The sequence below is a fragment of the Sebastes fasciatus genome, chromosome 11 (assembly GCF_043250625.1).
Source record: "Sebastes fasciatus isolate fSebFas1 chromosome 11, fSebFas1.pri, whole genome shotgun sequence".
NCBI classification, from domain to species: Eukaryota; Metazoa; Chordata; class Actinopteri; order Perciformes; family Sebastidae; genus Sebastes; species Sebastes fasciatus.
In genome coordinates this window covers 32,917,911-33,452,843 of record NC_133805.1, presented here as the reverse complement: position 1 = coordinate 33,452,843, position 534,933 = coordinate 32,917,911, and the positions used below count along the sequence as shown (strand labels likewise).

General features: G+C 41.1%; 5 protein-coding genes and 3 long non-coding RNA genes across 10 annotated transcripts; 6 read left to right on the top strand and 2 right to left on the bottom strand.

Moving 5' to 3' along the window:
* The first annotated feature begins 9,647 nt into the window (after positions 1 to 9,647).
* Positions 9,648 to 25,973, top strand: crema (cAMP responsive element modulator a). 2 transcript variants are annotated; one of them, XM_074652310.1, is made up of 8 exons: positions 9,648 to 9,891; positions 12,347 to 12,461; positions 12,661 to 12,786; positions 16,602 to 16,684; positions 16,799 to 16,947; positions 18,352 to 18,540; positions 24,971 to 25,130; positions 25,743 to 25,973. In XM_074652310.1, the coding sequence occupies exons 2-8, from the start codon at positions 12,357 to 12,359 to the stop codon at positions 25,885 to 25,887; spliced, it is 957 nt and encodes a 318-aa protein (XP_074508411.1). In that variant the 5' UTR covers positions 9,648 to 9,891; positions 12,347 to 12,356; the 3' UTR covers positions 25,888 to 25,973. The 2 variants fall into 2 exon arrangements, with proteins under 2 accessions (XP_074508411.1, XP_074508412.1); XM_074652311.1 differs by lacking the exons at positions 9,648 to 9,891; positions 12,347 to 12,461; positions 12,661 to 12,786; ... (1 more) ...; positions 16,799 to 16,947; positions 18,352 to 18,540 and adding an exon at positions 22,274 to 22,539.
* A 551-nt stretch (positions 25,974 to 26,524) lies between these two features.
* LOC141777765 (uncharacterized) lies at positions 26,525 to 26,849 on the top strand. The gene is made up of 2 exons (XR_012595965.1): positions 26,525 to 26,652; positions 26,686 to 26,849. It is a non-coding gene; the product is annotated as an uncharacterized LOC141777765 (long non-coding RNA).
* Positions 26,850 to 36,105: 9,256 nt separating this feature from the next.
* LOC141777763 (cyclin-Y-like) lies at positions 36,106 to 67,877 on the top strand. Of its 2 annotated transcripts, XM_074652308.1 has the most exons (11): positions 36,106 to 36,624; positions 57,095 to 57,169; positions 60,593 to 60,610; positions 60,904 to 60,938; positions 61,161 to 61,255; positions 61,361 to 61,396; positions 62,090 to 62,147; positions 62,355 to 62,474; positions 64,730 to 64,896; positions 65,478 to 65,640; positions 66,792 to 67,877. In XM_074652308.1, the coding sequence occupies exons 1-11, from the start codon at positions 36,471 to 36,473 to the stop codon at positions 66,906 to 66,908; spliced, it is 1,038 nt and encodes a 345-aa protein (XP_074508409.1). In that variant the 5' UTR covers positions 36,106 to 36,470; the 3' UTR covers positions 66,909 to 67,877. The 2 variants fall into 2 exon arrangements, with proteins under 2 accessions (XP_074508409.1, XP_074508410.1); XM_074652309.1 differs by lacking the exon at positions 60,593 to 60,610 and having other exon boundaries at positions 66,792 to 67,876.
* Positions 67,878 to 72,127: 4,250 nt separating this feature from the next.
* LOC141776302 (gap junction delta-4 protein-like) lies at positions 72,128 to 75,059 on the top strand. Its single transcript, XM_074649756.1, has 2 exons — positions 72,128 to 72,483; positions 73,169 to 75,059. Exons 1-2 carry the CDS (start codon positions 72,420 to 72,422, stop codon positions 74,278 to 74,280), a joined length of 1,176 nt encoding a protein of 391 aa, XP_074505857.1. The 5' UTR covers positions 72,128 to 72,419; the 3' UTR covers positions 74,281 to 75,059.
* An 8,933-nt stretch (positions 75,060 to 83,992) lies between these two features.
* Positions 83,993 to 488,611, bottom strand: LOC141777766 (uncharacterized). The gene is made up of 2 exons (XR_012595966.1): positions 488,399 to 488,611; positions 83,993 to 84,301 (listed from the first exon to the last, which is right to left on the bottom strand). It is a non-coding gene; the product is annotated as an uncharacterized LOC141777766 (long non-coding RNA).
* Positions 94,252 to 98,004, bottom strand: LOC141777762 (frizzled-8-like). The gene has a single exon (XM_074652307.1). It carries the CDS (start codon positions 97,567 to 97,569, stop codon positions 95,779 to 95,781), a length of 1,791 nt encoding a protein of 596 aa, XP_074508408.1. The 5' UTR covers positions 97,570 to 98,004; the 3' UTR covers positions 94,252 to 95,778.
* LOC141777761 (Krueppel-like factor 6) lies at positions 444,094 to 453,018 on the top strand. Its single transcript, XM_074652306.1, has 4 exons — positions 444,094 to 444,454; positions 447,134 to 447,698; positions 448,901 to 449,024; positions 450,517 to 453,018. The coding sequence occupies exons 1-4, from the start codon at positions 444,353 to 444,355 to the stop codon at positions 450,566 to 450,568; spliced, it is 843 nt and encodes a 280-aa protein (XP_074508407.1). The 5' UTR covers positions 444,094 to 444,352; the 3' UTR covers positions 450,569 to 453,018.
* A 31,612-nt stretch (positions 488,612 to 520,223) lies between the features above and the next one.
* On the top strand, positions 520,224 to 526,606 carry LOC141776301 (uncharacterized). The gene is made up of 3 exons (XR_012595738.1): positions 520,224 to 520,730; positions 524,786 to 524,873; positions 526,256 to 526,606. It is a non-coding gene; the product is annotated as an uncharacterized LOC141776301 (long non-coding RNA).
* The last annotated feature ends 8,327 nt before the right edge of the window (positions 526,607 to 534,933 follow it).

The following is a 534,933-nucleotide window of genomic DNA, read 5'->3' as shown; positions in this document are numbered from 1 at the left end:
TGATTCTGAAAAAATTTGAGGAGAGAAATAGGCATTACAGTAACAGAATATTGATTCATATTTGATCAGTGCTGCCTAGTTTGACCGTTTGGTCGAAGTTCACGAGTGATTGACAGCTGCTCAGAGACGGCAGACTCGAGATCAGCTCTGATTGGTTGATTTCCTCCAGTCTGTGAAATCTTGCAGATGCCATTAGGAGCACCGGAGGACACAGAGGCACATGATTTTTTCAGATTACCTGTCTCATGCACTATTGTCACTATATAGTGACAGCTCTAAGGAATATAAGATAACTTTAAAAAAAAAAAGTACAGTTGGCCTATCTCAGCATTTCATCCATTTCTGTGGAGGCACAGTGAAGACCTGAACACAGAGCCTTTCCTCTCTGCTAAACAGCCTCAACCTGCATTAGAAAAGGATTTGTCAAAACAGAAGCCTATTAAGTATGAATCATTGTTAATAAAACAAAAAAAAATATTAAAAGTCCCTAAAAATAACAGGAAAACTCATCTCTGAAGCAATATTCAAGAAATGATCTCAAAATTCATCTACTTTCAGTTCTCTACTATACCTGCTTTTCACATGAATGTCAGCAAGTTTCTATAAATACTAAGGAATTTTGAATCTGGCACTTCTAACATTTAATAGTGGAGTTTACGAGCGGTACATGAAAGCATCAGAGGAGCAGGGAAGGCTACAGTTGTAGTGTGGCGCCCCGCTGTGGTCGGTACGGGTACTGTTTGGCGCGCAGGGAAGGAACGAAGACAGCACTGGTTCAAATGATATTAAAATCTATACTTTGATTAAAAACAACGCAGACTACAGCTACTGCAACATTTAGATGTGTCCTCACAACAATATAAGGTTGAGTAAAATCCTCTAAAGTGAAGACATTTTTCCTGGTCTCACTTTGGACTGGTTTAATGTCAGTGTTTGAGTATAGAATTAGGATTAGACAGACATTAGGAATGCTAATGGGACTCATTTTATAAATTACTCAAGTCTTCACATGTCCAGTGAAATAGCTGTGATGAGCATGTTTCCTTCATATAGGTCAACATTTGTTTTTGCTAAGCAGTTATATAAATATATATATATATATATATATATATTTTTTTTTTTATTAGACCTACTGCACTTAATGATACATCATCACTTGTTAAAAGCCCCAGCTCTCCTTGTGCACCTGCTCCCTTTCCTATTTCAGTCCATCGGTCCACCCTGGTCTGAAACTGAACCAAAACCCTCCAAATGAAAAGCAGTCCAAATCCGTCTGGGGAGCTTTGAGGAACAGCTGCCCCGGCACATGGACCACATGGATAGGATGGACTTGTACCACTGAACACGTCTGCACCATAGGGTCTGGCCCATAGAAATATCCTCCTGAGCCAGAAGATCATATATTAGATTTGTTCCAGCTTTTCTAAAAATAAAAAAAGAAGTTCTATGTCAGTTTTCATATTTGATTCATTCAATCACAAACAAAAAGACAGAAGAAAGACTCTGCTTGAAGAGTGGGTTATAGCGCCAAAGAGGGGCGGCAACACAGGGTTTAATGAGAACATGAAAAGAGAGGACAGCCACTGAATTTCAAGTATGTGGAAAGTGTGTGTGTGGTTTACATGGGCACTGGTTAAATGGGGCTGCTCCAGCATTTAATGCCAGCATGCAGCTGTGTGAGACTATTTTAACTCTTAACACAGCTGGAGCGCTCGCAGGCCACCGACCACAGCCTCAGCAGCTGTCACAGGCGCATTAAACAGCCTCAACTTCTGAGAATATGAGCACTTGTTCAGAGTTGTTTTTACAATAGGTTACACAAAGGAAATGTGCAACCACACTGGTGGGATGGAAAATGATAGAATTGACTATTTTTAGTGAGGGGGACTATTGTTAGGTGTTCTAGCATTACAATAGATTTTACATTTCAGACATCTAGTGGATGTTCTGGCACAGAGCTACTTACAATCCACCGGTAAAATGTAATTTTTACATTATAAGCAACAGTAGTGAAGTAGCAAGGTCAAAGGTCAAAACCTTGGCCAGTGATTGTTTTACTAAAGTGGTGTCGGAGAAGAAACAAGTCACCAAATCAGCACAGGAGGTCCTTGGAGACACAATTTTACTCCACTTCACCAAATACAAAATTATTCATTTGTGCAAGCAAAAAAAAAACTCCAGTACATACTTGGTTGTCTATTTTATAGTTTTTATTGTAATATTTAATGATAATTAAAAAAACTAAATAATAATCTAAGAAATATTCTACGTACTGGCTTTTTCCAAATCGTTCAACTGCATCTCTACTGCACACTATATGATGCAAACTCCATCCGCTTTGGAGGAACCAAACGTTGCAGCTTCAGAAAAAGCTAGAAAGAGGAGTATTTCCTCTCTGTTATTCTCCGTCAAACTACAGTTTGTTTTATTTTTAGGTCAAGACTGAACTGAATTATTTGGAACAGAAGTCATCCTCAAGAGCAACCAAGTGTGCTATTTTGGCTCTTACTAATTAAAATTTGATAATACTTATCATCCATGAATGCATTTTACAAGTTGAAGGCAAGTGAAATGGATCATATGTTACCTATTTGGAACTATTTCATATGCTTATAAATATTATGACTCACGATAGAGTAAACGATGGAGTGTCTATTATACAGGGAGTGGTAGACTTTTGGCCGTGGAAAGACAAATTACGTTAATCCCCAGAATACTGTAGCTTCACCGCCTGACTAGATTCAGGTCCCCATACCTACCATATTTTTTCTTGTCAATATAAATATAAAATACAACAGTTACTATGAGAGCCACTAATAGGGACATACTGTATAAGAGCAGAGTTACTACAAAAAGGGACAAAGACATACTGTATTTGCATTTTAAAACTGTTACTGTTCCTTTAAAACCCTCATCACTAGGTGACAGGAGTAGCTCATACTGTAAATCCCATGTTTGCCAGCTGATTGCATCAGTAAAACGTAAAAACAACTGATATATTTCTACATATTCTATTGTAAATATTCTTATTTGTATTATTAAATATTATGCCCTTATACTTTTGCACTGTGTTTATTGTCATGCACCAATTCACCAAATCAAATTCTTTGTAAATGCAAACCTACTTTTCTGATTCTGAAATGAAACTAAACTGTGTTTCAATACAACTTAAAATAAAAAAAGCACATGCATACTCCCAGTACAATTCTTATAATCATCACAGAATGTGTATAGTCTTGAATAACCTCAGGAATAGTCCCTTACATCTCGTCCAAAGGGAGTTACAGACATCGAGGAGATGGAGAACAATCTGCTGAGCTCCCTGAAAACAAGTGGAGCCGTCTGTAAGTCTTGCAGCAATGGTTTCACAAGCTCTCAAACACTCACTCTGGATCAACTTAGGACACCAACTAAATAACGAACATGTAAATATAAATATCTCCCTGTCAGATATGACATTTGTGTCTGTCATATTTGAATCAGTAGTGACCTCTTGTGGTGCACAGTGGACAGCTACTCCTTTCACTAGGATTTGAACCGGGCAGTATATTCTTACCTCCTTTTACATAACCTTCTCTCTAAGAGTGAATATACTTTATCTAGAACTGCTTCTTGGTCAATTTATTCTGTTTGTATGTCATAATGTATATATTAGCTTTATTTATTCTCCCCAAATATGACTAGAAAACTAAAGAAAAAACACTGATATAGCAGCACTGTATCAGACAGCAACATGTTTGAGATGCCTTTTGGATGAGAATCCGTCATATAGACAATCTATATCTGCAATGATGAATCGATTAGTTGTCAACTATCAAATTAATCGCCAACTATTTTGATAATAATAATTAAAAAAAAGTCTAAATTCTCTGATTTCAGCTACTTAAATGTGAATATTTTCTGGTTTCTTTCCTCCTCTATGACAATAAACTGAATATCTTTGAGTTGTGGTCAAAACAAGACATTTGAGGACGTCGTCTTGGACTTTGGGAAACACTGATTGACATTTGTCACTATTTCTGGACATTTTATAAACCAAACAACTAATTGATTAATTGAGAAAATAATAGACAGATAAATCAACAATGAAAATAAAATAATGTTAGTTGCAGCTCTAAACAAATCAGATTACAAAACAGATCAGCAGGGACATTTAAAACAGCGGGTTGGTTGTGTGGATGGTTTTGGGGGACGAGGTCTTGGCTCCTCTGACACAACAAACACATGAACCCTGAGGGACACTGGCCTGTTATGTGCCTTATGTCCTGCAGCCTCCTACATGGTCTGAGACGCTCAAATGTCCTGCAGACATTTTGATGTTGATCTTTGAAGTCATACTGCAAGAAATACTGAAGTCATATCACGGTATCGCAGCTTGAAAGGACCGTGAAATTTGACAAATTAGTCCAGTTAATCTGCAAAGGGCACAACGGTCGCCCAAATACCTCTTTGATGGTATTAACAGCATGTAATTGTGTTACGCGTTCATCCCGGGCTAATTTTGTGCTAAAGAGCTGTCTGGCCCAGGTCATACGGCCCCCTGCTGTCAGGCCTTCGTTTCCCCCCCGAGGGTTCCCCTTCTGCTGCTGGTACGCCACCATCTGGAGCCTCTCCATCCTCTGACTGCAGGACAGGCCAAGGAGGTGAAGGAGGAGGAGGAGGAGGATGAGGAGGAGGAGGAAGGACCAGAGGGTAATCAGTGGGGCGAGGGGGACACAGGCCAGAATGATGCAATGTAGCTCCATCATTTAGACGAATGTGACACAGAGCTTTACAAAATGATGGATAGCAAAAATGTTCTGTGGGAAAATAGAAACATTGTAGCAAAATAATAAAATAGAAAAGACACTAGAAATACAACAAGAAAGGGTTATAATACATTACTTTTAATTACTTAGCTATAGTTTCTCCTCTGTTTTATTTATTAGTATGATTTTGTGTGCCCCCTTTGTAAAGTGTCCTTAGGTTCTGAAAGGCGCTATATAATTCCAATTTATTATTATTATTAATATTATGACAATATACAATAACAACATTGAGATGGTGACATCTTGCAAGTACCTTGGTGTTCACCTGAACAATGAACTGGACTGGACTGTCAACTCAACTGCACTCTACAGGAAAGGCCAGAGCAGACTCTACCTGCTCAGGAGACTGAGGTCTTTTGGAGTGCAGGGGGCTCTCCTGAAGACCTTCTATGACACGGTGGTGGCATCAGCCATTTTTTATGGAGTGGTCTGCTGGAGCAGCAGCATCTCGGCTGCAGACAGGAAGAGACTAGACAGAGTGATCAGGAAGGCCAGCTCTGTCCTGGGATGCCCCTTGGACCCAGTGGAGGTCGTGGGAGAGAGGAGGATGATGGCTAAGCTGATGGGGAACAACTCCCACCCCATGCAGGACACCATCTCAGCACTGGAGAGCTCCTTCAGCGACAGGCTGCTCCACCCAAAGAGTGTGATGGAGCACTATCGTAGGTCCTTCCTTCCTGCAGCTGTCAGACTCCACAACCAGCACTGCTCCCAGTAGACCACAACCAGCACTGCTCCCAGTAGACCACAACCAGCACTGCTCCAAGTAGACCACAACCAGCACTGCTCCCAGTAGACCACGACCAGCACTGCTCCCAGTAGACCACAACCAGCACTGCTCCCAGTAGACCACAACAAGCACTGCTCCCAGTAGACCACAACCAGCACTGCTCCAAGTAGACCTCAACCAGCACTGCTCCCAGTAGACCACAACCAGCACTGCTCCCAGTAGACCACTTACACTTACACACCAAATACTGACAATAACTGCACTCTACTGTATAATGACTGTGCAATATCATTATCATCATTACTACTCAGGTGTAATTCATACTGTGCAATATTTCAGGTGGAGTTTCATTTCATTCTCACTGTGCAATATTATTTTTCCACTTGTGCAATTGTGTTAATAGTCTGTTTATTGTCAATACTGTATATACTGCTGCTATTTTAATACTTCCTTCTATTTAAATGGTTCATATTTTGTTACACTTTGTTTAGCTCTTTTTTTTACTGTGTTAGCTGATGCTTCTTGTTTTTTGCACTATCCCCTTTGCTGCTGTACACTGCAAATGTCCCCACTGTGGGACTAATAAAGGAATATCTTATCTTATCTTATGAAATATGTACAGATGTTCAAAATTCCAATTGAAAATGATTTTTCAAAGAACAAATGATGCATAAGACACTGTAGGACAAATGAAAGGAAATGAGAACACGAGGGGACATGGGAAACAAATTGAAAGGTTACACATTATTAGGGTTTCTTCATTACGTTTTTGTCATTTACCTTTTTTAAAGGTAGAGAATGATAAACTTGAATGAACATTTTTGCCTTCAAAACTTTCTGTTTTATGCATTTACAAAATATGCAATGCAACCTATGAATATTATACTATTGCACTATACATAAACGCAGCCCTGGATAACACCCCATGCTGAATTTGGTGCTTTTTCCTCCCACTGGTAGAGATTAAAGGAGGGACTTGGCCATGCAGAGCAGTGCTCTCTGATAACAGCAGGGAGAGTGTTTGAACAGTACGACCTCTTCTGGCATGCAGGGGGACAGATGGTGGATCTGGGGTCAGCCAGAGTCAGATCTAAATAAAGGAATTCAGCGAGTACAGAACAGATTCCACAGTAGTCCTCCCACAGTGCTGTACACACCTTAATATGAGAAGGAAATGATACACGGAGCATGACATTAGAAAAAAACATTTGGAATATATAGAAGATTGTAATGCAGTTCTGTTGATTAAGGCTTTTTAAAGGAACAGTTTGTAGCTTTTAGGGGGATCTGCAGAAATAGAATATAATATTAATAAGTATGTTTTCGTTCCTGTATAATTACTTGAAACTAAGAATCATTGTGCTTCCGTTAGCTTAGAATTAGCGCTTCATATCTACATAGGGAGCAGGTCCTCTTGCCCAGAACAGACAAACCAAACACCGGCTCTAGAGAGAGACTTTCATGTTTTTACGTTACCTGAAGGCCACCGTAGTTCTCCAACACGCTTGTGAAACTGCGATAACGTGAGCCGCGGAGTGCAAAACTGTGGTACCATCAGCCTGCGTCTGACTTCCGTTGCTCCATACGTAGTCATTATGGTAAGGACGGCCTCTGAGCGAGGCGAATGGCGCACTCGGCAGCTCACGTTACCGTAGTCTTGGAAAGGGAGGAGTGAGCGGAAGGGTATCACTGTAAAGCTGAGACTCTTGCGGATCCAATGAGCCCAATTGTATTCATGTGTGATGATGTTAGTCCCCATAGGAGACATTTCATTGTAGTGAGACCATTTTTTTAAACTTTGCCTCTCTGTATAAAATGACCTGTGGTGACCTCTAGTACAGGGGTCTCCAACCTTTTTTCCTCTGAGAGCTACTTTGACAAAATGAAAGTGGCCCAGAGTTACTCATATTTTATAAATGTATTATTAGTAACATTTATTCACATTGCTCAGCTCCACCCAAACCAGCTGAATAAGCTTCTTTTGTGTGAACATTTAGAAAATGTTGATATCCAACACTTACATTTTGACATCATCAACATCTTAAATTCAGCAGCATGTGCATGTTTCTTTTATTCTGTATGCATTTCTTTACATTTTCAATGTGTCCAGCTCACACTATTAAATTTACATCAGATTAATGTCATAGAAAACAAAACAATGTTGTTACTTATTTTTTGCTTGTCCTTATTTGCTGTCTGTCCACATATCACTGTATCACATCACATTCCCTTCATCATCTGTAGTTCACATGTATGTATTACATTTAACAGTTACTGAGATGACTGGCACTGCATGGAGTCAACAAGAGAGATGTATGCTGGAGTGGATCCACTTAGGTTCACTCTTATGGACTCATTTAAATGTTCATCTGTCAGTCTTATTCTGAGTTTAGATTTCATGACATTCAAGACAGCCAACTGAGACTCATCAAACAGCTCTTCATTTTAACACTTCTGCCTTTTTTAATTCAGCCAAATTTCTCCTCTCTTTATAAAACAAATACAGACAAGGGGAAATAAGAGCATAAAGGTGAATAGATTAATAATCCATCTGTATGAAAATAATTTAAAGAAATTGATATTTACCTTTTATTTGAGAGGGTTCATTGCTTGCCCTCCACCTCCTCTCCTCTCCTCTCCTCTCCTCTCCTCTCCTCTCCTCTCCTCTCCTCTCGTCTGTGTGTGTGAGTCAGTGTACCTGCCAATCTAGCAGCTTTTATCACTCAATTTAAATCTTCCCCTTCTCTAGCCAGTGTGGAGCCCCGCACTGAGGTCCCTGTCCCTGCAGACTCTTATGGTCTCTAGGGTGGGCATCGTCGACAGACATGTGAACCCCCTTGACATGGTGTGGACATCCTTTTCTTTCTGCACAGAGGAGTTTCATTGGGAGGGCGAAATACGTTGGAGGTTCACGCTATCCCCCCCCAGATCACTGTGAGTCTGTGCAGACACCCTGACTGAGTCATGGTGCAGAGACAAGGACACGATTCTCACCAGCGCACGGCCCTTTAATCTAACTCAGTTCAATTCAATTATAATCAATTCAAATAGAAGTAAATCATTCAATTAAAATCAAGCAAATTAAAATACAAGCAAATTCAATTCAATTAATTCAAAGAAATCATAAATCACAAAGTAATTCAAATAAATTTGATTCAAATAAATTCAATTCGAAGAATTGCAATCAATTCAAATAAGTTCAGTTCAAATAATTCAAAGAAGTTATATACAGAGTAATTCAAGAGTGCCTCAGTCTTGGGACGGCTTGCAGGTCCATTGGGTGCCATTTTGCAACATTTTTGAAAAACGTTTTTCTCCCATAATCAGGACATTGTAATTATATATGAGTGCACTATACAAGAAGGCTGCCATCCTATGAAAATGAAAAAATTAAATCTGAGTTAAAATCATTAGCCCTACCAACCTTCCACCAATCTTGTCCATCAGCAATAAACTTAAAGGAACAGTGTGTAACATTTTGGGGGCGGGGGATCTATTTGCAGAAATATAATATAATATTCATAACTATGTTTTCATTAATATAAGCCTGGCCATTAGGATAAATTAATCCTCTTGCATGTCTGCTTTTTAAAGTGTTGCTGCTTTTTTTCCAGCCAGTAGATGGCAACATTACTCTGGTCTGTAAACATAATGTGACTCACCATAGTAAAACACTTCAAAATATCCAAAAATTGATATGAAAATTGATAGTTAAATGTTAAATGACATCTATCGTCTAATTTATATTATTGCAAACTTGAATCACGTTTTGTTGTTTAAATTGACATTAATATTTGTTCTTGTAATATCTATAAAATGTCCAATGACACATTTTAAGGCGTATTTAATGTAATGTCATTTAATATTCATAACTATATTTTCTGTTATTACAGTAAACTGAAATATATGTCCTTTTTTACTGATAAGCACACATTTTGCAGTTGAACTTTATGTAGGCCTACTCAATTATTAGCTATGTAAAAAATGTGGAAAACAGAGTAAACAGAAAAAGGTCTTTAAAACAATACTCTTCATTTCAATATACTGAAATCGTTTGTGCTATGCAGCTGTAAAAGTCTGACGTAAGTCTGACCCCATTTAAAATACTCAGAGAAAGAAGATATTGGCCACTGGTCGTTCACGCCGTGCTATAGCGAACGCGGAAGTAGGTGGAGGTGAATCATCTCGCTCCGCCTCGACACTCTTCGACGATAAAGTGACTCGTCGGTGGACATTTTCGGTCACAGCATCATCAGCGCTGACGTGAAACTACGTGAAACTACGTGAGCGAAGGCGCAGGCCGCCGTCCACCCAATGCTGTCATTAGTCACGAGTCAGACTACGTAAAGTTCGGTAAGTCGCTGCAAAGCCGTCACATTTATGCTCCGCGCCAGTCGGGCAGAGTCGAGGGACAATGTGCAAACACGTCTGCGGTGGCACACTTGTCATTAAAGCTTTGCTTTGAGAACAGGAGAACAGTATTAGCCGACCAACATGGAGTAAGAGCCGCTGTCGGTCAGCGGCTCCGCTCTGTTTAACTTTACACAGCTGCGTCAAGTGTGACGGAGTGAGATCAGGGACGGAAGTGTGAGCGAAACGTGTCTCCTTCAAAATAAAATATTCATATACGAAAAAATATCAGTGCTTCAATTTTTTGCTCCAAATTCCTCATAGGTGTATGCTTTCTTCATTTATGGATTGCGTTCTTAAAATGATATACCGTAAATAGAAGTGTTAAAACTAAACGTATTGGGGAAGTTATAGTACAGCTTCATTTTATTTGTATTAGGCAAAAAACAACCGGAAGTCTCATTTGCCTTCAAAAAAATCTTTGAATAATGAGTGTGTTCACCTTGATAATTCAAAGTGGACTTTATGTTACAGTACTTGAAAGACACCAATAAAAAAAGTGGAAATTGTGCAACAACTTGGGGCTTTCCAGAGAAATAAAAAAATGAGTGTATTGTCCTCTGCTTTGACACCGTAGTTAATATTTCTGTTAAAATTTGGGACATGGGGATTTCCAGTTCTTGAATTCTGCTTTAATTTCATTTTAATCTCTCAGATTTTATATTTGTTCTAAATTCTAAGCTCTTATCAGATGTTTCACTCTTTCAGTAGTGGACTGTAGACAACATTAACTGGAGATGTGAGTGCTTGGAACAGATCTTTATCAAACAGGGGCCCCGTGGTGAACATGATGATCCCCTCGTGTGAACTTTTTTGGAAATATTTGAACTATAATCTGCTGGTGACTGTGACGCAGGCTGTTGACGTCAGTTAGATCTTTGTGATCCTCAGTCTTCAAACTCAATGATATCTATTGTTTATCATCTCTGGTTCGAGCCAGTATCTGAAGACATGTATATTAAAATACATTTTAACCCATTTTTTTCCACTTTACTCTGTAGTCATTTTGCCTCTTTTCTTTGCTATAAAGAATCTAGAATCGAATTAAATGTTATTTGGGTTTGTGACGGTCTTTGTCCTGGAGTGTGAAAACATGCCTATATAGAGTTCAGTCTGCCAGCCCCACCGGGTGGCTGCTGCCACACACAATGAGCATGAGAAATAGATGCTATGTCATACAAAGTTATCACAAGCTGGATAAACAATCACTGCCAACAGAGATCTTCAGACAAATCATTTTGACTCACAAGCAAACCATGACAGTACAAATGAAAGGATACTGAATTCAAAGTGTGTTTATTGTGTTCAGCTGTTCTAAAAGCATATTTTCATGGAAAGATTTTCATGTACTTAGGCTACATTAGGTTTGTGTTTTTAAATGTTTCAGATTCAGACTTTAAAAAAGTGACAACTTTTCAGTTTATACAACAAGTGTGTGTGTTTCGTTCTTGGCATGTTGGAAACACCATTTAAACCTTCAATGTGACAATGAAACTCTCCATTAAAACAGACATCAGTAAATACTTTCAGGTGGTAAACAGCTCAGAAAACAAAGAAAATCCAAGTTTATTGCAGGTAATATATGCAGGTTTATCATGTAGCTACGGTCTGGAGGAACAACTTCCTTATGTGGTGGCGAGATCCTGTTGAACAAAGGGGAAATACTGCATAGAACTAGTCCTGGGAGAAGCAAGTTTGGTATCACATCGAAAATACATCAGTTGTTGGTGATCTCTGATAATGGTATTGAAGAAAATTATATAGAAGGCCTTTTGTCAGCTAACTGCCCAGTGGTGTAGTGGGGGGTATATGTAGGTATACGGAGTATATCCACCTCTTTTACTGTCAGTTTAGAGCATACCCACCTATCAAGAAGCCATTAGAATATATAGGAAAGTACCCACTTCCTCCCCGATAACCTACCTATGTCTACCTAGTAGTACACCCACCTCACCAATGACCACTACACCAATGGACCCACTAGACGGTTTGTTACACAGAACCATCTGAGAAGCCGTCATTGGAAACAAATACTGATTCTGATACTGGTGATTGGATGAACAATCTGTCAATCAAACTCTTGCCGAAGCCAGAGAAGAGCAAAAATATCTTTTCGATAGAGAAAAGCCTTCAGTGCCGTTCTTTGCTCTTCTTTCGTTGAAGAAATACTCTCCACGCCTGTAGCTGCCAGTAGCTTCTCACAGGACGCTGATCGGTTCGTGATCTGCTTGCCTGGACGCAAACCTATTACTTGAAGCCTGACAAGGTGGATTTTTATGTGATATGCGATCCTGCGTTTAACGTGTGATCTTGTGACATAGCGAGAATCCAGCTGCCGTGCAAGGTACTTTGCCAGCCTCAGCAGTAGTATTAATAATCTGCTTGTCTGTCTGTTTAGGTGACTGACTATGGAGACCTCCGTCTCGCCTCAGCTGGACAGCAGTTTAAACGACTCAATGACAGATGGAGAGGAGAACCACAGTGAAGACAGTCCTCTTGCAGCCTCTCCTCAGGTACACACACACACCTTGTTATAGGGCCTCAGTGTCACTTCAACACTTGAATGTTCACGGACTAGTGTTACAATTATTCAGCACATGATGTTTAGACATTCCAATCGATGAAGTTTGACTGAAGATGAACTTCTCTTCTTTGACACCACATTTTTAAATCTGTGGACTTTGCCGTGATTGTCTGTATTTGTGCCTGCAGGTGTCGGGAGAGTCTCCCGGTGTGACTGTAGTCCAGCTGTGTGACGGTCAAACGGTGCAGGTCCAAGGGGTCATCCAGGCCCCTCAGACCTCTGTCATACAGTCACCACATGTCCAGACTGGCCAGGTGAGAGCACGCTACGGCCTCTGCCATAATTTTTACTCGTATTAAGCTTCAGCTTCTTTTTCGAAAACTGATAACAGCTCCGTCTGTAAGATACTGAATATTTGCGCCACATTTCGACTACAAGCTGTATGAATAAAAGGAGGACATCAGGATCTGCTTTTAAGTCCCCTGGTGTCCAATCTGTCATTCAAGTCAAGTCCAAGTCAAGTCTCGCAACTATGTCAGAGCAAGTTTCAAGTCTTTCAAGACATGACCAAGTCAGACCTGTCAGAGCAAGCCTCAAGTCGAATCTCAAGTCACTGACGTCAAATCTAAGCCAAGTCTCTAGTCTGTCAGAGCAAGTCTCAAGACAACACCGAGTCAAATCTGTCAGAGTAAGTCTCCAGTCAAGTTTCAAGTAATTTAAATCAACTCCAAGTCCTCATTTTGGTGACTTAAATCAAATTAAAAAGAAATAAAACTGTTAAAAATAGTGAATAGGGACTCACTTACTTATTATTATTATTATTATTATTATTATTATTATTATTATTATTATTATTATTATTATTATTATTTTGTCTGTTTGTTTGGTTGCTTTTTCTTGCTTTTCTTTTCTTTTTATTTATATTTATTTTTATTTTTTCTTTATATGTATATATTTCTTTTCTTAAAAAAATATTGCTTTTGGATGTAATTGTGTTGTGGCATGCACGTTGTCCTGGTCATTGGTTATGTGTGATGGAGTTATTTTGCATTTTGGGAAAAAAAAGTAAAAGTAAAAAAAAAAAAAAAAAAGTAAACAAAAATAGAGTTGTGATGTCAGTGTGTTAGTGAATGGGGATTTAGGTGCCATGTGTAGGAGGTACTCTAGAGTGCTTGTGGTCTAATGCAGTGCATCTGTTAATAGGATTGAAGTGAGCAGTAGGAGCTGAGGGTTAAGCTCATCAGTCTAACCTTCACATTCAGGTGACGTCGTTGTTGCGTCTGGTCAGGAGGACAGCTCCGCCAACTGTAAACACATCAGACAGCACTGACCTGCAATGTGGAAGCTGTGTGACGCTAGCCAAAAGTCACGATGGCAGGATTGTTTCACTGAGTGATGCGGCGTAGACACATGTTTCAGTATTTTCAGCACTTGAACAAAAAACAGTTTGTAGAAATGAAACAATGCTCCCCTCAAATCTGATCAGATAAACATGTTGCAGCAGATGTTCTCACCTTTGCAAAGCCCAGGTTACTTTGTCACTTCATGAAAAATATCTTTGTGAGGAAATAGGTCAAGAAGGAGATCACACCTGTGAACTGCAGTGAAACAGCAGATGTCAGCCACAACGTGGTTTTGTTCACTGATTTCAAAGCACTCTGTACTTCATATCAGTGAGTTTCATCAATAACAAGTTCAACTTAAAGCTGCAGTAGGCAGAATGGTTTGGGCAGAATGGTTTGGGCATCATTGGGCAAAAATTCCATAATAACCTTTCAGCATATTGTTATTCAAGTGTTCTGAGAGAAAACTAGACTTTAAAAAATCTAGCTCGTGACGGAAGACTTTGGCCAATCACTGGTCATTTCAGAGAGAGAGCGTTCCTATTGGCTGTGCTCTGGCTGGTGGGCGGTACTTGGTACTTCCTCAACTGTTCTCAACATGTCTGCCGGGTCACAAACTTTCTCATTTTACAGCTAAACCGTGCACTACAAGATGTTTCTGAAAACATTTGAGGAGAGAAATAGACATTAACGTAACAGAATATTGATTCATATTTGATCAGCGCTGCCTAGTTGGACCGTTTGATCAGAGTTCACGAGTGATTGACAGCTGCTCAGAGACGGCAGCTGGACGGCAGACTCCTGAGGCCTGTACTACGAAGCAGGATTTGGCGTTAGCGAGGTAACTTCAGGGTTAACTCAGGGTTTTCAGTCCTACGATGGTGGTTCACCGGGGTAGATCACCATGGTAATTTATGCTGAACAGCTTACACGCTCCAGAGCAGGTTATGTTCAAGACAAGAGATCAACTCGTATGAAAGCGTCGCCTACTGACCAATCACAGCTCGGTGCGCAGATCGTATGATAATATTACACAATTACGAAGATGTTACAGTCATAATCCAGGCTAAAAACAACACAGTTTAAACTGACAGATGCAGGAAGGACAGCTGGATTTATGCTGTGGGTGTTTACCGCTTTGAATTATGGTTTTATATTTATTATTTGACTTGCTCTCAAGTCCGTTTCACATCGCCGGAGACGGGGACACAGCTGAAAGAAGGCTGAAATAGTCATGCATGCCGCGTTTTTGTTAATGGGCATATTGAGGTGTAATTCATCCATCCATTACACTTCTTAGAGCTATTTATATCTAGTTGACTATATCTGACTTTTGAGTATTCTGTTAAATTAATAAATCTGTTAATTTACGCATTCACACATTGGGAGTTTTTTATTTTGCCAGCTGTCCTTCCTGCATTTAGCAGCTTCAACTGTGTTACTATTAGTCTGGATTATGTATTTAACTTCTTCGTATTTGTCTAATATAGTTTACTCTTCATTTATAAAATGTTCCTCTCTGTCTGTCTGTCTCACTGCCTGCAAGTCTGTAGACTTGTCCATCATTATGATTGGTCATATGATGCAAACACCGCCCCGTTCATGTGCGCTCACAGCCAGATTGAGAAACCCTGGGTTGATTTACCGAGTTGATAACCAGCGTCGTAGGATCATTTAGCGGGATCTCGTTTGTTAGGGTTAGTTAAGCCAGATAACGAGAAGATACCCTGGGTATGTTGAACACGCTTTGTAGTACAGGCCTCAGATCAGCTCTGACTGGTTGTTTCCCTCCGGTCTGTGAAATCTTGCAGATGCCCTTAGGAGCACCGGAGGACACTGGAGGACACAGATGCACATGCTTTTTGATAGATTACCTGTCTCATGTACTACTGTCAGGATATAGTGAATGTTTTATAAATATAAATTTATAGTATATATTTTTAAAATCAAATTTGCTTCATTTCTACCAACTGCAGCTTTAATCGTGGTATTGGCTTTCACAGTAATAATTACAACGTCATAGAAATGAATACCCTGTGTCACTGATTGAGCCAGTTTATTAAAAGTTTCATATTTGCTTCTCTAAACATCTGGAGACAGATTCAAGACTAAAAAACAGCAGCAGAAATATGAAAAATGAGGTAATTTTGCTACTTTTAGAAACCTCTGTAAGTTTAAATGTAACAAGCATAAGCCTAACTTCCACTCCCATAATTATCATAAAATAGACATGGACATGCCCCCTGTTTAACCTGGCATAAATCAGACTTGTCCTTTGTCTGGCGTAGACATTGTCCTCTAACGGGGCCAAACCAGCCTTTGTGTTGATAACGCACAACCATTACGCACCAGAGTGAGTCATAAAAGGCTTACTGACTGATGACACATAACCAGGTCAAATTCATGTTTGTTATCATTCCAGCAATATCATTTGGTTGACAAAATGTAAACCTGTTTATTCATGCGGAGGAGGAGGAGGGCGTCAAGGCACATATTCACAAATAATTACACAGTATATGGAACTCCGTAGAGACTCTCTCTAGAGACGTGTGTTGGGTTGAAAGGGCTCAAAATAAAATGCTGCTCAAATGCCTTCTTTGACGTCATTCTTCTCTTTCACTATTTGTTGTGTCAACACATCCCAGTTCACTCACAAGAGTCTGAGTACGGAGAGCAACACTCACTCTGTAATAACATTTAACGCCAAAGATGTTGCCAAAATTAAAAAAAACAACAACTGTATTGTGGATTACTCACCACTTTTAAACGCTGGTTGTTTTCTACAGATTGCCACCGTAGCAGCGCTGGAGGATGACGAGTCAGACACCCAGAAGAGACGGGTGCTCCTCTCCAGGCGTCCGTCTTATCGGTGAGAAGAGGTCAACTTTAAACAAGAGCGTGATAAACAGCGTGAAGTGTGTAAAGTCTGATAATGTTGAACTGTCTGCGTGGAATCACTTTAAGGAACTCTCTTCTCCCGCAGAAAAATACTCAATGAGCTTTCATCGGATTCGCCGGCAGTCCCTAAAATTGATGAAGAGAAGACGGAGGAGGGGGAGGAGGTGGCGGACTCCGGTGATGCCTCAGCATCAGTGCCAGCCTCCATCTACCAGACCAGCTCAGGACAATACAGTCAGTACACACATGGACAGGGACATTAGCTGAACTTGAACTTGCCTTAAAGGGGCTGTTTGTAACTTCTTATACGTATAAATCATTGCGGGTCGGTGTCCCATGCGCGCTCGCGTGTGGCTACGCTGTTCAGACTCAGACTCCAACACAAACTACAGTGAAGCACCAAAACCTCTTGGTTGTATCTAGTGAAGCCCGTCTGTTAAACAGTGTTGGCCGCGGTCGGAGGACGCGGAGGAGACCGTAGCTTTGGTCTCCAGGGAGTCTCTGCTGTACTCTGTTCCTCTGCCTGCTTGCCTTCACTCACACACCGCACTCGTTCTTTCTCTTTCGCTCCACCTCTCACGTGCATGCGCACACACTCCACACTGCAGAAGAGTTAGTTTAGCTCTGAGAATATCTAGTGAATGTACAGTGGACGTTTGTGCAGAAATAACTGCTGCAGCTCCTCCAGACCAACAGAGGTTTCCCGTGTCTTGTGAAGTGACGGGGCTCCGCAGAGAGAAACGTTATTGTCTCCGACCAAAACTCCGTTGTCTCCCCTGTTCCCTCCGGCCACGGTCGGGAGACAGGAAAAGCCAACGCTAGGATCAGCATTGATTCATGGAGAGACCTTCGTCTGGTCAGCTAACATTACTGCCAAGCAGCTGAAATATAGAGTGATATTGTGCTTTTAGCTGACGTGTGTCGACTCACTGTGTTGACGGATGCTCGCTCACATTCAGGTAGCGCGTGCACACGGGCGAGAGCGAGCAACAGGACACTAACTTTCGTTGACTAAACGGCCTCAGGTGTAGCTGTTACAACCAATTTCTGATTCTTACAAACAGTCCTTTTAAGGACGTAACTTGCGTGGCAAATGAATCAACTTTGACTTGTGGTTTCACACGGGACACGAATGCCTGTCTCCTGGGCGAAAGTCCGGTATTTTTAGACTCGCCTGTCTACCCCAACCTCCTCCCTACGCGGCGTTCGCCGCTCTTTATATTTCCTGGTTGACAACTACGTGGATTACATATGAATTGATTTCGTGGGATATACACTAATTACATTGCATTACTTTTCGTAGGTATAGCTATGTACGGTGTATAAGACCAGCCTGGCCTCAGCGCTGTTGCCCTAAAGAACATGGAGAACAACCAGAGGCACACATCCAAGCTGTAGCATATTGTAAAAGCTGTCAATGAGAACAAAAATCAGCATCATAGTTGCTGCTTTTGCCCTAAATTATTTGTGAAATATGTTGCTCCATGGGAGTTGTGGTTATAGTTTAGTATAGTCTTATACTAAACCTTATAAATATGTAAACGCTAGATACCTAATATACATGACAAAACTCCCCCTTTGCTGCTTCATTTCATGTAGACTGCAGCCTAGTCATCACTGAACTTTGACCCCACACAGTTGCGATCACTCAGGGGAGAGCCATGCAGTTGAGCAGCCATGGAGCTGAAGCCTTTCAGGGGGCCCAGACCCTGACGGTGGCCAGCTCTCCCACTCCGCAGCCTGGAGCCACGATCCTGCAGTGTGCAGCTCAACCCGGAGACTCCCCACAGCAATTCTACATCCAGGGAGGACAGGTGCTCGTCCAAGGTAGGATTTTCAACCGATTTTGAAATTGTGTACATGTCTAGAATATTTGGAATCATAGTAGCTGTGTCGACAGGGGAATAGTCACTGGATCCTTCAGTAGATCCAGACGGATCGAACAGCAAATGAATTCCTTGCATTTGTTCATGAAAGTGAATGGCAGGATTGCTTCACTCAACAACAAAAAGAGCCCTCTGTTTCTTTACTCATATGTATTTGGTGATCGGCTGCCAATGAGCTTGTCTGCTCTTGCACTTGTTGTGTACAACCCTCCTTTTACCGACAGATAAACCTCAGAAATGGAGGACAAGTCTGAGCACAAAGGAAGTCGGTCTTCCTGAGAATCCAGGAAGACTATGTGGTAACGCTTTGTTACAGTAAGATGCAGTTTTAAAGGAGCAGTTATGTACTCTGCATTTGTTTTTGTCTTTCCAAGTTGGTTCAGGAGAAGCAGCCACATCCACCTCATATTTGATCTGTTTGCTTGTTTCTCTTACGGGTCTGAGTTTCAATCAAATCAGCTTATGAATGGAGGACCCAGATATTGGGGATTTCCAGTATAGCATATTAAAATGCCAGATAACAATCAGTACATTATTCAAACAAGTTTCAATACTATGCAAGTTTATTTTCTTTCTTTATTTTTGCATGGTGACAAAAAGAATGAGAACCACTGGCTTAAACCTAATAGTTTAAGTAATAATTCAAATGAAAAAGTATTTTTTTAATATACACCGATCAGCCATAACATTATGACAACAAACTGCTCCTCACTGTGTTCTGACACCTTTCTATCGGAACCAGCATTAACTTGTTCAGCAGTTTGAGCTCCAGTAGCTCTTCTATTGGATCAGACAACACGGGCCAGCCTTCACTCCCCACGTGCATCAACGAGCCTCGGGTCTGACCCCGTCGCCGGTTCTCCGGTTTTCCTCCCTCGGACCACTTTTGGTAGATCCTGACCACTGCAGACCGGGAACATCCCACAAGAGCTGCAGTTCTGGAGATGCTCTGACCCGGTCGTCTAGCCAGCTCTATCTGGCCCTCGTCAAAGTCGCTCACATCCTTACACTTGCCCATTTTTTCTGCTTCCAACACAAAGTTCAAAATGTTCACTTCCTGTCTAATATATCCCCCCCACTGCCAGGTGCCATGGTAACGAGATAGTCCATGTTATTCACTTCACCTGTCAGTGGTCTTCATGTTATGGCTGATCAGTGTAAGTCTTCATGTATAGTGGTTATTGTGGCATATAAGTTTTTTGGCAGCATCTTTTCAAGAGCTGTGGTGGTTTTGTGTTGTAATCAAAGGCACTAATAACTTTTACCACATTACCACACTCTTATGTTTGAGTGTTAGCGTTCCTCTTTTCAGCTGTGGCAGCTCACACCCACCCTGCTAGGCTTGGGCGATATGTTTAGGCCTGTCACAATAATTACGCTATCGACTTATCGTATGGTATATACGAGCATGACCTCGATCCTATTTGCTGACCTGGATGGAATCAGCAATCAGAATGTCACCAATATTTTAGCCGACATGATTTCCCTACCATTAGAAGGGCACAGCTCCGAGGCATTTTTTTCACAGCGCCTAAGCCGAATGAACAGAAAAAAAACCTATGTTGAGACACATTTGGCCGTCATTTGTGGTGGCACTGCTTCTGTCCCCTCATCTACTCTCTGTGTCGGAGTTTCACCGTGCTGGGCTGAGCTCAGGCATCTCCGTGTCCGGTATGTTGACTTTGTTAAAAAACATACAAGGAAAAGTGGCAATAAAAGTTTGCCAAATGTTTAATATTTATTTAAATGCAATGTTTGTTAACAGAGCCCGAGTGTCCATTTTATTTATTGTTTTGGTTGTGTGGTTTTATCTTATTTGTGTTTTATTTACTTTGGACATTTTAACATCTTTTTTCCACGGTCTGAATATTCTTAAGAATTAAAAGTTCCTTGCTCTTTTAAAGGGTGTACTTGCATCATTATGCTATTATATTATCATTATATCAGTGGCATAAAATGGACTTAAAATATTATTATTGTTTTTCGCAATTATTTCTGGGACAATATATATCGTCAAACAACAACAAAAGCAGTTATCGTGACAGGCCTAGATATGTTAAAACCTTCCAACTGGCCACTGTCAGCTTTACAACAGGCGATTGCAGATATATTCCCGTAGTTTCAGCCGAGTTTGCTTCGTTCCACAAGCTCTCGTAACTTTTTTTAGTCTAATAAGTAAACAAAATACACTATTTTCCTAAACAGAAAAAATACAGCCGTACACCTTCTGAACTCAGGTTTCTCTCTTTCACCGAACTAAGACTAGCTTAACTGCTTTGTTAACTCGTCTTAAAACGCACTTTATTCAGACTCAACAACAATAACACTCACGAAAATCGTCTTGGTTAGTCTTTCCACTGTTCCAACAATCACCAACTCTGGTTTGGTCAAAATAATTTTAATTCTGACTCTTAATTCACAGAGTGAAAGCCTTTAACACACCAGGGGTATTCTTTTTGTGTGATTCATTTGCATGTCAATATTTTGTATTTTTTTTTCCCGGAACAATTTTCCTGATCTCCCGCACCACAAATAAAGACAGGTTAAGTTGTGCCGACATTTATGAAACAACAACACGGAGGCTCTGTAGTCCGAACCAAGACAGCAAACTTTATTACTCCTTTCAACCTTAAAAAAGGCAGCACAGACCAGATCCACTCCATTCTTCCCTTTCACAATAAAAGCCCTAGACATATAATATTCGGGGGAGTATTTCGCATTTTCCTGACGTTTATTTGTCAAGCCCCGGTGTATAAAGGCCTTTAGATGTGAAAATATGCCGGCTCTTTGTGCTGTTTTTCCGCCCAGCTCTCACTCGCTCTTCCAAGGCATTAACTTAGCAACTAGAATGGCACACGGAGAGACCTCCGCCAAGCTGCCCGAGTATGATTACCCCCCCCCCCTCTCCGTTCAGCTTGCGTCATCATCCACTTGTATTTGTGTTTATGTTGAGATCAGCTGTACGTAGCAAAGCATCGTAAAACACTTCATTCAAATTGGACAGAAACAATGTAAAACTCACTTAAACCGTCGTCGTTACTCTTTCCAACGATCAGCAAGTGTGCTTTGGTCCAACTCAACTGGAATTGCACTGAGTTTAATGTGAAAAAATGCCAAATCTACAGTCGCCCCCCCCCCCCCCACCCCCCCTCCGCCCCGCTCTCCCTCTGTCTCTCTCTGTGAAGGAAAGAGGCGGGTTTATGCGTCATCAACGTGTCATCAACGCGTAATCAACGTGTCATCAACGCGTAATCAACGTGTCATCAACGAGTCATCAATGCATCAAACTTTGTTAAATACCTGTTATGCTGTAGAATTCAGCCATATGAGTTGTGGATATGTTGTGATTACTTTAAAGAAATAATGTAAAACCTCAATTCTCTTTATTCCCTCTCTGTCATGCCTCCTTAAGACACAAACACACGCAGAAGAACTCCAATCAGTTTGCACGGCAGCCACTTGGGACACAATATCCTCTTGTTTGTTGAGCGTCTCTCTAGTTGCGTCACTAGCGCTAAAAATACAACCCCTCCACTACCAGCTCCCCCCTCCTTCTCTCCTTCTCTCCCTCCCTCCCTCCCTCTCTGCCTGCCTGCCCGGCTCACATTGTGTTTCTCTACTTCACCGTCTGATCCGCAGGGGTGGGGGGGAGGGTGGGAGGAACTCTAATCCAGGGTGTTTTACTGACTTCAGCGGGCAGGAGTGATGTCATTGTGATGTCAATGCCTGTAGTTGTAATCGGGCTGCAAAGTTGTCGAGTGTCCACTCTGATGCAGAGAGAACTGAGAGGGAAAACTGAGAAGGAGAAGGAGAGAGGTTGTAGTGAAGCAGGAAGGAATAAGAGTTGAAGAGTGTTTCTTTCCGCTGAGGTGTTTGGCTGCCGTGGTGCTGGATTATTGGAAACAAGAGATGGCTGTAACTGGGGATGAGACTGAGTCAGGTAGAGTTTCTCTCACACATATTTTGTATATTACTCTTGAGATATTTCTGCATGTATCACATATGTTGTCAGCTACGTTTTCCCAATAAGGATTTAACTAAGGTTACACCTGTGTGAGTGAGCAGAGTGAAAAGAATCTGCTTTGGTGGTATTTGGAGATCATATTTTCCCAACTGTAAGAGCAAATCTTTTATTTATCCAACTGTAGGAAGAAGACTTTTTTTTAAATCACTTTTACGTCTCGTATTGTGAAACTATAGAGGACACATGCCACAGATTGGACAGCTGTCCTTCCTATTTCACCACAGGAAAAGCACTACGACAGTTCAGGGTTGTGTGGTAAAAAAAAAAAAATCCTAACAACAAGCGTTTGGTTAGTTTGCTCAACTATGTTCCTGTCAGTCTGTAACCCGCTTTACACACACACACACAAACAAACACTCACACACACACACACACACACACACACACACACACACACACACACACACACACACACACGCACACACACACTCACACTCACACGTACACGCAAAGTCTGTTCTCTGAACCACTTCCAGTGGCTGTCAGGCAGAAAGGCAGGCAGGCAGGGAGGGAGGGAGGGTGAGAAGTAAAGGGGCGGGTGACAGTGTGTGTGTGTGTGTGTGTGTGTGGGGGTGGTGGTGGGGGTGGTGGTGGTGAGGGGTAAGATAGTTGTCGGTTTGACGTCACTCCAGTTTCCTGGAACAGAGGCCAGGCAGGGAGGAGAGAATGCAAAACGAGCGAGTGAGACGCACACACTGACGTCAGCACAGCGCTAGTCACTCTGTTATCACAATGACAGAGAGACGCTGTGTGTGTATGTGTGTGTGTTTGTGTGTGTGTGTGTTTACACCTGCTGTGTCTCTTTTTGAATGAGTGTGTGTGTGGTGTGTGTGTGTGTGTGTGTGGACAGCAGAGAGGAAGGGGGGGAGGAGAAGATAGAAACTTCTCAGGAACAAAGTGAAGAAATGAAGCTGAAAAAGTGCGAGACAGCAGGTTCACGGTTGAGTCATGTCGTTGATGACTCAACTCAAACAGCACAGAAACCACATCCAGAAAGCTGCTTTTTATGAGAAACACAATGAAGTACTAGTTACACAGTATAGCACACAGTGGCTCACATTGTGGTAAACATGACATCAGTGAAATTAACTATTGAAAAAATAATGCCAAGTCTCGGGAGAAAAAATATAAGCACACAAAACATGAATTTGTTCTCTTGAATTAATAATAAACAGAGCATCACTTTGACTAATGTTTTTTAACATGTCACCTATATGTTTAAGGGATGTCAAAGACAGCATAATGCTGCTTAACAGGTTAAGTCTAGAGTATGTCCATGTATCAGTGCCCTAAATCTAAATAAATAGCATTAACCCCAAGCGGCTAACTAACTGTTTATTCTGCACTGTGTTAGGCTTAACTGATAGCAGCCAAAGCTGGACAGAATTACTGAAACAATACCAAAGGATGTGATAACCTCACAATATTAATACCATGGAAAGAATTCAGTATTTGGGAACACGTCAGTTCCGAAACACTAGCTGCTAACACTCTGACCAGAGTAGACACAAAAAGCAGTAATTTCTCCTGTTTCAGCCACTTGAGACTGATCCCAGATCATTAATTACTAATTTGTGTGCACAAATGAAGTCATTCAAGAGTAGAAATAATTAAGTAGTGCACACTAGGATTCCTGGCACCCACTGTGCTACGTAAAGATCTGAACATGTGGGACAAAAAATAGTGTTTTAAAAGAGAAGTTGAGGGTCTCTGCTTGGTTTTTTGTTTTATTTAGTTTTTGAGCCAGCGTCTAGTGACCATTAGAGGAACTGCAGTGTAAGTCATGTCCTAAAGGCTCTATGATTCTAACAAGGGTTTTGCTTCCTGTTTGAAGTAATAAGAAGAAATTCTAATAATTCACTTATGAGTGTGCATTTCACAGACTCTACCTTGTGCAGCTGGGCACTTTTGAAATACATTTTTCCAAAGCTCTTAAGTGCTGCGCCGTAACATGCCGTATAAGATACAAAACAATCAGCTGTTTTTGTCAGCTCACCCTGCGTCTTTGTGTTGTGCACCTGCATGATAATAACCACTGACAGAGACACAAATGGAACCATGTTTCCCCTCCAACAAGTCATTTAAGAACAAATACCTGTTCACAAGGACAGTCGCGGTGTCAGGAAATTCATCTTTTAAGGCAGGAAGGAGAGCGGATAAGCGCTCTTGGCTGAAGTTGCTGTCTAACATCCTCTGGCAAAATACATTCATGCTTACTTTAGGCTACTTTTTAAAGTGAAAATGTGGAGAAACACACTGTGATTGTCATTTTATGGATCACATTTTTATTATAAAAGAGAAATAAGGACATGGAGTCCTAATGCTTCTGTCCATCTCCCCCCTATAGCTGCCACAGGAGACATACCTGCCTACCAGCTGCGTTCGCCCAACTCGGGTCTGGCTCACAGCATCGTGATGGCTGCGTCCCCGGGCAGCATGCAGAACCCCCAACCACAACGCACTGAAGACATCACCCGCAAGAGGGAGGTCCGACTGATGAAAAACAGGTAGGAGCCGGTGCCAAGACATGGTAATGGAGAGAAGATAAGCTCATGTTCAATTGCACAATAATTCAAAAATGCCAATGGCCTTAAATGTTTGAGTCTTATTTCCTATCCTGCAGTCACTCTGTAAGAGCATATTTCTCCAAATGCTGCATGTCATTTTGGGGGGGAAATGGTTGTTCTACTGCTAAATATGGTTATAAAAAGATACACAAGTTACCTTTTACAACCATGCTTTAAATTATCTCCTAATTCATGCACTGAAATTAAAAGAGTCAACCAGGGCTCCGTGCAACAGAACAGTCTGGACAGGAGGAGGGTGGTGTTCACACTTTTTTGGGTTGCCAAAGCGACAAGTCACAAGTAGTGCAAAGGTCAAAGCTGCAGCATACTGCTTTCCTAGATGTGCAGATGTTTCCGTGCCCCCTTGATTAATCATGATTAATAGGGAAATGCTGCAGCAGGTAGATAACTGGTTGTCTGAGAAAATATGGATATAAAAGCTTAAAAACGTGCTCCCTTGGATTGTGCTTGGCTTGCATTTTGTCTGTAGCCTAAATTACATTTTCATCAAGTGACTCAAACACGTTCCCCCCCCCCCTCTCTCCTCTCCAGGGAGGCAGCTCGCGAGTGCCGCAGGAAAAAGAAAGAGTACGTCAAATGTCTGGAAAACCGCGTGGCTGTGTTGGAAAACCAAAACAAGACCCTGATTGAAGAGCTGAAAGCACTGAAGGACATTTACTGCCACAAAGCCGAGTAGCGGCGAACGTTTGTGGTTTTGGAGCTGAAGACAGTGCCCTTTTTACAAACAGCTACAGCAAAACGAAAAAAAAAAAGAAAAGAAAAGACACTGGAACAAAAACGTTGTGTCTCTGCTCACTCAGGCCTGGTTTACGCTGCATTCAGAAGTGTCCCTGAGAACTCAAACAGCTTGAGCTTGCCAGTTTCGCTCTTGTTCTTATCTTGTGCTCTTTGCATGTGAAGACTCATGGTGAAGTGTCGTACACACACTATGCTTGCTGACGCTTTTTGTGCACGCCAATGAGAGCCAGCTAAAGAAGAGGAACAGGAAGAGGAAATACAGGTGCTTCCTGAAAATGTACCGCTCGAGTACAGAGATTACGAAAAAAGCCCCGGGCGGGTCAGCCGGGTCTCGCTAACCGGCAAGTTTCTCCGAGGTCAGACGAGGGTGCACACACAAAACAGCTACGCAGATCCACCATCAGCTGCAACGAGGCAAACCGTGTTTACGTGATAATGTCATCTTCGTCATTTTACTGTTTTTGGCATGTTTCATGCATTCCTTCATGTGAAAACACAAGGAGAAATATCTTCAAGCTCTTGAGTAACTGAAGTGATTTCCATGAACTCATCGACTCGTTTTCAGTTTGTATAGAAGTTGTTGATTTGGTCAAAAAGGTTTTTTCAAGAAACACAAGAATGTTTCAAGATGAAAATCCCCTTTTATGTCGGGCAGTTTATGCACAGAACTGCAAAATATATATTTTAAGCAGGCCGGGGCATTGTCTGAACCAGAAGTTATTTTCCATCACTGAAGCGAGTTGATTGTAGTATTTGGAATGACAGAGCACAACTGCTCGTCAGTCAAAGCACAGAAAGTAACCAAAGTGTCCGTGTGGATATTATCAGAATTTATATTCTATTACATTTATTTGAAGAATTTCACTCCACAAGTTTATATATTCTACAAAGCAAATATAACGTATTAACTAGTTAACAATTGAATTGTCTATTCTATACGGGAAAAAACACACAAACTTTTGTAAAGCGACATCATAAGATGACTCATAACTCACTGCTTTGCTGTCATGCAGTCTTGTTTTTCAAATGATGGATATCCATTGTGGTATAAAACTGCATTTGATTATGGCTCGATATTAAAATGCTCTGTTTAAAGGGTGATGCCAATTTCTTTTCTCTTTTCTTTTTTTAATGTAAAGACATTTTATTTGAATGATAATATATCATGTTGTGTTCATGTTTCTGGTGATTCTGAAAACAGCTTGCTTTTTTCTGTCTCTGTAGTCGTTGAGTTTGTTCCTCTGAATATATTTTATTGAAAGGATAGAAAGAGCGCCTCTTGATGTAACAGACCATCTCTTTCGGCTGCCAAAGCTCTTTAGGTTTTTAACTACTGTTTAGATCAGTGACTACAGAATGATTCATCCTGTGGTAGTCACTGTTGTGTACCAACCAGATGACCCGTCGTGGTTAGTGTTCAGAGGAATGGTCCTTTTATGAAATTCTACGAAAAGGCAGGTGATAATAAAATTCAGGTTTTCTTTGATATCAACTGAGTTGAACTTCTCTGCATGTAGTTTTATTTTTTTTGCGGTATCAAATTGCTCTATCTTTTACCAGGTGTTCCCTTCTCAGTGTACTTCCTTGTTCGAATTGTAAAACCAAAACTATTTTTGTTTATCTAATAAAATATTAAAATGTGACATGTATTGTGACTCATTGCTCACCCCAATACTCAACTTCCTTTTCTTTAGGATTCAAGTTAAAGCTGCAGTAGGCAGAATATTGAGGAAATGTCAGTTGAGGAAATACCAAGCACCGCCCACCAGCCAGAGCACAGCCAATAGGAATGCTCTCTCTCTGAAATGACCTGTGATTGGCCAAAGTCTCCCATCATGTGCTAGACTTTTTTAAATCCTGAAAACAGAGCCATGAGGAGGTGCAGAAGTCTAGTTTTCTCTCAGAACACTTGAATTATAATATGCTGAAGGGTTATTATGGATTTTTTGGCCCAATAATGCCAAAAACATTCTGCCTTCTGCAGCTTTAATGCTCTGAATTCAAAATGTAGCACCTTTAAGTGCTACTTTATATTCAGTTTATTGGCAATGAAGAAGAGTGAGAGCTTCTATCTATTTTAGGAAGGCTACAGTCTAATTTTTTCCCCAAGACTTTGTTGTGATTTATGGAGTTACTGTGTCCTCTGTAGCTACATGAAGTTTCAATAGATCAGTGATGATTTTGTTGGTGTTCGTAGCCTATATATAAGCCGCTGTAGTTCAAGGTGATGAGAGGGGTTCCTCCTCCATGACTTGTTTACCAGGAGTGTTGGTTCCTCTCGTCCCTAAAGGTCACAGCTTATATAATGTTCCTGTAGAAAAGACACACAAACTTTGGCTTTTATTTTGGTACTCTGCCAACAAAGGTTAGCTCCCCTTCGCTAAATAACAAATGTCTTCATTTTCTTCACATCTCACTGAATGGGACAAAGAGCAAACTCAAATTTCCCATTTAAAAAGGGGCTGTGTATGAAAATGAGTAGTTTCCATAGCAACCCGCGGCGATATAGCATTGACCTCGAAGGGGCTGATGGTGATAAAAGCTCAAAAAACGGTTTCTTTATTAAAGTGGGATCGGGTTTTTTTTACCTCATGTTCCTGTGTTTCTGCCTCTCGTACGTGCACATACACTCAAATTGTGCTGTCTCACACACACATACACACACACACACTTGCACACACACACACACACACACACACACACACACACACACACACACACACACACACACACACACACACACACACACAAACACACACTGTTCACTGTGCATGCCAACTAGTTCACTCTCAAAATGATAACATGCCCGATAAACTTGGAAATTTGGCTTCTGTCTTCATCCCTTACAGACACAGACTGCATAAACACATAAAACTCTCTCTCTCCATTTTATATACACACACACACACACACATGCACGCATGCAGACAGGCACACACACACACAGTGGTGAACAGGTTGTTGAAAGGGAGAATGCCTTTGAGGGAAACCTTGAAACTGCCGTTCATGTAGAGAAAACCTCCCCAACACAGCATCATCGGTCTTATCTCTTCAGCATTCTGCTTCTTCTCTTGAAATGTTACATTAATTTCTAGTTTTCACTGACGTTCAGAATGGTTTACTACATATTCTGTGGACTGTTCGACTTGTATGAGTAAAGAATTTGTCAACTATCATTTCATTTTACTGGGATCATTGAACTTCACATTTATTACATTCAAGCAAATATGAAAATTACAATTGCATAATAAGGATTTTGCTTTATTTTATGTTTTAGTCAGTAGCAAGTCAGTTGCTGTTAAAAAAAGCCCAATTTCATTTTCGAAAGTGTTTACCTAACCTCTAAATCCACTGCATTCATTAACTTTCCCCTCCAGAGCTGAGAAGTTGCAGTGTGGGAGGCTCTTTAATATTTCATTTTGTTCCCTCTCAAACATCTTCATGGCCTTTGGTCCAGTGTGTCTGCAGTGGAAATTTCCACCTAGAGACTAACCGCCTACAAGCAGTGAGATGAAGACTACTACCTTGACAACATCAACAGCGTTTCACTGTGGCAGTCAAGGAGGACCTCTGCTGTTCAACACACACTACTGCAACACAAAGCTCAGATTCTTTCTTTTAAAAGAATGTTTTTATTGCAGATTATTGATGATGAATGCAGTCTACATTGGTACATAAAAGCAATATAATTTTTCCATTTTTCTTACAATAACACACACACACACATATTTATATATCTATATAGATATGTAGATATCTATATAGATATATTTATAATGGCGTAAAATAACGTAAAATGAAAATTATTTGGCGAATTGTATACACATCAATGGGCAAGTAATAATAATAATAATAATAATAATAATAATAAATTGGACTTATATAGTGCCTTTCAAGAAATCCAAGGACACTTTACAAAGAGGGCAAACAAAATCATACTGATAAATAAAACACAGGAAAAAACTGTAGCCAGGTAATTAAAACAAGTGATGTGTAGGAAGAGTTAGAGGTCAGAGGCCTTGATGAACAGGTGGTGCTTGAGCTGTTTTTTGAAAGTGTCCAGGGATGAAGTATTTCTGATCTCAAGAGGGAGAGAGTTCCAGAGGGCGGGGGCCGCGACGCTGAAGGCTCCGTCGCTGAATGTTCTCAGCCTGGTGTGGTGGGGGTGGAGAGCAGACCAGTGTGGAGGATCGTAGTTTCCGGGATGGAGTGTATGGGGGGAGAAGGTGGGTTAGGTACTGAGGGGCAAGGACATGGAGGGATTTGTATGTGAGAATGAGGAGTTTATAGTTAATGCGGGACTTGATTGGAAGCCAGTGAAGGTGGATGAGCATATGGGTGATGTGCTGCCAGGGCCTAGTGCAGGTGAGAACCCTGGCAGCTGAGTTCTGGACATATTGGAGCCTGTCCAGGGCTTTGCTGAGTACCCCGGACAGGACTCCATTACAGTAGTCCAGACGGGAGGTGATGAAGGCGTGAATGAGGGTCTTTGCCACGGAGTCGGAGAGTGATGGCCGGAGTCGGGAAATGTTTTTGAGGTGGTAGAAGGTGGATTTTCTGACGGATTTGATGTGTGACTGAAATGAGAGGGTGGAGTCCAGGATGACACCAAGGTTGTGGACCTCGGAGGATGGGCAGATGTAGCTGCCATCCACGTTCAGGAGGAGTAGTTAAAAAACAAGACTCATGTTAGGAAACAAGAGCACGAACAATGAGAGCAAGTATAAATCAGCTAAGTAGACATACAGCAACCGCTATTACAGGATTATTACTGTCGATCATTCATCCCACGCCTTCAACCTCCCTCAGACCTCTCATACTTTTCAACAGTGGTTCCCATGCCTTATCAAACTCTCTCCTCCTTCCTGCATTCTTGAATTTAAGCTTCTCCCAGTGGAGGATCTCAGCCAGCTCTCTCGGTCACATCTCAAATGAAGGCACAGCATCAAACTTCCATAATCGCAAAATCTGTTTTTTAGCCAGAACAGTACCCAGATACACCAGCCATTTCTCACTACCAGAGTTCAGAGCAGTGTCTCAGAAAGGAACTGTAAAAATAACTCTAAAATGTTTAGTTGTTTTAACTTAAGAAATAGAAGTTTCCTTTCTGCCTTAAAATTGCAAACTAACAGAACTTAAACTGGATGTTCAGTTTTCATTAAAAAAAAAATGGATTTACTTTCACTGACTCTATGAAAATATGGTAATCTTAAAGGTGCAGTGTGCAGGATTTGGTGGCATCTAGTGGTGAAGTTGCAGATTGTAACCAACTGAAACTTCCCCCGTGTGGTATGGCGTGTAGGAGAATATGGTGGGTGACGCAAAAAACGTGAAAATGCGAACGGCCCTCTCTAGAGCAGTGTTTGGTTTGTCCGTTCTGGGCTACTGCAGAAACATGGCGCCAGCTCCGGGTACCTCGGACAGGCTCCAGTATGTCCAAAACTCAGCTGCCAGGGTTCTCACCCGCACTAGGCCCTGACAGCATATCACCCCTACACTCATCCATCTTCACTGGCTTCCAGTCAATAGAAGCTTTAAAAACAGCTATAGACTGTTCCTTTAATGTTCAAGAAACTGTGGTTCACATTGACAAAAGCCCATCAGATTTACTTTACAGTTTCAATGGCAACAGTTTCCATTGTTCTTCATCCACAATATTAATAACACTACACCACTCCACCAGCACTTCAAGCAGACTTCTTGCTGAAAGATGTATTTACGTCTCATTTCACCCAGACCATGAATAACGCAGCTTTTTTCCCTCAAGCTCACTTCATTCCGTAAACAGCTGCGTATGTCACTTGGCTGTCCAAAAGTGTGTTGCCATGACATATTTGACCTAATTCATTGCGTCACGACTACACAGACATGCAAAAAAAAATCAGGAGGGCAGAGAGATGCAGCCACGAGGAAGCAAGGACAGCAGGCTTTTCACCTCACCTTCAAGTGTGGCCATTTGGAATAAGTAGGCATACACACTTTTACCACTTCGGAATGCCGATATACTGGCTCATAATTTGCACGTGCATGATGACTACCCCACATGTCCTGTGCTCCTTTGGAGTGTTGGTTATGTGCATCCTGTGAAATTAAAGTGGGGATAGGCAATATATTTTTGGATTCATTGGGCAAAAATTCCATAATAACCTTTCAGCATATTGTAATTCAAGTGTTCTGAGAGAAAACTAGACTCATGCACCTCCTCATGGCTCTGTTTTCAGGCATTAGACAATCTAGCCCATGACGGGAGAGAGAGCGTTCCTATTGGCTGTGCTCTGGTCATGTGACCGGTACTTGGCGTTCCTTCAAGACATCTCAACCTGATCTCAACATGGCTCAACATTTTTTTCAGGTTACCTGTTTCATGTACTACTGTCACGATATAGCGGCCGTTTTATAAAGATAACTTTTTTTAATCATATTTGCTCCAATCTTGCCCACTTATACACAAGGTGCAACATGAATGGTGGGGGCATTATTTCAGGATGAGAGGTCAGGTTAGCTGCAGATTGGCAACAACAATGGAGGCAACTTTTGAGGAAAGACAACAATAGAGTTTGCTGCAGCACCTGTTGCTATTTTTCTGCTGTGATCATAATGTTAACATTGTAGTTACATATTGTCACCATGATTGGTCACATTTATGTTTTGCAAAAGTGGAGGTTCTTCAACAAGATACTACGTTATTAGCCATGGAGGATTTGTCCCCTGGTGGATATGTTTTAATGCTCCAGGTGCACAAAATGTGTCGCAGATTCACGTCCATGTGTAGGTGAAAAGAAATGTTGTTATGAGACTTTCATCACACATGTGTTGGGGACACGTCACACTGGTTTTAATATAACCTTTACTGCACAAAATATCAAGAACGACAGGTCATTTATGCTGTATTTTAACTCTCTTCCATCACGTGGTCTTGCATTTAAAGGTCCAGTGTTTAGGATTTGGTGGCATCTAGCGGTGAGTTGCAGATTGCGACCAACTGAAAACCTCTCTTCTCACCGATCCCTTTCCAAGAGTGTCGGAGAGATACGGTGCCCTTCAGGTAGCATAAAAAAGTGAAAGGCTTTCTCTAGAGCCAGTGTTCGGTTTGTCCATTCTGGGCTACTCTAGAACATGGCGGAGCAACATGGAGGACTCCGTGAAGAATAGTGCCTTCAAATGGGGTCGTGTTTACGAGTTGGGCCCATATGAACGCCCCATCATGTCGTATTCACGACCTCGGCAGTGGGAAGTTTCTGAAATTTCCGAGTTCAAGACTTGGGACGTGTTTTTTCAGGTTGACAGAAATGGCAGAAGTTATGGAAGTTGTTTTTTCGGTGCATAATAAGTTAAAGATTCCATATCGTGCTGATTTTCAGGTTCATACTTGTATTTTGTGTTTTTACTAGAACATGTTTATATGCTGTAATGTTAAAAACGCGCAATTTCTGAATACGGGCTGTGTGTATTTCTCCGTTCATTGAGCGTTTTGATAGTTTAACAGTATTTATATAGCACTTAAACCTGTTTTATAATGTAAAAGACCTGAAAATCTCACTTTTTACAATATGGGACCTTTAATATATTGTCATTTTAGCCGTATATTGTTTTTTTTTGTAATTTTATAATATGTCGGAGGAAAATGATAATATTCCCAACGGCCTCATCTTTCTCCTCTGTCATTATACCTTTGCATTTACTACATTATGTTACCCACTTGCTAGCTTGCTAAATGGTTAACCTCTGTGGCTTCTAAACACCGACTGTTCCGTTAATATTGCTGTTGCTTAGCAGCGGTGTTCTCACGACTTAACCACTTGAACGCCAAGCATATCGTGCACACGACTTCTCATGTTGAAAACACGACTTCACGAGTTTCATTCGAAGGCACCAGAAGACCCGCTTCCTATGTTGATATGAAAGGCTCATTCTAAGCTAACGAAAACACAGTTTCAGGTGATTATACAGTTCAGAAAACATAGTTATGAATATTATATTCCATTTCTGCTAATAGATCCCCCTAAATCCTACATACTGGTCCTTAATAAATCCATAAAAATGCAATACCATGGCTTTACCAGCAGATGTCACTATTTTATCAAGTAGTATTTTATCACGTATCAAGCACTTTGAAACTGTTTCTCACAATGTTTTGTTTCCAGCACAGATGAGTCAGCTTTGTCCAGTTCTTCAGAAAGCAGAACACACTGAAGTATAAACCGTTTCAATGAATTGCATTGCAAGGCAACAGCTTGGGTCCATATTTACTTCCTGCCAGCTTTTGTCATTTTTTTTTTTCTTCGTCCGAAATTGCATTCTATGCACTATACATACCCAATATTTGTACTATCGTTCAACATACTTTAGTGTGAATAAACAGTAGTATGTATCTTTTCTGACACACTGAGCAGTAATTTACGTCGTCACTTCCTGACAGCCTCCTTGCCGGTTCGAGACTTGTAACCATGGTTACCCGCACCAACCTCATGTGACCAAAACGACGGTCTGTGAGAATCAGAGTGAAATCTTTTACCTACAGTTAAATTAAAGTGTTATTGATTTCACAGAGCCGTCTGTCAACGTCTGTTACATCACTACCACATTGCATTGTGGGATATTTATGCCGCCGTAGTGTCCAGCGTACAACTGGTTTCACACTAAGGTTACATAGGCTACTAAAAAAATTTCACATACTGTTTTAGCGTACTAAATAGCATGTTAGTGTGGAATTTCGAACACTAGCCTAAACTGCAACGGAAATGAAGTGGGACACATTTGGAATGTTTATGTTTACAACTGTGAAATGCTATATGAGCAAACAAGAAGAACAATATATGAGTTGGGCTTTAACTCATATTCAACTCATATTGGGATTATTTCTGTGGACTTCGTTCATATGTACATCTGACCCCAGAAGTTTGACCTTTTGCTATTTCCTAAAATGTATTTGCAGCTTTGGGTCGCCATAATACAACTGTCTGTGAGCTAGTTCGCAAGGAAAATAATCATGGAAATTACTGCCATTTATTCATTTTTTGGGTTTGCCAACTTGTTGTCTTCTTTGAACCCACCCACTGAAAGTTGACCAATGAGATTTATTTCACCACTACAGCATCTCTTGAGGCACTCAAATAGAACAATATATAGTTTTTTTCTTTTCTTTTCTTTTGCAAACCTTTTTGACAACCTCCCCCAATGCATTATTACAACTGATATATAATAATAGATAAATAAAACCCTGACCCTAATCATGCCCTAATCCTAAGGATGGAAATAGGCCTACCCTTGGGAACATTTATTATTTCTCTATCCCTGTGAGAGCATTTGATTCTCAAAATTAACATACACATGTACCTACACACCAATACTGACTTGGCAAAAAATGTATGTTGCCAAACATGAATCCATCTAATGGCAGAATAGATACAAATGGACAAAAAAGGTTAGGGTGAATTAGCCTAATGTGGGACATTTGTTTTGTATTTCAGATTTGTGGAATATATTGTGATATGAAGCCAGAACATTAAATCCAAACTCAGTACTACTCTGAAATCCCTAGGATATGTCTTAATCAAACCAAAAAATAAATAAAGAAAATGCAGATATCACACTCATAAAAGAAATGGTAGACATATCAGCACTCTAATGCCAAGTTTTCTCAGACAAATCTGGATTTTCTAATGTGGGACAGTCATGTCTGGAATGTGGGACACTGAAAAGTCTGTTAAAAGGCCTAAAAATCACCTTAATTAATGTAAGAAACACTCAAGACTAAATGTGCCATCCCATGTTCAGTCATTTTACAATGTTATTACAAAATCTATAAGCTGATGTGTGGATGTTACATGGAGAATCGAATATCAAACAAACAATAAGACTATAAATAATAATAAATAAATAAAGCATAATAATTGTTTTGAAGCATTTAGAAAGGCATTGAATAGCAATATTTGTATTGACTTGTATTAGTTTGAGGAAGACCTACACCCACTGGAGCTTAAGGTGTCCCACTTTACGCCAACTCCCCCTATAAATCTATTATCGGGATTAAAACAATAGATCAATATCTAATATCAGCCTTATCAGCAATAAATCATGCGATCGGCTCCGTCACCACCTCCTCTTATCTGCTCTGCTCTTTCATTTGTAACCACCCACTTGAACCGGAACCTTTTTCTCGTGGATTTGCAGCCCTCCCTTGTCGGTCTATCGCCCTGACAGCCAGCCACAAACGCACGCACACGCACACGCACACTGCCGTGCCTGGAGCAGGATGATGCCGGGGATAGCGCTGGCAGCTCAGCCCGTTACCGGCTGATACTACCGGTGGAACAAGTGACACAGATCTCTTCCATCCCCAGTGACAGCCTCTCTCCGTGGACACCGACAGACTGACAGGATCCAGCGCGCTGCTGGCTGGATGCGGATGCACCGTGCGCGCTCTCCTGGTCTCTGGTGACCGGACCGGCTCGGTGGAGTTGGACGTTTCCAGTCTCCTGTTTCAGCGGGAAGGATTGTTACTGTTAAAGGAGGGTAAAGATGGGCAGCACGACCTCCTGCTGCGTGTCTGCCAGCCCCAAGCTCCGCAGGAATGCTCACTCCAGGCTGGAGTCCTACCAGCAGGAGTCAGAGCTGAGCCGGGAGGAGACGGGATGCAACCTGCAGCACATCAGCGACCGGGAGCACGGCGACGGTAAAACACAGCAGCACGGTTTCTAAAGGATGTCACCAGGACATGGGATAATAATAAGAGAGCAAACACAGAGATAAAGTTACATGGTAGGGGTGTACAGTGCGTATAGAAGGAATACTACTGAAACATTATTGGGATTATTATACTTTAAACACCATATAATGTAACTAATAATAGAATGAAATACAATACAATTGTGGAAACTGTCTCTAACTCACCAAAACATGACGCACTGAAGCTGAAGGGGACAAATAACAGCAAAAAAAGTCAACTTAAAGTCAACATTGAATACCAGATAAGCCCCATGGGAATATTAAAAGAATATAATAAGGATATTATAGCCTGGTGACACTAGGTCAGAATGTATAATACCTAATATGGTCACTATAGCCTTCAAAGTCAGTCATTTTTTAATCTTGGATGATCACCTCTTGACCTCCTCTGTGATCTCTATTAAAACCTGCACCTCTCTCATATCCTGGAGAAACAGCTGCTGCCTCTGTTCACACTCATGTCTCCCTGTAATATTGAGTGACTTGTCAGAAGTATATATCAGTACATCAGTATACAGCCAGGCACATGGAGGAGTCATGTGTGCATGTTCACTCCCATGTGTCCTACAGCAGAGAGAGATATGGAGCCACAGACAACATCCTGCTCATGAGGGCAGACTCCTTTGTGCCGTTCTTTGTTTTCAGCCCTGTGCGTGAAAGAGACTGCAACCATGGAGCGCAGCCCCCCCCTCCATTCACACATGCTAATATGCATTACAATTGACCCATTCACACTGGAAAGTGTCTACTAAATGGGTTGCTTATTTTCAGCCAACGGCCAACCATTACATATAAATGGATTTTCTCAGAAACTGTATGCGACCCGTTGTTTTTTAGAAATTGTACAGATTCTTTAACAGGCCAGTGTGATTTGAAATTTAGTTTTGCATAATACACCATCAGAAAGTCAATAGTTATTGGACACATATTTTGTAACTGTATCAACATATCCACTCATTTAGTCTTAAATCTTAGGTATCAAAGGTGCAGGCTGATAACTAATAACACTAGGTGACGTCTATAGTAAATATATGGTTGTTCCTTGCTCTATAAGAAGTTGGATGTCATCAGACTACATTATCGAGCAATTAGCAAACTAAATGAAATATGAACTAATTTTATCACATTGGACAAGCTCTTACATTATCCAACAGTTGCCACATGCCCAGCTAAAAAAACTTTAATTGCTCTACTATATGAAGCAAATCTTTGATGGTGGAGTGAGTGAAATATATATTTCAGTCTTCAGAAGTTTCTAATCCTTTTGTAAATGTTGCTTATATTATCATATTAGATAGCACGATGTAGTCTAATATATGATAAATGAGTACTGTAGATAGACAGTTGAAAAAAGGTTCATGTTGATTGATAGATACTGTAACTCTGTGTGTTGTCTGTATGTTCTTGCATACATCACAGCTCCATACATAGATAAATATTTTATAAAGCTAAAAATACTGTGTGTGCTATATTTACACTGTATCCCAAAAGCATGCATCATTCTGTGACATTTTACATCTTTGCACACATTTAAGATGTCACTATCACTATAATCCTCCAGAGGTGTAATAATATAATGATGGTGATAAATTACAACAGAAATGGGGAGAAAAAAACTCAGAGAGCAGTCTTTTACATGAAAAATATGGGAAAGAGTTGGTTAAAAGTCAGTCTTCGCCAGATAAGATTTATAGGGGTTCCAGATCCTAGAGAAAATGAAAATGTTGGATTTAACCTCAAGTGAATATCTGATCTTCTCTAAATCCAAAGACATCAACAGATCTCTAACCCAGTGTCTGAATGAGTGTCAGGCGATTTGCAATTTAAAAGACCTTTCCTGCAAGAGCCGTAGCCAGGGCCACCGCCCCACGCTGTCCGGACAGGGGCGAGTTTAACTCAATAGCGCGACGGACAGAGAGGGTTGAATAATTGTGTGTATTTCGGAGAGACATTTAAATATTCTGTCCCAGAGTTTTGCAACTAAAGGGCAGGCCCAAAATTGGTGGAATAAAGTAGCTGGATCAATCTTACATCTAATACAGTCAGGTAGGATCAAAATTGGGTGCAATAGGACTTATCTTTTTTTTTTCCCCTTTCCTTTAGTGTGTTATAGTTTTTTGTGCATATTACAATAAGGTTATAAGGTTACAAAGCCTGGAGTCCACGCCAAAGGGAGTTACTCTCCCCCACAAAAAAAAACACTGCTCCTGAACTGCCTGAAACGCCTCGCTTGAAGTCCCGCCTTTTCTTCCGTAACGTGGTGATGTCACCAAGTAACACGTTTGCATAATACCTGCCTAGCGGCTAGTTTGGCACGCCCTCAAACAAAGCTAGTTAGAGCGGAGCTGGGGTGGAGTTTCGAAGAGTTTGGTTCGATTAACCAATCGCAAGAGTGAGTGTGCCAGCTGACCAATCAGAGCAGACTGGGCGTTTCTCGGGAATTGGGGTGGAGGGGGGTGGGCTGGGTGCAGGAGCTCAAATAGAGTGTTTCAGACAGAGAGTGAAAAGAGGCCGGTATGAGAAAAATTATGTTTTTTTTAACATTAAAGCATGTCAACATATTCTAGTAGGAGCCCAAAATACAAGTATGTGCTTGAAAATTAGCGAGGTATGATCCCTTTAAAGGGACTATTTGTAACTTTCAGAAATGCTTGTTAACAACGACACCTGTGGCCGTGAAATCAACGAAAGTCAGCGTCGGGCTCGCGCTTGCTCGCTCTAAATATACCTGAACGAGCATCGCTCAAAACAGTGAGGCGACACACGTCAGCTAAAAGCACAATATCACTCTATATTTCAGCTGCTTGGCAGTAATGTTAGCTGACCAGACGAAGGTCTCTCCATGAAAATGATTTAGATCTGATTGTAGTGTTGGCTTTTCCGCAGCCGGAGAGAGCAGGGAGACACTGGCACCCGGTCGGTAACGAGAAAATAACGTTTCTCTCTGCAGAGCTCCGTCACTTCACAAGACACGGGAAACCTCTGTTGGTCTGGAGGAGGTGCAGCATTTATTTCTGCACAAACGTCCACTGTACATTCACTAGATATTCTCAGAGCTAAACTAACTCTTCTGCAGTGTGGAGTGAGCGCGCGTTCACGTTTAGAGGTGGAGCGAGCTGAGCGAGAACACGCGCACTGTCTGAGTGAAGGCAAGCAGGCAGAGGAGGAGAGGCAGCGGCTACAGGCGAACGCGCATATGCGAGCGTGCATGTGTCCCGACCCGGTACATTTATACACTTAAAATGTTACAAACAGTCCCTTTAAGGGTTCAGTATGCTTGAAATGAACTACGTTGTACAACGTGTTGTCTGGCCACATCTAAAGGCCGCAGTGTTTCTACCTGTTCTGAATGTCCACCGTTGAAGGCTGTGTGATAAAAGCCTCCTCCTGGCTGCATCCCGCTGTCTCCCTGATCTCTTTTCAAGAACTTAGTACAAATGGGAATGATGGGGACACTTTGGTTCTCAGTCTATCCTTGAAGGCGTCCACTGTGTTGCTCTTGAGTGAAGCGACTGAAGTAGATGTTTCATAAACAGAAAACTTGAGAGAGAGAAGTTCAAACCTGCTTTGAAACCTCCAAACAGCTGTCGGATCGCTACATAAAGTGGGTGTGACTGTCGGACTTGTTTGTTTGGTGTTAAAACTAAATCTGGTCACTGGTCCGTCACAGGGAATTATCTCAAAACAGAAGGTTTCATGAATCTGGACGTACTAGTCTTTATTAGTAGAAAAGGAAGACACTGGACACTGTGTTGCTGTCCTTCAGTGCAGATTACATATGAATAAAGACCATTAGGGCTCATGGTGCACTTAGCTGTAGGAAGCCTTTGAGTATTGCCAAACAGACTGGTTCCCTTTAATTGCACCGTCAGCATGGTGGAAGACCTGCTTTTTATTGATCAGTGATGTCATTTCCTCTTGTAAACTTGAGGAGTGTATGCCACTTACATGCCGTATGCCATTTGTGATTGCTATTATCTGGAGTGCTTTGCATTATGGTGCGTGTTTATATCGTTATTATGGCTCCATGTATCCCTGCAGGGCTGGTGTCATAGCACTGGCAACGTAGCATAGCAAAGTGAAATTCTTTCGTCTTCTAATAAATGTTTTGGATCATTACTTTAATGGGTGCATATATTGCCTATGAATGTGCATATAAAGCCAGATGCTCTCCTACCAGAGCAGAAAAAAAGTGACGTGAAGAAGATTCAAAGACAGATGATTGGCAGTGGACCAACTCTTCTTCACGGGGATAAAGACGACTCGTGCTGAGAGGCCGTCTGTCTCGGTGGTGCGGTGATTGAAACCGAAGCGTGTCTAATGTGTTGGCTCTATTATGAGTTCACAGACAGAACGATGGAGATTAGTGGGCTTCATTGCGATCTGCACCATCAGAGAGTCTCCACCCCACCCCCCCGCCCCCCTCAAAGACAAGCCCAGAGAGGCAGCTGTGAGCCTGTGTCAGAGCAGATAGGAGAAGCCACCAGGGACACATGATTGCCAAGAATTAACGCCTCAATTTAGAGAGCGACGCGCTGCTGTCAAAGACATCATCTGCTCCTAATTGAATGGGCTGGCTTTAATGTAGGGCTGGGTATCTGTACTCCATACCTTGAAGGTATCGGACGAAATAACCAAGTAGCATTGAAACTTCTCCAGTCAATCGATCCTTTTTGTGCCCAGATCTAGAAAAAAAGGACTACTTGTATGGTTTTGCTCACAGCCAATCAGCCGTGAGCATTCTTCGAATTTAATGCAACGTGTGATTGGCCCACTACCACAGCAGCTACAACCGAACAGCATGGATAGACTGCACACGGCTCTGAAAAAAGGAGATGTCTGAGCCGGTGGCTAGCAGCTAATGGTGCTAATGGTGTGAACGCTAACAATGGCAACAGTGGTCCCGCTACTGTGTGTTTGGAGAGATGGCGTTGTCAGTGCTAACCGCTGTATGAGCGCTGTGCAGTGCGGAAGCGATTAGCTAGCCAGTGGAACAAACACACAGCTTCCATTCACACGATGGGTATCGAATGACGTATTGGTATCGGTATCACTTTAATGGTACTGGTATTGGTACTGGTATTGGTACTGGCATCGCCATTTTTTTAACCCAGCCCTACTTTTGTGCATTACAAAGTTAATAACACTTAAGCTATTGAAGTGCACTGTGATGCAGTGCAAGTTAGATTTTGAGGCCATTAGAATTTTGCACATACCTGGATTGGGGTCCTCTGCATTCAACCCATTTAGTGGCAACCAAATATTGTCAGCAGAGAGATCGACCAGTGGCATAGCCAACACATAGCAGGAGTAGGCGAGGTCCTGTGTGGACGCACAAGGGGTTATTTTTCAATTCATTTATTAAAGTTAGTGTTGGTAGTCTTCTTCAAAAGTGCAGGAAGTTGGTGTCCCTATTCTTAATAGCTCACTATTATACTTTAGAGCATAACAATTTGTTCAGTTTGTGTCATATTTTACTTTTAATAATAACTATCAGGCTCTCAAATTGCACCTATAATGAACAAAAACAAGTCACAGTTTGCCTGTAGGGATGTGAAAAACCAGGAGAACATTACAGGAATTTGAAAAATGGTATGCTGGTGCTGATGCAAAAAGGTTGCATGAGGATGTGAAGTATAAGTGCTGCCTCTGGTTCGATCAGAGTCTAACAAGCTTTGGCAATTGATATATTTACAGTAAGTAATTCATAATTACAACAGATATACTGTATATGAATAACTTTGAATGACCTTGGTAAGTGAATTGTGTGTTGTGTTGGCATAACACTTTTGAGTAAAACATCTCCGTACTGTAACCTGACAGATGTTTTTCCTGCCACACCTTCATAGCAGACAGTTGTGTCTCTCTCCGTGTGGACTATTATGTGACTATTGGAGTCCTAACATGACCTCCCAGCACCCTCTGTTTTTAAGAACAGATAATCACTTCGCTACATAACACCATCATTTCACTGGCCTGGGGGACTTGAAGCATATCCAGAGCTACTGTATGCCGCTGGCTAGAGTTTCAGAAAAGAGCTTAGTTTGGGAGAATTAAGGTCTTTGCTGTTTTGCAAGGCTCTTATATTTTCATTGAGAGGTGCAGTTTTTGTGCATGCGTAATCATTATTTGGGGCTATCTGGAGCTAAGTGCCTCGGCGAAGATCGCGAGAGATATGCATTCTGTTTTATATGCCCACATCTTCGTGCCCACACAGGCTCTTTTAAATATTAGATGATAGCCGTTGCAACAAATATTGGGGCAGTGAACAGTGGCCACTACTCACAGTTACAGAATAATGGTACATGCAAAAAGATTTAGTGTAAAGGCCTTTGCACATCAAGTCCGTATTTTTTTGTATGCACTTTTTTCATCTGATAAAAATCGTTACGCACAGAAACCTTGCACACTGAGTCTGATGCATTTTATTATTCTATTTGTTGCGAAAATTCGCAATACAAGAAAAAACTGAATTAATTACGAGGGTGCAATGGATAGCGCTAGTCCCAAACGGGGCTAATGACATTAGCAAGAAGCTATCATTTAGCTGCCTAGAGCACAATCACTACTGTCTAATCTATCTCACATCCTTTGTTTTGCAACCATCTCCGATTCCAAGCTGTTCTGCAATCCCCTGCCACAATCAAATTCCGTATCTTGGTATTCTTTACTTTGTTTGTCGTAAAGTGCTTTGTGCTGGGAGACGAATAAATGAAGTGAATCAGTTTATCATATGCCATGTTGGATGATGGCGTTTGCATGTATGGCGGCTCTGATCGGTCAAAGAACTCTGACGGATGCTCTGAAGTGTGGGTGAGTGAAAAGTGAGTGTGTAAAAGTGAGATTGACACAACGCGAGGTTGGATTTATTTTTTCAAACGTGCGAAAATTTCGGACGAAAAATACAGACTTTCTGTGCAAAGGCCTTTACAGTCGGAAAACTAGAAGAATCTTCAAGCCAAGGAACTGACCCCAGTAATGCAGTTACACAGTAATAGCTATCTAACGTTTGCTAATATTGAGTGTGGAAGTTCATTCACATTTGCTAACAGTAGCAAACTTTGGCTACTAGTCATATCAGAACTCCGGCTATAGCAGCAAAACCCTGGGATAGGGGGTGTCGGGGGTTATCGTGTGAATTTTATTTTATTATAAGATGAAGAATGTGTTATTTATTATTTCAAAAGTTGCATGTCTCTTAAAGAAAGAAAGGAACACAACAGTGTGTTCCTGTTGTATTTACTTACTTTTCCATTATATTTTCCTATGGGTGAACACGGAGGATAAAACTGGAAACTTTAAATATACATTTAAATGACAAGTTGACATATACAGTCTGCTGTGGTAGAGGAGAAATTCTGTATATGGAGAGACACCAACGCAACTGACTACCCACCCTGGAGATAGAGGATGGAGGGATGGGGAGAGAGAGGGGGGGGCAGAGCCGTCATATGATCTGCCTCTCTTTGACAAAGCCCACTGTGTTTCTCTCTTAAGATGACTCATGCATCAGCTGATGCTCTTATATTCAGGTGCAATGTTTTAGGGCAAAATTTGGTTGGTTGGTGAACCTTGTTTTGTGATATAGGGCTGGATTGAAAGTTAAACTTTTTGTTATTTTTGTTTGTTGTAACATTATTTTACAAATGTGTAGGTGATTGTACTGTAACTTCCAAATAAAGGATATATTATTTTTCAACTTGAAGGTCCAATATTGTAAAAAAGTGACATTTTCATGGCTTTTATATTATAAAGCAGGTTTAAGTTCTACAAAAATACTGTGAAAGTATTTAAACACTTAATCCACAGTGAAATACACACAGCCCGTATACAGAAACTGAGCTTTTGAAACAAGCCGTCAGGATTTCTGTCCATTTGTGATGTCACAAATATACAATATTTAGACCATTTCAAAGTTTTAAATGTAAACATTCTAAATATGTCCCAGTTTATTTCCTGTTGCAGTGCAAGGCCTATGGAAAGGAGGCTGGGTCACGGGCGGACATGGGTCTTGGGGTATGGGGTATAACACATGCGCAGTGTAACTGAAGCTGCGGTCGTGCGTTGCGATTGGCTCAATTTCGGCGAGTGCAGACAAGATTTTACTGCGCATGTGTTATACCCCGGGAGATATGACGCGTGACCCAGCCTCCTTTCTATAGGCCTTGTTGCAGTGTATGTGAATGACATCAGCTGACAGGAAGTAAACATGGACCCAAGCTGTTGCCTAGTAACGGAATTCTGTTGCAATTCCATTGAAATGTACTAAAACGGAGCGTTTCAGACAGAGGGTAAATACAGGTATATTCTAGCAGACAGCATGAGGAAAATAAAGGGTTTTTTAAACATTAAAGTATGCAAACATGTTCTAGTAGAAACACAAAATACAAACATGAACCTGAAAATGAACCTGATATGTCCCCTTTAAGCCTTAAGTCTTCATTGGGTTGAGTGCACTTGAATTACGTGAAGTAATAGTATGATCTACAATGCACAGAGCTTGGGCTGCGGTCGAAAAGTCCTTTTTGTTTAAGAAGGTTCCTAACGGAGTGAAATGACCCTGAAGTATCTGAGTAGCAGCCATGATAAGAGCTGTTCTCTAAATGCTGAGGAAAGGTGCTTCAATACTTCCTTTATTATCTCCTTAAGCAGAGGATACACTGGACTATCCTTTGCCAAAGGAAAGGAGATAATGCCGCCCCACAATTCCTTGCGGCCGCAACTTTTAAAGCCGACGCGCCATTCTGCCGTTCATGAAAACAAACGATATGCTTCTCTTGCATAATATTTTATACGGTCATATACTAATTGGGATTCATGTTGATAAATATGAGTGGACAGTGACAAAAGAAGAACAAATAAAATGAACAGTAAACAAATGCAAACAAATAATCAACATAAATAAATATTACGTCAGAAAAGGAGTAGGTTGGTATTTCACTTCCAACCTTGGTAATGAAGTAATATTTTTCACCAGTTGTCCACGTTAGACTTGTAAAGACTAAAACTTAGACTTTTTGACTGCAGCCCTCATCTGTGACCTTTGCAACCAGAGTGGTAGGGCTGTGCAGGAAACGATGGAAATGTTAAATTGGCTCGTAGTATTCCACCTCTGTGTTCTCCCTTTCTTGTTTTCTCAAACCTCTGTTGGTTGCGGATGCTCTAAAATGCAGCGGTTTTGAAGTTATACTAATCTAAAGATACTCTCTGTCCTCAATAGTCTGTCACTTGTGTAATTGAAATCTCATGTAATTGCACCTTTACCTTTCAACCCTTATTCCCCATATTATAAATCAATTCTCATAGGGGACCCACCATTGCCTCCATTTTTTTAAAATCAGCTGCTCCTCATCTGCTCGGAGCTGGCACAACAAACAACATGTTTGGTTCTGTGCGGTTATCCTTTTCATAAGTGAGAAATGTATTTTAACAAGCCATGTGTGCCATAAAGCTCTTTACAGAGCAACATAAAGAGATGAAAACAATTGAAAGATTGTTCCTAGTTTCTCCATCCGATAAACAAACATATTTTTTCCAGAAATAATTGGCCTTAAATTAACTAAAAAAAAACAGCTCACATTGCTGTTTCCAACAGTGTGGTTTCTTGACCTTGATAGCAATTTCAAAGTTTGGTCCAGGGGGTAATAAAGTAATATAACACAGTGTTGCTGAAGTAGCACAACACATTTAATTATTTCCACTGTAGAAGCCACATCAAGCCCCATTGCTGTTTTTACAGCAGCAGCAGCAGCAGCAGCCATGTGTTTCACCAGGGGCAGATGACTGGCTCCGCTCACCATGTTGGCAAAGAGGAAACAGCTCTATTAAAGGTTAGAGCTGGAAAAATAAAACACCCAAAATCAATGGATGGAAACCAGAAATTAGACTTTCTCCTTCTTCTTTCTTCTGCCTTTGTTGGTGATTATTCCTTTCAGGGTCAGGATATTCACAGGAGAGGGTCCTCGTTTGATTTATTGATTATTAATGAGAGTAATTTACTCCCCGATCCACACCAAGACCACCTCATCTCACTAATTACCACTTCAGAAAGGCATGTTGGCTTTGAGCTGTCGAGGCAGAAAACACTTAAAATGCAATCTGATTTACATGAATAAGGACTAGATCTTACGGGACGGCGTCAGTTCTGATTATAAAACTAATCAAAACCAAAACCACTTTCTGACTGACACAGCTGAGTATGAGTCATCTGACCTGCAGCCTTATGACCACTAGTTCTGTGCACCCACTCACATCTTCCTGGCTGATGGTTAATGTGTCTCTCTCCTATCTTTACTGTGACTCCCCTGCATATTATATGTGTATACTGTATATTATATTATGAGGTTCAAAAGAAACAGAACATTTGAGGTGTTTAAACAATTCATCAGCGATGTCACCTGTTTTTCAAAATGGAATGACAAACTGTGACCAATCAACAATCGTAATTTTTCGCTTTGGCATGAAAAAAAGCGTGTTTTCATCACTTAGAATGAGCCGTTTATATCTATATAGGGAGCGGGTCCTCTTCATGGAGTCCGCCATGTTGCACCGCCATGTTTCTACAGTAGCCCAGAACGGACAAACCAAACTCTGTTAACTTTTCCTGCTTGGGCCGGAGTCGATAACGTTACTTGCTCCCGTTGCCGCCGCCGCTTTCTCTCTCTCTTGCTTCACCACTAACTTCCCACCTCTGCTCCAAATGACCTATGCTACTCTTACAACAACTGGCTCTAGAGAGGGACATTGAAGTTTTCGCATTGTCAGACCCTACACATTGCAGCTTTAAATAAAATAAAAAATAAAGCAGTTTCTTTATAAGCAGATTGCGATGCATCTTTCAGCTCCACAATGCATATTGCAACTTTTTTGTATTGATATACGTATGTATATCCAGGCTGGTCTCATACACCGTTCGTAGCTACACCTACAAAAAGTCAATGCACTGTAATTCGTGTATATCCCAAGAAATTAATTTGTATCTAATCCACGTAATTGGCAACCAGGAAATATATAAAGCGGCGAATACCACGTCAAGGAAGGAGGTCAGGGTCGATGGGTGGGTCAAAAAACACCGGCCTTTCGCCCAGGAGACCGCCGTGTGAAAGCAGAAGTCAACATTGATTTATTTTTCATGTAACTGCCATACTTAGGTTACACCACTTCCGATGTTATTTTAACTCAAATCACAATCTTTTCCTTAAAGCTGAAGTAGGCGAGATTGGAGCAAATATGATTAAAAAAAGTTATTTTTATAAAACGGTCACTATATCCTGACAGTAGTAACCTGAAAAAAGTCATGTGCCTCTGTGTCCTCCGGTGCTCCTAATTGGCATCTGCAAGATTTCACAGACCAGAGGAAAACAAGCAGTCAGAGCTGATCTGAGGTCTATGAGAGCCGGCAGTCAATCACCCGAGAACTCCGACCAAACGGTCAAACTAGGCAGCGCTGATCAAATATGAATCAATATTCTGTTACTGTAATGACTATTTCTCTCCTCAGATGTTTCAGAATCATCTTGTAGTGCACGGTTTAACTGTAAAATTAGAAAGTTGTTGACGCGGCAGCCAATTTTTTGCCCAATGATGCCAAAAATATGCTGCCTACTGCCACTTTAACTTAACTAAGTAGTTTGTTATGGTCACTTAACTTCCGTTCTCAAGTTACGCCACTTCCAGTGTGGCGTAACTTAACCACAATCTCTCCTAAACCTAACTAAGTAGTTTTCTTGCCTAAACCTAACAAAGTTGATTCCTGTGAAGACGGAAGTTTATTTTGAAAAGACTGGAGCGGGAATTGACGTTGGACATTCGTAGGAAAATGCACGAAAAATGAGGAATAACTTTTTGTAACATATCATACAAACAGTTGTATGAGAAGACATTGGTGTATATATATATATATATATATATATATATATATGCTATATAACAACCCTATTGTACTGTACATTTCTGTCATTATTAGTAGAAGTTCTAGTACTGACAGAAATGCCCATGGTAGAAGAAGAAGTGTATGTGATCCGGGCTTTCCCAGGGAACTCTCCCTCTCTCTCCCAGGAAGCTGGGGCCATGTGCATGTGTGTGCAGGTCAGTTGTGTTTGCTTAAGCTGGGTCCGTTTCCACTCCAGGCCTGGGATCAGTGTGTGTGTTGAAACAGTATAAGGGGGGTTAGGATAACATCCTCCTGTTGTTTGACGGGTGACATGATAATGAAGATGGAGTGAATGTGCAACACTAACAGTAGGGCTTAACATTTTACCAGATTTTTGAGAACTGACGTTATTAATCTCTTACTGACCTAAATGTATTCATATCGCATTCTTGACTGGTCATTCTGTAATTAATCAGGATAACATATCAGAACTCAATCACTCAACATACATTTAGCATTAGACACATTCATGTGTAGCACCATGTAAAGCAAACGTCTCTGTAAGATGAAACCAGCAAAGATTAATAAGCATGACTGAACAGTGAACGTGTTCATTGACTGCATGGGAGCGAATCAGCGTTCATACTACCACAGACTCCAACAACAACACTGGGATCACGTTCATGTCGGAGCGCATTGTAGATTTAACTCAAACTGTTTTCAGAGGCAGAGCTGCTCCTAGGGCGGAAATAATCCCAGTAGGTGAAGTGTAATAATTACAATTGAAAAAAACTGAATTTTTAATTGAAAAATAAATTTCAGCAACACGTTTTTGAGTAATTTGTGACTATAATTGCAATCTTACACAGAAAGTTAGGCTAACTTGAAGACAACTAACATAGAGGTTCAACACAAGATAAAGTGGAGGGAACCGATAGGAAGAGTGGCAGAAACAGCTAGTATCAAGATGTTATTGCTAATATGTTAACTAACAGTTACCTATGGGGTTGTGTTTCAGTCCACCTAGTGGAAATAAGTCACTAGTCAACAGCACAAGTCAACATTCACTCTCCTTTTTAGAGAGTTTTGAGATTCACCATCTCTTTTTCAAGGGTGTCTTGGCGACGGCAGCATAAAACACATAAAAGAAGAGATTTAAAACAAAACAACAAGTTAAAACAAACAACATACATATTTTCGCATAAAAGAAACAAGCAACAGACACAATAACGAACAGCAAATTCAGTTACTTTCAACCAAACCAAAACAGCACACGTCAATCCGCTGTTCATATCCCTCCGCTGTTCATATCCCTCCGCTGTTCATATCCCTCCACTGTTCATATCCCTCCGCTGTTCATATCCCTCCACTGTTCATATCCCTCCGCTGTTCATATCCCTCCGCTGTTCATATCCCTCCACTGTTCATATCCCTCCGCTGTTCATATCCCTCCACTGTTCATATCCCTCCGCTGTTCATATCCCTCCACTGGCTCCCAGTTGCCGCCCGAATCAAATTCAAAACCCTGTTGCTTGCTTACAAAACAGCACCAAGAGGGTAAACGTTCCAGGGTTCGATTCAACCGTACTAAGCAAGGAAGGTGTGAATACGCCCTTATACAGACTGTATGTGTGCAATGCATTCTCATGCAACGGTTCGTATGATATCTTACTAAAAATGTTTCCTCCTTTTTTGTTCGTTTTCCTACGAAAGTCCCGCAACACGTGTCAATTTCCACTCGTTACATGCATACAGTCTTTTCAAAATAAACTTCTGTCTTTAAAGGAAACAACTTCCTTAGGTTTAGGCAACAACTTAGTTAGGTTTAAGAAAAGATCGTGGTTTGGCTTAAAATAACTCTGGAAGTGGCGTAACTTAAGTACGGAAGTTACATGACAAATAAGTCAACGTTGGCTTCTGGATTCACACGGGACACGAACACCAGGCTCCTCTGCGAAAGTCCAATATTTTCAGACCCACCCATCTGCCCCGGCCTCCTCCCTACGTGGCGTTTGCCGCTCTTTTTATTTCCTGGTTCACGATTCACGTGAATTACACATGAATTGATTTTGTGGGATATATACGAATTACAGTGCGTTACTTTTCGTATGGTATAGCTACGAACGGTGTATGAGACCAGCCTGATGTGTAACTGGGACAAAAACATGGCAGACATGACGGACATTTAGTCTTGTAGGGAGCTTGAGAAATTCCATTGCGCCTGGAGGCGTCTGCTCCACCTGGCCCTTTGAGCCATTGAAGAAAATATTGGACCCATCATAGTTCTGAACAGAGTAAATTTCAACTTCATAATCTGAAAATCTAACAAAACCCTGAAAAACGTTTTATGGTCAGACGTAAAGTAAAGAATTGGGGAAAATGGATCGGATTGATGTATCCTCAAAAACAAAACAGATTGTGGAATCTGATATTAGCAGCGTGATGCTGAGGCTGACACATTTAAGGATGGAGACCCTGACGCTGCAAGATGCCCGAAACAAGCAGACACACAATATAAACTGCGTACTGCAAACACTGCGTGCTGCCTAATTAAAAAGGTTTTCAAGGACATTCTAAAATAAATACAATATTAGAAACACTATAGAGCAATTATGGTGTGGGCTGTTAAGAGCAGGGTGCGCCTGTTGTTAATTCATTATGTAAGAGCAGCGAGGCAGACAGGTAGGCTCGCTAGCTGATAGGTTAGCCGAGCCTCTCCCGTTTCACTGTGCAGATGCCGACCGTGAGTCTTTGTTAAAGTTTACTTGAGGTGCTGAATATCACATATCAACACTCGACACCCGCTGCTGTGCACTCTGGGAATTCCACTAGGTAGGCCTAGATTTGCATATTGACACAATATTGACAAGTCTGTTGAGAGAATTCGGCATTATACTACATTTAATGGTTAAAACATTAGTTATTGTTGTGTTGTGGCTTAAAATGTTTGAAGTAACTGACCCTGGTTGCCAAAAAAAACTCAGTCTTCAGAGAGATTTTCTATTGTTGACTCAAGTGCAAAGCTAAGTCAGCTCTGTGTGACTGGCAGCCTTGACTCTTGTTTGACACATGCATCAGATATTTGACACATCAGTCACACCTGTCACAAATGATTCCACAGTGACGGGAAATAGTGTGTGTTCCTGTTTGTGCAGCCATTAGAGAGGAACCGTTTATCTGCACATACGAATTCCTAGTTAAATCTGAAATTTTAGACCAGAACTCTTTATTTATTTATTTGTACATATACACGTATTTAAATAGACGTAAGAATTAAAAGAAAAGTTTGAACACTGTGCATGAGAGCTATAAAAGCCAAAAATGGTTTTAGAGGTTAAATTCCCCTATTAGAGATCAGTAGTAGGGCTGTCAGTCGATTCAAATAGTTAATTGAGATTAATCGCAAATTAATCACATTTTTTATCTGTTCAAAATTTACCTTAAAGGGAGATTTATCAAGTATTTAATACTCTTATCAACATGGGAGTGGGAAAATATGCTGCTTTATGCAAATTTATGTAAATATTTATTATTGGAAATCAATTAACAACACAAATCAATGACAAATATTGTCCAGAAACCCTCACAGGTACTGCATTTAGCATAAAAAATATGCTCAAATCATAACATGGTAAACTGCAGCCCAACAGGCAACAACAGCTGTCAGTGTGTCAGTGTGCTGACTTGACTATGACTTGCCCCAAACTGCATGTGATTATCATAAAGTGGGCATGTCTGTAAAGGGGAGACTCGTGGGTACCCATATAACCCATTTACATTCACATATCTGGAGGTCAGAGGTCAAGGGACCCCTTTTGAAAATGGCCATGCCAGTTTTTCCTCGCCAAAATTTAGCGCAAGTTTAAAGCATTATTTAGCCTTCTTAGCGACAAACTAGTATGACATGGCTGGTACCATTGGATTCCTTAGGTTTCTCTAGTTCCGTATGATAGCTGTATCTTCAGTCTACCTTTAAAAGGCCCGCTACAACCTGAAACTGCAAGTTGTGTTAATGCGTTAAAGAAATTAGTGGTGTTAAAACAAATCTGCATTAACATGTTATTATCGCACTAACTTTCACAGCCCTAATCAATAGTCACACTTAAAAAAGAAAAAGATAATGAAATGATAAAAACAAATATTGTATATAATTCATCAAAGTTGCAAGAAACCGTAATAGAAAAAATCTTATAGAAATGTACAATTTACATAGAAGTTTGTTTTCAAGTTTACATGCGTTAGGCCTACTGAAAGCCATGAAGTGTTATAAATGTTTGCTAATTAAAATTAAAGTCCTTTTCAGATGTTTTTTGAATAATGATATGTAGATGTTGATTGTAGCTATGGAAGTAGGTTGTTCCAAAGAGATGTTCCTCCGTATTTCAATGAATATTGATTAAAGGAAGACCGACAATACTGGAGATAAAAGTCCTTAGAGTGTCTGAGGAAGACTAAAAAAGGTTCTGGAAAGTGCTAGGCAAGTAATAAGTTAGGTGTACATATTTATACATGAATACACATGAATACACAAGACTTATTGGTCAGTCAATTTGAAATCCTTTATGTCTATATTCTCAACCCCACTGGGTCAGTGATCCCACACGCACATGGAACACCAGCTCAGCTTCTGTTTAAGCTCTAATATGTGAATGTGATGAAATCGGCCGGACGCAGCGATACTCCTGAATACTGTTGCATAATGTGCTAAACTGTCACAAGTCTAATCCAAGCTGAGTCCATTCACCCTGCTGGCATTAACAGACCGTGTTTCAGGTCAGCCTGATGGGTTCTAAATAGCATTTAGGTTAAAATGAGTTTAACACACAAAGAGTTTGCACACCAAAATCTACCGGAATGCTCTTTTAATTCTATTTTTCAGTGGAGTGAAAAGCACTTACAGGTCCCATATTGTGCTCATTTTCAGGTTCAGTATTTTGTGTTTCTACTACAACATGCTTACATGCTGTAATGTTAAAAAAAGCACTTTATTTTTCTTATACTGTCAGTATTGAAGCACCTTTCGTCAGCATTTAGAGAACAGCTCTTATCATGGCTGCTACTCAGATACTTCAGGGTCATTTCACTCCGTTAGGAACCTTCTTAAACAAAAAGGACTTTTCGACCGCAGCCCAAGCTCTGTGCATTGTAGATCATACTATTACTTCACGTAATTCAAGTGCACTCAACCCAATGAAGACTTAAGGCTTAAAGGGGACATATCAGGTTCATTTTCAGGTTCATGTTTGTATTTTGTGTTTCTACTAGAACATGTTTGCATACTTTAATGTTTAAAAAACCCTTTATTTTCCTCATGCTGTCTGCTAGAATATACCTGTATTTACCCTCTGTCTGAAACGCTCCGTTTTAGTACATTTCAATGGAATTGCAACAGAATTCCGTTACTAGGCAACAGCTTGGGTCCATGTTTACTTCCTGTCAGCTGACGTCATTCACATCCACTGCAACAGGAAATAAACTGGGACACATTCAGAATGTTTATGTTTAAAACCGGGTAATGGTCTAAATATTGTAGATTTGTGACATCACAAATGGACAGAAATCCTGACAGCTTGTTTCAAACGCACAATTTCTGAATACGGGCTGTGTGTATTTCTCTGTATAGTGAGCGTTTTGATAGTTTCACAGTATTTATAAAGTACTTATACCTACTTTATAAAATAAAAGACCTGAAAACCTAACTTTTTACAATATGGGACTTTTAAGTTTCAGATAATCCTTCTGTAACACTCTGTGACAGCAGCAGGTTTGTGAAGTGGCTACAGGGGTCTTCAGAGTTGTCTTATAGGACCACATCCTAATATTGAACAAGAGTACACACATATTTACATTCTATGTATATATTTGTCTCTATACAGCTCCTATCCACATACAAGCACATTGACACATATTAAAGATACATTAATATGAGATATTATTCTAGTTATTCTTAACAAATCCTTTTTTTTAAAATTCAAATTATGTAAACACCTGTTACGTCCATCATTATTTATTTATCACTATACTGTGCCATGTACGCACAGTACTAGATTAAAGGAACAGTGTGAAGCATTTAGGGGGATCTATTGACAGAAATGGAATATAATAATAGAAATATGTTCTTTTTAGTGTATAATCACCTGATAATACAAACTGTTCTGTTTTCATTGAACAATAGGGAGCGTGTGTCTTCACAGAGTCGGTCGCCATGTTTCTACAGTAGCCCAGAACAGACAAACGCTGGCTCTAGATAGGGACATTCGCGTTTTTGCGTTGGACATCGTAGTTCTCCTACATGCTTGGTAGACGGGAGAAGTCTCAGTTGGTTGCAATCTGCAACCTCACCCCTAGATGTCGCCAGATCCTATGCAGTGCACCTTTAAAGCTAGGGTTGGTAATCTTGACAAACTAGCAAGAGGTACCCTAGATTTTAAAAATGATCCAAACGAAAAATGTTGCCAAGTGTTGACAACTCTTTTCCAAAGAAAGCAGCTAGCAGCACAAGCTCCAAAAGTCCTTAAATATAAAGAGAAAGTCGCCAAGTCAACAACGCTGACAGTCTGTCCCTTCAGGCCTCCCTCCAAAGCCACTCCCCCAAAATTATCATTATGAACGTAAAATACACAGCTATTGTTAGTACTCACAGCTGTCAAGCTAGCAGCTTGTGGAAGACACAGATACCAGATATTTTTTCTTTTTTTTTGTCAGAGCATTGGATTTAATGAGAATTACGGGGATGTAATGAGAATTTCAACAAATGTTTTTGACGAAGATTACCAACCCTAGCTTTAATATTTCCAGTTATAAAACATGTTTCTGCTGTCAGTCACAACTGTTTAATCTTTAAAAAACAAGACTACTCTGGAAGTTAAAAGACTTTTTTTGTTAATTAGATAGAAACCAAGCAGTTTTGGAAACATTATAATGACTAAATTGAGTGTTGTGAGCCCTAAAGGTCATGAATCATGTTTCTGCTATGCAGAGCCATGGCAAGACTGAGCTGAATACAGCCTGCAGGGTGGTCTGGTGGTTCAGAAAGAGAAGCCTGTTTGTTAGCACACTTCTGTTAGCTAACAGCAGTGGTATTATTTTAATTCCCCCGCAGCCAGTCGTCCCACAGCAGCTGCCGTCACCGAGACAGATGATCGGTCGCGCCGCTCTCCCAACGTCTGCATTGTGATCAAATAGCCTGGATCTTAATCTGGGTCTGTTACAGTCATATCAGTAGGAGTCGGAGCATTTGGCAGAGCAGCCTGCATGCCGGGCATTTTTTAATGATGATTTCACCAAAAGTAACCGCTTTGAAAGTATCTCACTTGATGGATATCACTGCTGAATTTCAATTTTTGAAATGCAAAGTTCAGGCTATGAGTACAAAATACTGAGGCTAGATTTCAGTGGAAAGATCAGAGCACATTGATTTCTGGAACACTGCAACATGTTGTGTTTTACAGGAGTGCTGGCCGTGAAAACGAGGAGAGAAAGTAGCCTCTTCAGTTCGTATCATGTCTGTCTTATCAAAGTAGCAACTGTTATCTACAAGGCAACAAAGCATTCTGGCATGCACGATGATGGCTCATATTGTGAGTGCTCCAGTCGTGCAGAAAGACGCGTCTGTGGCTCATGCCCTCAGGCCACGATGCAGCGCAGATTAGTTTAGGATGGGGACATGAATCATGCCTGGATGTGTTTGCGAACACAGCGGAACAGAAAATAAGGATGCAGCAAAACACATGGAACAATAGTCCTTACAGAGAAACCTCGTGATTGCAAAGACATTTTAAGAGCCTTTTTTTTAATTAGCTTTCTTAATTAGCATTCTTGTTTTATTTTATTTATTTTATTTGAAGATGAGTAGCAGCTCTGTGAGATTGACTGATTTTTAACAGGTATTTCACCATTTTAGTTTAGCATGTTAGCATGCTAACAGTTGCTAATTAGCACTAAACACAAAGCTGAGGCTGATGGGAATGTCATTAATTTTACAGGTATTTGGTAAAATTATAAATTAAATACATTTTTTATTTAATATTTAATATTGTATCCCTATATTTTAATTTCCACACTATTATATGTCTTAGACTCTCATTTTTACATCTTTAAAAAAAAAAAAAAAAAAAGTTTTATACATATTATTTGAGCATTGTTAGAGGGAGTCTGAGATCCAATAATTTAATCGCCAACGACTGCTTCTTGGTAATTGTTGTGCATATGGCAATGAATAACTTGAACTTGAAATCAAAGTAAGTTATTCGTGTTCTGGGGACATTGGTTATCTGTACCAAATGTTATGACGGAGTGTATGTTTCATGAAGATGAAATTGTTGAGTCAGTAGTATTGACCGAGAATCTTATCAACCCTCTCCAGACTTAGCATGGTCGTTTGTTATGATGATGAGGCAGTAAAACAATTTACAATAATACAGAAAACAACTTGTGTCTCTGTACTTGGATTGAAGGAACATGAAAGATGACTGCAGTAGAATGTCTCTGAACATTGTTTCCATCTCACAAAGTGACACATACTGTATGCCTTGTGTTTTGACAGAGTTGAATATGGAGTTCAATCCATCAGACCATCCGCGGGCCAGCACCATATTCCTCAGCAAATCCCAGAATGATGGTGAGTAGCTCCGTTTAATAGGATTTGACTGATTTATCCGTTTTCAAATTGTCCTTTTAACCCTCTGAGACCCACAATAGACAATTTTTAGGGGGGGCAGGGGGTCTTTAGGGGGAGATAGCAGGTTAACAGTAGATGTCACATAGAAGTGGTGTACATCATCTGAAAGCTGGGAACCTGAAGATTAATTTGAGATGCAGCTCAGCACTGTGTGTCAACATGAAATCATTCATTAATTAATTAAAATAAATTGTGAAAATGTATAAGGGCTTATAACATTATGATAGATGTCCGTCCCCATGCTCTCTTATGTCTCATAAGTTGCTGCAGCAGTTTTTTGAGGTTGATACCATTTGCTACACGGATTTGGTGCTAAATTTAACCATTTTTTATCATTTGAGAATTGATAAAAATGATCAATAATCCCTCCAAACTACCACATTAAGACACCAAGACCTTGAGGAACACCATAGAAAAAGCCATGCTGTGATTTGGGATAAAAAACTTTTGACATTTTGGAGATTTCTGAAAGAATTACATTTTTCGGCGATTGGATGGCGAGCACTTCTGTTGTGTAAACTGCTCAGAAACCCCCTTATTGTCAATCTAGCTAGGAAAGCCATCCATCCTCTGAATGCTCTAGGTCTATAGTCTGATCCATCCATCCTCTGAATGCTCTAGGTCTCTAGTTTGATCCATCCATCCTCTGAATGCTCTAGGTCTCTAGTCTGATCCATCCATCCTCTGAATGCTCTAGGTCTCTAGTTTGATCCATCCATCCTCTGAATGCTCTAGGTCTCTAGTCTGATCCATCCATCCTCTGAATGCTCTAGGTCTCTAGTTTGTGGCTAGTTCTAGGCTGTGATCATCCTAGAGGTCACCAAAGGTCATTTTATACAGTAAGGTCAAGAAAAAAAGTGGTCTCACTAAATTAAATGTCTCCTATGGGGACTAACATCATCACACATGAATACAGTTGGGCTCATTGGATCCACAAGAGTCTCAGCTTTACAGTGATACCCAATTTATGTAACTTAACACTGTTTAGGGACCCCAGTATGCAGAAATATTCAAATACACCATTTTTAGACTATAGGCGAAAATAACACATTTATACTGCATTCAAAAAAACACGTGATTATCATAAAGTGGGCATGTCTGTAAAGGGGAGACTCGTGGGTACCCATAGAACCCATTTTCAGTCACATGTCTTGAAGTCAGAGGTCAAGGGGACCCCTTTTGAAAATGGCCATGACAGTTTGGAGCGTTATTTAACCTCCTTCCCGACATGACATACATGTATCACCCTTAACATGATCGTGACATATAATCAAGATAATGAGGCTCTGGGAAAAAAAAAAAAAGATTTTCCATGGAGCAATACGGTACATATAGGAGCTCTGATCCCAGAGTAGTTTCTTTGTGGCTAGCCGATGTGTGCTAATTTATGCCGTTGCCCGGAGGCATCTGACTGAGAGCTTCAGCATCCTGCGGAGGGGGTTCGGTCACACCGGGACAGAGGAAATATTAACATGTTTTTTAGAGCCATAAACACCACAGCATGAGATCGTCGTTTTTCTTAGAGGCCTGGGGAACAAACAGCGACACAATAAAAGCTGTGTGATGTTGAAGGAGATGAAGACTGCATCTGATAAATGTTTTCTCCTGTTAAATTTAATCCTTAGTATCACACAGATATTGGATTCTGTATTGCATCATATTTGATGTTAAATCTTTCTTCATTCAGAGAATTGTGCCATGTGATGAATATTTGGACAAAGAAAAATAAAGAATAAATGATGTCTGACTTGTGAGGGATAAATGAATGAGCATTACATTTTCTATCAGATGAAAAGAAATGAATATTGTTTCTTATCATTTGCAATACTTAGTCTCGTCTTTGGGGAAAAAGAGTCACATGTTGGTGATCCACCCTCCCTCTTCCTCGTGGCTTTAAAGGATAAAGCTGACGTTACTCTAGCCTTTTTATTTTTATCATCAAATCCCCTGAAGAGACAAAACCAGCAGGAAATTAATCCTACTAGCAAATGTTGTCTGTGTAGTCACAGCCTGATGTGTCTTTGTGGCATTTTGGTTAAAAAAACACGTAAATATGAGTAAATAAAGATTTCATGTTTTTTTTTATTGATACAAATATGATATAACACCAGTCTTAACCTTCAGTTAACTGGGTTTTCATCCTTTATGGCTCGTGACCTTTTTTAGCCAAGCAACTTCTGTGAGCAGATCAACCAAAGACTGATGTTCCCTTCTCAGATTATTGAGTCCCAAAGAGGCAAAGCTCTCCAGTATTTTACAAGGGAGAAGCCAAAACGTGTGAGAAAAATCAGAAAAAATAAACCTAATTTTGTGTAGCGGAGATGTTTTTGTCTTCTTCTTTCCTCTCTCGACCCCTCGTATCGTGCACCCAGGCGGCAAATCCGGGTCTGAGAAGTGAAGCCAATGCTGAAGTGCCTTAAACTTGCATTCTTTCTAACAGCCAGCAGGGGGCGACTCCTCTGGTTGCTAAAAGAAGTCTGATTGTATAGAAGTCTATGAGAAAATGAGCCTACTTCTCACTTGATTTATTACCTCAGTAAACATTGTAAACATGAGTTTATGGTCTCAATCTCTAGTTTCAAGTATTCTTCAATACAGCATGATGTTCATTTAGTAAATGATGGTCCTATTTAGAGTCAGATAGACCATAAAGCAGGAGATGCTTTAGGGCGGGGCTACATTGTGATTGACAGGTTGCCATAGGGTGACCAGATCCCAACAAACCAAATGTGGGACACAGAGTATGTCTGTGTGGGACAATGTGGGACACGTTACCAAGGCTGAGAGGTCTACAATGTTGATATAATGTCTATCTAACTTAAATAATAAACATTTCTATTCTGCCCCTTACCTCGTAACATCTCTATGCTTTGTCCGGATGCATCCACAGATCGGTACATCTCTTTTTGAGCCGCATGCTTCTTGTGAGACTCATGCGTACTGTGTCGCTTGGCAAACTTCGCAAAAAACTGAGAATCGCCTTCCACCTTCACCCGTTCGGTTGTACTTAGCTCCACCCTCTCATGTCACTTCTGGTTGCAAAAAACCAAGATGCCGAACTCAAGGCCACTCTAGTCCACAAACCAATGGGTGACGTCACGGTGACTACGTCCACTTCAGTCTACAGTATACTTGTGACCCCTTGAGGGGCCCTGACCTCCACTATCAGAGTGGTGGTGACACTGCCAGTGCTTTCTGAATTGTGTACCTCTCCCTAAAATGTTAGTTTATAACATGTATGATATTAGCAGAGGTTGAGAACTGCTGCTGAAGCACAGCATATTTGAAAAGAATCCTGCTGTTGTCACAGAATCAGTGACTGTGCTGCAAACGGAATAAGGTTTTTGGTTCCTCTCTTTTCAGAGGTGCCCTGCAGGACTGGTGAGTATAGTCCTGAGTGTGACTCTGTCTCCCTCTAGTGGTGATAACAGCACTCTGTCTTTCTGCTTTCCAACTCATTCTCTAACTGTGACCTCTCAACACTTACAGCTTTAGTTCCGTGTTACAATTAACATAGTGCAATGTGCTAACTCCTTGCCGTGTTTTGCTTCTTGGGATAACAGTGTGTGTGTTACTGGTTGATAACTGCTGGGTTTTGTGATTGGGGTTTTTGCCGCTGTCGGTGCAGAAGAAATGGAATTTATTGATAAACTTGTCTGTCTTTCTGTCTTTAGTGCGAGATAAACGAAAAAGCCTCTTCATCAATAATGTAAGTGCACGACTGATTCTTTCAAACTCAGCTGGTCTTTGTGTTATTTTGAAAGGTCTAAATGCTGTATTAAGGGGAAGCTGAAAATACAAGCAGTCTGTTACATTCTTAGGTTGCATGTTGTTGATGCTCATCCCCCCCATGCACGACACACTGGCATACTTTATGTGGGTCAGAAGAAAACATGTACACTCTAATAACACTCACTGTGTTTGTTTGCAGCATGGGACGTCGAGGAGGAAATACAGCTCCTGCTCCACCATCTTCTTAGACGACAACACAGTCAGCCAGCCCAATCTCAAATACACCATCAAATGGTAATAAATATGTTAGAAACTGTCTATCTCATAGGAAGATATATTATTTGTTATCTACACATCTTTAAACATATTAACACATGTATTATTGTTTTCTCTTTACAGTGTATCACTGGCGATTTACTACCATATAAAAAACAGGTGGGGCTTCTCAGTCATTTTCAACAGTAGTCTCTGTAAATCCCAAAACATAAATGCAGAAGCAGATTGTGAGTAAACTTTATTAACTGTAAAATGATAGATGTGTCAAGTAAAGTAGCAGTACATGTCAGGAAAAAGAAAAATGAGTTCATTATGGCGTAGCATGTGATTATATAGTCTTGGTTACACTACCAAAAACCCAAACACAAGATTGGAACATGGTATCATACTCAAACAAATAAATATTGAAAAATCTAAATCTGTGTATATTTCATCATTTTAAAAGGTAAAATGTATTATCCTATAAGTAAGAATCTATAAAATCAGGTTACTATTGAATAAATATGAATTCATGTTGTTGATAAAAAAACAATAAAAAGCACTCGTTTAATCATCTATAGTAGAGGAACAATATATGTACCAAAAATTGTTATCTTATCAAAAAAGTAGGTTATTTGACGTCATTCATAAGAAAACGAACAGAAAAGGAGGAATACATTTTTCACAAGATATCTTATGAACCTCTGTATGAGAATACATTGAACCAACACATAAATTGGGGCCCTATTGGTGTACTAGTTCAACCTATAAAGAATATTTTCACATCCCATCTACAGTATCAATAACTTGTTGCTACAGTGACCCAAGTCTTATGGATGAAATCCACCATGTAACAGTTTGTTCTCATGCCAGGGACACAGAAGGAGCAATGCTGCTAGACATATTTGATGAGAAGCTTCATCCTCTTTCAGTAAGACACCATCAGTTATGATATAACACATTTTGCAAAAATGTCTGTATTATTTTGCACATCTTGTTAAATTTGCCTCCTTTTAACTTGTTAGTATTGGGTCATTGTTTTTTTTTAAATCTCCTCCTTTCCTGAACCCTTTCTTCCTCATTTACGCCTATATCTTCCCCTCCTCTCTTCACCTCTTTCTTCCATCTCTTCTTCCAGAAATCAGAGGTGCCGCTGGACTACGACAACCATGACCCAGAGCAGAAGCAGATCTACCGGTTTGTCAGGACGTTGTTCAGTGCTGCTCAGCTCACTGCTGAGTGTGCCATCGTCACACTGGTAACCTTCTTTTAACATCCTCCTCTAGTCATTTAATGGATCATACCATAAAACACCCATACCCAAATGTGCATCCTGGGTGGCTTGTCTCTTGGGGAAAAAAACAAACTAACAAACAAGAAAATGCATTGCTAAGTTTTTTCAGAAAGATGACGATCCCATGACAGTGAGGTGCGACCTGCCTTAAACTGTGCCCTCACGCTCGCATCATCACACACACTTTCTGTTTAGGCCCCAGGGGGAATATCAGCCTGATGTGTTGAGACAAGCCAAGGATGTGTGTAAATCGGTGAACCCAAAATATCATGTCGTCTGAGTGCGTCGTTGGGTCTCGGAGACCAGTGATAAATGCAGGATGTCATACAGGAGAGAGTGGGTGTGAACCTCCTGACACCATCGAGTGGAGTATGGACATAAATGAGTCCGACAGATCAGCTGATTAGACTGTTGTCAGGCTAATAATTAGGCGTAATCAGTCGCTATAAGACCCCTAGATGTGGGTCAATAGGGGCCTACTACACCCACTAGTAGGTTTTATCATCTATTCACATGGTAAGAAAGAAGGTATAAAAGAACACAACAACGACCTCTAGCGACCTTAGTAATTATGACAGGAGCAGAAGGGGAGGTCAGGCGCTGTAATAAAGACAGTGTGAAACTCCACAAGGGATGGAGGTTGGGGACGATAATGGGACACAATACACAGGATTTTCACCCAGCAGACTGTAGTTCACGTGCTGTGTGAAACCAACAATGTGTAGCTGTATTTGAGTTTGTAGTTATTTTAACCCAAAACTTAAGTTGTTTTTTTTTGCCTAAACCTAAAGAAGTTGTAGTTTTGTGGCCTAAACCTAAAGAAGTTGTAGTTTTTTGGCCTAAAACTAAAAAATTTGTAGTTTGTTGCCTAAACTTAAAGAAGTTGTAGTTTGTTGCCTAAACCTAAAGAAGTTGTAGTTTGTTCCCTAAACCTAAAGAAGTTGTAGTTTTGTGGCCTAAACCTAAAGAAGTTGTAGTTTTTTGGCCTAAAACTAAAAAATGTGTAGTTTGTTGCCTAAACCTAAAGAAGTTGTAGTTTTGTTGCCTAAACCTAAAGACGTTGTAGTTTTGTTGCCTAAACCTAAAGAAGTTGTAGTTTGTTGCCTTAACCTAAAGAAGTTGTAGTTTGTTCCCTAAACCTAAAGAAGTTGTAGTTTTGTTACCTAAACATAAAGAAGTTGTAGTTTTGTTGCCTAAACCTAAAGAAGTTGTAGTTTTTTGGCCTAAAACTAAAAAATGTGTAGTTTGTTGCCTAAACCTAAAGAAGTTGTAGTTTTGTGGCCTAAACCTAAAGAAGTTGTAGTTTTTTGGCCTAAAACTAAAAAATTTGTAGTTTGTTGCCTAAACCTAAAGACGTTGTAGTTTTGTTGCCTAAACCTAAAGACGTTGTAGTTTTGTTGCCTAAACCTAAAGAAGTTGTAGTTTGTTGCCTAAACCTAAAGAAGTTGTAGTTTGTTCCCTAAACCTAAAGAAGTTGTAGTTTTGTTACCTAAACATAAAGAAGTTGTAGTTTTGTTGCCTAAACCTAAAGAAGTTGTAGTTTTTTGGCCTAAAACTAAAAAATGTGTAGTTTGTTGCCTAAACCTAAAGAAGTTGTAGTTTTGTGGCCTAAACCTAAAGAAGTTGTAGTTTTTTGGCCTAAAACTAAAAAAATTGTAGTTTGTTGCCTAAACCTAAAGACGTTGTAGTTTTGTTGCCTAAACCTAAAGATGTTGTAGTTTTGTTGCCTAAACCTAAAGAAGTTGTAGTTTGTTGCCTAAACCTAAAGAAGTTGTAGTTTGTTCCCTAAACCTAAAGAAGTTGTAGTTTTGTTACCTAAACATAAAGAAGTTGTAGTTTTGTTGCCTAAACCTAAAGAAGCCTTTTTGTTTGTGTTCAAAATATGACATTTCATTCAGTTTTACAACATGCTAGAACATGTTGCTTTTAAGTTTCCCTTTCACTTTTACAATGTAGTAGACGTAGTAGGCCTCTACTGACCCATATCTATGGGGCTTGTAGCGACTGATAACGACTATTTAATGGCCTGATAACAGTCGAATCGGGTGGACAGATTGTATCATCCACCATTTTGAGAACTTGTTAGGTCATGATGTGGCAAATGTTCCAGACTTACTGGAACAATTGTGTTTTTCATAGCTTTTTTTAAATCACTGCCTACTGCCTCACTTTCATGCCCAGTTTACAGTGATGTCTCCTTTATCCGCTTCGTGGTGCAGGTCTACCTGGAGAGGCTCCTGACCTATGCAGAGATCGACATCTGCCCAGGTAACTGGAAGAGGATCGTTCTGGGTGCCATCCTGCTGGCCTCCAAAGTCTGGGACGACCAGGCTGTCTGGAACGTAGACTACTGCCAGATCCTCAAGGATATCACTGTGGAAGACATGTGAGTTTATTTTAAGAAATGGGGATTGGTTTTATGTTTAGGTGTCATTCATATTAGGATTAGGTTTGGGGTGAGCTCAGAAATGGAAGATGAATCCCTCAAAATGGTTATCTGGCAGATTTGTCCTTACATGTAAGATTTCATCATCGCAGGGACAGAAGACTAAAAACACTGGATTTTGACAAAGAAAGTCACTGGTATTAATCCATGGACATGTTAAAGCAATGTGTGAAGGAAATGAAAAACACTCAGTTATTGTTGACCCTCAACAGCAGCTCTTGCTCTGGTAAACTCCCAGACATGTGCTGCTGCATGAATGTGATTCAAGATGGGACTGAAAATAAAGAAGTTTAGTTTAGTTCTCTTAAAACTGACATGTGAGCACCGATAGTGTCGTTCGTCTCTTCGTTGTTCATTAGTTTTTGGAAGGTATAACTTAAAACCCTCATTAACACACATCATCAGGGGGAGAAAAAGAAGCTGGATAAAAGGCGTGGACTCGTCTTGATATTCTGTATATATTTGACATATTGTGCGTATGGATTTCATGAATGAACCTGGAACTTATTCGTCTCTAACAGGAATGAGTTGGAGCGGCAGTTCCTGGAGCTGCTGCAGTTCAACATCAACGTGCCGTCCAGCGTCTACGCCAAGTATTACTTTGACCTGCGATCGCTCTCAGAGTCCAACAACCTCAGCTTCCCCCTGGAGCCGCTCAGCAGAGACAAGGCCCTGAAACTAGAGGTGAGGCGCTCCTGTCCAGTCTTTTCTCTCTATATGTTTAGTTTCCTTTCCTTTCTTTTCTTCCCTCTTATTCAATCACATCCACAACAATTTAAAGCCGCTATGTTCTCATTCCCAGGGCGTCAAATACCGAGGCTTTGTCACGGCCATTGGCGTTAATACGGACGCATTGAGTTTTCCGTTATCTACAATGTAAACCCATCTGCGTCAATATTAAAGCTCAGGGAAAGTGTGCCGGGAGTGTGGTGACGTAGCTTTAAGAGTGAAAAGACACACTGGATGGGTGGAAGAGGAGGTGGATGGGTCCAACAAACACAAGACTTTCATCCCGGAGACCGCTGTTCGTGTCCCGTGCGTCACGTTACAATCAGCTGTTAGTTCATGTCCCCTGTTCACAACGTTCAGTGTCATTTTCACTGTACAAACAGCAGTTTCAAGCCCAACCATGTCGTTTTTTAGTGGTTTTATTGCCTGAACCTAAGCAAGTGTTTTTTTTTACTTCATAACATTAAGCACGTGTTTACTCCGACCGAAAAGAGTGACGCCGAGGGGTCTGACAAAGCGTCAGTATGTGACGAGTTGGGATGAGAACGCGTTGGCTGTGTGTAGAATTTGAAGATCTATTACTTCGGCACCCCTAGTGGTAGTACCAAGAAAGACAGTGTACAATCTAAAGCAGAAATAAATACATACAACATGGAGCAGGTCGGTGCTATTTTGGAGACTGGCATTCTGTGTTTGTAGTGTTTTCAGTCTCCGTTTGCAACGTCCATCACAACATCTCAGATATGCAACGTGATGACACATGATGACTCTGTGTTGCTGTTTTATTGTTAAAGTTTCATAAAAAAAACTGCATTTTTAATTGGTTTAGCAGACTAAATTGCCTAATCTTTATAGATTTTCAGATGTGGTGGAAATGCAAATAAAAAATTAATTCTTGAATTAACTTTCTGTGGTGCTTTAATTTTGTTTTACTAATCTAGAGATAATCACGATTCATCACAAGCATTTACACAAATAGGAAAAGGGAAAAAAACATTTCTTTAAAGAGTTCTTCTTATTATTGTGCATCACAGAAAAATACTGTGGATACTGAAAGTAGAATTTTGACTCCTTCATAAAAAAACGTGTCTGTGTCCTCCCTTCAGGCTATTTCCAGGCTATGTGATGACAGGTACAAGGACGTACGGAGAGCTGCGAGGAAGCGCTCAGCCAGCACGGACAATCTATGTGGGATTACATGGGTTCCTGCAATCCTCTCCTAACCACTATTCATCTGCCATATACCGAACACTGGCATCAGGCTACAGACACTGGCTGGATGAGAAAACTCTAAAAACACACCCAACATGGTTCTGTGCCGAGTTAAAACATACTTCCGTTTGGATACGCAGATGATACCAAGAAGTGGAACAGTGATTGAAACCTGAAATCAGCTTCTGGACGTCACACCTTCGAACTGGAGGAAGTGAAACACATCTGTAGTTTGGGGGAGGTGCCTTCACAGTGCCTCAACTCTTCTGATCATGCAAAGAGAGAACGGAGTTCATGGCTGTTATATCATCTGTGGGGGAAAAATATCTTTCTTTGGACCAACCAAGAAAGTCCAGGACAACCTATAGGACATGGCACTGTGAACCTGTCTTAAAGAATCGGTACTCTGTTCAGTCTTCTGCTTTTGTGTCTAATTTTGAAAGATTCGACATAACCTGCCTTTGAGATGGCCCTGCAACTTCACAATATTATTTATTTTACTTTGATTATGTGAACTTCAGTGAACAGTTGCAGCTGCCTGAGCCCATAGCACCTGCAGAATTTAATAAAACAGTAGTGTAGCACTGAAAGTTATTTATTTTCTTTGACAGGTCTTAGAATAATACAAGTGTTAGTTTTCTCCTTTGGGAATATTTATATTCAAGGTTTACAGTATTTCTATAGCGTACCTCTCGATACTCAGGTAGTCTGTTTAATCTTTTGATTTATTGTGATGCTCCTCTATATATACACTTAAAGTTGGAAATTATTAAGTAGCAAACAAATTGCAGATGGAAGGAGCCAGAATGAATAAAAAAATGTGACAACACATGCATTCCTATTTTGGGGACATGAATAATCAAACAATTAGAACCACATTCATCAGACTTTGGTTATATCTTAACATTGTGGCGGTATGGATTCCCCGGACTTGAGCCCAAGGTGAAAAGCCTGAGAGCCCTTCCCAGCCACATACAAATACAAAAATAAAAATATATTTGGAGGAGACGATGACGATGCCTCCTTATTTTTAATAAACAAATGCCTCTTCAATTTTAAGAAACAAACACCTCTTCAATTTTAATAAATTAACTTAAACCTTTCAGCATATTGTAATTCAAGTGTTCTGAGAGATAACTAGACTTCTGCTCCTCCTCATGGCTCTGTTTTCAGGCTTTAAAAAAAATCTAGCCAGTGACGAAAGACTTTGAACAATCACAGGTTATTTCAGAGAGAGATCGTTCCTATTGGCTGTGCTACGGCTGGTGGGCGGTGCTTGGTATTTCCTCAGCTGTTCTTAACATGGCTGCCAGGTCACAAACTTTCTCATTTTACAGCTAAACAGTGCACTACAAGATGATTCTGAAAACATTTGAGGAGAGAAATAGGCATTACAGTAACAGAATATTGATTCATATTTGATCAGCGCTGCCTAGTTTGACCGTTTGGTCAGAGTTTGCGAGTGATTGACAGCCGGCTCTCATAGACGGCAGCTGGACGGCAGACTCCAGATCAGCTCTGACTGCTTGTTTTCCTCCGGTCTATGAAGTCCTGCAGAGCACAGCCAAAAGGAACTCTCTCTCTCTGAAATGACCTGTGATTGGTCAAAGTCTCCCGTCAAAACAGAGCCATGAGGAGGAGCAGAAGTCTAGTTATCTCTCAGAACACTTGAGTACAATATGCTGAAAGGTTATTATGGAATTTTTGCCCTTTGATGCCAAACATATACTGACTACTGAAGCTTAAAACATGGTTTTTCCACATACAAATGTTAGAAGCTTTGAGTAGAGTAAGCACAACTCTCTGCTGACATCTAGTGGATGTTTGAACATGGGATCAAACCAGGTGTCGTTCCAGGTTGTGGGGATTTAAAGGGTCAATTCACCCACATTTGGAGTGGTGTCTATTGGAATTGGGATTTCTGCTAAAGCTGAATGATTTTGAAAAAAGAAAAATCTATTTCTGATTATTTTGACTGATATTGCAATTACTATATGATTGGAGGGAATGATTTTTACATCATTATTCTCATTGTCATTGAAAAACATTATAAAAAAGATAAAATGATTATGGTATGATTTTTGTGGGGATCTGTACCAAACAAAGATATTTTCTTAAGTCTGTAGAATATGATGTCTAGGCTGGGACATTGCTTCAGCCTATTTAATTTGAAACGGTATTTTGACACACATTTTGCATTTAAGAAATATTGTGGCTCCTGCGATTTGAAAATTGCACTCGGATATATTGCGAATTCGCCTCAAATTTTGATTAACTGTTTGGCCCTAATTTCTACTAATGGTAAAAGATGCAGGGTTATTTTGCACCTTACACATTTAATTAGCACCAAAATATACTGTTACTGTAAACCTCAAACATCGACATCAAACCAACAGAGTAATCACATCCAACAGCAGGGAACTCTGGTCTGACGAGCACACTCTGCAGTGGATGGTGGTCATTACAGGGTGGGAGGAGGCCACACAGCACCGCTTTGTTTTTATGTATTCAGTATTGTAGAGCTAGATAACAGTACATTACATCTACAGTGCATTTTGAAAATAAAAATATCCTGTCTCATATTAGGCTGCTATCCCAGTGTCTTTACTTCCTATAGCTGACCCCTTCACAGCCAATCAGGTTAATTGATGCTGATCATTAATCTTAGATTGAAGGACTACAGTACACCCATGCATGCAGTTCTCTATGGGTTATATTTACTGTAATAAATCATAGAATGACCATAATATGTTATCAGAGATTAAGGAAACATGCTAAATTGAAATACTGGCGAGGATTTGAGTGAAGTGATTCCGACTTCCCTTACAAAAAAGAAGTATACTTCAAGTTTATCTTATGAATTAAACTAGTTCAAGTATAATCAACCCAAGTATACTTTATGTAATAAGTACACTAATCTCAATGTACTAGTATACTTGTAAGTGTACTACTTGAATACTTATTGGGACTAAATTGGCCCACTTTTTAGTTTATAAAAGTATACTTTTAAGTATACTTTAAATGTAAGAGTAGTAAAGTTTGAGTACACAACTAGTTTACACCCAAGTTGTATTTTGTACTGCAACTATAATATGAGCTATACTCCAAGTGAACTTATAGGTATACTGTTAGTTTACTAGTTATATACTTGTAGCCCACTTTTTAGTTTGTGAAAGTACACTATACTCTCTGTAAACTACTAGTTCAATAGTTTTTAATGGAAGTGTACTTGTAAGTTTTTCTTTAAGTGAACTTAAAGTACTTAGCCAAATATACTTTTCCGTAAACTTTTCAGTATTAGCCAAGTATACTTAGACTTTTCTGTATACTTGCCAAGTACACTTACAAGTAGACTTTTCTGTATACTTGTCGGTATAAGCCAAGTATACTTAAGTATAATGTTGTTAAGTGTATCTCTGATAAGTACATCAAAAGTAAACTGAAAGCATACTCTCTTATTTTAAGTTTAAAGAAGTATACTAATAGCACACTTGAATAAACTTCTTTTTGTTTATTGTGTGTTTTGTTACTGAGGTACTATTACTGAGGTACTGTTACTGAGGTAACCCTCAAATTGCACAGTCCCACTGGAGGAGCGGACGGGCCACGGCTCCAATGTTTTGAATTGGACTGCTGTTCTAAATACTAGCTGTCAGTTCTACATATTGCTCCTTTATGGGCTTTCTGCAACTTTCCAAAGTTTTTAAAACCTAGTGACTAAAACTGCATTAGAGTGAACCCACGAACAGAGCTGCTTCCTTAGTTCCTGAGAAGTTCACAGTTTGGAGGTATCAGGTGTTTAGAGGACACTCATACCTAACTAAGGAAAAGGGAACAGAAAGTTAACTTTTCAGTAGACTGGACCAAACAAAATTATACTAATGTGGAAGTAATTGTAATACAAGACCTCATAACACCACAAATCCTACACAAGTCTTCTGTCTCGTTTCAAACAGGTGATTTATTGTTGGTCCTCTAATAACAGCATTTAGTTGTCACAAGTATGATCTTCGTGTGATCTTCTACATCTAGTGTGTGACACACAGATGATCTGTGGAGCCATGATGTATGCCCCAAAGTTCAGAATGATCCTATAAAAGAATAGAAATAACTACCACTAAGGGTGTGTTCAGTCATCACAAAGGCTGCCTGTAAAACCCAGACACACAAACATTAGAAATCATTTGTACACTTTTCAATATGATGGTGATTCTATCACATAAACCCCGACTGCTGCGCCTTTGTGCGTTTAAAGTGTTGAAACTGCTGACACAACTGATCATTTTGTATTTCCATTGTACATTTAATTTCCATCTTATTGCAAATAACAGATCAGGTTTTCATGTTTTCTTTCTCTCATTTGTCTGAAAACTAAATCACTGAAATATAATTATTCTGCAAATTAACTTTGTATAATGTATAAAGAGTAAACAAAACAAACTGAGACATAATTAATTGTGAATTATTTATGTGTTGATTTGTGTTTTTTGATAAAAGCAAATGCTCTTGTCTAATAGTTCTTTGTTTTGCAGATTGTATACATTTTGTTTCACAGCACTGGTATTACAATCTAGCATTGCCTTTAAAGGTCCCATATTGTAAAAAGTGAAATTTCCAAGTCTTTTACATTACAAAGCAGGTTTAAGTGCTATATAAATACTGGTAAACTATCAAAACACTCAATATACGGAAAAATACACACAGCCCGTATTCAGAAATTGTGCGTTTGAAACAAGCCGTTAGGATTTCTGTCCATTTGTGATGTCACAAATATACAATATATATAGACCGTTACACGGTTTTAAACATAAACATTATAAATGAGTCCCATTTTATTTCCTGTTGCAGTGTATGTGAATAACATCAGCTGACAGGAAGTAAACATGGACCCAAACTGTTGCCTAGCAATGCAATTCCGTTGGAATTCCATTGAAATGCACTAAAACGGAGCGTTTTAGACATAGGGTAAATACAGGTATATTCAGGCAGACAGTATGAGGAAAATAATGTGTTTTTTTAACATTACAGCATTTAAACATGTTCTAGTAGAAACCAAAAATACAAGTATGACCCTGAAAATGAGCACGATATGGGACCTTTAAATGTAATAATAATAATAATAATAATTGTCTTGTGGTGTGATGATTACCTAAATGTGAATTAGAGATCGACTCAACAGCATTTAGCTGTCTCACTTAAGTTTATGATTGTCTATTACAAGCTCGCCTACGTTATGATTGTCAGCTTCCGGTAAGGTTGACCTGTATCTCGACATCCCAACAATGCTTTGACGGCAGCCTGGTAAGAATAGCTCTCTCCACAGGTCCTGGCCTCCGCAGACAACAGAGTAGCAGTAAGGAGACGTTAGAGGTGAGACTGTATTTAGTGGCAAGCTGTAGTAGTTCTGGAGCAGAGTTGAAGGGGACAGCAGCTCGTCTGAACGTCTCCCTGATTCGTCTTCAAGGAGCTTTTCTTAAGAGTTTCGGCTTGTTTTCTTATGGGATCAGGGTTAGCACTGAACAATGAGGATGATGGGAGCCAGAGATCTACTCTTCATCACTATCAGTCACAATGTCTCCTTCATGGGTAAGTTTCTCTTTAGTAGTTCACAATATTAGAAATCAAGCAGTGATAGTATGTCAATGTCTATTTTCATAAACCAAATAAACAGTTAAGGTAAAGAGTCATCTTAAACATACTGTATATATATATATAAAAAACAATCAATACAAAATGTTCTTTTCTTAGTCTAAATTGTGATATTTACTAGTTATATTACTTTTCACAGTAAGTTACTGTATTGTTTTTACACTAAATGACTGTGAAATGACAGCTGTATACTGTATATCAGTATGTTACTGTGATCTAGCAGTACGCTGCTGTAGAATTACTGTATTTAAGCCTGTGAAGTGATAATACTGTAATTTAATGTGAAATAATTACAGTTAAATCTTGTGAAATCCTGGAAATTAAGAACAATGTATTTTGACTAAGTCCTGATAGGATTGTTTTTGCTTGGTCATAATTTTTCTAGTATAGAGAAATGTGTCCCTCTGTGTAATTTTGTCATGATGTTTAATATTTCAAATAGATTTTTATTTACATGTATTTGTAAATAATCTAAGTATTTCTTTATCATTGTGTCAAGTTTGATAAATTTGTTTGATTATTTTTTTTTCTTTGCTGTAACCTGTAATTGTCTGCTGCGACAACCCAAATCCATCTTCATGTAATCTAATACTCATTATTGATCATTTCTTTTCTATTAAAGGCAAAACATGGTGGATGCTGATGCTGGTTGTACGCATGCTGGTCCTCCTGTTGGCCGGCTTCACCCTCTTCGGTGACGAGCAGGAGAGATTCATCTGCAACACCATCCAGCCGGGCTGCTCTAACGTGTGTTTTGACGTATTTGCTCCCGTATCCGTCCTCCGTCTCTGGCTCTTCCACCTCATTCTTCTCTGTCTTCCCCACGTGCTGTTTGCAACCTACGTCATGCACAAAGTGTTGTCATATCCCTATTTCGGAGGTTTCTACTGCGACAGGAGTCGAGGAGGTTCACCTTTCACCCTTGAGAACTCGTTCTCGAGAGAACTGTCCTTGCATAAAGCTCCACTTCACGATGTCCATCGTGAACGGGGAGCGCCGCGCTTCTACTGCGCTTACTTCCTGGTTGTAATTCTGCGGATCCTTCTGGAGGTGGCTTTCGGTGCAGGTCAGTTTTTTCTCTTTGGTTTGTCCATGCCTAAGAGCTTCCTCTGCTACGAGGCTCCCTGCACATCTGGGGTCGAGTGCTACATCTCCAGACCGACTGAGAAGAGCTTAATGCTCAACTTCATGCTGGGCGTTGCCTCCTTGTCCGTTCTACTAAGTTTGCTCGACCTGGTGAGCTCCATGAAGGCGATGGTGAGATGGAGGAGGAAAAGGGAGATGTTGATGGAGGAGATGAGTAAAGGAGAGCAAAGCAGCATGCATACAACGACAACTATGACTGAAGACAGCGATGCTCTTTTGACCAGAAGAATCAGCCCGAGTGAAAGCTCAAAGAACAGTCTCAAGGATGAAAAGCACGCTGCAGTCGGGCAAGACGGTGAACCTCTTCATACAAGAGTGAATGATGGAACCAGTAATGACACCAGGCCAGAAAGCAAAGATGCTAAGGTGGAGATGTCTCGGTCGCCCACTCCCATCAGCGCTCCGGTGCCGACTCACTTTGTCCTCCACAGCCACCTGAGACCTCCACTGTCCCCTCGCCCTGACAGAGGACCACACCCCAGGATGCCAACACCTGTCAAAAAGCTGGACCAGTACACTCCAGTTGGGGCAAACTCAGGCCAACAGTCTGATAGCAGTGAATCTCCAGACAAGAGGGCTTGGGTGTAGTTGAATGGGTGGATATTCATCACTGTCATTAGACAAAGACTGCTGTATATCTCCCTTTAAAGGGCCCAGATATTTTGGATGTAACTATTATTTTAAGCATGAATTAATTCAGAGTTGTTGTAATATAACAGATGATCTATGTATGATGTGAAATGTGTCACTAATAGTGACACCACAGAAGAATTACCTTTTAGCTCATTGTTTTGGTTTTATTAAAACTCATCAACCCAGCTGTTTTCAGAAACATAAGCTCTCACAAACCCACTGTACGCTACCAGCCCGGCATCAAATGACAAAATAAGCTTCAACAAACAAACAAGATAACTAGGGCTGTCAATCAATTCAAATATTTAAAAGTGATTAAGCGCATGAATGTCCATGATAAATCATAAATTAATTGCATATTTTTTTATCTACTCAAAATGTACCTTAAAGGGAGATTTGTCAAGTGTTTAATACTCTTATCAACATGGGAGTGGGCAAATATGCTGCTTTATGGAAATATATATATATATATTTATTATTGAAAATCAATTAACAACACAAAACAATGACAAATATTGTCCAGAAACCCTCACAGGTACTGCATTTAGCATAAAAAATATGCTCAAATCATAACATGGTAAACTGCAGCCCAACAGGCAACAACAGCTGTCAGTGTGTCAGTGTGCTGACTTGACTATGACTTGCCCCAAACTGCATGTGATTATCATAAAGTGGGCATGTCTGTAAAGGGGAGACTCGTGGGTACCCATAGAACCCATTTACATTCACATATCTGGAGGTCAGAGGTCAAGAGACCCCTTTGAAAATGGCTATGACAGTTTTTCCTCGCCAAAATTTAGCGCAGGTTCGGAGCTAGCGAGCTGAAGCTAGTATGACATGGTTGGTATCAATGGATTCCTTAGGTTTTTTTTAGTTTCATATAATACCAGTATCCTCACTCTAGCTTTAAAACTTAGACAGAAATATCATTAATGCGTTGAAGAAATCAGTGGCGTTAAAATGAATTTGCATTAGCGCGTTATTATCGTGTTACCTTTAACAACCCTAAAAATAACATCTCGTAAGCTAGCATGCTAAATGGCTTCAGCAAGCTAAGCAACATGGTAAGCTAGCAAGCTAAATATCAGGGATTAGCAAGCTAAAGACACAGATATTTTTCTCAGGAGATGGTGGAGACCAAAACAGACCTAAAAGATGAGCGAATAATGGACTTACATTCATCTGGAAGCTAGAAAAACAACAAAATTAATGACAATTTTGCACCATGTCAGCCAGATAGGCAATAGTTTACTATTTGCCATAGCAACTAAAATGCTTATAAGTGAAAATATACATTTTCAGCTAGTTCCACTGCCCCCAAGTGGCCAAAAAGTCAATTAGTGCAGCTTTGAAGCAATTTATCTCAGTTTATTTATGGATTTATTTAATTCTATTTGCACACACATAAGACTGCATAAAATCCAGATAATTGAAAAAAAAGAAGAAATGTGTCAGGAAAGGTCAAGAATCCACAGACTTATAGATCACACCTCCCCTCAATTTAAGGGGAAAAACAGTTTGCAGTTTAGATTATCACAGAAACTCTTGAAAAGATGCAAACAGCTCAAGGGCTCAAAGGATATACAAGTAACACGACATACAAGTGACAATGTAAAACTTTTGTTCATAAAGGAAAAGAGTTTTTGGAGATGTTTGGAGTCATACTGTGGCCACATAATTAGCAACCACGAAGGGACACGTAACACAAAGCATAATATAGAGGCATTTGTTCATTATTATTATTAAGAAGGCATTCTATTTTATATTATTATGTGGATGGGAACTGTTTTTCAGTCTTCTGACTGACCAACTAAAGTCTGGGGAACTCAGTACCGCCACATAATTGGCAACCACGAAGGGACACGTAACACAAAGCATAATCTTTCAATAAAGAGATTTAGTTTTGTGTCCCATCTTCTGATATCTATTTAGCAAGTGTATTTGAGTGTATATTTCTGAAATGTGTATGTGGAGTGTAGCTTGACTATTAGTCCAAATAATTACTAGTGACTATCCATCATGTCTTGGGAAGATCCAGACATTACAATGACCGCATTTGAACCGTCGCTTGCGGAATTGGAATCCGAGCTTTCTCTAAATGTTAGCTTGGATATGCCTGTAGTTGGGCAGGAGGTGCACGTGCTGGATGATGATGATGATGAAAAGGGATGGGTAGATGCTCCAGTAGAACCACAATTGTCTGTGGACACTCATCCTCTTTTGGCTTTAGAGGGCTTATTACTTCCGCCTTCATCCCCAGTTCCTGAAGCTCCTCCCACCCAGGAACACTCAGATTTGGATTTAGTCATTTTTGCTAATGCTGTAGAGTCGATGAAACTTGTGTTTAAAAATACAGTGGATTGGCAGCGTGAGTGGCTGTCAAACATTTCAAAGGGCATACCCATCGATAAAGCTCTAAAAATGTGTACTACTCTCATAACAAATGTGGTGGAGAAAGCAAGTAACCATTTGCTCGCAGAAGTAAGGGATTTTGGTTCAAAGTGCATAAATGTCATTCAGTGGAATGCACAACAAACACAGTCTGAGTTCCAAGAGTCCCTGATTACTGACCGTCAAAACTTGATGACCTCCATTACATCCGCGGTCACTGAAAATAAGGATGTACAACTTCTGGTGACCGAGGTGCATACATTGCAACAGCAGATGGGTTCCGTGCAGGCTACCCTTGAGTCTCTTGTGCGTCAACAGTGTGCACTCCTTCAGGCCTCCCTTCTAAAATACTCCCCATAAATTATCATGACGGACCGAGTGCACTCAGATAGACGGACAGGTAGCCGTCCAATCTTTTCATTCAGTCCTGCAACAGCCACAGATACCCGATTCTTTTTTTTTTGGTCAGATCATTTGATTTATTGATTGCTGTCTGAATGTAATGACAATTTCAACTGACATAAAATAACAAATGTATTTGAAAAACATCACCCACCCTAAGTTTAAAGCTTCAGTAGGCAGAATATTTTTGGCATCATTGGGCAAAAATTCCATAATCTTTCATCATATTGTAATTCAAGTGTTCTTAGAGATAACTAGACTTCTGCACCTCCTCATGGCTCTGTTTTCAGGCTTTAGAAAATCTAGCCCATGATGGGAGACTTTGGCCAATCAGAGGTCATTTCAGAAAGAGAGAAAGCGTTCCTATTGGCTGTTCATTCACTCGCAAACTCCGATCAAATGGTCAAACTAGGCAGCACTGATCAAATATGAATCAATATTCTGTTACTGTAATGCCTATTTCTCTCCTCGAATGTTTTCAGAAACATCTTGTGTACTGTTTAGCTGTAAAATGAGAAAGTTTGCTACGGCTGGGGGGCAGTGCTTGGTATTTCCTAAGCAGATCTAAACATGGCTGCCGGGTCACAAACTTTCTTGAGGTTTAGTTTGATCAGAGTTTACGAGTGATTGACAGCTGCTCAGAGACGGCAGGCTCCAGCTCGACTTCTATTGGTTGTTTTCCGGTCTGTGAAATCTTGCAGATGCCGTTAGGAGCACCGGAGCAACATGATTTTTTTTTTTTTTCAGATTACCTGCCTCGTGCACTTTTGCCAGGACATAGTAACCGTTTTATAAAAATAACTTTTTTTTTTATCATATTTGCTCCAACTTGCCAACTTCAGCTTTAAGAGATACAATTAAACATATTTTCAGATATATTAACTTGATTGAGGCAACCCTAAAACCGCACAGCAGATTGGATGGAAAACATTGATTGCTAGAGTGTAAATGTAAGTAAAAAAAGTCCACATTTTTAATGTTGGAAAAAGGCTCCATAATGCTGTAGGACAGCAATGCTGTAAAATGATCAAAAGTTATGTTGAGCAGAGGCTGTAGAGCGTAGCTGGAAGTCATTGTCAGAAGCCTGTTTGACTGTGTACCCAGGCTGGATACAACATAGGCTAATAGAGTGCTACAGGAATGAGCGTAAAATACATCAATAAATACCCCACTCGTGAATTTTGAAGCTTTTACGTTAAACGGTGGCTAAATGAGACTACTAAACATCATCACGCCGACTTGTCCTCCGTTACAGCTTCGTTTTGTGTACTCGCGCTCATGTCGCCGTGGTGTAGTTCCTTTATAGCCTAACATTAGATTTTTACTTCTGGTGATTACATTCACACTTCAAAAATCATAAAAGTGGTGTTCATGATTAATTTCTCAGGTCAATTCAATACATAAGCGAGAGGAATTGGTCCTTAAAGAAGCAGTCACACCTGTTGCAGTTTCGTCTCAAGCACACACATATCCTGTTTCTCCAGTTGTTAAAAATGTGGTTTTGTTGCCTGTGGGAGTTCCTTCAGATTGCTCAGGAGCTGCTGCTCCTAAGGGGGAAATTTTCCAGGATGATGGTTGTAGAGTGACTGATGGCAAACTTCCAATTAAGATGTTTTTCCCTTGCTATGGCGGGCCTCAGGATGAGAAAGATCCTTTGGTGTATTTGCAAAGATGCAGTGACTTCCTGTCTCTGAAACCACTTACCCATGGTGAGATCCTAGCGACCATGAGAAGTGTATTGCATGGTTCTGCACGTGATTGGTGGGAGACTGTTAGGGAGAAAATCCATTCATGGGAGGAATTTCAGAGAGCTTTCCCATCATCTTTTCTTCCCGAGGACTATGTTGATGTTCTGGAAGAACAGATTCGAACCAGGGTGCAAGGAAGAAATGAGTCACTACGAGACTTTGTTTTCTCCTTTCAAGCACTTATCAAACGTTGGCACTCTTCGGCCACAGATGATGAGATTTTAAAAAGAATATTGAAGGCTATGAATCCCTTTCTGGCACGTCAGCTCTGTGGTCGGGTTACCTCCATAGATGAGATGATCCGTATTGGGAGTCAAAGAGAAGTAGATTATGAAAACCAGAAAAGGTACAGGAGAACTCTGAACGAATCTCACAAAGCTAATGGTACAACTGAAAAGAAGGTTATAAAGAGACCTGAAATGGTTTTGTGTTGGCGTTGCCATGGTGAGCATGCACCAGGGTTCTGCCCTCAGTTTCATGTCTTCCCAGGTAGCTTAAAATACAGTGGACAGCAAAAGTCAGAGTCAAAACAGACTTCAGAGTCCAGTAAAAAAGGTTCCATGGCTACTGTTGCTAGTCAGCCTGCAGCCAAGAACCGCCAGAAGCAAAAGTCTACTAGTGTGGTGGGATCTCCATCTCACCCGCCCACTAGTCTAAAACAGTTGGTTGTGCCCATCACGGTACGTCAGCGTCATGGGAAAGCGCTTGTGGACACAGGTGCTACTTACACTTTATTGCATGTGAGTCTGTGGAATAAGATCAAAGGCCCCAATGAGTCCCTTGTATCATGGCAGGGTGGACCAATGTATCTTGCGAATGGCCAGCAAGCAAATCCTATTGGATGTAAAGTGCTGGAGTTCAGCATGCATGGTAACAGTTGGTTCGTACCTACCGCAGTACTGGATGCAGATGTGTTGGTGTATCCATTAGTTCTTGGTTTAGATTTTATGAGCATGAGTGGGCTCCAGGTCAACGTCCGGGACAAGGTATACTCTTTTGCTGGTGATGACACCACCAGGGTTTTCCCTTTCCAGCCTGTCTTGTGCCCTAGTGATTGTTGGGGTGTTCTGAGTGTGAACAGTGTTGCTTTGTATACTACCTTACCACCTACATTACCGCTCTTGCCTGCCGTTAGTGATGACTGGTGTAACCTAGCTTGTATTCCTAAAGGTGATGACTTACCCAGTCTGCTCCATACTGCTGTTGCAGACAGTGGTTTAACAGGGAGGGAGGCTGAGAAATTGTACCAACTCTTGCTAAACAACCCGCGGGTCTGCACCACCACTTTAGGCCGTACCTCTGTGCTGAAACATAAAATCAAATTAAACAGTGATGTTGTGGTTACCCAGCGCCCCTATCGATTACCCCTACAAAAGCGGAAGATGGTTAAGGAGCAGATCGAAGAGATGCTTCAACAGGGTATCATTGTACCTTCCCATTCACCCTGGGCATCCCCGATTGTAGTGGTGCCTAGAAAAGATGGTGGAACACCCCGATTTTGTGTTGATCTCCGCCGTGTTAATGAACGTAGCGAGGGAGATGCCTATCCTCTACCAACGATTTCTGAGATACTTGAATCTCTGGCAGGTTCAGCTGTGTTCACCACCTTAGATCTCAACAGTGGTTATTGGCAGGTAGAAATGGACCCGGAAAGCCAGCACCTCACGGCATTCGTCACATGTTTTGGATTATTCCATTTTCGGGTTATGCCTTTCGGCTTGAAGGGAGCTCCAGCTACCTTCCAAAGGCTGATGACTCAAGTGCTGAGGAGCTGCCTAGGAGAGTGCTGTATGGTGTACTTGGATGACATCATAATCTATTCCAAAGACGTCCAGAATCACTTTCATGACGTCCAGCGAGTGTTTGATTGCCTCCAGCAGGCTGGCCTTACACTCAATATTAAGAAATGCCACTTCTGTTGTCCCGAGCTTAAATTCCTGGGTCATGTAGTGAGCAAGGAGGGAGTGCAGGCAGATCCAGCAAAAGACAGAAGCACTTTGTGACTACCCTGTGCCTAGAAACCTCAAGGAAGTTCAAAGGTTTTTGGGTCTGGCTGGATGGTACCACCGTTATGTCCCTAACTTTTCAATGATTGCGGAGCCCCTGAATGCGCTGAAAAAGAAAGGAGTCGTGTTTAAGTGGTCAGAGGAGTGTCAGAAGGCATTTCAATGTCTTAAAGACCATCTGACCTCTCCTCCTGTCCTTGGTCACCCTGATATGTGTAACACATTTGTCGTCTACACCGATGCAAGTTCTACGGGTCTAGGGGCAGTTTTGGCTCAGAGATCGAACACTTCCTCTAGAGAAGAGGTTATCGCTTATGGCAGCCGCTCTCTAACAAGGTCAGAGCAAAATTACTCCACGACAGAACGGGAATGTCTGGCTGTGGTGTGGAGTCTGGAGAAATGGAGACACTATCTGGAAGGGAAACCTTTCGTTGTTGTCACTGACCACTCTTCGTTGTTGTGGGTCTTTAACACCAATAAAGCTAGCTCCAGGCTTATACGCTGGGCACTGCGTCTGCAGGAATTTTCTTTTACGATTGAATATCGTAAGGGTAAGTTGAACAACGCACCGGATGCTCTGTCGCGGGCCACTGGTCCGGCCTCCCTTGCATTGTACACTCGTTCCCTGACACGGGATGAGAAGTTTGTACCTTTTCCTCTGACTGATGAGGATGTCTGGAAAGCCCAGAGGAGTGATCCAGACATCCAGAAAATATATCAGGCACTGCTCACTGATGACAAACCTGGCGGTGAAGCAGACTCCGGTTTTGTCATTTTGGAGGATACGGTTTACAGGAAAACCAAACATCTTGACCGTGGTGACCTATACCAGGTATATGTTCCACAGTCACTTCGTCCAGTCGTCTTGCATGCATACCACGATAATCCTTTGAGTGGTCATTTTGGACGATATAAGACCCAGCAAAGGATTCGTGAAGTTGCATACTGGCCGAAAATATGGACAGATGTCGCAGAATATGTAAGATCTTGTACTATTTGTCAGAAATATAAACCTGAGTCCAGGAAGCCTGCTGGCTTGCTCCAGCAGACAAAGGTAACGGAGCCATGGGAAATGCTTGGTTTGGACCTCATGGGCCCTCTGCCTCGTAGTTCCCTGGGAAACACCCAATTACTTGTTGTGGTAGATTATTATAGTCGTTGGGTTGAGTTGTTTCCTTTACGTAATGCTACTGCTTCCACAATCAGCAAATATCTGCGGAAGGACATCTTTACACGTTGGGGTGTCCCAAAACATGTCTTATCAGATCGGGGACCTCAGTTCACCTCAGAGGTTTTCAAAGAGTTGTGTGATAGCTGGGGGGTTGTGCATAAACTCACAACTGCCTATCATCCACAGACTAACATGACTGAGTGTATTAGCCGCTCACTAAAAAGCATGATAGCTTCGTATGTTGGAGAGAAGCATAAGAGTTGGGATCGTTTCATACCGGAGTTGCGTTTTGCCCTGAACTCCGCAGTCAATGAAGCCACCGGCTTTTCCCCAGCTGAGTTGCTGCTTAGAGGATCTTTGAAGGGACCTTTTGCCAGAGCTTTTGAGCCCTCTTCTCAGGTCCCACGTGCTCTGAAAAATGTCCAAGCTCTGGTAGAGTCCAATCTGGCACAGGCAAAAAGGAAACAGGCTCATACCTACAACAAAAACAGGCGACATGTCACATATGAAATGAAAGATAGGGTCTGGATGAAAGCCCATCCCGTCTCCAAGGCTTCCAAAAATTACACAGCTAAACTGGCCCCACGATGGATTGGTCCGTACCGCATTGTTGAGCAAGTCGGCCCTGTGAATTACAGGATTGTGCGTGAGGACACCGGAAAAGATCTAAGGGTGGTTAATGTGTGTGATTTGAAGGAGTGTCGCCCAACCTCTGTTGAAGTTGAGGCTCAGGAGAGAGAGGCGGTCATGCACATTTTTCTGGACAGTGACACTAGTGATGAGGATGAATTTATGGGTTTTTTGTGACATTGTATTAAAGGTAAATAACTGTCTAAAGGATGTGTGTAAAACACCTTGGAGGCGGTGTTTATTATATGGGGGAGGGAGTGTGGCAGCTGCCAATTCTCTGGTGCTTGCTGTTGTTTCCCTTTTCCCTGGTGTTTTTTTGGTTGAGTTGCTGAGTGATTAGAGGGTTATTCAGTTCACCTGTTGCGCAGGGTGTGGGAACTGGCTCTTAAATGATAGTTGAGAGCAGCTTGGTGCATTCCCCTCTTGGCCAATCAGGGTGTAACGACGACCTTTCTGTAGGGCTTAAAAGAGGAGGGAAACTGCACACCCAGGCTGCATCCCAAAGCTCTTAATTTTCGTTTCCTCGCTCCTCGATCCTCGCTTGAACCGGAAGTTGTTCTGGTGCGCCATTTTGAAGACCGTCCCAAAGCCCTTATTTGTGCATCGAGGAGCGAGGATCGAGGGTCGAGGAGGCTTGCCGGAGGAGCTATGAGCGAGGATACACCAGTGTATCCTGCACGGAAGTCTTTTGCCGACCGACACGCCCCCTTATTGGATATCAGTTACTGATTGGACGCTGCTGCCGATCAGACTGATCTGATAACTTTACCTCTCAGCATCACTGAGTTTTATACCGGAGTGAAGACAGATCATAGATTAAACGTTTTATATTTTAGTTGTCTTCTGATTCACCATCTAGTTATAATCTGTGTTAACTGTAGCTCTGAACAGCAGCAGAAGGACCTGCAGTAGCTCTCCTTCACACACCGTCAGTGAAGCAGCCTGACACTGAGAGGGGTTTATAATACCAGATAAACTGACTTAAAATAACTTTCTGCATTTCTTAGAATGATTTTTCTTTTCATGATCTGTTATTTCCCCCGTTAACTTTTATTAATGAAACTATTAAAGTCAGAGAGAGAAGGAGAGTCTGTCTGTCAGCAACAAACACCTTTTACATCATTTATCTTCATTTCCATTCAGTCACATGAGGCTGATGATTTCTGAACGTCTGGTTTGATATGAGTTACATCATTTACATTTTCCCTTTAGCCTAATAAATAATGTCCAGTGTTCAAAAAACACCATAGTCATATTCTGGGTTATTAAATAATTAACTCACAACCAGAATATGAATAACTACAGACGCTAATAATGAATAAATAGTATAAAGAGCACTTGTCTTTATTAGTATTAGTACAGTTCAGACATAAACGGCTGTTAAAGCTGACTGACAGCTGATCCAGTTGTGATCAGCTGCTGCTGTCATCAGAAATGGACGTCGCTTCACGTGACGCTTCAGAGGAAACGACCGTCCCATGTCGCTTAAATCGTATTTCCTCGTTTCCTCTCTCCTCGCATGGTTTCCTTGCGTCTCTCCATGCTTCCCTGGTGGGAGGGACTAAGACGCAAGGATGAGACGCAAGTGAGGGAAACAGGGATGCAATTAAGAGCTTTGGGATGCAGCCCTAGTGTCATTCTGATCTCTCCTTCACTCAATGCAACATGTATTATCAGCTTTACCAGAAACTCTGGTCTGTTTTGGGCCCTTTTGGGATTCTGTGATCTTTGTGTTTTGTTTGTTGAGAGTGTTGACTCCTAGTTGGGGAAACAAGTTAAGTGCCAACCAATTGGGTTACCTGCACTGGGACGTTTAGGTACTATTTGTGCAACGATCTGGCTTGCCTTACAATAGCCTAACGCCTGCAGGCTGTATTTTTGTATTCTATTCATTTGTTGATTTTCAATGAAACCCTTTATACCCATTTCTTTTAGTGTATTTTATTTGGGAAAACTTTAAAGGAGGGTAAAAGGAAAAACACAAACCAATATTTCAGTTTCCTTAATTGTTTGTTAATATAGAGGCATTTGTTCATTAGCGAAGAGGCATTTGTTCATTATTATTATTAAGAAGGCATTTTATTTTATATTATTATGTGGATGGGAACTGTTTTTCAGTCTTCTGACTGAACAACTAAAGTCTGGGGAACTCAGTACCGCCACAATACGACAAAACTGATGTGTACTTTTTCTTGATGCATGCTTACTGGATGTTATTTTGTTTAATTAGTAATAATAAAACTGGTCAGATATACATGATACATTGAGATGTTTCTTCGCGTTCACGTTTGTTCAACACCCTGAGCGGTCTCTGCGTGAGAAAATGGGTCACAAAAACACAGGCTGACCTTGAGGAAGCAGCAGTTACAGTGCTCAGCTGTTGTCTGGATGACGGAGTGCAGGGCAGCCACAACAGACACACTGACCTGACCTCTGACCTCTCACATGACCGCACCACGACCTGACTTAAGAACAACGCTGCTCGGATGACATAAGACCTTCAACCCTCTCGCCGTCATCATTCAACATTAGCTCAGCATGCTAGCAAAGTCCTGACCATACGTGACCGTACAACGCAGAAAGGATTTATGACCACAGTCACGTTTGACTTGATGGTTGATAAAATCCTATATTCAGGATATTTTCTTATGTCCAAACGTGTCACAGGTCCAAAAACTCAGAACAGCATGATGGCCTCATGATTGAGATGTTTTCTGTCTGCGTACTTTTCAGCATCCTTCAGTCATTTTCCCCGTGGAAGAAAACTGATTTATTAGTTGTTCTCTTTTGGGGGATCTTTGCAGCCACTGTGAGCGGTGTGCTTTTAGTGTTTTCTCTGTTTTCATCATCCTGGGACAAAAAAACCCTCGACTGAAATATTTTTTGTAATTACTGGAATCCAAATTGTAACTTCAGTTAGTGACTGACCTGTGTGATCAAAATGATGACACTGAATGCAACAACACAACCCCTGAGCCACATTCCCCCCCAGGGTAGCCATGACCCTAACACATGCCACATACCCTTCTCATTCTTCTTCTGCTGTGGTATTTGGGGCAGCTAAGACGTGCAGAAACATTAGCAGGGTGGCCGGCGGTTGGTCGTGTGCTCGGAGAAAGGACTCCACTGTCACTAGTGGAGGTCAAGAGGTCGGACAAGCAAACCTGGTAACCCCTCGCATCACGTCGACCCATATCCTCACAACACAGCGTCCCTAAAGTGACAGTACACACAGAAATAATGTTGTTAGCTATGTGTCCTTGGCAAAATCCCAGCTGCCATGTCTGTTTTAACACACGGTGTAGTCATGATATCCGCCATGTTAAAGGCACCGCTTTGTTGTGCAATCTATAATAAGATCACATGGAACATTTTGTTTGCACCAAGCAGGTTTATATACAGTATATAGGACTTTTTACTGGCATGTTTCACAAGTCTGAAAAAAAAGTGTTTAAAACTGAATGAAGAGACACTACATGGCCAAAAGTATATGGACACTGAGCATTACACCCATTTTCAATCAGGTTAAGTGCAGATTTTATTACATTTTCAGGAAATTATTATATTATTGGATTTAGGAATCCGGCTGCACTCATTTCCTCCCATTGAGCCCAATAGCATTAATGGCAATAAGGCCAGTTCCAGTTAGTCATGTCATGATGTCTAGATTATAATTTTATGCTGTAGCATTAAGATATTTTTTTTTAATGGCTCTGAATTGAAACCATGAAAACTTCCTAATGTATATATTTATTTTTAATTTTCAGCCATAGTATAAAATGAAAAAAAATTTAAGTAAAAAATTATATTTTAAAAATGATGGTTATTACTTATTGGTTTCATTAACCAGAGTTTTTGGTGGCTGAAACCAAGTTTTGCTAAAGAAATCTTTCAAATGTTGGCTCATGAAGGACCTCTTTGCCTGCATTTATCATATAATCAGAGGAAAGTGTTGTTTGTACTGCCATCTAGTGGTCGAAGGTAACTATTGCAGTGGACAAAGAACATATGGACAGAAAAGACTAACTAACATTGGCAGTGTGAGAATATCAACTATTTCCCCCCCGCATACCACACCAAATATTCTGTTGGAATGGGTTAATCATTTGATTAAATAAGTGAAAAAATAAGAATTGATTGACATTTTAAAAATGTACGTTTTATATTATGGCGAAAAGAAAAAAAGATAATATATATTTTTTGAAAGATGCTAAAACTTTTAGTGCCACTTTTTCCAACCTAAAAAAATATATATAATATTTCACTTTACATATGGAAAGAGCAATACCTAAAATCCATCATCCGTCATCAGTTCGTAAAAGAGTCGTCCAACTTTTTAATTAAAAGTTTTGTCAGTTTTCTTTAAAAAAAATGTCTTTAACTGGTAGACATTTAGACTTTATTGTCCCACAAGGAGAAATTATTTTCCACAGCACTGTACTTGACAGAAACCAATACATACAACAGCACACAGTAACACAATAACACAGTAACAGTAATAGTAATAGCAACAGTAACAGCAATACAACAGCGATAACAACAGAAAAAATGAGGGACAGCAGTCCACACTCAGGCCTATTCAGCGACGCCTGTTGTTTAAGGCGGCTATGACTGCAGGTATCAAGCTTTTCCCAAAGAGCCTTGTTGCACCTCAGTGTTCTGTACCGGTGCCCGGAGCGGGGCATTATGGTGAGGTGGTGATTGAGTGAGTGTGTGATGTCCTGTGCTATTGAGATTGCAATGCGTGCATTGGCTTTATTGTTTCGTTCTGTGAGGTTGGGTGTGGGGAGACCAATTATCCTGGCAGCAGTGTTGGTTATGTGTGTGAGTTTTGCCCGGTTAGTGACGGATAACATGTTAAAAAAGCAGGTGAAACAGTAGAGTAGGATTGGCTGGATAATGCTCTGGTAGGAGGAGATGGGGGTGACTGATAGATTTCCTTCCTAATGTATGCACTCGGTGTTGTACAGCTGTGTTCAGATATCAATACAGAGCAGAATATTAAGAGTTGGTGCCTCAGTTTGCTCCTCATCGATCTCTTCCTCAACTGAAGTTAAAGGCGTCGACCTGCGTCCGCCTCGGGTTCAATAACACACTCCGATCTCATGGGTGACAGACGGAGGAGATTGAGAAGTAGGAGGGGAAACTCAACATTGACCACAACAGCACATCAGAGAAGATGTCAGAGGCATCAAAAATATTGATTACCCAGCATCCTCTTCACCTCTGAGGTTGTAGTTTAGATGGATGGGGGGTGAGGGAGGGGGGGATGGGTGGATGAGGTTTGTCCCTGGTGGTATTCTGTCTTCCTTTGATGTTGATGATGAGGAGGATGTAGGGTAGAAAAAGAGAAAAGGTGATCCAAGACTGTAGGTTTTGTGTAAAGGAAGGCTGACTGATCTCGGCTTTGACTTCTTCTTATCTACAGATTAGTTCATTAAAGAAGCTGACAATGATATGCTGCTCTTGAGTGTACTTTCGCAAATACTAACCACCACGAAAATGACTGGAAACTGCTTGTGTTGAAATCTGCCTCGCCTGTACCTCGGAGAGAGCTAAAGGTCTTGTGTGTGCCATTTTTAAACACCGATTGAATTAATTTGACCACCTCTGTACAATTATCAACCCTCACAGAGCACATTCAAATTCATAAGCTCTGTTTCTGCTATTTGATCAAAAGGGCACTTCAGCGACTTATTATGGTATTTTCATAAAGATGGAGGATTTAGGTGAGACAGATTCAAATAAAATGGTGAAAACTGAACTGAGGTGGAGATATCCTCACTTTCTAGTCCCTCTTATAAGTAAAGCTCCAAAACACTGGACCCTATTTCCCATAATGCAACTCAATAGCTTTTGTTTTTCCACTACATAAGACATTATACAACTGTTTCACACCCTGAGTAGTACTACTTGTGACATAAAAAAAATGATTTTCATGTGTGAAAATAGCAGTGTGTCTCTAAGTGTGGAAATATTCACTAGAGAATCCAGATACAGTATGTTGTTGTTGTATGTTAATAATTCAACTAGAGCGAGATTTCTGTCATGTAACAAGATTTAATTTGGAGAAGATGTTTCTTGTGCTACTTTTTTTTTTTTGCCCCTGCTGTTGCAGAGAATGCCAGAAATGACAAACATGACCTTTGACCTCTAACCTCTACACCCATCACCCTGCATGCCTTCTCACACATCCATGTAAGATGAGTGTTTAAATTTTTTTTTTTTTTTAATGTATAGACCTCAGACATCTTAGACTTTTCATCTCGCGCCACCAGCAGGTCATAACTTCCACATGTCCAACACTGACAGTAAATTGCTAAGAATATAAACCATAAGTAGCCTAATAGCCTGCCCATCAGAATGCTAACTGTACGCATGGTAAGCTAACGTTCATCCTGTAACATTAAAGCTGCTATAATCAATATTTTTTATATTAACATGACTACTTGTATGTGAAAGGGTTTGCTCGTAGTGAAAGAATCATCACCTGACTCTGCAGTTCGTCTCAGCTCTCCGGAGCTTTAGCGTCTTTTGATGACAATGAATCTTTTAACTGTTTTATCACCCACAACTTTACTGTTTAGTTCACTCTCACAGCTCTCTTCTGTGTCGTTTTCAGCCACAGCGGGCAGCTGTTTTCAGCAAAAACATCTCTGATAAACCTACTGTACACTGGGCTACCTGCTCAGCACCAAAGACACGAGACTGTTAGTTGAGACCAAAGGCTGTCTATAAACATGGACGAAGCGTCTCCACTTCCTCCCACTGTACCATACTTGCCAACCATGAGACCTCAAAAATAGGGAGGATTTCAAACCAAAGCAGGGTTCTGGGGGTCCTCCCACAGAAATATTTGAGTTTCAGACTTGTTTCCAGCATTCTAGTGACTTTTAAATAATGAAAATAACAAAATAATAAGTACACTGCAACAGCATTTTTATGTTAAATAGGCCAAATTTTAATTTTACTTTTAATTCTCAGGAGAGAAAACTGAATAATTTGCATTTTTGGTATAAACTAGGCTAATATTCATCAGTTTTCATTCATATATTTGTCATTTTTTGCTCCTGCTTGAGTATTTCTTTCCCTTTCCTTCACTTGTTCACTGAAGGTCCTTTCAGACACAATGCAACAACGGCACTACTGAACCCCGGTATTTCCAATGGCTTGAGCCACGTCACGTGACTTTGCCGTGATGTGTGTCGAGCGCAGCTCAAACCCCGCCGCGGTGTCGCGAGCAGCTCTCCCTCCTCCGCCAGGAAACATTTTGTGTTGCTCTATTGCCGTCCGTGTGGAAACAGTAGGGCTTCTACGTGCTGTACAGTGCAGGAAACATGTTGCGATAACGAAAAGGAAAAAAACGTGTGAAGAATTTAGTTGGGAGAATTGTGACCCTGGGGGGAAAATCGGGAGGGTTGGCAAGTATGCACTGTACAGAAGTGAAGCCAAAATATCGTGGATACGGGAGCTGCCATCTTGACGTTATTTAGAGCCAGAGTCTGCGCAGTAGTGATCGGGCGGTGGAGCCGCGGTATCGAGGACCCGTCCGAACCAATCGCGAGCCGAGCACGGCTGCAGCTTGCAAGAGTGAAAGAATCACAGCTGTCAATCATGACGTCTCACCCCCTTTTTATAGCATCAAATAACTATTTTAAACCAAACTTATCAGAAAAATTAACATTTGAACATACATCAGCGTGATGAGAACTTCCTAATAATGTCAGAAACCATCTTTGGCAAAAATGTATTTGACGTGTGCTTTGACGTTTTAGTTTGGTCCATGTCCCATCCGCTAACATGGAAGAGGCGGGATTTATGAGCTATACTGCAGCCAGCCACCAGGGGGTGGTGGAGATGTTTTGGCTTCACTTTTGGGGAGCTGTCATGTCGTCCATCTTTATATTCAGTCTATGGTTGAGCGAAAAGAGAGTCAATATTGGACTTCCATTCGCCAGGTGTCAAATGAATGCTAACGTACTCTGTGTCTCCTGGATGTGTAAAAAGACGACTGTTTGCTAACATTTTATATCAACTGTGTGTGTATACAGCTTGTTTCCACTGGCCCCCAAATGGCCAAAAAAAGGTGACTTTTTGCACTGCCTTGAAGAAACCAGCACATCCCTAACTATATTATATTACTGTGATGATTTCATGTCATGTAGTGGTTGATCCCAGCATGTTTCAGGGCCAGAAAGCAGCGAGGCCATCTGTCCATCACGAGGCACGTCAGTTAAGCCTGGAAGAAATGTTTGTTTTAGACTGCGTTGTAAATCAGCCATGACATGACACAATAGCTGTTATTGAAAGCAAAATGCGTTATATACAGTCTGAAATGATTTCCCACTGCTACAGTATGTGACCTTTAACAGCCCATGTAAGCCACTAAGACATCTTAACATGATTTATTTCAAACTAATCACAGACAGACAGCTTATTAGATCATTAGACAAAGATGGCATTCATAAAACATACGAACCAATGAAGAAGAGCTGGGTTCTCTGAATCTCACCAATAGGATCTCTCCATGATGGGCTCTTCCTGAAGTTGGCGCCTTGTTTATGTTAGAAGGAGATGGATCAGGCCTGACCTCTCAACCCATTTCCTCTGTTGGTTTTTTGTTTTGCTTTTCAGGGCTTGAGGGAACATACCCGACACACACACACACACGCACACACCCCTGGAAGAGGAAGCTACATGGTTAACAAGCAGTGGCAGACAGAGCAATTTGTTCTCATTGGACAGACGGACAGGACCTGCTGTCTCTTAATTTGTGTAATGTAATTATTGGGGGAGACAAATTTAGACAATTAGACCTCTGCGGGAAGTAACTGATTGATTTACTTCAGTGTATTGTATTCCACTGCAGTTCATTGGGTATGCACAGCAAAAAATAAAGTCAATTTTAACAGGTCATTAGTGTCAAAGTCAGATTTCCACTTGTTTCACTATATGACTGCTGAAGCCAGGGAGATATAAAAGAAGATGACTTCACCGGCAACAAGTCTTTCCCTCACCAAAAATAAGTTTATTCAAGTGTGCTATTAGTATACTTCTTTTAAACTTAAAACAAGAAAGCATACTTTCAGTTTACTTTTTATGTACTTATCAGAGATATACTTCACAAAAGTATACTTGGCTCATACTGACAAGTATACAGGAAAGTCTAAGTATACTTAGCTTATACTGACAAAAATTCAAAGTATATTTGGCTTATAGGTCTACTTGTACTTAATCTTTTGATCGAGATGTACTTAAGAAAAGTATAATTAAGCATTCTTGCCTTATAGGCCTACAGAAAGGTATACTTGGCTTGTAGTTGTGGTTACTTTTTGATAGAGTAGCCTATTAAAGTGTGCGAGAATTTTCAAAATTTTTGGATAATCCGTTAACGATAGTAATATATTAGTAACAGCAATAATATAAAAATAAGACGAGTCTCAAGTCACTGTTTGTGTGACTTAAGTGCAACACGAGTCCCCATTTCTGCTAAAAGGTGGGCTACAAATATATACAGGTATACTTGCAGTATAAAAACTATTAAACTAGTGGTTTACTGAGAATATACTTTAAAGTGTACTTCCATAAACTAAAAAGTATAAAACTAGTAAACTATCAGTATTCTCATAGTATAGTTGCAGTACAAAATAAAACTTGTGTAAACCAGTTGTGGTCTCAAAATGTACTATTCTTATACTTAAAGTAAACTTAAAAGTATACTTTTATATACTGAAAAAGCGGGCCAATTTAGTCCCAAGAAGTATAAGTAGTACACTTACCAGTATACTACTAGTACATTGATATTAGTATGCTTACTACATAAAGTATACTTGGGAAAAATATACTTGAACTTTACTTAAGTATAATTCGATAAAATAATTAAATAAACTTGTAGTATACTACTTTTTGTAAGGGCTAACCTCTTAAACTCAGAATTACCCACCAGATAGCTCCATCTTTACAAATGCACGTTAAACAGATTTGTTCTTCTAACCCTCAGATAGATGATGATTATAGATGATCCTTTTTCCCCAAAACATCCCAAATATTTTTTGGATTAATTTAGGGAAACTTTTAATGAACAAGAAATCTAGAACATTCCAATAATTTGATGCATCAGTGCAGCCACGAAAACATGGAGTCCTGGATTTAAATATGTAATATGAAGCTCCAACTAAGAGTGTTGAAACGAGCAGAGAAATATTTTTTTTAAATACATTTAAATAAATTTAATCTATAAAATTAAGAATTGCAGAGGCTATGAACATCAACTTGTATTGGAGATAAGTGACACGTTCTCACTCTGGATGGATGAAACTGAATATTTTAGATTCAATGCTACTTTAAACAAACTTTGTAGATGTGTATTCAGTTTTTGGATTAATGTTTATGTGCCTTAGTGTCGGTTACCCTTTGACCACAAGGTGGCAGCATGATACAACTTAATCCACCCTATAGTGGAGTGCTCAGTCTTCACTCTGGAGCACATCGAGTTTTGTTATGTGCATAGATCATGTCACTTATGAAATACTATTCATTGTCTTCACACATTTATAGACATGCAGCATTTGCACGTTAGAAGCAAAAAAAATAGACCTCACTTGCGTGCCCTTAAAGTCATTACGTACACACTTTTAACATTTCCTGAACCATAATTTAGTGATCACACTGACAGTTAAAGAGTCTCACACTGCCACAAGACAAATGGACCACACACTGCACGGCACGCAATTACCTTTACGCACGACAGAGAGGGTGTCGGTCTGCAGTTACAATGTCTGTCCATCCTCACTGACGCCTTAATTAGAAACCCGAGGCATCGCTACATCTTAAAGAATCCACATTAGGAGGAACCTGAACGGTCCACTTCACACTAAGCAATTATTGCCACGTATGAAGCGTTATAATGATGAAATGTTGCCGCTTGTTTTGATTATTTTTTTGAACAAAATGTAGTTTTTTTCCCCTGCTTTGTTTCACTAACACAAGTCTCTTAAAAACCTCTTGTAACAAGCTGATTATTATCCTCCTCCACTAGCACTGATCCACCTGTTGGAAAAGAAGACTCAAAGAGTAGGTGATGTGAATTATCAACTTGTAAAATAGGATACGGTTATCCGTGACACATTTAGCCTGGATCAGGGGTTTAACAGAGGACAGAAGTCAAGCGTTAATAACAAGATTAAAACATGCACAGGGAGACATTAAAGTGAGAAGACCTCCTGTAGTGAGCCTACTGTCATGCCCATGTTGATCCCTGCGTCGTCACAGCACGTGGATCTGCAACACTGGGGAGGTTATAACATATCACATGAGGTTTAATAAAGCTAACATATCCCATGAGGTTTAATAAAGCTTACATATCCCATGTGGCAAGTAAGAACGTTTAGTTAAAAAAATAAATGAATCAATAAATGTCATAACTCAGCCATTACGCACAAAGATATTGAGATCGTACCTGCGAATTACACCAGTTCACACTTTTTAAAAGCATGCATAACAAAAAAGAAAAAAAAACTGACAGTGTCCAACCTCTTAAAAGTTTTCGCGAGAATGACCAAGACGCACGAGGGAAAAATTCAATAAAAGTTGTTTTATTCTCAAAATAAAATTTTCTATCAAAGTGGAAATTATACATATTTACAATCTCGTAAATTTTCATATACAAATGTACAATATATGTACACCAATAATTATATAAATACACTTTTACGCGCTAATGCAACCCGTATGAGACAGTATATTAAGGCATTGGTTCATGTGAATCCATCTTGCAAGACAAAAAAACAACAGCCAGCCCAGCGATGGCCTCGTTTACAAGCAGAGCAGTCTCATTGTGAATCTTATATGTTTAAGACACAGCGGTTGTTTTACAGTAAGACGAAGAAGAGCCTCAGCTATACCATACTATAACCTGTCGACCAGGGGGATCTTGTCAGCTGCGCGCATTTTCAATTAAGCCCAGATAAGACTCTGCATTCTTCGTGCCAGGTACATTGTTCTGCTGCTGACAGTCTCATTATTTAAAGAGAAGCCATTAGGCGCTCATTAATGTGCTAATTACAACACGCTGATGGACAATCCCAACACAATTAGTCAACCCCCCCCCCCACCAACACCCTCTATTCAAACCCATGGACTTCATTTGGATAAGGCAAGGAAGGAGCACTTTCCATAAGATCTTAAACTTTTAGAAGCACAATGGAGCATAAAATGACCACATTTTTTTTTTTTTAAGTTCACATTAGTGGAGTGCTCGTGACCAAAAGTTACATCTAAAACTGGCAGTTTGGTGACTCAGCTTTAAGTTCCTAGGCGTCCATATTTCTGACTCCCTCTCCTGGTCCCTGCACATCAGTTGTGTCACAAAAAGGCCACAACTGATGAGACTTTATTTTCTGAGGTGTTTAAAGAAACATGGCATGTCCACAAAAACCCTCATCAACTTTTACCGGTCCACAATAGAAAGCATCTTAACTGGATGCATTAACTGGTATGGTTTGGCAACATTACAACACATGACCACAAACTTCTGAGGACAGTGAAACCAGCATCTAAAATGATTGGATCACCGTTACCACAGTTACAGGACATTTACACCACTCGCTGCAGGAAGAAAGCACTTTGTATCATGCAGGACACAAGTCATCCAGCATATATACTCTTTTCTCTTATCTCCCTACAGAGCATTAGAGCTCGGACCTCTCGCCTTAGAGACAGTTTTTACCCTCAGACAGGCGATCAGACTGCTGAACAGAAGCACTGAATGATTGCAGAGCTGTGGATTGTTTTATAGATGTTTTAGGTTGTTTTATAATTTTATTCTCAGGTATTGTCTTATTTATTGTAGTATTTATCAACTCTACTATTTATAGATGTTAAGGGCTGAGAGAGAGAGCCAGGGTAAATGCATTTAATTGCATTTCTCTTTGCATTGTACTTTTAAATGCATACGACAAATAAACTTGAAACTTGAAACTCACTTTGAATATTTTACCCAAAGTCTTTACGCCACTTTGTCCCCCCAAAAAGAGCTGATCCGCGCTGGTTTTTAAGTCTTTAGTGTCAAATGACATAAGCTGCATTTGAGCCCCCCCCTTATTGTTCAAACCCGGGACAGTGGCATCTGTTTGGGGCACGAGACGGAGCTGGCGGTCCCGGACCTCCAGGTGAGTCCCGTGCTGACGTCACTGTACATGGATCCCGCGGACGCTTTACTCCCCCAGCAGCAGCGCGTGCAAAAAGTCCTCCAGGACTCCAAGGTTTTCCCGGACCAGATCCAGGCCCCCGAGGTGATGCCCACCAAGAGACACATAAAGTACTTCAACATGAACACGGCATAGTCCGGCCTCTGCCTGCTCGGGTCCGTCATACACGTGCAGTTGTGCGTAATCTCCCACGTCTGTCTGTTGTGCTGCTCGTAAAAGTAACACGCCACTATAACGGTGGCCGGTACCGTGTACAGAACCGTGAACACTCCGATCCGGATCATCAGCCGCTCCAGCTTGTCCGTCTTGGTGCCCCCTTGCTTGATTACACTCCTGATCCGAAACAGAGACACGAACCCGGCCAGCAGGAACATGGTGCCGATGAACAGGTAGATGACCAGCGGTGCCAACACGAAGCCTCGCAGGTTATCCAAGTTCTGGTTGCCCACGTAGCAGATGCCGGCCACGGAGTCTCCGTCCACGGAGCTCAGAGCCAGAACCGCAATGGACTTCATGCTGGGGATGAGCCAGGCGGCCAGATGGAAGTACTGTGCGTAACCGGCGATGGCCTCGTTGCCCCACTTCATACCAGCGGCTAGGAACCAGGTGAGCGACAGAATCACCCACCAGATGGAGCTGGCCATGCCGAAGAAGTAGACGAGGAGAAACACCACAGTGCAGAGCGCAGGACCGGTGGTCTCGTAGTGGATGTGCTCGGCTCCGTTCTCCCGGTTACACGCCACTTCTTCGTGTCCGGCGATCAGTCTGACGATGTACCCGACGGACACGAACATGTAGCAGGCTGACAGGAAGATGATGGGTCGCTCCGGGTACTTGAATCTCTCCATGTCGATGAGGAAAGTCGCCACGGTCGCGAAGGTGGAGATGAAGCACAGGACGGACCAGAGTCCGATCCAGAAGGCGGTGAAAGTCCTCTCCTCCTGGGTGAAGTACGGGTTGTGGCACGGCACGGCGCAGTTTAGGATCTGGCCCGTCTTGACGCGGTTGTGCAGCGGGTGTCCGTCGGTGGCCACCGGCACCATGGGCGCACGGCAGAAGCATCCCGGTTCACACGGAGAGGACGCGGCCGGTTTGTGCTGCTTCCCTCCGGCGGGGACCCCCCGGCCGTAGCCGCTCTTCTTCCTCGGGTTGTACGGCTTCAAGGGTCGGTTTGTCGGCTTCGCCACCACGGGAGACGCAGCGGTGGTGGTGGTGGTGGTCTGGCTCCGGTTGTAGTCCATGCACAGCGTGTCCTGGTTGCCCTGCTCCGGCAGCAGGTCGCACCTCATCCGGTCCGGCCACGGGAACCCGTACTGCCTCATGAGCGGAGCGCAGCCGGCTTTGGCTCGCTCGCACACGCTCCTGCACGGCGGTAAGGGTTTCTTGTAGTCCTCCAGGCAGATCGGAGTGTACATGCTGCAGAGGAAGAAGCGCAGGTCCGGGGAGCACTTTATCTCCACCAGGGGCCAGAACTGGTGCACCTCCAGGCCGGCTTCGTCCTGCGTGTCGTGGTTGAACTGGTTGGGCATGTAAGTGTAGTTGTAGCCGATGCCTTTGCACAGAGGCACGGAGATCTCCTGGCACTGGAGCTCCTTGGCCGCCATGCAGCGCGTCCCGTGCAGGACGAGGAGGGCGAGCAGCGCGCACCAGCCCGGGAGGATGAGGATGATGCCTCTCCTCCTCTCCATCGTTGTTGTTCTCCTCCGTGCGTCCTCGACAAAACAAAAAAAGTGCCAGCGAACTTGCGCTTTGCAAGTAGGCTGCTAAATGCGGATTAATCCAGGGATGCTGCAGAAGAAGTCATGCTGGAGCGCAGATAGAGTTTGTGATGCTCTGTGTGTGTGGTGTCTATAGTATCCACAACGAGCGCTTTACTTTCACACACAGTCTGGGATACACAGCCCAGTCTTCTCTCTCTCTCTCTCTCTCTCTCTCTCTCTCTTTCTGTCTCTCTTTGTGTCGGTGTTGCTGCACCGTGTCTCTCTGTGCATGCTCCAGCGCTGCTGGGTGCGTTGGGTTTTATACTGGAGGAGGAGAGGACACTCCTCCAGCATGGGCGGGGAGGGAGAAGAAGAAGTCAATCAAGGGTTCCTTCTATAGGTGTTTGTTTAAAATGTTCACCCTGGAGGAAGGGTTAGAATCACTTTGTCTCTGTTTACCCCCCATACACACACACACACACACACACACACACACACACACTGCCCTTTACAAACAAGGAGAGGGGCAGTTCTAATACAATAGAGACATTAGGAAGAAATGTAATTATTATGCAGACAGTGGGGAGTAAACTAACATAAAGTCAACCTATCCAACCTATTAGGCTAGTATAGGATACAGGATGCGCCTGAATGCATCACAGCATCATGATGCAAATTATATGATTTGGGGAAACAAATAAATGCACATTTTTTTAATCTTGGTGGTTGGCTAACAACTGGAGGTCACCCAACTATGCATTTACCACCACGTCATTTGTTATATTAACGATTTCTCTGTCCATATAGAATAGATATTGAGCCATTAATAATTCTCATTTGCTTAAAAATGCAACTTGACAGTGAGAGGAACATTTAAGAAAAGAAGAAAAAAAGATGTATAAAGTAACATTTGGGTATTTAGACATGAGTCAGCCGAATCTACTACAACTCATCTGTGTTTGAAAAAATTAAACATGTTCGTTTGCCAAGACACCATTCTTTATCGAGCCTGATAGACTTGTATTGCAAGTCACACCGGTCTGCTCCTCGCTGTGTTTTTGTGCTCTTACAATTTGAAATGATTAATTCAAGAATATGACAAGAACTGTCCACATGTTTAAATCATGCAAGCAATATGCAAAATCTCTGCATACCCACTGCAAGTCACAGTTACTGCTGTCTGGGTGCAGTCAGGATATAAGCATTGATTACATTTCTTAACTGTTAATGCAGAATACTGCAGCTTGTGTTTGTACTTGATATTAAAACCTTTACTGTGAAAAAAAGTACTTTATTCTGTTTGAAGTTCCCTGTGTCGTCTGTTTTATACTTCCAGTTGTTCTGATGGTTTCATTTATTAAAATGATATTTAAAGGGAATGTACATCCAAGTCAGAGAGTTCAAATGATTCAAAATTTCACCTCAAAGTAAGAAGCATACGTTCAATATTCACTGTTAGGGTGTAAAGTCCATATTCTTATTTGGTCATTTTATTTCATCATCTTCTCCAGAGCTAGTTCTATCTTAGTGAGGACAACATTTTGTTAGCCACAGAATCCTTTAATGGGGGAGACATTACAGGCAAAAACATCGTTTTTCATATACTGGTAAAATTGAGATTTTGGGTTCTTTCAGACTAGTGGAAAGAAAACATCCAAAATACACATTTAGGTGTTTATGTTTTGTCTATTTGTGTCTGTAGAGTTCTCTTAAATTCACCACAATCTAGCATTAGATATTGCCTCATGTGAATATTTAAAAATAACATTTCAGAAAACTTGTAATACAAAAAATAATTGTCTTAATTTAAGTAATCAACTAGGGAAGTTTCATGGTTAAACTTTTTTTCTACCCTATTCACCTGTAATGTCTAATGTAAAATGTATGGCATTTTACAATCCATATCTTTAAAGGCTGTTTTCTCAAAAAGAGATTTTTCTCACTCTGAGTCAGAAATCTCCACTTCACTTACATCCACCAAACTTTCCAGTGTCATTCCTATCTATATTCTGAAGGTTTTTTACAGAGGGGATATTTCATATATCATCCATAGCCTGATTTATAGAACACTTTATTCATAAAAACATGGCAAAAATAGATTTTTTAATGGCTGTTTAAAGTATTATCTGATTTATGGAGTGATAAAAAGAGAGATCCAAAATCCCCTCTGTAAAAACCCTTTGACTCTAATATGTGAACAAAATGATACAAGAATTTTGAACCTCCAATGTTCAGATTGCTGTTCTGGAAATGTATGCAAATTAGCACATATTTAATAAGCTAATGCCTCATTTGCATATTTAAACACATTTTCAGTAAACGTGATTCAAAAAATAATTGTTTTAATGTAAGTAATCAACTGGGGAAGTTTCATGGCAATGTCTATTAGTTATATATATATATTTTTTTAACCCTTGTCACCTGGGTATTTTGGCTGTAATCTTGATAGTTCAATTTGCTGCGACGTTTATGAAAAGCCAATGAATTAATTATTCATCGGCAAATGGTTCGGAAAAGCCACAAGGGAGCACTAGTCTGATACTATCCGTCATGTAGTGAATGACTTCCCGTTTCCTCTGAATCTGACAATGCCTGAACATGTGCGTGTGGCCTCACAGTTGGATGCATGTGTGAAAGAATGAGAGAAAAATTATGTGTGTTTATGAGTGACAGTATGAGAATATGTCTGCATGCAGGAGAAATAGAGGGTGGATGTGTGTGTGTGTGTGTGTGTGTATGTGTGTGGTAAGGGAGGTTAATGTGGTCTTGTTAGCCCACAGCGGGGGGTCGTCCTGGTCTAAAGGGAGGAGGGGCTGTTTGTCTTATTGCTGGTGCCAATGTTTCACTCGGAGCATGCTGTGCTGGCGATTACTGCAACGCACCACTGGGCCCCACAAACAGGACAGTGTGTGTGTGTGTGTGTGTGTGTGTGTGTGTAAACACTTTCAGAGCTCAGCCTAAAGGAAATAAGCTAACATGGGCAGATACAGCATTGTGATAGCACTAATTAAAGTCATTCACACTTCTTATTTGATTCATCGGCTTCAAATGGAGCTGAGACAGTTTGTCAGACAGGCAGCGTGTTTCCAATGCACAGGTTTTTATCAGAACTAATTAGCCCCCAAACTCCAATATTTGCTAAAGGATGCTTGTTTTAGCTCAGTTTGGGGTCTCAGGTGGGGTGGGGTGTATTGTGAAAAGATCATTTTGAGGGTGTTTGGTAAGCTGGTAATCACAAAAAAGTGTTTCTAAATTGAGTTTAAGATAACTTCTTAGCACTCATTGTCTTCTTCTATTTGACAAACAATACTCATCTGGCTGAAAAGTCAGACTTGTCACTTGTTAAGTCAGGTCATCTAAAGCCCCTTTCCCACTGGAGTGATAAACCACTAACATCTGGCTTTTGTCTTTAATGGGAAAGGTTACAATCAGCATACATTCCCAGGACAAATGACTCTGCAGTAGTCATGGGTCTTTATCGGCTCCAGCTCCGATCAGCAGTGATGGAAACATGACACCCGGGTGGACACGCTGATTTTCGTCCCTTTTCTGATACGATGCTTTGTGACGCGCATTGAATTTATATATAATAAATAAAATCAACAGGAATTTGGACAATTATTATAATTTATTAACATACAAAACATACAATTAATATGCTCTCCTCAAAGCCACCAGACTCCAATCAGACAACAGTAAATTTACCTCTCTGATCGTCGAAAAACACACAGTTCATTCAAACTCGACAGAAACAAAATAAAACTCATCAGAACCGTCTTTGTTAGTCTTTCCACTGTTCCAACATTCACCTTGTTGGAGAGTTTGATAGAGAGACTGAATAAGTAACGGATATAAAAAAGAAGTAACCACTGTAACATTTTCACTGTTTACTAACCCTGCTTCCAGTGCCGGCCGGCGCGTCTGTGATGTTGAATGTTACACAGTAGAAAAAAAGTAGAAAGGCCAATGCAACGGCACGGCGTACTCGCAATGGGAAAGGAGACTATCGCCTATTTTAACGCGTTTTCCCTTGTTTAAAAAAACCTGCATATACGTGCTAATTTTGGTGGAAAAAGGGTATATAACTCCCCATGCCACACATTTATCTATAAAACTTTAATGTACCACTCATTCCTCTACTCCTTTTAGTACACTTAAGCTTATTTTAGTGCTTACAGTTATCTCTTCTAAGTGCTCACGGGTGCTTTGAACCGACATCCTGTCATCTTCTGGGCAGCCCCTATTATCACCCTGCCAAACTTCTGTACAACTATCACACAGTAACCAACCCATCAAACCATCACCATCATGTTCACTGCTTAGTATATAATGAACACGTACACTTATACAATTTTGTACAATGACTGTATTTTTAAGATAAAGCTGCAGGCGACTTTGCATTCTGATGGTTCCAAATAGCATGGATGGAGGGATTATAAATTTTGAGTCATAACTTCTTGAGCACATGGGATCATTCACATATGTTAGCAGAATACAATTTGGGTAAAGAGTCTTTACAGCACTTATTAGCGTGGAGAGGAGGTTGTGTTGCTCTGGCTCTATCTATCTGGCGTAGAGAGAAGGTCGTGTTGCATTGGCTCTACCTGTTTGGTGTGGAGAGGAGGTTGTCTTGCTCTGGCTCTACCTGTTTGGCGTGGAGAGGAGGTTGTGTTGCACTGGCTCTACCTGTTTGGCGTGGAGAGGTGGTCGTGTTGCTCTGACTCTACCTGTTTGGCTTGGAGAGGAGGTCGTGATGCTCTGGCTCTACCTATCTGGCGTTGAGAGGAGGTCATGTTGCACTGGCTCTACTTATTTGGCATGGAGAGAGGACGTGTTGCTCTGGCTCTACCTGTTTGGCGTGGAGAGGAGGTCGTGTTGCTCTGGCTCTATCTGGTTGGCGTGGAGAGGAGGTTGTTTTGCTCTGGCTCTACCTATCTGATGTGGAGAGGAGGTCATGTTGCTCTGGTTCTATCTGGTTGGCGTGGAGAGGAGGTTGTGTTGCTCTGGCTCTACCTGTTTGGCGTGGAGAGGAAGTCGTGTTGCTCTGACTCTATCTGGTTAGCGTGGAGAGGAGGTTGTGTTGCTCTGGCTCTACCTGTTTGGCGTGGAGAGGAGGTCGTGTTGCTCTGGCTCTATCTGGTTGGCGTGGAGAGGAGGTTGTTTTGCTCTGGCTCTACCTATCTGGTGTGGAGAGGAGGTCATGTTGCTCTGGTTCTATCTGGTTGGCGGGGAGAGGAGGTTGTGTTGCTCTGGCTCTACCTGTTTGGCGTGGAGAGGAGGTCGTGTTGCTCTGACTCTATCTGGTTAGCGTGGAGAGGAGGTTGTGTTGCTCTGGCTCTACCTGTTTGGTGTGGAAAGGAGGTCGTGTTGCTCTGGCTCCATCTGGTTGGTGTGGAAAGGAGTTCGTGTTGCTCTGGCTCTATCTGGTTGGCGTGGAGAGGAGGTTGTGTTGCTCTGGCTCTATCTGGTTGGCGTGGAGAGGAGGTTATGTTGCTCTGGCTCTACCTGTTTGGCGTGGAGAGGAGGTCGTGTTGCTTGAAGAAGTAATCCCTTTTAACTATATAAAAATGTGATAAACAACGATAAAAGTATTAATCCTATAACTTTGTTTTTACTATTGAAACAGCATATATTCCTAGTGCAGCTGTATAGACCCCAGTGCTGTAATACTCACACTGGCCGCTGTAACTCACAGCTCTAATGACGTAACGCAAACGAACTTCAAGTCGCATCATAGCTGTGTAGAAAAAGATGCCACCCCAAAAGGCCCAAAAAAGGACATCTCTAACTTAACGGATGGCAGAAGAGGACGAGTTTATGCTGATTTGTAGGCTAGTTTGACGGCGACCAGTAGAAGTGGAGAACGTAAATTTCATGATGACAAGATAAGAAGGATGTGTCCTTTGGTTCAAGTATATACCCATATGATGTTAAGCTAGCGGTCAGTCGTGTTCCGGATCGGCTCGGGTTTGATTGTGTTTTGTCTTCTGATTTTTAAAACACAATAAAACTCTATTTTTCTTGCAACATACTTGTACAGCATCAAGTGATTCATTTGAGTAACCTGTGTTGACTTTCTGACACTATTAGGATTGAACATTGAATTACATTGAGCTGTGATCTCAGCCGTCTAGGCCCAAGGCCTGAGATTTCCAGATTCAACATGCTCTGGCTCTATCTGGTTGGCGTGGAGAGGAGGTCGTGTTGCTCTTGCTCTATCTGGTTGGCGTGGAGAGGAGGTTGTGTTGCTCTGGCTCTACCTGTTTGGCGTGGAGAGGAGGTCGTGTTGCTCTGGCTCTACCTGTTTGGCGTGGAGAGGAGGTCGTGTTGCTCTGGCTCTATCTGGTTGGCGTGGAGAGGAGGTCATGTTGCTCTTGCTCTATCTGGTTGGCGTGGAGAGGAGGTCGTGTTGCTCTGGCTCTACCTGTTTGGCGTGGAGAGGAGGTCGTGTTGCTCTGGCTCTATCTGTTTGGCAACGCCTGGAAGCTGCTTGACATCCTCCTGGATCCACATTCTCACATATGTTCACATTATATGTATTATTTTTTGTCATATGTATTGTCTATGTTGTCTTTTCATAATGCTTTTACTCTGTACACACGACATCTATTGCACGTCTGTCCGTCCTGGAAGGGGGATTCCTCCTCTGTTGCTCTTCCTGAGGTTTCTTCCAGTTTTTTCCCTGTTAAAAGGTTTTTTTTGGTTAAGTTTTTCCTTATCTGATGAGAGGGTCATACTGTAAAGGACAGAGGGAGTCGTATGTTGTACAGATTGTAAAGCCCTCTGAGGCAAATTTGTGGTTTTGGACTATACAAATAAAATTGACTATTACAACATGTTCTCAGTTACTCATTTGTCATTTTGTTTTTTTGTTTTTTGTCTTTTTACATAAAAATCTTGCATTGTACAGCTTTAAAGCTCACGTCGTCACCATCTTTCAGCATGTAGTTTTACTTTCATTACCAGTCGTCTTTTTGTCAGAACAGGTGGAACATTTTTCTCATGGTGGAACGAGACTCTCAGACATTCCCATGCTCATGCAGAGACTTTTTGGGTCTGATCCAGATGCCTCACGCTGGGCCAGCCATCTCCAGCCGAGCTGTGAACCGCAGGTGAAAGTCGAAGGAAACAGGTGCCTCCTCCTCCCACTGCGGCGAACTGAATAGCAGACTGAGCATCGGTTACACCAATCGCTGTCTGTCAGAGTGGAACCCGTATTGATTAACAAGGCTGATAGACTCGGCGGCCCCAGCCACCAACTGTCGACTACGCCTCCCGCCTTCTGTGTGCAACAGCGATAGTGGGTTTAGGGTTACGCGCTGGCCCCCTGCATACCAAATTTAAAGGGGGGGAAATGGAATTACTGCATCTGTTTAGAAGTCAATTTCTGCATTCTCCGGGCTGCCCACCCCATCACTCCTTTATCTAACCACCCTTCTTGCCTCTCGCTTTCCCCCCCGATTCTCCCAGGGCTCTCAAAGTTCACGACGGCAAAGGAAAAGGCGAGGGCGGAGGGGGGGTTTCTCACAGAGTTACTGAGGCGTGCTGTGAAACTCTGAAATGTTTGTCTTTGTAACCTCCTCATGGGAAGTTTGGCCTTGTGATACTCTCAAACCACCCGTCCTATAACATAACGTGCTACATTTGAGTGGATTAACTTGGTGTTGATTACCGTTGAGCTTGTGCCATGGTGGGGTACACACAACCCAAAATATATCCAGCCTCTAGAGCTGTAAAGTAAAAGTTTATTGGGAACACAGATTTTATTGCTGCACAGATTTGGTTGTTTCTTGATGTGTGTCATTGTGGTTGATTCATGTCAACTCATCAGGATATGATGTCTTATTTCCCACCCAAAAAGCAACAATTTTAATGACTTCCTCTTCCTCCGGTGTATGCATATGGCACTAAATGGTCTAATGCTGCAGGTGTGTGTTGCTGGCTGGTAGAAATGCCACCATTCTCTCATCTTTCTATAATGATAGTTCACCTGCTGGAAGTTAGTGGAAGGAAGTAGAGACTGTCGGAGAAAAAGGAGGAAGTGAGGTTACGTAGTAACTAGACTTTCACCTAGGAGACCAGTGTTCGTATCCTGTGTGAAACCAAAAATCACTGTTGACTTATTTATGTTCCGTAACATTACGTAACATAGCCTTATTTACTACGTATCAAATCTACTTATTTAACCAACCACGATCTTAACCAAGTTGTTTCCTGTGAATATGGAAGGGTATTTTGAAAAGGCCGTGTATGCATATAACAAGCAGAAATTGACACATGGAAAACTGACGCTAGAGGGGTACCTATAGAGCAGGGGTGCCCAATACGTCGATCGCGATCTACCGGTCGATCGCGATCTACCGGTCGATCGCGAAGGTAGTGTGGGTAGATCGCATGGCATTTATAAAAAAAAAAAAAAAAATTTTTAATTTTTTTTTAAAATAGACGTCAGCCAACAAATTGCAACACTGTTTCACCTGAACTCATCTGGAGTGGAGGATGAGATTTTGACACTACAAGCTGACATTCAGCTTAAGTCCAGGGCTCATGGACAGTTCTGGAACTTACTCACAGAGGAAAAGTACCTCAACATGAGAAAATGTGCTACCTGCATTATTCGGCTCCACTTATTTATGCGAGTCAGCCTTTTCCCACATGAAGATTATTAAATCCAAATACCATTCCACCTTGACTGATGATCATTTGGAAGTGTGCTTGAGGCTGGCTATCAGCAGCTACTGTCCGGACTATGCATCCCTGGCTGATTCCATTCAGTGCAAGTCATCAGAGTAAGGTAATGACAAAAAATTTACAGAGTTATATTGTACAATATGGGTTCATGCAGTTATGCAAGGTACACCAACATATATTGTACATATAAAGAATACTCAATATATTTATAAATAAATATATGTTTTGCATTTTTATAGTAGGTAGATCATTTTGACTTGGTCATTTTATAAGTAGCTCGCATGCTGAAAAAGTGTGGGCACCCCTGCTATAGAGCGTCATAGTTTGAAGCGTAGCGCTACTGACCAAGCTGCCGTATTTAACGAGCTGGGAGTGAGAACGTGCTGCAGCAGAACCGACCTGATCTCGTGTGTCATTTAACCCCATGTCATCACTGTGAACCGGTTATGTTTAGGCAACAAAGCTACGGTAACAGCCACAGTTAGGTTTAGGTAACAAAACCAATTAGTTAGGATTACGAAAAACATCATGGTTGGGTTTAAAGTACGTACGTAAACAACGTAACATAAGTACGGAAAACACGTCACAAACGTCTCCAACGTAACTTCAAAATAACTCAACAACACTTTGGGACACGAACACCGGTCTCCTGTGTTTGTTGGACCCATCCACCTCCCCTCTCACCCACTGTAAGCGGTCTTTTTCATGTTTTATTCTACATCACTAGCTCTGAGCGTATCATATTCATGCAGATGCATTTAGATTGCAGTCAGTACAGACTACATGGCGTGAAATGACACGCCCAAAGCTAGAACGGTGTTGTGATTGCACGCAAAATGACTTACTAATTGTCGTATCATTCTTACGCCATTTGGTGAGGCAGAACGTATGACCTTGCTTTAAGTACTATCACCTTCTCTTAACACAACAAAACAAGTCTTGATTCTCCCAGTGCCTCATTCTGCAGTTGCTAATAACCAACCTGACCCAGTTTCATTGAACCCCACAACTCCTCCTGAATATCTCTCTGAAGTTGGCAATTAAATACATATTTAAATAAAGTGTCGCCTCGCTCCCCAGGGTAATATACTTGATTTAAAACTTCATGTGTGTATCGGAGAAGAGGCCCGAGCGTAATTAGATCTGATGTATGACTCCAAGATAAGACGTGGAGGCCCCCCCTGACTTCTGAAGATGTTTACTTTCTTTAAGTTTGGACGCAGTCTTTCAGACGCCACCCTTGATCTCCGAGGGAACGTTGCTGTCACTGAGTTCTCACTGGCCGGATAAATAATCAGCGTATAAATAACTATACGGAGAGTTTCAGAAAATCTATGCATTCACTTTGGGAAAAATATGCAATGATTTCATAGCACAGACGATCCAGAATTTGAAAACGTCATTTTGGCTTCTAACTACAACACTGATTTATGAGTACTCAGCTTTTCCCGGCCAGAAATCTGACTGACATGTTTTTTAAACTGCTGATATTTCCATGAAATTATTTTTTTAAATATTTTTTCACGAGGAGACAATGAAGGAGAAACTTAGGTTAACTTTGTCAGCAGTTTGCTGAATGTGTTTTTTAACTTCTGAGTGTGTTATTATGGAGTGGAAGTCTTTAATTCTCTGGCCACAACCAGAGGAAATTTAACTTCCGGCTCATGTGTGTTCATTTGTCGCTCCTGGTCAGTGATGGATGAAGGATTCCTCCCTTCCTTCCTTCCACAGGTTAGATTCCTCCGCAGTTAGCCGTGTGTTTACTTAAAGACCGACTACTAATCAGCCTGAGGTGGGATGTGGGGCTTAAAGCAGTCACCCTTAACAGCATGCGCACGCTCACACACACACACACACACACACACACACACACACACACACACACACACACACACACACACACACACACACACACACACACAGACAGTGTCCCTCTGTTGACAGAGTGTGTGTATTGTATTGGCTCACCTTCCTTCCGCTCATTAACCAGTGCAAACAGTGACACAAAACCCTCCCATCCAATCAGTCTACTGCTGGGCAGGATCATGACAGCCAGGTCTGTTAACCAACCTCCTGAGACCAAACACACAGACACACACACGCACACACACACACACACACACACACACACACACACACACACACACACACACACACACACACACACACACACACACACACACACACACACACACACGAACACACACACACAGAGCTAAGAGGTCTAAATTATAAAATAGGCTTATACTGTATGTTGCGAAGATCCCCCAGAACTAACACTAACATCCAGTTGGACAAATATTTGTTGAAGGAAGAGCTAATCTCTCTGGTTCATTTTAACAAATGACCATAGTGTGTGTGTGTGTGTTGATAGTAATACAGACAATAGAAAGGTAATAATATCATGAAGCCTGCCACGTGGTCACTAAATAAAAAATTTAACTTGGGGGTCAAGGGGCCCCAAGATGCATTTTCAAGGGTACTACAAAAATATATTTCTATAATACAAAAGCATTTTTTTCTAAGGTGCACAGATGAAAGTATCAAAGATGTTTGATAACCATCCAGTGAGGTAAATTTCTGCCTACATCCCTTTATCGTAGATTACGGTATTCATCTGAAAATGTCGCTCCAGGAGAATACAACCTAGCTCCCCATTACCATTCCCCATAATCTCAATCTACAGGCCATGAAGATTTGAACTATTTTTTTCTTCATAATTACCAGAAAATCTCCACTCATATAAATCACATTTTCTTTTCATTTTTCTTCTCTTCAGAGAAATAAATGTACTTTGGTTACTAATTTCAAAAGAAAAAACAATGAGGGAGAAGAAAAATGCAATACAAATAATAATTGTAATCCTGGTCATGAGGATAACAATATTATTTAAAAAAAAATAACAATAATAAAAAAAGAGAAGAAAGAAGAGATGAATAAGCCGGCCACCTTGACGACAAACAGACACAACAGAATACTCAAGAGTAGAAAAGGACATGTACATATGTAGGCAGACAACCAACAACAACAACAACTAAAGAAAAGATAGAGAGAAAAGCCGAGCTGACAGACATAGAGCAGAGACAAAAATAAAGCTCTGTTTTTACCTACCCACCCTCCCACCATAAGTGGTCTTTCTCGCTTTCTATACTACGTCACTAACTCTTACCATAACATTTATACGCGGATGCGTTTATTTTGCAGCCAGTACAGGATACATGGCATAACAAATGACACGCAGAAATCAAGAAAGGCGTACTTATTGCACGCTAAAAGCCTTGTGCATTATCGTGGCATTTGTACGCCTTTTGCTAAATCTCATCGCGAAAAATGAAACTATTAATATATCATAATGATGTTTTGTTTTTTTAATGATTTGAGCACTGCAAAACAAATTCAAAAAACAAATAGTAGAATATCAGTTGTACAGATCTGATAAAAACTATCTGCATGGCTAGTTATCGCTGGGTGTTTAAAATTAAACAAAATGAATGAAGAGGTTGTTTGGCAGTGGGACACTTTCAAAGGGATGATGAGCAATGCTATAAGCAGGTGGAGTATTAATTATTAATTAAAAACCTCAAAACAAATCCTGCAAATTTCAAGAAAAATAACTTAAAGTGACCGAAGTGAAAAGCTTCACAGCAAACTGCCACCCACTCCGCTTCAGACCAGTAACTGACATTTGATTTTCTCAGCCTCACTTGAACTGGAACCTACCATCTGCTCAGGTGTGCATGGGGTGACTTATACGTACACGTGCAAGGGTTCAAAAAATATACAATAAGTAATAAAACAGTAACTCAACATACTTAGTTATTACTGACGCCTGAATTCAGCTATGGACATACACAAGCACACACAAGTGCATCGACTTTAACTGTAATTTGCTGCAGAACAGTTTCACCCATCCTTCCACTACTTCAGAGTGCCCAGTCACTCACTGCTTGGAGCTAATCACGCACATCTGATTTCAATATCAGTGAATGTGCAAATGGTTTGCATCCAAATCACGATCCTTTAACAGATCACAACCCTATGGTACACAAATAAAACTACTGAACATAAAGGGGAAATTCCAGTTTCATACAATTTGGGTCATACTGTTGTAGTTTAGACCATCATTTCTGTCTCTAAGACATTGTACTCATTGGGTTAATTGCTGAGATCGAGATACACAGACAATCAGACAAGTTTTAAACAAACACCTGGTTAGCCAAACACCTGGGAAACGCCTGATCAAAGAGCTGATTGGCTCTTAGTTTTGACAGCGAACACCACGTGTTGTAGAAAATCCTAACTTTCTGTGTGATTGTAATATTTAAAACTAAATTGTTGCTATTAGTCTCATGTTGGGCAATGCAGGTTGCATCTGTTAACAAACTCATCTTGTGTGGTTGATGATAATTATAATAATGAAGGTTATTTATATAGCACTTTTCAAAATGAGTGCTCATTACAAAGTGCTTTACAAGGTGGACATAAAAATAATAAAGGATAGAATCCAATGCCAGATACATGCGCATTTCCACATATATCTACAAATAAATGTAAATAAATCCCAATATGGCTGCACGGTGGTGCAGTTGTTAGCACTGATGGTTAGCAAGAGGGTCGCAGGTTCGAATCCGGCTTGGGGTCCTTCTGTGTGGAGTTTACATGCTCTGTTATCTTACAGATAATGGATGGATGGAAATCCCGACGTGCAAACTACAAGTAGTGCAAACTACAAGTAGCCTACAGATTAGATCTAACAGGATGTCACTTTTCCTGTGACTTCCTGTAAATTCGTTGAAGGCTGCTGGAAACGGCTGGAAACTGTCCGTTTTGACCACAGCTTTTTGTCTCCGCCCCCTGCTGCTGCCGCCTGATCTCGTCTACTTTCCAGGCGAGGCACAGTTCATCTCGAATCTTCATCATCTCGAGCCTATTGGCCCAATCCCAATGTCCCCCCCTAAGGCCTTAAGCCCTGAACCTTCAGGGACTTGACTGACATATCACGTTACCTTGACGATGCCAATTGTGGGTTTTTATTTAACGTTTTTTTACTGCCTATTTAAACGTCTTCCTGGCTCTTGCCTTACGAGACTAGAGGTTACTGTCAAATGATCAATTTACTTGTTTTTCTCAAACTTCATGAATACACCACGGGGCTTCCCCTGGTAACTGTGGTAACCATGTGTTTAACGTCACAACGCTATGAATTGTGGGTGATTCCCTCAGGCAAAGTCTGCAGAAAAGCGGACTTAAAGAAAGTGTTCATAAAGGGCTCAAAATGTCTGCGAGAGAGCTCCTCAAGGACTTGATGATTTGACAGTGGGACAGCCCTAAACCCTCACAGACTTTGCGGGAACGCGCTCCAAAGTCTGTGAGTCTGTGAGTGTGGAGATTGGGATTGGGCCAATGTTCTAATCATCCATCACAGAAGATTTAACTTTGACCTTTGGTGCTTGCCGTAGTTGTTCTCGCTCACCCGTGCTCTATTATTAACATTTCAACGTTTTCACTTTCGATTTTCCCTCAAACTGAAGTAGTTTAGGATCGTCGAACTACTGACTTTGAGCTGCAGAGGTGTCTCTGTGTTCCCACATCTTATGGAACAAAACTATGAAAACAAGTTTTCAGTAATTATTCTTAAAACAACCATTTGTTTAACTTGACTGACAAATTAAGTAATTAACTTGCGTAACCCAGGGAAAATTATTGATTTAACAGAAAAAAATGCTCTTAAAGTTTGGTAAACAGGGCCTCGTGAGAAAGGAAGGTAATGGCAAGTGATTAAGTTATGATATTCAAGTGTTTTCTTTTCTCAGGGGGTGAAACCAGCTGCCAAAGTCTGACCATTTGTCTGCGTTTGTCCCCCTCCATAATCCCTCCATACTGTAGTTTAAATTAGGAGGGTGCCAGCCCCGCACTGAGGGTGTTACTGCGATCCCTTCTAAATTGCCACTTGTTCTGCTGGCGTCATTAAGACCCTGGAGCGACAGGAGGCCTGTTCTTAAATCGCTGCCCCTGGAAACAGCAGTGGCATGTTTATAATTACGCTCTTTCTTCGGGGGCAATGACGTCTTCCTCGTGGTAAACACGCTCGCTCGGCCGGCTCTGTTCGCGCACAGACCTGAGGATTCATTAAGAGCTGTGACGACAGCCTCGGAGCTCGTTGGCTGTGTTTTATGAGCGGCTCTCACCTCAGAGGGAGCCTGTCGTCGAGGCTGCTCTGAGGGTATAAAACAGTGACGAGGTGGGAAATGTTAGCCATGTTGAAAGCCATTAGTGTTCCATTAGCGTTTGGCCTTCAGGAGTGAGCTGTGGCAAACAGAGGTGACACACTGCACCTTTCTACATCTGAGTGCGGTGCCATGTGTGTCGCAGGTCAGTTGAACACACTAACTCTGTTCTTGATTGAATAGCAAATCCTTAAACAAAGCACAAGTTGTTTTGGGATCATTTAAAAGTCTTTTTGAATTAACAACATGTTTCTTTTACCACATAGAAATCTATATCGTTACACGATCAGAAGTAGACCTCCATTGTCTATTTTTCAGGTGCGTGATTTAAATAAATGGAAGGTTTCTTAAATACCCAATCAACTCTACCATCTTGAAGTATTTTAAAAAGGTTTCTCCTGTCAGTGGAGAGCATTTGTTTTGGGGATAAAGGGCTGTCGGTCAAATCGGCTTTTGGTTGAATGGCACTTTTTTTTCGGACTATTGGGGTTTCAGAATAATGGGCTGTTGGAACAATGGCATGGTACCCTGGCAGGAGGTCGTAGTGGACGGTTGGGTCAAACATGATGCTTTCACCCAGGAGACCGGTGTTTGTGTCCCATGTGAAACCAAAAGCAACATATTTATTTGAACCCAAAACATGATCTTTTACTAAACCTAACCAAGTAGTTTTGTTGCCTAAACTTAAACGTGAGTGAGAATACAGTTTTGAAATGCCAAAAGTGCCACGAGTGGTTAAAACACACTCAAACATTGATATACACGCATGTAGAATTGTTGATATGAAACATATTTCTGGTTCAGAAATGCTGAGATTCATGGATGATGTATCCGTGGATCCGTGGTTTTGAAAAACGTACAATGCCAACATTTTATTCTGGAGACTGAGTTGCTACAAATGGTTTGGTTTCTAGCTAGAAACTTACTGAAAGTAATGCACTATTGCACTGTAATTTGTGTATATCCCATGAAATCCATTCGTATGTAATCCACGTAATGGGTGAGTCTAAAATACTGGACTTTTGCCCAGGAGACTGGTGTCCGTGTCCCGTGTGAAACCAGAAGTCAGCGTTGGTTTATCTGTCACGTAACTTCCGTACTGAAGTTATACCACTTGTGGTGTGGCGTAACTTAACCACGATCTTTTCCTAATCCTAACTAAGTGGTGTTGTTGCATGGACCTAAGGAAGTTGTTTCCTGTGAAGACGGATTTTGAAAAGACTATGCATGTAATGAGCTGAAATTGACACGTGTTGCTCGACATTCGTAGGAAAACGAACAAAATAGGAGGAATAACTTTTTCTTAAGATATCATACGAACAATCGTATGAGAATACGTTGATTGGTTGGGTTGGTTAGGTTTAGGCATGAGGAGTGAGATTGGTTAGGGTTCGGGTAAGAATATCAGGGTAAGCCAATCAGAGTTGGAGTAGGGCGGGTCATGGGGATACGGAACAATGGCATGACATCGACAGAGGTACTGATCTGAGGGAACATAGATACGCTCCTGTATAGCTGCATTCTCCACAGATGGTGTGAAGGCAGCTAATGAAATAATGAGCCAGAAGAGCTGAAAGCCCATGTAAGTGATAAATAACGTCACTGACACAGATGTTGCTGAGTGACTGAAAATAAAGGTAATTTTCATTTTACACAACTCTGAATTCGAACTGTTCCTGTGTGAAGGAACTTAACGTTTATCTGAACACCCTCTTTGTTAAATTTACACCGGATGCCTCCACCGTCCACCACTTCATCAAATGGAGCCTTGGACATTTGGGAAGATCAACTTCCCTGAAGTGCTGAAGCCGTCAGTGTAAATGTTTGAAAAAGAGATAAGTAGCCTAGCATCTCTGTAGTGCCTGGGCCTTGTCCTCTCCTTCTCAGGGAATTGGGGATTTGGCAGGTTTCCCTCATCTTAGTGGAGCTGGCCTTGTCTTTTTTTTCTTCTTTTCTTTATACCTCTGGTAAACCTGTTGGCCCCTTTTTACCGCTGTCCTTCTACCTCAGGATACTTGGAGCAGTGAAGCTGGAAAAGCCATTTAGGACGGATATCAGATGATGTGTAATTTGGGCTTAAAATAACATGTACGCAGCGTGTGAGTCTGAAGGCTCGACTTATTTCCTGGAGGGTTTAAGTGGCCTCGTTTTACTCATTTGGTAAAAATCCGACTAACATACACATTTATACAGACACACACACACACACTCAGGAAAACATCCCACACACAAATACACACATCTGCACAGAGGGTAAACAGCCATGCTCTCTCTCTCTCTCTCCCTGCTAATATTTACCCATGTTAGCCCCTTAAGTAACAGCTTTTCCCACATTTACTGTGTGTGTGTGTGTGTGTGTGTGTGTGTGTGCGCGCAGATATACCAGCGCATGCAAATGTATGATAAATGACAATTTAATATGCATGTGCATGAATGTTTGTATATAGTGTCATAGCGTCTCTGCAGGTGTTAGAGTGAAAACATGCACAGCATTAAGATATACAGGAGCTATAAGGTATATTCATTCATTTCATTTATTGGAAATGGAAACTCACAAAGTATTCAATCACATTTGCAACATATCCTCATACAGCGGTTCATATGATATCTTACGAAAAGTTATCCCTCATTTTCTGTGCGTTCTCCTTCGAATGTCCAGCAACACGTGTCAATTTCCACTTGCTACATGCATACATTCATTCATTATCTGTAACCGCTTATCCCATTCACGGTCGCTGGGGGGGCTGGAGCCGATTCCAGCTGACATTGGGTGAAGGCGGGGTAGACCCAGGGTCCCCAGACTATCACAGGGCTGACACATAGAGACAGACAACCATTCACGCTCACATTCACACCTACGGGACATTTAGTGTCAACAATGAACCTAACCTGCATGTCTTTGGACTGTGGGAGGAAACCTGAGAACCTGGAGAAAACCCACGCTAACACGGGGAGAACATGCACACTCCACGAAGAAGGACCCCAAGCCATGTTTGTACCTGCGACAGATAGGCAGCCCTACATGCATACAGTCTTTTCAAAATAAACATCCATGTTCACAGGAAATATCTTAGGTTAGGTTTAGGAAAAGATCGTGGTTTGCGTTAAAATAACTACGGTAAGTGCTGTAACTTATGCACAGAAGTTACGACACAAGTAAATCAACGTTGACTTCTGACTTCACACGAAGAGCGGTCTCCTGGGTGAAAGTCCGGTGTTTTTTTGACCCAACATCCACCCCGACCTCCTTGCTAGGTGTTTTTTGTTGCTCTTTATACTTCCTGCTTAGCGATTACATGGGATATATACAAATAACAGTGCATTACTTTTCATAGGTATAGCTATGAACGGTGTATGAGACCAGCCTGACCCTTGACAGCATTTCTTTGTGGATGTGTCTGTATCAGTGTAGCATATTAGATTAGATTTTACAAATTTCTCCCATTCCACCTTCAAAATATGGACCAAGCGAAGGGTGTTGGCTGCTTTCTGACAGCAGTGTACATACATGTATTTGTACCTGGAGCATAGACACATTCCACAGAAAGGTGATGAGTCAACCTTGACCCAGACGAAGCCTGGCAGCATTCTCCACCCACCCTGTCGACCCACCCACGCCTGTTGTCAACCCAAATCCTTCAGTACACACACACACACGCACGCACACACGCACGCACGCACGCACACACACACACACACACACACACACACACACACACACACACACACACACACACACACACACACACACACACACACACACACACACACACACACACACACACACACACACACACAGACACATCAACAGGCTCACGGTAAACTGAGAGCGCCCCGTCCTCCCCCAAACAGACAGGAGTGAATTATTGGGGTGAATGTGGGTCGATGTGGGAGTGAGGGAGGAGGAGGAGATCGGATGGTGTAAAGAGGAAAAGGCGGGTGTGAGGAGGGAGAAGACGGGAAACACAGAGGGAGAGGTTAAATGAGTGACAGGCAGGTTAGTCAGACATAACGAAGAACATTTCCAGTTTAATTTACCAACTTACCTTTGTGGAATTAAAATATAATGAGTTGTCATTAAAACCTGGAACAATAATGAATACACACATAACCTACAACTAACTCTTGATGGTGTTGTATGGATATTAAGTGTACTAAATTCATTGTCGATGACGATGATGATTTTGAAGTGTGTGTGCTTTTAGCTTTCACAAATGAAGTTGGAAAAATACAAATTCTTTGAGTTGAAAAAGTACTGAAAGAAGTCAGTAAAGTATGATACCACAACAACAACACGATATAAAAGTCCTGCGTTCAAGAGTTTACCAGTTTAATTCAACTAGTGCAGAGGCTGTTTTGGAGTGTGTGGCCGTTGCGAATTGAGCTGCAGTGAGACGCTGCGGATGACATGCTGGACTGTCTGCAGAGTCCGGAGACCCGCCTCCGCTGCTGCACAGAGCGCTCTTGGCTCGTTTATTAAAATCTTATTAATATTGAATGTGTCACTTGTCCAAATTGCACCAAATTTGACAAAGCACTCCGTGTGGTCCCCAGCAATATACCCACCAAGTGAAAAGTAGATCGGATGAGCGGTTGATTCTAGAACCTAGAATTGTTCTTCAGTTCATCGTTCACCAGGCGGATAGCAAATGAACAACACTCTGCACCGCTTGGTAGAGCACCTGGGGAGGCATAGGCGGCGCCCGAGAGGGAGCATCTGGAGCTGGGGGTGGAGGACATGGGTACTTTGTCTTGACCTGCAGCTCAGGATTACATGCTCCTTTACAACCAAACAAAATTCACTTTGCAGGACTAAAATGCATTGTGAGAGGAAAATCTTGCTCTGCAGAGGAAGAGAAAGAACATTTCCATCTAAAACGTAGAGGAGGAAAAGAAAAGTCTGGGAAAAAGGAAAAATATTCACTAAACTGTTCCTTTAGTATGCAGTTTATTAGAGGACTTTGCTGCTAATACAATTACTACTGCCATAACTATTGATACTTAGTATGCTAACACTGCTGCTACAAGCAGTAAGCTTATACTATTCTATATTTTCCTAACTTTTGTTGCATCAACTCAACATGCAACAGAATAACTACGTTCTTCTATACATTCATATGTAGCACTACAGTGACTATACTTCTTCTACATCTAATACAATCTGTATTTCAACTGATGCTACATGGCTAACAGTAAATGATTACATCACAAGTGAAGGCGAAGCATGTTTTTATGACAATTCAGTTATCTCTTAAAGAGCACTACATCTACTGAATGGCATTCCTGAAGCCCTGGAAGTGCAGCCCCTGTACAAACTCCAGGTATGTCACTCAGCGATGATAAAGCACGCACCAGAGCGTAATTGACCTTATCTCACCTCAAATAAGTCTGACAACAGGTGCGTTTAGTGCGGCAAGTCGACAAGGATTGCAGCTGCAAAGAGCCCTCATTTGCGAGATAGCGCTGTCAAAGGCTAACCAAACCGAGGAGAGATGGCTGCGAATGCTCAGACGCACATAAAAATGTCAATCTGTATGGCTCACTAATGGCATTTAGTCTGCCAATGAGGGCGGCAGTTTCACCTGATTGCAACTCTGCCAGTTTCAGGGCCTGTTTTTAACTACAAAACTCAAATTAAGAAGTTTGCCTTGATAAGATAGCATGAATTGATTGATTGAAATTCATTGAATGGTATGATTTGGACAGAAATGGTGCATTTTGCAAACTGTCTAATATGTTCGGTCAGTCTATCGGTTGTGGAGATTGAAAATTCTGCTCGTGGAGACATTATCAGGAGGGATTTAGCTGTCAATCACCTGTAGCACACTGCCAGTGGCTCTGTTCCAAGTAGATGGGAAAGCTTGATGTGTTGGTCTTTTTCTTCAAACTTTCTGCTGCTTTTTGGCGGACGTTTTCTTTCAGTGCGAACAACAAAGTTCGGCCCCCTGAACTCGACTCCAGAGGTCGCAGACGTTGACACAGCGAGACACTCCTTTCCTCTCTGTCAAAGAGCCTCGAGCGCTTATGGCGCAGACGCTCCAAATTTAGAGACACAACCCTAAATACATAAAGCTTTTTATACCATACGGCGCGCAAACATCTCCTCCTGCCCAGACAACAACCCACTAATCTCGGCAAAGCTGAAGGTAACTGTTTAGTTACCGTGGTAACGCTGTGTGTTGTGGCGCTCCACGGCTAAGACTATATAAAGACAAAAGGGATTTAAATCAGTGTTTACATTGCAGGAAATAGATAAATACTATTTGACATGGGCCGTTAAACTGATGTATGCTCGGAGCTTTCGCGGCCCTTCATGGATGACAGACACTGTAGAAGCCATCTGGAAGGTAAACTGACCATTGCACTGTATGTTCTTATGGTAAGCCATGTAGCATAGCCGTAAGAGAGGAATCTATTTTACTCACTGAGCGCCAGCTTTAGCCTCTGAAGGCACTACCATGTCTTTGAGCATCTGCAGCTTCTGTGCATTTGCCAGAAATGCTGTGGGCTTTTATTTTCAAATGTGTCTTACAAAATAAACATGTTGATTTGTCTCGGGGGATTTCACTTCTGCAGGCAAGCGTTTAAAATGTTTTTCCTACTTTTTGTCTCTGACTTTTATTTTTTTTTACCTTTCTTCACCTTGAAGCTCAACAAGCAATGTCTATTTTTATGATGCATTAAAATCAAGAGTAGTATTTCTAAACCCTGAGCCGTCCTGCTCCAAGAGTCTACAGGTGTTCAGTACAACTGACCAGACAAATGGGGACCCCTGAGTGAAGATGAGTGGGACTATAACTATGTATTTCATGAAAATGCCCACTTACGCTATATTGAATTGAAGCAGATTGTGAACACGTGCTTCAAATGAAAACTGTCTCCCATGTTCATCATTTCAAAATGTTAAACGTAACTGAGAATGCAGTTGAGTTGTACGGGAAAGTCATTTTGTAGGAGACAGGGTTTGACATTTAGGGAATAATGCTTATTTTCTTTATTGCTGAGAGTTAGAGGAGAATATCCTATTCTCACATCTGTACAATGAAGCGTCGGCACACAGCTGTTTAGCTTAGCGTAGCACAAAGACTGGAAACAGGCTCTGTCCAAATGTAACAAAACCCCCTAACCAGCATCTCCAAAGCTCTGTAATTACCACAATACATCTCATTTAGGGCTGTCAAAGTTAACGCCATAATAAGGCGTTAACACAAATTTGTTTAAACGCCACTAATTTCTGGCATCATCGAACTTGCGCTATATTTTGGCGAGGAAAAACTTTCACGGCCATTTTCAAAGGGGTCCCTTGACCTCTGACCTCCAGATATGTGAATGTAAATGAGTTCTATGGGTACCCACGAGTCTCCCCTTTACAGACATGCCCACTCTATGATAATCACATGCAGTTTGGGGCAAGTCATAGTCAAGTCAGCACACTGACACACTGACAGCTGTTGTTCCCTGTTGGGCTGCAGTTTGCCATGTTATGACTTGAGCATATTTTTTTATGCTAAATGCAGTACTTTTGAGGGTTTCTGGGCAATATTTGTCATTGTTTTGTGTTGTTAATTGATTTACAATAATGCATATATACATACATTTGCATGAAGCAGCATATTTGCCCACTCCCATGTTGGTAAGTGAATTAAATACTTGACAAATCTTCATTTAAGGTGCATTTTGAACAGATACAAAAATGGGTGATTTTAATTTAATCGTGATGAAATATTTGAATCGATTGACAGCCCTAATCTCATTTGTTTAATCCAAAACCGTAGTGTAAAAACAAGACTTTATATATTTTGACAGAGTGTTATGTGCTGGAGTATTTCTTGGCCAGATGCAGTGACTTCCTGAAGTCTTGTTGTTGTTGTGAGGTTGATAGGCAACCAGCAGAGACTTCAGGAAGTCTTCCTTTAAGTGAACATAATTAAAAGACAACTTTCAAGTTGTAAAAATACTTCATGGAGTACAATGAATGGCTGAGACACTTATGCTAATGGTCTCTCCACATTAGTGGGGGTCTTGTAAGTCAATGTAAGATAGTAGGGTGGACTTTTCAGTGGCTTTGTAGTAATCCCACTGGCTAGCTGCTGTGGCTCTGGCGTGGAGCTCGGAGCGCGGCGTTGGGTTTCGCCGGCGGGTCTTTTGACCGGGCTCACTGGGGATGAGTGGAGATCCTGAGCGCTGCAGAGGCACTTATGAAGGACGCACATTGTTGCCAGCCCTGGGGAGAAAACTGAGCAGTCTGGCAACACAGGCGGAATTTCCTACTGCGATGTTATCTCACACAAGACATTTAGCTTCAGCCAAATGAAGGAGGGGGGAGAGAGAGAGAGAGAGAGAGGGAGGAAGGAGTGTGGAGGGAGGAGGGGGAGAAACAGAGGGACAGGGAAAGATGGAGGAGAGAGACAGGTGAATGACGGAGGGGGTGGCAGAGATACAGAAGAGGGGATGAGGATGATAGAGAGAGGGAAAGTAGAGTGTAAGAGAGAGAAAGGAAATGAGTGTAAATGAAAGAAATTCTACAGAGCCAAGCAAGTTATTGGAGGTAAACTCTGTGCACACAAATGATTAATTCATACCCTTGAGTTATAATTTTTTTCCCTCATTAATTCAATGTTGTTATCCTGTACAATATTTAAAGGAATTGCAAAGATAACACTGTGCTGTGTTAAGGCACACCCCATCTCATGGCAAAGCGTGTAATAGACCCACCTGTCCACCAGAAGAAAGCATGTCAGTGTCACGTTGTGCCTAGCCAAGACGTGAATATTACACACCTGCATGAAGGTGCAGTGTCGGTTGTCATGTCTTTTCTTTATTCTGTACAATTCCCCAAGCTAGTGACGTAGTATATAAAGTGAGAAAGACAACTTATGGTGGGCAGGTGGAGAGGTGGATGGATCCAATAAACAGGACTTTTAGGCGGGAGGCCGGTGTTTTGTTTTGTAAGTTCAGTGACAACACGTGTTTTGTAGTGACGTAGTACATTTTCCGTACTGACGTACGTGTTTTACTTAGTTCACATACTTGTTTTAAGCGGTTTTCTTGCCTGACCCTAAGTCTGTGTCTTTGTTGCCCGCTGGTGGAACTGCGCGTTAAAACAGACATGTAATATTCATGTCTCTTGCAAGGCAAAACGTGACACTGACACGTTGTCCTCTGGTGGACGGGCGAGTCTATTACACACTTTGGTGTGATATCGGGTTGTGAGGCAACAAGTGCACATACCTAACTGAAATGTGACCGCTCCAAAAATGACTCATATGAGCGTTACCAACAAAACAAAACAAAGAACCCTTCACTATTTATCTTGCCTTACACAACAGCATGTGTGTAGCTAGCAGCCAAATCTGGCCAGCAAAAAGAATAACCAAGGAGTTGTGAAACAACGTCCACTGTAGCATCAGTAACACTATATGGCAAAGAGTGGGAGGACCTTTGAACCAGTATTAGAGGGTGAACAGTGCTATATTCTTAGGACCTTTGTACCGTAAGATTTCAAGTCTACTGGCTCAGTATGAATCTTGTGCACTGCACAAATCATTTCAGTAAACTGTTGAATGTGTATGTGTTTATATTATTTTTATTAAAATAAAATGGGTGAAAATCCAACATATGTACCACGTGGAACACCTTATCTTAGTAAATGACAGTAGGGAATTGCACCAGATCACAAGTTAAAACCTCTGCCACATTTTTCTTTTTTTGTCAGATCCAATTTTACCTGCTAAAACTAAAGCTGCAAATTTGAACGTTAGCAGCCAGAGGTGGTGTTCATATAACATTCACTAGCTTAAGATTAACATATCTTTGCAATGTGGTTTGAAATGCAAGCAACAGAGAGTTAAACATCTGACGGAACCTGCTCTGAGGCAATACCATGTGTCTGGAGGTGCAAACTATGACAAACCCACATTTATGACTTGTTTCCTATATACTTTGACAATCAATCATTGAAAGTGTGAATATGTCTTGTCTGCCAAGAACTCAGGTTTATTGTGAAATTTCTTTTTTCATTTTAAAATGAACTTCTTTCTAGACATTTGTGCAAAGTGGTCATGTTTATACTGACGGCTTATATGAGCTCATTGAGGATATAAAGATAATAAAAACAACACCTCATAAAAGAACTGGGAACACAGCTTAATAAAAATTCCACAGGATTCAAATGTCTTATCTCTCTGATTGAGCTGCGAGGCTACAGAAGGGACACAGTGTCATATAAATTGTCTGGATTGCAGTTAGCACAGGGCAGGCTGGTAAATGTTTTACTCTTGTTGTGTAGGCGACACTCTTAGCGAAGCGAAGCTAATGGCTGATCTGCACGCTGGGATTTAAAGATTTAAAATGCTGGATAATGATTACCAAAGGGCAATGTGTCCTGAACTATTTCACACCGTGACTGTGGCTTTAAATTAGGAGATTGTTTCTTGTGTTTTTCTAACACGGATCCAATCGGAAGTGTTGCAATTTGTGAGGAAAATACTTGACTGTCCTTTGAAAAGATTTGATTTGTTCGTGAATGTTTTGTTCTTTATAAGATCAAGTGTCAGTCACACTTTTCAGCGAGTGAACACTAAATTTTGGAAGTGTTTACTGTGCTGCTGTTGTGAGGAGACTGCTGGAGCCAAAGTGACAGTGAGTGACATGTGACAGTAACATTTTGTCACGTATAGGCCTACTGCATCTGTCTGTTTAAAGGACATCACTCTCAGTCAAAGTGAACATTGATCCTCAGACTTCTCCAGGCCCTTTTCGCTGCTGTCAGATCAAAACATTTGTATCCTCATGAAGCTGAACGAGGAGAAACCATGAAACACACTCTTATTTTTAAATTGATAATGTCTGATTTTTGTATCACAAATGTATCACAGGGTTTGCATGGGGTTTGTGGTTCACCTGCACATAATCAATCAGTTTTAACTAAGTAAAAACATAAGACATCATTGCAATTTAAAACTCAACACTAGAATAACATAACTAACAGCCTACACATGGATGGGTTACTGGCTGGATTACTGAGCGGGCCTATCGGACACAGGCCCAGGGTCCCAAAGTCTCAGGGCCCACCCCCGGCCTTCACCTACAAATGTCACTCAAAGAAACATAAAACAACTACAAAGAGACATAAAAAGACTACAGAGAGAACAAAAGAACAAAAAAAGAGACACAAAATGATCCCAAAAAGACTCCAAACAACTACAAAGAGACACAAAATGACCACAAAAAGATACAAAGCGACTACAAAGAGACACAAAACAACTACAAAGAGACACAAAATGACCACAAAGAGACACAAAGTGACTACAAAGAGACTCAAAACAACTACAAACAGACACAAAATGACCACAAAAAGATACAAAGCGACTACGAAGAGACTCAAAACAACTACAAAGAGACACAAAATGACCATCAAGAGACACAAAGTGACTACAAAGAGACACAAAACAACTGCAAAGAGACACCAAATAACTACAAAGAGACACAATATGTCCACAAAAAGATACAAAGCGACTACAAAGAGACTCAAAACAACTACAAAGAGACACAAAATTACCATAAAGAGACACAAAGTGACTACAAAGAGACACCAAACAACTACAAAGACACACAAAGCAACTACAGAGACACAAAAAATACAGAGACACAAAATGACCTCAAAGAGACTCAAAACAACTACAAAGAGACACCAAATAACTACAAAGAGACACAAAATGTCCACAAAAAGACACAAAATGATCACAAATAGACTCAAATCAACTACAATGGCACAAAAAATACAAAGAGACACAAAATTATCACAAAGAGATGCAAAACAACCACAAAGAGACACCAAACAACTACAAAGAGACACAAAATGATCACAAAGAGACACACAATGACCACAAATAGACACACAGAGAGATGGGTGACGACTCCAAAGAGACACAAAACAACAGGCTAAACTAACTACAGTCTGTGAGAGGTGATGGGGCCTTCTGCATTTCTGTGCCCAGGGGCCCATTGTCTCATCATCCGCCTACACCGTGTCCACCTGACAGCCTCGGGATCTCCTCTCCCGGATAATGATTACCTGCCTGTAATCTAGTATCATGCAGACTTGTTAATGTTTTCTTATGGTGTTTACTACACTGCACTGGACTAACTGTAGTAGGCAAGAAGGAGATAACAGCAGCATTCTGTGTTTTTCTGGCTCAATGGCATGACTTCCTTGGGACACTTGACTGGAAAAGAGCAATCCGTTATGTTAATTAGTTACACCTGTGCTGTTCATTATGAGAAAAGAGTGCTTAGAATGAGTACACAGAAAGTTCACAGAGAAAAGAACACCACCAAAAAGTCAAACCTCAGTGACAGAAAATCTGAAAAAAAAAGACACATTAGCGCCCACACTGTTTGACTGACAGGTAAGCTGCGGGGAGTGCAGAAATGAGTGCCCAGTAACAAAGCTGGAGATGTACTGTAAGTTATGGGAGTTTAAAAAAAATAAAATACACTTAAACATTATTAAAATCATCACATACATACAGGTACATACATTACATTTGACTTCTGCATTTAACCCATCCCATCGTTCTCATCCCAACTTGTCACATACTGACGCTTTGTCAGTCTCCTCGGCGTCACTTTTTCCGTTGCACTTAACACTTGCTTAACGAGCCCTCGGTGTAATTTTTTGGTTGCAGTAAACACGTGCTTAATGTTGTGAGTTAAACAAAAACACTTGCTCAGGTTTAGGCAACAAAACCATGACAGTTAGGTTTAGGAAAAAAACAACGTGGTTGGGTTTAACATTTTTACAGTGCAAATGTGATTTGATGTTATGAGGACACGAGCGATCAGCTGATTGTACAGTGAAAGTGAACCGTGACGCACGCGACACGAACAGCGGTCTCCTGGATGAAAGCCTTATGTTTGTTGAACCCATATAATACTTCACCACACACACTCAGTTATTGGAAAGCCCAGTGCATCTCCTACTGCCGCGAAAGGATGCCTTGAGTGGCAGTGTCAAATGAAGTATAAATGGGTTGATGATCAGCGTTAGAGGTGCAACTTCACTAATATAAAACTTTAACTGAACTTCTATTTTCAAACAATTTACTGTGTGGACAAAATACGAGGACTGTCTTTATTCCAGCTGCAGGTATGAACTGAACTGAAGCCTGAGGGTTGAACATGGAAGCTGGTGTTGGAAGCTCACTGGTTTGAATCAGAATATGTGAGTGGAGCAGCAGCAACCTCTCACTCTGCTCTAGGTTTACTATATTCACTCCACTTTGCACATATTCACTTGGTTGTCAGTTATCATCATTATCTTTCTGACAATATTTGGTAACACTTCATTTTACAGGTCCGCAAATTTCACAAAAGTAGATGATAATTAGCAAGTAACATGTTTGAAATTACCCCAACATTTACCAATAAAGTATCAAAAATGACCCCAAGATTATTTAATAATTATATTCTGCTATTTCCCAAAGCAGGTAATAAATAGCTAGTAATTTCTTTAATACATTTCCAGGAAAGTAATACGAAGTTAATTGATAGGCATGATTGCAAACGCTTTATTCCCAGGTCCGCTGTTTACTGGTAAATATGACCTCATTTATATCTAATATTCACATCACATCACCTTATATGTAACTTCTGCATAACAGGCGTGCAACTGGATTCCAACTAGTTTCTGCTTAACTTCTGCAGAGCTGGCCACTAAATTGAAGTTAGTTTATACATATTTGGGGTATTAATTAAGAAATTTCAAATAAGTTACTTTCTAATTAATATCTACTTACCAGCAGAAATAAAGTGTTTGTATAATCATGCCTATCAAATTAACTATGTATTTTTTTCCTGGAAATATATTAAATAAATGACCAGCTATTTATTATTGCTTGTTGGGAAATAGCAGAATAAAATAATTAAATAATGTTGTAGTAATTTTCGTTAAATTTTGAGGTAAATATTGGGTAATATGGCAGTAATTTCAAATACATTACTTGCTAAATATCACCTACTTACCATGAAATTTGTAAAATGAAGTGTTACCAAATATTTTTATGTTAAGTTGTTCACAATTTGGTGAAAGCTGCCTGATAACACTTCACCAGGATGCTGCAGTATGTTTGTGACTTGGAGCAAGAGGGAACATCAATGGTTGGAACTTGATATGTAAAATGAATGTGTGCCCCTTTAATATGCGAGATAAATCACACCAGCAAAAGTCAAGAAATAACGCTGGTTGTTTTAATGCCATGGTAATGTAGAGCTTACAACACATGTATGGATGCAATTAATCAGTGTAAAAACACACTCAAATCACACACTGAACTAAATGTAGGTACAATTATTACTTCCAGACTTGCTTTCGGCATGGTTGCAGTGACACTGAGCTGCTCTCAGATATGAATATGTGGAGCTGAATGAGTGAAATCAGGGCAAATGAAAAAAGCATGAGGGATTAGCAGAGTTTCCTGGATAAATAAGGGAAGGTTGAAAAGCAACTCCAGGAAATGTGTGCTTCTTTGTGAAACATCCACGTCTGACATATGACCTGTCAATCTAAGTCACAGTTGGACCTGATTAAGCTGATGAAACCAACAGAGAGCCACTTGAAACTGACAAAGACGCATTCCACTTTGTACGTGTCAGACGGTGTTGTTCCAGCAGCAACAGGCTGACAGTTATATGAAGGCAGATGTTAAAGGCAGCTCCAAAAATAAACTCTCTCAACAGGTCTTTGATACTCACTCTTTAAAAAATCTGCCAATGAGGTGAGATGAGTTCACTTGTTTCCAGTGCAAATGAACTTAAATCAAGAATGGTGTTGCATCAGGTGGCGTCATCTTGACACCTTAGCACCTGATCTGCATACTTCTGACAGGTTTGTAGTGGAGGAAAACTCTTTTTTTTTAACAATGATTTATTTGATTATTTTGAAAGTTCTGTGCTGATTTGGTTAAACTGATTAGATTCACCATGCACACCCCAATATTCTCCAGCCTGACTACTGTGCCTAAAAACAGCATTATTGGCATATATTACAAATAACTACAAAAAACAGGTCACACTTAATTTTACAGGTCCGCAAATTTCATGGTAATTAGGTGATAATTAGCGAGTAACCTACCTGAAATTCCTTTGGAATTACTGCCAAATTACCCCAATATTTACCTCACAATTAATCGAAAATTACTTTATTATAAACATTATTTAATAATTATATTCTGCCATTTCCCAATAGCTGGTAATTTATTTATTATATTTCCAGGAATTGAATACAAAGTTAATTGATATGCTTTATTTCCATGTCTGCTGGTAAGTAGATAATAATTACCAAATAATTTTTTTGAAATTTCTTTAAAAAACTCCCTGAATCATGACATTATCTACCAGGTTACATTTGTGTGGACATAATTCACAATGGTGAGATTTGTGCCTGATCAGAAGTGTCTTCTATTAGTTTTGGTTTTCGACCTCCGATGAAGAGCAGCCGCTTCTCAAGCCTAAGGGCCCTATCTTAACCATTATATGCCATTTTAGCATATCATTATCAAATAATGTTTATAATAAAGTAATTTTCTCTAAATTTTGAGGTAAATATTGGAGTATTGACAAATTTCAAATAGGTTACTTGCTAATTATCACCTAATTACCATGAAAATTGCGGACCTGTGAAATGATGTGTGACCCAAAAACACATACAGGACACAAAGCAGTTCAACTCCTTTTGTTTGACTTGGGTAAAACTGTAAAAATTGCAAACGTGTTGCAATGAGGTCCAACTCAACTTTATGAACACTCCCAGTAAAAGAAAAATAACCATCGCTTTACCTTTTCTTTTTCACCATACGTTCACTGCACTGAGAAACATCGCTACAGGCACGGCCGCTTCAAAAACGCCTTGGCAAAGTGCGTCAGGCAAACAGCCCAGTCTCATGGCAGAGCATGTAAGAGAACCGCTTGTCCACCAGAAGAAAGCGTGTCAGTGTCACGTTTCTGCCGAGACGTGAATATTACACGCCTTCGTAAGGGTGCAGTGTTTTGTAGTGATGGTTGTCTCGTGACGTTTGTCAAATGTTTTCCGTACCCAGTACAAAGCTCAGAGCTAGTGACATAGTATAAAAAGTGAGAAAGACCACTTATGGTGGGGTGTGGGGAGGTGAATGGGTCCAACAAACACAGGACTTTCAACTGGGAGACCGGTGTTTTGTTTTGTAAGTTACATTAATGACGTTTGTCACGTGTTTTGTAGTGACGGTAGTTCGGTGATCGTTTTCCACACTGACGTTATGTTTTTGTTTCACTTAGTTTACGTACTTACTTTAAGCCCAACCATGACGTTTTCCCTTAACCTAACTAAGTGGTTTTCTTTCCTGATCCTCAGTCCATGGCTTTATTGCCCCATGCTGGTACTGCACGTTAACACAAGTGTGTAATATCCACTTCTCTGCGAGGCAAAACGTGACACTGACACATGTCCTCTGGTGGACAGGCGGGTCTATAACACACCGTGGTGTGATATCAGGTGCAGACAAAACAGCGTAGTGCGCCTGTGAATCAGTGCTGCTTGCGTAACCGATCATGTGATTAACGGAAAAATGTGGTCTCTCTCTCTCTCTGAAAGCCTACATGAAACTATCACGACATGAGATATGAATTCCCCCTTCCCTCTCACAGTCCAACAGCTAACTAGCTAGCTAGTCAACCGGTGTTATGTAGAAGTCTGTTCCTCTATCGAATACTGTTTCCCTCATATTGAAATGATAACATCCCCCCTGGGTAGTTAGGGTTAGGGATAAGGGTTGGTTCAAGTTTAGGTAGGGGGAAACACATTTCGACGGGGAAACAACTTTTGACACAACACCGTCATCGGAAGTGGTAAAGTAGTAAAGCCTGCCTCTTGCTTGATTGTTTTTTTTCGTGTTTTAGCGTTGACACGTTTCTATCGATGCGCCTTGTGTGTGCCATTCATCACGTTCTGCCACTTCGTCACGAAAGTGGCAGTGTCATTTTAGGATTAGGCAACAAAACCACTGAGTTAGGTTTAGGAGAAAACTACATGTTTTGGTTTAAAACGACTACTTTGGTACAGTGAAATGACACTGAACGTTGGGAAAACGGAACACAAATGAACAGATTGTAACTTGAAAATGAAACTTAACACACAGGACACGAACGGCGGTCTCCTGGATGAAAGCCTTGTGTTTGTTTGAATACATTCATGAGTCAGACTTCACTATTATGAATTATTTGGGCATTATTAAAGATGACTCATTAGAACAAATTAAAACAACAAGCAACCCATCTTTTTATTCTTTTTTATCTTTGACTGAGGCGATGCAGCCTTCACCTCCGGACGCCTCTATGGTTGCTCATAATTTTTGGTGATCTAGTCATTTTAGCTTAAACCCTGCTGCAGCATTCATTGTAACTTGAATGGATACTTGTTGCCGTGTGTCTGAGTGAAGAGGCCCAGTCCTGGTCGACTTAGCCGTGTGACACGCGATAGGGTCCAAATCCAAAGTGGAATGGCTGCAGGCTTCAACCTGCGCTTAAGAGGGTCACTGCTGAACAAAGGGGGTTCAGTCAGTAGCTGAGAGGCTGCACACACTGAAAGGAACATGGGGCCAAGGCAGTGTGTGTGTGTGTGTGCGTGTGTGTGTGTGAGTGAGCATGTTGCAGGTTGAAGTTTTAACTCAACAAACGTTTCCAAGAGCGAAATGTGTGTTTGTCTTAAATGTCTTTATTTCTTCTCCTCACGTCTTAGAGTCTCCATCCTAAGACATTAGGAAGTGATGCGAGCACAGAGGAATACAGGAAATATGTATTTAGTGAAATGAGCTGTCCTTTCCTCTAAAGCGTCATCCGTGGCGACGGGAGTTCCTGATGATGGCTGCACTGCTGAGTTCAGCTGCCCAAATAATAAAAAGGGTGACTAGTTACGACTAAGGCTGATGTCTTTGCACATGACAACAATGCAAATCTAGAGGTTCCTTTTCCAGACCAATACTTACTGTAACATGCAGTCAGTAAATCTTTAACAGAAAAGAAATCGAATCTAAAAAGTTTGAAGAACAAGAATAATTGGTTCTGTGACGGGACATTCATTTAGGACTCTTGTTTAGTTCCTGTTTGCTCACATGCTGTATGTAAAGCATTTTGCTCCATTTATTCATCCGTGCAGTTGGACCGAATGAACACTGGAAATACATGGAGGGACTATTGATCAGATTGTTATTGTAATAGCATAAATCTTTTTTTTTTTAACATCTTTTGCCCGGTTGCACCGGGAGGGGAAAATCATTTTTTTTCTAAGGATTTTTTTTTCTTTATTTGATAGAAAGAACAGACAGGAAAGTCAAGGGAGAGAGAGGGGATGACATGCAGCAAACTCAGTCTTAATGGTATGCGTTCTCCTCAACAACTTTAAATTGTCTGTCTCACAGTGTTTCCCAATTTATTAAAATTATTTTGTGCATAAGAGACAGCCTTTATTTTAATCTGACTATTTGTGGCGTGTTGATAGGTATATGGGAATGTAACTAGTCCGACCTTGTCCGTTGTAACTTCTATCTAAAAGTGACCAGGGTGCTTATTACTTGAGGCCGACATGTTAAATTGGCATCAGATTAACGTACAGGGGGTCATATCTGAAAGGGGTAAGTATGATAGCCGGAATGTGCTGCTCGCTGCAGGGAGTCACAGTGTGTGGGCTTACATAGATAACAACTGGCGCAGGTGTTTTGAAGTACATCATACAAAATAAAATGAGATACATTCATTATCTCATTGGTCTCTTATATTTTCCTGTAATGTTGCATTTACTGTCAATCAGTTTTTTTCTCCTTTTTTTTTTAAACACAGAAATTCACTGGCTCTTTGGCTCCATCCACTAATGAACCAATGAAATAATTTATGCTCCTCACTAACTACAATTCTGGACCGTACTATGTGTGTTTATCTGTGTGTGTGTATGTGTGTGTGTGTGTGTGTGTGTGTGTGTGTGTGTGCAGGCCAAACATGCAAAGACATTGTTGTCTGGTTATTTAGCCAAGAGCAAGAAGTGTGACTGAGATTTTCATAGATTAAATTCTTGCTAAAAGACAAAGATCGTCCAGTTGGATTTGATAAAATGTTACGCAGCAGCGCTTTCTGTCCACGAATGCATCTTGAGAAAATCAATTCAGAAATCTTTGAAAGCCTTTTTATCTTTATTATTTATTCTTTTTGTGTTTTGTTGGGTCACACCTGCCGTCTCTCCTGCTGCCTGGTGAGCATTGTACCGCGCACTGAATTCCTCCAAGAATGCAGCATTTCTCAAGAGAACTGATTGACGTGTCGTCTTTTATTCGGTCAGTGATATCTGTTGTCTCAGATATTCCTTGAACATCACACAGAGGCTCAGCTTTCACAATAAACTCCCCTTTCCATGAGAACGCTCCAAAATCCCCAGACATGACTGCTCGAAACAATATCCGTATTATTCTAGAGGAATAATACAGTAAACGTTCCCATACAGTCAAGAGCTGTCTGCAGATCGTGCCTCTCTCGCCTTTTATTGCAGCTCTTTCCAAATCCAAACTCTTGTAGTGCCTGTTATATGGCTTCCCACACAGTTTTGGCAGAGAGGCTCCTCAAATCGAGGAATATTTCACCTCTTGAGCCAAACGTGAAGTGCCAAACCTGCGAAACACAGCGACTGCCTCGGCTTTTCACTCCGCCTGGCACACATCATTCAATGTCAGGCCATTTCCCACGCCAAATAGGCTTAGAAAGCTAAAAAAGAAGAGAAGAAAAGAAGAAAGTCCTGTCAAGTTTTTCCACTTGGTTTTGTTCTCTTTTTCTACTTCTGTGTTTTTTCACCTCAGTATCTATTTGTCCCCTCTTCTTTTCTCCTTTTCCCTCCCTCCTCCACCTCCTCCACCTCCTCCATCTCCTCCACCTCCTCCCCTCTCCTCCTTCTTTGCACGTCTAACATGTCATTCTTCGTCTTTTGTACCTACGGGCCTTTTTCCCTATTGAACTCCCCGCCCTCTCCACTCCTTTGGCTCTCCCTTTCCCTCTCAGGGGCCTAATTATGAGCCGGCATTAAATAAAAACATTTATATTTCTCCCAAAAAAAAAAAAAGGCTTCTCTCTGTGCTTTTTCTGGACAATGAGGGCTTGTGATTCTCCCCTCCCTCCTGCTCCCCTCTTTCTGTCTCTTTTTCCGCTGAGTGGCCATTCACTGGGGGTCTTTGTCTCTCTTTGTGATTGGCTCGCTGTAGGACTCCTAGGGGGCAGTAATTGTGTCTCATTAAGTCTTACAGTAGTCGTGAGGGGAGTGTAGCGGGGTGGGAAGTGAGGGGGAGTTCGCCGCGCAAGGCCCCGCAATTAGAAATCCCAGAGAGCTTGAATGGGAGCCCTAATCAGGCCACAATGGCTGGGGCTCCCTGCCTATTAGGCCAAAAAGGAAGTGTTGCCATTGTCCAAACACACACACACACACACACACACACACACACACACACACACACACACACACACACTAGGAATGCATGCAGCACAGCAGGGATGGATGTAGTTGTGTGGTGGCGTCATCCCAGAGGCCAATTTGGAAAGATTGGGGGACTTAAGAGAGCTTTTCACTGTCTCAGTCACGACACACACACATGCATGCACTCACAAAGTCATGCACACACACAGGTGCAGGCACACACACACACACTTTGCCTCCACATTGAAGCTAAAAAGGGATCTCATTAGCGATGTTCAGGACAAGCCGGGAGTTTGCTTTCGGTTTGCTCATTTGTCGCCCTGTGATTCCTCCCGCTGCACACCGGAGTTTTTAAATTTTTGCGTGAAAAAAACAACATTTTCTGCAAGAAACATATTTCCGTGTCTCAGTGAAGCAGCAGCAGGGTAATAAAATCAGCATGCTGCGTCTGTGGTGGATACATAAATAACCCATGCACCTCGTCTCTGCGGAAATTCAGTAAATTTCAGTGTCTGTGAAATAAAAAAAAAAACATACAAATAATGATATTCCACCGCCATCTGTCTCTAAAAGGGAAATGCATTGAAAAGTGAAAACTTTGCAAAGCCTTACTCTCTTTTTTTTTATCTCATAATAGGAGCAGAAAGTGGGTCTCTTTTTCTCCGTTTATCTGTGTAGCGTTCCCAGGAGAAACAGTGGCTACCCCTCCTTATCTTTGTTACCGCCGAGTGCTGCAGTGGATTATGAAGTGGATTATGCAAATGCTTCACAATATATTCATATTAACAAAGGTTGAGGTTCATGCGCCCGTGCCCGGAATTTATGAATACGCAAATAATAAAAAAAAAAAAAAAACTGAATTGGCTGGAATGTGTTATCATTTAATGAAAATTAACTCGGTTCACAGCTTTGTGCCGTGTTTTGGCTCATTTGTTAATTTGTTGAATTAGCTGCATCTGTAAAATAGAGTGATATCCAATTTAGCCCATTGTTTTAATTATTTTTGGGGTGTTTTAGTGTAGCTCAATAACTGATATGCCTGTCAGTATTATACATGTATAATTGTGTGTATTTCCCCCCCACCACCTTTTACTCTATTGTGACAGAAGAGTGAATTCTCTGTCGCATTGTTGGAGGTTGTTGGATATCGATCCAAATGTGGAATCATCTCCAGTTCATTGTTTTTAACGTTCAACCAACTGCTGGGATCAAAGTGTACGTGGTAAAAAAATCCCGCCTTACTTCCTTTCATTTTGTTGGTGCTTTGTTAGTGAAACATCTCATCTGTCATGCTGAAAAAAAAACTTAAAATATCCACATTTTGGCTGAGAGCTGCTCTGGATCCACTCAGCGCTAAGCAAGCTCGTACTGGGTGGTTCCTCGACTGCAGAAAAAAATGAAGGTCATACAACAAGTGATCTGTTTTACATTCAGCATATGCAAACTCAAATTTGCAGCTCATCTTCTAGATGGACTACCTGGAATTATCACCAGCACAGTAAACCTTGATTCAGTGAATTGCAGGTCAAAAAGATGTTGAGATGTCTATGTGTTAAAACTGCGGGCTAAATACGTTTGAAAAGTGAATGCTATTTAGATGTTTCAGTTACCAGTATGACTGTGTTTTCAACAACATTTAAATGACGCTATTTCATCATGTAGTAGGACCAGCTTCACATTGAGATAAACAGCAATTGTATGTAACTATAATATCTGGTCTTTTGACCTGAAAATGACTCAATTAATATTCAGTTAGTTCAGTTCAGTAAAACCCAAAGTTTCATCATAGAGGTGTTTCATTCAGAGACAATAAGAAAACTGACTCATACAATGATGCAATCAAGAAAATTACTGTTATCAAAGTCATGATTCATCTGAGGTCCTTTGCTTCAACCAGTGTGTTTAAGAATGCCAACAACAAGTTTCCCCAGAAGTATAGACCTTTATGAGATAAACATAGTGTGAACATACTGTATAAACTATTGAATTCTGAGATTACAAACATCAATTCATCTGTGCTTGCGGAACAAAGTAGTTAATAACACCTCTGACATCTATAAAGATAAAGGTTACAGGCTAAAGTCACAGGTTGAAACGTGCAGACTGGTCTGGGTGTGGAGAGCCGACAGGAAACGCTGCCTCCTCCGTCAGGAGTGACTGTTGCAGTGTCCTTCAGCAAAGCATTCCAAAGTCAGCCGAGCAAAACAGAAAGGGGCTAAAGCTGCATTACAATACATGATGACAGCAATAAGTGACTTTAAAGCTGCTCTAATCAATATTTTTATATTAACAATATATCAAATGACTATGTGTAATGTGAAAAGGGTTGCTAGTAGTGAGAAACTCAAAGAGAATTACCCCCTGACCCTGCAGCTTCGCAGCTTTTTTTGCTTTTACGACCTTCATCTTTACTGTTTTGTTTCACTCACAGCGATCTCGTCAACCCATTCTCATTCCAAACTCAACAAAATACCGACGCTTGGTTAGCGACCATCGACGTCTGATACTGACACACTAAAAATGCTTGCCGTAGCGAAGCCAGCACGAGGTGCGTGCGCCAGAAACTTACGGCATCACGGCTTTCGTGTGGTGCGCAAAGGCTCCGCAAGGTGTCGCGCCGCTTGGTCGTGCACCTCTGAAATTTGTGTGATATGCGCCCACTGCATCGTGCCTTTCATTTCAACATGGATGCTTTGAGGGAAGACTGGCTGAGTAGGTTGGCCTGTACAGACATCTCTACAACTGTTCATTGAGAGAGCACAGGGACAGTCACACATTACCTTCTTGGAAAGAAATAGGCAACACACTGGGGAAAGAAGAGGTTTTTTGTTGCAGGCTGTGAAAGAATATGAGAGATCGTTTTGTAAAAACTAAAAAAACAAAAGGTCTCATGGAAAGAGTGGCGACTCGAGGGGAAGCCACTCCAAGAGACGGAAAATAATTTGACTTGGAGGTAAGCAACAGTAATAATTACAGTACACAAATGCAATGTTTGGCGGTACGTTGGTGTTAACTGCTGGCCCTCTGGCGTTTCAGAGCATATTGCAACGAACAATGTGTTGAGGATAAACGCCTCTGTGCATGCTTGTAGCGCGCCGTCTATGGAGGCCCGCGCCACAGTGTCGCGCGCAAGTATAAACAAAGCTTGAGGCACACTTATTGTCTTAGCATCCATATAGGACTCACCAGGCTTTCAACTAACTCCAATGTACGGGTCAAACAAACACAGGACTTTCACTCAAGTGGCCGCAGTGCATGTCCCGTGTGAAACCAAGTCAACGTTGACTTGTTTTAACTTAGTTTTGTTACGTAACTGACGCAGGAACTAACACCAGTTACGTAACAATAATAGTAATTTCAACACATTCTAATCCCAACTCGTCACATACTGACACTTTGTCAGACCCCTCTGCGTCTCTTTTCCCATCACACTAAACACATGATTAACAACCCCTCGATGGCACTTTTCGGGCGCAGTAAACATGTGTTGTGAATTAAACAAAAACACTTGCTTAGGATTAGGCAACAAAACCACGCAGGTTAGGTTTAGGAAAAAACAACATCTTTGGGCTTAAAATTACTACGTTTTTACAGTGCAAATGTGACTTGATGTTGTGAGCATGGGACACGAAGGAACAGCTGATTGTAAAGTGAAAGTGAAACGTAACGCACGGGAAGCGAACAGCGGACTCCTGGATGAAAGGGAGCTTTGTGCGGTTGTATCGAACGCTGGCCTTGGCAAAGTGTCAGTATTTAACACCCCGGGAATGAAACATTACTTAAACGTTACTTTACATAAGAAACATTATTTTAACTCAAACCATGATCTTTTCCTAAACCTAACTAAGTAGTTTTGTTGCGTAAGTAAACCTAAAAAGTAAGTAAACCTAGGGTTGGAAGTTTATTTTGAAAATACACACATACTGAATGTAACGAGTGGAAACTGACAAGCCACACATTGTACATCTAATATGATAATATAGGCAACATTTACAAAAGGATTAGACACTTCTGAAGACTGAAATATATATTTCACTCACTCCACCATCCCAGCAAAGATTTGCTTCATGTAGTAGGGCTATTAAAGTTTTCCAGCTGGGCATGTGGCAACTGTTGGATAACGTAAGAGCTTGTCCAAACAGATACTGAGTTTATTATAACCCTGCAACAACGTAGTCAGGGGTAAATAGAGCTCCGTGTGTCCGTCCTTCCGTCTGTTTGCGTGTCACACTTTCGTTTCTGGAGTAGAACTCGGAAACTATTTAACTTAGGAACTTCAAATTTGGTATGCTGGTTGACAGTGTGGTCTAGTTGTGCCTTTTTTGGGGGTGAGAAGTCCAGGGTGCCCAACATTTTTGAAATTTTGCCCAAAAGAGCAAAACCGTTGGCCCTACTTTAGCAGGGGTCAAGCAGTGGGCGAGGTATGCGAGCCATGCTCACTTTAGCCTTGTATTTCATTTAGTTTGCTAATTGTTTGATGATGTAATGAACTGGGACTGGGTTTGCTACATTACAACAGATGGAACAGGCGACAGATGGATCTTTTTGCAGGTTTATTTTGGAAAGATAAAAAGTTAAAAAAGGTAACGTTACAAATAGAACTTGTGCAAACACGCTTTAACCCTCCTGTTGTCTTCGGGTCAAATTTGACACGTTTTCAAACTTCATTATATCATAAATATGGATGTCTTTCACCTAATTTCCCCCAAATTTTTACATTATAATATTTGTAATATTCTGACTAAACTTTGACATATACCGGTCTGTGATAATCCATCAACATTATTCCTCCAGTTTTGAGTATAGTCCAAATAATTCATAATTTCTGCATTTTTTCCTAAAAAATTAGGTTTAATTTCATATAAATTAGGTTTATTGATCATGAATTCCAAAAAAAAGTGTAAAACTTGTGGTAATGAGTTGGAATGAAGTTGGCCAAAAAGGTGTAATACATAATTGGGTGATAATTTATAATGTATGCTTTAAAAACAGTCAAACCAGACCGGGTCAATTTTGACCCAGGAAGACAAAAGTTGCATGGTCGACGGGAAGACAACAGGAGGGTTAAAAACAGATCACAGCTCACAGCTGGCGGTACCGTTAAGTGGTCGGCTTATTATTAACACAGTGTTTTTCCGTGTAACATAACGGCGGATGCCTCTCATTCAGCAGCCTTGTTATGTTCGTTTTTAAGTTACACAATGTTGTACCTCACCGTCCCGTCATCTACCGCTTTTTTCTTCCTCACCGCGGACGGCCAGCAGCTCTCGCACCACAAAATCTTGTCACACATTTGTTTTGTTCTCGTCCATTGTTCTCCTCCAGTGTGTCTGAAATCATTCCTGCTACCATCCCACCGTTTTTCTATGAGCCACAGCGACCTGTGACAGTTGCGTCACAGACTGTGTGCCCTCATTTGCAACCGAATAAGTTTGTCCCGCCCATTTTGTTAGCGACCCTGGTCCGTGCAATTCACATCGAAATCGACCCTGGTCTGACCCACCTCTCGACCTGGGTTGCAAGTCGATCAAACACACAATCAGCCCTGGTTGAGTCCTTGGTGTGAAAGGGGCATAAGCAGCTAAAAGTTTGCCGTCAAGGACACTTCAGCAGGACATTATTTGGCTACTTAAGAACGCACACACTGGCCTTCCAAATGCTACTTCATGAGCACTCTGCGTGGTCATCTGCATATTCTGTTTTCTCACAGGCTCACTATCAGCGCCAGTCTCTCTGTATCATTTTCCACACTGAGAACGATTCGCCCACAAATTTCATGACCTCATGCCAGATTACATTACAACTCTGTGTGTTTCTGTGTGCTGGAGCTGAATGGCTGACTAGCCCAACCAGTATGACTGGGCACTGTGTGTATTGGGGGGGGGGGGGGCTTGTGAGTTTCATCTCCACCACAGGGAGAGCAGGCTTTGGGTGGCAGCAGGGACGAATCTAGCAGCTAATTGGTGTTGTCAGCATTTTAAACACAATTAATGACAGTTCCTTCTCCTCTTCCCCCCCTGACCTAATTGTAGGTGATAATTATTGTTTGGGACCTAATTTACACAAATAATTAACAGATGTATGCTGACAAATAGGCCGACTTGATTCTCTGCAAATCCCTGCACCATTGTGTTGTTAATTGGGCCGAATGTAAGCAGATACCCTTAACGTGTTTTCCCCCTCCTCGCAGTTCCTCGCTGAATACAATCCTAATCTACTGAATAAACAGCCTCAACTTCAGGAGGTGTGTTCTTCCTAAAGCCCAGATTGAGTTTCACATTGTTAGTCCGGTTAGGTTAAGTTAACAAAAAAAAGTAGATGAACAAATTGTTTATTGGAGTCTTTAGGACAAAGCTAACGATCTTCCACTGATTTGAATAGAAACAGACTCAGTTTAGAAGTCAAAGGATGTTAACTAAATGAGAGTGAATTGTTAAACATATAAGGATATTGAACTGTTTGTCCATAAAACTTTAAATTTGTATGTAAAAAAATCCCCCATAAATTACATTTCTGTACTGTTTTCTCGTCTGTGCTCTTATGTAATTATGTCAACAGTTAGCATTGCGTGGTTGCATATTTCTTCATCTGTAAATCTGGCATAAACATGTTGTATCCTGCACAATACAGCTATAATTGTTATACTGAACAGTTGAATAGAATTGTAATAATTTGTAGAAAAAAAATGTTTACATTTTTACACTTTATCGTTAATAATATTTCTGTATTTTTGTATTCATCCACTTGTCTGTTCTCTGATGTGAACAGTTAGCAGGGCATGCATGCACATTTAATTATAACCTGTAAATCTGACAGAAATGTTCTAAACACACTTTTTGTTCTGCTTCCTATACCCCACCTATTTCCACTACTGCAAAAACGCTAAATGTAATCAAACTATATTTGTCTAATTATTAGTCAAAATATTTCATAACACTTAATATAAGATGCAATCACCCAACTAGTAACATTTCATCGAGATACATGTATAGGGATTTGTTTTTAGACAATGCATCTTGAATATCTTGTTAAGTGAAACAACACAAACTTTTGAGCATTACATGCTTATTTTGTCACACAGCACGTCCTAATACTTGTGAAATATAGCTCAAAATGAGTTTCCCCAGCTAATTTCATACTCTCTCTTTTTGTCTTGAAAGGCCTAAATATTATATCTTATTTCAAGAAATGTTACTGAGATAATTTTCATGTGTTCCATGGTCAGATATTTTTATGTGTTGAAAGCAAGAACACCTTGTATTTATTGTTTTTTTTTTATTATTATTTTTGAAGTGTCCTTTTTTTCCCCAGAAAAGTAATGAGTTATTGGTCTATATTAGAAACATACAAAAAAAACTCAAACACAATGAAATTAATAAAATTCATAAAATCTTGTTTTAGGATGACAAAATTTAAAATTGGAAACAAACGCACCACTGCAAATATATTTTTGAGTTTAAATAAAGAATAATAATCTCATGTGAAGCACTTAACTCTTGAATTTCTGAAGTCTCATCGCTTATATCAAGTTTTTTCTCATTAGAGTCGGTGGCAGCATGATCTTTATGCATGTTTTTAAAAAAAACGTACAAATACATTTTGCTGACCCGTGATACTTGCAAACAACTGTAGATTACAGACTGTTCATCTTGTTTTGTAGAAGGGTATTGTGTACTATTTTACATCTGCAGCACAAACCCCAGTTTGCTCTGCAACACCGCAGGACGCTTCAACATCCCCCAGAGATAATCACATAAACCGTCCTGTTAGTACGTCTGACAGTGCACGACAATATGACATCTCAGACCATGCCATGTTTCCAGCGAGCAGATTCCCAAGTCATGATAAAGGCATGAATCATGCTGGTGATGGCTATTTGTAAGGGGTTTCCCACCCTGCCACACAAAGGGAGCTTAGCGGAGAGGCAGCGTGTTCTCAGGCATTGTCTCCGGGTCGGGACCACCCGTCCCCCCTCGCCGTCCCACTGTCAGTCAAACAATACAATGCTACAACTCCTGCTTTGCCCCCAACCCCCATCCTATTTACTCAGACAGCCCCTCCCTGCTCCCACCACCCACACTTTGGACACAGGGAGTGGTGACATGGTGTTTTTTTAGTGGTGAATGTGGACTATTAGTCAACAGCTGGGCCGCGATTCATTCAGAGGGTAAGTCAAGTCAAGTCAAGACACGGTGGCTTTGCACGCTGCAGCAGAGGGCAAAGGACATGAATATAGAACAACAGAAGAAGCCAGCAGTTTTTCACTTTTAACAAATGTCTACATTTTAATGACACAAAAAGCAGAGAAAGCTCTATTATTCTCTCTCTCTGTCAGGGGAGACAAAGTTTTCAAAAAGATTTTATTTTCAAAATTTCAGTTTCACGTTTTCCCTTATATTTCCCCTTTATTTATTTAATGATATGATTATTCACAAAGTCTTCTTGAATCTTTCCTGCAAAGCTAGTTGACATTCCCTGGACATCTTCTCTTTTCTCAACTCATCCTCAAAAGGGGAAATCTTGAGATTAAACTGTCCCAGGGCTGCAGTAACAGCACTTTAACAGCTGCCTTAAGCCTCGGTTCTACTCCCAAACGGACATGTACACGGACAGCTGTGGACTGCACGGACGCGTAGCAATTCTGTTTACACTTGGAAGACGCGTTCCACACATGCACAGTAGATCGCTACCTTACCCCTTGTGGCGTAGTGTTCGTGTGGACTGGATACAGCGTTGTTGGCGGGGCCGCATTTATGAAAGTTGCTCAGTGGTGCACAAAGCCAAAATGGCTCGACTGCCGAGTATAAAATTACCTGGATCTTCCGTATCCATGGGCCCATGGAGCAAGCGCACAAGTGTTTTCTTTAACCCAGTTTCCCAGCCACTCGGCCTTGGATCACACGAACGGCAGTTCATTATGCCTATAGGGAAATAACTCTGGATTTGGCTATTGGTGCATTTTACAACTTTTAGGACCTAATGATTTAAATTAGTGCTATTTAAGTGTTCATATGGGAAGTTGATTTACCTAAAAAAAAATTCCACAGTTTGGCCACTACGAAAATTGTCTTCAAAGCTCGACGCTCTTCTTGGGGGCTTGAGACGTCTGCAGAAAGCCTACACGCACACCCTCTGATGATGAAATTTACATCACACGGACCCTAGCGGACCTTGACTCTGGCTCGAAGGAGGAGGCTTTTGTAGGTGAAGCTCTTTAGGGCCAGACACACCAAGTCGACATCAAAGAACTAGAGGCGATGAAGGCCGACTGTTGCGTCGCCTTTACCTTGGCCGACAATTTGCTTTTGAACACACCGCAAAGACTACAGCCGACGGCCAGTTAGCACGTACGTTCTTTACCTGCGTGAGAGGAAATAACTCTCCACACCAGCAGGTCGTGGTAGTCTGTATTTGTCATTCAAAAAGGGAAACAGGAAGACCGAGGACGGCAGATATACAAGCCGTTGTTCTGATACGTACGTGAAACGAAGCAGTTTTTACCGACCATTTTCACACCACTCTCACTCACCACCTAGCTTCATTCCAGATGGTCACTGTGAAAATATCCGTGTGTTAGAATGATCAGATGAGATGAAGATGAAAAATGAGAGGAGCCTTCTGTGTTTGCTCTCTTGACTTTTCTCGTTGGCTTGCTTTCCTCACTTCCGTTTCTCTTCGCTTTTAAGCTGAACAGCCAATCAGAGTGATTTCTCTCATTGACGGGCTCCGCTGCCAGTTCACCATGCTGAATCGGCCGAAAAACCTCCGACACGGGACGACTAGAGCCGACGGTGCGGGACACACCGCAAAAAACTAGGCCGACGGGCGCTTGGTGTGTCTGAGCCTTTACAGAGACTGTGCCAAAATATGCTGATGCACTTGTATTGGCATGCATCCACCTTACAGAGCATTTCCTGACTGTCAATGAGGCTTTGCATCATTACTACAACCAGGCATGCAAGTTAAGAGAATAATGTCCTGTCTGTAAATACACAATTGAAATCAGACCCTGGCCAATGTCAGGCTATCACAGATAATTTATATCGGCTGTATTTGACCAAATGAGCAAAGAGGATTTCGGAGCAGTAAACTGTTGCTGTAAACGTTTTATTGACAGCATTTTTAATGATTATATGAGTTTTGTTCTGTGTGTTTTTTTTAGGGCTGTCAAAGTTAACGCGATAACGCGTTAACGCACATTCGTTTTAATGGCACTAATTTCTTTAACGCATTGGCGCATTAGTGCAACTTGTGATTTTTAGGTTCTAACGGGCTCAGTTTTAAAGCTAGAGTGAAGATACTGGTACCATATGAAGCTAGATGTCACGCTAACTCAGGGAGGAGGTTAAATAATGCTCAAAACTTGCGCTAAATTTTGGCGAGGGGTCCCTTGACCTCTGACCTCCAGATATGTGAATGTAAATGGGTTCTATGGGTACCCACGAGTCTCCCCTTTACAGACATGCCCACTTTATGATAATCACATGCAGTTTGGGGCAAGTCATAGTCAAGTCAGCACACTGACACACTGACAGCTGTTGTTGCCTGTTGGGCTGCAGTTTGCCATGTTATGATTGGAGCATATGTTTTTATGCTAGATGCAGTACCTGTGAGGGTTTCTGGACAATATTTGTCATTGTTTTGTGTTGTTAATTGATTTCCAATAATAAATATATACATACATTTGCATAAAGCAGCATATTTGCCCACTTGCATGTCGATAAGAGTATTAAATACTTGACAAATCTCCCTTTAAGGTACATTTTGAACAGATAAAAAAATGTGTGATTAATCGCGATTAACTATAGACAATCATGCAATCATTTAATATTTCAATCGATTGACAGCCTTAGTTTTTTCAGATATGTTTAACTGTTATCTCATATTTACCATTACTAACTTCATCCAGTCACCATTAGGACAAGACAAATACATTTTCTATCAGCACAGGATTGTTACTCTTTTGTAATGTCCAAAATAAGCACTTGAAATCAGCCACTGTTCTGTCTCTAAGGAGGAGACTTCTGTGGTTGTATAGAGGTTATGCATCATGTGAAGAAATCAAGCTAAAATACTCCACATTGCACAGTATTTCACTCATCACTAATGTCACTCAAGCACCTCAACATCCTTACAACAATGCATTTGAAACAAGTAGGCAATTTACTGACAGGCCTAATTTGTTTATGAATGTGCAAAACTCTTCTCTATCAAATGTGAGTCCTAACGTATAACCTATGTAGTGTTTACACTGTTTTATAACATAATAAAACCCAAACTGTCACAGTCATCTAGGGCTGCAGCTGTGGATTTGAATCAATCAATATGAAATCAGTATTCAGAAGCAGCAGCCGATAGGGTTATTGAGAGCACTAGTGAGCTACACGGCCTTGTGGGTCCCCGGGGGTCTCGTCTGAGTTTTTGGCCCTGGTCTCGTCCAATCAGACGCATGTCTGACTTTGTTGACTGATGTCTCTGTGCAGGCTCAGGCATGAGCTGGCGTGAAGAGCGCCTGGGGCTATGTTGACCGGTAGTCAGGCAGGAGTCAATATGGCTCCAGGCTAAAGCATCTGGGCAGAAAGCTATAGCTAGGTAGCCAAGCCTGCATTACATGTGAGGAATTAAGCTGATGCTCTTTTCCAGAGCAACTTAATAATGAGTGACACAGAACTTAAATCCCCAGATCATTCAATGGACATGCAGCAAAAGAGTCCAAGTACTCAATCCAAGAATCAAGCCATAAATGATCATGGATGACAGATAAGTGCCACAACAGGAAACAGGAACTGAGGTAGAAACATTTGCATGAAGCTTGACATTAATTTTGTGTGACTGGACTTGGCCTCACTTACTTGACAAACTCAACAAGGGAATAATTGTCCTGACAGTGACCTGCTATGCAGAACTACCGTGCATAAGAGTATTTCTTTTGCATATATTCTGATTGACAAGGCTGAAAATGTTTTGTCATATTGTTATTTAACAGGGAGCACCTGTTGGCGAGCAGCGGGAGGAGGTCGTGAGGAGGATGTCTCTGCTGGGAGTTTGGGCTGCAGCCGCTTTCAAAACGCCAAAGCGCAGCAGGAAGAAGCAGACATTGTATTCTCATCACCTGAACAGCGACCCACCTTGGTCGGTGAACCAGTAGGGAATCTTTCACTTCTCAGTCCGTCACAAACACATCCCAAACCTGACAGGATGTGAGCTTGCAAAATAGCAAATTGATTGCATGTGTCTCCATCACAACTGAGCAACACATGTATTCAGCCTGTTCTCATTCCCAGGGCGTCAAATACCGAGGCTTGGTCGAGGCCGTCTGCGTTCGGTACTGGTGCACAAAGCATCCTTTATCGTTGTTATGAAACACATCGGGCGTTCAATTAACTACAATGTAAACCCATCCACGGCTCATCCAGGAAACACATCTAGGATGCCGCTGTTCGTGTCCCGTGTTCACAACGTTCATTGTCATTTTCACTTTACAAACATAGTAATTTTAAGCCCAACCGTGTTGTTTTTTCCTGAACCTAACTATACGTAACTATACTTGTTTTATTGTCTAATCCTAAAATGTCGCCAAGGGTAATTATTGTGGTTTTGATGCCATTAATAATGTGACGTCAAGGGGCGTGACAAAGCGGCGGTATGTGATGAGTTGGAATGAGAATGTGGTATGAATGACGCGGTAATTCCCAAGTCATTTCGCATGCAATATGACATGCCGTTCTTGTTTTTTGGCTTGTCATTTGGACGGCAGTCAGTATTGCAATCTAAACGCATCCGTGAAAATATGCTACGCTCAGAGCTATTGACTTAAAATAAAAAGTGAGAAAAGCTGCTTATGGTGGAACAGACCGTTCTCATTCCCAGGGCGCCAAATACGATGCTTTGTCACCAGTATGAGACGCGCTGGGTTTTCCATCACAGAGCGGGCTGGAGGAGAGGTGGATGGGTAAAAAAAACACACAAGGCTTTTATCCAGAGAACTCTGTTTGTGTTGTGTGAAAGTTTTACTTTCACATTACAATCAGTTCAGTTCAAAAAGTTCATGTCGCGAGTTCACAACGTTCAGTTTCCGTTTATTGTATATATGTAGTAGTTTCAACCATGTTGTATTTTCCTAAACCTAACTAAGTAGTTTTGTTGCATAAACCTAAGCAAGTGTTTTTGTTTTATTCACAACATTAAGCACGTGTTTACTGCACCCGAAGTTAACCGAGTAGTAACCGAGTAGTAACCGAGTTATTTCCAAGTTACATTACTGGCATTTGTGACGTGTTTTCTGTACTTCTGTACGTATTTTCCGTAGTTAACGTACTTATTTTAAGCCCAACCATGATGTTTGATTTGTTGCCAAAAACCCAACTGCGGCTGTTACTGTAGTTTTGTTGTATGCCGTAAAGATGACATGCGAGAAGAGGCGTACAAATGACATGTGAAAAGGCTAAAATTCATTCTTATGACATGCGTAAAGTCCTTGAAATGTCATGATATTTATGCGCCTTCCCATGAAATCGGGTTGAGCAGACAACAGGAGATTGTCCGTGTCAGACGCGTTCTCACCTACTGGAAATACTCTGTTTGGTTTAGGTAAGGGGATGGCGCCTGGTTAGAGCGTGCAGGAGGCATGGACATAATTTGGTCAGAAACAACCGAGCTGCTTGCCGTTCCTTGAATTTGTCTGACTATTTTGGCGTCGACCCTTACTGACAGAAGTTCCCGAATCTCGTCATCTGTCCAGTTTCTCACAATTTTCGTTGGCCTCTTCTTGTAAATGACCCCTCTTCTTCACCTGTGTATGTTTGTTTCCTTCTGGTTTTGTGCCAGCCGTATGATAGAAAGAGAACGCCCTCTCGCTCGCTGTGAATTCTCCATATAATGAGCAGCTCAATTCACACATGGGCTCAATCCGGCATTACACGGACTTTGTACTAGGGAGCTGGTCATTTGCCTTCTCACATACAGCTCCTTCGGGTAATACTAGATAAGTTCAGGGTTGCGTTCATGTGCATTGGGGCTCTAGGTGGGCTTAATTTGGTTTCAACAGCATTTTAATGGCTATGATTCAATGTGTAGTAAAGACCTGCAACACACCTGCAAGTCATTGAAGGAGGGGATATCTGTTTTTTTACTTTATACACCAGTATATATAAATATATTTCACTTTTCTGTTCAGTATTGTTGTTTTTGGGTTGTCTTACCCATGTGCCATTTGGGGTGGGGAAAGGGAAGAGGGGATATTTAAAAACGGGAGCGGCAGTTGATGAATGTCATAATATACGTGGATAAACAAGAATACCATGTTTGTATAGGCCTACTTATGTTAAAATGATACAGATGTATGTAGAGGCTGATGATTTGCTGTTATACTCAATCTAACCTCCAGTATTGAAAAATAATCATTTGATCACAAAAAAAGAAAGAGGGGTAATCTGTAACTTGGACATGACCTACAGGTGCATAGAAAAATCCTTTGCAACTTCAGTCACTAAACACCCAGGACACATAAGTAGTGATCTGAGATTTCTGCAATTGGATTATTATTGATTTTTTTGCTGAATTGCTGAACTGTGCAGGTGTGCATGCATTTCTAACACAAAACCTTTTGAGGAATAACTATCGTGGGTAAAAGGAGATGATTCTCAAAGATGTAGTAAAACGTAAACAATCCAATTTGCCCAAAGTTGAACTGTCAAAAATGAAACTGATGGTCTGGTTTTAAACTGACAGTGAATTTGGGGGTCAGACATGGAGACGTTGTGGCTGCTCCTCACTCCCATCATCCTGGTAGTTTGGTGTGGTGGAATGCTAATGACGGTGAATCACAGGTCTCCGGTCGATGTGCTGCAGGGAGTGAGGAAGTCAGGGGACCACCCAGATCTCCTCCCTGTCTCCCTCTTAAACACTTAGCGGTGTAATTATATGGGAGGGACATGTACAAAACACTCTCTGTGCAAATATGGATTAAGTCCCAGACAGACGCTTGTGTCGGCGTGCCACGCAGCATTGCGTCTCCAAAACACCACATCTTACTTTCCTTCAATCATCACCTGAAGTTACGTAAAAATACAGAGAGTAAAGTTTGTATGAGTGTTACAATTCTGTGTATTCCCTTCAGATAAATCCTGTCTAACTCTCAGGTTTTGTTCGTTTTCGCAGCATGTCTCTCTTTACTCTTGGGAATGATCCTGCAGATTCAGAGGAACGTTGTAAGGCCCTTTCCACTGACCTAATAAGGAGTCACCATGCTCCACCTTGTTTAATTAGGATGTCAAATAGCAGATAGCAGATGTAGTCATTTACAAATAGAAACAAGCCAGGTTGCACTCAGAAATAAATATAGTTTTTTTTTCCTTGAGTTAATATTTGCTTTGTATTTACTGATTCATAATGCAGAAGAGAAACATGCACATGTTTCTGATAATGCCTCCATAATGCACAAGTGCAATGATCATCACAGTTCAACCTCTTTTATCAGGTAGGTGGTGATCAGGTGTCAACAATTGGAACCAATCAAGGACTCTCATAGAGAGAGGTCAGATTGAGCAGATAAATAAAAAAACAAGGTATAGCAGTACAATGACCTGAACCAAAATTTAATTATGTGGTGTGGCGAAATAATACAAAAAAACTGTATGCAACTAACAACAGCAGGCCACATTATTTGTACATGATACAGCTTCTTATCAAACACTTCACTGTCGTCTCTGTGGTCAGATATTATTATCCAGATATTGTATCCGGGGGGGTAAAACGCGATCATGTGTAGAGGGCAATGCCAATGATGTGCCTTGTTGTTTAATTTGGAGGACTTGTCTAAATCTCAATCAATACTATCCATTACAGTGAGCTGCATGTGACAGATATGAGAGTTTTTCCAACCTGATCTCATGGGAAGGCGTATAAATAGCACGCCATCTTAAGGACATTCTGCCTGTCATGATAACACATTTTAAGCTTTTTGCATGTCATTTCACGCCACAGGGTTAACGTTGTGGAACAGCCCTGCGTGTCATTCAACGCCACGACATTACCATGAAACAGCCGCAATTAGGTTTAGGCAACAAAACCACTTTGACAGGTCTAGGAAAAACAGCATGGTGGAAAATAAAAAAATATTTGCATAAACGATGTAACAAAAGGTAACAAGTATGGAAAACACGTTACAAATGACACCAACATTACTAATGTAACTTCAAAATAACTCAACACAGACACAAACACTGTTCTCCTGGTTGAAAGTCCTGTGTTTGTTGGACCCATACACCCGCCATAAGCAGTCTTTCCAGCCCGTTCTCATTCCCAGGGCATCAGATACCAAGGCTTTGTCATGGCCATCAGCGTGTCATACCGCCGCACAGTGCACCCTTTTTTTGTATGAGATGCACCAGGCTTTCCATTAACTACAATGTAAAACCATCCTTGGCAACAGTAAACGCTCAGAGAAAGTTTGCCGGGAGTGACTATGACACTCTAAGGGTGGGCGGGAGGGGAGGTGGATGTGCTTAACAAACACAAGGCTTTCATCGAGGAGATCGCTAATTGCGTCCCGCGCGTTACGTTTCACTTTCAAGCTACAATCAGCTGTTCATTTGTGTCCAATGTTCACAACATCTTCCTGCTCTACCAGGACTGAACTTTCACCATCTCCTCTTCCAGTGTGGGGACTGATTACTTCGTACTAAATGGTGATTGAACTGGAGTTTCATTATTCTGGTCAGACGGCATGCCGGTGGCCTTTTGTCACCATGACAGAAGGTGCTCTGTGTGCTCACAGCCATCATCTAGAGTTGAGATGGGGATTGTGACTACTTGACATAAACCAAATGTATGTAGTTTTCAGTTTCATTCAGTTTCATTCAGTTTCATTTTCACTTTACAAACATAGTAGTTTTAAGCCCAACCGTGTAGTTTTTTCCTAAACCTAACTCAGTGCTTTTGTTGACTAAACCTAAAGTAACGCCAAGGGGCGTACAAAGCAGAAGTATGTACATCCCGTTCTCATTCATGGGGCGTCAAATACCGAGGCTTTGTCACAGCCATCGGCGTTCGGTACTGCCACCCAATGCACCCTTTAGGTCCAACAAACACAAGGCTTTCATCCAGGAGACTGCTGTTCTGTCCTAAACCTAACTTTTGTTGCCTAATCTTAAAGTGACGCCAAGGGTAATTATAATGGTTTTGATGCTGAAAATAGACGCCAAGGGGCGTGACTAAGTGGCCGTATGTGACGAATTGGGATGAGAACGTGCTTTCATCCCAACTTGTCACATACGGTCACAAGTTGGCCTCTACGTCACTAGCTCTGAGCGTAGCAACTACATTGCAGTCAGTACAGACTACATGGTGTGAGACGACATGCCAAAAGCAAGAACGGCGTTGTTATCACACGCAAAATTACTTACAAATTATTGTGTAATTCATATGCCATTTGGTGAGACCGGGTTGGTTTTTCAGGATAGTTTCTTGCAACTGAGGGTCTTTCACTTGATAAACGCTTCATTTCCTGAATTCAAAGTTTAGTTATTATTTTATTGACCACTAAATGAGTGCAGGTGCATACGGTTTCATTCCAGGATGTTATATAAATGAAATCCAGCTGTCAGTGTTTAAAGAAAACACCTGTTTTAAAAAAACATGATGAGTGCAAAGGTATTACGATGGCTCATAACTTCGATACTATCCTTTTGCATTTTTACGAAATCATTTTGTGTCGGGTGATATTGGATGTCTTATTTTAGAATGAAACAAAAAGCTTACAGCTCATGAACAACTCTGCTGTGCGGTTCACCTCACTGCTGGCGACGTGTCTTCCTCCCTCTCCTGTCCATGAAACCTTATATCTGTGTTTAGTTGATAGTATAAACATCTGTATGTGCAGCAGCAGAGATCCCACAGCCCGCTGTGAGAAGCTCCAGTGTTTTCGGTTTAGAGAAAATACAATCGAAAACAAACACAGCGTTCAGAAGTATAGACAATGCCGGGGTGGCCGGGCGAGAGCGCTGCACATTCCTCCCCATTTGAGCTAATATTCAGGGAGATTCTACGCTTAATGTAATTACTGGGGAAATGACGGTCTCCCATGCGCAGAGGGGAGTTGGTGACTGACTGCAGGGATGGACTCTAATACTCTGAAATTCACTCTGTTATTGAGGGAGTAGTGCTAAATGCATTTCCCAGAATTCCAAAGCTCAAGTTTGACATGGACCAAATTTCCAGAGACGGTTCACCTCCGAGGGATTCAGCTCACCAGCCGTACTGCTTTCTGCTAAACAGAACCAACTCCTGCAGAGATATTAATTTATGAATTTTCCGGTGACAAACTATTAAAGAGGGAGCTCAGTGGCTGCAGAGGGGCGAGCTCAGCTGTTAAACAGATTTGGGAAAGCCACTTTTGCAGTAATGAACAAGTTTCCAATCTGCAATCGGCTTCTGAGGGAGTTCAACAATGATACGCGATACGGATCAACGAAAACTACACAAGTTTGGAATGGAAGGATTTTGAGATTTAGGATCTGATCTGTTGACATAATGGGCTGCACTTTGCTGCATTGGATATCACAAAAAGCAATGCACATGTCACACTCAAACCACTCTGTGACCCTTCTCTCTATTCTACAAGTGTACCCAAATAATGCATCGGATAGGACACTAGGAAAGGCTACATGCGCTGTCCATCTGAACCCTCTCCAAAGTCTCTCCAAGGCCTCCTCAGCATTGTTAATGGGATGATGGGATGTTAGGCGCTTAATTTCGTCATGCAGTACACCAGCCCGTCAAATACCGAGGCCTTGTTACTGCCACTGCCGTTTGATACTTGCGCACAAGGCACCCTTTAGCGCTGGAATGCGATGCACCGGGCTTTCCATTAGCTAAGCCCATCCAGGCAACAGTGAACGCACAGGGAAAGTGCTGTAGCAACACATTCTCTCTCCCAACTCATCAAATACCCCTCGGCATCAGAGACCAGCGCATGAGGTACCCCTCTTGTGTTACTTTTAGACGAACCAGGGACGGCGTGTCAATATAAACTCGTTACATGCCTATTGTCCTTTCAAAATAAGCTTCCGTTTTCACAGGAAGTTCTCCTGGTTGAAAGTCTTGTGTTTGTTTGACCCATCCACCACGCCTCCCGCCCGCCCTTAGCTGACTGTCACGCTATTGATACTACGTCACTACCGGTTTGTCACATACTGTTGCTAAAGGTTGCCTTCGTGCGTTGGTTTCCAATGCCGAGGGGCACTGACCGAAAAGCGGTATTTGACAAGTCACTGCTGTTGGTGTCCAGTGTGTTACATTTCACTTTCACCTTACAATCAGCTGATCGTTTTGACATTAAGCATGTGTTTACTGTGACCGTAAAGTGGCGCCAAGGGGTCTGACAAAGCGTCAGTATGTAACGAGTTGGGATGAGAACGTTTTGAATACCTGTTATGGAAGCATTTGTTGTGTTTCTGCACTCATTTATTCAGGTTTGTCCTTTAATTTGTCAGCTGTAATCTGTTGCTCTGTGACATGTTTAGCCTCTAATAGCACAAACATTAAAAGCAGAGGGAAACTACTAGCCTCTGTCAAAAAACATAAAGTTAGCATCAAACAGCTCCAAAACTATGTTACGTGCACCTTGTATCTTGTTATCAAGCAACACAGTCGTCAGAACAGATACTAAATACGTTTCATAAAAACATTTCATATCAGCTTTGTAACACGCTTGCAGAAACGCACAATGCCATGGGGTTAATGTTGTGAAACGATTGGTTAGGTTGAGGCAACAAAACCTTTTGGTTAAGGTCAGAAAAAAGATCATGGTCTGTGTTCAAATAATAATGTAACAACATAACGTAACAATGTAACTAACATAAGGAAATAACAAAGGCCCATAGTGGGCTTTCTTGCTTGTTATACTCGTTATTATACCACGTAACATTCGATAACGGTTTCTCGATATACTACGTCACTTGCTCTGACCGAATGCAAAAACGTCCACATTCAACATATCTGTGGTTTGCAGAAACGTACAATGCCAAAAAAATTTTCTGGCGACTCAGCCTTATGAGGGAAGGCACCAGTACATTTAACAGTCACATTTGGGAGCGTGTCTATGTTCCCTCAGATCAGGACCTCCGTCAGCGCCATTGTTTCAACGGCCCCTTATTCCAGAACCCCATGACCCGCCCTACTCTGCCTCTGATTGGCTCACAACGATATTCTTACCCTAACCCTAACCAATCTCTCTCCTCATGTCTAAAGCTAACCAACCCAACATAGGGCTGACCCCTCACACCCTTTTCAAAACATTTCTTCTGAATTATTTACATTTCTGATACTTAAATTCTCAATTAAATCCTTGCACTGTTTCAATATTTTTTCTTTTATATTTCCTTAAAAATGTGTTCCACAGAAATTAGCTTACATTTACTGCACAAAGAACAGCTCTTTGTTACATTCATGGTATTTTGCAAAAGGCAACATTCGAGTCTGTTCTGGAACTGGAAGTTCTGAGATTCATTTTTATCAGCCATCTGTCTTGACAAAGTGTCCTTCACCAACACACACACACACACACACACACACACACACACACACACACACACACACACACACACACACACACACACACACACACACAAATCCTCGTCCCTGCTCAGCAGTTGTTCTGGATGAGGACATCAGATAAAAGTGTTGCCATTAACAGTCAAGTTGCTTTTTCACTGCCACAAATGCCACAAACTCTCTTAACAGGTGATGGAGGAAGTGAGCTAAAATATGAAGCTATGAAGGCTGAGTGGTTAAGGCGTTGGACTTGAAATTCAATGGGGAATACCCACGGCAGCTCAAATCATGCTCACAGCGACGATCTTTGCCTCTTTGCCATATGAGGCAAAGTGGCCAGGCCTAAAAGTTGATTACATTGAAACACGCCTTTAAAAAGTAAACTCTAAATAGCCTCTGTGTCTCCAAAATAAGTTAAAATGCAATATATTAATTTACACAATATATGGATTTCAGGTTTACACCTCGTCTCAGTAAACACCATATGTTCCTCCAACTGAAAGCTGAAATCTCTGACAGTGCAGTTTTTTTTTTGTTTAAATATATATTAGCCACACTAGCTTCATGGCTGTAGGGATGGTGTAGCAATTCATGACATAATAACCGCGCATAATTTAATAATTTAAATGTAATAAAAGCTCATAATGCAATAAAACCTTGAGCGCATAACGTAATAACAGTTTTGCTCATAACGTAATAAGTTATTACATTATGAGAACATCATTACATTATAAACTTAGCCAAAAAAGGTTGAATAATTTTAAAAAAGAGTTCCCTCCTTGTCTTCTTAAAGCATAGGAATGCTCTAGTTTTACATGACACAAGTGGCATGATATAATTTAAAGCAACTGGACTTTGATGAAATTGTCCTCTTGACAGTCACTGCACGCTGTAAACGAAACACTCAATGGAAGTGTGCTATTTTTTGGTTCTGGTTACCTTGACCTGTCAGGGGAGGAAGCCAAATGGAGTCTCCTCACACCGAGACCGGAGGAGGAAAGAAGAAAGGAAGGAAGGACGAGAAATTTGATCTGGAGTTTACACATGTGTCTTTTCTGATCATTCTGGGCACATTTGTGGACTAGATGACATACTGTCTTTATTGTGGGTGTACATGTGTTCTAGTTGGCTCCAGAGTTGCAGACTTCAGACTTGAACAAGTCAGGTTTAAGTTGCAGAAAATGAAAAAAATTAAAACTGCTCAAAAACCTCCAGTTTTTTGTTGATGTTGTACATTTTGTATGATACAGCCGTCCCCTATGACAGCTCAGTAGGGAGAGAACTGTAGGAGGAAAGTGCTGAAATCTTGAGGGTGCTGGTTTGACTCCGACTCAAAGGAGGAGCTTTTTGTGGTTTGTTCTTGAAATGAGGAAATGGTATGCTCAGCAGAGACATTGATAATGCTGCTAACAGAGGTGGACCCAAACAGGTATCTTCTCCCAGAGCATGGTGTACTGGCAGAGTAGCTTAAATGATAAAACCGATAAACAGATGGTTTACCGCTAATATTAGATACCACGCCTTCTTTAATCCAGCCAGCAGGAAGTAAGTATAACTTTTCATGTGCTTCACTTTGCTATTTTGTGTTGTTAGTATAGTACACGCAAGTATAAATGCAACTTCTTTCGAAAGTTGAAAAATGTCCAAATTCAGACTTTTTGTCCAATGGGGTGGCACACATCTGATGTTTGAACTGTAACATCTGCAAAGGGATGCTTTCTTTTTCAATTCTATCTGCATTTTCCACATTAATCTCATATCATTTTATGATCTTATGATGTTGTTTTTGCGTTGACAGGTAAAGTTTCAGCACTTGAAATGATTGCCACAATTTTGGCATCCAAGACAGCTGTGGGCTGAGCCAACTGTATGCAGGACAACAAGACACGGCAATGGAAGAAAGCCAACGGTTGACTGGATTCTTTGAGGAGATTCCTAAATCCAGTCAAAGCTTGAAGGAAGATTTTGTACCCAGAATGTGATTGAAACTGATATGGACGTGATGTTCTTTGGTATGGTTATTATGGTTGAGCACGAAAAACATCAGGTTCCAGGCAAAAGTTAAGGGTTACTGTGATTTTTGCCACAACACAACACATTATGATGTCATTGCACTGCATTGGACAACCAAATACATGTAAGCACATATTCCTGGTCAATTACTTACTCACTCAAACTGGCCTCTGACTGGTACCTTATACAACACACAAACACAGTTCTTTGCATTTTATTTTACATTTTTTAACACATAGCTGATATCCGTGTCAACGTGGTTAAGGTTAGGGAATGATCGTGGTAAGGCTTTAAGTAAAAACTAAGTTGACTGTCATTTGGAAGCAGGAAATGGACAGGATTAGGGAACTATAATCATAACTCTGAAAGAGATTAAGTTTTACTGGCACACGTCATATATAATAGTTGCTCTTTTTGTATGGAGAACAGTTCCCATATTTATTTCGGCCCAAATAAAAAGCAATCATAAGAATTAGGTTATTAGGTCTTAGGTTTTAAAATATTGGTTAAAGTCTGATATTTTCTCGCCCCATCCATCCAGCTGGATCTCCTCCTCCTGTCATAAGTACTGCGGCTGCTAGAGGGCTTTGTCACTTCCACGTCGACATGTTGTTTTGGGGCACCTCCTGAAACATCTGATAGTGGAGGACAGCCACTAATAATTATTTGTTACATAAAAGACAATGTGGCCAACGGGATTATGAAAAATGCTTAAAGATATTAAAATGTAATATCTACTAAAGCGTGGACTTTTTGTCTTTAGTGAAAATGTAAACAATAGAAAAAAAAGGATATTAAAATATAAAAATTTTGTTATACGAAAATGGACATAAAGAAAACGGAGAACTTGCTGTAACCATAGCCTGTATATGACAAGTGGTCGTAGTCACCGTGATATCATCCATTGGTTTATGGATTTTTGAAGCCTCGAGTTCATCATTTCGGCTGTCGCCATCTTGTTTTTTTGCAACCAGAAGTGACACGAGAGGGTGGAGCTAAGTACAACCAACCGCTGAATTAAACATTTTTAGGCGACCACAATGTTACAATTAACTTTCATGAACTGAAAACACACTGTGAAAGGGTTAAAGTTCTAAGACAAAAACGTGGACAACTTCCAACAACGCAGTGGTAGTGACCTGTCAATCACAAGGTAGCCCCGCCCTAAAGCATCCCCTGCTTTATGGTCTATCTGACACTAAATGGGACCATAATTTACTAAATGAACATCATGCTGTATTGAAGATTTGAAACTATAGATTGAGACCATAAACTAATGTTTACAATGTTTACTGAGGTAATAAATCAAGTGAGAAGTAGGCTCATTTTTCTCATAGACTTCTATACAATCAGACTTCTTTTTGCAACCAGAGGAGTCGCCCCCTGCTGGCTGTTAGAAATAATGCAGGTTTAAGGCACTTCAGCGTTGGCTTGACTTTTCTGAACCCGATGTTGCCCACTGGAACGGATGCAACACACACACACTCAGACACACACACACAACGCAGAGCTGCCAGGAGAGAACGTCTGTCTGTCTGTCTGTCTGTTTGTGTTCCTGCTTGTCTGTCTGGCTGCCTGCCTGCCTGACTGTATCTGTCTGTCTGTCTGTCTGTCTGTCTGTCTGTCTGTCACAGGTTGCTGTTAATTTGTGAGAGAAATTAATGTTTGCAAGTCTGGAGTTGAAGCGTTACAACAATCTGCCCAATAAAACTTCAGTGGTGGAAATGTTTTACATAACAGCCGAGGCAGTTAGCTGACACCTTTCCTGAGTGACGTTCAGTCAGTGAAAAGTCAGCTTCAATTTGTAGATCACCAAAAATAGATAAATGAATAACAATAAACAGGTAAAAACTAAGTACAGACTTAAGGCCTCGTGTGACCACAGAAAGAAATATAGCAAGAAATAACTAATAAGACTTAATGTGAGAGACGGCTAGGACTAAAGTACAGCACCATGTACAGTATATGCAAACTGGCATTGAGGTCAATACACAAGTGCCTTCCATCGCATTTTAATTCTAATCTAATTTTATTTACAGTTTGTTTTCAATATTCGTTCAAGGAAGTAAGTATGTGTGTATGAGTGTGTGTTTTACCCTGCGGTCGCGCTCCGTGGTGGTGGTGTGTTAAGCCCGAGGTGAAGGGAGGTGTCTGGGCAGGTTAGCATCGCAGAGTGCTACTGTCAGCCAGCTGTCTGCTGCTGTCCTGCAGCCAAAAATCTGACTCGCGAGCCCTGGCGTCTATACCTTGCTAGACAAACTGTGCCAAAGCGCTGCTGTCAGGGTGAAAACTGCATACCTGCAACATGGACGTCAGGATTTAGTGACTCATACCAACTGCCATTATCATTTCAATGTCATAATTCTCATGATGCATTTTGGAAGGTTACAGTAGCTCGTTGATTGACATTCGGATGCACGCACAAGGCACCAAAATCCATTTGCTCTCAGTTTTGAGAAATTTAGGCATAAAAATCACAGAACAAATCCTCAGGTAACACTAATCCGGTTTATGTTTGTGAAACTATTTTACGTGAGAATGCACATCATTTTACTGTGCAGTGGTTTGTTGTGGTACAGGAGTTTTACAGTTCAGTGTCTAAATGTATATCCAGACTATTAGATAATGGATGGGCTTTCATCTGAAAAATATTCAAATGAAATTCTTGTATGAATTGTCACATACATCCTGCTAGTTACAGAAATGTATTTGCTCCCAAACCAAACAGACAGGTGTGCTGAAAAAAAAAGTCTTAGGTCTGTTGGTAAATAATTAAGCTGTAAATTACCCCCGAAGCCTTTTAATCATATATTCACAGACATGATGAAAAGTCACTCTGCAGGACTGGAGACAGACAGCATGCAGGAACCAGAGATTTGAGGGCATATGGGTGAATATGATTTGTGATCATATGAAGGGGGTCTGAATAAACCAGACAGAGATACACAGACACACACCAAAGAAAGTGGTTTTGGTGTAATGGGAGCGGAGTGGCTTTGGGGGGAATTTGCTTTCATTTTAGTGCTCAGCACCCCCACTGAATATTCCTCTACAATATGACACCCATATTAAAAAAACAAGTTACCTGCACAACTTCTGTCTTTATCTTATTTAATTTTGTAATGCAACTACAACTGTATGAAATCAAGATTAAGATCAAACATAGCAGGCAGACAGCCGTAATGTGGGTACTGAACATAAATATGAACAAAATCTCCTGGAATGGAAGAAAAAGTTGACTGTTTTTCAATTCATGTTCCTCATTAACTAATTATTTGCAACATTGCAGAAACATTTGCTTATGACGTTGCCATTGTGACATGGGGAGGAATGTTTTGAACACTGCAATTTGTTTCTGTTTATAAATGTCTTGCGGCAACCCTCACCTTTCTTCAAGCCAAGTTTTTTTCAAATGAAAGAAATAAACCGCCCTTTGTTGTGTATGAAAAACAAACTACATTCAGTGAAAGGTCAATTTTAAAGGATTGCAAGCATTTTTGCTATCTTGTGTTGTGTTGTGTGTTTGAACTCAAACATGTTTGCCAAATTACCACAGACCAGGATGATAAATTCGATGTGTGCGGCTTGCCTGAATAATAACATGTCTTTTTGCCAACACTGTAAGGATAAACAGTGATGCAATCTCTCTACCTGAAGTCAGTCTTTGTGTAAATCATGGCTCAAAATGGGCTTTTGCTTGTAATCTGTGTTGCTTTCATGAAATGCATTTTAAAGCTGCAGTAGGTAGAAATGGAGCAAATATGATTAAAAAAAGTTATTTTTATAAAACGGTCACTATATCGTGACAGTAGTGAATGAGACAGGTAATCTGAAGAAACTAATGTGCCTCTGTGTCCTCAGGTGCCCCTAACGGCATCTGCAGGATTTCAGAGACCGGAGGAAAACAACCAATCAGAGCCGAGCTGGAGCCTGCCGTCCAGCTTCCATCTATGAGAGCCGGCTGTCACTTGCGAACTCCAGGCTGATCAAATATGAATCAATATTCTATTACTGTAATGCCTATTTCTCGCCCTCAAGTGTTTTCAGAATCATCTTGTAGTGTACTGTTTAGCTGTAAAATTAGAAAGTTTGTGACCCGGCAGCCATGTTGAGATCTGTTGAGGAAATACTAAGCACCGCCCACCAGCCAAATAGCATAGCTATATATATAACAGCCAATAGGAACACTCAATAGGAACGCTCTCGCTCTGAAATGACCTGTGATTGGTCGACGTCTCCCATCACGGGCTAGATTTTCTAAAGTCTGAAAACAGAGCCATGAAGAGGAGCAGAAGTCTAGTTAACTCTCAGAACACTTATATTACAATATGCTGAAAGATTATAATGGAATTTTTACCCAATCATGTCAAAAACTTGTTGCCTACTGAAGCTTTAATGCAAAACTTTTTTGTATCTCATTGTCTAATATTTATTAATATTTCAGCAAAACATTCAAGCTGAACTCCAATCTAGTACATGTTTTTTTTCTGTGTCACTCTGAAACTAAGTTGGACATTGCAAGAGTTCAATGTGTCTCGACAGCAGTGAAAGTTACAGAGAGGCGGTTTACTTTGGATATAGAGACAAACTTGTGTTTACACAGGAAAGGGGAAGCCAAAGGCCCACTGGCCACATTTCAGCTGTGATGCTGTGTGGTCTTCCAATGGGTCACTTGGTCAGTCAGCATCTGAGGCAGAACATGACTTGACTCGATGCAGTGTCAGATCTTTCAAATTACATTTCATGCATTTCTCCTGTATGTGCCCAGGGGCGTGTAGAAGAACTAAGGTGGCTGACACGAAAACGTGAAAACGTGAAAACATGAAAACGTGAAAACGTGAATGGCCCTTTATCTAGAGCCAGTTGTTGGAAGAGTAGTGTAGGTCATGTAGAGAACAGCAGAGTCAGTGTCTGTGTGTATGTGGGAAGTGAGTGGTGAAGCAAGAGAGAGCGGCGGCGGCGAATGTGTCTGAGCTAGTGGAACAGAAGACAGAGTTAGTTAAGCTTTGAGAATATCAATGTGAATGTTCAGTGGAAGTTGCAGTTTCTGCAGAAATAAATGCTGCAGCTCCTCAAGACCAACAGAGGTTTCCCTTGTTTCCTGGTGGCAGAGTGGAGTGACGGGGGTTAACTCCGCAGTGAATAACGTTATCGACCTAACAGGAAAAGTTGACACAGTATTCGGTTTGTCCGTTCTGGGCTACTGTAGAAACATGGTGGCTGGCGAAGAGGATCCGCTCCCTATGTAGATATACACGGCTCATTCTAAGGTAACAAATTCTTATTTTTAGGTGATTCTACACTAAAGAAAACATCCTTATTAATATTATATTCCATGCTACACACTTCCTTTAAGACAACAATTTCTCTCCCTAAAAAATTAGACCAATGCCCTGCTTTGTCTTGCTTTATCAGTGCAAAGTAATCACTACAAAACATGTATGCATGGATACATGACTTAGACACATGAGAAACATGAAGTTGAATATGATGTGCTGCTGTTTTAATGTTATCAAATGTTTAAAAATGACATAATTCACACAAAAACAAAGATTAACCACAGAAGGAATCTTTTAATTTCACGCAGACAAGACGGCCCATAAAGAGCAGTAGAAAAAGCATCATCTCAGGGTGTTGAGTCCTGAATATTTTCTCTTCCTCCTCTCTTCCTCCTCCTCCTCCTTAAATATCCCATCCCTTCCAGCCCACACACACTCACACCCACAAGGTGCTGCAGTAGTAACCATCATATGAAATGCACAGGACTAATAGTGTCCGTGTCTCATTTTAAAATCAAATTAATATACTACACTAAAAACAGACATTGCTGTCTGGGAAACCTTATTCATGCTTACAGCCAAAACTCACTTCACGACCACCCAGTTACGGAAATTTAATTCACCACATTGCAAAACCACGCCAGTCACAGACTGCAGTTTACATGTCAAGAATAACCCACATCTTCTCCTGTAACAGAATTAATAAATTAGCTGGTTTGGGTTCCAGTTCAATTACAATGCACTGTTCTGGCAGTGGAGAGGATGGAAAAGAAAGGGGGGGAAGGAAGAAGAAATGGAGACTAAAATAAGGAGAGAAAGTAGAGGGGATGAAATGAGAAGGCAAGCTGGGCTGCAGTGAGGTGAAGAGAGGAACATAAATGGAGAGATAAAGATGCAAGGGTAGAGAATATTAAAATATAAAAGAAGGAAGGAAGGAGGGAACGGCAAGTAGAAGGCAGGTATGGGTAATGGAAAAATGCAGCCAGGGTGAAAGGAAAGAAGAAGTGAATAGAGGCAGGTGGAAAAAAAGGAAGGAAAAAGAGAAAGGAGAGGAGAGACATTATGAAGTGTACGGAGAAAAGGAGAGGTGGAGAGACGAGAGTGGGGGAGAGGAGATTAAAGGGATGACACAAGGGAGTGAGGGCAACGCAGCGAAGAAGAGAGGAAGAGAAAAGAAAAAGAGATGCAAGACATGAGGCAAGGAAACAGGAGATGAGGAGGTTAATGTGTACAAGAAGTGGTGGAAGAGAAGGGTGCAGGAGGTGAGGCAGGGAAGAAGGAGAGTGAAGGAGAAGTGGGCCGCTGAGAGGGCAACACCAAAGGTCACGGAGAGCCAGGCAGGATTTCTAGCCTTCTGCTTCCAATCCCGCTCCATGTGTCTGATGGGAAATCCCACAGAGAAGCCGCTGACCTTGAACAAAGAGGAGAGATGGTGAGAAAGGAGGGAAAAAAGAATAGATGTAGAGGGAAGAAGGTGAGTGAAAAACACAGCAGTGAATGGACAGATAGGAAGGGATACAAGGAGTTCGAATTGGAAAAAGGGGAGATAGACAAACAGAGATGGGAAAGAAATGGTGATCTTTTTTCTACGATAAACTACAAATGTCTGTAAATAGATTGGACTTGGCAGGTGTAGCTAGGAAGAGCTCAAAAGTGGTACAGGGAACGCAGAAAAAAACCTGATTCAATCAAAAATATTTCTCAGCTGCAACAAAAAGACAAACTTGGCGAGAATTCTTATCTGGTATCCCGACTTATCTACCTCACTGCATGCTATTTTTAGTCAAATTACCTCACTGTTCTGGCAGATAGGCTTGATAATTCCAATAAATTGTATTTTGTTCAGGTGGCAAGTGTTGCTTTGTCCTTCAGTTGACTGCTTGGACAAATAAGAACAATACTCGTAGCGTATTGTAGCATTAAATACAGGTACCGAGTCTGTACCTGTGTTCCAAGTTAACCACATATGAAGTGAAAATATGATTGAAATCAACATGCTGTTCCTCATGTTTTGACCAAGCAGAGCAATGTTAGACTGAACAACAGACAAACAGAGAAGCAGAGAGACACAAAAGCAGTTTGTCACCTTATTCCTTTCTTTTTTCCCCCCAACCTTCCCCCCCAATACTGCACCAATAAAACCACCACAGAGGGAGAAAATGAACCCATAGGGTGTCACAGCTCAAAGAGTGTTGTTGATTCAGCAAACACACTTTTTTTTAAAGGCACACACAATTTACATTCACATACTGTAGTGTTCTCATACAACGTTCGTAGATATACCAATAAAAAGTAATGCAGTGTAATTTGTACATGTATCCCACAAAATAATTTCTATTTTAATCCAATTAATCGTGAACCGGTAAGTATAAAGAGCGACAAACGGCGCGTAGGGAGGAGGTCAAGGGTGGATGAGTGGCTCCAAAAATAGAGGACTTTTGTCCAGGAGTCCGGTGTTTGTGTCCCGTCTGAAACCAGAAGTCAATGTTGATTTATTTGTCGTGTAACTTCCTGACTTAAGTAACGTCACTTTAGTAGTTATCTTAACCCAAACTACGATCTTTTCCTAAACTTAACTAAGTAGTTTTGTTTCCAAAACCCAACCAAGTAGTTTCCTGTGAAGAAGGACGTTTATTTTGAAAAGACTGTATGCATGTAACGAGCGGGAATTGACACGTGTGAGGAATAACTTTTCATAAGATATCATACAAACGGTTTGAGGATACGTTGCACACTCTAATTCCATTTTAATTCCATAGAGAATGGCAGTGGGACACACATACAGTAAACCCTCTCTCTCCGGACACCATCCTCCTGACTGTACATCAATGGTTGTCTCATTTCTTGTTTTATATTTAGACATACAGTACATAGATAAACACAGAGACCCTTCCCTCATCATTAAGCATAAAGTTGCCCAAGAATGCAAGTTTAACACACGTCATCAAAACAGGTTTTTGTGCTTCTTTTGTAAACTGGTGATTTGTTTGGCTGAAGGCTGGGTGTCTTCTTTAAAGAGAAGGATGCTAAATTGAATTATGGAGTTTTGCCTCTTAAGGCTACTCTGGAGTGGAGTTATTTTAGTGTCTTTGTTTGAGTATGAATAAATCACAACGCCCTGTAAAAATGCAACGGTTCGTTGAGATTGAACAGGGCTGTTGTTACAGTTGTCATTACAAATTTCATTAAGTAATCAATTATCTAGCACACACACACAGACATACATCATCCAATCAATCTTGTAAACAACAGTATATATCTTTGTATTAACCGTGACCACACATACAGAAGCATCTTCTGTGTGTATTGTGCTGTCTGACTAATTCTCCTCTCTCTGTTTACGGCTCGTTAGCGTTGAAAAGGGCTGGACTAAAGCTGCTGGGGGGTGGATGGGGGGGTCAAATTGGGGATTATTAGTCCATTTGCTGATTAGGGAAGTTAGCTACAGTTTCACTAAAAGACTGAAGACAGACAAGGAGATTACGTGTTGGCCGACAACGAGCCAGCTGCAGTAAACTACACAATCAACTCTGTGACACGATGCACACTCGCATAGACCACAGCAGCAAACAGTGTCCCATTGGCCTGTTTAAAGTTAGTAGCTGCGGACAGCAACATATCAGAGGTGTGGATATGGATACAATCTGTTACAGTGAATTTATGCTGCAATAATGATATTGTAATATAAAAGATACTCTGGAAATTTATAGAGAAATCCATAAAAATAACCAAATGAGAATGTCTGCTTTTGGCTACTAAATAAATAGCCAACGCATTCTCACTCCCAAGTCGTCAAATACCATCGCTTGGTCAGTGGCCCTACGCTTTAAACTATGATGCTCTCGGTACCCCTTGAGTTTAAAAACAACCCGTGGGTGAACAAAATGCTTTACACAGTAAAAAGGAAAAGGTGCAGAAATTGACAAATGACACAATGACAAAAACACATAAAAGAAAGCCAGACAAAATAAGTGGGTTTCTAGCTTGGATTTGAAACATTCGATGGTGGGCCCCAGACATGGAAGAGGCATGGCCAATCTTTACGCCTCGAAGGACTACCTGGAATGGAAAGCAGCATCTTGTCTGATCCAGTCTACATGTGTTTTGTGGACTTGGAGAAGGCATATGACTGGGTCCCCCGGGAGATACTGTTGGGGGTGCTGCGGGAGTATGGGGTGATGGGGTCACTTCTCAGGGCCATCCAATCTCTGTACGCCTAAAGCGAGAGCTGTGTTCGGGTTCTCGGCAATAAGTCGGACTCGTTTCCGGTGGGGGTTGGCCTCCGCCAGGGCTGCGCTTTATCACCAATCCTGTTCGTGATATTCACGGACAGGATATTGAGACGTAGTCAAAGGGAGGAGGGTTTGCAGTTCGGTGTGCTGAGGATCTCATCGCTGCTTTTTGCAGATGATGTGGTCCTGTTGGCATCATCGGTCTGCGACCTCCAGCACTCACTGGATCGGTTCGCAGCCGAGTGTGAAGCGGTCGGGATGAGGATCAGCACCTCTTAATCTGAGGCCTCATGGTTCTCAGCAGGAAACCGATGGATTGCCTACTCCGGGTAGGGAATGAGTCCTTACCCCAAGGGAAGGAGTTCAAGTACCTCGGGGTCTTGTTCGCAAGTGAGGGGACAATGAAACATGAGATTGGCCAGAGAATCGGAGCAGCGGGGGCGGTATTGCATTCGCTTTACGTTGTGACGAAAAGAGAGCTGTGCCGGAAGTTTAACATGTGGACATAGAAACATGATTTTGTGATGATCACAACAACATTCGTGGTCCAATATGCAACTTACAGTGAAGTGTAAACCTCGGAACATCCGTGCACATAGACCGAGATTGGACTTTTCAAGTACAAAAGACATATTGTGTCCAGTATTGAAATAAAAAAATATTTGCATATTCCTAGATTCTGGAATTTCAAAATAAAAAGAATATGTAGATGTAATTTTAAGAAGTTTGAGGTTATTGAACTGGAAAAAAAATATATCGGTGTGTGTGTGTTTGTGTGCTCTATCCAGCCCCTTTCCTTTCCCCTGCTAATCATCCACATCTTCATTTCTCACTGTCTTCTTCAATGTCCCTCCTTTTGTGTCTCTCCATCTCTCTCTCTAACACACACACACACACACACGACACCACGTCAGAGACTCAGTCCACATGTGGTTAAGTGTCTTTCCTCCGTTTCCTCGTCTCGTCTGAGAGGTGGAGCTGAGCCCTCGGGCCACCGCTGTCTAATGAGCCGCTGGCTGCTCTGCGTTCGTCCTGTCAGAGCAGAGAAACGACCTCGCTGCTAACGCTGAATCCATGTTATCTCTGTGGGGAAGCTAGCCGGAGCTGCAGCATCTTTAAAAGGATTTAGTGCAGCTGAGCGTGAAATCCCAATCTCTCATGGTGGATATCCTTATTTAAACAGATGTTAAAACCGCAACCACCTGGCAGCAGGGGCGTACGATCACCTGATGGCTTCTCTGTGCGTCTGTGTATGGTTGTTTGTTATCGATTGTTGATTGAAGTCATACAATATACCTGCAGTACGAAGGCTACACGCAATTAGATGTGTTTCTATGTACTTTGCACTGAATCCTGGATCAGTGGTTGTCCTTATGCCATAAGTATCAGCTGGACAATTTGTTACACTTCATTTTTATATTTACACAAAAACATATTTACACCCAATAAAAAGGTTTGAGAAAATGTTCTGCATTGTTTCGTATCTGACAAAAGACTTTTGATACAAAAATATTATTATAATAATACCTTTGATACCCTGTACTTAAGCCTTTAAATTCCCTAAGCAACATAGGCCATCGATGAAACCCCTCCATCTTCTCCGGTCTTGTGCCCTCCGATCTAGTTGTTGCCATGACAGCCCTTCCCTCTTCATCTCCTGTTCTGTGGTTCTTCTGCAGGTGGTTCTGGGATGTCCTTTCTTCCTCTTTCCTTGTAGGTTCCATGTTAGAGCCTGCTTTGTGATCCATTTATTTTGTCTTCTGAGTGTGTGACCTATCCACTTCCATTTTCTACTCTTGATTTGAATTTCTATTGTTTCCTGCTTGGTGCGTTTCCATAGGTTGACGTTTGAGATGGTGTTGGGCCAGTAGATTCCCAGGAGGCGTCGGAGGCAGCGGTTAATGAATGTCTGTAATTTGTTCAGTATGTTGGTGGTTGTCTTCCATGTTTTGGATCCGTAAAGTAGAATGGATTTGACATTTGAATTAAAGATTTGTAGTTTGGTCTTGAGTGGTTTTTTGTTTTCCAGATTTTGTTTATGATGTTGAATGTTGTCCTTGCTTTTTCAATTCTGGCTTTGACATCCTCCTCTGTACCTCCGTCCACAGTAACTATGCTCCCAAGATATGTAAAGCTGGCTACTTCCTCTAGCTGGCTTTGATCCATGATTATTGGTGCGTTGTTCTTGTTGTTGATTCTCATTAACTTGGTTTTTGATGAGTTGATTTTGAGGCCAAGGGAGGCAGCAGTTATCTCTAGTTTGTGTGATTTTACTTGCATCTGTTCGTGGGTATGTGCTAGTAGAGCTAATAGTTCCACTGTATGCCGGTTTGGTTATTGCTGGTTACATGTTTCATAGTCCAATCTATGCAGAGGAGGAATATACCCTGTGCTGCTGCTGTATTTTAAACCGCAGTCAATAAATTGCATTAGACATGAGATGTATGTGGTTTGTGCATTGTTTGGTACTTCAATGTGAACTCATCCCTACTCATCATGTTTTGCTGCTTGGGCAGCATTTTGCGTAGTATCTTGACACAGAGGTTTTGCACATCATTAACGTTGTGAAGCGGTGGCGGTTTAGTAGTTTAAGTAGTTTTAGTCAACAAAACTACTTAGGGTTAAAAAAAACATCATGGTTTGGCTTGAAACAAGTACACTTAACTTACACTGTACACTAACACTTAAGTTATGGACGTAGCGTCACGTGACTTAACGTCAGTAGAAATAACTCAACACTGTAAGATGTTTACTGTCAAATTAACAGTAAATTACTGGCAACAATTATCCAGTTGTTGCTGTATTTCAAACAACAGTAACATCACCGCAAAACTAACTACAGTAGATTTTAGCATACTGTAAAATGAAGTACAGTATTATACCGTTATTTTTTGGCTTACTGTATAATGAAATGTTACTGTAATTGTTTTACAGTGCTACTGTATGACCTACAGTATATACAAATGTATTTACAATATTACAATAAAATACTGTGATCTAGTTGTTGATATAAAATAAGAAAAAGGACAATTGAAAACTTACCTCCAAAAAAGTAGAAAATATATTGTGCAATTTTAACAATACACTATACAACAAGGAATAATATAACAACACAATTTGGTATTTTGAAAGGCCTCAGAGTGATTCACCCTTGGCGTGCCTTGTGTGAGGAGGCTCTGGGTGACTGGAGGTTGAGATAAGATGGAGACCTTGTAGATATTTCCCGACTCCAACAGTCTGGACCAAGGGTTACACACACACAACACTGTTTTGCCTCCTCCAAGGTGGCGCGATTATACTTCATTCCGTATGACTCGGGATACATTGTATGAGGCTGGGTGAATCTTATGTTACTTTAAGTTCTTGGTATGACTGTGTCTATGCACAATGTACAAAGATCTTCTCTGTTATCAGATTTGTGTTGTAACAAACTTATATATTCAAGTAACCGGGGCTCATTGAGTTACTTTTGTATTCATCTAAGTGAAGATTAACCTGAAGTACACGTTTTCCACATCACGTGTTTGTGGATTCAGCAGCATTTTGCAGAATGCACAAGAAGAAAGAATCTCCAAAAGAGGCCAGTTGTTGCAGTTGCTGGGATGAAGTCATTGTTGTTTTCACTGGTTTCATCAAGTCAGAATGCAAATACTGTACATCCATCCATTATCCGTAACTAGTATCCCATTCGGGGTTTCGGGGGTGCTGGAGCCGATCCCAGGGGGTACACCCTGGAAAAGGTCTCCAGACTATCACAGGGCTGACATATAGAGACGGACCATTCACAACCATTCACGCTCACATTCACACCTACGGGACATTTAGAGTCAACAATGAATCTTTGGACTGTGGGAGGGAGCCGGAGAAAACCCACTCTAACACGGGGAGAACATGCAAACACCACCCAAGCCGGGTTCAAACCCTCTGGCTGTGAGGCGACAGTGCTAACCACTGCACCACCGTGCAGCCAAATACTGTACAGTATAAACAGTATCTTTTTTGAGTCAACATATAAAATGTTCCACTGGCTGCAACTGGTCACTACTTGACTCTGAATATATGATGTTCACATGCCAGCTAGTTTTCTCGATAACCACAGAATTGTTTCTCCTCCTTCCCATTGCACCACATGGAAGTGATCGGGCATCAGATACATTGCTGAAGAGACTAAAAAGCGATAAATCCCTAAAAAGATATTCTACTATCTACCTAAAGTTCAGGTAAATCCATCCATTGTAACTGTTTTGGCATCACGCATTAGAACATAAATTAAATTGCATAATTGAAACAAACACAAGCACAAGAGCACATACTGATAAAGACCCGGAGCATGTAGGAGGTCTGCTGCAGTCGGGATGAAACAGGAAGCAGAGGGAAGGAAGCCGTGACACAGACATCAGCGTGTTGCTGTCAGCGCTCTGCGGCGTGTGTCGGCTCAGTGCCGAGGGAGAGGGGAACCCCGCTGAGAGGAAAGTCCACTGAACAGCTCATCACACACCAGTGTGACTGTGTGTGTGTGTGTGTGTGTGTGTGTGTGTGTGAGGGAGAGAAAGACAGAGAGAGGGAATTACAGAAGTGCTGCTGCTATAATTCATCACAGCTCTTCATGATGTACTCCTACACACTGCTGCTCTCTGTGGGCATGACGTTTGTATGCATACTGCTGCCTTTGTTGCTGAGCGATTAGATCAAGGTATCAGTTATAATGTTAACATACATAAAAACTTATTCTGGGAGGGATACTGAAGTTCCACTTGTTTACAATGCAAATCAACCAGTTTAATGAACTACTGAAGTCAGGTAAGATACTGAAGGGGAGAATAATCCTGTATGAATGCCCCTTATTATGTGTCTTGAATCCAGAGTAATGATGGCAACAACTTTATTTTTTTGTTATTTTGTTTCACAGTGCAATAGTACAGAAGAGTAAAAGTCGAAATTCAATAGTTGTGTAGGGAACTGCATGGCTTTCTAACCCCCCTCCCCCCCCAAAAAAAACAAAACAAACAAAAACAAAACAACAACACACAAACAAACAAAACACCATCCTCCTCCTCACTCTTCCCTCCCTTTCAGTTTCCTCCTCCCCATCTCTTTCTCTTTCCTGGCTTCGCTGCTCTGCGCTCTGTTCAGGGTCAGTGGCTTCTCAGCAAGACTTCCCATCAGAGGGATGAACCGAGGCTGCACACAGGAGGTTTCTTGCACCTTGTGAGACGTCCCCTGCAGGCAGCAGTAGGCTATTTATTCTGTTAATCTGTAGTGTCTGAGCAAAAATGAGAACAATGATATTCAAACGTGGGTGGCACCACGACCCGATCCCGGATAAGCGGTTGAAGATGGATGGATGGGTGGCACCAAATAACCAAAATGCTTTGCAATTCATCGAGTGGGAACGTAATTCAGCCGGTATCTTAATAGTAAAATACTTTAGAAAATTCTCACCCAAATCCAATTACCCCTTTTTCTAGACAGGTGGAGGATGTATCATGGCGTCCCATATTATTTAATGCAACAACACCTGTTGCAAACAGGGGTGTAAAAAGCCGGCAGAGAGGAATTCAAATGCTGCCACCTCTGCACACCTGGCTGCGTAAAGTGAGTGTGATTGTCACATTGTTGGTTCCTGAAATTGTGAGATGCCGCCCCCCCCCAAAGGTGTGAGGAAACAGTTTGACCTTTTTGAAAAGAACTTCTTTTAGTTCTTTTTTTTTGTTTTGACAAAAAAAATTCTTAGCCCAGATTTGTTTTAACAGATTTTCACTCTTTGTTGAAAATTAGGTCCTCCTCTTTTGATGATGTCAGCTCAACTATGCCTCTGGTCATTGAAAATTAAGATAAATAAATTATGAGGAGGAATCCAAATGAGCTGCTAGCAACAGTCCCTTTTACATTTACAATCCAATTTTTGCTGTGGGCTCTGTGGTCAGCCAGTGATTGTCTTAAAGAGGACCTATTATGCTTTTGTGCTTTCCCCTTTCCTTTAGTGTGTTATATTGTTTTTTTTTGTGTTTAAAAAGGTCTGCAAAGTTACGAAGCCAAAAGTCCAGGCCAAAGGGAGTTACTCTCCCCCACAGCAGAAACGCTGCTCCTGAACTGCCTGAAACGTCTTGCTTAAAGTCCCGCCTTTTCTTCCGTATGGCAGTGATGTCACCAAGTAACACATTTTGCCTATAGCGGCTAGTTTGGCGGTCCCTCAAACAAAACTAGTTATAGTGGAGTTGGAGCGGAGTCTGAAGAGTCTGGTTCGGTTGACTAATCAGAGCAGACTGGGCTTTTCGGGAGGGCGGGGCCAGGAGCTCAGACAGAGCGTTTCAGACAGAGGGTCAAAAGAGGTGCTGCAGCACAGCCGATGTGAGAAAAGTAAAGCTTTTTTGAACATCAAATCATTGTAAACATGTTCTAGTAGAACCCCAAAATACAAGTATGAACCTGAAAATGAGCATGATAGGTCCTCTTTAACTGAAGCCTATTGCAACGTGATATCATCCCTACTCCTCATATTTTGTCACTGCAGAAGCAGTGACACCGGGGGCAGCCGTTTGCATAGTATCTTTATGCGGGAAGTTCGCGCATGCTTAACATTGTGAAAGGGCTACGTTTAACACTGTTAACACGTGGTTAATATTGTGAAACGGTGGCAACCATTACTTAGTTAGTGTTAGAAAAGACATCATGGTTTGGCTTGAAATAAGTACGCTTGCAACGTAATGTAAGATACGGCCATAGCGTCCTGTGACATCACATCGTCAGTAAAAATGACTAACGACATGTCCCGGGACACCGCTCCCCCGAGTCAAAGTCCTGTGTTTGTTTGACCCATCCACCACCCCATGCTCTTAGCATCTAATAATACCGTGGGTGGGTTTACATTGGTTCTCCTATAGATGCTAACGGATGCCTTGTGCATTGGTATCAAGGCGCTGAGGCTCGCTGCCCAAGTGTCGGTATTTGGTACCCTGAGAGTGAGACCAGGCTGGCTGGGTATTTACACCACCATACCTGTTTAGTCTCCTTGATGCCATTGCGGTTCAAGCCCTTCCTCCAGCATCTGTGTCCAGGCGCTGTCTCCCTAAAGGGGATCTCTGATTGGCTGCTATTTAAAAAAAGGGTTCTACCCCTATAAACTGATCCATGTGACAACACCATAGTCTCTTTATTAAATTCTTGTTCACTTTTGGCATCTTTCGTGGTTGAAATATTATGAAGTGTTTCTGTATGTTTGCACCAACATCTATTTGTGCTGCCAGAAGCTAAACTTCAGTATGCTGTTTTTTCTCCGTTCATCTCCTTCCTCTCTTCTCTCTTTGCAGTCTCCTCCCTGCCTTCCCATGTCTTCCACATACTTCCTCTCCTACCTGAATGAAGGTTAAATGCATGCACACTTATCTGAGTTGTACGCAGTGCCAGGACATTACATAATCTTCTCCACTTTATCAATCTTTCCCCATTTTTCTTATCTCGGCGGACGATCGGAATTTCAACTTCGATGGTTGCTACCGCTTCTCTGATGCAATTTAGATTGCTCCCCCCAGGTGGAGGAATGGTGTCTCAGCAGGTTAAGGCAAAAAACCCATACCTCACCGTACCTGCACTATCGTAGATTTGAATCATGTATTTCCTCATCTGCTCCTGTCTCCACACACCTATCTCCTCTTCCTCACAGTTGTCCTTCACCACTCCTCTTCCACTCTGCAGCTCATGACCTTCAATCTCTTTCTCCATCCCATCGTTCCTGTCGTTCCCCTATAGCATCAAATAATGCTGCTAAATACACACATTGATTCATTCACTAGATTCCCAAATCCTGCTTATATCTGATCAGCTTGTTTTGTTTCACTTGAAACTCTTAATGAGCAGTTTTTATCTCCACACCACCTAAACTCGTCACTATCTGTCACACATCAGTCATGAGAGGAGGAGGAAGAAGCAGAGGAGACTTAAGTCACTCATATTTATCTCTCTGTGTTGCAGCGCTGAATTCTTTGCCATAATCGAATGAGAAAATGACGAAGTCGTTTTGGGTTAATTAGGGACTTGACCCCGTTGAGAACAGGCTACCCGGTTTATCTCCCGCTCTAACAAGCGTGTGGCTAACAGCCGTTTAAAACACCACTTATTTACATTTAGAGTGAATCTTATGGCCCCAGCAACCCTGGACAGGAACTTTACGACTCGCAGTTAAAAAGAAACAAATGCGTTTAAGTGCCGGCTTTTTAAAAAGTAATTAACCCATTTGTTCAAATGTCACGGTTCGTGAGTTTTTTTTTTTTTTACACCGAGTGAAGGTTTGATTAGACATGGCGGTTGGTTTGTTATCCACTTAGGAATATCTGTCCATTTCATCTCGCCGCCGTGTCCTGAGGCAAATTCCCATTTCTGCTGTTAGATTGGTGGGTGTGAAATCAGAAAGTTAACGTCAAATTGCCGTGAGAGAGAGATGTGTTTAAATGGGCTGTTCCTATTTAGAAATTAGTTAAATCGGCGTCTGGTATCTCTCACTCGCTAATCAAATTGTCCCTGTGTGACACTCAATTTTGATGTCGACAGTTGTGGCCTGTCAGTCTTACGCCCAAATACTCACAATGACACACATGCACGCACTAAACTGCATCCTCTCATGCCTCCTTGTGTCCTGCACACGTGTCCATGCAGATGCATTCATGTTCTTGTATTCTCCTGAATGTATTAACTCAACAACTCACCATTCGCATGTTAAAAATCGTTGTATTTGCACAGAGTCGAAGGTTTATGATGCCATTGATGACGACCTCCTTGGTGCCCCTGTGTATATCATTTCAAAGGGCCCATGTATGTAACATGTAACAGTGCCCACTGTCCACCCCCACATTTAACAAAAGCTTTTTTCTTCTACACAACTTGTAAAATCCCCATGTGCAAGAATGATGCAAAGAGCCCCTGGGTGTGCACCCAAAACCCATTAAACTGGATATGTATGAAACCTTTCCATATTCACTGACAAGAATAAAAGAAAAGCAAAAAATAGTGTTGCTCTGGCTGTTGCCTGCTCTCTGAACCACTTTGCACAGAATCTTTAAAAATGATCGGTGGTTTGATCCCCACCTACTCCATATTTAAGTGTCCTTGATCATGGCAGTTAATCCCAAATTGTTTCTGGTGTGTACATGTGACGTAAAACTAAAAATAAAAAGTTATTTTGGGCAAAAGTGCTCACCAAATAGATGTCATGTAATTCTATTCAATCGAACCTAAACTCTACTTAGCTCTAAGACTTAAGTCAAAGAATCTGCATTTATGAAAAACAGAATACATGATTGTTACGTTGCAGCAAAACATCTCTCAGTTACTCCCTACACACACAGACAGAGGTGATGGGGAGAGAGGGATGTTTGCCACTTGCATTATTGATCCATTAGGCAGCTGACATTTTGCTCACCAGGTTGTTTGACTTTTCTTTGAAGTCAAAGTTTCCATGTGTAAAGCACAACCCTATCTCCTACAAAATGACATTCCCACACAACTAAACTGCATTCGCACTTACGTTTCTCCTTTACGGAGAAAACGGATTACGGTCACAGTTCTAAACACATGGTTAACGTTAACTTGATTAGGTTTAGTAAAAACATTATGGTTTGGCTTAGAATAAGTAAGTTTCAGACGTAAATTAATCCGTCAAGTCAATGTTGACTTCTGGTTCACACGAGACACAAACAGCGGTCTCCTGGGTGAAATTCCCGTGTTTGTTTGACCCACCCTGACCTCCTCTCTTCGTGGACTTCCACGGACTATAATTACAAACTGATTTGTAATATGTCAAAAACAAACGGAATCCAGGAGAAAATACATTTCTCTCAAATCGTAATTGACAATGCAGTTTCGTTGTATGGGAATGCAATTTTTAGAGGACCAGGCTGTTACAGCAATAACTGATGATGTTTGCTGCTGACATTTCATTGGCTAACATGACAAATTGCTTTGTTGCGCTGCCAATACTACGAGAGCAATGCTGAAAATACCATACAACATGTTTGAAAAATGATCTGGATGTCCCAGAATAAATGGACAGATATAATCAAGGGCAAAATGATGATCTCACACTACGTAAGCAGCAATGCTCTGAGCAACACTTAGAATGAGACTCTGCTGTGACATAAGTGCCACTGGTATAAGTCCTAACTCTACAACCCTCACTTTAGAAGCGTTCCCCCCATCTTCCCTATCTTCGTAAAGTATATTTTGTCCACATATGTACCATGTTTCCATTTTGAATAGTAAAGAAATACAAGAAAACATACACAATCATGAAAACACACGTCGAATCCCTACAACACACACAGTCCGTCAGCTCTCTCACAGCACAGCTGTGCACCACTGACGCAATCGCAGGTCTCGAGGAAGGGCTTAAACGTTGCAAGCGCAACTCTCCCACTCGACTCTGAGCACAAGCAGACCATTGTGGGTACGCTGAGCACTGGTAACAGCTGGACCACACGGCGGTTATCTTGGACCCCGACCCCGTGGCGATGACAGGATCAGCTTTGGCCAAATGCTGCCTTATCCACGGTCGGCACATGATAACATGATGGATGAATGTGCAGACGGGCCAGAGGAGCGAGCTGGCACACAGTGACCATTTCTATGCTTGTACTGGGTGGCGCTTTACAACGGCGTTGTCCTAGACTTTAAAGCATGTGTTGATTAACATGTAGTGTGTTGAAAGAACAGAGTAAGCTGTTTTATGCAGGATTTATGTGTGAAAATCGAAGAGGGTTTGCAGCAGTGTGTGCAGATGTATCATATTCACAAAACGGTGTCCAGTATGGAGACTCTTTTACTCAGAAATTGACTAATTAAAACTTTATTGTGAAAAACAAACAGCCCTCCTTTTAGGCAAAGCTCAGACTCAACATGACTCAAGTATTGTTTTGATTTACGGCGACTGACGATCACATGTTTTCACTGCTATCTGTATCCACGAACAGTAAGAAAGTCTAAGATTATGTTAAGTAATGCAGTTGTAAATAAAAACAAATGTTTTAACTATGACCCTCGGAAAACATCAAATCAAGCAGGAATCTTTCAGTCATTCTAAAAACACAGTGTACCAGATTTTTAGCAGGTTGATTCCTGCGTATGTTGTCATGCAAAGAATGGTCCAGCGTGTGGGGAAATGATATTGTTTCAAATATTTTTGGGTTTATTTTCAATACAGACTAGGGATGCACCGATACCGATACCAGTATTGGGTATCGGGTTCGATACTGTGCTCATGTACTTGTACTTGTACTCGCAGAATGGCTCCGATACAACGGCGCGATACTGCCCTGGGGGCACGACGCGGCTGGGGCGCCGGGAAGCACCTTCGCCCCAAGCCTTTCTAAGTCGAACTAGAGCCAGTCGCGGCGCACCGCCTCATATGCGGGATTCCCCAGCCTGCCATGTGTCGCTCACACCCTCCAGCTGGCTGTTAACGAGGGCACAGAGAAGTACTCGTATCTGTACTCGGTATCGGCGACTACCCAAATGTAAGTACTTGTACTCTGTCTGAAAAAAGTGGTATCGATGCATCCCTAACACAGACTTTAAATTAAAAGGTGAAAACCTCCAGAACTTACCAAAAACGACTCAAAATCATCTCCACATAGAGGCAGGAACAGGTGATATAAATGTATTGCACCCACAAGTGTATACACACATTAATATCCTCTTCTTTGATTACTTATCAACACACATTTTGAACAATACACCTCCACAGAAACAGCCCCCCCCCTCACAGTGACCCTACGCAGATGTCAGGATGCTGGTGAGGTATGTGTCCGTCATCGGGTGTGTATATTTATGAGAGGATTATGATTGGACCTCTGCTTCCTGCAACCTTTGACCCTAGCTTATCCCCATATGTTATTGGCTCATGAGTGATGTTCAGGCTCTCCTTTGATATTCTCAGTGCATGTGCATCATCATGCTTGGACAGAAGGTTGAGGACAGTTTGTTTTTAACTACAAGGATGTGGTTCCTTCATTGTCTTTGGAAACACACAACCTTGTAGTTATATCTCTGTGAGGACACTCATTGACATCATGCATTCCCTAGCCCCATACCCTAACCTGAGCTGTCACATCTAAATGCCTGACCACAACCCTTACCCTAAAGCTTTGTTTATGTGCGTGCACTACAAGCATGCACAGAGGCGTTTATGCTCAGCGCGTTGTTCGCCAGGAGGCGTACAAACAAAATATTCTGTGGATATGCAAGAAGTCAACGAGTGGCACCAGAAGTGAAAGTAGGTTGCCTGGCAACAGTAGTAAATACTAAACTCCTACATATCGCCAAACATTGCATTTGTGTACTGTAATTATTATTGTCGCTTACCTCCAAGTCTAGATGACTTTCTGTCTCTCGGTGCTTCCCCTCGGGTCGCCGCTCTTTCCGTGAGACCTTTTTAAGCTTTTATAAAACGATCTCTCATATTCTTTCACAGCCTGCAGCAAAAGGCCTCTTCTTTCTCCAGCGTGTTGCCTATTTCTTTCCAAGTATTTAATGTATTGTGACTGTCCCTGTGCTCTCTCAATGAACAGTCGTAGAGATGTCTATACAGGGGAACCTGCTCGGCCAGTCTTCCCTCGAAGGCATCATTTTGAAATGAAAGGCGCAGCGCGTGCAGTCAACGCGTAGTTACAAAACTCAGAGGTGCACGACAAACCACCGCGACAACTTGCGGAGCCTTCGCACACCATGCGAAAGCCATGATGACGTAATTTTCTGGTGCTAACACCTCACCTTCCTACGAGCTTAACCCTAACCTAAACCTAATTCTAACCTGAACCTTAAAACCAAGTCTGAACTCTTAAACAGGCCTTTGAAGGTTTTTCCAAAGTGAGGACCGGCCAAAATGTCCTCACTTTCCAAAAATGTCCTCACTCTGAAGGTCTAACACACAATTGGTCCTCACAAAGACAGCTGTACAGGAACACACACACACACACACACACACACACACACACAAACACAGACGGACGATGAAAGGTACAGACAAGTACGCAAAAGCTATCACATAAACCCAAAACTAATTTTCCAGGAGGTCCACGCTACATATCCGCCTTTGGATAGCAGAAAGGAAAAAATACGTCCCTGCTTCTGTCCCGCTTGTATTAATCATAACGTTCACAACATGATGCAACGCTTGCAGCTCCGAGATGCAAGTCAAATGTAACACCTGTCTGGGTTCGGCTGAAATATTTCTCAGTCTGAGATTTTTCTGTCAAAATATTTGACACAAAATGGTCATTTTCTCATTAGGCAATGAAGAAATATTAAAACCAAGATGTTAATACGTAACTAAGCAGCTTAAGGATGAACGTCTAGAATCGTGACAAACGTGTTACCTGTCTGACTTTGGGCTCACTTCATGTAAGCGAAGGGCTGACACATCTGAAAGAAGTGACATCCACTTTCAAAATTCAAATTATAAAAAAAAGGAGGGGAGGAAGGGATGTTTGTGTCTGAGAGAGCTGAACTGAGCGAGTCACCGAGGCTTTGGCTCTGAGTCAAATAATTCCCCGCACCAGCTGATGTTAACATGAGCAGCAAGCAAATGAGGCCTGGGAATAAATCCTGTCATATCCCATACTGTCTCCATACTGTTCTCTCAGTGCCTTGGTGAGGGAAGAAATGCTGGAGGGAGTCGACTTCCACTTTTGCCACGTCGGGCAAATCTGCCAGATCTGTGTGTGTGTGTTTATTTCTGTTGCTCTACACTAACAGCGGTGATGTTTCTGCACTGCACTTCCTGTCACTTCAGTGCAGTGGTCCTGTTATTCTCACTGTGGGTGTTATGATAATGACCCATGCTGTATGACTGTCTTATATGAGTGTGTTCTGATCTGCCACCTCTATGGTTGCCGTTTGAATAAAGGAGTAGTAGTTTTACATTTTGGCTTTTTCGCTCTCCCGTCGAGTGCTTGATGAGTGCTTCTAAAACACACTAACTTGTATGTCTTTGTTTAGTTCGCACAAAAAACTAAAAGTAAAAATGATAGTTTTGGGTTGTTGTTTTACAGGCGGTTACGTACTAGTACTACCTCTTGGCCTGACAACCTCAAGATGATCATGATTCCAGGAAATGGTCATGCTCAGCCAAGAAATAGTTCCACCCAACACGACCTCATACCTAAACGACAGAATAGTTTTTTCGCCAATGACTCCTAAAACGGCATATATGACCGTCGGAGAGTACCAGCGACAGACGCACATTGTTAAACGGTCGTTTTAAACATGTGGTTAACGTTGAGGATTTTAACTGAAACAAAAATACTTTGTTAGGTTTAGGAAAAGATCGTGGCTAGGGTTAAAGTTACGTGACGTAAGTTAATTACGTTATGTACGTGACCAGCCCCGTCTCCTACAAATTGCGTTCCCATACAACAAAACTACATCATGTTTGTTTTTGATGGAGCACAGACACGTTTCTAATGACAGTCTGCGGAAGTTCACGTATGGAGGAGGTCGGGATGGGTCAAACAAAACACATGACTTCCACCCAGGAGATCATTATTTGTGTCCTGTCAACGTTCACTTATTTTAATTTACATCCCTAGCTTAAATAAAGTAAGAAACCTAGTCATTTTAAGCCATTTAATGATATTTTTACTAAACCTAACCGAGCAGTTTTATTGAGTTTTTTGTTTTGTTTCGTTTTAATTTACAATGTTAATCATATGTTTAATGTTTAAAACTTTGGCTGTAATCTGGGAGGAAATACTTTTCCCTCGAAACATAATTGAGAATACAGTTTAGTTGTATGGTAAAGGATTTTGTAGGCGACAGGATTGACATGACGTAAGTCAAATACGTAAGTTAACTTAAAAAATAACTCTAGGTTGACCCAAACAGCGGTCTCCTGGGTGAATGTCTTTGTTGCACCCCGACCTCTTCCCTATACGTGGACTTTATACCACGTCACCTGACTTCATCCTTTGCTCCCGTCATAATTACTATGCCCACTAGAGGTCTAACAATAAACGCAAATTTGGGTCGTAATGAGCTGCTTGCACAGATGTTCTATACGGCCGTTTTTTGGGGGAGGACGGTCTGTTCCACCAGTCTCCACAATCAAATTTCAAAACATTGAACGTCTTTACTCTTTTTCATTTTGATAAGATCATTTTTCCTGGTGAATACAGTTTTTACTTGTACTGATGCCAATCTAAACAGCTTTCTCTGCCACTCTGGTGACTTCCTGTGTGCCAGACCTGACACTGGCTTCTACATCTACAATTCTAAATATAGAAGCTTTCATGAGCTGTCTATAGGTTGAAGTGTTATTTCAGTTATATACAGTATTGTGCATTTTTGAGGTAGAGGAGAGACAGCCCAGTGTTTATTTATATAACATGTCGGAGTATTACTGTATATGAAGCCTATTTTCTGGACAGCAGTGTGTGGTACATGCAGGGCAGGCGCAGTAGGTATGGGTAGAAACAGTAATATGCACAAAGTGGAGGTGCATGGAACAGCCATGTATAATGAATGAACAGCTGAGCCGCTGGAGGATGAGACGAAGTAGATGGTGTTTTATTTTTTTGACATATCACATGCTAGCGTGTCATGCATATTTCATTGGGCATGTCTGGTTGGGCTGCTGCTTGCCTAGGGAGCCAGGCAGATGTTGCATGTTCCTTCGTGTGTGTGTGTGTGTGTGTGTGTCTGAGGATACAAATAAACCATCAAAAATGTGTGTGTATGTGTGTGTGCACCTGAATGTGAGGTTCAGAATTGATCTAAAATCTGTCTGCACAGGTGGATGGAGTGCAACATGCTATACCAAGACAAGAAGATCTAATACTACACTGATATTTTACTTCAGTGCAGGTTGAGTCTAAAATGCAGTTAGATAAACACAAATATTACAAGTTATTCAAAACATATTTAAAAGTCACCAGTGCATGTGAAAAACAGACATTGCTCTACATATTTCACATATAAAGCAACGACAGGACTGAGCTCAACATGTGAGGATCTACATTTTACGGTGCAATAAGATTTTTGGTATTTATTCCAATATTAAATGTATGATATTTCCATTATTAAATGATGTTTCTTCATCAACATGCTATCAGGTAAAGTAAAGTAAAGGTAAATGGCTACATCACCAGAGTTACTATAACAGAGATATTTTATATTGTGATGTGATTTCAAAATGAAGTGAAGTAAAAAAGGAAATCTTCCACGGTATTATATTTCTCCTGTGAAAGCTGGCTGGGTTCAAACCTAGGTTTCAGAAAACGCTGCCACAGGGTTAAAAGAGGTTTTTCTGTAGAGCGATGGTGATGGTGTGATGATTCTGGCACATGAAGTCACTTTTGCATCAACTGATTGACACCCCTTTGGTTGGCTATCAGCCTACTTTTTTAACAGCCTGTCACAAGACAAGTTTTTTTTTTTTATTTCAATTTCTCCGAGACAGGATGTGCTAAGGTGACTTGGTTCATTTAGCTTTTTAGTATTAGAGATGCTTCAGCTTATTTACAATTTAGGCAAGAAAACTGAGGTAAATAATTTAGCTGCACAAGTTTAAAACTTGACTGTCAACACTTTAATTTACATTTTAAGCACATTACCGGTACTCAGGTATAAGTTGAAGGGGACATAACATGAAAAACTCACTTCTGCAATGCTTGTGCACAGACAAATATGGTATATATTCCTGTCAGTACAATATTTATTTATACAAATACTAACTCAAAGAATTTTGTCACAATTTAAAGCCTAAATAATCAATTTAATAATAATAACGTATTATACAACACAGTCTCACGGCAGTTGGTGAAATAGTCACAACATTTAATCTATTTGATTCGTGTACATACACGAATTTCCCTTTTTTTCAGGACGCTCAGCACGACTTTCAACAACAAGTATTTTTAGTGCGTTTTCCTACGAATGTCCAGCAACACGTGACAATTGCACGTGTCAATTTCCGCTCCAGTCTTTTCAAAATCCGTTTAGGAAAAGATCGCGGTTTGAATTTAAATAACTCCTGAAGTGGCTTAACTTAAGTACAGAAGTTACGTGACAAATAAATCAACTCTGACTTCTGGTTTCACGTGGGACACGAACACCGGTCTCCTGGGCGAATGTCCTGTGATATTTGACCCAGCCATCCTCCCCGACCTCCTTCCTACGCAACACGTTCGCCGCTCTTTATACTGCCTGGTTCACAATTATTTGGATTACATACAAATTAATTTCATGCTGACGATCACAATTGTTTTATAAAATTTGTGTCTATGTGCACAAATCAATACATTAAATTTCGTGACTATTTCCCGAACTGCTGTGCGACTGGGCTGTATTATTTATCATCAAAAACATGTTTCAAAGTGATTTACAGAGAGAACCACAGAAGCAATCATTTTAATGACAGCAGTCAACTCGAAATTAGCTACCGATGTACAGTAAGATAGGTTGCAAATGTTGCACCCTTAAACAGACACGACTCAGTCTTCCGTTTTGGAACTTTCATTCTTCCCAGTTCTGTTGAAGTTATCTTTACAATGTGGTGCAATCAGAACTGCTTGCACCACATCCATAAACAAGCACGTTCGCTGAACTCTACTGCGCTGACTAATGACATCATAACACTCTGAACTATGACCTTGCGATAATAACATTGCGCTGACTGATAACATCACAGCGCTCTGAACTATGCCTACTCGGTAATAACATAAATCAGATAATTTATATAACATTTGCAAAATTGAAATACAATTGGATTAGAATGTATTTCTCTTGGAGAATTTAAATCTATTCCAGGTCAATAAAATGTAAATTATAAAATATTTCTAGGTTGCAACTCAAAGGCTGGAAGTAAAAGTTTTAACTTCAGTCAAAAGACTACTGTGTCACTTGAAAATCCTTCTGAAGCTTAGCTTTGTTTCCATTCCTCTTAGAAATAACTCAGAACTGCTGACTTGACGGTATTTGTCACTATTATTTCCAGTGATATTGTTTGATATCAACAATAAGAAATGCATTGAGGTTTTATGTTTCCTAAAATAATCATTGCATTTCATCCACAACCACCTACAGCTTGTTTTCTTTGATTTGAGCTGTGATTTGGACAGAACCATGCTGAGGTTATGTAAATAATCCCAGGAGATGATTTTATTTTGATGTAGACCTCCCTACCTTATTCTTCAAACACTCATCCTCATCCTGTTACTCCTCATGCATCATGCATGGACATTGTTTGATGCTATTTGTCCATTTGTTAGGCAGTACTGTTCATCAAAACCCTTCAGCACAATCAATATTATTCAACTCCTTCTGAGACTCTCAAGACGTGCTGGAGTGTCACAGTTGACGATGTGTTGCTTTGATAACCTCATTCTTCCTGTGGAAAATAAAGTTTCATAAGAAAGACGAGAGGTTTAAATCATACGACACAAAGGCAATCAAACAAAGATGTTTTCCGTGAGTTTAACTGCTGAGTTGGGATATTTGCAGGGTTCTCTGTACCTCCTGTTACCTATTCATGGACCACATTGTGTTTCATAACTTGTCATATATTGTGCGTGTTTAAAGATATATCACTCACTCCCCCTTGAAAGCCGAGCACCTTGTCATAAATTAATGGGTCTTTGCCACCTCTTGTATGGTTTTTAACACATTGCTCATTTTAATTGTTAGCATTGGAGAGAGGCCAAGGTTTCCTTGTGGCCGTATTGCTTTTGGCTGTTTGCAGGTCTCTGGGAATTGTTTTTCCAGACTTGGAGAGTTCCCCCCCCACCACCCCTCCTGAAGTCTGAGCCAGGCCGAGAACGGAGCCCTGGGGTACTCCTCGTTTCCTGTGAACACACACAGCCAACACTGGGACACGCCATACACACCAGTCACGCAGGCATGAAGAACTGTGCCCGCGAACTAGCCCCCCGCTCCAACCTTGTCTCATAAGAATTACGCTCATGTGCAACTATTCTGCATTAGCGGGTTACAGTACTTTTAGTGTCAAAGCAGGAAATGGTGTGTAAGGATGTGGAGGTCATGGTGCTGAATGGATCTATAGGTTGGCTGTAACTCTGGTGTCCAAGGTTCACATCCTGTCTCAAACTAGACAGTGTTTCATTATATAACCACAAATGTGATCTTTCTTGAACCTCGACCAAGAGGATTTGCTCCTTGACCTATGTTTTAGTTGCAATGACCACAATGTTTCCCTAACCTTAACCAACCCTAACAGCCTTAGCCTGACTGTACCTTAACCGTGCATCAACTGCATAGTCGGCTAACCAGCCACAGTCTACAGAGGCCATGGGCCACACAGTGAAAAGAAAGAAAGTCTAGCCATGGTTACTGATAGCCACGGCTGTTTTATGAGAAGTGGAAACCACGTTCCAACATGGCACCCAGTTAATTCGAGTGAATGTTGCTCACTGGCAGCATAATATGCCAAACAAACATTTTGTGGCATTTTGTAAGGGCGCCTTCACAAACCAACATTTAGTCAGTTTTAATCCAACACTGGTGCGGATCGTTTTGCAGTAATAGGGCCAAAAAACACCAGTCGAGGCCACTTGCGAGAGGTGGTCTTGAACCGTTTGACCAAGTGAACCCTGGAGTGGTTCGATTCCAGTGAAAGCATAATCTGACCCGATTGCATGAAGTGAACCAAATCGCAGGCTGCATGTCTGGGCATTTCTTAAGATGGACACAGGTGAAACAACAGGTTAACATGAGTGGGAGAGGACTGACCTGGACTCCTGCAGAAATCCGATGTTTGCTTGACATCCGGGCCGAAGAGAACATACAGAATGTGATAAATAAAGTCCACAAAAATAGTGATGTTTCTAAAGTCATTGGAGACAAACTGGAGGAGAAGGGATTGGAAACAGTAAGTCAGTGCCGAGTCAAAGTGAAAAAACTTCGACAGCAATATTTCTAAGTCCGCAATTCCCTGCATAGAAGTGGCAGCTCTCTAGACGAAAAAGATCAATTCGCTCCTTCGTACACGACCCGCAGAAAATCATTTTTTAAAATTTGTTCCACTTTAATTTGTTGACTGTGAAACCAAACCAGACTAAATAGAAAACAAACCAAATCAATTTATTTTGTGAAAGTGGCCGAAGAGTCATGAATAGCACAAAAAAATTATAGAAATGATAATTTCTCTTTGAAACATTTTACTGGGCCAGGGAGTGATTTACGTTTCTGACACTCAAAAAAAAAATCAAAAAAATCATTGTCTTTCATTCTTTTCCTTCATTTCATATGACCTACGATTCTGACTGGAGCCCTGCACTGTCTTTGAGGTCATGCTTTGGACAAGAGAGATAACTTTGGACAACTTCAGTTTGGGGACCAACAGATCCAACCAAGCCAACCAGATGATGCCAAATTATCATAAATGTAACTTGGGCAGCAACTTTTATGGCAAAAGCTCCATATGAACGTCCTTCCTAAAACATGCTGTGTGGTTGCTCGCTCACATTCAGCACGTCCACATGCACTAACTCAAAGCAGTCACTCACCATGTTTATACTTTTGCTTGGACGCACCATCGAATTACCATGTTTAAACAAAGTCATCGGGGCTGACTGGAATCTGGAACCAAAGCAAACAAATATTTAGAAGTCATTATACAATCACTGTAAAAAAAGATGTTGGTTTTCATAGTGGCCATTCCAGCTCAATGAAAATATTTCACTATTACAGCATTGCACTTGGCTACTGACATAATCTGGCTCACATCAATGATACATTTATCATAATGGTTATACAGTATATGTCTGTCTGCAGTCAACCTTTAACAAATGGGGGATTACTTTTTTTTTTTTTTAATTACTATAGAGTCAACTGAAGTCATGTAAATACCATTTTTGTCTATTTTAACCTTTTTTTAATTTGGTGAATATGGAACTCATACTATCCATTACAATGATATCAGTGTCCGTTTCTTTATCGCCATTCCTCAGCCTGTCTGTTCTGGTAAAAACTGAGCTGTCCTGTTGCGGTTCCTCTTTGACCTCCTGTGTGTGACTGATGCTTTTATTGGTGTCCTACTGACTCTGGAGTGATGCGCCTATTATAGAGGTCATATAGGTCCATTATGTTACTCCCCCTCCTCCGCCACAGCCTGACAGCACAGCTCAGGCTGCTTTTCCCAAAGCATCTCGACTGCATCCTTGTTCCATTACTCCGCACTGGAACAAAGATCAACTTCCTTTAAAAAAAGAAGAAGAAATAAGTCATCTCCACCCGTCACCCCACCTTCCTCTTCTCCCCCCTTTGCCACAATTTAAATTAGTTCCACCTCATATTCAAACACTCACATGATCCCTTTGCACAAGTTCCAGATTACATGCATGTCAGTAAATGTCCAGCCCTGGATGATCCAGGAGTGGATGGGGTGGGGGGGTATTGCAGAAATATGTTGCAGTAATTGAGTTAAGCAGCTCAGACAGCAGTGTAGCTGTTAGATGGAACTTAGAGTTTACTATCTGTGGTTCAGAGTTATTTACTCTCTAAGCATTTTTGACATGGTTGCAACTCACAAATTAGCTGCGGTCAATATCTCAATAATCTGCTTTCTCTAATAGCACACACGTATTTCCGTGAGATAAAAATGAGAGTGCATTTTTCTGACAGGACCGTGAAGGCAAAACTTCAGTGAAGAAGAATAAGTTGCGATTCGGGAGCAATTACAAAAAAAGGTTCGGATCAAAACACGAGACGCGTCCGGATGATAGCTCGAAGCTAAAGCTCTTAGCGAGGGGTCTACTAAATTATTGACATCCTGCATACTTACCATATTTTCACTCTTGCCAAAGATGCCAAATGATGAGGGGGGAAAAACATATTCATCTTATTCCCTAAGTGCTTCAAAGCACCCAAAGTGTAACCTAGACAAACTGAGCCAAATACAAACACTTGAAAAGAATATGATGATGCGGAAGCCAAATGGTGCCGAGCGGCGGCTGTAACAGGAGGCAGCGAGGGGAGTTTTGAAGAGCCATGCTGGGTTGTTGGCGGTGATGACACTCGAGCCACGACACAGCTCACCGGGATGCGATTTAGAGCGTGTACTTCCACCTTCCAAATGATGGCACTTCTAAGAGGTGAAAATAGATCCTTCTGCCTTCTCGCAGAGTTCACAGACACTTTATTTCGGCTACTGAATCATGAAAAAGGTCTTTTGTGGCTTTTGGAGCTATGAGGCACATTAAGCTTAGTTTCGGCTCGGTAACAAACCTCTCTCAGCTCATTAAAACTAAGCTAAAAGTTATAATAATGTCTGTTCTATAAAAAACTGTTTACTGAGTTTTTTGTGTATATTTACTTGACCTAAGAGGTGATATTTCACGGTCAAAGCAACAGCTAAACAATTTGTTCACGATATGTTATGATATGAACTCATTCTGACCTAGTTGAGGCAAAGAGGGAATAAATTACTTAAATCAGTCATGTCGCCCATCAGAGATCCAATCTCTTTCATAAACTGAAGTCACTTTTAACATCCCGTCACGTCCGATCTTTCAGACAGCAGAGAAGCTGGGCCGGTTTCTAATGTTCAGGGTGAACTCGCAGAGCAGCTGACGTGGTTGTGTCGGCTGAATCCTGATCCACTCCTGACCCCTTCTGCTGAAACGTACACACACTCGTCTCAGAGGAATACGCCAATAAGCAAATTCCTGATTACGCTGTGAGCACGAAGGCCCAGTGACTGCTCTAGAAATCTTGTTTTTCATTGATTATGTAGCACGTTGACCTCATCCTGGGGGGGCTCAGCGAGGAATTCATCCAAACTCTGAAAGGAAAACAAACTGGGCTGCGGCCATGCACTGTAATGGATCCTTGGGAAAACTCTGGTTTCCAGGGCTAACTGGAACACTCAAATTAAAACTACTCTGGAGAAACAATGACAGAAAATGTTGACATAGACCATAAAATAATTAAGCAAAGAAATCTTTTTTTTTTAGTTTAGGTCCAATTAACAGTTCAGCCATTACAAAGTACAAAGAATTAGTACACGTGGACCCCACAGTGGTGGTAGGTTGCTACTTCATTGCTACTTTTTCTGCTTATGTCTGCATGCACATAGTGAATATGTTCCCATTATTCTGGCAACACTGGGCCTTGTGAGAAGACACAGCAGCATGCATCACTCATACCCTCTTTCCACCAAAATTACTGCATATATGGAGTTTTTTTAAACATGGGAAAACCCGCTTAAGACAACAGACTCTTTGCCGTTGCGAGTATGCTGTGTCGTTGCATTGACTTTTTCTGGTGTGTTACATTCAACGTCATTTACGTGCCCACTAGCACAGGAAGCAGGGTTAGCAACAGTGGAAATGTTACAGTGGTTGCTTCTTTTCTTTTTTTATTATCTGTTACTTTTTCAGTCTCTCTTTCAAACTCTCCAACCAGAGTTGGTGATTGTTGGAACAGTGGAAAGACTAACAAAGACGGTTCTGATGAGTTTTATTTTGTTTGAATGAAGTGTGTGTTTTGATGATCAGAGCGGTAAAATTACTGGACTGGAGTCTGGTGGCTTTGAGGAGAGCATATCAATTGTATGTTTTGCATGTTAATAAATTATAATGAATTGTCCAAATCCCTGTTGATTTTATTTATTATATATTCACTTCAATGTGTGTCACAAGCATCGCACTGGAAAAGGGGCAAAACTTAGCGTGTCCACCCGGGTGTCATGTTTCCATCACTGCCGATCAGAGCCGATAAATACCTGTGACTACTGCTGAGTCATTTGTCCCAGGAATAAATGTCCATTGTAACCTTTCCGACTGAAGACAAAAGCCAGATGTTAGTGGGTGTTAGTGTTTTTTTTGTCCAGTGGGAAAGGGGCTTAAGAAACAAGACTTCACACTATGTGGTGTCCCAGATTTTGCTCCCTCTGCAGTCAAAACAGGCATCGTGACACACTGCATCAGTCTCCGACCAAAACTAAGTAAGAGTTGACTGTAGCGATCAACCGTTTTGTATAAATGGCTGCACTATACTCGCATGTTATCTTGAGGATTCAAGTAAGCCTTCAGTAAAAAGTTTAAATGGGAGAACTTGGACCCAAAATGGCAAAGATACTATTATTACTTTGGATGATATTCGTTAATCAAGTTAAAGTGTCATTTGTGTAATTGTATGGATTTACAATTAGCAGAACTTTTTCAAAGCTTATTTCCACCTCTTTTTGTTTCGGCTCTCCTGACTAAATTTTGACAAAATACACACATTTCATTTCCTTTCGACTTGATTTGAACGTATGAAGATACACCTCAGCATCAACGATGACGAGTCTGATTTCTTTGCTATAGCCTGCAACTTCAGGAAGTGCTTCTCACATTTTACTGACAACATTTCTGTAGATTTGAAGCCAGACTTTGCATGAAATAAAAAAAAGACGTTCAGATACTGGAAACCATAGTTGTTAAAAAAAATGTCTAAATGGCACCATGTGGTCAATTGTGAATGTCTTGAAATTAGTCTTTTTCCTTCTGGCTTGATTTAACCTGCAGCACCTTTTTTTTCTGGAGGTGCAAGCTGGCCGACACTAAACTTAACAATTTATTCATCTGTATGTGCGACCATTTCTTTGTGTCTCTGAGAACCTGAAAGGATTTAGAATTCCATGGAGGAGGAACTTTTAAGCTTTCACTCATTCCCAGTTTGTCCTTATTTGCGTTTCAGTGGACACGTTATGTGAAAGGCCTTTTCTTTCCCCTCCTCAGTGCCACGGCCACCAGTTACAGCAGTGCCAGCCCTGGCTTTGTTATTTATCTATTTATTTAGCTGCCCGGAGTTAAATGGCTTAGTGACAAATTAGAGTGTAACGATAATGACCGCGATAGTTAACAACGCTCGCTTCTCATCGAACAGAGGGGGGGGGGGGGATTCCCAATGCTCCTTTCTCTCATTCTTATCCTGACGTATTTCACACCACCTCAATGTGAATGACAATTACTGCCCCCGATGTGAATGGGAGCTCTGAACTTTGTTTTATTTTTTTCTCCTTGGAATCTAATGTGGCAATCCAGAAAGAGAGCGCGGGTTGAAACACACAATAAGGGGGGAGGGTATTTTTTTTTTTTTGGGAGGAGGAGCAGGCCTAGTTTGGGAAAAAAAGGGGGTCAAGAATCAAAATGAGAATGACATTTGCCATCAGCGGAGGCCTGCTTTATGCCAGCCATTGATGCGCCTTTTCCCAAAGTGAGCCTGCAAGGGGAGATCTGCATTGCAAATTGGCAGCGCACTGGCCCTTTTCACAAGTGGACAGGCGGGCCAGGGCACGGTTCCCACACACACCCATCCGTCATTCCGCCCAACCCCCCCCACCCTCCCTCAGCTTGCCCAAATGGCCTCAATCGTAGCCGCGGTGGAGGCGGCCCAGCGTTCTCCCAGGCTGACTCCCCAGAGCAGGCACACACAGTGGGGGCTTTGTTCCAGCGGCAAGGCCTGGGGAGGGTCCGGGTCAAGGGGAGGAGACCGACAGCTTTGACAGGCTGCAAGTAAAGGTGTAGTCTGCGCGGTGCGAGTCCCCCCCACACACACTGAACTGCATGTTTGTTTGTTTGTTTTCCCTCAGCTTTGCCATATGAAGCACTTTTGTGCACAGGGTGTATACAGAGTTTCCATTAGGTGAATGAATGTGGCTTGTTTAAGCTGTCAGACCTTTGAGGTGGTCGCACCAACTGGAGCAATCCTTGAATAAAAAGGCACAAACTGGATTTCTTTTTTTGTTGCATTCTAATCATTCCCCAAATTGACGCAGCCGTGATGTCACTCACACAGGTGTTCTCACTTACGCTGCCCGATTAGACCTTTCCTCCAGACAGTGTAGAGACTTTTCTTTATTATTTGATTTCAGATCTTTTAAAATTAGAACTAGTAAGTAAATACTGATGCCATTCAAGTCTGTACACCCACACGGTCCTGAGGAAGGTCTGATCAGGCCCCGTTAACGGAAACACCTGTGTGGGAGGATCACGGCTGTGCGTGCTATAGACCTTTAGATCACTTCAAAAACTGCCATTTATTTATTGGTTTCGCAAAAAATAAGAAAATTATATGAATAATGTATATAAAATGAATGACTGGTAGTCAGTTTAATGAGGCTAAACATGGAGTAATGTTGTTAGTATTTGAGTTCTGAACACGCTGGAGGCAATTCTATTGAAACTGTTACAGTATATGTAAGTGCATCACAATAAAGGAAGCCCTCAAAGCTTGGATGACTTTCATAGGGTCTAATGTTAATGCCTTTTCTGAGCATGGGAACATGACAGGACCACTTTTGTGATTTTTTTCCCCTGTATTGTTTATATTTTAAACTTTTTATTTATTAGACTAATCACATAGTAAACTGCAGTTCTTGAAAACTAAACAAAAATGTTTATCATTAGATTATTATTTTCTTCTGCCTTTCTTCCGTCTTTAATGACCTCAAGTAACTTCAACCTGAGCAGAGGTCTAATCAGCCAGGATAACTGAAAACACCTGTATGGTGTTGCTCTGTTAGTTCTCTATTTGTTTCAAAGAAACAAAAGAGAACTAACAGAGGAAATACTCCAACAATTATTGAATAATTTCTTTCCAACCTGATGGTGCTGACGTAGAGCAACCGTAGTCACACAAGTCCTACTGTTTGACTGGAAACCTTGTGCACAATTTGACATTGCATGTTACCTCACATGTAAAGTCCTTTAGGTTGATGGGTTTAAGCCATATTATCAAAAGCATGTGCTTTTTGCATTATAGACACAATCTAGGATAAAATGCAACAAATGGAAGCTTCATAATTGCCAAGCATTCAATCTTTTCCTCTTGTCCTAAGCGAGTGTGCAGTTTACATAACGCAGGTTACATAACCTTTTAGAATTGAGACAAAATGTGTCTCCAAAAATTGCAAATAAATTACACACAATATTTTTTTTTTCTTTATGTATACTTGAATCCCATTTGTGCACAAAACTGAAATAATTCATTTGAGTCACCTTCACCGTTCCTTGTTAGCCCCTGCTCAAAATAAGAGTAAACTCGAGAAGAAAAAAGAAAAATGTAAATTGTTAAAACACTTGCTCATGTTCCACGGAGGAAAAGTGCAGCATTAGCACAGTAGGAGGCATGAAATATGAAGCAGGACCTCTACGCTGGCTGCAGTATTCTCACCTCCTGTTTCACAGTTATGACAGAACAGTATTTCTCTCACATTTCCTCCTCTACGTAGATGAAATTTAACATCTGTTGGTGAAATTAGCGCAGAGAAGCATGGCCAAAAACAGCGAGTCAGTTGACACTGGAAAAATATGGTAAAATAGCTGTTAAATGTATTTTGAAGACAGAGGAGACGAGAGCGGATGCCACACTTTAAACCTCATATTTCTGCATTACACTTAATTTTCTGCAGTCTACATGCCTGCAGATGTCTGCCTTTCACTTCTCCAAACCAGTAACTACTCAGCAAACTGTCGATGTGAGACTACAGTGTGTTGGTTAGGAACGCTTACTGGCAATGAATCTAATTTCATTAGTGATCAAGAATTTCACTTTTATTTAATGCACTTTAACAGCACCAACAAAATGCCCCAAAAATGTATTTTATATTCAAATTTATATTTATGAATTTATGCCAAACATTGTTTCTAAATCCAAATATTTTATCACTGTCTCCCAGCTACATGCGTTTTCCCATTGAAATGACAAATGTTTTGTTTTTTTCGCTTCAAGTGATGAAAGCTCCCGCTCTTCACGAGCAAACAACAGTGTCTGGGCGCTCACTTTAAAAACAACCATAAATTGTAACCCCATAAAGTCCCCTTTGTCCAAGCTTTTAATATCAAGAGTTTTATTGCCGGCCTTGACATTGTGAACGAGGTTGGTGGAGTGTTATTGAGAGTGAATGGGCTCTGGGTGTTGTGGTAGTAGAGTTCTAAAGGTCGCCTTAAAGCATCACCCTCCCCATCCCCCCATCCCCAACACACTGTGCTATCCTGCAAATATTTAAAGGACACATAACCAGAGTAGTTTAGAATGAGTTTAACAGAAGGATAAGAGTGAATCATCAAGCAGAGATGGAGACATTCATGTTAATCACATTAAGTAATGTTTTCTCTCCCTGTGGAGGAAGAGTTAACTTGTCATTTTGACAGGTTACATGTGAAAAGGACCAGTATGGAGTAGCACTTTGTGACAGTTTGTACATAGGTTTGAACATTTATCATTTATATGGCTGGAGTTTATCCAAAAATAAAAATGACACTAGTAGTTAAGAAGAAAAATGTGCTCTTTTTACATTGCACCTTGTTCATATTTGCTTTATCAAATATGTACATGCAGCTGCTGTTCCTCATGGACATTTGATCAGCGGCAGCCATAGACTGTATAACATATGGACGTAGCGTCTGTGATGTCGTCGCCCGTAGGTTTCTGAAGAGCCGTTGTGAAGCTCAAAGTGGGCGACTCCAGCCGTCGCCATCTTGTTAGTGACGACACAGTCTGATGGGGCTTTTGCACAGAACTCGCTTTGCGCTGCGCACGCCACTGGGTTCAGCGTAGGGGTGTCGCGGTATACCGGTTTTGCGGTGATTACACTGGCACTGCCCGGCTTCAACCTGCTGGCCAGCTGACGTAGTCACCCAGAGCCATTCTGAATGACTCGGAGTGACCATGTTGGCCAGTCAGCTGGAGCTGGGCGGTGTTGGCTAGCTGGGACCCGCCGGTCATAGTGAATGACTATGTTAACTAACTAGCTAATTTATGTGCTAAGTAAAGTTGGCTCACTTAATTGAGGTCTGTTCAACCAGACAGTGACAGCTGGTACTTTTCTTGTGGTAAGGCAGCAGCATCCAAGAAATGTGAGAAATCATCAGGGAAAGAAAAAGGAGCAGGTCAGCTCAGCCTGTTTATTATATTCTATTTGTTTATTCAGTTAAGACACACTCACTGCCATGTGAAATACACTGGTATCCGATGTTTTGTTAAGAAAACAAAAAGTTAAAGATGTATTTTAAGTGATTACGTTATTTTTTTTAATGATATCATGATAATATCGTTATCGTGATATTTTTTGCCATGAAAATCGTATTGAGAAAAATTGTTATTGTGACAGCCCTAGTTCAGCGCACATCGCAGTGCGCTCGCACTTTGCTCGGCGCAGCGAAAAGCCACTGTAACGCCGCGCAAGTCATTTGAAATAATGGGTTTCAGAGCGCAGTGGTGGCGTTGCCGCGTTCTGTGTGAAAGGCCCATAACTCCCGGCTAAACCAAAAATGGGCAAAGAGGTGGATTGTCGGTGGAGCTGAGGCGGGCCTGGGTGACGCAGCAGAGCAGGCAGCTAGCGACCTAATGTCACGCCCTTAATTATAACATAATATAAGTTAAACAGGTGAGTTATATAAAATTTCACCCCACTGTACAGTTGTCATGAACAGGGAAATTAGCTATAGAGACCAAAACCTTTAAAAGTTTGTACTCTCAAGGCTAGTACACCAACAAGCCGTGCGAGTAGTCACTACGTCTTAAAGCCTCTAACACAGCCAATTTCATGACTGCACCTTAAAGCAGCAGAAAACATAGCATGCAGCAGTGGAAGACCAATGTAGTGAGAACAATATATGTAATGTATATTTGCATATATGCCCCTAAAAGGCCTAAAATAAAGCTGGTAAACTTATTCACACAGAGCCTTTGTTTGTGAGTTTTAAATCGCAAGGTTCACAGATCAAACAAAATAATGCCGCCACCCTGGGATGATTGTGTAGATAATGAGCAATAGGAACACAATCAGGGCTGAGGTGAGGAGGTGGAGAGGGTATTTATTTATCTTTTCCCCTTAGACCGGGAACCTGGTGGTTTTATATTGGCCTGTGTGAAAGGGGAGGCTGCTTAGGGGCCCTTCTTTTAGTGCTGCCCCGTCTCTCTGTCTCCGCCTTTATGTTTGGATGCCTTTGAGACGGGACGTGAAGGTATGCGGCTGGGAGAGGGCAAGCTCAGGGATGAATGGCTTCACGTTCTGAGTTGTTTTTAAAGTACAGGGGTTGTTTTCACCCCAGTGTGTCCTGTCCTCCAGGACGCCCCAGAGCAGAGCAGAGCAGCACTGGCTGAGGGGATTCATTATAAAGGCCTACCTGCTGGTCTGTGCATGGGGAGTTAGGACTGAGACACATGAAGGACTAAAGATATGTTATCAGGTAGATGAAAATGATTATGAATGGGCAACAGTTTTGATAAAGAATTGTTTAAGTCATGCAGCATGACAAACATTTCCTGGTTCCACCTTAACAAATGCAACCATTTTCTGCGTCTTAAATTGAATCTTTGGGTTTGTACTGTTAGTCGGACAAAATGAGAACTTTAAAGATGTTACCTTGGGCTTACGGGAGACTGTGATGGGCATCTTTCACTATTATTTCAGACAAACGATGAATTAATTGAAATGTAATTCAGTGGATTGACCGAAAGGAACACAATAAAAGATCTTCTGTATCGTGAGCAAAGGCACATCATGAACAAATTCTTACTTATGTATCTTATCTCGAACACAACGTTATTATAAACAAATGTACCACCAGTTATTCCATCGGGAAATTCAGTTTACAATAACCGAATGAAATCCAAGACACAATACACATTAACATACTTGGAACAGAAAAATAATAAGCCTTCTAAACACTGCACTATAAGTCAAACACAGGACATTTAATTTGCAGTGCACCAGACTGTGTTTCTCATAAGCGGCTGAAGATACGCTCAGTAACTCGCTCATGACTTGACTTGAATTTGCAACAAAAAAAAAGGGGAAGATTGTGGGGGGGGTGGGCATTGGCAAAGAAATGCAGCAGGAAACGGTTTCTTTATGCTACAGTAAGAAGGTGAAAATGAGAATTTCAGTGCTTGACAAAACTGAGCTTTGGTGTCTCCATTCAGACTCTGTCAAGCGTTCCTCTCTCCGAGCCTCCATGAGACAACTATTAACGAGCGAGCTGATTTCAAAGGCCCTCTGGGTTGGAGAGACTGCATGTCCGGGCATCTGTGGAAGAAAAAAAAAAAAAAGTCCCATATTGCTCTCTCGCTCTCTTTCTCTGTCTCCTCTCTCTCCCTTTGAGAACTGACAGAAGTTTCAACAGTGGCAGTAAATTCACTTCGCAGACCTGCTGGGAGGCAGGGGAGCGCAGCGATGGGAAGGCCTTTCTGCACTTCAAGGACCCCGAGCGTCTGCCGGATAGCCTGTCAGAAATACTAAGGCTGATAATAAATTCGCTTTTGCACAGCTGTGGCTGTGAAACGAGCGCCGAGGCACCGGGGTGGAGGCGAGAGCTAGAGGAGACAAATCTATGTGAGGCAATTGGCTGGCCTAACTTTTATAGAGGGAGCAATTGTTCAAACAGTGAAGGAAAGGCGAAGAGTGAAATTTATCACCACTGCGTGGTTCCTCACAAATATAGAGTGTCTTTTTCTGTGTCATATGGGGTTACATTCATGCTGAAAGACACGGCGGGAATTTATCATGTAATATTTCTCAAACACAGATGAGTCTATTCTGCAGAAAACTTAACACTTACCCATAACCTGTGATGTGTGATACAACGCAGACATGACAGTGTTCCACAAACAATAGGACTGAGACAGTGTTGACTCTCAAAAGTTAGACTTTGGTTGCATTACCTGGAAAAGTTTTCAAAACAGTTGCTGCATACAACAGCATTACCAAGTGACAATAGGCTTTGCAGGCTGGTCTCATACACTGTTCGTAGCTACACCTAGGAAAAGTATTGCACTATAATTCGTACGTAACCCACGCAATCAATTCTTAGGTAATCCACGTAATCGTGAGCCAGGGCATGTGATGTAGTATAAAGAGTGGACTTTCAACCAGGAGGAAGTGTTTGTGTCCCGTCAGTGTTGCCAAATGGGAAAGGTTAAACTATCATACCAGAGGCTTAAAATGATCGTATCTTGAGTTGAATTATCGTAGGTGAGTCGTAACAATGAATTGTATGTAATTTTACAAAAACACGTATTTAAACATTTTTTGCACACGCCTACAAATCTACTCATTTTTTTTGTTTTTGTTTTAAACAAGCTGACGTAGCTGTGATGCGTGGAAGGGGGTATATGCCCACAAGTGCCATCAATCTGACAATTTTTTTAATAGCCTACTATCAAAATTAAATTACACAATAGCATGACTGGAAGCCTGTTCTGTCGTGTGTTGAGTTTACAAAGTTGACCCAATCGCAGAGTAACAGGCAGGACAGGTAGTTAGAAATAAAAGCGAGCTTTAATAGAGCTGAAAAATCCAAAACAACAAAAGGCAGGGAGGGGAACCAAGTACCAAAAGAACAAATAGAAACAAACAACAAAAACCAAACAGAGGACCAAAACCAAAAATCACAAACCAGGGAAACACGAGGAACACCAGGATCAGAGCAGGAGGAAACAAGGAACACGGAGGACAAGGTAGACGGGGCTGGAGAGACAAACGAACCGACAAGGGCAGAGGGGAACACACAGGCTTAAATACAAGACATGATTACACACAGGTGAAACAAATCAGGGCGGGGCAGACAATCAACAAAAGGCGGGAAAACAAACAAAGGAGGGAAGTAAAACCAGACAAGACACAGGAGGAATGAATTACCAAAATAAAACAGGAAACACCAGAATAATATAGAAGACACCAAATCCAAAATCACAAAAGTAAATAACCAGAGGCTGGCACAGCCAGAACATGACAGAGCCTCCCCCTCAAGGGACGGATCCCAGACGTTCCACAAACAGAACCGGGTGGGCGGAGGGGGGTCCGGAGGAGGGACTCCAGGAACAGTGGGCACCGATTATCTCAGGCGGACGGCCCGAGGGCAAAACCGGGACAGAGTCGGGGAACTCGGGCGGACGGCCCGGGGGCAGGGCAGAGACAGAGCCGGGAAACTCCGGTGGATGACCCGGGGGCAGAACCAGGACAGAGTCTGGGAACTCGGGCGGACGGCCCTTGGCAGGGCAGAGTCCGAGCCGAGAAACTCCGGCGGATGACCCGGGGGCAAGGCAGAGTCAGAGCCGGGAAACTCCGGTGGATGACCCGGGGGCAGAACCGGGACAGAGTCTGGGAACTCGGGCGGACGGCCCTTGGCAGGGCAGAGTCCGAGCCGAGAAACTCCGGCGGATGACCCGGGGGCAAGGCAGAGTCAGAGCCGGGAAACTCCGGTGGATGACCCGGGGGCAGAATCGGGACAGAGTCTGGGAACTCGGGCGGACGGCCCGGGGGCAGGGCAGAGTCAGAGCCGGGAAACTCGGGGTCTTGGAACTGTGGCCCAGCAGTCACAGGAACAAGGTTTTTGGGCTGAAACCCAGGCGAAACAGGAGGTGACGGTTGCGGCCCAACCGGCGAACCAGACGGAACAGGAGGTGACGGTTGCGGCCCAACCGGAACAGGAGGTGACGGTTGCGGCCCAACCGGCGAACCAGACGGAGCAGTAGGTGGCGGTTGCGGCCCAACCGGAACAGCAGGTGACGGTTGCGACCCAACCGGAACAGCAGGTGATGGTTGCGGCCCAACCGGAACAGCAGGTGGCGGTTGCGGCCCAACCGGAAAAACAGGTGACGGTTGCGGCCCAACCGGAACAGCAGGTGGCGGTTGCGGCCCAACCGGTAAAGCAGGTGGCGGTTGCGACCCAACCGGAACAGCAGGTGGCGGTTGCGGCCCAACCGGAACAGCAGGTGGAGGTTGCGGCCCAACCGGAAAAACAGGTGACGGTTACGGCCCAACCGGAACAGCAGGTGACGGCTGCGGCCCAACCGGAACAGCAGGTGACGGTTGCGGCCCAACCGGAACAGCAGGTGGCGGTTGCGGCCCAACCGGAAAAACAGGTGACGGTTGCGGCCCAACCGGAACAGCAGGTGGCGGTTGCGGCCCAACCGGTAAAGCAGGTGGCGGTTGCGGCCCAACCGGAACAGCAGGTGGAGGTTGCGGCCCAACCGGAAAAGCAGGTGGAGGTTGCGGCCCAACCGGAACAGCAGGTGGCGGTTGCGGCCCAACCAGAACAGCAGGTGGCGGTTGCGGCCCAACCGGAAAAACAGGTGACGGTTGCGGCCCAACCGGAACAGCAGGTGGCGGTTGCGGCCCAACCGGTAAAGCAGGTGGCGGTTGCGACCCAACCGGAACAGCAGGTGGCGGTTGCGGCCCAACCGGAACAGCAGGTGGAGGTTGCGGCCCAACCGGAAAAACAGGTGACGGTTACGGCCCAACCGGAACAGCAGGTGACGGCTGCGGCCCAACCGGAACAGCAGGTGACGGTTGCGGCCCAACCGGAACAGCAGGTGGCGGTTGCGGCCCAACCGGAAAAACAGGTGACGGTTGCGGCCCAACCGGAACAGCAGGTGGCGGTTGCGGCCCAACCGGTAAAGCAGGTGGCGGTTGCGGCCCAACTGGAACAGCAGGTGGAGGTTGCGGCCCAACCGGAAAAGCAGGTGGAGGTTGCGGCCCAACCGGAACAGCAGGTGGCGGTTGCGGCCCAACCAGAACAGCAGGTGGCGGTTGCGGCCCAACCGGAAAAACAGGTGACGGTTGCGGCCCAACCGGAACAGCAGGTGGCGGTTGCGGCCCAACCGGTAAAGCAGGTGGCGGTTGCGGCCCAACCGGAACAGCAGGTGGAGGTTGCGGCCCAACCGGAAAAGCAGGTGGAGGTTGCGGCCCAACCGGAACAGCAGGTGGCGGTTGCGGCCCAACCGAAATGGAGGTCGGCCAGACCCCCGACAGGAGACGTGGAACGGAGGTCGGCCAGACCCCCGACAGGAGACGTGGAACGGAGGTCGGCCAGACCCCCGACAGGAGACGTGGAACGGAGGTCGGCCAGACCCCCGACAGGACACTTGGAACCGGAGTCGGCCTGACCGCCGACAGGACACTTGGAACAGGAGTCGGCCTGACCGCCGACAGGACACTTGGAACAGGAGTCGGCCGGACCGCCGACAGGACACTTGGAACAGGAGTCGGCCGAACCGCCGACAGGACACTTGGAACAGGAGTCGGCCGGACCGCCGACAGGACACCTGGAGCAGGAGTCGGCCGGACCGCCGGCAGGACACTTGGAACAGGAGTCGGCCGGACCGCCGACAGGACACGTGGAGCAGGAGTCGGCCGGACCGCCGACAGGACACGTGGAACAGGAGTCGGCCGGACCGCCGACAGGACACGTGGAGCAGGAGTCGGCCGGACCGCCGACAGGACACGTGGAGCAGGAGTCGGCCGGGCCGCCGACAGGACACGTGGAACAGGAGTCGGCCGGGCCACCGACAGGACACGTGGAACAGGAGTCGGCCGGGCCGCCGACAGGACACGTGGAACAGGAGTCGGCCGAACCGCTGGCAGGACACGTGGAACAGGAGTCGACCGGACCGCCGACAGGACACTTGGAACAGGAGTCGACCGAACTTGATTTGTGAAACAAATCAGGGCGGGGCAGACAATCAACAAAAGGCGGGAAAACAAACAAAGGAGGGAAGTAAAACCAGACAAGACACAGGAGGAATGAATTACCAAAATAAAACAGGAAACACCGGAATAATATAGAAGACACCAAATCCAAAATCACAAAAGTAAATAACCAGAGGCTGGCACAGCCAGAACATGACATGTTCATATTCTGCATGAAAACAGTTAAGGCCATAAACTATTTATAAGCTATTTAAATGGAATTACTGGTGCATTCAAAGGCTGGAAGGAGTTCATATACAAAGAGATGCTTAAACGCAGACGTAGGATTCATCCGGAAATTAATTAAGATGAGACGGCACAGACTAAAACCGAGGACTAATTGTAAATGGTCTAATTATGTTAAGTATGGCACTTTTGATATCATCAATCGTACATAGTACAGAGGGCAAAATTAGCTTACAAATACGATAATTATCATACATCTGGAGACGCAGTGTCCCGTCTGAAACAAGAAGTCAACACTGACTTATTTGTCATGTAACTGTCACGGTGCAGGGAGCAGCACATGCAGGGAGGACCCAAATGCACAGTCAGAGACTGGCAGATTCAATGGAGATACTTCTAATCAAACGGCAGATCACAAGCAATCAAAAAATGTTCAACAAAGATGAACTGACAAGACAAGGGACAGCACAGAGGCAATACATATGGAAAGGAGGGAGATATCGAGGGACAGGTGAAAGCAGGACTGATGAGAGACAGGACAAACTCATGAGAGCAGGACAGACAATCACACAGCCGGGACACAAACAAAGGCAGAAAACCCTCGGACCGTGACCTTCCGTACTTAACTATGGCGTAGTTATTTGAACCTAAACCACGATCTTTTCCTAAACCTAAGCAAGTAGTCTTGTTGCCTAAACACCATAGGGACACTGCAGGCCTGCGCACTGATTGCTGTGTTGCCAGACATTCATAGGAAATTTTATGAAAAATAAAATAACTTTTCATATGTGGATACGTTGAACATTGACAAAAAATACAGTCGACTGAATGCTCTGAATCTAACTGGAACACGTTATGCTGATTTTAATATGCGTATTTACTGATTCCAAAACATTTTCTACATGGAAGAAAAACAAATCTGAAAAGCACAAGGCAACAGGCTAAAAATATGCAAACCCTCTGATATGGTCCTGATGATGAGCACACATGATGATTGGAGGGATCGAGCCTGTGACTGTGAACTTGCAGTCGCGGGGCGGACTTTCTCCACACTTCTTCTGCCTCGGGGCCTGTTTGCTCTGCAGCATGTATGTCAGAATTCACTTTGAAACTCTATGAACTCTCAGTTTGTGTCACCACGAAATATTCCTGCACCCGGTAAATAAAATTGATTCAGAATGAGGAAACAAGTGTTGATGTGAACTTTAATTTTTTTCCTCTTCAAGTGCGAGCGTGTTCATGTTCAATAGAATTTTATACAAATACACTTCTGAGGCAGGTTATGCCGAGTACATTTCGAGACGTCTCCTCACATCCTCGCAAGAGCTGCCTCTCGTTCCTTTTGCTCTGCGCTTCCTGTGATCCGCCTCTCACAATGTAAAGGAAGGTGATACGTGTCCCTTTGCAATTTCCCTCATCTGAAGCCGTTATTTCCTTTCTTATCACACAAATGGAATGAGATCTTTGAGAAATCTGTTCTCCTGGTATCTGCCCCTCTCCCTTTTCCCTTCTTTCCTTCGCCCACTCGCTGTCCCTCGCTCCCCCAAGCACTCCCCCTCGCGCTGCGTTCCGTTTGCTTTGAGCCACCAAGTGCATTAAGGCTGGAATTTGAGTAATGTATAAATCTATTTGGTCCCTTCTTTTGCACACGCCCCACCCTGCAGTTCAGGCAGGCCTGGAGTGTCCAGGACCTCCTCGTGAGGCTCCCATGGGGGATACCTGGTGTTTGAAGCCATCTGCCTGGGTACAAAAAAACCTCCAGTCTGGGGGGTAGAGAGGCTGGGATGGTGATACAAAGTCAAAAAGGGAAAGTGTGAGGTAGAGAAGCAGAGGAATCATTTTTACCATTTTACATTCTTTTATTTGATCATTTTTAGTATTGGGTTTAAACTTTTGTGACATTTTTATTCATAATTTATTTTTATCACAGATTGTAGACAATATGTTTGTGATCCAGAACATGTCAATATAAAATTGGAGACACTATTTACACCTAGTCACTTTATGTGGATTGGACAGCCATCTAATGCCACGTGTAAACAAAACAAATTTAAAAACAGGACTGAAAGCTGATTGAGATGCATTCTAGGACATGAAAGTGTAAACCCATCCGTCTCTCCAAGACACATTCATAATCTTTATTCCTCCAAGATCTATCTGTTAGTCAGCCGTCGTGGAAATTGTCAGTCAAAAGGTCTGGTCCTTGTAATGATGGCAGCTCAGGTACTCTGAAATTGAACTGAAATCAGCGGTCTGCAATTTCAATACATGTGGTAATGCAAAGGGCACGATGAGCGGTTGTAGCATTTGCCTGATCCCTGATCAGCCGTCACCTGAATAATCTGCATGGGAGACAAAGTGGTGTGAGTCAGTGCCGCTGAAGACGAACAAAACGTGTCTCGCTCATAGCCAGCCCATCGTCCCTGTGTTTGTCTTTATGGATTAGCTAGTAAAGTGTTATTGTTGTAATCAAACTGCTAAAGTGCAGAAGTTATTCTTCTTACACTGTTTTTGGCAGTTGCTAAAATGCATCAGGTGCATAACCACCCCCCTCTGGACAGGAGTAGGAACTGGCTAACTGAGACGCATATTTGGGATGAATGAAGATGTGTGAGACACTTAAAGGCACTCTATGTAAGAATCAGAAATTGCTTGTTAACAGCGACATCTGTGTCCGTTCAGTCAACGAAAGTCAGCGTCCTGTTCCTCGCGCTTGTGCTCGCTCTAAATAGACCTGAACGAGCATCGGTCAAAACAGTGAGGCGACGCACGTCAGCTAACACCACAATATCACTCTATATTTCACCTGCTTGGCAGTAATGTTAGCTGACCAGACGAAGGTCTCTCCATGAATCAATGCTGATACTGTGTTTTCATGCTTCAGACTCCCGTCCTCTGCAGTGTGTAGTGTGCGCGTATGCACGTGAGAGGTGGAGTGAATGAGAACGAGCGCGGTGTGTGAGTGAAGGCAAGCAGGCAGAGGAGCAAAGCAGCATCGACTCCGGTGTGCACAACTACAATTTTCTAAACTTGCATGCAAATTTCTAATCCTAACTAGCAGCTGGATAAATGTGTCTGCAACAACAGTTGTTGTACTGTCAAGCTCTGTTCACACTACAAGCAACAAAGCAGCCTACAAGTCACTTTCAATGGACATGAAGCGATAAAACTGATACCCGACACTTGTCACTGCATGACAAGCGTGACGTGCTACAAATCAAAGTATTTTCAGAGCTCCAATGACGCAGAGAAGCGTCAACCAATCGTTTTAGTTTCGCCATTTCATATCCCCTTCTATCGCCCCACAATACCTGTTCTGTTCCGTCAAAAACAATGAAAGAAAAACATATTCTTGCGGTTAGCCAGTTCCCGGTGCTATTTAACGGCATGACGTTAACAAGGGTTATTGTTGTTAATGTAGCTGGCCACACTTGGCCATTTTGTAGCTTTGTTGCTTGTAGTGTGAACATTAGAATGAGCACAAGTTACAGTGAACACAACGATATTCAGCAGACCTGCTAATAAGTCTCAGGTTTTGTGCCACAGTAGCTTTCAGTAGCAGACAGACTTGTAAAGATGTCTCTCGATGTAAAATTAAAAAAAAGGCTAAATTCCTGTACATAATTTTGGCGTGGATTAGATATCACAGTCTGACTGAAACATCAATAAAGCGATTTCCGTTCAGAATGGGTACATGTACTAACATCGCTTTAATGTAATCTGAAATGTCTTTATTTGAAGTGATTTGGGAGCTTTGAGGTAAGATCAAATGGCTTTACATATCAAGATAAGAAACCACCTATCCGTGTTCAACCAACAGCCTCACGCTGTCGTTCTGGCATTTTCCTGATCATTCTGTGGTCTCACTATCTGTGTACATACATTATACTCTCTCACTGCTTTTCAACTCTCTGATGCCTGTCGAATTCAAAGAGGAGAGCATGTTTGAATTAAGCTCGTCATTTCAAGTGGTTGCAGCATGGCCAGAGTGTTTCAGTTTCAACATCACCTGGTTTTGTGAGGACTGAGGATTTTTTTATTTAACTCCCAGAGGATCATGTAATCCAACTGTGGTGAAAACAACAGTTTTTGAGTTGGGTACCACTGTGCATTCCCATTTTCCCATTTTTTTTCAATAATAATACTCTATAATCTCCTGGATAATCTAACAACTATAATGGTGTTTATGGTCATTTAATTAATTCAACTTTTACAAAGACTCTCAAACACTCTGATGCTGGTTGCACAAAATGTAGCCATCGGATCTGCCGTGCCTAATAGCAACCCGGTCTCACTTCCAACTTGTCCAATACCACCGATTGGGCGCCCAGGCATTGGAAATTGACGCACGGAGGCACCCTTTAGCGCCAGCATGTGACTAACCGGTCTTTCAACTAACTCCACTGTAAACCCACCCATGGCGTTATTCAACGGTCGGTACAAATGATGTAGTATTGATAGCATGAGAGTCAGCTCAGGGTGGTAGGGGTGGTGGATGGGTCAAACAAACACAAGAGACCGGTGTTTGTGTCCCGTGTATAACTAAAAGTAACGCTGACTTATTTTGTCATGTCAGTCTTTAGTCACGTGACTCGTCTGTATCATCAGTCCTGTGAGTCACGAGTCATTAGTCAGTGAAGTTAACGTCAACCATGACCGTTTTCTAACCCTAACTAAGGGGATTGTGTTGCCTAAATCTAACTTCCTGTGAAAACGGAAGTTTATTTTGAAAGGACACTGCATGTCACAAGCGTATATTGACACGCCGTCCCTGCTCCGTCCAAAAGTAAAGCAAGAGGTGCGTGGTCTCCGATGCTGAGGGACACTGACAAGGGGGCGGTATTTGACGAGTTGGGAGTGTGAATGTGTTGGCAAATGTGGCTTGGCCGGTGCACAACATCACTCCAGTTAGAGAATGCAGATGGAACAGATACCTGCTGCCTTCAGATGGCTGTAAAGAGAGTCACCAGTGTAAAGGAAAGACCTTCAGTAGGGTACTACGGTGCACCAGAAAACACGGGTGTTGATATTGAAAAGAACCCTTTTCCATTGCCTGCAAGCTGTTATAAAACAGCCCAAACTCGGTTGGAGCATGACATCATCAGACTTTACCTACCTTATTTGCCCCCTCTATGTTGAATCCAAGTCAGCCCCTATGTGACTGTGTATAGGAATCACATAATTTTCATTCATTCAAACCATCTACATTATGTTTCTCCAATGAATCTTTACATGTATTTTCTGATGCAGCATCATGATTCTACATGCAAGCCTTGGAAATGCTCCAACTGTCAGTAATGTTTTTATGCAGGAAATGAACGGGACGTTTACTTCCCTGGACACCCAGTTCTTCTGCTACGCTATGAAAATAATCCCAGATTGAAATTATAAGAGATTTCAGACAAAGAAGCAGCATGTTTACTGTTAAAATATGCTGTGTTCAGCACTAAACAGAACAATTATAACATGTAGTACCCCAGAATGAGTCACACAGATGTGTTCAAACTTTTTTTTTTTTTTTTTTAAATGTGGATTCATACTTTGTTCTGTTTGCTGAATAATAGGGTTAGGACAAATGGGATATTATTTTTTTGAGTCATTTCATACTTAAACTCACCCATATGCTGCACCATCTGTGCTCCACATAGCTGTTCTGTTTTCTATTGGATCAGCACACAACCTGGCAACCTTACAGCTTGAAACCCAAATAATGGACTGTGTGTTTGCACGGGAAATCAACCAATTTCAAGTTCACATATGTCTTTTTCCACGCCACCCTTAGACCTAAATGGCGACAGTTTCTCTTGGCTGCACATGCTAAAGCTAAGCATGCTAGCAGGAGGGCAGCATGCAGCCAGAGCAGAACCGCCTTCTACCGAGGGCCAATTTGCAAAAGAAGGGTCCTGGAGGAAATTGTCTGTGCTTATGTTGGCTCAGACCGCCACTCTAGTTCAACAGACTTGACCTTTTCCAGACCAGTCGACCAACAAACTGTGTGGACACCCAGGTAGAAGGCACATGAAGGGATGATGGAATGATTAGAGAGGAACTAGTGATAGTCCGTCTGCTGTTTGAAGGAATGGCTCATCGGTTTATACACTTTGGATTGAAGGTGAATTTTTGACACAAGGCAACAAAGTAGAGAAAAAAGCAAGCGAATGGTGTTGACACTTGTCACAGGTACACAGCAAAATCGACAGTGTTAATCCAACACTTAAAGAGTCAATTTTAACACTAAGTCAGTGAACATATGGTCCCTATCTACAGAGTGTTAAAATAACACTGGACATAGTGTTGAATTTTCAGAGTCAATTCAACTCTAGAAAGAGTTAATATTTTACACTACACTACACTGAGAAGTGTTACTCAAGTTTTACACTATGACGAAAATAACACTCATAGTGTTATTTATAGTTGACACTGAATTTTTAAGTGTTAATCAGAATTAACTCTTATTAATTTACTCTTCATGAGTGTTAAACCAACTTAACACTAAGTGTTGATTAAGAAATTACTCCAAACAGTGTTGATTTTTGAATGACTCCTGCCAGTGTTAAAACATATTTACTCGTGTACTTATTAAAAATAAAGACATTAATCCTCAGATCAAATGTAGTTTGAGACATGCTCACACCAACACGAGCTACATAACAATAAAACTTCACTTTCAGTTTAAGAGATGAAAAGAAAAACAGTGTTCTTAGAAGATATTTCAAATTGTAAAATCTTAACTATTTTCTCTTAACAATGAAAAATATTGTTTAGAGTGCATTTCAGAGGATACACACAGAGGATAATTCCAGCTATTTTCAACCCAGAACAAACTTCACTATCATCTGGAATCTACCAACCGATTCATACCAAAATATTATCGAATTGGCTACTTAATGAGTTGTGATGTGAGAATGCACCTGCCTTCATGTGTGTTTGTGTTGACTTTAGTAATTGGCCAAATTCAGAATTTTTTTTCCAGTGGTGAGACATATTTGGCTTTAGAATATTTGACTATATGTTCATACATTATACTGCTGCTGCCAACTCAAGTGCCGAAAAATAAATACATTTTTCATTTGAAACACTGTTCAGACATGCTAAAATGGCTTTAAAATATTCCATCTAAAACACTATGTGGAGTGCAGTTAGATTTACTATTGGACTTTCAACTTCCCAGAGATTAGTGGGTTTTCTATTTCAGCAGGTGTTCAAATTAAATTTTTAAAAGGAGAGATTTGCCGATTTACAACCTTATCTCAATTTATCCGCATGTAGTGTGAAAAACGCCAAACGATGTTGCTGTGCCCCAGAGAATGTCTACAACAAATGCGGGCATTTTTCATACTATATGCAGATAGACTGAGATAGGTTAAAAATTATCAAATCTCTTTTAAGAAAAGTGACAGCCCTAGCTGAATTGTAAAGATCTTGGTTGGAATCTATCAGTATGGTGGCAGATGATAGAAAGTTGTCTGTAGGTTGAATAACAATAACTCCCTTTTCAACCATCACTAAAATACAACAAACCACCCTTAGGGAAATACAAATGACGACAGAAAATTCCATTAGGAGGATATATATGGAGGCAGGATTACCTCAGCCAGACAACCAACAACTTTTGATCTTGCTAAATGGTAATGATCAATAAATTACTTTACTCTGTTATCAAATATTCAAGTTGGGTTTCAGAAATTAAATTTCATACAAACAGCCAAATTCCTTAAGGCCATCGCATCCTGCTACCTAGATTACCCCCTAGAGGACACATTGCAAACATCAACATCTTAAATTTTGCCTAAAACGCCACTTAAATGAGCCAAAATGATTCAAAGGAAGCTATCACAACATACATTTTACACATCAACTTACACGTTTGGCATCTTGATATTCCTTCTGCCGTTTTCTGGAAGGGCTGTAATCATCATCTAGAATGACATCATCAGAGTCGCAGGATACAAATTTCAGGATGACCGTATCATCAGGGCGGCAGCCTGAAAGATCCAGCACTGAATTGGTTACGACATCAAGCAGTGGACTGGCGGACGAAGTTGTCCCCTCGGAAGAGCCGGACGAACTTGTTCCCTGGGAATCTACGTGTAGTTCAGGAAAGAGAGGGAAGAGAGAAAAATAAACACCTACCATTTGTCAGTTTATCACAACCTTAACGTGTAACTGAGTCTTATTCAATATTCATTGGACTATGCTGAAAGAAATGGGAATTAAGATAGAAGTTTACCGTTGTCAAATGTGATAGTAAATACACCAGCGTTGGGCTGCTGTGCTACTTCTTCAAAGACGTCTGTATCCACCTCAGTTCCCGTCTCATCATATACTCTGATGCCTTCGGTGACGGGTGGGATGACAAACACAAACAGGGAGTCATACCATATGATACCATGCCATCAATCTGATCATGCTGCCTGGCAACTTTCATTAATCATCTAAAAAAGTTGTCCCTAGATACCAGTTAGGTGAGAAACAAACTCAACTAAGCCGACCAATACAAGTCAGCCCTTGATTGCTGTGACCTCTGGAAATGCCCAAAAGGTAGCTTGCCAGAAAGTGAGATATGGAAATTATTTTCAACCAACGTGCATCATCAAGGGTGTGACTGATGGCTTACCAGCATTCAAGAATTCCTCCAAGCTCGGTTCACTGATCTTGACATATTTCTGTTCGTTATTGATTTTGGTTTTAATCAACATGATGGTATCTGTAAAAGCAAAACTGATTTTGTGTTATGATCTACAACACAAAGTTACTCTGACAGTAGCATCAGCTCCTGTTGGCATAATCGTATTGGTCGATTTGGGCTTTAAAAATCACAATCAGAATTTGTCTAATTTCAAATTCAAAGTAACTGTCTGGACTGAGTGGAGTCTCTGAGACGTGCAAGCAGAACCATTTTGACATGTGTGTAAACATAGACTAATGTTAATATTAACTTATCTAAAATGATACTTACCATCGCTGGACCACAGCTCATAACAGGGACATCTAAAAAAACAAGTAGAAAAATAACATGTAACTTTAAAAGGAATACAGGGGAAATAAAGTCAGTTAGCTTATATCAGGGAATTACAGAAGACTTATTGACAATTAAGAACTACCACAATGCGTTGCCATCAGCCTCACAGCAATTTGCCATTCTACCTCTTCTACAGTTCTGCTGTGAGACATGATGATATAGCAGGGTTTTACAGCATGGAAGATGTTTTAGTGGTGATCAAAGACAAATCAGGAACACCAAAATGTGTAAAAACAGCCATTTCAATTCTTGATAAACAGTCTCTCAATTCTGATCACAACATATTGCATTAATATTAATATCATGCTCCTAAGTAGCAATACGTAAAGTTCTTTTTAAATGACATTCTTTGCTTGTTTTCTCTTATATTATGATGAAATCAATCAGCAATGCAGAACTTTGTGTTTACCCGCCACGTGTTAGCTGTTAGCCCCGGATAGCTTGTTAGCTAGTTAGCTAGTTCAGCTAACTCCCTACACATGCAGTCTTTGTGTTTTACTGTAATCTATGGACATTAATAAGAACACAACTGTCACTGCTCCACATTGACAACTCTTACCAACATGACAAGTATAGTTTGACATTAGCTAGTTAGCATTAATTGGCTTAATGTTGCTGACACATTTTAGCTAGCCTTCCACATGGTCACGTTAGCTCGGTGTAATTCAGTATTTTAAGACACAAAACCAGCTGGAGTGTTGAACAACAATATAAAGTTATCCTTAAATGCTGCTTCTGCTGAAATGCTCAAATTTGGTTTAATAAGTGATGAAGAGAAACTTACCTCAGTCTTTCAACCAGTGCAAAATGGCGCTGAGAAGATCTTGGTCCGTTTTGAAATGAGCAGGAGGAGAGGAGCTCTCCAGAGTACACCAGTCTGGTAACTCTGAACACTTTCACCAACACTGGGGTGTATCTTACTCTAGCTGTTGTTGTAATAACTCTGAAAGAGTCCATGTACTTTGACAATGTATATTTTACACCGAACATTTTTAACTCTGAATATTTTCACCTACACTGGAGGGTATGTTACTCCGGCTGTTGTTGTAATAACTCTGAAGGAGTTAATATACTTTGACAAGGCATATTTAACTCTGGAGAATTTGCAGTGTAATTACTTAACTTTAAGGTAGTGTATATGTCCCTGTAATATGGTTTAATATGCATTTTGGGTCCATGATCTAATATGAAAATGAAACCGGTATTTGTAATGATACAATACAATTCAAGTTTGCAAGTGATTGACAGCCGGTTCTCATATACAGCAGCTGGACAGCAGACCTCAGATCAGCTCTTACTGCTTTATTTCCTCCAGTCTGTGAAATCTTGCAGATGCCGTTAGGAGCACCGGAGGACACAGAGGCACATGATTTTTTCAGGTTATACTGTCATGATATAGCGACCGTTTTATAAAAATAACTTTTTTTAATCAAATTTGCTCCAATCTTGCCTACTTCAGATTTAAGAATGAATATCTATGCTCTATGCATCAGTTTGTCTTTACATCCCCACTAAACACTGATATTTTCCTCATCACTGCAGAGGTTCCTCACTCAGTGGCCAAAAGAATTACTGAAGATATTTTTTTTTGAAAATGTAAAGTGTTATTGCAAATGAGCATTTCTAGACAAACCTTTCAAAGGTTAAATGGATGTGTATGGACAAAACCACTGCATACTCATTATGTTGAACATTAATGATGGCTGTATCATCTCAAATACAAAATACAAAAGCTTGGATTATTTGAACTATACTTTAGACAAAGAGCCAGAAGATTATTTTAAATAAATGCGGTAAAAGTAAAGACTATAAAAAGAACATTTCCTATTTGTCATGGCTTAAGTGGTCCGAGCTATTTTTACTCATGCAAACATACACAGTGCTGTACATTCCCCAGAGTCATACCATATGTGAATGTGGTGTGAAATGGAGAGCTGTGTGACTGCAATCTGAATGTCAAACCCATGACAACCTTTACAATCTCAGGGACACCACTGTTAATAATTAGTTTATTATTAACCTTTTATTTATCCAGGTTTTTTCAGCATGGGATGTCTGCTTAATTTCAGCAACACTTTGCGTCAGCTCAGAACATTTACATACTTTTCACACCTGAGCTGCCCGAACAAACTACACAGAAAGTTTCAACAGCGATGTGTCCTGTTCATGGGCAGCATGAACTATTTATTCAGTTACTTAAAGGGGAACTGACAAATTTTACGGATTGAAGTCAGTTTACTGGTGGTGGATAGTACTAGACAGCCCATGAAAACAGTATGATGGCTTCCTTGGTTCTGGAAGAGGTCTGTCAAGCCTGTGAAAATAACTCCCGTGATGTCAGAGTTGTCTCTGGATGGGTTTGGAGACTGTCTCAAACAGCCCGCTACACCTCCTCCATACCCATTTCCAAACCCAAACCAATTAGCGGGGAGTGGAAGTGGGTTATATAACCCTCCAACAGCGAGCCTGCATGGATGGTGAGTTACTGGCCACGTGCAACGGCGTTTTGTGTTCGTCATGGAGCACGGTCCGTACAAATGTAAACTGCTCAAACAAAGAAATGTAATATTGTCATATGGACGTTAACAACTTCAAGGTTACATTGTATTTAGGATCAAATGTCTAGTCTATAAATCGGTAGATGTGTTCATTTGATTGTAAAGTGTATAAATATTTATAAGGACTGTAAAAAAAAAAAACAAGCAGCTCATAAACATCAGAGTTAAGAAAAAACGAGATGTTTGCAAAAAAATAGAAATGCCACCAAAGAAGCAAGGGAGTACGTTTTTAAATTTAGTTACTCTGTGTATTGCATATTGTTTTTATTCTTAATACCGGGAACCTTTGCACATCCCCTGAAATATATCTTTACACATTCCTGCCAAGCTCTTTTATTTTAAATAGATACATTGTACATATTTTTTTAAATAGTAGGACTATTTTTTTAAGATTGTATTTTTTTTCTTTTTTATATTTATGTTTATTTTTTATGCACCAAAACACCAAAGGATATTCCTTTTATGTGAAAACCCACTTGGCAATAAACCGGTTTATGATTCAGATTGTTCTCCATAGGCTTAAGGCCTATTTTATGTGGAGTGCATGTAATGAGTCTGCCACACTGTTACTTAAAGTTGCCGCTTGATACGAAACCTAAGTTACGTAACAAACATAATTATTTTAACCCAAATGTTGATCTTTTCCTAAACCTAACAAAGTACTTTTGTTGCTTAAACCTAACCACATAGTTTTGTTTCTGTTTCATTTCACAATGTTAAACCATGTATTTAAACCTACGACCGTTAGTTATGAGGACGTGTTGGAAATGTCGTATCCAACGTTTTTTTTGGAGCTTGACCTGTACTAGACACTTTGCTGCAACATCCAATTTCTTTGAATTCATAACAATTAATTTCTGGATTACTCTTTTTGTGTATGTGTGTTTTAATCTGACTGAAGCAATGTTCAAATGATCCTCATGGCTTAAGTTTTGTTTGCTTCACCAAAAACAAATCAGTTGTTCCTTGGCTGATGGCCAAACTTTACATCAAATCTCTTTAAATCTTTTCTTGGTCACATTTTATTTTTCAAGTTGTTAATTTCACAAGTTCCCTGAAAGACCTATGCACATACAGTATTTCTGATGCAGTTACTTCAGTTTTTGTACAACTGCTTATAAACTCAACACAACAAAGTTCTACTCCGTTTGAAAGTAAATATTCATTCGGTATTAGTTTCTAAATGTTGAATTAGACAGATTTTACTTTTTTTGCACGTTTTGTTGAGCTGCTACAGTATGCATAGCCTGGGAAACAAGTCTAAGTAATTGCAAGTACAATAAACTGAATACTGCCTGTATTCCCTACAATTGGTACAAAATTGTATGTATTTTTCAGGAACCTCCCCGTGAATTTACAGTTGCAATTTAAGTTAATTTTAGGAAATTGTAGGAAACATGGAACCTGTAAAATACTGCATTACCAGGACATCCCCATGGGGGTTAAGACAGAGACCATGAACCATAAGGTCCCCGGTTCAGGTCTGGCCAGTTAAAATCTTGCTTGTTTCCCTTTCATCTCTTTACTATAACTATTTTGAGAGTTTGAGAGATACCCTGCTTACAGAAATACAAACTTTCAAATGATGAAGTCCTACTGTTTATTTCTTTATATATATATATATATATTTTTTTTTTTACCCAGCTTGTGTTGCAATAAAATGTGCTTGAAAGTGTGACCAAAGCAAAAATCTGGGGAAAAGTAGCTTCATCTATGGTGGTCCAAGCCTGTGAAACCTCAGATGATGATGATGATATCTTAAGCATAGAGCAGCACAATCAAAACTTCCTGCATATACCCACGGTGCATTCATACACAAACAAGGTCCAACCTGGCAGCTTCAGCCCCTCTCTTTGTCTTGGCGGAGGTCCTACCTGACAGTGACTCACGCTCCTGTTATAGAAACTCAAGTGTGTTTGTGATGGTACAAACATCTACTGCTGCGTTGCTGTGGGCTGCACCCTGCGGAGTGGATGTGGATGAGTGAATGATAGCTGTCACAGTTCAGGTGACACCCAAGGTGCTCAATTGTTTTTTCTTTAATCTCTTTTTTTATTTCTCCACACTAATTTATTCATCTGCAAGATTTAGTGCAGCATAATCAGATGTGCTCAAAATAGGCATAACGCCTCATCCACAATGCGGCGGCTGCGTCGGCCTGCGTCGCGTGGCGGCTGTGTGATTCACGCGTCGGGTGTTCACACCAGCTGGATTTCAGCTGCGTTTCTGCTGCTGAAGCTGATGCTGTCAGCCCTTTCTTTCTACATTGAGTTTGCCTTTCATAATGACCATTTCATTATAAATGTCATTTATATTTATTTTAGACAGAGAAAGGTTAAGAAACGTGTGGTAATTTGTAAATAATAGTAATAATCCACAATTAAAACCGGGTATTATATTCATTCATGGAGCTCTCCAAGTCACTGCATGTCCCACATCACTGTCCTGCACATATTTCAGAATAAAAGCCTTGTGTTCACAAATGAAAGAATTCTGTCCACAGAAAAAAAATGCTTGAGGGCTTTTATTTTGAAATGAAAGCAGGAAGTGTTGATTTAAACCCTGTACTTTATTAATTCATGGAGCTCTCCAAGTCACTGCATGTTCTAGAATACTGTCATGCACATATTTTAGAATAAAAGCCTTGTGTTAACAAATGAAGGAATTCTGTCGATAGAAAAAAATGCTTGAGGGCTTTTATTTTGAAATGAAAGCAGGAAGTGTTAATTTAAAAATAATTCGTTACTTTTGTTTCATGTCCGTAACATATTCTACAGATAGACATCGGAACTGTAATAATGTTGCTGGTATGATGTTAATATGAAGTCAATAGATCACCTTCACTGTCTGTTGTTGCTGTGAAAGGTGCGCGTAACGCGTCACAAATACTGTAGGCGAGACCCCTATTCTTGCGCGTATCATGTGGGCACTGTGGCTGCTTAACACGGACGCCAAATAAAAAAACAACAGGTAACGCAGCCGCCACGCGCTGCTGACGTTCCTGGTGTGGATGAGGCTTTAAGACCAGATATGTCACTCACACAGTAACCAGCACTCAAATAGCCTCAGTCAAAAGTCCTGTAGAAAACCAGTCCTATGACACTGCATGAACTATAAGCACCAGCAGTCAAATATGTACATGAAATTGAGCCTGCATTTTATTTTAACCATAGATACATGAAGTATGCTGTAATGTAATGTAACTGCACAGTTAGTACAGTTACATGGTACGGGTCCTGAACCAGCCTCGTTCATCATCGCTGGAACAAATAGATTCCCCGGAGTTATTTACAGTGTCTGTTTGATGACATCTTTATGTGCTGCAGAGAATCTGTTCGGAGGCACAGCCGTGTTCACTGTCCTTATGGAGATGTCAGAGGGAAAACACACACATGTACTGCACACACAGGGGTTTCACTGTATTGCTGACAGCTGCCTTGTGTGTGTGCGTGTCTACCACCCATGTCATGTTTTTAAGCATAATTTGTCATACATACTGTACAGTTATTGTGCTGCTGTCTGCATTCATTCCTCCAGGCATATTTATTTCTGACAACATGACATACAATGTGTGCAATTGTGTGCTGGAAGGGAGTCAACTGTGTCAGTGAGTGAATCAGTTACAATCTGTCTGTCCAAGTTGTGGTCACTAAAAACAGCTGTTTTGAGTTTCAGAAGTGCATTGTCGTGATTTTCTTACGCCCATTTTGTGTAGAAACCATTGTTATAAATGTTATATTGGCACAAGGAAATAACATAATAGTTTCTAATGTCTTGAACTGTGGTTACTTAGAGTTCAACAGGGAAGGGTTTTCCCAGAAACCACAGCTCGACAGTATTTTTGTTATTGTATTAATTCACAGCATACATTTCTTGTTAATATGTCCATTACAATTATTTTAACTGCTGATTCATATCATACAGTACATCTATATAAATTAACAGTTTACTAGAAAGTCTTTTACTGAAGGATTAAAAATCTCTTTGCCACTATAAAGTGATGTGTTGTATATTTCCAATATTTTAGTAAGAATCAACAGCGTGAGTTGATAAGGTGGGGGGACATGTTGGAAACCGTTTCCTATTCTCCTATCTCTCCATCGAATGTAGGCCACTATTCACTCTCCTTTTAGGTCTGTTTTGGCCTCCACCAGCTCCTGAGGGAGATATCTTGCTCTTTATCTGCTAAGTGCTTCACTATATTCAACCAGATAGTTGTTAACTTTGTCCGTCTGTCATTTGGTGCTGAGCAAATAGCGTACAAGGGGGTTTATTGGGAATTTTTCATTGAAAACAGCTTCTAGTTGCTACTAAAATGGATATGAGTGATGAGTTAACAATACATTTAAGTTGCAGGCCATAACACCAAAACAATGAGCTGAAGGAGGCTACAATGTGCCGTAGAGCTGAGCAGGTTGGTCTCATACACCATTCGTTGCTATACCTATAAAAGAAATTCACTGTAATTTGTGTATATCCCACAAAATCAGTGTGTGTGTAATTCACATAATTGTGAATAAGTGGATATAAAGAGCGGCGAACGGCGCGTAGGGAGGAGGTCGGGGTGGATCGGTGGGTCAAAAAATACCGGACTTTTGCCCAGGAGACCGGCGTTCATGTACCGTGTGAAACCAGAAGTCAATGTTGATTGATTTGTCACATAAGTTACATACTTAAGTAACGTCGCTTTGGATTGGTAGCTTTCATTACCACTCTTAGTGCATCCAGAGTAAAGTTTGGTCTTGACCACCCTGACACTGTAACTCAACAGAGGAACTGAAAATATGTAAACTCAAGTAAGTTGTGTTTGTGTAGAGTACCTAGGTATTTATGTAGACAATGCATGGCGTGTTGAGAGCGTGCTTTCATTCATAGAGTGTATTCATGAGAGAGTCTCATCTGCCAAATCTATGTGTGAGCACCGTGACCTTAAGGGGGTCTGGAGTGTTTTCTAATGGTGGTGTTGAGGGGGGTCCAGGGCCACAGGAGAGGAGGAGAAGGGTGAGGGGGGGTGGGGGGTGAGGGGTGAGAGTGGAGTTAGGCGGGACGTGGAGGATAGAGAGAGGGGGGGGGCAGGATGTCAGGGAGGTCCACTTGGCCATGAAATTAAAAAGAAAATGCAATGCGATACAGGGAAAATAAACAGAGGAGGGCCTCCCTGGTTTGGTTTAAACAGCCAGGGTGATTATTGAATTGTGTTGATTGTTTCCTGGCTCCCCATCTTAAACCAGAAGACTAACAGAAAACTCAGCCGCTCACAACATTGAATGAACGATCAAAATTCACTTTCACATTCATATCCATAAATGTGATGTTTACAAATGGTAGTGGTCAACTTTTGTTTTCAAATTAAATATGACTCTAATGTTGAGTATATATCTTAACATTCGGTAAAGTAAGATAAACAGGGTTTGTTTTAATTCCCAAAATACATACATACAATTTATACTCCTTTAGCCTTGTTTAAATACATTCACAGTTGTACATGTGCTATATGTAGACAACTTGGTTTTATTTTTTTTTTATGTGTAACTTCAACTTAATAGCTCGTCTTCCTGAATCTACAGTGACAGCTTTCATCCATCAAGTTGGAGGAAACATGATTTAAAACTACAAGTAGCGATGATAAACAATTTTGTAATTGACCAGAACAGGGTAATGATGTTCACCATATTGGGTATTTCCTGTTCAACTCATTCGCTGACCTCTGACCCCCCCGCAGTCATTCCCATGCTCCCTGTGTGGCGCTGAGCACCCGCTGTTCCAAGGTGCCTCAGTGTAGTTATTTGTATCATCCAGACATGCAGTGGGTAGAAATGGAGCAAATATGAGTAAAAAAAGTTATTTTTATAAAACGGTCACTATATCCTGACAGTAGTGCATGAGACAGGTAATCTGGAAAAAAATCATGTGCCTCTCTGTCCTCAGGTGATCCTAATGGCATCTGCAAGATTTCACAGACCGGAGGAAAACAAGCAGTAAGAGCCGAGCTGGAGTCTGCCGTCCAGCTGCCGTCTCTGAGCAGCTGTCAGTCAATGGCGAACTCCGACCAAACGGTCAAACTAGGCAGCGCTGATCAAATATGAATCAATATTCTGTTACGTCAATGCCTATTTCTCTCCTCAAGTGTTTTCAGTAACATCTTGTAGTGTACTGTTTAGCTATAAAATGAGAAAGTTGGTGACCCGGCAGCCATGTTGAGATCAGTTGAGGAAATACCTAAGCACCACCCACCAGTTAGAGCACAGCCAATAGGAATGCTCTCTCTCTGAAATGACCTGTGATTGGTCAAAGATTTTTTAAAGCCTGAAAACAGAGCCATGAGGAGGTGCAGAAGTCTAGTTTTCTCTCAGAACACTTGAATTATTATGCTGAAAGGTTATTATGGATTTTTTGCCTAAAGATGCCAAATACCTTCTGCCTAATGGAGCTTTAAGTTACTTTTGGAATAAAAAAAATCAAGTTATACTTGATGTCAATTGTACATGGCATTTTAGAAAAGCCATTCTTCATCTGTACTTGTTTTTAATGGAAGCAATGTACTACAATGGGTTGTTTCCCAAAAGACTTTAGTCCTAAAACTGTGTCTTAGTCAGATATTTACGATCATGTGTAGGCAGTTTCAGGTTCAGGCTGTTCTCATATCAAATTAAGTTAGTAGTTCCAAACACAAATCATTTTGTTTGACACTGTGCGAGTTGAACAAAACATGAGATGGCTCTCATGTAACTGAAACAGCATTGTTTGACACTGAAACAATGCAGAGGGAGGTTGACTCATGCACAGAACTGTAAGAAAAGCTCAGTTGTGGGGATGTCTTAGTCCTAGAAATAATTGCCTGGGTGGCTTTGACAAAAAACTTGTTGGGGGTTCTTTTCAAAAACGGATGTGTAAAATTACCAGTACGTTTACAGACTGAAGTGCATGTTAAGAACAATGAGGAGCCCAAACAGCACAGTGCATGTTGGGGCTGCCCTGAACTGGAGCAGGATATTCTCCCACCATGCATATCAGCCCCTCCCCCCCATGGTTAAACTGTATTTATCCAGCACTTATACAGTTACAAGCCTGTTACATTTCTGGGCCAGCAGAACTGTAGGTAAAGAACAGGTGGTTGTTGTTAAATTACGGCCATCCATTATGAAAGCACTTCCAATATTAGGCAGTGCAGTCTGAGGAGTTGTGATGGAAAGGTTTCTAATTCAAATTCAGTTGAGAAAATACATTAAGAAAAATGAACATGGCTCTGTTAGCTGTGTGAAGGAGCTGGTTTGACCGGTAAACCTTCTATTGGAAAAATAAGCTGAAATGTAAACATATCCAGGAACGTTCTGGCAACGTCAATATGAATTTATTTGTAGCTGGCAAATATGAAGCAGTTGAGTTCTGCAGTAATAAACTCCCCGCCCTCAACATGCTCTCATGGCTCTACTGTGCACGTCTCACTTGTCTGCAGCTCCTCTTTTTTTTCTCCTTTTTGGACATTTCCAACTCTTAGGGGGTGTAATTTATGTGCTGACCTGCACATGCGCCTCTACACAGCACCTTGAGAGTTGGAGATTTGACAGCTCTTTACTGTACCGGGGGCTGTGATTGACTGATGTCATGTTTCACAGTCTGGCCCTTTTGGGTTTTGTAGCTCAACTGTGAACCAGGGATTAGAAGAATCCAACTCAGCATCCTGGCAGAGTCAGCAGCTACAGTACAGCATGAACGTCTGGAAGCTGTAAAGTCACAATGAGGAGACATTTTGAGAGTTTCTATTTTACATGTATCTCGGGGTACAACAGGATCTCGGGGGCGGAAACATAATGTAGGAAAAGAGAGATTCAAAGCAATTTAAAAGTAGTTTCAATTCAAAGAGGGAGAAACAAGACTGGCAACCTACACAGGGTGGACCCCACCTCCTGCCCACTGTCAGTTGGGATACAAATTTTGTACAGATATTCAATTTTTGTGATCTCCTTAATTTCTTTGCCACCATGACGTTGACATTAGCGGTTTTGAGTAAATGTCTCAAATAAATATAGTCAACATACCTGAAACCTTAACTTGTTACTTTGATTCATGACCAAATACCTACAAAACTAAACATGTTTCAGCCTCAGATGTACTTTGTGTTTAGTCTTAATTCGCAAATATTACGCATTCTAACATTAAGATTCCAAGTCATGCATTCATATTTGTACTTCAAAATAGGATTATTACTGATGCGAAAATGTGTAATTTTAAAGGGGACATCATGATAAACTGGTGCCTAGTAGTGCCTGCCAACCCTCAAACTGTGAAATAAGACAACCCACACAGTGTTTTGTGGGCTGCCTGGATCAGAAAACATGTGATTCAACAAGCCATTCAGATCTGGCTCCCCTTCCTATCTCACATGCAGGCTCATTAGAATATATCACCCACAGCTTGAGAACTACCTTTGCAAAGGTGCACTGTATTTTTCTGACTAACCAATCAGAGCAGACTGGGCTTTTTCAGGAGGGGGTCTTAAAGAGACAGGCGCTAAAATGGAGCATGTCAGACGGAGGGTGAATACAGGTATGTTCAGACAGACAGGATGAGGAAAATAATGTGTTTTTGGAGCATTAAAGCATGTAAACATGTTGAGTAGAAACCCCAAATACTAGTATGTATATTTCATAAACATGTGTTTTACAGTGTGTAGGATTTGGTGGTATCTAGTGGCGTGGTTGCTGATTGCAACCAACTGATAACCCCTCTGCTCACTCCTCCCTTTCCAAGCGGTAACATGAGCTGCCGTGTGCAAAAAAACGTGTTACGCCGTTCGCCTCACTCAGAGGCCGTCCTCACTGTAAGAACTCTTACTTCAGGAGCAACAGAAGTCAGACAGCGGCTGGCGGTACCACGGTTTTGCACTATGCGGCTCACATTACTGCAGTTTCACAAGAGTGTCGGGGAACTGCGGTGGCCTTCAGGTAACGTAAAAACGCAAAAGGTTCTCTCCAGAGCCAGAGTTTGGTTTGTCTGTTCTGGGCTACTGTAAAAACACGGCAGACTCAGTGAAGAGGACCCGCTCCCTATGTAGATATAAAGGACTCATTCTAACAAAAATAAAGTTTCAGGTGATTATAAACTAATGAAAACATAGCTATATAGATCCCCCGAAATGTTACACACTGTAACTTTAATCTGTAACATAGCACCATGCATCAGCTGGCAAATGAATATGCTTCTATGTTGTTACATTTCAGAGGAAAATATTGTACTTTTTACTCAAAGTAAAGGAGTAAATGTACATAGTTGCTTTCCACCAGTGGTACACAGACCAATGCGTACATATAATGGCTGAAACTCTGCACACAGTGCATTTTATGTCGTGGCATGCTCACATTTGTTCACACATGTGCGTGAGAAGGCTCCACGGGGCTTTCTCCGCAGACTCTTAACTAAAACACACTGTACAGTCCGGTGCTGATGGCTGGCATATGTGGCCATGAGTTCCCCGCTTGCACCATGACACAAGAATTCACACTCCGCTTCCACCGAGCTTTGCCATCGACAGCTGCACTTTTAACAAGAGCACAGAGATTCAATTACTGGCCCGTTTCTGCTCTGAAACCTCATCAGCTGAGCCGCACAGGAAATTGCCTCTCGCCGTGTAAAGGTGGTAACTGGATTGCTGGACTCTTGAGGGAAAATGTACACACATTGTTCCTGTGTGCATTTGATTATGTTGTGAATTGTTGGCAGATTGCATAATGGCGAGTTGGAAGCGTATCCGATTCCGCTGGGTACAGTTTCTACGAGGAGAAGTTTCTGATGGAGGTGGTGTGTTTTTTAGTTTTTCATCAGGCAGTTGAAGGAAGATCTGTAGTCACCGGGGCAATGAGCAAGACATTTTGGGCAGTTTTCACTGTAAAGAAGTGAACACAGGAGAGTTTAAATCCGATTCTTTCAGTTTCTGGCCCATCATTCTCTTTTTTTTTCTCTTTCCTCCTCCTTCCCCTCTCTCCCTGCCTGGTTGTAAGTCAGGATAAAGTGGTCCAGCTCCCGCTCCTGTCACTCCTTCACCCCTAACATAATAATTGTCTGACAGCTTAAATATTTTTTACCACCGCAGCTTTGGCAACCGACTGGGACGCTGAATCACAGTGAAAATCCTGCAATAACATTTTCATGGAAATTAAGTTGTTAGGCTCTCTCTTTATCCAGAGGAGATGGCTGTAAAAATATTTTCTTCAGCTGGCATTTCACTGTTATAACCGACATGATTATTCCAATGACATGGGGATATTTCCTGCTTTGGCCTTATTTTTTATTTTCTTAGTAGAATAGAATAAAGTCGAATATTTAATTTAATTTCAGTGAACTTGTAACCATTTCACAACCCCTCATGTGTCAGGAGAATCATTTATTGCAATATTATGAAATTAATCACACCTCTATTGTGTGTCACCCTCTGCACATATACGTACATGTGCTTTCTACTGACGGTGAGGGGAAATGACTGAGTCCTCCCTCACCACCTATTGACCATGAATGGTTCCAGTTTCACTTTCATTCATAAAACAAAGATTATTACATGTGCAAACATGTGTTGTCGTCAGGTGGAACAGTGAAGTTGGGTTAGGGTTAGGCAAACACTGTTAGCTCTGTCAGCAGTGATGCTGTTGTTTGCACTGTTCGTGGTATTACCGTTTGGTGTGAGTCGCCGGCTCAGCTGTCGCCATGTTGAGAGCCATGTGGAAACAATCCCTCAAATCAGATATGCTCTGAATTTTGGAATTCAGCGACTTTAAAGGTTTGGTTTGGATTTCATAGCAACATTAATCATACCAACAATCAGAATCACCTTCATTGGCCAAGTCTGTGTGCACATACGAGGAATTTGACTCAGTTTTTGTGCATCTCTCTTGATGTAACAGCTAGGAACAAGGACAACAAAGCTGAACAAGGACTCTTATGTACACAAGTAGTGAAAAAAATTGGTGTATATATAAATATTATATACAAAGCACATGCTAAAACAAATGGTACTGAAGACCAGACACAATCTTGTGATGGGATCACGCCAGCCACGATGCCAAATTGGGCCAGGGACGTAAAGTGGGGGGCTATGGCCCCTTCCCCACTACTACTACTACTACCCTTCTTCCGGCGCCCTCGCTTGGACCACACTCATCTTCAAACCCAGCCTTCATCTTCATCTCAAATACACACCTGTAAAGTTTCGTGACTGCATCTTTAACCTGTGCGTATCACGGTTACAAAACACCTGGCAAAGTACTCAAAACCACCTCTGGTAGTTCCCGCTACAGTAGGTGTTTCCTGGACCACATTTTGTCATGATGACACACACACAGACTCACAAGGTGGAAAAAAACAGCATTGCTGTCCATCCATCCATCCATCCATCTTCAACCGCTTATCCGGGATCGGGTCGCGGGGGCAACAGCTCCAGCAGGGGACCCCAAACTTCCCTTTCCCGGGCCACATTAACCAGCTCTGACTGGGGGATCCCGAGGCGTTCCCAGGCCAGAGTAGAGATATAATCTCTCCATCTAGTCCTGGGTCTTCCCCGTGGTCTCCTCCCAGCTGGTCGTGCCTGGAACACCTCCCAAGGGAGGCGCCCAGGAGGCATCCGTGCTAGATGCCCGAACCACCTCAACTGGCTCCTTTCGACGCAAAGGAACAAGGACTCTACTCCGAGTCCCTCACGGATGACTGAGCTTCTTACCCTATCTCTAAGGGAGACGCCAGCCACCCTCCTGAGGAAACCCATTTCGGCCGCTTGCACCCGCGACCTCGTTCTTTCGGTCATGACCCAACCCTCATGACCATAGGTGAGAGTAGGAACGAAGATTGAACGGTAGATCGAGAGCTTTGCCTTCCGGCTCAGCTCTCTTTTCGTCACAACGGTGCGGTAAAGCGAATGCAATACCGCCCCTGCTGCTCCGATTCTCCGACCAATCTCACGTTCCATCGTCCCCTCACTCGCGAACAAGACCCCGAGATACTTAAACTCCTTCACTTGGGGTAAGGACTCATTCCCTACCCGGAGTAGGCAAACCACCGGTTTCCTGCTGAGAACCATGGCCTCAGATTTAGAGGTGCTGATTCTCATCCCGACTGCGTCACACTCGGCTGCGAACCGATCCAGTGAGTGCTGGAGGTCGCAGACCGATGATGCCAACAGGACCACATCATCTGCAAAAAGCAGCGATGAGATCCTCAGCACACCGATCTGCAAACCCTCCTCCACCCGACTACGCCTCGATATCCTGTCCATGAATATCACGAACAGGATTGGTGACAAAGCGCAGCCCTGGCGGAGGCCAACCCCCACCGGAAACGAGTCCGACTTATTGCCGAGGATCCGAACACAGCTCTCGCTTTGGGCGTACAGGGATTGGATGGCCCTGAGAAGGGACCCCCTCACCCCATACTCCCGCAGCACCCCCCACAGTATCTCCCGGGGGACCCGGTCATATGCCTTCTCCAAGTCCACAAAACACATGTAGACTGGATGGGCATACTCCCAGGCCCCCTCCAGGATCCTTGCGAGAGTGAAAAGCTGGTCCGTTGTTCCACGGCCAGGACGGAATCCGCATTGTTCCTCTTCGATCTGAGGTTCGACTATCGGCCGAACCCTCCTTTCCAGCACCTTGGAGTAGACTTTACCAGGGAGGCTGAGCAGTGTGATACCCCTGTAATTGGCACACACTCTCTGGTCCCCCAGCATTGCTGTCACGGCTGGTAAATAAACTGACCATCCTGTACAACCAGTAATGTTGTTGGGAATGGAGAGAAACTGTAAAGTCATGTTTCTCTGCTCAGGTTTCATTTATTGTGCTCTTATTGCCTTTTGGCTTTGTGACAGCACTCATTGTAAATAACTCCGGATGAAGTTGTCATCTATAGTGCCTAAAGTGTAAATATCAAAATGTGCTGGTAATTCATAGGTATAACATTTTGCCTGGGAAAGTGGAACAAGTTGGGAGTTCCTTATGCAAGCGTCTGCATTTTAGCTACTTCTGACATTTTGTTGGCAATCAGCAGCTCCGTGAGTGAATGAAACTCTTTGAACACATGCTTCAGTTTTCCGTGAGAGGGAAGTGCATCAAGTTATTGGTTTCCTTTTCCAATTTCACCTCACACACAGTTTGGCTGTGTCGCTCCAAGGATAAGTGAAGAAGTTTATTTGTTCTTAATAGCTTCTACAATATACATTTTGTTCGGTCAGTTAAGGAGGTAGACTTAAAGTTTTAAGAAGAAAGTTGGTAACTGTGCAGATGTTCTTTCAAGCCACAGAACATGGAAGAATAAATGGTTATGAACCGATAATGACTAGTTTCAAAACCTTTAAGGGCCGAACCACAAGTGACTCTCAGACTTTAGAGGTTTGAACCGCTTCAGCACTCAAAAAGAGCTATTTCAAAATGTGTCACTACTATTTTCAAATCATAAAAATCAGACACAGAACATGGACTTTCTCTGCAGACGCGTCTGTAATAATCATCAGTGACCGCTGCCGGGAAGACACGAGCGCAGTGCTGACAGTGGCTCCGAAGGTTTCGTTTCCAGCGCACATATCATGGTGTCAACACACAAAGTCAGAAGAAAAAGCCTTCCCGGAACCATCCAGAAAAACAGAAGTGCCTTCACTCTCTCTCCAGACCAAAATAAATAACCAAAGAACCCAGGCGAAGCACATTCCTTTCCCTGAAAGCGGCCTTAATTTTTCCCCTGAATGCAGGACGGCTGCAGAGCATTTTCTGCCATTTGGGAGCCATTGAGTGGTGTGATTGAGTGTTGGATAGGCTAATCGTGATGACTGAGATTGGATCTTCCTCTGGGATCAGGACGCGTCCCAGCCATCGGTCTTCGTCCATCATCGCCCTCTCATCAGCCCGGCTGCTTCCACTTCCTGATTTCTTTCTTGTTTGGTAGTGCTGCAACATGAAGACGCCACCGTGATCCAGAAGGTTTTCTTTTTTATTGTTTTGGCTAGAAATTGTCAAGTGGTTTTCATGTTTTAACTTAAACTGAACCACTACTTGATATTATAGAGAAAATAACACAATCCCTAGGGATTGCAAAAATCTTCAATCCTGCTGGATGAACCCAAAGATATAATGACTACTTTTAAATCTAAGCTGAAATAGTTTGTTTTTACCAATATAAGGTAACCAGACATCCCAGTTTTCAGGCACTCTTTGCACCAAACATTACACTGAGAGTATTTTTTTCTAAAAATAAATGATTGGAATGAGTCACCAGGGCTATATTAATCTATATTAGACTGAGAATATAATGGCTATAGGATCAGGGACAAATTAGATAACCGTTAGACAAGTGTGTATATATGTAACTTGTATGTATACCTATATGTACAGTATACAGTCTCAATGGGCAGGGGTATAGTTGGACAGCTTACCCTCCCTGGGTTTATGGCAGGTAAGGATGTTTCTGCATGTATTTTCACCCAACAAGATAAAGATGGATTTTCGCCACTTGATTTTAAATGTTAGTGTTTTGTCCCTCTTTACCTCTTTGTCTCTCCTCCTTTCTTCCACACATTTAAACTGAACAAGGCAACTTTCCACGTTAACAGCTCACAATGTGTAATAAATTGCAGGGTGGGCTGGAGGAACCGGTGTTATTGTTAAAGGGGCTGGTCTGTGCATGCCTCAGGGCCGAGTGTGAATACTGTGTTTTAGTGAATGACCTTGGTGTACTTCAGAGGGTCGGCAGGACGGGGAACACTATGAGAATTGTTTTGCAGATGTGCTGAATGTAATGGATACCAAAAAAAGTGTTGTTTCTATGTATGTGTTGGTAGGTGATTACTTTAAGGAGTGTTTTTTTTTTCCTTCTTCTTTATTCAGTCGTGTTAAATATAGTTTTATATACATTTTTCTGGGAAAAAAAACCCTCAAACTCTTACATAGACCATAGACTTTATTTCTTCCTTTTTCTATTTATACTGAATGTTTATTGCAGATGGGTTAACTTAAAACATCATGAAATATCTTAAATTACTGCCTGCATATCCTTTTGAAATTTACATTTCATTTGTTTTGAGTTCATGGGCCTGGAGAGGGTCCAAGATGAACCCTTTCTCCGATAAAAAACATTACTGTTGTGCTGAATAATGCTCATCATAATTTAACGCTCAATAGGAGACTGGTGGGTGTACAATGCCCTTCATGTAACTGACCTAAGGCAACGATTACAGGCTCTGGATCACTGGACCTCCCAATGTTTGAGAAACCATAAACTCATCGCTTACAAGTTTCATTCCAAAATTTTGCAGGATAAAAAAAAAAAAAAAGACCTTTTCAAAGTCTGATTTGTCATGGAAAATGTGGAATATACTGACTACTTTCAGCTTGTTTGCATTTAACTCAGTTTCCATGTTGCTTCATATTGATTACATGTGTCCATGAAAGCCTTCAGTGAGTGGTGGTCTCGTTTCAGATCAATTGCGTCGAAGAGTCAAGGTTAGCGTGTCTTCAGGGTCTTTTTGGTGTCTGTCTCTATGCATTTGTGCCAGTGAGAGAATTGATCACACATCGTCAGCTAGCATTAGCTTCAGTCCCAGAGAGGGAAAAACCCAAATCCCGCAGAGGGATGGACTGATGCCACAAACGGAGTGAAGACAGAGCTCATATTTCCACTCCTCTCTATTCTAAAGTACAGTAAATTAATTCTCTGAATGCAGTTATAGTGAATGAATGGCCATTGTATGAATAGCACATAGCGTGTGTAGCCTTCTGTGTGTGTGAGGTCCAGTAACCATGTATTATGGGGCTGCTATAATATCTGTCCATCTGTGACTCAGCCAACAGCACCATATAGACATATTCCTGTACATTTATCATACTTGTCTGTTGATTGCAGCGTTTATATAAAAAATGTAGACCTTCTTTAACATTGTAGACCTTGGCGTCATACCAAGTCTCCATCTCCGAGCTTTGACCCATAAACCTGTCTCTTCTTCCCCTCGGGCTCTCTGTGGAAAGTGATATTTTTTACTCAACTTGCAGCAGGTTATAGACCTTAAATTAGCTGAGTGGCGTGTAGTAAATATCTGTCCACGGTGCAGACAGAGTCCAAATAAAAACTAAGGATTGATCCTTAACTAGGTTATTAAACCTGAGCTGAATCAAAGAATCAAGCCAGAGGTATAGCTTACATTACATTTATACGTTTACATTGATATACACATTGTGAAAGAAAGAGAGAGAGAGAGAGAGAAATGTACTTGGATTGATAAAGACTACTACTTGAGTGTCAAAATTCATTCTTGACCCCGGGAATAGTAATTTGACAATAATCTAAACTTAAAGCCAATTAACTTTTTCTGGAGATTTCAGCCACATCTCATGGTTTGTTCAGTTGAGCTGAGAAAACTTTGAATGTGATTTGAGCTGAACTCAACTGACCAAACTTCATCCAGTGTTTTAGAGTATTTTGTCAAACAATTATTATTATGCTTACAATCATTAAGCCAAGCACAGACTAGTAATGTGTTACCTAAAAATGTTTGGCTTATTATTAATTCATGGAATGTTGCCTCCCGTCCAATTAAAGGAATGGTTAGACATTTTTGGAAAATACCACTCATGGTGACGACAGGAACCAGCTGGCCAAGAAATCTACACTTGGTATGGATTAAACAAACTAAATGTAATGTATTAGTGAACATTAGAGGTAGAGCTGGTAGATGGATTTTTTTTTTCACCTTGGAGAGCGGTATTGATCTTCTCATCTAACTCTCGGCAAGAAAGCAAGTAAGCGTATTTCCCAACTATCGTCGAAATATTCCCTGAAGGGCTTTGTCCATTGGAAGGCAAACAGCCATATAATGGGCATAACAAGTAAATCTCTTTGTTTCTTCTAACCTGTCACTTCATGTTCTAAACAGGAGTCACCGAAGATAGGTGTATTTGTTACATCTGTTACCATCTGGTGTTTATATTTGGTGTGGTAGTACTCACCCAAAACCTTTCCAGTAAGTTTCTTTGAAACTGTGCAACAAGCCTTCATGAACGTTAAAGGGGCTCTATGTAACAATCAGAAATTGCTTGTTAACAGTGACACCTGTGGCCGTTAAGGTAAACGACAGTCAGTGTCCTGTTGCTCACGCTTGTGCTCGCAGTAGACGTGAGCGAGCATCGGTGAAAACAACGAGGCGACACACACAAGCTTGAATGTGATTGACAGCTAAAACAAAAATATCACTCTATATTTCACATGCTTGGCAGTAATGTTAGCTTACCTGTCCAATTGGAATTTTGCCAGCACGGGGTCCGTTTTGATTCCCAAAACCAAACAAAAGTCCCTCCATAAAATCGAAGGCCCGGCCGATGTTGATCCTAATTTCCCCCCGACGTCGGTCACATTCCTGCTTCACTAGATATAACTTTGTTTTCATTGTGCTTCCGTGGAGTTTGTGTTGGAGTCTGAGTTGTGTTGGATGCTCGTCATTTCTAGCCATTATTGCACACTGTTAGCACTGTGTAGCTAAGCCCTGAAGAGAATAAAGGCACTCGCAAGTGTGCATGACGTCACATCCGATGGATATTACTGGAAAAAAATGTCCTGCATTCTTCACATTAAAAGCAGTTAGATAGAGGATAGAGGAATAGAGGAAACCCAGAAAGTCACGGAAGGTCTCACTTTTTAGGTTAGGTTACAAACTGTTCACACATTGGCAATAAATGATTAAAACAAGTTTATATGTGTTTAAACTTACATAAAGTCCCTGTCTGATATTTAATGTAATGAATCTTAAGTAAATCAAGCCTTATAAACTCAAACATTGACACATTCACACTCTTTACCTATCAAAGCATCATGGGGCATTTATACACATATTGGCACTGAATGTACAGATTATCTGGTGAGTTTGAGACAAGTAGGCACTTGTACAACACCACATTTGCAATTAGCTGGACCTAGACTGCATGCAGAGGTTGTTCCAAGGTTGAAAAAAGAAGAAAATTCAATATATCGGCTCCTTCCTCTCTCTCCCAATAAATGTCAGAGCGGCGATGGGAGCCATGAGACGGACGGAGGGGAGAACAGTCGCACCCTGTTAATTTAAATGCAGCATGGTTAATTTACAGAGTGCAATATCTGTGTTCTTTACACATCCAAAGTAAACAGGCTGTGGATTTTTTATTGGAGCATTACCTCAGGTTCTTTCGCACTGCAAGCTTTTTTAGCACGGCTGCTGTGGCTTAGGGGGTAGAGGAAAAAAAGCAGTCTTTTCCATTAAAACTACAACAGATTCCCTATTATCGGCTGGAAATGAATTGGGCACTATGAGCTGGTGGAATGAATGGTGCTTTGATTGGTTTAACTGAATACATGAGGTCCCGGTCAAGCCAACGATGAGTCCCTTGGAGCGCGACCAAGAATGAAGTTATGGGCTCCCAGTGTGAGAATGAGAAGTATGTGTGAGAGAGGGAGTGAGAGTGAGAGAGAGAGAGAGACCAATAAAGCACACATGTGCTTCAAGAGAATTACTGTATAGCAACAGAGAATCTTTAATCCTGATTACACAGAGTGGCAAATTCACAAAGAACGGATTGTGGCCGCTGATATCACCATGAATTGCGCACTATTTGCAACCACCCCTTCTGAAGGTCTGATTCATAAAAATATATTGTGCTAATTATATTACAGCACAAACACAGCCATAAAGTTTTGCATCTAAATGCAATTTGCCCTAATGATTGCAATTATCCATGTGTAAAAGTATAAATGCGCTTGAGGTCAATGTTTCAGTTGTGAGCGGTGACAGTCAGCCTGAGTCAGAAGCCCGTTGGGACCCGACACGCTGAGACGATTCGGGGCCATATGGAACGGGCTTGAACCGGACTCGGGCTCATTTAACTTCTCTCCTTTCATTGTGCCCATATACGTCTCTGCACTGCAGAGGACATATATGCGGGTGGGTGAAATAATACATAATTAATGAAGAAAATATGAATTACATCCTCTTATTTTTTTGAGTTTATAAAATATCTGCAGCAATCCCACGTCAGCAAAAACTTGTTTTTTTTAATGTATTTTCAAAAATGACATGTAGGGGAGCTTCATTCATTAATTTTTCATTACATAACTGTCATTGCATCCTGTCACTGCATCCCAAAATAAATGAGCTTGAGCGGACACCCCTTATGCACTCCAGTTAAACCACCAACTGTCTGAAGACGCTAACCATTTCACCGTAACTATAGTGTGGCTATTAGCGCTGATCTTTGTGTATTGGACTGATTTGCAATGAGGCTTATTGGCATAGAAAGGGGCTGATTTTGCACCGAGATGCTATTTGCTTGGCAGCGCAGTTAGGAGTGCATTTCACCTTGTGCGGCTGCTTTGAGAATTACACGGTTTCTTTTTGTCTTATTTGTAGAAGTTTAGCGGCTGCAAAAGCCGGTCAATCCTTTCGTGAATTCGCCCCTGAGCGTACATTATTTTCAGATAACAGCATAACTCAGATGTATTGTACCAGCCTCATCATTGTTGTAAAATAAGGCCACCGTTTGTAGCTGTTAAATGGCCGATCTTCTTCTCATTTGCTTACGTAGGTCATACAGAGGCATCAGTATTACTTTGAGACTTTGTTTCATAACCAGTTAAAAGTTCCTTTTAGTAACTTTAAACAGTCTCAACAGTAAAATATAGGCTACTAATGTGGTAACCAAGATCTGAATTTTAATCTGGTATAATCGAGGCTATTTTGGGAGTAGAAATTGCATGTGTATTTACAACTTGCTTTAAATCCAGTCATTTTAAATATGTTGAAACAACGTAGATGTCTAAAATATTTTTTTCACTTTTCAACCAAATTCATCCCATTTTAAACCTAGATTTATTTTGTCCTGCAAATCACAACATCGGTGCTTACTGGGTTCGGTGTGAGGCCAGAGTTTTGTTGAGTTATGTGATTACAGATACAGTAGTTCAATTTAGACTTGGGATTGCTGTGGTTAAGGTCAGAGGAAAGACGTAGGAGAGACACAGTCTGTAACCTTTCCCCTACAGCTACATATTTTTTCATCCCCAACCGTTTCAAAACATAAACAGGGCTGAAAACCTGGCGACGTAACGGTGTATAATGCAGTCGTATCTCGTAAGTATTCAACATGTTTACCACAGGAATGGAAAGTGGTTTTCAGCGGTGTTGTTACACTGATTTGTGATGATAAAACAAAGCCTCTGTGGGTGCATTGACAGGAAAATCTCAAACGGCTCCATTTCTTAGGTTGTAGTGTTTTGTGTAGTAAGATGCCAGACTTTTAAGTTAGACGGATAAGTCTTGCCACAGGCTATGAGCAATGGCAGGCCTAACCACAGTGTCCATTGCAGGTCCACCCAGGATAAAGACATGTAATTAGCGGATGCTCCTGACAGCACAAGGTCAATTTAAGGGCCACCTGGGATCTCTTACAGGCTGGGAACAGCAGCGATTGTGGCTCATCTTAATTTAGCCTTAGAGAACAGAGGAGAGCAGGGGTAACTTTTACTGCAGTCACCAAATTGCTGTATTTTTCTGTTCAGACAATTTCATCCATGACCACAGAACTAACTTGTTGATGAGATAACCATCAGTTCAACGGGAGGATCTGCCATTGCTCTGGCTGTCTCAGCTTCTGACAAATGCAGGTCAGGGCTGGGTGACTCAGACAACCACCCACACTCGACGGCAATTGCACAAATGCGCACACACGTGCATTGGAATGTAACATATTTTTGTACAAAAGTATGAATATGTATATGCACACATACAGTACATGTTTCTTTTTTTTTTTTTTTTTTTCATGAAACAGGACTGTGCATGCATTCTACCAGGAGCTAATGTCATTGATGGAGTGGAGATCACTGCTCCCTCTTCCCCTGGGCCAGATGGCGTATGACCTGATAAATAGGGGTCACCGAAAGTCAGAAGGGCGGCGGCAGGGTAGCTGGTCAGTGTGGGTGGTATAAGTATCCACTGCAGGACAATATTACAAGGAGATGTTGCTCTTTTAGGTGTCTTGCACAGCAACATTTCAGGCTACATCCACACAGATACGTTTTCGTTTTAAAATGAATACTTTTTACTACGTTAATGCCGAGCATCCGCACTACTCTGACTTTTTTGAATCCCTGACACAGACACCCACGATTGCTTCTTGATTGGGTCTTATCAATCACGCCCCTATCACATGAACCTTTTCTAGAAGAAAACAGACAACATCCGCCTCGACTACCGATGGTTATTTCGACAGACTGACTCGGCCTCTGTTACTCGTAATAAAAGTGTTGTTAAACTCTCGCTCTCTGGATGGTTGATTTCTACCTCAATGGATAACAAGTTATAAGCGTTGATGAGCTTGTTGTTGTTCTACTACTGCCTATATGCGCGGGAGGCAAGTTATTATTTGAGTGCTTTGTGACATTTCCAGCAGCGTTATCAGTCCTACATGGAGCGCCAGTTTTGGGTGAGGCCGGGAAGAACGAGCGCCTGGTGGGATAATTCTATCAACGAAGTTGTGGTTCCTGAGGAATGGCGAGGAAACTTTTGACTGTCCAGATTGGCCATGATCACCCTTAGCCAAAGATTACGTCCGCATGTGGAGGGAGCAACAACAAAAATGAGGGCGCCCATCACACTATTAAATAGGTGTTATCAGTCGCTATAAGCCCCATAGATGTGGGTTAATAGGGGCCTACTACACCCACTAGTAGGGTGTATCATCTATTCACATGGTAGATCACCAATAGAAGGTATAAAATGAATGCCACGTCTAGCGACCGTAATAATAATAACAGGGGCAGAAGTGGAAGTCAGTGGAAGTTTTTTTTGCCTAAACCTAAAGAAGTTGTAGTTTTTTGCCTAAACCTAAAGAAGTTCTAGTTTTGTTGCCTAAACCTAACTTTTTGGTTTTCTAAACCTAAATAAGTTGTAGTTTTGTTGCCTAAACCTATACTGGATAGTGCATTAATCATTATATCACCAGACCTCCTGTTTTAAAGAATGTATTCGGGACAAGCCTGTGGAGGAAAACAACGGGAGAGAATGAATAATATTGGCTTTAGTAATACACACAAAACTAAAACCATCGATTTCACAACCTAAACTGGTAAAGAAACATGTTGGTCACGTGCTGAATATTAGTGTCTACACTTTCCAAACGTATCCAGATGAACAACCCCGGTGGTTCCCCTCACTGACGCTGTTCTCCTCGTTGACCTTTCACCATTTCTCACACGTAATCCAAATAATCCGTGTTGTATTATCTGGCGGCCACTGTGCATTAGCTTAAGCTAAACGTTTTTAGGTATGAATACAGCCTTTAATCATCCTCTTCATATGGTTTGCATTAGATGCTTTTAGAGACGTCTTTCAGCTTCAGACACCGGCACTTCTTTTCCATTTACACTCTCAGTCTCAAGCATGTCCTGTTCTCCTCTGGTCTCTTGACACCCATTTAGGTAGGCTTGTGCAAACAGACGCTATCAGCCGTATGAATTGTTTTGTCTTGGTTCCATTAGCTGGCGCACATGGCTGCTCCTGAGATGTGGCACGTCACAGGCTAAAGAGCGATGCAGCATGCTCAAGGAGTCAACTTGGACATGCAGTCGTTTTGATCTTCCGTAGACGTGCCAGCCAAACGATAACAGTTGAGACTGAACACATACTGTGGGTCCACTGACCTCTGTGAAGGCTGCAGGAGTAGTTTACCAAACCAAACACATTTTCAACACACTTGCAGGTAATGCCACTCATGGACCATCCAAAGCTGCAAGTGTCCACATACAGTATAGTTCATCATGATGGGCTGCAGCTGTTACTACACTGTCAGTACCATGCTACAACTCAGAGAGCCACAACATAACACTATTCACCACAGCATTTGTGTTGAGCTGATAATATTTGTATTAATCTTTTGTAAATAATTACTTACACTCCGCAGGCAATTTGTTAATTTCTAACATGGAGATGGACCTGGATCATGCCCATCTGGCTCATAATCTGATTCTGATTATCGGATAATAATGTTGATTGCCAGAAGAATTTTCTGAGCTGTAAACCTTTCAAGATCATCAGTGTGCCTGTACAGCAGGACACATTTTGGACACCTAAGGGCATCCAGACTAAAACAATCAGCTGTATTTAAACAGCCGGTGTATTTTTCAGCCCATTCTGATTCCCAGGGCGTCAATTACCAACGCTTTGTCACCCTTTAACGTCCGCATGAGTCGCACCAGGCTTTCAAGTCACTACAATGAAACCCCGTTCGCATCAATATTAAATGATCAGAGCAAGTGCTCTGGGAGTTTTTAAAGTTAGTAGTTTAAAGAGCAAAAAAAAACAGACAAAGGGTCCAACAAACACAGGACTTTCATCCAGGAGACCGCTGTCTGTGTATCGTGCGTTAAATTTCACTTTCACTTTACAAACGTGGTCCTTTTAAGCCGAACCATGTTGTTTTTTTCCTAAACCTAACTAAGTGGTTTTGTTGCCTAAACTTAAGCAAGTGTTTTTGTTTCAATTCACAATGTTAAGCACGTGTTTACTGCCACCATAAAGGGATGCCAAGGGGTCTGACAAAGCATCAGTATGTGATGAGTTGGGATAAGAACAAGTTATATTCTTTGGTTGAAACTGAAAACGTTGAGCCTTGGGACTCTCTAGTGGCTTCAAAGGTTAAGGCGCTGACCAACACAACATTCCAGAGTCAAGTCCAAGCGGCAACTTCCTGGTCTGAAAAGAGACAAGACAATGCAGAAGTGCCTTAAATGATCTAACTCTTTCTAACAGCCAGCAGGGGGCGACTCCTCTGGTTGCTAAAAGAAGTCTGGTTGTATAGAAGTCTGAGAAAATGAGCCTACTTCTCACTTGATTTATTACCTCAGTAAACATTGTAAACATGAGTTTATGGTCTCAATCGCTAGTTTCAAGTCTTCGTCAATACAGCATGATGTTCATTTAGTAAATTATGGTCCCATTTAGAGTCAAATAGACCATAAAGCAGGGGATGCTTTAGGGCGGGGCTACCTTGTTGATTGCTACCATGGGAGTTGTCTGTGTTTTTGTCTTACAACTTTAACCCTTTCATAGTGTGTTTTCAGTTCATGAAAGTTAATTGCAACATTTTGGTCACCTAAAAATGTTTTATTCAGCGTTCAGTTGAACTTAGCTCCACCCTCTCATGTCGCTTCTGGTTCCAAAGCGCCAAGATGGGGACGTCCACAAACCAAGATGGCGACGGCCAAAATGCTGAACTCGAGGCTTCAGAACTGTTGACAAACCGATCTGTGACGTCACGGTGACTATATCCACTTCTTATATAGAGTCTATGGTCAAGTCCTGCCAAGGACCTGTTGTTGCAGGCTCCCCATCTCTCTCTCTCCCCTCATTTCCTGTCACTCAAAAAAAGTTAAAAATACTGTACTTAAAAAATAAAAATGACAAGCCTTAATTATTTTGTATGTTTTTAACTTGCAAAAAATACAGTGGAATTGAAAACTTCAGTGTGCGTCAAGAATCTCTACACAAAATTGTATATCTGTGGACTCTTAAACTGCAACTCTTTCATCACCCCGACGACGAAGGAATGATGGAAGGTCAACAGAAGTTTAATGCTGTTCTTTTCATTACTTTTTCCCTTTTTTAATATCTTAACCAATTAACTCAGACTAATTTCTGCTACGTTTTTAAAAACACCTGCCATGATGAAAAAGCCCTGGATTTCTGCTGTCGACGTTATAAATAAATGCATAATTAAATGCATTAGTGTCATAGTAAGCTCCATATGCCCACAAGACAGGAGTTCAATCTCAGTGAGTGTAGTTTTGTAAACTTTGGGCACAAATGTGCATTCAGCTCCATCCATCTTCATGGAATGGTTTGTTAATCTAAACCCCTCTGGCCAACAGGAGTGTTGGGCGGAGTGTTTTCCCAGCTGTCTATGCTTTCCCTCATTTTTTTTTTTCATAACCGCACAAGTAGGGGATTAATCTCACAAAGAAACAATTAACAATCTTCTCTTTGTCCTCAGTAAAACAGCTGGGACGACCCGGGCCGGGCGGCCAGTGGCCTCTGCGGCGGTATTTGTTAGTCATTTGTTGAGGATGGATTAACTTGGAAACGCCATTTGACTGTTACTGTAAGCGACGGACGATGAGTTTGCAGTAGAAGGGTCAAGTGGGCCAATAGCCAGCTTTAATGGACTGCATCTGTTCCGCTGACAGCCTATTGTTTAAGTGTTTACGCTGTAAAAGCTGTTAATGTGAAACTGGTTAAAATGGGAGACCCTGTTGATTTCTGTCGCAGTGAGGATGCTGGTACTTGTTGCACTGATTCACGAAAAACAGCTTTCTTCTTAAATGGTAAGTTTTGTAACTAGGGATGCACTCGTTTGTTTACAGATGTTATACAAACATCTCCATGTTTCCCAACAAACCCAACCTATTGTTGTTGGCGTGTTTCTTTTAATATATGATCCAAAAATCTCATCATGCACCTTGCACATTAAAGATAGGGTCGACGATGTTGGAAAGCTAGCATCATTTGAAAGTAGCATCGCCTCAGGAGCCTTTAAATCTGGTGATTTTATTGTTCGAAAAAATCCTAGCAAAAAAAAATGCATGATACAATTAAACACACCTCAATGTGAGGTGATGATTCTGTCATTCCTGAAATAAGTGTGAAGAATATGGAGAATTTCACAAGCTGATACCGGAGCTGCAGAATCGTTTAAATATCTATTTTGTGATGGAAGTAATAATTAATGAAATTGCCAGAAGCTCAAAAAGAACACACATATACATATATATTTATTTCAAGCTCATTTCAAATGCTTATATTTCATGCCAAAAAGTCTTTAATTCATAAGTATAGAGTTTGTTTGATTGGAGCATTCTGTCAGAAAAACTGGGACTATTCTAAAACCACTGACGGACAACCGTTTTGAGCTAGTGTGTAAGTTTTAACATCCAAAAAAGGATACATTTCTGTGTGTGTTTAGATTTATTTTATTTCCAGTTAGCTACCAGACATAATATTATTCTAGCCAGTAAATTATCAGAAACCTTTCCATGACCTTTCTCCTCTGGTTCCTTGCTCAATTATTATTATTCTGTCTAGATGTTTGCTGGTGTTCGTGCGTAGATGACAGCAGCTTCTGATAATGTGTTGCTTATGCTAATATCAGGGAACTGAAACTGAAGACAACTGCAAGTTTGAACTCTCTCACAACTGCTTCCTCTCGCTCTTTCCAAGTTCAAATGATACTGTGGTAAATCTCTCCGGTAAATCCCATAATAGCTACTCAGAACTCCCTGCAGCATTCAATAGCAGCAGTTAGCGTCTGAGTGTTTTCAGTTGGCCAGTTTAGATAACTGTCATGTGATGGATCAGCACTTTTGGAACGTTAACCACTAACTGGGCTGCATTGGTTGGCCGGATCCCTTATACCCAGCTGTCCACTGGGGATCAGAGGATAATTCACCCGTTCAACACATGGCCGACACTTTGATGTGCACACCACCATGGTAAAAATCCTCAGCTAGCTTACCCATGTAGAAAAAACACCCTTGGACACACTGTGAGCAGAACCAGCTAACACTTTAAACATTGAAATTATATTGATATGCCTGGAGTGATGAACCAAAATAAATGTGGACATGTCTGCAGTTGTTCATGCTGATAGATTATGCCAGAATATCGTACTGGAGCAAATGTGATGGTTTATGTTTACATTAAACCTGTCCACCAGTTTATTTGTGTTGCATTTGGCTGTCAGCATTAGATTAATCAGAATGAGACAATTTTACTTTCTCTTGTACCTTCAAAGTTCCATCTCTCTGTGAATTTCCATTTTGTTTTTGTGCTTCCCTTACGAGGCATTGTGTTTTTGGGTTGTAATTCCACACGTCATTCTTGTGAACGTGATATCTCGTTAAATGAAATTGGGCACAAACGACCACTTGGAATCAAGGAAGAACTGATTAGAATTTGGTGGTCAAAGGTCAAAGTCACTGTGACCTCACGTACATACCCATTCTTGTGAATGTGATATCTCAGGAACGCCTGGAGGGAATTTCTTCAAATTTGGCACAAACATCAACGTGGACTCAAGGACGAACTGATTAGAATTTGGTGGTCAAAGGTCACAGATCACATTTTTTGCCATGACTCAAGTATGCGTATGCTGGTTATGACTTTTCATAGAAATGTATAAAATATATAAAGGATAAAATGAAGTGATGACATTTTGGACAGACATGGATGTAAACTGCAACTGGACTGGTTGGCGGAGGCATACAAACGCAAGGTGGTAATTCAGCCCATTTTCATTCCCAAGGCATCAAATACCAACACTTTGTCACGGCCGCACAAGGCACCCTTTAGCACCAGTATGAGGCGCACCGGGCATTCCATTAACTACAATGTAAACCCATCCGTGGCAACAGTAAATGCCAGAGAAAGTGCACCGAGAGTGTGGTGATGTAGTTTTAAAGAGCGAAAAGACACACAGGGTGGACGGGAGTGGAGGTGGATAGGTCCAACAAACACAAGGAGACCGTTGTTCAAGTCCCGTACGTTAAGTTCACTTTCACGTTACAATCAGCTGTTCGTTCGTGTGCCGTGTTCACAACGTTCAGTTCATTTTCACTTTACAAACGTAGTAGTTTCAAACCCAATTTCCTAAACCTAACTAAGTGGTTTGTTGCCCTTACCTAAAGTGACACCAAGTTGTGACAAGTTGGGATGAGAATGTGTTGGTTAATTCTATGTAATGTACTCAGGGTGTTTAGGAGTTATTCTGTTTAGGCTGGATGAGGAACTGTTGTAAACTTGTAAAGCCCAAATTAAACATTATTTTTGAGCCATACAAATACACTTGACTTAAATAAAACTAGACCCTTGCTCAAAAGCTGTTGAAAAAGTTGTGCATTGTGGGATGGAAATGCATTGTACCACATGATCCAAGCAGCTGTTTGCAATGGGCTCCTCTGGTAGGCTAGGAAAGTTTAGGTGTCTGGTCACTTCCTGTACATTTCCTCTGATTGGCTGACAGCCATAACCTGCGGTCAGCGGTGTCCATGTCGTTCAGTTACAACACTATTAGAATTCTATGAACTGTTAGACTATATTCTCTCGGTATTTTCGCTGCACATACATCATCTGGTCTCCGCTGTGAAGGTTATCAGGTTTGTGAGCCAGACAAACATTTGGCTCACAGTAAGCTGTTGAGACAAAGTCATTACGAGCAGCTTGCGGTTCACAGTCAAGTGTTCCCAGGTGTAACTGGAGTAAATCTGTCTCTGTTTTTGTTGGACGCCACACTGGAACCCTACCTGAACCTCAGCTACAGTCTGTGTTTACTTGAGACTTTTTTTTTCTGCTGTGGATCCTCAGGAGATGCAACACAACGAGAGAAGAGCAGACACTGTACCAGACACCCACAAACTGAATATGTACCTACACACAAACTCACAGTCGACAGGCCAAACATGTCTTGATTTACGTCTCTCACACTGGCCATAATCTCGATGTTTTTGTCCAACAGTAAAAGCAATTAGTGCTGACATTTGTTTTTGCATCAACATTCCAAAGTTGACAAGTTGCTTCCCTCAGACTGAAAATGCAGTGACCATGTGTGTTGGCACTGCTGTTTCCCACGCTACTTTTGCTTTTCGCGGTAGCCTGCGACGTTTAAAATCTATCGATGCGTGCACCTTTCGCACATATGTTCGACAGTTTGTGTCATCTCCAGTAGGATGCAAACTGAAAAACACATGGTTGCTATGCGCCGGGCTGTAGCGTGGTGAGGAAAGCAGCTTCACGCTCACTTTCTGACTCTGCAACATGCACTGAAATGTGACACACAACTGCAAACTGTCTGCACCCACCAGGCCCTCATACATCAGCTGTTAGTCTGAATCTAACATTAGCTTTCCCCACACACAAATAGGCTACTGGAAAAAACAAACAACAAAAACCATCTATGACATTTCAAAACTTACAACGCTTTATCCCATTTCTCTTGTCACATTGGAAAACTGAGTACTGTGTTTGCTAAACCTGCAGTTCCTGAATGAATAGAACAAAAGCTTCACTGATTTGTGCCTTATTTCTTGGTGACTGATTTAATCAGACTTGATGTCTAAATCTTTTCACATTTACTGACCCAGATTTGTAAGAATAGAGCGAGATACAAGCTACAAGTCGACTCGGCTGGACTCGACTCAGTTTTGTTACCAGGTCTTTTTCTCTATTTCGTTTTCCACTGCAGATAGTAGCCCCTCAGTGTAGGGCCAATTCTCAGCTGATCGCCATAGCAGCACCGTATGGAACTGCATCTTCAATGTGACACTCGTTGAATCTTTTCATCAGCAACCAAACAGAGGAACGTTTGCACTTCATCATTTGTACAACATAATGTACAGCATAGTTTTGCGGGCTGACATTTTTTTAAATGTGGGTCCAGTTAAAGGGGCTGTTTATAACTTCTTACACGTATAAATCATTGCGGGTCGGTGTCCAATGCGCGCTCACGTGTGGCTATGCTGTTCAGACTCAGACTCCAACACAAACTACACGGAAGCACCAAAACCGCAAAGTTCTATCTAGTGAAGCCCGTCTGTTAAACAGTGTTGGCCGCGGTTGGAGGACGCGGGGGAGACCGTAGCTTTGGTCTCCAGGACCGGAGTCTCTGCTGTACTCTGCTCCTCTGCCTGCTTGCCTTCACTCACACCGCGCTCGTTCTTGCTCTTTAGCTCCACTCTCACGTGCATGCACGCACACTCCACACTGCAGAAGAGTTAGTTTAGCTCTGAGAATATCTAGTGAATGTACAGTGGACGTTTGTGCAGAAATAACTGCTGCAGCTCCTCCAGACCAACAGAGATTTCTCGTGTCTTGTGAAGTGACGGGGCTCCGCAGAGAGAAACGTTATCGTCTCCGACCAAAACCCCTGTTCCCTCCAACCACGGTCGGGAGGCTGAGGCAGGAAAAGCCAACACTAGGATCAGCATTGATTCATAGAGAGACCTTCGTCTGGTCAGCTAACATTACTGCCAAGCAGCTGAAATATAGAGTGATATTGTGCTTTTAGCTGACATGTGTCGCTTCACTGTTTTGAGCAATGCTTCTTCATGTCTATGTAGAGCGAGCACAAGCGCGAACCCGACGCTGACTTTCGTTGACTTAACGGCCACAGGTGTCGCTGTTAACAAGTTTTTCTGATTCTTACAAACAGTCCCTTTAATTAAAAAAAATGTAGGTTACTGTTGATGATTGCTCGGCTATTTAAGAACAGCTGATTTGTGCAGGATGTCTAGTCGTGCTAGTGATGATTCACCAATCAGTGGTCTGCAGCGTTTTAACTTCACTTTCTAGTATCGGCTCAGCTCTCTTGGAGCCTCAACCGAGGTGGTATGAAAAGAAAGTACCGGGTAGCCTACTGTCCACAAGTTTTGCTAATGGAAAACCGAAAAAAGAGCAAATTGAGTATAGAGCCGTGCTGTACCATGCAGTGGAAATGTTGTTCTTACCCTGCTGTTCTAGGCTAAATTATAATAAGCAGACAAGAATATTTAGTTTTGCCTTTATTTGATAGACAGAGTAGAGGAAGAGAACTGACAGTCTGCAAAGGTCCCAGGCCAAATTCAAACCCAGGATGTCACAAATACAAATGATTTTCCAGCTGATCTGGTAGAAACTCGCAGAATAAATTCAGCTAACACAATCCAGGCCATGTTGATAACGAGGGATTTTGTCTGATTTATCATTCCTGTAGTTTACTGTAACTGGTGTTTCTGTACGCCCACGTGGGACACCAGCAACCATTGGCTGACATGCAATGATCAGCTCGTCGTGGGGGTGAACTGGAGCTGATCATCATCATTGTCGTCGTCTCCGCAGCACATGAAGAAGTTGATGATCCCCTGTGAAACATCCTTTGAGTCAAACTTCTTCCCAAGACAGTGTAGGTGTCTGTACAGTGCACACTTCTGCCACATGCATGCGGTTCACAGAGGCAACCAGGCAAAAGCGTCAATCACACAGGTGCGTGTTGTGTTTACCCAAGTCCCACAGCGAGAAGTGTCAGTCTCCATATACAAGCTGTATCTATGGCGGCTTTGTCTGCTGACAGGAGGAACAGCGTGACAAAACAGCAGGGAGATTGGCATCCATCTCGCCCCCCCAGGCGCTCCGCTTGACGCTGTACACATCGCTGGATGCTTTAAATTCCTCGCCCTAGAAGAACTGTCTTGCGTGATCTTCCTCCAAAGCTTGTTCTGTCTTCTGACTGGAATATTGTCGGAGTGCTGAGTTTTTTTGTCATCTGGGGGATGTTTTTAAGTAGGTGAAAGGAAGGGTGTGCAAGGATACCGTTCAGAGAAATGTACATCTGAAATAGTTTGTCTGTGACTTCAACAGACCATTTTTGGGTCAAAGTAGTTGAACAAAACGATGCGACCATAAGAACTGTTTACACAGGAATGAAGGTCTCTTTTTCTCCTGCACTGAAACTCACAATTTCCTGATTTCTCCCTACTGTTTTCCCTTTTTATCTCTCTCCTTGCTGTCAAATAATACACAAATCTGAAAGTTGAGCAGAAGATTTCTTTCACAACCATCAGACCTGCCTACAAAGTCAGATCAAGCAGATGGCAAATGCTTCGCATAAAGGGCATGAAACTAAATATGTGGGGCACCTGCACCGCAGAGGCCAGGCTTCCAGTGAAAACCAATACCGTCTCTTCAAATGTGACCAGGAAACCAGAGCACTAATAGCTCCCTGACAATGGACAAACTGGGAGAGATCGGCCTGGCTTCTCCCTCTTTTGGAATCGGCATGAATGAGGTCATTATGGATTTTGGTGTGTAGCTGGTAGGATAACATCTGTTTGGACACGGCTGAAGGAGCTGTATGAATATTTAAAGGTGCTATGTCCTGCATTTTAACTTTCTTCTACACACACTTTACACTTTTCACAGGTACAGTTTGATTGATTTGTGGAATACAGACTGAGAGGCACTCTTGACCTCTGTATTGGCATTTCACAGTGTAAGCCAACAGATTTAGCTCAGAGAGAAAAGTGCTAGACAGCACGATGGCACAAAACAGAGTAAGGTTGCTGCTCTGCCAGAGTAAATAAAGAGTTGACTAAGGGGTTAAAGGGTTTCTGGCAATGGCAGATAGTGGAAGATCAGGCCTTGTTTAGACCGACAGTAGCACTGCATCAAAAAAGCAGCCGCTTTTAAATGATGTCATTACAATTCCTCCCAAGGGGGCGTGAATTGGAGTACCAAATTTCATGGACATCTATGCAATAGTTGTTGAGACATTTCACTCAAAAGCACAAATGTGAACCTCATGATGGTGCTAGAGGAAATGTTAGTGTTCATCCTCTGGGGACCATGAATGTCTGGTCTAGACTGAAATATCTCTACAACTACTGGACAGATTAAGATGACATTTTGTTCAAAGTGGTGGACCAACATTGCCATCCCTAGAGCCATGACGATATAGCTAAAAGCAACCCCATGCACCATGTCATGTGTAGCATTGTGCTAATTTGTCCGTTTACCTTGAAAGCATTATATATTATTTTATTATTTTATAGAATAACTAGCCTTCCAGCTAGGAGCGACGGGCAAGGTTTAGCCTGCTTCCTATCCCCCCCCCATTGTAGCAATTCAGACGGAAAGGAAACAGGGCCAGTCACCAAGAAAGAGTGTTTCTACGTGCCTCCCTCTGCTGATTTTAGAGAATTGTTCATGAAGTCAAAATTTATTGAGTGCTCTGATAGTGCTATGTTCTTATGCTAGTCTTTGATTAAATTCTTTGATTTTGAAACATCAAACAGTCTTATGTGGTTGTTATTTAGCCTTTCTGAGGCTATCACCAAGATGTTGCTCCAATGGTCCCACAAATTTGGATAGTCCTTGGTCTACATGGTGATTTATTCATGCACACTAAAGAAATGTATTGAAAAATTTAGTTATTTTCAAATTAAGTATAATTTATAGGCTGATATTTATACCAACATAGGCTATATATCATGATTTATTGGGAAAAACCAATCAATTCTATGTAAAATCAGACATTCAGCCCCCCCCCCCCATAGCCCAAATAGAATGATCCTTTGTTGTGAGATTGGTAGTCGAATCAGGCTCTTTAGACCGAATCGGCAAATAGTCGACTAATTCGGGGTCACCCCTAGCAACTGTAACTGCATTCAAACCTGAAGCTATTTTTTAACCTTAACATCTATCTCTCTCTCTATCTATGCACCCATCCATCTATGCACATCTGTCTGATACTCTACTCTCTTTTTTTACCATCCTATAATTAATTAATTCATGTTTTACACACCGGCAGGAAGGCAGCACATCAATTATGCTCCTAGGCCACTCCCAGCCATTCAGCGTAAGCCCCTTTAGAGAAGAGAACCTCAGGCTTTAGTCCTTATTCTGTCCACAGATTTGCAAAAGACACAGTCCCATATGCCTCATTGTGTGCCGGATTAGACCTGCCTCCATTCAGCCAAACCTTGAGAGTAACCCCTTGGCCGCCTCTCCGCCATTGGAAGCAAACCAATTAGAATCAATTGGCTGTATTCTCTGGGGTGATTAGCATACATGCTCCGCTCGTGGAGCTTTGACAGTTATTGAAGCTGTCCGGTTTGAGTGCCGTCTGTATGGCTGCTTCGTCACCTCGCTAACCACGGGTGATAATAATGAGAACTAATGAGCTGGTTTGAAATGGGAAAGAAGAAAAAAAAAAAAGGCCATGAATCTATGTGTCATACATGTGTGTTTTAGTAAGATTTTCTCTGAGTGAGGTGATTATGAATGCCTGAGATAGAGTATGTTTCAGAAGAAGACTGGATATTTTGTTTAATTTCTAAAAGTCTTGAGAGAGTCTAGATTTGATAAGCTTCATTCTAAAATAATATTAAATGTCCTCCACCCGAAAGGTGTCAAATACTGAAGAAGTAAAGCACATTATGGTTTACACCTAAAGTTACCTTGTAAAATCACAAAAGAAAATAGAGAAGTATCCAAGTGATGATATATATACCATATGATTTGTTCAGTTATATTAGTTTTCTAAAATTAATTTCACTCTCACGCTGCGTTCTGCAGTTTTTATCATTGTGAGATTGTAACATAAATAAAAGAAAATGCTCCACAAATCAATATTGTTAAAAAAAAGATTAATAACATCTAAGATAAAGAATAATAAATTGGGTTAATTTTACATAAGTTTCACTTTCATGGTAGACAAATATTGTATTTTTAAGCATTTCCACCAATAGAAAACAACAGTGTTTGCAGATGTCCGCCTGAAACTAGTCACTTAAAATTACATATCTTACATTTCACAGCCTCATGTTCAATCTACAGCAAGCATGACGTGTTTAATGTTTGCCAACTATGCAATGTGAATACAATCATTTTAGATTAAGTTAAGCTTTGGCATTTAAAGAGCTGGTCAACATTTTGTCAACAGCAGATTATGAGAGTTCCCCCAGTAAATACTCAAATTGAAGTGTAAATAATTCACAATATAGATGAGCACAATATTGGTATATTAATTAAAAAAAACATCATGGATTACAACTTTTAGTAACGCTTTCCTGTTAGCCATTGTTTTTCTAAAACAGTTTGGAGATGAAACCACTTTTATTACCTCCAGCAATGGATGGATGTCATTAAATGCTAAACTGCCAAAGGGTATTAACTGGAAAACCAACAGCGACAATGACCGGCTAATTAAAAGACAATATTACTTCCACTGAATACAAAATGTGTCAATAACACACTAATCATCTAAATAAGGAGCCTTCAGCTCATTGCATGGCTAAGCCTTCACATTTACTGGGATCTGTGCTGGCTGATAATGTGGATCCAGTGGCCTCTGGCATAAATGGCAGGCATAATGAATCATGGGAGCCCTCCAGAGGATAGTCCAATGGATGTTTTCCAGCTGATCTTCATTAGCCACCATCCAGCTGAAACATCTGTCACTGGAGTGCCTGGCACTGTCCCATGGCAATTAGTGAGCCGCTCGCAACAGGTTCTGCTGGAAGATAAACAGGATGCGAGCAGAGCCGAAGGCATGCACACAGCAGCTCCGCATGGGCACGGTGCAGCAGATACAAGCTTCAACTGACAGTATGAGTGTGTGTGTGTGCACATGGTAACACTCGCACAGGCTCATAAATGTAAGACTTTACTCACAGTGTGCATTATGACATCTTGAAACATACAAAACTGAGCTGGCTACATAGCGCATCTGTTTACAGACACACAAATAGGTAAGCCCATACTGTAAATATGACTTCACATTCAATTTGTGCTCCTATTTGTTGCTCATACACACATGACAGGAAGAAGAAATATAGCTGTTCATTGCATCCCTGTGTGCACACATGTAAAAATACAATATCTTACTGCGTATACAGAGCCACGTGTGTGCATACAGCTGGTTTAAACCATCACTTGATTTTATGATCCCTACATTTAGGCTGATCTCTGTTCACTCGGTTTCCATCTGTAGGTTTGCGAATAATATAATAATACATTATCATTTGTACACTGATAAAATTTGATATAGCACGATGAAGGAGTGTTCTAAAATTTCTCCCCTCGCTCTGTGTGCAGCTGCACAACTACTGCAGCAAGCTAAACACACTTCCAACAGAGGTTGAATTCAGGAGTTGGCCTTTGAATTTGTTGTTGGTAATCCAATAATGTTTTCACAGTTTCATAATTGCTTCCAGTAAACATTTTAATAATAAGAAAAAGATGAGATGCCATAAACAAGTTAAACCGAGGGTATTGTGAAAATTATAAGAACAAGAAAACTCCAGAATGGACATATTTAGGAATTTATTTAAAGGTCCCCTATTATAAAAAGTGAGATTTTAATTTTTTTTTATTATAAAGCAGGGTTAAGTCATATATAAATACTGTCAAAGTATCAAAACGCTCAATCCACAGGGAAATACACACAGCCCGTATTCAGAAACTCTGTATTTGAAACAAGCTGTCATGATTTCTGTCCATTTGTGATGTCACAAATATACAATATTTAGACCCTTTACACAGATTTAAACGTAAACATTCTAAATGTGTCCCAGTTTATTCCTGGTTGCAGTGGATGTGAATGTCATCAGCTGACAGGAAGTACACATGGACCCAAGCTGTTGCCCAGCAACGCAATTCTCATGCAATTCCGTCGCAATTCCGTCAAAATGCGCTGAAACGGAACGTTTCAGACAGAGGGTAAATACAGGCACATTCAGGCCGACAGTATGACGAAAATAAAGTTTTTTTTTAACATTACAGCATGTAAACATGTTCTAGTAGAAACACAAAATACAAGTATTATCCTGAAAATGAGCATGATATGGGACCTTTAAGAAGCATGATTGTATGCTCAGTATGTTTTCAGAACCACCTTTCAAGTTTGCAAGGAGATTGCAAGGAGAGTATTCAATATTCAAGAATTAACTCATGTTTTTCGGGGCATTCTGTTGAAAGCAAAATGTTTTTTGCCAGATTAATGTACATATGCACCAATAACCACATGTACATAATAACTACAGTATACTGTTCACACCGTTAGAAGACGGTTCACATGAAGGATTTTATTTTTAAAGTTAAAAACTCATATCATATACACACATATTTAGAAAAGGACACAACAGCTCTCTTCTACAACACTTAAACAGGAATCAAATTTAGCTACAGATTCATTTCTCCTTTTTTTCGGGTTAGTTGTGTAGAGGGATCTTTGTTTGAGAGCAGCAGCAGTGAGAGCTTTCTGTTGATTGTGTTGAAGTGGTTGAGAGCTGACCCCCTCACCACCACCACCACCTCTCTGTCAGGTTCCCCTCCATCGCTGACACAAAGAAGCAGCAGAGCGCAAAGAGAGGGTATAGCTAAAAACCAGAAATCCCTATCAAACAACACCATACACACACACACACACACACACACACACACACACACACACACACACACACACTTAAATACCTCTTTAACAACCCAATGTGGAGTGCCACATACCTGAGCTGAAAGTAAAATGGATGTCGGGATCAACCAGGGAGGCTTTCACTCTGAGAGTTCCTCTAATGGATGTCATCGTCAGGTCAAAAACATGTTGGTTTAGAGAATTTGGAGTGTGTGCCTGTGTGTGTATGAGTTAGTGAGAGTGCCAGTGAGTGAGTGAAAAATGGACTCTCATTATTCGCAATACGAGTATATTATCTTTTTTTAAATGTAAAATTCACCAAAATGCTTTTAGCTCATGTAGATATCTATCAACTGTGCAGAGCCAACGAACCCGTTGTTTATCCGTCACCAGTCGGTCTCCTCAAATTTAATGACAAAATGTTGCATTTAGTCCATCCATCCATTATTTGTAACCGCTTATCCTATTCAGGGTTGCAGGGGGGATGGAGCTGATCCCAGCTGGCGGGGTAAACCCCGGACAGGTCTCCAGACTATCACAGGGCTGACATATAGAGACAGACAACCATTCAGGCTCACATTCACACCTTTGGAGTCAACAATGAACCTAACCTGCATGTCTTTGGACTGTGGGGGGAAACTGAAGAACCTGGAGAAAACCCACGCTAACACGGGGAGAACATGCAAATTCCACACAGAAATGCCCCAAGCTGTGTTTAAACCTGCGACACTCTTGCCTCCGCCAAGGCTGAAGGCCTCTAGGAGGTTATGTTTTCACCGACGTTGGTTTGTTAGTTTGTTTGTCTGTTTTCAGGATAACTCCAAAAGTCTATGTTGGATTTGAATGAAATTGTTTGGAGGGGTGGGGTGTGGCACAATGAACAATCCATTAGTTTTTGGTGGCAATCCGGATCATGATCCAGATTCAGGAATTTTTTTAAGAATTCCGATCATTCTGAGCATTAACACCTCAGGGTATAACACATGCACAGTGTAACTGATGACGCATTGATGACGCATGACCCCGCCTCTTTCCTTCAGAGAGAGAGCGGGGTGGGGGTGGGGAACTGTAGATTCTGCATTTGTTCATAAGAAACTCTGTGAAATTACAGTTGATGGAGGTTCCGGTGTTTTTTGACCCGACCACCCCCCCCGACCTCCTGCCTACGTGGCGTTTGTCACTCTTTATACTTCCAGGTTCATGATTACGTGGATTACATACAAATTGATTTCGTAGGATAGCCTATATACGAATTAAAGTGGATTTACTTTTCGTAGGTATAACTCTGAACGGTGTATGAGAACAGGAAACATGAACTACCAATAACCACCCTTGAACTCTGATTGTGTCATTAGTTCGACTAATAATAAATAGCTTGCAGATCTGCCCTGGAAGGTACCACATCTCTATATAGAAAAGAACCCAATGCCCCCACAAGCACAGGAAGCCTTCATCTCAAATAAACAAAGCGTGGAATGATGGGAGATCCCTATCGAGATACGCACAGACGTACACAAGGAAGAGACAAAAAGCAAACAAAAAATGCCACACAGTTTAGCGAAGGCAGACAAGCAGACACACGCCCTGACCTCCTCCTCGCTAAACAATCAGCCGTGGAATCTGCAAGACAAATCGCAGCACAAAGCCGAGATCAGTGGGAGCCATTATTTTTTTCAATCTGCTTGATAAATCAGCGAGGGAGGAAACAACTGGACACTGGTGAAAACTAAATTAAGATAGGCAGCTGTCACTGAGATTCAGGAGATTATCTTGAAATATTTGGCATTCGGAGGTGCTGGCGTGAGAAGACAGCCAGGAGATTACTGGTGGAGCATGTGACCTGTGTAAAAGCTGTAAAAGTAAGAATAAATGTGCAAGGAACTTTATTCAAACGTCACTGTTTGTTCTGGAGAAATGTGAATGAAGGGTTCGAGACATTTTTCCTGCATGCAGTAATGTCGCCTCTCACTACATGCCGGATAATGAGCAGCTAGTCTGGCCCTTTGTATAATTTTGGATGGTAGATTGTTATTGCACGACTGTGATTATGAATAACACAGAGGCTCACTCCTCCAGGAGTTTAGTCTATTCCTTCTATCCAGCGTTGAGCCAGGCAGACACCCAGATCCCACTGATTAACTGGGACACAGGAAGCCGGCATGTAAACACAGAGGAAGACAAGCAGGCTACTGTTGGGGCACTATATCTGTTTTTACGCGGCGTATTGTGCTTTGTGAGCTATTGTTCGGCTTGAAACCTTTATCAGATGGTGCTTTGAGAAAGGAGACGAGTTGACAGTGGTGGAAAAAAAAAAAAAAAAGCTTTGTTATGTCATACTGATGTTTTGTTTGATACACTACCACTGTAAATGATGGCTGCATGTATAAACATGTGTTGTCAGTTTTAGCAGGTCACTTCATATTCCAATTTTTTCAATAATGTAGGTTTAAGACAGTGGTGAAGGAAGTACTCAGATCCTTTACTTAAAGGTCCATATTGTAAAAAGTGAGATTTGCATGGCTTTTATATTATAAAGCAGGTTTAAGTGCTTTATAAATACTGTCAAACTATCAAAACGCTCAATTTACGGAGAAATACACACAGCCCGTAATAGAAATTGTGCGTTTGAAACAAGCCGTTAGGATTTCTGTCCATTTGTGATGTCACAAATATACAATATTTAGACCATTACGTGGTTTTAAATGTAAACTTTCTAAATGTGTCCCAGTTTATTTCCTGTTGCAGTGTATGTAAATAACATCAGCTGACAGGAAGTAAACATGGACCCAAGCTGTTGCCTAACAACGTAATTCCGTTGCAATTCCATTGAAATGCACTAAAACGAAGCGTTATATTCAGGCAAAAAAAAAACTTTATTTTCCTCGTACAGTCTGTACGAGGAAAATAAAGTTTTTTTTTTTTTATATTACAGCATGTAAACATGTTCTATTAGAAACACAAAATACAGGTATGAACATGAAAATGAGCACGATATGGGACCTTTAAGTATAAGTAGAAATGCTAGGGTCTTAAATACTCCATTACAAGTAAAAATCTTAAATTCATAATGTTACTTAAGTAAACGTACAGAAGTATTATCAGCAAAATGTACTTGATGTATCAAAGATAAAAGTACTCATTATGCAGAATGGCTCTTTTCACAGTATTATATTATATAGAATATTATAATATTCTGTTTTTATCACTGACAAATACATGAAAGAGGATTTTAGTGTTGTAGTTTGTCAATGTGCACCTAATTGTAGATACTTTTATAAAATACTGGGTAGATAATACAGTAGTGCATCATATCATATAAGCATATCATGTGTTTTCATATTTAAAAAGTAACTAGTATCTATGAGTGTTAAATAAAATGTAGTGGAGTGAAAAGTGCAATGTTTCCCTCTGAGATGTACTAGAGTAGAAGTATAAAGTAGCATAAAATGGAAATACTCAAGTAAAGTACAAGTATGTCCAAATAGTAATTAAGTGTGGTTCTTGAGTAAATGTACTTTGTTACATTCCACCACTGGTTTAAGAAGGCTACTTGTATATGCTTTTGTCTGTCAATATAGATTAATAAATTAATCTGGTTTCAATCCGTGAAAACACTCAAAAGTTTCATGTTTAATGTAGGAAATTTCATTACAATTTGTATTATTACAAAATGTAACGACACAAGGGGACTATTCTGTGGAATTGGTACTATAATTTTTAATGTTTAATTACATCTTACTTATAATATTTGTTCACTTTTACTTCAGTTAAACTTTAGATGCAGATCATTTTCATGTAATGGAGTATTTTCTCCATGTTTGTGTTACTACTTTGACCTAAGTAATCCGTCAGAATCAATTCATCTTTTAGCAGAGCAAACTTAAGCTTCACAACATCACTTTCAGCAAGCTACAATAATAAATGATGAAGGTATTTGTCTTGGTGCAGACCTATATTGATTACTGACGCACACACACACTAGGAGACGTACACTCCCTCTAAATCTCCATTTTGCTAAATTTCCCAGCGCTGATAAATTCCACAAGTCAGGGAGTGAATGAATGCGTCCCTATATGTCACCCCCTCCCTTTCCTGCCTGTGGTCTTCTTCCTGTGTGCGACTTCTGCATCTCTTAACGCCAACGGATCCCCTCTTGCACCCGAGAAGCTAACTATTTTTATTTAGGTTCATTTTAACGTAGCCGGCAGATTTATGTGAGGAATCCAGTGGGCTGTTTGAATCAGGAAGCTGAGGGGATCAGCGGGGGAACTAGAGGCTAACGTACACACACGTGCAGAGAGAGCTGTGTATACACGTGGATGAAACACTTAACACATAACACGCACATTCACACGTACAGGAAACGCTAAACTGCAAATACCGACACAACGACAGATATATATTTACACACACACACACACACACACACACACACACACACACACACACACACACACACACACACACACACATGTGGAGGAAAGCCATTTACACAAGACGAGCATTCACGCATACAGGAAACACTCCACCACAAATAACTGGACACACACACACACAGCTTATGAGCCCTGATGAAGACAAGTGTTCTATCAACAAGTCCAACTCCAGTATCATTTCCTTCCTGAGGTTCACCGCAAACATTACAGGCCGGCTGGCTCATTCGCTGCATGGCAGGGTTGCTAACTGGGTTGCCAGGTTGGTGGGAGGTAATGTGCTGGATACCCATGTGGCGTGGGATGGCTGGGAAAGACACACACACATCCTCAGACACACACATAAAGATTAAGGTATCTCCGACACATGCAGAGAAACATGCTCGCAGAAACATACAAAGACCCCAACATGCTGCCACAGGACACTGAAACATGCACATGCACATGTACGCACATACACACACAGGCTAGGAGGGAAAGCCCAGAGAGGAGGCTGAAGAGATTAGTTTATCATCCCCGGTGCTGACAGATCCCGCTGATGTGTGACCACAAACCAAACAACCATCAATCTCTTCGCTGCAGGAGAAGCAGGACGGAGGAGAGGACGGTGAAGAGTTTTGCATGTGAAGGTCTAAACACTCAGGAGTATTTAGTTTGAGTTAGAGTGAGTACACACACACTACTCTGGAAAGGCCTGAGTGGGGTTATTCATCAGAAAAAGGGCAGCTGTGGATTTTACTGTGAGTTGACGGTGAGAGAGGAAATTCTGTTGTACGTCCACTTTAACTGTGGAATGTGTGTGTGTGCGTGTGTGTGTGTGTGTGTGTCTGTGTGTGTTGGAGGATATGAGATCAGATGTAGAATTGATGCTGCCCTGTCACTTTGGCAAAGGCGTGTGTTTGTATGTGTGTAAGGAGGTTTGGGAAATCCTGACAGTCAGTAAACTGCACACAGCCCAGCAGTGTTTACCAACCTGGGCGCCCTTGTGATGCTTAAATACCAAAGCACACTAAATGCAGGAGAGAAGAAGAAAAAAAAAGTAATGTTGATCAGTCCAGCTGTCTCTGGACGGAGCAGCTGTTTAGGAAACTTTGTATTCACTTTACCACCTGAAGGAAATGATGACAAAACAGAGAGTTTGGAAAATACAAATGGTTCAATCTAACTATAAAGCAAGAAATCTGTCAGTCTGTGTGTCTGTGTGTCCTTCTCATATATCCAGAACTGTTCATCTGATCTACTTTACACTTGACGGGTGTATTGCACGCCACACGTTCAGTGTTAATAAACTTTGAATAAACAAGCGATAGTGCTCTGTGCAGCGGGGCTTCAGGGCTCTGTGGACTGAGTCAAGCGTGTCGTCCGCAGCGGGCGTTTACAGGCTGCGGCTCATTGAATGTAGTTCACTTTTGCTGCTAGATGCTCAATATACTAACGTTACAACCAAACTCTTCTTCACTTCCCTGTAGTCAACGAGCGATGAGCGGTTCTCAACAATGTTGTAAGCAGCACTTCCTGGGGCAAAACAAAAAACGTTCACATGCTCCAAATGGCCACATGATACGCCCCCAACAACACTGAAAGCACTAATACCGAGGGGGGCCAAGCAATCAACGTGTTCGGAATCGGCACATGCTCTGCACAGCCACGCCACAAATGGGCACTGCACTAGTGGTTTAAAAGCAGAAAGAGGGTCCATTCTGGGTGGATCATGGATGGGCCGCAAATGACTATCAGATGTCCTCTAGTAGCAAAAACTGAGAAGGAGCAAGCCACCTCCAGGGCTGGGCCAAATATCAATACTATCGAAACTAAGTCTTGATCTGAGTACCAATATTAGCATCACACAACACAAAAGGATCCATGTCTTTCCTCTACATTAAATCATTTTTTATTTCATCAAAGACTCAAGAAACTGTCTCTGCAAACACCCCTCTGTTGGTATCTTATGACAAGACGTTAACAGCAAGGGTGTCCCTGACACGTTTGGCATACTCATGGGCCGGATATCAACACATACCCAGGGTCTTTCAGAGTGTGTTGGCATCTCTGATAGTTACAACGATGATGATATCCTTTTTGACGTCTTTGGACGATGTGTACTGGAGCAGTTTGCAGCTAAGTATGATGCGGTCAGATTGAGGATCAAAACCTCCAGGTTTTGGATGAGAAAATAGGTTGATTTCTTAATGCAGGTGAGGTGGGATCAGCTTCATGCATCTAAGGATTTATTCAGTGGTAAAAAACGGATGGCACTGACCACATGGTTTGGAGTATTAGCTGCAGTGGAACTTTGTCTGAGTTGACGATATGGACAGAATTTGATCTTTTAATCTATACATGCCCATTTTTACGTGTTCCATATGTCAGCATGCGCCTGGATTCCTGCATGTGTTCCTCAGTGTGTGTCCAGCCACAGCAACAGACGGCCTAATAATACGAGAACAGGCCGAGAGGAAGGAGTAACCCCCCAACACGTCTGCGTGGTGAAAGCACCTCTTCAGCACACGGCAGCTGTTCACATTTCCTGCGTATTGGATGTCGAGCGGTGGCTATCTCTCATTTGCTGAGTGCATTATTAACAGATGGACTTCCCGCTCTGCGCTAATATTGGGAAATGGGAGAAATGTGGAGAGCGCTGTGGACACACACATGCACACACCGCCACATCCCTTGAGCAGCTGCTGGTGCTGCTCAAGAAATGCGTTTGTGTGTGTGCGTGTGTGTGTGTGTGTGTGTGTGTGTGTGTGTGTGTGTGTAGATATTTATTGCTCAGTCAGTGTACCCTCTGTTTGTGTGTTTCTGTGTGTGTGCATGTACATGTCTGTGTCGGCCTGTGTGGGCCAGCTATGTGGCAGAAGAATTCCCCTTTGACCTTATCCCCGCTTCATTGATTCACATGGAGTGATTCGATTAGCAGTAAATGCATGACTGTCAGCACTGTACGTTCAGCTGCAAGGAAGCAGTTGGATGACACCGTTTGTGCTGTCATATTGAATTTCACCACGATAAAGGGCTGTTTCACCAGTTTAAATCAAATGACTAATACGCCACAATAGTGACTGGAAATTAGCAGTGGTCTCGCACAGGAAGTGGTGAGTTTCCAGCAGCAGTCAGGAGTAGCCTGTTTGGGATTAAGAGTGAGCAGCAGTTGTTTTTGATGGATCTTGATGGACACATCATTGTATTTTAACTCCTTTAGGACTTTTTGGGCTTGAATTTGGGTCGGATTATTAGTTTCAGCCCAACTTCCCTTTTCTCTGCTGCTTAGATTCTTTGAGAGTTCCCCTCAAACAGCACAGATTTCCCCCACAATCTAACTGTCTATACAGCCCGTTCTCATTCCCAGGGCGTCAAATACAGATGCTTTGTCATGGCCATCGGCATTTGATACTGCCGCACAAGGCATCCTTTCACGGTGGTAACTACAATGTAAACCCATCCGCAGCAACAGTAAACACACAGTGAAAGTGCTGTGGTGACGTATTATAAAGAGTGAAACGTGAAACACTGGGCTGGCGGGAGGGGAGGTTGATGAGTCCAACAAACATCCAGGAGACCGCTGTTCATGTCCCGTGCCTTACTTTTCACTTTCACTTTAAAATCAGCCGTTTTTTTTTTTGTCCCGTGTTCACATTTTCACAGTAAAAATGTAGTAATTTTAAGCCCAACCATGTTGTTTTTTCCTAAACCTAACTATAGTGGTTTTGTTGCCTAAACCTAAACAAGTGGTTTTGTTTAATTCACAACATTTTGACAGAGTGTCAGTATATGACGAGTTGAGATGAAAACGTGTTGATCTCTATGTACTATAAATGGCCATTTCTTTGGTGTAAGTGACTCTGATTGCACTTTCTTTTTTTCCTTTTTGATTTTGGTAGCTTTTGTTCATTTTCTCCTTTTACTACTGTGGCTTGGATTGTTCCTCATTTGTACGCTGGTTTGGACAAAGGCATCTGCCAAATGACAAAATGTAATGCAAATCATTATAATTATGCAACAATATAGTTAGGGTTAGGGTCAGGACCAACAACACGGATTGACAGGTGAGCTGTACCAAGTACAGCAGTGAACACTTTGCAACAAATATTAGAGACAAAGATTTTGAAGATTCCCCATTTTAAACCAATTTCATGAAAAAACAGACACAACAACAATGAAATCTACTTCTTGACTACTAACGGAGAATCAACTTTCAGTGTTTCTGCTTTATGCCTGATCACCAGCATCAGGGTCATTTATTGAAATCATGATGATTAGGCATTTGGGTTTTTTAATGGAAAACAGTTGCTACTGACATTACCTACAGGTTGACTTGATTTTCAACCTCTGATAGATTACATAACTCAAGAAAGATTCAAGAGTCTGCCAGTTGACACTATGGATTTTAATGGGAAACCAATTGCTGCCACAACGTGTTTAAAGCTAAACCAAATGCTTAGCTATGAAGACAAGTATGCTTTTTGTAGTAAATTGGTTAAAACCATAGACTGTATATAAGAAGTGGATGCAATCACCGTGATGTCACCCATTTGTGGACTACGGTTTTGAAGCCTTGAGTTTGGCATTTTGGCCGTCGCCATCTTGCTTTTTTGCAACAAGAAGTGACACGAGAGGGTGGAGCTAAGTACAACCGAACGCTGATTAAGACATTTTTAGATGACCAAATTGTTACAATTAACTTTAATGAACTGAAAACACACTGTGAAAGGGTTAAAGTTGTAAGACAAAAACAGGAACAACACCCAGACCGGACAACGCCGTGGTAGCGACCTATAGCCGCGTCCTAAAGCATCCCCTGCTTTATGGTCTATTTGACTCTAAATGGGACCATAATTTACTAAATGAACATCATGATGTATTGAAGAAGACTTGAAACTACTGATTACAAACTACTGTTTACTGAGGTAATAAATCAAGTGAGAAGTAGGCTCATTTTCTTGGAATTATATACCTCTTATTGTGACCATAGGAGTTGTCCCCTGCTGGCTATTAGAAAGAATGCAAGTTTAAGGCACTTCAATTTTCAGACCCATAAGCTGCTGCCTGGTGAAAACCAGCAAAACCACTATCAATGCTCACGAATGATGTGAATTTAATACTGTTTGTCTCAGTTCTGAAGGAAATAAAGACATTTCCGAAGAGTCCGCGTCAGTCTCCTTCTGTGGTTGTGGCAGTCCATTATTGAAATTATCCATGTACCCAAGTCTCATTATCTCCTGCATCCTTCCTTTGGCTTCCTGAACTTAAACTGGCATACAGTCACTGGCAAAGGATGACTCATGACACTCTCTTCGTTCCTATGAACCTTCTCTAACCCATTTGTCACCTGGGTATATGTAAACACAACCAAGCACTTCCTCCGCGTTGCCATTCCTAAATGAACTGCTCATTGAGGAGGACATAAACCAGGCTACTTCCTGTGTACCTCAAGCAACCTATGATGGCACAGGAACAACACCGAGTCCAGGTTTATCTGAAGTGTCTCCTGCCATCCATAGACGCATTTGTTAACTCAGCCAACCATCAAGAGTCCCGGACAGTGGAACGGCACACTAAGAGCAACGCTTTCCGCTTCCTCCTTTAAAACAAACAGCTGCGGTAGAAACAGAGGAGAGTTATGGGAGTGAGTGTTTGATAAAAGCTGTCTCTTGCTGCAAACTTGTACGGTTTGTTTGGATTGAACTTTCAATCACAGAAAACTAACTTCTGCCCACCTGGTGGCACTGATGACAAGCATTAAGAATAACTAAATGTTCTCACTGATGGTCTTGTTCACTGTTACGGCTGTATGTGTTCCCTGTGCCGTTGTCCCTTTTCCCTCTCCAGTAGCTCTGCCCAGGTGTGCTGCGTTGCTCAACAAGGTACCCAGGTGTGCTGCGTTGCTCAACGTGGTGTCCAGGTGTGCGTCGTTGCTCAAAGAGTGCTGTGTTGTTAAAAGAGATGCCCAGGTGTGCTGCGTTGCTCAAAGAGGTGCCCACGTTTGCTGCGTTGCTCAACGAGGCCTGGGAAGGAAGTGCTTAAAAGCTCCTGTGCCAGTAGCAGAAGGGAGAGGTCTCTGGTGTGGGCACTGCTGGTCTTGCTGCGTCTCAGCCTATGATTTTGTATTGTCTTGTTTGTATGTCTTTGTTAATAAGTCCTATGGATTTGAGTGTTTTAAAGGTGTCTTCTGCGGTTGATTTGGGTCAATGGTGGAGTGTTGTTTGCCCATTAGGCTGCCCGATGATGTGGGCATAACATACTTATGAAGGTCATATAGAAGCATCAGTATTAAATTGAGTTCCTCACAAAAACGTAAAGCAAATTCTGACTGAATGTGATTTGTCTAATTTCTGGCTCAGTGACAACATTACTGTAATTGGTTGTACCTAGCTAATGAGCAGGGGTAGAATGAAGAGAATGATATCATATTTATGTTAAACAGGAGTAAGATTAATTTAGGCAACATAAATTATATACAGGCTATTTCTACTTTAGGGCCATCAACACCGGAATCCCAAACTTTCCAGTTCAGCAGGACGCTTCATTAACTTCTCAGACCAAAGACTCAGCACAGCAACACACCATCTCTGCATTCACATCCAAAGGCACTCACAGTGTAACCATATTTGCTCCTAGTAGTGACTGAACTAAACACACATGCAGTGTATAAAACTGTATAAAACAAAATGTCTCGCACAACAATACCAGTGATAGAAACATGCATAGCCAGAGACTGGTGTCCATAAACCTTCTGCTTTTGGACCCTGACTTGTGAAATGTATAAAGAGTTTTGTGTGCTGCATTTTAAAAGGTCCAAAGATTCACACGGAGCAGAAAAGCAGCTGATGTTGTTGGTGCTCTCTACCATCCAATCACGTCAGCAGAGTTAAGGAGGGACTGCTGCAATGTTTCTTGCAAACATAGATGCTCACCTTAAAGTTTATAACTCACTAAATCTACTCAGTAGTGGATTGTGCTGTGCAGACTTTGAAATGCTTCTTGTATACTCGGCTCTGACTGCCAAACTCTCTTTGCTATATATTGTGGATCATTTGGGAGCTTTGATTGTCATACCTCCTCTAGATGCCAAAACAGTTATATAACCAGATGAGTGCAGTGTTTTATCGCTCCCTGCCATCTACATAAACAGCCTTTTCAGGAGACCTAATATGTCCCATGGCCTGTTGGCAAGGCGACAGCGGTGCCAGGGTAATAACTAACTGAATGAAGGCCTGGGCCCGGCGCTGGCAGCGTTGTGGTTAGCGAGCCTGGAGTCTAGTGCCAGCGGCCCTCTTGCTGTCCCGAGAGGCTGCCAAATCATAACCCTCCTTCAACAAATGCAGCGTGACGCGGGGATCCATCTTTGTGAGCGCGGTGGCGCCGGGGACCGACTCCGCGGGGCCTGGCCTGTCTCTGTCCCCGCTTTGCGTCTACGGTTCATACAGGACTGTCAGCTGCACCCTTAACACGCAGCATGTCAGGGCCAAAAACCGCAACACATGTCAGGATGAGGAATGTATTGTGTCTGTATTTGTTATGTGTGTGGATTCCTGCACATACACATTGGCTGGCTAAACACATCTTAGTCATTTTTCTTCCTACAATTAATGTTAATTTTTCATTTAATTCATTTTTTAAGAGCCTTCAAAAGATTTGTAACATACAGTGATGCTGCATTACTAAGTAGTACTTCTACTACCAGTATACCCTTAGTAACTTCATGTATGTGCATACTAAAAAGAGGATAGACAAAAAGAAAAGATATTTTAAATAAAATCCAAAATGAAAGAGTGTTAAATAACAAGTCCAAGGACAAATCAGGGATGAAGCAAAAAACAACAACAAATCAGTCCTGAATCAGGCTGCCAGTGTAGTGAAGGCAGCAGTGGGGCAGTATGGTGTTGCTGAAGAGTTAACACTCATACTGCATAATGTTTAAAGGGGACATATCATGCTCATTTTCAGGTTCATAGTTTTATTTGGGGTTTCTACTAGAACATGTTTACATGCTTTAATGTTCAAAAGACATATTATTTTTCTCATACTGTCTATCTGGATATACCTGTATTCACCTTCTGTCTGAAACGCTCCATTTTAGTGCCTGTCTCTTTAAGTCCCCCTCCTGAAAAAGTCCAGTCTGCTCTGATTGGTTAGCATATTCCGGTCTTTCGTGTCTGCGCTGTTGCTGGCTTTACAGCGCCGTGTGTGTGTGTGTGTGTGTGTGTGTGTGTGTGTCAACCAAGCCCCTAGGAAGTGCGCCGGTCGTCAATCCCGACTTTCGTAGTGGCCAAACGGCGGTACTGCAACTTTCGTGTCAGTCAAGTGATGCATTGGGCCCAGAAATACTTTTTCCCATAGACTATCATTGGGAAAGAGACGTCTGTAACTCAGCGGATAATTTTTTTTGAGGTGAATCAACTCCCCAGTACGAACACTCTACTAAAAATTAAGTTTTTAAAGTTGTAACGCGCACTAATAGCTGAATCCAGAGTTATTTCTCTTCCTCATGTGAGTGAGACTGGAGCGCAAGCCGTAACGACGGCGTGACGTTAGGACCCCGTGACCTAGTCATGTGACCGAGCGGACGCTACTCCACCAATCATCTCGGACGCTGCTCCGCTGAGATCCGGGTACTTTTCCAGACGGAAGTCGAGCCATTTAGGCTTCATGCGCCAATGAGCAACTCTCATAGGGATGAACAAGGCCCCGCTGGATCCAGTTCTTTTAATACATCCATGGTGTCAACTACACAAACTTTTTTTTTTTTTTTAAGTTATTTTTTGGGGTGATTTTTAAGTATTTTATTGATAGGACAGTGGATAGAGTGTTGGAAAGGGGGAGAGAGAGAAATGACATGCGGAAAGGACCACAGGCCGGATTCGAATCCTGGTCCACCGCTGCTAGGACTGAGCCTTGGCCATACATGGGCGCTCGCTCTACCGACTGAGCTAACCAGCCGCCCCCAACTACACAAACTTTAGCATCACTTCCACCGGTGACTGTATAGTTGTGACATCACAACCTTACGGAAGTCCTGACGGCTCGTTCAAAGGCACCATTTCTGAATACGGGCTGAGTGCATTTCTCCATGGATTGAGCATTTTGATACTTTAACATACCACCTAGACCTGCTTTATAATAAAAAGCAAACATGTAAATCTCACTTTCTACAATATGGGACCTTTAACTAAAGGTAATTGTGCTTCAACGTTTAATGCAGTGGTTCCCAACCTGGGGTTCGGGACCCCTTAGGGGGGCATCAAAGACTTGTCCGCTCTGAGGTTTGCACATGTATAATTAAAATCATAATAATACACATAATGATAATTTACACAAACATCTGTACATAGAATTATTAAAAAATATGTATCGTTTTGCTACTTAGTAGCAAAATCTAATGAAAGATTTTGCTACAGTCCATATTTGTTGGCGTTTAGCTTTTCAAAAACAACATTTTCACTGCAGTCAAAAACCTTTTGCCCTCCCACGTGATGCACACAAAGGGAGGCCTGCACCTGTATTAACCGGGCGGTCAGCTTTTCTGAGATACAAAATAGGTCGGGAACCACTGGCTTAAAGGATATGTTTCCTCTGTGAGGAAGAGAGCTCCCTTCTTGTCCATAAACTTTTAAAACGCACAAATGAGCCACACAGCTGCACAAGGTGACATGTTCCTTCACAGAAAGCGTTATTCCACAGCTTAAAAGGTAAAAGCAGATAAAAGAATGGATTATTTGGTCTACTGTCACGGGGATAGGAAGAGGCATAATTTAGCAATATTTCATAAATGAAAATAATTGGACTGGCTTGACTTGTTTACAGTATCAAGGTGCAACTGGGTCTAAAGTCACATCTAGGGAGAACTTTAAGAGGTCTGATTGAACTGTATATAGAAAATATAGAAATAAATACGGAAAAAAAGTTATTCAGGCCCTGATTTCATTATGTTGGTTTAACAAATACAGTGGAAACCTCTTATAGTGATCACGTCCGTCCGGGCCAAATTAGTCACATAAGCGGATGATTATTATAATCGCATTCTTTTCTTTTTCTTTATTTTTCATGCAGATTACCATTTGTACATTTATTACATGAATATGAGTCATGAAACGGACAGCTTCACCATTTATTGAATTTTATTGAAAATACAGTGCAGCTGTTTCAAACGCTGTTCAAATTACTGCAGAAATTAAATATTTTTTACGGTGTATAATGCATATACACTATAATACAGTACACTACCTACTGTATATAAAATATACTTTACTGTAGTTCAAATTATAATTAGGCTATATACCCTAAAACAGTATTGTAATGTTTACAAAGTATTTGCAGATAAATACGCAAAAGATACATAAAAATGGGACAGTAGCACCATTGTGACAATGTCTCACTAAACAAGGCACGGATAGCAGTGGTTTAATAATTCCAGCTCCGACTGTACACAGCAGATTAAATCCCTGCACATTAAAACCCGTCTTGTAGAGGACAGGTGAGTCGACTGTAATTACAGGTTTTAGCGACACTAAGGGGCGTAAACTTGCACAGAGCTAAATGGACAATTGATCAACCTGAATCAAGGTGATTAATGAACAATTGGGTGTTTCACAGTTCACCTGATCTCCAGCTGCCACTGAAGGAGGACCTGCCATGATGGAGAGGACTTTCCAGAGCAAGCAGACAGGTGTTTGTTCCTCTGCACCTGTCGTCGGTTTTCTTAATGTGCCGTTTATGTACAGTACGCCTCTTCTGGTTCAACTGTAAGCAAGAGCTAAATTTAGATCAACAATAAGGGGAGTTGGGTCGCTCTGAAATGAAGTGTTCAGAATGTAATGTGGGTCTCCTGTAGCGTTGCTCTGTGAGGATTAAAGGCATGCTCTTATTTTCTTTTAATTTTCCAGTCACCAAATGTATAGCTTTATTTTCTTTAACTGTTACTTTAATTCCTTAGAAAATAACAAGATTTAGTCTTTTGACATGGCAGGTAAATAAAAAATGAGCTGTCATTTTACAAAGGGTAACTGCATTGTATCCCATCTGTGACACCGTACGCGATACCAATTTTAGATCCGTCTATAATTTGATTCGATGTAATTACCCCGAACCATTTTGAAGGCGTATCATTCTGAGCTCTCATTTCTTCAAACCAGTTTGTCATGCTACCGAGCTTCACACTGATACTCGTAGCATTTATGGCTAAATTTAAATTAAGCCGTATTGCCCTGGGATATAGCAAGATTCAAGATACTGAAAAACCTCCTTTTGGTGCTTTCTTCCAAAACCACATTTAACATTTTTCATTTCGACATTGAAGACTTACCCTGTAGCCCTCCATCCCACCTTAAAGCACCCCATATTCCCAGCAAGCATATACTCCCAGAGTTCCTTGCTGATCTGGTGGGGTTTCATACCAGGTCCTGCGGCTCCAGGTGATTGGTTTGTCCCTCCTGGGCAGCTCTAGAGGCATGTGACTGTGGCAAATCCTGCCGTGTGCTCACCTACCTCATATGGAACCACATAATAGAGGGATATCTCTTCTGAACATTATGGAGGCTTCGATGAGCTAATTTGGCTCCCTTGCAGACAGATTAGGAGGGAGGAGAGGAGCAGTTATAAAAGGGAGGAACAGTGAGAGAAAGATGGGTTTAGAATTCTATAGGCGATTTGATAGTTTCCATGTCCACATAGGCACGTGGGTCTGTGTTAGCTACATTATCTTCTCTATTTTGATTTCTAGTGCACATGTGTGTAACGCGTCTGCGTAGGCAGATATCAGATAACAGAGTACCAGACAGTGGAGGATGCTGTCATGTTAGCTGTGTCACACATTAAGAGAACTGGATACAGCGTTGGAGGCGGAGCCCCGTTCATTCCTGTGAAAGTTTGCTCAGTGGCGCATGATGCCAAAATGGCTCGACTTCCGAATGGAAAAGTGCCCGGATATTCCAGCGATCTTCAGCATCCATTGGGTCAACGGAGCAGGTATAGTAGCGTCCTCTTGGTCACATGGCTCGGTCACTGGGGTCACAGCCGTCACGCTGTCGTCACGGCTTGCTAACTCCGCCTCCCATCCCTCGCTCCAGCCTCGGTCTGGGTCTCATTCACATGAACGGAGGAAGGAAAATAACTCGGCTACTCAAGTGTTCGTACTGGGAAGTTGATTCCCCTCAGTTACAGACGTCTCTTTCCCAATGTTAGTCTATGAAAAAAAGTATTTTTGGGCCCAATGACATCACGTGACGGACACAGAAGTTGTAGTACCACCGTTCAGCCACTACGAAAATTAGCATCAACGACCCGCGCTCTTCCTGGAAATTATGTACCAAGCATGCAGCCTGAGCTGGTTCACGAGGATGCAATGATCATTTTGCTCTGTCACTTCGTGGTCTGATCTATCTTAGTCTCAACCTCAAATGGTTGTTTACTCTGAAACAACTTTATGACTGGATTTTCTAATTTAGGAGACTCAGTAGAGGATACACTGATTACTTTGGGTCTTTTTTTTCCAGATTTGTTGATTGCATAACATTAAATCAGTAGTTCAGGCTTGTTTTGTCAACTCAGGAACATTTCTCAGATCAAACCACTTGGAAAAACTTGGAAACTGTCATTAATCACATTGAATATTGTAATGCCCTGTTTACTGGCATAAGCAACACATCTCTATCATGTCTGCAGCTTGTTCAAAGCTGTGTTCAACTTAAAATCCTAGCAGCAAAGAAAGACCAACTCATTTCACCCACCCTCGGGTTCCTCTTTCAATTACTATTATGTTCTCAAATTGTACTGATCATTTTTTTGGATCTAATGGGCCACGCCCCTGATTTTATTGTTGAGCTGTCAACAGTTTTGTCATTTAAATCTCATTTAAAAGCTCCCTAATGCTTTTAAATGAGTCTGTTTTACTAACATAAGTTACGTTACTTAACTTATGTTACTTTACCTGATGATGCTCTCATGTTTAACTCTTTTAATCCTTAATGTTGTATTTTCTTCGTATTTTTGGCAAGCTGTTAAGTTGTTCTATTCCCTAATTATTTTACTTTATTTTTTGTAAAAAACTTTGTATCCTTGTTTTGGAAAGTGTACCAGGTATATACATACAACTGTTCCATTATTATTATGATGATGATATTGATGAGATAAAATAATGCTGCCTTTAAAAATATAATTTATACCCCCCCACCCCCATATTAAATGTGGGTGGGAAAAGAGAGCAGCACTTGTCCCTCCATCATTACCACCACTGAGGGAGTTGACCCTTAATCTCCAACTCCAGCTGCTCAGTGGCCAACACATCTGACACTATGAGAGTTAAATAAAGGTTTAAATAATAAGTTCATACACAATAAACTATAATGTGGTACGGTCTCTTCTTCTGCAAAGGCTTTTTTTTTTGAAGCACACACACACACCGATACTCAAACTAAGGGAGCCCCAACACTTCCCTCAGCTTCGGCTGTACTGACTCACTCTTTCCCTCGGCCCAGTGAAGATACACAGTGGGACAAAACAATCCTAGACTGTGCAGACTGTGACCCTCAGCGTGGAGAGAGAAAACAGATGCTGCTGCTGCTACGGGACAGGGACGCATCAACACTGAGGACAGCGATGTTAGAAGACTATTATCCAGTGTGATTAGTCCCTGAGGGAGATGGGTCAGGTCGGTCAACCGCAAGTGGGACATCTGCATCAACCACAAATCAATATCATGCCAGGGGTGACATCTAAAAGAAGGACATGACTGTCTTCTCAGTGAGGAGGCAGGATAGGAAAGACCAACAGCATGCGCTTAGTCACCATTGTATTGTCATACAGCCCCCTCTAGTGGGTAGATTCCAATATTTAAAAAAAGTTCTGTGTAAAAGATTTTGCAGAATTTACAAACACGTCATTATCCATAATTGAAATCAGAAAATGAAATTTACACCATGAATGCTGCATCATGAAAGTTTATAGCCCAGTGAAATTAAGTCTGCCCGTCACCTACTCTGCAAGGGAGCCCCGTTTTTTGGGGAAATCCTATATCCTGCCTGATGTCTAAACTCCAGATTTGTTCCATAATAAACAAGTGTGCGTGAGTTAATGAAAGACAGATTGCTCTGCTGAAGGCATTAAACAGGATGGGAAATGATAGGATCCGTACCCATGAATTTTCTCGGCCCCAGAGGGAACCACTTTATGGTGATTCCTTTCACAGGCCGAGAGCTGGAGGCTCCATTATCACCTTCCTGGATTAAGCTGTGACTGCTGACAGGCACACGGGGTGCATAAATGTCAGAGCATCGGGCTGCTGCTCCGTGGGTCAGATTGAGGCTTCGCAAAATGCTGACTGAAAAGTGACAGGTTTATGAGCGAGGGGCCCAAAAGAAAAGCAGAACATGGGTTGGTTATCAAGTTGCCGTGTTGCAATTTGCGACAGTGATCAGCAGGGATGATTGTGTGTCTTTCTTGGGCATTTTTAACGTTTTAACCACATTTTTCAGTCTGACAGAACCTCTATCTTAATCAATACACCGAATCAGACAGGTTTACGCCCCTAACCACGACCTGGAGCACCTTTTTAGGCTTCAAAACTGTTTTCTTCCAATTACACGGATAACCACAGTGATTGGGCTGTGAGCGTGGCCAAAATGTCTGAGAGCATTATAGCCTACTTTGGCTGAACATACTGCTTTCACTGTGTAGAAAAAGTGTGATGTTGTGCAATTGGTACATTTGGTTTGCCGTGAAGACAACTGACAACCGACATCTGTTGTTTAATCCAGATTGGGCACCTGGATAAACTTCTAATCTTAACCCCCAGTTATATCCCTAACCTTTATGCAATGGAGGGCAAAACCCACCAATATTGATGCATCATGTCATGTGACCCTTGTTATTTGACATCTCCAAAATGTGAACTTTTCAGGATCTAATAATCAGATTTTTTTTTAGCTTAGTGAGTGATATTGTGTTTCTACTGAGATAATGCAATAGGTTCTCAGGCAGAGTTGTTTAGGGGATTTTTTTAACCCAAAACCGGACATTGAGTACTTCAATTAAGACAAATACCACACAAAAAAATTTCACCTGGTACACTGATATGATAGTCTACATAATCTTTAAAACACGACAATTAAAACTTTTTTGAAAAACTATTTAATTATTCAGCCTTATATTAAAGCTAGGGTTGGTAATGTATTTTAGAGACATTTTTTGTTATATTTGTGGAAATTGACATTACATCCCGACAGCAATCAATAAATCAAATGCTCTGACAAAAAAGAAAAAAGGTATCTGTGGCTGTTGCAGGACTGTAATAATCCCCTCCAATCATTTGTCTACCTGCCTGTCTACCTGCCTGTATTCCTGCATGTCTACCTGCGTGCATTCTGCCTGTTCACTCATTGTGCGTCACCGTGGAGTCTTCCACAAGCTGCTAGCTGGACATCTGTGAGTACTAACAATAGCCGTGTTTCGGCGCTTACGTTCATAATGATAATGATTTTGGGAGAGTGGCTTTGGAGGGAAAGTAGAATTATGGTAGAATGATGGAACACATTTCTCCAATGTGTCCCTGTTGAAAGGTGCAATATGTCAAAGAAAAAGCTTCACCATCTTTAACATAAACTCTTGACCGCGGTCCAGACAGAAAGACGACATTCTTCCTTTTCCTGGATGGCCACCGACTAGACAGGCCTCCTTCCTCAGGACAAGGACAAGGTCAGTCCTAACCTCAGTAATCATTCTGGCATAATTACTGAACATGGATTATTTTTGCATGGCCTATGGGACAAAGGTCTGGGAAACAAAAAAAAAAACAGAAATATGATATAATTTTTAACTCATCTGATAACAAAAGTTTGATTTGTTTCAGGAAAACCTTTGGTGGATAAGAAGGGGAAAAAAAGCTATTAATAAAGTTGTGTTTCTGTGTCTAGAAAGAGACGGGACAGACAGACAGTATTTTTGCTTAAGTGTTGAAAGAGAAGAATTGTCTTGAGGTTGTGTACACACAATGTAAGTGTGCTTAATTTTCTGTGACAGCCTCTGTACTCGTGGTGACCCCTTTCCCTCCGTGCTAAAGAAAGCTAATCCTCAGGTTAACATTTTGGACGAGAGCCTTTTCTCGCTGGCAGTAGCAAACTGTGCTGTCCACACCAGCCATGTAGCAAAGGCAAACAAACACCACATGGGAGCCATTTCAGGGGCACAACCAGGCGAAATGAGTCTTTAATAACACTCTGCGGAGGGCCTTGTAATTGCAAGCGAGTGGAACATTTTCTAATTATAAGCGCTCGCAGGCACACACTCATTTCTTGCGCCTTCTGTAGCCTAGCATGCCCCGTTAGCCCGCAGCTAGCTGTGCGGCTGAAACCACATGAGATGTTGAAGATTGCAGGTTGGCAGAAGTTGTTTTGCTCGGGTTGGGTTTTTAAGTCAAGGTTGGTTAGCTGAGTAAACACTATGTGAAGTGGGCAGGGCGTATGTGCAGCGAGATTCTAAACAAAATCAAGGAAAGTACAAATTTCCCTTGTGTTTGGCATGAGTTTGAAGTTGTGTTGTTTCTGGTTAGCAATTAGAGGATGTGACTGTCAACGTAATTATAACTTCCTAATTGCGGCCATTCTGTTCCAAGTTGGATCTCAGTTTGGAAAACAGATTTTTTCTTTCTTTCTTTCTTTCTTTCTTGCCGTATTTCCTACCAGAAATTCCAGGAATATGTTTGTTTTTAGGCAATTCCACCACAAGCACTTATTTGAATTAAACCTGTTGAACTTACAAAGCATGTTGAATAATGCTTTTTTTGGGGGATTCCGTGACTTGCTCAAAGAGTTCAGCAGGGCAGATATTTGCAGAGGTTAAATGTGGGTCATCTGGTTGTCTCTCAAAGTATGAGGATGAAAATAATCTGAACAACGAATTTCACGTGAGATGTTCAAATTTGATAAAAATGTGCCATGATACAGATGTATCTCACCCAATGTCCTCAGTTGCCTTCATCTGATGCACACAATTATGTAAAGAAGCATTTTCTTGAGTCGGGTTTATGCTTGCTGTAGTGTCCCCGGGGCGAGGGTGCGTGAGCCAGAAATTATATCATCATGTATTGTGCGTAAGTACCTCTGGATTTTGTAACTAGGCGCCCACTGGGTGTGTAGGGGCTTTTCAGACATGACATTCAAGCAAATAACTTAAATAAAGAAGTAAAGTACTGAATTAGAAAGACGGACAATTTGTTTTTAAATGCTTTAAAAGCAGGAGATCTCTGTTTTGCCGAATTAAATTGTTTACAGGATATCAAATCTTTCAACCCTTGTTTCATTATAAAACGTTTAATACTTGACTACTTTCTTTACAGGGATTGCATAAAGGTGATAAAGTATGTCCATGAGATACAAGTTTACAATTAATAACAATTTCTCCTTGGCATTGAGGAGTTTGGTTTATGGCGTTTTGCCGGTCACACTCGTTGATTTCTTGCTTCTACACATAATATTTTGTTTGTACGCCCTCTGACGTTTCGGAGAATACTGCAACGAAAAACGCGTTGAGCTTAAACGCCTTTGTGCATGCTTGTGTGCACGCCATCTGGGCGAGGTTCGTGCCACGGTGCATCGCATGAGCATAAACAAAGCTTTTCACGTCAATAGCTTTTTCAACCCAAGGAAAGGTATGCCAAAGCAAGCCTCATATTTTGGCTTCTTTACATCCCTGTTGAGTATCATTATACCTTAAATGTAAAAATCATTTGGATTTCTTTAGTTAAAAATATTTTGTCTTATTTACCTTTTCTCATACTAAGCTTTTAATGTCCCAGATAAGGATATTTTCAGCAGCTCTGACCCCTGGGCTCGGCAGATATGGGTGAGAGCTGCGCCTCCTCGGGCATTACTGACCAGTCTACCCATACACAGATATTTAATATTAATATCTGCCTAAATCTGTCTCTAAAGGAACCTTTATGAGCACAGAAGAGTCCTCAACAGTTTTATTTATTTTTTTCCCACTGACCATTGAGCTCCGACCCTGTTTTTCTTTTTGCTGATGGCTGCTCCAGCTGTAACCTATCTTTGTGAACTCAGAGAGCATCCAATGACCTTGAACCCGTAGATCAACTGGTGTTTTATCAGTGGCAGCTCTATTGACTTGGTGACTGAAAGTAGCAGCCTTCTTGTCTCAACCAGAGCTCCAGTGGCTGATCTGCTGTGACCTTTTGCCATCACAGCAATGCTGTAATTAACAACCAGACCTTAGGAGTGAATAGATGTAGGCCAAAATGCTAAGCAACCGGGGGAAACTTACCAGTTCAACGCCAACCACTCAAAAGCACCTCTGGGCTTCTTTCTGTTTGCCTCCGTTTTGGACAGCCTCCAGTGCTAGCTTTTAATCTGGCAACAGATCTTTGGTGCTTAGAAAAAAACATCAACTGCAGTTTCTACAGCCAGCTCTAGCTCTATCCTCAGTGGACTTGAAGTTCCTGAGGGAGAGATCACCGGGGTCAAAAGAAGAGCTATAGTGGTTCTTGTTGGGAAGATACCATTTCTTTTGTCAGCTTCTGTTTTCAGGGCTTCTTCAGGTGCTGTATTGTTTGGAAAGCAAACCTGTGAGTGGCTGATGGAACTGTGATCACCACAAAGGAATTAAGTATGACTTAATTTAAGAATATCCAGTCCTTTATCTTTTTGGAGTCATGAAAGTATGAAAAAAATGAGATCTTAAGGCCTGCATTTCATTCCACAGAAAGCAAGCCAGAGGCTGTAGAGTTCTGATCCACGTTACAGTTTCAGACCGACCTCTCACTGCTGTGTCAACAGTTCTCCTCATCTGCAGCGATCAGGGTTGGAGCCTTGAGATTTACACACATACACCTGCAAAAATCTAAATCTGTTTTTCAGAAACTATAGATGAACTGTTTAAGACCTGACTGTCCATGTTTTTACAGTATTTGACTGTTTTTCATCATTGTAAAGCTTACAGGAATCCCACAATCTCAGCAATAGAGTTGGTAAATAATATGTAATTATAACAATTGGGCAATGATGGAAAACAACTCTAAACATAAAAAAACAAGTTTTATGACATCCCAAACACAAAATTTCCACATGGTGATATCTGTAGGCCCCCATCTGCTTGTTCCAAGGATTCCTGGATGCAATAACAAGCTTACATCGAGTTTAATATTAAAACCTACAATGCCATTTTATGACTGTTCCATTACCTCAAATGGAAAAGTTTAGATGTCTTGCATAATGTCAAAGAGTCTAGTCCTTTTTTATTTTTGAACTATAGATGGGAAATAAAAAAGAATAACATAGCTAGTCTGAGCAATAATTCTCCTTTGTAGGTAAGAATGAACAGTATTATACAGTATAGGGGGCAAGCATGTTTCTACAAAAAAGAAAAAAATGGTCAAGGTAGACGGCCGCCCAGCCAGAGCTAGGTTCTGCCAGAGGTTTCTACCCGCTAAAGGGGAGTTTTTCCTTGCCATTGTTGCATAACAATGCAATGCTGATGGGGGATCTCTTGTTGGGTCTCTAAATTATACAGTATGGCCTAGACCTGCTCTATATAAAAAGCATCTTGAGGTAACTTCTGTTATGATTTGACACTATATAAAAATAAATCTAAATATATTTAATTGAAAAAAAATAACTTAAATTGTAAAATTGTATTGTTTTTTAAGGTGAGTAAGAAATCCAAGAAAGTCAAGCCAATGCTGGATATCATACTGAGAACATCAGGAGCCTGTACTTCGGAGCGAGTTCAACATACCCAGGGTATCTTCTCGTTATCTGGCTTCACTATCCCGAACAACCGAGATCCCGCTAAACGGTCCTACGACTCTGGTTATCAACTCGGTAAATCAACCCAGGGTTTCTCAATCTGGCTATGGCCGCGTTCACAGCATCTGACCAATCACAGACATGGACAAGTCTACAGACAGACAAGCAAAGTGGCACATTTTACAAATGAAGAGCAAACTATAATATTAGACAAATACGAAGAAGTTAAACATATAATCCAGAATAAAATTAGCACATCTGAAGCTGCCAAATGCAGGAAGGACGGCTGGCAAAAGAAAAAGCTCTAACTTGAGAGCAAGTAAAAATATAAATATAAAAACATAATTAAAAGCGGTAAACACCCACAGCATAAATCCAGCTTTCCCTCCTGCATTTGTCAGTTTAAACTGTGTTGTTTTTAGCCTGGATTAGGACTGTAACATCTTTGTTTTATTGTAATATTATCATACGATCCGCGCACCGGGCTCCGATTGGTCAGTAGGCGGTGCTTTTATACAAGTTGATCATGAGCAGGTTAGGTGTTCAGCATCAGTTACCATGGGGATCTACCCCGGTAAGAAGTGAACCACCTTTGTAGGATGGAAAACCCTGAAGGGTTAACCCTGAAGTTACCTAGCTAACCGCAAATCCTGCTTCCTAGTACTGGCCTCAGGTTGTCTTGGAGACAACAAACTTCTCGACAACACAAACAATGAATGTTTACGATTTGAGATTAAGTGTTCAATTTCCCCAACTGGTAAAATACGGCAGCTTGGTCAGTGGCCCTAAGCTTCAAACTATGGCTTCAGTTGCTCTGAACACCTAATAACAACGTGCATGGGTTTACATTGGAGTTGCAGGGTGCCTCCATGTGTCGGTATCAGACGCCAAGGGGCACTTGAGGTATTTGACGAGTTTGGAGTGAGTACCGGTTGTATACGGACAATTAATAAAGACGCAAACTTGTTACTGTGTCTCTGAATCTTCTTACCGGCTCTCATCAGCCAAGTCAAGTCATGTGAATCATGTAATGTATGCATCAAACGCATCAGGGTAAAAGAATATAAATAGAGACAGAGCTGAATTGAGACATACAGTCTACTCACACACACAGAGAGAGAGAGAGGCTGCTTCTGGATGTCTTTAGCGTCTGCTAGATTTACAGTGAGGAGGTCGGCTGGAGGAGAATGTGTGTTTCTCTATGGGGGTGTGTGATGAATAGCATTTGGCTGGCACCCAGGCCAGACAGCCAGTGTGTTCTCCACAGCCAGCCAGACAATTGTTAACATACAGCCCACCTGAGACCCCGAGCTCGTAAATTAGAGCCATTTAGCTGAGCTGAGCCACCTTTCAAACAGAAGCTGACAGACACAGCACGAGGCCTCCAGGCTTCCCCCTTCTTTGTGGTCTCTCTCTCTCTCTCTCTCTCTCTCTCTCTCTCTCTCTCTCCTTACACGTATAAATCATTGTGGGTCGGTGTCTCATGCGCGCTCGCGTGTGGCTACTCACACACCGCACTCGTTCTCACTCTTTCGCTCCACCTCTCACGTGCATGCGCGCACACTCCACACTGCAGAAGAGTTAGTTTAGCTCTGAGAATATCTAGTGAATAGAGTGGACGTTTGTGCAGAAATAACTGCTGCAGCTCCTCCAGACCAACAGAGGTTCCCCGTGTCTTGTGAAGTGACGGGGCTCCGCAGAGAGAAACGTTATCGTCTCCGACCAAAACTCCGGTGTCTCCCCTGTTCCCTCCGGCCGCGGTCGGGAGGATGAAGCAGGAAAAGCCAACACTAGGATCAGCATTGATTCATGGAGAGCCCTTCGTCTGGTCAGCTAACATTACTACCAAGCAGCTGAAATATAGAGTGATATTGTGGTTTTAGCTGACGTGTGTCACCTCACTGTTTTGACCGATGCTCGTTCATGTCTATGTAGAGCGAGCACAAGCGCAAGCAACAGGACGCTGACTTTCGTTGACTTAACGGCCACAGGTGTCGCTGTTAACAAGACATTCCCAATAAATTCCGAATAAAGTCCCTTTAAGGTTAGGAAAAGGGGCTCGGGAATGCATTATGTCAGTGAGTGTCATCACAAAGATAGGAGTACACGGCTGTGTGTGTGTGTGTGTGTGTGTGTGTTTGTGTTTTCTATTCCTCATTTCATCCAAGCTACTGCAAATTGCTTCTGGTAAATTTTTTTTTTTCAGATACTTTAAAGAAACACGTTCTGGTCTTGTTGTGTGTGACGCCCCGTCTGCTCGGTGGCGCTGCTGTTGCTGTGTGTTTTCTCTCTCCAGGGCTGCAGACCTGATTGGAGAGTAATCTACGGCAAGGGACACACCTGGGCCCCGTGTGCACCATGCATTAAAGCCTGAGCAGCAGCAGTCCTCTGTTGGCAGATCTCCTTGCCTTGTTTTGCTTATTTATTGGGAAATAAATCACTTCATTTGTGAAAGGGGACATATATATGTGCACATATATTTGGGTATCTGGAGTGCCTACCAATTCACAAACTGTGAAATAAGATGACCCAGTCCATTATTTGTGGGCTGCCTAGATCAGAAAACATGTGATTCAACAAGCCATTCAGATTTGGCTCCCCTTGCTATATGTCACATGCAGTATCATTAGAATAGGCTCATTCGTGATGAGCCAGGCCTGCGCAGAATCGATCACCGCCGATCGCTGCGCAATGCATGCTGGTTAGATTTGTGTCTGACTTGTCCTGCAACTCGCAGTTGCTCTCCACCGACATCAAGACCCAGAGCATGATGGGAAATGCCTGGCTCTCGCCTGATCAAAGAGCTGATTGGCTCTTAGTTTTGACAGCAAACACCACGTGTTGTAGGAAGTCCCAACTTTCTGTGTAATTGTAATATTTAACGCTAGATTGTAGATATTAGTCTCATGTTGTGCCATGAAGGTTTCATCTGTTATCTTATCTTGTGTGGTTGATAATGATAATAATTATAATGATAATAATGGATGTTATTCATATAGCACTTACAAAGTGCTTTACAAGGCGGACATAAAAATAATAAAGGATAAAATCCAATGCCAGATACACACACATTTCCAATTTCTTTTTCTAACAAAAATAAATAAATCCCAACGTGTTCTGCAAAGTAGCCTACATATCGGGTCTAACAAGATGTCATTTTTTTTCTCCGACTTCCTGTAACTTCGTTGAAAGCGGCTGTAAACTGTCCGACTTGACCACAGCTTTTTGTCACCGCTCCCTGCTGCTGCCGCCTGATCTCGTCTACTTTCCAGGCGAGGGGCAGTTCTTCTCAAACAAGCCTATTATATCGGTCACCACTTGAGAACTACCTTTGTAAAGGTGCACCATATTTTTTCTCACAAGCCAATCAGAGCTGGGCTTTTTGGGAGGGGCGTCTTAAAAAGACAGGTGCTAAAACGGAGCGTTTCAGACGGAGGGTGAATACAGGTATATTCAGTCAGACAATGAGAAAGAAAATGTGTTTTTTGAACATTAAAGCACGTAAACATGTTGTGGTAGAATCAGAGACATAGATCCATGGATGAATTAGAGCTAAAAGATACAGGTGTACTGACAGAATATTCTGTTATTGGTTGAGTGTACAAATGTACAGGAATGCCATTTTTATTGTGTGAGGGAAAACCATTTAAGCAGATGCAGTTACAAACGGTACCAAATTACACTTAAATATCTGAACCCTGAGTCAGTAAATTAAATTGCTTTATTGTACTTTAGTCCGATGTCTTTGTAGTTTATTAGTTAAAGATTTTATATGTCTGTGAGTGATTTAACGGTTTGACCTGACAGATGGAAAATGCTGACAGGGAGAGCTGCAGCGCTGCCAGCAGTGCACCCAGCACCACACAGCGTCTCCTGATGAACAACACAGAGAATATCTGTCCCAACAAGTGATTCATTCCTGCGCTCAATCCGAAACTCTCTTTCTTTATGACGAAGGGTTGAGATGACCTGTCTCACTTCCAAAGCAATGTCACGTCGGCTCTTCCAGGAAGCAATATCTTGATGTCAGGCTTGTGAGTCACTTGATGGGTTTCCATTTATGTGATTCAACATTCTTAAAATAATATATGAACCTGAAAACAGCTATGCAGCAACACTATGGAGTGGCTGTAGGTCAGGTCAGATGTTGTGACAGTAAAAGTGAATCATTTGTAAATAACTATACGTTTAGTTCAGAATCATGTCAGAGTTATTGTTTGCAAAAAGATGGATATCATTAGGACAGGAGCAAAAATGTTCTCAGCATACTTTATTGTGTTGTGAGTGGTAAAGAATATACAATTACCTTAATGAATTTTAATTTGTTTTAAATGTATTTATTGAACTTTTATTTCTCCAGGATAGATATTATGGTTTGGTGCTGCCCTCTCATGGACACCGGGTGGTAATGTGATTACAGCCATAAACCCTACAATATTGTTACCCTTTAACATTACTTTAAGTGACAACAAGGTGCTTATAGTATATATTTTAACTGCATTTCAAGTCTATTGTGAAAATATATCAAATTAAGTTGTTTTTGGCAGAAGGGGCTTGATTTGATTAGTCAAGTTATTGTTAAAAAAGGTTCCCCTTGAACCCTTAACCCCAACTATGCCCTCTGAATGGTTAACCTGAGAACTTAAAGTGGAGGTAGGCAGTATGTTTTTGGCATCATTGGGCAAAAATTCCATAATAACCTTTCAGCATATTGTTATTCAGGATTTGTCTAGACTTCTGCTCCTCCTCATGGCTCTGTTTTCAGGCTTTAAAAAATCTAGCCCGTGACGGAAGACTTTGTTCAATCACAGGTCATTTCAAAGAGAGAGCGTTCCTATTGGCTGTGCTCCGGCCATGTGAGCGGTGCTTGGTATTTCCTCAACTGTTCTCAACATGGGTCACAAACTTTCTCATTTTACAGCTAAACAGTACACTACAAGATGTTTCTGAAAACATTTGAGGAGAGAAATAGGCATTACAGTAACAGAATATTGATTAATATTTGATCAGCGCTGCCTAGTTTGACCGTTTGTTCAGAGTTCGCGAGTGATTGACAGCCGGCTCTCATAGATGGCAGACTCCAGCTTGGCTGTGATTGGTTGTTTTCCTCCGGTCTGAGAAATCTTGCAGATGCCGTTAGGAGCACCGGAGGACACTGGAGGACACAGAGGAACATGTTTTTTTTTCAGATTACCTGTTTCATGTACTACTGTCAGGATATAGTGACCCTTTTATGAAAATAACTTTTTTTTAATTATATTTGCTCCATTTCTACCCACTGCAGCTTTAATGATGTCGGGAAGTGAAAAATCTTGGACTAACGTTTGGTTGTTTGAAGCAAAACAATGTATAGCCTGTTCATGGAAAAAAACAGCATGCTTTGGATTCTCCCCAGTCACTGAAAGGGGACGACTTCTTGGCCCATTTTCTACAATTACAATGATGTACTTAACTCATACCTAGTAAAGGGAACCTGGTGATGCTTGGTTTATACTGTATTAATTATGGAATTAGGCCTGCACCGCTTTCTGCTTGTGAATTACATTATAATTTTACTTCTTCGAGACTTGAAAAAATAATGCAAAGGGTAGAAAAAAACAGTTGAACTGGCAACAGGGTGACAACCTTCCAGAGGAACTGAGAGGAGCTGAAAATACTGATATTTTTAAACGTAAACTAAAAACCCATCTGTTTAGTCTGGCTTTTATGTAGTGTTTTATAATTTTATAATTTTATGGTTTTATTGTTTATACTCATTACATTTATCATCATCATCATCATTATAGTGTTTATTTTAATATATTTTGTTTAATCAATATTTTATTGCTGATCATTATCTCTTTTATTCTATTTTATTAAAATGTCATTATTTTAAATCAATCTGCTTATTCTGTGTAGTTTCATAATATTGTATTTATTTTATTGTTCTTTTTTTCCCCTTGTATTTTATTTATCTTTTATTATCTTAAATACCCATCTTTTTATGCTTTCTTATTCAATGAACTTTTATATTGGTTGTTTTGGTGTGCATTAGTCTCCAAATCCATTTTTAACATTCTACATTTTTGTCAATCGTCTGTACAGCACTTTGAATTGCATTTGACTTGTTTGAAAGGTGCTATTTAAATAAAGATTGATTGATTGATTGATAGATAACTCATCATCAGTCAGTAACAAGGGTTTGTAATGAGTCATAACTCTATTTTTAGGGCTGGTATGTGACTACAGCTGTATTCCACAATAATATAAGCATCCAGCAGGGGGAGCCACAGCACAGGAAAAGGATTACTTCAGGCTGTATAAATGTGCAGTAATGACTTAAACATATCCACACTCCCTACTGTGTGGACACCACGTCTGAGGCTTTTCTCAAATGTGCTTCCAACCCCAAATTACAAAGTGAATGTTCCAGGGGAAACTGTCTGTCACATACATTTCATTTAAAGTGCATATTAACATTCTCATTGCATAACTTCATGGCACTGCTAGACCACATTCATACCTTTACAGCTGAAATGAAATTGTAGCTATGCTGCCTGAATACGCAACGCGTTTTCATTTCAACTCATCATATACTGACACTTTGTCAGACCCCCCTTGGCGTCACTCTTTTCGGTCGCAGTAAACACGTGCTTAAAACAAAAACACTAGCTTAGGTTCAGGCAATAAAACCACTATAGTTAGGTTTAGGGAAAAAACGCATGGTTGGGCTGAAATCGACTATGTTTGTGCAGTGATAATGACAATGAATGTTGTGAACACGGGACACGAACAAACAGCTGATTGTAACGTGGCGCACGAGACACGAACAGCGGTCTCCTCCTGGATGAAAGCCTTGTGTTTGTTGAACCCATTCACCTCACATACCGCCTGCCCGGTGTGTGTCGTTTCGCTCTTAAAGCTACATCACCACACTCCCGGTGCACTTTCCCTGAGCGTTTAAGATTGACACGGATGGGTTTACATTGTAGTTGTCGGAAAGTCTGGTGTTTATCATACCGACGCTTAAAGGTTGCCTCGTGCGTCGGTATCTAACGCTGACCGCCGTGACAAAGCGTCGGTATTTGACGCCCTGGGAATGAGAAGAGGCTGGAATACACACAGGATACGCACAGGAGGCTGAGTGCTTGTATTGCATGTTCAGTGAGGGGATTTGAATAGTCTGCTTTTATGTCGCATGTCCTTCACTGTGTATCAGCAGTCGACGTGTCTCTGCACCATGTGGCTGTTTTCTCTTTATTCATTCCTGTGAAATCACTGAATAAACTCACTCTACTAAAGATACATCTTCATTTGAGCCCATCTCACCTCGACAGGTGACAAATAATCAATGTTACCAAGTTCAATGCAGCCATTCAAACACCTTTTAGTATGAAAACATGAGTCCTTCCTTCCTCGCTGCTGTTTTATTACTTCATAAAGGCGATGGGAAATATGCAGATAGCAGTTTCCATAACGAACACCACCGTTTCCACTGCCTCGCTCCAATATAATTTAATAGCCGTTGTGGTAATTGAGCCAGTCTGTTAGGTGTTATGTGTTAATGTGTCTTAATTACAGAGTTGACTCTTAGGGCCTATGGCAAGAGGGGGTGGGGGGGATGTAGGCTGATTATAAAAAGAAAAAACCCTGAAACATTCAACATTTTATTAAAATTATATTAACGATTTCATTATTCAGAGCAGATTGAATTTGTATTCTGCTCCGGACCCCTTTTAGCGTGGAAAACAAATGGATTTGGAGTTAATGTTGTCATAATGAACTGACCCCCCCCAACCCCACATTTTCTCATACAAGCTCAAACCAGTCGGTTATATCTTCCAGACAGGCTAAAGTGTGGAAGAGATTTATGCCCACAAAAGGCTGATAAAATCCTTATCTGTGATTAAAATTCACTCTTCTCTCATCGTTAATATGCTTATTAGATTTTTTTTCCCTCCCTTTTATTTGATGGAGCGATTATTACAGTTTGCGTAATGGTGAAATTGTGGCTCGTTCCACTGAAGCACCGCACGTATCTCCGCGCCGTCGGCTCCCAAAAGGCTGTAGGCCGGCATGAAGTTTAAACTCGGCCGGCGGTTTATGATGCTGAAACTTTTATCGCTGCTTCATGTGTCACAGAGATCAGAAAAGGGAGTTGGGGCTTTTGAAGGAAAGAGGGGAGAAAAGACATACATTTCTGACCTTTAAAAGAAACACTTCATTGACCTATAAAGAAGTGAAAGATTTCTCCCCGCAAACCTATGACAATCATTTTGACCGGGGCCTTTCAGCTCTGACCTTTTTCAACCTTTCTCACTGAAGTTTTTGAATGTTAGTTGGGGACCAGTTGGCCTTGTGGTTATGGGGAGAGACTACAGTGTAGCCTAAAGGTTACAGATTCAATCCCTGCAAACAGCCGCGCAAACTGAATCCTATGGATTTTAGAAATAATATAGACGTAGCATTTGACGTTGCCGACAAGTTTTCTGAAGGGACATCATGAAGCATGATGGTTTGGATTGTTAACACTACAACATCCAAGTGTTTGTGTTTTGCCAGAGTAGAAGGAGCTGTGAAGCAGCAGCCACTGTGGCTGAGTGTGATAGGCAGAGAAACCTGTCAATAAAGCAAAGTAGCCCCAGAACACAATTGTATTTAGGCCTTGAAGCCCCAACATGTCCACTTTCCACCCCAATAGGTCTTCTTATTTTGCCTGATTGGACTTGTTCTCAGGACTGTGTTGCTTGATTGACACCTCTCTCCCTCTTCAGTTATTTCTGGTGCACCTGGGGCAGGACAACCATCACCTTTATCCTTAAGCCGAGGTCTAATCAACCAGGATCATTGGGAACACCTGTGTGGGTGTGCAGAGCCTTGAATATCCTCTCAATAGAGGTGGAAAAATACCTCTTAAATTCACCTCCAAGACAGAAGACGTAGAAAATACTGACTTTGAAAATATTAACTTTGAAAGGAACTTCAATAGTAGTAGGTAACTCCTACGAAACGCAGCGTTGCTGTGAAGACAACTAAGACAGTCAGTCAAACAGCGAGGGTCCAGGTGCTCTTTTCTTTTCCTTTTTCTGTTGATGAAGTCTGAGTTTCTGTCTCTTTCTGTGTGTTCAGCTCAGTGTGGTATACAGCACACTTCCAATAAAGGTTGAAGACAAGTTTATTTTTACTGGAAGCAGTTGTGAAACTGAGAAAAAAAGTATTGGATTAAATGCCACAAATTTGGTGATAGTGAATAAGACAAAGTTTAGATACTTTAAATAACAGTAACAAGCCAAGTGGATTCGAGAACATACAACACGTCAATTAGTCATATACAAAATCATACTAGACTTGCACATTGCGTTCAGATCAAATGTGTGGCAGATTTTCGCCTTGTGTTTGTTGTGCGAATATGACCGATAGCCGAAAACAAGACACAACAAATACATATACAACAAACAAATACATATTTTCTAAACTTACCATGTAGTCCTTTTTTGTTCTGTCTCTATACCTTACTGACGTTGAGTCATAGAGCCCTGGGGGCCCACAGTCAGCGACAATACGTTTTTCCTTCATTTCTGATTCTCAGTGACGTCGCTGATAGGCCTTCGCACACAGCTTCACGCAAATTTTGTGTATTTGCATCACCCGGCGCAAATTTGTGTCTATTCGCGTCTTTGCATTGACTTTTTATGAAATGAAAAATCTGCTTCACGTTCGGTCTGAACCATAGACTGCATATAAAGATGGACGACGCATCTCCACTTCCTCCCACTGTGCAAAAGTGAAGCCAAAATATCGTGGATACAGGAGCTGCCATCTTGAGATTTTGATGTCATTTGGAGCCAGAGTCTGAGTAATAGAGATCGGGCGGTATCGAGGTCACCCACCCGAACCAATCGCGATCTGAGCACGGCTGCAGCTTGTGAGCGAGAGAGACTCACAGCTGTCAATCATGACGTCTCACCCCCTTTTTATAGCATCAAATAACTAATTAAATGTGAACATACATCAGCGTGATAAGAACTACCTAAAATGATAGAAATTATCTTTCGTAAAAATATATTTGATGTCTACTTTGACTTTTTAGTTTGGCCCATGTCTCATCCTCTAACATGTAGGGGGTAGGACTTATGACCAATACTGCAGCTAGCCACCAGGAGGCCATCGAGATGTTTTGCTCCACTTTTGGGGAGCGGCCATGTCATCAATCTTTAAATACAGTTTATGGTCTGAACAGACCTTAAAGGCCTTCATAATGGGGGCGTTATGTTCGTGCGATTAATTCACACATCAATATAATGATATTTGAGTACTATCACACAGAACGCAAATATTACGCGGCGTAAAAAGCAACGTAGAAAGCAATGTGTACAAAACTTACACTATAGTATCCGAAGTCTGAAGTCAGAAGTCTGTAGTCCAAACCAAGACGGCAAACTTTATTAGTCCTTTCAATCTTGACAAAGGCAACGCATACCAGAGCCACTCCTTCCATTCTACTTTTCACAATAAAAGCCTTAGACATATAGTATAGCCTACACTGCGTAACTGTTCACCAGAGACAAATTCACTCATAGCATTTCGCTAAAATGAAACTAGAACAGCTTACAGTAGTAGAGGCTATACAACAGTTTATCACAGACAGACTGCCAGACGCTACTTCTGGTCAATAGAATCCCGGTAGTTGCCTGCGCGATTCTGTTCAAACCTTTTATAGAAAAATGTTGCAACTGTTGCAAATTTGCATCGCTGCACGTATGAATATGTTTGATGCAAAATATTCGCAGGTGAGTATTTCACGTTCCCGTGTTGTTTATTCGTCACGCCCCACGACGTGTAAAAGCCTTAACGACGCCAGTTAAACTGCAACTGCTATAGAAATGTGACAGCAGGGATGCTACTAGCAACAGAATGTTGAAAGCAAAACGTTGGTGGCAGAAAAGCAGCTATCATTATAGTGATAACTACCCCGTTCTTCTTCTGCTTAGTGCGTGCCAAACAATCCATAAACATAAAAGCATCACTTTCTGTGAGGCAGAGCGTTTTTACAGGGACAGAGCTACTAAATCAGTTAGTTCAGCACAAAAGTGCTTTACAGGTGACTGACAAGCTAATAATACGAGTGGAGGAATATAAGCAGTGAAACAATGGGAGGCTAATGAACACTAAAGAGAAAGAAATATGTAGGGGGAGAACAATGAAATAAAAACAATAAAATAGATAGAGGACAATAAAAACATGAAAACATTTTCAAAGAGAAACAATAAATGTAAAAAGCTCCATGAAGTGGAGACAGAAGCTAAACAGACATTTAGTGGTGTGAAAATGCTGCAGTTACTTTATTTTACTGCTGCTAAGTATCCGACTGATGTCGTTCCATTTTTAGTTCTGCTACCTTGTGGGAGTTTTCACATGCTACAGAAAGATTAATGGTATATGAAATGAAACATGTCTGTACTCGATGTACTAACTACATCTAATTACAGTACATGTAGTGACTTTGAACTGGATTAAAAAAAAAAAAAAAAACTTTTCTTGGATTCTTATGCTGCCGACAAGCAGCTCAAATCGAACATCAAAAACACAAGTGTTATCTGAAGCTTCTATCTTCATTTGACATGTTTATGTTCAGTGTTTTCCACCTCTGGAGTGCTTTACTGATTTGCTGACGTTCCACTTAGCAACTCGACTAGACATCCTCTGGTGTATTATGTTCCTAAAGGGGCGAGTACAATTCAGTATACTAATTAAGTATCCAGCTGCTAATGTGTAGTATAATAAGCTTGTTGTCACTGGGGGCTGTGGGATCTGTATAATGAAATTATGTGCACATATGAGTTGCTATATCTCTGGTAATAGAACTGGTGCTTTTATTGTGCGTTATTTAGTGCAGGTTCTATTTTGACAGCCTGTGGTGAGCAACACATTTTGGAGAAATACAACAATCTATTATGACTGCCCCCTCCCCAACATGCATTGCACACACTGCAGTCCTGTCAGTCAGTATATTAAACATACACAGACCCTCTGCACTGCTGCCATTCCCCCCCGCACCCTCCGTCACTGCATGCTGGTTTTCATTTCAGCGCTCACAGCAGGTGCCAAGGAACCGACTCCCAGACTTAATGCTGGGCTCATTTCCCAGGTCAAGACTTTATTGATTGATATAGAGTACAATTACATAACCTGCAATGCATATCCCCCCACCAGTTATTAGTATAATTTCCTTTATTACGCCCTCTGTGAACTCTGAGGGAGCGCCGCGGGCCACGAGCTGGGACTGTCTCTTCCTTCGGACTGCCGAGTATTAAAGTCCTGACCCGTGATTTCAAAGTGTCACAGCTGCCAGAGTCGTTTAACTGTGACAATTACATGACTGGAAATGACAGCAGGATTCTGTCTTTTCTATTTCTTCTGCCTTGCTACTGGTCTTGAGGTAAAATAAGCTCTATAATGAGATGTAATAATATCAGATCAATATGTTCTGTACCTAATGTTCTCGCACAGTGAAGGAAAAAAAAGATCCAAGTGTCTTTTTTTTTTTTGTACAAACAAGAGAAACTATCTGCCGGCGGAGTGAGATAATTATAGTTTTTTCATTATGATTTATTTCAAAAATGTTCTTTCAGTGAGTCACCAGATCTTGGCTCAAATCTAAACCACACAAGAGGTTAATGGAAAAGTCTTCTCGTCTATCATCATGCTCCCCAGTTTTTGCAATGAATTGAAGGTGACACTTTTTGGAAAATGCTTAGCAATTCATCGCCTTGAATCTAGATACTGTGTTTGGATACGTTTTGTCAAAACAAAAGTATTACTGTCAGGGCTGTCAAAGTTAATGCTATAATAACGCGTTAAAGCAAATTAGTTTTAACGGTAACAAATTTTGTTAACGCATTAACGCAACTTGCGGTTTTTAGGTTGTAGCGGGCTCAGTTTTTTTTTTTTTTTTTTTTTTAAGCTATTTTTTTGGGGGCATTTTCCATTTTTATGACAGGACAGTGGATAGTCTTGAAAGGGGGGAGAGAGAGAGTGGATGCGGAAAGGGCCACAGGCCGGATTCGAACCCGGGCCGCCGCGGTCAGGACCAAGCCTTAATACATGGACGCCCGCTCTACCAACTGAGCTAACCCAGGCGCCCGCGGGCTCAGTTTTAAAGGTAGAGTGACGTGTCATTATAGCTCATCGCGAAGGAGGCTAAATAACACTCCAAATTTATGTTACATTTTGGAGAGAAAAAAAATGAAATGGCCATTTTCAAACGGGTCCCTTGACCTGAAAATGGGTTCTATGGGTACCTACGAGTCTCCCATTTACAGACATGCCCGCTTTATGATAATCAGTCATACTCAAGTCACTACACTGACACGCTGACAGCTGTTGTTGCCTGTTGGGCTGCAGTTTGCCATGTTATGATTTGAGCATATTTTTATATGCTAAATGCAGTACCTGTGAGGGTTTCTGGACAATATCTGTCATTGTTTTGTGTTGTTAATTGATTTCTAATAATGAATATATACATACATTTGCATAAACCTAGCATATTTGCCCACTCCCATGTTGATAAGTGTATTAAATCTCACTTTAAGGTACATTTTGAAAAAATAAAAAAAGTGTGTGAATAATTTGAGATTAATCTTGGTTAAATATTTTAATCGATTGAGATGACGAGACAGAAGTAGCAGTTGTGTAATAAAGCCTAATATCTGATATGACAGTGAATAACTTGGTCATTGTGTGAGAGAATAAAAGTTGTTAGCATGTTAGCTGATCATCAGGATTACATTCAGGAATCTATAAATGGACATTTAAAAGCAGTAACCTCACGGGTGCAACTGTGCAAACTTTCATCTGTCCTTAATGTGGTTCAAACTTTACTTCGGTCACCTCTGTCAGACGTAGAGAGGGCATTGTGTAGAAAGTTATAGCTTTAATTGACAGGAATTATGGGATGTGAAGTTTTTTAAAAAGTGACTTCCAGCTGCCATCATTCTTTCTCCTGTAGCTCAAAAGCAAATGGTCTCACTTATTTCAACGCACCGCAATTTTATCCATGACAACTCTTGAAACTGTTTCAGTGACAAATTTTCTCATTCCGCGGGCAGATATCTTTTTTTTTCCACTTGCAGTAAGAGTGATGAGAGAAATAAGACTCAATAGTAGATCAAAAGATTAACTGGGGCTGCCGGGTCGGCTGCTGCTCCACTGTGGATCGCAGCTTTACTGCTACTAAGTATAAAACATAGATCAAACTTCACTGCGAGCTTGTCTGACTGTAAGTAACCATCACTATGTAAACACTACTTGTCATCAGGATGGATGGGTTTGGGCACGGAGCCGCTGGCCTGTGAGGTCTGTGTTATTGTGGTGAATGGATGGGAACACTCACACACTCAAACACGCACACACACACACACACACACCCTTATGACTCATCCAGTGTCTCTGTTTAGTTACTCGGCTTTCAGTCGTACAGGGCGTGTTCTCGTCAGACAGGCCTGCCCAAACGCACATGGTGAAACACGTGGACGTGCGGACGGGTTCATCCCAGGATTCACCCAGTTGCAACAGGAGGCATAATTTTAGATATGAAGTGTCAGCATGGCAAGTATGAACACATGCAACATTACTGTTGGCAGAAACGTTTTGAAGGTTTTTTAAGGTCAGAGCTTAGAATGTTATCTTAAGGCTGGCCAACGCTAAAATATTTTTCAAATCTTAACAGAAAATGTGAGAGACCCCACACATGTTATGTTAAATTCAACAGTTTAGTCCTCTAGTGTGTGGTCGGTAACCGAGTCCCGACTAAAGAAAAGAAAAACGGAAATCATGCAAAATCTCTCACGATCAAACGTGACTTTAGTGAAAAGCATGGTAGATGACGGGCAGGGAGAATTAGCGATGTTTGTATTTGCACTACTTTGTACTGAAAATTCACGAAGGATGGATGGATGTAGTCATGGAGACACGTTAAATAAAAATGTGTGTTGTTGCCACAAATCAACAAGTTGGTCCTCCATTTCTGAGGTCCATCTTACTACTACTTTATGCTTTGCATTTTGGATTAACTCATGCATTAGCCGCGGCCGCCATGACGGCGGTTGTTGAGTATTCTTCTTGAGGGTAGAAAAGGTCCTAAATCTGCATTTAGACGATGACAGGAATGAAACACAGACTAATGAAATGACTAATGTGAAACACAGATTTGTTTTAATAAACGTTCATACCTTGTCGATACAATGTGTTGTCACTAGTTCACCACTGGAGTCACCAAAAGATACGTGTGAAAAAATAGCTCGGCAACACTAACGGACTTACTGGAAGAGTCTGCTCTTTATAGTATTTAACCAATACGTTTCTGCACAGGGCCTTCATTAAAGTGTTTTACAGAACAGATGAGAAAAGAAAAGCCTATAAAGAGATAGCTGAATCTTTGTAAATTATCCATTGAAATCCCCACACATACTACATGGTCAGTCTCTGAAGGCTGCTGCATGTTTTGTTTCAGAACACAGAAACCACACATTAGTACAACCACAACCACAGAAAAAATTAAAACTAAATTACTTCCTAAATGAGTGGAAAAACTACACAACTCTCAAGTCAGTAATGCTAAAATCTTCCATTCATCTCAGATACAATACAAGTTTATGAGATTATTAATCCAAATATCTTTCTTACATGTTTTTAAGGAAGTTAATGTCCACCTGATTTCCCCTTAAAACCTTGCAACAAAATATGTTTTGGGTGATCGGATTGCAATGGGATCGTTCTTGACCACATGAAAGTACAGCGGGTGTACAGCAGGAGGACTGCTTTGAAATCTGATCAGCCAAACCACCTCTAGAGGTGGTCGGGGACACATTGTGACCTACACAAGTGTAGATGCAATTGCATTTTCAGTCCACATACAGCAATTATGTGGGCGTAAATACGTAATGACGCAGGACTTTTCCAAACCAGCGAGGGAGCAGCCGTTAGCCGGTTAGTGAGCTAAGCTATGTGCAAGACAGCAGCAAGAAAGCTTACCAAAATGGATATTCAAGACACTCGTGGATGGAGTCAACACAAGACCAGGTATCTGCTTTCAATATGGTCCAACCAAAGTTGTGAAACAGACCCACACAAACAATGTGAGTGATCAGATCTCAATCGGATCTCAATGTGGACACCGGAGACACATATTAATACCAGGTGTCAATGTGATCACTTTAAAGCACAATCTAGTTACGAGACACATTTTAATGCAAGGTGTAGAGGGGGGTCTCTCTTTAGTCCCAGATTAACTGTGTGCTACGGTCCTATTTTATAGTGAGCGATTGGTTTCACTTTTGTATGGACAACTAATTGTATATTCAAGTTGCATAATGGTAAATGTGGGATCCAGTGTTTTTGGAGCTTGACTTACAGTATAGCCTACTAATGAACAAACTAATTAAACTTAAAGTCTCTCACAAATCCTCAAACTTAAAGGAAGTTCAATACTCTGTTGCTGGACCCCTTTGAGCTTTGTGGATTTTCTCAAGCCACAGATAAGCACTTGATCCTTAAGTTTACCTAAAAATGAACAATTTGATAAATCAAGGTTTTCTCTTGACAACCAGTCCATAAAAAAATAAAGCGTGATTGTTCTTTTTTGACATCAGAAGTGGTTGGTATTGATCCAATATCTTGATTGATCCGAATATTGGCCTTATATATCCATCAACCCCATAAACACACGCACACACACACACACACGCACACACAGCTTTCGCTTCCTGTCTTCTGTGCTCATTCTCTCTCACCATCCCCAACACACACACACACACACATTCATGCATGTACTTTTGGATAAGACATACAGAGAAACACAAAATCTATCTCGCTCATACAGACATGCTCTTTCTCCGTCGCACACAGAAGCCCTCTTGCAGACATGCCTATCCATGTAGGGGGCGTCGTTATTAACAGAGCACATTAATAACAATACCGCAGGGCTCCCATTGTCTCCCAAACATAATTATATTATCCATCATGCTTCTCCGCCGCGCCGACACATCGACACGCGGTTGGGGAGTCTCGCCGGGGCTGCTTGTCCACCAGCATTACCATAGATAATGTTTAATTATGCTAATTCGATTGCAATCATTTTGAACAAAATGACAACATGCTTGAGCTAATGAATATTTATAAGATGGAGCTAAAGAAGTTAATTGTGCTTTATGAGTGTGCCGGGGAAGTTATGTTTGGGACCTGGATGTGGAAGGGATGACTGGACTGTGGTTCGGGAGGAAGGGAGGGAAGGAGTGAGAGAAGGGGGAATGGAAAACAGTTGCAACTGATGATCTGTCACTGACTCATCTGATGGTGTTCACAGACTGGAGGTGCGCTTGATTTTAACTCCACCAATGTACCGAATACACCGATAAGAAGGGAATCCATTTAAACATTTTGCAGTTTTTCCTTTCTTTTCCCTTTGAAAGACAAATTTTCCAAAAGTCATCACTTTCAGTCCGTGCGTATGAAACCAGGAGCCAAGTATGATAATAAAGTTACATTTGGTACCATGAATCATTTAGAGTAGATCATCAAGAGCAGATGTTCTTTCATCAGTACCTCTTGATGACAAACGCTAATTAATATTGAACTGCTCATTTATTTTTCAGCCATCATTCCCTAAATTTAGTCATGGATGCATTTGTTTCCTCATTAAACATTGCCAGGAAAAGCAGTAATTAATTAGTTGTAAATAAAAGTGTCAGCTCACCCAAATTACAAAAAGAAAAAAAAAAACATATTCTCTCACTTAACTCTAGCAGCCATGCAGATACTTTGGGTTTATTTTTCCAAGTTATAAGATATCTTACTCTACCCCTATAAGATGGGGGTGAATGGAATTTAGTTTGTAGAGCTCGCAGCAGTGACAATTTACATTGGAATTAATTCAATGGCAACCTATTCCCTAACCCTTCCAGAAACTGTGAGTTCTGTTGAGTATCAAGAACTGTAATACTGCCATCGTTTTTTATAACTTAACTAGAATGGCACTCAGAGAGCGCAGACCTCCGCCAAGGTGCGTGACCTTAAAAACAGATCCCAGCTCACAGCTGGCGGTACCGTAAGGTGGTCGGCTTATTATTAACGCGGTGTGTTTCCGTGTGACGTATCGGCGGATGCCTCTCTCATTCAGCAGCCTTGTTATGTCTGTATAACGTTACACTATGTCGTCTCTCATCCAGTCATCCAGCGATTTTTTTCTCTCTCACCGCGGACGGCCGGCAGCTCCCGCACACACATCCACACACGTATCTCTCTGCCCGAAGAAGGAAGGAGGCTGGGACACACGTCATCAATGCGTCATCAGTTACACTGCGCATGTGTTATACCCTGTGTTCTTAATTAATTGGAATCCATAAAAAAATTCCTGAATCCTGATCATGATCCGAATCGCCACCAAAATCCAATGGACTGTTCATTGTCCTACTCCCCAACCCTTCAAACAATTTCATTCAAATCCATCGCAAACTTTTGGAATAATCCTGCTAACGGACAAACAAACAAACCAACACCGGAGGTAAAAAACAAAACTGGAAAACGTTCTGTATGGCTATACCACTAAAGGTAAGCAAGACAGTATGTTTTGTTTCTTTGTAATTTGGATGAACCACCCCTAATTATTGTTGATTGCATAAGTTCAAAATATTATACGTTGTACATCAATGATGAAAAATGTACACATGTAGAGTTCATGAGTTAATTAAAATTTAATAAGATTCAACATTAAGTTGACTTATAAGAAATCAGAATATTTATAGCATTTTTCAAAAAAGTGTCATAACAGTAGTTACAAAGATTGTTGTTGTTAACATTGTAACACGTGGTTAACGTTGTGAAACGGTTGCGGTTGGGTTTAACCAACTTTTGGTTCCAAATGGGACACGAACGCCGGTCCCTTGAGTAAAAGTCCTGTGTTTGTTTGACCCATCCTTCACCGCTTCCCACCCGCCATTAGCAGACTTCTTGCTCTAAATACTACATCCATTGCTTTGGGCGTCTACATGTAATAATGATACGGATGGGTTTACATCGGAGTTACTTGAAAGCCTGGCGTGTGTCATACAGACGCTAAAGGATGCCATTTGTGTTGGGATCAAGACGACAAGGGCCACTGCCCCAAGCGTCGATATTTGAGGCCCTGGGAGTGAGACCACGATGTGCAAGCCTCCCAAACGTTGTGGAATTCTAGCCACAGTAGGCTACGCTTGAATCCAATCTAATTTATTCAACGCAATCTGGGCTCTCACTGTGATTTCCAGAGGATAAAGGTAACAGTTTGCAGAAACAAGCTTGTGAATCAGAGTTTAAAATACTCATGAAACTGTATCTTTTTTTTTAAACCCAGTAAAGCTGCACTGTTGGACAAATCAAACATGCTGGAAAGCTTCAGAAGCAACCTGACAGTATAAATAGATCCGATCTGAATGGTTTCCTCGTGTGTAGGTTTAGATTTTCTCCTTTGAGTCGGTGTGTGTAGATGAACTGGAAATGCTGTTCTACTCTGCAGACTTTAGGAGATTTGTCTTGAAATTGCAGACGGATGCCCTTTGACTTCCCTTTTTCTGTCTCACTGGAATATCCTCCCTCTTTCTTCTCTTCCTCACATACATATAGGAACACCCACACATACACAAACACACATACACACACTGGCATATATCTCTTTAGAGGTAAGTGCTGGGTTAAATTTCAGAGAGATCATTTCTCACTGTCAGTAATGCACATAACCCGAGCACAGAGTCGGGGCTGATGGGTAACACGATTACTTATTATGCCTTTCCACGAGGGGAGAAATGAGATTAAAAGTTGCCCTTTTACATCTTAGGGAACAGCAGCCCGGCACACGGCGAGCCGTGTCAGGCGCTGGCAGCTCACTGCAGAGTGCAGCTCATAATCCATCTTGATCTCATTAGGACGGCACGGCTGATTTTTTACTGAAATGTTCCTTTAGATGCTGCCACAGGAATGCAGAGAGGCTTTTTTGGTTCAGACGACGCATCCATACTTTCAGCTGACTAAGCACAAAAGGGTTGAGCGCTGCACACGCCAGCTTCGGCTGGTGTTGGCAAGAAAGGGAGAGAGAGACAGAAAAAGTGTGTGTGTGTGTGTGTGTTCTTGTATTCCTATACTTAAGAGGACCAATGTTCCCAATAGTTTAGGAAAAATGAGGACAGATTCAAAATATGGATATTCTGGATAACCTCAATGTATTGAAGGGGTTGTGATTTAAGTTTAGGCAAGAGTTATGGTAAGTTTCAGTTTAAGGTCAGGGTTTGGATTGAAAGTACATTGAAGTATAGTAATGAATGAGCGGAATCATACAGAGAAGAGAGTGTAGAACAAGATAAAGAGAAGCATTCACTAAAAAAGGAGTGAGATTGAAAAATCTGAGGGAGATTGAGGCCATTACAGAGGGGGACAGTGCAGAGATAGTGAGGCAGAGAGAAAGATGGTTAGACAGAGATAAAGACAGACAGACTCTTGGATTTAGCTTGTAGCGACCTGTTAGGATCTATCATGATTACATGCAACTCACCATGTTGTTTTTCATTCACTCAGTCGAGAGTTTCACTTCGCCATTCTGAGTTCCAATTCAAATGTCATGTCGTCTGTGGTTGTTGCATAATATCTGGCTGCACTACATGGCCGTGTGTGTGTGTGTGTATGTTTGCACACTGGGGGGCACCAGTACTACAGTCCCGAAGAGGCTCACAGTTAAGATTGTTTAGATTTCTGAAACTACCTATCCATAAAAACTTTGACATTAGTTTTGTCAGGTTCGACCTTGCAATAGCGCACTTGGCAAGTAGCACATTGCATCCAGACACACTGAGGATATGTCAGGTTAACTTTTTGAAAAATATCTAAATGCTCAAGAATATAATTTTTCTTTGGATTCATTGGCTTTTTTAAGCAGTAATGCAATTTGATTTAAATAGATTGCTTTGCCAAACATTTTTTTTTTTTCATAATTTTTGAATTACTTTAAGTAATTCACATTGACATAAAGTGAGATTTTATTAAAATTATGAAAATGGTTTGACAACAGAGCAAAAACAACAAGTAAATATGTCCCAAAAACTACAATGACTTACAATGTGTATATAATGTGTAATATTTTGGAATGCACAATAGCAGAACAATTTATTGCACTTTCACATTTTTTCCTTAAGTTTCTGCATAGAAACAAATTATCCATTTTCTAAGTCTGATTTGTGTGAGTCTGTTTATGTCTTAGGAAAAGTTGGAAAAAAAGTTTTGCCAGGACAGTTTTCATGATTTTCATCTTTGAAAACGGGTAAATAAAAATGTGAGTTTTAATGTCACTCTAAACACAAGGTTCATATATTGTGTTAGCAAGTTATGTAAATCAAAACTCACCTGGAAGAACACATGAATGCTTTTTAGAACAAGGGGTAGCGGTACATTTGTGGCCAACTTGTGGCCGAAATGAGTATTACAACAACAAACATAGCAACAAATGCAAACATTTTCATTAACCTGTTTTCACAGATAAAAAAAAAAGTAATTTAGAAAGATTATCTTGTCAAAACCTATTTTTCAACTCGTAAGTCTCTCAACTCGTAAGTCATAAACACAAGAGTGAAGTGATGTTGCTGTAGTGGCCACAGTTGGTATTGTAGGATCACATGATACCCACTGCCCCAAAAACAGTTTTTACATACACAATCTCTTTGTGAGGAATTCATTTCTTACAGCCAATAATATTTGAAAGGTCTAGAGGAGCACTATAAGTAAATATCTGCACTTGTCTGTATTTTATGTTTTTTTGTTGTTTTTTTCAATCCTTTTTTTGAAGCACTTTGTGATGTCTGTAAACCCAGTCGCAAGAAAAAATGTTGGCATTGTATGTTTCTGCAAATCACGGATATGTTGAATGGCGATGTTTCTGAACCAAAAATAAGTTTCATAATATGTTTCATATCAGCCTCATATCACGCTTGCAGAAACACACAATACCACGTAGTTAACGTTGCAAAACATTGCGGTTAGGTTTATGCAACACAACTACTCGCTTAAGGTTAGAAAAAAGACCATGGTTTGTGTTCAAATAATAACGTAACAACATACCAACCTAACATAACAACCGCAACAAAACCACTATAGTTAGGTTTAGGAAATAACTACATGGTTGGGCTTAAAACTACTACATTTGTACAGTGAAAATAAAATTGAAAGTTGTGAACACGGGACACAAACAAACAGCTGATTGTAACGTGATGCACGGGACACAAACAGCAGCCTCCTGGATGAGAGCCTTGTGTTTGTTATATATATTAAATATGCATTCATACCTTTGCCACTTCAACTAACACCAAGAGGTGATGTGTTGTCACCCATAATGTTCATGGGTGTTGTGTAGACGTTGAAATGTGTCAGAGTTTTATGTATTTATTCATCAGCTGCCGCCATTGATTTTTTGTGTAATTTTAAGGTATTTTGTAATTACCGTCGATCAGCACCAAGACAAGTTTTCTCACGGGGGGACGGTTAAAGATCACACATCACACTGTATCTTGTCACAAGCACTCGACATCGGTCCAGAACGCTGAGCTAATTTCCTTGATATTACTTACATCTCTTCAGAAGTCGATGTCAATGTTTAACAATGGGGAGACCTCCCCGCCTCCTCAGGTTCATTAACTACAATACTGTGAGTGCAGGGCGGAAACATTTATTGGTTTCTATAGCAACATCATCTCACCTCGGTATTTTACTGCAGGGTATCTCTATTCATCTTGTTCAAGGACTGACAGTTGTCGATATTGCCTTGCTGTGACACACATACAGCAGAGCCATACTCTGTTTTACATTTTTTTTTAAATTCCTTTTTTTTTTTTACCAACATGTTTTACTTCTCACTTTATTGTAAATACCTTTGGGATTGCTGTGGCTATACAGCACTTCAAACAGCAGTACAGATTGTTTGAGTGATTGCTTGATTGATGACTGAGCGTTTGGCTGACTCATTGATGGACAGCATGTAAATCACTTTTTTGTCACTCGCTGACAGATATTTTACATTTTAAGATAATTTATCAACAACCACGGAGCTTCCCGGAGTGACTCGACATGAATAAGCTTCAATCCCCGCCAATCACAAAATCACCAATGCCAAGCAGAGGTCGCTGAGTTGTTGTCTAGCACCTTTTATACAATGAATGTACCTTAAAGTTATGGTTATGCTTTATGATTCTGACACTTTGAGTAACAAAAAAAGGTGATAATTTATAAAAACACTGATTATAGCATCTTTAAATCGTACAACCTCAAAATCAGACACACAGCAGCTTTAAGAAAGTAGAAATAGAAACTGTCACTGCAACACTCATTGCTAGCAGGAGGTGCAAGTGTTGTAATTGCAGAGGCTATTACTGTCTTTGCCTGTTGATGGCGACTTCTGCATAAGTCATCCAGATGGCAACGCCTGGGTCAAATAAGTGAAGCCAATATGGAAGTGCCTTAAACTTGCATTCTTTCTACCAGCCAGCAGGGGGCGACTCTTCTGGTTGCAAAAAGAAGTCTGATTGTATAGAAGTCTATGATAAATTGACCATACTTCACACTTGATTTATTACCTCAGTAAACATTGTAAACATGAGTTTATGGTCTCAATCGCTAGTTTCAAGTCTTCTTAAATACAGCATGATGTTCATTTAGTAAATTATGGTCCCATTTAGAGTCAGATAGACCATAAAACAGGGGATGCTTTAGGGCGTGGCTACCTACCGTCGCTATCACGGCGTTGTCCGGCTTGACCACAGAGTGGCCCGTGTTTTCGTCGTACAACTCTGTTTTCAGCTAATGGAAGTTAATTGTAACCTTTTTGGTCACCTAAAGATGTCTTGTTCAGCGTTCGGTTCTACTTAGCTCCACCAACTCGTGTCACTTCTGGTTGCAAAAAAAAAAAAAAGATGGCAAACAGCCAAAATGCCGAACTCAAGGCTTCAAAACGGTAGTCCACAAACCAATGGGTGACGTCAAGGTGACTTCGTCCACTTCTTAGATACAGTCTATAGACTCATCTGCAGTTATAAACTGCTGCTGCTCTTACTTTCGCTGCCTGTAGGTGGCACGGGTTGTCCTGAAACTGCTGGTACATGCAGTTCTGCAGATGGATGATACTGTCTGGTTTTCAGGTGCTTCACATTTAGCTCAAAACTAAAGCAAAAGATATGATGTGTTTGTGTGTAACAGCAACTTATATTTATCAGTTTTGGTGGAGGTTTGCACAAACTGTTACGAGAAGTGTACGTGTACTGACATAAATTCTACCAATCTGTCATCTGCACCCCAGTTGTATTTTCTCTAATGTGCGCTGGTGTTTGAGAGCATCTCCGGGTTTGAACTTTCTTCCTTAATACAGGGAAAATGGGGAACTAGAAGTGCTAGCTCAGCATACCAGGCCTCTGTGCTCTTTATTGTTGGCAGGAGTAACATTATGGAACACACCATGCAGCAGGGAGACACTTAAACTGCGTGTAACTCAACTCCTCTCCGCTCCCCGAGGACATCATACTGCCTCCTGTTTCATATGAGCTCAAATTTGAAAAAACTCACTAACCTTGCCTACATGAAGACAGTGTGTATCTGTGAGTGTGCGTGCACATGTGCAGTCAAACAATGTGTGTGTAGTTGTGCTTGCATACTTTGAAGGTCAAGATTGTTAAGTAACCATTTCATAAAAGTAGAAATCTGAAACATGAAATATCTGGATTAATTCTGTGTGTGGATATAATAAGAAAACAAACTTTGTTATATATAGGATTATCAAGTATAGATTCACAAAGATCTGTACAAAGAAAGGCAGTGGTGCTAAAATAATAATCAAGAACACTTTAAGGAAAACAAAATATGTGTATGATCATCTCTTTTTTGTGTGTATGTAGCTTCAAATCACTGTACAGTACAATATTTAATTGATTAATTTAATTCCAAAACCTAAGAGGTCCTTTCATCTTGGCAAAAAATATTTAAAAGAATAACCCATAAAGGTGAGTCCTCCAGGTCCTGAAGGATTAGATAAACCTCCTACCCAGATGAGATGGTCTAGCCTCACAGACACCAAAACTAATGATGCATCCAGTCACTCCTCATTAACTCTTAGAGTCAAACATTTCTAAATGTATTCCCTGGAAGTTGCACTCAAATGGACAACAAAACCAACAATTACCAGTGATAAACACATGATGGTCAACTGGCAAATTTCCAGGCTACGAACTAGGACAAAGAGTAGACTTTATTCCTAGCATTGTTGACATCCTGTGGAGGCTTTTTGATTTGTTCAAGTGTGTCAGTAATCAACAGCCACTTGAATGCAAATACTTGATAGTACATTATGGTCTATAAGAGTTCAGAGTCGAGGGTCACCTGAAAGCTGCATTAACCCTCGAGATCTGCGATCCCGGGCAACTGTACTGTCTTTCAGAGGCTGTAGCAGGTTCAGTTTTAGAGCTAGAGTGAAGGTACAGATATCATATGAAACTAGAAAATCCTAAAGAATGAATTGGTATCCATGGCATGTTAGCATGTCTGGAAGGAGGCAAAATAACGCTCCAAAGTTAGGGTTAGATTTTGGCAAGGAAAAACAGGCATGGCCATTTTCAAAGGGGTCCCTTGACCTCTGACCTCAAGATATGTGAATGAATCTATGGGTTCTATGGGTACCCACGAGTCTCTCCTTTACAGACATGCCCACTTTATGATAATCACATGCAGTTTGGGGCAAAAAACAGGCAGTTTTTTTAATGCAGCATAAATGTGTTATTTCTGCCTATTCTAAAATTATGTATTTGAATATTTCTGCATACTGGGGTCCCTAAACAGTGTTGGAATTACATAAATTGTGTATCACTGTGAAGCTGAGTCTCTTGTGGATCCAATGAGCCCAACTGTATTCATGTGTGATGATGTTAGTCCCCATAGGAGACATTTCATATAGTGAGACCATTTTTTGTAATTTGACCTCACTGTATAAAATGATCTGTGGTGACCTCTGGGATAATCACAGCCTCATGAAACTTCACAAATGTCAAAAGTTTTTGATACCAAATCTCAGCATGGCTTTTTCTATGGTGTTCCTCAAGGTCTTGGTGTCTTAATGTGATATTTTGGAGGGATTATTGATTTGATATTTATCAATTCTCAATTAGTAAAAAAAATGGTTAAATTTAGAACCAAATCTGTGTAACAAATGATATCAACACCAAAATTGCTGCAACAACTTATGAGACATAATAGAGCATGGGGATGGCCATCTTATACTTTGATCATAATGTTCTAGGCCCTTATACACATTTACATTGAATTAATTAATTAATTACTAGCACAACTTGACACACAGTGCTGAGCTGCATCTCAAATTAATGTTCATGTTCCCAGCTTTCAGATGATGTACATCACTTCTATGTGGCATCTACTGTTGACCTGCTATCTCCCCCTAAAGACCCCCTGTACACCCCCAAAAAGACAAAAACAGGTCTACTGTGGGTCTCAGAGGGTTAAACAACTGACTCCATGATGCACAATGGATAATGTAATATTGAGGGCTTCAAAATCTTGGACACAGGTTGTGTCCTGCACTTGGATTTAGAAAAGCCTTTTGTAAAAGGTGTTAGGACAAAGTTGGTCAATCATGTGGGCTTCCGAGGAGGAGCAGCCTGAATGGCACACAACTACTGTATCGTGATAGACAATAACAGTATATATAAAACAGGTGCTTTTTTTATTAAACAACCCAGTCGTCAGAAAAAATGTTGGCATTGTATGTTTCTGCAGACCACGGGATACAATGAATGTCAGCGTTTCTGAAACACGATTAACGTTAATGTTGTGAAACGATTGGTTAGGTTTAGGCAAAAAAACTACATAGTTAAGGTTAGAAAAAAGATCATGGTTTGTGTTAAAATAATAATGTAAAAACGTAATGTAACAGCGTAACAATGCAACAAGCGTGAATAAATAACCGCCCTTAGCGGACTTTCTTATGTAACGTTAGTCAATTTTTACTTTTGGTTTCACACGGGACACAAACAGTGGTCTCATAGGTGTAAGTCCTGAGTTTGTTTGACCCATCCACCACACCTACCACCCACCATTTGTGGACTTTCTCGCTCTTTCTACCCGTTATTATACCACGTAATCAATAACGGCTGCTCCATATACTACGCCACTTGCTCTGCCCGAATGCAAAAAAAAAATAATAATAATTACAATGCTAACATTTTTTTCCTTTTTCCTGCAACTGAGCAGTTGTTCATGAAACAAATTGTAAAAATGCCCTATTTATTGATTTCCACCAAAAGAAAATTACTAGCATCTTTCTGACTTGAGGTTATAGCACACAAGAAAAATGACAATATTGTCTTTAGACGTGGGACAGAGAAGGCAAATAGAGGCGATTCTCTATCGACTCCAAATCACACAAAAGACTCCAGCTGTTTCAGGATGATGTCACTCCGCTCAACAACGTACTTGTATTGGATTTGCATTGCTGATTTACATCAGAAAAAGCAAATTTATCTCAACCCCACTGGCAGATTTCTTTCTTTTTTTTTTTTTTCACAAAGATAAGACTTTGAGATTCATCACTAGATGAAATCAGTAATTAAGATTTATAAGTTTTGCTGCGACAGAAGTCCAGCCGCTCCACGGAGACAAACGGATGTCTTCACTTAAATGAGTCCCTTGTGGTTGGAATGAGATTAGATTATTCATACTATCTTAATGTTCATAGACGAGACCTGGCATCTTAATCCTCTATGTAAGATGAAAATCTATGTGTGTGTGTCTGCATATGACTGGTTATGTCTGTGCTATTTGGTGTGTATTTTGCATGTGTGCGTGCAGGCGATTTTTAGATTGATATTGTCTTTTTGAAGGCAGATAATGATTTCTTTCATATTAAAGCTATCAACATTTTGATGGTGCCTTTTCATTTTAAAAAAGATATGCTCAGTATTCAGTGTTTACCCTAGATTCTGAAGGGAAGACATGCCTGTCAAACCACATCTAAAACATCATAGGACACCATAACTGTCTGACCAGCATTATGTCTTTAAATTAAAAACATTTAAGAAATGGTTGACCACTTGAGTATGTAATTACTGCAATTTTTAAAGACTGCTTTTATCTTTAACCTTTATCATATCAGCAGTGAACTGCACTGACTGGTTGATATACAATACTTGATATTTGATGAAACAGAATCCAGTAGCCCACGTGCATGCTCTTTAAAAGCTTCCCATCTCCTCCATCGGTTTTTAAGAACTCATTGGAATTCACCCTTTTTCCCACAGTCACTGGGTTCAAACCTAAAACAACACACAGCCACTGAACAGAAACATCACTGCTGTTCCTTGGAGACAAATAAAAAAAAAAAGGCATTAAACAAATGCCAACAGCAGAAAAAAAAAAGGAAAGAAATCAGAGTATTCTCCGGAGCCGAAGCAGCTCGCAGACACTGATAAATGTTTTGTACACTGCTGGCTTCTAAATATAGTTTCAGATCAATGCAATCAGGAACAATCTCCCCATTACAACGAGCAGGTCGGCTACTGAAGGCAGATATCTGAGGCTGTCAGATATTTCTGTGGTGCAGGCAGGTAAATATAGTCTGTAACAGGAACCCAACACTGTGTGGCTGGGGACACATAGCCAGACAGTTTGGCAGTATTGCTTATATAATAACGCTCATGCCAATAAAATATATTGAATTGGGTAAAAGACAGAGAGCGAGAGATTGAGTGGAACATGTATAGAAGATGAAAGATGGAGAGAGAAGGAAGAAAACAACACTGGCAAAAAAAAAATAGACTATAAATACAGTTTTAATTTAGCACTCATTTAAAAGCAGAGTTTACTGAGTGCATGCATGTAAATTATGTGTGGATATATGTGCATACTTACACCAATTGCATATTATTGATTAGCTAAATAACAGATGTTGATTACGTGACATTTCCAAACTGTTGGAATGTGTACTTTTCTTATAACTGTAGATAAATAGAGCAACATCATTGGTGGCAATTCATAATCTATTCTGGGAAACCGGGAATCACTACCTGAAGTATAAACTATATGCTACTGTAAGTACATCAAAAAATAAAGTGGGTACACACCAAAGACGTAAATTACAAAACTTTATCCAAATATCCTCTTCATGCAAATACACTATCAAACCCATTATAGATTAAAGTCAATTTTGAAGCACTTATTTTTGGAAAGACTTTTTGAAGGTACAACAATAGATTAGGGGATTAGCATCAACCAATCATCACTTCAAACATTCTTGGAAGCATCTATCTAGTATTTTCCTTCGAGTATCGCCAATATAATCTCTAATACAAGAAAGGGAGCAGTGGACTCAGAAGGGGAATGATTTGTTTAGTCCTTCAAATTCAAGACAACCACACTTTTTTGATAACTTCTCATACAAGAAAATGTAGTTTTACATTAATCAGAACCAGATTTATTGCCAAGTAGGTTTTCACATACAAGGAATTTGCGTTGATATATTGGTGCATAACATAAAACATATGACAAATTCAAATAAAAGCATGCACATGAGCTCATTTTGTGCTCCAGGTGACCTTCTCTTTACAGTCGGATGATCGGATGATCAGATGATCACATCCTCCAGTTCCCGGCGTTATTGTTTCACAGTGATGCCGGGCTCGAGCTGCCTCGCCTAATGGACAAAAGGAGAGGAGAAAATAGAGGAAAAGGAGGAGAGGGACTGTAGGATAATGAAAACATCATTGTATGGGAGGAGATCCTGATCTAATCACTGAGGAAATGAGGCCTGTGAATGCCCAGTCGTTTGGACTCATTTACACATCTCCTTTAATGCTGCTCACCCATCGATTAGCCACCGAGGAGTCCAGGGGAAGAAGAGGGAGATGAGTAAATGCTTCACCAGTTTAGACTCTTAAGTTGTGCTCTGAGTTCAGGAAACAATACAACATGTTAGTGTCCAAATTACTTCACAAAAAGGGTCATGATGATATTTGATTGTCTAGGGAGTCAGAAAGGAAGATACTTGCAGGTGAAATTAGGAACGGTTGGTTGAATGTATTGTTTGTGTCAGCACAGTGTGGTTAAAGATTTAATTGCTGTGACCAACAAGTATTTACAATTAAGTGACAAAATAGGTTATTTTTCAGTTCTAAATAGTTGATCTACCATGTATATAATCTGGTTACATTCAGGCAACTAAAACTACTTGGTTAAGATCGGAACAGATCGCCTTAAAATTGAGAAGCATTAGCTTTTTTGTAGTATAACACACAATGTGAACTAGTCTCCGATGTGAAATCACTCATTTAATATGCTCAGTCATCCACCTTGACTTCCTCGCTGAAATTGCGCTGCCAAAACCAGCCTAGTCGGCAGGACACAATGTTGTCATTCTGCGTTTCTGCAAACCGCAAATAAGATGAATGTCAACGTTTTTGCATTCGGTCAGACAACAGTACTGTCACCCAGGAGACAGATGTGACCCGTGTGAAACCAAAAGTAAACGTTGACTTTACGCTTGTTATGTAACGTTATGTAAGAAAGTCCACTAAGGGCGCTTGTTATTTATGTACACTAATTAAGTTTGTTACGTCACATTGTTACATTATTATTTAAACACAAACCATGATCTTTTTTCTGACCTTAACAAAGTAAGTTTTGTTGCCTAAAGCTAAGCAATTGTTTCACAACGTTAACCACGTGGCATTGTATGTTTCTGAAAGTGTGATACGCTTATGAAACATGTATTTGGTTCAGAAATATCGACGTTCAGTGTATCCCGTGGTTTGCAGAAATGTACAATGCCAAAAAAAATTCTGACAACAACTGTGCAACCTAACAAGGCATTTTATGATGGTACAACATCTCGCCGCTTGTGCTATGTATTTTCAATACGTCCCTTTGCAAACAGTCATTTGAATAAACAACAAATGCTGCCAGAGTGGGACAGTCAAAGAAATATAAATATGAGTCACTGTGTGACTTCAACAAATTACCAATTATGTTGTTTTTCCAACCCAATCTTGACATTTTGACATTTCTGCTTAAAGTGGCAGTAGGCAGTATACTTTTGGCATCATTCAGCAAAAATTCCATAATAACCTTTCAGCATATTGTAATTTAAGTGTTCTGAGAGATAACTAGACTTCTGCACCTCCTCATGGCTCTGTTTTCAGGCTTTAAAAAAATCTTGCACGTGACGGGAGACTTTGACCAATCACAGGTCATTTCAGAGGGAGAGCGTTCCTATTGGCTGTGCTCCGGTCATGTGACCGGAACTTGGCGTTCCTTCACCAGATTTCACAATGGCTCACAAACTTTCTCATTTTACAGCTAAACCGTGCACTACAAGATGATTCTGAAAACATCTGAGGGAAGAAATAGGCATTAACGTAACAGAGTTTGACTGTTTGTCAGCCGGCTCTCATATACGGCAGCTGGACAGCAGACCTCAGATCAGCTCTTACTGCTTGTTTTCCTCCGGTAAGTGAAATCAGAGGAACATGATTTTTTTCAGGTTACCTGTTTCATGTACTACTGTCACGATATAGCGATCGTTTTATAAAAATAACTTTTTTTAATCTTATTTGCTCCAATCTCGCCTACTTCAGCTTTAATGTTGTGAAACAGCTTTTTGCGTTTCATTTAACGTTACGTCGTTACTGTGCAATGGTTGCGGTTATGTTTAGCCAATAAAACCACTTAGTTAGGTTAAGGAAAAACATCATGGTTGAGCTTCAAATAACTACGTAAACTAAATAAAATACTTATGTACACAGCGTAACATTAGTTACAGTTATGGACTTAATACAAACAATCGTCAGAATCAAGCAAGCAATCTTCCCAGTTCCCAGTGCATAACTGGGAACAGTGCTGAACAAACAGCAGATCAGTGATCTCCGCCGGGAAGAAACAGTCTCTCAGTTTGTGATCCAGCATAGTTCTTAACGGCTTCCTCTCCAACTTTGTAGATGTTCTTCTATTTATATTATTTTCTTAATTTCTATTTATAAAGCTTAATTTCCTGGAACCTTCAGTTTGACTTTACAGTCTTTTTCACTTTTTACTCTGCGTCACTAGCTCTGAGTACTGTATAGCATATTCACATGGATGCGTTAGCATTGCAGTCAGTACAGACTACATGGCGTACACATGACACACCTAAAGCAACAAAGCCATTGTTATTGCACGTGAAATGACTTACAAATGACCGTGTCATTCATACGCCATTTGGAGAGCACGGGCTGTGTTTTCCAGGTTACGACAGGTCTCCTGTGACAGATAATATTTCCTCCCTTTTGAAATGGTCTTTAAAAAAAAATCTACCTGCTGGAGTGCTTCACTGGCTGCCCTTTGACCTCTGACCCTCAGGTGAAGTGTGTGTGTGTGTTACAGAGGGACACATTCCTACTTAAACCATCATCTTACTGATCAAATGGTAGGTAAAAAATATATCACCAAGTAAAGTATCAGGGTGAATGATATAGATCTTGTGTCAGAGACATTGACGTTTCAATAAAACATTCATGTGTTTTCTGGTTATTGTAAATCATTCTGTGTAAGAGCTCCAATATTTAAATGCAAAAACAGTGCAAGACTCACTCAATGAAGGAATAAATGAAAGTTCAATTTGAATGCTTAGTCTAATTTCCTGATATGTCGCCATTTAACTTCAGTCAGTGACTATTTTCAAAGAGTAATGATGGAGTAAATAAAAAACGTTGAAACGATAAACCATATTTAATAGTAAGGCTTATTCAGGAAAGGCTTCTCTTTGGAGCAAGCGTGCATTCGGTATGAAGAAGCATTCATTTATTCAAAACTGTCTCATTTTGGAGTGAATAAATTCATATCTAGCTTGCTGCAATAATTAATCTGTGATTAAAATATGTGCACCAATTACCTCCAGCGAGTCTTTTTTAAATAAATTGATATGTTGATTCTCTGTAGCACCTCTGCAGACTTCAGGAGCATGAACAACAGGAAAAGAGAGGATATACAACTTTATTCATATATATATATATATATATTCTGCGGATAAAGAGTTTACTGTCCTGCTCCAAGGCTGCTTACCTTCAACAAGACTATTTATTCATATTTGCCGGAAAATATTCTGAATTTATATGATCTGACCTACTGTCTGGTTCCTCTGGAAATCAGTCTGTATGTTTGCATTTGGTTGTTAAGGTTCATATGACCCAATCAGGGCTCATAACCAAAAGATATGGAAACACAATTATTGGTTGGAAGTAGGAGTGACATATTTGTAATGTAGAGGAAGGAAAACAAATGTGATTCAGATCCCTGGAACATGTACACTTTTTTTTGAAACGGGACATATCATACACATTTTCAGATTCATACTTGCAGTTCGGATTTCTACTAGAACATGTTTATATGCTTTAATGTTCCAAAAATACATAATTTTTTCCATACTGTCTGTCTGGATATACCTGTATTCACCCTCTGTCTGAGACGCTCCGTTTTAGCGCCTGTCTCTTTAAGACCCCGTCCCGAAAAAGTCGAGTCTGCTCTGATTGGTTAGTGAGAAAAATGTAGTGCACCTTTGCAGAGGTAGTTCTCAAGCTGTGGGCGGTATATTCAAATGAGCCTGCATGTGACATAGGAAGGGGAGCCAAATCTGAATGACTTCTTCTGATCTAGACAGCGCTCAAAACACTGACTGGTTGTCTTATTTCACAGTTTGTGGGTTGGTAGACACTCCAGATACCCAAATGTATCTATGAAAAAGTGAGTTTTTCATTATATATCCCCTTTATATTCTTCAAAGTTAAAGTCCAGTAAGCTTGTATGGCTATTTACAAATGATAAGATGCATTGGTGTCTATAAAAATGGAGCCTAATTAGCTTAGAAGATGTTTTTTAGACATCGTATAACCTTTTTGACAGTATTTCAAGGCCTAAAGGGTCTCCTGGACATATGTTTCAGCAAAATCTGTACAAAACAACTTAAAAAAGTAATTTACATATACACATCATTGTTGAGATCACTTACACATGAGATGCTAATGGCGGCTTGTTTACGTCCAGCCACAATCTTCAAGTTTACACTTGAACTGTTCAAGATGGACTGCCCTCTGACATAGTTGCCTTCTCTGGTGCAGGTATCAGGTGAAGAAACGACTGCAGTTTACTCTCACTTCATTTTGGCTCTCCGGGAACCTGCAGGCTAACGGATGTCAAACATCTGTCATCTAATACCCCTAAATATTTCAATTTAGGGTCATCTCCTGCAGCTGGATAGCATTACATTCTCACCTTTAATGAACCACACCTTTGTGTGAGTCTCCTCTGCCAGACTTACATATTCAGGTGTCAGTCTGACATTAATTGGTGAGCTGAGCTTTAGGAGGGAAATGCTTCAGGTTATAACAACTGACTACAAGGCTCAGGTTCCGCTGTTCCCACCTACAAGCCGATGCTCAGCCACACCCCTGCTTATCACACACACACTCTTAAACGTAAGATCCCAACCTTTTTCTGTCGAGGCGAAATCTTGCACGACACAGCAAGAATTATCTCTGAGCGGAGTCTCAGCTCCCACATGTGAGACCTTTGAGATAGCTCTATCCTCTTATACTTATCCTTTACATGCACACACACACACACACACACACACACACACACACACACACACACACACACACACACACACACACACACACACACACACACACACACACACGCACACACACACACACACACACACACACACATCCACTTTTACACAACGCGGACTCACAAGGAGGAGAATTCTGATTAGGCTGCATCCAAAGCTGCCACCCACGGGACCCAAGGGAGATATGAATTTGAAAAGACAGTGTAGTGCCGATATGAAGCGCCTGCATCGCTGGGCAACAGGGACCCCTGTTAAGACCTGCTACCCAGAAACCTGTCAGGGGAGAGAGACAGAGAGAAAGAGGGGGGGGAGGTCTGCATATGGAAGCTGAGCGTGCAGCAACCCAGATCTCTCATTAAAGAGGTACCGCAGTTTGCACACACACACTCCTGGCCCAGATAATACTCACACGTACAGAGTACATATTCACCTTTATCTACAACTAAATACATTTCGATTCAAGTCAGAAAACTATTACAGGATAAATATAATTAATCTGTATGAATCTGTTCAATCTGCTCACATTTTCTTAAATATGAACTGCTCTTTGACTAAATCTGATTGACTAATGAAAAGCTGCTAATTGTTCAGGTAAAATACATGATGTGGAAAACAGTCACGTCTTATTAACACTGCCCAGTCACTATTCAAAAATAGAATGAATATTACGTTTTCTGCAAACCACGTATATGTTGAATGTCTACACTTTTGCATTCAGTCAGAGCAAGTGACGTAGTACAATGAACGACTATTATTGAAAGTTACGTGGTATAATAACGAGTGTAACAAACGAGAAAGTCCAGTAAACCAGGCCGGTCTCACCAAACGGCGGATAAATGACGCAGTATTTCACACGCAATAACGACGCCATTGTTGCTTTTGGCAGTTCATGTGTACGGCATGTAGTCTGTACTGACCAATGCAAATGCATCCATGTGAATATGTTACGCTCAGACCTAGTCACGTAGCATAAAGAGTGAGAGAGACTGCTTACGGTGGGTGGGAGGGGAGGTCGAAGGGTCAAACAAACACAGGACGTTCAACCAGGAGACCGGTGTTCGTGTCCCAGTGTTGTTGAGTTATTTTGAAGTTACGTTAGTGACACATGTTACACGTTTTGTTACATTGTTTATGTACGTATTTTACTTAGATTATATAGCTATTTTTAAGCTCAACCATAATGTTTTTCCTAAACCTGATAATTGTTACCTAAACATAACCGTAACGATTTCACTGTAACGACGTGGCGTTGACACACTAAAAGCCGTCTCACAACGTTAAGCCTGTGGTGTATAAATGACACGCGAAAAGCCTAAAATGGGTTATCATGATATGCGGAATACCCTTAAAATGTTGTGCTATTTATACGCCTTCCCATGAAATTGGGTTGACGAAACACAGGACTTTCAGCCAGGAGGACGCTATTTGTGTCCCGTGTGAAATCAAAAGTAAACGTTGAGTTTACGCTTGTTATGTAACGTTGTTAGGCTTGTTACATTACGTTACGTAAGAATGTCGGCTAAGGGCGGTTACGTTGTTATGTTACATTGTTACATTATTAGTAGTGTTGTTGCCTAAACCTAACCAATCGTTTCGCGACATTAACTAAGGGGCATTGTGCATTTCTGCCATTGTGCGTTTCTGACATATCCCGTGGTTCGCAGACACGTACAATTTGGTGACTGCACTGCTTAACTTGTGATTTAGGATTTGTACGATAGTGTGAGAGCTCTGAAAGTTTGTTTAGATGCTGGTGAATTTAGATGAAAAGACAAAAACAATGAATTTGCTTCTGGCTGTTTTTGAAAACACAATTGCCCCTGGGATTTGGGCTGTGCTCTTTATATATTCTATGAAAACAGTAGCCAAAAGGAATCTGTGTGCATGTAACAGCACATTTGCATACACATTTTGTTCTAGACTTTATCACCAATAGGACTAAAACTTTCCACAAATAAACAACAGCAGTAGCCCATCTTTGTTGTCAGTAGAACCAAAGTACAATAGAGTACAATTGGCTGTTTGATTATTAATGTTACAATTAATGTGACTGATAAATATTCAAGTGATTGAGAGCGCATTCTTAAACATTGGTCTCTGTAAGAGGAAGGGAAGGATAAATTGGCATTGTTTTTAAATGAGATCATTTTTATTGAATGTAATTATCATTCATTGGAGTTCATGGCTGTCTTTTCTACCCCTACATCACTGCTTTTGGTATCTTTGACAGTGATGCACATTGAGATATTCAAGCATCGAATGCTCATAATGAAAAGAATTGAGAAACACGCTGTTCAGAAAACAGAGCAGCAGTTGGAGACACCGAAAGAGAATCCTGGTGGGGCCAGAAAAATAGAAAAATATTTCAGAGCCGCTCCCAGGGATGATTGGCTTCATATGTTATCCTGTCATTCCATGAGCTGTTATGAGAGGATGGAGTGGGTGAGGAAGGGAGGAGAGAGGATGAGGATAGAGGGAGGGAGGAACTAAGGGGAGGGGTGAGAGGGAAAAGTAAGAAATGGGGAAGGTAGTTGAGGAGAGATGATTAGAAAAAGGAGGAATGGGAAGAAGAGGCATGAAAAAAGAGGAGGAGGGAACAAGTGAAAAAGGGAGGAGAGATGAGTACAAATTGGGGAGAAAAGGAAAGGAGAGAAATCTGGAAAGAGGAGGGAGGTGAAAGGAGGATGGAAGAGGAGATGAAAGGTAAGGTGAGAAGGTGAGACAAGAGGAAGGGAAAGATGAGTTGTTAAAAGGAAAAGTAAAAAAAGAAGATTTGAAGTGGAAAAGAGGGAAATAGAGAAGAGGCGTGGAGAGCAAAAGAGAAGACAGGAGTCAAATCAAATCAAGTCTTACTGAGAAAACAACCAGAGCAGGAAAGCACAGTCAATTTGAGATGTGAAAAGTAAAATAAAATAAAATAAAGTGGATCCCTGCAGACTGAATCCTGGCTCTTCGGCCCATCTGGTTTCAGTCTCCGGCTGCTGGTCGGAGAGCTCCAGGCCCGGCCCGGCCCGGCCCGGCCCATCACCCTGACTCGGTCATACAAGACGTACACCCACGTACGCAATCCTGGGAGAGTATAGGCCTGACGCCAGAACACAACGTGAACCAGCTGTTCTCCTGTTCTCACATATTCAACCAATCAATATCTACAACCATGAGAGATGGAGAGAGAGAAAAAAATGTGGTGTAACTGTATTCTTGATCTTGCATAACAGACTGAAGCAGATTCAGAAGATAAGGTCATGATTTTCTTGCCTCCAGATGTGACAGAAGTTGACCTAGTGGCCCAGCTGTTCCTCATATAATATGATAACCTTCCATTTTCGACATTAAATCATACAAGCAGACGATCACCAAAATGCCTAGCAGTCTTTACTTTGCGTTTTACACTAAACAAAAAAGAGGCCACTGGTCCTGCAAAGCAAAGTGTTCTCAAGTTTTCATACTTTCTGGTAATGAAGAGATGGGACATGAGATGTCTATACTCTTCAATAAAGCCATGGGAACAAGATGAGGGATAAGAGAATATTTATTGATTTTTGGCAGGAAGCAGCAGGTTTATAGAAAAAACCTGGTCTTCATTCTGAGAAACAGCAGTGCTCAGTGGTGGAAGAACTACCTGGACCCTTTACTTAAAGGTCCCATATTGTAAAAAGTGAGATTTTCATGTCTTTTATATCATAAAGCAGGTTTAAGGGATATATAAATACTTTGAAAGTATCAAAACACTCAATCCATGGAGAAATACACACAGCCTGTATTCAGAAACTGTGTGTTTGAAACAAGCCTTTAGGATTTCTGTCCATTTGTGATGTCACAAATCTACAATATTTAGACAGTTTCACAGTTTTAAACATAAACATACTAAATGTGTCCCAGTTTATTTCCTGTTGCAGTGTATGTGAATGACATCAGCTGACAGGATGTAAACATGGACCCAAGCTGTTTCCTAGCAACGCACTTCCTTTGAAATGCACTAAAATGGAGCGTTTCAGACAGATCATGAATACAGGTATAATCAGACAGACTATATGAGAAAAATAATGTTTTTTTTTAACATTAAAGCATGTAAACATGTTCTAGTAGAAACCCAAAATACAAACATGAACCTGAAAATGAGCATGATATGTCCCCTTTAAGTAAAGTAATACTATAATATAACAACATAACTGTTATACATTAGTTACAAGGATTATCAGCAAAATAAGGTTGAAGTATCAAAGTAAAAATGCTCACAATGCACAGTATATTATTATTCGTATCATATTTCATACATCATCTGGTTGAGGTGAGGCTAATTTTAAGTACTTTATATACTGTTGGGTAGTTCAACTTAATTTTGTTGATAAGTTTTGTAAGTAAAATCTGATCCTGCAAAGTAACTAGTTGCTAAAGCTCAAGATAAACATGACCTCATCCCTAATTGTCATATTTTACCACTTGAGCAGAAGCCAGTATCTTGACACAGAAGGTTTGCGCGTGGTTAACATTGTGAAACAACAAAACCACCTGAGGTGGCTGACCTAAACAAATACGAAGAAGTTAAACGCATCATCCAGGTTAAAATTAGCACAGCTGAAGCTGCCAAATGCAGGAAGGACAGCTGGTAAAAGAAAAAACTCCCGATGTGTGAATGCATAAATTAACAGACTTATTAATTTAACGGAACACTCAAAAGTCAGATATAGTTGTCTAGATATAAATAGCTCTAGATACAAGTGTAATGGACGAATGGATTACACTTCATTATGCCCTTTAAAATGGATGTGGCGTGTATGAGTATTTCAACCTTCTTTCAGCTGCGTCCCCGTCTCCGGCGGTGTGAAACGGACTTGAGAGCAAGTAAAAATATAAATATAAAAATATAATTCAAAGCGGTAAATACCTACAGCATAAATCCAGCTGTCCTTCCTGCAATTGTCAGTTTAAACTGTGTTGCTTTTATCCTGGACTATGACTGTAACTTCTTCGTATTTGTGTAATATTATCATACAATAATGCAAAAGAAATTGCATTGCAATGCGTGGACTCATGGTCCAAAAATGACAAACTGATTACAGAAAATTACATCAAAAAAAAAAAAAAAAAAATGTGCTTTGATTGGTCGGTAGTGCTTTTATACGAGTTGATCTCTTATTGACTCCGGAGCAGGTTAGATGTTCAGCATCAGTTACTATGGCGATCTAACCTGGAAAGAAGTGAACCACCTTCGTAGGATGGAAAACCCCAAAAGGTTAACCCTGAAGTTACCTCGCTAACGCCAAATCCTGCTTCGTAGTGGTTTAAAATAAGTTTGCTTGTAACGTAACTTAAGCTATTGATTTAACGTCATGTGACGTAGCATAATGTTGTCAGTAAAAATCACTTGCAACTTTTTATTTCACATGGGACACGACCGCCAGTCCCTTGAGTAAAATCCATGTATTTGTTTGAGCCAGCCACTGCCACATTTGTTTTTGGTGATTATTCCAATCAATCAATTTGGAAAAAAAAAAAAAAAATCTTGTTTTTTATGGTATGTTCAGCACCCTCAGCTTGTTTATCTCTAAGCTATAAGGAGCAGCTACCTCTATTTTTTTTGTACTGTGAAATACAAGAGCATCTTGAAAAGACACGCTTACAGATTATGGTCTTTGCCTCAGAATTTATATGAATGTGCTGGTGTTTTATTGATTTTTATAGCTGCATTTCCTCAAGTTTGGACAGGCTTAAAACAGATATATTTATGAAAACCTACAGTTATATTGTACAGATGTCCATATAAACTAAGTGTTTTAGAGATAATGGTAATATATTATGCTATACATTTCCAAACCAAGTCATTATTCAACTTATACGGAGATTCAGGCAAGTAATGTCAATGCAGTCATATGGATAATACAGCACATTTCTCTTGTTAACAAACAGCCACATCTTTGACAGATAAATCACAGTGGTGAGCCCAAAATGTGTCTTCTGTAGTAAAACACAAGACAGTGGTATGAAGAGGAAAGGGCAGCCTTGAATAAAACTACTAAATATCTCCATAATCAAACACAGACATTGTAACTGATAATGTTTGTTTTTTTGTTACCAAAGCAAGATGATCCTTTGGTTTTGTCTCCATTATTTAGTAAAGTATCTCACAGCTGAATAATCTCCAAGGTTATTTATTGTAATCGATCAAAATAAATAAGTTTTAAACAACAAGTTTGGGGGTGGTTTGTGGCTTTGACACTTGTTGTTTTTCTGTCTGAGATTTTAAGAAGATCACAGCTGTGCCGGGAAGATTCAGACGCAGGTTTTTATCTGATGGGGTCAACAATTCACAGGCAGCTGGACAAGCTGTCAGACACGGTCAAAGGTCACATCCAGCATCTCAATAGTTTAGACTGTTGTCGATTCAAAGTCCTCAGGCATGTGTGTGTATCAGTACACACACACACACACACACACACACACACACACACACACACACACACGTACAAGCACATAGATTATGTGCATAAATGTATAGCCTACAGTACTGTGCAGCATATGTAGCTACTACAGTATACTGTATCTATACACACTATTACATGCACTCATACACACAGTCATACAGATATGAACACACCGGCACAAAGTTCAAAAAGACAAACATACTCTCTCCTAAGCTTTGTTTAATTATTAATTTGCACATATAAAATGATAAAATATCTTATAAAATATTTACAGTTTCTGCAAATGAGAAAAAGATACCCCAAGGGATTTATAAAATCATGTCATCCCAAAAGAAACAAAGAAGAAAAAAAACAACTTTCAAGGGCATAAGTGAAGATTCTTCACTTCTCTCGGGTGCCTTTTCCATTTTCCACACACTTCTGGTATTGCAACAAGTCACCACGTCCACATCATTCCTCAATTATCATAAATATGTGACATGACCACTAACTCTTGGCAGCATATTACGTGGTGGTGTCACGGAATGTTTTAAAATTACATGCTGCCACCATAGCAACTATTTAACGTTAGGTTTAACTACTTAACGTTAGGTGTAGGCAAAAAAACGTATGTTATTATGTTAAACAATTTAACGTTAGGCAACAAAACTACATCTTTAGGTTAAACAATTTAACGTTAAGTTTAACAATTTAATATTAGTTGTAGGCAATAAAACTACGTTATTAGGTTAAACAATTTAACGTTAGGTAACAAAACTACATTATTAGGTTAAACAATGTAACCTTAGGATAAGGCAACAAAACTATATATTTAGGTTAAACAATTTAACGTTAAGTTTAACAATTTAAGATTAGTTGTAGGCAACTAATTGATCTGACTCCAACAGGAGCAGCCACAGTTGTATGTTTCTTTGTGTCAGATAAAAAACTGAAAATGTGAATGATTAACAAATCTGACATTCTTCAGTATGAGTTTATGGGAAAGCCTGCTTAAAATGATTTTCAGCGTAGGGGACTTAACTTATGTCCATGCACTGCCCATAGAAAAAAACAAACTGGTTAAAGCCACAACATCCAAATACTGACCAATGTAGAGTAAAGGTTAAGGCGGTCCATGTCAAAGAGGTGACTGCAACACTTTCAGTTTACAACAGAAATATGTAGGGAAAGATGGTCAATTTTATTTTCCAATTTATTTCTGGTGTCCTTCAAGATATATATATATATATATATATATTGTGTTATGAGTTGAGGTCATATTTTGTTTTCTTTTTTTATTCAGATTTTTTAGTGTCATGATGGACTGCAAATGTAAATGTCTCACAAAGAATCAACTCATAATATATTTTGGTAAGCCTCAAGGTGCCTGAGCTAACGGTGAAATTACACACACCTGCCCCCAAAAAGGCAGCAAGTCATGAATGAGCAGCCAATCAAGCTGCATCAGTTTAAATGGGGGGACTGGACAAGGCCATATTGTCAGTGTTTTTCTGATGTTGATGTGAACAACCTCAAATTTTAGCTGAAAGTCAGCTCTTATAATCTCAGTCATTGTTTCACTTCATATCCAATGTCCAGTGAATTGGAATACAGGACTAACACAAATACATGAAAACTGAAGAGTCCTCTAATTTAAAAAGAAAGAAATGTGTGTTCTGGCCAGCAACAATTGGTTGGTGATTCCTTATAAAGAATATAGCTTTTGATTTTTACTAGGAATACATTATGGTTGACAAATCAGATTTGATATCAGTAATGTTTTACTTTTCTTATTTGTGTGTTCAAGAGACAAAAAAATGTAACCTGCTTAAAACATTGAACACAAGCCAAAAAGTTGTAAAGGTAAATCCTCTTCATACTAAAGGATGGACAAATACCTCTTCAGTTTTTTTATTAGCAGATAAAAAACAAATTTTAACATCGAGTCATGAAGCTGCTACTAATTCCCCAGGTGGTGCATTTTCAATATCACTAAAACAGGTGTCTCCAATCTGGGCAATCAGTGGCCTCACAGCTGCAGTCTCAGTGTCTCATGACAATGAACAAGCTGAAGGATTTGTCTTTGCAGTTAAGAGTTTTTGTTGAACATATATTTAACAATTACAAAGATTTATTTAAAGTATGCTTCAGTAAATATCTGTAAATCTGTATTGATGAATATTATAGATATTAACATTGAGTACAATGAATTTGTAATATTTAAGTGGTTGCTTGTTTGCCTAAAATGAGACATTTACCACCAACTCTGCAGCTGTACAGAGCTTTTTAGCTTCTTTTAGCCCTTTTGCAGGACATTTACTGTGTGGTTCAGTCTCAGCACTCTTATTGACCCGTTTTCCAGCAGCTGCAGGCAGAAATGTCAGAAAAAAACACTGTAAGCTACCTGCCTTACATGAAACCGACAATGTTAGTTGTTAGTTACTCGCTGTTGAAGAAAGTGGAACATCTAGCAGCTAAAGAGCCAAATACCGTGGTGGCTGTTGGCTTATTTTGAAGCTGCTCAACAAAGTTACACAATTTAAAAAAAACATGTTCACAGCTTTTTAAAACTTTACAAGTAAATGTAATTTACTCCCTCCACCAAAACAACCACCCCCTCCACAACACATGAACACACACACACATTGTTTAACACTCTCAGAAATGCTAACAATGACCTCTTCACACACCTGAAAACACATAAATCTCAACCACACTCTCTGCTGCTCTTATCAATGACTTCAAAGATGTGTAATTTGAGAAAGGCTTTGCTGACAGCTGCTTTTACAAGCCAAACGCTGTAGAATTAGACAAACAGACAGGCTATTCAGCAGCACAAAGTGCCTGTCAGAGACAGTTATGACAGGGCGGACGCAGAGACGAGGCCTCGGACGCTCTGTCACTGATCCTCCGGGGGAAACTCTCCTTTCGTGGCGGTGTTGCAAAATCAAGGTTTGGAATTTGCAGGAGGATGATAGACGTGCGAGGCACAGGAAGGTAAACTGCTGTCAATCCGGCTTTGAAAGCTGCTGGAGGTGACTGCAACAAAGGAGAGACTGAATCACCTTGTCATATTTTTTATGTTTCTCTTTTTTTTCTCCTCTCACCTGGTTAGCTTCGCCTGCGGGGTCACCTCATCCACAGGCCCGCGAGCCAGTGACAACCTCTGCTTTTTTTATGACCCTGACTGCAGGTTGACCCTGAGCTGCCTGAGGCAGGGTCATGACAGACAGGAGAACACCCTTAAATTAAAGAGCCAAGACAGCATTTATTTTCAGGGTGTTTTTCTTTCTTTCTCTATTACCAACTGCCCCACCCCCATTTTCACATTATTCACATTGTCTTGTCACCTCTTGGTATGAACGACCAACATTTACAGTTTACATCTTAAGCGGCATTCACAAAGGACTGAGATGATCTGAGGCCAGTCAGAGAAAATGTAATAAGTGCCTCAATAGACAAGTGTCATTTTAATAAAATCTGCAATGTGATTAGGAAAAGAATTTCCAGCCCAGATTGCCTACTGCATTATGATAAAGACAGACTGCTGCTGATAATACTGACAATAATCACTTGTGTGAATAAAAACTAATTTCAGATGTGATTTGTTTTTGGCTCCTTATCCTCCTGCTCTATGGAGGAATCCCTCCATGGGCTGAAACATCTTTTTTGGTCCAAAGTTCATCCTTTGTTTTGCTTAATTGGAAAGTAATTTTGTATTAATCATAACATTTCCACATTATTAGTGTGTGCAAATGTAGATGGATCCCCCTAACAGGAATCATGCACTGTTTCATGCATTGGACGTGTTCTCCTCATTGCAGAGATACCATGACTTTAAATAATAAATTTGATGACTCATAGCGGCCCATTTATTCCATTTAGAGCTGCTCAGCCCAGCACTCATGCCAAAAAGAGTTTCTCCCACCTCCACATGCTCTTAGCATGGGTGCCCAGAGACACACAGGAGGTTGGTGTGTTTCTATTTCTTTACCATGCCTTGCTCCAACACATTCTCACTTTGGACACGTCAAATACTGACCCCTTGAACAGTGGCCCTACGCTTCAAACTATGACGCTCTAGGTACCCCTCTAGCAACAGCTTTGGACGTGTCATGGGCGGCGTGTCAGTTTCTGCTCGTAACGTGCTGTGTCTTTTAAAATTAATTTCCATGTTCACAGGAAACATCCAGTTTCCGCTCGTTACATGCATACAAATTATCTTCCAATGTAGGTTTACTTAGTTTTTCTAGGTTTACTTACACAACAGAAGTACTTGGTTAGGTTTAGGAAAAGATTGTGGTTTGGGTTTGTTATGTAAAATTAGTCAGTTTGTTACGTAACTGGCATTAGTGGAGGACGGAAGTTATGTAACAAAACTAAGTGTAACGCCAACGTTGACTTGGTTTCACACGGAACACGAACAGCAGCCTCCTGGGTGAAAGTCCTGTGCTTGTTTGATCCGTACATCCTCCCACCCACCCTACGTGGACTTTCTCACTCTTTATACCACATCAGTTGCTTTGACCATCTAATATTGACGCAGATGGGTTTACATTGGAACATTTGAGTTAGTTGAAAGCCCGGTGCGTCGGTGCGTTGGTATCAGACGCCGAGGGCCACTGACCAAGCATCAGTATTTGACGTGTTGGGAGTGAGAACAGGTTGATTGCGCAGATGTTCATTCACAGAAATACTGTCTTTATATGTATTTTTTTATAATTTAAAGAGACACACATGATTCTTTCTTCATAGTTTTACAGCTGATGATTCAAGGATTCTCCCAGAGAGGTGAAATGTCTTCAAGAATCTAAAGTTGAGTTGCCATTGACTCAGCACTTGTAGATGTAAAATAAACTGGATAACTAAGAATCTTTCCAGGCTTTCTGGGTCCAGTGGTATTACGTGACCGTCTTTGGCCACGATGCCAAAATGCTGCATAGCTCAGTACTTCTCCTGGGAGTTTACAGGATGCGACCAAGATGCCTGGTTGAATCATGGCAACAACATTGTGGTTGGTTTGATTTCTGTGTTGCTGTGTCTGGATCAACACTGACCAATCCGTTGGGGCAGGCAACAGCTTTGAAGTCAGTGAAAAGGCGCCAGAAACCATGAATTAGGAAACTGAAATTCCTGCCAGCGATTCATAAGATCTGGAAACCAGACTGGTGCAAATGTGTTTTATGACACACAACAGCTGTGGGGTAATTAGCACAGGACCCATTAGTCTCCTGCATTTACAGATGTGAGCACTGTATAACCATCTTTTTTTTTTGGTGTGCTCGCTGTGCTACTGTTGCTCCAGCCCAGAGAAATCATTCAACACATTTTCCAACAAAATGTCCGCCCACAATAATAATGACTTTGCATTTTTACTACTAAGAAAATCTTTAATAACTTTGGATAACTGGTGGTTCTCCAGATAACTGAACAATATAAGCAGAACTACTTCCTCTGAATGTTCTTGTCTGTTTTCTTTTTCACTCTTTATCTGTGATTCTTATACAATTATTGTGGTTTAACAGGAAACACACTCAGGACATGTCCGACAGTAAACATTGGTTGCTTGTCATTTTTGAGATAAAGGATAATGAAGGTCATGGTATTGTTTTGAGGGCAAAATCATACATGACTTATGTTCTAGTTGTGCCTACATGCCTGGAAAGTCAATGCAATAAATCTAGTATTTACCAATGCTAAATGTGGAGTTGTCCTTCATTTGTAAGCAAATTCTTTCTAGTAGGGACATGATTTGAACAGACAGGGACAGACAGTATTCAAAACAGACCAGAAAGTAGAGCAGAATTGCATTTGTGCTTTTCCTAGTAATCAAATCTGGTCCAGGATTTATGTGCATCTCTTCAATGTCCAGCCTCGTATCTTGATGTCTGTTTCCCCTTTGGTTTTATTGCTATTTATGTCCTTGGTTGCCCTGTGATGAACTTGATGGTTAAAACCCTCTTTACAAATGCATGTGACTTTTAGTTGAAATGCCAAAATGATGAGTACGATAGTCTACTTCAATGTTCTTGAAGAAAACCCTTGAGAATTTCTATGAATCAGCCTATCATAATAACATATTAAGGCTGGCTAACACCATTGTCTCTGACCCCAACCATGTTTTGAACAGTGAATATGAATTGTTACCATCAAATCAGAGATACAGGGTTCCAAGATTTAATAAGGTTAGGCTGAAGCACTCTTTTGTACACCAGTCAATCCTAAAACTAAATATGGAGCCTAATCCCAGATCAAATGTATGTTGAAGGGCCCTGAATATCGTCTTCCGTGATTGTAATGTTTAAATGTACGTATCCTTGTTTCTTTTCTTTGTCCTTTTTGTGATGTTGCAAATAGAGCTGCTGTGATGAAAAACAAATTTAAGACCTGTCTGACAATAAAGTAATATCGTTTTATCGTATTGTATCTTATGGTCACAAGTATAGATTCACAGCAGGGTATCATATATCTCAGAGATAAAACATACAACCTCTTTCTTTGTGATCTAGTTTGACCTTATAATTTAAACACATCTCTGCTGTTATGCTCATGTAAAATGTTGTGTAAAAATGTAAATAAAATGATGTAAATTATCATAATATGGTAATCTGTCAAGACATGACAACTGTGACAGCGGTCTCCTGGGGGGAAAGCCCTGTGTTCTCACTCTTTATACTACGTCAGTTGCCCTGAGAGTCAAATAATGATGCGGATGGGTTTACATTAGAGTTAGTTGAAAGCCTGATGCGTCTCATACAGACGCTAAAGTGTGCCTCTGACCACTGACCAAACATATTTGTATTTGACGAGTTGGAGTGTGAACGGTTTGTTATTCAATCATTCATTCATTATCCGTAACCGCGTATCCTATTCAGGGTCGTGGGCGGTTGCTGGAGCCGATCCCAGCTGGGCGAAGGCGGGGTACACCCTGGACAGGTCCCCAGACTATCACAGGGCTGACACATAGAGACAGACAACCATTCATGCTCACATATTGTCTTATTTATTGTAGTATTCATCTAGTGTACTATTTATAGATTTTAAGGGCTGAGAGAGAGCCAGGGTAAAATACATTTCACTGTAATTTTAAATGCATATGAGAAATAAACTTGAAACATTCACACCTATGGGCAATTTAGAGTCAACAATTAACCTAACTTGCATGTCTTTGGACTTATATTGCTAAAGTGTCAAATATGGTTATTGGATTACATGACAAAGTCTACACAACAGAGGGTATATAAAACAAATAAGTAAATTTAATTTATATAGCCAAATGTAATAAAACCTCAAATTACGAATTATCCTCAAAGGGCTTACTTTAGTCTGTACAGCATACAACACCTTCTATAGCTTAGGCCATAGACTGTATATGAACCTGGATGACATGACAGCTCCCCAAAAGTGAAGCCAAAACATCTGTATCGTCCCCTGGTGGCTGGCTGCAGTATAGGTCATAAATCCCACCTCCTCCATGGTAGTGGATGGGACATGGGCCAAACTAAAAAAGTCAAAGTAAATGTCAACAACATTTTTCCCAAAGATGGTTTCTGTTATTTTAAGTAGTTATTATCACGCTGATGTATGTTCAAGTGTTCATTTTTTCTGATAAGTTTGGTTGTAGTTAGTTTTTTGATAAAAAAAGGGGGAGAGACGTTGTGATTGACAGCTGTGATTGACAGCTGCTCTGAGTGAAGTAGTTGTGCAGCTGGAGGCTCAGGAATTGTACGGTGGGGAGAGAGGGCGCAGCGAGCCCTTTGTCCACGGTGCGGCGAGGTCCGGGTGTGGAGCGCTGTAAAGCTGCAGCCGCGAGCCACCTTCGCCCCGAGCCTTTCCAAGCCGACCTAGAGCCGGTCGCGGCGCACCGCCTCGTATGTGGGACTCCCCAGCCTGCCGTGTGTCGCTCACACTCTCCAGCTGGCTGTTAACGAGTTTTTTTTTTGGCACAGACAAGTACTCGTATCGGTACTCAGTATCGGCGAGTACCCAAATGTAAGTACTTGTACTTGTACTTGTGTTCTGTCTGAAAAAAAGTGGTATCGGTGCATCTCTAGTGCACACTCTGGCTCCAAATGACGTCAAAATCTTAAACTGGCAACTCCCGTATCCGGGATATTTTGGCTTCACTTTTTTACAGTGAGAGGAAGTGGAGACGCGTCGTCCATCTACGTATATATACAGTCTGTGGCTTAGACCCACAATTCAGCAGAAAAACGGAATAACAAAAGAGGTATCCATCTCCAGGATGGAAGGACATCCAATAAATGTCATAGTAATAATACTAAAGAGAGGAACATTTGAATTCCCATAATAGCCTTCCATAAATTACAGGCCCAGCCTTACATCTCTAACATGTTGTTCTGTTTAACACTTTACAATGACTTTAGCCTTCTGTTGTATAACCTTGTAAACCTGTGGGAAAGTTTTCTCGTGCACATCATGGTGAGTATTAAATGAAATGTGTGAAAATGGATACAACTGTGAGCAGTTCTCAGCTGGTTAAACTAACTGAGCATTAACAGAGAATATTGTAAATGGGTTCCCAGTGATTAGGGTTAGCATGCTACGATGAGGGTGCCATAAAATACATCATTAGCCTCTCCTGTGTTAACTGTGGAAATAATAAACTCGCCAATTAAGAGAAATAAATACTGCCATTTCAACACTCGACAAAACACTTCATATGACGCACTGATGCTTTTCCACGCTGGATAGTTTCAGTGTGCTGGGTCGGCCAAGAGACGTTTTAGCTCAAATCTTAGAATCAAACAAACTACCCACTCAAGTATAATATGCACCACAGGAGCCGAGTAAGGCCTGTAAAACGATACACAACCACAATGCAGTGCTTGTGCCTGCTGCAAACTTCAAAGAGTCTCTGATTGCATATACAGTAGTAATGTTGCTCGATTCATGTTGGTTGCCTCAAACATTGTATGAGAAAGACATCTTTTGTTTTTTGTTTTTGTCTATTATTCCAGGACATTCGCCTTTGCTGTTTTTAATGAGCACATTTAATACCTAATTGGGAGATTAGCCTCCTTGCCTGCAGGCTGGAAATTGTGTCCCCCGCTGTGCTGTTTGCTGTTCAAACACAAAGCTCAGACAGTCATGCCTCTCAGCTTTGGTCTGAACTCATTCTTCACTCTATCAGTCTGCAGGGAAATGAATCTTGATCCAGCGCTACAGGAATTAACTGCATAATGCAGCATTTGTACACAGAGAGGCTGCCTTTTGTCAGGAGCGTTTGTTGGAGGAAAGGTTTGCCTCTGCTATCTGGTCAGTGGTATCTCTGAATGCCACTGAGTGTCAGGCTGTTCAGCTTTCAAAGGGATCAGCTGATGGGTCCACAGCATCGACAGATAATGACAGATTAGATTCCTCTGAACATACACTGAGACAAATGTCATTGTGAGGATAGTGGCTGTAACAAACTAAAGCACGTGGTAGAACTTTGAATCATGGACATATAATGAAGAGGTGACTCAGCCAGAAAAACAAAGCTGGTAAAACAAAGAAAACGGAATCAGAACACATTGTTTGAAATTAATTCATTATATGGTAAGTTGCAATGCACCACTTGCCCATATGACTGTGCACCACTCTATTATTTTTGTGTGATTGAGATGCATATACTGTATGCCTTCACTGTGTTTTCACAAGAACATAACTGAGTTCTATCCTTTGCTGGCATAAGGTATATGATTTCTAGGGTTTCTCATGGTTTGGCTACACGTTATCACTCCAAACTCGTCAAATGCAGCAGCTGTACGCTGATGCTGTACCTGCCCCTCTAGCGTCAGTTTTGCCCTCGTTACATGCATAAACTGTGTTTTTAAAATAAACATCCGTCTTCACAGGAAACAACTTGAAAAGGTTGTGGTTGGTTACAATAAGTACGTTTGTTACATAGTTAAGTAGGCTATGTTACGTATGCGAAGTAAGTTATGTAACGCTACGTTACTTAACTTGAGTATGTAACTTAAAATAACTCAACATTGACTATTGGTTTCACACAGGACACAAACATCCGTCCCTGGGTGAAAGTCCTGTATTCTTTCCACCTCAGCCTAGTCAGACTTTGTCGCTCTTTATACTACGCCACGTGACTTCCTCCTTTACTCCCGCTTCATAGTTTGACCAAGCTGCCGTATTTGGGAGGATTTCAAAACCAAAGCGACGGGTCTGGGGTCCTCCCTGAGAAAAATTTGAGTTTCCTGCATTCTGGAGACTTTTAAAGACTGAAAATAACAAAATATTAACTACACTGCAACAGCATTTTTATGTTAAATAGGCTTAAGAAAACTGAATAATTCGCCCCTCTGGTGTGAACTTTTGTGAATCTCTGGTATAAACTAATATTCATCAGTTTTTATTAATTTTTTGCCCCTGCTTGAGTATCTCTTTCTCTTAGTATTCTTCATTTCTCTCTCCGTCTCTCACTCACTGAAGGCCCTTTCAGACCGCGTTGTGTAGCGAGCATCTTCTCTGCCGGGAAACAGCATAGGTGTAGCTGTATTGTCGTCCGGTTGGAAAAAGTAGGGCTTATACACGCTGTACAGTGCCAGAAATGGGTTGAGATAACGAAAAGGAAAAAAAGGTTTAGTCATAAATCGGGAGAAATGCGGGAGAAGTGTGACCCTGGGAGGAAAGCGGGAGAGGGCAATGAAAAACGGGAGTCTCGCGGGAAAATCAGGAGGGTTGGCAAGTACAATGATTTGGGCAAGGGCCCATATTTCCAATAAAGGGAAATCAGTTTATGAGATATTTCAGACAGTCGTGTGTTTCCAACTTCGGACACCGTTGGAATGAATTGGAATACCGACTGTGAGCCAAGCTGTATAGGTAAACATCAGTGTCCGACCTCACTAATGCTCTGTGGCTGGGCGGCAGCAGCCATATTCCATATATTAACCATATGTGGGTGTAATGTGCAGGTGTCCACATCATTTGGCCATGGAGTGTAACTATATTTACAAGATTAGATTCAGAACTGGTTGAATTAATTCAACCCTATTGCCAGACAAGAATGGCATTATTGGATGATTCTGCAAAACCCCAGATTATGTTCAAAGCCTTGTAAAATTCTTGCTTTCCAAACTTTTTGGGCATGGCAACTACGATTGTGGTTATGGCAAATAAATTATGGTTAGGCAACTAAAACACTTGGTTAAGGTTAGGGAAAGACTGTGGTTACGGTTAATAAAAAGACAAATTTGCATGTTTACGATGGGACACAAACTTTGGTCCTCTGCATAGAAGTCCGATGTGCTGTACATATATCAACCACACATTGACCTGCACTCTCTTACTTGTCCATCTTGCTACAGAAAGGACTGCTTCCTGCATTGGCATTGGATGGTGTTCATAAGGTGAAGAATCAGCCAATATGAATGTAATTCCCGGGATAATGGCTGATTTAGATTCCCCATGGGTAAAGTCTGGAAAGACTGCCTTCTAGCATATTTTCACAAAGTAAATGGAGCCAAGTACAAATGATTCTAAACCTCGAACGTCTCATCCCATTGGATGATTTGAACTTTTATCTTTGTATAATTTATGTAGAGAGGTTTGTGATTATTTATGCTATCCCTTCTGTACTTCAGTCTCTCTTACAAAAGAGATCTCAATCTCGGTGGTATTACCTGATTAAATAAAGGTTATTGTAATCAATAAGGACTTTGCTGAGGCAGCATTTCTCTTGATTTAATCACTGAGGAGCAAACAAACAAGCAGCCAGCTCTAAGACTAGGAAGACTTGCTCTACTCTGTTACTACTCACTGTATGTCCTGATTCTAGGGATGGAAAAAAAAATGGGATGCTGTCCAATAAATTACATGAGGTGGGGTACATTGCTCAGAATTAGCTCAGCACTGTAAAATTTGAGACATTTTAATATTTCAGAGTGAAATGTCACCGCGTGCACTCTCGCGGCTGTGCACAGTGCTCAGCTTGTTCAAAACAAGACAATACGGTATTCTTCTCACGTCAGCGAGGCCGGCCAAGACATTCCTCTCTCTCCTCACATCCAATATTCCCCCGCGCTCTACACACACACACACCGCTCTCGCCACATCTCCTATGAAAGCTTCCTGTGGTGCCAACCTGCCCTGAGACTGGTGGCTTATGGGATTCGCGGTCCCTCATCACAGCTGGGCTCTCCCTCTGAGCTTCACTTAACCTCCATGGTCTGCACGTCTGGGAGTCTCATTGAGGCACCACTGACACTGGGGAGACTGGAGGAGGTGTGTGTGTGTGTGTGTGTGTGTGTGTGTGTGTGTGTGTGTGTGTGTGTGTGTGTGTGTGCTACTGAGACCGTGTGTGAGGCTGTTGCTATGTACCTTTTTATCTATTGTTCTTGGAGATACACAATGGAGCTGTTGGCTGATTTCAAGGTTCCAAGAGATACAGTATGAACCCATTCAATAAATCTAGGCGGTGTGCAGCACAGTGGGTAGAATATATGTAACAGATGCTGCCAAGGTTTCCAGCGATCATTTTGATGTTGAAAAGATATTGACAAAAAAGGCTTGCACTAATGTTGAAAAGTTTCTTCAACAGAGTGTAAAAAAAAGGACGTGTAATTAGGAAAGCAGAAGTTTGAAGCATACAGATCTACAGCAGAAAGGAGGAATATGCTGAGAAGTTTTTTTATTATCATTTGAGTGTTTTGACCCTCTTTTTTGATGTAACTGTGTTGAAAATGTAATCCATTGTACCTGCTGTGAATCCAAGCTAATTGCGTCTGCCGCTCTCCACGAAACGGCGAGCTCCGAACCTTTCAAGCTCCACAGACTGCATTTGATGCATCAAAGATTTTGTGGTGAAGTATTCCTTTAAGGTTTATGTTTAAGGCATCAGTATGCTTAAAATGAAGTTGAGGTCAACAACGTTCAGCCTTTCGGGGGGGCTGTGTGTGGCAATTTGCCACCCACACACCCAGTACACGCAGGCCTGGTGTGAGGAGGTGAGAAAGTTAGCAGGATTTTATCTTAATGTCAGGCTCTCTTTTTACAATCTTTACACAACTACTTCTTTTAACACCTTGATTGTCTTGGACGAGAGAGTGTTTGAAAGCGTGTTTCATCCCCATGCAACCCTGTCTCCTACAAAATTACACTCCCATAAAACTAAACTGCATTCTCAATTACATTTCGAGGGAAACATATTTCCCCCAGGATTACGGTCACAGTTTTAAAAAATGTGGTTAACGTTGTAAATTGAAATAAAACAAAACTAGTTGGTTAGGTTTAGTAAAAAACATCATGGTTTGGCTTAAATTGACTGTTTCTTATATTATCAAGCTACGGATGTAAATTAAAACAAGTGAAGGTTGACTTTTGGTTTCACACGGGACACAAACAGCGGTCTACTGGGTAAAAGCCCTTTTGACCCATCCATCCACAGACCTCCCTACGTGCACTTTCGTGTACTTCTACTAGATTTGTTTTATGAAAACGTAATTTTTAGTAGACAAGGCTGCCCCATGTGTACAATCGATGGTGTTTTGCCCCTCTTTATAATGGCAGGCTTTATACCCCATCTTCAAGTGTGGCCATTCTGAACAGGTTGAAACACTATACAGTAAATACACATACAAACTAATTTGTGTCAAACATGCCCTGGGCTTTAGATGACTCAATGCAATTGGATTAGAGAAAGGTCTCGGTTGAATATTGAAAAAAGTAATTTGTACAGTGATTTGAAGTAGGGACCCCCAGACAGTCCAAACTGTGTTTTGCACATGCTTATGACTTTCCACTGCTGCTTAAGAAGACCACATTACTTTCTTCATTGCCAGTAATCTTGGTATAGTTATGTTATGTGTAAAACATAACACAAACTGGTACCAAAACAAACAGAAAGTAGGTATGAATTTAAGATCTTTTGTTATAAATAATATTATATTTGGCTGAGAGTGAATTTGGATGCTTCCTGTACTATATTCACTGTCTGTAAAATGCTTGCTGGGTTTGACTCCCTCTGGAGACCACAACATGGTCGACGTCAGCCCTTGAGGTAATCCTTGTAAGCCACTTTGGAATAAAAAAGTGCCAGCTGAATTTCTAAAATGGGCAGAAAAAGGAAGGGGAAAAAAAAAATCCACTAAATTTGCAGTTACATGTCTTTTCCACAACAGCAGCATTAAGCGGCAGACGGCTATCTTTGGAGAGACATGCCAGTCTTATGGTCGTACAGTACAGGGACTTGTATTTAAGCTACCACAGACCTCAGTTGCTTCCACAAATGAGGCAGCTCGGTGGGCCAGGGAGGCGCACGGGGAGCACAATGCCAGCTGATTGGTTGTACTTACTGACTCAGTACTTTGGACCGAATATGGAGAGCCTGTGCAAAGTGGCTCTGAAGATAAAATGAAAATTAGTTGCCCACTTAGCCAGCTGTACAATTTGACTAAATCACAAATCAAGTGCAGGTATTGTGGTTTTGACAGTTATTGTGAGATCTCCACACGCAGGACTGGGACATCTGTTCCACCTGACTCTGGTTTCTAAACCTGGAGCTTCCTTGTCATCCATCAAAGTGATGGAGTGACGGGGGTGATTTTGACATTAGTTGTCGGGGAGCTTCAGCTTTAACCTTTCAGTATTCATACAGTAATGCTGGTTTTACATCAGGTTGTGCCTGTGCCATTGTGGGAAGAACATGTTTTTCTAAAGAGCTCTTTCTACCTGGAATATTCTAGCCACCAACATTAAAAACTTCAAACTCAAGTCAATTAATTTCATATACAGTATAGCCTGTTACTGACTTTTCCTCTGGCCTTTTGTTGGAAGAGAGATGTCTCTCTCTGTGTGTGTTTAAGATCTGCCAAACCCTCTCTCAGTGTCTGGATCACCCAAACCTCAATCTAATTCAACAATCAGTGGAGCTGTTTAAATGGACTGTTTGTAACTTCTTACACGTATAAATCATTGTGGGTCAGTGTCCCATGCGCGCTCGCGTGTGGCTACGCTGTTCAGACTCAGACTCCAACACAAACTACATGGAAGCACCAAAACCACAAAGTCCTATCTAGTGAAGCCCGTCTGTTAAACAGTGTTGGCTGCGGTCGGAGGACGCGGGGGAGACCGTAGCTTTGGTCACCAGGGCCGGAGTCTCTGCTCCTCTGCTCCTCTGCCTGCCTTCACTCACACACCGCGCTCGTTTTCGCACTGTCGCTCCACTCTCACCTTCATGCGCGCACACTCCACACTGCAGAAGAGTTAGTTTAGCTCTGAGAATATCTAGTGAATGTACAGTGGACGTTTGTGCAGAAATAACTGCTGCAGCTCCTCCAGACCAACAGAGGTTTCCCGTGTCTTGTGAAGTGACGGGGCTCCGCAGAGAGAAATGTTATCGTCTCTGACCAAAACTCCGGTGTCTCCCCAGGATCAGCATTGATTCATGGAGAGACCTTCGTCTGGTCAGCTAACATTACTGCCAAGCAGCTGAAATATAGAGTGATATTGTGGTTTTAGCTGAAGTGTGACGCCTCACTGTTTTGAGCGATTGCTCGTTCATGTCGATGTAGAGCGAGCACAAGCACGAGCGCGAGCAACAGGACGCTGACTTTCGTTGAATTAATGGCCACAGGTGTCGCTGTTAACAAGCAATTTCGGATTCTTACAAATAGTCCCTTTAACTACTCCCAGAACCATTGACTATATTTACATGTACACTAATATTCCACTATTATTACGAATATAACAGTATTTCTGCATACAAACAGCATATTCCGTTTGGATACACTGCATTAGGCCTTATGCCAAATGAAGCAGTTTCAAATTAAGACATGTGGGATATGGTGATATTATTCAGGTTTTAGGAGAATTCTTTGGACACCTATACAGCACATTCAGAATATGCATGTCAATTGGGGTTTTTGCGGCAGTTTTCGGCCTCTTGCCTGTTTACGTCCAGCTCTGTGCGTTGTACACAAACCACATTTAAGGTCTGAAGGAGAAACACACCTACTTTTAAACATTATGAAAGACATGGATATCAACAAGTTTTTGGTGTGCAAATATCTAACGCTGTTACATAACGGCGATCTTTTCAAGAATGTGGTTGAAGGAATGAAAGAGGGAGGCTGTTTTCACACGGTCCAACAAGTCCACCACCGGTTACGGTAATAATAATAATAATGATAATAATAATAATAATAAGGGCAAAAAACTGAATGTGTTGTGCATGTAAACGTAGTCAGTGATCCTTCCCTCTCTGCCCCTGAGCTGCCTGTTACTTGTACTGCTGTTGTTGTTGTTGTTGTTGAATTTAACTGGTGAATTGTGTTTTTAATATCACAAATGACAAATTTGCCTCAAGGGGCTTTACAACCTGTTTAACATATGGCACTCTCAGTCCTTTGACCCTCGAATCCAGATAAGGAAAAACTCGCCAAAAAAAGACTTTAATGGGGAAAAAAGATGGAAGAAGGGATTCCCTCTTCCAGGATGGACAGACGTTCAACAGATGTCGTGTGTACAGAATAGACTAAAATCTGCTTCTCCCTCACAAAATGTGATTATATTTTTTTTTTAGTTATCTTTGTTTGGGACTTTTTTCAACTTTTTTTAAAATACTGGACATTTTTTAAAATAATTTTGGAATGGTTTCATATAAATAGTATTACATTATCACTTTAACTAACCTGAACAAACTTTAAAGGCACGGTCACATGTTTACTTCCATTCTGTTTGAGCAAAGGGGCGAAAAAAACATGAACTTTCAGTTGCAAAGAAGATTTGCATCTTCACATGCCGTGGAGTTCTGGAGAACTTTGGTGAACTTTCAGGCGAATATCACCTGATTGTCACACGCCTGCATTCGCGCATGTGTGACCATGCTGTAACTATGCTGTGACCATGCCTTTAACTCTTTGCTTTTTGTATTCAGCTTACGTAGCTTAGCATTATTTTGTGCTGCTGTAATTCAAAATTTTCACTAAGGAACAATACAGAGTTATATGTTCATTGTTTGTTTTAATTTGTGAAATCTGTCCTCTTATTGTACTGCTCATATTTGGTGCCTTTTCTTGTTCCATTTACACGTTGCATTTTTTTTAAAGTTATGTTTATTTTTTTAATATGGAACCAAAGAAGACAAGCAAAAATACATTTGTGGATCAAAAAACAGAATAAAGAATACAATATGAAGCTCATTCCACAGTTGCAATCGTTGGAAACATTGTCAAATACCTCACAGCATGTTTTTAGTGTCAAACAGACTCCATCCATCCATCATCCAGTATTTCTACCGAACACAAACCTTGAGAGTAAAATCATGAAACAGACGCAGATGCTCATCCCCGTCGCAGCAACACATGGCTGAGAAGTTTGCCAAAGTTTGCTCGTACTGTAGCTGGCTTGAATACTTTATATTCCTTTGCTCCGTGTCTGTATGTGGGCGTGGAACAGCTGTGATGAGACGGCCCGGGCCCCAAGTGACAGAGCCTGCAGAATGTGTGCACAGTTTTCACCCACGCCCCCTCATGGCTTTCATTCCCTGCACAAACTGGGAGAAAAAAAAAGGTCCATCAGAACAAGTCACTTAGTTGCCACTGAGCTTTCAAATCTTTTTTTTTTCTTAAACATGCACTTTGCAAGGTTTTCATGCAGCAGTATGCCAACCTTTGGTAAAGTTGAGCTCCGACTCCTCCCATCCTGAATAAGTGGGATGATCTTCCTCATGGGCCCAAATCAAATTCTGGCATTCAATATGGACAAGGGCAGGAAATCTTCGCCATCTGCAGGAAGTGATAGATCAAAGCTAAAGCGTGAGATACCAACAGTTTCCTCAACAGATGTGAGCTCTCTCATCCCTTTTGGTATCCTTTGGTGTAAATAATACTTCTCGGTTTACCAGGATCGGTTTAAAAGGATCAGATTAGTTTAATCTTTTCACCAAAATGTTACATCTCAAAGGTTTTGAGACTGAAAATTCTATTTTTTTATATTTTTTTTAAAGATCTATAACATCTATAACAAATGATCAGAATATTTGTATGCATTCCATTTGTCTCAGAACAGTTTGTCCCACTATGTACAATAGTAATTTCTTAATGTGCACTTTGGAAGATGAATACCACATTTACACTATCTTTGTTGTCAGTTGGTATAATGATTTTATGCAGTATATAATTTTTGTCGATGTATTCTCGTTCCCCATGGCTCTTTTTGTAAGCACTGCCACAATTGACTCGACGCGTCCCCCCAACCCCCCTCTCCACTGGGGAGGAAATAGGACATTCCTTCTGCTGGCTCGCCACAGAGGAAATGGAACAATATACTTGAGAAATAACAAGAGGAGGTCATCACAGCGATGGCTTTTATTGGTCCTGGCGAAGGTGAAGTAGTGAGGATGGAAGATGGAACACCAGAAATACCTTTTTGTCTCCGTGCAATCACAGCTGCTTGGCTTCGTCCCATTTCTTCTACCTGAAATCCCATTTATTTATCAGTTCACAATGACAGAAATAATTTAACTCTTTACATGCTCTCCCAGTACACTAACACATTCAGGCCCTCTTCATAGCAAAGAGAGCGACTTTAGCTTACCATATCTGATGAAGTGAACTATCTTGATTTGAAGATATCTCTTGTACAAAACTAAAGATCTGATTAGTTTCATCTTATCAGCAAAGCAGCCTGATGTAATGAACTTATTCAAGCTACAAACCATAAAGGGAACATAATCATAATCAGATCAGAGCGACTTCAAAGTCAAAAAAATAATTGAATATTATTTTTTAAATACTGTGGAGGAAATTATGTAGCTTTGTGCTATAGTGCTAAAACGGCTATCTGCATAACCAAAAGCATCCATTTCATCTGATTAGCAATGCAAACTGGTGTTATGAACTTCCACTAATATGCTCCCATAAAACTAATATGCTCATAATTTTAAACTGGCTTTATACTGTATGGCGGATATATGGCACCGTGTTCTTATATGCTCTGCATTAAAGGTTAATCTGTTTTGATCGAGGCACTGCTGAACTCCAACTGTGGGAATTTGGCATTGAGCCTGTTGACTGCAGAAAACCACAAGTGTGAAGTACTGGTACAGGCCGACCTGGAATTAAATTTTACAGCCCATAAACAAGGTGTTTAACTGTCTTGAGGTACAATCTCACATTCCTTTTGCTGTTTAACTGCTGGATTTTAATGACAGACAGAAACAGTATAGTGTTAGCATAGTATGCCTCTGTGTTTAATTCCTCTGGAATTTGCTGCCTTGCGTCAAAGTGAGGCCGTTCGGCATGTTGTTCCTGAAGTGAGTCCTTATATGAACCAACACCTTTGGAATGATTTGCCTGAACGGGATCAGACTACTATATCTTACTCTGTATCAACACTCATATCTCTTTTTGTAGATTTTCATGATTTAAATGGCTACGATTGTCCATTATTTATAGCACTGTCATAGCCAATCCACTAGAGAAAAATGTCAGTAGTGGTAGTTTGTTCCAATGCTGAAATGATCTGTTGGTGACTTCAAATGGGGTCGTGTTTACCGTGTCCACCGTGTTTACCGTGTTTACCGTGTCCACCGTGTTTACGAGTTGGGCCCATATGAACGCCCCCTTCTTGTGGTATTCACGACCTTGTAAGTGGAAACTCCGAGTTCCGGAGTTGTGATGTGTTTGTTGACGTTGTGAGAAATGGCAAAGCCCAGAGAAGTTAATTTTTCGGTGCATAATAAGTTAATAAATTATATTGTTATTTGAGTTGTATATTGTTTTTCTTCGTAATTTTATAATATGTCTGAGGAAACGGCCTAATCTTTTTCCTCTGTCTTCTTACTGCATTATGTTACCCGCTTGTTGGCTTGCTAAATTGTTAGCCTCTCTGGCTTCTAGATGCCGACAGTAACGTTAATATTGCCGTTGCTTAGCAGCGGTGTTCTCACCTCTTAACCACTTGAACGCCAAGCATATCGTGTACACGACTTCCCACGTTGTAAACACAAGTTCACAAGTTTCATTTGAAGGCACCATATGTTTGTCTTCTGGACTTCTTTCACCATGTGAATCATTTGTTTTTCAGAAGCAATACTGGAAGTAGTGAGACGTTTATAAGGTGACTCATCATGTTCTGCTCATCTAAAAGTAGTCAAGTTTAATGGGCTTCATTCACTAACTGTGAAAACTGCGTAAGAATGCGTTTCTTCTTAGGAACAAAGATTCTGACATTCACCAAAGTTTTCTTATTTGGGATTTGTTCTCAGGTAAGAACAGAATCTACACACATCCAAGAGCACACATATGCACAGTTTGTGCAAAATAATTATTTATTGTGTTTTATTCAATTCTACAGTTGTATAGGATTTAAATTACAATACAAAAAAAACACTACACTCTAACTTTATTTGTTATTTTATATCCACTACTGACTCCACTAAATATGGCAGCTCATTTGGCGTATTTGCACTTCAGAACTATTGCAGTTTTTTGTTTGTTTTTACGTTTGGAGTCGAGTGCTCCACCCTCCTTTGGACTTTCGTTTGTCCATTCTTGACTTAATTCTCTCAAATGTTCTTTTCAGTTTGTGTGTGTGCACACCGCCCTGCAGTTTCATGCCCTTTTATGAGGATTGGCGGGGCGTTTACCTGCTAATTAGGATCAACTGGCACACGCCTTCAATTTACGATGACAACAATGGGATTCATCGTTATGAGAACACATGGTACGAACAATTCTGCGGTTTAAGAACACTTTTGTGAATCTGACTCAGGCATTTCTTGGGACCTTTCTCAAGAACAAATTTCAGAACAAACTTAGGAAGTTATTTGTTAATTTGGTGTAAAAATGCTGTAAAGGGTTCAGTACTTTCCCACCAGTATTGTGTTGAGGGCAGCATTATATCCTAGGTCAAAGCAGGGCAGACCTTCATGTGAAATTAATAATAAAAATCCAAATATTTTATTGATTCTAAGGACTTTGATTTAATTTAATTGTATTTATTTGGTTGGTTGTGTTGGGGAACTTTAACTCATGAGCTCAGTATTTTTAAAATCCTTGCTACAGCAAAGCTGCAAAGCCTAGCCATCAGGAACAACTGTTAGGTGTCTTGCTCAAGGACACTTCAACAAGTGGACAGAAAGAGCCGCAGACTTATCCACCAACCCTGACGATAATAGACAACCAGCTCTACCTCATGAGCCAATGCTGCCCCAGGGCTGCCCTTTGATTGAGCAGAGAGACTGGGCTGGTCAAAAGTCAAAAGTGTAGGAAGCTATCATATTAGCTTTTATATATCTCCGCTCAGCCAGAGTACACACTGCTCTATAAAAGACTATTTGCCATGTTTTGCAGTCAGTTGTGACAGGAGTGAAATATACTGAATAAATTGTGAACAGTTTAGTGACCAAGACAAGTCGTCATTATGTCACCAAGGTTCGAGCAGCAACTATATTTCACAATGAAATAGTAAATGAATTGAGGTGGTAAATCAGAAAATGTTAACCTTGATGATGATAAAAGCATAGAAGCCTGTGCATTTTTCACCACATTAATGTATCATCCTCTCCTGATTTCCTCTCTTTTCACTACGTGCTATCTAATAAAGCAGAAATGATCTATCAAAGGGTATAGGTATACTGTAGCACGTCCTGCGTCATAATAATTTCCTGGACGATATAAAGCTGCCGTTCATGCAGGCTACATGCTGAACTAAAGTGCTGGATAAACCACTGGCTCCACATCAATATTCTCAGTGGGTGCCCTCCTTCAAAACGCCATATTCTTGCAAATTACATAAACAAATTGTGATTGACCACGGCGGGGGCGTCAGTTTAGACAGCCAATCAAAACAACTCTACATTAAGTCAAAACCGCTGGGCTGAATTCTCTCACACGCACGGTCGCAACGCTTGAACAGACATGTAAACAGCATGTCTGCCACTGTGTCACCTCTCCGCTGTACTGGTATCGTAAAAGGACCTTGTAATATATTTTTTCCCGAGGTTGAACGCTGAGCTCGCCGGTGCACTTCGGCTGGGTGCCTTCCATCCCAGCCCAAGCTCAGGAGCTTGCAGTCTTTTTTAATATCAATATTGCTGCAAAGCCACAGAAATTTGCTGAAAATGAAAAATGAAATAGGTGGGTTTTGTATGTGTGTGGGGAGCGTTTAAAGAGTGGGTGAGCGGTCTCATGGGAACAGAGTAGGTGAGGAGAGTCGAGCCTTCGGGAAGCAGCGGGCCGTGCGACTTCCTCCCTCTGTCTGCTCCACGGCAAATTCTCTTTTTGGACGCTTCAATGCTTCTGAATGAAGAGATGACGGTTTGGAAGAAGAAAAAACAGCCCCTTGGTCTTAGACATAATTATTCAATAGAAAAAGAATATTAGTTACAGAGAATATGTTGATGAAAAAAAGGCTTCCATGGGTCCACTCGGTTCCAAGTAACAAAAATCTGATTTAGAAGGTGAGTCAGGCTGAGTCCATATTCTTTTAGTCTAGATAGGTTCGGGTAGGGTCCTCATCTATTGCTGTGGGTTGGTGGTTTATCACGTCAGTGTTGTTGTCTCACCGAAAAGTTAAGTCTATTCAGTTAGGTCAAGTTAGGTCTGTTCAGGTGGACAGCATTTAGGTGTAATCATCCTCGGGTCTACTTTGAACCGTGTGTTCGGTTGTCTTTCAGATTGGGTCTCTTTCTTGAGGAATAAGTCATTTATTTATGTCAGTTTCCATGTGTTAGTTTTAGGTCAGGTCCAAAATGTTGTAAAACTTAGACTTCTAGTCAATGCTGAATTAAATCTGAATTTAATTAAATTGATGAGTCTTCAAATTCTGAAAAAAATATACATTTTCCCAATGTTAGTGTCCTATTCATGTGGTGAACTCTGTGTCTGAAAAGTGAAGCCAGAAGTGGCGGAAGTCCTTTCAACCTGCATTATTCCTAACAGCCAGCAGGGGGCGACTCCTCTGGTTGCAAAAAGAAGTCTGATTGTATAGAAGTCTATGAGAAAATGAGCCTACTTCTCACTTGATTTATTACCTCAGTAAACATTGTAAACATGAGTTTATGGTCTCAATCACTAGTTTCAAGTCTTCTTCAATAAATCATGATGTTCATTCAGTAAATTATGGTCCCATTTAGAGTCAGATAGAGTGTTTGGTTGTACTTAGCTCCACCCTCTCGCGTCACTTCTGGTTCCAAAAAACCAAGATGGTGACCGCCAAAATCAAAGATGGTGGTGGCCAAAATCAAAGATGGCGTGGGCCAAGAACCAAGATGGTGACGGTCAAAATGACAAACTCAAAGCTTTACAACGGCAGTCCACAACCCTGTGGGTGACGTCACGGAGACTACATCCACTTCTTTTATACAGTCTATGGTTCCGTTATTCCTGGGGGTCGATCAGGCTGAGGTGTGTTCTCTTGGCAGTTGATGACCAGATTCGGTCTGAAGACGAATGTCTCGGCTCTGCGACACCCCTGACAATCATTCAGGACTCATAACCGCCCGCTGACATACTGCCCAATTACTCAGTAATATACACGATACCCGTGTGTCTGAAAGTAACTAAGTAGAGGCGTGAGTGATGGATAAAGCTGCTGGAATGACATACATGTAGGCAAGTGTGTGTAGACAAATGTGTATTATGTGCACAGTGTGTGCACCATGTGTGAGCATGTCTGTCTGTATGTGTAGGCACATCTGTGATGGATCAAGCTATGCCTGGAATGACATTCTTGTGGGCGAGTCTGCCTGTGTGTGAGTGTGTGTGTATATATGTGTGAATGTATTGTATGTGTGAGTGTGTGTGTGTGAGAGAGAGTGTGTGTGTGTGTGTGTGTGTGTGCATGATGGATCAACCTATCTCCACTGAGGCAGGATGACAGAGAGGAGCTGAAGACGGTGAAAATGGGAGAATGTTTTGGTGCTGTGACCAGAGTTCAGATGTGTTTTGGCTCCTGAAAAAGGAGAGCTGCAAAAAAAAAAACCCACAGAGGACTGTTTCTACTCATGGATGGGTACCAGAGATTATGCATTTGTATTCTTTTAGAATCTGCAGCCTTAATGATTGTCACAATCCAACTTCCTACAGACAGGTAGGTTTGGTCAGGATAATTAAAACAGTTAAAGCAAATCACAATCCCAGAAATAGGGCACATGTAGTAAATTTCAAGGAAAATGTGTGGCAGAAATATATATTCAGCGTTACATGTAAAAAAAATAAAATTAAATAAAAATAAAAGATATACTGCAGATCAAAAGGAACCAACAAATGTGATAATATATAAAAATGCAACCATCTCAGCATCCTAAATCACCAAGAGGGTCTGCAGCAGAGGAAAGTATCCCATCCTCTGAGAGCCTGTAGGTTCATCTAATTTGCCAAAATCAAATTCAGGTTCATCAAGGGTCACTGGCTGCTATGGGGGATTTTTTTTTTCCAATGCACAAGAGGAGACAAATGACCAAAGAGCAAATCAGAAAATGTCACCTCAACATCAGCCAGCAGCTCCTTTGTCCAGAAAACCCAAACTCACCAATCTATTATCGGACCACTTCATCATCTCCATCGACTCAGACATTAAACATTAACACTCCTCAGAGAACTTAGTGAAGAACTTTAACTTGTGTTTTTTTAATTTTTGGTTTATTTAGGTTGACACTGCTGTAGTGAATTCACAAGCAATATTGGACAGAGTTCTGGAAACCTGTCATCCTACCAGGTCGGAGATTCTGGCAGTGATGGGAGTAAAATGGATCTGATTCTTGCTCCTGGTCCTCCTGTACAACTGACTATAATGTCACCAAATGTCTCTTTTTTTTACCCATAAGACCTTGCATATCAGAGATTTTTGCTGCAGCATTCTCGGATAAAGTTCTCAGTCCCAATGAGCTGCACTGCAGAAAGCCTAGTAATAACAGATTTTTGTTTGAGTGGGTATTTTGTGCCACTTTAGTCAAATTGTCCTCACCTGCTCGAATGAATCACGATACAAGTACTTATTGATTTTTGATTCCTCAAAAAAGGAATGAGTTGTTTCTGAAACTTTTCAAGGTAAAATAAAATCTCAAATAGTTTTATTTATGCTGCTCCCTCTCAAACAGATCTGGCTTGTGTGGCCAGTCGGCTCTGACACAGACCAGATGCTGTAAAAATAAAAGCACAGAGACGGATGAACATATGCAGGCTTCCATCTATCTCCTCCCCAGGGCGAATAAACGGGAGGCATCCCATCCGGAGATTTTTCGCGGGCAGTAAAACACTCTTAACGCGAAGGAGCCCCACCAGGCCACAGCTGCTGTCATTACAGAACATGAACTAATTGATTGGGAGGGCGCACCCGCTGGTTGGAGATGATGGGGGTCGGGGTGGGAAGGGAAGGGGTTGTTGAGAGATTAGGAATAAGTGAGGGATGGAGGGGGGAGACGCGGGCGGGACGGAGGGGTTGGGGTAATTTAGAGGACAAGGGAGGTGAAGTAGAGGAGCGGACGTGAAAACAGCAGAAGAGGGATGATGTGGGTTGTGTGTGCGTGTCGTGCGTGGGAGTAACAAGTGACGACGTTACTCATCAGCCATAACTCAAGTCATGGAGCGATCACGCACATTAGTCCTTACAATGTGACTGGGCGTAGGTGTGCGAACGAGGAATTCGTCATGCGTCGAGGATGGATGTACGTTGTGAACGATGCACGTCATTATTTGTTGCCGAAAGTCAATGGCAGACCCCAAGTACTTAAAATAACTGATAATTGATGTTGGGTGTGTGAGTGGGGGTCGGGGCCCAATAAATCAAGGCCCAACAAACATTGGACAGAGCACTAAAGAGCCATTGTACAGAAAGAATATAAATGATGGTTATTTATGTTGATCTGGAATGTGTGAATTAAAGTGTTGATCTGCTCGGTCCTCGTTTCTTATTTGCTTTGTCTCAATCTTTGGTGACTATTCACTAAACTGTTTTTAAATAATGTGTCCGTATCACAGATTTATGAAAACTGTCCAGTACTGAAAGTTAGCATTAGTGAAGTATAAACAGAATTGCATGTATGTCTGCTGTCTGCCCCGCTGTTGTATCCATATCCAGCCCAAAATTACATTCCCATGCAACGGAACTGCATTGTGAATTACGTTTCAAGGGAAACGTGTTTTGTCGCGGGTTACATTTGTTTTTGACGTATCACAATATGTTTGTAATGATAGTCCGCGGAAGTCTGCGTAGCAAAGAGGTCAGGGTGGACGGGTCAAACAAACAGGACTTTCACCCAGCTGTGCGTGTCCCGTGTAAAACAAGTCAACCCTTTGTTTTTAATTAACGGCCGTATAATAACATGACAAACGTAGTCATTTTGTTCCACTGTTCGACTCTGGAACAGTCTTCCAATTGGCATTAAATTAGCAGACTCGGTCACAACTTTTAAATCCCGTCTTAAAACCCACTTTTATAGAATGGCTTTTCAATCAGATGAACTTTAGTCTTTTGTATGGTTGTGTGCTGATGTGTATATATGTGGATATGTAACTGTATGAATATGTATATGCTTGTTTCTTTATTTTTCCATTCTATTGTTTTTATTTAATTATTTATGTTTCAGTGTATTCTGTTGTACATTATGTGAATTTCCTTGGAAAGCACTTTGTGCTTGAAAAGTGCTCTACAAATAAAATTATTATTATTATTATTATTATTATTATTTTAAGCCAAGCCATTGTTTTATTTTTACTAAACCTAACCAAGTGGTTTTGTTGCGTTTTTTTGGTTCAATTTAGTTTAAAACTGACCGTGATCTGGGAGAAAATACGTTTCCCTCAAAAAGTAATTGAGAATGCAGTTTAGTTGTATAGGAAGATCATTTTGTAGGGGGCAGGGTTGCCAAATCTAGCCCTTTAGGTGGGATGACAATAGGGAGACAAATGTACCCAATAACATTCACTGGACTTCTGCATTGTAGTTTGTGTTATTGGAGTTTAGGCGGGGATCTTTTCTTTGATTGTTCAGCCATGGTGGTTACCAATGCTCAGTTCCTTTTTATTCACAAGAATATGAAAATGCTAAACTTACTTGCACCTTTAACCTCCTTTTTTTCTTACGGTGCAGCATAAAGTGTAGGAGCAATCCTCGGCTGAACATTTGGCTTTTGGCTCGCTGATTTACTTTTCTTTAAGGGTCAGTACTGAAATAATTCAGTATAACTCCTCATATGCTACAATATGTCTGTAATTTTAGATGAGCATGCACCATCTTTCTAACAAGTTGGCTCACCAGGAGTAGCATATGCAATCAGCCAATCAGCCATGACTGCCAGGAGACCAGTTGATGAATGCAGGTATGATATGGGCAGCCTCACCGGCCAATCAGATGCTAGTCGAGCCAGAGTTTAGCTCCTTCCTAGTCAGCCTATGGCATGTCTACAAATGGAAAATAACTGATTTTCAATTTTTCAATCCAGCAGTAAAAAAACAAAAGCAAGTCCAAAATCTTAATTATACACAGTAACGTAATGCTTGATTGTTGGTTTTTGTACGTGGCAAATTAAACCGATGAGCATTAAACAGGCCAAGGAAGGAGAACAAAACAAACCCTAACCCTAGACATGTCAGCATTCACATTTGCTTTTCATAACGCCCAGTGTCTGACAGGCGTCAATAAACAGTTGTTTAAATTGAAAAGATTATTACTTTTATGTATGGGCTGGCTTTTGACACTGACAAATAGATTAATTGATGGATAAATGACAGAACAGACGTACATTATAATAACCCCCGTTGTTATGAAAGTCACTGAGGTTCCTTTTCATTCCATAGTTTGTTTTTGTCTTACTCAGATACCTGCTGGCATTCTTTAAAATAAAGATGACAGCTTCGCATCTTCAGCCAGCTGTGTAATTATGTAGGAGTAAATGACAGCCGTGCTGCTGGTATGCACAAGACAATGTCAGCAATGCAGATGTCAAGACAGCCAGCACTTTGTGTATCAAGGATGCTGTGTGTGTGTAAGAGCATGTGCTTTTGTGCAGCGGGGTGAGCTGTGTGTATGCATGAAGCCAAACCATTTTGTGAAAATATGTGTGCAAGTTTTCATTATTTTTGTGCGTATGCAGTGGCGTACATGCATGCCCATTTGTGTGTGCACTCGTGTGTATAAACATGTCCTTACAGGTGAACATCTCTCCTAAAAATGCAGCTTACTACAGTGCATACCTCTGCCTGCAGGGCCCTCCCCTTCTGCAAGTATCTGCCCGTTTTGTTTTTCCAGTTTCTCAATGGGGCCGGCCACAGACTCAATGCAGCCTTTATACCTCACTGTGCACGCTGCTGCAGCGCAGTTTTGAAACAAAACACACACCTGCAACGCAAACTAACCGCCCACAGTCGCCTTTGCACTTGTTAAGCAATTGAATGTTGCAGCAATGTGTGGGTGGTACGGTAGCAAACTGAGCTATTCACCAAGACAAAAACATGTCTGGGTTTTAAGCCCACGGTGGAACTTGAGCAGCCCTATGAAAAATCTAGTTGGAGTGTAGCTGGTTAATGGTTAACACTCAGCATACAGTGAGGTATTGTGCTCTCAGCTTTGATCTACAGATAGCACGTTTTAATAGAGTAGTCAAAGGTGGAGGCCACTGGATGTTGAGTTTTGAAAAACGAAATGATTCATTCTTCTATAGTGGTTTTACATGTTTGTAAAAAGGCACAGCTTTACAAAAGATTTAAGGGCACTTGGTAGTCGTACATGTTAATCTTGAGGAAATAATGAATGCTTTAGTGTGGAATAGCTGAACGATAAGTACTGGGTCAGTGCAGCAGGCGTGCGGTGGAAACTTGGCCTTGTAAATAAAAATGTACCCTCTCTGCCTCCTGGCCTTACAAAACAGGGCTTTATGGTGATTATTTTAGCAACCTTCTATCCACAGATGGATTATTGAGTTGATTCTGTAATATTTGTTATCAGAGGGTAGAAGGGCACAGTCACAAATTCTTTTGATAAGTAGCTTGAGAGTAAAAATCTTGCATTCAAAATGTTCTTCTTTATTATTAGATATATGTATTATAAGACGTGTAAGATGATAAATATCAAAAGTTAAACTATTTACTATGCAGAATCCATCCATCCATCTATTATCTGTAACCACATATCCTGTTTCACTTCTTCTTCTACAATGCAGAATGGCCCCTAATAACATATGTTCTATGAACTGTTCTGTGGAACGTTTAGTTTCAGTGCTCCTTATAGCTAGTTCACACTACACGACTTTAGCCCTGATTTTCTGTTCCCCAACAGTTTTTGGAGCTCCCCGACAAAAGCCCCAGAACAGAGGCAAATCGGCGTTCGAGTGTCATCTGTGAACTGTTCAAAGACGCGAGCAAAGAGGCTCACTGGTGTATCGCAGGCACTCTACAGATATCTAGCATGCAAAATATCCGGATTTGTCGGAGACTCCACAGCCAATGAGAGAGCGAGACTCGCGTTGAGAGGAAACCTGGGGGGAGGAGGGGTCTCCTGTAACAATAGGAACTTAATGTATGTAAGCATTTGCAACACGGAGCAAAGTTGTTGTTGCACCTAGAGGAATAAATAGTAAAAAAAGAGAAATGTGGAAACAGGCTTTTTTGTGAATGCGTGCGCCAACATCAGTAATGTGTCTTGCGCATGGTATCACGTCATTTACCGTTTATATCCCGCATGTGTTTTCATGACAAAACGTTGTTTGGAGACCTCATCGGGATTCCTCCTCCCTTTGAAAGATCTTGTGTGAATCCCCGTCACTGGTCAATCAAGTAGTGTGAAAACCACAACGACTTAAAGACTCCTGATTACAAGACAAGTTGTGTAGTGTGAACAGAACTGCGATCTGACGACTTTGAAAGTCGTGTAGTGTGAACTTAGCTTTAGCGACATCATGCAACATGGACCCTCTGACACTGGGAGGGCGGGAGTTGCAGAAGGGGGGGGGGGTTTAGGCATCTGCCCAGGGGCCCATCATCCTCATCCCATCACACCTCCTCAAGCTCCTTCCAGGTCCTTGACAAGCTCTTGACAGCTGTTTCTTATTAGTATAAGGTTTTGATCATTATCCCATCATAAAATCATACATGTGTTGTCACCAGTGATATGAATTATTGTTTAAACATGTGCAAAACACATTTGAAAATACTCCAAAAGAAAATACAGTATGTATTTAATACATATCTCATCTGTTGCAATATCAAAGAAAGAAAGCAAGCAACTGAATATAGATAGTAAATAAATTTTGAATCTGTGTCCACACTATCAGATGATCCATCTCGCAGCTCTTTCTAACCTCCCGTTTCTCCACCTCGTGCTCTGCTCCAACCCTTAAGTGGTTAACAGCCATCTAGCTGACTCTTAAATGGCCCAGATTGCCATTACTAAGGTTTTCTGGAGCCATCCCTTACCCTTTTAATGACAGCTGCTTCCGCCATTAATTCTCAATCAATAATGCAAAAACACTCAGAGCGGAGTCCATCCTGCCACAGCTTTATTTTCTAATGCTCTCCGAAAGCTAATGAGTCAGGCTAATTGGTCCGTCATCGTCGCCACTCAGAAGTTTACCAGAGGAAGTGTCTCTTTCCTTTTTAGCTTTAAAGAACATTAGATGAACAACTGGTTTCCAGTGAATGACCAGCACAACCTGTGGTGCCGTCGTGAAAGCAAACTCTTGAATGTTTTCTTTTACATGTTTCTGTGCATTCCCTGGCTTCCAAACACACACACACACACACACACACACACACACACACACACACACACAGCAACACTATGAGTATGTTTTGAAAGACCTCAGACAAACTGCTATGTTCATATAGTTGGGAATGCTTTTAGCAAGTGTTTTAGTCTCAGGGTCATCTGATAATGGGAAGAAAAACCACGTAGAAAGCTTTGTTTCCGTGAAAAACCACAAGCGAGATGGCAGGGACATACATTATGATCACTGGGCCGATTATAGTTGAGATTTGAGTGTTACAAAAGAAAGAGTTGGACTGAGTTGTGTTAATAGTTAGGAAATAAATCATACAGAAGTTTTCAATTTTGGGAAATTTATTTTTGTTTAATTTGCACAAAAACAGAGTGATAAAACTTACCATCAGCTATATACTTTTTCCTCAGTTTCATTGCCTTTCGGCACAAAATGCAGTATGAATCAGTAAAACAAAATGGATATCCATGTCAGATTGTGTGCAGGATAATGCAAGAAACCTTGTGTTCTTGCAGGATTTTGGGGGTTGCCTATAGTGACCCAACAGTAATCATAGTCTTGTTGTCCAGTTTGTCTGAGTGTATATTAGTTACTTGGTGTGGAGTGTCTAGTTTATGTAGGTTTCACAGCTTAAGTCAATGTTTTAGTCTAAGGATAATTAGTTTGTGTGGAAGAGGAACCTTTCAGGGAAGACAAAACAGAAGCTAGATGCTTCACAAGATGCCTCAGCAAGAGAAAGAATCAGTGAGCACTGTGGCTAAAGCACACGCAGCTCTTCAGCTTGTATGATCCATTGTCACATTAACTCCATAATACCACTCAATAGTGTCTTAGAGGCTATTTCCTAATGGCAATTCACCTCATTTAGCAAAGCACACTATGGGGCATTTTATTTGTTTATGCTCAAAATAATGCATTTGGGAGTCCAGCAGTTATGAGAAATGAACCGGGATAGTTTTTGCCATCAAAGGCCACATGAAACTGCTGTTTGAAAATGCAATTATTGTACCATATATAATTTTTCACTCTGAACTCATCCCCCCCTGTCTCGTCTTTCCAATACGAGGGGGCTTCCCACATCCAATATTATCTTGTAAAAACATGTAGGCTGATGGATTATCCATAAATCACACTCTATGCAATACTGCAGCAAGATCGGGGTCATGTAATCATCTTGATCATTTCAAACAAATAGTCCCTTGTTCGATCAATACAGGTTCAGACGCAGGCGAGAGAAATGCTTTTCTCCATAGATTTTGTAATCAGCAACAGCCTGCCGGTTAGACGGCGACTGCTATGTATTTTTTTCAGTAAAGACTAAGTGCAGGAGGTGGCTAACTGGCTGCAGTATTGAATGTGTGTTTAAATAACGGGCCAGATGACCCGGTTTGATGGAAGGACAGTCGGCAGGACTTGCGTGGCAGGTGATTTATGGACAGCTGTGACCTAAAGGTTAGAGCGACCTGACGTATGACTCCAAGTCAGTGGTTTGGATTCAGCATGACATTTTGTTAAAAAGCCTCTCAATGTGAAGTATGGATAGCCTGTTGTGGATTTGATTAATATGCAGAACACATTCCTCCGTTGCTAAAGAATTGCATGATTGATATTTACATGAGGAAAATCAATATCAACATCTTTCATTTGATGTTTATTTAAAGACGTTGGTCTCTTAAAGGCGCTCTATATGAGAGCATTAATATAGCAGCAAACAACTATTTGCTATGAAAAGATATAGAGGAGTAATGTCTATCTGAGCAGAGAATGAAGTCTCTCTCTCTCTCTCTCTGTGTGTGTTGTAATCAGAACTTCTCTGTTCTTTGTTGACATTTCCGGGCCGACGGCACATGCCTTTTAGTGCATGTGAGTGTGCCCCACTGGCTAGCTCACGGCTGCTGTTCTGCATGGCTCTCATACAGTGGTTACAGCTGACAACCTACGGCATCATTGCAGAAGCGTAGGGCCCACCCTCCGGTACCCCCCCCACCCCCAGGCTAACACTGTTAGCTCAGTCAGCACTGTTGCCAATGTTTTCTTGTTTGGTTTCTCTCTTCCTTGCTTGTGTTGAACGAACGCTCAAATGTACGTCGCTTTGGACAAAAGCGTCCGCTAAATGAATTTGTAGAATAGTAGAATTGTTTTTCACTGTTAACGCTGTTCGCACCGCTGCTAACCACCGGCTCGGCCGTCGCCATGTTGAAAGCCATTGAGAGGCAATACATTTGCTAAAAATTTTGCATTTAGCACCTTTAAGATCTAAATCTCTTTTTTGAAGGAGCCTTGGCTCGCAGCACAGGTAAACCAGCACAGACACTATAAGGAAGTGAGTAAGAGGAAGGATACGAGGAAGAATTAAATAAGGAAAAGGCAGATAAAAAGACCTACAAGGAATTGAAATATATAAAGCAGAAAATGTGGGGGAAACAAACTAAATCATAACATTTCACAAAAGCAAAATACTATGAATGGCCCCTTCCCCACTTCTTACCCCCCTACTTCCGTCCCCCTTGCTCGGACCATGCCCATCTTCGACCTCAACCTTCATTTTGATCTCAACTACACACCTGTCAAGTTTCACAACTACATCTTGCATGGTCGTGACACTATCACGTTGACAAAATCTGTCCACAGACAGACATAAATAACACCTGGCAAAGAAAAATGCCTCTGTGGTAGTTCCTGCTAGTCTCCAGGACCACATTTTGCCATGATGACACACATACAGACTCGGAAGGTGAAAACAATACCAGCTGTTGCTGTTGTGGCTGGTAATAATTTATTTTGTTGAGGCTATTGATCAATTCTCTGACTTAATCTTCAAGTACAAGCCAGTTGTGCTCACTGAAAGGTGTCCAGGATACCCGCCAGATAAATATCTCAAGAGATGAAGGTGAAAAATAACTTTCAGTTGAGGGTGACATTACAAGTCTGCTAAAATGGCAACAAAATAATGCAAAGGTTGATCTAAGATGAAGTGCCACTGTTGAGTGTTCTTTCAGCCAGATTGCATGCAACTTGTGTTGCTGAGTAGAGTATGTAGAAATGTACAGAGTTGATGACTTTGTCCTGGTTTCTCTTGCAGTCGTTGGACAGGCAGGTAACCATAGTTTAGAGACCTCCATTAGATAAATATCCATGTCAGACACAGACTCTGTTTTGATAGGAGTCTAATGAATGACACATAATGGAGGCATCCATCAGACAAGGGTAGAGACTGTTTGCTCTTCCAGCTTATTCTTTGACCCTTCAGTACATATTTCTTCTGGTTATTGGTAAGTCTTTTACGACTATGTTCCGTAAGACCTTCTGTTTTGTTCAGCCTGCCTCGTTGACTTGTTAGTTTCCCAACATACTATGTGACAACCTACAGAAATAATTAAATGTAAATTAAAACTTGTCATATTTAGCAACAAAAACTATCAAAACAATTAGTTTTTTTTTTTTCCTTTAAGCAAAAGTTAGAAATGGATTATGTCTTGTGGCCAAACTGCATTTTTGTTCTTTTCTCAACTGTCATGTTTTCAGGTCTCTACTTCTTCTCCAGTGGATTTCTCAGTGTATGACTTTTGAACATCACTGCAAAATTGCCGCTCTCGAAGGAAGCACTTGGATTCTAAGAGACTGAAACCAAAATCTCATCTGCCATTATTCTGCTATCACACCCAGGAACAGCAGATGACACTAAAAATAGAAGACAGTTGATATCAGTGTGTTGGACTCAATGATGGAAATATATATACAGTATATATATATATATACATATATATATATATAAGCCAGAAAGAGTTGTTTGACATAGTACATGACAGTATTTCCAGTGAGTAGTCCCAAACACACAAAAAGGTTGTCCAAACAGCTTGTTTTGACATGTAAAAGCCAAATACATTGTGGCATTCATATTTCTCTGCTCCACAATTTGCTGACAGAGTGAAATAGAAGTTATATTCTACTGTGTTTTAGGATGACATTTTAAAATTGAGCAGCCTGTCAATCAGAGAGCAGAAGCTCTACCATATAAATGACCTTCATACAGCACAGCAGTCATACACAGTAGCTTCTGTTTCCCACAAGCAAGCTGGGGAATGTATCATAAGATCAAGTTGTTTGGTATGATAACATCATGTGATTGTGGATGCAGCATATTGCCTAATTATATCATGCAAGCTCTGTATCTGGAAGCATCGCGTCATAGTGTTTTTTTTAAGCTCCCTGCTGTGTGTTAGACAAATGACCGACACACATTTCTGTGTATTTGCTGTGCTTAGTCTGATGTAACAAGTTATTTTAAACGCCCGTGTGTGTCTGCAGGCCCCGTTTCTACTTCTTCAAGAAAATTATAGAAAAATATGTCACAAGATTAATTGGTAAAATAAAATAACCCCATATGATATGGGTTAATACATCTAACTATAAAGCAAGGAATTTCTGTCTGTCTGTGTGTCCTTTGCATATCTCAAGAACCGTTCATTTGATCTACTTCACTCTTGGTGGATATATTGCTGGGGACGGAAGTGAGTGCCATGTTGAATTTGGTGCAATTTGGACATGCGACATGTTAAATTTTAATAAAATTTGAATAAACACGCAAAGAGCGCTCTGTGCAGTTGCAGGGGCGGGGCTTCAGGGCTCAACGGACTGAGTTGAGCATGTTGTCTGCAGCTTTCCAGTCACTTTTGCTGCTGGATGCTGGATACCAACTAATGTTACAACTAAACTCGTCTTCACTTCCCTGGAGTCAACGAGCGATGAATGGTTCTTGACAATGCTGCAATGTAGCAACCCTGTCTCCCACAAAATTACGCTCCCATACAACTAAACTGCATTCTCAATTACGTTTCAAGGGAAACCTATTTCCTCCCGGATTACAGTCACAATTTTAAACATGTGGTTAACGTTGTAAATTTAAACAAAACAAAAAAAACGCAACAAAACTACTTAGTTAGGTTTAGGAAAAATGACTAAGACATTGAATGAAAACAAAACAAAAGTGCAACAAAACTACTTTGTTAGCAAAATAAATAAGTGAACATTGACTTTTAGTTTCACACGGGACACAAACAACACACAACAACCGGAAAGTCCTGTGTTTGTTGGACCCACCTGCCTGCTGTTTTACTCGTTATTATACAACTTAACTTTGAATAGCGGTTGCTCAGACTTCTACGTCACCTGCTCTGCGCATTGCTAGTTGTACAATGTCACATGCTTCGGCAATCGTTTTGACAAAACGTTGCGACAAAACATGTTTTGTAAGCAGTACTCCCATGGGCCAAGCAATTGGACCAATCGGAACGGGCACACACCCTGGCAAGCAGCAATACCAGAATTCCGAACAGCCACACCCTGAATGGGCACTGGGCTAGAGGCGACAATTCAAGTTGGTATTTCAAAGATTTTTGCCTGTCTTAGTTTTCTCTGCAGAGTTGATGCTATGTGCTCTCCCAGCCTGTTCTCATTTCCAGCTCATCAAATACAGAAGCTTTATCACGACGTTCAGTACCGCCGCACAAGGCACCCTTTAGCGCCAGTATGAAACGCACTGGACGTTCCATTAGCTATAATGTAAACCCATCCGCGGCAACAGTAAACGCTCAGAAAAAGTGGGCCGAGAGTGACTGGGTGACGTACTTTAAAGAGTGAAAGAGACACACTGGATGGGCAGGAGGGGAGGTGGATGGGTCCGACAAACACAAGGCTTTCATCCAGTAGACCGCTGTTCGTGGCCCGTACTTTTATATTACAATGAGCTGTTTGTTTGTGTCCTGTGTTCACAACGTTCATTGTCATTTTCACTGTACAAACGTAGTAGGTTTAAGCCCAACCATGTAGGTTTTTGCCAAACCTAACTATAGTGTTTTTGTTGCCTATTCCTAAAGTGACACTAAAAGTAACTATAGTGGTTTTGTTGCCTATTCCTAAAGTGACACTAAGAGTAACTATAGTGGTTTTGATGCCGACAATAAAGTGTAAAAGTATGTGACGAGTTGGGATCCTGTTGGCTCTCCGCTGTGGTGTCTCTTGCTTGTCAGCTAGAAATAAACTTAATAAATTAACAATAAATCAGGGTTGTGTTTCAGTCAGTTTGTTTTTCCTGTCCTTCTTACCCCCCTTGGTCAAAAATGCCGTAACACATCTTAAGTAATACTGTGTTAAAACATAGGGGAGATTTCTGCCTATTTGTCCCATTATTTTCAAATAAAGCTTCAGCACAAACTGTTCTTCTCCTGCAGTATAATCTTCTGTTCCATTTAAGGCCACTGTTAAGTGTAACCTGTAACTTGAACTCACTGACCAAAGGTTAAAGAAAATGGGTCAATTTCTCATGTTATGCTGCTAATGTAAAAACCCCTCACCCTCGACAGATGTGCTTCATTTCTATCTAATTGAACTCTGCCTCGCTGTGATTGGTCCCCCGCTGTTTGTGAATGGGAACACTGACTGGTAAATGTCATTCATGTGTTTGGCTCTGGCTCAGATTAAAGGTCCCATTATTGTCAAATGGCCCGCTGTTAATATCCCCAGGCACATTGCTCTGTGGAGGTCACCATGTTAATAGATACAAAACTAGCCCATTACCATCTTCATGCATGCTGTGCGAGTTAAGAGCTTTAAAACACAGTCAAAGAGAGTGAAAGATATTTCTTCATTATTATAATATGTTATGTTTGATTGTGAATAGTTGTAGAAATAATTAATTTTAATGCAACTCATCATGCTCACCATTGCTACAAGGACATTAAATGGTATTTTAACCATCTCATGCAACATAATGCGATTACGTCACTGGACTAGATTCCTTCCAGGTACTCAACATAAAAACATCTTAAAATATTGGCTTTAATTGAATATCAAGCTAAAACTTGGTGAATTTGCCATTGATGCATTAGGTTTTGCATTGAATCTGCAGGTCACTCTTAACTTTAAGTAAAACATAATGAAAAATAGATTGTGGCATCAATAAACAACAAATGGACATATTGGCCTCAGTTTGGACATATTTGACTGAAACCAGAGCTGAACACAGAAGGGTAAACATTGAAATTGATGGTATTGATTGAATTACTGGAAACTGCCTCAGGTGATGAAGAAAAAAACAGTCAGGATGAATTTCATGGGGAGGCTGAAGCCGAACTAGAGAAGGACAGAAGTCGATCACTGGCAAAATGATGGGGAAATTATACGATTTACTTAAACTTTCATGTGTTGAGGGTATTTTATTAATTCTTGGCCTTCAAAAACTTTGAAAATATCATTGTACGTTTTCTTTTTCCGTTATAAACCAGAAACTTCCACGACATACTTCATCACTATTGACGTACAGATGACTAACATTCTCTATCATGCATGTATATAGTGGCTGCTGTTACAACAGTCAGTCAAGCACACTCCATTACTGGGAACAATGATCATCCATTACTGGGGTGGATGCCCTTTGGCAGAAATGGTAGATGGCGGAAAAAGAAAAAAAAAATCTGTTTTCCATTGAACAGTTTACCAGCCCATTACGAAAGATATGTGTTGATGTCGTACCATTGATCCTGCATTTAGATAAAAGGCAGGGCAGGAATCTTGCACAACACAGTTCATGCCTGAGGCCTCAACAGCTCTCTGTGTTGCATACTGGAGGGACAATTGAATGAGGGTTGATGACAATTCTCAACCAACCTCACATTTTTTATGCTGCACTATTTTAAAATCAGATCTTTAGATTTTTTTCAACTATGTTGTGTCATTTATTAAGAAAAATCTGTGATGATCTAACTGCAGCAGAGATGATATTTAACAATTATTCCTGGTTAAACAGAAAATCCAAATATCAGAGAGAGGCTTGTGTTGAAATCATGGGAATATGACATTTGCCCTTTGGCTGTGTTTGTGAAACAAAATGATTTGATGCACACAGGATGGACTTCCTGTCTTAGTTACCCTGTTACATTTTCTAAAAATATGTGTTTAAAATACTGGACCAACACTGAACATTGGACTTTCAATTGCACAGCTGTTTTTTTATGATCTGTGTGTCAGTATTTGGTAAGAATTTCCCAAAGACAAATTTCTGTCCTCTTTTGCAATGTTGATTACCTCATTTTGAATTAAGATTTAGCAGTGTCCTCCCATCTTTTTTAATTCCCTTTCCACCCATGTCAGCGCAACACATTCTTACTCACAATTTGTCAAATACAGATTGGTCAGTGGCCCCTAAGCTTCAAAATATGACTCTCTAGGTACCCCTCTAGTGTCAGTTTTGGACGTGTCAGGGACAGCGTGTCAGTCTCATTTCATAATAAACTTCCACAGTAGGTTTCCATAGTTTTTAGTTTTACTTATCCAACAAAACTACGTAAAATAAGTCTGTTTGTTAGTAAGCAAGTAAGCAAGTTATGTAACAAAATTAAGGTAACATAAGTCAACATTGACTTGGTTTTTCACACAGGACACCAACAGCAGTCTCCTAGGTGAAAGTCCTGTGTTTGTTTCACCCATCCAACCATCCTCCCCTCCCATTTCAATCAGGAGAGACACCGTATCGATTGAACAATAATTTATTACATGGTACATGATAGAAGAATAGTGCAAAGTCTTTGGCGATTAGACTCCATCGTGACGTAGTATATCAAAGGGGGTAGTGATGCCGTGATGAGATTAGGTATATTCCCCCCCTGGAGTCTAGACACTGGTGGTGGTGGTGAAGGGAGTAGCTGATGATCCAATGAAGGGATGTGAAGCAGGACTGGGCACTGAACATGATGAAGACTGGAGGTGATGGGGTGGAGGCGGGTTGCATCAAGCCGCACTGAATTGACAACTGACAGCAGCAGAGAGAAGAACAGTTTTAAAATCTGATTGCAACAATATGATTGCCTCAGATCTATCTAAGAATGAACCACCCACAGTCAGCTGATAGAGTAGGAGCCAGTGAGAAAAGAGACATAAAGGTTGTGAATGAAAGAGTGTAAAGAGGGTCTTCCTGTCTGAACTTTCGCTTTAAGCTTCATTTGCCTTACGTAGACTTTCTCACTCTGTATACTACACCAGTTTACATTGGATAACGCATACAGGCGCTAAACGATATGTCAGACGCCTCAGACACATCAGAAACCAAGGGGCACGACCAAGGGTCGGCATTCGGCGAGTTGGGAATGAGAACTGGTTGGTCAGCCATGTCTATTAGCCAGTACTGATGATTTTTCAAATAATTAATTGATCATTTTGTCTATAAAGATTCTACAGTCTAAAACCCAAAGATGTACAATTAATGATGAAAATCACAGAAAAGCTGAAAAACCTCACATTTGACAAATTCCTCCTTTTCATATGAGAGCTTTGCTTTTACTGTACCAATGACCAAATATTTTATTTCAGTAATTATGTTTTAGTTCATTAAATTCCATAATGGCATTTCAGTTCAACTTTCTGGAAATGACCTCATTAATTTTGGCCATTGCATGACTTTTTCTCTGGATGAATGTTTCAGCATGTTCTGATTATTACAACCACACGGTGAGCTTGTCAACCACTTACTCTGTGTTCTCTTTCATTCCGGTAGTTTCCGTGTCCTAGCGTGGACGATGACGGCAATAAGCTGTAAGCCTGTAGCCACAGGATGGGAGTGAATGAGTCTTCATTCATTCATGGGACGTATCCCACGGGGTCAACATGACGTGGTTACCGTTTTCTAAGGAACAACAAAGTAGGTTTTTGACCAGATGACTGTCTACTCAATTTCCTAGAAAGTCTGTGAAAATAAATGTTCCCTTTGGTTCACTGTGGATGTTTCCTTGAACAAGTCACTGAACCCCAAACCACTCCTATTTTGCCAATTAATGGACAGCAGTGGGAGACTGTGGTTTTCTGTAACTGTGAATAAAGATTAATAAAAATTACAATGACAAAAAAACTACATTTCCTGTGTAGTGTTTCCATGTTGCCTATATTAACTGTTGATTAACAAATGATTCGGGCCTTAGTAAATATGTATTATTATTAATATTTCCTTCTTTTGTTTTGGCATGCGTCTCAGATAAAGTACACACATTTTATTAGCAACATTGACAACCGTCCTCTGCTGCATTTGGATGGAAACCTTTTAAAAGTCTTTCAACTTTTCAGAAAATCCAAGAAGAACAGGCTTAAATTTAGATTGAGGGTTATTCAGTGTCTCAAATGTCATTCTGTATTTTGAATGGAACCATAATTGACTAGGCCTATAAATATCCATTTCAAGTTAACATAAAAATCACCAAATTTGGGAGTTATGTGTAAGGTATTTCCACTGCTACGATAAATAACATTCCTCTAGACTATTCTGTGGTTTGTTGCCTCAACTCAAACCTCATTAAATGAGCACAACAAATGTATCACTTACATGGTATGGCATGTGAGCCTCACTGCCAAGCACTAGTTGAATCATCATATAAAAAAGAAAATAACCCCGATCCTCTCTGCTCGCTGGGTGCCCAGACAATGATAAAGCTCTATTAATCACCCCCACAACCTTCCCCAATGTGGTTTATTCCGATTTTTTGCAGGCGAGCATTTTTCCCCTCCTGCTAATCTCTTCAAACATTTTCAGGCGAGCCGAATGCAGACTGGTTTGAGTGATCAAGCTAAATTGCTTAAGAGGCCATTAATAGTTTATAGGGCCGAGGCTGATGAAAGACAGGCAGGAGGAGAAGGAGAAGAAAGCTAATTAAATCAGTGTCGGGGGGTCGCTGGTGTCTTGGGCTGGCATGGTGGGCCGTAAAGATTACCATTATCACTTTCATTACCCCGGCTGATTGTTTAGAGGTGGGGAGGGTTTGGGATGGAGGGACACGTGGCACCAAATTGCTTCGCCATCCCCATTTACAAACCTCTGACAATTTCCATTATCGTAAAGTTATGGCGCAGGGGGTGAGAGATTTGATTTCACAAACAATACTCGCCCACCCTCTGTTATATAATTTTCACGGGGTGCTTGATTTCTAGATTTCTAGGTGCATTATAGAAACAGCTCAGTTAAGACAACATTTCATTGTTGTTGTTTTTTTGTAAGTTTAGAACCTTGCTGCACTGATGTCAATTTTTTACGTACATGGCTTTTTGCACATCGGCGTTGTCATGTTAAACCAGTAAAAGAGTAAGAGTAACAGTAAAAGAGCCAGCTTACCCAAACTCCAGTCACAAAGTAAGACAGACACTACTTTCTAAAATATTGTATACTGTAGCATTACGATTCTTCTTAATTAGAAGTAGGAGGCCTAGCCCAACATCCAGGTTTCACCAAATGGCCTATGAATGACAGTAATTTTAATTCAAACACAGTCATTTTGTGTGAAATAACAACGCCTTTGTTGCTTTTGCAGTGTCATGTGTATGCCTTGTAGTCTGTACTGACTGCAATGCAAACGCATTCGTGTGAATATGCCACGCTCAGAGCTAGCGACATAGAAGAAAAAGTGAGAGACTGCTTATGATGGAAGGGTCCAATAAACACAGGACTTTCAACCAGGCGACCCAACAAGTGTTATGTTGAAGTTACGTTTGTTATGTGTTTTCTGTACATATGTTACATTGTTTACGTACGTATTTTACTTCGTTTAAGTACTTATTTTAAGTCCAACAATGATGTTTTTCCTAAATCTAAAGTGGTTTTGTTGCCTAAACCTAACCGTTTCATGTAAGCGACGTGGTGTTAAATTACACGCAAAAAAAACAAAAAAAGTTGTGTTATTCCCATGAGATCGGGTTGAGCCCAAAACCCTAACCATAACCAGCCCGAGACCAAAAATATGTGGAAAGTGTGTCCACATACCACTTAGTGTAATATTTCCTTTTGCAATAGAGTGGATTACAATTTAAGAAAATTGAAATAAAGAGTAACGTATCAGTACTTAAATGTACTTAGTTACTCTCCACCAGTACCCAATTTTTTTTAATTTTGCTGTCCTCCGTATAGCTCAGCATGGACTGATCCACATGTTCCACATATATCATATTTAGTGGAGAAGAAAAGTCTCTGGTGACTCAAGCACAGATATAGAGTAAATCACTTCTTTCTATGTTACATAAACTTATAATAACAATGCCATATGTATAATTAAAAAAAACAACTGTTATTAAAGTTTGAAGTGTGAAGCTTGGCCAATGCAAAATCACATATGTTCTGCCATGCTTTTGAATCCCGCTGCTCTCTCGCTGTTTGTCCAGCAAGGTAATAACAGGAATGACATTGTTCCCATAGCAATCTGCTGTTCATTATTGGATGCCGGTCTGGACTGGGCCTGTAACTCTTTCATACGTCTCTCCTCGTCCACGCTTTCTTTCAGCTCCTGCCATGGACGTGGTTCTGCCAGCCTGGGCGGTTTAACACAGTGTGCTGCCACTGGGTCGGGTTTATAAATATGCGCTAATGAGCAAGTGGCTGATTGTGCCGTGGCACGCTTACTCATTACCTGCGATCACCATAGAGACGCTTTCTGTGGAGGCAGCGCTGGATGCCATGGTGCTCGCATATAGAGCAGCATATATTCAGGGGAAAGATGCAGAGACAGTATATTCAAAATAAATACATGCTAATGAGTCGAAACAATCTGAGGCACGAGTGGACAGATGATGATGATGATGATGATGATGATGATGATGATGATGATGATTGTGGATGAGCAGCTGATGTTTCTGCTTATATTCATATTCTATAAATTGGCCATTTAATTGCTAAATGGTATCTAATATTTTCTCAATAATATATATTTTTCTGAAACAGACACATGGGACACTAAATGTGTCCACTGAAACCCTGGATAACTATATGTATATAGGTATACGTATAATATGATATAATATAATATAATATAATGCTGATTCAACGAGAGAATGTATATACAGATGTACAAATATGTGGAAGGAAATATAGCATTAAAGTTATTCAGATTAATGGCTTCCACACCAACGATGAAAGATTAAATTATACTTGTTGTGTCTGTATAGCTGTGAGGGTTCATGTTCAACATATTATAGCAGTTCATATAATATCTTATAAAAAGTTTTGTTCATTTTTGGTGCGTTTTCCTACGAATGCCCAGCAACACAAGTGATTGGTGCGCCTGCACAAGCCCCATGCAGTGTTTAGGCAACAATAACTACTTGGTTAGGTTTAGGAAAAGATTGTAGTTTGGGTTAAAATAACTATGGAAGTGGCGTTACTCAAGTAAGGACGTTACGTGACAAATAAGTCAACGTTTGGGTGGAAATAACTACAGAAGTGGCGTTGATTAAATACGGAAGTTCCGTAACAAATAAGTCAACGTTGACTTCTGGTTTCACACAGGGCACGAACAGCAGTCTCCTGGGTGAAAGTCTGGTGATTTTAGACCCACCCATCCACCCCGTCCACCTCTCTACGCGGACTTTATCACTTTATACTATATCACCCTTCCAGCTCACGATTACGTGGATTAGATAAGAAATGATTTTTGTGGGATACACATTACTCATTACTTTTCGGTGGTATAGCTACGGACAGTGTATGAAAATAGCCTGTCATGTTACATTAATGTTGTTATCCGCCCATGTCCCCAACGGTTCCCACGGACCTCTGCGCACATGTCCCAATGCTGCCCAAACCACATCGACTGTATCTGCCAACTTCATGCGGACTCAATGTCTAAAGAGCTCATGGGATACCCAAAGTTATTACAATTTATCCTATGGGGACCATGAATATCTGTTCCAACTTTCAATCCATCCAATAGTTGTTGAGACACTTCACTCAAAACCAAAAACAAGTACACCTGATGGTGGCCTAAGAGGAAAAGTCAGAGGATCACCAAAATCATTAGAATAAATCCTCTGGGGACCATGACTGTTTGTACCAAATGTCATGTCAATCCATCAAGTTATTGTAGTTTGGGCCAAAAAAAAAACCTGATCCATATATGGGTGTAACAGGAAACTCGGAAGAGAGGAAAAATAGGTAACAAAGATTCGGAGTCCTATTTCATGTAATTGGTTAATGCCCAACCCCCATAGGAGTGTTTATCTCTCACTCTCTTTCCTTTATGCAATAAGCAACAACATATGAAAATATTATATTTAATGATTGATCAGTTAGTGTAACCGAGTCCACATCTACAGCTAATGACTGTCTCTAAAATGTGTGTAGAAATAGGCTTATGGACTTGTTGTTCTGTCCTTTACTCTCTGCAGTGGTACTCTCTGTTTCTGGCCTGGTCCAGCACCAAACTGGGAGAGGGGATTAAAGAGACAGCCGGCCTGCTGGATCCCAGCCCTGCTTCTATAAATCATGCTTTTAGGGAGGCTTAAGAAATGGCCAATCAGAAGTGTCAGAACAGGTTATGTAATAAGACTCAAATCACTTCTGAGATTGTCTTTGTTATGTTGCTTTGTCTCGAAAGGCATGCACTGCTGTGTACTGGGTTAGAAGTGACTGGTTAACAGATGCAGATAGTCTTGAAATCCACATTGGCTAAACGAATGCTGAACATAAGAATTGATCAGGAAATTGGGAATTGGTTTCTTTTTCTGCAATAAAGACACGTAACAACCTGGCAGTTGGCTGTGAGCTAATTTCTACATTATACTTTATGAATGCTTTCAAGGAAGAATTGATTTGGTGTCAGTGGAGGGTTATAAGGTGACAAATAAATCCTAATTCAAACTTTACAGTGGACATACACATTAACCTCTCACGTTCTTATGCATGTAAAACTGAGTTAACAGAAACACACTAACCTCATTAAGTATGGACACATAGCAAACAATTAAAATATCTACACAATTGAAACTTGAAATAACTGCACTAAAAATGCCATCTAAAGAAACTATCTTCATGAAACCCATCCTCACTCTTGCATGTGCCACAGAAATTTTACCATTAAAAATGATCAAAATCATTGCATGTTCACTGACATGCATCATATGCTATTTCAGTTTCTAATAAATTGAATAATGAAATATCTTCGCATGCTGTGCAATACTGAAAACCTCCCAAATACAACAACCAGGCCCTCTGAAACACAGCTGAGACTCTCCTTTAAAAATCCTTTCATAAAATAGTGATCTTACATCCATGACTCAAATGCTTTCATGAAGTTTAAATCAAAAACCGCATTAAATTCTATTTAAGTCCTAAACTATGAAAAATCATTTGATATAGCAACTGAGAAGCCATCTATAGATTATTGAGGAATGTTTTGCACAAGCTCGTGGAATTTACAGGATCACGCGTGAGTACTGAAACCTCTTTGATGATTGGAATATTTTGAGAATACGGATGGACATCAAACTAAGCAGTGAATTATGCTCAGTTTTTTTTTTTCTGCCATGAAAACGTATTACTTGCAATCCATTGCAACTGCCATAAAAAGCCACTTTTCTACTATCCTAAGAGTGGAGAGTGTTTAGGGCTCAGATCCACTATTCAAAAGTGATACCCAAGGGGAGCATCGTTTGTAGGCCCTCAGCATTGGCTTCGACATTCAGCTGTGGGTTCATTGAAACACTCTTTAAAATGTATCACGTTGGGCCCGCGACAGTAGATTCAATTTGAATAAGAAACCTTGAGTGGAAACAAGGTGTTACGCTTGACTGAGGTGGAAAAGTTGTCAAAAAAGAAAACAAAAATGCAATAAATACTGATAGAAATACATTCTTGGTGTTGGGTAACTTCTGCATTTTCTACTCCACCAGAATCCCCCTAAAGAATAAAAGAAACATATGGAGGTGTTGGGCATGTACAATACGTAACAACAAGGGCCCACAGGGTACAAAGCAGTGTTGTTATACTCAAGATCGGTCTTGGTCTCGAGACCGGTGCCGAGACCAATTTTTGGAAGTCTCGTCTCAGAATCAACTATATTTTTACTCGGTCTTGTCTCTGTCTCAAACAAAGAGGACTCTGGATTTCATTTCAAGACAGGTCAAGACCATAACTGTGAGGATATCACTAAATCGCCTGTACATTGCTTGATTTATTCGTTAACATCATTACTGTTTGCTGGAAGAAAATAAAGGAAACTTCCCACATTCACCTCTGCAATGATTCAAGACATCTCTCATGCTACACTTCTACATACACATACATACAGTATATAAAAGAGGTGAATCTTCAGTTGGGTCCTTTATGGGAATGTGGATCTTTCAGATCAATTTGAGCAGTGCCTATGGTTTGCATGTTCCACATTTTATCATTGGTGTGTCATGCAGTCTGGGACACGCACTGGTCTAGTCTTGGTCTCGACTTGGTCTTAACCCCTCAAAGTCTTGGTCTTGTCTCAGTCACAATATATTCTGGTTTTGGTCTTGACTTGGTCTCAACCCCTCAAAGCCTTGATCTTGTCTCGGTCACGATACAATCTGGTCTTGGTCATGACTCAATCTCGCCTTGCCTTGGTCTTGATTTTGGTCATGACTTGCTCTCAACCCCTCAAAGCCTTGGTCTTGTCTCGGTCACGATACAGTCTGGTCTTGGTCATGACTTGGTCTTGGTTTAGGTGGTCTTGACTGCAAAACTGGTACACAGGGATCAGAATAGACACATTTGTGGAAGGCTTTAAGTGAAAGCAACAATGAAATGCCATCATGTAATGTATAAATGATGTGCTCTGGACACTTCTTGAATATATTTGCAAAACGTTATTGAAACTGTCTCTTATTTCATTTAGCAGAATTTTCAGCAGAATATTAATGGCTGGCTTGCTTTGTGTGACCGCCCAGTGTTTTGGTGAGTTTGTGGATCAGGTTTTTTTATGAGCTCGGCCATCAGCTCCATCTCCCACTGCTGCAATGTTTCTGGTAGTGCTGAACTGTTCTGCTGCCAGGCTCCGTAATGGAAAAACAGAGGGTCCAGGCCCTGGGATGTCCAAGTATCGTGTGTGTGTGTGCGTGTGCGTGTGTGTGTGTGTGTGTGTTTGCACACGTAGGTTAGCAAGTGCAAGGAGGGAAGGAGTTTATTTTTGTGTGTGCATGTGTCAGCATGCGTGGGTGTGTGTATGCACATACTGTAGAGGTTTGCAACAGTGGTCTATGTGTGTTTGTGGGAGCAGGGGGGTAGTTTGTGTGTGAGCATTTGTGGGTTGCACACGTGTATATGGGTTTATGTCTGTATGTTTTTGCGTGTATATGTGACAGTTAGACAACACAAAGGAAATGGATTTAAATGAGTGTGTGTGTGTGTGTGTCAGACACACACACACACACACAAAGGGAGAGAGAAAATATCCATGACCAGTGACCATGTTTGTAATGGTGTTTTGTATGTGTGTGTGTGTACTCAAACAAGCGTACATGCCCGGCTGTTCGAGTGCCTTCCTTCATCTGTTTGTGCATTCACAACACAAAGGCAAATGGGAAACATGGGATGGGTGGAGGGAGCATTTGGGAGTGGGCTGGAGGATTTTGAGGGGTGACAGCTTTCTAACATCTGCAGGTCCACTCCCACATTCAGGGAATTCCTTGAGAAATGCACACTATTTGTCTGAGCCGATCGGAGAGGAGGGGGGGCGGGCAGGCCTTCCAGACTTTGACTTCGATATTGTGTGTATTTTTTTTCCCACTGATACATCGTGCAGAGGAAATGAGTTTCGGTTGCAGAGAGACAAGAGCGACAGAGAGCGGAGGGGTGGGGGTGGGGATGGGATGGTTTTCATTTAGCTCTCTTTATGAGTCAGGACAAAGCTGGCCGGGTCAGAGAGGAGCTGCGTGCGAGGAGAGGAGGGAGTTGACTTGTCTGGTTGATGTATGACAAATGCATATAGGAAACGCAGGCAGAGGGGAATTGGATTCTTCCCTTCTCTGCGAGATGGCAATGACTTCTTTTTCTTTTCTTTTTTTTTTTTCTTCCTTTCTCTCCTCCCTCCAGGCAATGAGGTTATGGATTTGGACAGGTGTGAATACTGATGATGAAGAGTAATGTTGTTAGCGTGAATGGAGTGCTGAGATGGATGGAGCGAGCGCTGCCTTTTGATTATGACGACTGCAGATGGATCGGCCGCCCCCGCGAGAGTTTATGGGGCGATATCTGGTGTAAATGGCAAAATAAATGGCTAATAAATTCTGCGTCTTGTAGTTCTGATCCGCTTGATTTTTACACGTGTCACTCGCAATCTGGGAAACTGTAGACACGCATACATACAGTACATGCGTCATCTGGTAACATGGGTGAAAGCACACAGACACAGAAACACGCGCTGGCATGAACAAACACACATCAATCGATACATACACACACGTGCGGATGTGCATGCACTTGTGTACACACAATATTTACTGTATATAAACACACAAATACAAGTATGAACAAAGATGTACACACACGCCATCCAGTAACATCCGCAGGCTCTGAGCAATGAGAGAGTCAGAGAAAAGCTCTCAGAGTCGTACAAGAAGGAAATTAGATCAAAAAGATTTCCTGGGGAGTGAAAACCATCCCGATTCTTATTTGGCCCAAAGTGTCCCAGCGCCCCTCCTCTAACAACACCAACAACAAAACACTACAGTAACTTTCCACTACCTCTGTTTCTGCTCCTGCACCTCTCAGTGAGAATGGCAACCAGGACGATCTTTCATTTGGTCACTGTCATCAAAAAGCACAATAAATGTACAGGAATATGTCTCCACGTCGGTTTGGCTTCTTTACAGAAGGACATTGTTTGGGACGGCATATCAATTTAAAGGATGAGGTTGGAAATGTGTTAATTTTTTTGTTTTTTGTCAACAAACCCCATGACAAGTAAAACTAACAATAAATGTTCATTTATTACCATGAACACACACACACACACACACACACACTGTTGAGTCCTACATGCACTATCCTGCTGCCATAAATACTTGCTAGAGCACCAAATGTGTATTAATCCTCCACTGGAAAAAAACGCATACTGAGAATTTTTTGTAAACAACTTTTTATTAGCTCATGCTGACGGAAAAGAACATGCATACATATACAGATATAGTTTTATAATAAAAATTGGCATGTATGCACAGGCAGATACAGACGTACACCTGCACATATACGACCTAAATCCATATACTTATATACATGCCTGCAGACATACGCACACGCGTATGCATGCACACATGCACGCACACACGCATGCACATATAGACACACACATCTGAATGTCAACAATTAGTAGTTTTATATCTATATTCAACCCCTCCATTTCCCTACCTGCTGAGCCTAGTTGCTGTTCTTTTTTAAAAATTAAACTATTTTTGACCTGTTTACAAAAGCCTGATATACTGGATACAGTGCGTCTTCTGTGGAGGCCAATTGGCTTGCAGCTGTGAGGCGTGGATTTGGTTTAACAACCAACGGACATTTGAGACAATAACAGTTTAATACCTCAGTATTAAACTGTCTGCTTCTTTTCTTCTGTCAGCTTTTGCCCCTTCTTACCACCGCAGTATCTCTTTCTGACCATGAGCCAGTCAAAACAACGACGTCCAGCAGCTTATTGTTATCCAACAAGCTGCTGATTGGCTCTGTGCCATAATGAGCCAATCAGCAGCTGCCTGAGTCACAATGTGATGCAATAAAGTAGTATTGTCAAAGTAATGGTTCTAGATAACTGTGTTGCTCTTGTCCCTTTGTTTCACTGATTTTATTCAAGTATCTGATTCCAAAAAACAATTCCAGAGTGAAAATATTTATGATATATATTTGATTTTTCATTTTTTTGAATCTCTGGTGAGTTAAATTAGGCCAATAAGCCAGTTTATTTCACAAATGTTTACTCAATTATGACATACTTCTGAACTTTTTCTGAGTAGTGCACCATAAACATTTCAGTCTGGATTAATCAACACCCCAATTATTGTGAAGTGATTTGAAGTTAATCAACTGTTAGTTCATGGATTCATGATTTTAAGTGATAATCCGTGATGTAATATGATCTTAACCAGGTTATGAGCTAATATCTGGAAAGATATTAAAGATAATGCCATGAAAATAAAGAACCAGATAGGATAAACACAATCAATGGAATGTTACCCGTGAACAAATCACCTCCTAAAAATATCGATCACCTGTTATTTATTAGTGGTGGCAGAATTCAATTAGCGGACCTCCATCACGGCGGCCCTAATTCAAACCACACAAGGTCGAAGGAGGGCGCGGTCTGTTTATCTCCAGCTGATGAAGTGCTACATGGTCTGGTTCAACGGCCGCTACATTCCTCCCAAACAAAAACCCTCCTCGACCCCAACTATCAGCCCATGACCTTTGACCTCCAGCGTTAGGGCTGGCCAACATCTGGTCGGAGGCACCCCGGCGTCACCGCTGCTTTGGAGAAGGGAGGGAGGAAGGGTGGTGGGTGGTGCTGTTCCACATAATTCACACCTCGGCAGACAAGTATCGGCTTTGAAGCTGGCATTTCAAAGAGCCGGCGCTGTTTGTCCGTGTCGGGGGTCAGAAGGTCGGTCAGAAATCATCCAAATATTATACCTGCGTTTTGAGTTTTAATGCACCGTGAGAAACAGTTTAAATGGCATTTTACGTTACACTTGGTCTTAAAATGTTGACAAATTCTTCTGCAAACAAAGAGTTGATTTCACTTGTTTTTAATTGAAACACCAGCAAGTGAATAAAGTTGGAATTGAATGGAAGTCTGGTTTTGGAAAAAAAGTTTCTATATGTACAAGGTCTAACTTGACGTGTGCAGACAGCGCTGTCCACATGTTTTCAGATAATAAATAATTAAGGAATTCATTAATTAAGAATCTGAATTACAGAAAGAATGAAACCAAATTCAAAGACTTTTCAATGAACAGTCTTTTGTCTCCATTCATTGTCTCCAAATTGACATGACTTTGTGTGGGACAAAACATAGACTGATGACAGAGTTGACAGAAAACCTTTAATACATTTAGGGTTGTTTGTTTCAGTCCAATATAAAACCACACCTTTTTTGACGGAAACCAATGAAATATATTTTTGTTCTTTTTATTTGTTTTACAAAAGTTCTCAAATCTTAAATGCTGTTGAAACACAACTCATCGTAACATAACTTTTCTTCCATAACATAGTCTAAAAATGTAAAAATGTATATTTTAAACCAGGTACTGTCTGATCAAAGATTAATCAAACAAGATAAAAATTTGACATTTGATTCCAGCTTTTGTTACTCAACGGTTTTCAATATTAGGTGTTACGGACACATTTCATTCAGCACCACAAATGTGTTGGGTACCCAGCCTGAATTGCTCTACGGGTCATGGACTTCTTTTCAAAACCATTCAAGACCTTGTTTTACCTCTCTCAAACTGGCAAACATTCAAAAATGTTCAAGGCTTGTGGACGCCCTGGTATAAACTCAGGAGGCAGGAAGATTTAGAGGTTAAGAGGGGCTTTCACTGCATGTGTGAGGTCACAAGTTCAAAGTCTTACAACAGCCAATCTGTCCATTAACAGCCATGAAGTGTCTTCGAGCGAGACACAGAGCTCCTCCCTGAGAGTCTCTTTGGATAAGACTGTCAGCTAAATGTAAATGTGTCTTGTTAGCAGACAGCTTGACGTTGGCATTCGTCTCTACCAGCTCCTCAGCTGGGGCACATTTCTGACGATGCCCTTTTCCATTTTTTGCGCTCCTGCATGTAAATTCCTGCACCGGCAGCTGCAGAAGCCAGTTACTCCGTACGACAAGTCCCATCTGTGCATCCCTCACTGAGGATGTGACCAAACAAACAAGAGCAACCGTACAGTGGCTTTCGACGGCGCCATATGTTTTCCGTATTCGCTTCTGCGAGGCAAATTGTGTTTTCGTTTGAGATATTATGCAACACAAGCACATGCCGGGGATAGAAAGAGTGTGCTACCACCGATGAAAAATGGGCTATGAAGCAACCCCTCGCCTCCACTCACATCTTAGAAAAATACAACTGGCTTTTGCATGGTTCACATTCCACATGAGAACACTTAGCGGCAGTTGTACAATGACTGAGGGTTTATTGAATCCAGAAATCCTGCTGTTTTTACCAAGCTTTCACCCAAATGTAACTCTTAGCATGGGAAAGTTACAACATTAGATTAATTTATTGTCAGCAGTTGACAACCAAACCAACATTTCAGCCATTGACGTTGAGCAGGAAAGACTGTAAGCACTTACACGACTGATGATAGAGGGTTTTGTATGTTGTTGGACCCCCTAACATTAAACCATATGTGATTGTGAAACCTCTCATTGGGATTTAATCTGCTGCTATAGCATCTTCCACTCTTGTGGGAAAGCTTTCCATGAGATTTTGGAACGTGGCTGCAGGGATTTGCTCCCATTCAGCCACAAAGCAACCCCATCGCCAGACAAAATGTTGATATTGGATGATCCCTGATTTTATTTAATGACAAAGTTTTGGAATGTTCAATGCCTGTGTTTTCTATCGCCCAATGTGAACGTGTAGCCCAGTCCCCAGGAATTTTTTTTTGGCATTGTTCATTTCTACAACCCAAGGATACGTGTGGACGTTTTTGCTTTCGGTCAGAGCAAGCGACGTAGCACATCGTGCGACCGTTATTGAAAGTTACGTTGTGTAATAATGAGTATGACAGGCGAGAAAGTCCTCTGAGGGTATGTGGGAGTGGTTGTGGTCAAACAAAGACAGGACTTTCACCCAGGAGACCGCTTTTCATGTCCCGTGTGAAACCAAAAGTAAACGTTGACTTTACGGTTGTTACGCTAGTTACGTAATGTTACGTAATGTTACGTAAGAAAGTCTGCTAAGTGCGGTTGTTGCTTATTTACGGTAGTTACGTTGTTATGAAGTAGCGTTACGTTATGTTATTATTTGAACACAAACCATGATTTTTTTTAACCTTAACCAAGTTGGTTGCCTAAACCTAACCAATCGTTTCACAATGTTAACCACGTGGCATTGTGCGTTTCTGCCAGCGTGATACGAAGCTGATATGAGACGTATTTATGTAACATGTTTTTGGTTCCAGAAACATTCAACGTATCCCGTGGTTTGCAGAAACGTACAATGCCAACAATTTTGCGCGACTGGGTTGGAACGTCATCCCCAGGACACTGTGATGCAGAAGAGAATTATTGAGGTCTGACACTGATAGTGGCTGATAAGGCCTGGATCACTGTCAGTGTTTAATTTCATCCCAAAGGTGCTGGACGGGGTTGAGGTCAGTAGGTAGCAGTCAAGTCCTTCGACACCAAACTGGGAATTCCATTTCTCTATGAAGATGTAGGCTTGTTGTTGAAATAGAAGTGGGCCCCAAACTGATGCCGCAACGTTGGCACATTAATGTATAAAATATGATTATATGCTGTAGATTTCCCCTAACTGGTAGACTAAAGACTAAAGACGCCTGGCCCAAACCATGAAAAACAGCCTCAGACTAACAGTACACAACATATAATGAAGTTTTGGCCACCTTGTTTAGCTTTTATCTGGGGCAAATCACAGTAATGAATAAATAATAGCGATAAAAAAGTGGCAAGCTGAAACTTTTGAGAGTAATGATGGAAAAGAGTTTAAAGAACCAGACCTTGGCCCTCATCCTGGGCTCTAGTGATTGTGAAATTATTTGAAAGTTTAGTTTATATGTTTTCTGTCAATACTTTTTATACTTGTCTCGGATCTTTCGTCGTTAAAACTTAAGCGTCTTGCTGAATATCTATACAGGCTAATATTAGCTACAGCACATATCATACATGTGATTGTGCATACGGTATAAGTATGAGATGCCCCTGAACTGTTTAAGTCAACAGTTGGCAATGGAACAAATAATTTGCAAATTCTGCAAAAATAAAAATGGAAGTTGAGATTCCTGCCAAATGTTTTTTTCTTTCCCAAGATGAGTTGGTGGACGGATGGAGCGTAGTATGTGCCAAAACGCAGGCATGATGGCGGTGGTGTTTGTGGTTCTGGGCCAAAGAGGGAGGCGCAAAGGTGTGTCTGTGAGTGTGTGTGTGAGATTGGGGCTCAGCCAAAGGTGTCATATTAGACAGGAGTTCTTCTCTGCACTGTTCTAACCTGCCGGAGGAGTATTATGTAACAGGGCATTTACACACAGAGACACACACACATACACGCTCACCTGATCCACATAACCCTGCTCTATGAAAGAAAATTTCCACTCAATTTATGTCTTGGGTCTTTGGGGAAGAGCTTAGAGAACAGGGCAATCTGCCTGTGCAATTGGGCAGAGGGAAAAAACAGAGAAGGAGAAACCTATGGGAGGGGGAAATAGACATGAGAGCCCTGTAATTGTCTGGTTGTGGCTTCTCAAAGCAGATCACATTATGGAATCTGCTGTTATGTTGAAATAACTTTGCTGGTGAACAATGCATGGCAAACACTACACCCTGACGCAATGCTTTACATACGTGAATCACTTAATACATGTCTGGACACTATAGATCTCTTTACTATCCTTAGACTTTTTCTAAATGTTTTGTTTTGCTTCTCCCTGTGGCTATTAATGGGTTATAAGCAAGGATTGGATTTCCAAATCTGAATCCAGTATCAGATTTGCTTACTCAATTTTAATCCTTTTAAATCCCTCATCAAATCTCTTGTAGTTAGGCTTAGCCTTGTAAGAAATAACCTTAATATAATATAAGAACCACAATATAAGAACTCAGAAGGCTGAGATTCAAAAAACTGAAACTCAGATTTTATCAAATAGATCATGCATTTGCTTTTAATCTATTAATCTGGTTATTTTATAATAAAATGAAGCATCTACAGCCAGACCAGTGGCTCTATGAGGCTGTAATGATGAATGAAGGTTAGAAGAAATAAATGTGAGCTTCAAAGTTTGTTTTGGATGGCAATAACAGCGTGAACTTGTTTTCCACATCCACTATATTTAATTTAGCATGTTAGCATGCTAATATTTGTTTATTAGCACTAAACACAAAATGCATTTGACCTGATGATGGCTCTAGATGAAAAGTCCGGGGATCACCAAAATATTGACAATTCATCCTGAGGTTAGCATGAATGTCTGCCCCAAATTTCATGGCAATCCATCCGATTGTTGATTGTTATCGGTGTTTAAATTTTAACCAAAAATGTCAACCTACTGTCGGTGCTAGTAAAAAGGTCAGGAAGTCACCAATTATGATTAATCATGAAATCTTTGCTCCATGAAAAGATTGTTAGGAATCATCCTTGGGGACCTTGAATATCTTTACCCAATTTCTTGGCAATCCATCCAATAGCTGACAATATTTCACTCTGGACAACTAGGTGAAAATATCTGGCTGACAGGCAGTGATGTGCTTTGTTTGTGGTTTGTTTGGGATAAAATAAGAACTCTTTCCAAAAAAAGACACGCAGTTCCGTTCACAAGTGCTATTGATATTAATAGTATACTGTATAGCACTCTGACTTCCCAGCACTTCCATACACATTCTCACTCCCAACTCACCAAATACCGTTTGTTTCTGTTTGTTACATGCATAGTGTCTTTTCAAAATAAACTTTTGTATTCTCAAGAAACGTACAGTTTCGGCTCGTTACATGCATACAGTCTCTTTTCAAACTAAACTTCCAACGTAGGTTTACTTAGTTTTTAACTTTACTTACGCAACAAAACTACGTGGTTAGATTCAGGAAAAGATTGTGGTTTGGGTAAAAAATATGTATGTTTTTTGCGTTAAATGCTTGTTACGCAACTGGTCATAGTAAAGTCCGGAAGTTATGTAACAAAACTATGGTAAAACAACTAAGCATTGACTTGGTTTCACACAGGATGTTTGTTTGACCCGTCCAGCCTCCTACTCCGACCCGCCCTACTTGGACTTTCTCGCTATCTAAATTACTTCAGTTGCTCTGACCATCTAGTAATGATGGCGTTGGGTTTTTATTGGAGTTAATTGAAAGCCTGGTGCGTCCAGGTTGCCCTTGCACTCTTGCTCAGGTGTACTTGTTATGAATTTTTACCATCCTCTAGCTCTGTGATTTATTTTGTCGATGTGTTGTTGATGTTGTGTTTTTGTATTCTGCTCTTTATGTGAATCCTGGCTGCTAAATAAATTTCCCCTGGTGGGACAACAAAGATAACCTTGAACCTTGTTCGACAGGGAGTAATATCAAAGATGGAAACATTTTGAAAACAACAATTTAAAACGTGAGGTGATCAATTTTTTTTAACCATAAATGTTAACTCGACAGTGAATCACAAATTGTACAAAATCTGTTTTCTATTGTTTGAAACTCTCAATCATGTTGCAAGTCTACCAACACGCTGGTCAGTGATGTCACTGCAGATGTTTTGCTTTGACAGCTAATGGAAAACACCTGTTGTGACATCACTGATGGGCTTGCGAAGATAGAAATAAACAAAGAAGTAGTCCAAGCACTCTTCAAAATAACTTCCTACCCTCCTGTAGGGTTTATGAGTTTGATTTAAAGGTTTATGGGACTTGAGAGGTAATGACTTGAAACAGCCGCAATGACTATTGAATAAACCAAAAGATAGAGGAGAAGAGAGGGATGTCTGGCAAAAAGTTACATAACATTTTCAGGCTTGCAGCGGCCCTGGTAATAAACACGCTCCATATCCATCACATAGTCAAATTACAGGACTAATGACCCAGACCAACGCAGTAATAATCCTTCATGCTTTGCTGCTGGATATTCCTTTTGAAGATCAGTTACCAGTCAGCTACAGGTCGTTACAGATCTGTAGTATCGTTTGTGTCTTTGACTTTTATCAGAACTGACCTCCTATTATAGTTAACCTCATTCCCTTGAGTACACCGTTGAACTCTCTCCTCCTGACCTTTACGTTCTGCTTTGTGCAACTGAGACTGAAACAAATTTAAAGTGGTGAACTGCAGTGTCCTCATTTTTCATGTACATTTTTTTTCATATATTCCACAACGTAAATGCCCGAAATCCAAGGTTGATCCATGTTACATCAGAGCTTAAAAACATACATTTTACAACACACATTTCAACCATTTGTGGATGCAGTCTTCAATAGCCCCCCATAATATAGGTGATCATGGGTCATATTTATTTTTGAATACTCTACTAACACCATGTTAGGGTATTAAGGGCTGAAACAATTAGTGGATCAATAGATTGGTTGATGACACATTTGCTGGTTCTAACATCACAAATGTAAGTATTTGCTGATTTTCTCTCAGTTTTATATCATGGCAAATTTAATATCTTTGGGATTTGGATTGTTGCCATTTCAAAATTTCATCTGGGATCTTGGGAAGCTCCGAGGGGTATTTTTCACTATTTTATGACTTTTTATAGACTAAACTAGATTATTTTAAAACTACACATTCATTGATAGCGAAGATAACCCTCACAGGATCTGTCATTTCCACGCTTCCCCTATGAAAGCAGCGACACAATGCAATTCTGGTAGTGCCGTGGCACATTTCGAAAGACGAGTCACGTTGGCCGCTCCTCATTTGCGTAAAGTTGAGTTCTAGGCTACTTCATGCAAATCAGGGGAATCCAGCAGCGCAACTTGCCGCCTCTGGAAACTCCCGAAAATGTTTTAAATTAACTGTTGTCAATCTAAAATTAAGACAGATTCAGCAACTGCGTGGCTTATTTCTGTTTTCAGAAACATATTTTGGTGAACAATTTTTGTAATATAAGAGAAAGTTTCCAAACGGGCCGCCCTGTTGGTCTGGTTTGAAATGAAAGTGTTCCTCCAATAGAGTGTAGCCTGTATGTTGTTGTATAATTTGTTGGTCAGTAGCCATGTATTTATGCACTACTATCCCTCCAATGCATGAAATAAATATGGGAACATGTTCCATTGTGTATTGGTTTCCTGTTTCAGCAAAGGACAGCACCTGTCAATCATCCAATGCTGGGAAGCAGCGCAACTCATCGCGTCCAAAAACGCCCCTGTGGACTTGTACCATTCAGGTACATAACATTAAATTGCCCATTATTTCCCATGTACACATTTACATCATGGTATCAGATAAAGCAAAGTTAAAAGCAAGATTTCCAGAAGGAAAGCATCCATCCACACAATAATAACCCAAAAAATAAATAAAAAATAGACAGCAAGAAAAAACAAAAACTAAAATATAAAAAAAGAAACTGAAAATGAAAAAAAAAAAAAATGTGAGCGCATTTTTTTTTTTACTATAATTTTCTTCCCAGAGACCACCTGTCAATAAAAACATAATTGGTGGTGAAGTGGTTCTGTTGCAATTATGCAAAAATGCATTATGTTCTATGCCCCAGGGATTACTCATGAAGATAATAATGCCCAGGGACAGCTCATGAAGATAATAAAGGAATGTTGTGTGTTGGGTCATGTCAATGTTCAAAATACTTTAGATGGGAAAACAAATATTTAGCAGTTTGTCATTCGTTAATCACTGTATTTATCAAGTCAGAAGTACAGGAACCTGTCTTGTGGCATTGGTCCTGAGACAGTCTGACAGTTTACGCAGAGAGAGTGAAATGGAACTGAGCTGCAGACGGGGAAATAGATCACAAAGTGAGTGACACCTGAGCCGGTGCACATCTGGTTTCAGGAGTGAACCTTCTCCCCAGGCCACACATGGTTTTCATTGGGGTTACAAGCTGCAGGGTCGACTCTTGCCTGTAAGGAGAAATCCCGAGGCAACAACTGCCTCCCTTGCATCTGGAAACCTGTTGGACGCCCCCCCTGCAGGCTCAACTTGACCCACTTTCAGCCCCGATAGTTTTTTTTTTTTTTTTTCTTTCCTTTTTTTCTTTTCGGTTCAGTGGCTGCCTTGGCTCAACCCAAGTTGCTGTGATGTCAGGCAAAAGTAACACGCTGTAATGCTTGTGATTCTGAGCTAAGTATGCAACTGCAGAACTACATGAGGAGCCATGTGTTTCTCAGCAAAACATGTTTAACATTCTGCATCAGCGTACAACCGATTTATACATTAGGCAAAAAAAGCTATGAAATAATAACGTACAACTTTGAAAAGCAGACCGTGACATAATAGTGTTGCCATATGAAAAAAGAAAAATGGATAAGTTCAGGCAAGTAAAGCCAGTTAGTTATGTTAAGACTAAAAGATTTGGTTATGTTACATAACAAAGGACAAAGATGGAAATGACAGGTTATCCACCATGCTATTTCAGTGTCAAACTATCTCTCCATTCTATTTATGTCTCCCCGACCTAAAGTTTAGATTTTGAGGAAATCTCAGGCTATATTGAATCTAAAGGCATTATACTCATCTCCCAACATTTCATTGTAACCCATCCACCTTTTCAAGAAGCCAAATGACATGAAATACACTTCACAGATACACAATCAGAATGTGAAATTCCAAGCAATAATGTGTCACTGATATAGGCCTACCGAAATTGAAGTCTTCTTCTAGTTTCACATCGTGACCTTTAACCATAGACTGTACAAAAAACTTGGGAAAAAAAGTTCGGAAACTTGTGTTTGGTGGATTATTTCTCTGTTGTTACAATGCTAATTAGCATTGTATTTTACATCATTGGAAAGTCTGTTTACTCGCTTCATAGTACAGAGGCCTGTACTACAAAGCGAGTTCAACATACCCAGGGTATCTTCTCGTTATCTGGCTTCACTAACCCTAACAAACGAGATCTTGCTAAACTGTACTACGAAGCTGTTTATAAACTCGGTAAGTCAACCCAGGGTTTCTCCGTGTGGTTATGAGCGCGTTCACATGAACGGGGAGGTGTTTGCAGCATCTGACCAATCACAGACATTGACAAGTCTACTGACGGACAGTCAGAGCGGCACATTTAACAAAGAGTAAACTATATTAGACAAATACGAAGAAGTTAAACACTTAATGCAGGCTAAAAGTAACACAGTTGAAGCTGCCAAATGCAGGAAGGACATCTGGTAAAAGAAAAAACTCTGGATGTATGAATGCGTAAATTAACAGATTTATTAATTTAATGGAATACTCAAAAGTAAAGCGTACTTGTCTAAATATAAATAGCGTTTACGAGAATAATAGATAAATAGAATACCCTTCTTTTGACCCTACAAGTATTTCCTGACATCTATAAGTATTTAAACATCCTTTCAGCTGCTTCCCCCTCTCTGACGGTGTGAAACGGACTCAAGAGGAAGTCAAAAAATAAATAAATATAAAAATATAATTCAAAGCTGTAAACACCCTCAGCATAAAGTCAGCTGTCCTTCCAGTATTTGTCAGTTTAAACTGTGTTGTTTTTAGCCTGGATTATGACTTAAACTTCTTCGTATGTGTGTAATATTATCATACAATCACCGCACTGAGCTCTGATTGGTCAGTAGGAGGTGCTTTTATACGAGTTGATCTCTTATCTGGAACATTACCTGCTCCGGAGCAGGTTAGCCGTTCAGCATCAGTTACCATGGAGATCTACCTCGATAAGAAGTAAACCAGCTTCGTAGTACGGAAAACCCAGAGTTTACCCTGAAGTTACCTCGATAACCGCAAATCCTGCTTCGTAGTACAGGCCTCAGGCCTCAGGAGTCTTGTCATCGTAACAAGGTTTCTAGATTTGGTATCACCATTCCTGTACAGAGAAAAAAACCAACACCTGTGCTCACCAAAGCATTGGGTAGATGGATAGATTGTTCTTCGTCAAGAAATCCTAAAAACCACACATTGTTCTTCTGTTCATGTGCAGATTAAACTAATGAGACACATCCTGCATTGTGTTTAATTAGAGAGCTGTAGGTGTTGGTAGTTTTCTTTTTTTCTTCACTAAGGATGAAGCCAAGCTAGCTAACAACATCCTGACTCAACACACAGACATAAGATTGATGTCGATCTTCTTATCTCACTCATGAGAAAGCAAATAAGCGTATTTCCCAAAATGTTGAACTAGTCCTTTAAGAGAGACACAGATACTGTATCAGCTAAATTATAAAGACACCAGCAACTGAGCCATAAACAGCTAAATGCACTTTACTGAACAGATTACTGTATTTATCCCAGCTTTGTAAATATTAGTTTGGACAAGGATAGTTTGACTTGATAACGATCCAACATTGTTTGAAATGTTTTGCACTGACAAAAATAAAATATAAAAACTGATTTTCAGGTGTTCAGGTTTCTGCTTGCTTTCACAGTATAAACCCAAATCATTCCTTTAAACTCTCATGTTGACTGTTTTCCGCTAGCATTGTGCTGACGGATAAACAAACAATTATTAAGTCTGAGAAATGTGTGAGGGCTGAAAACATTTCATTCCTTGGAAAGAAAAAAAAAAAAAGACACAAAATTGTGCTGAGCTGCAAGAAAATCAGCCTCTCTCTTTAACTGCTCCAAAGATCTATGAGCAATTTGCCCCCTCCTGCCGAGCTTCAAAAAAAAAAGCGTGGCTGTTTCTATTAACTTTGCACTGCATAAAATTACAGTTAATGTATGAGTCCTATTTGTCATAAGTTTGGTTTGTGTGGTCCTTCCAAGCTGCTCTAACAAGAAGATCTATGGCTGAGGACTGTACTTAGCATCCAAATCGCAGCACCGCCAAGGTGACAGTGATTAATCCACTTACTGTTTTACTTTTGACCTCAATAACACACACACACACACACACACACACACACACACACACACACACACACACACACACACACACACACACACACACACACACACACACACACACACACACACACACACACACACACACAATTCCACTCAGATGTTTTTTCCCAGCTTGACTGTTCAATCGCATTAATAGGTCGGCCATGCCAGTGGCGAGTCGTGGCATTATGCACTGAGATAATTCATCAAATGAATATTTTTCTTATCGCCAGTGCAACTGCTGCTTGCAGGGTTTTAACCGTTTCCAGAACATCACATGAGTTTTGTGGCACATTGGAACTTTTGTGGCAGTGCAGACATTCCCCTTAAGAATAAAGGAATCAATGGGTGGTTTATTACAGCGTGTTTATTGGATTCTCAAAGCAGTTGTATCTCATTTCAGGCACACTGGGGTTCATTTTAGCTGGATGCCTTAAGGAAGGAGACCATTCAAAACAACAAAAATGTTCGGAATTAAATCATATTCACTGAAATAAGACAAGCAAACAGAACTAAACTCTTGCACACGTTTATTCAAGTAAAAACCCACGATTGTGTTATATTCTAAAAGGGACTACGAGGTATGAATGAAGTTTAAAAAAGCTTTTTGTTGAGTCTGTCATCAAGCATAATTCCAAAGAACACAACCTTGACATGTGTTTTTATAGTATAAGTTTTTCTATTTGAAATAATCAAGGTCCATGTGTATTCAGACTGCTTCAATTTGTTTTTAGTTCAGTTTAATTCAATTCAACTCAGCCTGATGACTAATAACCCAGAAAACATTTTGACATTGACAGATGTTGGTACTTGCACCAACATAACTGCTACTGGCAGCATTTTATGAAAGTAAAACCTAGATTTAATGTCCCATACAGTTCCCAAAAGCAGTTTTAATGTGTCGTTTTTAACCATGGCGCACTACCATGTTGTTTTTGACACTGAACTCGACATCCTACATTACATACCTGCAACGAATGGCAACTAACAGTTCTTCTTCTTATTAAATAATCTGGAAATTGCCTTTTCTCAATTAGTTGATTGTTTGGTCAATAAACTATCATAATACGGAGAAATAATTCCATCTTAATTTCTGAAAAAACCCAAGATGACATCTTGAAATTGCTGATTTTGTCCAATCGACAGTGCTAAAAAAAACAAATTTCTTCACTTCACAATAATATAAAAAAAAGACAAAAGCAGTAAAATAATCAACTTTAACAAGCTGGGACCAAAACATGTTGGCATTTCTGATTGATAAATGACTTGATTGAAAATGACTGGTCAATCCTTGTTGATAGATTTTATGTGAATCGATGGATCAAGGTTAGGTCCCGCTTTATATAATCCTGTTACCTTTCCCCATCTGTGTCCGGTAACTGTCTCTAATATCACTGCAAGCTGCACTCATGTTCACACTCTGACAGCTCCAGCTGCCAGACAGAGAGGTCACTGAAATCCTGTCGCATTACATCAGTAAAGTGCACACAGCACGCTCTTGTTTACCAGCTTTCTCACACCCAACTCATCAAATACCTGCGCTTGGTCAGGGGCCCTGTGCTTCAAACTATGACGCTCTAGCTACCTCTCTATAGCGCCAGTTTTGGACGCATCAGAGACGATGTGTCAGTTTCCGCTCGTTACATGCATAGTTAATTTTAAAACTAACCTTCCGTGTTTATAGGGAACGTGCAGTTTCCGCTTTGGTTCATGCATACAGTGTATTTTCAAAATAAACTTCCAGCGTAGATTTACTTAGTTGCGCAACAAAACTACATGGTGAGGCTTAGGAAAAGATTGTGGTCTGGGATAAAATAAGTGTATTTGTTACTTAAAATATGTACCATTGTCGTGTAAGTTATGTAACAAAACAACGTAAAAATTGGTCAATGTTGACTTTGTTTCACACAGGACACAAACTGCAGTCTCCTGGGGGAAAGTCCTGTGTTTGTGAAACAACTAAAATATATACATATTTGAAAAAAAACATAATAAACATAAAACCATATTTGAAAATGATCTGGATATTCTAGAAAAGGTGGAAACTGCAAGCAAACTGGTCATGCACCTCAGACCCTACAAATGATGTTAATGCTGCATTGTTGACGTACTCGGGCTAGCCGGGCTAGCCGGGCGTGCCTTTTAGTGCATGTTCGTGCATGCGAGCGTGCCCCACTGGCTAGCTCACGGTCGCCGCTTGGCACTGTTCTCAAACTGCGGTTACAGCTGATAACGCCATGCCCACTGCGGAAGTATAGCACCCACCCTTCGCCCCCAGGTTAACACTGTTAGCTTTGTCAGCACTGTTGCCGTATAGTTTTCACTGTTAGCCCTACTAGCACCGTTAGCTGCGAGCCGCCGGCTCAACCGTCGCCATGTTGAGAGCTGTGCGAAGGCAATAGAAATGCTCCCAATCTCGCAGTTAGCACCTTTAAGTGCAGGATTTGACATCCCGTTCACAATCCCAACTCAATGCCATCAACATATCAAATACCGCCGCTTGGTCAGTGCCCTTTAGCGTCTGATACCCACGAACTTAGGCACACTTTAGCGTCATTATGGGATGCATTGGGCTTTCGACTAACTCCAACGTAAACCCATTTGTGTCATTATTAGATGGTCAGAGCAGGTGACGTAGTATAAAGAGCGAGAAATTCCATGTACGGCGGTAGCAGGTGAGGTTTGATGGGTCAAACAAACACAGGACTTTCACACAGGAGATCACTGTCTTTATCCCGTGTGAAACCAAGTCAGCGTTGACTTATTTTACCTTAGTAAAGTACGGAAGTTATGGTAAACTAACACAAGTTGCGTATCAAGCGCACTTCCATCCATCCATCCATCCATCCATTTTCTTCCGCTTATCCGTCGACCCGCGACAAGCGCACTTACGACGATCTTTTCCTAATCCTAACCAATTATTTTTTTTGTTGACTAAACCTAACCAAGTAGTTTTGCTACCTAAGTAAACCTACGTTAGAAGTTTATTTTGAAAAGACACTGCATGCAACAAGCGGTAAACATCCCTGACACGTCCAAAACTGACGCTAGAGGGGTATCTAGAGCGTCATAGTTCGAAGTGTAAGGCCACGGACCAAGCGTCTGTATTTGACGAGTTGGGAGTGAGAATGTGTTGCCATTTTATATCCACAGTTCTCCTTTGGATCTAGTTCTTTAGCTCTGTAAGTGGCCACTCATATAATATATGGAGCCACATATGACCAAGTTCCAAGGGTAATTGAAGGAGGGCATGTGAAATAGCTGTTGGACCATAGCACACATTTCATTTCAGGCTGAATCGACAGGATTGCAGATGAGTTGAATGTCTTCTTCACTGAACTACCCGATTAAGGCTAATGACAGGAGTGTAATTTAACATGGACAACTCCAACAAATCTTTTGGTTCATTTTAAGGTGTCTGTCTTCCCATCCTAACTCTCCATGTTGTCCTCCACATTATCTCCTTCCTTTCCCTGCTCTCCGTGGGAGCGAGCCCCTCTCGAGCCCTTCACCCCGGCTCTGTGCCAACTGCTATTTGGCTGTGGAACATTATTTGGAATTCACACGCATTTGAAGGGGACACGGCAGGGGCAATTTCTCAGCACTCCGGGGGTGTTCTCAGAGCTCGGGGAGGAGGTGGCGGGGGGGATTTTTGGCTCGTCTACCGGTAGCTCTCAGAAGGGAGCGTTTGGCAAATCATAGATCTTTAGTGGGAAGAAATGACAGCACAGCCACGTTTGTGAATGTTCTGATTGTTACTGACTCACAACATGGCTCGGAGAGCTTCAGAGGGGGGTCTTTGGCAGTCTGGAGGGGCAAAGGGCATCTCAGGCTTTTATTCCTCTCTCTTCCTCTCTATCTTTCTTATCTCTTTCTGTCTTTTCCTGGCAGAGCTGAGTTGTTAACTGGATCACAGAGTGAAGGAGAAAGAATGATTTCATTTAGGACGGTGGGGGCATTTTTCTGCAAGCACTGCCTGAAATTGTACAGGCCCTTGTGGGGGGAAAAGAGAGGGAGGGAGGTGGGTTTACAATAGCTGCACAGTCTGACTGCTTCTCTGACAAAAGGATGTAATGTGGATGGGAGCTTTGAGGCGTGAATGAAATGCTTGTGTCATGTGTCAGATATGTTCCAAGATAGAAAATGGAAGTCATTTAAATTTCGGTGCTGGTTTATTTCAGAGTATGACAGGCTGTTTGGCTAAATTAGATATAAAAATCATCACTTGTAGCACCCCGCAAATAAACTCCCAACTGCTGTAACTGACATAGTGATTGCTATTGCTCTGCAACGCATGAGCAAATCACAGGTTATGGTTTGTACGTGCTTTTGTTTTTGTCATGTTTCCATTGAAATTACGTTTTATACATTTTTTTTGTTTGCAATATTTTCTCTCTTTTTGCAAATATCAGCATGGGGTTTACACTTTTTATATTTGCAAATCAAAAATGTGCATGAAAAGAGATAAACAGACTGTCGGATAGAGTGTGATAACTACTCTAATAGACTTTCCTCTGGAATTAATCAGGGCTACCGCCTGCTGCAGAGCACTGCTGCACAAATTATTACTGAGATCAAGACACATGAACATAAACCCTCCTGCTATAGCCACCTTGCCCTGGCTCCTTGTTAGGTTTTAGTATTGATTTTAAATGTGTAGTACTGACTTTTAAAGCTTTAAATAGCCTTGTGCCAAAATTCATTACTGACCTCTTAACCCCTTGTGTGCCTGCACGGCCAGAGGCAGAAGTGAACTGAATGACGGCACACAAAATCAAAATGTTTCACTTTAGGTTCCATTGGTCAGTTTTTTTGTCACAGAATTTAAGTATTCAAAGATCACTACCTGAGTTTGTACAATTACACAACAACATTTTGGTGGTGGCGTTATAAAGAACGTTATAACAAACAGTTAAGTTTAAATGAAGCTGTCTAGCTCCAGGGGTCGGGATGATGAAAGGAGGAGAGGAACAGAAGGAGGAGGGATGAAGGGACGAGGAGTGAAGGAGGACGTGTGAAGGGAAAAGGAGGAGGGCTGCTGTGTGAAGCCTCGCTGTGTCTTCCTGTAAGAATGCGCCCTCTGAACTGGATGACACGTACAGACAAAACAATCTGTGTGTGAGACACAAGACGGTTAAATGGATTCTTTCTAGTGTGAGCATTGTGTAGCTGCGTGTGTGTGTGTGTGTGTGTGTGTGTGTGTGTGTGTGTGTGTGTGTGTGTGTGTGTGTGTGTGTGTGTGTGTGTGTGTGTGTGTGTGTGTGTGTGTGTGTGTGTGTGTGAGTGAGAGAAACAGAGGGATAGCAAGAGACAAAACTGGCATTGGATGGACTTGGTTTTTTTTTTTTTATTTTAAAGGGTCTTTTCACATCTAACACGTTTGGTGCAGTTCAAACAATCTTGGTGTGTGTTTGTCGTCTTTAAATCTTGTGCGGACCGAACACAGGACTAACTAAGCGATAGTTGATCACGAGGATTCAGTCCATCTTATGATCATAAAAAATGTCAAGTAGCAGGTCACAATTGTGCAAAATAATTTGGTAACCATGGTAACGTGTATGTCTATTAGTATGTGAGTGCGGGGATTTCACCTGAAACGTCAATGAGCCATGCCCTGTGAGGCTATACTTAGGCACAGCGGTGCTTTCAACTAACACATCTTAGTTTAGCACGCTAACATCTGCTAATTAACACCAAGTACAGCTGAGGCTCATGGGAATGTCATTAGTTTTGCAGGTTTTTGATCGTAAAGTATTGGAGAATGTCAACGTTGACCTGATGATGGCTCTAGCTATCATGTATAAAATATGAATCATAGGTTATATGAATCATAGTTAAGAATGATATTACAGTACAAGAGACATTATTTTGTTCTGCTTAGAGCTGCCCATCTTGACAGATGAGTTCAGTTGCAGGCTTGAGTAGTTATGCTACTCCAACGCGTTCACCACACTCGCAGCACACTATCTCGCAGCATTTATTGTTGCCGCGGATGGGTTTACGTTATAGTTAATGGAACGTCCGGTGTGTTTCATACAAGCGCTAAATGGTGTTTACGGCGATACCGAACACTGACGGCCGTGAAGAAGCCTCGGTATATAACGCCCTGGGATGAGAAAGGGCTGACAACAACTACGAACACATTCTCATTCCAACTCATCACATACTGACGCTTTGTCAGACCCCTCAGCGTCACTTTTCGATCACAGCAAACACGTGCTTAAAGCTGCATAGAAATGGGGTAGAAATGGAGCAAATATGATTAAACATTTTTTTATTTTTTTAAAACTGTCACCATATCCTGACAGTAGTGCATGAGACAGGTAATCTGAAAAAAAATCATGTGCCTTTGTGTTCTCCGGGGCTCCCAACCGCATCTGCGAGATTTCACAGACCGGAGGAAAACAACCAGTCAGAGCTGATCTGAGGTCTGCCGTCCAGCTGCTGTCTAAGAGAGCCGGCTGTCAATCACTCGTGAACTCCGGTCAAACGGTCAAACTAGGCAGAGATGATCAAATATGAAACAATATTCTGTTACGTTAATGCCTATTTCTCTCCTCAAATATTTTCAGAAACATCTTGTAGTGTACTGTTTAGCTGTAAAACGAGAAAGTTTGTGACCCGGCAGGCATGTTGAGATCTGTTGAGGAAATACCAAGCACCGCCCACCAGCCTGAGCACAGCAAATAGGAACACTGAATAGGAACGAATAAATTTTTTTAAAGCCTGAAAACAGAGCCATGAGGAGGAGCAGAAGTCTAGTTTTCTCTCAGAACACTTGAATTACAATATGCTGAAAGGTTATTATGGAATTTGCCCAATGCTGCTCTGCCCAATGATGTCAAAAACATTCTGCCTACTGCAGTTTAATGCTGTGAATTAAACAAAAACTCTTGTTTAGGATTAGGCAACAAAACTACTTAGTTAGGTTTAGGAAAAAACAACATGGTTGGTCTTAAAATTATAGCGTTTTTACAGTGAAAATGCTCAGGACATGATCGATCAGCTGATTGTAAAGTGAAAGTGAAGCGTATTGAACGGGACTTGAACAGCGGTCTCCTGGATGAAAGCCTTGTGTTTGTTGGACCACCCCTCCCCCCCACTCTGTGTCTTTTGCTCTTTAAACTCCCGGCGTACTTTCCCTGTGCATTCACTGTTGCCGTGGATGGATTTACACTGTAGCTAATGGAAAGCTTGGTGTGTCTCATACGCCGTTAAACGGTGCCTTTTGCAACGGTATTGAAAGCCAACGGCGTCTGTATTTGACGCCCTGCGAATGAGAATGAGATGGCTCCTCACCACCCTGTTTCTTTATGAGCTCTTTGACTGCAGATTTATCCCCTCCGCTGGTCACAGTGTCAATATGAAATGGACCAGAACTAAATGGCAACAATGTATCACTCTTTTAATTTAGTCTGAGCCAAATGAACCGAGCTACAGGTGAACAACCTAAAACCAATACCAGTGTAATTGGACTGCTGATTTTTTGTTATCGTAATATTTCTTCATCATCATGCCAAAACCAGGTTTCAGTGTTTTCCCCAGACATTTATTAGAAATCCTGTTTTCGATCTAACCTTGGTGCATATCCTCCCTGACACACACAAACACACACACACACACACACACACACACTGAGATGTTAGTGTGGCTATACATGTTCTCTCATCTGTGCAAGACTGAGCGGGTTATACTCAGCGTGTCCTCCAAACACCAAACAAAAGTGTCTAAAGTGGCAAAACGGGGGCTGAAACCATGCAATTTTGATGAAATACATCTTCACGACCCAACGCTTTCTTTTAGTAGCACTCGGGGTGATTTTGTAGACGGACGATACACACTCAGCGAGAATGGGGCAGTGAGTCCATGTCGCCCTGTATCGTGGTGCTAAGTCATTCTTTGGCTTGTTTTCCCCCCTCCCTTCTGCTCCTTTTGAATGGTTCCACTGAAGCAATGGATGCATTGTGTCAAAAAGCAGACCGGATATGGGCCTCTTGTGTCAGCCGATGCACCAGCCACAGGCTTGTTTGAGCGCGCGCGTGTGTATGTGTGTGTGTGTGCGTGGGTGTGTGTCTGTGTGTGGTTGAGTTTGTTTGTGACACAGCCACGAGGAGAGGAGCCTTAAGATGTTTTTGTGTGCTTTTGTTAATAAAGCACATGGGAACAGCAGGATGGTGTTGTTTCCAGATAGCTCTACACATGACAAGCATCAGTTAGTTTTAATTCAGCATTGATCAGTAATGGAAAGCAATAATATGGGTCTGGATAAATGTTGGTATCATACAGACCAATTATAGCCCACTGCCTTCTTCTTGGTTTCCTTTTGTTTTGCAGATTAAATGTGCTGCAAAGAATCCACTTAATAGTGAAGCATTTTTTTCAGCTTCCTCATAATCATATAATTGAGAATAAATGAAAGTCAATTTACTGTGAAGAGTATTTGTCAGCTCATCATAAAAAAGCACAATGAAACAAAAACGTCATTTTCCATTTCTCCCAAACTACACAGCAGATTCTGTTCCTCTTTGCTGTATCACTCGTGCTATTTCTATTGCTATTCCTTTTTTCTTGCACAGGACAACATGCATATTAAAGAAGAAACTGTATTTTCAATAACACTAGCATAAAAGTGGTAGTATTAGTAGTGGTTGCCAGGTGAAGAGGAGGAATACAACTAAAAGAGTAAATATTAACCAGTATTTGGCAGAAAAAAAACAAAAAAAGAAACTGTTTGGCTTCATCAATTCACAACCACAGACCCAAACCAAATTATTATGAAATAAGACAAAAACTGACACAGCTGTCAAAAACCGGTCTGGCCTCTTGATCGTGTCTCTACACTGCCTGTCAGTGTGTGCGATCCACTCTTCCCACTTGCAGGCTACGTTCCCCAGTCACGCTGCTTTGAGCCATTTGCTCTCTGCCAGATTGCAAAACATATACAATTGTACTGTATCATAAAATATGATGGTGTCACAAAACATCTCTATTTAGTAGTGGCTACCTGTTCTCATACACTGTTTGTAGCTATACCTATGAAAAGTAATGCACTGCAATTTGACTATAACCCACATAATCAATTTGTATGTGATTCACGTAATTGTGAACCAGGAAGTATAAAAAGCGACAAATTCCGCGTAGGGAGGAGGTCAGATGGATTGGTGGGTCAAAAAAAAGGAAACAGACTTTCACCCAGGAGACTGCTGTTCGTGTCCGGGGTGAAGCCACAAGTCAACATTGATTTATTTGTCACAAAACTTCCGTACTTAATTAACGCCACTTCCAAAGTAATTTTAAACCAAACCACGATCTATTCCTCAACCTAACTAAGTTGTTTCCTGTGAAGACGGAAGTTAATTTTGAAAAAACTGTACGCATGTAACGAGCGGTATTTGACACGTTGCTGGACGTTCGTAGGAAAACGCACGAAAAATGAGAAATACATTTTCGTAAGATCATCATGCTAACGCTGCTTTAGAAGTACCCTTTCTCAAACTCCTCCAGTTTGAAGGCAATATTTCAAGCCATAAGCTGTTTCATTTACAAAGACATGCATGCATAGAGCATTGATAATAACTAGTTTTGTATCAGTGATACGGACCATGAAATCATGGTAAACAGATGGTAGACTTTTAGAGAACATTCTATCCTTCTTGGGGACTACCTGCCCAAAGAAGATATCCAGTGCACCACTGCCTATGTTTACTATTGTTGCTGTACAAATAGACCCATAATGCAACTCGAACACCCAAAAGTACGCTCAGAGATTCGGGTGTGTTATTCTAGTGCCTGCAAATAGAGCCTCGAGCTGCTGGTCAGTAGTATTATTGTAGTACTAGGTACTAATACTACCAGTAGTTAAAGATGCATCTGCATTAACTATGATATTTCCTTTGGGGTTTTATCGAAGTATCACAATAAAGACAGAAATGGTGGTTTTGATTCCCGTTGGAAGTCCAGGCCACTGCTGCAGCTAGACTGCAGACAAACACTGCTAGTCTGGACAAACACAAACAGAGCCCTTTAATAAGATCTCCAAATAAAGCACAGCACCATTTAGGAGCCCTGTCCACACCTCAATATTGCAGCTATGCTATGGAAACACTGGCGTATTAACCTCAGCCTTATTGAGCCCTCCTGCTCCTCCGAGCCAGTCCACATGCTCAATCAATGTTGAACACATCCCGACCAGCGCGCCATTCATTACCAGGCATTATAAGTAACGTTATACCTCGGCTTTAAACATGGACATCGACCTGGGGGCCAGTTAATGATAGAAAAATGATATCATTTGCTGCATCGCTCCTTTGTAAGCTGACCCCAAAAACCAGACGGGGGTCTCTTCATCTTGACCACGTCGGCTATCGATTTCCACTGAGGATAATGACTTTTTATGTCTGTAATATATGAGGGGATGTTTGATGTAGGCTGATCTGTTTGCTCACTGTGGCCCACTTTCATTGCCATTGTCAGGGGAGTCATATCGTGGAAAGGTAGAGGCAAGAGTCTCTATGGACATTGCTTTGCAGGCTTTCACCTCTCATTTTAGTGAGCAGCTTACATATCAGAGGCCCGGCTCTGTTTCCAGCCACATTCACTGCTGAGTATTAGTGCTGCTTGAGGCATAATGTAAAGTTAATCTTTGCCTTATGTGTATTTTTGTTAATCACATCAGTCATCTGTTGTCAACCACAACAGTTATTAAATAAAGGTGTGTGGTTTCTCCATCCTGCATCATAATTAAAGCTACTGGGTTTGTGATGCTGAAAAACTGTAATAAGAAGACTATGTTTAATTACATTCCTGTGCAGCTGAATTTTGCTATACCAGGTAACCGTGAAAGAAAAATTACTGAAATAGCAACCCCATAAAAAAACAGAAATAATTCCTTTTTCAATGGAGCATATTTTCTCATTGTATGTTTCAACGTTTCACTTCAAATGCTTTTCAATAGGCGTGTTTACCTTTAGAAGTGATGGATTTTTAATTTTGTCAAATGTTTGTTTATTTCAAGGTTCTGTGCTTTGATTACTACTTTTTTAAATGTGCAAATAAAATGCAGCTGAAAGAAAATAGACGTCGAAACAGATGAAAGTCTAACTCTAGTGCTTTAGAAGATGTGTTACTGTATTTACACAGAAACAACTAAATTATTTCCAATTATAGAATTGGATCTGACGGGAAAACCGACTGAGTCGTTTCTACCTACAATATGTGCAATATTGTACATCAATAACGAAAGTAATCATTCCAGGGACAGAGGATTTGTTCCATCTATTGTCTGGGTGCTGTGGCTCCCGACCTTTGACCCCCAGGCTATTGGGTGTTTGTAATGTTGGTTATCCAGGAAATTAATCTTATTTTACTTTTCACGCTCATTTTGAGCAGCTCTGGATAAGAGCTTATACTAAATAATTAGGCCGATATGTGAAGAAAAAGGCAATATTTGTTTTATTAGAATCAATGTCCATATCATTTATTCAATTAAAGAAATATTAAACATCAATTATTCTTTGCACATTTAATTTGGTCTATCTATCTATCTGTCTATCTATCTATCTATATCTATCTACAGTATTGATCTGCCCTGAGTAGTGTCTGAATATCTTCCTATCACAATGCTTATAGCAGTAACAGGCTCAACAAATCACATGATTAGGACAAAACCAGTGATAGCTAAAGGCGACCTCAATTGTTGGACAACCATAATAGAGGAAATGAGGAAAAGCTATAGCATGTTAAGGAAGTAATGGTGAAAATACAGGTTAAAGTACAAAACAAGTTAAACAGCCAGTGAAAGCCATTTTTGACATTGACCAATCACACACGGTTCGGAGGCAGTGGGCCGCCAGCATCTCGTCTGGCCGAGTTTAGAGAAATTAGCTTGGGCAGCATATGGATAATGACCCTGCAGTCTGGCTCAGCACCCACACTTGACCACGAAAAAAAATAATGTACCCACCCACCCCTCCCTCGCAGGGTTAATGGACGCATAGATTTTTTTTTTTCTACTTTTTTACCGTCCAATTTATCTCATTCTTATTGGCATTAGCCTTTTGCCTTGGTGCTCCAGCGGGGAGGAGGGGAGGCCGGGCGAAACACGAGACAGTAATGAGATTTCGCAGACGTTGCACCATGTAGAATTTCTGATGATCATATTACATTTTGTCGATAACCAACAGAACGTATTAAATCAGGCCTTCTCGGCGTAGCGCTAGATGGAGTGGCGTGATTACATGACCCACTTTTTTATGTGCTTTGTTAAAGTGGAGATATACACATTTGGCCAGTTTCTTCTCCAATCAACCCATGTGATTAGATTGTCAGTAAAGCATCACTCAATAATATCATCTCATCTATGAAGATAATATGGTGAAGACAGGGAGAAATATGACAGAAATATCTGAATCACTGGGACTTTTAAAGGTGCCTTTTATCATTTTCTTCTTGTGTTTTTTATTTTCAAATTCCCTATGGCACATGATGAGAGCAATGGTCCTAATGATGTTTCTAAAAGAATGTTATTTAGGGAAACGCAGGGCTGGCATGAACACCATTACTGGCATGACATATTTGCCAATGTTTCTGAACAAATATTCAAAAATAAGGCTTTTTATATAACCTAATAATGCAAGACATGTTCGTCATATTTTACCATTTGTCTTCTCCATGAATAGCAATAAAAACAGCTTTAGCTCATTGGAGAGTCGCGACTTATTGGATGTCTTCATTTGAGTTAAGGAGTTAATCTACCTGAAGATATTATATACTATTTACTTTTGTCTCTGTATATGTTCATTCAATTTAGCCATACACCTTCAGGGTAAACGTCAGTTAATCAAAGTGTACCCCCAACTTTACAATGGCTAAAGATGATTTACAGATACAATTTTAAAGTACAAATGCTTTAAACACAATCACATGGACCAATTCACATTTTGAGAATGTCTTTATTAAACATCCTTGATCATGGTTAAGGGATTTGAATTCCCTCCATATGGCGCCTTCAACCTCTGGTTCTTTATTTAGTTCAACAGCCATCCTATAATGCTTGCTATCTGTCACCTACCAGACACATTGAAATAAGCAGGTAATATCTAGTGGCTTTTTACAGGCACATTACTGTAATAATTCTGGAGTGTCATGTATTGTTGAGTGGAGTGTTGTTCTGCTCATATTGCTCCCTGCTCCAATTTGACAGAGCCACTTAGACTCCTCCACATTCGCAGTCATTTCCACTTGGCTTGGAGTGGATTTAAAGCCACTGGAAATTAAGTGTGTAGGATGACATCATCATGCTGCTTCTGTGTGTGTGTGTGTGACCTCTTTGTTCCTAAAGTGTGATTTTTTGTGCCAGTTTGCGTGTGAATCATGTGGTGCCTCCATTTGTGTGTGTTCCTGGTCCGTCCATGTGTGTAACATGGCGAGGCCTGTGGATTTTTATAGAGCCCAGGCTCTTAAGGTGTGTAAATTCAGTGGCCGACTCCATGACATCATGACGGATGAGTTAATCATATCAAAGTTTCATTGGATGAGTCACATGGGCGCTAAAACCTGCTGGAATTCTGAAGGTGGTACAGTGTGTTACATTTATTCTAGATGAAAAGAAAATCACCCAGCTCAATTAGAAGCAGGCGCAAAGCAAAGGAGAGCCATTAAAGAACAAAATAAAGTTGGGAGGGCTCAGCTACTGTGAGACTATATTAAATATTTTTTAAAACTCAGTGGTCACTTTATTATGTACAATACAATCAATACTACAGCTCTTCTATAAATTTAACCTTTTACAAACCAGTCACTAGAAAAAAATGTTGGCATTCTTGTTTCTGCAAACCACAGATATGTTGAATGTCGATGTTTCTGAACCAAAAATAAGTTATGTAAATAGGTTTCATATCAGCCTTGTATCACGCTTGCAGAAATGCACAATGCTGTAAAGTGATTGGTTAGGTTTAGGCAACAAAACTATTTGGTAAAGGATAGAAAAAATCTCATGGTTTGTGTTAAAATAATAAACGAATCAATGTAACGTAACAACTAATGTGAATAAATAACATCCGCCCTTAACGGACTTTCTTACGTACCATTCATACGGGACACGAACAACGGTCTCTTGGGTGAAAGTTTGTTTGAACCATCCACCACCGTTAATGGACTTTCTCACTTGTTATACACGTCATTATATCACGTAACTTTCATAACTTTCAATAACAGTCGCTCATTGTATTATGTCACTTGCTCTGACCAAATGCTAAAAATGGCCACATTCAATATCCATTTTTTGCAGAAACGTACGATGCCAAAAATTTTTCAGTGGTGACTGTGCTGCCTTTTATGAAGTTTATAATGTTTAGTTTTCGTTGACATTGTCAGAAATGGTTAAAATTCAATTCTATGTCTGTTATTGATGTCATGTTTAAAATTGAAGTGTACCCAATAAAGTTGCCACTTAGTGTATTTGCCTCTCGTGACTTCATTATGTGACATTTGTGACTCCATTCTACTTTATTTGACAAGATGTCACATAATTGAACCTGTATTAGACACAAACGGAACTCTCATCCCACTGGCAGTTTAATTTCTTCACTTACAATAACAAAAAAAGGGGGAAAAAAAGACAGTTTTTACGAGTTATTGCACTAAATGACTTGTTGGAAAAGTTTGCTTCAATATGGTAATTTTAAAATTCTTATACGACTCTTAGAGACTCGTATTTAATTTTATTATTAATTAAATATGATTTAATTTGTCATTTATATTCCAGAATGAATAAGTGTTTAATTAATAAATCTAAGTGCAAAAGTGACATATTTGTACCACATTAATTATCCGTGCAATAGTAAAGTATGCAGACTACCTTGATGCAGGCTGCAGGAACACCAACACAAAGGACTGTGAGATGTCAAGTGACTTCTCCTTGGTTGCTGCTGTCAGACTGCCGTTGGTCTCCAAACACATTAGTTTATGTAGCCGCCATGAGACCAATTCACTCTTAATTGGAAAGTGAATGTATTGCACTGCATTACATCATATAACAATGGTGGGGTTATTGCTGGGCTGCGTTAACATAATTGAACACAGGACTCTTTTATATCTAGCCGACAAGACTTGGTTATAGGGTAAAGATAAGGAAGAGGATTAGGTTCGATTTAGGGTAAAGGTTGGAGTTAGGCACTCTGATGGTTAGGGTTATGTCAATGCATTATGCGAATCAAGGTCCTCACAAGTATAGAAATGTACGTATTACTTTTATTTACCTCTACCACAGAGACAGCCAGGCAATTATATTGGACAAATTATGTGGTATCAAAATGAAATGATTACAAAGGGAGTCCGAGACTTGTGATAAAAACAGCTAGAGTTTATGATTATAAAGTGATAGAAGAATCCTTATTGGTCACAGCAGTAGTACAATGTTCTGCGTTAGCAATGTTTGGGTTATGACAGCATCCATCTTCATACACAGACTGTGTCTGCACGATTATTGCAATCTAGATACCAACCCAAATCTCGGACCGACTCTTGGGCCTGTGGAGATGGAGGAATCCAGCGTCCGTCTCATATGTCCAACACAATTCACATTTCCACCTGGCATGAAATCCGCCTCTGTAAACATGGAACATATTTACTGTATTCACGTCCACGGAGATTTGATTTATTTACCTTATAGATTGTCACAAAGTCAGAGATAGAACAAGACAATCTTACTCGTTTCCTCCTGACAATTCAATTTTACACAAAGGCATTTATTCTTTCATTCATTGTCTGTCAGCAGGATATCTCAAACACATTTGAATGTATTTCCATGAACTTTTGTGGTGAAATATACACTTTATGAAGAAAAAAAAAAAGATTAGATTTTGGGAAAGAGCTTGATCTGGGATTTCTGAATCTTAAAGTAACAGTGTGTAACATTTTGGGGGATCTATTAGTGTAACGGGGGTCTCTTCTTCTGTTTACTTCCTCTATAAACAGTTCATGACGTTATATCGTTAACTTAGTATTTTACCGCTGATAGCGGTGGCAGCCAACAGTCTCTGCGTTGTGTTTGATTGTAGACCAACGACTGACGGTTAACGTTTCACTCCAACGAACCACAGACAGCTCCAATGTCGATTCAACATATATGTATTTTGCTTACAAGCACTTCGGGACACACGTTCACCTAGGAGATACACCCCGATCTCTTACATTATACATTATACATAGACTATACATTAATATTTACAGATTAAAGTTTACACACACACACTCACCTTGGAGATACAAGCCAGGTCTGACTTGTTCCCTCAGTGATGAGCTTTTATAGCTCCATCGTTACCATGGTTACATGGATACCATAGTATTAAATTCTAAATATAAAATAACTGCATAAATATATGTAACACAAATATGTACACCTAACGATTATCAAATAAAGGTAAAATTACTAGAAAAATTAATAGTAACAATAGTAACAATTTATTAAAACTGAAATTGTGTATCTAATCTAACATGCAAGAGGCATATGTTACATTAGCAGAAATGGAATATAATATTAATAACTATGTTTTCATTAGTGTATAATCACCTGAAACTAAGAATCGTTGTGTTTATAGCTTAGAATAAGTCCTTCATATCTACACCGGGAGCGGGTCCTCTTCACTGAGTCCACCATGTTTTTACAGTAGCCCAGAACAGACAAACCAAACACGTTCAGACCATTCACACTTTTATGTTACCTGAAGGCCACCATAGTTCTCCGACACACTTGTGAAACTGCAGTAACGTGAGCTGCAGAGTGCAAAACTGTGATACCACCAGCCGGCGTCTGACTTCCGTTGCTCCTAAAGTAGTGTTATTATGGTAAGAATGGCCTCTGAGTGAGGCAAACGGCGTTACCACAGTTTTGCGGCTCACGTTACCGCAGTCTTGGAAAGGGAGTGGTGAGCGGAGAGGTATCCAGTTGATTACACCACCAGAGGCCACCAAATCCAAATCCTTTAAAAGGGATATTTTCAGGGAAATCTAATTAAGTTAAAAGTGAAGTGATACGAATGGTGCAACAACAAAACGGGCGGCTTTGGCTCAGGTAGAGTGGGTCGTCCACCAATCGGAAGATCGGTGGTTCGATCCCCGGCTTCTCCAGCTGGCATGTCGAAGTGTCCTTGCGATACTTGGTATATCGGTGTGTGAATGAGTATTTACTGTAGATAAGATCCTGATGGGCAGGTTGGCATCTTGCATGGCAGCCTCTGCCATCAGTGAATGTGTGTGTGAATGGGTGAATGCTGACATAGGCTAGTGTAAAGCGCTTTGAGTGGTCAGAAAAGCACTATACTGTATAAGTGCAAGTCCATTTACCGTTTGCTCAGTGCCAGTAGAAATTTGCCCTGAGAGTCTTCTAATTGATGTGTGTTACTATCAAATCTACCATTTGTTTGGTTTGAAATAATCTCTGTTCATAGCTCTTGTGTCAAAAGTCAAAATTTGATAATTGCTGTAAGATCACTTTTTATGATTTCTAAGATTGTCCTCAAAGAAGGGCTGCGATTTTGACGAAAATGGATCAATCCTCTACGTTTTTGAGGAACTGAATGAAAAGCTTTTTTTTTTCTTATTTTCAGGGCCTTTTTTTTTAATCGGATATATGCTGTACAGCAGCTTGGAGTTCAATTCTTCAAACACTAAACAAGTCAACTGGATGTATCTGATGGATCTGGCCTACCACAGCACATCTCAACTCCCAGGTCTGAGCCTCCCGGGCACATAAACAAACCCTTCACAATTTACACTCAGCAATGCCCTGACCCTGCAATACTTACTCTATCCAGCCAACATCTGCCGCTCAGTGAGTCAGCTTCCTATCAGCCGCCGCGGCCCGAGTCACTCTGGCATCCAGGAAAGAGTGTTAGGCAGAGATCCCCCCCGTAAGCTTAGCAAGAACTGCTGATCTCATCCAGCTACGCTTTTGTTTCCAGTAACAGTCGAGATAGTGTGTTTCAGTTTCTCTGGCTGACTGTGGGAGCTGTGTGTGTGTGTGTGTGTGTGTGTGCGCGCGTGTGTGTGTGTGTGTGTGTGTGTGTATGTGTGTTCATTTTCCCTGTGAATTTCATCCAAAGTTAGCTGTGAGGGTGGTAGTGAAAGCAAGATAAGGCTCCACACAAGTTTGACTAAAAGTAATATTGTTTGCGTCATAACTCACATTACAGATTGGCTATTGTTTTGAAGTATTTGTGCTTTAAAAAAGAAGCCTGAGTCTGCTTTATTTCCTTTTATCTTATAATATTTATGTGCTTAAACGGCTGAATGGAGCAAAGCTGACTAAAAAGGTACATGCTTTGTAAAAGGCTGAAAAGCTCAACAAGGAATTCAAGGGATTCAAATGCCACAAGACCTTTATTAGCAATGTGCGAGGCTGAAGAACCATTCCAACAGAAGCTTTCATAAAGCGTGCTGTATGGAATCGAGATACAAAAAAAGAAAACTAATCAAAACGGAGAAGAGACAGATAATCAGCCTCGCAGGAGCTGGACAGGTACTCCGAGCTCACATGGAGGATTTAGTTCCATATATGAAGCCAGCATACAGATGTAGACGTTGCACAAGTCCATTTTTAGACACAGTACTGTATGTGCTGAAGGAGCTGTGCTTGGCTACGACGACCCAAATAGGAATTGTTTACAGAAGCTCTGCAGTACTGATTCAACGCAGATGTACATCTATCACTCCTGGCCACTGTATTTGCAAGAAAAAACCCAAACAGCAAAAAAAGATTTGTAAAGCATCAAATAGATGGAAAGCCCTGCCAAGCTTACAAAAACCTATTTGGTCTCTGGCGGATGTGTTTGACTCAAATGTCACTACAGCAAACTTTCGCCCCGGTTGAATTTATGTTATGTCAGATTACAAAGTCTCCTCTTATTATGTAGAGACTTGTTTGACAGTGAAGTTGTTATTTCATTGAACCATGGAGACTTGAGGTGCATCTTGGCCAAAGAGACCTCTAACCACAACACACATTTTCTCCCTCAGTGGCCAATAACCATGCCCCGATAAACACTGACTGAACTGAGTATCAGATACATGACAGAAAAGAGAAACCAGGCAAGGTTAAAGGCATCAAATAGTATTAGGACTGATCGAGTTGTGAAGTGGGAAAACAGGGTAACTTTGGTGCTTTTCAACCTGGACCCTATTTCCCCATGTTTTTGTTTCTCAATGACTAATGGGGACAACGGTTTCTGAAATTAGTCCAGTATTGAGGGACAACGCTGTAACCGTCTGCCGCTAAACAAGCTGCAAGGGCCAGTGAGCAACATCGATGTAACGTTACGTTTCACAAAAAGTGCTTGTTTTTGCCACTGACAGGCTCAGATTGTTATCGGACAACATTATGGAAAGGACTATACAGAGAAATAAAATTGCTTGATCTGGTCTGTTTGTTATTGTGTCCAAGTCCCACTCAAGGAGATGTCTCCTTGTGAAATCTGAATATCCGTATTCTCCGGCTCAAATAAATACAGGCGGCCATTGAATTCAAAGACCTCATCTACATTGTGGAAATCATCTAAATATTCAGCCGTGACATTGGACATTTTTCAGATAACACTAAGCTATGCTTTCAGTACTCCAACACAACAAACTCTGCCCGGCTACCACTCACGTTTTCCGGCAACAAGTCACCTCGCCAGATTTCACAAGGAGACTTGTTCTTGAGCGAGACTCTTTCCATAATGTCAGACACTGATAATAACACTCGGAGCCTTTAAAAAACAAGCACTTTTAGTGGATGTAAATGACGGCACCAGCTTGCCCCAATTACATCACAGCCTGTGAGCGGCTGTCGTCTACAGCGCTCTCCTTCAATACTGGACCAATTTCAGAAATTGTTGTCCCTATTAGTCAGTTAGACACAAAAACATAAGAAAATGTCCAGGTTGAAAAATACCAACATTACCCTTTAAGTATTTCTCCCCACAGTAAGTTCCCATTTGAATTAGCTTCAGGGTTTGTTGAATTATTCGGTAGACAGAGTTTCCTGGGTAAATTAACAACACAGGTTCAACATTGTTGACATTGCAAGTGGGCTTTGGAGCATCATAGAGCTTTTTGTGGAACGATCTGATGTGGCACAGAGGAAAGCTTGGAGCAGGGGTTTTATACCAAACCCTCTAACAGAAGAAATATTTTGGATCCGCACGTTGAGTAAGGGATAATGTACAGCGAGTCGGTCATTGTTGTGAAAGAATCCCCAATCCCCGAGTCCTTTTTCTTTCACACCAATGATCAGCTAGCTGTACATTATCCCGCTTACTACATGGCTCCATTACTTAAGAAATCAATATTATGACACAAAAATGGTCCGCTAGAGTCCGACATCAGAGATACGCCCATAGCAACGGTCTGTTATAGAGAAATTTACAGTCTGCAGAACGCTGTGATTGAGCAATCAGAATCAAGTATTCGACACAGCCGTGTTATAAAGTGTTATAATTAGGAATGGAATGGTCTTAGTCTGAATGTGTTTTAACAGACTTTCTACATGTTCATAAAAGGGAGAGAGAATAGCGATAAGAAACTACAAAAGAGGTTGCAAACAATGTAAAATAATTGCTAACTAATCAATGTGTGTATTCTTAAATTGAATTGAAAAGAAAGATGTTGAGGAATGTTTTCTCAGTAACAGTCATGCCATATGATTAACACTTTCAATTAACTCTCTAGATAGTGAGAGTTTTTAAGGTTTGAGGTTTTAAACTTTTGTGACATTTCAGCTGAGAGTTGAACGGTAAGGCTGGCGATTTTCTATACTTATCTTAGTGGACTTATGCCATGAAAAGACCAAAAGAAACAATGAATATAACGTATTAACAAGTATTGCCTGTGTCTCCAAAGCCTGATATGTCTTATTCCTTTGTGCCATAGAGCCCCATTGTTGTTGGTTTGGTCTTGATTTGTTGACAATGTGAAGAATATAGAAAAAATCACCAGCCATACCCTAGGTCAGAGGAAGCTAACTGAGGCTTACTGTGTAGAGTGAGTTGGGCCCCATTTTTCTTACTCTTTTGTGAACATTGTAAAACTTAAGGAATGAACAATGTAAGAAGATGGAACATGTTGATTGATGAGGTGATACAAATCAGTCTTTATAGGTCTCCATGATTTTAAACTCAGCTGACCTGTTTAGTTATTTAGGTGTTATAATGTGTTTTATTGGTAATAAATTAACTTGTTCATAGAACTCAAGTTGTGTGATTTGAATTTATTTAACTACACTGTGTGGAAATTGTTGACATAATCAGGTTTAGTAAGTCCACTTAAAATCAGTTAAGTGAAATAAAGCAAAGGCAAATTGGAACTATGAAGTATAGTTTAGTTGATCTTACTAAATATAGTTGAGTAATGGAGGTCCACCTGTTTTAAGTTACATTTACTTAGGTGAGTTAAGTCAGTATAATGAAATAGCTTTATGTTGGCATTAATCAACACAGTTAAGTAGGGCCAAAGGAACTGCATTTTGTTGAATTTATGTTGGTCAGTTGAATTTGCTGAACACTGACCTATTAATTAAATCTAACCCAATTCAGTTTGGTGGAAATTGTTGACATAACTGGATTAAGTAAATCCAAGAAATTATTTTTTTGAATGTACTTGACATGAATCACAGCTGTAGCGAACTCTGAATGCTTTGTTGCTGCAACTGAGAACAAACTACTGTGCCAAATTCGTCAAAAACTTTACCCAGAATTAGAAATGATTTATACCATTGGATGTTTTAACCGGCAACTAATTTTAAGCTTGTTGATTGGTTATTATTACCAAAGTACTTGATGTCGCAGTTGTTTTTATAAATTTGTATGTACTGCCAACAAAACAGATATTTCTAACACATGTTGCTCCTCTTTTGTAGTGATGATTCAACCGTTCCGGTTTCACGTCCGTCCAAGCCTTGGAACTGATCCAACTGTCAGCTACTTGACATTGTCTGTGCAGAAAATGAGCAGGACTTTGACCTCCCGAACCCTGGATGCCCAAAATAACTCTCCCACTTTGCCACCATTGTCTCCAATACCCATCACAACCACAAATACAGACAATTAGATGAAGTGGATAAAGACAAGAGCCGTAACAGTTCAAGGCAATGATATATGTATATAAGTGGAAAACATGATATATTCTATCGTTTGCTATCCAAAACCTAATTTTGCCTCTTTCTTCCGTTTTCCAACATTTTGCACTGTAACTGAAATTCCATATGTCAGACACTTTTGGTCACAACAGATATTAATGAGATGAAACAACAATTGTTCACCATATAAGTATATAGATGAGTGTATTTAAGAGGTTAAGAGTGGAAAACAGAGAGATAGAAGAAGAAAAGTGCATGAACAAAAAGATAACCAGAGCAAAGACGTGCAGTATAACAAAACTTTAAAACGGAGACTAAATTAAATGGAAACAATCAACAAAACAGCAACATCTGAAGGAGTTCCATTGTGTGATTGAATGGTTCAAAGCAGGGATGCAACATATCAGCAAGGTTTCACTGGGTCCTGTTACCGATTCTAGGTTACTAGTGGAATGAAATCCTCAGTGCTGTGTCCTTACTCTAACTCAGGTACACAGGAAGATTCATTATATAGCCATTAAGCGCTGCAGCTCCTCTCGATCTCCCAGCATTCAACAGCGATGTAAAGCACCAGAGGCAGAGTGAGTCTGGGTCACTGAGTCTCTTTCCAAGTACCGCACAGTTACTGTAAGCATGACTAAATCCCTACCACAGAGATACCAACACTGAGTCCCCTCGGCCCGTCTTCGGAGGAGCAATTCCCCAAAGCCTCGTACTCCTCGCTGGGCCTCAGACATGTGTAATTAGGTATAAAATACAGCTGTGTGGAGGGTGGGGTAGGACCGGGCCAATGTAACACCGAGGGGAGCCGGGGCTCAGGGCCGTAGAGCCTTGAGCTGCCACTGCACAGAGACAATTAGGTCCAAATGAAAAATTGATTTCCACTCATACTGAATGGATGTTAAAACAAAGCACGTAATAAATACCATCTGGTGACAGGCGGGAGTGCTGGCCACAGCAGACGAAGCTCCTTGTTAGCCTCGGCAGCGCCATCGTATCGATCGCTCGCGGTGACAAAGGCGACTCTAAACGGGGCCTGGAAGATATATAATTCAATAAACATATCAGAAGGCCTTAGATTGTACGTGGCAACATGGGCATACGGGTGCCACCTTTAATATGTTCCTGCTGGTTGGTCTGTTGGTCGCCCGCCAACAATTGATGGAGTGAACATGAAGCTTGTATGGATCAAAATATTGAGTTACGCACCAAGGTTGCGCTGTGTTGTTCGAGGCAGGATCACATGTATGAAGTTATGTTGTGACTTGCTGAGATGCAGCAGCAATTTAAAAGCGCTTACTCTTTAGTGAAAAATGGGTTCACAAAATCCACTTCACAAAGGATTTAACCCCTTAAAACCAAGTTTGCCTCTTATATTTCCCTTTAGGTAGCTTTGAGGGTGTAAATCATTTCATTTTCCCTGTCTTACAGTATCACAAATACATAGTGTATCAACTTTATCCATCCAGCTCCTCATTGACGCTGTATGATATTGACTTTTAGTGAATCACTCACTTCAACTCAACAACCTCGATCAAAAGGAAATATTCTAAATGTCTTGTGCTTCATTTTATACACATTTGTAACTTTGGACAATTTGCACTATAATTCAAATTTAAGTTCTGTGGTTTGTAGTGGCTGACCCACTGGTCAATGTCAATGGGTTTGAAGAGGTTGAAGGAATGGGAACTGGCTCGCCTAAATGGAGTGCAGCCATGATTAATGTTGTTAATTCCACCAATGCCTTTTCCTGCTTTGACAAGTCAAAATATCTGAGGTCTTTTTACTACAGTATAACATTAACAACTTGTTATATTTAAGTGTCCCAGTAAGCCATGACATGATAAAACTGAAACTTATGCCCTGTTCAGACCTGGTATTAACATTTGTCCTCACTGATCGGAACACAAGTGGACAGCTTTAAGTCTGTTCACACCTGGCATTAATGATTGTGATCCGATCTCACTTCCCCGCTTTATATGCAAATAAACACGTAGTAAACACACGGCTACTACAGCAGCCATTGTGATGTAATATTACATGAATGTCAGTAGTAATATAATACATATTCGTGAATTCTGGTACATTATATTAACATCAAAATAAAAGGTTATTGTACCGGCGGTTCCCGGGGACCTCCGCGCCGCCGGCACCGCTGCTTTTGCAGACAACAGCAGGGTACAGCGCTCCAGAGAGCCGGGGAGGACAGAGAACAGACGGACGGACGGTCTGGTCAGTGCAAAGCAGCGGAACAAAAACACCGACACATCTCCGACAGTATGATAATAATGCACTTCCCGCGCCTAGTCTGATAGTCTGTAGATATGTAGCCTATAAACAAGATATATTTTTTTAAAAATACAGTCGTACCGACAGAATACATTAGAGCACAGGAGCCGTTTCCGTGCTGACAAGCGCCCGTGTCTACCTTTTTACTCAACTGAGGATCACGGTGATCTCGCGGAACCCAGCGGGACATCAGTTGAGTAAGAGTCTTAATGTGGCCCAGGACACATTCGCGAACACACTGCTAAAAGAATGTGGTCATATGTGGCCCAGACCACCTCTGACTGTGGTCTGAAAGATTCGTTCTCAATGCGTCCTCAATGCGTCTTGAGTGCATTCACACCTGTACTTAAAGCTGTCCACATGGGATCCGATCACTGAGGACGCATGTTAATACCAGGTCTGAACAGGGCCTTAGGCAGGTACATGGTATTTTACACTTTTTCATTGTATTATTTACACTTTTCCTGCAGCGACATGTCAGAATGTCTTCCCTGAAAAGGGCCCATACATTAAGTAAGTTGACCTTTATTATGTAGCGAGGGAAGCACAGCACAACCTCTCAGGTGTTGTCAATGATCCTGGTAGATTAGACCTCTGCTAAAGGTGGGTGGAGCTATATATGCTGGGAGCTCACCAGGTACTAAAAAGATGAGTAAAGCCCAATCAGCAAGTAAAAACCACCTGTGTAGGTGGACCATGGCTTTGTTTAACCTTAACTACACTTAAGTTCCCATGTGAATTTTGCAGGAATAAATCATTCTGAAAAATAGAGATATGTATAGGGTTTCCCAATGAAAGTGCTTGTCTCTTCATTTTTTTAAATAAAGTAAATAAATAAAATACTTTCTCCAAAAAGAATATAGACCAGCCACATTCACAAAGTTGCTTTTTTAAATACGCACAGCAGTGTCTGATGTAGACTGAATGTCTGTGTGATAGCAGGTTAATAAAGGTTAAAGCAATGATTCACCATCTTCAGGTTTTCTGTTGGTGACGACTAGTGCGTCATAACATTTCTAAACAGAAAAATTGAATCATACAGAACCGTATTTTCTTTTAAATTGCTCCAGTGAAGCTACATGGATGATACCGGACAAACTTCAGGCATCAATGTGTGAAAAATAAATGAAAAGTAAAGAGATGCTGGTAAAAAAATCTGTGCCAATAGGTACATTTTCAGTCCCTTAGTAATATTGGATAAAAAAAAAAAGAAAAGTAAAAAGGGGTCAATATGAGGTAAAAGCCCTTTAACTGAAGCTGTTTATCAGCCGACATTTCTCTGTGTCTAATTTTTCACATCAAAAAGCCCTCGTCTTTGTGGCAACGTCTGTGTTGTCGCACTGTAAATTGAAGAGGGTCTTCTTTTAAGAATCCATCCTCCACTGAGTCTGAGGAGGGATTTCTCCCTTGAAGCGATGCAGAAGAGTGTGATAGCATCACTAATCTTCGAGGGCTTTGTGTGCACTTAGTACACCTCAGTAAATCAAGAGTGAGCATAGATCTTCAAAAGAGAGAGAAATAGACTGGGGAAAGAGAAAAGAAACAGCATAGACAGACACGGTAAGTAAGGGACTGACAAAAACGGACATGGTACAGATATAAGGGAGAGACAATGACAGGGAAAATTACAGAGAGAGTGAGAGACGTTGACACACAAATTACAAAATGGGTGAATGTTTATTTCAAGGAGCCTTTGAAAAATATTGGTACAATTGAATTTGTTGAAGTTTGAGGCAAAGCATCTAAAAAGCCTTCGTGACGACCAATGAGAGAGATTCAGTGACAAGCAAACAGCAGCAACAAATCTGCTTGAGGATAATTGTGACAAACTATTTTAGGAATTTAATATAATTTCTATGCAAATTGGCTGAAATCATGGAGACATTTGTCTCAAGTCGAGTGCATTTACTGGCGCAACAATAAGTGAGGCAGATAAACAAAATAGTAAGACAACAAAACAATCAAGAGAGGAAAAAAAGATGAGATAAAAAATCCCCAAAGTCTCACCTCGTAACAAACAGAGAACACAAAGCCCTATATCTGCAGCACATCCGTGCATCTAATTAAATGCTTTGTTTCTTTACTTTAATCTGCATCACGGAGCAACCACAGACTTAATCAAGTTTGCCTTTTTAGGGGAGACCCTTTCATCAAAAACCTTTGAAGCTCTCTCCATTTTTGTTTGTTGGATTTGTTGTTCTGTTCTCATGTATTAATATTTGGAAAGCAAACAGCCCCTACACCAACTATTTAATATGTACTTGAGACAGGAAATAATGCAAAATGTTCTTTTTGTTTACTGACATGCCGAATTAAGAAGAAATCTCAATGGCCTGAGCCAAAGAACCAAGTGGTTTCTCTGGCTACTGTTTAACTGAAGCCAAGTGAGAGCAGCAGGAGCAGAAAGAAACAGGAAGAGAGCAATAGCCAGGCGCTGTTGCAACCAAGTTTAAAAGGCAGTCAAGATGTACTCCTAACTCCCTGGAACCGGGTGTAAACGCAAGCACAAACTGAGATTACCAGCACACACACGGGAGAGACTCCAATCTCAATGGTAATACAGTTTGGTTTTCTCACAATTTACTCATATTCCTTAGCTTCTTACCATGCAAATGAGACCACATACATACTGTACATATAAGCCTTATGGTTGAGGAGCTAGTCCTGATTCATTTTGGGTAGTTATTTTAGACTTTTTTGTTTTTAGGGATAGGCCGAGGGCTTAACGGGTTAAGTCAATTTGTCACAAAAAAATTTCAAACTGGGAGAATGTTTGGCAATTCTTGCAATATCGCAGGTATCCAATTCAGAGCCAATTTGAGAATCCGGTAAGTTCAAAATCAAGCTTCGATCTCCACAAAATGTACTTCCTCTGAGGTACAATGAAGAGGATTTTCTTTTCCGAGAACTGCTTTGCTCAGTTATTGAGCCCAACAACTCTCCAATTGACCATCTGTAAAGTTAACATAACTGAATCACATCTAATCCATTTGGTTTGTAGACATGTGGCAACACTACGCAGCATTGTTGGAAGCATATGGTTAACTTTTATTCAGGGAAAAAAATTGGAAAATAAGCAAATAAGAAAAGCCTGTGAAAATCCTGAGATCCTCAAAGACTCCTAACTAATTTATGTTTTTACTCTAACTGGAACTTCACATATCAGACACCTTCTTTACCATATAGCAATTTCTTACAACTTGCAAGCTTGTTGTTATCTTTTTTAAACAGCATCTTAATGATTGTATATTTCAATTGCACTGTTTTTGAAAAGCCACTGCAAAATCATAGAGGGATGGATTATTAAGTCAATACCAACAGTTGGATTCGATAGTGGCCAATTCTGTTAACTCATTTCATGTCTTTTACAAGCAGCAGACAGCTAAATTGGTCCATTTGTGACTGCGTCATCCAGTGGAACTGGAGATACTCATGGTTCCAGGAAAAGGAGACAACATGAACAACACACTGATATAATTCAATGATGTTCCACATTTTGAGGATATTTGTGTTGTCACTGTCAGTGCATTATGTTGCAGTGAGACCGTCAACAGTGCAGATTCCACTGATTGTCTACACTAAAGAGACACCTGACTTGATGCTCACATTGGATGTTTAAGGTGTGTTTATAACGCAATATATCTCAGCTATCTGCCAAATATATTTGTTCATGGGTATTTAATAAAATACACATTTTATTAATCCATCCAGGAGGAATGTGGGTGTAGTCGGTTTGAGGATGACATCAATTTAACCTGCCTGCCATGATTCTGGCTTCATGTGGCAAACATAACTCTTCCAGCATGTACAGACCCAGTATTCTCACTCAATAGGCACTTGTTTCTTTTATTTATTTATTCATTTTTTCAAATTTTGCAGCTTAAGTGAAATCTGCTGGAGCGTGTATGGCATAATTTTGTGTGAATTGAGTGTGAGTAGAAAAAGCTGTCACTCACAAAAGCTGCAGATGATTTGGATCAGCTAATGATTAAGGGCCTGCAGCTGTGAGTTGGTGGGTGGAGTTAAACACATCATGCATAAAGGCTCCTGGAGTGGAGACATCGGAGCACAGTGAAGAAGGCTGAAATGTTTGAGCAGTTTTCAGTTCCCTTTGCAACAATTATCTCAAAAGCACTTGGGTGTGGGGAAGCAGTATGCATGAAATAATATACTGTTTTCTAGAGGAAAGTACCTCTACTTACTCAAAGCTGGCAGAGCTTCATGATGTGCAAAACAAACACTCCAAAAGTGCTCAAAAATGATATATCCTGCAGTGCAATTCACTAACTCTTGAAACTGAAGACACTGCAGATACTAGTTTTTTTTAAGGACTTTTTGTGTATAGTAATAAAACTAAAAGATGTTACTGGCAGAAATGGTGAACATATTAAAAAGATTTCTACAAAATGGTTATATAAGCATGCCTGTTTTACGTATGATTATGTATGACTTTTCCAATGTGTGTATGTGTAATTTTCTAAATGATGCATCATTATTAAGAAGATGTTATGGCTTAAAGTTAGGTATGTTTTTGCCAAATTGTGGCTTTTCCAGTTGCAGCAGCTTAAAAAACCTCCCTTCAGAAATTTATGAGGGTGGTGACACCTGTTTTTTTTTTTTTTCCCACGCTCGGCTGTAAAACTGGTTCTTCTGTGTTACCAACTTTGAGGCTTACTATACCAACTTTTAAGCCCAGTGCTGATAGATGTTTGTCTAAAAAGAACTGCGATCTGCATACAAATACCACACTTGCATTAGTTCTTCCTCTTTCTACACATGCACACAGGTATGCGTCACTTCATACCTCACTTAAGCGGACCATAGCTGACTGCTTGCACCTTATACAACATAAATATCTTCAGGGACTCAAAAACTGCTTTTAAGGCCTTTACACACTGGGGGCGTTTTTTTTTTTCCTAATGTCAATATATTTTTTTTTAACTGTTTTTGTCATCAATACTTTCACACAAAATGCAAATATTACTCGGTGTCATAATAAAGGCGTCAACCAATCACGTTGGGAACAGGTTGAGTTGCTCCTATATTTATGAAATAACAACACGGAGGCGCCGTAATCCAAACCAAGACGGCAAACTTTATTATTCCTTTCGAACTTGACAAAGGCAGCGCAGACCAGATCCAATCCTTCCGTTCTTACCTTTCACAATAAAAGCCCTAGACATAAAATATTCGCTAATCAGTCATGTCCCTGGTGTGCAAAGGCCTTTACTGTTGTTTATCACACAACTTCATTTTACATTTATTTACACTACTTCTATTTTTCTATTATTGCATTACATGTTTGTACCTCTTCTCGTATCTTCTGTACCTGTTTTTTTGTTGCTTGCACCTTCTGTTTCATTCCTTTTTGTTTTGCACCTGGGACCAGGAAAACACCGTGTCGTTCCTCTATGTACTGCACTGTATAAATTTAGAAGGACGGCAATAAAGTCTCATCTTATCTTATATGTCATCTCGTGGGAAGATGAGTTCTGCGATGAACCTGCATGACGGCTCAGTCATTAATGAGCTGGTGACGGGGGCGGGAGCAGAGTTCCCAGCATCGGCGTAAGAAGCCAGAAATGCCCTCGGGACTAAATGACAGTGATACTGAGTATAGGATAACATGTTTGCGACAGAGACTAACAGACAGAACCGTGGGGCATGATGGGAGAAATGTTTACACACGCGTACAGGAGGGGAAACCCAACAACTCTTGGTGTGAAGCCTTTCATTAGCCTGTTGTATCAGTATAGGAAAAAGATATAATTTTTTTTACTAAATTAAGTGCAACTGTAAAATAACTGATTCATTAATTTAAAGCAAACCTTCACCTGCTCAGTGTGCATTTTTAGTTCCACTTTGCTATGTTTTAGTGCTTTTTGAATGTCACTTTTGGTCCTGGCATCTAAACCAATAAATCTAATGACAGTAATTTGAACCAAGATGTTATAGCATGCTGAATCATCCTGCTCTTGTCAAGAGGAAACTCCTGCATGTGGCAATTTGTGTGAAATCCCATCCAGGTTGCATTTTGCCCTCCTGTGAAGTGCCAGGAAATTATCAAATATGAGGGTGCTCTTACCGCATGTGAACGCTGCTCTCTCAGAAGTTAATTACAGTAGGTTGCTGTGGCATCATGGGAAAACAACACGGGACAATTGTGTGGCTGCAGTGAGATGTGTTTGAACTTGTTCCTTCGGCACCCGCAGGGATTCTTGCTAATTTCTGACTTGGATCATGTGAGGCAAAACACAAAGGACTTCTCAAGAATTATGTTGTTTACTTAAAGGTTAGCGGGGTTTTTTTTTCTGTCGGTTCCAAAGATTGCCTAACGGAAAACTGATCACCAGAGGTGATGTTTTTGTGGGAGGCTGTCACAAGCACCGACAATGTCACTGCCGTGATGTATCTATTCTTTGGCAGTTAGCTCTGTGTCATTAAAGTCAGTCTAAGTAATTGCAGATATTGGATGTGACCAAAGGAGGAGTGATACTCCCGGGGCGATATTTGTACATCGTTCAATCCTGAGCCAGAAATCAATTGAAAACAGTTCTGCTGTGCATCCTTACAGAACACCCGTAAACAGCTTGTTCCCACATTGCACTGTTAGGGGGAGCTGACAATGTGTGGATGCTAGTTCTCATAAGAGGTGGTCATAAATACAGAAAAAACACTGCACTGATCGAGGTGGATGATTAGGGACAACAGCTCTGGAGGCAGAATTAATCTCAGGCTGAATATCAAGTACCTGGATAAGGAGCATGATCGCCCTATTTGCTTTCAGATCTTTAATGCATCCTTTAATTTAAAACCTATATGTCAAGACTTGTTTTATGTGTATCTATCAAAGTCTAAAATCTATCCAAGTATGTTTTTGTACAAAAATGAGAACATTTTGGTGAAATGTGTCTTTTTTTATGCTCCCCATCGAGGTTAGTCTGGTTCCAGATCTCTGAATCCCTGTCCACATCTCTGAGAACATTTTTGCAATGATTCAAATATGTCTGGTGATTTGCTCACTGATGGCTATTTTGCCAGATGGAAAAATAACCAGAGCCGGAGCTTTGTTGGCAAGATTGAGAATGGCATTATCATCCAGGACTAGACCATAGACGATATAAAAAGTGGACGTAGTCACCGTGACGTCACCCATTGGTTTGTAGACTACGGTTTTTAAGCCTCGAGTTCGGCATTTTGGCCTTCACCATCTTGTTTTTTTAACTTTTAACTTTCATGAACTGAAAACACACTGTGAAAGGGTTAAAGTTGTAAGACAAAAACACGGACAACTCCCAGACCGGACAACGCCGTGGTAGCGACCTGTCAATCACAAGGTAGCCATGCCCTAAAGCATCCCCTGCTTTATGGTCTATTTGACTCTAAATGGGACCATAATTTACTAAATGAACATCATGCTGTATTGAAGAAGACTTGAAACTAGAGATTGAGACCATAAACTCATGTTTACAATGTTTACTGAGGTAATAAATCAAGAGAGAAGTAGGCTCATTTTCTCATAGACATTCAGACTTCTTTTAGCAACCAGAGGAATTGCCCCCTGCTGGCTGTTAGAAAGAATGCAAGTTTAAGGTACTTCAGCATTGACTTCACTTTTCAGAACTGTAGGTTGCTGCCTGGGCTGGACCCAGAATCCGTTTCAAACTAAATTGATGATAAGCGTTGATGGAATTGATGCAGCTAGCCTATACAAGTTCTTAAAGGGGACATATCGTGCTCATCCTCAAATTCAAACTTGTATTTTGGGTTTTTACTAGAACATTATTACATGCTTTAATGTACAAACAACACATTATTTTCCCCATACTGTCTCACTGAATATACCTGTATTCACCCTCTATCAGAAACGCTCCAATTTAGCGCATTTCAACGGAATTGCGTTGCTAGGAAACAGCTTGGGTCCATGTTTACTTCCTGTCAGCTGATGTCATTCACATACACTGCAATAGGAAATAAACTGGGACACATTTAGAATGTTTACATTTAAAACTGTTAAATTGTCTAAATATTGTAGATTTGTGACATCACAAATGGACAGAAATCCTGACGGCTTGTTTCAAACGCACAGTTTCTGAATACGGACTGTGTGTATTTATCTGTGGATTGAGCGTTTCGATACTTTCACAGTATTTATATATCACTTAAACCTGCTTTATAATATAAAAGACATGAAAATCTCACTTTTTACAGTATGGGACCTTTAAGTCCACAAACATAATATTGTGGGCTCCTAGCAACTACTAATGAAGTGAAATGAAATGCAAATTCAGTCTGAATCAGGTGACAGGGTGGCAATGAATCTATTTTGATCTCACTGGATAAACTTCCACAGGTGTACTTTGATCGTGGAGTTGAGAAAGTTCCAGAAGGTTTTGGCATCCACCTTTCTTCAGGTTTTTCCTCAGGGCAGATAAGCTATATGATAAAAAAAAAAATCATAAACATGGTTCTCGGTATGACATTGCAAAATAATAAAAAAAAATGAAAAGAGAACAAAGGGAAGACTTTGGGCTTTGTCCGCTTTAATAAGAAAAATCGCAGCGTAGACTGTGGCGATGCAATGACACTTGGTGATGTTGCACTCCATGAATGACTGAAATGATCTACAAAGACATTGAGGTTTACCTCAACAAATGTGATTATTTCTGTTTTTAGATCAGCCATCTGCTTCTGAGAAAGTTTATGTCCCTGCACATTCCAGTAGGAATACACCAGTCTTTGAGGACAAACAGATATTTTAGTAATCCCATCTGCGAGACATAGGGTGTAGTCTGTTTAGGGATGACATCAGGGGCACTTCCCTGCATGATTCTGACTTCATGTGACAGATAATATAAGTCCATTCCAGTCTGTATGGACTCAGTATTCACTATCCATTCACTGCCGGCTACTTCCTGAGCCACAGCCAAACATGACTATCAGCTGACGCTTTTGGGGTTCATGGCATTATCACAGGTTCAGTCAGTAGTGTGGCTCAGTCTCTTCAACAGCATGTACTGTTCGCTCTTATTTTAAATGTGCATGTCCAACAGTGTTTACAGAGCATTAAATATAAAAGGTTGTTTCATTCCAGAAAACTGGGCAATTCAAAGATGGTGTTGAAAATTCTCATAATGCACTGCTAGGAGTAACCAAGTTGCAATAAGGCGTTTTCCGACAGGAGGAACTTGTTTAGTTCTAAGAACCCCCATTTTTATTTTGTCCGTAGGAACGATTGCAGTTGGTAGAACACCGATTTAAGGGACTTTTATAGCTCCTGTTTCAGAGTAGGTACTTTTATTAGCACAAGAGGAACTGAGAGTGAAGCAATTATGGTTCAGTCAGACAACTCACATTTGAAATGTTTATTACAACAGCAGAACACTGTTAGAGTTCGGGGTCTTGACTCCGACCACATCACTCCCGGCAGATATAATTACATGAGATATTGGGAGTGATGATTAAACATATTTCCCCCCGTCGGAGGATGCAGGTGGATGCTCTGGTGGTGGTGGTGGGGCTGAAAGAGCAGGCAGCGGCGGTACTGGAGCAGGGCAGCAGCAGCAGCATTGGTGAGGCAGAGGGATTGAGAGTGAGGCATGTCACAATTATTTGCAGCAGTGCAGCTCGAGTTGACCGCCTGAACTAGCTCGCAGGCATCGCTCCATGTATTGGTCGAACACATGAGCCAATGCAGCACCGGCAACCTGTCAGCTGAGTATACATATAGACCGACAGTGAAATCCAAAAGTGAACTCGTTCATGAGCACACAAGCCAAAGAATGAGCGAGAGCTAACTCATTAGCACAAAGGCTAACCCAGTAGCACAAAGCACACCCACTGAGCTGAAGAAGCTATTTTGATCTGAAATCGCAACAGGCACTAGAGTGATAGCTATTTTGTTTGTGTTTAGGATTGTGGCTGTGATGTAAAAGAGTTATTTGTTTATTCTTATACTAAAATAAGGTAAGAGATGTCGTAGCGAATTTGCCGATCTCCCAGCCGGGGATGTGTGAAAACGGTTCCGACCGGCTTGGGTCACTTCAGCGTTCCTATTGGAACAGAAACTAGAGTGGCACTCGGAGAGCGCAGACCTCGGCTCCCTCTCCGTTCAGCTTGCGCCATCATTCACGTGTATTTTTGTTTATGTCGAGATCAGCTGTACGTAGCGGAGCATCGTAAAACACTTCAACCTGGACAGAAACAAAATAAAACTCACATAAACCGTCGTCGTTACTCTTTCCAACAATCACCCAGTGTGCTTTGGTCCAACTAAACTGTAATTTCACAGTTTAATGTGAAAAACGCCGATTCTACAGTTGTTCCCTCCCCTCCCCCCGCTCTCTGTCTGTCTGTCTCTCTCTGAAGGAAGAAGGCGGGGTCATGCATCATCAACGCATCATCAGTTACTCTGCGCATGTGTTATACCCAGAGGTCTTAATGTTCTGGCTGATCGGAAAGCTTAAAAAGTTCCTGAATCCGGACCATGATCCGGATCGCCACCAAAATCTCATGGATTGTTCATAGTGCCACACCCCACCCCAGTTGTGGGGAGCTCTCCTGTGGACAGCTCCTCTCAGCAAGTCCCCAGAACTGTTTGGTCTGAAAAGGCCTGTAGTATACCATTGTACTATAGTTGCCTTCATGAAATGGGTTGTCTGACAGTTGGATATTTTGGATGTTGATAAGATTCCCATGACTTTGTAAAGGGGAATAATTGATTAGATATTGGTGGGGATCCAGATCTGGGATTTCTGCCAACAGAGAGGATCTTTTCATAGCTCTAACTATGAAACAGATGGAGAGGGAGGCTTGATCCAAATCCAAAGGCTCAAGAAATCAATTTAGCTTGAAAATGAATTGATAACAATCTTGTTGTTGTCAATCTCGAGTGCATGGAAAGATGAATTGTGCAGCACTGGCTTTCCTTCTTTTATCAAACGTTTTATTTTGGGTGTGTTACTTTCAAGAGAACTTGTCATTACAGTTCAATAAAAACGCATGAATACACCTCAGGAAATTCTTCATTTTGATTTCATGTTTTGGTCCTGCTGCCTGTACCTATTGCTTCACCAAAATACCCACAATGACAATAAGGAATGTGTAGGTATTTTTAGGACTTAGCTCTCCCATTCATTTGGTAAATAAAACGTGCTTTATGGAGTATTGTAATCCAATAAAAGGTGGTTTATGCTATTTTTCAAAGTGTCATAATACAGAAGGCAGAACCAGAACACGATGGTGTCATTTTGTAGTGTGGAACCATGTCTGAATTGTAATGTGCACGCTAAATCAGAACCCTCATCTTCAGTCATGTGCAAAGTCTTGCATCACTATAGATGATTTTCACATGGTTTATAATTTGCTGTTACATTTTATGGTTTAAAGCTCCATTAAGTAATGTTTTTGATATTTACATTGAATGAAATGACTGATTATGTTTTTCTTTTGTGACATGTATGTTTCTATCAAATTAACCATCAACTTATACATACCCAACCTGATCTCACGGGAAGGTATGCATATAACATGCCCTTTTAAGGACATTCCACGTGTCATAACGCAAGGGGTTAACGTTATGAAATGGCATTTCACATGTAATTTAACGCCATGTTGTTACTGTGAAGCAACCATGACAACAAAACTAGGGTAACGGCGGCAACAAAACCACTTAGGTTTCGGAAAAATGTATGGCTGGATTTAAAATAAGTTCGGAAACTAAGTAAAATACTACGTAGACAACGTAACATAAGTACAGAAAACACATCTTCAAAATAACTCAACAACACTTTGGGACACGAACACCGGTCTCCTGGTTGAAAATGCTGTGTTTGTTTGATCCACAAACAGTAAACAGTCTTTCTCGCTTATTATTTTGAAGAAAACGACTAGAATGGCGTTGTGATTGCAAGCAAAATTACTTACAAATTCTTGTCATTCATACGCCATTTGGTGCTGAAATACCACACATACATGTTTTTTTGCTTTTCTTTTGTTGCTTGTTCTTTACATCAGCTTGTCAGATTTGATGTCACCTTTTTTTCAAATGTCATACATCATATTTGGGATGAGAAGCTCCAAACAGCTTTGTACAGAATAAAAACCTTGGATGCAAGTCACAATATAATCATTCCCTCAGCATGTGGGCAGTATAGCTACTGTATCAGATATAATAGCTCTCTGTTTTGACTCTCTAGTCTTACTGAGAATCGGAAGTGACATGGAAGTACAGTGTATGTAGGTAACGAGTTGTTCTGACCCAGTTTGCGAATATGTGCCACCATATCTACTGTATATTAGTCTATACTGTCCTATAGCTACATCAGGCTTGTATAAGATGCCATTGAACCAGAACTTTGAACCAGAACCTCTGACCCCCTTTCGGTTTTTATTCATGTATTTCTTTCTCTTGTCATCTATTATTGTGAGTAGACTTTGAAATGTGGGTGGTTACAACCCAAATGCATGTACTAAAGCTGCTATAAACCAATGTTTCAGTTTTAATAAATAGTCAAACATTCTTAATTGAATGCCAAAAAGGATACTGAATGAAGTTGTGCCCCAGAATGTAACTGTTGTTATGATAATTTCTTAGCAACTATGCATGGAGGCCTGCCTGGCTATTTACTTTAGCTGAGTAACATTTCATTGCCGTAGCTGTAGTCAGGGAGGAAGCTAATAGTATCTGCGGTTGATGGCATAACTAACCAACGTCTGATATTGTTAAAGAAATGCAAAACAGCAGACCTACTGATGTAACATTGATTACAATCAACACAGTATTTTGTGTGCCAAGCAGGGCGATTCTCTTTTATCAAACTCAGCATGTCCGCAAATCAATTCTTCCTGTAGGAGGAGATGGAATAGAGCACAATAGAGCTGAATCAAATAGAGTGGAGCATACATATATATATGCATGCACACACATCATCTCCCATGCAAGCATGACTACGTGCATGTGGGGGGGGATGGAGGCCGGCTGCAGGACGGTGAGAAGGGTTGACAGCACCATGCAGAGCAGCCTGCAGCGTTCTGGATGTGAATTAGCTCACCCCGCAAGTCTGCACAGGAGAACCGGTTCACACTATCTCAGTCAGGGCAACCCCGGGGTGACAAGTTGATTTGTTTCACACAATCCAAATGACCTGGTTTTCCTTAACTCCCCCACCCACAATACCACCACCATTATCTTGTCAGGCATCGGTTGAGTTTTTTTGATGATGAGATGTTGAAGAAACACAATTTAGATGCCTTCGATTACATAACTGGCTCATTGGGTAAAAGATAAGATCAGGTCTGAACAGTATTGTTCAATATGCTCCAATATCCAATATGCATTCAATAACGCACAGCCATGTGCATGATGAATGGACACCTCTGAATAAGTAGAGCACTATGTAATGTTCTGCAGACGTTTCACTGTTGTCAATGTGTCACTTGCCAACACATGGAGACAATCTGCTACACTCATAGTGCTCAGAAATGAATCTAAGTTGGACTAAGATGGAAACATTATTCAGACTGCAGGGCAAATACGTGAGTTCACTTGAGGCCAAGAGCCGAATCAGGCAAACAATGAGAGGGGCAACTGCAGACCGGCTGAGCCAAATCTCATGCATGTCAGAGAAGCAGCGGCATGTCAGCTCCTGCACTGAGTCCTTTTTTTTTTTTTTTTTCTCACAGCAACACCTCATCTAGAGTTTCTCAGGGACAAGCAGGCACAGGCAGACAGGCCCACATTACACCATCGCTAATAACAGAAGCTGGAATCGAGCCATGGGAAAAATAAATCTGTAACACTTTATTGTGGCGGTGTTCCAGCCAGCCAGCATGTGCATGAAGTAATCATTCCAATTCTCATAAAGGGCATATCTGGTCTGGTCTGGTTTGGTCTGCACTTCTCTATCATGTGCTGCGACACAATAGGGATTTACCCTACAGCATAATACAGTATGATTCGGATCACACAGTTTTTTTTACTGTTTGACAAAACACTTATTATCTTGTAAGTCATTTGGAGGAAAAATACTGGGCTTTACAGAAGGTTTGAAAAACTGAGTAATTAGCCTGAGCAGTAATGACCAACTGATTTCAGCGCCACCTACAGAGATGCAGAACTGCATCAAAGGAAAGTCTAAGAAAGATTTGCTGATTTCATCGACAGAAGGTCTTTGCTCAGAACAATGCATAAACATAGCAGCAAAGACTTCAGATCAACAAAACCAGACAAATTTAAAACACATATACATTGTGCTTTTCCAGTAATTTTGAATATTAAAAGTCAATATGTATAGGCAGCTGTTTCCCAAAGCAGAGCTACACTGATCAGATGAATTGTTCCATTCACGCTGAATTACTGGCTATCTGAGCTCAAAAATATTAATGCAAATGAGTTTTATTTGAACGTAGAGCGTACAGCTGTGAATGAGAAAATGTGCCAATATCCTATTAAAATCACGCTGGGTGCTGTCACACCATTGTTCCATTATTCACCGTCTACGGAGCAGCTCCGACGCTTGTCTCAGAATGACATCATCACTACCGTCTGTTGTTCGTGTGATTTCACATTCATATCAGAAATGTGTAATCTTTTCACGGCGGAATATGTGACGTCTTATTTCACAGTGGATTTCTCCCTTTTTAATTTGCAGTTATTTACAGCTTTTCTCTGTGAGGATCAAGTTCCTGACCTAAAACCTGTCAGTCACAATGATGAGCTGTCATGTAGCCTGAGGCTGAAGTAACGCCTCTGCATGCGGCTGAAGGAGGAGACGAAAAGCAAACAAAAAAATCATTGCTTAGGGTTCTGAAACTTTTAGCTTTGCAAATCTTTCTACTTTGACTCCTAAGTTACTATCCCAACAAACATGTGACGTCAGGAAGACGTTCAGGTCATGTCTGTATAACGTCCGTCAGTCCAGACCCACTTTTGTACGTCTGGTGGACATGCAAGTTGGGTTCAATATTTGAACGTCTGGTTAGGGGCCTTTTTGGACGTCTGCGGACGTGCAAAATGGGTTCAATATCTAGACGTCTGACTAGGACCCCTTTTGGACGTCTGTGGACGTGCAACTCAGGTTGACATCAATAGTTGAACGTTAGAAAAGACGTTTAAAAAAGACGTCGCAAAAACTTATATTCTGGCTCCTTAGTGGACGTCTTTTGGACAGAGACGTTAAATTGATGTCTTTTGGACGTGTCTTTGCTCAGTGGGATGACTCTATACAATCAGACTTCTTTTTGCAACCAGAGGAGTCGCCTCCTACTGGCTATTAGAAAGAATGCAAGTTTAAGGCACTTCAGCATTGACTTCACTTTTAAGACCGGGACGTTGTCGCCTGCTATCATCACATCAAAACATGAACAATAACACTGATAAAATATATCCTAATTAATTGGTATAGCCATGAAAAAAGTTAGTTATGAGTGTTGGTAACAAATAAAATGCTGTAACTAACCACCTAAATAGCTAGCCCTTTGGCCACAGTGGTGAACTAGTCACAGGCTTATGCTCATTTTGAAATATGAGATGACTTTGACTTCCTGCCACAAATCTTGGCATGAGATTAAGCAACCGACAGTGGATGTTAAGCAACACCGCGGGAGTGAGTCATAGGTATGAGAGTCTTCATGGTTTGTCTCACAGTAGAAATGCCTTGTTTATTTGCCCTGATTGCTGGATACACATGCCTGTCACCATTCAGTTCAGTTCAACTTACAGGTGTCTGGATGTGCGTTGCATACCACTGCACTGGATTGGCTAACAGTTTTGCTACTCATGAGAACAGTATTTACCTGACTACAGGTAAACTCCACCCAGGCTTAACAAAGGCTTTAGCTTCCCTTGCTTCAGGATCTACCTGTACCCTATCATTATTGCATGTTGACATGCTGGCACTGTTATGCCTTTCATAAAATCTTCTGTACGATCATGATGACCTTAATTGACACGTCTAGACAGATGTTTTACTCAGATCGTCTGCTGGATTCTCAGAGTTATGAGTTCTTAGGTTTTGCTATAGATTGTCAGAACCTGATAATGTCCTCACAGACCTCAATATCCATTCTTATATCTCGCGTGTTTACCACAACAAGGGACACGATCCAGCCACGTGTTTTCAAGCTAAGAAAAGGAGAATGGAGGATTAAAAAAAAGGTATTGCAGAGAAATATTTCAATCGTACAGTACATTCATGGAAAAATCTTAACAACCATACTCAGGGCATGTGTTGACATACAGCAGTGTGATCTCATCAAATCACGAAACCACAAGTTAAGACTCCAGCATGTTGTGTAAATTTGGAAACACCTCACCGGTTCGAAGCGTCCCGTCATCGTTAAAACAACAGCATTAGTTGTTCAAATCCTTAGATGAACCATATACTTTTTGTTTTAATTTATTTAAATTAAAAAAGTGACATGAAATGAGAGAGATGCAACAAAAGGTCAGACTCAAACCAGGGGGACATTCTTGTTGAAGTTCTGTTCTTGAGGAAGACGATAAGGACAGCTTTCCAACTCACTATAGGTCCTTGAAATGAAGATGTAAAAAAACAATAATTTATTTTTTCAGACAATCTCTATAATGTTTGCTTTCCAGCCATGCCAGCAGTGTGGATTGAATGGATTAACCAATACATGTTGCACAGATATTAATGGTGTCAAGAGGGTTAATCTTACATACTGACCCCTGACTTTGTCTTTAGACCTGTCCTCTCCACCAGGTTGACATTTTTGGCTTTCTGTAAAACATCTGGCCAACTACTGAAATGATTTTCATTATTTCTGTACAGACACTCATGGTTCCAAGAGGACGAATCCTAATGACCTTGGTAAGCCTCTGACATTCCGTGTAGCGCCACCATGAGGTTGACATGTGGTTTTCAGTGAAATGTCTGGGATAAATTGTAATCACTTTACTGATCTCCTGACCTTTCATCAACGGCCACCTTTGGTTTATGGTAAACGTGGACGGTGAATGTGGTAAACATTATACCTGCTTAAACCTGCAATTTTGGCCACTTGGGGGCAGCGGAAACAAGTTGAGGAGACAACATTAACACATCATCATCTTTTTAACTTGATATGGCGAACGTTACTAAATAGCTGCTTATTTACACATCCAGCAGCTACGGAGCAACATTATCATTTGAAGTCTTGTTTCTGGCCAACTGGAAAATATTCAATATTCACTCTGTTTTACCTCTGTTTTTGGTCTCTACCATCTGTCTGCTGTTTTATGCTGAGCAGGTAGTGTACAGTTTTAGAGTTTTTAGAGAGGCACAGCTGCCTGCTGCGGCTGAAAATGTCACTATGATAGTAGAAACGGTGAACCAAAACATTAAAGTTGTGGGCGGGACAGCTAAACAATGAGCTGAAAGCTACATAACGCCGATGGGAGCCACAAATTTGGGTGATTATTCTCTGTAGGTTCATCGAGTAACACATTTCACATTGATACATTCATATCATTAAAATATTGATTATAGCCGCTTTAACATCGGCATGTTAGCATAGTAATTGTGCATGTGTTGACGTTAGCATTAAGCTAAACTATTAAGCACCGCCACCATACATAAGTACAGCATCAGAGTCTGAAGAAGGGAAATCCACTCTTTGGTTGACCCGGTCATAACCCATAGACATATGGAACTGATGACCATATGTCAGAAGAATACATGTTTGGTTTTAAGGGATTACAAACTGTTGAATTAGGCACACATGATTAATGATGGTAACAGAGGCTGATGACTGACCACAATGACCTTCAGAGATCTGAGGAGATTCTCGTCTTATAGACAGCAGAATGTGACACAAGCAAAAATGTGCGTGCATTATGTTTTGCTCAGCTGGTCCCTAAATCTTACATATTCCAAGTGTGTTTCTGTGCATGCATGTGTGTTGCTTTAGCTCTCTCGAATCTTCACGATATTATTATTAAATGGGGCACCTTGTGTAATTTCTAATTAACCCCCAACCCTTTGTGTTTCATGAATTGCATTCATATAATGAAATTAAATGGTTCATGATGAGATGATTAGTGCCCTGTGGGTCCTTTTCAATAAAGTCAAGATATTATGGAAAATTAGATTTTTCCTAAAGAAAAACAGATGATGCTTCTGATTTTTAATATTAGTGGTAAAGTAGAAAATCACCCATTCCAAAGAAAGAAAATGTATTTTTACACAAATAACATACATGACACGTTGTTTATGGATATACATTTGTTTTTATGCATGCCTTAGTGTAAGTGTGTGTGTGTTACCCGTGCATGTTCCTGCGCATGTGTGCATCTGATTCATAATTGGTCCATGCTGGCAGAGGCACCTGTAAGAGATCCATCTCCTCCACAGGCGGAGGGGCCAAGCGCCGCAGCATCTCCCACACAGATGGACCTCACAGCGAGCGGGCTGTCCATGCAAACCCCCTCGCTCCTCACCAACGGATGGTGTATCACAGTGGGAACGTCGTTTCACATCAATCCCAATAAAGGTCTGGCCCGCCTCAGCAATGACATTTAGATGCTGTGTATCGTTGGGTGAGAAAGGCAGGGAGTTTTATTTTGTGTGTTTGCTTTGGTTGATTGAGGAATTAGCCTCTTGTGCCAATAACGCACTTTTGTTTTTCATTGTGGGAGGTTGTGTGTAATTTTGTGTCTGCATGCATGCCAGGAGCAAAAATGACAGTTCAATTACTCCTAATCCCTACACAAAGCATCTACTGTTACCTATATTTCAAGCATGCATGATTGGCTAGATGTCTTTTGGGTGTTTAAACAATCACAGTAAACTTGGCAGCATTCTGTAAGATCCTTGATCTGACACTTTAACAATCCAATAATAATCAGATCGGATAATCATATTCTCCTCCTGACATTTTCTAAACTTGCTCACGTAGTAATCCTTCACAAGTCACTCCAAAGAGAATAAAACAAGCTCTAAAAATATTCTACTCATGCTTCCTGATCAAGATCTGATTGCAATCAATTAAAAAAAAGACATTATTTTATAAACCATGACAATATGCACATCATCAGCAAAGGTGAAAATAACAAAATTCTTACTTTTATATCGACTGTATGATTTCTTTTAGGTTTGTAAAACATTCATCAGCCTTATGCTGACAAACCAAGCCACTAAGTAGGAGTTTATTTACCCGACTCTTCTGTAAACAGTTAAAGATGTGGAAAATATAATTGTAAACTCCATTTTGGTGTTGATGAACAGAAACCGCAGAGAGAAACTGTTTATTTTTCCATTGGGTGGCCTCTGTGGAGATCAAACCCCAATTCTGACATTATTGCCTCTGCTAACTAAAGGTCCAGTTTACCCCAAAATGAAAATCCATTCATTGTCTACACCTTCTTGTCTGTCACAGCTCCACTGAAGCATTCAGGATGCAAGTTAGCCCACATACTTTTTTTCTTAGCCCTCTCCCAAACTACTGTTTACAGCTCAAAAACAGCATAAATTAAACATATTATATTATACAATTACACCGTTCAGGAGCTGATATCCTATATCAGGCTGTTCTCATACATTGTTCATAGTTATACCTTGTGAAAAGTAAAAGCACTAATTTCTGTATATCCCACAAAATCAAGACGTATATAATCCACTTAATTGTGAACAAGGAAGTATAAAGAGCAGCGAACACTGCATAAGGAGGAGGTCGGGGTGGATGGGTGGGTCAAAAAATACCAGACTTTCATCCAGGAGGCCAGTGTTCGTTTACTGTGTGAAACCAGAAATCAATGTTGATTTATTTGTCACGTAACTTCCATACTGAAGTTACAACACCTAGTGTTGCATAACCCCTTCCGGTGTGCGTAAAATAACTGATCTTTCCTAAACCTAACCAAGTGGTTTACTTTCCTAAACCTAACCAAGTGGTTTACTTTCCTAAACCTAACCAAGTGGTTTACTTTCCTAAACCTAACCAAGTGGCTTACTTTCCTAAACCTAACCAAGTGGTTTTCGTGCCCAAACCTAACTAGGAGCTTTTCGTGCCCAAACCTAACTAGGTGGTTTTCGTGCCTAAACCTAACCAAGTAGTTTGTGTGCCTAAACGTAACCGAGTAGTTTTCTTACCTAAACCTAACCAAGTAGTTTTTGTGCCTAAACCTAAGTGTTTTTTGTACCTACACTTAACCAAGTAGTTTTCATGCCTAAACCTAACAAAGTTGTTTCCTGTGAAGATAGAAGTTTGTACTTTGAAGACTGGAGCTGAAATTGATGCTGGACAATCGTAGGAAAACACACGAAAAATGAGGAATAACTTTTCATAAGATATCATACAAACCGGTGTATGAGAATATGTTGCCTAAGCTGTTTACATGGCTAATGGAAATGAATATTCCACTAATATTATCGTTCACATGCAGCTGTGCATACTCCGATTAACATAACAGACTTGTTGGACCATGCGAACACAGCCTCTCTCTTTCATTCCTTCAACCACTGTTACGTCCACAAAGTGGAACAATAACTTAACAACCAAATTAAACAGAGTCAAAGTGAAGTTCAAAAATTAACAGTTTATTAAAGGACAACTGAAGGTTCACAAATGTGGTGGAGGTAGGGACAATATAGTTGTGCCAAATAATCAAAATTAACAAACCAAAACTAGGCCTAACTAAATCTGTCTTCTTTAAACACAACAAACAAAAAGGCTGACTAAGTTATCTACTAACAGCAGTTTACAAAACATACATGGGATGGCAACAACCACTAAACCTAGTGTTTCTAGACATGAAAAGGACCTACGTGCAAAAGTGTACAGGGTACCCCAGACTTACCTATGCCCTCTACCTCCTTACCACAAACCTTATCTTTACTTTCCCACTGGAAACAAGAGTCTACACAATCCAAATACCTCATTACAAATGAGTCAGAGAGAGAGAGAGAGAGCCCAGAGTGTGCCTCTTTTATGTGCAGCCCACGACAGCGATTGGCTGGATCGGATTAGTGTGAGCCACTCTGCAGCTGGCAAACTCTGCACAGGTGGACTCCAATCACCTCCATTAACTCTGTATCCTGGAAGCACCTGCAAGACAAGGAGGAGGGCAGGACAACACAGGAGAAAAGCTCTGCAGGCCTGTCTGGCCCTGCAGGCACGTAACAACCACCTTCTTGAACAGGTTGCCGTTAGAATTGAGACGCATATTCTGAATGCGCTGTATACGTATATGTATATGTCCAAAGAATGAGCCTAAAAGCTGAATAATATCGGCATATCCCACATGTCTTAATCAGAACATGCTTTGGATCAAGGCCTAATTTAGAATATCCAAACAGAATATGCTGTTTAAATGACCCATATCAAATTTTGAATATTGACATATTCGGAACAATAGTGGAATATTAGTATGCATGTAAACTTAGGCAGTGAAGAGATATATAGGAGATAATGAGGTAAACATTGGATTGTTGCACCCACAGAACGCTCGTTTGGGTATAAATCACTAGAAGTATAATGAGCAAGATGGTTTGAAAAATGTTTTTATGGTTTTCTGGAGATGTAATTAACAACACGGTCAAATTAAACAGTTGGGGAGAAGGCTGAGATGGAAACTTATTTGGTGACCTCCTACCAACTTATGTGGACCCATATAACATAACAAGGATTTCACAGGCTTCAACGGTCCAGAACCTGCAAACCAACAGACAACTGTTTTATTTTTCTCTCTCTCACTCTGCAAAAGCAGATTTATCATTCTGCAGTGCTTCAACTTCAGAGAGAGATAACCCGCCTTGTGGAACATATCAGGACACACACCTATAAGAAGAAGCAGGGGGAGCAAATAAAAAATGCATGTGGTACGAGTGAGGGAGTGAATGAATGAGTCGTCTCCGGTTATGTAACACAGCGTTGTGCACTACACAACATTGAGTAACTGCTTTTCTTGCTGTCGGGAGTTCAGGCTCAACATTTTGCCAGAGTAAGACTCCAGAGGAATGTGTCTGTGTGTGTTACAACCTTTGGTTTAGTCTTAAGGGTCCAGCCAGATCGAATAAGCAGACAGAAAAGAACAGCAGAAAATCAAAGCAAGATGAGACAAAAAAGAAGAAAGAGAAAAAGACAGAAAGGGAGAGCACAGACTTTGTAATGTCTCACAAGAAAGTAAGACGGGGACAAATTGCCAAAACCAGAAAGAGAAAAACAGACTAAAAGGAACAGAGAGAAAGTGTCAGAGAGAGAGAGAGAGAGAGAGAGAGAAAGAAAGAAATAAAGAGGGAGAGTTATGTAACTTTGTCCTCAAGAAGCTCTGCCAAAACTCAGCTTGGCTTGCCTCGCTACTACGACGACAGAGAATTTTCTCATGGAACAGATTAAACGGCGCTCAAGCGGGAGACCAGCAGATGCATGATGGATCCCAGCTCTACCAGCTCCCACAAACTGTAGTAAAACACATCAGTGCACTCTGTATATACTGCCTGAGGACACTGAGACATACCAGCGTGTCTTCATTTACCAACTGTACGCTCAGATGCAATTTAAAAGTTCTCCATTAGGTCTGTTGTGCCGTTTAGCTCAGATTTAAAGCTGTTTTAAGCTCATCCGCTGTTGGACTTCTGCCATTTGTGGCGCTTATGTTGTGAATTACAGTGTGAAACAGCCCTAACCTTTTTTAAGTGATTTTGATTGTCATTTTTGGTGTCTGAGCTTGTTTGCAAGTTGTGCTGCTCTCTTAGTAAAATTAGGAAGAAAAACAAATCTCTTGCTCACTCAGTTTCCACAAAAACAAACCAGACGGGCAAGTATGTATATGAGAGCAACTGAATGAAGAACGATTCATTTACAGCACATCATGCTGCTAACTTCTGAAGGTTGCAAAGCATACAAGAATCATGAAATAAAAAGTGGAATGCCTTTCAAATTTAGAAATTCATGAGAGAGCTTGATTACATAGAAAGCCTGTAAGAGGAAGTGTGTAAACTGCAGCACACTGACTTTTACTAACTCAGTCGGCCTGTGACGCAAACAAGATCAAAACTGTTGGTGAGTCAGATTTTCTAGAAAGAAATACTTGCTGACTACAATTTAGTAGACAGTTTTAAAAAAGTGTTTTTCTTTTTTTAAACCAAGAGAAAACATATGAAACCAAAGTGTCACAAGGTAGAACATTTCATAAGTCCTCACCTTGGAGTAATTCCTGAGGAGTGTTTCATAAAGGGCTTATTGTGAAAAGCCTGAGTTGGATGACTACGTGATTGAACTTGCTGATTAAGCAGTTTCATAAAGCCAGTTTAGAGCTAATGTGATCAATCTAAGTCAAGCCTGCCATAACTACCTCTCATTCATGACTCTGAAACACAGATTCAAGACATCAAGCACGGAAAACCTCAAAAGGACAGAGGGTGTCGTATCTTGTATACATCGTAAAGCCCCCTGAGGCAAATTTGTGATTTTTGGTATTGGGCTATACAAATAGAATTGACTTGACTTGAAAGATAAAATACTAAAGCAAAAAGGGACAAAACCACCCCCATAATCAAAGAAAGTCGTCCCTACTCAGGCTTTGTCAGACCCCTTGGCGTCACTTTTCTATCACAGTAAACACATGCCTAACATTGTGAATTAAACAAAAACACTTGCTTAGGTTTAAGTGACAAAACCACTTAGTTAGGTTTAGGAAAAAACATCATGGTTGGGCTTAAAATTATTATGTTTGTCAAGTGAAAATGAGACTTAATGTTGTGAACATGGACACAAACAAACAGCTGATTGTAACGTGAAAGTGAAACGTAAGGCACGAGACACAAACAACGGCCTCCTGGATGAAAGCCTTGTGTTTGTTGGACCCATCCACCTCCCCTCCCGCCTGCCCATACTCCCAGAGCACTTTCTCTGAGCGTTAACTCTTGCCACAGATGGGTTTACATTGTAGATAATTGAAAGCCCGGTGCATTTCCTACAGGTAATAATGGGAATGAGAATGGGCTGGAGAACCTGACACAACATGTTGTAGACCACCATTGCACCGCACCTTTTCTCTTGTGGAGGGCAGCAATACACCTCCCCTGGCAGATGTCTAATATAATTAAATTGTATGTTTATCAGACAAAATTATATAAGTAAGTAAGTAAGAATAAGCACAAATCTCAGTCCAAGGTCAAAATAAACAGCCGATTAGACTGTTGTCAGGCTATTAAATAGTGCGTTATCAGTCGCTATAAGTCCCATAGATTTGGGTCAATAAGGGCCTACAACACCCACTAGTAGGTTTTATCATCTATTCACATGGTAGATCACCAAAACAAGGAATAAAAGAACACAACAGCGACCTCTAGCGACCGTAATAATTATAACTGAAGCATGAGGGGAAGTGAGGCACTGTAGTAAAGACAGTGTTAAACTCCATAGTGGAGGTCAAGTACGATGGATGGGACACAAAATACAGGTTTTTCAAAACATGATGGGTTTTTTTGCCTTAACCTAAAGAAGTTGTAATTTTATTGCCTAAACATAAAGAAGTTGTAATTTTATTGCCTAAACCTACAGAAGTTGTAGTTTTATTGCCTAAACCTAACTGTTATTTTGCCTAAACCTAAAGAAGTGTTTTTGTTTGTGTTCAAAACGTGACATTTCATTCACTTTACAACATGTTAGAACGTGTTGCTTTTAAGTTTCACTTTTACAACATAGTAAGCGTAGTAGGCCCCTAATGACCCCCATATATGGTGCTTACTGTATAGCGACTGATAACGCCTATTTAATGAACTGATAACAGTCAAAAACTGTATCAATAGCAGACACAGAACAACATTAACACTCATTTGAAGTTGTGTGTCTGACTACTTGATGAATATAAGTCCAATAATCACTCTTTTAGCTCTGTTTTGGTCTCCACCAACTCCTGAGAGCTACTCTAGCTGCTAAATATTCCACTTTATTGACCGGTTTTGTGATTCGCTGTTGATAAAATTGAATTGGATAGCTCTAAAAACAATAAGTGCATTGTTTATTAATTTGGGGGCACAAATTCCTCATTAGAGAGAACAAATTATGTAGTTCCATAGTACAAATTGCTAAACTGAGATAAAGTGTATGCTGAGCGCACAAAGTAGTAATTTGGGGAAACGATTTGTAATTTGAGGGCTCAAATGACTAATTTGAGGGATAGGTTGCTGTTTTATGCACCAACATGGATGCTAACACTTCCCATCAAACATTAAATTGTACCTAAAGCAGCTTTAAGGAAATCCTTTGGGGCGATTACACCATGTTAACAAAAGTTAAGCGTTTAAATGTTACCTTGAACCTTCACAGTCTTTGCCCGATCATGTCATCCAGTCGCGTGTGCATCGCTCTCTTCCACTAACAACTCAGCTCTCCCATTTACTGCCTAATTGGCCTCTCAAGGATAATGGCCTATTTGTTTGTTTGTGTGTCAGCGATCAAGAGTATGTGGATGTAACGGCGTGTTTCTATTTGCACGCGTGTCTATGTTGCTGTATTTGCATGACCGGCTTTGTGTGTTTTTGAGATGGCGCCCCTCTCCTCAATGTTAATGTCAAGTGCATGAGGTAGATCTATGGCAGGTGTGAGAACAGCTTGAGGCTCGTGTCATTAGTCCGCCACCGGTGTCACTCCGTCCTGTGCCGATCCAGCCTGGCACCATCCATCCGCCACATGCCGCACACACACTCTTTTATTAAAGCGTGTATTCGCTGCGAAAGGGTTTAATGCGGATGAGCGCTGGTCTCTGTTTGTGACTCCTAAACTGATTATGAAGGAACCTGAGGCGGACTCCATAACGAGCTGGCTTCACTTTCTTCTTAGCTGACATTTACCCAGGCATACACCCAGCTGCCTGGGATGATATTGTGCATTTCAAATCCTTCTGAGGATCGTTTTACTTGTTGACCTGCGGATTTTAGTGGATCTCTGTGTTTACTGTCCTAACAAGAACAACTGTCACACTCCTTCATATGAGTGTTGGTTATGGTAAAGGTTGAATAAAGAGGAAAAATGCGTTATCCTCCAGATTTTAAAAGAAAGTGAAAAGTGAGAGGAGCGCAGTAGGTGTTGAAGTGTGTCATCTTGAGCGTTTGACACTTTTGAAAGCGCGAGAGTCAACACGATGCGGAGGCTTTGGTGTGGACGAGGCACGGAATTGGGATAAAGTGACAGACTGCCCCGGTAAGCCTCTGGCACTGTCATCTCACTGCATTGTGGGTAACACCGCATGACACGACCACAGGAGTCGGAAAATGAATTTTCCACCGTGGGCGCATGCCTTTGGGGTGATTAACAAGGTAAATGTTACTCAATACTAATTAACACTTATTGATGCTGATTAATGTGCATTTAAGGGGCCATAAATGTTTAATTCTTGTTACATGCAGCAAATGGAAACCCCTCGGTGGTTTTACCTTGAACTAATTTATGTGCATGCATAAAGGGGTGGTAATAAGCAGATGGTGGTCTTGATAGCTTAGCTTCATCTTTTTAAACTCATATGGGTGCACAGTAGTGAAACAAATTTGATTTGCAAAGAATGTATCTAACTTTTACACCTAACATTTTGCTCAGTAGGATTTAGTGACCAGACACTTTTCCCTTATTTTACCTAGAGATTACTAGACCTGTGATTGTCCTTTTATAATGTACACTTTTTTTATAAGCAGAGCTTTGCTGAGCATACTCCCTGTCTTTCAAATCCTGCTTGTCATTCATAAAGTTATATACAATGCAACCACAGTTTTCACCTTGCTGCAGTCATGAATAAGGGTATTCCAGGATGTATCTTTACATTGACTACGTTTACATGCACTATTATTCAGAATATGTCAATATTACAAATTTGATATGGGTCATTTAAACAGCATATTCTGTTTGGATATTCTGAATGAGGCCTTGATCCAAAGCATTGTTTGATTAAGACATGTGGGATATGCCGATATTCAGGTTTTAGGAGCATTCTTTGGACCAGTATACATCGCATTCAGAATATGCGTCTCAATTGGGGGTTTTATGGCAGTTTAACAAAATATCACAAAATATCTCAACGCTGACCTTTTCCAGAAAGTGGTTGAGGGAATGAGTATGCACAGCTGCATGTAAACGGGAATATTAGTGGAATATTTATCCATGTAAACATTAAATATTTTGTGCTTGTAAACGTGTCCATTGTGACATCACTGCTGGGTGTGGTTACAAGTGCAACAGAGCACACCACTGCCCGCACCCATGCACCGATTAGTGATGCTGGTGTGGTTAAAGGTGAAACAGACTTGGAACTTTTAAGCAGAGAGCTTGGTATTTAGTTACTTTTTAAGTCCAGTCGTTTGTTGACTGTAAAAAGTTTGAATAACTGGCTAAGAAATGAGCAAAAATCTAGCTAATGCTATAAGTTATAAACTGTCATGTTGCATGTGTGTGATGAAGCAAGATATCACAATTCTCAAAATGCATTACAATAAGTGCAGTTTTAATAAAACCAAAAGTAGCATTTGATTTTTAATAGTACTATTTACATTTTTGGCCTGAGCTTGCAGTTGTCAAGCCTATCCCATCGTGATAGCATGAGGTGGTTTTGCAGCCCTGAGTACTGAATTGAGTGCTTTGTTCAAGGGCACCTTACTAGTTTAGTTTGAGTGCAATATTGCTATTGTTTTATATCCCATTCACATTTTCCCAGCGTGCAGCGAATAAAGGTTCATCAGGTTTGTGTCTGTACCGTTCTGCAGCAGGGCTTGTTTGTCGGACTGGGCGGCTCTGGGGAGCTCCCCGCTGCCACACTGGTTGCCCCGGTGCAAAGTGGCCACACACAGACACACAAGCACACACGCATATCGCACAGCACGACCTACACACAAGCCTGTGATCACAGTGTTCATTGTCAGTGTGAGCCAGGGTGGCACAAACAAACACAAATGGTTACCATTCTTGTGAGAGACCAAACGCGCACACACAAACTGCAATACACACAGTATGCGCCCACGTGCAATTGAATTGACATACCAGCCCACATACTGAGAAACACACACTCATACACACTATCCCCAGAGCCCAATATAGAGTCCATTACTTTGGAATGCCACGCTGCTTTCCTCTAAACACGAGATGTGCTCAGACTTCGTCGGGTCTGACTGGTGTGAGTCACACAGGACTCCAACAAACCGACGTGATTGCCTAGTTACCGTGTGGCTGCAGAGACTACATGTTTAAGGACAGAGTGACTCACAAACGCCCAAGATTACCCTGACATTAAAACCCACAGCTTGTGTAAATACAGCTCTATTATTCCCGCTGAGCTCTCTCATTCACTGTTTGCAGTGGTGTGATTCATACAGTCGCAACACGTGACCAGAAGAGTGCAACTGCTCTGGGGGGGGAGTTCCCCACTGTAAAAGGACAGCGGGTTGTCATTCTGCAAAAGTCTTCCTGTAATTTCTGTTGAGATTATCAGTTGTGATCTCAAGGAAAATATGACCGCATGACATCATTGAATTAAACTTCCTTAGAAGAGTTGCTCGGACAGTTTTATGAGCTGTACCAGTGTTAAACATCTGGAATGATGCGAGCTATAAATGTGTTTCGTCATTACAAGAAAAGAACATAAAAGAAAGACGTCATCTCGCAGATCTTGATTGATAAAGAACAATATTTATTTTGATCTTTAAAAGATCTCAATTCTACCAACAAGTCTTGGTTTCGTTTTTGCTTTTGTAGTATTTGAATCTCACAGCCCGGTCGCCAGGACAAAATGTTGGCATTGGACGTTTCTGCAAACCAGGGATACGTTGAATGGCAACGTTTTTGCATTCGGTCAAAGCAAGTGACGGCGGGAGGGAGGTAGATGGGTCCAACAAACACAAGGCTTTCATCCAAGAGACCACTGTTTGTGTCCCATATGTCACGTTACAATCAGCTGTTCGTTCAAACGTAGCAGTTTTAAGCCCAACCATGTCGTTCTTTCCTAAACCTAACTATAGTGTTTTTTCTAACCTTTAATGAAGTTTTTTCACAATGTTAACCCCGTGACATTGCATTTCTGCAAATGTGATAGAAAAATATTTATGAAATGTATTTTTGGTTCAGAAATGTCAGCATTCAACGTATCCGTGGTTTGAAGAAAACGTCCAATGCCAACATTTTTATTTTTTACTGGCGACTGGGTTGAATCTCAAACAGGACCGTACAGTATGGTGGCCTTATCACGTTGGCATTTACCAGGTTGGCAGGTTCCGTTGGCATAACATAACATAACTCAAACTGTGCATTAAGCTGGTGAAATGCAACCATAGGAGGCACAGCTTACTCGGGCAAAACTCCAGAGATACACAAAATACAAGGTCTGGACTTACATTATGGGAGGACCAACAAGCTCATCGAAAAAGCAGTAGGTATTCCGTATTATAATTAAAAGTGGAAGGAGGGTGAAGATTCAGACGTTTAAGCACTCCAGATGGGATTTAAATCGCTGATCAATGCATGCAAAAGTCACCCAACTCCACCCAGAGAAAGAAGACCCATCTGAAAGAGGCTAAAGATTATATTGTGAGGGCAATTTGCAATTTTTATTTATGATATTTTGCCTTTACTTCCTTGTGCTAAGTCCACAGGAGTGTTTTCTGATTCGCAAAAAAAAAGAAAAATGAAAAGTGAATCAAGCCGTGGTCCAAACAAGCTCTCCGAGGTAGCAGTCCGCCAGCTATTAGTCTTCTTCCTCACCAACCACAAGCGCAAATTGCTTCAGCTTCAAAAACTGGCATCGTCATGCCCTGCCATCCTTGCATCTTTATACCTTTTTAGAAGAACCTAATTGCAATACACTGGGGGAGTTTGTGTTGCAAAGTGTAAATGAATTGGGCAAATGGTTTTGGAGGGCTTCCACTGCAAATAGCTATTATGAGATTATAATGTGATTTACACATAATTTGAATATGCATGACCATGACAGACGCAAAGAGGATTTATTTTTTTTTGCCTGCGCTATTAGGCAGCTTTCCAGCCTTGGCACATTGTTAGGGAATTCCACGGCACTCTTGGTTTGGCCATGTTGCTGACCAAGCCTTTCATGAATTCATGAATCTGGGCCTGAGTCCCCACTGGCTCCACGGAGGCTTCCTTGTGGTTTACTCACCACCCTGACATCCTGTGAGGCAGAAGGAAAGCTGAAATGTTTCACCAGTCACAATTGCTATTTAACTTTCGCATTTTGCGGAATCATCATATCAATTTCAGACTATTCATGCTGTTTTATCATGTTAGCGCGGTTAGTTTTTCCACAAGCCTTTTTTTTTCTCTTTGCATGAGAGTCAGACAGACAGGATGTGGAATGCCTCTGATCGGGTGGAGGATTCCCCTTGGAGTGGGGAGGAAAGGGGGACTGGATTCCAAGTCTGGGTTACAGTGGGAAGGAAGGGGGTCACGTTCCTGTTTGTTCGCAATTATGGGATGGCAGCCGCAGTGGAGATCTGAATGGGGGCGGGTCGTGCAGGGTCCTCTGGGGTCATTCGCTCCTATCAACACATCCACAGCTGCTGGGGCTGGGCTGAGTGGGAGGACGACAAAAATCTCCCATGATGTACACTCCTCAAGCATGCTGGACTTCGCCTTGGAGTTGAATGGGGACAATGAGGAGGATCCTGTTGAGTATGGCTGAGTGAAGCACTGTGGTGTAGCTGCCCAGCATGAATGAATGAGCTTAAAAAAGGAAACGTCGACGCTCCGCCAAACGTCCCTGGATAAACAAAGGTTAAAATAAGCCTTAGCAGTCTGAATGCACCATTTCTGCATTGGGCTTCTCCATAACATCTAACAGAAATGTTAGAAAGAAAATCAGGATGTATTGTATCCATTAACACACTTTTTCTCATCAGTGCGGAAGGTGAAGGGATTTATTATGTTTAATTCCCATCTGGTAGATGGATTGAGCAACATCCGATCCTGTGGCATGGGATAGGCAGATGACTCGTAACTGAATCCTCAGTCAGTCAGATTTTGTCAGTCTTTGACACTTAAAAAAAAGCAAGCAGGAACAAGATGGAAAGAAAAATAGGAAATGTAAAGTGAAGAACTGAGACTGGATAAAAATGCCAACTGCAACTATCGACACATTTTCCTATCTTGGCTGCAAAGCCCTTTAAGTGTCTTTCCACTGCGTCTCCACACTGCTGCCATATCCTTAGCTCTAATGTTTGTTTCCACTACCTGTTTTTCCTATCAATTCATCTGTGTCCTCTGCATTTCCCATTTGTGGGGATACGGCGGCTTCCTTCCTCTCGTGAACAACAGGATGTGTGCTACTTAGGCCGTACGTGCAAAATTTTGTAACTTGCAAATCATTTCTGGTCCTCCGTAGTGCCGGCGACTCCATTTCCATTTTGCTTCATCCAGAAGCTTAAGGGGAGACACTATAGGCAAAAAAGTCAGAGATTTTGTGCTATTTTGCGCTATTTTGCTTCCAAAACATGTCTTCTGTCAGACTAGTGGAAAGGAAACATCCAGAATACACATTCAGGTGTTTGTTTTACTACTTTGTCTTTTTGAGTCTGTAGATTTCTCCTGAATTCACCAAAGGCTAGCATTAGAAAAATGCCTCATTTGCATATTTAAACATAACATTTCAGAAATTGTGTAATACAAAACAAATAATTGTCTTAATGTAAGTAATCAAGTGGGGACGTTTCATGGTGATGTCTTGTAAAATTTATGGAATTTTATAATACATATTTTAAAGGCTGTTTTCGCAAAATGAGTTTTTCAGACTCTGAGCCAGAAATCTCCACTTCAGTAGCACTTACATCTGGCAAACTTTCCTGTTTCATTCCTCTTTATATTCTGAAGGTTTTTACTGAGGGGGATATTCATATGTTATTCAAAGCCTGATTTATGGAACCTTTTATTCCTAAAAACAACAATGACAGTATTTCTGATTTATTGAGTGCTAAAAAATGGATATTCAAAATCCCCTCTGTAAAAACCTTTGAGTCTAATATGTCAACAAAACTGAACAAGCATTTTTTAACCTGTCTTTATCCAAAATCAGATTTCTGTTCTGGAAATGTATGCAAATCAGCACATATTTAATAAGATAATGCCTCATTTGCATATTCAAACATCCATTTTCAGAAAAAAATCATGTGCCTCTGTGTCCTCCGGTGCTCCTAACGGCATCTGCAAGATTTCACAGACCAGAGGAAAACAAGCAGTAAGAGCTGATCTGGGATCTGCCGTCCAGCTGCCGTCTATGAGAGCCGGCTTTCAATCACTCGCAAACTCCGACCAAACGGTCAAACTAGGCAGCGCTGATCAAATATGAATCAATATTATGTTACATTAATGCCTATTTCTCTCCTCATATGTTTTCAGAATCATCTTGTAGTGCACGGTTTAGCTGTAAAATTAGACAGTTTGTGACCCTGCAGCCATGTTGAGACCTCTAGAAGGAACGGCAAGCACCGGTCACATGACGGGAGCACAGCCAATAGGAACGCTCTCTCTCTCTGAAATGACCCATGATTGGTCAAAGTCTTCCGTCGCAGGCTAGATGTTTTAAAGTCTGAAAACAGAGCCATGAGGAGGTGCAGAAGTCTAGTTTTCTCTCAGAACACTTGAATTACAATATGCTGAAAGGTTATTATGGAATTTTTGCGCCAATGATGCCAAACATATACTGCCTACTGCCACTTTAAGTATACCTACATTTTAAAACCATGCACAACCTAATTCCTGTAGGCGATGAAGCAGTGGTGCAGAATAACACAAAACCATTATGGACATAAAGTTTCTTGTACATTAGCAGGATTAACAGACCCTGCACATATCTCATTCCGTCATAAACTCCCGAGGTGCAGTTTAGTCATTTCAAACCTGCTCTCATCTTTTTTTTTCTGCTTTGTTAGGCTGAGATTCTGATGATTCGACTCATTAATTCAAGGCGCTCTCTTAAGTGCAGGGCCGATAATGGAGATGAGGAACCAAATTGAGCCTGTCTTTTGAAAACTGAGGCCCTGCACTGTGGAAATGACGGCGCTCGGTTTCATTACGGCAAGACGTGCACTTAACTGGTGTTATACAACCGTCCACTGTTTAACTTGATGCCAGACAACAAGTGAAAGGACAATAGAGTTGTTTTTTTTAAAGCATGTGAGATGGCAGAGAATGGTCCTAAACATGCAACAGATTGCACACATGTTGACTTTTAAAACCACCAAGAATGAGATGAAATATTAGAAGTTTGTTTTCAGCGTCAATATAAGGAATATAATTACTTTAGGTGTATCATTCAATAACACTCTGGAAAGTGTTCACTTTCCCAACCGAGAGCTCGAGTTACTCCTCAACAATAATTGTTGATAAGTTGCTGTTTTCATTTCTGCACCATCAATCACATTCTAAGGCGTAAATGCATCGACTGATATCTCACATATATCTCACTTTGGAGCGGAGCTGCTTTCTTATTCCACCGAGGATCAGCATTCAATTTATCTCTCTCTCTCACTGCGATTCAACAGAGGTGATAAATCTCAGGAGCTGAAGCAAAGCTAAAACAACTGACCTCAGCGCTCACTGATGATAACAGCTGTGCTCCCCTAAACTGAAATCAATACTTTATCTTTTACATTTTTTTACATCTCACACATTTAGCTGATGCAATCGTGTGGAATGGATGGTTCACTGTCTTATTCCAAGATGGTGAATTGTTCAATTTCACCTTACTTCTGTAGAGGTACATATATTAAAAAAACACAACCACAATTAAAAACATAAACTAAAAGCATATCAAATAATAGGAAGATTATGTCCAGTCAAATGAAACCAAGCACTTAAAAGCTCTGTACTTGACAGTCACATTGGCTCAGGGATCAAACTTGTGACCCTCTTTACTGTTCTCTGTTACCCTTTGGTCACCCTGCTGCTCTGTCATATCTTCAACAGGACTTCAGTATTCAGTGTAGAGAGGGTTTTTCCCCGTGGACCAAACCAGAGAAATTCAGCAGATTAACTCGCTTCATGGTTTATCGGTCAAGTTAAAGTAGAGGCCTCTGTTTCCACGGAGCAGCTGGTCATGAGACGGAGATGACTCACAGTCAGCTGTGACCCTCCTAAGCGTCGTTCACTCGGGCCACCGTCAATCATTCCAGTAAATCTGATCACAAGTAGAGGAGATTGGAATAAGTGCATCCGTGCATAGTTTTGTGCTCAGGAAAACACATCCTTTTACAGTAAATGCATGCATGATTGCATATACACTTGTACTAGAGCACTACAGGAAGAGCAGCTGTATAAAAAGATCTTCTATTAGGGCAACATGGGAGTCAAACACTGGAGTATTTGATGCTAAAGTTGTAGTTATATTAGGGCTGTCAATTGATTAAAATATTTAATCGCAATTAGTCGCATGATTGTCCATAGTTAATCCGGATTAATTGCAAATTAATTGCAATTTTTTTATCTGTTCAAAATGTACGTTAAAGGGAGATTTGTCAAGCATTTAATACTCTTATCAACATGGGAGTGGGCAAAATACTTGCTTTATGCAAATGAATGTATATATATTTATTATTGGAAATAGATTAACAACACAAAACAATGACAAATATTGTCCAGAAACCCTCACAGGTACTGCATTTAGCATAAAACAATATGCTCAAATCATAACATGGCAAACTGCAGCCCAACAGGCAACAACAGCTGTCAGTGTGTCAGTGTGCTGATTTGACTATGACTTGAACAAAACTGCATGTGATTATCATAAAGTGGGCATGTCTGTAAAGGGGAGACTTGTGGGTACCCATAGAACCCATTTACATTCAAACATCTGGAGGTCAGAGGTCAAGGGACCCCTTTGAAAATGTCCATGCTAGTTTTTCCTCACCAAAATTTAGTGTAAGTTTGGAGCGTTATTTAGCCTCCTTCACGACAAGCTAGTATGACATGGTTGGTACCGATGGGTTCATTAGGTTTTTCTAGTTTCATATGATACCAGTATCTTCAATCTAGCTTTAAAACTGAGCCCGCTACAACCTCCAAAAGATTGATTGCGTTAATGCGATAAATAAATTAGTGGCGATAAAATGAATTTGCGTTGACATGTTAACTTTGACAGCCATACCACATATACAATACAGTATAATCAAGTACATAATGGGAGTTTTGGGGTGCGTTGCCGTGTCGTGTTGCAGCAACATGTTTAGCCAATCAAAGTATTGCTTGTTAAATTCTAGTGAAATCAGTCAGTCACAGTTGAACGCCTCAACTTGCGGACTTTGGTGCGTTTTTCATCTGGATTAACACGTAAAGTCATTCCATTATATCAAGTACCATTAAATATGGGGGTTGTGCTAAATTATTCAGAATAATTGAAAGTGAAATTAATCTGCATTGTTCTGTAAGTCCCTCCTGGTTGAACTTCCTCTATGTTCACTTATTTTGATGTTGATTTTAATGTTATATTAATCATCATAAAATGTCTAATATCACCACAAAGTCAAAGAAAGTTCAGCCATGTCTGTTCTGTGCCACTGAGACGTCCATGTTTTAGGACTGCAGAGCACATTTTTGCTGTCGCCCACCAATTCATTACGGCTGCCGGAGGGCACATGTGGCTCAGCCTTTTGTTTCAAGTGGCCATTGGCTGCTCAAAAAGTCATAAGAGGTTGCCAGATGACATCACACAGTAATTAGCACATCAATACATTTGCTACACCACTTCTGTTCTTCCCAAGCTTGTAGCAGCTCAGGAGTGTAAAGCGCCGTCATTCAGATCAACATCAACAGCACCAATTTGTATTCAACTCTGGGACTCCTGATGGTTGGTGAAGTGTTTGAGGCTCTCGCTTGTCGCTTCTCAGAAATGATGTCATGGGCGACACATACAAACACTGCATGTTACGTCACCTAAAAGCTTTCCAAACATGCCGAGCCATACATACTGTATAGGCACTCACATTTACCTGTCTCGCTGTACAGCTCTCATTTCCTCTCTCGCTCTGCTGGATCTCTGCTTTAGTGCTCCCCTGGGACGCTCCAACCCAGCATGCCAACGTTCCAGCAAACGGTTAACATACTGTAGTCAGCTCATCTGAACCTGGGCCCCCATCCTGAGAGGAACAGATGACGTGTTCCTCAGACGGGAGGAAGCAGAGTCATGACTCATCTAATGTATAGTTGATAGATGTGGGAATTGACCTTTCTTTGTGTATATGTCTCGCACGTGGAATTCTGGGTAACTCCTCAAGGCTCTCCCAGAATAGTGTTTCTGTACATGGACTGACTGATTCAGTTGATCAGATCAGTTCAAATCAACTCAATTCATCATAGCATCAAGTCATAACAGAAATTATCTCAAGACGCTTATCATATAGAGCAGGTCTAGACCGTACTCTATAGAACATTTGTCTTAGAGGAGAAACTTCAGAAGGAAAGAGTGAATTGGAAGATGACCATATTGATCTGGTACAAAAGTTGTGCATCATATGGTGTACAGCGGACCCACCATATATGACGGCAAAATTGGTTTATAGCACAACACTACAAAGATGTGTTGTCAACATGATCTCATGTGAAGGCGTATCAATAGCACGCCACTTTTAAGGACGTTTTGCATGTCATGTAACACATTTTAAGCTTTTTGCGTGCCGTTTTCATTCCCAACTCGTCTAGTATGGTCAAAGGTTTAAACACGTGGTTAATGTTGAGAATTCAAACAAAACTACTTGGTTATTTTTAGGAAATGATCATGGCTTGGCTTCAAATGTGGACTTTTGTTATGTTAATTAAGTTACGTACGCAAATAAGTCACCAACACCGGTCTCCTGGGTGAAAGTCCTCTTTTTTGTTCGGCGTGGTATCACCCATCTACGCCGATCTCCTCCCTACGTGGACTTTCTCGCTCTTTATAATTCGGCACCTTACTTCCAGAGCACTTGATCTGAGCGTCTATTGCAGCAGACGTTAAATAACACGCAAAAAATATTTTAAAAAATGCATAGCGATGACATGCAAAATGACTCAAGAAATTGGCATACTATTCATACGCATATTTGGTGAGACCAGGCTAGTGTTGTACATTATCAGGCTATGCTTTTCATGTCTCAAAATAAGTTTTTCTTCCTTTCTGATTGTGCAACAATTGGAGTTTAGTTACTGTGCAATCGCTAATAGCCAAAGTAATTGTTTTTATATCTTTTGTGTTTGTGCTAGAGAGCGACAATCATGGCGAGCAGAGGAACATATTGCTGAGCCCTTCTCCCACTTGCCATGTTGTCTTCACTATCAACTATCACACTGGAAACTTGTAGGAGAAAACACAAGCAGTCCAACAGACCAATCACAGCTCTTGTGGTCTTCACATGCAGTGTTGGAATACTAAATGATTGGTTATTAATGGTTTTGGGCTACTTTTTTGTTTATGTTTTCCAAAGAATCTGCCCCTCCTCTTCTAAAATGACTATAGACCTATTATTGACATCGACAGGGCACTGAGTTCAACAGGCTCAGCGCACAGTGACTGACAGACGATGACAGACCAAATGACATTTAGGTCTATTTACAACAGATGTCGGATGAAAAACAAAAATATCCACAATAACGAAATGGCTTATTTTTATGACGGTTGGGCACGTTTGTGGCTCAGTCAAATCTGGCAACACATCAACTATGGTGTAGCCTACAGCACAGCTACAGCAACTACATATGTGGGCTCAAGTTATACGCTGTAAAGCGAGTAGAAATTATCACTATTTTATGATGCCTAATTTAACCAAACCCCTTTAAAACAAATGTGGGTAAACTCTTCTCTTTATTTGGTTATGCTTTGAATATTGCTTTTGTCATGGGCACCAAAGCTTCTTTTTTTTTCAAGCAAACATTCAAACATCACTTCAGATCTTTGCAGATTCCCCTTACAGTTATTACTCATCCAGGGAAAGTGGATTGAGTCTGCTTACTCGTGTTCGGCTCTGAGCTTCACGTTCCCTCAGTTCGTCCAGAATAACTGCCTCGTACTGTTGGACTGTTGGGAATTGAAAACCTTGTTCAAAAGAGGGCAGGTGCTGAAGAACGTGTCTCATTCAGCTTCCTCTGGAATTAAAGCAGCATTCCCTTCATATGTTTGCTCCTCTAAACTCTGCAGGAATCCATTCCCTTTAATGGCCAAGGTCTTATGATTCTGATTCATCTGCAGTGCATCAAAACCCAAGATCACTAAGACATGTGATGTAATGAACCAATTACATTAACTCTGCTTGTTTTTGTGCAGCAGAGTCACTCCACAGACCGTTGCTCATTGTGCCCGCTCTAGTCTTTTACATACTGTACTTTTCTTCACTCTGAATATCTTTGCATTCTGATTAGATCCAAGTGACAGGCAGTTGGGGTGCCACACGCTGAATATGTTAGCAAAATCAACTCTCTCTTGCATCCAAATGGTACAAAACGGGACACATTTACGAGACGATCAATCAAAAGCGTATAGACACAACAACATGCACAGCTTCTAACTCGTTATTATGCTTTCTGACTATTCTTTCCAAATGGCGACAACAAAACTTTTTTAGCCTAATTGCAACAGTGGATTTCTAATCAGGCACCAGACACTGTTTGCAAATTAAGAAGTGGCCATTATCTGCTGTACAAAGAATTTTAGGACAGCTAATTAAATGTGAGTGACCATTTTTTGGCATGGTCTCCAAATGCAGGATTTTAAACTGTGTGTGTTGGATGACAAACAGCAAGGGTTTGTTTTCTCTGCTTGATCCCTGATATTTTTTTGTGGTAACACTTTTACAAAAGGACTCTGACTGTGAGGCCTATCTGTGTCTTGGGCTGGCTAATTATGTCGTTTTCAGCTGTGGTATAAATACTTAAGTTCTGGATGCTACGCAAAGATATGGTGCATCATCTAATTAAATGTATATCTACAGGATACCTTAATAAATAAAAGTATAAGCATATAAATGTTTAGTAATATATGATAACTTATTGTGTTCTGTCCCCTTGTTATGTATGTGTTATTCCTTTATGTTGTTAAATGAATGTTTCTGCACCAATATCCTTTTTTTAACTATAGGCAAAAAAGCATTTAATCACAAACACACATTATCAAGTAGACAAAGCCATCACTCATACAGTGTACAATACAGCGCATGAGACATATACAAATAAACAAACAAGGCCTGACCAGAACAGAGCAGCGTGCTCATCTGTTTTCTGTTTATGCTTATTGTGTTGTTGCTATGGATTCCTCCTGTCACAGACCAGCATCCCACATGCATTGCCACCAGTCATTGCTTCATGGCAACTGCACTGATTCTATACAGTCATATGACTCATGCTATCTTTGCATCAGTCAGAAGGATTTCTACTACCATGAACAAGAAGTGTGCAGGAATTTGATTTGATGGCACTAAATACAGAGTTTGACCGAGCACAAAGGAGTTTTTAGTGATGACAGAACAAAAGTGTCACTTTAGAAATATTAGCTGGTGAGTGTGCTGCATTCTTGAGGTGACAGTGGTGCAGAAACATAGACGGGAGTTTTGAATCAGAAACTCTGCTGTAGTAACAATGAATGGGAGTCAAGAGTAAATGTTATAGCATATATATCATGACTTAAAGGGACTGTTTGTAACTTCTTAAACATATAAATCATTGCGGGTCGGTGTCCCATGCGCGCTTGCGTGTGGCTACGCTGTTCAGACTCAGACTCCAACACAAACTACACGGAAGCACCAAAACCACAAAGTTCTATCTAGTGAAGCCCGTCTGTTAAACAGTGTTGGCCGCGGTCGGAGGACGCGGGGGAGATCGTAGCTTTGGTCTCCAGGACCGGAGTCTCTGCTGTACTCTGCTCCTCTGCCTGCTCGCCTTCACTCACACTCGCTCAGCTTGCTCCACATCTCACGTGCATGCGTGCACACTCCACACTGCAGAAGAGTTAGTTTAGCTCTGAGAATATCTAGTGAATGTACAGTGGACTTTTGTCCAGAAATAACTGCTGCAGCTCCTCCAGACCAACAGAGGTTTCCCGTGTCTTGTGAAGTGATGGGGCTCCGCAGAGAGAAACGTTATCGTCTCCGACCAAAACTCCGGTGTCTCCCCTGTTCCCTCCGACCGCGGTCAGGAGGCTGAGGCAGGAAGCGCCAACACTAGGATCAGCATTGATTCATGGAGAGACCTTCGTCTGGTCAGCTAACATTACTGCCAAGCAGATGAAATATAGACTGACATTGTGCTTTTAGCTGACGTGTGTCGCCTCACTGTTTTGAGCGATGCTCGTTCATGTCTATGTAGAGCGAGCACAAGCGCGAGCAACAGGACGCTGACTTTCGTTGACTTAACGGCCACAGGTGTCGCTGTTAACAAGCAATTTCTGATTCTTACAAACAGTCCCTTTAATGCTTGTCATTGGTGTCACCAGGTCAGATTCCGCGCATCAGGCAAAATCATGCAGTTTCACCAGATACCCCTTCAGCTCAGACTCTATCAGGGCCTCCAGCAGCGACCAGCCCGGCGCTGACAGAACCAGACCCGGCTTCGCTGTAGCCTTCTACCTGCAGTCGGAGCTCCGGTGGGAGGTAGAGAGCTCCACACCTGGCAGTAGTGGCACCTTCTCCGGCCAGGAGCAGAGCTTCGCCTCACCGCTCCGCCGGTCCCCGCTGCATTGGACCCAACACCGACACCACGGAGCTGGAGGCCCAGGCCGTATTGCTGGACCTGTTGGAAGGAAGGGAGGCACGGGAGAACCAGAACCAGGACTGAGCAGGGCAGACTGATAGACCCTGTTGCAGTAAAATGATATGTTTTCTAAAGGGAGTCTGGTGCTCGGAAACACTACTGCTTCTGTCCACAGCCGCCAAAAATCAACACCAAGTAAAACATTTCTTGTAGCAGCTTTAAGAGTTAAGTTAATGCCCTGATCAGTCCCCAAAAACCTGTTGCATTTCACTAACTGCATATTGCATATAAAAAAGAAGTATTAAATACTGAAGTTACAGTGTGTGCATTGATATAAATACTCTATTGTCCTCTACACTGCTTATAAGGTCAACAATGAATCACCGATGCTTTAGGGAAGCATGACTCTTCCCTTCTATTACTTATCATCTGTGTCACAACAGAGACCTGTCCATGTGCTGTCTGTCCCCGAACCCCATAGACTCATGACAAAATGTGATGCTGCTGAGTGCTGCAAATGTGCCCACAGCCGAGATCTCAACAAAAGAGACGCCGTTGTGGAGGCGCTCGACCGGGCCGATGGGTCAAACAATGGTGCTCTGTTCCAAATATGTTGTTTGTCACATCGCCTGCCTTTAACTCGTCAATGCCGCTGTTGTTCCGCTCAATTTCAACTTTATCCCACATCTTATGCAACTGGATACATGTCGTTTTACTCACATGTACTGTATGTTATAGGCGTTAGCTCAGCATTAGTCACAGTGATTTCACTGATGGAGATTAAATAACATGCTGAAAAAGTGGCCACTGACAGAGAGCACAAATTCAAACTAATTAAAGTGTTGTTTGTCATATTAACTGAAGGAAAGTAGGCAATTTAACTCCTCACTTAACAAAATAAAAGCCTCATTCTGTATTTTAGAGCCCTGGAATAATGAACTATTGAGGTTTTATGACATGACATTTTATAAATGAAGTTTTTTATGCGAACAACGTGATAAAGCCTGAGGCAGAGCACATATCGAGGACATAAATCTATCCATATATCAACATGTAAAGGCCTATTACCTCTAATTAATATGTATGCTTCTTTGATCAGGGGTGATGTGATTGGGCCACTGATGATTATCTATATTCAAAGGAGGGGAAAAAAAGCAAATACATTTCTGCAAGAGTGCTATTTATAACATGTCATTCCAGAACTGTGGGATACATATATTGGGATATTATATATTAGAAACTTTCACCGTGCACCATGGGGTGGCCCGCGCTTTCATATACCTCTTCTTCTTTCCTGCTTCTAGAGGAAACGAGTAAACCGGTGATGTGGTTTTTCTCATAATTGAGAATAGCAAACACACTTTGGTGCAAGAGAAGTATAAGCTATTTTGTAGAAAGAGAGAGAGAGAGAGTGAGAGAGAGAGCCACAGGTGATTGAGATTAAAACACGCACACGCACACACACGCACACGCATGTGCACATTATCTCCAGCAGAAGCAAACCTGTCCCTCGTGATGTGCCTCAAGCTGCTGCCACTATACAATAATAACCCGCACAGCATTTTTGTGAATAATCATCTTTATGGCAACTCCAAATATAATTGAATAGTTTATTAAACTGTCTCCACTGTCACAGGGAGACTCATAATAATCCTCATGGATCTCTGGACGGCCATGAAAAGAAGAGAAGTCTGTCTGATTTCATAGACTACAGAAATTGATCAGATCTTTTTGACGATCCCCCTGAGTTTGCAGACACATTCCGAATATTACTACTGGCTGCTTTGCGCTCTGCAGACAGAGACAGGGAGAAATACTGAACCAATGTGAATCTCTCTTTGCAGAATTTCCTCTTTGCATTAGAGTCGTCACAAGAGAAGAGACGTCCGTGAGTGTATGTGTGATGAAATAAGAACAAGAGAAGTGCGTCTATTTGGAGCCGCCAGCAGCAGCCAGCAGCCAGCGCTTCCTTCGCGGCTGCCGCGCCGCTGCTCCGGAGAAGCTGAGGCGCACACACTTGATTCAGTAGAAAAGTCGACTTCCTCGTTTTGGTACGAGAGGACTCCGGGTTATATACCGCTCTAAAAATAGCTCGGATCTAGCCCAATGGGAGCCGGAGACGCTCCGGAGCGCGCACCAACCACACCAGACAGGATGAGTCTGCTCTGGCTCCTCATTGGCTCGGGGTGGTCTGGTAGGCGGCTGGTGATTGGCCGGGTCTGGTCTGGTAGGCGGGTGGTGATTGGCCATTGGCAGACGTGCCGTAACGTAATGTAATGACATGGGGGTGGGTTTGTGTGTGATTTTGAATCGGGGGGGAAGTTTCCAGTGCGCTGACGGACTTTTGGAGAGTTCAGTGTTCAGTGTTGTGCGCTCTCGGTGCGTCACACGCTCAAACAGCTCCAGTGGAAGCGCACGACTGCAGACTTCATCATACAATATAGCGAATAGAGCCCACGATTCTCTCTCTCGCTCTCTCTCGCTCTCTCTCTCTCGCTCTCTCTCTCTCTCTGAACACAACAAGCTTCGGGTTTTTTTCTGCAAAGCTTGAATTCGCTTCTACTTGTGGCTGCATCCTAGGAGTGAAATGGATGTCATCCCTATGTGCAGCATCTTCCAGGAGCTCCAGATTGTGCACGACACCGGATACTTTTCAGCTTTACCATCTCTGGAAGAGTACTGGCAGCAGGTAAACGACTCATTCCCACTCTAAAACTCCAAACACGCAGCTTTAATGACGGATCGTCCAGAATGTGCGTAATTTCAGGAGAACTTGCTTCCATTGACAGCTGCGTGCGTGATGTCAAAAGTTGTTTACGTGCAGCTCTCCACTTTTGATTTAGTACAACAGTTAATGTTAAAAGTCGCTTTGCGTGTTTTGTTTTAGGGGAAGTGATGCAAGTTCCCTTAATGACACATCTCTTTGACATTCCTATGAAATGTCCACATGCTCTTTATGGTGCGCCTGTGGCACAACATAGAGACTTTTAGGTACCTGTTCTACTTTATGTGGTTATTTTTTGATTTCTTTAAACATGACTATAATATTCCTATGAAACATTTGGAAGTGACATCATGTTTTTGCATTCTTAGAGATGTGTTTCTGGTGACTGTTGAAAATATTGCTGCAGATATTGTCGGCTCATGTGTGCAGGTTGTAGACGCACATCGGCGTGTGATAGAATAAAAACACGCCGTGTTGCAGATTCAGCGACGGAGTAGCGAGCCGTGCGTCTTTACGCGTATCCTCCTCCTCTCATTCCTCTCTCTCCCTCTCTCTCTCTCTGTCTCTCTCTCTCTCGCTCTTGCGCTCTGTCACACACACACACACACACACACACACACACACACACACACAGATGAGAGAGTGACAGACTGACAGAGAGAGAGAGAGACTGATTTCTATTCCAATTTGGCTCGCCAAAGCGGCCCCTGGATGACAGACAGACAGAACAGTGGAGTTTTCTACTGGAAACGAGGGGAGGGCGAGAGTGTCTTCTTGTTCGGGTTGGGAAATGAAATGAAATGAATTGGCAACACGCTTCAGTCTTCTTCCATCTCTCCGTCTATCACATCTCTTCGGGCTCCGGGCCAAGTCGCCCTCCCAGGCATTTAAAGCTCGTCTGGGATTCATCCAACACTGCTGACAACAAGCATTTGCCTTGAACGCTCTCTCTCTCTCTCTCTCTCTCTCTCTCTCTCTCTCTCTCTCTCTCTCTCTCTCTCTCTCTCTCTCTCTCATATTACCAACGATGTTCCCATAATATTCCCGTTTTAGACATAAAGTGTGCTTGTGATAAGTTGTAGTGACCTTTACAATCTGGGTAAAAACCTGATTTATTGACACCCTAACATGATTTATGGACGCTTTTAATCCATTATGATATTGCTATATGAATAATACTGTTGATGCTTCTCCTTCTCGTTATTTTAATGAAACCTTTCTATAAAATGCATCAAGGTTACTTCTGAGTCTGCACACTTTTTAAAAGAAAGATAATCCGGTGATGTAGCTGCTCAATGTTTGCATGTGGCTCTGAGCTGAGAGCAGCCAAAGAGGGATATTCCTCCTATCACTAGGGCTGTCCTCCACCAAAGAAATTCTTAGTCGACTAACACTCTTAGGATTTTGTCAACTAATAGATTAGTTGATTTCATGAGTGTCTCCACAAAATCACACAAAAGCACAAATTCAGATCTTGTGTTTACCAGAGATGTGCTCATGAGTTTCTTGGTATTAAGTCATTCAGCATGAAAAAAAGCATATCAATCTACTAAAGAAATCTTAGTCAACTAAGACCAAAACGACCAATTAGTCCGAATCGACTAAGAGGTCGCAGCACTACCTCTCAGAGAGTCACATTTTAATATTTTAGAGGCCTGGAGAGCACAAACTCTCTGGTATTTCACTTTAAAATAAGGTTAAATAAGAAAAGTATAGTATGAAGTACAATATTGTGTAGGAAAATGTTTGTTCTTCTTACTTGTTAATCATCTTGCAACCCTTTAGATGTAGCTATCGTGTGTCCTCAAGCTGGGGAGTACCACTGGTCTGCTCAGTTGTATTATAATGCAATCTGGCTGTAAATTGTGATCTGCTTCATTAGGAGACTGCACAGGCCTGTTAGTGGCCCTTGTTTCTGGCCTGTTCTCGCCGACTACAGTGGGTTGAGGAAGTGCTCTCTCACTTCCTTTTCACAGAAAACAAGCCCACAATCCACAGCGGCTCTTGCAGTATTCATGCCAGGCTTTTTATGGACCCCCGTGAACCAGACCTCCCTCCTCTCGGTCCCTGGTGTGCTATGTTATTTCTAGCGATGCCTCCAAATGCATTATTAAATCCACATTATGTTGAATAATTGATCGATTTAAAAGATCTACAAGCACTTCCCTAACCCAATGGGGGGGCTCTGTAGCATATGTAAATTTCATGACCGACCTCCAACGCACCCGCGCGCACGCACACCCACAACCATGCAAGCGTTCGCGGGTAAGAGCACCTTGTTCTTGCATGCTCTCAGAAGGAAATGTGGTGCTTGTAATCTTCCCTGATATGGCCTCAGAGGGCACCCTTGGAACGTACTTGACTATCCTCTGCATAGGACATTGTGTCTTGCCTCGTTCCTGCAGGCAGGAAGGAAGCAGGGCCAGTGGTGTTACGGTGTCACAGCATTTCCCCCTCCTGCTGCTGCTGCTGCTAAGAATAAACCGTGTAGAGAAGAACACCAGAGTTTGTGTTTCCCCGTGAAAATAAATCAGCTATTTTTGGTGTTTTAGGGACTTTCCTGTTGAAGAGAAGCGTTGTGTTATGGGCCTCGGGCTCTGTGCAACCGTGAACTCACTGCTATCTCGTCTTCCCCCCACACAGACATGCCTCGAGCTGGAGCGGTACCTCCAGAGCGAGCCCTACGTCTCGGCCACGGACCTCAAATTTGAGAGCCAGGAGGACCTGTGGAGCAAGCTGATGCTCGCCTGCGGGGACAAGTCGAAGGAGTCGGACCCAAAGATCCCCCACATCAAGGAGGAGGAAGACAATCAGGACAGCCGGCACCTCGACGCCGGCGGCTTTAACTCCGACGCCAGCAGCGAGGCCTCGGACAGCTCCGAGGAGCTCTCCCCGACCCTCGACTTCTCCTCCAGCCCTTCGACTGACATTATGGGAGACGGCGGCGAAGACCTGGGCTCCGCCATCATCAGCACGCCGCCGTCCTCACCTGAGCTGGGCAAGGAGGGCTCTGTTGGCCAGGTGTGGAGTGGCATACAGACTGTGCTGCACTCACCTGGGAAAATAAGGACTGGGGAGAGGTCGGGGGTGACCAGCGGGGAGGCGTCGCCTGACGGCAGGAGGCGGGTGCACAGGTGTCACTTCAACGGATGCAGGAAGGTGTACACCAAGAGCTCGCACCTTAAAGCACACCAGCGCACGCACACAGGTAAAGATGCTTGATAGTGAGGTGTTTTTAACGCTGCCATGTAAATATCCTGGGGGGGGGGGCGAGGAGGGGGATACTGACCCGACAGGTTATGACATCAGGGTTTGAAACCTTTTAATCAACTATTAATCTCTTACTCTTAAAAACTTAATCCCCATCTGAAGAGGGGAAACCTCCGGAAGGTGCGAGTGAAACAACCTTTGGTGTTGATTCCTTGCTCCAAGTGCTGAAAACGCTCTCACATACTTTGAATAGTTTGTCAGGAGGAATGCCCTCAACTGTGACCTAATTCACACAGAGGAACGTGACTTCATGCAGGGGGGAAGGGAGACGAAAGGACGGGAGGGGAGGGATGTTCTTTTGTGGCCGAGCAGCTCCCAGAGGATGTGGATCCTGAAAACAAATCAACAGTTCTCAGATTTCACCATGGGAAAACACTCAGAACCTCACCCGTTAGCATTCACAGTAAAAAAAAAAAAATTATGGGAATCTGACATTTGCAGTGTTTTGTCCAGGGTTCAAATGTGAGCAGTTTCCCCCAGTCACCTTTGACCTCTGCCAGGCGGTTTACAGCTGTGCCGCCCATTAGTGGAAGAAGTCACATTCCTAGCATCCTTCACTGACCATGTTAGCCACATGGTTAATGGCATTCAGGACCATTAAGAACTGGCTCTATTTTTTCCTGCAGCTCGCCCCCCCATTACATAAGCCGTCTACTCGAGCAGCTCCTTAAAGCTGCATACCTCAGCTCTCAAGACCCACAAGCCACGAGGTTATTTTTCTCTTCAATTTACAGTAGTCAGCTCAATCTGCTTAGCGCCAACTTGTACAGGCTCTCTGAAATCAGCATTGTAAATAAAACCCCTCGGATAAGTCAGAACTGTAAATATTGGCTACTTATTGAATTTCAAACTGTCAGATATTCTGACGTTTTGATTGATAGCTCAAAATCACTACAATTATGGTATTTGTCAGAGGGCAAATAATCAAAGAGAAACAGAGATGATCTTCAGTGGTTAAGAAGGTTATTTGACAAAACACTATCATGTCTATAAACCTATTGGAGGGTGAACTCTCAACAAACAGGTTTCTGCAGGTTTTTGTGAAGGACAAACATGGTAGTGTCTTTCTAAGATTTAAACAAACATTTTACAAAGAATGCATTTCCTGATAAATGTTATTTTTTTTGCTGATGTTTGCAGGGGAGAAGCCCTACAGGTGTTCATGGGAGGGCTGCGAGTGGCGCTTTGCACGAAGCGATGAACTCACCAGACACTTCAGGAAGCACACTGGAGCAAAGCCATTCAAATGCAGTCACTGCGACAGGTGAGAGCGCTGGAAAGTCAGTAACACCTTTATGATAGTTGACACGTAACCTGGGTGACCTTCAACAAGTGCAAAAAAATCCAGAGGTTTTATTTTGGTGGCAAAAATAATGTCTCTTGAGCAAAGTGCTTGATTTCATGCCTCCTTCAGAGATGTGCAGAGTATTAACTTCCAACCATCACAGTGAAGCTGTAATCCCCCCTCTCTTTACCTTTGGTGCTAAGCACTCATTTACTAACAAAGACCAACTCTTGTGTATGCAAATTGGTTTATCAAAATGACAAGTTAGGTGGAAGGGGTTGAATGAGGGTCAAGGATGGACTGAAGGACTGGGGTCGAGGTCAAGGGGTTGGATGAAAAGAGAGTTGAGTACAAAGGGTCGAATGGGGATCATTGATGAGTGGACTCCAGAAGAAGCGCAGGGAGTGAAACTTCAATGAGAAATTGGAGCTTTATCGTCCTGCAGGTGGTTCTTGTAATGACCGATAGTGTTAGGCATTAGACAAACCTATAAAGGCTGTAACAGGAAACCGGATGAGAGCGAAGCATTGGGCTTTGTGCATGAACCTAATGTCATGTTTATGTCATATCGTACTGACCAAAGAGTAGGACAAACAGTCCAGGTCAGCCTCATAGAAATTTCTGATATCTTATACCCTTTTCCCACCAAAATTAGTGCAAATCCGTTTTTGTTTTTTTTAAACATGGGAAAACCCACTTAAAACAGGTGATAGACTCCTTTCCCATTGCGTGTACGCCGTGCCGTTTCACCAGCCTTTCTATTTTTCTTCTGGTGTGTAAATTTTGACATCACCGGCCTGCACCGGAAGCAGGGCTAGCAAACATTGAAAATGTTACTTCTGTTATTTATTCAGTCGCTCTTTTAAACTTGCTTGGTTGTTTGAACAGTAGAAAGACTAACCAATTACGAGTTTTACTTTGTTTTTGTCGAGTGTGTTTTACGATGCTCAGCGAGGTAAAATTGCTGTTTGCTGTCTGTCTGGAGTCTGGTGGCTTTGAGGAGAGCATATTAACTGCTTGTTCTGTAAATTAAGAAAATTATAATAATTGTCCACATCCCTGTTGATTTTATTTAATATATATTGACTTCAACATGCGTCACATAGCATTGAACCGTAAATTAGCGTGTCCACCCGGGTGTCATGTTTCCATCACTGCCGATCGGAACTGGAGCTGATAAATACCCGTGACTACTGCAGAGTCATTCGTCCGATTGTAACCTTTCCCACAGAAGACAAACACCAGATGTTAGTGGGTTTTTAGTCCAGTGGGAAAGGGACTTTAGATATCTCTTAGTTGGTCGAAAATAACTACCGAGGTGCCAACAAACACTCCATTCTTCTGACACATAACTTTATTTACTGTGGTCTACTGACCGTATATCTGGATATAAGAAAACAATGCAGTTATACGAAAACACTTCAGTTCTTGAATCCAACAGCTAAATCTTCTCTCTGTTTCCCCTCCTCAGGTGTTTCTCCCGTTCCGACCACCTGGCGCTGCACATGAAGAGGCACATCTAAGATGGCCTCCGTGTCGAGATCTCTGATGGATGATTCTGGTTTGATTGTCCTGACCTGTGGGGGGATCAGCGAGGCCGGTGTGTCCTGGCAGCGTTAACAGGGGCACCGCCGCGTTCCAGTCAGTGGAAAAAAGATGAAGCAACGCAGGCTATTATTTGCACCATACTTAGTGCCTCCAACACCTCGCTGTGGAGATTGCTCTTGAAAGGCTTTTACGGAGGAGTGGGGTGGGGGGGGCGGAGGGGGGTGGGGAGAGAGACTTTGAAAAAAAAAAAAAGTAAAAAAACGGGAAAAATCTGGGCTGGAGTAGACGGGAAAAGACTCTTCTGTATGGTGTTCAATGCTTTTTTCCTGGAGGATTATGGGACTCCTGCGGGGGTGCCATTCCTCCAATGACAGTGTGTTTGCCTGTACGCATGGGGGACTGTGAGTGCCTGTGACTGGATGCCTGTGCTGGCTTTACGGAGCGGATGGAGCTTGCATTGTGGAGTTGCGAGTGAATGACATGGAGGAGGGTGATGTTATGAGAGGGGAGGTTTTTTCGGGGGGATATTTGTGGTCTCACTGAGAATGAATGCAAGCAACAAAAAAAAGGGTTCTGTCTGTGCTGTTTGAGTCTATTGGCTGTGGAGGGGATTCGGGGCTTGTTTTACGGAACCGATTTGTGAGAGCGATCGCCCCCTTTCTGCCCGGAGGTGGAACTACAGCTCCCTATTCGAACACATTCGGGGAGGTTGTTTTGTTTAGTGCAGCTATTAAATGTGCAATGTATTACGTAGCCTGTCTCAAAACATACACGCTATAAAGCTCATTTTGTTGTCCATTGTGTAAGCTCTGTATCTTAAAAAAAAAATGAAAAAAAACAACGGTTGTACACAAACAGTTATTGCCATTATAACAGAAGTTGCATGGGATCTGGGGATGTGTTGCTCACCTGTTTGCTTATAGGACAACAAAATTCCATTCGAGAGCAGCTACCTTCATATTACTCAATATCATAGTATTGTACAAAACACATAAGGCAGTCATTTCGTTTTTTTTATCTTCTTGATAAGTTGGGGATACCACTATTGCTTGGCAACTGTCTTGATCATGGGATTTTTGTTTCATTTTCTTCACTTTCGCTCTTCTCCTTTGTTCTACCTGTAAATGCACTGTTGACCTTACTGATGCCTTATGTAAGTGGCCTTGTCCTGTTAAATAGATCTCTCTCTCTCTTTCACACACACACACACACACCAAACGGGGGTTGCGAATGCACTAGTGCGTTATTGAATTGCTTTATAAAGGCTCTGATCCATACAGTCGCACCTTTGCCCTTTTGTCTCGCGACAGACTCCTCTAAACTCCGGAATAATAATGAAAAAAAATGACAGCTTCATAACGACTGCCATTTTTACATATCTGTGCATTCTTTGTTGAACATATCATCAAAACTAAATCCTCAAAAATGACCCCAGTCTGAGACAGAATCTTGGAGCACTTGAAAAAGCAACTCATCTTTTAAAAGGTTTACTACTATGTAGTATAAAGCGGCGTGGATGCACTTCAGATGGACTCTAACTTGCTGTCAAAGGTACAGAGTCTTGGAAATATGTTCTCATATAATGTGGCGTGCTCAGCAGCCAAGGTTGTGACAAATTAGGATTTACTGCAAATAAAACATTGATGCTGGGGCCATTTATATCTGTTGATGTGTCAGAAGCTTACCAGTCTTTAAGGTAAAGGATGTGTCCTTAAGAGTGATGACAACATTCTCAATCATGAGTCTGTATTGATGTTGTATGTTTTGGTAAGTCTCGCCCTCAGGGTGAGTCAGTATCTTTACTCAGCCCTGGTTTAAACAACCCTGTGATCAGACGAAAGGGTACCAAAAACCAGTCTAACCGGTTCAGCCGAGCTGCGCTGCAGGTCTAGAGGTTTCTGTCTGTGTCTGCAGGTGAACTGAGATGAGACCAGGACCAGATCTATGTCTGTACCAACTTCACTATATGCATGTTTTAACTTTAGTTACTGTACATGACTTCAACACACTCCTCTGTGGGTTGATAGAATTCTCTGATCTTTCGAGTTTATTGAAATGCCCTCAGTTTCACAATTGGATAAACTCCATCACAATTTTCCCTATTTCTAGAAAACATTTTAGAGCCACAATGTTTTTTTTCTGTTTTGTTGAAAAGTAAGACAGAAAAGGAACTTATCTGCTTTAAGGGTATGGCTGGTTTAAGTGGTCATAAAACTTGTTTGAGCTGTACAGGTGAACCTGGTCAACATGAAAGAAAGTCCATACACTGAGAAATGTCAAAAATGCAAAGATATGTACATTGTAAACTAAGAGAATTTTGTAAGGAAGCTTCTATTTTGAAAGGGTGTGGGACCAAAAACAAGTGCAGAGTGTTGTTTCTAAAGATGAACCAATAAAGACAAGAGGCTGAAGAATTATTGTAAAATATACACACTCCATTCTCCTTCATTTGCTTCTGTAACATCTTTGTTTTTGATTTGATTTGAGGAAGGTAGAGCAAATGTACGTTTAAAAAGACATCGATTGCGTATACACCTGTGGCCTATCGTCTTTCCAAAAAAAAAAAAACTTTTCAGACGTGAATTGTTCTGGACACTTGAATTGTCATAATTTTGCATTCTGTTGCCCGCTAAGTATTACTTTTTTTTTAATTATTATTATTTGCCATGTGATTTCTTTCTCTCAACTTTTCAAAGACCTGCGAAGACGCCCTATCTTTAGCTATAGAGAATCTTTATTGGATAAACATGGAGATAAAAATATGAGGCTCTATTTTTGTTTGTTTTATGGCATAACAAGATTTTTTCATTTGAAATTGTTTTGTAAAATAGTTTCTGTATGAATGTATTTTTTATTGGAAAATCGATAAAAAGAATTTATTGGATCTACATGTGTTTTTTGTTTTCTTTGTCCTGCAGCTCTCCCATGACGACCAGGAAGTCTCTGTTTATGGGATATTCAGTAGTATTCCCAAAGGAGAAATTAGCTCTGTTACCCCATTCCCCATAGAGGTCAAAGGTCAGGGTCAGCTACAGAACTGCACCATACTGGCAGGGATTCAGCGACTACAACCAGAGCCACGTACTTACAGTATGGTCATGCATCTATGCTATCAATAATAATAGCATTGCCTGGTGTTATTTCATATTTTCTTCTCAAAGCTCTTAAAAAAGATCAAATCCAACAATGTGGTAGTCCATCTCTCAATACTTTCCAACTTCTTTAACGCTGTCTGTGGCTCTCAGCCCCAAGCCCATTGATTTCTACTAAAAATGTAAATCTTTAAAAACAGTTTTGAAAAGGCTCAGTAATTTCAGAAAAAAAGCTGGACACCAGGTTTGTTACTCAAACAGGAATAAATGCATTTGTTGGGGACTATATTCAGAGGCGGATTAATCCATATTTGTTGCTCTAGTGAGTATATGTGGCAGGATGTTGTATGTGGGACTGACTCAAAATAAACTCCAGCATGTTCATGGTCATGAAGGAACATGTCACCCAGTGCAACAGTGTGCCAGTGGCTTTTTAATAGTTTTTGAACAATAATGGAGCTCTATTTCAGAGAGGAATACGGTATATTAGGCTTTGGATACACACACAATACTCGTAAGTAGGAGTAATTCAAAGTTGTTTTTGGTCTTTTCATGAGATTTGTTGACAATAAGAAAAATACAAAGTATCACTAGACTTATTCTTTATTTGCCAAGATGGGAGCATCGCTAAAGAGAAACCAGTGGGGTCAGAAACACAAGCAGTCAGATCATACCAGTTTTAAACAAACACCAAACTGTCCATCCCAGTTCACCAGTTTCCTGGTTTTACTCTGAACCTTTCATACTTACTGTAGTTTTACTGCAAAGTGGGATTATTACTGACATTTTAAGCATTCAGTTTTAAATTCTAATATTTAGATAATCTGTATAAACCGTTGACTTGTTTATACCTCCAGTTTTTTTGTTTTAGATTTCCCTGTCATTGTGTTCCCAGATCAAAATGTGTTATCATGACCGATACAAATGAAGCCAAAGCTGTGAAAATCTGACCCAACTTGTAATAAACTGGAATTACCCTTTAAATACAGTAATCTCATGATCCAAACCTCCCTATAGAAGCAGCTGGGATACATAAGGCATGTCAAAATCTGGCAAAAAATTTGAATATTCCGTTAATTCTTACAGATATATTCATGATCAGGATGTTGTGATGGAATGCTTATCCCCAAGTTCGACAAAAGGAGCAACGATGTGAGCTGGTTGGTGAAATGTGCATTGTGAGGACAATCTGTTCCTCCTGCTCCAGCCAAGAGCGGCGAGTTTTCATCTTACTCTCCAAGAAATTTATGCAAATTAAGTTGTGCCGCAAACAAATCCCTGATAAGAGCTCCGCACACTACACAGACAAATAGCCTCTTCATCTCCGATTGCAGGCACAAAGTGCTTCAGCTTTAACGCTGCTCCACGGAGCCTGCCACGCTCCGCGCCCCAAAGCCCCTAAATAATTGAAGAACTCTCAAGATATATTTATTGGTATTTTAATTCAAATTGCCAGAACTAAAAACTGTGCAATATAATAAAATAAACAAATAAAGAAAGGAAATAAGTAAGACTGTGAAAAAAGGGAGAAAAAAAAGAGATTAAGTAAAAGACCAAGTCACATTTCTTCAATCTGATACTTCTGGATAGAAAGCTTCTCATTTCCTGAGTAAACTCTCTGGTGTCAAGAAATCTTCTGAAAGGCCAAAAATGTGTATGCTGTCTTTCAAAATATCTCACACGCTCTGCAATAATTTGGGGGAGTTGGTTTCCATGTATTGGGGAATTGGGCACAATCTCTATTTGCATTGCTGCTCTGTCAATTAGTTTGTGGACACAATAACGGCATTTATATCAATTAAATATCCATGACCGTGACAGACTCAAACTGGCCTTATTCTTCCCCCCCCCCATAGCTAATAGGCTCCCCACTGTGTGCACAATTAGAGACAAGCATGCTACTCTGGTTTAGTCAATTTAGTGGTAAAAGTGTTTTTTTTCCCCTACAGAGACCTTGAATATATATGTAGGGGCATTTTGGGGAAGGATATGACACGTGTAAGTGAAGGGATACATCCCGTCCCACTTTCTTATGTTTCTACTTAAAGGCACTTGTTAAAGTTTAGAGAATGAGAGATAGTTACACCAGAGCTGTTGCAATGGGTAGCTTTGTCAATATATACTTTTAGAGATACCTTTAACCTGTCGATAGAGTATTTTAATATTAATATTTTAAGAGCCATCAGACTAACAGTTGTGGTCACATTTAGATACAGAGTACAGATAGAGCGATTGTATTGCATAACTCTGCAAAGCCTGGCTGGGAGCACAGCTAAAATGTGAGCATTTCCATAGACAAATTAGTTATTTAAACCAGTTCATTTATCCAATAAAGTGAGTTCAATTGCAGATGTGTAACAATATATACTGAGATGGCCACTACAGAGACTTTTGGTGATTAGACAGTAAGATGTAGCATCTTCTTTGAAGGTGCTCAATACGGAACGCAGAGCATTTCTATCGCCTCCGCACGGCTCTCGACATGGTGAAGGCTGAGCCGGCGGCTAGCAGCCAACAGTGATTACAGCGCTAACAGTGCAAACAACGGCAACAGTGCTGACAGAGCCAGCAATAGTGTTAACCTGGGATGGGTAAACCGGTGTTTGTGTGTATTTGTAGAACTTGTAAACTCTTCCTGAGGCCATTTTAACACATTCCCCCAAACAATACAGAGCACATGACCTCAGTATTCTATGGCCCTGACTGACCAGACTAGCCACATCAACCTGTAACTCCAGTTCCTACTGCTACAATAACCTCCAGCACCTCTATAAATCTAATCTAAGGGAATTATTTGAGAAGTAGGCATTAATAATTCAAGGCCACATTTATTTGAGGGAGTAAAATTCAGGGTAGGAATTATCAATTTGTGCATTTATCTATACCATTTTACAGCACCTATAGGTTGTAAGCACCTCAGTTATCATGACACACGGGGCAGCTCCAGTGGGACTCAAACACTCTGCTCCTCTTATTTGGATCTCTGCCCTGGTTGAAGCTTTAGCAAAGAGTTCTTAGAGAATATATTCATATTCACAGCTATCAGTGAAATGAATGAGAACATTCAAGGTCAGCCAGGAGAATAAGATCTTCCTCACAGCAAGGTTTTCACCACATGCACTACACACACACACTCCTCCCCCACCTCAGAGCTCATATGTCCTCCTGTGGCCCTGGTGGGGGCTGCTTGTTAAACCAGAAGGAAAGTGGAGGTCAGCGACCCCACATGGGGATGGTAGTCCGTCAACTCCTTGTCACCTGGGAACCTTCTGGTTTTCATTCATATCCAGCAACAAAAAGCCGAGACTGAGTCTTGCAAATTTTACAGATTCACCGATACAACATATTGGACACTTTGTTGGTCTCCAGTGGTTTGTCATGCTCTATTAACATTTGGGCAGTTAGTTAATGTTCTGGCGTCTGACTTTGAATGAATTGAAATATAACATTCAATCAGTGGAAGATCAAAATAAACACTTCCCTATACGACCCGTTCTCACTCCCAACTCGTCAAATACCCCAGCTATCGCCGTCTGATACCGATAAGCTTTTTTTTTGGATGTGCGCTTTCTATGGTTGTCCCCATCTTATATTTCTTCTGGCAACTGGATGAAAATCCCTTTGCAGAAAGTAAATTTGAAGTTGAAGATGTTTTTTATGTTGAACAACTGTCCTCTGGATCTATTTAATGTCAAACTGTTTGCTACTCCACTTCTGTGGACGGGTAAAGAAAAAAGCTAATTCATCCTTTTTACATCAACAAAGTATCAGGAAAATAATATCTATTGGTTGAATTGTGGATTTAAATCTGTCTGTAGCATTTGGGGTTCATTCTCCCGTGCGCTGAGGCCCGGATAGCTTTTCCAAACCCTGTGTACACAGAGAGTGATGAAGAGGTCTGTAGGTTTGAGGGGGCTGGGGCTGGGGCTCTGGCCAGACTATGAGTTTGGTGCCTGATGGATGGGCATTCCTCAGCCTTCCTCCCCCTCTGAACCCCCACTCATCCTCCCTTTCCCCAACTCTCTCCTCCCCTAGGTGATGAACAAGCTCATTACTATGGCGCACTGATAAAAGGAGGCCATTATCTTTTCACAGCGCACTTTGAACTCTGACAAAGGAATCTAGCCCTCCCTGTCTCCGGCTCATGGTTACGTAATGCAGTCATGGCACGGTAAAATAGGTGGCTCACAGCCAATGTTTTAGTGCAGCCCACGCTGGAATCTACTCCAAGATACTGCCATGGCCACATACGCCGAATTCTAGCTCTTCAGTGAACCAAGTCTATCTCTATTTCTATCCAGCCATGATGCCTCTGTCAACAGAGGGGAAATCTGTCATCTTCACCGGCATTAAGAAAGACCAGTAGCAAGGGGGGAGCAACTGGGGGATTTGCCGTCTAGGCAACATGGATATTCAACACACTGTCACTCCCAACTCACTCCTAACTTGTCAAATACCAACGCTCAGTCAGTGGCCCTACGCTTCAAACTATGACACTCTAGGTACCCCTCTAGCGTCAGTTTTAGACTCAGGGACGACATCAGGTCTGAGATGTGAAGCCAATGCTGAAGTGCCTTAAACTTGCATTCTTTCTAATGGTTAGCCGAGGGCGACTCCTCTGGTTGCTAAAAGAAGTCTGATTGTATAGAAGTCTATGAGAAAATGAGCCTACTTCTCACTTGATTTATTACATCAGTAAACATTGCAAAAATGAGTTTATGGTCTCAATCTCTAGTTTCAAGTCTTCTTCAATACAGCATGATGTTCATTTGGTAAATTATGGTCCCATTTAGAGTCAGATAGACCATAAAGCAGGGGATGCTTTAGGGCGGGGCTACCTTGTGATTGACAGGTCGCCACCACGGCATTGTCCGGTCTTGGAGTTGTCCGTGTTTTCGTCGTAGAACTTTAACTCTCTCACAGTGTTCATGGAAGTTAATTTTAACCTTTTTGATAGCCTGAAAATGTCTCATTCGGTGACGGTTGTATTTAGCTCCACCCTCTCGTGTCACTTCTGGTTGCAAAAAAACAAGATGGCGATGGCCAAAATGCCGAACTCTTCAAAGGATTCAAAACGGCAGTCCACAAACCAATGGGTGACATCACGATGACTACGTCCACTTTTTATATACAGTCTATGGTTTACATGCATACTGTCTTTTCAAAATAAACTTCCGTGATCACAGGAAACATACAGTTCCAACGTGGGTTTTCAGGTTTACTTACGCAACAAAACTGTTGGGTTAGGCGATAAACGTTGTCAAGTACATACAGTAAGTTACATAACTAAAGTACGGTCAAATAAGTCAACGTTGACTTGGTTTTACATGGGACACAAACAGCGGTCTCCTGGGTGAAAGTTATGTGTTGGTTTGATCCGTCCAGCCTCAACTCCCTCCTGCCCTACACAGACTTTCTCCTTCTTTATACATTTTTTTTTTTATCAGTTGCTCTGACTCAGATGGGTTTACATTGGAGTTAGGGCCACCGCCCAAGCATTGTTGTTTGACAAGTTGGCAGTGAGAACAGGTTGGGATACCTGTACCAAATTCCATGGGAATTCATACGACAGTTGTTGATATTTTAGTAAAAGCCAAAAGTGTCAACCTACAGCGACGCTAAAGGAAAAGCGAGGTATAACCTAGGGCAATGACGAGTGCATAGCAACAATTGAAGTCAACACAGAGGAGTGTATCTGGATTTTCCTCAACTCAGAGCTGAGCGAGTCACTCAAACTGAGTTTTTGACAGAAGGGGGACATGTACACCCCATCCCCAGTTGAAATGACGCCCTTGGGACTACGTCCTCCACTTTCAGCCCACGTACAATTCACTGTGCGTTTGAATGTAGAAAAATAGAAAACACAGCACCCAGTGAGTCTTCATCAAGGTCACAGCAACTTTTCTCTCCTCTTTCACAAAAAAAATCCATAAACACACCCCAAACCACCGCCACCGCCCTACACATACACACGCACATAAAGGGGAAAACTCGCTCGCACACACTCGCACCTCTTTCCCTGAAGGTTTGCGAAGCCCTGTTTGAATTCACCTATCACCATGACAACTACTCTCTCTTTACCGGCTGTGCCTGTGGGAGGTTTTCGCCCAGCCTTTTCTAATTTCACACTGTGTGGATATCTCCATTCAGTAATTACAATCCCATCCATTCTCATTTTCCCTGTCCAGACAATGTGCCCTGGATATACACAAAAAAAATAAAAATCTCTTTACACACATATACACATACTAACCTCGCACGAACACACTCCAGGATAGACCCCCTGCATTCACGAACACAGAGAGAGTGTGTGTTTGTGAGTGTGTGAGAAAGAGATAGAGGAAGAGAGACAGATGTGAACTGTCACGACTCCAAATTCACCAACGCACACAATCACATACAAGCACATCGCTCTCAAAATCCAATTACAAGCCAACCTCCAGCCTGTAAAGTTGGGCTCATTGTTAAAAAGTTAATAATGGCAAAATAATAGGAACTCAAATCAATATGAGTTATCTTTCAAATAGGCAACAAGGGCTAACCAGTAAGAGTAGATACAGTATAGAATAGTTAGATTACAGTAACTACAGTCAAAAAGAAAAGAACAAAATTGTCAAAGGGCCACAACCGTAAGTAATAACGCTGACAATAATGCTTAGTTACCATTGTACTTAAGTGGTGCAAATTTCTAATGAATTAAAGTTACTATGAGGAACTTTTAACTGGTTATGAAACAGTCTCATTTAATACTGATACCTCTATAATGACCATAATATATACATAATTAAACGAGACCATAAGAGAGAAGATTGAATAATAAAAAAAAATCATGCAGGTTCACCAGAAACTCCTTCAGGTCAGAGCTCCATGCCCGGGAGCAGCGGCTCCTCCTCCGGTCAGGAGCAGAGCTTCACCTCGCTGCTCCACCGGTCCCCGCTGGGAGCACAACACCGACACCACGCTGCTGGAGGCCCAAGCTGTATTACTGGGCCTGCTGGAGGGAAGGGAGGGAAGGGAGGCACGGGAGAACCAGATTTTCAAAAGGGAATCTGGTTCTCAGAAACACTATTACTATTACTACTACTACTACTACTACACTTTTGTCCACAGGGGCTGCTAAAATCAACACAAAAATAAAGTTCCTCATAGTAGCTATAAATAACCAAAAGCCGAGAGATACACCTGGGTTACATCTGGGCAGTTGCCCATTTTACCTGGCTGATAATCAAGCCTGACTGACAACCAATTAGAAACATGCGTTTTTGTTTTTTTTATCCCAAATTCATTTCCTGAAGGGCAACACACACCAGTAGCATATGATGCATGTCTACAATTCTACAATTTCATTTAGCAGACGCTTTTGCAACGTACATCTGAGAGTTTGTACAACAAAAGCAAGGATCTAGAGCATCAAATCTAAATGTATCTGTTCAATTTTACTCCTGTAAGCTGATCTGTATTTCTATCCTTTTTTGTTGTTGTTGTTGTTTTTTCTGTTTTATCAAGTCATGTCTCAAATGTGTCTTCTTGTTAATAATTGTCTTGCACTATTAATAAATGTAAAAAAACAACAACAACAACAAAAGAAACGCTGACACTTCCAGAGTTATCAGCATGTTACATAAGAAGAAGGGTGGCGGCAGGTTAGTCCAGAAAGTGATGGTTCAGTATGTCACCTCAGCTACACTGACACATATTTGCATAACCTGACTTGCATGTTATTTGTTGAGTGATCAAACTTGATCTCTTTCACAAACAACAAACAATAAAAGATAAAAAAAAGTCCCAAATAACAATAACCAAAACAGCTGTCATTTTTGTTTAAAGCCCTATGTTTAAAAACCATTATCAAACTCCATGTCATGTCAGAAATACATATGCTGTAATGCGTATTGATGTATCCAAAGCTATGCCTTTAAAGCCTCTAAAATACTGAACCAGTATTAAAACCTTCATTGTCCAACACCTGATAATATTCAACATGTCGATGGCAATTTTAAATGAGGACATTACGCCACTCATAAATGTGGCCAGCAAATGTTCTACATGAAAAGAAGATAATGAGAAAAGTTTCAAAAATCTAATTTAAAGTTCACGTTTGCATCATTTGCAAACATTGGAGCACATGGGACCTCTATTTGGAGTTACGATGGGATCAGAACATTGCAATGTCATTATTTTCCATCACTGGGTCAGTGATATTCCTTGACAATAGAATTGATATGTTTCTCTCGGTATATGCATGGCGGTGAGTATCTACAGTCTGCTCTTCATTCTACGTTTCTACATTATACTTACCCTCTTTTAGCTAAGATATTCACACAAAGGGCACATATTTGAATACTTATAAGACCTCATAACCTTCCTCATTCTGAATCACAGAAGGTGGACGGATGTGACCTCAGTTTATCAGATCCCAAGATCGCCTTGCTTCTTGTTTACAGCTCGGCTCGGCTGCTCTCAGGACTCCCAGGCGACTCGCGTTGCAACAACCCGCTGCACTGCATGTAAACAGTGACCCGGCTTAACTTGTGTTTACTCCACAACTCTTTTAGGTCATCACTGTGTCCCCCCACATCGGCCACGTAAGCAGATATCAACACTGATAGCACGGATGACGGCTGTACAACAGTGGCGGGGATGAAGGAGGGGGATTCAGTGGCATGAGGTCATTTTGGTGAACAAGTTGTTCATAAATCAAGCTGATGTGGAAAAGTGAAAAAAAAAGTTTGGCAATGTTTGGTATCTGTTGTCACAGCCCAGCTCAAAGGAAGGACAAAGAGCAGAAGACAACGCATGACTTTGAACTAAAGATTTATTTAATAAAATACAAAATTAAACGATGACAATATAAAGTATGTAAATCAGTAACATCAGTACTGTTTTGTGTATTTGAATCCGTGTACAGTGAAGTGTAGTGACCAAAAGGAAACAAACACAAGGAGCAACTTAACCCAAACGACAAACCATATGCCCAGGAAGAGAAACTGACTGAACCCACCAGCTTATATAGCTGAGAAGCAGCAGGATCAGTCAATCTGGTATCTGAAAACATGGCCCATATTACACAGAAATAGATTCAGATCATAGACTATATATAAGAAGTGGACATAGTCACCATGATGACACCCACTGGTTTGTGAACTGCTGTTCTGAAGCCTCGAGTTCGCCATTTTGACCATCCCCATCTTGTTTTTTTTGCAACCAGAAGTGACACGAGATGGTGGAGCTAAATACAACCGAAGGCTGAATAAGACATTTTTAGGCGACCAAAATGTTACAATTAACTTTCATGAACTGAAAACACACTGTGAAAGGGTTAAAGTTGTAAGACAAAACACGGATAACACCCAGACCGCACGGCGCAGTAGCCATGCCCTAAAGCATCCCCTGCTTTATGGTCTAAGTGTTTACAATGTTTACTGAGGTAATATTCTCATAGACTTCTATACAATCAGACTTCTTTTAGCAACCAGAGGAGTCGCCCCCTGCTGGCTGTTAGAGAGAATGCAAGTTTAAGGCACTTCAGCATTGGATTAATTTTCAGAACTGGAGGTTGCCGCCTTAGTTAATACTGACACCTGTACTGTAGCTTTTTTATTAGTATGCTGTCTGTGAATTCATATTTATGTGTGAGATATGAATACTGTATCATCAACTCAGCTCAGGCCTTAGTTGCAGTGTTCCTTGAAATGTTGTGTTTTGCGAAATGTTGTGCTTTCTACCTGATAGCGTATTTTCACTCCTCTTAAATCTAACATTAATCAATGAATGACAATCAAACAATGAATGACTTGGACTTTACAGCAGCCTGCCAGAGGAAATATGATGTGAAAACCTGATTTTGGCTAGTATGAAACAACCAATTTAACATTTTTAAGCATCTGCATATTATTGACAACTTAAAGTGGCAGTAGGCAGTATATTTTTGGTATCATTGGGCAAAAATTCCATAATAACCTTTCGGTATATTGTAATTCAAGTGTTCTGAGAGAAAACTAGACTTCTGCTCCTCCTCATGGCTCTGTTTTCAGGCTTTAAAAAGCGCTGCGTAGTTTGACCGTTTGGCCGGAGTTCATGAGTGATTGACAGCCGGCTCTCATAGATGGCAGATGGACAGCAGACCTCAGATCAGCTCTTACTGCTTGTTTTCCTCCGGTCTGTAAAATCTTGCAGATGCTGTTAGGAGCACCGGAGGACACAGAGGAACATGATTTTTTTTCAGGTTACCTGTTTCATGTACTACTGTCACGATATAGCGACCGTTTTATAAAAATAACTTTTTTAAATCATATTTGCTCCAATCTCACCTACTTCAGCTTTAATAATATGCTGCTGCAATTTCGTTAAATTGTTTGTTGAGAGTCTAAATGATTTTGCTGAGTCGCCTTTATGAGCATACAGGAGCCAAACAATGTGTCTTCCCTTTGTTTGTTTCCGAACATAATTCCATCATTTCACACTATTTTCTACCTTTTTTAAGAAAAAAAGTATATAATACAGTTACAACTGTCTTTCTCTTTGGAGCCAGGCTTGTGATTTTTCCGGGGTCAAAGGCTGTGACACAATTGTTTTTCCCCAGCAAATTATTAACACTCACTTGCTCTGAACATAACATGTATGCTTGACTGACAAACGTATATATATGGAGGGAAAAATGAATTGTTCGTGAAACCTTGCCACATTTTGACATGTTTCCCACCCCCGACACTCCAAATATTTGGCCACCCACCAAAACGCCGTACCAAAGCAGTGTAAACAACATGTCATTTTCATGTCTTTTGATCACTGAGCTATTCTCAGTGAACCTCCTGAGGTTTTGCGACTGGGGGTACGAGGTGCAGAGGCGATGCTCTGGTGTAATGATAAGCTGAGTTTTTTTTTTCCCCTCCTCCTTTCTCTCTTTCACTTTTTGTGATTGAGGTTTTGAAAAAGAATAATAAAACAACTGTCAGCTAATTGGCAATAGGAGTGCACTATGGAGGAATAAAAAAAAAAACTACAAAGTGACTCCACGGGGGAAATGTAGAAAGCTACACTGTAAGCACATACTCACGCACATGCATATACGGTCGGGTTTTAAGGGCATTCTCCTGTTGCAGAACAATCCCTCGTCGACTACTTTTATGCTTCCATTGTTCAATTTTTCATTCTTCTTTTCTTGCACAACACACAGAGATACTTAATCCTACAGTAAGTTTCCGTCTGAAGAAGTTTACTTGGAGCGACGGCGGTCCATAGCTGGCAGCTTCCACCCAAAACTGACTCCAATAGCAGCTACAAATAATCTTTATAGTTCTTTGTTTAAAACAAATGCAGAAAGATATGAGAGGTGAGGTTTTGTTGCAACATGCAGGATGCACCAACACAGTCTCACGGCAGTTTGCAAAATAGTCACGAAATTTTATCAATTTGATTCGTGCACATAGACACAAATTTCCCGTTTTCGCTTTCATCAATGTATTTGTCGTGCGTTTTCCTACAACTGTCCAGCCACACGCGTGACACACGTGTCAATTTCCATCCCAGTATTTTCAAAATAAAACTACTTAGGCTTAGGCAACAAAACTACTCAGTTAGGTTTAGGAAAAGATTGCGGTTTGGGTTAAAATAACACCGGAAGTAGTGTAGTATACGGAAGAACAGAAGTTACATGACAAATTAAATCAACTTTGGTTTCACACGGGACACAAATAGTGGTCTCCTGGTGAAAGTCTGGTATTTTCTTACCCAACCATCCACCCCGACCACCTCCCAATACGGTGTTCGCCGCTCTTTATACTTCCCGGTTAACAGTTACGTGGATTACATACTAATTGATTTCGTGCTGACCATCATGAAAAAAATTCTAAATTTGTGTCTATGTACACAAACCTATACATTCAATTTCATGACTATTTCACGAATTGCTGTGCGATTGGGCTGGATGCTCAGACACACTCGGGTAAGATCACTCAGAAATATTAAGTAATGCCGAGGACGGCAGTTTTACAACATACAATATGTTTATTAATGAGGGTGAAGTTGCAGTCGGTCCGTGTCTATTTTAAATGTTTAAACAAATTTGGTTGATGAAACCCGCAGTGGGCTGTTTTGGTCCATTGGCACTGGAAGCTGCTAACCAACATAATGCAAAATGTAATCTTTATTTCTCAGAGTCAAATCACGAGACATGCAAGTTTTCAATTAAAACTAATATGTAGGTCTGTTCCGCGGTGATATCAGCAGTCAGCTTTTCACACATTGGAGTGGTTGCATCATATTTTCTGTGTTTATTACAGTTTTTGTGCCAATGTAACCAACTCTGAAATCTGAGTTCAACCCTGTTAAGCAGTTCAGGGGGATCAGACATTTGACTGACTGATGCACTGCAAAGCATCCAGGGCATTAACCTCTCTGGAGGACTCAAAAACCTGGCTGCAATTTAATGGACAAATTGAAGAACTATGGATGAGATTTTGGCTATGAACTATACTGTATATTCGATTATCAGTGATTACCATTTTGTAGCAGAATTGCTGCTTTTCTGTGCATGTGGGGAAACCCAGCATCTGGGATGTCAAAGCATGGCTTGGCATTCATGTAATGTTTTGCAAGAAAATCAAGCCAAGACAACAATAAGCAGGCAGGCTGCAGCTTTGCCAATCTGACAGTTGTTCAATGTCATTGGAGGCTGGCACTCTATGAGTATGTTTTAAATGTTTCAGTACAATTGAACATTTTGCAGACTTCTTTTGAGTGTAGTAAAACAGAAAACCGAGACTGCTGACAAGCCTTGATTTGATGTTGAAAGATGCTTGAAACAATAAGTTGAATACCTAAAGATCGGATAAATCATGTCACCCCTAACATATCTTTATTTATACCTTATTTTATAAATTCTGATAGACAATATATAAAAGATATTGAGTTTGTTTGTTTTTTTATGTAATTTCCTGCAGCATAAAAGAAATATCAGTTTCTGTCTAATTCTGGTTATTACACCTGCAGGCACACACATAGAAAACCTTGACACACACACACACACACACACACACAAACACAGGCCTCCTCATTCATGCACAAATTGTACAATCACACAAATCACTCACACATCAACGGCGCATGAAAAAAAGCTTTTCAACATTGTTCCTTTCTTGGATGAAATGACACAAGCCATCACATGGTGGAGGACACATTTGGTCTCTTCCGCCGTGCTAATAATATGCTATCATCGGGCCGAACCACAAATGCACCGCTCATGGCCATAATCTTGTTGTCAGCTGTCTCGCACTGTGGATGACGTGCAGACACTCAAAGCCATTTGGCATGTAGGGCTGAGATCCCACAGCCCCAGCTTAATTGGATTTTGAAATGTGGTGTGTGTGTGTGTGTGTGTATGTGTGTGTGTGTGTGTGTTCATCTGTGGGTGTATGCACACATGCATTGGTAGTTGAGCACATCTGAGTGTTTCATATGTGTGCTGCATGCGCATGTGCTCTCACATCACATGAAACTTATCGCTGTCAGGTGAAAACCTCATAAATTACATCTTTTCAGGAGCGGAGAAAAACAGCCTTGATCTTAAACAGCTTGTGTTTGAGTTGATCTAATTGGTTTCGAAAGGGTTTCATCAGCTCAGGCCTTGTGCAATTTTTTCTTCCTAGACTGGTGGAAGAAGCACTAAATACTCTACTTGAGTAAAAGCAATAACGGAAATCCCTACTTGCAAAATTTAACTTTAATAATTGGGGTTTATTATCTCCAACAGGTGTAAGCCTGGGAGGAGATTATGTGTCCGGTTATGCGTGTGTCTGTCTGTCCACGGCAAATCTCGCATAATACTGGACCCATCAGCCTAATATTTTTTGTGCTCATTTATGACTCTATGCTCAAGGACCTCTTGTGGTTGCAGTGATTCACAATTTTTGAAAAACAAATTTTTTGGGCTGCTAGTAACTGTTTCAGTTTGGACTCTTGTTTCCCCTCTTGTTTCCAAATTAAAGTTAATTGTAACATCTTGGTCGCCTAAAAATGTCATACTCAGTGTTCAGTTGTACTTAGCTCTATCGTCTCCTGCCATTTCTGACCAAGATGGTGACGGCCAAAAACCAGGTTGTTTCTAGAAGGTAGGCCGCAAATTGCGAAACCTAGCCTGAGATCTGCAAAAACTTGCAAAGCCAGCACACTCGCGAGACCTGTGGCATGCCGACCCATACTAATCTTAATTATTCAAGATCAATGCCGAACCCTAACTATTCAAGGTCAGTGCCTAAAGTTTCCCCAACTTGCGGTTTCCCTTCTAAACACCATCCAAAAACCAAAATGGTGATGGCCAAAATGCCGAACTCAAGGCTTCAAAACGGTAGTAAACAAATCAATGGGTGCATGACGTCACGGTGTCTACGTCCACTTCTTATATACAGTCTATGTATGAAACACAAGCAGACAATCAGAAAGGTTTTGAACAGACCTCCAGGTTATCCAAAATTATTTGGAGGACAAAACGAAAGCAAACTGGAAACTGATCACCCAAACTGTCTGTTAAACATCCAGTTAACCATGGCTGTATAATGAAAGCTGGTTTCCAGACTGCACTATGGCACCCATTGATTACAATTAAAAGACCTTACTCAATTCTCTTAATACATCCATTAAGTTTACAGACCAAATTGCTGTAGCTGAGCACATGCACAGTTTCCCCATGCAGTAAGGGAATATTACCAACTTTCAGGTGCACCCTGTAAGTTTTATATCTAAATTGTCATGGTCTCTGCCTCTCCTCTTGTGTTTTCGGTGTGTTCCCTGCCCTCTTGTCTCCTGTGTGTCTGACTTTGTGTGTGTGTGTGTGTGTGTGTGTGTGTGTGTGTGTGTGTGGGCGTGGCTACTGCTGCTCCTGAGCTCTAGCTGGCACACCTGAGTCTCATCATCTAATCAACTGCTGCAGTATCCTGGCTTTCCTCCCAGTCTTTGCCAGATTGCTCCATCTACTATATAGTGGCAGCTACGTTCTCAGGCCTCAGGAGTGGGTTTTTGGAATTCCTGTATGTTTGAGTTTAAACTCGGTTTAGGCATTACAGTAACAGAATATTGATTCATATTTGATCAGCGCTGCCTAGTTTGACCGTTTGGTTGGACTTCGTGAGTGATTGACTCATGGTTCTCATAGACAGCAGCCGGACGGCAGACTCCAGCTCAGCTCTGACTGGTTGTTTTCTGTCTGTCTGTGAAATCTTGCAGATACCATTAGGAGCACCGGAGGACAGAGAGGCACATGATTTTTTTCAGATAATCGGTCTCATGCACTACTGTCAGGATATAGTGATCATTTTATAAAAATAACTTTTTCTAATCATATTTCTCCATTTCTACCCGCTGCAGCTTTAAAGAGGTAGCTGTGCGTTTTTAACTTTCCTGTTCTCCGCGTACATGTGTTCGCTCTTGCATGCATGCGAGTTCATAAACCCTAAAATGAAAGGTACGAGATAGCCGGGTGGAAGTTTGCCAGTGTGTGAGATAGAAGTGGACGCTCCACTGCCTCTCGGAGAGACAAGGGAACCGGCGTCTCTTCTGTATTCACCCAAACAGCGTTACCCGGCCTCTCCGGAATTCACCGTCCCCTGTTGACTCCAAACAGAAGAGTGTGTGAGTGCACCTACGGCAGGAGCTACGCCGGTGACAGCTTTTCACACTGTGATCATTCACAGTGTGGAGAAAGAGGCTGTTTCCCGATGCCATCGGATTGAAGATTGAATGGCTGGACAGGGGAAGTATACATTACATACATTTTTGACTGAGGTAATAGACTCATATATGCAGACTTTCACTGTGAGAAAGAGAAACAGATAACACCATAGACAGGTCTTCAATCTGCAAACCCTCATAAAAGCAGAGAAGTGTCTGTTTCAATAGAATATTCAACAGGTTGTGAAAATTAATTCACCACACAGTTTTTCTCTAATCTAAAGAACAAACAGAGATGCACAAAACCTCACATTCCCACATACCCTATAAAATGTCCTAGAAAGAATTGTTTCACAGCAGCAGAGAGACAGTTGAAAACTTTTCATTCTGTGATGGTTCAAAGTGAACAGAAAGAGGCCATGCTGGTGAATAGAATATTTAATAACATCTGTAAAACTAGGCATGACTCATAAAAAATAAGCCAGTGCAAACTCAGGTTGTTACTCGACAACGAGTAGTAGAACTGAAGGCAGTTGTGGGTATAGACAGGTTTCTTGTAACATTACTGCGTGCGTCAACATTCAGGGGGCAAAACCGCTTTGGCAGCCGGTCACGGCCGGTTGTAATCAACGTTTCGCATTGTTTGTAGATTCTTGTTGACTGCACTAGAAGCCTTTCAGAGTCCATTATCATATGACATATTAGTATGAGATTTGATTATTATTATCACCTGTTATAAAATGGGTAACGTGAGATCAGACATCAGTGTGATTTGACTTGGGTGGGAGATCAGGGTCTGTTTGGTTGACACTCCGGTCAGAGTTCAAGTTACGTGAGCCGCTCTTGATGGCCGCCACCAGACACTTTATAGACAGCGATTCCTCAACAGGTATAACGCTAATATAAAACTGGAGACTTGGATTTTGGTCTAGTTATTAGTACAACGAGTCACACAGCAGCTCTTTGTATGTCGGGCAGGTGGACATTAACATTAGACCCCTGACGGGGAATAGCGTGTTGCCTCAGCCCTCAGTCGGAAACGAAACATCAAAAGTCAATACAATATTGCAGATATGTCTGATTCAAATTTAAACTAACGTTAGGTAACATTAGCTTCTATGGCCACTTGTTGTTGTGACCGCGGGGGAGGAAGAGACTACTAGACGTCTTTCAAAATGTAACGTTACGGCATAGTGAGCTTTCCCTCGCCGTGACGTTACAGCAATTTAGAGCCGTAACAAAATATTACATCACTTTTAAGTTTTAAGGCATAGCCTAGTTGCTAAATATATATAAGTATTTCCTTAGAACATAATAGGTCGATCACACCAGTTCATTTTTATTGATCTGTGGAGCATGACAGCTCGCCATGATTACCCGCTGCTTTGCTAGCGCTGTGTGACTATAGAATGCTTTTACACATCGGGCCTGGATCCATAATCTCCTTCTGTTTTTAGCAAAGGTGTGATCCCCTCGGAATATTAAACATTTTACATCCATCTTTTCTGCTGTTGGTTCAGTTTACTGCTTTGAAACTTTTCTCTGCTAGACATGCCGTGCTTTCTGCCTCTTAGTTGCGCGCACATCTCTGTGATGACGTTGCACAGAAACCCGTCTATAGAGCGAGGCATAACCTTCCCGTGCAATCACCACCTCGTTTCTCGTAAGGAGATTGTCCTCACCGGAAAAAAACAAAGCTTAGGCTGTGTGTTCAAATTAAATTATGTTTATATTTTCCTGACAAGTGATTTAGAAAACATCCTCACCAACTTGAAGACACAAAAACATAAATTTGATGACATAAAACAAAAAGTATCTTGAAAAATAGCACCCTATTCCCATTTTGTGCTATAAAGCAATTCATCAAATTCCCTACCAAATAGCAGAGTATATTGAATAGAATAAAGTTAAGAAGCTTTTCTTCTCAAAATGATTTAATCTGCATTGAAATATAGGAAGTGGCAGAGATGGGGATATAGATAGATAGAGGGATACGGGAAAGGGAGAGAGCCAGACTTTTCTTGACTTTCCCAGAAGCCATCTGTCTTTGTTTGTAGTGTAGGACTGCTGTCAGGTTGCTATGATAGAGACGTAAACAAACAGGAGGATCACAACTCCTTATCTTTGCTCATTTCTCCTCCCTAACAAGACAAACACCAGCAATCCTGTCATGTTGACTGTGTGTGCATGTGCTGGGGCGGGGGCTCTCTGTGTGTGTTTTTGTCCCTGTTACTGTGTGTAGTTCAGTAATATTTGACCAGAAAGATGTGCATATTTTAAGAAGCATGATGCAAATCCAGAGAAATGCAGCTATGAGCCCAGCAGGTGCAAAAAGAATATGCGGCTTTTCTGTGAAGACCTCACAGTTAGATGGAATAGAGGTCGACCAAGCAGCATCTCTGCAGCCTGTCGTCAAACTATTACAAATTGATCTTACTAGATTGAAAAAAGAGACTATATCATGGGTAGGATGTGACACAAAATCCAATTCTAAAAAATATTTAATACATTCGTCATTGTCCTCTCGACACTTTTTTTTTTATCGGCTACAGTTGTGATGCTAAATTGGATGTTATTTCAGCAATACTCTCCAGACTTGGCTGCTATCAGCTAGGGTGTAAATATCGCCTACCACTTTGCTACCTAACAGTCAAAATAAACAGTGAAAGCTGTCAGATCATGGTGCAGCTAATCTAAATGGGCCAACAAACACAAGGCTTTCATCTAGGAGACCGCTGTCTGTGTCCCGTGCGTTACGTTTCACTTTCACTTCACAATCAGCTGATCATTTGTGTCCCGTGTTCACAACATCGAGTCACATTTTCACTGAATGTAGTAGTTTTATGCTCAACCATATTGTTTTTTTCCTAAACCGAACTTTGTGGTTTTGTTGCCTGAACCTAAGCAAGTGTTTTTGTTTAATTCTCAACATTAAGCACGTGTTTACTGGGAGCGAAAAGTGACGCCGAGAGGTCTGACAAAGGGACGAGAACATGTTGGTGCACCATATTTTTCATGCAAGCCAATTAGAGACATATGGGTTAATACATTATATTCATACAGACAGTATGAGAAAAATAATGTGTTTTTCGGACATTGAAGCATGTAAACATGCTCTAGTAAAAACCCAGTATGAACCTGAAAATGAGTATGATAGGTCTCTTTTAATATTATATGTAACTATATAGGCTGGTCTCATAAACTGTTTGTACCTATACCTATGAAAAGTAATGCACTGTAAAAAGAAATACTGGACTTTCACTCTGGAAACCGGTGTTTGTGTCCCGTGTGAAACCAGAAATCAACGTTGATTTATTTGTCACATAAGTTACGCACTTAAGTTACGCCACTTCCGGAGTTATTTTAAGTCAAACCACAATCTTTTCCTAAACCTAACTAAGTAGTTTTGTTGCCTAAACCTAAGGAAGTTGTTGCCTGTGAAGACAGAAGTTTATTTTGAAAAGACTGTATGCATGTAACAAGCAGAAATTGACACATGTTGCTGAACATTTGTAGGAAAACGAACGTAAAAGGAGAAATAACTTTCTTCGTAAAATATCATACGAACCGTTGCATGAGAATATGTTGAACTACAAGATTCACCAACAATTTTGCTGAAGCAGCAAACTGCACAACAAGGTGCAATCAAGCATGACTTAGTGATGGAGTGGGTTACAGTAAATACAGTAATTGCTCATCTTGAGTCTGCGTTTAATTTATACTTGTGTGGCAAAGTGACAGCTGCAAGGCATTTTGGGTTCAGAATTCATTGTCGGTGCATGTTGTTGCCATAGCAACCACGAGCCCAGCTCAGGTTTGTTAACATTTCGCTCATGATGTAATGCTGGATATTTTGGAGGAGGAGGAGGAGGAGGAGAAGGAGGAGGTGATTGGAGATCCAATGCCTTTGTCCATAAAGTTTATCAATCTTCATGTTTCAGAGAGACATGTAAAGTGTTTACTTAGCAAATAATACTGCACCCAATCAACATATGTAGCGGCATCTGCAGCCCTGTAAGAGCAGGTGTACGGCAGCTGTTTTTGGATTGACGTCAAAACTGTCATCTGTGCATCGTCATGTCTTGTATCATTTCCACTACTAACTGTAAAAAGGGCTTAAATGAGGACAAGAGCTTGAATGAGGGACATCTTTCATGTCTGTTAAGGTAAATGTAAAGGAAGTGATGGCCTTGACATGGTGCACCAACAATACACTAACAGTGGTATTGTTACACCACATTAGGCTAATGGAAGACACTCTGCATATCAAGCTTTATTATGAGTGTATGTATGTATGCATGCATGCATGCACCTGGGTTTGTGCGTACGTCTCTGTATAAAGTCAAATATAATGAGACCTCACTCAGCCTCAGGTCTGCTCACTCACTGTAAAAGCACACAGAGAGACGCTGTCATCTGCAAGTCAAATGAGCAATTCACTGATTAGTTAACAGAGCAAAAAGGTCTCAATAAAGTCAAGTAATGACTGAAACGCAATTTCCATTCAATCAATGTTTTTATTTATAATGAGCGATACGGAACTCTTAGAGGACAGATGGAACTTTGTGCAAATACTCTCTTAAGCAAACACGCACATACAAATACACACACACACACACATTTTGCTCTGAATGTGAGATAATTGGCAAGATATGGGGGAGAAAATGTCTTTTGCTGCTGAGCCTAATTAGGGAGAGAACATTGTCATAGCTGCCAAACAACAGCAGACAAACCAAAGTTGCCCTATAAAGAATCTGTGGCTTCATTATAATGTGACAACGTGGAGTTCATCTGTTGCTGCGGAAGAAGAGCAACTGTGATATCCCAAACAGCCAAAGATCAGCAATGCTAATGTTAAAGTTATTTAACAGAAGAAAGCTCAGTAAGTGTGTAAAAACAATATGGCAGGAACAAAGACACCGAGCGAGCATAGTGAGAGATCAATACACTGATGTTCGCTTCGATCTGTGGAAGGTGGTTCGGACGAGTTTTGATGAAGCACCGGAGGTCAAAGGCCACAGTTGGCATCGATTACTAACAGCTGAGGGTCATCAGAGAGCCTGTCCTGCTAGATCAATGGCAAATACCCCCCCATAAAAATGCATGGGTGACATTTTTCACATAAGAGATACCGCCCCAAGAAGGCAGTCGGAACAGAAAAAGGCACTGAAGGTGTGTGTGAAGAATAAAATAGGTACACCTTCATCCATCTGTTTTTATGTGTATTTCCAATTTGCATATTAAAAAAAGAGCCAAAACATTACAAAAATGTTTTTTTTGTCCCATTTGGCTGAAGTGGAAAACTTGGCGTATTAAAAAAGAGAAGATGCTGCTGGATTTTTCAAATGTTCCTTGTAGGGCTGTCAAAGTTAATGTGATAAGAACACATTAGTGAAAATTTCTTTAAGGCATTAACACAACTTGCGATTTTTAGTAGGTTGTAGTGGGCTCAGTTTTAAAGCTAGAGTGAAACCCTAGATTGAAACTGATGAAACTAGAAAACATAAAGAATCCATTGGAACCAACCATGTCATACTAGCTTGTCAAGAAGGAGCCTAAATAACGCTCAAAACTTACATTACATTTTGGTGAGGAAAAACAGGCATGGCCATTTTCAAAGGGGTCCCTTGACCTCTGACCTCCAGATATGTGAATGAAAATGGGTTCTACCCACGAGTCTCCCCTTTACAGACATGCCCACTTTATGATAATCACATGCAGTTTGGGGCAAGTCATGGTCAAGTCAGCACACTGACACACTGACAGCTGTTGTTGCCTGTTGGGCTGCAGTTTGTCATGTTATGATTTGAGCATATTTTTTATGCTGAATGCAGTACCTGTGAGGGTTTCTGGACAATATTTGTCATTTTTTTGAGTTTGTAATGGATTTCCAATAATAAATATATACATACATTTGCATAAGGCAAGCATATTTGCTCACCCCCATGTTGATTAGAGTATGAAATACTTGATAAATCTCCCTTTAAGGTTCATTTTGAAGAGGTAAAAAATTTGCAATTAATCTCGATTAACTATGGACAATCATGTGATTAATCGTGATTAAATATTTAATTAATTGACAGTCTTAGTACCTTGACATTGTGATACCTGCGTCTGCTTCTTCTACTATAGACAAGTCATGCCTCCTCCACTCAAAAGAAAAGCCCACAACAAAGAATAAAAAGTTTGGAGCTTTAGGTTTCCCCAATTTGAGTCCAGATGGCGCCCCTTGTATCATGTCTGGCCCCCCCTCTTAGACCTGAAGCAGCAATAAAATGCCATAAGGCATCAGGGTTACTGGTGCTGGTGTTAATTGTGTAATCTTGTCACAACAGCAAATATAATTCCATAAAGGATCTTTAACTGATTGACATTTTATTTTGCTGAAATTTCAGAAATTTGCTTCAAATTTTATTTGTGTCTAAATACGTTTTAGCTTTAACAGCACAACTATTTTGAATTTACAACTTCCTCATTGACATTGCATGTTACCCAAGTGAACTCTCCAGGTAGTCACATTAGCCATGCTTGCGGCATGGCTCTAGGAATGTCAACGTCAGTCAGATAGTCAGTTGGTCTGTTGATCCACCACTTTGGTGCAGACTGAAACATCTCAACAGCTATTGGATGGATAGCCATGATATACAGACAATCGGGGCCCCGAGAGGATGAATCCTACCGACTTTGGTGCTGCCGTGAGATTCACATTTGTGTTTCATCGCGAAATGTCTCAACTACTATCAGATGGACTGCAATGGATATTAGTAAAGACTTTAATTTCCCCCTCAGAATCACTTGCAATAACTAGCAAACAAAATTTTAATTTGTCCAATACTTTGGATTATGACAAAATATCTGCAAAACATATAACATTCCCATTGTCTGTACTCCTGCTAATTAGCAAATGTCAGCATGCTAACATGCTAAACTAAGATGGCGAACATGGTAAACATTACACCTGCTAAATATCAGCATGTTAGCATTATCATTGTAAGCATGTTAGCATGCTGATGTTAGCATTTAGCTCAAATTAGCACTGTGCCGACTCAAAGAATAGTCATCTCAAAGAATAGACTGAGCTCTTGGTTTTGTTCATTACAGTGAATTCAGTAATGTCATACCTTCATACCATACCTCAAAGAGAGGGAACTAGTTAATGGTGTAGTGTTTATTTGCAATGAAAACCTCATACAGGGATTTCTTTGGGATTTACTGTAAACATGAGCTACTCTGGGGAAAAATACTGTCACATCAACCTTCTGGTATTTATGAGGAGGAAATATGAAATTTGTTTTGTAGGCTTCAGTATCTTCCACTCCGACTCACAAATTGTGGCAACACAGATGGCAAACAAGACAACAAGCAGATGCCGGCAGTTTAAGGTGACAAGAAATTAAAAATGGGAACAAGATTCACACGAAACCAAAGGTGATTATCAAATTCAACAAGGCCAAGTTGGCACTTGTGTCTGTGGAGAGGATTCTTCCAAGATTCTTGTTTTAGAAAGACAAAGTGAGGACAGGGTTGTTGTTGTTTTTTTGTTTTTTTTTACAGTTTGAGATGTGCCATGAGTCTGATGATATGCAATCAATTAAGATTTCTTCATTCTCCCATCTGTTTCTACTGACACTATACAGAATACTGTTATGCTGTTGGGACATGAAATACATTACATTTTTCATAATAGTGGGGTTTCTCACAGCCTCTTTCGTTAACTCTCAGGATCTTGAGATATTACCTCAACTGCTGTCACATCTAGTCAAACATAAAACCAACCACAGAGAAGGAACAGATCAGTGAAATCCGTGTGTGTAGTAAGTTGTTGGAATGTTTGAGTCCGGAGAATCAGCAGGTTAAAGGGAAAAGGTTGAAATAGTCAAAATGGTGAGACCAGACAAAAAAACATTCTCTCCTCCAACAGAAATCACAAGAACTTAATCCCCCAGATTGCCCCACCGGAGCTCCTCTGTGCCAAGAGGACTCAGCTGAGGGCAGAGTGTGCAGCTCGGCTGTTCGCTGCATATGTTTCAGTTAGAATGTTCTCCTGTGCTAAACCAATCACAAGAATTTTATAGCACATTAGCTTGGGTAATTTAAATGATATGACAAAGAAGAGTTAAAACGTTAGTGGCAGCAATGCAGATAGCTATTCCCAACTACAACTACAAGGTTAAAGCTACTACGAGGAACTTTCATTTTGTGTTGATTTTGGCGGTCCCTGTGGACAAAAGCAGGAGTGTTTCCGAGCACCAGAGTCCCTTTTGAAAACCTTTCATTTTACTGCAGCAGGGTCTGACCGTCTGCCTCGCTCAGTCCTGGTTCCCCCCAGTGGACCCAGCAATACGGCCTGGTCCTCCAGCTGCGTGGTGTTGGTGTCTGCTCCCAGCGGGAACCGGCGGAGCAGCGAGGCGAAGCTGTGCTCCTGTCCGGAGAAGGAGCCGCTGCTGCCGGGCGAGGAGCTCTTCACCTATACCGCCAGAGCTCCAACTGCAGGTCGAAGGCGGCAGCGAAGCCGGATCTGGGTCTGTCCACGGTGGGCTGGTCGCTGCCGGAGGCCCCGCTGGAGACTAAGCTGAAGGAGTTTCTGGTGATGATTTCATCTGATTCCGCACGGAATACGACCCTGTGCCATCAATGACAAGCATTAAGAATAACTATATAGAAATAGACAATCTTCTTGCTGATGGTCTCGTTCACTAATATTGGTCATATAGAGGCATCAGTATTAAACTATTTTATAACCAGTTAAAAGTTCCTCACAGTTACTTTAATCTTGATTTTATGTTCAGGCTTTAGCTGTAGAAAGAAAAGGTGCTCTAATCAATATTTTTTTATTAACAATGGATCAAATTACTTTGTGCAACCTGAAAGGGGTTTCTTGTAATGAAAAATCCACAGAGAATTATCACCTAACTCTTTCCCTCAGATCTACAGAGCATTTTAGTGTCTTTCAGCTCATTGTGTTGGTTTTAAGGCCCACACATTTACTGTTTTGATTCACCTTCATCAGCATTGTTTTCAGCCACAGCAGGTTAGCTGTTTTCAGCTGCTGGGTGTGGAGAGTCAACAGGAAACTCCGTCTCCTCCATCAGGAGTGACTGCTGCAGTGTCCTTCGGCAAGGCATTCCAAAGTCAGCCAAGCAAAACAGAAAGAGGCAAAAGCTGCATAACTTTACATGATGGCAGCAAGAAGTGACTTTAAAGCTGCTCTAATTAATATTTGTTATATTATCGATACATCAAATGACTATGTGTAATGTGAAATGGGTTTGCCAGTCTTGACAAACTCATGGAGAATTACTCCCCCAACCCACTCATCTCATTAACCTTGTTTCCATCAGCAGCAGGCAGCTGTATCCAGTGACAATGGTCTGATAAACTCACTGTACACTCTACCTGCCTAGCAGCAAAGAGCAGACACTATAGTGGAGCATTTAGCAACTAAGAGCCAGATATTTTTCTCAGCAGTTGGTGGAGACCATAATAGCACTAAATGCATATTGAATATTAGACTTACATTCATCAGGTGGACAGAAACATGTCTCCGGATGAATGATAATGTTGCTCCGTGTTTGCTCAGAGTGTAAATAAGCCACTGTTTGCTAAAGCGTTTTCTTTGTATCACCTTTGTAACATGATACTATGTCAGCGTTGTGTTTACAGCAGTGTTGTAGTACTCAAGACCGTTCTCAAGACCACTTTTTGAAAGTCTTGTCTCTGGATCGACCGCAGTTTTTTCTCGGCCTTGTCTCAGTCCCGGACAAAAAGAACTCGGGATTTTTATTTCAAGACCACAACTGTGGTGATATCAGTAAATTGCCTGTGCATTGTCTGATTTATTAACATCATTACTGTGATTGCTCACAGAAAACTGGGAAAAATCAAACACATAAAATCCACCTCTGCAATGCACTTTTGATCATTTAATCAAGACATTTCTCATGGCACACTTATAGTATGTATGTGCAGTCTGGGACTCGCACTGGTCTGTTCTTGGTCTTGATCTCATAAAATTGGTCTTGGTCATGACATGGTCTAGGTTTAGGTGGTCTTGACTAAAACACTGGTTTACAGCTTGTTGTGCTGCCCTCAAGTGTCCAGAAAGTCACTTAACGCAGGATTAATGTTATTGTCGACCAACGTCTAGGTCTACTTAAAGTCATTTTACCTTCTATCATGCTTTCATTGAATCAATCTTGTCTTTTTTGTTGGCGTCATAGTTTGTAAACTGATCTTTATACTTATACTTTATACTTTACTTTATACTTTATTGTCAGACAGGTCTGAAATTTGTTTTGCATAACAGCAGCTCCGTTTGCAACATCACAGAAAGGACAAAGACAATAAACAAGGATACAAACATTTAAACATTACAATCACAGAAGACAATATTCAGGGCCCTTTAACGCACATTTGATCTGGGATTAGGCTCCATATTTAGTTTAAGGATTGACTGATGCAAAAAAGAGTGCTTCAGTCTAACCTTATTAAATCGTGGAACCCTGTATCTCCGATTCGATGGTAACAGTTGATATTCACTGTTCAAAACATGATTGGGGTTAGAGACGATGTTGTTAGCCAGCCTCAAGATGTTATTATGATAGGCTGATTCATAGAGTTTCTCAAGGGGTTGACCAACAATCTTTGAGCAGATTTTCATTTGTTGGAGCAGTTTTGACTTTAAAGTAGTTGACAAATTCTTGTACCATGTAGTATAACAATACTGCAGGACACTCATAATCACAGAAGTAAAAAACAATAGAAGAATTTGTTTACTCGCCCCAAAAGACCTGAGGCGGCGGAGAAAGTAAATTCTTTGTTTTGTCTTTTTACAGACAAATTCAATGTGGTCTTTCCAAGATAACAGATGATCAATCATTACTCCCAAATATTTATATGAAAATACCTGCAGGATTTTTTCGTTATGAATAACAATAGGAACTTTATGAGAATCAGATGGTGAACCAAATACAATTTCTTCCGTTTTCTTTGTGTTAATCTGAAGAGCATTACTGTCACTCCACTCGACCATTTTGTTCACGCCATGTTGGTGTAGCTCAGGGTTGTCCGAGTGACTTAACAGGGATATTATAGCCGTATCATCAGAATACTTTAGGATGTATTGATTTGGTGTATTTGTACGACAGTCATCGGTGTAAAAGGTGAAAAGCATAGCTGAACTCACGCAACCCTGAGGGGCTCCGATGTTGGTCGTGATGGCAGTGGAAAGGGTTTTATTTATTTTTACAATTTGAACTCTGTTAGTGAGAAAGGAGGCATACCAGTGTATCAAATAGGGATTCAGTTCCCGCTGGACCATTTTAAAGAACAGAAATTCTCTGAATCAGATTGTGAAATGGTCTAGTACGCTGATGGGTGAGTCACAGCTTAACCCAGGGTCCCTGTACACCAGACAGTTACAGTGGATCACTGTAGGAGGTTTAGTGTCCCAAGGTGTAGTACAAAGTGGTATTAAAAAAAAGCTTTGTTCCAGCAGCCATCCCTCAGATGAACAAGTTGTAGCAACACTGCAGATGCTATAAAAGCAACGCTTGCTTATTTATTTATTTATTTATTCATATGCATTCATTGTGTGGTTTTAGTGCTCATCGGGGGCTTGACCATTTTTACAATGTTTGTCTATTGTTTGTGTTTGTAAAATGTGTGTACACGATGGATACCTTGTCTTTTTACTGCAAACCAAATTGACCTATGTGTAAAAACAAAATAACCTGAACATGAACCTTCTACTCAGGAGTTTGGTTGGTTTGTTAGCATGACTGAAAAACATGAAAACTAACTCAGTCAAATTGAGTGAGAAATCAGGCCATGAACCAGTGGAAGATAAAGGTCTGTGGTATGAATCTAGATTAATTCATTTTTTATACCTTTTTTTTTTAAATATTTCTTAAAGAATTACTGGGAGATACAACCTTTTGAAGTTATTCTGCTGCATGAATTATAGTGCACTTACTTGAATTAATAAAATCTGGCACATGCATCCGATGATTGTCTATGTCTATTTTGGCACAGATCTGGATCCAGATGCACATGGTATATGTGATGGATCAATTAATTACAAGAGACCTGTCAAAATTGTGATTCTTGTACATCTAACATATACAGCATTTAACAGGATGAGTCCCATTGAGATCAGGCTTGTGAGGCCTGCCCTTGAAAACAGCAGCAGATGTACTGGCAAGACACAAGAACCGTCAATAAATTTCATAAATGAGGAAAGACAATTAAAGTAACGGAGCCGGAGGAGAGAAAAAAGGAGCGAGTGTTGAGAAATTAGAACAGAGCAACATATATTATTCACTTTTCCATAAGCCTGCACAGAACAAACATACAGCGCTGGCTTCAGGTGCAGCAGCGAGCATCTGATTGAATGTTTTTTTATAGTAGCATACTGTATAACAGTGAGCAATGATAAAAATGCATTAGTGAGACGGATCTGTCCTCGAAATGAAGATTAATTAAGACAAAGAAATGCTGCTGGAGATGAACATGCTCTTGATGGAGTAGCTCTCGGCAGTTTTTTCCTCAGCCTGCTTAAAATTCAACGTCAAACGGCGCTGCTATTTGCCTATAATTACAACATCAGTCATTATTGATCATTGTCACTTTAATAAACAGCTCTCAACGTTTTGAAGAATTCTCCTAAGATAAAACGCCAGGCAACAAAGCCGGCCTCTCTGCATTTATCTTGGCGACACACGATGAACAGAACGGGCGAAAAAAAACCAAGGAATTGTGGGATTCAGAGAGCTCCAGAATCAACATTCAAATGGTGTTTTTAGAAAAAAGCTAGAGCGTAATGTCGGCTGAGCCTCAAGATAGGGCTTCAAGGATACACTGCTTTTGTTTGCATTGTTTTGTTGATGCGTGTGTGTGAAATAGCTGGGGGGAAATGTCTGTGTCATTCCATTATGTATCAAGGCAAAACACAGAAGGATATGAATTCCAGTCAGAAAAAAAAAGTGTGTGTGTGTGCGTGTGCGTGTGCGTGTGCGTGTGCGTGTGCGCGTGTGTTGTAAGTGCCTGCACTCATGCTTTGGAAACACACAGAACAGTATGTGTTTCAGGACAAAGGATTTGTCTTTGCTTCTGTTTTACAGTTATTATTGTTTCAGTACAGAGATGTGAACAGATACTGTACGAAAGCCAATAACACAAACACCTGATAGTTTCTAAATATCACTGAATGCATGTGTTGAGAAATGTGTATTTAAAGCAGTGATGTCCTGTTATCCTGATGATGAAACTCTGCTGGCTGTTAAAGAGTTATGGAGGGCACATATATGTGTAGATATGTCCCTTCAGCCTAACCTGCGTTTTTTCTGCCCTAACCCGATCGGGTCCGACCCGATGTGTTCGGGCCGTGTCTGGCTGATTTTTCAAAATTCCCTCAGGCTTGAATCGGGTCGAGTTCATGTCAAATTCCCGGTGTTTTTGTTTTTTCTTTGTTTTTTTGTTGTGATATTTTTGGGCTGTGCCGAACATTCGATAGGGGAAGGCGCAAGACAGAGATCATGTCACAAATGCCGCACTGAAAATATTTCAATTGACTTTAGCTTCTAATAAAAAAAATTATATATATATATTTTTTTTTTTTTTTTTTTTTACAGTGGAAATTTAGGTTTTTGATCGGGTTCGGACCCAAAACTGGTGCCTTGGTTTCGGGTCGGGCCTGATTTTTTTGGGCTCCAATCATAGCTTTAGACTCTGACATTGCTGCGTGGTAGTATGCTAATGCTTCAAGACATGTAGAGTGTTTGTTAAATATGAGATAGGATAAGAACTGTAAAGCATAAGGCACATACCATTGGGAGCTATCATTGGCTAGGTAGCCTTAAAGAAGCTGTACCTCTACTTTTGGCCTGACTTTATTTTCTGCATTAGCATTATACGCTGGCATTGAGCATGAATCATTGCAATCATTTTTGCTGATAAATGGGTATTTTCACTGCATATAGTGCCAACAATAGTGAATTAAAACAAACTCACAAAGGCAACACTAGATGCAGAAAATGCTTACATGCTGCAGTTTAAAGTAATTCTGAGTCTAGTCTTCTCGTGCTGTCCTGCAGACCTCTGCTCCTGAACAGGCACCCGATGACCTGATTAGAAAAACAGACTCAGAGAGAGAAGAGACATTGGCAAGAGGTTCCTCCTTGTGGACGTAATTGGCAATAAGCCATCAATTAGACCAAGACATATATCCTGCAGCCTCTGGGCCAGTAAAGGAGGAGCAATGAGGAAGCACTGGAGCCATAGATAGAGGCAGCCAGGAGGAGGAGGAGGAGGAGGAGGAGGAAGAGGAGGAGGAGGCAGAGCCAAAAGAACGCAGGACGTCTGATGATGCAGCTCTTTCACTTTCTAGAAAAAGACGTAGAGAGAGAGGGCTGCTGGTGAAAAACTGCTGATGATTTTTGAGAAACTTTTAGAAAAAGCAACACTCTTGGGTGCTTTAACGTGATTAAATAGTGGATACTTTTTCTTCAAACTTTTTTTGGCATTTATGTTAGATAATTAAAGTCCTATTTCATCTCCATAGTCTTCTGAAGATTAAGAAAGCATGTCACATTTCTTTTAATATATTCTTTATTTTTATTTACAAACTCAAGTGCTGCGATTGTCAAAATGATACCAAACAAGATCATTGTCTTGAACTGAGCTATTGTGTTGTGGATTCCTATTTCAACTCTTCTCACTCCCAACTTGTCAGTGGCCCTCGGCGTCTGATACTCACACACTTTAGCGTCTGTGTGAGATTCACCAGGCTTTCAACTAAACCCATCTGTGTGATTATTAGACGATCAGAGCAACTGATATAGTATAAAGAGCATGAAAGTCTGCTTAGGGCGGGTGGGAGTCGAGGTCGGATGGGTCCAACAAACACAGGACTTTCACCCAGGAGATCGCTGTTTGTGTCCCGTGTGAAACCAAGTCAACGTTGACTGATTTTACCTTAGTTTTGTTCGTTTATTATTATTTTACCTTAGTTCCATACTTAAGTAATGGCAGTTACGTAACAAGCGTACATTTTTTAACCTAAACCACAATCTTTTCCTAAGCCTAACCAAGTGGTTTTGTTGTGTAAGTAAACCTAAAAACCAAGTAAACTTATTGGAAGTTTATTTTGAGACTGTATGCATGTAATGAGCAGAAACTGTATGTTTCCTGTGAACACGGAAGGTTATTTTGAAAAGATGTCCCTGACACGTCCAAAACTGACACTAGAGAGGTAGCTAGAGCATCATAGTTTGAAGCGTAGGGCCGCTGACCAAGCGTTGGTATTTGACAAGTTAGGAGTGAATATGTGTTGCGTATTTGGTTGTGGTCAACCAAAGCCTTTGGATTACTGTCCATATTTCAATAAATAAAACATAAATTTTTGCTGTTTGATTTAGAAAGGTTTTGTGTTGTATCTGCCTAAAACAATCTGAACTCATCCCGGGCTGTATGACACACTGAACATACAGTTTTCTCACATCTTTACTGCCACATCCATCTGCTGTTTGGGCTTTTAAAAACATTATCTTCAACAATTGCTCTCGATGATATTTTTTTGATTCAGCATGTCTCCTGCATGTACTGGATCCCTAAGAGGGTGACAGCATTTTATGAACTGAATTGTTAGCATGCATGGGTAGCCAGCCATCATTTTCTCCGAGAATAATAAATCCTTCAGAGGAGTTTGCACATTTAAAGAAAAGCAATGTATTTAAGAGTTCATACATCACTGACTGACCCAGGCCGGCCAACATACGTGTCAATAAATCTCCCCTTGTGGTCACACACTGCTGACAGTTGAATTGAATGAAATCATTTTGTACTTGAGGAAGCAGCTTGTTTCTGTTGTTGGAGCCTTTATTATGGCCCAGCAAGCATTTATTGCCTCAATTGATATTCTGAAAATATGGGACCAAGCTAACTGGGCAAATCCTGAACCTGTCTCATGCAGGTTTTACTCAGATGTCAGGAAAATAATCCTGTCCTGCAAGCTTTTTATATGTTTTTTATGCCACCCTATGAATGATGTCACTCACAGTACAGCAGGTCATACTAAACACTCTGCTTAACTCTGTATTGGAAAACTACTGTAGATGAATAATAACAACGTCTCAGGTCATAAATATCATCGAAGATGCTTAAAGGGGCAGTCATATGTCGCTCTACAGGAACTTAAAAGTAGAGCATCTGATGTAGGCTTTGGCATAATGTAAAATAAGCAAAGAGGTCAGTAAAGTAAGCCCGGTTTCAAATACAATAACCACAGAGACCTGTTTGCTGCATCAGGAGGTAAACATTAAACATACTAAAGAAGGATGCATGTTAAGTTACTCGCTAACATTTAGAAGATTAGAAAAGTTAGATGTAAAGGTAAAGGTGACATGTGCTCCATGAGGAGCGAAAGGCTTTAAATAATAATAATACAAAAATCCAATTACCTTAGAGTAAAAAATGCCTCTTCGCCTCCAACTGCATGTCTAATATTTGCCTGTGTTTGTATAAGTCAGCTGAGGGTCATGTGACCACACAAACACTGTCTAACTTGCAGTTTTTCTTTGTTTTATCATAGTTTTCTACTGCCTTAGGGGCACTCACATGTTGCATCTAAAAACGTATGGAAAAAACGCCAGCCATGCCGCTTCCATCCTTTTATCCGAGGTGCTTGAGGTTTCCGTTACTGAGCAACCAAAACTTGCGCGCTGCGATGGTGATGATGATGAAGTTGCGGTAATTTAGCAGTTAGCTTCACTGACTAAACTAAACAAAGTCAAAACAAAGATAAATGGATTTCCGGCACCGTCAATCCCTCATAGTAGCTTTACTGCTCGATTTCTCTGTGTCAGTTTGACTGACCTTTCAACCAGATGTTGGACGTCCTCGGACAGAAAGGGTGAAGCTAGTAAAATAGTCTGTTGGATGGATCGTAAAGCTCCATCAGGTAGCCCTGCACTAAAATAATTCACTTCTCCTCCATATATTCACCATAGACTGATAATAAAAGTTGAAGTATCTCTAGTTTTTATCTCGGGACGCGGCTGTCATGTCCTGAAAAATATGTGCTCGGGGAACACTTGCGCGCTGCGATGGCGTCGCTCTCACTTTTGCGCGTGCCTTCTACACATTGACAACAATGGATTTGAGGGCACAAAAAATGTAGACCAATTGCTTGGTCCAATGCTACTTTGGGGCTTCAGTTCCTAACTGGTCATAGTTTGAGGATCAAAGGGATAACAAAGCAAATTAAAATCCCTGTTACACAAAATAAATATGATTTTTTTTTTCTCAGATGTGTTTTTTTTCCTCATTCCTCAACAATCTGAGAGGAAATCAAATCTTTGGTCCAACCGTTGCCTCATTAGGGGGACCCTGGAGCACAGATTTGCTGCTGGGCCTATCAACCCCACCGGCCACCTCCCTTGCACAGGAGATCTTAACATTAAAATATTAAAAAGAATATATCTAAATGAATATACATTGAATAATGCAACCAAGTTTGCTATTTCAGGTCTGCTCTCAGAATAATGTGTGCTAAAGTACTAGCATTGAGAAGTACAGCAAATGATCTCCACACATATGGACAAATTGATTATGTGTATTCTCATTAGTAATTTAATTAATCTTCCAAAATGTGGCAGTGTCCATTTAGCTATACTTGGTCATTAAATTGCAAATCATGATTGTCATATGTGTTTCAAGTGCTTTCCTATTGGTAGAAAGCGAACTGAGGTGGCAATTGCCTAGCAAACAGTAAATGGAAATAGATTGTTACACAGTGTGAGCGAGCCAATAATGGCATCATTATCCTCCACAACAAATATAGAAAACATCATTTGAGCTCAGGCTTGTTTGAATTATTTCCAAGTAGCAAAGTGCTTTGAGGCCTGAGACGTGATCCCCCAGCACCATCCCTGCTATTGAGTTTGCAGAAATGCACGCAGTCCCTTTGAAATGCACAGAGGCCGCGCTGCGTGTGCAAACACACATCGTTGACAAAAGGTTTTTCCTTTTTAGAATAAGATGGTGCTTGAGGTAAAAAGCCTCACAGGGAGTGTATGTGTGTGTGTGTTTGTGTCGGCAATATCACAGAGGGGGTTGTGCATGCGAGACTGAGGCTCAGGCCAGCAGTATGCTAAATCAAATTTCATGTGTTCTCAAAGGCTGTCAAATTGTTGTTGAACACGCAACTGTGAGCAAATGCCACTCTGGTCACTGAGACTACAGGAGTGGCAAAAAAACATCCTGGAAACGAGCATGCCAAAGGAAATATGTAAAACATGAATTAAAAAAAACAAATGACACAGTTGTGACACAGGTGGTATTGTATTAAGGCTGGCAGCGTGAAAGCTGAGGCAGCGTGCATTTGTACAAAATATGTAGCCAGTCTGTTGGTGTGGAACATTACCCTCTTTTTCTGTTAGAATTTTTTCTCAGTGGCAGCACTGTTGGAGGCAGAAATTTGCTCACCGGCTGAGTTAAACCTTAATTGGTGGAGCTTTTTGGCAAACTTGAAAGGTAACATCATGAATTAAAAACTAAGCAAGGCAGCCCCAAACATCTTCTCCCAAGTCACATCCTACAGCTCCCCCAGGGGGTTCCTATGGCGTTCCGGGGCCACATAATGTCTCCAGCAATTTATGGATCAGCCCTGGGATTTACACTATAGACCAGTGGTTCTCAACCAGGGATCCTTGAGGGAGTTCCATGGGGTCCCCAGAAAAATGGGGAATAGTTTATTTTCACTTTCATCGACTATATGAGCCCAACATGAGTAAGACTCATAATAGTGACTGCTGTGATCATGGGTTTCCCTTCCTCGATATCTCCTCAACTCTAGTTGACAACTATAGAATTGTCACGTCTCTGGCCTTGACTCCAGTAGTTTTTCAGTGTTCTGCTTCCCCTGGGTCTCCCCCTCCCCTGCCTGTGGGTGTGGCAGGGGCGCGGCTTCCTCATCAGGCACCTGGTCTCACTCTCCACTCTGCACTCTGCACCTGTCAACAATCACCTAATCAACCCACAGTACAAGAACACCAGCTTTCCTGCCAGTCCTCGCCAGATTGTTCTGCCTACCAGTTGTGCCAGCCTCCCATCGAGCCATCCTCACGCCGCCGCAGCTCATTCCTCCAGCTACTCCACCCTGCTCAACAGCCTGCCTGTCCCCTGCCTTCTCCAGCGCCCTCACCACCTTTATTATAATAAATCCACCTGACTTTCAACCACCATCCAGCTGTGTCTGTGTCTGCTTCTGGGTCCTAAACCAAAGCCCTCACAAGAATTCTGGTCTTGAGCATCTAAAAACCCCAATCTTCTCAGACGGAGGTCCCTGAAATGAAATGGGGGTAAATCAAATGGGGGTCTGCGACTTTGACCTTGACAAAAAGACTGGCCATAGACTGTATATAAGACGTGGACAAAATCACTGTGACATCACCCATTGAGTTGTGGCCATCTTGTTTTTTTGCAACCAGAAGTGACACGAGAGGGTGGAGCTAAGCACAACCGAACGCTGAATAAGACATTTTTAGACGACCAAAATGTTACAATTAACTTTCATGAACTGAAAACACACTGTGAAAGGGTTAAAGTTCTAAGACAAAAACATGGACAACTCCCACCCAGACTGGACAAAGCTGTGGTAGTGACCTGTCAATCACAACGTATCAACACTCTAAAACATCCCCTGCTTTATGGTCTATTTGACTCTAAATGGGACCATAATTTACTAAATGAACATCATGCTGTATTGAAGAAGACTTGAAACTAGTGATTGAGACCATAAACTCATGTTTACAATGTTTACTGAGGTAATAAATCAAGTGAGAAGTAGGCTCATTTTCTCATAGACTTCTATACAATCAGACTTCTTTTTGCAACCAGAGGAGTCGCCCCCTGCTGGCTGTTAGAAAGAATGACAGTTTAAGGCACTTCCGCAATGGCTTTGCTTTTCAGAACCGAATGTTGCAGCCTGGACGTGATCCAACACCTCATCTGGCTCTTTTCAAAAACTGTTATGAAATGGGGCCTTTGGCATGAAACAACTTCTTCTGGATTAGGGATGAACCCTCCTACAGTAAGGCCTTGGAGGTAAACTCACCTTCAGGCCTTGGAGGTAAACTCACCTTCAGGCTCTCAGTCATGCTTAGTTTGAAGAGATGAAAAGGAGCATGGGGGGTTAACATGCATAGGCATAGGGGACTGATCAGCTGCCAATTGGGCAATGACAAGGGCTTTGTCATGTTGAATCCTGCCTCTGTAAAGATAGATAGCATATAGGTTGGATTTGCAAAGTCACCTAAAATATATTGGCATTGATACATTTTCAGTTTGCACCGTGAGCACTAGGTTTTAAAAATATGAGCTGGCCATTTCCACAGAATTAACTCGACTGATGATATCCATCTGCCTCCCAAGCAGCCCTGCCTCTATTATTTTATAATGATTTTGTTTTTATCAAATAGCACAGGACACGGTGGAGAATGGCAGGAATTATGTGGAGAAAAACCTCAGTCTGTATCAGTCATGTGAATGTGTTGACACTCTTATGTCACTGCTCTCAAAAACAGACTTGCCGCTGAACAAACACCTTGCGGCGACAGGTGAGTTTCACTGAGATATGGCTTCTGACATGTGACAGCAGAGCAAATCTACAGAGGAACATCTGACTGTTACCTTAAGTCTTGTGACATTTACGATTTATGACCAGAAGATGACTATGATAATATGTTTTCCAATATATGAAAAGGAACTGAGTGTACATTGACTTCTTGGCTTATGAATCTTCAAAATTATACATCAGAGATTGAACAGGTATGCAGTCTCCTGCAGGGATTCGTATATTAAAGACAGTATAGAACTTACTACACTTTTTGTGATGAGAAAAAGAGAAAAAAAATGATGAGCCAGAAGCACTTGACGTCCTTGAATGGCGGAAGGGAGCTGTTCTGTCTGAGCAATGATTGTTTCTGGCCAGGCGCCAGCAAATAGAAGGGTTTTATAGAAAACTGGACAGGCAGTTAACAAAATAAAAGATTTGTGGAATTAATTGGATTGGCAGAACTTCAGTGGTGGTGTTGTAGAGAGTTTATATTAAATTCACTTTTGAGGAGTTTTATTCAGCAGAAGTACAGTGACCCCTTACATCAGACAGAAAGTTAATGCACAGTAGTAATACTTTTCATATTCAGAGTGTTCTAACCACAATCACAAACTAACAGAACTTGTTTTAGTTTACATTGCTCTGCTATAGCATGGCATCTCTTGAAAACAGTTTCCATATATTGTCAGTATCTAACAAAATGATAGATGGAGTCACATTGGAGACTGTTGATTCTGTGTATATTGCAATGGTTTAAACATTCACTATTTCTGGCCTCTTGGGGGCAGCGCAGCAAGCTGTAGACACATATTTTGTGGTGAACTTGCTAGGAAAGTTACACATCCAGCAGATATGAAGCATTATTAGCATTCAGTTTGAGTTGCGTCTGTGTCCACATTGGCAATGTAAGTCCAACACTGGTTTGGTCTCCACCAACTCCTGAAGGAAATAAATGGCTCTTTAGCTACTACTGTAGATGTTCTACTGTCATTCACCAGCTAATTGCTAACATTGTCTGTCATTTGGTGCTGGGCAGGAAACGTACAGTTGGGTTATTAGTAGGATGCACCGATCCGATTATTTCGGTCCCGATACCGATGGCGATACCCGGGCTTTGGGTATCAGCCGATACCGAGTATCGATCCGATACCAGTTATTAAATTAAAAAGCTGTATGCCTCACTGTGTGGAAGTGACTGGGATCATTATTTTACATGTAAGGCAACATCAGGCTTGACATAAACATGACTTTCCTAACTTTATAGAACAAAGTGTTACAAATAAATACATAGACACAAATTTACTGAATTGTTAATTATTAAAATAATAAATCGTGCACCAGCAAATTGGCAAAGAAAATCTTCAAAATTAACAGGAATTACAATTCAGGTGTAAACCTTCTCAGTGCAGCAACAAATTGGTCAAAACTTAAACGGGAAGGTAGGTATGCATCCCTAGTTATCAGAGCTTTTTTGCTGAAAACAGATGCCTGCTGCTGGAAATGGGGTTGATAAGAGTGAACCAAAACAGTTAAGTTGTAGGCCGTAAAACAAAAACAATGAGCTGAAAGACACGAATAGGCACTGTAGAACTGAGCTGCAGAGTCAGGCGATAATTCTCTGTGGGTTTGTCACTACGAGAGATCTCTACCGTATTACACATTATGACTGGACTTATGGTTAATATAGACATTTTGATAAATGCAGCTTTAAGGCATAGACTGTAAGCGTACTGTTCATAGATGGACGACGCGTCCCTACTTCATCCCACTGTACAGAAGTGAAGACAAAATATCCCGAATACGGGAGCTGCCATGTTGCGCGTTTGACGTCATTTGGCGCCAGAGTCTGCGTAGTCGTGATCGGAGGGCTGGAGCCGCGGTACAACGGTCCCTCCCACACACCTACCCGAACAAATCACGAGCAGCTTGCTAGCGTGAGAGAACCACTGCTATCAATCAGGATGTCTCACCCCCTTTTCATAGCATCGAGTAACTAATTAAAATCGAACTTATCAGAAAATGAGCACATGGACATACATCAGAGTGATAAGAACTACCTAAAATGACAAAACCATCTTTTTGATGTGTATACTTTGATCATTTAGTTTGGCTCATGTCCCATCCACTAACATGGAGGAGGCAGGATTTGTGAGCTATACTGCAGCCAGCCACCAGGGGGCGATCCAGATGTTTTGGCTTCACTTTTGGGGAGCTGTCATGTCGTCCATCTTCATATACAGTCTAAGGTTTAAGGCTAACACAGAACACAGCTGACTCCAACCCTCTGTGCCACGGGCTGTATGCTAATTAGTTATCAATGAGAAACAATTAAGAATGAAATGGTCATAATGTGTTTCTGGCAAAGTTACAATAACTGCTGAGTAAATGGCCTTTAAGGAACAGCTTACATCCTAAGAAGCCCCACCACAAGAAATAAAGAGCAAATGAAAAGTTCCATATACTCAATATCACTGAAAGAAATGAAACACATCTTTAGACCTGAGCGTTCTCACAGTAATTATTATTAAATAAATTATAATTACAAATAGTTTGTACACAAAAGAAAAAATAAACGTTTGCTTCTAATAGTGCAATTACATTAGTCCTTAACTAAACATACAGTACATAATAGCATTAAGAAAAATGACAGCCATGTATTGGTCTCAACTTTCTACATTCCTCTTCCTTTGTCTAGGTCCTGCTCTGCTTACAGCTCCACACACCCCTGGGTAAACTCTCCACGGTTCTCTGGCAGATATCACCTCTCGAGTCTTGCATAACGCCCCACTCTGGCTCCCTTCCAGCTGCACTCCCTCACATCGTCGTGATTCATCGCTGGACCCTCCTTGATCCCTATCGCAAATAGGCCCTTATCAGTCAAGAACCCCCCCCCCCCACCCCCTCTTGAGAAATCCATCCCTTTTTCATATGCGCCACTCGCTCGTAAAGGAATTCCAATAAGACGGCGTAAATCAAGGCTAAGTCGCCCCCGTTCTCAAGGCTCCAGCAGAATCAACATGAGCCTGGCGGTGGGCCTGAAAGCAGGACCGTGTTGTGAAGCGGCGCTTGTAAAAGGAGTTATTTGATTTGGCTGGCTAGGCACAACCGGTATGGTTATGTTCAACATTCTTTAGCTAATGGTCCATGTTACAGCTACTCTGCACTCGGGGGGGATTAGAAGGGAGTGGATCAAAAAATGGCAACGCTTTGAGACACTTTATTCTGCTGTATCAACCTGTGTGTTGACCTGTGGACAAAATAGAGTACAATACGCACACTAACACTGCGTGAGTGCACAAAATGTGATGTGTGGCCAGAAGGTATGTGATTGGACAAGTACAGTGTTACTGAGTGCATCATTAAGTTTTCTATAGGTTGATACACTCTCAAAATCTTGAGCCAGAGATCAGGCTGTGGCTGTATTGGGCAGTTTCCAGGTGAGAATGTGTGTAACAGTGTGATTGCGAAGAGGGCGTTCCTAAAAAAGTGAAAATTGTTCTTTCAGCGAAACAATGCTGAGTAAATAAAGGTTCAAATGAAATGCTCGACTTCAATAGAGAGATTTATTTAATGATAATAAAGGTAAATGCAGCTGTGGTTCTTGTCAGATGACAGATCTTCAAGTCTGACACAACAGCAACCTAACTATAAGGGTTGTTAAAAAAATCATCGTATTTCACTCTGCCTGAATATAGTATATATTCTGTATCAGCTTGTTCTAGCTCTTTGTTGAAGCTCGGTGATGTTTACACTGAAGGAAATATTTAAACCCAAGAATTCATATTTTTTTATGGCTACGTCATTACATCAAATGGAAACATTATAGATGTCTTGTGCATCATTTTATACACCCAGTTTGGGATCTCCACTAGACATTAAAATAAATTCATATGGATTCAAATAATGTATGGCAGTACGGCATGAGTTTCTAATGACCGGCAATCCAGCGGGTCTGAGGGGTTAAAGAGGTTAAAACACATGCAAAATAAAGTAGACTTACAGCATGGTTGACTATTTCACAGTTATCGCTTTACCAGTACTTCAAAGGGGACATATCATGAAAAACTCACTTTTTCAGTGCTTGTGCTCATACATTTGGGTATCTGGAGTGTCTACCAACCCACACTGTGAAATAAGACAACCTAGTCAGTTTTTGTGGGCTGCCTAGATCAGAAAACATGTGATTCAACAAGCAATTCAGATTTGTCCCCCCTTCCTATGTCACATGCAGATTCATTAGAATATACCGCTCACAGCTTGAAACCTAGTAGAAAGTATGAACCTGAAAAACATGATACATCCCCATTAAAACTCAGTCTGCTGTTTCTTCTTCTGTTGGGTCACTGCTTCCTGTTGTTGCATCAAGGTGCAAGCATCTGCAGGTTTTCTATCTAATTGATGTCACTGATGCAGATTTGTGTAATCTGCACAGCACAACTGTAGTGTTTGGTTCAATTGAAAACTCGCGGCCTCCCAGGCTTTGATGGCCTCATATTCAATCATCACTCCAGCTTACTTTTTGTATCGTATGTCTGCCAACAGCAATCCGACTTGTGTCACTTTCAGACATCATCTATTACTGTTGCAGCACTTTGGCAGAGGCCGGTATCAGACGGATTCCCTGTATTCCACACTGACAGCCCAAATGCAAGTGTTGGCGGCTGGCCAGCATCACTCATTGAGAGTAAAGGTTTGTGGAACGCACCCGTGCTTTTCTCACATGTAGTTTGCTCACAACTATCATTCATCATTTAGACAAGTCTTTCAACACTCGACGGTGCAGAAGCAGGGCAGACAGGAGGAGAATATGGGGCTGTTACGCCGCAGATCAGAGAGCTCTCAAACACTCCACTCCAGTTCATATTTTGACAGTATTTGGACAACAAGTCCCAAATAAAGTGTCAAGAGCTCTCAGCGAGCACCGTTGAGGTTCCACTGAGCAAGGTGCTTAAAATGATCCAATGAAGATCCCAGTGGGTGAAGCTGGTCTTAATGGGCAAACATGTTGATGTCAAGAATTGGCACTCTCTTTAGATCAATAAAAGTGAATCTAAATAAAAACAAACTCTTTAATAAAGGCCTTTACACACCGGGGGTGTGACAGTTACGCAATGTATATGTCTAGGGCTTTTATTGTGAAAGTTAAGAACGGAAAGAGTGGATCTGGTCTGTGTTGTCTTTGTCAAGGTTGAAAGGACTAATAAAGTTTGCTGTACTGGTTTGGACGACGGAGCCTCCATGTTGTAGTTTTATCATCCTCAAAAGTACTATAGTGTAAATTTTGAATATGTCCGTTCCAAACAACGTGATTGATTGATACCTTTATCCTTGGTGGGAAAGCTCAAAAAAATGTTCCTTGTTACGAAAAAAAAAAGCCTTTTCGCCGCAAAAAGTTCAGAACAACAGTTCAAAGAAAATATATTGACGTGCAAATTAGTGGCACAAAAAAGGCCTTTAGAAAGTGACTGAAAATAAAAAACAGTTGTCCTGTGGCATTAACATGTTTGCCTAATAAAGGTGACAAATGAAGGAAAACCTGAACAAACGACTGGAAGATCTCAACCCAACTGAACATCAATCGGAAATTTTGGAGCGACGTGTTAGACAGCGCTCTCTACAACCTTTACCACCTGAGGAAATATCTTTTGCAACAATGGAGTTCATCCCTCCAGTTTTCAGTAGGATGACCAGATCCCAACAAACCAAATGTGGGACACAGAGTATGTTTGTGTGGGACAATGTGGGACAATGTGGGACAATGTGGGACACGTTACCAAGGCTGAGAGGTAGTCCACAATGTTGATATAATGTCTATCTAACTGAAATAATAAACATTTCTATTCTGCCCCTTACCTCGTAACATCTCTATGCTTTGTCTGAATGCACCAATATATCGGCAGATCTCTTTTTGAGCCACACGTTTTGTGTGAGACTCATATAAACTGTTGCTTCATGACGCTTCATTCCCCCTGTGTGAAATTGAAAAATAACTGGCAAATTTCACAAAAAACTCTGAGAATCGCCTTCCATCGGCTTATAAATACTTATAAGTAGTTTCGCAGTCTTTGTTGTCGCTGCTCTTGCTTTTCTTTGTGGTAGTTTCCATCGATTTCCACCTAAATCGGCACAGCTTTTGACTTTGTTGTGACTCGCCATTTTCTCCGTTGGGCGTAGCGTAGCAAAGACGGTGAAATGTTAACCTGCACTTGACCCACGTGTGGGCAGTTTGACAGCAAACACATGACACCCTCCCCTGCTTTATTCACAGCCATTGGAAAGAAGCCAGAGAGAGAGAGAGAGAGAGAGAGAGAGAGAGAGAGAGAGAGAGAGAGAGAGAGAGAGAGAGAGAGAGAGAGAGATTATTAAATATTCAATATTATTTAACAAAAAAAAAAATAAAACAACACATCATTAAAACAAGATTCACAGAATCCAAATTATGTCAGTACATTTCTGAAGGACAGCTCGTCATCTACAACCCGACAAAGCACATTTTTGCAACACCATACACTGGAGAATCTTTCCAGATCCTTCATCATTCTGTAATAATTAAAATCTATTTTTAAACGAGCTTTCACCATTTTTACAAACACAGCATCATCATCCACCGCTTTCTCTATTCGGTTTCTCCTGCTCAGATACACGGCCATCTTTGCAGTCCCCAGAATGAAGTTAAAAAGCTGGCATTTGTCTTTACTCTTCTGAGAGTACCTGTATCCCAGAATGAAAACATGTTTGGTGAAAACTTCCCCAAACAGTCCAAAAAGCTGTCCCAACATTGTGAACAGCGGCAGCAGTCGACAACACTCCATGAAACAATGAAAAACAGTCTCGCGATGAGTGCAAAATGGACATTCATGACTGACATCAGAATTAATGACCGAGACAAACGCATTCACAGCCACGATACCATGTATAACCCTCCACTGCAGGTCCGCAGTTCTTTTGACCAATGGTGGTTTATACAGCGCTCTCCATTCAGGTCCAACACTATCACTGAGACCTAAGTGAGCTCTCCATGGAGTGTCAGTTTTACCATTTAATTTGTCCCTGTTCAAAACTTTGACAAAAGTTTTATACATTAATTTTCCTTTTGCATCTTGGAAAGAAAACTCAGAGGAACTCCCACTCTTTAAAAACAATCCTGTACAGTCCTTAAAATCTGGGAAAATGTTCACCGAAGGGAATACATCATTATCATCAGGTTTAACAGAGCCGTCACAATACTGCTGTAACAGAGTCCGCTCACTAACTGTGAGAGCTTCTCTCCATCTATTGAGCAGAAGAGAGATAGCTCGAGTCGATTTCACCTCTAGCCGACAGGCAAGAGGAGCTGCATTGTCCAAGTTTGCACCTGCGAGCTGAACTACATGTCCCAGAGTCACCACATTAGACTCACAGAACCGCCTGAGCAGAGTCGGCCCCACCTGACAGACTGCACTGAAACGGGTCCCATAAAGAACTGGTTCCTGGAGCAGCCAGTACATTGAGCTGTGATGTCCCAGCCTTTTTTTATTAAGGAGGCTCCACACCTTAAACAGTCCACGATAGAAAACTGGTAATTCCTTGATGTCAGTCTGTTTTAAGTCCATCAGAAACAAAGATCTGTTCAGTCCCAGTCCACCTAGCTGACTCAAAATGGTGCAAGCCAGCGGCCTCCACACTAAATCAGCAGGACCACACAGGAACCTTTGTAGGAACTGGAACCGGAAGGTAGCCCCCCTGCTGCTCAGATGGATCAGGCCCTGTCCTCCGTCATCTTTCGGCAGATACAGCACACTCTGAGGCACCCAATGCAGTCCGTCCCAGAAGAAGTTCACAAGAAGAGCCTGGATCTTTGACAGCAGATCAGGTGGGGGATCGACACATGACAGGCGATGCCATAAAGTGGACGATACCAAATTATTAATGATGAGGACTCGACCTCTGTATGACATTTTTGTTATAATCCACTTCCACTTTGCTAAACGACCTCTGACCTTCTCAAGAACATTTTCCCAGTTTTTAAAAACAAATGATTGATCACCTAAAAACACTCCCAAATATTTCAGCCCCTCCGTCCTCCAAATCAACCCCCCAGGCAAACTGAGCTTCCTCTCTAGTCCACCAACACTGAGAGCTTCACTTTTGTCCCAGTTAACTTTAGCTGAGGATATTGAGCCAAACAGAACAAAGTTTTTTTCCAACGTGTGAATATCCTGTTGGCTGTCCACCAGGATGACCACATCGTCTGCATAGGCTGACAATTTTAAAGGTGCATTGCAACCAGGAATAATCAGCCCCTTAAGATCAGATCTAAGTTTGTTCAACAACGGCTCGATGGCTAGAGAATATAACATGCCAGAGAGGGCGCAGCCTTGTCGAACTCCCCTTTGAACATGAAACGGAGCGCTCAAACCACCATTGATTTTGAGGACGCTCTGAATGTCACAATATAAAACCTTAACTGTATCAATAAAACCAGGACTAAAACCAAAGGCACTCAACGTGAGCCATAAATATTCATGCTCGACACGATCAAAAGCTTTTTCTTGATCTATTGATATAAAACCAGCTTTGAGGCCAAACAGCTTACATATCTCTAAAAGGTCTCGAACCAAAATAATGTTATCAGTGATCAGCCTGCCCGGTACACAGTAGGTCTGATCACACTGAATCACCTGTTCCATCACTCTGCTCAGCCGCGTTGCCAACACCTTAGAGAGGAGCTTATAGTCAGAGCACAGCAGAGACACGGGCCTCCAGTTTTTAATGAACTGCAGGTCACCTTTCTTCGGCAGTAATGTAAGGACCGCTCTCCTGCAGCTAAGCGGCAGATGTCCTCCGGCAAGACTGTCACTCAGTACTGCCAGCAGATCCCCCCCCACCACCGACCACAAAGACTTATAGAAGTCAACAGGTATACCATCGATTCCAGGAGCTTTCCCACTTTGCATGCTCTGCAGAGCAGCATAAAGTTCATCAGATGAGAGAGCTGCTTCCAACTCCATGTTACTCTGCTGCTCAACTTGAGGAAGACCGGCACAGAAGCTGTGAAACACTGCCTGCTCCTCTCTGTGTTCACATTTGAACAGGTTACTGTAGAAGCTGACAGCATGTTTACGGATTGCAGTGTGATCAGACAGAACCTGCCCAGTGTCAGACCTTAAACTATGAATGAACCTTTTCTGTCCATTTTTACGCTCGAGACCAAAGAAAAAATGTGATGGGACATCCATTTGGGCTACATTCTGAAAGCGGGACCTAACCAGAGCCCCCTGAGCTGAGACACTCAGCAGGTTGGCTAACACACACTTTTTGATTTCAAGTGTCTCAATGTGTCGTTGGTCTCTTGTGGTCTCAGCTAAGTCTCTGAGTTCCTCCACTTCAGACTCCAGAGCTTTCACTGAACTAGTCAAGGTTCTTGTGACATTCTGAGTGTACTGTTGACAAAACTGTTTGATTTGGACCTTTCCAAAATCCCACCACTGCTGTAAAGACACAAAATCATGTTTCATATTTTGGTGATTTTTCCAAAAAAAACTAAAAGTTTCTCTGAAGTTCTTATCCTCCAGTAAAGCCGTGTTAAAATGCCAATAAGCACTACTGGGTTTTACACATTTTATAAAAACAGAGGCTGTTACAAGCGAGTGATCAGAAAAGCCAACAGGGCTGATCAAACAACTTTTAAAAACATTAAAATGATGCTTAAAACAATAAAAACGATCAAGCCTGGCCATAGACAGTAAATTATCTTTAACATGTGTCCAGGTGTATTGTCTCTGTTTGTTGTGAAAGCCTCTCCACACATCACACAACTCCTGAGCCTCCATGAGATGAATGAGACGAGTGCGAGAGGCAGCGTGAGGCTCTGCATGGTTCCTGTCTAACCTGCTGTCCTCAGTGCAGTTAAAGTCTCCACCGATGAAGACATATTCTTCACTGTTACACTTCTCAATCACCTCGTTTAAAACATCTAGAAACACGAGTCTCTCCGCTCCCACAACTGGAGCATAAATATTAATAAATACCATCTTTACATTTTCATACACTGCTCTTACTTTTAACAGACGACCTTTAAGAACTTCTTCACATTCTACCGACTGAGGAATAAAGTTTTTGGAAAAAAGAATTCCAACACCACAACTGTTACTGGTTTTGTGAGTTAAAAAGGTTTCACCAGTCCATTCTCTCCTCCAGTCAGCCTCGTTATCAGAGGTACTGTGTGTCTCTTGTATAAAAATAACATCCAACTTTTTAATAGAACACAGCTTGAAAAGAGAAGCCCTTTTCCCATCATCCCTTGCTCCATTTATGTTCAGGCTTCCTATTCGTATGTCCCCCATGGCATAGAAAAAAAGTTGTAAAACAAAAGCAACTGAATAAAACAAGAAAAAAAAGGAATATCTATCAGACTTATTCATCATCTTTGAACTGTTTTTTGATCTTTTGAACTATTTTCTTTATACGGTAAGTCTCCTGGTCAGTGAAAGCTTTCTCCCCAAAAATTCTTGGACTTCTGAGAGAAACCTTCACTGAATCAACAAAGAGCTGTAAATCAGGGAACACGCTTTCAACTCTAACATTCCTGAGTCCCTTATTGTCCTGCAGGAACTTCTTAATACTGGTTAAAGAGTAGACACTCCTCTTGTGAGTCCACGTCTGTGAGGAAGCTAGAGACTCCACATCACTCTCCTCATCACCTTCACTCTCACCTGACTGCAGGCTGAGCTCACTCTGAGGAGAGGTCTTCTTCACTTTACTAGACGACTGACCCTCGTCACTAGTCAGCTTCCTCTTCGTCTCTTTAGAAGAGTCTTCATCCACCAACATCTCACTTTCCTCCTCCAGAGAACATTCTGCCTCCTTCGTTTCAGTCTGTGTGTCGACTGTGTCACTATTAATACTGTCAGCATGTGATTGATCAGTAACCTCCACAACAGCACCTAAACCAGCAGAGACTGGACCAGCCCCCCCAGAACCAGCAGAGACCAGACCAGCCCCATCAGAACCAGCAGAGACTGGACCAGCAGGGACTGGACCAGCAGAGACCGGACCAGCAGAGACTGAACCAGCAGAAACTGGACCAACAGAGACTGGACCAGTAAAGACTGGACCAGCCCCCCCAGAACCAGCAGAGACCTGACCAGCCCCACCAGAACCAGCAGAGACCGGACCAGCAGAGACTGGACCAGCAGAGACTGGACCAGTCGCACCCGAACCAGCAAAGACTGGACCAGCAGAGACTGGACCAGCAGAGACCGGACCAGCCGCACCCGAACCAGCAAAGACCAGACCATTAGAGACTGGACCAACTGCACCCGAACCAGCAGAGACCGGCCCAGCCGCATCTGGACCACCAGAACCTGAAACAGCAGCCTCAGAACCAACAGCCCCTTGCTGCTCAGCTTCAGTCTGCTGTGTACTGTGTGTACTCTGAGTATTATCCTGCTGTGTACTGTGTGTACTCTGAGTATTGTCTTGTTCTGGACTTGGTGCTGCAGGTTCACCATTATGTGTCCCAGCGTTTTGTTTCTGTGGACAGGCACGGATGAGGTGACCCTCCATTCCACAGCCAAAACATTTCATTCTTCCTGAAGACACATGAACAGTGTAGTCAAACTCCTCCACCCTGAACTTCAACATCAAGTTTAACTCCTCAGTGTTGTTCTTTAGAATCATGAAGACCTGCCTTCTGAAGGAAACCACGTGTTTCAGGTGTGGAGATTTACAGCCCAGAGGAATCAGTTTAATTGGAGACATTAAATGTCCATGTCTCACCAGTTCCCTCTGCAACATTTCATTACTAATGAATGGAGGGACTTTTGACAGAATGATCTTTTTGGCCGGATTAACCAGCGGCACTACCTGAACAAAGGTGTCTTTAATCACCACACCTTGTTCAACAACCACGTTCACTTTATCAACGCTGTCCAGAAAAATCACGACTCCATTATTCATTCTGGATGCAGACTTAACACTGCCATAACCGACCATTTCTCCGATTGCTAAACTGCAATCCTCAACGGAGCAGATAACAGCTGGACAGAGTTTAACTCCATGCCGGCGGGTGAGCTTCTCCAGCCCCCCGCCTCCGACTCCAAGAGCCGGCATGACTCCCAGCCGAGCCGGTCGGCACCGCTCCGGAGCCAAACACACTTCAAACTACAGTTATAAATCTAACAACTAACCAACTAACTAACAAACAAACAAACAAACAAACAAACAAACAAACAAAAGATAGAAAACACAATCACGCTCAGACACGCTCTCACCGTCTTCCACTCCAGCATGCACTCAGAGAGAGAGAGAGAGAGAGAGAGAGAGAGAGAGAGAGAGAGAGAGAGAGAGAGAGAGAGAGAGAGAGAGAGAGAGAGAGAGAGAGAGAGAGAGAGAGATTCGCTGTGATAACTAATACAAGTAGAACTAATAACAAAAATCAATAGCAGTGGATGTAAAAGAGTGATAATACAACTATTGGAATTGATATCATTGGGTCGTCCTCAGACGGGCTTTCAAGCAGAGCTTCCAGCTATCTCAGTCCACCATACATCTGGCTAGCTCACCAGCACTGTCCAGCATCTCTCCTCAGTACGTCCATGTATGTTGGTGTGGGACGTCCCTGTGATCGATGCCCGTGCGTTGGTTCCCGCAGCACCAGCATGCTTGCTGGGAGTTCTTGATGTCTTTGGCAGTCACCGGCAAGTCTCATTCTCCTGGCTGCCGGTTTCTCGCTTAGCCTTGGTAGTCCCTCGTACAGCGGGAATTAATAGCTGTAATGATAATAGAAATGTAACTAATGCGACTAATAATAAAAAGGCTAATAATGATGGAAGCAGTGGGTGTCAAGCAGGCAGCAGATGTGGCAGCAGATGCAACTACAATTCAGGTGTAATCCCGATCCAGGTGTAACCCCGATCCATGGATACCTGCGAGACGAGAAATCACAAAGACTCCTGGGAAGAAATCAAGTTAGTAACAATGAATGGGACATGAATATATATAGAAGGAGAGAGGAGCTCAGTCCTCTCAGTCACTTCATCCTGCACCTGGCCTGGGTGGACTACTCAATAGTAATATAGGCCTATGTCTGTTTCAATGCATATGCCCCCCCTCACCCCCATGTTCAGATGTGTTCCGTGGTCCATTACCTTACTTTACTTTTCTTTGGGTTATCCTTTAAATGTGCATGTGCGTGTTATCAGCCCATTGCTTTATCGCTTTTCAGTAGAATCCCTGACGGCCTGTAGTTGTTTGAAGATGTTGAGTTTCTAATATCTTTCAGTGTAAAGTTGCCTGGTCTGCAACTCTATACTGCAACACAAACAAGCACTTTAAAACAAGAGTTTGTCATCATCAGTCAAAGATGATATACTGCCGGTCCCGATGCCAAACCTTTTACTGGCCTGTTAATGCTTCCACGAGCTATACCGGTGCATCGTTGGCCTCGAAGTAAAGACAGGGAGAGATTGGGCTTTGTTTCATGGGAGATTAAAAGTCTTATGATATCACAAGCAGCCAGAAATTGAATGTGACTTCCTAAGTTTAACACATGTATCTGTAGCATTCAGTGTACAAGGAGAGAGAGAGAGAGAGAGAGAGAGATGTGGCTCTCAGGAGTATCACTATTCGCTCTCAGAGAAAGTAATCTGAAATTTGTTTTCAGTTCATAGATATGTTTGCAACGGTACTCATGTATCTTTGAGATAAACTCATGAGACTCATTCAGCACATTAACCACCACATATCTTTTCATTTAACACAGAAGCTTCACTCAAACCTCGATAACAGCAAGCATCTGTCCTGCTCAAGTGTCCTTGAACACAACGCTGAATCTCTACCAACTGCAAAGATGACCTCTGCCCAAATTTCTCCCCCGGGGCATCAGTGGCATAATACAAAGAAGAGAAAAACACCAACAGCAGCAGATAAGAAGTGTTTCCAACTCAAGCGACGCACGTTGAAGCTCAGCTTGACATTTGGTTAACCCACATGTATCATAGATCTGTGAAACATAACAGTAAAGGCTCAGGAATCCTCCGTGGGGTTTGTTTATCTCTTGAAATATAACGCAAGGAAAACTGAACATATTACTGTGAAGGTGCATAAAACCATCTTAGATCTCCTTCCTCCCATTTTATTGTAAAATCTTAACTCCTTCCCTCGTTTCCCACACTAAAGAATTAGACAGCTTCTATGTGGAAACTAATGAGTCAGCTCATTAGTTACAAAAATGTTAGATTTACCTTTAAAGCTGCAGTGGGTAGAAATGGAGCAATTATGATTAAAAAAAGTATTTTTTATAAAACGGTCACTATATCCTGACAGTAGTACATGAGACAGGTAATCTGAAGAAACTCATGTTCCTCTGTGTCCTCCGGTGCTCCTAACGGCATCTGTAAGATTTCACAGACCGGAGGAAAACAACCGATCTGGAGTCTGCCGTCCAGCTGTCGTCTGAGAGCCGACTGTCAATCACTTGCGAACTCCGACCAAACGGTCAAACTAGGCAGCGCTGATCAAATATGAATCAATATTATGTTACGTTAATGTCCATTTCTCTCCTCAAATGTTTTCAGAATCATCTTGTAGTGCACTGTTTAACTGTAAAATGAGAAAGTTTGTTACCCGGCAGCCATGTTGAGATCAGTTGAGGAAATACCAAGTACCGCCCACCAGCCAGAGCACAGCCAATAGGAACGCTCTCTCTCTTTGAAATGATCTGTGACTGGCTAAAGATTTTCTAAAGCCTGAAAACAGAGCCATGAGGAGGTGCAGACGTCTAGTTATCTCTCAGAGCACTTGAATTACAATATGCTGAAAGGTTATTGCCCAATGATGCCAAAAACTTCTGCCTACTGAAGCTTTTAAATAATCTTCACTAATTAAACCTACTAATTTTTCATGAACTTAGTTGTAGTTTATGAATCTGATATTGACAAAATGACTGTAGAGAGTCAAAAAGAGTCTCACAACTCTGTGCTGTTTGATGCTGAGCCAACACGTTCTCCCAACTTGTCACATACCGTGTAAAGTCCAAGTAGGACGGGCAGCAGCGGAGGATAAGAGACAGGTAAAACAAACACATGACCTTCACCCAGGAGACAGCTGTTCGTGTCTTGTGTGAAACCAAGTCAATGTTGACTAATGTTGTCGTATTTTTGCTGCGTAACTTATATACATTTGTGACATATTCTCATGGAAGTTAACGTTAAAGGAGTTGGACTTAACTTCCTCCAACAGGTTTGCTGGCCTCTAACATAGCAGTGCATCGCTCGTAGCCATCGGCAACCACTATCCAAATATTGCGTGATGGCACTGAGTCAGGGGAACTGCCTTTGAGTGAGGGGTCGAGCTCGGTTCGAAGGAATTTCCTTCCGGGGGCTTTGGATGCTGCGGTTTGATTGATGGCATTTTTCAACTCTTTCAACGACTAGGAAATTGCATCACAAAAGTGAGCGAATGTAGTCGTCGTGACGACGGGTGTCTTATCTGTGCCTTCAGTGTGTCGTCTTTTGTGTGTGTGTGTGGGTGGGTGGGTGCATTGCAAGTGCACATTCCCCACTCAACTGCTTGTCAGTGTGTGCATGTGTATCTTTGTAGAACTAGCTGCCTGTGTGAATGGCTCTGATTATGTGTACTGCATATACTGTATATGTGTGTGTGTGTGTGTTGGGAGGGGGGTTGGGGGTAGAAATGGGTCATGCCTAATCAAGGGGAAAGACATCTCTATCAATGTCTGCTCTCGACAGATGATAACCTAAACAATGATCTCGTCTGACATCTTCTCATTCATTCATAATGCTGTTTGCGATCTGACTGAAGTGGGGGAGCGTGGATCTGATCTGGAGATAAATCACACCGCAGATACAGTTGATTTTGCAAAGTTTTCTCCTGGGCGAAGATCCCACGCGCTCCATAAACCCATCTGAAGGCATTTTACATTTGCATTTCAGGGATTTAGCCGGCGCTCTTATCAGCTGCCAGTGAGTGAGCGCCGTGTTAGAATAAGCGTAAATTAGTGGAAATTCAAAAGAGCAAATGGTCAGGTGAAAGGGTCGGAGCCACGGCACGTCGATAATAGAGGTAACGGATGATTAGAGAATAATCAGGTGGGATAGAGGGGTGCCAGATAAAGAAATCAGAGCCAGGAGGAAAATGTACAGACAGTCTTGAAACAAGACAGGAGCAAAAATTATCTGGAAGCTGAGAAAGATAGCAAAGCAAAGGGGAGACATTTTTTTCGATTTATCTTGCAACCATTGGGGGATCCCAATCCCTGGGGGTCCTGCTGTGAACTACTGCGTTAATGTACAGTATGACATATAACTACAGCACAGTGATGTCATCTTTTGCCATAAAATCGCTGGTTTTCTTTTTAGAATCCAAAACTTTTCCTCAGCCATAATTTGTACCCAAGATCCTTTTTATCACAGAGACCCAGATCATTTTACAGGACAACATATACAGTAAGTGACAAATGAATGTCCCATCACAATACCTTTAAAGCTAATCTATCAAGTGGACGCTGAACGCCCCGTCCTGAATTGAACAGATCAGCACTTTCCTCCCCAGTCCTGACTTTCTGGATGTCGTGTCAGCAAAGCACTGCCAACTGTGTCAGGGATTACACACTGCGTGTGGCCGCTACAAATTCTTGACTGGCACTATTAGACCACCGTTATATCGGGCCCTGAACCCCTCCCCCCGATCTCATCTGACACCACCCTCCCGCCCCATCCACAACTCCCCAGACAAGGCAGCGGCACTATTTTCGGCCTCTGGGCCCAATGCTTGACATACTAATTACATAACAGCGATGCAAGCTCACTTTTTGCTGCTCCATTTCTTTTCTGTGCCATAGTTTAGTGTTACACTCGCTCTTTCTTCGTCAGCACACGCGGCCCTGCAAAGCTCCATGTGGGCTTCTGCTCCTCCTGGAGATATACACATTCATGCACACTGTCTGTGGCATGCTGGGTGAAGAGGTGTAGTGTCTGCATTGTTTCACACATATAGAGACATGCCTCCTTAACCCCTTAGCAGCTGAGCGATGCATTTTCATGAAAAGAAAACTTTTCTTAGAACTTGAAATTATGCATCATAGTAATCAAATTTAGGCTTTTTCCGCAGATGTTAAATTGATTTAAGTGATTTTGTATAAAAAATACTGAAGCTAACAACCCACTCTCACTCCCAATTGGGCAGCGCCCCTCGGCATAGGAAACCGACGCATGGAGACTCCCTTTAGCAACAGTATGTGACGGACCGTGCTTTCAACTAACTCCAATGTAAACTCACCCGCAGCTTTTTTTGACAGTCGGAGCAAGTGACGTAGTATTAATAGGGTGAGAATCTGGTCAGGGCGGGCGGGCGGGCGGAAGGGGTGGTGGATGGGTCAAACAAACACTTTCAACCAAGAGACCGCTGTCCTAACCCTACCTAAATGGTTGTGTTGCCTAAACCTAACTTCCTGTGAAAACAGAAGTTTATTTTGAAAGGACACTATGCATGTAACAAATGTATATTAACACACCGTTCCCGGTCTGTCCAAAAGTAACACAAGAGAAGAGGGGTAACCCGTGCGTCGGTCTCCGAAGCCGAGGGGCACTGATCAAGCGGCGGTATTTGATGAGTTGAGAGTGAGAACGTGTTGATGCTAAAGCTCAATTTTCTCATCAAAAGGGAGAGACCATCTTGTGAGGGGATCACACCAGCCGCAACGCCCAGTCAGGCCAGGGGCGTAAAGGGGATGGCGGGTGGCGGGTGGCATCTTCAAACTCAGCCTTCATTTTGATCTCAACTAACACCTGTAAAGTTCCGTGACTGCACCTTACACGGTTGTGATGCTATCACGTTGACTAAATCTGTCCACAGACATATAAACACCTGACAAAGTACTCAAAACTGCGTCTGGGGCAATCTCTTTAGCTGCTAAACCTTTCTTGAATTTGTCTGCTGAAGAGAGCTGCCTATGTGGGGTAGCAGTCTTTGCTAAGAGGACCAAAACAAGGAGCAAAAAGAAGCTATAAGAGACTCACAGCCGGGCCACACTGGGAACGTGAGCAGTGTGTGACGGCTGCCTTGCTGAACCGCTGCGTCTGTCACGTGTGTGGTGTGCAGCGTTTCTGCTGCTCCGGCTCGCCTGGTAGAGCGTACGCCCCACGTAGGCCTTGGCAGCGGCCAGCGTTTGATTCCAACCCATGGCCCTTTGCTGCGTGTCATCCCCTCTCTCTCTCTCCCCTTCCCTGTCACTCTCCAGCTGCACTAATACAGGCAATAAAACCCTAAAAATAATCTTTAAAAAACACTTCCATGGTAGTAGTACGGTAGGTGTCTCCAGGACCACATTCTACCATGATGACGCACACACAAACTCAAGACTCAAACACAAGGTGAAAACAATAGCAGCCACACACAGTTGGTAAATATATTCAAATTTGCCACTATCATGTATTATTTTGAAAAATATGCTTGCAGCAATACCTTTGAATATTTACCATAAACACGTGAATTGATGTATAGCAAAGCCAAAGGGCTGTGGATAGTTTTCAGTAACAGTCCTGATGTGAAAAGTAGAAAATTGGACCATTTTACTCTTAGAAAATGATGGGGGATTTGGTAGCAAATTGCAGCACTTTTATCTCTTGAGGTAAATGTGTGTATGTGTTACTGTGTGTAGAAGCAGAGCTCATGCATATGTGCATACTTCACAGTGGGTTATTACTATATGCTTATATGTGTGATTTGCAAGGGTGTATGTGTGTCAGTTGCATTAGTTTGAGCGCATCTGAGAATGTGTTTGTCCTTGCATATCAGTTTACCAAATATTTACTGATCACAAAGCAGTTAATGATTATGATTAGCTTATTTCTCTGAATTAAAAATACAAATTGCTGCTCTTAGCTTGTTGTTGTTGATTATTAACTGTTCCTTGACCAACTGGTGCTTTCCTAAAAAACATTTTGTTCAACAATCATTGTAGAAGCCATTCCCCATCTCTTCACAATTACCAACTCATATCCAAATCAGTTTTTGTGAAAGGTGAATGATTAATCTTAGTTTTATTAAATCAAAGTGGTGCTTTTGACACCTTGGATCACAATATTCTTCTGTATGGCTCAGAAACTTGGGGAGACCTCAATAGCTTAATTTGATAAATTTGTAACAGACATCGTAATGGGACCCTCAATATAATCGTGGTGTTCCTCAAGGCTCCATTCATGGTCCTCTCAGGTTCTCGGTACATATACTATTTCTCTCGGTTAAGCAAAAACAAAGAAACTAAACTTAATCTTTTGTATCATTGTTACACTTATGACATCCAATACAGTAAATGAATCCTACTACAACAGCTGTTTTATTCCTGACTTTGAAGGAATTAAATGGCCTTGCTCCAAAATGCAGTAAAATGCTGACCTGTTAAACCCTTGTGATTGCAGTATGGTGCCCGGCTGGTTGATTCTAGGTCTTGGTTGGTGACCAATGGTGATCGAGCCTTTGCAGTCATCAGCTTCTTTTAACTCCCTTCTAAAAACATTTTGTTCATAAAAGAGCTTTTTTGAACTTTTTGTTATCCTCTTTCCATAAAAACATTTTCATTTGCTTTCTGCTTTAATCCTTTCAAAGCACTATGTGACCTTTTAAGGAAAGTGCTTTATAAAAAAGAGGTAACACTTCACGGTAAGTAGGTGAAGTAGGTGTAAAATATTTGAAATTTCTTTCAAATTATGCCCAACATTTACCTATAAATGTACAAAACATTACCCCAATATTATTCATGCTATTTTCCAAAGCAGGTAATAAATAGCTGGTAATTTCTTTACTACATTTCCAGGAAAGTAATATGGAGTTAATTGATAGACATGATGCAAACGCTTTATTCCCAGGTTCGCTGCTTACTGGTAAGTAGATGACTTACCGTATATCTATATCTATATAGATTTATATATAATATTAACATCAAGGCAGCAGGGGTGAATTGTAACCTCTTACCTTATATGTAACTTCTGCATAACAGGCGTGTCACATCTTAACTTCCAACTAGTTTCTGCCTAACTTCTGCAGAGTCGGCCACTAAATTGAAGTTAGTTTATACATTTTGGGGTATTTATTAAGAAATTTCAAAGAAGTTACTAGCGTTTGTAATCATGCCTATCAATTAACTTTGTATTCTTTTCCTGGAAATACATTAAATAAATGACCAGCTATTTATTATTGCTTATTGGGAAATAGCAGAATATAATTATTAAATAATGTTGTAGTATTTTCTGTTAAATGTTGAGTTATATATTGGGGTAATTTGGCAGTAATTCCAAAGGAATTTCAAATACATTACTTGCTAATTATCACCTACTTACCATGGAATTTGCGGAACTGTAAAATTAAGTATTACCAAAAAAGATTATCATTATAATAAATAGGATCTATTTGAACATATTCATGCGCGCAGCTATATGTTTCTATACATGCCTGCCACAGTGTATTTCCAATTGAGTGTCTTCCAGTCCATGCTTGTCAGTATGCATTTGAGTGCTACATACAGCTCTATACATGTATGCACCTGCTTGAATGTGTTAGTGCATGTGTGTGTATGGATATGTGCAACTAACAAGCAAGGCAGCAGCTGACAGAAAACATTATTCAAATCATGTGCATCGCCCTCTGACTGCTAAAACCTGACATTTATCTGCAACATGAGCCACTGCTGAGAGTAGTACACACCAACACACATCCTCCAACAGAGGATTTGGACCACTGTTTGCACTCTCATTCCCAGAAGCCCCAGTGGGATTTGACTCTGGACCCTTGCAAGGTGTTGTTATTGTTCCTCTCTTATTAATCAAATATTTAATTTGGGCCAATGCCAGATTATTGGCAGAGACAATGAAAAGAGGCAGATTTTTTTTGTGGGGCTTCCTGTCAAGGAATGTCCTCTGTCCTTCCTCTGTGTACTATGTTGTTACTACTGGGACTGCGCTCAAGGATTTTGGAGTGTTTGTTGATCACCCTCATCCCCCCCCCTACCCAACATCCCTCTTGCTTTCAGACGGCCGAGCTACAAGGACAACTGGATTCAAAATTGTAGCAAAAAAATGAAGCAGTAGTTCACATCAGCTCTGTGGGGATTAATCAGATGCCTGTTTGCTGCTGGGTCACTTGAAATTGTATTAAATGAGCATTATGTTTTAAAATGCAAATATAATCTCTGTGTGTGAAAAATGAGGGAAATTCATTTCACACTGAAGACTTTTTTTTTCTTATTTTACCACAACCAACTACAAAACCTTCTTCGCATGACGAGCATGACCAAGCTAGTGGCTTGTCAGTCATAATGATTTACAAATGAGTAATTGTCTCAACATGTAAAAGCCACAAACACAAGCACCACACCACAGGACTAAAGACACAGATTTCTCTCTAACCTTCAGCTACATTCATAATCTGTTTATTTAATGATTTAATCACATTAGCAGCGGTAGTGTCTTCTAACAACCATGACTTTAACCAAATTATTTCCTAAACTTCTATCAAAGTAGCATTAAAGTGTCTTTGACCTCCAGGGTGCAGACTAAAATCACCACAGAAGCACAGTCCTTGAGGACTCCTTTTAGCTCTGGTTGTTTCTCCACCAACTCCTTCAAAAATATCTATAGCTCTTTAGCTGCTAAACTTTCTTGAACTTGTCTGCTTGAGCAAGCTGCCTATGTGGGGTAGCGGAAGAGACTCAACCAAGCAGTCTTGCTAAGGAAACGCAAACAATGAGCTATAAAAAGCTATAATAGACTACAAATGGCTTTAAATTGGCAGTTTTATCAGCGGGCAACCTCCTGGTCTGAAAAGTGAAGCCAATGCGGAAGTGTCTTAAACCTGCATTCTTTCTAACAGCCAGCAGGGGGCGACTCCTCTGGTTGCAAAAAGAAGTCTGATTGTATAGAAGTCTATGAGAAAATGAGCCTACTTCTCTCTTGATTTATTACCTCAGTAAACATTGTAAACATGAGTTTATGGTCTCAATCACTAGTTTCAAGTCTTCTTAAATACAGCATGATGTTCATTTAGTAAATTATGGTCCCATTTAGAGTCAAATAGACCATAAAGCAGGGGATGCTTTAGGGTGTTTAGGGCTATCTTGTGGCTGACAGGTCGCTACCACGGCCTTGTCCGGTCTGGGAGTTGTCCGCGTTTTCGTCTTACAAACTTTAACCCTTTCACAGTGTTTTTAGTTCATGAAATTAACATTTTGGTCACCTAAAAATGCCTTAGACCTATTCAGCATTCAGTTGTACTAAGCTCCACCCTATTGTGTCACTTCTGGTTGCAAAAAAACAAGATGGCGACGACCACAATTCCGAATTCAAGGCTTCAAAACAGCAGATCACCAACCAGTGGGTGACATCACGGTGACTATACGTCCGCTTCTTATAGACCTTTTCATCGCCATTCTGTTGCTAAGGCAACAACTTTGGACCAAGTTCAGGCTACTTCCTGTCAGCTACTGCATTAACAAATATTGTAACAGGGAACACAAAGGGGCCCATTTAGAATGTTTATGTTGTCAAGTTTGAAAAGGTCTATTTTGACAAGGACGAAGAATGCATGGAATGAAAGAAGACAATATCTCTGGTTCTGTTGTAATGGTTTGATGTCTTTTTTGAACTGCTCATTGTGAGTCTGACAGCGTATAAAAGAGCAATGCTAAATTGGCGCAGTACTCTTTTAATATCAAAAATGTTATTTATTAATGCTGGTTTGATTTTTTGAAACCCAATAATCCCATTAAATCTCCCTTGAAGCTTATTGCTTCAAAGTTATACATAAAACATTCTGTATCTGCTTTGACTGAACATCATTTTCAAATCCAAGACACATATCAAATGGAAACGTGTGCATTATGTTATACACATTTCCTTGTCATTCAGCCTGATATATTTGGCATCTGTGGTAATATTTGGATCCCGGTGAATTAAAAATTCTGGAAGTTTTAATAAATCTTACCTGTGTAACTTACAGCATGTTTGAAATGATCAGCAGGGCACACTGTTCACAATGAAGGAAATCTATCTTTGTTTAATTGAGGTTATTTGTATTTCAGAGTTTGTGCTTTGTTTACATGATTTTATGAGACTGTATGAAGGAAATGAACTGCCAAACATTTCCCTTTTCGTACTCTCAGGCTGTAAGAGTCATGTATAGTAATAGCTGTAGCAATAATAGCGGGGGGGGGGGGGGGGGGGGGTTAACAATGATTAAGTGTCTGTGTTTTAGTCTGGGCTTTTCCTTTAATGCTTGATGAATGAATGTGATGAATGTAGAATAGATGAAGATGAAGGATGATGACAAATGATGATAGATGAAGCCTTGGGGAGAGGGTTGAACCAGGGCAGGATAGTACTGAGGAACCTACCTGACAACTGCATGGATAAAGTATTTAGTTTATTACAATTTTTGAGCTCTTCCTTGGAAAAACAAAAAAGTCACACATATTGTTCAAGATGTATTTGATGCTGTAATGTTGTAAAGTGTCATCCATTATCTGATTTCCATACTTCATACGGAAAACATTCTTCATCACTTTGCAACTGATTCGGAAATCATGTCTGTGACAAGACCACACACGATCTGTTGCCGCTGTGCTCATCACTGTTCAATACCCGTGAAGAATGTTATCTATTCTTATCTATTCATAACTGAAAAGCAACGCTGAGGCGCCTGGTCAAGGTTGAGGGGACTCCCCCCTCCCTTCATGCACACAGTGGAACAGGCCAAAACAAAAGATTCTGGTTGTAAACAGACTGGAAGCAGCTGACTGTGAGGAATGGTTTTCTGTTTGTGTGTGTGTGTGTCTTTTTGAATGAATGAAGGCATGAAAGTGGAAATACACCGTGTGTTTTCCTGCTCATGCAAGAGGGTAAATAATTGATTCTTATTACAGAAATGGAGATGGCTTGACACTATTTATGTGCAAATACAGTGTACTTACTATATGTGCACCATTAGCCTGCATCTATAGTGTTCATTTTTAGTGATAATACAGAGGAACCAAATGAAAATGCTAAAACAGGTCAAGGAATGAGTAATATTGCAGATATGTGTGTATTAGTGCTAAAACATTAGTCAATTAACCGATTAGTTTGATCAGAAAAATTAATTGACAACAATTGTGATAATCGCTTTGAATGCCAGTGACTGGTCCAGCTTTTCAAATGTGAGAATTTTCTGGTTTTCCATGTTTTATATCATTGTGAATTATATATTTTTGGATTTTGGGCCATTTTATTGTAAAAATGAAAAATAAAAGGGCGGGAAATCATAATGGCCATTTCCACTATTTTCTGCCATTTAATAGACTAAACACTCAACACGACAAAAATAATCTTAAATTGCAGCCTTAGATATGTATATATATCAAACAAATTACACACAACCTGATATCACGCCAAAGCCTCGCAGAGATGTGAATATCACACGCCCGTATAAACGTGCAGTACCAGCAGGGGGCAACAAAGCCACTCACTTAGGTTTAGGTTAAGGTCACGTGACAACCGTCACTACAAAACATGTGACAAACGTCACTAACGTCACTCAGGTAACTTGCCAAACAAAACACCGGTCTTAAACACCGATCTCTCGCTTGAAAGTGTTTGTTGGACCCATCCACAAATGTCCCGTGACAACCGTCACTACAAAACACTGCACATTCATGCAGGCGTGTAATATTCACGTCTCCCCCGCGAGGCAAAACGTGACAATGACACGTTTTCTTCCAGTGGACAGGACATCTGTTTGTCCAACAGAAATAGAAGGCGCACATGTGCTTGTCATTATGTCATGCATGTGTCTAGGTGCATGTTTATATGTGTACACAAGGGACAGTGAAAGAGACAAACATCGCATGTACATGTGCAAATGGCAAAGAATGAGAGGATGCCTGTGTTTATACATGCATGTGTGTGTGTGTGTGTGTGTGTGCGTGTGCGTGTGCGTGTGCGTGTGCGTGTGCGTGTGCGTGTATTTGACCAAACTTGAAGCAGCAGCAGATCAGGTCCTCCCTGACTTTGTTCCACTGCCATACCAGCACGTTCTCATTCCCAGGGCGTCAAATTCTGATGCTCTGTCACGACCGTGGATGGGTCCAACAAACACAGAGCTTTCATCCAAGAGGCCGCTGTTTGTGTGCCGTGCATACGTTTCACTTTCACTTTACTATCAGCTGTTCGTTTGTTCGTCAACATTAAGCACATGTTCACTGCGACCGTAAAATGTTTTACTAGCATTAGATCCCGACTCATTCATTGACCAGAACGACATATTGGCTGATATTATATTGACAGAAAATATGTTGAAGAAACTGCAGTGTAATTTTTTTTTTAACTCCATCAAAAGGAGTTTCAAATATTGGCATTGCTGTTAGAAATATCAAGTAATGGAGGGGCTCTACTTAGCATGGCCAGCATTGAGTCTTTATAACTACTTCATTCACACACTGAAATTAGGGAATATACTCTAATCAAGCCTTAACACCTGCGGAGTGATTCACCTTGTAGCTAATTTACAGGATAAGCAACAGTTGGTTAGATAGTTTCTTTTTAATTATATTATAGAGCATTACAATCTTTTACGGGAAAATTATGCTCCATCCTTTTGGCCATCATTCCTAATGGCTATGATAATATTTTACTCTCATTGATGAGATCCGAGGTTGCAACAGCAGTGCTACGACAGAGTGCAATAGAGCAGAAACACAAGCAAGCAGACGGAGACGTTGTAAACATTCTGTAATACTGTAAACTTCAAATTACAGTATTTGGAAGAAAGAAAGTGTGGGCAAACAGACTGTCAACTGTAATCATCTGTTCAGTTTTGCAGACCAAAAAAAACCCACTTCCTAGTTCAGTTTTGACATACAGTAGTTGAGCGCGGACAGTTTTCCTGTGCAATTATGGATTATTACTAACATTTCCAGTGTGTTCCACTTTCTGTTTCAGCTCCAAATAAGTGGTTTTGACAAGGTTCAGTTTTATTGTCTTTATGCAATACAGGATTACACAGCGAAGCACAGCTCCCTCCGTGCTACACACAGACAAAGAAATTAAATCAAAACAGAAAATATACAACTATGTAGAATGGCTAATCTGGGCATACCGCCTGTGTGATCATCTAACTGTAGAATGTAATAACAATCATAATAGTGCTAATAGTAAATCCATGCACAGTTTCTAATGCAAATCTTACATTACAGTGAACTGAGTTTCGGAGCTTGTCACAGACAACCAGTCTGATCAATTGTACTGTAAATATGTCATCAATCAAACTGCATCATATCCATCACGTCAGGCTTGACAACAACAAGAACCCAATGTAATTTTTAATAAAAGGTCAATACTGGCCTCCACTACCCAAATGACACAAGGTGACCCTGATTTAAAGCCGGTTCCTCCTGCCAGGTGCCTAAACATCCGGAGAAAAATGGACACATGACTGCTTGAATAAGATACCTGTAAATCAAGCACCACTCTGCGTCCTCTAGAGCTCCCACTTCACTGATACTTCTCTCCCTCTACTGGACTCTATCGCTGAGTCTGTCCATCCTCATCTTCCTCTCCTTCTCCCACCCTGTCACTGTCCATATTCCTCTATCTTCTCCCTTTCACATTCTCTGTGTAGACTCACTCTCTATTTCTCTTCCTCTCTCTTTCAACTCCCACTCCTTTCTATTTATCTCATCCTTACAGCCGGCGTCCATTCATCCTGAATCACTGCCTAAGTGCAGCGTAAAAAAGGACGACAACCAAATAAATAAATTTAAAAAATCAAGACAGCATGAAAACAACTGGCACCACGCTGCCTCTCCAGATGATATCAGCTTTTATCTGTGAAAGGAAGCATTAAAAATCCACTAACTCCTCACCCCTTCCCCCTCGCCTTTCTCTCTGAAACTTCTGTTTCTATAATAAGACTTTCATTTTAACAATGAGCAAGAGGTAATCACCTATCATATTTCCTGCTTGCGTTCTTCACCCCCAGTGTATTTTAAGCTGCTGCTGCTGCTGCTGACTCCCTTCTCATTTCCACTTTTCCATTACCTTGTTGACGTGACTGTTAAACCGGAGCTGTCAAAGATGTATACAATTTTAAAAAACAAGCAACAGCGTTCAGGGAAATAATGTTTAATAGGTAATTAGTTATTTGCTCCAAACTGCAGAAACAAGCTTCAACACAATACTTCGTGCTGTCACATGTGCTGACAAACTTTCTCTTATTTTTATTCTACAATTTGCCACAGCTGCATGTGAAAGCCACTCTCAATTATAAAAAAAGTTGTTGTTTTGCATCAGATATTGCATAATTTAGATTTTATGGGTTTTTTTTACAAATAGAAGGATATGAGAAGACAGGCTAGCAATGCCTGGGAAGACAAGTTCTAGGAAAAGAAAGTCCTTATTGGTATATTTCCAAGGTGGCTGAAAGTTTTGGCAGAAAAATGCAGTGGTTGTTGGTAAAATTGGCCAGAACTCTTCCAGGTTGAGCAAATTTTGCAGAAACAATTCCTTGAAAGTTACTAGTTACCACAGAAAAGTGATCTGATTTCTCTGTGGTTTCATCCTAAACCAATGGTTCCCAACCTGGGGTCCGGGCCCCTCTTTGTGGGGCGCCAAAGGTCACAGGGGGTGCGCCAGGACTTATCTGCTCTGAGGTTCAAAATTAGATTTGCTCATGTATAACTCAATCATAATAACACATTTACTGGATATTTAATATATATATATAAAAGTCTGTATATAAAATTATTAAAAAATATAATTTTTTTGCTAATCTAACAAAACACGATTAGCCTTTCAAAAACAACATTTTCACAAAATCTATTTGGGCTCTAATGCTATTATAGTAAATTAATTAAGTTGTTACAAAAATCATATGTATCTGCATTCTGCATTACATTTCACATTTATTTTGACGAAACTGAGAAGTTCTATTCATTAAAGAAAGTTGATTTAATAATAATAATAAAAAAAGACCCAGAAAAGATTTAATACACTGAGTCACTTTATTCAAATTAAAGATTTAGGGTGATGACACAGAAGGGCTCAGATTTCCTTAGATACAGGTAGGGGGAAGGAGGGGGGGCTTCAAGGGAAATGGGTTGGGAACCACTGCCCTAAACCATATTAATGTTGAGAATACAATCATGTACAATAGGCAATCACTGATCAAATCAGTGTCTCTTTCTTCCCATCACTCACCCCTCCCACACCTGATGAAGCTGTTGCTGCTCGTCCTAATGGCCCTCGAGCCTTTGGAGGATGTTTCATGGATGAGCTCACTGGCTCTTGGTTGAGAAGGAGCCTCTTTGGGCTGTTGCTGCATGCCACCAAAGAATAGATCACACGATGCAGTCAACGATAAACTGGAGCCAATTATTATCTTTGTTTCTCCACCCCGGGGGCCCCAGAGGGCTGTCTCGACCCGGGCGCTGTTATGGGCGAAAGGTGGAAGTGGGTATGTGGTGATGTGTATGTGTTTGGTCGAGGGGGGCGGGGGGTGTTGGGAGAGCACAGAGCAGCGAATCAAACGCCCCTGGGAAAAAATCAAGCGCCCAGCGCTCCAGTCACCATAAAAACATCATGAAGTGAGGCCCTGGTTTCTCTTTTTTTTCTATTTCCATAAGAGCAAGCTGGCTATTAACTATTAAGAGGCCAATCCGCCAAGCGGACTGTTGCCATAGAAACGAGCAATAAAGGAGTCTGGGAGAATTAGTCCTCTGGGGGAGTGCAAGCGAGGTTGCGCTCAAGGTCATGTTTGTGCTGACCCCCGCGGCCTTGTTACAATATATATGACCCATTTATGTCTCCATCCACTGTTGCGGCTGACCTTGGTGTTTACGAGGCCGCCGCAGCAGAAAAGGCCATCATACAATTGGCCTGATTCATGTGACATGTCGGCTAAACAACGGGGTTGTTACCCCCGACACCCCCGCCTCGCTAGCTCGTAGCGGTTGCTATATATCTGCTCGCTAAGATATATTAGCTCTGAGCTCAAGGCGTTATTTTGACAGGTAGATTTAGTTACCTGTTAGGATCGATGCAAGCTCCTGTACCAGTTAACAGACGCACCGCTTCTTATATGTTGGTGACATTTTCCAAAATGGCATCATAGATTTTGTGGAGCTCAAGCTCCATTATGAGAGATTTTCATATCAAAAGACTGTTAAATGAATAGAAAATACTATAAATCATCACTCGCTGTTTATCTGTGACCCTTTCTTTTGATGCCTAAATCCAATCTTTTCCTTTTCATTGGCGCCTCAGTGACAGCAGAGAGGTTTTGCTTTGTATAAACTGCTTCCTGTGACCTGCACTGAGCTGGCTGTGCACCAAGGAAGCAGGAGATGAAAGGCCAGTAATGCCAAATGTTCAAAAACAGTAAACATCAGTGTTGCCTTTTGTTATGGCAGATTGTCAGGGTTCAGCTCCCGCTTCCTCGACGCCTGTGGAGGTTCCGTGGATGCTGGTTACCTCAGCCTCGGGCAGGATGACAGCACATCAAGATGACTGACAAGTGTGTGAAAGTCTGGGACTAACGATACACTCATTATCTGAAACTGAAAAGTTGAATAGTGTAGTTTTAAAAGTAAGAGACATTTCATACTGCTGTGCAGGAGTGACTTTGCTGCATTTGTTATTTTTGTAACAATGAAAAGAGTTTCATTTTGTGTGGAATTGCTACAGTATGATCAACCTTTGTGCCAGTGAGAAGTAGGCGTCAGTGAGCAAATATTCATTCTTTTACTCATTAAAAATGTACTTCAGGAGAAGTTCTTTTTTGTTCTAGAGGAGCACAACTGAAGTCGCATCTCATTGTTCAGAGCACCGTCGATGTAGGAAGTTGGAGAGTTCCGTGGATGAAATAAATTACAGAAAATGTAGTGTGTGCAGAGTGGAGAGGATTTTGTCAATGAAGCTCAAGCTAAAAACAAGAGGAGCTATTGTTTCAACTCCATAATTAGATTTAAAATTGGTCTGTTTCTGTGACTTTAAATCATTGCTCTCGAACATCTTTGCTTTCTCTTCTGGTTGCTAATGGTCTGCCGGTGTTTTAGGCTACAGTATATCAGAATATGGAAGTGTTAGATTGGTTGAATGTATTTTTATAGATGGTTTTACACTGCTATAATTGTCTTTACGGTGCCATTTTATATTGTTTTTAGGCTGTTTAAGCTTCCTTTTATTGATGATATTTCATTCAATCAATAATGTTGTTACTCTGTAGCTCACTGTGAATGTTGCCTATTTTTTTAATAAGATCATTTTAATCTCAATGAGACTTTCCTCAGAGGAAAAAGCCCCAAACGCAGCTAGTAATCTGCTTTGTTGCTGCTGAGCACTCTTTGCTGTGATGTTCCTGCACTGCGCTCCTCAGACATCAGCTGTCAATCAAGCGGTGTGGGCGGTACTGTGACATCTAAACACTTTGTCAGATGAGATGCAGCTCGATTAGCATCAATGTCATCTGAGACTGAGGGTTTACAACAACTTTCTCATCGTCTTTCCAAAACGACCCATATGAGAGCAGCAATGTCACTGCCTTCCAAACTAGTCACCAATGACTTGTACAAAATGATTCATACGACTGTGTTCCACCATTATTCTGCCACCACAGGTGTGTCAGTTGAACATTCTGTTGCTAGTAGCAACCCCTGCTGGCACAGTTCTAAAGCAGTTTAACTGACATCAGATCTGACAGGTATCTTTTCTCAACTCCCCAAATGGCCTTGTTGGATCATTATCTGTAGGTACTCTTATATTATAGATGTTTTGTGATTGTTGATTTGTGAATTAATTTTTTTTTCTACCATCACTTTAATGCTAACTAAACTAACGTTACCCATTATACTAATGTTAGTTGTCTGAGGCTAATGTGTTCTTATACAACATTCTGTATACGTGTTAAAATACTGTTGGGCTACCAGTTTTACACTTGTGGACTCTAATTATTGTGTTTCACCAACCCGTTCTCACTCCCAACTAGTTGTCGACGCACGGAAACACCCTTTAGCAACAGCACTGTATTTGACGAACAGGGTTTTCAAACTAACTCCAATGTAAACCCACCCGCGGCATTATTCGACAGTCAGAGCAAGTGACGTATTAATAGTGTGAGAGTCCATTCAGGGCGGGAGGGTTGGTGGATGGGTCAAACAAGCACAAGACTTTCAACGAAGGAAACCGGTGTTCATGTTCCGTGTAAAACTAAAAGTTTGACTTTTTTTCAAAAAGTTGACTCATTTTGTCACGTGACTCATTAGTCAGTGAAGTTAACGTCAACCACGACTGTTTCCGAACCCCAACTAAACGGTTGTGTTGCCTAAACCTAACTTCCTGTGAAAACGGAAGTTTATTTTGAAAGGACACATGTAACAGGCGTATATTGACACTCCGTCCTCGGTCTGTCCAAAAGTAACGCAAGAGGGGACCCCGTGCGTCGGTCTCCGATGCCGAGGGGCACTGACCAAGTGGCGGTATTTGACCAGCTAGGAGTGAGAATGTGCTGGCATCACTTCCGATTGAGACTGACTTGATACTTTGATTCTTCCTGGCATAAGGGACAAGGGTCAGACTCTTCTCATACACCTTTTGTAGCTATACCGACGAAAAGTAATGCACTATTATTCGTATACAACCCCCATAATCAGTTCATATGTAATCCACGTAATTGTCAAGATAAAGTCTGTGTAGGGAGGAGGTCAGGGTGGATGGATGGGTGGGTCTAAAAACAGCAGACTTTCACCCAGGAGACCGCTGTTCATGTCCCGTGTAAAACCCAGAAATCAGCGTTGATTTATTTAATTGTCATGGAGCCTCCGTACGTACGCCACTTCGGTAGTTATTTTAACCCAAACCACGATCTTTTCCTAAACCTAACCAAGTAGTAGTTTTGTTACCTAAACACCGCAGACGCTTGCACAGGCGCACTGATTGCTCGTGTTGCAGGACATTCGTAGGAAAATACACTGAAAATAACAATATATTTTCATAAAATATCATAAATGACATATTGGGATATGAATCGTTATATGAAGATACGTTGCAATCATCTCTAATTTATTCCTGGCATGAGGGACAATGTCACTATTTTGTGAATCCCATTTCTTCATGACTGTACTATTTCATTTTCACAATTATGGTCTAAATCTTGTTCATCTTGTAATCGCGCTCATTGAATTTATTGCCCAATGATGTTTTCACAGTTTCACATTTGTTTCCCATAAAAACCTCAAAGACCAACGGCTGTGTGTTTAGCTCGCTGCATAGCTGTGTACCTAATTAGTGATGGCAGAAGAATTATGGTTCAGGAAAGATTGTGGTCATGGTGAAATGAAACCAGCTTTGATTGCTGGCAGGAGACGAGAAGTGAACCGTGTTAGATGTCTTGGTACAGAATTGATATTTTTATTTTTGTGCGTGGAGTTGTTTTCTGTGGATAGGAACCCGTTTAGCAAAGGGTATTTGCAAGTATTGCAAAAGCATACAAAGTAGTACCGGATCTAACAGCATGCATGCATGTCTTCAGGTTGTCTGTTGGAGGTTTCTGTTGATGGCACTCTTTTATTTAGTTTCAGGAGATGTAAAACATAATTTCCTGTGTGTCTGTTGATTTGTACATCTAAATAGCTACTAGCTGTGAAGCTGTGTCCCATTTCCATACTACATAATAACTCCAAGAAGGTTTTATAGTGTGTTCACACTGGAAAAGTGACAAATAAGTATACTCATAAAAGTTGAGATGCATAGTAAAAAAATGCATATTTGAGTTTGGTGTTGGTATACACTATTGTTACTTATTAAATCTTTTAAAAGACATTTGGCTCTTTCTTTGTGGAGTTTAACTGGCAGCAGCATCCTAGAACTGAACAAAAATGGATTCAAAAATTCATCCTGGTTGTATATATTGCAGGACTGTTTAGTCAGGCTGCGTTAGTCTTGGCTAAACCCTTTTAAAGTTATGTGTTTAATTGAAAATGTTCATATCCGTTACAGATCATACGCAGTAGATTCACAGATCATAAGACACACAAATGCTGGCAGTTCCAATTAACACTCTTCATATTTAGATGAAGAAGCAATTTGAGGATACGTTTTGAGGTTCACACAAACAATTTGAATATCCTCGTAAAAAAATTATTTTAGGAGCAGAAGTATTCCCTCCAATATGAGACTCTTCATATTGGAGGAATATTTCCTGCCAGTGATGTGGAAAGTGTAGTTTACTGTGCTGTGTTTGGTGATAAAACCGCTGGAGAAAAAAAATGCAAACGGTTCCCTGAACGTTGCAGTCTTGAGTCAATGTTTTCTTGACAGGTTTTAGAAGCTCTTTCCTCAGTAGCTTGATGCATAAATTTTCTCTCCTTCCATCCTTATATGTCTCTATGTGTCTTTGAACACTATAACACACACGTCCTCACACTCGCTACCACACACTTTCCTTACTTCATTTTCTCCATTGACATACTTTAATTTGCTTTATTTACAATAGATTTTCTTAGATTTGTTGTTTTCGTTTGCTTTGATTAAACACCTTTTATTTCCCTTTGTATTCATACAGTTTTTTCTATGATTTTAATAGTCTCAATAAAAATCTAAACAAACACATATCAAAGATGCATCCTCCGAGTCTTGACAGTTGATTCAACGCAATTAATCCCCAGTTTGCGTCCCCCCCCCCACCCCCACCCCTGACCCTCCACTTCACTTTCCCAGCATTCCCCCTGAGGTTGCAGCGCAGCATGGGTCCCAGCTGCATGGAAGCAAGCCTGAGTGCATCTCGCCGTTGCCATCGCAACCTCATAAGCCACAGGCGTCTCTGGGTGCCGAGCATGAGGATATATGTTGTGAAAAAGAGAAAGAGCAATGTGGTGATTAAAAAAAAGAAGCAGAAAACACACATTCGATATACACACGGACAGACGGCACAGAAAATGACAACGCTTCATTTGGAAATTCAAAAGCTGCATTCAGAGCGGGGAGATGTCGAGCCCGGGTGTCATTTTGTATGAATAATTCCTTTTATTTGATTATGCACTTTCAAAAGTTGGCTCTTTTGATCAAAACGGTGTCAGGCTGCTCGCAGGTGCGGCTGCATCCTTGTGGCGCTGTATTTCATGGGATGCTCTATTTGAAGAGTTCTGTTCCAAAATGCTTTAAATTCACTCTGGGGAAACAAACATAAAAGTTATCATTCGGTATTTCTAAAACACAGAGAATCTGGTTTGTGGAAGTAGAAAACTGCCAGGGTCATCAGCCTCTCGTTTTAATTTGTGCCTTTATGTGCCTCTAGTCATTAAATCTCAATGAGAAGCAGATTTCGCTAGAAGTTTGCTGGTTCAAATGTTATGCGACAAATCAGGAAGTGGAAGACAAACATTTTCCTTGCAAACTGTGGCCTTGAGCAAGACATGAGAGGAGCTGCATGAATGTGAAGCAAAGCTTTATTGGGAAAAAGAAAGCAACTTTGCGCGTCATGGCCAACTTTACTCAGTTAAAGCTCCAGTGTGTAGGATTTGGTGGCATCTAGCGGTGAAGTTGCAGATTGCAACCAACTGAAACTTCTCCCATATGCTAAGCGTGTAGAAGAATGTGAATGGCCCTATCTAGAGCCAGCGTTTGGTTTGTCCGCTCTGAGCTACTGTAGAAACCTGGCGGGTGGCTCCGTGAAGAGGACCCGCTCCTGATGTAGATATTAACGGCTCATTCCAAGCTAACAAAAACACAATGGTTCTTATTTGCAGGTGATTATACACTAAATAAAACATACTTATCAATATTATATTCCATTTCTGCCAATAGATCCCCCTAAATCAGGAGTCAGCAACCTGCGGCTCCGGAGCCACATCTTTAGCTCCTCTCCAGTGGCTCCCTGTGGATTTTTAAAAATGTAAATGAATAACTGTTTTTTGTTTACATTTTAATTTTTATTCATCATTGTTGTAGGTCTATGGTACGACGGAGTATTAGGACCACATTGAGGAAAAAAAAAAATCGGAGATTTCAAGAATAAAGTCATATTACGAGAATAAAGTCATAGGTTTCTGAGAAAAAGTCATAATATTATGAGAATAAAGTCATACAATTATAAAGTAGTAATTTTACGTTTTATTTTTTATTTTTCTCTTGTAAAGTTATGACTTTATTCTCGTAATATTACGATTTTTTTTCCCGTAAAGTTATGACTTTATTCTCGAAATATTACGACTTTTTTCTCGTAAAGTTATGACTTTATTCTCGTAAAGTTATGACTTTATTCTCGTAATATTACGATTTTTTTCCCGTAAAGTTATGACTTTATTCTCGAAATATTACGACTTTTTTTCCCTTAAAGTTATGACTTTATTCTCGTAAAGTTATGACTTTATTCTCATAATATTCTGACTTTATTCTGGAAATCTCAGAATTATTTCTTTCAATGTGGCCCTAATATTCCGTAGTACATTTGCTCTTTGGCCCTCACTGCATTAGACTTATATGCTATATACTTAGACTATAAACTGTGTTACCTTCATCACAATGCTCAAATGTTTTGCAGCTCCAGACAGATTTTTTTTTTCTTTTGCCTAAAATGGCTCTTTTGATAGTAAAGGTTGCTGACCCCTGACCTAAATTATACACACTGTTCCTTTTAAGGTGCAATTCTACTCCTTTATTTGTTGTCACTGGCCAGCTGTAGTTCTTGGAGTTGATGAAAATGGTATCCATTCATCCCCCATGCAGCCCCATCGGAGTCACTGTATTCTTATCAACACAAACTGAAGAAAGAAAGTGAACACGCTGCAATTATCAGACGATGAACATGTTGATGATAAGCTACTTAGTAATCAGGGCCTCTTAATAAGTATTTATTGGAAGCTAATAGGCTTCAGGCTCATGGCTATGCAACCATTAGCAGGTAATTGGTAATTAATTAGCTTTGCACACTCATACAATTAGAGAAATATGAGGCCATTAAGGAATAACCGATCGGTCGTTAGTGTCAAGTATGCAAATAAATGTTTACTCGTTAGGGGGAAATCTATCCAGGGAAAATGATGTGGTAGTGTTAACTTTTTGTCCAACTTGGCAGGGAGAATAAAAGATTTAATTGCCTTCGAGCCAAAACAAAACTGTATCCATTTTGGAGATATTTTGCTTCCTGATATCATCAGTTAGTATTTCAAAATATTTTCTTTATGAGGATTGAATAATTTTTTCAAAGCTAATTGTTAGCTCGACTCCTGACTTGTGGCAATCATCACATCTGCTTGTGTTTTTGTTTTCCTCCAGCTCTGGATATCTCAATTTACAGTGCAGCTCTTCTTCTGCTCTCAGAGTGGGTTTCTGCGTCTACGCGGCACTGAACATTTAACAAAACCTGAATAGGAAGGACTCTTTTATTCAGCACAAACGGAGACAAAAATACTACTGAGCGCTGGCTGCTGGAGGAGAGAGAAGACGCAGTGAGAAAAGTAAAAGCAGAGCTCGGTTCAGTGAAAATGTGACAAGAAGACGACAGAATGAGAAGTTCTTGTTTCAGTGAACGACTTCGATACAGTTTTTAGGCTCTGCAGCTGCAGAAATACACTATGTCATGTTGTCTGCATTCAAAAATGAAAAACAAAACATACAACAATCGTATTCAGGTTCATAGTGTAATAATAAATACTGCATAATAAAATCTAATCACATATCCGTAGAGTTGAATCAAATAATGAATAATATAGAAGGTTAGATACATTAATTGGATGTCTGTTTCATATTGACTACATTTACATTCACACTAATATTCCACTATTATTCTGAATATGAAAATATTCTGAATTTGATATGGGTCATGTAAACAGCCTATTCTGTTTGGATATTCTGAATTAGGCCTTATTCCGAATGGAGCATTTTCAGATTAAGACATGTGGGATATAGTGATATTATTCAGGTTTTAGGAGCATTCTTTGGACATGTATACAGCACATTCAGAATATGCATCTCAATTTGAGTTTTTACGGCAGTTTGCGACACACGGCCTCTTGTCTGTCAACCAATATAGCGCTTTTCTAGTCTTCCGACCAGTCAAAGCACTTTACACTACATGTCAGCATTCACCCATTCACACACTGATGACAGAGGCTGCTAAGGTGTCGACTTTGCCCATCAGGATCTAATCTAAATACTCATTCATGCACCGATGGCTATGCCTTAGGGAGCAATTTGGGGTTAAGTGTCTTAAGTGCTCCGGGTCACATGTCACATCGACATGTGACCCGGGGCAGGGGATCGAACCACCGACCTTCCGATTGGTGGACAACCGGCTCTACCCTCTGAACCACAGCCGCCCCTAGTTGACAGTTTGCAGAGATACGTGCCCAAAAGAAAAGCTCAGAAGGAGAAACACACCTACTTTTAAACATTTTGAAAGACTTGGATATCAACAGGTTTTTGGATATGTTCAAATATCGCAATGTCGACCTTTTCAAGAAGCTGGTAGAAGGAATGAAAGAGGGAGGCTATGTTTGCACAGTCCAACAAGTCCGCCACCGGTTACGTTAATCGGAGTATGCACGGCTGCATATAAATGGATATATTAGCGGAATATTCATTTTCATTAGCTTAGTTGGGATATTGTCTTTTTTGGAAAAAACTGAATATTTTGTGCATGTAAGCGTAGTCAGTGATTACTTGTACTAAAGCCACATCAGTCCTAAACAGTAAACTAAAAAGTTTAAACTCCCCCTCCATGGAGGCCAGTTAACAAGCTTGGGGGAAAATGGTTGAAGCAATAGCTTACAGGGGCAGTAGGCAGTATATTTTTGGCATCATTGGGCAAAAATTCCGTAATAACCTTTCATCATATTGTAATTCAAGTGTTCTGAGAGAAAACTAGACTTCTGCACCTCCTCATGGCTCTGTTTTCAGGTTTTAAAAATCTAGCCCGTGACGGGAGACTTTGACCAATCACAGGTCATTTCAGAGAGAAAGCGTTCTCCGCTGTGCTCCGGCACTGTGACCGATAGTTTGGTGTTCCTTCGAGAGATTTCACAATGGCTACCACGACATAAACTTTCAAATTTTACAGCTAAACAGTACACTACAAGATGATTCTGAAAACATGGAGGAGAAATAGACATTACAGTAACAGAATATTGATTCAAATTTGATCAGCGCTGCCTAGTTTGACCGTTTGGTCGGAGTTCGTCAGTGATTGACAGCCAGTCATAGACGGCAGCTGGACAGCGGACCTCAGATTAACTTTGACTGCTTGTTTTCCTCTGGTCTGTGAAATCTTGCAGATGCCGTTAGGAGCACCGTAGGACACAGAGGCACATGATTTTTTTCAGGTTACCTGTTTCATGCACTAATGTCAGGATATAGCGACCGTTTTATAAAAATAACTTTTTTTAATCATATTTGCTCCAATCTCGCCTACTTCAGCTTTAAGTATTTTGGTTTTAGACCAGTTTTTTGTACTAATATTCTTAATTCTGGATCTGGTTCAGTTACTTTAAACATGTTTTTTATCTTTTCATTTCATTATTTCTTTATTTGCTTTCTCGTTCACTTTGAATAAAAGTTATTTTCTTTGAGGTTCTTTGCTGGTTGAAGATGGTGCTCTCATGAACGTGCACACATAAACCCACCGTTCTCTGGGCAATCTGGACTGTACCAAGTGGGATTTGAGAGAGGGAGGAAGTGTTCTCATCTTTTATTTTGTGTTTTGTATTTCTTGTCCAACACTAATAAGATTAACTCTAGTTTGAATATATTGTTGTACAGTTATTCTGTTTAAAGCCTAGTTGAAAAAGGAGTAGTTTTGTCCCTGGATAGTTAAGCTATAATCGCTGCAAGACTCTCATGAGATGAGTGTGTACTGTAGGCTGACATGAACTGAATTTCTTAAGTGATAGAAAATAATTCATTTATCATAAGGAATTGTTAAAACTCACGTTTGCCAAGTATATAATATAAAATAATGTACAATGAAATGTCCTCCTCCGTTTCAGTGATCATCAATATTACCCCTAACACTGCTACTGCAATTACTATTACGTTCATTTTCAGGCACTTATCAATATCATACTAATAAGAGCAATCAGAATAAGAGTCAAATAGTAGTAAATACCTCTGTGTCTAAAGTTAACAGTTACACATGTCATGCTTACTATTGTGACATCAATACAAATTGATGGTGTTTAATCTGTGTAGCGTTAGCTTCTAGTTAATCTCCAACATGTTGGCGCACCTAAAGTAATTTAGAATAGAAGAAAAGTTATCGAACGTTAAATATTGCTGAGTTAACCTACTGTTCAGACATGCCATCAGCTTCTTTGTTTGCGATATTAGACTTGTGACGTTATCGTACATTTCATGTTTTAAACGCAATATTATGTTACACATAACATAATATCTATGAACTACCATTAGCTTCACAATAACGAACGCAAGCTAGCTCTTATCTGATTAGCTAAATTACGTATGCAAACGTTTTGATTGTTAAAGGAAGATGTAATGTGACAGTACGACTGTTTAATAATGACCTAATAATTGCTTTAATCCCTGAATACAGCCTCTTTGTGATGTTTTCTTAGTTCAAATATGTATTATCACCCTATATATAGTAATATTGAAAAGTAAAACAAACCTTTGAAATAAGTTTCTTGACACTTTGTATTCATTTTGGTGCTCCAAACCTCCCCAAACTGCTGGCTACATCCAGATCAACGTCCTCCACTACACAATGGATATCTGTGACAACATGAGCAGATGAAAATGGTAAGCTAATTATGCAAGTAATTACAATTTTCAGTTTTAGGAAGGGTTTGTTAATGTCGAATAGGAACCTGGTGTTACACGTTGGGAATTGAACCTGGGTTGTGAAGAAATGAATGCAAAATGTTTAAACCCATCCCAATCATAACGCACTTAACCAAAACCTTTTTATTACTGGGAAGGGATTTTTTTTTTCTCATGTAAGTGTTTTTATTTTTTAAAGTGTGCTCATTTCATTCCATTTCTTAAGAGCAGGCTCTACTGCACAGCCGGTAAAGTGATTCAGACGTTGTTTATCGAGTCACCTATAGTTCAAGTTGAGCAGTAACAATGTTGCCTCCAAGTGAAGGTCAGTGAAATGGTGTGTAAAATAAATGACAATGAAAGTTTTGGTCTCAAGGCGAAGCTCCTCATACAAACACGGTTTTACAACCGCAATTCATGTTTACACAGTTGAAAGGCAAAAGGACAATGACAGACTCGTCTAAAGAAGGTTGAGAGAGAGAGAGAGAGAGAAAGAGGTTGGTGATAGAGGCAAAGATTGTTTTATTCACTCATGAGCAGGATTAATTAAAATCACGGTAGCATCCAGGCCGAGCTAGAAAATAATGAGGAAGATCATGATTTGAGCAGATTTGATAACAGATAATGGCGACTAAAATCTAAATTAATCAAGTTTTTCGACCAGTAGTCTTTCCCTGCTATATTCTCAATGTTATAATAATATGCCAACTGCATGAATGAATAAATGAATATCCAGCAAAATGCTGTACAATTGACAGTACGACAACATGTGCAGGCTGTTCTCATACACTGTATGTTGCTACACCAATGAAAAGTAATGCACTGTCATTTGCATATATACCACAAAATCATTTCGTATTCAATCCACGTAATCATGAACCAGGAAGTATAACAAACGCCGTGTAGGCAGGAGGTCGGGGTGGACGGGTGGGTCCAAAAACACAGGACTTTCACTCAGGAGACCAACGTTCATGTCCTGTGTGAAACCAGAGGTCAACGTAGATTTATTTGTAACGTAACTTCTGTAGTTATTGTAACTCAAACCACGATCTTTTCCTAAACCAAACTAAGTAGTTTTGTTGCCGAAACCTAACCAAGTTGAAGACGGAAGTTTATTTTGACTGTATGCATATAACAAGCGGAAATTGACACTGTGGAGGGATACGAAATAAAAAAAAGTTTTCTTCAAGAATTCAAGGTAACACTCTGTGAGTCATTGATATACAAATGGTCATTTCATAGGTGAAGTATTCCTTTAATCAGGGTAGACCTGAGTGTGATAACACTGAGAGTCTGACAGAAATATCGCTAAGGCTGACAAAGAACGACAAAGTGAAAAAGGGTTTGTCCTAAAATTGCCACTGAGCTCTAATAGAAACAGAACCAAACTGATCACAACACACCTTCAGCAACTGGAGCCTCCGCACACAAACAAAGCTTGCACCTTTAAATTAACCCCAGAATTTCAATAAGACCTCAAAATAAAACGCACATTTTTCTTCCGTTTTCACTTTTTGGGGAGGGAGGAGAAGAGTGAGAAGGAGGAATAAAGATCCTCTTGTCCCACTGATGCAAATAAAAACCAAATAAATGTATTCTTTCATCAAAGCAATATGTAAATGACGGCACTCTCAGGATAGGGTTCCTTGAGGACTTGCTACAGTAGCACATCTGAGTCGCTGAGGGTTCGCTGCTTATTTATTTCTTTTTTTCATCACCGTTGTCTTCATGGAGGCTCAGCTGAGGCAAACGAAACGAACGCCCCGTAGTTCTGTCGTGGAAAAAAAGCGGGAGAAGAAATTTATGCCTTTAATTAAGAAAGTTGCGTGGCCTTGGAGGGATGTTACTCCATTCGAGTCACCCCGGGAGCTAGCAAGTTGTGCTCCGTATGTGTGTGTGTGTGTGTGTGTGTGTGTGTGCGTGTGTGTGTGCTGGTGTGTGTTGGTGGGGACGAGTGTATTCATTGTGGTCTTGGGTGTTTTTGTTTTTTTTAGGAAGAAAGAAATTGCAGATAGAGAACGAAAAATATTGTAAACTGCGTTGGAAATGTGATTTCTCATGAGTGGTGACGCCAATACAGCAAGACAAAGTGGGAGCAAGACCAGCAGAGATAGGGACAAAAGATGTTCAATACAGAGATGAGGAAAGAGACGGGAGAAAGAAAGGAATGAGCGTCACAGAGACACCGATTAAAGACAGATCGGTGCAATAATGAGAGAAACTTGAGAGAGAAACACATTAGAGTCAAATCTCAAAATTAAAGTAGTAATCTGCAATATTGACACATAAATATTTGCTTGTCTCTCAATATAGCGAGGTAATGATTCAGCCTATACAGCCAGAACATCTATTTTTGTTGCTCTAATCAGTTTCTGTTTTCTGACCAAATAAAATAAATTCCAGATTTCATTTTTTATATTATTTTGGTCCACTTCAGATCAGAAAAAAAACCTGTTTTAACCTGGAAACAACTCTGACGTGCCAAGTTACTTAGTAGCGTGTTGGCTTGTTGATTGCTAGCATGTTAGCAAACAGTTACAGTGGAAATCCCTTATATGGATCACGGTTTCAGTGATCAACCGCTTATATGACATAAAAGGTTTTCATTTTTCATACATGACAACATATAGATAAACATTTTAAAACTACAGTAAGCTAACGTTGTGTTACGAATGCGCACGGGGAAAGCACCTGTGGTTGAAGCCGCGCTCGTCAGGTGGATTGATAATACCTTGTCATGTAATGCCTCCGAAGTGAAACTCTGCCGATCCTGAACCGGCTCTGAACCGGCTCTGCCCGCATTGCCCACACTGCAGTGACACAGAGCCGGCTAAAAACGGCAAACCCCAAGCGGGCCCTTGGTGAGGGAAAAGGCAAAATAAATTGGCAGTGGACCAAAAGTGGCGACGCTGACTGTTTCATACATTTGTAATTAATGTAATAAATATAGAAATGACGATTAAAAATTAGAAAAGAACGCTGCTTATAGTGATCAATGTGACAGACGGACGTGATCACACATCCAGCGGACGAAGATCAACGTCAGCATTCATTTAGAGTCATGTTTGTCTTCTGATAAATGAAAGTCTAAGATTTAGTCTTAGCTCTGGTTTGGTCTGCACCAACTCCTGAGAAAAATATCCAGCATGTCTCATCCCACCAGAACCTTAATGTTGTGAATCAAACAAAAACACTTGTTTAGGATTAGGCAACAAAACCACTTAGTTAGGTTTAAGGACAAAACACCATAGTTGGGTTTAAGATCACTACTTGTACAGTGAAAAAGTGACTTCACGTGAAAGTGAAACGTAACGCACAGGACATGAACAGCGGTCTCCAGGATGAAAGCCCTCTGTTTGTTGGACCCATCCACCTCCCCTACCACCCGCCCTGCATGTCTTTCGCTCTTTAAATTACATCATCCCTGAGCATTTACTTTTGCTGCTGATCACATTGTAGTTAATGGAAAGCCCGGTGCGTTTCATACCGCCACTAAAGGGTGCCTTGTGCGGCGGTATCGAACACCGACGACCGTGACAAGGCGTCGGTATTTGACGCCCTGGGAATGAGAACGGGCTGATGTATCTGGCTTTCTTAGCTGATAGATGTTCCTTTTTTTAACAATGAGCTAAAAGAGGCTAAAAAGCTCCAGACAGCTTGGTGATCATTCTTGACTTTGACATATAACTTTTATTTTAAAAAATATATATAACCACTTTACAAAGGAAAATATCATTGTACCTGTTTCACAAGCTCGGAAATTGAATAATCATCTTAAAAACTCTGTTCCAACTACAAAATTTAAAAAAAATTGAGACTGTGCCTCTCATCATTGACGTTATATTATGTTGTATCTGACATCGATGTACAGTAGAATGGTTCTTTTAAAGTCAGAAAAAAATCTTAAAATTTAAAGAGCTACTTGAGCTGAAGCGACATATTGAGAATATGAACACGAATATGCCATTTCATTATCTTTTATGTATGTCTTTTATTTAGTTATTTAATCATGAATCTTTAATGTACTGTTTTAAGCTTTGTTGTATCCTAAAATCCTGTCTGTTGTGAGAGAGACTGAGAGAGTATGAAAACTATTGTATCATTTATTTTTGTATTTATTCAATTTATGTATTTGTTTTTGCATGTGACATCTTAACCGTTATATTACCTTTGTTCTTAAAATGATGTATGAAATCCGGAGAGACAGTGAGCAAGAGATGATGATCTCATCAGGGATGATCTCATCGGTGTATATCCGTGGAGACTGTGTGTGTGTGTGTGTGTGTGTGTGTGTGTGTGTGTGTGTGTGTGTGTGTCAGACTGACTGGGTGACTCCTGGGGGGAGTTGGGGGGGTGGGGTGGAGTTGAAGGAGGGGGTTGCCCTCTCTCTTGTCTCTCCCTCTGCAGATCTGCCCCCCCCACACTGAGCTTTTGTGTTTGACTTTGATCCGGCACTGTTGCCAACATCAAAAAGTCCTCCGTCACTGGAGCAACGCAGCGTACAGTCAAAGAAAATGTACGTGTGTGTGTGTGTGTGTGTGTGTGTGTGTTATACAGTAACACTAGTGATCACAGCAGGAAAGGTGGGGGTAGTATGGTTATTTCAAGCTGTAGGAATTAATAACCTGATCTTTGTGAAAGTAAATGATTAGTGATGAATAAAATAAAACCAAAAGTAAATTTATAAACAGTGTTCGCTGTGATGCAGCGGGTAAAAACGGGGAGGGATGCATAATTTTTTGCTTTTACATAATGCACTGAAATGATATGAAAAACAACTTTGAATCAGAATGTGTGTTGCACTTCTACAGATAAATCTACTTTATCTAGTGTAAAAACAGGCAGAGAGAGGGGAAGCAAAAGCACAGGATAAAAGATATCGGTTTATTACAACTTGCTTGTTTTAGTCAGTCTTTCATTAGGTTTTCTGTTGAGATCTTGGCAGGGGTAACATCGCTTCAAAGACTATGCACCGATACCGGATTGGATACCGGGCCGAAACTGACTGAAATAGCTGGATTGGGTATCATTGACAATGGGGCCGATCTATTCAAGTCATTTCTATACATATAATATTATATACATTACATACTAGAATTTTAATCCTCTTTCAGTTTTGACTAATTTGATGCTGCGTTAAAAAGGTTTGACATTTTTTTACCAAGTTGCTGGTGCACGAT

Bases quoted from the DNA above. Each gene is read 5' to 3' on its own strand.
- crema (XM_074652310.1), top strand. From the start codon at position 12,357: ATGGAGACCTCCGTCTCGCCTCAGCTGGACAGCAGTTTAAACGACTCA. The intron at 16,685-16,798 runs GTGAGAAGAGGT...CTTCTCCCGCAG, and splicing joins TCCAGGCGTCCGTCTTATCG to AAAAATACTCAATGAGCTTT. The intron at 16,948-18,351 runs GTCAGTACACAC...GACCCCACACAG, and splicing joins GACCAGCTCAGGACAATACA to TTGCGATCACTCAGGGGAGA.
- LOC141777763 (XM_074652308.1), top strand. From the start codon at position 36,471: ATGGGCAGCACGACCTCCTGCTGCGTGTCTGCCAGCCCCAAGCTCCGC. The intron at 60,939-61,160 runs GTAAGTGCACGA...GTTTGTTTGCAG, and splicing joins AAAGCCTCTTCATCAATAAT to CATGGGACGTCGAGGAGGAA. The intron at 64,897-65,477 runs GTGAGTTTATTT...CGTCTCTAACAG, and splicing joins GATATCACTGTGGAAGACAT to GAATGAGTTGGAGCGGCAGT.
- LOC141776302 (XM_074649756.1), top strand. From the start codon at position 72,420: ATGAGGATGATGGGAGCCAGAGATCTACTCTTCATCACTATCAGTCAC. The intron at 72,484-73,168 runs GTAAGTTTCTCT...TTTCTATTAAAG, and splicing joins TCACAATGTCTCCTTCATGG to GCAAAACATGGTGGATGCTG.
- LOC141777762 (XM_074652307.1), bottom strand. From the start codon at position 97,569: ATGGAGAGGAGGAGAGGCATCATCCTCATCCTCCCGGGCTGGTGCGCG.
- LOC141777761 (XM_074652306.1), top strand. From the start codon at position 444,353: ATGGATGTCATCCCTATGTGCAGCATCTTCCAGGAGCTCCAGATTGTG. The intron at 444,455-447,133 runs GTAAACGACTCA...CCCCCCACACAG, and splicing joins TGGAAGAGTACTGGCAGCAG to ACATGCCTCGAGCTGGAGCG. The intron at 449,025-450,516 runs GTGAGAGCGCTG...TCCCCTCCTCAG, and splicing joins AAATGCAGTCACTGCGACAG to GTGTTTCTCCCGTTCCGACC.